Source organism: Melopsittacus undulatus, chromosome 6, assembly GCF_012275295.1.
Source record: "Melopsittacus undulatus isolate bMelUnd1 chromosome 6, bMelUnd1.mat.Z, whole genome shotgun sequence".
Lineage (NCBI taxonomy): Eukaryota > Metazoa > Chordata > Aves > Psittaciformes > Psittaculidae > Melopsittacus > Melopsittacus undulatus.
The window spans coordinates 19368919-19833051 of NC_047532.1; the positions used below are offsets into that span (position 1 = coordinate 19368919).

Here is a 464133-nt window from a genome sequence, read left to right on the forward strand (position 1 = left end):
CTCTGCTCCATCTTGTCATCCATGTACACAGTCCCAGCCCACCATGACAAGGGAAGAGCAGGATAATGCTGAGAGCAGAGCCTGGCTGAAGCAGTTGGATCCTTCCATAGGATCACTGTGGCATTTCCAGCTTTGGAGATGCTCAAGATTTGTCTTGCGGCAATCTGGTCTAACCTTCAGTTTCACGCTGTGGCTTCAGGACTAGGTTCTCCCTAACCTGAAGCATTTGGTGACTGTGGTTAGTTGCTCTAGCTTTTCCCACGTATCTCTACTCTTCCTCCTGTAAGGTCTTTTCTCCCCTGGCCTCTCACATCTTTGGGTTTATTTCCTGCCACTGAGAAATGAGTGCTGCCTAAGGCCTGGCTGGAACTCTGGGGAAATGATTTAGCTGCTGACAGGGATTCCTAGCTAAAAAATACTTGCAATAACAGGACTCTGGCCCTAGCAGGAAGGCTGCAGTTGGGAGCTCATCCAGGATGCTCTGGGTTTAACCCCTACAAGCATATCAAGAAAAACACTGGTTTACCAAAAATACCATTGTTTATTATGGGGATATATGTACGTGTTGGAGAATGGCAGCAGCCATCAAGTGCATGGTCAAAGGGTCTGGGCAAATGTGGCTGCTAAGCAAGGACACCAAGATAACAGAATTCAACAGATTGTGTTGAATTCACAGTGTGAAGATGAGCTGGGAAGGGGGAGCCAGGAAGGGGACCTTTGTGGTACCAGGAAGGGGATCTTTGTGGTACCAGGAAGGGGACCTTTGTGGTACCAGGAAGGGGACCTTCCTGGCTCTCCTCTGTGTGTTCCTCTGGCTCACCTGTGGTGTTCTAAAGCAATTACAAACGGAACTTCTGCTGTGACACCCCAGGGATGTGTGGAAAAGGTCGGCCTGGCTCCGCTCTGGCCAATCTCAGGAGCCCAAAGTAGGTGTTAGTTCAGTGCTGGGGCAAGTTCCTCCTTCTCTGATCTCTAAAGCTCCGGGTAGGAGCGGCCTTTTACCATGTTTGACAAGGCACAAGTCAAGTGCCCCTGCCCACCCTCCTACTGCATGGGGGCTGGGGTGAGGGAGTCCTCTTGGGTTCAAGGAACCAGCGGCTCCATGTCCCCACCTTGTCACTCAGTCTTAAGTGAGTTGAGATCCATTTCCAAGGCAGTGCCATTGTAAAGAAGGTGCTGGTGCCCCTATGCTGCTGAGGAGACATCTGTGGGGCCAGAGCTGCAGCTTTACATGGTGGGTAGGGACAAGCAGGGGCAGGGATTGATGTTGTGATGGCTCTAGGTAACCACTCACTCTCTCCTGACTTCAGCTTGCTGAATTGTCATAGAATAGCTGGAGGTGATTGATACCCCATGTGTAGTCTGGCTGCTCTTGTTATTCCACTAATACCCTGGAGTATGACAAGCTATGAATAGGTTGACACGATTCATCTGTCCCTACCTCATGTAGGATCTAAAATAAAGTGAACTAACTACTGTGGGTCTTCCTCATGATGTGTTTGGTCTTCTGTTGGTGGTTCTTCCTGTGTTGGGTTAAACAGCAGTGGAGACCAGAGTGAGGAGAAGCCCTGTGGTACCCTTTGCATTCAGAGCAGTGTCAGGGAGGTGGCTCAGGGTATTGACCGTCTCAACCCTTTGGAGCAGCTCTGCAACTTGTTTGGTAGGGTGACATGGCCACAGTGAGGAACCAAGGCAGAAGTCTGTATTTCACTCACACTGTGGTTCAGGGCACTTTGCGCCGAGCAAGTCCAGAGTGATGAGGCACAGTCATGCCAGTCCAACAGATAACGCTGTAGGGTGACAGATGTTGGGCCTCTCTGCACTGTGCCTTTGCAGGGCTGGAGTTAGACTCTGACCTGCTGGGGAGCAGGGACCTTTGAGCTCTGCCAGCCTCCTTGCTTCCTGATCCCTAAGCATAGCCCTTTGTGCCCAGCCTGGAGCTGTGCAGTTATCAGGGTGGAGCTGAGCTGTTCCCTGCCACCACCTCGCTCTGGTATGGGACAGTCAGACATGACGTGGGGTGACACACTGCCAGCTTTTGGGAGTGGTTGGGTGCTGCTGGAAGTCATATCCTTGTTCCTGCTGCCATGAAATATTGCTGGCTTGAATAAAGCAGCTCCTGGGCTGGGAAGCCCATCATCTCCCCAGTGGGTGATTTCAAACAGGAATATATTCCCCCAGCCAGCCAGGAGCCAGCTTTCCCCATAGCAGGATGTCAGCTCCCCTCTTTTCCCTGTCCACAATAGGGGTTGTAGTCCTGTGCCCTGACCTCACAGGGACCCCACTTGCAGGCAGTGACAGGGATGTTGGAGGCCACAGAGGAGCAGGATCCTAAACCACAGTGCAAGGAGATGCAGGAGACCCGGGTCAACTCCTGCTGTGGACACAGGGACCAGCGGGCTGGGCATAACACACAGAGGGGGTGATGACAGCGGCCTCACACCGAACACCCCCCCGGGGAGCGAGAGGGGTGAAGAAGGGCTGGGGCGTGCCCGCGGCGGGGCGGCCCCGGAGGGAGGCGGGCGCGGCAGCACTGCCTGGGGCGAACGGGCGCAGCCGGGGGCAAAGCGGCACGGGCCGGAGCGCGGAGCGCGATGCGTGCGGGCGGGGAAGCTCCGCACCAGGTGCTGGGCCGGCTGCGGTTCCTGCTGCAGTGCAGCGAGTGCTTCCGCCGCGCCCAGGCGCTGCCCGCCGCGCTCTGCTACGTGCCGCGGGAGGTGCAGTACAAGATCTGCAAGGACCCCGCCGCCAGCGCCGCCGCCGCCGCCCGCAGCCTGCTCAGCGTCTGGGACAGCCCGGGGCCGGCGCGGGGCGGCAAGCGGGCGGTGCGGGCCACCATCGAGGTGCGGAAGGGCGGCTGCCTCCGCGCCACCGGCGAGGAGTACTGCAACAGCGCCGGGCTCTGGGTCAAGCTCAGCAAGGTAACGGCGGGGTGCGGGACCAGCCCCGCGCCGTGCAGCCCGGAGCCCCCCGCGGCACGCGTTGGTTCCCCGCGCCGGTCACAAGCCGGGCTGCGCTTTCAGGAGCAGCTGGAGGAGCACACGGGCAGCCATGACCTGGCGGAGGGCTGGGTCCTGGCGCAGAGTTTCGGAGAGGGAGGAGATAAGTTGGTCCCGGTTGACTCCGCGGAGAGGATCCAGTGGCAGAAGCAAGCGTTCGGGAATGACTATAAGCCCGCGGTCAGGTACGGCCCCGCGCTCGGGTGCGTGTGGCTGGTACCTCTGGAAGATGTGCAGCACATCCAGCACAGCCTCCTTACTCCCTCCTGCGCAGGTGGGACACATCCCTGCCAACCAAAGGTGTCCCCTCATAGGCTAATCCTGTTTGCCCGTGGCAACACCTGCATAGGATAAAAGTGATGCTGGGGGATTCTGAGGCAATTGGGTTTGGGCTGAGCAGTGATGCAGTGTTAGCACAGTGATGGGAAAGCTCATACTTGATTTTCGTGATGAAAGGCCATGTGCAGGGCTGGATTCCCCACTCTTCTCCACTATCTAGGTGCTGGGACTCTCTTCATTGCTCCCACAGCTGTTCCTATAGCCCCTGACTGTCACCCCCACTCCCTCAGTGCTGCTGCCTCCATTCCAGCTTAAGGCTTGGGTATGCTGAGCACTGACCCATCTTTCTTTCACTTGTGTGATTCCTCACCGGTGCTGCTCCAGCTGGGAACAAGTGGTGGACCTGACCTACTCCATGCACCTGGGAGAGAAGCCCAGACTCATAGAGCAGGATGAGGCTGCAGTGCAGAAGTTTCGGTATGAGTGCATCTCCTAGAGCAGTTCTGATACCTGAGGGGTGTCTGGCTGTTGCTGGACATGCCTGTGGGCTCAGGACTGGCTTCAGGGTCAGGAGTGGAAAAGATGGGTGCCTTGCAATGCCTTTTATATTGATACTGTTCAATGTTGCTCAAGGAAACATGGCCTTTGCTCCATGGAGCATTGGAGCAACTGTATGGTGCTATTCCCACTGGGCTGGGGTGGCCATAAACACTCGGTGTGGTGGTGGTGAGATACAGCCATGTTATCTGCCTGTGCTGGGCACAGCTGCCCAGCGCCATCCTGTTGTGATGACCGTGAGATGCTGCAGCCAATGTGAGCTGGGGCACCTGCTGGTGTGCAGGTTTGGTTTGCATCCTGCTCTTCCCATGCCTTCTTGCAGGTCTGTGCCGCCGGGCTGGAGCTATGAGCATGACATGGAGCTGGGGCGCTTCCTGTATGATCACAGTGAGAAGGAACTGCAACGTGGGGGATGCACGATGGAGCACGTCAGCAACATCGAGGTCTCCTCGCAGGTGGTGCGTAGTGAGGCTCCTCCGTAGCCTGAAATCAGTGTCAGATACACAAGCATTGTCGCAGCTGTGGGGAGGATCAGCCCTGAGAGGGGCAGGGAATGGTGATGGGCTCTAGTGAAGCTGATGGGAGTTGGGCCTCTGGAGCAAAACACCATTGTGTCTCTAGGGTCTGTGGCCATGCTCAGCTTGCTCTGAGCAGGAGTCACCTTCTACCTGCAGCCTAACAAACTGAGGAGCTGTCCCCTGACACATCCAGGGGTGACCATGGCGTGCCCAAGGATGCTCAGCTCTTTGCTGTGCTCGCTGCACTCTTGCAGGGGGACTGTGGAGCCGCCATCCTGTTGGACAACCCGACACAGAGCTTCTGGGAGAGCAACGGGCCCCCGGGAGAGCACTGGGTGCGGCTCAGCATGAAGAGAGGCAGCCTTGTCAAGTGAGCTCTCGGGGTGTCCCCTCCCTCCCAGCGGCTGTCCCGGGGCAGGGCAGGGTGCCAGGCAAAGCACCATCTTCCTCCTGAGTGCGGCTTCCCCAGCCTCGGGGTTGAGGTGGAGGGAAGCTGCCACCAGAGGTACCCCAGGAGGACACAGCCTTGCCCCCAGCCCCATCTCCAGGGGCATCTCTGTGAAAGGGAGGACAGCGCTGACCCTTGCTCTTCTTGTCCCCAGGAAGCTGTGGCTGGTGCTGAATGGGAGTGAGAACTCATACATACCCAGGCGGGTGGCTGTGTATGGAGGGACACTGAACAGGCTGCAGCACATAAGAACTGTTCTGATCAATGAGTGAGTAAAGAGTTCAGCTTAGATCGAACTCCAGAGTTGTCTCTGCACCATGAGCAGATGCTAAGGAAAGGGGCTGGTGCTGAGCGACCTGCTGGTGATGGTGGCTTTTTGCGGGTTTGGGCTCCCTGGGTGCAAGGCTACATCTGTCCCCACAAGCATGGTGGCCCCTACCTACATGTGCCAGCCTCATCTCCTTTCCTGGTCCTCATCTGTGCAACTGGGTTGTGGTGTGCTTCCTCCTCCCTGGTGACAAGGAATCTTTCTGCCTCCTTCTCCTTATCTCTGAGGACATGGGCTGCTGCCATCCCCTTTCTGAGCATCCCTGCTGTGTTGTAGCTGAGAAGCCCTGGGGTGCTTCACCTCTTCCTCTTCACAGTGTTTTTTCCCCACAATCCCCTAGGTCTTTGACAAGACCTTGCCAAAGGCTTTGGAAACACAAGCAAATCACTTACCAGATTGCTTGTCTTCCCAAATCCCTGTTTCCTTCAAAACACATCACTCTTGTGTGACCAGCTCTTCCTGCAGGATGGTTATACCCTTGCAAGATGCGCCCATGACCCCCTGGGAACAGTGATGCCCTCTCAGAAATCTCACATTTCTGTTGTGCTTTGAATTTATGTTCTTGTCTGGCTCTTTGGGTGCTGCTTCCACCTTCTTCAGGATATCTCTGTGCCTCTGACAGCCTCTTCTCTCTGCTGAGCTCCCTTCTGCCACAGTGAGGTGAGGGGTCTTCTGCTCTGGGTAGCAATGCATCCTTGGCTGGGGAGCCAGAGTGGCCTGTGCCTTTCTGGCCACCTCCTGTGCACTGTGGCTCTGCCACCTCTTTTCGTGCTGTGTGCAGGAACAGCTACCAGTGTGTCTGCATCCTCCGCAACATGAAGTTCCACCTGCCAGTGCTGGAAATCCGCTTCCTGGAATGCCGGGGTGAGCCTGTGCTGCTGGGTTGGGGCTGCCAGCCCAGCCTGGCCCTAAACCTGCAGCCATCCCAGTACCTGCGGTTCTTCCTTCCACACTGGCTGCTTTTGGGGGTCTACTGGAGGAAAAGCTGGGGAATGAGCTTCATTTGGGATGCTGCAGGTGCTGGGGGCTCTTTGCCCCCAGCAGCTGCAGCATCTCTGCCATGCACTGTCCTTTCTTGGCAGACCAAGGGTACAATGTCCGCCTGAGAGGGATTAAGATTAAGTCCTTCTGGGAGTGGGACCTGGTTCTGAGCTCTGCCATGTTCCAGCCAGCCCGGCTGGTGCGTTACCCTCTCCTGGAAGGGGTGGACACCAGTGTGCTGTACCGGCGGGCAGTGCTCATTCAGAGGTACCATCCCCAGGAGAGTGAGCCTGCGCCCTGGCCTCTAGCAGGGCTCCACACATATGCCAAGCCCCTCACATCCTCACACTGCTTCTCTCTGGTCTCCAGGTTTGTCCAGATCCTGGACAGTGTCCTGTGTTACCTGATCCCCCGCTCCGAGGACAGCACTGGCACCTTCAATGCACTCAGGGTGAGTGTTTGCTGGGCTCCCCTGGGGTGGTACCAGTAGGAGCATTTTGTCATGAACTCAGCTGGTTTTGCTGGAGGCTGTGGCATATCCCTGTTGATCTGATGGGAACAGACCTGCCCAGGGCTCATGCTGAGAGCTGCCACATCAGGCATTGCCAGTGAGATGGAGAAGCAGAGCATCCCCTGTAACACCAGAAACTGGGCTTGTGGAAAAGGAAAGAGGGTGCACCATGACAGAATCAGGCTTCTAATTGTCCTGGGTTCAGCTGTAGCTGTAATTTTTCTTCTTAGTTGCAGGTGCAGCGCTGTGTTTTTGACTTTTGGCCTGGGAACAGGGCTGATAACACCGATGTTTTTAGTTGTTGCTCAGTAATGTTTACTCTGATCAAGAACTTTCTGAGTCTCACGCTCTGCCAGGGAAGAAGGGAATGGGAGGAAGCAGAGACAGGACACTTGACCCAAACTAGCCAAAGGGGTGTTCCATACCACAGCACGTCATGCCCAGTATAGAAACCGGGTATCGTTTGGCAGGTGGTGAGCAATTGTATTGTGCATCGCTTGTGTTTATTGTTTTCTTTTCCTTTTCCCCTTTTAGTTTTATATTCTCCCCCCTTGTTATTCCCCTTGTCATTATTATTAGTGGTGGCAGCAGCAGTGGTCTGTGTTATACCTTAGTTACTGGGCTGTTATCTCAACCCATGGGAGTTACAATCTTTTGATTCTCCTCCCCATCCCTCCAGGAGCAGGGGGGAAGGAAAGGTCAGAGTGAGCAAGCGGCTTCATGGTTCTGAGTTACAGGCTGGCCTTAAACCACAACAGTAACCATCTCAGCTTGTCCCTTGCTAGGACATGAAGCCATTCCTGCTGCTGTGCAAGCAGAGCACAGCCTTCATTGCCGACTGTCTGCAGTCCTCGGAGAGCAGCCCCCCTGCCATCCTGCCAAAGCTGCGCATCAACAGGCTGCTGGCCCGGGAGCACCGTGCCAAGCCCACGCTGGACCCTAGCTACAGGCACACTGTGTTCACCCAGGTATGGCAACACCATGCCCTCTGTGTGTACCTGCCAGCTCTGCATCACTTGTCCCCACTGCATCTCATCCCTTTTCCTCTCTGCTCCTCTCCAGCTGTATGAAGGCCTCAGATCTTTCAAGCACAATCAGCCCCTGGACTACAGGTCAGTCTTCAGCATCACAGTTTTGGGGTGTCACCTCTCCGGAGCAAGGTGCAGGGAATGCCATGCACTTCTTACTTTCTTGGAGGAGGGATGTACATGAGGCTGTTGCTTCCCCACAGATGGCCCACAAACTGCACACAGTGGTGGGAGTGCGATTTCATCACTGAGGGCATCGTCGACAATGGTGAGAGCTCTCCCCTCCTGCTCCATAGCTCTCCATAGCTTTCCCCAGGGCTTTCTCATGTTGGGGTGCAGTTCAGTGGGTTGCCCGCTCAAGTGGGGTGTCCCCATTGTCCCAGCTTCTCTATGGGAGGCAGCCATGGTCTGCAAACATGTAGTGGTCCCTGCATCTCTCATACCCCACCAGTATTGCATCCTTGGGACCAGCATCTGTCCGTGCTGTGTCAGGCACTAACCAGCCTCTGCCCCCACTGCAGGTGGTGGTTTTCGGGACACCCTGTCAGATATGTCGGAAGAGCTGTGCCCCAGCTCGGACAATATCCCTGTGCCCCTGCCCTTCTTCATCCGCACCTCCAACCAGGTTTGGTACCCCATTGTTTGCCTGTCCAGCCCTGGGCATGCAGACAGCAGAGCCGGGGGGCTTTTGGGTGTTAGCTCTATCTTAGTGCTTACAGGGCTATTGGCTTAGGGAGCTTTGCTTGTACCTGTGTGGTGGGCAGGAGAGGCAGGCAGAGGGGTGATGGAGAGGGAGGCTGCAGGAGGGACCATGCTGGGCTGGTCACATCTGTGTCCACAGGTCCTAAGCTTCTCTCCTGCAGGGTAACAGCAGCAGTGACACCAGGGACATGTACGTCCCCAACCCCTCCTGCAAGGACTTTCCCAAGTACAAGTGGATCGGTCAGTTGATAGGAGCAGCCCTGAGGAGCAGGGAGTTCCTGGTGAGCATATCAAGTCCCCGCTTGCCAGCAAGGGGCCTTTGTTGGTGCTGTGGTGTCACCCCTCAGGTGATGGAGGAGCACATGAGGATGCATGTCTTTGCTCCCTCTGGCAGATGCTGGCTCTGCCGGCGCTGGTGTGGAAGCAGTTGGCAGGGGAAGAGGTCGTCTGGAGCAAAGACTTTGCTGCTGTGGATGCGGAGCTGGTGAGTGGAGCTGGGGTCTGGCAATGGCAGTGCTGTGCACTCCTGTGGCTGCTCCAGCTCCACCGTGATGGCTGCTTTGGCTCCATCATGATGGCTTTCACCCTTTGGGGTTGCAGGTGAAGCTTCTGGAGATGATGGAGGGGATGGACAGGGAAGCCTTTGAGTTCATGTTTGGCAAAGAGCTGACCTACACGGTTGTGCAGAGTGACCAGCATGTGATGGAGCTGATCCCCAATGGCAGCAACACCGTGGTGCGCTATGAGGACCGCAGGGAGTTCATCCGCTTGGTGCAGAAGGCTCGACTGGAGGAGAGCAAGGAGCAGGTAACGCTGTCCCCCAGGGCCAGCGTGGCTCCAAGGGGACCCTGCTTCTGGTACCTGTGGGGTTGGTGGCTGTGAAAATGTGTCTCCAAAACCAGCTCCAGCTGGGTGGCTCCTCCATGCATCCCATGCTCAGGATGCCCTGGGTATCCCGTCTGGGGTCCTGCATTGGTCCCTGACGTTGGTGCCCTGGGTGGCTGCCCTGGGCTCAGACCCATTGCAGTGACATGGGGCTCTTCCTGTGTCCCCCCAAGATCGCAGCCATGCGTGCTGGGCTGCTGTCTGTGGTGCCACAGCCTGTGCTGGACCTGCTCACCTGGCAGCTGTTGGAGAAGAAGGTCTGCGGGGACCCCAAGATCACTGTGTCTGACCTGTGGAGGTTCTGTGAGTGCTGTCCTGTGCATTCATCCTGCCCCATGGCCGGGGGGAACCTGGGGGAGGATGAGCCAGAGGGACCCTGGGTAGGGATGCAAACCCCACCAGTCCCCACTCTGGTCCATCTGGTCCTCAGCTGCTATGGGCAGAGGCGAGTGGTCATCCTGCAAACCGGGACCCCTGTTTCTTCACCCTTCCTTCTGCAGGGTGCCAGCCCTGCTCGGGGGTGCTGACTGCTCACCAAGGGGGTCTCCTCCTCTCCTGCATCTGCTCTGGGCTCTCACAGCAGGGCAGGATGGATATGTCCCGTTCATTTGCTTTGCTGGCAGTGTCTAATGGAGCTGTTGCACATTCTTTGTCACAGTCACATTTGAGGACTTTGCGCCCGATGACACCAGTATCCAGAACTTCCGGGAGGCACTCAGCAACTTCACCAGTGGTGAGCAGCCCCAATGCTTTCCCCACTCTTCCTGTGCAGGAGAGTGGGCATGGGAATGGGGTACCCACTGCCCTGTGCCATGGGGATGCTCATCAGGTACTTCCCTGGGACTCAGCTGGGGTCATTCCACCTGGCCCCTCCTGGGATGCTGAGAGCATCCCTTGGCTTTGCCCCATGCTCCTGGGATGATTGTGCAATGGCAGTGACTGGGACACTTGAGTCTCTGTCCCTGAGCCCTGTTCTGACCCCCAGGGGATCTCAGCCACTTCCTAAAGTTCGTCAGTGGCCGGAGCCGCCTCCCAGTTCAGATCACTGTCTACCCAGACAGGTCAAAGTGAGTCCATCCTGCCTGGGCTGGGGTCCCTGTGGCATGCCAGGGTCTGACCCTCTCTCCTTTCTCCCAAGCCTCAACGCAGTGGATGTGATGCCACGGGCCTCCACGTGCTCCTGCACCTTCTTCTTGCCCAGCTATTCCTCGTGAGTCTTGCTGGGGACAGGGATGCTCCCCCTTCCCTGGGGCTGGCACTGGAATCCCGTTCCAGGCTCTCCATGTCCTGTTCTGGGGGATGTCTGGGTAACATGGGGAGAGAAGCATGAAGGTCCTGGTGCTTTGTCATGAACTTGACCCCATGTCTCAACCCACCAGGGCCAAGACCTGTGAGGAGATGCTGCGGTACGCTGTGTACAACTGTGTGTCCATCGACACCGACAGGGATGAATGAAGCCCCCAAGACATCCCATGCCATGGAACCCACATGCTCCAGGGACACTGGCATGAATAAAGCCGCAGGGCCGGATCCTGCTGTCCTGCCCCAGGATGTGTTTGTGTCATGCCTCTCGAGGGCTGGGACTGGGGTGCACATGCCCAGTGCTGCAATGGGGGGTCCAGCACAGCACTGTCTGCTGGGGGCTGTGCTAGCATGAGGTGAAGGTGGGGACTATGGAGAGAGCTGTCCCCTCCCCAGACATGGTGTGTGTGGGGAGTGTGGCTGCAACCTCTGCCCCCCCATGAACCCTGAAAACTGCCCCCCCAGTGTACCTTGCAACCTGCCCCCCCATGAACCCTGCAAACTGCCCCCCAGTGCACCCTGCAACCTGCCCCCCAGTGTACCCTGCAGACTGCCCCCCAGTGCACCCTGCAACCTGTCCCCCAGTGCACCCTGCAACCTGCCCCCCCATGAACCCTGCAAACTGCCCCCCAGTGCACCCTGCAACCTGTCCCCCCAGTGCACCCTGCAACCTGTCCCCCCAGTGCACCCTGCAACCTGCCCCCCAGTGCACCCTGCAACCTGTCCCCCCATGAACCCTGCGAGCTGCTCTCCCCTCTCCCTGCCTGCAGGCTTACCCCTGGCCGCCTGGGGGCGCTGTGCCGCCGAGCCCCTCCTGCTGCCGGGCCGTGATCCATGAGTCGGCGCTCCGCAGCGCAGGATCCGTCCCTCGGTGCCCCTCTCCCTGCCCTGGCCGGGAGGAGCCGATTGCGGCCGAGCCGAGGAGACGGATCGAGCCTATCGGCGCTCTATCGACGCACTCGGCTCTGCATGCGCATGTGCAGTGTGCGCCGGCGCCGCCATTGCTGTGCTGTCAGTGAGGTGCTGTGAGCCGGCGGCCGCCCGAGCTGAGGTAACACCGGGGCTGGGGGTCCTGGTGCCTCCGTAAGGGCCCCGGGGGACGCGGGGACCGAGGAGCCGGCGCACGGCTCCGGGGAGTGCTGCCGGGTAGAGCTGGGCCGGGTCGAGCCGAGCCGGTCGACCCTGTCCCGGCCCGGTTCTGCCAAGTTAAGCGGGGCCCTGCCCCTGTGCTCCCTCCGCAGCATGGAGTTCCAGGCCGTGGTGATGGCGGCGGGAGGCGGTTCCCGTATGACGGACCTGACCTCCAGCATCCCCAAGCCGCTGCTCCCCGTGGGCAACCGACCCCTGCTCTGGTACCCTCTGAACCTCCTGGAGCGGGCTGGCTTCGAAGGTGAGGCGGTGTCTTGGTGTGGGAGTAGAGGCTGTATTGCTTACTCTGCTCTCCTCAGGCTGCCCGTGGTCACCTCTGTGTCGTTTCCCCTTTCCCATGTGTTGTCGCAGGTCTCCTGTTGATGGGGGCAGGTGCTGTAGCAGGTTTCTGCACTGGGGCTGTGCTGTTGGCCCATGTCACATCCGTTCCTTCACGCTAGGTTGTGTGTGCCGGCGTCCCCTCCCCTCACCAAGGCTGTTGTTAACCGGGAGTCTCTCACTTGTTTCTTTCTCTGAATCATCAATAGAACTAGTGTGAGAAGTGTGTCAGCTCTCCTGGGATGTCTCTTGGTTTGTTGTTTCAGTCTGGCCTGACGTTCAGGATTACTTGCTCTGTCTGAGGCATTTAGTCCATGTTGCAGTGTGGAGCCAGGTGTTGGGTTCTGGACAGGACAGTAGAAGTAGCAGAGTTGTCATGCTCACCTGTGACTCTTGTTTTACGGGAGGGCTGAAATGGTATTTAATACATTCTCAAGTTCCTGACTGTTTTCTGAGGTTAGGTTTTTGTTTACCTTTTGAGTAGTGATCCCCTGTTTCTTACAAAACTTTTTTCTAACACCTTCCATGTTTCTGTGTTTTCACGTTTATATTTGTCTTTTGCCTTTCTTCTTCTCTGGATTTGCTTCTCCTGAGTGATTATTCTGTGCTCCACACTGAGACTGTTTCTTTCTTCACGACTGCTTCTTTTTTAATGTGAACATGTAAAGATCAGCTCATGATTATCCTTGTTAGCCTCTTACTATTTCAGTGTGCAGAACAGAAGAGCGAGCAAACTTACGACTGTATTTTGTTCCATTAAGAAATCCTTACTGAAACAAAATCCTTTTACTAAGAAATTCATTAAGAATTATTTTTTACCTGTTTTTCGAAACCTGCCTTTTGAATGTCTCCTTTCTTTGACTGTTCTTTTTTTTGCTAGGATCATACTTTTATCCAGTGATATGAATATATAGGCAAATAAAAGCTTCTCTGTAACCAATATTGTGCTCTGTGTGGCTCTTTATCAGAAATAAGCATTTCCGCTTGATGCTCTTGACCACTAGTAGGTGGTGTTACAGTCATTTCTCACAATGGCTGTTCAGCTTATCTATCACCTATGAAAATTTGGGGATTTATACATGAATATATGAATATATATGAATATATGAAGCTTCAGTAAGCAAATTGCCACCTTCCTGTTCCTCTCCTGCCTCTGCCCCCGACTGAGCTATGTGTTTCTGTATTAATAATCCACTGGCAACAATTCTCTCCCCAGATCATGATTTTCATTAAGTATGACACGGGGCTTTAATTCCTCATATTTGCTTATGTTAGTAAGTAGGTGTTCCAAAGGCTGATTCACTGCGTCCCTTTGTCCTAATTGCAAGTGCTGCATCTCTCCTAATATTTAGGAGACCTTTGTCCAGCTCACTGGATTTATGCTGAACTGTGGGACTTACAGCTTCCACCTGAGACCAGTTTTTTCTCCATCAGCTACTACTTTTCCTAATTCAAGGTGTGCTTTCAATCCCTTTCTCTAGCTTCTTCAGCCCTGTTTTGAATCTAAGTTGGCATCCAGTGTGGAGTGGGAGAGCAGCCCTCCCATATCTCTGGTACCAAACAACCACACAATTCCTGATGTTTACAGTTCCATCCTCTTTTCTATTAAAAGATTCAGGATGACTTCAGAATAAATTGGTACAGGTGTATTTTTAGTGTGTTTTTGTCTCGCCACAGGAGCTTCTTAGGCTAAGGGCTGGATTGTTTCCCCTAGTTCTCTGTTAAAATTCCATGTTACAGTGTGGATTTGGTTTTGGGGTGTGGGATATGTTAATTTGACAATTTGATTGTTGCTTTTCCTTGCAGTTTTTGAGGCCAGGGAAAGAGGTTTCTTACTGTTTTGTTTTCTGTATTTTCTTTGCAAAGCTTCTGTTCTCACATTCTTCACTTTGGAAGATACACTTTCATGCCACTGTTGGCATCATTGAAATATGCATTCACCTTTTTTCTTTTGTAGATGGAATGAGTTACTCACATACTACTCTACTTCTTGCCAAGATGGTGCAAAGAAATAGTTTAACCATTGTATTGCATTACTGTGGTCGGTGGTGGGGTCTGCAGAGGATTATACTGGATCAGGGTGGGCAAAAGACAAAGCTCTAAAGCATTGGAGACATTAATGCAAGGTCTCCTTGGGCTGTTTGAGGACATATGGTTTGAAGCTGCTCATTAATGACAGAAGATGTTTCTATTCTGTCTTGCTAACTCATGCCACTCACATGCATGTGTCCCTTTCAGTAACAGGCTCCACCCCCGCAAAGCAGGAGGGATTGTTTTCATATGCATTAGGACTTTAATTCTTTTCTTTAAAAGTTACTATTGCCAAGTTAGTATTGCCAAGAGCTTGGTTCATGTAGAACCCCATTATGCTCCTCATGCCTTCTGACAGTCCATCAGGCTTTCTGAATAAAAAGTATATTCTATTTGCAATGAATATTTTTTTTTCTGCTTGATCTCATTCCACTTTCCTCTGTCTTAGAGGTCATTGTGATTACGAGGAAGGAAATCCAAAAGATGCTAAACTTGGACACAAAAATGAAGCTGGATTTCGTGTGCATCAGTGACAACATGGACATGGGTACAGCAGATTCACTTAGACATATTCACCAGAAAATTAAGGTATTACTGGAAGACATTTGTGTCGTATTTTATTTAATTTTTTTTTCATTGTGGTTTAAGAGCTGTCCCATGGAATGATATTGATGGTAACTTTATTTCCTGGTCTTTAGAAGAGCTAAATTTTGTAAAGGTCACCTCATGAGGGAGTTCAAACAGACTGACTAGAATTGACAGCTAGGACAGCTGGAACAGATCCAGGCTGGGCACTGGCTGCTGCTTAGTGTTAGCTTTCTGGCAGGTTACTTAAAAGGTTGTATTTGTTTGTGCAGTTTTTGATATGATGTGTAATAGCTGTTGTCCACAGAGTGCTTGGGGAGGTAGTTCTGCACAAATGTTCATTGTCAGCTTAGTTTAAGCAAGACCCTCACATGTAAGGAAGTTTGATCAGTTCTCAACCCTGCCACAGGGTTGCCTGTGCTGTTAGCAGGTGACTTGCTCTGTGCTTCAGTTTCCTGCTTTTCTTATACTGGCTTGTCCATAAGCTCTTTGATAAACGTTGCACAAATGTGATAAAGAGCTGCTGTTCTAATAAAAATGCCACTTCACAGAATTTAGGTTTCTGGCTGCACAATCAAAACATTCCAATGTAAGGCAGAGGTGCTGCTCCGAGCTCTTGGCATGATCTGGGATGGAATTCCGGTTTTGTCCTTATCATACACTTATCTTTCTGATTTGTTCCCTGTCTGTTCAGACCATCTTAGCCAAATTGGCCATGTATATAAAAGTTGCAACATCACATCAATGAACTGTGTCTTTTGGTCTTCAGGCTCTTTTTGAAGGTAATATGCAGTGTAACAGGCTGTGTACTCCCAAGAGAAAGACTCCACTTTAGGCAAGATGAAATTTTACAGGCAAATACGGGTGTCTGGGTGAAACAACAAGAGAGATTCTGCAAGGGATTAATGCACAGACTAGAATAATTTAGAGGGTGAAGAGGAGACATAAAAAGGAAAAGCAAAATCAACAGAATTAGTTTAACTTTTAGAATGTTTCTGTTGTGGAGAATTGTGTTCTGTCATAACTCAGTCTGTCAGTATTTTTTAATTACTTTTACGCATGAAGGAAATACCTGTGTGCTGCAGATTGTGACCCCGACCTTACATTTGTATTGACTGATCAGAGAAAGCAGTCCCTCTTTTTGTTAATCCAGACAAGTTAGCTGAAGGGGGAGGCCTGGGAGAACAATAAAGTGTGGGGGGTAAGAAAATAGACTGTGTCTTCAGAGGCAGCAGTGTTGGATCTTCTGTTTATTTTTTAGCAAAAAGGCTTAGGAAAGATGTGAGGTAGTCCTGAAACCCACACAGCTTCTTCAGTCAACTGCTGTGTATGAATGGCAGCAACTGCTTCTGCCTTTTTTATTCCATGTCTTGCTTGTTTGGCTGTGGAGAACAAAGTGCTCTCTTATTTGAAAGAAGCCTGTGCTGAGTTCTTGAGCAGATTGCTGCACTGTGTATTTTGGAGTCATTCCTCTAGTAAATGCATACCACTGGTACACCTCTTACAGGGTATACCCTCTCCTGTGTGAGGTAGGTGAGAGCTACACAGTAGAGGTAGCTGAAAAGCTGCTGTTTGTTGGCTCTGCCTGCGGTGGAGCGGGAGAGGGATGTTGCTGAAGAATGAGTTTCCCTGGTGAAAACAACTGCTGCTTGTGGCCATAGTTTGCTGGCAGGCTTTTTGCAGCCCATGCCAGGAGTCTGATGAGAAGTTTAAACTGGTTGTTGAAATTTAGTTGTCGCAAATTGAGTTAATTGCCCACAAACAGAAGAGCAAGTATGCTCAATAAAAATGAGGTAACGTGGCACAGTATAGACAACTTGACTGTGTGCAATGCAAGTGACAGGGAGCGAAGCCAAGATTATAAATGCACACGAAGAAATACGTCTCAGGGTAGCTGAATTGCTGATCACAGATTGAGATGTGCATAAATGTTGGACCACTCTAAAGAAAACATAAAATCTCATGACTTGCTGCCTTGTCTAGCACTAAACTGAGGGAGTTCCACTGGTACAACATTGCTGTGTGCTGTCTCTGCAGTTGCAAGCCTTTGTGTTGCACCTTGGTTAATGAAGCTCAATACTTTAAAAATTAGATGGTGAGATTAGATTTACAAAATGGCATTCAGCAGTAGCAGGAGAGTACATATGTGCGAAGACTGTAAGGGCCAAGGGAAGATAATTTGAAGATAGCTTGCATTGCTGTTTTACCACTTTTTGATGCTAGCATTTTTGGGGGCAGGTAAGAGTGACTGTTTTGGTTCACAGCAACAAGCAGCTGACTACCAGTGTTACTCTCTCCTCATGAGGGCAAAGGAAGCCTGTTCAAATTTGTTTGCTGTTCACCCACTCTACACACAGAGGATTTTTTTGATGCCTTTACTCCAAGAGCTGGTATAGTAGATTTGTGCTCTTTGCTGGAACTCTTCCTGTTATTTTTGGCTGTCTCAGCCTACACCTGATTGACAAGGTAGCAGCTTCATTAGGGGTTTTATGTTCATTACAAGTCTGAATGTATCTTTTTCTTGGATCCTTCACAAATAAAGATATTATGCTGCACTTGTTTCCAAAAGGCACCTGCTTAAGAAGTAATAAACAACAGTGAACTTGATCCTGTGAGTTCTGCTTTCTGGATTCCTAGGCCTGGGTGTCAGTTTGTCCTGTTTATTACCAGTAGTTCTTTATTGAACTACTGAATTGAATTGACTTGTGTAGCAGGTTGTTTTATTTGTTTGTATTTAAACATTCAATGCTTGGGTCTGAGTAGCTAACACCATTAACAAGTCTTCACAACTCTACAACTGACGACTGAGGCATATCCAGGGGCAGTAATTTACCTTGGATCATTAGAGATTTGTAACTACTAGAAACTGGACATCTATCTCAAACCTCTCCTGTTTTTGTTCATGAGATCATAGTTCTGTACTGTGTTGTGTGCATGTTGCATACCCTGTTTCCCCACCTTGTAAAAGCCAGCAGGACAAGAGATTAAACACAAGCTGAAGATCTTTTAAATGGCAGCTGATGAAACAGAAACTTCAGAGTTGCAGTCCAGTTTCTGAATCATGAGTGTTGTGGGTTTTTCAGTGATTATGACTTTAAAAAGGTCTTAAATTTGGGAGTGCATGGGTCTAAACGTAAGTAAGTTAAAAATAATTTTGCAGCATATGAAATAGAAACCAGTAGAGATTTGTTTTGCCTGTCTTTTTTTTTTTTTTAATTGGGTAATATAACAGTTATCAATGTTTTTGCATTAAGTCATCCAGCTCTTAAAATAATGTCAAAAAGCAAGTATAGGATAATACGTTTCTTAAATGATTTGTTTTACACAGGGGTATGAAAACAATTTAAGGACTTTGTGACTACTGTTGATCATGTCTTTTAATTGCTCTCCTGTGGACAATCCCAACATTTCCCTAGTAGAATCACAGAATGGTTTGGGTTGGAAAGGACTGTAAGATCATCCAGTTCCAACCCCCCTGCCATGGGCAGGGACACACACTAAACCATGTCACCCAAGGCTCTGTCCAGCCTGGCCTTGAACACTGCCAGGGATGGAGCATTCACAACTTCCCTGGGCAACCCATTCCAGTGCCTCACCACCCTAACAGTAAAGAATTTCCTCCTTATATCCAATCTAATCTTCCCCTGTTTAAGTTTGAACCCATTACCCCTTGTCCTATCACCACAGTCCCTAATGAAGAGCCCCTCTCCAGCATCCCTGTAGGCCCCCTTCAGATACTGAAAGGCTGCTATGAGGTCTCCATGCAGCCTTCTCTTCTCTAGGCTGAACAGCCCCAACTTTCTCGGCCTGTCTTCAAACGGGAGGTGCTCCAGAATGCTGCTGTTTTCAGGATCTTGCTATAGTCTTGTGTGCTTTTATGGCAGTTCCAATGGCTAATGGCCGTTCTTTTTTCTTATATGCTAACATCACACTTGGCCTTATTCTCTTGGGTCTGTGTTCCTAGTTTTCTGGTCATCAAAAGACTGATAATGAATGGCTTTTCAATATATGTGAAAACCAAAGTGAAGCTGCAGAGCTTTTTGCATTTATATATAGGGTTGGAAAGGGTAGAACACAGACTGTGTAGACTCACAGTTGACAGTATGATAATGCTCTTTTGAAACTGTAGCTTTACCACCATAGGGCTGATACCTGTGATCTGTGCTGTTGAGAAAGGTCTCTTGTCATCTCATGATGTAGCCCAAACACAGAAACAGGCCAGGCTTCCATTTCTATAAGTTTGGATTGATAACCTTCCCTGGTCATGAAGAGTGAAGAGAGCTCCCCTATTCCAGGTGGCAAAAGCATGGCATGTAGAAGAATTTAATGTATTTTGGAAGATGACAGTCTGCTTCTGTAGCTGAGTAAATTAATTACAGAAACTTTATTTTATTTATTTATTTTAAATGCCTTCTGACTTCAATTTTCTTTCAATTATTCACATATGCAATTATACTGGAGTAATCCTGAAGTGACTTACGTAGTGAAAGCTTCAGTACTTTTTGAGTTCCTGCCTTACCTGCAGCATGGAAATAATACAGGTCCAGCAAGACCTACATGGTACAAAAAGAGACAGTACCAGGGATTTCTTCAGCTGTGTGCCTGTCAGCCTTTGAAAAGCTGGGCAGAGGAGGGGAAAAAAAACTTCTACTAAATCTCTTGAAGACACCAAAGAGCTGCGATAAACTGAGCAACTTTGAAGGACTATAACAAGCCATGAATCAAGCAGTTACATCCTTAAGTTCCAAATCTGTAAAGCAGTATTCTTGTGCAGTTTATTCAGTCCAGTGTCTTTATGTCAAACTGTTAAAATATTGCTACATGTTCATGTCTGTTTTCAAGAATCATTGCCAAGAATTACTTTGAAACCTCAGAAAATTGTTTTTATAGATTAAATGACAAAGTCTGCATTCTCTAAGTCTGTAACAGGTAAATACCACCTCATCCAATGCACATTAATGAAAGCAGACTGAGAGCTCTTTAGGAAAGAATCTATCTATCTCTTAATATCTCTTCCCTACTTCATCAATTACTTACTGGCCACTGTTTCATCCATTACAGGCATGGGAGGTACATAGCCTTTGTGTGCTTAGCTAAGGAACCTGTAGAAGTTGTAAGGGAGAAGAAATAATTTACTTTCTTAAGAGCCAGCTTCTCTAAAGGATAAACTTTCATTAGGGAAAAATGAGCAAACCACTTGGGTGTAAGGATGGCTTAATCTAGCCCCAGTCATGAACAACTGAATACCTCTTCCATAAATAAGAAAACACTAAACTTGGTCTGGATTTGTCTTTAATTTTCCTCACACCTGGTCTTCAAGATTAAGGGTTTTTTAAATGAGGTCAGTGCTTGGCATTGTTAGCAGAACAGTACATTCAGCATGCTGCTGTAAAGTAAGGATGGTGTTACAGGTGTGACAGAGCAGGTGCTAAGGTGTAATTTGATGACTTCCATGTTTGTGGTTTTATTTATTTCAATTAGAATCCAAAGCTTGCTGACGGCCCGGAGCAGTGGGAAAGGGGGTCTCTGTAAGGGGGTCATATGTAATTGCTTTCTCCTCAATAGCTATCACAGTCCCTGTTTCTGATTTTCACTCAAGTGGCACTGGCTGGAGCATTCAGCTGAGTTCAATCTGAATGATAGGAAAACTAGTTGAAAGTCTTGGCAGTTTCGGTGGTGATACCTGATACACTTTCAAGCAGGAGGAAAGATGTGAGTGCTGCATATTGTGGTGGGAGATGATGCAGTTCTGTTTTGTAGGCAGCTCCTCATTCAGTGGTGATTTCCACCCCCCCATAATTGTGACTGCCTTTTAAAAAGTCAACTTATTTTGATGTCTCTTGACATTTTATGTAATTAAATTCCCTGACTTCCTTAGGGAGGCTTTCCCTCTGTAGCTAGTGTTAGTGGACACACTTTTTTCAAGTCATAATGTAACATCTATTGGTGCTTTTCAGTGGGGTTATTCCCTCTAGTATGTTGCTTTGTTACGTCTTCAGTCCAGATTTATGTCTTCATTTATTTGACGACTTCTGCCATTCTTAAAGGCCTTCTTTTGCAGTTTAGCAGACTTCCTTTGGATGATTCACAGGACTAGTATACAAAATACGTGTGCCATAACCTGCTATGTTATAGCACAGTAATAGTGTCAAGACTTTGGCTGGTAACACAGAACTTGTGATTTAGAGGATTAGCAACACGAAATTGTAATAGGACTAGAAATTCAATATTAAATTGCAATGACTCAGGATGTACTAGTTGAAATAGGGTGATGGTGAGTAACCATTCTGATGGAGGAATGAAGGGTAAAGGTGTGAGGCTAAAACATATCAGGGAAATTATTTTTTATGGTTAAGATGAGAAATAAATACTGTTCTTTAAGGCAATGGGAAGATTTTTTTTTTTTTGCATCCACATGTGTGGAACTCAAGTGCATCAAATGTAGAACAAGCACTAAAAAAGAAGACGAGATGTTAAGAGTGGAATGCCACTAGGTTTAAATTTGCTATGAGAAAACATAAGCTGAAGATTACAGAAAGGTAATTTATACTGGAGAGATGCTGGTTTTTGTTGTGCCTTTTTTCTTTATCTTTTCTTTGTGGGGTGGTGGTTATTTTTAAATAAACTAAGTAAGGAGGTACCTGGAATGACAGGAGGGTAAACTCTAAGTCAAGAAAACCCTTTGAGAATTGCATTCTGTGACTTTCTGCTTGTACCATTCATCAGACTGCTGCAGACCTTTTTGTGGCTTGTAGATTATTGTTGATCTAAAAACAACAACAAGAAAAGGAAAAGGCAGGGGTGTCAGTGTGCTTTACAAATGAGTTCCACTGAAATTTAGGCATCTCTCATGTTTGACCATTTTGTTCCCTCTGCCAAATTCTAGCAGACCCCAGCAGCTGCTGTCTGGCACCACCTCCCAGGCTGGGGCCTCTCCAGGCAGCAGATTGGGAAACCTGGTTAAATCATGAATCTGTGTTTCAGGCAGAAGCAGGGGGTGGTGTGGGTGTGCCTGCATCAAGCATTTGTCTTCACCAAGCACTAAACTATATTATTTTCATCTTCTGTTAAGCATTTCTCCCCCTTGTGTCACTCATCTATACTCCAGACAGTGATTAAAATGTGGCATTCCAGTGGAGTAGCAGCAATGGAACAATTTCACATTTTCCTTCCTTGATGAGCCTTTAGTTGTGTTAATGGAAGCCCTGACTAATATGGTGTGAATTAATCAGCATGTCTTCTGCTGCTATCACTGGTGAGTGCTTGCATGTGAAATATGTCATCTCAGGTGGTCCACCTGGTTTTCTGAGTGTCAAAAAGGAATATTTGAAAGTAATACAGCTCTTAAAAAGCAAAGTAAAACAAACCTTAAAAAGCTACCCAAAAGAAGAAGAAAAACCAACTTTCTTTTGAACAAATAAACAAAGATTGAAACTCCAGATTCTCTTGGTATGTGCGTCTTTGGGAGCCATGTTGTGGAAAGTGTGATGTCACGGTGGTGGTCTGTATGCTGCTGAGGGTCACTGATCCGTGGAGTCTTGGATGGCATGGCTAAGCGCTTCGCTTCCTCTGTTGAAAAATCTCCTTTCCAAACACATGATGTAAGTAAGCTGTAACGGCTGGGAGGTGGAATCTGAATCTTTTTGGTACAGCTGAGCAGAGTTTGGAGAGCATGGAAAGAAAAACTTCAGACCCCATAATATACAGTTATGCATTTTTTTTGTGCTGTCCATGGAAATAACAAAATAATAACAATTTGTAAGAGACGAGATCTCTATGTAAGCAAGACTTAACTGAATATTCTGTTCATCTATTTTGAAATAGTAAAAAGAATTTCAGCAGTTTTTTCCAGCAGACCTGGCAGAAAATACTCTTTACTGGAGTGTCTAAAATGCAAATAAAAGTTACCCTCTTGCTGGGTTTTCTGATTCTGCCTTTCCAATGTTAGTGCTGCATAGGAAAAGCAGACGTGTCAGATGGCAATTCACAGGGTATGTAGCATGTTGTTTCCTTCTCTACCTCTGACTGAAAGTTCCACCACTGAGGCATTAGGCAGAATTGCATAGCCAGGTCCTGTTCCCAAAGCACAGCTGATTGTCTACTAGAAAGCAACTACACTGGCAGGTGCTCAGGCTGGTGATGTTGCTGGAGGGATGACATAGCGCTGCCTGACTGTGTGTGTTTGATGAATGTGTTCAGGACTTTGCTCTGATCTTTGTTTTTCCTGGCAGGGTAAGAGTTAGAGAATTCACCAGTTGTTGGGATTTTTTTTTTTTGTTTTAAAATTACTCAGCTTTAGAAGAATGTAGATAATTAAATTATTTTGCTGCCAGGGTTTACTATGGATCAGGTCTAAACTACCAGAAGTTTGAATGAGGCAATTAGCTCTAAAGGTTAGGATCAAGAATGGTTATATGGTTATTAGGGTATTTGCTGTTCTGCGTGTTGTCAGCTAAAGAGGTTGCCTTTCTTTATACATGCAGGCAAAACCATAGGTGTTTTACAAGGAGTCATTGACAGACCTGAGGTGCTGTCAGTTTTAATTGTTCTATCTCCCTCTGTATGTCCTTATCCTTTTTGTGCTCCTGGCAACTCGAGGCCTGTGCTCATCACATTAACCAATACCTCTTGTTTCCATGTCGTTTATTGTCAGCATTTCTCCTGTATTACAGTATATGTTTTCATTTAGACCCTGTGTGGTTTCTGATGAATTACACAAATTCGACCTATTCTAGTTGCAGACACAGTAAGCTCTTTGCATGTGTGTATAGCTGAAATAATTTGTTTTAAAGCATCCTGGTTTATGAGCTACTACTAGTTTTAATTTTTGGGGAGTAAATAGAAGTAACTATTTTTGTGAATCATCCTTCATTTTCCATATTTAAAGTATATACAGTCTTCTTGTGTAAATAACTTCCTGTGCTGTGTGCTGAGGGAAAATTACAGCTTTAGTAAGGGGAATCTCAAAAATAATTTTGCCCTTTCTGGTTTTTAACAGCATTTTCATGGACATGTGAAGGCAAAGAAGAGTCAAACATCATTTACTATCAGCTCATTTTAACAGGCATATGAAGGTCATGTTAATGGTTTTCAAAAGCTGCTCTGTGATGAATGTTTGAAGAAATGAAGTCTGTGTGAATTGAATTTGTGCATTTCCAAAGAGAGTAAGATTTTAACATTGGGAGCGGGTGAGTCAGTGTCCTCTAGCTGTCATTTTTCCTTGGTGCTGTTAGTGGAGAGGGCAAAGTCTTGTGCCAGATATGCGCCTCGAAGACGCAACTGTCACCCATGCTTGAGTGAAGACTTGAAGGGCGGCATGAAGGCATCACTAATGTCTCTGCTACCCTGGACTCTGCAGAGCAGAGCAAGTTGTGTAGGGCTTTGTTTGGTGTTCCTTTATGATGCCCTTGTTTTGAATGTTAAATTGCCATCTGGTCTGATGTTTTCCTAATTTTTTGCTTGTAATTTCCAATGTCCTTGGCCTTTCCCCATGACTCTCAAGGCCTCCCCTGGCTTCAGGTAGGGTGATACCTGCAAGGAGGCAGTTATGGGCTATTTGTACATTTTTTTGTCTGTACATTCCTTCCTTGCTGTCTGGAGTCTTTATACTTTGTTTCTAGCCTGCATGATTTCTGCTTGCATATTTTCCCCATGTTTGGATATTAACAGGCCTTATAGAAGGTCAGGGCTTTCCATGGCATCTGTGGGCTGTACAGCTGTCACAGTTACTCTGTTGTAGGTGACTGTAGTGACAGGACAAGCGGTAATGGATTTAAATGTAAAGAGGGGAAGTTCGGGTTAGATATAAGGAAGAAATTCTTTACTGTGAGGGTGGTGAGACACTGGCATGGCTTACCCAGAGAAGTGTTAAATGCTCCATCCCTGGCAGTGTTCAAGGCCAGGCTGGACAGAGCCTTGGGTGACATGGTTTAGTGTGAGGTGTCCCTGCCCATGGCAGGGGTCTGGAACTGGATGGTCTTAAGGTCCTTTCCAACCCAAACCATTCTATGATTCCTCAGTAAGTATCATCCCTTGAAAGAGAAAATAGAATTGTTCATATCAGACACAATTGCATGCATTAAACTAAGTACATAGTTTCAGTTGTTGGGGAGTGTAGGAGGGAGTAGGTGCCAAACATCAACCTGGAGAGTTACAGTGCTAGAGAGAGTTTTTCTGTGGTTTCTTTGCAGCCTGTTACAGTACTGTAACATTGATAATAGGGCCATGATAACAGGCTATCCCAGAGGCTGTCGCTTTGCTCAGCACTGGTTTTCTGGCACTGTTTAATGGGGCAAAAACCACAGTGAAGATCAGTGCACTTAGGATGCCTAGAATTTAATTTAGGATGTTTATCATGTTATATTAACTGGGAAACCCATGTAGGTTATCTAGTTTTTCATCTTCCTCAAAGCAAATTTGTGCCTTCTTCTGTAATATAAATTCTGTTAGCTCCCTTGGGAGGATGGTGAAAATTCTGGATGTAGACAAATAGTGCTGTTTAAAACAGTGGAGATCTTGAAGCTTTCATTATGTTTTTCTTGTAACAGCAGTTGCTGCAGACCAGCTATCACTGGAAAAAATTGAGAGATGCTGGAGGTGTAAATAGTGCATGGAGGATAGTCTCGGAGTCTATGCTTCAAAACAGTACTTTTATTTAATATAACATGATTGTGTTTTACAGGAAGAAAAAACATTTGAATAAAGCTGATCAGGTCTCACAGAAGTGGACACTCACTTCAGTGCAGGTTGTATGAAGTAGCAGTGCTATTGGGCTCTGTTTCACAGAACCTGTGATTTGCAGAGCAGAATAGCATTTGGGTTTTATATTGGAGCAGTGTTGAAACTGGGAGTTGTGTAATGACTTGGTTTGACCATTTTGTTTTAATTTAAGATCATGCTGATGCTAGCTGTGGGGTGGCAGAATGGGCACATGAGGACACATGCTGTATATGTTTTGGTTTTCATGTATAGTCTGGTCTGAAACTGCAATGAACCATTATGATCCTCTGGTCTCTAAGGGAATTTGCACATGGTAATCAGGGCTGTTACCCCAAAACTTATGGATGACTTAATATGTTTTTGAAAGATAACAAGGCTTTATTCATACATCCCAGTAGATTAAGTGTTTATTATATCCTTGGGTATTTTATTCCACATTATACCTCTTCTCCCTCTTAAACCACTTTGCTTTTTACTTCTATGCTGAATGCTGATTTCTAGCCACTGATTCCAGTTGTTTCTGCTTTTTGTTGTGTTGCTGAGAGATCTCCTGTTTAGGTAATTGTGGGCTGTGGGCGAAGGCTTTCTTTCCCTTCAATAAGCTGAGCTGGTTTTGCTCCATTAGGACTACTTTTTATTATGATTGTTTGTATGACTACAGCACCTGACTGCCTAAGGCTCTGCCTACATTAAGTGTTAAGCCTGGGCTTGAGCTCTGGGCTTTGGCAGCAAGCCTGCTGTGCTGCTGCTGTTGAGATTGGAGCCTGACTGCAGCGTTCTCCTTTCTGTTCATGTTGTCCAAGATCAGCTGAACAGCAGGTCTGGTAGTGCTGCTGTCCAGGTAGTCTGGGAAATCTGACTTCCAGGAATAGGAGTGATGAGGAGAGCACCATTTGTTTCTTGAGCTCTCCTGCCTGTGAAAAAGGGATCTGTTTGTGCAGGCTCACACTCTGTGAGCTGGTGAATTCAGAGCCTGGGTTATGGGGTGCTCCCTGAGCTTTAGCAGACATGGTTCTGGTGAATGATGATACATGCTTTCTGGGTACCTGTAGATGGGGGAAAAACAGTCTCCTCTCTATCATGCTTGGGATCTGGACGTAAACGCAAGATGATTCCTGACTTTAGACAAATGAGAGAGCCTAGGAGACAGGATAATATGGGTCAGTCTGTCAATCTGGTGCCACAGCATACTGATAGCCTGATAATTGTCAGTTTTCTGTAAGACTAGCAGATTTATTTTATATATATATACACATATATAAAACATCAGAGCCTAAATCGACTTGTATCCTTTAGAAGATACAAGCAGGTAATAGAGCTGGCATCCTTTACTGATGTAAGGCAGAAGCAGATTTGGTAAATCCATGGAAAATGGAAGGGATAGACTGTAAAAAGGAGGGTAAATGACTCATGCTTGATGTGACAGAAAATGAAACCAGTGAAGAAAGATGATGTGGTTGGAGGAGGAAGCTGGGAAAATGATTTTTGGAGTACTTTGTAAGTAGGACAAAATTGCTTTAATTGGAGCCAGAGGAAAAGGTGGATTGCAAAGCTTATGTTTCAGACCAGAAGTTTTACACTTCAGTGTCATAATACCAAGTCCCATAATATCAATGTCCTGCTTTAAAAACGTTCTTAATAAGCTTCTGAGCTTGTGTTCATCTCTGAACTTCTGCTTCTAGTTACTGATAACTGTAAATTACCCTTTTCCACCCCACGTGTCAGTTTGAGCAATAGGTAAGGAGACTTCCTCCTGGGAGGAGACAGGATGCCTTCCAGGCTTGAATATCTTTCCTGTTCCTAGCTTATATGTATGTAAATTAAAAAATATTGATTTTGGATGGTAGCTCTTAAGATACAGAGATAACCTAAAATGGTGTTTTCATTGTGTGATCCCATCTGATACAACACACAGAATGAGCCATATGATGGGACTGGGGTTAAGTCTCCTCCCCAGCTTCTGGCATCTTTCTTCCAGCTTTCTTTGAGAAGATAAACAGTGATGCTGACAGGTTACGTATGTGGAGGCATTCACATTGCCTTAAGATATCTTCACCTGATGAATCCAGGGCCATCCAAGAAATTAGAAGAGACTCCCTTGGCTCCCACATGAGACTTTTCTGTTTTCCTTTTAGAAAAAAAAGAAGCCTCTTTCACATTACACAGTCCTTAAAAAAAAAGTTTCTTCCATCTTTTAATGAGGCTGCTGCTGGATTTCAGATTGAGGGACATCCTGTGCTTTCACTGCCCTCTATCCTTAGAAGAGTTATGAAAGGTGCTGGTCTACAGCAAACTTGCTGCTGCACGGTGACTGCACAGTAGGTAAATGCTTCATGTCTGCTAACAAAGTACTAAATCATGATTTTCTTCTGAATCTTGCTATCAAGGACATTACAAAGGCAGAGTGGGAATTCCCAGCCAAAGGCAGCCATTTCAGTTGGTAGCTAACAAGACCCTACAGACATCAAAAATAAATGAGGTTCCCTGCTCCAGTTACAGCAACAGCCATAGAGCTTCAAAGAGGTCACAGGTGTGGAAATTAGAGGACTCTGAATGGAGACTAAGATAAAAAGGGATTCTCTAAAGCTTCGGTTGTAAGTTTCTGATCTGAAGAGTGGTGAGTAATGCAGTTGCTGGGAGGTATCTTTGGCTTTGCCTGGAGCATGCTCGCAAGCAATCAAAATGCTTGCCCACAGCCAAACTGTTCTTTCCCTTTCTACTCGTCTGAATAATAAAAGCATTACACACAAACCCCACTGTTAATGCAACATGTGGGTGAAGTTCCAGGCTATTGTGTATAAAACTCAGTCTTAATTCCAGCAGTAATTATAACTTGTTCCTCTCTCCCCTGTTGTATGGTGACACCGCAGGAAGTGATGCAGAGTTCTGTGTTTCTGCGTGTGTGTAGCATAGGCTGGTGTAGGAACAAAGTCTACCTAATACCTTGATTTTTTTTTTCCTTTTCTTTTCCTGTCAAAGTCTCAGCTGTAATACTGTGCAATTGGAAACTTAGCATTTAACTTTATCATTTTGTCTCTTCAGTTCTGCTAGGAGGTGGTTCTACTGCTCATGGATATTTTGCTGCTTTTCTGCTTATAATGCAATCTGACATTTGTTTCCCTCTTTCTCTTGGGGCTGATTTTGTTCAAATTAGAGATTTCCTTGCAACACATGTCTTCTCATTTTCTAGCCTGCAGTTTTTGGGGCCATCAGCAGTTTAGGATACAAAGTCCTGCCCTTCTCTGTACTTGATAGAAAAAGCATAGTGAACAGTACGAAAAATTCATTATTTGCTGCCAGCTATCTGTGGTAACCTTGATATCCCCTGTTTGAACAGAAGGGATCCAGCAATTATTGCTGAATATAAAAGAGTTTTTAACATTGCCTTTGTATGCAGGGTGTGAGAAAGTCCAAGGCTTTTTATTTATGCTGGTATATTGCAGCCTATAATTGCATCCATCTTTTGATCTGTGGTATGAATTAGTTCCATTGAAAACATGTTTTCTATTTTTAAATCAGTTGTCTTGAACTGAGTTCTTGAAACATTCTGCTTTTTGGTCTTGTTTTTGTGTAGATTTTCCATATTGTGCTGGATTTAATATAATTGTTGACATGTTGGGTTTGAGTGCTTTTTATTTACAGTTGGTTTTTTTTTCCTCCTCTATTTTGTATAAAACTCTTGATGTTTTATGTTAGTGTTGTATTTATCCAGATTGAGTATGTAACTTATCTGATAATATATTAACATGTCACAGTTTGGAAACGTTTGATGGTAAAATGCTGTTAGCCAGTGTTAAAAAGGGAGAGTGGAGATTTGGAGGCCTTAAGAGCTGTGTTTCAAAACCTAACTTTGATTGAACATAAGTGTTCAGTAGAGGCTCGACTGGCAACCCAAGGCTTCATCCATGGGCAGTAATGACAAAGAAACATCTCCTAGAAACTCAGATTGTAAGTGGGATGATCTCTGCAGGACCTTGTTTTTCTCCACTGATCAGCAGCCGAGTCTAAAGACTGAACCTGAGTGTGTGAAGATCTGAGGTTCAATGGGATTGCTCAGGCCCAGGTGACTCTTTCAAGGAGCATGATATTCTCTGTGTCTTTTCTGTGGTTCTTGTGATGCTCATAAAAAATGTGAGGTGTGTTGCCAGCAAGTGCCAGCTGCTGTCCCTATACCTATGTAGCACGGCAGCATTTTCTTGTGTTCCCCAACCCAAAATAATTTGCTGTTCTCTTTTATTATACTTGATGGTGTTTTCACCCTTTCTTATACAGCAGCCACTGTGGTAGAGCCCTATAGGGTCTGTGACAAGGGCTCCTCTGTGTCGTAAAAGTAATAAACAAAATATCCTATCACGTTTGGCAGAGCAAGAGAATGCCAGAAGTTCCAAGCATTTGTTTCATGCCCCATCCATTGGCTGGTCCTCCTTGAGTTAAGACCCTTGCCTTGTCCTTCCCATGGTTGTGATGGTAAATGAGAGTGCATCTGGGTGTGCATTTTTCTTCCTTTGCAGTGGTTCTGCTTGGGGTGTGTGCTTGCTGGGTTTTTTTAATCAGTTCATGTTGATTCTTATCGTCTGCTGTATAATAGTTTGGGGTTGATGTAATCATAGTTACATGTATTTCATTAAGAGATCTATGTGTGTGTACTTAGGTGTTTGCATAATTCATGAAGTCAAGTATGTTCACATACCCCTTGTTAGCACATGAGTGCATGTAGTAAGTATGTACTTCTCTTCTTTGTATCAGTGGCTCACTGGGAAAGGTGCACTGTATTTATCCGGCATGTATATATGTAAAAAACCCACAAGCTTTACCATTTATTTTCTTTCTTCTACACCCACCCTAAAAGCGTAAAGGAAAACACATACTTCTGCTAGGGTTCTAGAATAGTTTATTTTTTCATTCAGCCATTAGTTTATTCGTTCAGGAGTTGTACACTGGGAAAAAAGTGCATCCATTAGACAGTGAGGGCTTTATTTATGAGGGGGGTGGTGTTTCAAAGGGGAGGCTGTCGAGTCCCAAAAGAGCCTTTCATGGTGTATTCTCAGCGTGCTTCTGAGGCCACTGCTCTGCTCATCAGGAGGAAAGGCAGAAATGTGGGCTTTACAGAGCAACTGTGTGTTTCACTGGTCCCTGCGCTCACTGACGTTTATTTACATATTGGGAGAGTAAATGGGTAGAACAGATGGCAACCAGACATTTGGTGGTTCTGTTCCCGTATGCTCCTCAGGGGTCTTGCATTCAGTTTTTGCAAAAAGCTTGTCCTGTAGTGAGGAGAAAAAACCCAGGAGTCTGTCCACAACTATGAAACGCTTGTTGGGGTTTTGCTCTAGTGACAGATTAAGGCATTTAGTAAAATGTGAAATAATTACAAGGTTTGGTTTACAGCTCCAAGTACTTGTTCATTAAGATAAGTCCGTTGGTGTGTCTGTCTCTCTCTCTTTTTATTGTTATTTTACCACTGGAGTCAATGCGTTTAGATTTGAACCCAGCGATCTCTTCCTTCTACGAACTGAGTTTGAAAAGTACAGGTCGTTTTATATGGGTCATGGAGACCTTTTGGTCTTCCTGCAAATATTGTAACTCATTTGTGCTTTCATAGGAACAGAAGATCTGAAAATTTGTCCAGAATTTCCAGGATATTTAATAGGTGTTTCTTCACTGTTTACAGTTACAAAGCAGATTTACTTCCTTACCAAGCTGTATTTTTTCTTCCTTTCTTTGTACACATTGGAATGTTGGAGCCGGGCTGCTCCAGAGTCCTGGGCAGCTTGGTTCAGTGCTGTGGGTTGTTGTGTTGGGGGTTTTTTTCTAGTGTGTGTGCATGTTGTTTTACAGAAGGGATAATTAAAGCACTTCTCCTGGGCAAACACATAATATAAAATACACATACTGCAAATATGCTAGCAAGGGCGCTACAAGTCAGGTTTTGAATGTGTAAAATCCTCAGAGCTTGACCTTTTGCACAGCATGCCAAATCAGCAGCTCTAACAGTTTGTGACAGGATGAATTCCAGTGACTTATTGGTAAACACATGAAACTGCCCAGTATTTGAAGGAGAACCTGTCAGATAATGTAAATACCAGACATCAGCTCCTCACCTACAATGTGGGATCTCCTAGTATTAGATGAAGTCTGTAATGCAGACCTTTCCATAATAAACCTCTCTCATAAAAGGTCAATGCTGAGCTAATATCCTTTAAACCAAGATAGGTTTGGGAAATAAAAGTAGAATTACTGATCCTCCATGAGCTAACTCAGGTTTTACCAACTACATTTAGTGCCCTTCTTATCAAATAGTATCTGTTTAAAAGACAAAAGTAGGAAGCCATGTCACACTCTGCAGGAGCTTTACCGTAGTAAATGGTGGCACAGAAAGTGAGAATGGTAGATGTCAAGAGAGAAACACAATCTTCTTGAGACGTGCTTAGAAGGTTGATCATTAACAAAAAATAAAGTGGAAGCTTGCTACTTTTCTGTAGGCCATGCTGCACAAATATTATGTTAGGATTAGTTTAAATGAAGATAATTGCTCAACTAGTAGATTTTTGGCAGTATGTTCCACAACCCACGTGAAATACAGAAAATTGTTCCTAGGTAAGTGTTTTTAGTCAGAGTATATTGTAGTGTGCTTGGTTAATGAAGCTGCTGTGTCTCGCTCAATATGTGACAATGTTTCTGTGATATAGGCAGCAGTTCTCTTAAATACTTCATGAGGTACTTTGGAATCCTTTGAGATCAAAATTAAATACAAGCCTGTTATTAAATAGGACCTAACTTCCTCTTTATTTTTTTTATATGGGGTATTGCTGGTTTTAGGAAATGTATTTCTAGACTGAGGCCACCATGGCAGTGCAATTACATCCTAGATAGTCTTTGCTTTTTTTCCTCCCGATAAAATAACATAGTTTAAATATCTTTTCCAGTGGTTTGTAGCCAGATGCAAAGTCAGCTAAAAAAGATTCCTTCAGAAAGATTTCTTTTCTGCATCATTATGTAACTAAAAGTAGCTGCTGTAAATACTGTAGAATTTTGTGGCAGTCTTGAAAGCCGTGGCTTCTGTGTCCTGGCTCCTTCCTTTAGGAGCAGATGACAGCAGATTAGATGGTCACATATTCTTTATGGTCCAGAGCTGGATAAGCATTAACCAGCTAACTAATTCAGTAACAGCAGGACTCAAGTGAACTGGTAAAAACCAGTAACTATTTGTGGCAAAGTATGGCAGACCCTGTGTATTTTAAAGAAAAATCTAAAACCAGCCATGGGTATGTTTGTTGTTGTGTCCTCAAATGCTAATCCATATGTGGTCACTTGTATGTCTGAATAGTTTGTTTTGTTTTGTTTTTCTTCTTTGACAGACTGATGTCTTGGTGTTGAGCTGCGATCTGATCACAGATGTTGATTTATATAAAGTTGTGGATCTCTTTCGGACTCATGATGCTACTCTCTCCATGTTGATGAAGAAAACTCATGAACCCACAGAAGTGGCACCAGGACAGAAAGGGAAAAAAAAGCCAGGTATGTAGATAGGAATGCCTTTATTTATTTATTAATACGTTCTAGAGATACCATTTGCACATATGTTTAGTTATTAATCTCAGAGTGAAAGAAATAAAGGTACAGATACTCTATTTTTCCTCAGATTCCCTGGTAGGGGTGTGGCTTGGGTTTTTCCATTTTAGAATTAAGTATTAGACTCTTGTAATCTTACAGGCTGTGATCCAAAGCTCACAAGAGTTAAGGGAAAAGCTCCAGATGACTTCAGTGAGTTTTGGATCAAACCCTAGATTTTTGTTACATATGAGCATCAGAACCGTTAGGTTTTTGAAGAGCACTAAGTATCAGCCAGATTATGAGTGGGAATTTACCACTGACTGTAGGGACTGGTGTTAGGTGAGTAACAAATAGTTCTAGAAGTCTCCCATCTCATGGTATCTACTGAATTACTCTTCTGAGATCACATCCAGGAGCCTTTTGCTAGGCAAAACTCCCACTGATTCAAGGTCTTGGTTAGATGCTTATCTCGTCCCTTTTACCATAATATCTTAGTGCCTTGTAATCTTTAATGTATCTATTCTCACAACACTGCTGTAAGGCAAGGCAGGGCTATTATCCCTGTTTTACTTATGCTAAAAGTACTAAATACCATACAGTTGTTCCCATACCATACCTCTCATTTTCTTTTAATGATATCTGTTAAATTGCTGAGGCTTGATTATTGCCAGCTTAGTGGTCCTGGTCTATGATTAAAGCTCAGAGGCATTACAGTAATACAAATAAGAAAGTGAAGCTTCAAACTGTTCGAGAGAGGAGTGAAATGCAAGCCAACTGTTGAGCTATGTGTGTGTCTGAAAGTGGAGGAAGTGTGTTTTTAAAAGAAAGCTGCTTAGGCTCTGCATGAGAAGATTTTTCTGGAGCAAAGTGTAAGATTAGTAGGGCTGAAAGCTTTTAGGACGAACTCTCAAACAGCTCTAAACCTCCTTGGTTTTGAACAGACAATCTAAGTGCTAATGGCACATAAAATCTTGTCAAGAGCACTATTACAGACACAGAGTTGAGCATTCATGAGTTATGAACTAATGGGTCTGTGGTTAAATATCACAGAGCTGCCCAGTACATGAGCTTTGAGCACACAAGCGGGGGGCAAGGAGGTCTATGAGGTTAAACAATATCCCATGAAGACTCTTTGAAAATATAAACACATCAGGTTGCACATGCATTCTTAATTTTCTTGTTTTTCATGTCTGTGTGCTTGACTTCATAGTGTAACTCTTACTCCATGACTTGTTAAAATTTGTGTATGATTTCTCAGATCTGTAGAAGACCAAACTTGAAAGCATTACAATTCCATTCTCTTGAAGTGTTTTGACACCACCAGTGTTTTTTTTGTGAGGCTTGATGCTAAGTTTTCACACTCAGAACTACTCAAGCTATCATGGAAAGCACTAGTAAGTTGTTTTCTGTGAGCTGCCTCAGATGAGACATGAACCCTGCTAGATCTTTTCCAGTCATTTGCTAAAAGCACGGGAGTGCTGAGACAGGAATTTTAGGTGGTTCTCCAGGTTCTAGTGAGGGGGGTACATTTTAGAGAGCACCAGACCCTCTTGCCTTTTATTCCTACTTGACTGAATGCATTCTATTGCTGTCAACATAATCCTAGCTCATCTTTGTATCTTTTCCTGTGGTCTTTTCATGAACATTCCCAATTTTCAGGTTTTCTCAGACACTGCTTTCTCTCTCTTCTAGCCCATCTTGCAGAGTCCTTGTTTTTATGCTTTTTTTACCTTTTATCCTTTTGAGCTTATGAGTTTAATTTCCTTGTAAAAACAAGTTGCAAAGACACAACAGATCAAGCTCTTTACCCTGGAGCAGTCATCACAGCATGGTTGTGGAGCATCATGGCTTGTGTGCTTTGCTTGTACCACCTGATGGTACAGAAGACCTTAGATGAAGAACTGGAATAGCATAGCTTTTCAAGAAAAGGGCCACCTAAGCATTTAAGCTTAGGCTAAACATGTTGGGGTTTTTTTCTTTAACCTTAGAAGCAACTGAACTGTTTTTGCTGAAGTTTTCTAAGTGTTCCTCTTAAGGCAGGCACGTGGTGTTGGAAATCTCATCCCAAACAATTAAAATTTGATGAAGCTTATAAGCAGCTGAAGACAAGATATTAATATGAAATGTGTTAGGCAGCTTTTAATAGCATGTGGTACTATTAGATGTAAATCGTGGCACATACATGCTTCTATATACTTGCGCTGTTCTACTCAAGTGTTATTAGAAAATAGATCCCTAGTCTTGACAAGTCACTGGATATATTTGTCGCTTGCTTTATTGTTTCAGTCTTCCTACAAATTCACTCCTTTTTTAAGAAGGAGCAACAAGACATTTTGTTTACATCGTGGAATCTGATACAAAGTTGTTGCTTTGGGGATATTATTGAACATTCAAGAACTTTAATGTAAGCAATAGTTTTAAAATGAGCATGGATTGCAGTGTTAAGCACCTATAAACTCATACCAGTGCTTTCCTGAAATGTTTGACATACCTCAGGTGCAAATTACAGAGTGAAGTTCATTGTTTTTTATATTTAGGGGCTCATATATTGACAAAAATCATCTCATTGGCTTTTTTAATTGATCAATAAGAGGAATGGCAATAAAATAAGTAAAAAAAAAAGAAAAAGCAGACTGCTAGTGAATGGTAGTAACCCAAATAAACAGAGTGTCAGGAATTTGGACACCCAAAATGGAGCCATGTGCTTAAAGATGACCTGCAAGGGATTGAGTGGACGAGGGTGTCTGAACCTTTCTGATGTATAAAGAAAAGCAGAAAAGATGGGGATGGCGACTCTTTCCTGCTTGTTTTTCTTGTCTTGAAAGCAGCAGGCATGTCATCACTGGTATTCCCTGTGTTTGCCAGAAGACCTCTTGGTGGTCTTGCAGGCTGCATCGTGTGAATTCGCTCCCTTTAATTGAAAGGGTGGGAATAGTGAGTCTTTAACAAAGGTGTCTTTTTCCCAAGTGTCAATTCTAAAATGCTTTTAAATCAAACATAATTGTTTGATTAAAAAGCATTTTAGAAAATCTGACTGAAAATTATTTCTCATCACTGATTTGCTCTGCTTCCATTCTCTTGTGATGTCATGATTTCTTTAGGTCATTAGAACCCTTGAAATTGTTGGGGACGTAATTTCTAAGGTAACTAATACATTGCAATAGCTGTGTCAAATCCTTATTTATCTGTTTTGAGGAGGCGAAACACACCTTGCATTCCATTTTTATACTTTAAATGAATTTTTAGTTACCGTCAGTGGAGCTTTAACTTTTTTCTTATACTTTCCTTGCAGGGATTTTGTAAGCTAGTTATTTATTCATTCTTCCATTTACTTTTTTCCTCACTAAGTGATGCCAGTGTGATTTGTAACAGCACGCTTGTATCTCTGGGTAGTTGATTTTAGTAATAAGTTTTGTCTTTTCTAACTTACAAAAGGAATGCAGTTTATTGCCAGGGTACTGGGAAGAAACTGACTTGGCATCCAGTACAAAAAAATACAGCACACTCAGATGGTTTTGCTGTCTGCTTCTTACCTATCCACACAAGCAAGAGAAACCGGTTTGGTGGCAGTCATGTACCTGGTCCTGTTTTCATCAAGATTTCTTTTTCCCTTTTTCTTATTGCATAGAGTTTCCCTGTAACAGTGTAGGATATGTTACTGTATGAATAGTCAGGAGATGGGCAGCCGTGAACAGAACTTGGTTGTGTTTCTAGCCTATCAGGAGACCCCACTTAGGTGGCAGTGGTGATGGTTGATTGGCCCCTACTCTCAAACTTTGTTGCCCTTCTCAAGCATGAGAATCAGCACTTCTTTCAAAACTTATCTCTGTTTTTTTTACAGCAAGCGAGCTTTATCCTAGTTGTACTTGTCATAGTGTTACATGTTCAGGCCTATGTTTGTACTTGGCTATATGATTAATTTCTGAGAAGGGATGGGATTTCTGGAAAGGGTATGCTTGATCACTTGGATCAAAGACTGCCAATAGGAGAACTTTCGACAGCTGCATAGATTTGATTGTATTTTGATACTGTTTATTGCTATGGTAACTGAAGAAAAACAGGTAAAGGTAAAATAAAGAATGGGGTTCATCTTGGGGATTTAACTATTTATAGAGCATGCTGGTATTCCAGTGTTGTTAAAAGTTTAGAACTTGGGAGACTGAATATCTGCCAGTTTGGCCCAAAACAATAGTATTTAGTGGGAGAGAGGAGGTTTTTTGTTACAACTGTACCATGGCATCTTGTAGAGCCTGTGTTCCTGTGAAGATCAGTATATGGTTGCCACCAGAGTGATGGCTCACACTACAGAGTGCCATACAGCCACCGCTGTATTCAGATATTGTGGAAGACTGTTCAAACTCAAAAGCTTTACATTTCAGTAGACCAAAGTTACTGTTGACTCACAGTCCGACTGCAGGAGATGGGAATTGCCACAATAATCTTATGTGACTGGTTGTTAGGTATTCTCTTGGTTGGCAGTTTTATAAATAGATACTTAAACCTTGTTAACCCACCCAGAAACATCAGTAGTAGGAGTCTTAGAATCTGGACTTTTATGTGTGTTTGTGTATGTGATTTAGGGTTTCTATTGCTATCAGTATTTATCTGAAATACGGGATCAGTTGCAAAGTAGTTATGTCTTAACTGAAATCACAATCTTTTCCAGACCACCTAATTCTAATGTGGAATGATTTATGATGAGGAAGAAGCAGCTGGGTTTTTAAGAACTCTCTGCTTGCCTTGGGTTTGTTGTTGTGTAAATTCATGGAGCAGGGTTTTTTTATTAATTTCTTTAAAAGAGAAGGAAAGTGTAGCTCAAGATGGAGCATTGCATGTCAGGACCTGTAGTTGGCATCTTCATAAAAGGGATGCATAAAGCTTGCAGGGCCAGTGTTTTGGATATCATGATACATATCTGCTACCCTGGCTGGAAATAAGTTAATAAATATTGTGGATAACTTTTGCTAATTCATTGATTTGCTGGGTTAGTCTGAAACCTGGTATTTCATATTTTGGGGGTGGTTGGTGGTCCCATTTTTCTCTCCAGCCTGCATGAAGACAGAGCTATATAATGGTTGTGTTTGATTTTCTACTTCAGTGGAGCAGCGCGACTTCATTGGAGTGGATGACACAGGAAAAAGATTGCTCTTCATGGCTAATGAAGCTGACTTGGATGAAGAACTTGTCATTAAAAGATCCATCCTTCAGAAGTAAGCTTATGAGTCCTTGTAATAGAAACTGAACTTGGGATCGGGGTACATAACAATGGACTAGGTGTGATGATTAAAGACAAAGTAGGATGAGAAGGGAAGAGGAAAAAGCCTTTCCAATATTCATGGAGCAGTATTTTATTATTCATTATATCAGTATAACCAGTTGATGGGCTTGTGTCATGCCTCTATTGTGAAGAATTCCAGGGAAAGAAAACAAGTGGGTGAAAAGTTAATTCTCCTTGAAATGAAGCCAGTATTGCCATAGTTCAGGTACAGTTTAGATACAGAGATTCAGAAGCACTACCACAAATTGAAAGCTATTCTCATTGTCTGAGTTCCAATGAGAGTCTGTAACATGGATTTACAGAGTATCTCAGAGAGGCTTTCAGGTTTTCATGATACTCTTCTGCATATAAGGCACAAAACCTCAAATGTCTTTCCAGGAAGCTTCTTCCAGAATCTTCCAAAAAAGATTAATTAGGGAATCCATGTTATATCTACCATTAAACTGCACTGGGGACTTCGATGAATCCATTAAATACGTTAAAGTAGCTGAGCTTCCTGCACAGCATAATTCCTGTCCATTAGTAGCAGAAGGAAAGATGGCTTGTTGCTCTTTATGGTCCTCTGTACAGTGATTTTAGTTTTCTTAGACACTCATCTGACGTTTGGTGGAAGCTCTGCTGGCTCTTTGTAGCCAGCCCTTGTAGTCTGTCCCAGGCTGACAGTGAGACCTTCACCTCTGGGAGATTAGACACCTGTGGGGCAGCCATCTGAGACCTGAGAAATTCATCCATGTGGACCTTATAAGTCAAGGATACGGACATCTGGGGCCTGCTCTCAGATAAATCTCTTCTGTGAAAATGCCTCTGGTGTGTGCTGTAGGCCACAGCTAGGAGTAATCTTTCCTTGAACATCCCGCTACCAGATGTGAGGGAGGTGCTGTGTGCCCATGGAAAGGTGACTCCTCTTCTGCCAGAGTTTAAGGATTGCTCTAGAAGGAAGGTGGTCAGGAGTGAGCCCTGTTAACTGCATGTTTCCACTGGCTGTCTCCTAGGTTTTCATTGGATATGGCAGGAACCAAGCTGCAGACAAGCCTTGTGTACATACACAGCAGCTGATCTGTCTAGTGTAGGAAATTCAGCACCATTGCATTCTATGTTTTTGAGCAAACAAACACTAATCTATTTTGTGCTAGGGAGGAGTATTTCATGGACTGTTAGTGATGGGCTGTGGCTTTCTTCTGTCACTAGTGGGTGGCTGTGGCATAACGACTTAGAAATTGCTGAAACATGTGTGATCTTAGTTGACCTCTGATTTTACAGGTTCATCTAACCAGAGGATTCTCATTCCTGTTACTCTGTAGCTAAATTAATCAGGCTTTATCTTGCAGGCCAAACTTTGTCTTCAGGAACACCTGTTCAGTTATGTTGTCTTCAGCAGATATTCTTGAGCGTAACTGTTTGGGATTTGGTAAATGTGGTGTTGGGGATACACAGATGGGATAAAAATCTGTATGTCTCCCTGTTTTTCTTACATTTCCATATGCACAGCTATGAAAGCAAAAGTAAAGTGTTAGATACCCTCCAGGAAAAGCCCACGGATTATAGGATAGTCTAGAAGCACAAAGAGCTGCTAAGTGTTAAAAAGAAGGGGGGAAAAAATAAGAAAAAGATGCTTTGAAGCATCATGCAGAAGCACTGGGCCAGTATCCATGTGGGTGAGCCTCTGCCATCTGAAACTGCCTGCATTGGATTTGCACTCTCTGTTTCACTGCTGCCATGTTGGAGAAGCTCTGAGGGAAGCAAAACAGTACATGGAAGTTGTCAAATATTTTCAAATGCAGCAGTTCAGCATAGCAACAACTGTGGGAGCTCTAGGAAGACAAAGTGTTGGCAGCTGATAATGTTTTAACCACTGTGTTGTCTAGACCTGCTCAAGCCCTGGCTTTCTCATGTGAGAAACAAAAGCGACGCTTGAAACAAACTTTGAAGTCTTTTTTTCTTTATTTTAATACAAGATAGTAAAGCAAGGGGAGGTAAAAAAAAGAGCAAGCCCAGTCTCGTTTTCTTCATGGATCACTTGAAGTGACTGACTTTCAGCTACCATGTTGGTCCTTTCTTGATCTCTGGACTTTGTTTTCATGAAATAACAGACTTTGTGGCGGAATGGGAGAATTTCCAGTACACTCATTTGTTCCTCTCTAAAATACAATAGGCATCTTGAGGGTGTTGCTTTTGCTTGTTTTGCTTTTAATGGTCCCTTTGAAGGGCTATAGTGGTCTTGTTACATGAACTCCAGAACTCCTTTGGTGCTTGTTTTGCTCTTCAGATGCTTTTCTTTTTCTGTTTTCCTTGTTTTCGTTTTTTTTTTTCTCTCCCTTTTTAAAGATGGGGGTGAAAGGAGGGACAGGCAGGGAGTGGTGAAAGGAATAGGAAGGGGGAAGATGGACTTTTCTTTAAAGCCAGGAATCTTGTTGCTGGTAAAAATCTAGATCCCATACAGAAATGTTTCAAAGGACCTTTGGCTTCCCTCCGCACAGGAGGGAAGTTGTGTTGACAAAACAGCCAAAGCTGTAGAACGCTAATTTAAATCCTTGAAGAAAAACCTTTTTCCTGACCTTTGCCTTCTTCCTATCATTGGATTTCACGCTCTTCACTTTCCTGCCATAAAAGAGCAGCTGGTGGGGAGGGACAAGGGAAAACACACATTCTCCTGAGTACCTGTTGAGTATTAAATATTTATTTGTTCTTGACTCGGGCATTTTTGTAGTAACGAAAGTGTTACAGACTGAAACATTTCAATAGGATTTCCAAGTGCCTGGTGTAACCTGTTATTCTTTTTCTCAGTTTGGTTAGGAGCTCTTTTCCAGAGTTTTTGTTTTGATTTGGTTTGGGGGTTTGTGAGTCATGGATAGCCATTTTGGTTTGGAGAATGTCTCTCCGTGTTACACCACACACAGAAAGGAGCCTCATTTTGCTCCTCTCCTTGCCAAAGCAAATCTGGCAAAGCTTCCCATTCAGCTGTTAAAATTATCCTTCTTTTTTTTTGCTCCTGTGCTGTTAATCACTCTGACAAGTCCCACAGGTAGCGTCCTCCCTCCAGTAAACAAGTGCAAACCAGTATCAAGTACATCCATCCAAGCACGTTTCGGTGTGCATCACAATGGGCCAGGAGACAAATTTATTGGTGGTGCCTAGAGAGACTAATGCTGCTGGCGAAAGCATTTCCAAGGAAATGGTTCCCTGTTTGGGTAATGAGAGCTTATAAAAAGCCATGAACAGCCTGCGCATGTCATTCACTTTGGCAAATAGCTGCGAGATGAGATACCACAATGAAAGAAATACAGTTTGGGGAAGTTTCAGCGCCAGCTTAGGACCCTTTGAAGAGAAAAAAGTTGAGTTACGTGCTCATCCCTGGAGCCTGGTTTTGCCAGTGACATCTCTCTGACTTGGGCCTTGACAGGATGAAGGAGTGAGGAAATGATGAGAATTCCATAGCTGCCGTCTTTGCTTTTGGAGGGGGCAAAGGTATTTGTTTTCAAAGCAGGATTACAATGGACAGGGAGCTTTTTGCTCCACCTCTGATATTTATGGTCATGCAAAGTGAGACAGTAAAAGACACCTGTTGGAGCAGGTCTAAATTTGGAGCATTTCCTTTTAAGATCTTGTGGGCTGTGTAAGGGTGAGTTCAGCCTTCGTGGGTGTTCGGTCTGCACAGACGCAGGTGCAGGGCTTCTCCTAGAGAATATGTTAATAAATCACCGTGACAATTCCAGCTACTTATTACCTCATGTGCTTCAGACAGAAAGGAATACCTCATCTATAAATATATACAGGACTAACATTAGTAACCTTGAAGTAACAATACAGATCTGTTTTTAAGATATTTTAATAAAAAGGGGGGGGGTAAAGTGGGGGAGTTTTTTCTTCCTTCTCTCCTCGCATCATGAGAGTAAAAATGAATGGTGTAGTATAATTTTAAAAGTCAGTGTTGCCAAGTGGGTAGGTAATGGGAGTTCAGGAACAGCTTTGATACACTTGATTTCCTTTCTGTTGCCTTGGGATATTGCCCTTTTTTTTCTGCTGATAATTTGTTTTAAGTAACTGGATCATGTATAAACACACTGCAACTTCCTTAGCGTTTCTGTTCTCTGGAACTGCCCTCCTTGGGAAACTGGCATCTCTGAAATGCTCTGCCGCTCCTATGGTGGTTCTCTTTCTTTTAAAATCTACTTCCCCAAGAAGACTTGAGAATAACACAGGTATAGGCAGATAGTCCACTGTAAAAAGCGTCCTAAAGTAGATCATGCATGGGCAGATGTCCTCTTCCAGATCCAGCTGTACTGGTGAAGGGGGCCACCAACTCTAGCTTGCCCCCAGCTGCGTGTATGAGCAAGTACTTCATAAGCCATGTGTCTCAAAATGAGTTGCATTACTTTTAATAGATTAAACAACAGGACTTTGATAATTGATTTGGTTCTTTCTACCTTGCACATAAGGGAGTGGTCCCCTGCAAGCAGTGCCACTGGGAGGGAAGGAAGGGATGCAATAACCCAATTCAATAGGAAAATCCTGAGGAGCAACTCGGGGCAGATCGGGAGCAAAAACTATTTGCTGGGCTCAGCTGTCTACAGGATGAATACACATGTATTAGCTTGGGTGGCATTCCCCTGTTGGAAAAATCAGTGGGTTTCACTATTAGCAAACTTCTTTTACCAAGTTTCCTTTGCATTCAAGTTGATATTTTGAGGAATGCCATGTAAAGATGTTAGATGTAATCTCTCTTGCTATAAAATGTGACTTTGAGAGAGTGATGTGAAGATCTTCATGTCTTTCCTGTAAGTCCAGATCTGCTCTTTTCATAAATAAAAACGAATTGTTCCAACTGTTCATCCAGTCAGGTTCTTTTTGGCTCCTCTGCCACACAAACAGAAATTGTATGTGTTGATTTAGGTAATAATCCTCTTGCAGATGCACAACCAGAAAAGAATCTGGTTCCGCTTCCCAGAACTGAATTGGTTTCACAGTACTAGTAGGAATTTAGAAAGTTGTAAAAAGTTATTTTAGCCAGTAAAGCAAGCGGATCTGACTGAATCAAAACAGGGGAGCTAGGTCGATTGAGTAAGAGGGTGTGATTTTTACACACTAACTTCTCAGACTATAACCACACTTTAAAAATGTTGGTGTAGCTTTAATCATATTTCTTTACAAAAGAGGATTTTAGAAAAAAGACTTTGGCCTGTGAGTTGTTGTTTGAGCCATCAGCTGGGAGGAGATGTTCTGAAGATAGCCTTGGAGGCCTTGCCTGCCTGTTTAGAAGTTTCCCAGTTCACTGCAGGTAGCTGCTGTAACTAAAAGGCATTGATTTTTCTCAGGAAGTTTGCCCCCTTTATTATGCATTTAAACTTTGCTCAGCTTGCTCTACTGGGGATGAGTGTTGCCTCCAGCTTCAGAAATGGATGAAACCAGTTATCATTTCTAAAATGGATGTAGCCAAGTCATAGAACACCAGGTTGGAAGGGACCTCAAGGATTACATCTAAGGAAAACATTTTAATTTGGTGCTTTTATAGGTTATGCTTGTACAATAAACATGAACATCCTGTCAAAGCAGTTAGTGAGACACTGACTTTATCTTTTACAGCACATACTGCTATTACTGATTTTAATGCTGTTGCTTCCATTGGATTTTATTGTGTATTCCTGGGGCTGTGTTATTTTATTCATTCATTGTGGGCAGTTAAAAGAAATGTGTAGCATATCCAGGTCCTCCTTCTAAAAGAGAGGTCATGCCATGTCTTGACAGCTTGTACAGGTAAGAGGTCATGAATCTTAGAACCTGGAATATTAGCAGGAATTTCTAATGACTGTAGCTATAGAAAGACTTGTTGGCAACGGATTCAATTTTACAGCAAGATTCTTGCCAGAGTCATGATATGCGTAAGACTAAAAGCAAAGAGTGTGAGGCTCAGCATTTGGTTTCTAATCATCAGTAAACATATTATCATTACTCATCTGTCTGTCTGCTGTGGTCTCAGACCAGCACTTAGCCTGTGATTTGGTTTTACTTTTCAGAGGTTTCAAAGGAGGAGGGGATGACTGTATTGCTTGGCCACCCTCAAGTTCATGTGACTTGGTGAATGTAGTGCTCTGGATGAGTCATCAACTTGGACACCACTGAAGTCAAATCTCATTGTTACTTTAAGCCAGGCTTGGGTCTCGAAAAGATGACAAATGGTCAGTTCAGTTTAGAAAGATGTCTTAATACTTTAATGCAGTTGCCACTGTGTATTTTTTAGCAGTGCTGTGACTTAGCTTATTTCAGAATTGATGGGAAACATATCCATCACTGGTTGATATTTGTGACATATTTACCACAGTTGATCCAGATGTAACCTGTATGGTCTGAGCGTTCCTCTGAATGGCCTGGTTAGGGAAGAGACACAGAATGATCAATTATTTGCTTTCCATGTATGTTTTCAGCCCTGGCATGTACTCAGTATAGCTGCCTGCTGAAGTCTTCGAGTTTCAGGTTGTGTCCAGTGATCCCAGAATGACCAGTATGGGGCACAGACTCCTTATTGTGCGGTTGGGATGGTACAGAGAGGAAAAATGCCAAAGGTCAGAGGAGTTATCCCTGCTTGTGCAAGCACTGTCAGGCTCTCCCCTACCACATGTCCACCATGTGTTCCTCATCAGTGGGATGTGGAACTCCATGACGCAGAGCAGACTGGAATGCGGAGTTAGTTAACACCCGCCGTTGGGGAATTTATCAGCCAATGTGGAATATGGCAGGGGGAGGAAACAGTCTAGTTTAAAGCAAAGTAAGGGTGAAATGAGGCATGTGACGGTTCCTCTTCAGTTAAAAGGTCTGATTCTGCTTGGGGCTGAGGTCCTGGCTCCTGAGCCCAGCCCAAAGCTTGTGGTTCCCTTGCTGTTCTGTATTATTTAAGGGTTTTTAATCCCTTAAATTGTCATGCTTCGCAGATTTTTTGCAGTGAGATGGAGGGAAATACCCTTGGGATTTTTGCAAGAAACTATTCACCTAGCTTATTCTAAGAAACCCAGACTTTGAAGAGCCTTTCCTTCATCCAGTCATTGAGATCCCAAATCAGTAACTTGCAGAGATACATAAAAGTGATCGCATCTCCATTAAAATTACCTACACTTGGTATCAGTTGAACTGTAGTTGCATAATATTTTTAGTGATGATTTATTACACTGACTTCATGGCTACTGCGAGCTCAAACCTGGATGGTTTGCTGTGATGTTTAGCACTGCTGAGAATACTGTGAAAATCATAACAGAAAGAGTCAGAATCTATAATTAGCTGGTTGAATGTATATGTAGGCCTGTGATCCATGTATATGTAGGCCTGTGATCCTTACTGGGTCCTCATTCTACTTCACTCGCAGCAAATACATATCTTTCAGAATGTTTCCATTCAGTGAGAATACAATGCTGAATTCCCCCTTGAACAGCCATAGTGTGGTTCTCCCCAAACAGCATTGTGCTGGCAGTTTCTGGAATTACACAGGAAATGAAGAGCATAGCAAACTTTCCTTTCTCGTGCTAAGACATGCTTCCCGGGCGTTCTTCCAGTACATCGATTAAATAACAGAAATCTCTTCCTAAGGGCAGCATGTCCTCTATGTTTCTGCTTTGAGAAATCCTAATTTTCCCTGGCTTTAAATCCTTCCTTTCTTCATCGAATTTACTGCACCATTTCCCCACTAGAGAAGATTAGATAGGGATTATTTTTACAAGCACTAAAACTTCTTAGCCACGTCTTAGGTATTTTCCTATATACTCTCTCTTTCCGCAGTCACTGAATACAATATACTCTTTGAAGAATTAATAGGAAGTGGCTATTACACCTTGATATGTGAACTGGCAATGCAGAATGCTGTATCTTGCACTGTCACTCATTCTGAGTATAACTTACATGTACCTGCATACCTGCAGCAATAGCTGTTGGTGTTGGGTTGGTCATCTTGAAATCCTTTAACCTTTTAAAAGGGGGGGTATTCATCATTCAGGTTAGTGGAAGTGCAACGTCTTGAAAAATCTGGGTCAGTCAATAGAGAGACATTTAAAAAGGGAATAATTTAGGGTCTAGAGACAGAAAAAATTTGGCTGATAGACTTTAATTAAGTCTGAGGGTTGGAAGCAAACCAGTAAGAAAGCAAGGGAAATTTGAGTTAAAGCTCAGCTTCTAGTTTTTCTGCATATAAATCCTCTAGCAGCTGGTGATATTTGCAATAGCACAGGAGACTGTCTTTCAGTATTCCCTTTGATTTCTTTTCTTTTCCCTCCCTTTGCTTTATTATTCCCAGGGTGTAGCATTAAATACCATTTTAGAGGCCGTGTGTGTCCCTAACTTCCCTGTCCCATCCCTACGGTATGTGTTTGTACATTTATACATATATATTAAATATATAACTTTGTTCACTAATGCATTGGTACAGCATTTTTGAACTAGGTTGGGGGTTTTTTCCCCCAGATGATCTACATAATTTCTGAAAATACCTCTGAAATTCCCACTTCTGTGACTTTGAGCCGTAGCCAGGTAGAACAGTAATAACAGAATCATTGCCAGCGGTGCCATAAATTTCCACTAAAGTATCGGGCAAGAAGTCTGATTTCTGTTTGTACTGTTGTTAGAGATATTTATGCAGGGCAGGTCTTTCAGCAAGTGTGATTATTTTCAGAGAGGCCCTCTCTCCATTCTTGCATTCGAATGTGCTGGGGATGTGTGCAGGGAATGGCACCTGACAAACAGCAGCCAGACAGAAGGAATAAAATCCCCTGGGAATGAGACTTCTCTTTATGGCTGTTTTTCACTTCTAAGGCCACTTGAAAAATATTGTTCTTCAGGTAGATCTCCTTCGTAGATCCCTGGGTTAGCATTTGGGTGCCTGCCATTTTCCCAGACCAAGGAGCTACTGAAGGCTTAAGCTTTTCCAGTAGGAAAGTATGCGAGCACATACTTTGCAGTACCAGACACTATTGAAAGAATAATGGACCCTTCCCACATTCAACTCCATTCTTCTTGCACTCGCTCCCAGACCTCTGGAGCCACTGTGCTAGCAAATGATTACATTCTGTTTCTTTTCCGTAACTCTTCCTAAACAAAATGTTAATTGAGACATTGATTTATACAATTTGGATTCCTTTGCTAAGTCAGTGCAGTTAAAAGTAGCCTCTGGCTATTGAGGGAATAGACCAGTCAGACAAATAAGTGGCTGCTGGTATGTTTTTCTATACCTTACCCTTTCAGAAAATAGTACGTATTTCAGATTTAAGGACTATGTCTCTTGCATGTGTTTGTTTCAATGTACCACATGATCATGTAGCTCTAGAATGCAGGATTTACATTCTTATATGAAGTAAGCAATCTGAAAGAAACAAAAAAATAGGCTTTGGCTTGTTTTTTGCTATGCCTTTGATGTTTGTCAACTGAAAAGAAGGGGTTGTGATATTAGGGATGCTGTGTAGATTCTAGGCTTTTATATGTGACAAGAATAAACTTATACCTGGGGTAAAAGAGAGATTTCTCTTATTCTGGACAACTGTTGACTGACAGGGTTTGCAGAAAAGTTCTGACCTTACTTCTCAGTAATTTATTCTTGTTTTTGGAAAAAAAAAATAGAAATGTTGTAGAAAACCTTTAAAAGAAGCAACCTTTGTGTTTACAGAGGAAGAGTTCTCTTGTCCTACAGGTGACCTGCTGCTGGAAAGGGTAAAAACTAACACATGAATTGATGTGCCATTGCCTGTTTGCAGTAAGAATGCTTTGTAATTAATATACAAAGAGATCTCATTTCTCTACTTGGATGTGGGGCCTTGGGAAGTCCACTTAATGTTTGTGTCTCATGCTTTCTTCCCTTTTTAAAACAAACACAATATTACTTTCCTGTCTCATAGGGGTATAACTCATGAATGTTTACACTGGTAGTGTAAATGTAAAATGCTGCTCTGACTGCAGGGTATTAACTGTTGGATTTCCTACATTTAGAATCAGAATGGTACTTGTTAAAATGACCCACAGGAAACAAGCTGATGTAGTGCTGCATACAGCATCAGCTGCAGATCATATTTAAACCTAGATTTTCAGCTTCAGCACTTGCACTTCTGCATGTCGGACACCAGTAATATTAAATGCATTACTGTATAGTTTATTGTGTGTTACACTGTTATGTGCAGTTATTCTTATCACTCCACTGTCTCTCATTTCTTTTCTATGTACTGATTCTCCAGTTCTTGATAGAAAAGCACTGAACATCCAGTGAAAAATGTTTTCTTTTGCATTTACAAGCCAATACTCCTGAGTGTACATGATCACATTCGTAGATAGGTGATTGCTTGCATGCACATGAACCAGCTTTACAAATGCTGGCATGAGTCTGGCACAACTCGTAGCAGTGCACCTGAGCTAACACACAAGTGCTGCCAGGGCCAGGCCGGGCTGGCAGCAGTGTAGTTGGGCACACATCACAGCTCCTGAGCACGCCAGTCCTGTGGGGTTCAGGGCATGCTGGGGAAATACCAGAAGGACTCAACAGGAGCCAGTTCTGGTGCAGGAACTGTAGTTGTATGGGCTTTCTCAGGTCCATGATACTCTGGATAAAGGAGGAAAAGCAATGTTTATGTTTCTTTAATCCTTGCATTTGTCTGTTGCTCCCCAATTCCAGTTTGGTTGCCTGATGGCAGCTTTTAAATTCTATCCAAAATTGGAGTTTTGTAACCCATATGAGATTGTTATCAAAAAACAAGTGCTCTGCTGTTACCTAACCATTTTCTTCTGACTTGCTGAGATTTTCACCAGTTACCTTTCTTATTTCTGAGTACTGTTCATTAATGCAGTTATTTCACTGTTGAATGGCAGCATGTTTTTATGCACTGCTGTCACTTCCAGCTTCATTGCAGAAGGAGAGGTGATTCTCCATGCCAGAAGGAGAAATGTAGTGCTCTATGTTTTTTACTTCCAGAAATTCTTTCAGGGCTTCAGTTTGTATTTGATTTTTGGCTGGTTTGCAAGAATACATGATCCAATCGATCCAGTCATGTTTTTAATTGAAAACATACATAGTTTGTATATGTTAAAAAAGGATCATTTGCATGTTAGGAAGAGCGCCCGAAAGTATGTTTGAGAGTTCTTCCCGACACCTGGGCACAGAGAGAGTTTGGGGAATGATTTTGTGTGTATCCATTGTGTATTTGTTTCTTTTTCACCAATGTACGTCAGAGATGTAAATGCAAATAAAGCGTGCTATGCCGGCTAATTAAATCAATGCCTCTGTGGAAGAACTTAGTTTCTGGAATTGCTCTTGTAAATCTGAGATGTAAACAAAAACCTAGTTATTTTTATATCGTTTCCCTTTGCCTCATGTACGTGATTCTGGAAGTTGGAGAGTTATATGTTTATGCCTCTTTTTATAGCAGAATATTTGCGTGGCTGAATTTTTATTGAAGCATAATTCCTGGTTTCCTTAAAGCTGAGCAAGGCTACTGTACAGTGGGAGCACACATTAAGTTGAGTTGCTGTGAAAGGCTGTTCATTTTAAAGCTGTCAAAGCAGCAAATTGTCCTGAAGTGTTTCTTCATTAGGAGTTGCTTGCTGCTTTTGTAAAAATGGCTTCTTCAGCCATGGAAAGTAAATGGGGAGCTTTTCCTGAAAGAAGGATGTGCAAAGAGCAGCATTTAGGCCATGGGACCTTACTGTCCCTCCTCCTTCCCCTGCATAAGTTGGGATGATGCAGGTACCATTGCATTTTGTTCTGTTTCATTTCACCTGTGTGCTGAGATCAGCAGCCTCCAGAGGCTCCTTTTATCTGAGGTCAGCTTTAGTTTGTTCTTTCCTGGTTGTTTGGAGCTTCCTCACAGACTATGAGCTCATTGTGCTGGTTGCTTTAAAATGTAGAACACAAAGATACTGCCTGTCTTAAAAGTTTAGCGTCTAAATGGGCTGTACAGTTATGGATATGGCCTTTCATTCAGTGTGAAAATCCATGTCTTCAGAATAAACCTATTTGCTAGTGAATTCCCATATAGTAATAAAATCTACTGTTTGTGAGGAGTGTAGCTTCCATGGTGTGAATAATCAGACCCGCTTCTGTTGGAAGTGCGAAAACTCCCTTTTATTTTTAATAGCAAAGCATTTTGAAAGCAGAGCCCAGAAGCATGGGATCTGTAGAGGTAAACTGCTCTTTTAAGGCTTCCTGTTCATTTTGGATGCGCTTAATGCTGCTTACCTCTCTCTTGATTTTTCTTTAGTTTTTTAACTGCTCTCCGCAAACACAACCATTGTAGACTTGGCCCTGTTATAGTCTAGAGGGCTAGCACAGGTCTTCAGAGTTACGGATTGTTTCCAATACATTTTTTTCTTTATAAACTTAAGGGCAGGACTGTACACGCAGTCTCTGTTATTGTATTTGTTCTTTGTACTTGTGCACTTGTTGACTGTTTTACAAGCCAGTAACGTGGTAGCCACAGGCTAGGAAGCTTGCCCAGAAATCTGGCATATTTAATTAGTGCTAGTAAACAAGCAGAGTTTCAAATTTAATTTTTCCTTCTTTAATTCCTATAAACCTCAAGCCATTTAAAACTTAATTTTGACACTAGTTTCGTTTGTGCAGTTGGATAATACTGAAACAGTCCACAACCACAGAAGGAATAGTACCACTCTCTTCCAAGCAAGAAGGGAATAGTTGTTTTGTTTTAATACTACTTGAGGTTGCCGTAAAACTGTAAATGATAATCTTCAGGTCACCCACTACCCATTTTCTTTCTCTTTCTGCTAGGCTAAGTGTTTCAAGATGGGGAAATGGTCCTGTCATGGGTTTAGCCTTGTAAAGGAAAAGGACTGGGTCTGTTGCCATTCTGGTCTTTGTACAGAGAGCTGTTCTAAGAGCAAATTACGGAGGCATCTGAACTCTGTTATTTGCCATAGGCAATTTATTGCTTCTGGGCTGTGAGTTTTAACTCACTACCCCAGGAGGCACAAGCAACACAGGGTTCAGTTGCCATCTTCATTCTTGATTTTTTTAATACCAGCTCATGATCAGTGGTGGAACTGGTTCTGTACTACTGCTTTCATTATTAGGGTTTCTCAGTCAGTAGTAGCCATCACAGGGTAAGAAGGTTAATCTCCTGCTCCAAGTAGCCCTTTGGCTAGTTTGGGTCAGGTGTCCTATCTGCTTACTCCTGGCTTCCCATGCTCCTCCTCACTGGCAGAGCATGAGACTGAAAAGGCCTTGATCAGGGTAAGCAATGCTTCACACCAATGTTTTCAGTTGTTGCTATCAGCGTTGTTCTCAGGCTAAAATCGAAAACACAGCACTGCACCAGCTACTAGGAAGGAGAAAAATGACTGCTACAGCTGAATGCAGGACACTGTTTCACTGCACTGAATTTGTCAGGATTTTCTCCTGTCCTCTACAATATTCTAATTGCTGTATTATCACTGTCCAGCAGGAGTGAAGTTGCTCCAGTCCAACCTCAAGGTCCTAATAATGGGTGAAAGATGAGAAAGACTTTTAGAAATTAACTCTGTCCTCATTGCAGTGTATGATTTTGTTCAGTTGGGCTTAATCATAGAATCACAGAATATAGTTAAGGTTGGAAAGGACCTTAAGACCATCCAGTTCCAACCCCCCTGCCATGGGCAGGGACACCTCACACTAAACTGTGTCACCCAAGGCTCTGTCCAGTCTGGCCTTGAACACTGCCAGGGATGGAGCGTTCACTACCTCCCTGGGCAGCCTGTTCCAGTGCCTCACCACCCTCACAGTAAAGAATTTCCTCCTTACATCCAATCTAAACTTCCCCTGTTTAAGTTTGAACCCGTTACCCCTTGTCCTGTCACTGCAGTCCCTAATGAAGAATCCCTCCACAGCATTCCTATAGGCCCCTTTCAGATACTGGAAGGCTGCTATGAGGTCTCCATGCAGCCTTCTCTTCTCCAGGCTAAACAGCCCCAACTTTCTCAGCCTTAATGCTGTTGTGCTCCAAGTTTAGCATCCTCCTGAAAACATTTAGGTGTGAGCTCAGTTTCTTACAGTAATATGAAGCAGCAACTTCTGTTATAGCTATTAACAGATCTGGAAATTTTAAATCATGAGTAATCTGGTCTGACCAAAACCTAATCCAGTGTTGTTGTAGCCACTGTAATTACTTGTTTAAAAAATGCAAATTTGGACTTTGGGTGGATGTTCAGCTCTTCTTGTGGTAATGATAGATTTTTCCTACTTTATTTTTTTCCCTTTGTACTTAGGTTCATCATAAAATCATGGAATGGCTTGGGTTGGAAGGGACCTTAAAGATCCAGTTCCAACCCCCATGCCATGCATTCATCCTGTGGTATTTCTAATTGTGTTTTGTAAAATGCCAGTTAGCCATTAGAAGAATTGATGATAAAGTTCTTCTGGGTTGAAAAGACAAAAGGCGTCTGCAGTTAGCTTCAGTCTGACTTCAGTTCTTTGGTTTTAAATTCTGCTCTGCGAAAAGAATGCTACATTTTCTAACTTTAAGGCTTTGTTTTAATGTTCTTGTTTGATACTGTGAAAATATTTGCTGATGAATAGTATAGGTTCGTTTAAACTAGAAAAGAAAATAAGTATCTCTGTATTTCTTGTGTGATGTTCCTATTATTTGTGGTATTTGTCACTGCAGAATCAGGCTGTGCTCTGACACTGATAATGTTTCAAACTCTCACAGCTCTCTGTGAAATCTCATGGCTCAAGGTTGATGTTGCCTTAAATCCAGGCTAGCATGTGTCTGAGGATATATCTGGATCCATGAGCTGAGTCATGACTTCAGCATAGCCAAGTGGAGAAATCCCCTCTGTTTTTCTTTAGGAAAATAGAATTCATCAAGTCTGCCTGCTGCTACCTTAGCATAGTTTCCCCTAAAATGTATTTTTCTTCTATATACCCATTCAGAATTGCCAAGATGTGGAGTAGCCTGTATCCTGGCACTCACAGCCAGGTTCCCTCTGCAGTGGCAGCAGAGCCAAGTTCTTTGTCCATTTTAACTTCTGCCTGAGATAAATCTGCTTTCACTATCTGATTAAGTGTTTGACACTTGTAGTTGGTGGGACCTTGTCAGTGTGAAGCATGGTTTCTGTGTTGCCAGATGCCCGTGTCCAGGTTTTGGTGGAGTTGAGATGTAAATAGATATGACTGTAAAAGCTTATTGTGAGTGCAGCAGAAGCAGTAGATTCCTGGGGGAAATCAAAAGGAAATATGGGTCAGAGCATCAGCTGAGGAAGCTACGGGCCCTTGAGAAGCAGGAGCTAAGTATAACTCACTTGCAGTAGATGAAGGAAATGAGCATTGCCTGATTTACTGCAGCAGACATTCTACAGGGGCTGGATTTGGGTAGGTTTTGGTAATTTAAACTGTAACACTTGAATTTTTCCCATCTTTGGATTTAGAGCTCATGTATTTGTACTTTCTATACTGTAAGTGTTGCGGGGAGCTAAATGCTGCTTTGTCTAACACACAGCATGTATTGCTCTTTTCTCTCCCTCCTTTCTTTCTGACCCTTATGACCTGCTGTTGGACTCTTGTTAGGTTGTGCTCCAGTCCCATGAAATTTAACTGCTTTGAATGCAAGTATCTTCTAAAGAAAGACTCACAAACATATACCATCCATCATAAGAGCACTTTTGCTCTTCAGGTGAAGAACCTAACAAAGTGAGTGATCAGGTATGGCCTATGCACAGTAACAGGTTTAAAGAAGGATTTTTAACATAAACTGGTGGTACAGCAGGAAGTGATTTTCATAAGGTACCTGGAAGACCACAATGGGAAACCAAACGGTGTGTGTGACAGCCTCAGTTTGTCCTGCTCCTGGGCCCTGTAAAGTAAAAAAGAAACATTTATAATGCTTATTTTGACTTTGGGATTTTTTTTGCTTGTGCTTTTACTTGCAATTTAAGGCTGGGGGAGGGAGGATTTCTTTTTGCCTGCGTGCTTTAGCAGTCCAGAGGTACACCATTACCTTAAATTCCTAGATTTTGCAGATCACAGATGCTAAATAAAGCCCACCTCACCTGGGAGGTTCAGGAGGTCTTTGGAGCTTCATCCGACAATGCTGTGATCAGCCAGCCATGCTGCCAAGCACTGGTTTTGTTTGCTATGGAGTCTAGGCCAGTGACACAAAGAAACTGTGGCAGCCTTGCTGTGTTGAAGCTATATATTGCTAGTGACCTACAGCTCTGACCTAGTATTTAGTTTCGTTGTTTCCCATGCATTTACTGTAATCATTTGATTTAAGAAAATATATCATATATCTACTGCATAGCCCTTTGGGAACTGTCATAGGAGGAATCAGCAGGAGCTGCTGCTCTTCAGTAGCCTCTGTACAATCCTCCAGCTTCAGATGTTTGCTTAAAACTTGTTCCTCTTATGTGTTGTCATTCTTTCAGCCCCAGTTATTTTAGGGAACAATTATTTACTAAGGTGAATTTCCAGGAAGCAAAATGAGCTGAAAATTGGAAATGATTAGGGTTGACAGGTGCAGACTTTGAGTTCTTTCTCCTTCTTTAGCAAAGAAAGCATTTCCCAAAGCTTGATTAAATCTCTTAAATCACAGTTTAGCCCAGCATAAGAAAAATAAGCTCCAGTACCAGATCTGAACCAAGTGACTAAGCCATGTCCTGTTGTGTTGGAATTGAATTGGTTATAGTGCACAATAATCTACTTTATTGTCATCCCAGCCTTAACTGTAGCATAAGATGATTACATTGAATGTGTATAATAATAAGGCTTACACTTTGTATATACTGCTTTAAATATTTTGGCAGACCACAGAAAGAACCTTTACGTGCAAGGCTTGATTAATCCTTTTCCTCTGTGTATAGAACAAGTAGCTGCCAGAGCTCAAGGGTAAAACCTATTAATAATGTCTCTGGCAGTCCCCGCCCTCCTTCACAGTGCATTCTCTTCTATTCACACCACACTCTGGACTTATTATCATGTTGGTCTCTCTCTTTTGCTTCCTCAGTTTCTACATGGCAGTTGGGGTATTCTAGCAAGTTTGAATCTAGTATGAAAGTGTCCAGTATGAGATATTTGCATGAGCTCTGTTTTTCCAGTGGCAGGGAAAGAGGAAAGGAGCAGGGGTGTTGTAGGGAGCCTGGCCCCAGTGTTATTTCCTACAGCTGTTAACATTCAGCATGGCAGAGAGAACACCCTTAGAACCAAGTTTAGGGAAACGCTTTCCCTAGCAGCTGTGTCTGGCGTGCTCCCAGGGTGATGCACGTGCATCCAGCGATGTGGCCATCACCCCCCCCGGGAGCATTCCTCGGGCTTGGGGTGGGTGAGGAATAACTGTTGTCTCATTTTCATATGGGGAAGCTGAAGCCAGGCAAAGGACAACATTTTATATCAGATCTTAAGGTGGGTTTGCTGTGCAGCCATCAGCGCTCTTGCTGTTGCGCATCAGTGTCAAGAGAGATGTTAATGTTAAAGTACAGTGTTGGTGCCAAGATAACAGCTCTTTCTACGGGAGGTCACACTGGCTTATTGTAAACCATTACTGACCTTGAACTGATATTAATCCTGAGTTCTGACTGCTAACCTATACTTTTCATACTAGAGAAAATGATTTAATCTTTGGCTTTCAATAAAAGTTGGTCCCTTTACCAAGAAGTTTTCAGCATGTTTTCCTCAGAAGTAGGTTCAAAGCTTGTATTATAGTCTCACGAGTATATTAATATAATACAACAAAGACAAATGGCATGTGGTGAAGGTTTTGAATGAAAAATATTTATTATTCGGAAGGCTTTCAAGCAACTTAGGTCACTAGATCAGTAAAACATTTTCATGTGGAAAGTACTTCCCATTCCTGATGCGGCTTCTCTTTAGAAGCAGCAAGCATGAGGATGGATCGTGGATCAGTGGGTAGTAGTCACCAGAGCTGCCTCTGGGCAGAGCTTGCCAGCTCCTCAGGGGATTAAGGATGCACCTTGCCGCCCTGTCTCTGTAAATAAGGTTGTAACAGAACTGCAGGAAGGGAAACAGTGAGAGGGTGCTTTTGAACTGGGAAACAGAGGTCATGGTCATGTTGTAAGACCCCTTGCAGTAGCCTATGCTGTCTTGAAATCTTGGACTATTGCTTTTCTGTGCCCCCTTTCTCTCCATGCTAGCTCTCTCACATCACCAAGGTATCCCTCATGAACTACCCGAGGAGCAGCACCCTCTAATTAAACAGTGCTGCCCCTCCTCTGGAGCCCTGCAGCAGAGGGGTGCAGGGCAGAAAGGAGCAGGGGGTCCTGCAGTGAGGCCCCAGCCTGCGCTGATACAGCTGCAGCAGATCAGCCCGGAGGTGGCAGCATTTCACTGGTGGGCAAAGGAGCCCTGGGATACAGTGGGGACATTCATTTGGCTGAGTGCTTTGGGATCTTTTTGACCAAAAGCACTGTGTAGAGGGAGAGAAAAAGAAAAAAACCTTAAGGTCATAAGGTGTCTGGGATTTCTGAAGAGCCAACGTAACAGTGGTCTTTTATTATTAGTGAGCTTACAGCCAAGAGCTGTCCCGTAAATGAGCAATGCGATTTAGAGACTATTTTTTTTTCCTTTAAAAGTAGGAATGCTTGAGACATTAAAGGTGGTCTGGCAACTTTTGCTGTGAGACTTCTCTCCGTGTTGATCTGTACACTGGCTCTGCATCAACGTGAAAGCACCACCTCCATGCAGGCAGTCAGGGGTCAGCACTGGGTGTTTGAACTGGATGGCACACTTCTTCATGCAAGAATACCGTTCACAGTGTGAGGGATAGGAAGAATGCAGTAGACGGTTTGGCTACATGGACTATGTCAGCTACAAGCAATTAATTAGGAAAGAAATGAGCATGGACTGCATAGTTGACACTTAGCATGCTGTTAGTTACTTATTTTTGAGGGATGAAGGGGAAGATTCACTAATACCTGGTAATTCAGGTGGATGGAATTCAGGTATTGGTTCAGGAGCCAGGTTAATAACAGGTATGATTGGATTTTTATTGTGTTATTGCCCAGATTAGTGTTACAGTACAGACAGCCTCAGGTCCTTGAGCTTATTTAAAGACCTTCATATTTTCCGTCAACAGCTGTATGAAGTTAAAGGGAAAGAGGCCATGGGATTTCTTTTTCTCAGCTAGTTTATTTGTGAGGTGGTGAGGTTAATGTGGCAATATCCCATGCTTAGTAGAGAGGCTTTTTGGCTTTAAGCATTGTATGTGCTCCCTTCAGATTTATGATTTTGACCCCAGCCTGGCATTATCACACTGTCAGTGGGAGTGCAGGACTGGTTTGAACCTAAAGCTCTTGGTGGTAATCTCTCTTAATTAGTTTACAGTTGAAACAATTGTCCCTCTTTTTGCCTTTAAACAAGGGAAGTTTGCTCTATCAGTGGTTGATTTCCCTGAGGGAGGAAATCCTGAGAGGGGTTATCAGGCAGAGAAAAGCTCCGGGCTCCACTTTCAAAGCACTGCCATGTATGAAGCATGCATCAATCCTGTTAGTACTGCTTATTATTTCACAATGACATGTCAGGAATTACGGGCACAGACCTTTCTAAGGACTCTTGCAGACCTTTATGCACTCTCATCCCAAGTCAGCATTTTGTGGAATTATGTGCCAATAAAAGCTAATTTTACACATTAAATTGCATTCTTTGAAACTGCTCTTTTAATTGCTGATCTTTCCCTGACTTCTCCACAGATCTCTCTGAGCCTCCTCATTGTCGACTTTCTGCCAGGGAGCCCTCTATGCCTCGTCATTAGGGCTAAAATCTGCCATCACTTAACATAACACACAGGGCTTACAACTGGGAGCAGCCCCCTCCCTTGCATGGGAGCACGGACAATAATAGACACTATAGTGGCAGCGCCAATGGGAGTTTTACCATGTATTTTAATGACTTGTGCTTGATTACATTTGCTAGATTGAACTGAAGTTCATTTAGTAATTGGTATGATTCTTAGAGGGTTCACATTTGACATTCCTCGCTCATTAAAGAGCTCCGACAATGGCTGTTACAACTTTCATCTCAACGGTGACCCTCTCAGATACATATCCAGTCTTTCTTTTGATAAACCACCCATTCCTGCATTCATTAACACTTAACCATCTGCAGCCAGCCCCTCCTAGTACCTTCTCCCTTGCTTTGATGATATAATTAAAAGCCTCCTGTATTATCTCCCTCAGAGGGAAAAGTTTAGGTGCGTCAGCTCTCGGCACATGCATTGTTTGTTACTCGATTCTGTCTGTATCAGCTGTTCCTAGTGACAGACTCATTTTTCATATGCTGTAAAGATTAGCTGATGGAGTGGGAGATCAGAGGCTTGAGAAGGGAGTGTGGCTTTCGATATTAGTAACCAGATGCTCATTTGAAATGGTGATGGAGTTTGCTGTTATCTGTTAGATTATTTGGTTCCTTTGCTTGTACCTGGAGATAAACTGGTTTAAGCATGAAGTCAATGAAAATTAACAACGTCTTTAGTGGCTTGTTATGATAGAGTGCTCTTATCAGTGTGGTTTAGTGTGGCTATTCTCTCCGCCAGTCTGGTTTACAGAAATCACAGCTTTGTTTATGCATGTGCCCAAACTTGCCTGTTTGACCTTTGAAGCTGTGATTATAATATTAATCTATGGGACTATTCTGTTGCAAATCACTTAGGTGGTCTGTGCTTCAGAGGATTTTCATTGTGGGACCTCCCTCTTGTCCAGCATGATGTTCCGTTATTGTTAGTATATTCTACATTGAAAGCTAACTCGCGGTGGTGTTTCAGTACATCTTGTTGTCTGGCTGGGTTTTGTGGGGGGTTTTTTGTGTGTGATGGAGCTGCAGCGAGGATAGCACTGTGCTACTGTCTATCCACTTGCACCGATTCTGTATAACTGTTATAAAGTTGCTTAGCTACAGAAAAGCTTGGTGCAATACTTGCATGCAGATACAAACTTCAGCCTTCAAATCCTCAGTGTCCTGTGGTGTAGCTAAATAGCGTTATTCCAGTGCGCAGGTGGGGAGACTGGATGTGTGAAAGCCACACAGACACTGGCAGCAGAACCAGCATTTATTGAGGTGTTCTTGTTTTACCCTCTTCTGCTTGATACGTGCCCCTTGCAGCCTTCCCCTGCCTTGTGTTTAAAGGGGATTGTGGTAGATCTTGGGTAGGGAGAGAAGAACCTGGCATTCTGGCACTAAAGAAACTGTGTTCTGTTTGTCATCTTCAAGTTAAGAACTGGGTTTTTTCCTCCTGTTTTCCCCTCTCCTTTACATGTTGCATCCATTTATTATTTTTTTTACGTATTTCTTGCCTTGTTCCATTGTTTGATTCATTTTCCCAGCTTGCATCCTTGCTCCATTTCTTTCCATTTGTCCCTTTCACCCATTTGAATAAACTATTATATTCATTATATAAATACAAGGCAGCTCTTTTCCTCAGAGAAGGTATGAAAATTCTCCCCCTCATAAATACACAAAATGTGGAAACCATCCTCAGGAGGCAGAGCAGGAGGGAGTCTGCTGACTTCCAACTGCAAGACCTCATTAAAATTAGTGGATTCCCTAACCTCTTTGCATAAGGAACATTGCTATTTGGGCTGACTTCCACAGCAACATCTGGGCCACTGATAGCATCAGTACTGGAGCACTGCTAGGTGAGCTCATGTTTTGTTAATGAAGTAATCTACTGAAAGTGCATAGATCATTTTTTAGTACCACATACTTTCCTGCAAAGTGTCGTACTACTATTATAGAAGCTTTCCTTTGCAAGTGGGACTTCAGGAATTTGTTGTAGTTAATATGCTTAGCTTGAACTGAATGGTATGCTTGAAAAATGCTACCTCAATTATAAAATGTTAAGACTTAGATACTTTGGTAGTTCAGTGCATTAATTGAGAAATACACTGGAAAATGGAGGAAAATCAAAGGAGGAAAAAATGAAAATAGAGGCAATTTCAGGTGTGGTTTAAAATTTCTTAATACCTCTGGATTGTGAGTGCAGGTACAGCCCAGTGTAGTCCCTGCCTGTTGTGTTTTGTCTTTTTTAATATGCAAGCTAAATATTCTTACCTTCTAAGCCATCTACATATGGCTTTTCTGTCCTGAGAAGTAGTGGTGAGTGTTCAGACCACCAGAACACTCTCAAATGAGGCTACAGGTGTGTGGAAGGGAAAGTAATACTGGCATAAAATATCCATCTGCTTTAAAACAGCTTCCAAAAGGGGTTCTGCTATCGTAAGAGCAGAGAATCCGTAAAGAGCATAGGAGTAATTGATGAATCTTTATGATACACGGTTTGGTTCTTAAAGTATTGAAGCTATTGGAGACCTCTGAGTTTCTGAAATATTAACCTGCCACTGGTGTGAAAGCAAAGACTTCCCTGTTTGCTGTTGTTTGGTTAACGATGAGTGAGAGCTTTTCTGATCTTTTCCACCCCACTGGGCTGGATAGGCAGATGCTTTGTAGTTGAGCTGTGGCAGTCATTTGTAATGTGTACTGTAGGAAAGGTGAGCAGACCCCATCTCCTTCCCCTGTTCCCCTCCAGGAAGTGTTGGAAAAAATACAGTAGTGTTGTTGTGTTTGCTAGCAGAACAAGCACAGCCTTGCATATTAAGGCAGGCACTTAGCCAAAAGCTTTGAATTATTGTACCCTGACATTACCCACTGTAACTTTTAGCACTCTGGGCCCATTACTTTGGCTTCCTGCCCAGTAATGTGCAATTTCCACTTACATGAGAAGATGTAGCAGGAGTAATGACTCCTTGGAGGAGGTGTTTTCTTTCACAGAAGATCAGCCCAGGGCCAGCAGGTGTAAGTTTGTAGACACAGTCCAATAATGGCAGCCTGCGCTGTTCTCTTTATTCCAGCACTAGATGTAAAGGAGCAAATCTGCCTTTGCACACTTTTCACTATCCACTGACCTAAGTGCAAAGGCAAGCTCTTGTAAACAGCCATGCAAAGCTCCATGATTTTCCTTTTCTCTTTTCCAGGCACCCCAGAATGCACATCAGAACAGGGCTGATGGATGCCCATCTCTACTGTCTGAAGAAATACGTGGTAGACTTCCTTGTAGAAAACAGGTAAAAACCCTAACAATGCACCAGGTCGTAGCAGTTGTTTGCATTAACATATGGTTCATACCAGAGCTTTTAAGGGAAGATTTGTTTTGTTAAACTGGGTAGCATAAAATAGAAATGTGGAGGAAACCAGTTTTCAAAATGTTTTAACTGCACTAAAAGAATTACCAAGCATTATGTATGAGATTCTTATTTGGACCTTTTTTTAAAAGAAAGTATCTAATAACAGCGTGATTTTTTTTGCCTCTTTTCTTCATCTCTCCTTTTCCTAATGTGTTTGTGCTTTTTGGCTGCTCGTTTCACCAGGGCTCCCCCATTGTTAGGGCTGTGAATACATTTCTGACCTTTGATTTCCCCCACCACAGTCTGTTTTGGCCTTTGCAATCACCTTTTCTCTCCCCCTTCACATCCACCACCACTGCAGGTGGGCTATCTCTGTAGTATCCTATGTTTTTAGCTTGTGATGTTCCTCTGTCAAAACTCCGAGACCACCCACCAAGAGTAAGAAAAACATCCATTTATGGAAGTGGAGAAGGATTTTAGCTGTAATATTTCATGAAACAGATGAAAAAAAACCCTGTTTATCTTTAAAAAACAAACAAATGAACCACCCCCCTCACAGTAAGCAGTTTTGGAATGATGTCCTATTCCTAGACTTTTTGCAGTGCTCTCATACCCATTGCATATATTGACTGCTCACTGATTTCCCAAGAGTTTTTCTCTCCTTATAAGATGAAAGATAAAGATGCTAAGTGTTGTGTTCATAGTGCTTTTCCTTAGCAGATAAATTGACATGTGAAAAAGCACTGAGGAGGGGAGATTTGTGTTAGTTTCCACTATATACAAACACAGTGATACAGCTGGATAAATGATTAAAGGAGCTCTTCCAAACTGAAGTGCTGTGAGTGAGTTGAAATGTAGTGGAAAATCTGTGTTAACCCCCACTGCAATTTCTTAGCATGCACAAGAATAAAGCTTATCCGATACTTTGACTGGCACATAGGGACGTTGTACAAGTCATTTTAGTTCCCATTTGTGCATGGGAACATGTGTGAAAGGTGCGAAAGCTTCAGGAGCTGCAGATTCTTCAAATCTGGAATAAACCAGGTTTACCCAATCCAGTGTATTTTAGGAAGTCAGTGATAGTTGGGACTTCCTGTATTTCCTGTGGTAGCATGAGGCAGTGTTTACACCTTGTCTCATAACACAACCTGGACTCGTTTCTTGAAATCCTACCCGTTCAGTTTTGCTGGGATTAGACATTTCTGGAATATTGGATGTTTCACACATCCAGGGTTTTTTACCATGGTATTTCACACTGGTTTGAGTTTAGATCATTATGTCTGTGGGGCAAGGACAACCTTTGTCAAACATGTCTCAGTGTGTGACACAATGAGGCCTCTAAGCTTAGATAGTGATAACTTCAGATTTCGAGGCTTTATGCTATTTCCATTGAAACTGGTGATACCTTGGCTTTCCCAGTGGTGGGATTTCACCTTGTGCTAATCAAAGTCAGCAGAGTGAAGTCCTGCTCTGAACTCTCCCAGTTGTCCCCAGGTTTCCCTAGAACATGTCTACTGACCTTTCACAAGTATGACCAGTTGGTTTTCTTGTTTTCTACAGAGAGGTCATTCTCTGTCTTCACTGTTTCTTGAAGCTGTGCTTCTTTTTTGTGACACTTCCATGACCAATACATAATTACAGCAGCTAGACAGCATTTCTTAAGATCTGGTAGCAAAATCTGGCTTACTAATGGCAAGTATCTGCTTCATTCTCCTTATTATACACATGCTGCTTATTGAGGCAATTGAGAGAGAGTCAATTGCAAGTAATGTGCTTAAATGGCAAATCTGAGGAATGGGACTTTTGCCATGAGGAATAACTTGGGCTTTCAGGCTTCTGGCATCAGTGGGCATTTGCAGCTTGTTTTTCTTCCCTGAGGAAGGGCAGTGCATATCCAAAGATCTTTCCATGTTTGGCAGCAGTATGCCAGGACTTTTGAAAGACCCTGTGGAATATTTTTGCTTCAAAAGTACTGACATCTACATAATTGTTTGGGTTTAAGAATTCTTTTCAATACTTTGTTTTTTAGTCTAGAGAGAACCTACGGTAAGATTTTGCCTCTCTGCAATTCCGCACCAGGACTGGAGAAGCTCAGATGCCTTGTTTAAGTTGTGCGTGTTTAAAACTAACAGCAGGGACTGAAGCGAACAGTGAAGCTCTTGTGCAGTGCCAGGAAGTACTGACACAGTGTACTTCCTCAATATTACAATATTTACATTGTGTTAATATTTTAGCAGTGGGGTTTGATGGCAGGCAGAACACCTTCTTTCATTGTTTGTAGCTCAGTGAAGCATTTACATTTTTTTTCAGGTTTTATTTTGACATTCCAAAGCAGAAAAGATGTTGCCCAGCAGTAAAAAATTCAGATCAACAGCTGGCAACAGCTCACTCTTTTTGCAGAGGAAAATTATGATTATTTTTCACGTCAAAGAATTACATGAAAACTAATGTGATTGTGTTGCTTCTGATGGGATAAAAGACCAGTGTAGTCCCTGCTTAGCTGCAAAGATGTGGCAAGAACAAGCTCTTCCCAAGCAAAAGTAGTTTGTAGCTGCACCTGTAAGGGTAAATTACATTCCTCCACTTCAACATACGCATTGTAGGTAAAGTCCAAAGGAATTAGCAACTAATATGAAAACAGGGAAAAGAGAATGTGAAATTGCTAAAGCTTTGGTTTATCAAAGTGTATGAGTCTTGCTTTAGGATTTGGGACAGCTTTTGTTATATGACGCATCTGGAAAAAGGCTGAATTTGTTGTTCAGCTCCAGAATGAAGTCTTGATACCAAGGTTTTATCACCAGCTTGGCCACTGTCTTGCTTTGTGGTACTAGAAAGATCCCTTAATTTTTCTGTGCACTTGTTTCCTTTTCTGGGTGGGATTCTTTGGAGATTCATCAGTGTTTATTTGGCAGCAGTGAGATTCTAATATGGGAGATATTAGGAAAGGTCAAAATACTGTTCAGGAGTCTGTAACTGAGTTTGTAGCCCTTTAATACACCTTAATGAACTAATTTAAATACTGAATAGTAGATTCTCCTGTCTGAGGTTTTATTACACTGTAGCAAACCAAACAAATTCTTGAGTTTTAAAAAGCAGAGATTGCTGGTGCCTTTTGCATAAGTCAGAGAAAATGGTCTGTTTGAGACTCCCCTCAACTATGTATGTCTTACCCTGTCCAGTTGTACCAAGGTCAAACATTCAGGGTTCCACAGTGCCTTGAGGAACAACTGGAGAAATTCTTGCCCCGGACAGTTTGTTATTCCCTATAGCTGGCATTTATTCCATCCGTTCTCTCCTCACTCCCGCATTACTGGGCGGGTTGATTATCTGAGTGCTCTTAACCAGCTCCAGTGGCAGCCTCTGCCAGGGGTGCCAGTTTGAGCACTCAGAGCTCTGTGCTGGGATGGGCATCTTCATCCCTGCATCCACAGTGTTGGTGACTTCAGGGTCTGTTCCCACTAGCTTCACAAGAGGTCACAGACCATACTCTGCTACCAAACGATTTATCCCATCAGAACAGGGACCATGACCTCAATGTGAACAAGCAGCAGCTTGTCTGGGATGAATTTTCTGCTGATTATAACTGTGTCTGGGGGTTTTTGTGCAGAGACCTTTGGTTCTTCCGCAGGTTCCTTTCTGCATCAGTAAAGTTAGAGTTGCAGAGATTGGTCTTGGTTTGGCAAATGTAAGGGAGTTCTTTACTGTGAGGGTGATGAGGCACTGGAACAGGCTGCCCAAAGAAGTGGTAAACGCTCCATCCCTGGCAGTGTTCAAGGCCAGGTTGGACAGAGCCTTGGGTAACATGGTCTAGGGTGAGGGAGGTTGGAACTGGATGAGCTTAAGGTCCTTTCCAACCCAAACCATTCTGTGATTCTCAATTGTATCACATCTTTGCCCAGGAGGGGGATGAGATCTCCCTGTATTCAGGCAAGAGTGTTTCTTTCCCAAACACTTCCTTTTCCAGAATAAAGCTAACCTGAGCATCTTAGAGGTGCTGCACTTCGTGGCAGGGGGAAGACAGGCATGTGTTTCAGGAGCTGCTCTGCCAGCACAGATAGGAATAGTTGAAGGTGAGCACCTGCACCACGCGATGAACTGCACACTATTGCTGTTCTTAGAGTGATCCTTACTCGAGCTGAGCCAGCAGGCTAGACAGCAGCAGAGGCTGGAGCTGGCTGGGGGCACGGCTCCACCCCGCAGCTGGCGGGCCTCACACCCCTGGGGCCTGGGGTGGCAGCCAGCACAGTAGCCAGTCCCCTTTTTTGGCACTCTCCTGAGTGCTAGGTTGGAATCCTGCCTCGCTGCTGCATTCAGGGCAGATGGAAGAAGAGAGTCCTTATTCCCTTTCCCCTGTGAACTTCATCTGTAGGGGAGGGCAGGATCCAGGACTGTGCCTTGTGAGCCCAGCGTGCTGCACAGGCATGCACTGGTATTTCTTTACTGTATGCTGACAGTTGGCTTGCTAACAATCCCAGCAGAGTTGCTAGCAGAAGAAATGTCATCAAAGTGCAATTGCATGGTCGTTTGTGTTCTGTTTTTTCTAGAGTGTTTCTAAAGCTCTAGCCTGGTGAAATAAGATACCTGATTTAGGGGAGAGCAATGAGGGGAGATAGATATAAAGCAGTCCCTTTCCCCTGTAATGTTTTAACAAGGAAAATTCAGTCTTGCTTTTGAAACTTAAGTGTTGAAGATGTGTGTCTATATATCCTGTGTATATGCTTAAAAGTATGTGTAATATGCATTTATAATATAGGTATGCATGAATGGCATTGTGCCCACAGTCAGTTGTGCAGGCACAGGTGACAACATTTGATATATGTGTAAGGATTTCACCTTTCTCACAGCTCAAGCCTGTAGATATGAGGAGACTGCCTTTCACATCTCGTTGAGGTAGACCACAGTATCTGAAGCCAGATCAAGGCTGCCTAAAACAAAGCAGGATGTGGTCTTGCATATTAACTAACCTCCCAAAAATCACTTGTGTCAAATTTCATCAGTGCAGAGCCTGTCATGAACATGCTAATCAATCCTTAGTTACAAGTTGGACACACAAAAAGCCAAATTTAAAAATACTAACTTTGCAAGGTTAAGCACTTGGCACTAAGGAAATGCCACAGCTGAGGCTTCCTGTGCAATCTTTTGCTTCTATATGCACATATTATGGTACAGTCTCCAGTTACAAGTCTCTCAAGTTTGGTTGGTTGGGTTTTTTTCCTCTGTGACCATGGCTTCATCTGTTGCCTAAGATGCTCACTGAAGGAGACACTGTTCAATGTTGTATGTAACTTCTGAAGTTCAGGCGAAGGCCACCATCCTTACTTGCTCACTGTTTAAACCCTGTTCTGAAGATAAGGTAAATACTTTCCTTTTGGACTCTCAGTGCTCATCACTGATACTATAATGCTCTGCACACACTTCATTAACTATCCAGCACCCCTATTAGTGAAGCAGCAGTCTTTCCCCATTCTGAAAGTAGGAAACTAAGGTACACAGTAGCTGAAGTTTGAAGCATCTTTGCCTTAAGTCTGCCATTTTTCAGACCTTTATGTTATATAGAGGCTCCTAATGCTGAAAGAATCTTTACCATTGATGACAGCTGTCCAGGGTGACACTAATCACATCAAAAGCACACAATTAGTAGCAACTTGCAGAAAGCAGATTTATGTTCTGTATTCAGAATCTGTAAACTCCTCTGACAGAAAGGGATTAGAAAAAATAAAATCTGATTTTTGGGCATCATTCATTTGTCTTAAATGTTAGCAGTTCTTTTCTCCTCTCTCAGCCCTCTTCCTTGTATATTTAACACACATGTTCTAACAAATGAGACAGGCATTCTTTTGCCTCATAACACAACCTTGATGCATCCCCAAGGCATAGTCCATCTTTACATAGGGTGAAGAACAGATTGAGATTGAGGAGAGGGGAAATGTAAGTGTGTTCCTAAGGATTGTGGCACAATGTGTACATATGAGGTCTTCATTAAGGTTGTATAAACAACATAGTTTTAGGGTTTCTTAATTTGAGCGCCCAAACTGTTACTGTGGTGCTCTTTTAAGAGTATTTACGTTTATATATGTGCCACTTTTTGAATTAGTAAGGCTACTGTGACTCTTGCTGATAGAGTAGCCATTATCAACATAGATTTATCACCCTTCAGGTCAGTCACCAGAAGGAGATGGGACACTCTAAACTTGAAAGAATATCCAGCTCAGCCTCTGTAACCTTGGCCTGGAGCATACTCTGTTTTCTTTCAGAAAGAAAGAGAGAATGGAACATGCCTGGTGTAGAAGGACACAAAAAATGGAGCTGCAAAACAGGTCACTTCCAAGCATGTGCAAACAGTGGGTTTTCAGACTCAGTTTGATGTAGTATGGGCACTTTTTATGTTTACAAGTGTAACGCCCTGACGGAAAGACAACCTTGTGCCAAACTGCAAGCATGGAAGCGTGTGAGCTTTCCAGTGGAGCAGTTTGGAATATTTTTTTACATGGACAAAACAAAGGGGTTTTTCCATAATTTTCTTCTTGAAAATAGTTGAGATTTTTGATGAAGCTATCCAAAAAAAGCAGATTCAGCTTGAGGCAAACACCTGGCACGGTGATTTCAGCCAAAACAGTTAAACTTTGGCGAAGTTTACAAACAGATGAAGACAGAAGCTCACAATAGGAAATGCTGGGTGAATTATCTACAGGTACCCCAATTCTACCACCTCTGAAAGTTAGTCATCTTGGGTTTTATGGAGGCAGATGCCACTGTGTGTTTGTTCAGATGTTATGGCTTCTCCATTATTGACCAGAGTGACAACTGCATTTTCTAATGTGAGGAGGTCTTTGGACTTTGTTTCAAAAGATTATGTTCATCTGTCTAAAAGGGATAGCACACGTCTTCCTAATACATTAGAACATTTCACAGACTTCTGTGTGTCCTTCTCCCTTTTTCCCCCCTCTTTCTCCTAAAGTCATGGTAAAATTTTTATTGTGTTTAGTAATGTGTTTTGCAAACAACCATTTTGTCCCAAATATAGTATTTCTGAATTGCTGGGTGTAGAAAAAGCCACTATTTCCCTTGTACAGTCACCTGGGAAACAGGCAGCTCTGTTTGTGGCCAGGAGGGATGACGTGTGGTACTGGAAAGGCAAGAATGATAAACAGCAGCACTGTGGTCTCTTCAGAAGGCTTGAGTAAGCATTCACAGTGCCTTGTCCTGGGAATGCTGAGTGCTGACATCTTGCTTGCCACCAGGGAAACCCACTTTCCCATCAGAGCCCTCCTCTCGGGGTGCACCCTGTGAGAGCCTGGGCTGGAGCTGAGGAAACAAATCAGTTCTTCTGCAGTTCCTCCAGTGCTGGAAAGCTGCCTTCCAGAATTTGCCAGTAGAGAAACTCTTCTCTGAACTGAGCAAATTTGCAGTAAGCTTTATAGCCAAAGTCAGTATGATTTGTTTGCAAAGTTAAACACTGGGGTTTGTTGATTCTTTTTTTGAACTGCTGAAGTAAATAAGAGCAAATTGTGTGAGGTCATAGTGCTCTGCCTTTCCAAACGGCTTCAGCTGCATTCCCAGAGCAGGCTTCCTTCTCTGCCGGGTTCGGAAAGTCTCTGCTGGGCCAGCACTAGGAGGGAAGGGGAAGGTTTGCTGTCTCAGTGCTGTGTGCTGAGATCTGTGGCCATAAGAGCTGCAGTGGAGCCACTCTTCTCCTTGCCAGTAAATGGCAGGGGCAGTAGGAGATCTTTGAGAACTGGAGGTGCGAGTGACTGGCTCTGAAGCTCCTGCTTGGATGGCTATGTGCTATGCTGTACACAAAGGCCCCTGCAGGTTTATATTAAGGTGCTGCCCAGACTAAACCAGTGCATTTTTTCTTTTCCCCTCTAAATGCCTTTTTATCATTCAGGCTGTCACCTGTGTTTCCTGGCAAGGCCTGCTGGCTGGGGGAGGTCTGGCAGAGCTGAACACCCAGCTTTGGTGGTCTTTGTGTGGCTGCCTGAAAGATGGCTTAAAACAGAACCTGCTCTGTGAATACCTGCAAGTTAACATGTGTCAGCCGTGTGGCTGGAAGGTTTCTCCTTTGCTGAAAAGAGAGATTTTATAATGAATACTTTCCTTGTGATTAAAATGGGTAAATAAACAAATAGCTCCTGCAGGAAGTATACTGTGTGAAGACAGGGCAAATAGATTGTAGCTTTCCAAACAAGGAAAAGAAAAAGAAAAACAGCACACCAAACTCCTCCTTAGTGCATTTACTCCATTAGAATGTGAAATGGTAATTTATCTTTCCCATTTCCTTTCCTTGTCAAACATATCCAGCTGTTGGAGCTTTCTCTGTTCCCTACTAGAAATGCCAAGACTTAAAATTTGTTGATGTCCTCCTCCAGGGTATCATTACCATTATCATCTTTCCATGGTACCAATCAAGCTCCAAAACCTCCGAGGGGAGAAAAACTAATGACTCAAACTAGATTTAAACTAATTATGATTTTCAGCACATCGCTTCTGTTAACAAATACAGTTCTTTTTCTTGTTAGTGAACTACCTGGGAGCAGGCATGTCTTTAGATGTCCTGAATTGAAGCTGATTGACTTCATGAAGAATGGCACATCTTCCTGTGAGACCATGATGTGCTGCAGTGGCCGTGTGCCTGAGATACTCAAAGCCTATGCAGTATCTGTACATGTAAGCTGCTCCTAATGCCAATTTTCCTAGAGCAAATGTTCAAATTTAACTTTGTGATATACAGCATCAGATAAGGACCCTTTGAATTGCCTATGAGAAGTATGTAGAGAGGACGTATCAATTATAGGATCATAGAAGAATTTAGGTTGGAGAGGGACCTCTCGCAGCCTCTAGTCCAAACTCCTGCTTAAGTAAGTCTTAACTTTTGTGTTGCTCAAGGGATTTTTTTGTAGTTGACATTTTAAAATCCCCAAGGATGAAGACTGGGCCTTGTCCCAGGACTGTACTACTGACTGAAAAGTTGTTTTCTTTATGTCCCAACTGGAATTTCGCTTGTTGCAGCTTCTGTCTGTTGTCTCTTGCTCTTTGACTGTCTACAGCTTGGAAAAGTCTGTCTATCTTTTATATCCCTTCAGTTTTGGTGGTGGAAAACTGTTACCAGATCCCCCTGCAGCCTTCTCTTCTCCAGGCTGAGCAAGCCCAGCTCCCCAGCTTCTCCTGCGTCATGTGCTCCTGGCCCTCTTGGTGGCCTCAGCTGGGCTTGCTCTATCTGATAATAAACATTTACAATTGTTAGCTATTTTTCCACTGTTTCCCTATTCCTTGGGTAGCCTTCAGTCAAATGGACTTCTGTCTTCATACAAGATGTGGGTTTTGAAGGAGGAATGATGATACTTTTATCCATCCATGTGAGCTTATTTCTTTCTTTTTCCTTAAATCATTGCCATTTGGACAGTATCCCCCCAAGTATTCTTTCATGAGTGCAGTAAATTTTCTTCCACACAGCACTACTTGTATGTAAGATAATACTTGGGGTGAAATTATTATGTTACCTTACTGGACATCTCCCTGTGAGGATGCCATCCTTGTATGGGATCTCATGGTGTATGTGGAAAACATAATTCTTCTGTATTCTCTATGCAGATGATCTGACGGTGCAACCTTTCAAGAATTTTCAAGAGAATGTTTTCCTTTTTTCCCCTCTCCAGTTTGCTTCTACAATCTCTTTTCTCCCACATCACCCCAGCCACTGACTGAACCTTCTGGATGGCCGGGTCCCTTTTACTTTCAAGTTGAATTTTTGGAAAAGAAAGAAAACAGTGGTTGTTCCCCTACTATTCCACTTCTCATAGCTTTTGTATTCTAGGTGGTAGTCCAATGATAGAAGGGTTTGGCTGGAAGGGACCTTAAAGGAGCATCTTCCACTAAACAGGTTGCTTTAGTGTGAGGTGTCCCTGCCCATGGCAGGGGGGTTGGAACTGGATGATCTTAAGGTGCTTTCCAACCCAAACCATTCTGTGATTCTATGATTCTATTAAAGCCCCACCCAACCTGGTCTTGAGCACTTCCAGGGATAGGGCAGCCACAGCTTCTCCAGGCAACCTGTTCCAGTTTCATTGTTCCTTAGCCAGTCAAATGAAACATGAACAATCATAAGGATGTCTGTAGCACTGTTGCTGGCTTTATTATTGCATTGAATTATTGTGATGGGAGACTTTTAACTTCCTGCATATAGAAGGGAAAATAAATGCTATTAATGATGATAGGGCACACATGCCTGATTAGAGTAGGTAACAGCTACCTTCATTAAGTCAGAGAATCATCAATCAATAACAATACTGGAAGTTCCATTTTGAATGTGGTAAGTAGCTAGATTATGAGGGTAAGAGCTGATTTTAGAGCAGTCTTGAATAAAGGAGGAACAGCTACAAATTTCTTCACTTAAAACAAGGTGAAAAAATTAAAAAGGGATTTAACATTTTAAACAGCCACAGGGCAGTCTATGGGAAATGCTGAGTGCTGTCAAGTTAAGTTACCAGTTTTGAAGTAGTCAAAGGCCTACAGTGGGGAGGATTTCCCTAAATAAAAGATGCAGGCTTGAAGTGTAGCACACAGAGCATTTTACACTAAACTTTTCTGGGTGAATACCACCTGGAAAGAGCATTAGGAATAAAAGTAGGCTCGTGAAGAAGAAGAGATGGGATTCACTGGTCAGAAAGCTTCATCTGTAAGTTCTTCAGGAAGCAGTAAAGTGACAAAAAAAGTTTAGTCTTATTACAGGACAGAAGATCACATTGCAAATGCCACAGAAAGCAGGACAGGAGAGTTGTCCTACAGGGAGGGGTGGAGCAAGGATTAGTGAGGGTGTGGAAATGGGACTTGCACAGGTGGAAGCAAGACTGAACTACACACCAAAGCTTCCAGTATATCTTCCAGACTGCTGAAAGAATGGGCATGTTGTGAAGCCAAACCAAGAATGGGTCCATTTGATTGCGGAACACTACACATAGTATGTACATGGAGAAATGGAGCAAAGTGATGTGGACATCTGTGGTGCTTTCAATGTAGCCTCAGTGGAGCGGGGTGGAAGAGCTTACCCATGTGAAGCTACAGCCATGTCTGTGGGTTTTGACACTTACATGTTTTATACAGCCAAGTCTGAAGAGTTTAAGTCTATCAAGATATATACTGCTGCACCTTAAGTTTACGTAGTTCATGAGTTTTGTGGATACATGTCATCTTTATCAAAAGCATCATATGCATGTGTTAGTTTAGGCATATTATCAGAGTGCCTCTGTTCAGTGCACTTTTCAGAAAAAGAGCCTAATTTCAAAGGCATTTAGAAAGAAGTTGGTAACTCAGACACAGATGGCTGCAAAGGCGGAGGTGGGAGAGAATGGGGAAAGATGAGTTTTGGCAAGGAATCGCGCTTGGTGCAGGTGCGCTTGTTTTAGAAGAATGGGATGCTGTCTGGGAATGAATGAGATCCATTCCCCAGCAGCATGTGCAACCTGCCAAACACCCTGGGTGGCCTCCGACGGCCCCTGAGACTTTTGGTCAGAAAGAAGTTCTAAAAATGTCTAAACTTGCTGGCAATCCCATGCAAAAGCTGTGTTAGTTGGGAGCTGTGGGGTGTTCCTGGCCGTTTGGCGGGTGGGCAGAGGTAAGGTTACTTAGGTGACCCAAGCCGAGTGCACACACACTTTCAAAGGATTTGATGTGTAATTGAGGAGTTTTAATTTCTGTGGTCAGTTTTTCAGAAAGCTGCCTCGTTTCCCAAAGGGTTTTTTGGCAGAAGTGGAAGTTAGATCCCTGCTCCTTTAAGTGCATCCAGACTTGGTGGAACTTGAGAACGGCTTTTTATGTGGTTTACATCCATACCATCCCTTCCATACTTTGATCTGGATCCTCTCTGCATTATGGTGTCTATGACTGTCACTTGGCATGTCTTCTGCTTTCCCTCCATCATCCAGAATGCAGGGATTTTGGCAGCAATTCTGCAGTTTTGGGAAGTTATTCATAAACTTGAGCCTGTAAAGCAAAGCTCATACCAGCTTTTATACTGGCATGCTCTGCAATGGCTTTTGAAATAGTCATGCACACTCTTACGAATGTTGGGAGTACGTTGCTGTCAGACTTGAAGGGCTTGGTTAGAAAAGAGTATGGAAAGATAAATGAAGCACAAACACAGTCATGTGGAGTTACCTCTTAGAATAGTTCTCAAAGTTCCCTTGTCTTCTCCATGGACTTTTAGCTCCAAAAATAATAAGACACACTGACAATAAGTGATAAATAAGTAATTAGTGTGACATTTGGAGGGATGAGAAACAGGTTTACTCTTTTTGTGATAGAAATTTTGAAAGTGGAACAGGACCAATAGAATGTAGCAAGAAATAACATCTGTTTGATGTCATGATTGGTGTTTCTGGTTATTGAATTGGGTACAACTAAATGCCTGGTAATTTGCTGGCTTGCCTTGTTACTTTGGAGTTTTCCTGTATTATAATTGGTCTTAGGCATGCCAAACAAAGGCAGAAAGATTTTTGCAAGGCATAAAGGCAGAAACAGCCTTCTGCAGGACTGTGGCACACCCTATAAATTCATCATTTGATATTTTTTCCTTTTGAACCCAGTCCTCAGCTTTCTCCGCATTCTTAGCATGTCTTAGAAATTCCAGCGTTTTTAGCAGTGAATCAATGAGAAGAAGGGGAAAAGGACTGTAATTGCTTTTTCCATTGTGCTTGTTAAAACCGCGTTGTGGGAAATGGACCCAAACACTGTCTTTTAAGTGGTGTTGAGTCTGAGGCAGGTGGTATTAACTCAGGACTGCATTAACTCTTTTCAAATCTCTTTCCTGTTTCCTTGAGGAAACATGCCTGGTGTATATATGTGGCAAGGGCTGTTTGCCTGCCTCTTGCATTGACATTTTAATTTGTTCCATGATATAAATATCATTTCCCTAATCCCCCTTGCCCTGACCCTGTTTTGTCTTTTCTTCAAAGTGAGTTGACTTTTTTTTTCCCTTTAAGGAGGGGGGAGGAGATGGGAATGGTGGCTGGCTGCTCTCGTTTGCAGCATTAAATGCTTGGGGAAAAGAATCTCAGAGTAACTGTTGTTTCTTTCTTTGTATTCACATGGAAATTTTTAATCTCCATCAAAGGATCAGGAGAAAATAACATTGAGATTCAACAAGAGAGCTCCCAGCTTACATGGAATTTTTAAATGTTATTTGGCTTTATCCTTTAAGCGATGAGAACCATGAACTATGTACCTACAGGGTTCAGAATTAACTTTTCTCTTTCTTCCAGCACACCCTTCCCCCCCCCCCCCCTTTTTCTTACATCTTTATTGTTCTGCATAAACATGCAACTTCTTTTTGGCCAAAACTGTAAGTGCCTTAGGATTTGTTTAGTTGTATTTATGTATACATTTCTAACATTAATTATGTGCACCAGTCTGAAATACAGCCTCATGTTTTCCTTTTGATGTGATCTGAAGAATCTCTGTTGAAGGCCATGGAGCTGAGATCAGAACCCAACCCACTGTATACTTGCATAGTTGTACAAGAGCTAACATTAGCCTGTTAGGGGGAAAAAAAAAGGCAAAAGTAGGTTATAAAAGGGCAAATAATCATCTTGTTTGTAGTGGGGAAATCACAAACACTATCTGCACCTGTAGATGTAGCTGATTGTGCTAATGATGATAGCAAGGGAGACCCCCTGCAACTAGCCCATGGAGAGTAACAGCAGATTTCACAGGTGGGTGCTGACAGCAATGGTACATTTCATGCTTCATCACAGATTAATAAAACAAGGAGGATATTAAAATGCTAATACTCATTAATACCGTTTTATGGTGTTTAACATTAAACATGCAAAATGAAAGACAGCCGGTAAATGGAACTGACAGTTGCGTTCAGGGTGTCTGAAGCTGGTGAGAACTGGCTGCAGGGAATACAAGCTGTGGGTACTCACATTCCTGCTGTGCGTCAAGCCAAGCAGCACCTCCTGGTACCTAGACTTTTCAAGATTGCCTAAACTGAGACTTAAATAGACTCTTCTATTATAATAAAATATTTGATGAGATTTTTTCTTTACCAGTGTTGGTCAGAACCATGGTTTTCTGTATCAGATGAAAGACAGAGGCTCCAGCAATACTTACGTCTAAGAGCAGAATTCACCCCCTTGAACCATAATTGTGAAATACATAACTTTTTTAAATGTAAGTGGTCAACATTAATTTTTCTCCCCAAAATGCTTCTTGTGTTTCATCTGGCTCCATTGTTCTTCGTTTCTTGCTGAAGTTTCAATAAACTTCTCTTCATCCCAGAGGCAGTTGCATTTCAGCAACAAGTAAAAGTTGGCCCTCTGTGGGCCATAATGTATGTAATGTAATATAATATACATAGATACAGACTTAATTTTGCCGTATCACAGACTGTTCTAGTTTTATTTGTGGTTCAAACTCCCCCAAAACTTCTGTGTAGCTGTGTTTAAATATGAAACTTAAGGATCTGGGGTATTTTCACCTCATGTTCTTCACAATTAAAAATTTCTCATATAGCATGAACCTTATCTCTGCCTTGCAAAAATCCCAGGAACACTGGGGAGACATTGCAGTGCACAAGGACCAGGGATAAAGGGGTTCTAAAGGTAGGATACTTATGTCTCTCTGGTAAGGATAGTACGTGGTGAAATTACAGTTGTCTGACCAAGTATCCATTTGTGTACCGTAACATCTTAGATTTTAAATAAAATGAACCTTGAGTATCTAAGGTTTCCAATGCTGAGGTCTGAGGCTGCAGCCTGCAGAGCTGACTGCAAATGAGTGATGTGTGCTCTGAGCTCTTAGGTACGTTTAATGTAAACTTTTCCAGGGGGTTCTTTTGCTTTTAAAAATCTCACCTTCTCTTGCATTGCCAGCTGTTTCTTGCACATGCACCATGAATTTCAACTGCCCTGCTGTCTTCATTTCCCAACATCCCACTGTTGTGACCTGTATGGATGGCAGATTCCATCCCAGAGATGTTTCTTCTTTTTGCTTGCTTAAAATGTGATCAGGATCAACCCCTTTCAGAATTGCTGCGGTCTGTTGTTCTCACGGGACTGAAGCCACATAAAGTGCTTCAGGGATTAGTCCCCCCCATTTCTCTTTTTAAGCAGCAATGTAACAGCACTCTCACTCCTTCGTGATTTAGTTGAAAACCTACTGCTTTCTGTCAAGGTGTAAACAGGTACATATAACTTCAAACATCACATCTTAGGGAATGAAAGATCGTGACAAAGGCTCGTCACTTGGCCTAGAATTCATGAAAGCACGTTTGTTTTGGTAAATGCTTCTCAAAATAAGGGGTTTATCTTCTCCACTGTCTGGATTTTGCTGTGAGGTATCAGAGCATGGTTATTCTGAGCTGGCTTAGAACTGGATTTCTGCCAAAATTCTGTGTGTCCTCCCCTCCTTCCAGCCACCCCTCCACTTTCTTTCTCCTGGGTCTAGTAGATTTTTCCTTATGTTGGTCTCAGTGGGTATTTCATTCTTACTTCTTAGTGCTAAAGAAAATAACAAGCTTAGAATCCAGGGGGATGCCAAGTTTTAAAACCTGAAGAGAATAAAAAAAGGCTTTCTTCAGCATATACAGTCTTACACTTATTTCTCCTTAATGTAGGCACATGTAGTTGAGGATTTGATTGTAAGACTTTCTAACACACTAAACTAGAAACCTTTCTGGTTTGTTTTCTCCTGAATCTAGGTTACAGGCCAGTTGGTTCTTCCAAACTCCTGCTGACTTTTTTTCTCTCCTGATGAAGGGTCTTCAGTCCTATCCTTCCTTTGATTTAAATTCCTTCCCTAGTCCCAGCCAGATGTTTGGTTTCCCCTGCTGTTGACAGTCAGATTATATTCTCACGCTCTCACTTCGTATATCCACATTTGCAAGATCTGTCACCAGAAATTCCCAAATTTTTGTCACCAAGTGCCTAACCGCATTTTTTTTAATACTTTCCAAAGACAAATTCCTCTGATGTCGCATATAAATTGCTTGAACAGCAAGCAAAGGCAAACCTTCCTGGTTTTCCTTTTCCAGTAAGAAGGGTGTGTTTCTGAGCCACATCTTACGGATGACCTGGAGATTTACTCCACCTTTGCTGTAGGAATGTGGGTAGCACTTCAGAGAATTGCAGGAAAGCTTCAGGAGTTTGGCCAAGAAAGATTAAACCATCAAAAACCAGGCAAAACTTTGTCTTTTCCCCTTTCCACTGCTTTCATTTCCTACTGTGTTGTGTTGTCCGCTGCATCAGACTATTTAAGACTGCCAAATACTTGGATATTTTATAGGTAATATATCTTATAAATGCCATGGCCAGCCTCTGAGGGAAACACAGGATTGTCGGTTTTGGATGGAGTATAAAACCCAAGCAGGAAATCACTGCTGAATGGCACAGCTGCAGGCAAACAGTGTAAGCTAGTAAACTGCCCATCTGCAGAGCCACACGTGTGTTGGAGCGTGGGGCCAGGGCGGCCGTGGCAGAGCACGCCTGTAAGTGGTTAGCAGGGAGAAATTTGGTGATTAAAGAATGAAGTGTTTTGCTTCATTAGTTCCTGTAATAGAGCTATCTGAAGGTGATTATAATCTTATTTTCAAGAAGGAGGAGAGACTGAAGACTGGAGATTTTCCTTGTCTATAATGAAAAATAAAAGCAGGATTTCAGATCTGGGATGGGTTAGATCATCCCACGGAAGGAGGATGGATGGGACACCACCTACAGTTGAGGACTGAAGGAAGTGTTTGTCAAGAAAAAGGGAAACACTTTATTTGGTCGTAAAGCTGAACTGGCAATCACATCTGAATCTTCCCGTCAAAGTTAGAGACAGGGAGGACTGGTTTGGTCCTTAGATCTGCTTCACTATCATTGACCTGAACAGAGGTCTGGGTAGGTTATGAGTTGCTTGTTTCTTAAAGTTTGAACTGTTTCAGATCCCCTTTTGCTATAGATTTCCCCAACCAAAATCACTTTCAGGATACTCATTCTAGTACTTTCCTTGTTTGATTTAATCTACAGTTAGTTCCTAGTTTTGCTGTCTTCTGTTCTAAGCAATTCCTCTTTCTTTGTGGATTATCATTTGTGGAGTTCCCCTAGCCAAGCTCTCTGTGTTAGTTCTCCCAATCCTTCCTCTGAAGTTTAGCACTTCCTCTTATACATGCCAAGTTTGAGTTCATTTTCCGCGTGATTTTCCCAAGCACTACTTTAAATAATCCACAACTCAATAACTAAATGCAGATTGTTAAAATAATGAAACAACAACAATAAAGCTCTTTTAAGACCGCATCTCATGCACTCCTGCTGTAAAAACTATTGATTTGTGGCCTTTTCCAAATACTTTATTGAAAAGTAAAATTATCTTCTAAAAGTCAAAATTAAATTACCAGGGTTATAATCCCTTTGCACAGTAGACTTTCTACATTGATATTTGTCTACTGGGGAGACGTTTTTCTTGATTCATTGTTATGTATAAAGCAATGCAAGAGGAAAGATAATCTAGTGATCCAGGGTCCTTGTTTAAGGCATTTGTGGCTGCTTTGGTTTTTGCTCTGTAGGCACTTTATTCTCTTTTCCTGTCAATTTATGCTATTTTTTTAAGCCACATAAAGTGGATTTCAGTTGTTGTCATTATGATGTTGGTACTTTCTGCACACAAGCATGAATTGCAGGATGATGCCATATTAATTTATAGACATCTGTTAAAATAAAGGGGAATTAGTTCTGAAGATGAAGTTTTTTCCTTATTTTGGATTTTCCTTTGTATTTTAATGCGTTAAGGATGCATATGACTAGTGGACACTGTCTTAGTGCCAGACAGTGGTACTTGGAGTACCCGGAATTCTGATTTGTCACCCTGAAGAATGTGCAAAATGTCTGATAATGTTAAGCAAGCAGAATGAAGATATGCGAGTTTTAGTATTTATGGCCTTCATGTGTGCATCTCCTTCCCCAGATCAATCACATCTCTCCGGAGTGAGCTGATTCCACATCTGGTTAGGAAACAGTTCTCTTCTCCTACATCATTGCAGCAAGGACTAGACAACAGAGAAGAGGACCAGAAGAAAAAAGAACAAACATGCCTAGGTCAGTACAAGTATCAAAGATTGGATAGTTTTGAAGCCCATATGCTAATTACTAGGTAGAGTACTGAATGAGCCTGCAACACTAGTTCAAGGATTTGGGTTTTTTTCTGTTATACTTCATGATAGTAAAGATTCTTTTTTCAAACAATACTGTGCATTATATAAATATTTTTGTCCTGCCTTATTTTGGTGTCAAGTGAAACCAGATCCGCTGGGTGCTCTGTACGTTGTCCCTGGAATATAGGAAAAGTAAATGCACTTTTGAAAATGTAATTCTAGGAGGGAGTTCCTGAATTGTGTAGGACAACAGACTAAGCCTTAACTACCCTACACTGGAAACCGGACAGGATCTCAGATCTTGGAACTTATTTTTAGCATTTCCGCTGTCTCCTTGTGTGACCTTGGGCAAAACATTGCATCTGTCCTGATCCCTTGATTCGCACCTGCAGAATAAAAATAAGCTCTTACTCACTCTATGTGTGATAAAATCTGTTAATGATTGCTAAGTATCTAGCCATTCAGATGATGCGAGGCAAAGATTTCCCTTCCCCAACAGTATTTTAATAGTATTCCTCTTCAGAAAGCATTTCATTAAATCCTCTCTAACTTTATGCATGTGTGTGTTCTCCAGACATTTATAGTTTCATAAAGGAAGATAATAGCTTGCTGAAACCTGCTGCAGATAACTCTTGTTGGAATGATCACAGAGGAGATATGAATGAAACTCTCCATGAAGGAAAAGTGCGCTGCTACGTCCATATAATGAAAGAGGGACTGTGCTACCGAGTGAATACTCTTGGGTTGTATATTGAAGCTAACCGACAGGTGAGGAAAATACAGAACTGCCGTGTGGGAATACTGCAGTAATTTATGGGACATGTCAGCCTCCAGGAATGCCTCCCTGTGATACAGCTGAGGAATGTGTGGGAATTGAACCAACGCCATGTTATCTGCGTACATCACCCTACTGGTTTCTGGATAGGGCCATGAGGCCAGGAAACAGTTCTGTCACTAATTTACTCCATAGCTTTGATATGGCTAAGAAAACCCCCACTTCACACACTCCTCTGGTTTTTGGGGGTGGTAACACCTGCAGCCAAAGAGCCAAGATTTGTGGAAAATAAGGCTGGAAGTAGTTTTGACAGCTCATTTAATTGGTGTCCTCCATGTCCTAAAGGCAAGATCAGTTCTGAGTGGACTCTTCCTACCAGTTGTTTATGTCAGTGATTATGGCAAAGATTACTAATGATTTGCAGGAAGACATAAACTACCCATACATTCAAATTGCCTTCCATTCTGAATTGCCTCATGCTTTCCATTCTGAAAGAATTGTTTTATTAAGAGGTTTCACTACAGCAGCACTCCAGGTGAACACAGAGGTGAAATGTTGACCTGCTGCAGCTTTCACTTTGACACTACCGAAAGTTCATACAAGAAGAGATCACAGGGGAGGATTACAGAAACCCTGTGCTAGCCAATGAGCTGATTAATCATCACCAAAAGCTTTTAATATGTTGGGGGAGGGAGGAGGGTTTTGGGGGTTATTTACTACACTGGCTGATGCAGTATATAAGTTCTCATTTCACTGTGCTAGTGATGAACTTTGTTGCTTGAACTAGAGGACAGTTTCATCTAGTTTTGAAAATCAATAGGGAGTGCAGTAGGGAAGGACTCAAGATCTCTGGAAGTGGGGCTGGGAGAGCAATAAAGTTGTATTTGGGATCCTGGAAGTGGTCACTGCCTTGCCTGTGCTCTCAGATTGAGCTGATTCCTTTTTAATAGAATGAATGGATGAATTTATGCAAATTAAATTGCAGCATGGCAGAGTGAGTTTACACACTGGAGCTCTTTCTCCTCGGTGCCTGCAGAGAAGCACAGAAATAAAGTGATAGGGACATGAGGAAGAGGGGAGGAGGACTGCTGTCAGATAGGGAAAACCTTCCCCAAGAACATCAAGAGCGAGTGTGCCCAAAGGGTTAAGGGAGAACACCGCTTGCTGGGGGAAGTGTGCGTATACATTTGGCAGCAGCCACTTCAGTAAAAAGTTATTGAGTTAAGCCAGTCAGACTCCGTGTGGGGGTTTTTGTGTTGTTTTTTTCTTTTTTTTTTTTTTTTTTTTCTTTTTAACCTAAATATTCTACATTTTGGTCAGTGCAGGAAATGTGTTTGCTCCTGGGTGGTACATAGAATTAGTGTTTTGAAATCACATTGGGGCCTTCAATGCTGGAAAGGATTCTCTTCGAATTTTTTGCTTTTCCAGGATGGTAAAATTTCTAAGGAAACTGTGTGGAGGTAAAACATAAAATGGAGCTTAATGAGGGGTTGTGAGAAAGGAGTTCCTCATTTTCAGTGCCACTGCATTTTGTTTCTCTTGCAGATTCTGATAAAAGCTACACGTTTAATTTTATCTGCTTTTTTTAACCTGTTTTAACCATCTCTAAGGAAGAGTTTTTTGTGTCTTGTTTGCTCTTATCTTGGTCTTCACCGACCAGATTCTGATTCCCTTGCTGCAAAGCCAGGATCTATAACTTTGCTGTCCAAGAGGACAGACTCATGGAGGGAGCAGTAGCAGTCCAGCCCAGTAGCCGTGCAAAGGAATGGCATCCTAACCCATTGCCCTTCTGGTGAGGAAACACTTTGCTCACAGCATTTCACTTCCAGCTGGGTTTCTGGATGCCTGCAGCCTGTGTGTGGGCAGGTGGGTTCAGGAGGGAGTTATCTTCAATAGCAGGAAATAGTTTCTTTGTAAGATGAATTAAATCCAAACACATCTTAAACCTTCCCTTGACCCAGGCACTCCCTCTGACTCCTGCCCCCTATCTAACCTTCCTTTTCAGAGCAAAATGCTTGAGCTGGTAGCTTTCTTGGGTTACCCCTCAGGCTGCACAACTATTGACTGATTCTAATAAGGGCTTTGCTCTGACCAGTGAAATCCTTTATTTATTTCACCACACCATCTTTCCACTGAGGAGGGCAAGAGGTTTTCCTCATTTCTTTCCCTTCCCAAAGAGCAACACTGGGTAGTAGGAATCTTTCCAACCTATGCTGTAGGTATGCTTTGGTGTGTGTTCCTCTCTGGATCTATTTGTTGTGGCTGCCTAGCTGTGTGTCAGGTGAGGACAACATCCCTTCAACAAGCCAGCATCATCCAGGCAGGTTGGATTAGTTTGTGGTGTTCTGGTAAGCTGGTGGTTTTCTGTAGCACCTACACCTTGGACTGAGAGATCTAACCTGCTCTTGGTTTTTAAAGAACAAAGGAAACACAAGTCTAGTAGGAAGGACCATCTTCAAGATGCAAAGAGCTACAGATGGGGAAATGTCTGCTGGGGGCAACAGGCAGCTTCAGATGATAGTGCAGAGGTGTGAGCTCATCTGAGCTCATCTCATTCATCTGAATGTAACATCAACTGTGAAAATTCTTATCATAGGAAAACCAGTGCTACTTATTCATTCTTGCATACTGGAAGAGAAATGGGCTGGTCATATTATGAATATCCAAATAGTTTCCTGCAAATACCATCTCATTTGAGATGCTGAGATATTTTTTCTCCTCTGATCCCAGCTTCAGATCTGTGGGATCTCCTTCTTGAGGTTGACTACCTAGCCATCAGCTCTTGTGATCCCAGCTTTCTAAGGAAGTTGTTTTACACAATCGTACTGTATGGCAGCTTCTTCATAGCAGCTTTGGAAATTGCTGGCAAGTCTCAGCCAAATTAATCTCAGAGCAATAGAGATCTCCAAGATAAACTTTCCTAAGAGTTTTGTAAAAATAGGTGCCTAGGTAGAGAAAAGAGAGACTTAATGAGTACCACTTCCTCCCCTCAGGCAAACTCGGTTACACCATCACTGTGCTGAGACTCCAGTTGACATCCCAGATGGACAGTCAGTGCATGCATCCTGGCTCACCTTCTGTATCTGCTGTGTTTCTTTGGCTGCCATCTCTGGCCTACCAAGGTGCATCACCACTGCAAACAATGCTGTGCAGCAGTATATCTGTGTACTGCTGTGAGACTCCCACCTCCTCTGAAATCCTCACCCGTGCTGTCATCACCTCTTCTTTGGTGTGTGACCTTGGCCCCAGCCTGACGCCAGGAGATGCAGAGTGCCCCAGGCTACTCTTTCACCCAGAAAAGGAGGAATGATGGAGTGATATCCCATCTTTCTACAGCACTGGCTCCCCTTTCTTTTCAGGAGCCAGTTCAGAATTGCTCTCCATGGATTTGTTCTTGGCTACCTCATGGGCTGTGTCTGTCTCTATTACCATCGTGCTTTGTCTGCTTATCTAACACCTGCCTTCTCTCTTTCAAGAGCCTTTTCTTTTGCAACTTTCTACCATCTGGAATAACCACTTGATCAACTTCAGTTTCTGCTTAAACATCTGAAATACTATTTGTTGCCTATACCTCAGCATACTGTCTTACTGAGTGAGCTGAACATAGTCATCTTTCTGTGCCAGTTTAATGATGTATATCTAATACCACTTGCTTCCCTCTTGTGTGTTGCTGAGCAGTGTAAGACAATGTCGATCTGCATTTGAAGTGGCAGATGCTGGACATTGTGATATACAGGATGTCACTGTGTTCAGCTGGAGCCAGCCTGCTTGCTGCTGCTGATCCACTGCTTTCCACAAGTGGGAAGCTGAGTTGAGACATGCAGTGTGCACTGCACTGGAAGTGTACCTGTCTCCTATACAAAACGGCAAGATGATAAATCACGCTTATCTGGTTGCACATTTAAAATGCAGGAACCTATGTTTTCCTTTAAGTTAAAATGTTTATGGTAGATGCACTGGTGCGATGGAAACCAAAACCATCTTTGAGCTGTTTATGTAACATGAGGGTACAGAACTCTGTGTTAACTTGTGATGTGGGTTTTTCCATCCAGGTTCCCAAGCTATTGCTTAATCTGGGTCTGGAAGAGCCGCTGGTTCATGGGTCAGCACAGATCACTGACAGAGGCATGGTAAGTGTTGCCTTTTGTGGTCACTGCTCTTTTAATACAATCTGCATGCCCATTAAGAACTGATTCCCAAAATTCATTTCCACTGTTGGAAGTGAAGCTGAGTTTTGAAGTATGGGATTACAGTGTAGGTGACACAGCCCAGAGTCTTGGTCTTTAGAAACGTTTGGTAAAAAGTTTATCTTGCTCCCAAGTCAGTAGCTTCTTGTTTCCTAATGGCAGTTCACTGTAGTTGAGCAGTCTGCCTCCCAAAGGACACCAAACTCAGAAGAGGCCAGTATTTTAGCTCTGCTTCTTGCTGAAGAGTTTTGCTTGAATACCAGCTTCAGGCCTCCTTTTCACAGGTCTCACTGGGCAAACCTTAGTTAAACCAGCAAAGTACTATCAGGACTGTTCTTACTATGCTTATTTTATTGTACGAGGCCTTCAGAGCAAGACTAGCAATTGGAGTTTTACCACGCTAATAGCCCTTGGGAAGGCTGTCCAACTGTCTGAATATGAGATGGGCCTCAAGTTTCTAAGTCTTTCCTCTACCAAGAATCCCTATGGGTAGAGCAGGATACACTTTGATGATGAGTGTTTGAGACGTGCTGTTTGGAAGAGGTGTATGGAGAGTACATATCAGACATCTCTGGGGACTTTTCTAATTTCCATTCTTTTTTCCCTAGGTTGGATCAGACAGCATCATTGGGTCATCCACGCAAGTGGGGGAGAAGACATCCATTAAACACTCCATCATCGGCAGCATGTGTACCATAAAAGACAAAGTTAAGATAACAAACTGCGTCATCATGAATTCTGTTACAATTGAGGAAGGGTATGTCACTTCTTTCTATGTCAGTCCCCTGAATTTGCAGTTTCTTTTTTAGATGGGTTCTGAGTCAGTAGTTTTTGCCCTATAAGCAATCCTCAACCAGAACAGTTGATATCGGGGGGGGGGGTGTTTGTAAAGACTGAGTCAGAAGTAAGTCTCTATAAACAGTTTACAAATGCACAAGGCAAATTAATTAACATGCTGCAGTCATGCAACATAAATTTCTTCCTTTTAGAGGAGATCATATCATCTTCAGAACTTGCAAGTAAGCTAAGTGAATATATGAGTCCATATGAGCTCGTGTGTCATCCTTCAAAGCTTTTTTTAGTAGCTGTGTCTATGAGTGTACCTGAAATATTTGAGTCACAAAAGCATATTTTCAAGTGGTACACTTACCAATTAGAAATGTTCTTTGAACGTTACAGCTTCACCCAAAATGTCGTATTCTTTGGCCCTTTTTTGTCATCTTGCAGCTTTCCTTTACCATGGCGTATGCTGAGTAATAGGGTAAACTAATAAAGTTTTCAAAGAGAATATCTGCCAGCTAGCAGAGGTTTCCCATACATTAAAGACACTAAATAGGTAGCCTTGAGCTGTATATTTCCAAATGTGGGAAAAGTGGCCTATCTGTAATTGTTGATGTCTGCATGCCCCCATCTTTCCATACATCCTGGCTTCCTGTGGATGTCAGTGGAAAGGAAACTGCTGATTGAGTCTGTGCAGGCCTCTATAAATTCCCTGCTCCTTCATGGCTTGAGGTTTGCTTAGGGGCTCAGGAAGAAGGCCAAACTCTTAAAAAATGCCAAGTTGGCTCTGAAAGTTGCATATCTGAAAAACAAAAAACCCCAAAGGATGTGGGGTCTATGGAGGATACTACTGTTACATAACTAAATTACAGGTAAGTATGGTACCTAACTGCCAAGTGTTTGTCATTAATAGAAATCCGCAATAATTTCAAGCACATAATAAATCAGAATTCCGTTGAGTATAGAAAATAGCTGGTTTCCAGTTCAATCACAAATGGATCCAGTATGTCAGTATCACAGGCACTGCTGTCATTAGAAGTACCAGAACTTCTCTCTTTTGATCCTGAGACCCTCTGTCATTTTGATTAATGAATCGATGCCATAGTCATAATTATATGGTTTTGCGTATGAGGTGAGCAGCTCTACCATTAAATCACAGAGGCAGCTTAAGTGTATAAATAGAGCTGTTTTTACGGAGAGTCCCAAATCAGCTTGATTGTACGCACTGGTATATAGCATTATTCTCTTCTAAGCCCTAAATCGAGCTCAGAGTCATTATCTTTAGCATTCCACAGAATTCCACAAGCATCATAAAGGTGATATATTATTTTTTAAAGAGGGATAAACTAACTTTGGGGGTAACTTGTGACTTTCTGGAAAACTGTGTCATCCCTAGTCACTCTCAGTGAAAACAACATAGCCACCATTGAGTGAAAAACCTCACCAGGGGTGAGGTACCAGGGGTTTACCCCCTTCAGCTTCTCTATGGTTACTGCACACTGATGCACTGAAGTCAAATTAGTAATTACCTCTCTCCAGCCAGAATTAAGATCATAGAGCTTTATTTCAAAGCATACGGTAATTCATATTGTGTAGATCTGGACAGACACTGAGCTGATAAAGTATTCCTTATTATATCATGGTAAACCCTAAGATTAGAGGGGTATGAAGTCAGGCATACACAGGTAGTGAGATAAAGAAGTACTCTAGCTGCTGAGTTCTGTTGAAAGAAGTCTTGCTTGAAAGTTAGTGAAGAATTTCTGTGTATTTTGACCCTCTTTCATTACTTTGATTAAATCTGATAGGTTTTTGTTCAAATGCTGGTGATTCTTAGGCATGTTGATGGATCCATTTGCCACAGGTGGATAAATTATATGTGGTTTTGCTTTAAACTGCACACAATGGACAACAGCTCTTTACAAACATCTATTTTCCCAACTGTCTCTAAAATAACTCAGGCTTTATCTAATCACCAACTTCAGAAAATGTCTTGGGTTTTAAAGTCAGTGTATGTTGGCTGATACCGGTCAAAATGAGCATAATAAAGTGCCTTGACAGATCTAATTCACTTTTTGTTGTACAGCAAATGTCCGACAAGTGAGCCAATTTTAACACCATCTAAGGTATTGTATATTGGAAACTTCTGGAATTGCACTGTGTCATTTAAAGAATATACATTTAAAGCTGACACGAGCAGCTTCACCAAACTAATGAACTATTAATGCCCTAGGCAAATGTGAGTGGTAAGTGAAGGCTAGTCCCAGTAGTGTTCATTGCAGTAACACCAACTTGAAGTGGGCTTAGAAGACTGCAGTAGGGCACATATGGAAAAGACAAAGCTGTTTAGAGAAAAAAGAAAGATTGGGTGAATCATTTGTGAAAATCAGGAGAGTGGAAACAAACAAATGCACAAATTGCTCTGCAGTCTAAGTTTATTTATCAAGAGCTGCGATTATACCTGGCACTGCCTTGGTAATTCCCTTGTCACTTTTATCACCTCTAGCTTCTCTGGGCTGAATCTTGCCTCTCTTTTTGTGTGTTTGTTTGATTTACCCCATCTCAGCTGCAGAAGTGATCAGCAGCTTTGGGTCACTACGTCAATATAGAAAAACAAAGCAGAACAACAGAAAAACAGATTAAAAAGATTTATTTCATTCATTATGGTCTTCCTGTAAAGTGATTTGAGGATCCTGTGACATAGTTCCTGAGCCTTCAGGATCCACAAATTACATCTCCAAACCAGAAAAAAGTTTTGGATAGCCTCACCACATTAGATACCAGCTTCTGAAATGGAGTAGATTCTTTCTGCGCAGATGGCAACACCACAAGGTGCTTAGAACACTAGGTTCCTATTGTTAGGTTGTGGTTGGCTCATAATTGGAGAAACAGAGGTTATGACCTAGATGATGATGACCTTTCCCAACTGAATGGATCAAGGAACTGGGGTTAGCTTGGACAGTGCCATTGCATACTGTTTGCAAATTATGATTCATTCTCCAGCAATGGCTGGTGCATTTGATGCTCTGGGGGACCAGTAGAAGGTTTTTTGTGTTTTCCCTGGTGTGTAGGGTCTCTGTTACATTATACATGTCTCCTGTGAAGTGATTTGAGTAGATATGAATCCCCCTTAGAAGAGATTACAGAGGATTAAAGAAGTTAGTAACACAGGCGAAATAATTGCTAGTCCTTTCTTAATGTGTTTCCCGCTGTGCAGCTAATTCTTCCATCAATGAGACAATAAAATAGCGAAGATTACATATGTGCTGAATGATGGACATACTTGACCAAGCTGGGAGGGATGTAATTTATACAACAGCCCAAGTGCTGAGAGATGCTGACTGCCCAGGTGACAGCCTGCAGCAGGGAAAGGGTTCTTGTTTCTCCCTGGATGACTCCCCAGAGCTCAGTGACAAATGACTGCACTGAGTTACATAGCTGGAGAAAATCTACGAATAGAGCTGAAGTTATAGGTCACTTGAAAACTTTGTATATCTCAATGCTCCTGCAGTAGCTGTACATCTCCTCAGTCTCTAGAGTAGCTTGAGTCTGCCCCTTTTCTTTGTTCTGTTTGCATTAAGGGTGGTGCAGTACAACAGAGCCACTGGATTGTCACTGGTGCAGGAGTTCCCTCATTAAAGCTCACTTGCAATCTGTAACACTGGCAAACTGACTGAAGTAGGGAGATCATGCCATTTGCAAATGAAAAGTGGTATCTGGTAGATTTACTCCCCCAGTGAACAAGATTGGCAAACTGGTTACAACAGAGGAGGAGAAGGCTGAGGTACTCAACAACTTCTGCCTCAGTCTTCACTGGCAATCTCTTTCCCACACTTCTTGAGTGGATGGATGGCAAGACGGGGACTTGGGGATCAGTCACTCCTCACTGTGATAGAAGGTTAGGTTCGTGACCACCTACAGAACCTGAAAAGAAGTCTACAGGACCTTGTAAGATGCATCCTGGAGTCCTGAGGACAAGGGATAATGGTTTTAAACTAAACAAGGGTAGATTTAGACTAGATATAAGGAGGAAATTCTTTACAATGAGGGTGGTGAAACACTGGACCAGGTTTCCCAGAGCCATGATAGATGCCCCATCCCTGAAACCATTCAAGGTCAGGCTGGAAGGGGCTCTGAACAACCTGATGTAGTTGAAGATGTCTCTGTTCATTGCAGGGGGTTGGATTAGACTAGATGACCTTTAAAAGTCACTTCCAACCCGGACTATTCTGTGATTCTAACTCTACCCTGATCTCTTCATAGAACAGAAATAACTGTTCTTGGGTTTCGCAATGAATTATGCTGACCTGAGGATGATAGCTGTGATTCATTTGGTATACTCAGGCACATTTAGCTTCCTGGAAATGAAACCTAGATAATGGATGGATGAATTTAGTTGCAGGTTCTTAGTTTTGCTTTTGTTTTAGAAATTGGTGGTTGGTTTGGGTTTTGTTGTGGTTTGGGTTGGGTTGTTTTGGGTTTTTTTTCCAAATATCAGCTTTATTTTACCAGTTTTGTAGTTTTACTTTCCTAGCTTCTGGCAGCAGGAACATCTAATTGCTCAGCTCATACAGGACCTTGTGCTGAAGTGCTCTGAGCATTACAAGTAATATTAACAGGAAAAGCATGTTGAATCCTTTATTCCATCCCTGCAGATCGAGATTTTGAGATTTCTTGTTTGTTAGTAAAACTATCCCAGTGTATACACTTAGTGAAAGGAGTTTAGCCATTTTGTCATGTGATAGTATATCCTTTTTCCTTGGTTGTGGAAAATGAATGTTTCCCTGGGAAAGATTCAAGAGATGGAACTATAGTAGAGGAAGGATTTTTGGGCTACTTAGAGGTCATTGAAGAGGAAAGCATGAAAAGCTCAGATAAATATTGAGTCCACAGTAAGCTATGCTTTGAAATGGTCTTGTTGACATGCTGGTAGTCAGTACGGTAGGGGCTCTGTGGCAGATTTAGTCTCCAAAATGAAGTATTTTGCTGCTTTTGTTCCTTCATGGAAATACAGGAAAGCCTTTTGTTTCAAATGATATTTTAATGGAAATCATCAGTAGGCTGCCATGGTTATCAGAGGGGTGACAACAAAATGCAAACAGCCTAAGGTCTGCATCAAGGTTTCACTTCCATGGCTGGGAAGTACCAGATCTACACAGAGTGACCAAGAGAGCTCAACCTGTCTCACCTATAATTTTGTCAGAAAAACTGCTCATTGGGAATGATTGGTTTTGGATGATGGAAAAGGCAAATGAAATGTCTGGTCATCTGCTTGGCACAGGCCAGAGAATTTTAGTCAGCACCTGCTGATGATCTGCATTGGAAAGTTCAGGGTCAATTGACCACCTCGTGTTCGTTTTAGTCCCCCTGTTTCCATTTGTAATATATAGACATGCACCTCTGTTCCTGAGTTGTTTACACTCTGCAGTCAAAGATGCTCTGTGTGGCACAGGGGCTTGCCAGCACAGGTGTAGTTTGTGGGATGTAGAATCACAAGCTCTGACAGGCAGGTACTGCCTGCCTCTGGTATTTACATTGCTGACATTTAACAGTTCTCTGGCTGGAACTCCGCAAGGTTCCCCCTTGCAGGTACACCAGTGCCTTTATCCTGGTGTCCATCGTGTGAATATACTTTGATGTGATGTCTCAATAGATTATTCACTGTTGAACTCCCCGGGCTGTGTCCCAGACTGGGGATAGCAGTGAGAGAAGGAGAGGAGGTCCTTCTAGAAAGGAGTCTGCAGCAGACAATTGCCAGATTGCCCAATGCAGTGGGCAGGCTCATTTCAGGACCTAAGACCAGGACTGCAGATGTGAGAGAGGTTATCATGTGTGTGTGTGCAGGGGCAGGAACTATTCAATAATAACCTCATCTCCTTATTGTGTCTTTAAAGCTTACAGCATGTTGTTGGAACTCCATAAAAACATACTGCCCAGGAAGAACTGCTGAAATTCCCTTTATGACACACTGCTGTGGTTACCTTTTGGAAAGGGAAGGAATTAAAAAGCCAAGCAGATACTTTTCAGGTCAGGCTGCATGTGATGGCAGAGTGTGGCAACATCAGGGAACTTGGAATGCAAGGGAGGTGACACCAAGCACTGTGAGTTACAAACACTGTAGGGAGGTGATGTGGCTATTGAGGATAGAGGGAAAGTAAGTCCCACAAGGAGATGGGGTAAACTCTGGGGAGTTCTGGCTCCCTAGGCAGAAATAATAGGCTGGATTTAAAAATTGTGGAGGAAGGACTGGCACCAGAAATGTTACATCAGCCGAAACTAGCATCTTCTGTGATCAGTCATATGAAGACAAGTGAGCTATGTTTTGGATTTGTTAAAGGTGTTCTGGCTACCTGCATAAAGTATATATGCTGTAATGTTCCTCAGTGAGGGGACTGGCGAGAGACCACGTGTGGCTGGTTAAAGGCTACTGTGGGATACCACATGTCTCCAATTCATTGCTACTTTCTATGAGAAAATGTACAAAGGAAGAAAACAACAAGAAAGGCGAGCTGGATTGACTACTAACTGCAGATTGATTGTGAAGTTTATTGGTTGTTTCCTCAATAGTGCCAAATCAGCACCTGATGTAGGAACAGTCAGCAGTTTGAAGAAAGTTCTAATTAAAACCAGGGTGGAATTGAGCATTTATAGGGGTTCAGTGCATAAGTAGCCTTTTTGCCTTTGGATAATGGCAGTGCAAGGGAATAATCCTATTGCCAAGGCAACATTGTTGAAATTGTAAAATATATTTTATAGTACATTCCCGCATGAGAAGGAATGAGGTTAAGTTCTTTCCAATGCCATAGCTTGCAAAGCTTAAAATAAACATGTGCTTATACTGGGATTCATTTTGTATCTTGAACCATTTTTTAACATGGCTGTTGTCTTCTGGACACTTTTTCTTCCACCACCAATTGCCTCCTGACCTATCTAGCCCTAAAAAGAAGAATGAGGTTAGAATAGGTTTATCAGAAATCACATGGAAAGTGAGAATTTGATTCTGAAAAAGCACATGCTCAGCTTAAATATATGGATAAAGTGTATATATGGATAAAGTATATCATGGATGTGGTTAAACAAGAATGTATGAAGAAAGCTAAGCATAGTCCTTGCCTGTAAAAAGGGCTTTTACTTCTCTTGATGATGTAGCAGTTACATCCTGCCCTTTCTGTCACACCTCTCAATTTTATACTGTAAACATTTTTGGTCAGGAACCATAATTTTCATTGTCCTGTTTAATTCAGTGCACGTGCTGTGTAAGATACTGAAGAGAGACTGCCCCTGGCCGTCAGAGTTTGCTTTCAGGAAGATAAATGGAAGAAGAGAGGGCAGACTAGGAAACCAGTGAGCAGGAAGGGTTGAGCTACTTGCAGGGCTAGTTCTCAGTTACATTCAACTGAAGTAAAATTCTACTGTATCTAATGTACTTAGGATGTGTCTCATATAGTACCTGTTATCTTGTGAATGTCTGAACCATTATTACTAGCAGCTCCTTAAAAAAACCCAATGTTTTCTCCTGGCTAGCTTCCTGGTACATCAGTCTGTCTTAAATAAATCACCTGTTCTTTAATCTCAGATGCAGATGTTTCCCAGATAGCGCAGGGAGCTCTTTCCAATTTTCCAAACATCTTGTACATCAAATGTTGATCTTAAAGCACAGGTCTGCTCTGAAAAGTGGCATCGCTTATTCTGCTGATCTGCTTCTTCAGGTGGCCAGTGGTACATCAGACTTTGGGGCTATAAATAAATAAGCTTCTGCCTCCTGGTAGCCATATGGGTCTAATCAAAGAGTACAGAGATTTTTCGCAAGCAACTGATTGCTGTTGGGTTTTCATAGGAATTCGGGTCTGAGTGTCTCTGGTGCTCTTGAAAATCTTCCCCAACTGGGGTACGGAAAAGGAAGAAATTATTACATTGTGTCAGGTTTGTGCCTGTAAGTTCCTAAGGCGCTGTGGGGTTGAACAAGTTCCGCTTGGCTCTAAGAAGCCAGGCTCAGTTTGTAACTGACATTCAGAAAACCCATTTCCTTGTCAACCTAGTAACATATGGTACAGAAGCTGATTTAACCAATAGCGTCCTATGAAGGGCTATAGGTCTTAACCCAGAATTGCCCTTGGAAAATGCCAGAGAACGTGTCTTTCTGCTGTGTGTGCCAGTTACTCTTCTCAGCCTGACTGTGCCAGCTAGCAAGAACGTAAAGCAAACCCAGAGATGGGAGTAAGTATATCATTTTTCTGCTCTGTTACCTTCACATAGACAGCGATAGCTTTTCCCAGTCATCAGCTGAGTGTAATATTGTGCAGGACGTGGCCCTCCCACTCTGGAAGAGAGAATCCAGAGGGAGGTCAGTTCCCCTTTGTGTGGGGTTTCCTGGTGTCAAACTCCTTGCAGCATGCGTTTGCTGGAGTGTGCAAACCTGAGCTTGCAGCTACATAAAAGGCCGCCAATTTGTTTGTTCCAAGATCAGCTGGATTTAACTGAAGTTTCAGAGGTGAGGCACAACCTTCCAGGCGACCTCCCCCAGCAGCCCAAGTTTCACTTAATAAAACACATTAAGGTAGGTTTGAGGCAATCCTGTAAGGTCAGTTGAACTTTCACTGGAAAATACGAGTGCTGGCAAGTATATGCAATATGTAATGCAAAATGTTTAGGGTGTGGGGAAGAAGTGTAAAGGAGCCATACCACAGTGATGAGCTTGGCTAGAAAAGAGACATGAAACAAGTTCCTTAGTGAAAACACCCTCAGAGAGGGGTGAAGAATTTAGGGGGGTTGGTAGAATGATTTTGTTACCCCCAAGGGGAAAAACAGGAGATCAAAGCCCAAATTCACTTAAGAATGCTTGCTTTGAAATGTATCTATAAATTATAGCACGTACTGCTGGCACCTATTGTAGTCTTTGGTATTTACTTGAGTGTATATCGTGAGATTCACAGTGCCCTGAGTTCATGCGGAAAACCGTGTTGCTATAAAAATCTGTTGGTGTGTAAAGTGTGTTGGTGAAGGCAACATTTCAGGTTCTCAAGTTCCCTAGTAGTGTTTTGGGCTCTTCCCTCTTTTCCCATGGTCTTTGTGCCTCACTCCTGTGCTCATGTGTCCCAGTCACCGACTCGCTAGCTAACGGGATTCCTTGAGGGGTTGCCTGTAGGTTTTAGAGCTCTACCCTTCTCCTTGCCACCTCTCGGTGTTATTAAGGTGCCTGTTGTAGCTGTTATCTTCTTGGTCAGGGCAGAATGGGATGTTGCTCCCAGGGGAATCCACAGCTGTTACCCCTCAGTCAGCAAAGTAGCTGCCGAGGCATGTCACCCTTTGCTTTTAACTCCCGAATCAGTCTCTCCATTCTGTAGCTCATCTGGAGGAGCAAGAGACCCGGCTTCTTGGCATGACATAGCAGTACCAACAGGCTGTCCTAAGCTCTGTGCTCCAGGCTCTTTCTTCCTCGTGAGTATATAGTTTTAAGCGTTGCATTTTAGACACCTCATTTGCTTTGCTGCCCAACAAAGATTATGTTGGGGTTTTGGCACAATTGGATTAAACTAGCAGACCTGGATAACTTCCACTGGCATTTCAGGAGATTTGCTGTAAGGCAAACCTGTGACATTCATACCTTCCTAAGCTTGCACAACCAGGGCGAGAGCTGCAGTTGAGGTCTTGACCTCAGTTACTTAAGCCCCTTTCTCCCAGGAGCGTTCATCACTTTAATCACAGAGTCCTAAATAATCAGTGGGTAGCCTGTAATTAGGGGGTTGTGTCTTGGACTCCTGCAGCTTGCTCCTGGTGTGCTGAGCGCTGCGTATTTTGATTTCCCGTTCCCGCAAAGGATGTTTGATCTCAGATTTACACTTTAGAAAATTAAGAAGGGTACGGCACCTCAGTCCCCTGGCAATCTTCCTGCTTTCAGTGGTAGGTGCCTTGCTTCTCCTAAGTATCGCAGTGCTGTGGCAATTGACACACTTGATTTAAGAGTTTGATTTATAGACCGATACGCAGGCTGAAAGTCAGCAGTTCCAGGGCTGCATAAATCAGCCTGTCTCTGGGACTAATACTTCCTTATTTATAATGTCGATAGGAGATGGAATTCTTTCTCAGTTCTTTACATTTCTTTCAGATGTAATCGACCACCCTGTCCTTTGGTTTAAAGCTATGTGACTTTGCCACAAACAGAGGGAGGGAGAAGTAAGCCGAGTCAAGGAATTGCTGTGCTATAAAAGCTCCATATTGTATGCTCTTGGACTTTGCTTTCTCCCAGCTTCCTTCAAGCCCACACAAGAGATGGACTTGAGGTTTTTTGGCTTTCTTCCCCTCCCCCCTCCCTCCCTCCATAGGCTGACCTTTTAGAAAAATAAATAAAAGATAAAGAAGGACCTGGAATGTTGCAGAATGTGTGTACATTTTGCTCTCTGTTGTTTTCTGCTGGGATTAGTTGTTTACAATGGGGGAAGAGAGGGAGGGCAGAGGAAGGGAGGTCTGTGGCCTTAACTGAAATTAGTGGCATTTCAGAGTGATCTTGTTAGGTGGTCTGCAGTTTAAAGACCTAAATCCTTGTAATCCCCCCATGCCTCCTTGGCCACTACTCCTTTTGCTCTTGTTCTCTCACTTCCAAAGAAAAAAACCCACCCCAAAGTCAGCCCGTCTGTAAGACACACGCACGTACGTGTGCACGGACCCAGACGTACACACATATGCTTCCATTCGCACGTTGTACCTGTATTACAAATTAATGTCTTAGCTACATCTGTTCCCACTACAGGACTGGGCTTGTAAAATGCTCTCTGCAGAATGCAGACGCACACCGAATATATTTTTATTTATTTTCTCCAAAACACCCAGCTGCCAGACTTTCAGTTTGTGATTACACTTAAAACAAATTCAAATTGAAATTTCGGCCATAAATCAAATGCCCCCAAATTAGTTCCTCTTGTGGGTTTGAACATGCTCTTTGGATTTTAAGGTCAGGAGATATCCGTTTTCACCGTGCTGAAAAGTTTAAAAATATACTACATTTTCAGGGAGGGGGGGAGAAATATGGTTTGCATTATAAAGCACTACATCAAATGTGTGTGTATGCACACACACGACAGTTGGGATGGAGCTGGATGCTGTTGGAGCACCTTTGGGGACTAATAGCACCTAATTGTTAAGCAAGGCAGGAGCCACGGTGGCTGTTTAGCCAAGGAGAGCATAGCAGAGTGGCCCAAGATGTGATAGTAACCCTGTATGAGAATAAAAGTTTATTCCTTACTCTTCAACTTAAAAAATAGTAAAAATTAAATAAACACACAAAATACTTCTCTTGGCAGGCTTTTATAACATACTTCTTGAAAAAAAAAGGCATTTACAAGTGGTTTCAAAATGGCTGTGTTACATCTGTCAGCGGGTGAAGGGAACACCCACAAATTGTGTTTTTATCTCTTGAAGTTTTGTTCCACTTGAGCAATAAAAGCCGGATTCGCTGCTGGTTTGTGTGATTGGGGTAATCTGAGCATCCAGCATGGTTTTAAAACTCCTGCAGTTGGTTGGGTTTATAAGTTTTAAGAAACTCCCGGGGTGGTGGAGTTCTTGGGTTTTATTTTACCTTGGCACTAGGGAAGGGTTGGTTTGCAAACACCTGGCACAGACAAGTTCATCTTGGTTCCCTGGCCTGTCCCTCCCAGCAAATGGTTTGGCAGGAGCCTCCCTTATCTTTGATGTTAATGTCATCAGCAGTTTCTTGGTTACAATGCTAGTTGAAAAACTATCCCCAAGTAGGCTCTGAACGCACATCCAGTATTCTCCAGCCTGAACTCCGGACCAACAGCTTAAATCTCCTCTCTGCTGGGGAGTATCCTCCTGCATGAGGATAATGCTGAGAGGTGGAGTGCGCTCACAGCTGCTCTCATGCTCAGAAGCCATGATAGATGGTGGGAACCTAAAAGTTTTCAGGGGAAAGCTCTCATCCACCTGGCTCAGGAGAAGGTGTTTTGGAGTGGGCATTTTGGATGGGAGCCATTTCAGTGGGAAGTGAGCAACCTCTCCCATTGCCCTCACTAGTCCTGCTGAAAGCCAAGTCAGGATGGCAGCGGTGGGCAGTCCTTCCTCCTTAGAGGAAGACAGAGTTGCTCTCAGTGATTGCTCTTGCGCAAGACGATGGCCTGAGCTGCTGCACGGGCACGTGAAGCTATTGGAAAGGAAGCAGATCGTGACAGTGTGAGAGCAAAGGCAGGCAGGGGTCTGCTGTGTATCTTTGCCGCTTTTTATCTTATTAACATGTTAGTAAAAACCTTGCCAAGGCAACCTGAGCTGGTTACTAGTGGAATAATTGCTCATGTTGCCTCCTTATAGGTCAGAGGAGGTGGAGTTTAAGTGAGTTAAAAAAATAATTGTTCAGAGGGGACAGTGTGTTCAAGGGGGGTCGTAACTGCTAACCACTGCGACTGAGGTCCGGTTTTATTGCTTTTACTCCTGCAGAATTAATGCTGGTTTTGTGGGGCAGATGGTTTCTGCTCTGACTCACACAAGCAACAGAATCGTAATATGTTTAATGGCACATTCTGTACACTAGATAATAATGATGTGTGAGCAGGAAAATACTAGGAATTAATTTTAGGATCAGCAATCTGGAGTGAGGAGGGATGTTTCTCTCTTCTCCTAAGGACCATGGCTGGCTAGCTCTCCGTTCAGTACAGAATGGAGGCTCAGGGCTTCGACCGGATACCAAAACCTCTCTATGCTGTTAGTTCAGACTCCAGGGTAACGATTCTGGCCATGGGACAGCTTGATGGTGTGGTGCAGCTGTGTTTCACTAGTGCAATGAGTAGTGGTGATGCTTGTGACCAACGTGGGGAATGGTTTGCAGGTCATTGAACTGTGACACCCACCATGCAGAAATTCATGACTGAGGTCAACTGTTCAACTGAGGACAGCAAAAAGATTCACAATTGTTGTGATTAATATTAGCAAAAATACTGTGGAGAAGATATGAAATGCCGTGCTTCACAGCAGGGCTAATATGGGGGAGCAGATGACCTACATCTCCCTGGAGTTACAGATCTTGCTTATACCTTCTTCCCAATCAGCTGGTATGTTAGACTTAGTATTTTTAGACACTTCTTATCATGGTGCCTTCAAATTTTGTATCCTTCAATGACAGTTTGTCCTCTTGCTTATCTTTGCACATGTGAAAATAAGGAAACATAATTTGCATCGTAGCTTGTTTTTTCTCTGTAGCTTTGGAAGGAATTTATCAGTACTTGTGGTACTGAGTGAAGAGCATTTCAGGACACATCACTGACACTAGTAAAGATTCACAACTTCCATTTTACTGTATGGAGGGGCTCAAACTAAACTCACTGAGCAACTCTCAACAGGGGAGTTACAAAGCCAGTACTTGGACTCTGAATTTCTTTCCTATCTGGACAATTAGATGAGCAGATTTGAAAGCTGGTTATCACAGATTCAAACATATTTTGGAAGAAGGTGACTTTTGGTAAAGTTCCATCCTGTGTAGGATTTCAGATGTCAAAGACTACGTGAGTGTGAAGATATCTGAGGCAGGTAGAGCAGGTCCAGTGTGGGTTATATTGGTTCAGTGCAGAGTAATCACGTTTGGGTGCTTGAATGTAACATGAACAAAGCCAACCAGCTGAGGTATTGAACTGTCCCTTCTCCCAACCCATGCTTAGTGCCTGGCAAGCTGGAACATCGGAAACTTCTCAGAAAAATATGGAGGGAAAGACTGGGCTTCTCCTTGAACTGGGGAGCTGAGCAGAGAACCCACTGCTGTAGTTACCCAGACTGTCTGTGGAAAACACAAGACCTGATCCAGGTCCCAAGTCCCAAGCCAGTGTCTTGTCCATGAAATCCTCTAGCAGTGTTTATTCTGTTAAGGAAATGTAGAGGAAAGCTGTCCTAACAGGAGGGAAAACTGGAAACCTGTTTTTGCAAACCCATTCTGACAGCTGGCATTTCATTTTTTCCAGCAACTGGGTGTGAGGATCAGGAAAAGAATAGTGGAGTTCCTGAAAAAAGAGAGAATTGAACCTGCTTACAGGATCATGTAACAGGCTCATTAGATATCCCGGTGGATACCTTTGTTTTATACCTGTCATTTTTAATTACTTTCTTGCTTTACTTTGTGTTTGTCTTGTAGGTGCTGTCTTCAGGGCAGTGTCATTTGTCATAATGCCATAATAGAGAAGGGTGCAGACATCAAAGACTGTTTGATTGGAAGTGATCAGAGGCTGGAGACCAAAGGTAAGCAATAGAGCTGTATTTACAGTGCATTTGTCATCATTTTCAGAAGTTCTTCCTTGAGGCTTCACTCCTGCTTCTTCATGAAGTGCCACTAAACAGTGGCAGTTCTCGAGTGTAGTGTCCTGTCATACTGGGATTTGCTTTTCATGGAAAGTACAGCTTCTGGGCATAAGAATAGTTGAGAGACTTGCTCCTCTGAAGTTGGCAGAAAAGGTCTGTTGTTGTTGTTGTTATAAAGAAAGATTGGGTGCTAAGAGTCTTTTCCCAGAGACCACAATTAGATCAGCCTTGAGTTGTCCTCAGCAGAAGGAGCCGTTACTTGGACTAGTAATCTTCGTCAGTCAAATTACTGATCACACAGACATCCTTCTCTGTAGATGCTACCAGCCCACAATGCCAGCTTGCTCCTATTCACCTTGCTCCAAGCAAGAGCTCGAAATGGAATATACTAGGAGCTGCTGTGCTCACTACTAAATGCAAGGGCAGCTGTGTTCAGATCTGCTTTACTGCTATGAAATGCTGTTTTGGGACTTCAGAGAGATTACAACTACGTGGCCCTCATTTGGGCAAATTTAAGCCATCCGCTCGAAGTGTGTGTGGGGAGGGCTCGGTGGTAACCGCCTGAGTGGAACTGTTGATTTCCTGCCCTAAGAGATAATGGGCAGGAAATGGCTGTCTCAGTGACTGCATCCCAAGCAGAGGGCTTTTAATGAATATTTATTGTTGGGGTTTGGCAGATCCCCACTCTAGGGTGTGGACTGAGGACAAAAGTGAGTTCCTTTTCAGGCTTCATGTGAAGTTATTTACTCAGATCAGGATTTGTTTGCTTGCTTTGTCTTTATGGGTGGATTCCCAGTTGTAAGTGTTGTGGTACAGAGCATTTAATGTAGTATAGAGTAGCCTACTGTCAGTTATGCATGTGAGAAATTTTCCTTTAAATTGAAATTGAAAGTAAAAAAGACTCTTGAAAACAATATATTGATTTTGCAGTTGCACATCTCTGATGCTGTAGGAAACACCCAGTGAGTGTTCTGTGCACTGTGGTCTTGGTTCCTGTATGCCAGAGTCTTTGCCTACTCATGGCTTTGCCCATCACATCGGTCTAAATCAGTGGCCTTTGCAGTGGTCATTGCCCCCCTGTCACTGAAGATTTGCACTATTTATGATGCCTGGACATAGAATCTTAGAATCAAAGGCCTTTAAGATCAGTGAGGCCAACCATTAACCTCCTACTGCCACACCACCAAGTCCAGCACTAAACCATGTCCCTAAGCACGCCACATCTGCATGAATCACTAGGAGAGCTGAATCAGTTCATGTTTGGTTGTTAACCTGCAGCGTGAACTGTGAGGAGATGAAGTGTAGCTTTAGCTAGTATTTTAGGAAATAGGAATATGTATGATTTCTTTAGTAGATGATATCAGACAGAAATATTACCCTTTGACCTTCCTCATGTCAGTAGTCTCTTCCAGGGTGCAGATCCTAGTCTGGTTGATTTTAGAATGGAAATCATTCGTTCTTCTTGATTGCCTGAATATATTTCAGGGTCTGCAGATGTATTTACAGGGAGAGTAACAGAGCTATAACCTGTGGTTCATTTGCCTATTTTTGTAGTCTACTGCCTGCTCACCTCTCCAAAGCTTAAACCCACTTCTTAATGAGTCTGTGGGCGCTCTAGTTAAACTGTTCAGAAACCTATGATTGACGTTAGCAAAGACACACTCAGGTAGATCATGAATACACCATTATGCTGAGCAAGAAAAAGTAATAAAGGCTCAGTTCATTTCCCTGCCTCAGTTTCCTAACCATGCTGGAATTTCTTTGGGCTGGGGGTCAGGTTCTCCTCGGTGGTCTGGGATCTGTCTGCGGAGTTCATGACTTACTTCCTGAACTGTGGAGTCTTTCCAGCCCAGCATGTCTCTTCTGACCTTGGCTGGTCCTGTAGTAAACTGGGCCCTCTCTTTTTCGCTGTGAAAGCATGCCATGACTTCCTTTCCCCTGCCCAAGACTTCCTGTATCTTGTGCCAAGCTTTTGGTGTGGCCCTGTAAGTCTGTTTCCATATTCCTCCTTTCATCAAGACCTTGACTGTGTTGTTCTGTTTGGTAGCTTTTCCTTCTTCAAACTCGAGCTTCCATGGCCAGGTTAGGGAAAAAAACCTCTTTTTCTTGGGTTGGAGCCACCTTTTGTTGCAAGCTGATCACACTTGAGCAGACGTAAGCGGTAGCAGCTGGCTGCTGACCCTAGCCTGGGAGTTACATGCTAGAAACCTCCTCAGCAAAGCTGCATACACCTTCCCAGAAACATGAAAAAAATAGAAATACAGCAGTCCCTTATTCCAGAGCATCAGCCAGGATTCATCAAAGGTAGAAATATCCCTGAATCATCCTACACAGCCCCAGGCAAATCCCACAGTTGACTTTGCTGCAGAACTGGCTGTGTGCTCCCTGCTCTGCTGTATGAGTCCTGGCCACACTGCTCGGGGTACAGGAGCTCTTTGAGCCAGTGTTGCTCTGACCTCCTTTCGTAAAATGAACTCCAGTCCCATGCAAGGAGGATGGCAGGAGAACAGCTACCACAAATGATACGCAAACGTAACTCAAACCAGCTCTCGTCCTTTTCCTTCTGTGGAAGAATATGGGCATATTTAGGGTGGTCCAAATGGTACAGCTGGGAGTAATGGGATTGAATTAAACACAATTTAGGTTAGCTATCTGGAACGTTTTCCTAACGATGTGGTCTGGTAGGCTGTGGGATAATCTCCCTGGGGACATGGTGGGAGACCTCATCACTTAATAATGGGGCTTGGCAAAGCTCTGGACACCTAACTAGAGGGAACACTCCAACACTGGTTACTGGGGTAGATCAGACGCAGCTTAGTATTTTCAACCTGAAAAGAAAGTTAGAGACACAGGAGGGGGCAGGTAACGGTCAGCCGTGATGTCCCAGTCTCACATCAACTTAAGCCCCATCACAGCACTGGCCAGAGATGGTACTTTTAAGTGCCACCGTTAAAGTCAAGGTATGAAGTTTTATTAAACTTCTGGATTTGCAAGCCGTGCCTCCTGAGAGTCATACTATTCTCTTCCTACTGCTTTTATTACCATGCTTAGGAAGCATCCACTTTCCTTTCCCTTTGATACTTTAAGGAATTTGCCAGCAGAGAATTAACAGATGGGCTCTGTGAAGCTACCTCACGCAGGTAGCAGTTTGAAAAACAGTTTGATATCTAAGAAAAAGGAGGTAATTATTAAAGGAGTAGGAAATGGCAGGCAGCAGTTCTGGAAGAACTTAACTGCACAGAGCATTCAGTCAGTATTTTGAAGACAGTTATTAGAATCATGCTCCAGCCTTTTTGATGAACCTATTTTAAAAGAGGAGCTCAAAAGTAGGTCTAAAGGGAGGGAGTGCTGGTGATGGGCCAGTCGAGGAATCAGATGAGCCCTAGAGTCAGTAAGTACAGTTCCCAAAGGAGTCTCTAGGCCAGATTCAGCATGGAGTACATTATACATCTGGTATAGGTTATCCAGGAAGAGGCATACACAGTAAAGGGCCTAACCTTTCTTCAAAGCAACACCAGGAACAGAGATGGTAAAGACACACGCATAGGCTAGAACTAGCAAAATTGACATAAAACTCACAGTGTTATCTCTCACCCTCATCTCTGTTGTTCTTGGGGCAGGGATGTTTTATGTGCATTGGGAATTATGGAGCCAGTGTTATTTAAGGACAGCTTGAGTCATTGCACATCACAAAAGTGCATTACAGGAGTGTTGTTGCCACAAAGAGTATGCTCAGAAAGGGAAAAAATACCAGCATTTAGGATGCTGATGTAATCTTAGTTTGGTATCCTGGTGCATACTTAGTAGCAGCATTACCTCTGTGGTCAGGCTGTAGATGAGAACTTCAGTGTGCTTGTTCCTGTGCAGTTTTTATGCCACCATATATTTTTATTTTCCTTGATGCTTTGACACAGTCAACATCCAGAATTAGTGCTTGCTGATTGCGGGGCTTTCCATGTTCCTCATTTTCCTGTCTTGTTTCGGTTTGCGTTGGAAACCTTAATTACTGCACACTATACAAGAGACAAGATCTTTCCTTTCTAAAGCTTTTCTGCAACATTTGTCATCTTAATGCTTCACAACTGTTAACAGCTTCACGTTTTACCTCTTCAGTTTGAACATGGTTGGTTTTTTCTCTGTTTTACAGAGACCTGAGAGGCAGATTCCAATCATGTACCCATTCATTTGGACTGGCCAACTTTAGTGCTGAAGTTGCAATGTTACATATGGCATTTCCTAGCTATTACAGACTTTACATTCTAGCCTTCGCATTTTCTTTGTGAGTGCTGGGAGGGAAGGTTCAGTCCACTGAAAAAAGAAACAAGAAAAGTTTTGTTATGCAGGATTGGCGCTTGCACGGACCATTAGCAGTGTCAGAAACTTGAACTCCACTGTACTGCTTTCTGCTGCTTCAGCTGATGGGAACTGATAGTAATGGATCATCTTCATTAAAAGGAGCTGGATCTGCAGTGGGACAGAGAAACCCTTTGCAGTAGGTTTCACAGATGCCCATGGGCATCGGCAGCCCTCAGATCCACTCCTGCTACTGGGAGGAGAAGGCTGTAGTTACTGCAGACTTTACTGCTCCTGTTCCCAGCATTTGCATTGAGCCCCAACTACATCTCTTATGTCCTACATGATCCTGACTTCACAGGTCCCTGCTCTGTCATTGTCCCAGGACCAGAGTCATTCCATTCCTAGGCTTCTCTTTGGTTTTTCCTCTCGTCTTTCTCCCACAGAGAGTTCTGGTTTTCCCTCTTACTTGGTTATTCCCAGATATCCACCTGACTCCTCCTCTGGTCTGACCATAGCTGCTGTTTCCAGTCCCCTTGCCTAACAGTCCCATGCTCCATTTCCCATCTGTCACTCGCTCCCTGACTGTTTTTGAGTCAGACTGCATCCCACTGTGTACCGCTGTCGTGCCCAGGCAGGATTGTTCAGGGTGCAGGAGGGAAGCAGTTCTGTGCACTGCACTGGTCCATAGAGCAGGGATAAAAGTGTGGGGGAAGCCCTGCCTTCCTCCTGCACTTCCATGGTTGAGAGTGCTCACTGCAGACAGTCCCTGGAGCTTTCAGCTGCCCTCCTGAGAACACGTGCAAACTGAGATTTTTTTTTTTCTTTTTCCAGTGGCTTATCACATAGCCAAAACTCTGTGGTTTCTCACAAGAACAGAAAAAGGCACATATCCAGTAAGGACTGGCTCCCATTTCCAATCATTTTCCAAGTCCTGTTCCAAGCTTGGAGTCGTAGGACTTCTCAATGAAACAGAGTAAGATTTGTTTTATTTCAATGAGGGCCAAAGAGCACATTTTTCTCTAATGTCATCCTCTGAAGGCAGGTACAGTTTATGAAACCTCTACATATGAATAGGTGACTGCTTGTGACGATGCTTCACCCCAGCCAAGATTTAGCAGGATAGAGACAGGAAGTAACTGAGGGACTTGCTGGTGCTCTGCATTCAAGTAGGGGTGAGCATCTGCTCTTGCAAGATGCTGAGTACCTCCTGGTGAAGTCTTCAGGAACTGAAAACACTTAGCACTACACAAGGTCGGGATCAGAAAGCATGCTGCAGCACAGATGGGAGTTAAGAAAGCTCATGAAGAACAGACCCAGACTAAACAGTGCACACATGTATACTGTGCACTGGGATGCAAGATGAGCTGGAGATGATGTAGGAATGGTGTAAATTTATAGCAAAATTGATTTGCTCCCTAAAGCAGTTTAACTACCAAGTGTCAGTGACAAAGATACTGTTGGCAGTTAAAACAGGCATCTCTTAAGTATTTGTCATTTCTGTCTCAGTGACCATGCAGGGTCTACATTTCTAACTGATCCTATAAGCCTCTTTTCCAAGTTGTATAAAAATGGTTTATGAGTTCTGGCCTTAGCAGTGGCATTAAACTTCCTTATAATATCCATCCAGCAGCCCTTCATCTTCCCCTGTGCCACTGGGGACTGTCACACTTGTGCACACTGTCATTCCTGGCCAGGGAAGTTCAGGCTTCCTGAGTGAGCGGGTTAAACGAGCTGCCACATTCGCAGCATGTCCATTGTGGAGTCTACCCATAAGGCAGCAGTTCGTAACCTTGTGGAAATATTTTTACATGCTCCACGCAGAGAAAATAACCACTTGTGCTCTGCTAGAGCCCAGCCACATGAAAGAGCCAGGAAGAACACCCCAAAGGACGCTGAGAAAGGAACGGACCTCTGCTTGCATCTAGCACAGCAGGCAGCAGTATCCAGGCAAATACGGCATCTTTGCCATCTTGGCAGGAAGTGTGGACAGGCTTTCAGACTGGCATTTCTGAGATCCCTGCTTACATTTGCTGTGAGGTGGTGATAGTCCATGGGAGCACATTGGTCAGTACAATCCAGTCCCTTTCTTTAGCACTTGGCTAGGACTCTGTACCAGTACTCCAAGTGTGTCCCCCCTCCCTGAGAAGCTTGCTATCAGGCACATCCCAAGCTCATGGTCTCCCACATCCTTTACTAACCTTTCTCATAGATCCCTGACCAATCATTTTCCCATCCACCTTTAATTTCCCATACACCTTTCACTCCCCATCCATCTGCTCCAAGCCACAGTATATTCATCTCTCTTCAGGCACTGAATACAGTGTTGCCTCTTTTAACTGCCAAGACACATCTATTCCCCAGGCAGGTTTGGGGACAAAGGGGTTAATACTAGTTGAACTGTGAGAAAAGCCTTGGCTGAACCAGGTGAGCACTGGCACTGTGCACTGGATGATTCCTGGGATGAGGTCTCTTCTGCCCACCTGTTCCATGGGCTGGAGACCCAGCTATGGGCCAGAACTGATCTACGTGAAGCTTCCACCAGCTCCATTCCCAGTGTCCTTGGGGTGAGTTGCTCATCCCACCCCTGGGAGCAGCAGGGGCACCCAGCTCACTGGCAGCATCACTCCAGAAACCCTCAGGCACAGAGACATGGCACTTCGGACAAATCTGTGAGGCACTGACAGCCTTTAGGGCTACAGCATGGTCACCCCTGCTCTCCAGTGATCTTGTAAGTACAGCTAGCTGTGGAGTGAGCAGGCCTCGACTGGAAAGCCCCACTGCTCTGTAAACACAAACAAATCAGCCCCCATCACCTGCTTCCCTTCTTTATCTCTACATGTAATTTAAAACACCCTCCAGCCTCCCAAAGTCAAGCTTCAGCTGCTTCCCATCCCCTTAAGCCCCTTTAGTTCCTTTCCCCCCACTCCCAACCTGGCTGCTTTTCCAGGGCCAACCATCGCTGCAGAGACAAGTTGCTCTTCTCTCCCACTCTCTGATCCTTTCTGTCCTGGGTGAATGTGGTAGGAACCACCCACAGCGTGTTTTCGTGCATGCATTTCTGCAGCCTCCCCTCCCCCCTGCCTCGTTTTTTAAGTTAAACTATCTCTTGCTTTAAAGAGAGCAAATACACAGCAGTGGCTTTCATCACTGCTGTATAATAGAGCAGTAATTCTGTGCCAGGGACTGTTTTCTATTTTATTTTAAAGGGTTTATAAAACAGTGTATGTAATTGAGTGAGTAAACTGAACGTTTTCTGGAGCCCCTGAGGGCTGGAACTTCGTGGTGGTCCTGGGCCTAGGCCCTAAACCTTTTTTTTCCCCCTCTCTCTCCTTTTCCCCCCCCTCCCTTTCCCCTCCTCCTTTACAACCCAGCGTTGCCACCAGCAGCAGCAGCAGCAATCTGTCTGGGGCTAATTGAGCAAACAACAAGGAGATGCTTTCACATGGCTTTTAAAGGAATGCTCCGGCATCCCCTTTCTGCGAGCAGCTTGGCAGGAACCTGCCAGGAAGGCTGGGGAGCGGGGGTCCCCGGCTGCTAGTGGGGTTTGTGCTGGCCTGTGTGCAGTCATTTCCGCCCCTCTGTTTATTTGCATTACAATTTGGTTTTAGCCAAGCACCAAAAGCTGCACGCTGCTCCCCAGCTCGCCTTGTGCGTATGTTTTTAAGGGGCTAGTGTACAGTATGTGTAAACAAATGTCTTCCAAAGCAGGAACGCATCTCTAACGAGTGACAGGTTTTTGATTCAGACTCAGTAAAATCCCCGTGGACGCTGGGTTCAAGAGCCCAGGCTGGCTTCAGGCTGGGCTGCATCAGCAAGTTGAAGCAAAGTGCTAATCAGGAAGGTTGAATGTGTTGATCAGCTCTGGATTCGCTTAGCACCAGATGCTCCCAATCTGAGAAGATCTAGTTGAACATGATTTAAGGTTGCGGACTCCAACTCTAAGGCTTTCTGAAAGTCCTTTCTCTAATCCCACTTCTTTCTCTGTGGGCTGAATGCATCTGTAACCCTGCCAGTGTCAGATAAAAGGCAGCCTGGTAAGAAATCCCTAATGGGGAGCTAGGGAAGGAGAAGGGAGCTGAACAGCTAAGCATGTGAGGTACTTTTCCCTCCTCCCCCAGAGTTTCAGGCAGAGTTTCTGCATGAACTGAGCTTGCTGGTACCAGCCAGAGCCACTGGCAACTGGCAGCCACGGCTGATAATGAAACGCTATCTGCAGCTCGGCTCTCTGGCACACACAGTGGAGTCTGAATTCCCTTCCCTCCACAAGGAGGGCTTTGGGAAGGGAAGAGGGAAGCAGGGTGAATCCTTATCTGCCTATCGCATCCCCTCAGGGTTCGGAATCAGGCTTTGTTTCTAGCAAAACCATTCCTCTTTATCACTTAAACACTTTCTCGAAGATTTAAGGCAGGCACATTCATGTGTTTTCTTTTAGCCTGTGCTGGGAGAAATGAGTTTGGTGATTTCATGATAGTCTCTGAAGTAGCAGTGACATACCAGGCAGGCTGTGTGTGCCCACTCTGGGAAATCTGGCCAACATGGATCGAAACAAGCAAAGGGATGAAAATGAGGGAATGCATGCTTTGATTTCCTATGTGCCTTTAAACTCACTGCTGCCTCAGTTTCCCCATCTGTTAAATAGGAGTGATCTTATTTGCCTACTCCCAAGTAGTCTTTTGGACTCATCAGGTGTAAAGTGCAAGATACAAGTCAGCTGCAAGCATGTCGGTGCACAATACAAACAGATGGTACCACCTCTGCCACGAAGACGTGACAGGCCCCATTCCAGCTCTGAGTGTTTAGGACAGCGCAGGATGCTGTCTGAAATGAAGCAAGAAGTTCCTCATTAAAAAGTGTTGCTACAGATAACCTATATATAGACCCATAAATTGACATGGCTCTTTATAAGCCTAGATGAAGGCATGTTTAATCTGCAGAGGCATAACGTAATTACTCTCACTGGATGGTAGCCAGGGTCTTATTCACATCATAGAAATCAACATGATAGGTAGTCTGCTTGGAGGAGGTTCAGGAATGGAGTCACAGGAGTTGCTACAGGGCCTGTTTGAGATATATTGGGAAAGTTGTTGGGGGTGAGGAATGTTATAGCAAGAAGTGCTGCAGGTTGGATTTGAGGTACCTTGGCAAAGCTGTGTGGGGTCTAGGACGGGAGCAGAGAGGTGCTGAAGGCTGGACTTGGGGCTGTTGGCAGAGCTGTGCTACAGAGGTTGTGTGGTGCTACCTACATCACGCTTGCACCTGGCACTTGTACAGTCAGTCCCTCATTTTCCTGAGCACTGCATCCACCTCTGCTCATCCTGCCCAAAGTGCTGGAGATAGGGCTTCACGTTCCAACTTCAGGATGATAGCATGAAGCTCCAGCATTCATTGTCATTTGTCATTGAATACACTGAGCAAAAAACTGAATGACTCAAACTGATGCTGAAGATGAGAAGCAGCTCCTTGATCCCACTATTCTTGCCTTTAGGAAGGGTCTCTATAAGGAGGTCGTGCAGCTAACCCAGGTTGAGGAGACAGCAGGATCCATATGTTCATAAGATTGGAGTTGTATTGGGAAATTACCTTGCCACAGTCCAATATTCCTTGCAGTTTGTAGAGCAGTTTTTGATCAAACCCTTTCTGGAGCACTGGTTTGCACAGTGAAAAGGTAATGCCTTGAATTTTAAACCAAGAGAAGCATCGTGTTGGCCCAGCCATCTTGGGGATTGCCAGGAATTTCTTCATTTAGCCAAAGGTGGCATGTTTGTTGTTTTGCAGCAGTCTTACAAAATCCACTCCCCTGAGGGGAGGAGTTTTAGGTGGGTAAATAAAACACAACCAGTTCTTTCCATCATCCTTGGCTATCCATCCCCACTGCTGTGCAAAGATGTGGGGGACAGCACAGCCTCCATTAGTGTATCCCAGCACCTCAAGCCTTGAGCTTTATCCCAGGCTCCAGAGCCAATTGTTATTCCTAATGTGCAGAAGGGGAGATGCAGAGCCTGAGGGCATGGGTCAAACCACCTGAGCTCCACCTGAATAGGTGTCCAGCTCCCAGAGAGCAATTTAGATTTACCACCTCCCCCCATGGTGCCCTGAGGACACCCACTTGGAGCACACCAGCTTTGTGTCATGCTCTGAGGCCACAGGCTTGGGGGGGGGGGGGGGGTTAGGCACTGGGCTTTCAGTTACGTGTTTTTATTATTTTGGCTTCAAATCCCTTATTTGCAGTCCTTCCCTGACAAGCTGCTTTTGCATTTTAAAGGGAAGGCTCTTTCAGTAGTGCAGTAACAGTGCTGGGGCAGGGACTGGCACATGAATGTGTCCGCTGGGGCTGTGCAGAGCTCCTGGGAACAGGCAAAGGAGTGACCTTGTGGAACTGGCCCCTCCAACATATTTGTTCCACAAGGAGTCCGATGAGGGCTGTCCACTGTTCCCCTCAGAGGTGATAACAGTGCTCAGAGACCTTGCTTCACACAGATGCTTTTGCAGAGGCTCCATCCAGAGCCTAAGCCAGGAGGGAGAAGTCAGATTTAAATTACAAAATAAATGAAAGTTCTTTCCTTTCAGATGCCAGGTTGAGATCTCAGGGATTGCTGAGAGGATCTCACCCTGCTTCCGTGATGGCCCCAGGTGCTCAGCAGCCCCTTTCCTCCCCAGATTCTGCAGTCTGAGGGCACACAGTGCTCTTCAGGGCCCGGTACATCACTGATCCCTAGTTTTATGTCACATCTCCACATCGGATGTGGAGGGTTCTTCAGCTCAACTAAGGATTACACCTGTCAGCAGCAGCTGTGACTTCCGTAGGGGCTCTCTTGTTTAGTAGTGACACATACATGTGAAAACTCATTAGGGAAACCTCCTGATGTTTAGTCAGTTGTTTAGGCTCTTGCCATGTGTGTGGGATTGACGCTGGAGTCCACAGAAAGGCAGTGAATCCGTGTTTGAGCTCCCCAGAATCTGCTTTTCTCATTTGTTTTATAGTTGCAGATTTGCAAACTGCGAGGTCTGAAGCACTGTGGCAAACTCAATTCCTCTTCTTTTCCTCCCTCTCTCTCTCTTTTCAGCCAAACATGTTAATGAAGTCATTGTGGGCACCGAACAGCTGATGGAGATATAACCGGAGTAGGTTTTAAAGATGATTTTATGGAAGCCAGCAGCAGAACCAGATGTTCAAGCATCGTAAGATCATCCGAACACATCAGTACTGGCACGGTTTACCCTGTCATTGCTCCTTTCCTGTGCAGCTTTATATTTATGTCTTAATAAAGCAGTATTTGCAGAGCGGTGTGTCCGCCAGCCCTTCCCCCCTCATTGGGATGCACGCGGGTTTGTGCCGGGTAATATCGGTTCCTGTGCCCGCCGAACGCACTGTACTTTTCCAGCAGAAGGGACCACACAGACTGTGCCCACTCCAAAGAATGACTTAGCCGCCCTCCCTGCGATGTAAACCATGTCCCTGCAGCCCTGCACCACCATCCCTGAGCCTGGGAGAGACCGCTCGGGATGCGGCTGGTGCATCTCATCAACGCAGCAGGCGGGCAGCGGAACACAGCCGTAATGAGGTGGCTCTGCCAGCCTCCTCCTCCTTCTCTCTCTCGTGATGCTGCCCCATAGCACAGATGGGTTTAAGCTGCGCCTCTCCTCTGCTGTACTGCAGTTGAGGAGTTTGGCACCCATTTTCATCAGGGCTGATTTTGGGCTGTTGCTTTGAAATCCTGTCCAAGAGCAAGTATGTGAGAGGGATGGAGGAGCGTGGAGGGGAAGTGGGGCTAAACCCTGGGTGCTCTGCCTTATTTTGATGGTTCTTCCACTTGTCAGTCTGCCGTTCCTAATCCCAGGCAATAGATTCTCTCCCCACATCTAGATGATCTGTGGATGACTCTACCTACGTCTGTGCGATGAGTCGAGCGTGCTAATGTGAAACGCATAGCCTTGTGGTCAGGGGTTGTGCCAGGATTGTAAAGCACCTGGATGGGATTGAAACACAAGCTGTTCTTTAACGTTTATAAATTGGACACAAGTTCCTACCTAAAAGCTGTTTATTAGAATCTGGTAGGATTCAACGGGACATTTATCTGCCCCTGGCAGTTTGACATCCAGAGGTGCTTACAGCAGCTGGCTGGGATGGTATTTCATTAACTGAAGTGATAAATTTTAGATGTGTGCTTCGTGGGCACCAGCGTCCCCTGAGGAAAATTACCTTTTCCTAGCTAATTTGACAGGAGAGGGATTATAATCCAGACATTCCCTGAATTTCATAAACAAAATCCCTTCTCTAAGGGACTGGATTGGAATGGAAAGTGTGGGTAAGGATGAGCTTCGAGGCCTTTGACAAGCTGCAGGAAGAAGAAACGTGCTACAGTTCAGCTCCAGCTTCGTGCTAGAGGTTTTTTGCCTCACGTATGTGTGCAAACATGTTCCTAAGGTATGGAGCCTTTTTCATCCAAGGATCGCAGAGGCTTTACAAAGGTTAATTAAAGAGAGTTCTTGTCTCCGTGTGCGGCAAGGAGCGAGGCATCCATTTTGGGTGTGTAGAAACAGAAGCAGAGGGGAGCGTAATTACCTGGCTTTGCATTTAGCCAGAAAGCTGTGGCAATGCCCAGAGAGGTCCGCAGGGACTTCGACTTAAACACAAAGCCTTCTCCCTTTCTGTTTTTAGGATACGTTTTAGCTTCTGAAAAGTCCACATCCCCTTACTTAACAGCTACAGCTTTACCTCCTTGTGCCTTAATTATATGTTAAAGTCTCAGTCCTTTTGTTTAGCTAATTTAAGAAGAGGGTGGGGGGCTCTTTACTGTGTCGGTTAGAATTGAGCATTAATTTAGTGTTCTCTGACACTTGAAAACCTGGCTGGGATTTGAGGCGTTTTCTTTTCCTTTTTGCCTTTTACGACCTGCAGGTGTTTGGGGTGAGATAAAAGTAGATCCCAAAGTGAGATTTCACAGCACAAATTATCAAAGTGAAGATTCACTCTTGATGCATTCGACGTGTGTGGCAGTAATTATGAAAAATAGTTCGGGATAATAGGGCCTTCAGGAATCCCAAGGCGGGCACTGGGAGGTTAACCCTTCCTCATCTAACCTGGTCTCCACACCGCTGTCATCATCAGGTGAGCAGATGATGGGTTGAGTCAGGCAACTTCAGTGATAAATGTTACTGTCTTCAAGAGAACTGGGGAGGTGACTGAGGAAATGAAGTTCTGTTCCCAGTTATGGATGTGACTGTTGGTCCTGTGTCCTACAGACCTTCAGGAAGGTGTTGCTGGCTGCACTGCTCATCAGCTTTGGAGAATGGGTCACCTCTCAGATAGCAAGTAAGTCTCCTTGCTGTGCTGCTCTATCACGCCTATGCAGCAGACTGTCACAGCCCGTGCCCATCACAGTGCTGTTAACACCAAGGTTGTTCCTTATAGACAGTGTTTCTCTGAGATGAAACTTCCCAGCTCTGTAGGTGCTGGTGCTTTTGGACAGGCTTTTCCTGAGCGCTTCCTTGGCAGATGTACAACTGGGGTTGATGTGAGAAGGTTCTTGCAGTGGCATGCCACTTGCTGCATCTGTCCATGGTAAAGCAAATGCCCAGTGAGGTCCCCAGCCAGCAGCACCTGGGTGTCACTGGGCAGTGCCCTGGGCAGCAGGTTGGTGTGGGTGCTAAAGCCCAGCAGCAGTGGGTACACACACTGCACCCTACTCCTTCTTGTGGGTCTTGCACCACTATTAACACCATGATGGAGGCACCTGAAGCTTTGTCCCTTGCCTGGCTCCTGTGAGAAGTAACACCTGCAACAGCTCTGCAGCAATGTCCTTCCCAAGATGTGCATTGTCCTTCTTGTGGGTCAGGGAAATTCCATGCTGGGTATAGAATGGATTGAGAGGAGCCCTCAGGAGGCCTTGGGGGTATTTGTCAATGAGAAGCTCAACATGTGCACTTGCAGAAAGCCAGCCTTCTCCTGGGCTGCGTCACAAGGAGCATGAGCAGCAGGTCAAGGGATGGGATTCTCCCTATCTACTCCACACTCATGAGACCCCACCTGGAGTCCTGCATTCAGCTCTGGAGCCCCAAAACAAGAGGGATGTGAACTTGTTAGACTGGGTCCAGAGGAGGCCATAAAGATGCTCCAAGGGCTGGAGCACCTCTGCCATGGAGAATGGCTGAGAGCTGGGTTTGTTCAGCCTGGAGAAGAGAAGGCTTTGGGGAGACTTTAGAGCAGCTTCCAGAGTCACAGAGGGCACTACAAGAAACCTGGGGAGGGACTTGTACAGGGCTATGTAGTGACAGGACATGGGGAAATGGTTTTGAGCTGACAGAGGAGAGATTTAGATAGGTAATAGCAAAAAATGATTCACTCTGAGGGTGGTTACAGAAACAGGGTGCCCTGAGAAGCTGTGGCTTCCCCATCCCTGGCAGTGTTCAAGGCCAGGCTGGACAGGACTTGGAGCAACCTGGTCTAGTGGACTGGGTGTACCTGGCCATGGCAGGGGTTGGAACTGGATGAGCTGTAATGTCCCTTCCAACCCAAACCATTCTGTGATTCTGTATTTGCAACTAAACCCATTTGCAAGGCACCAGACTTGTGAAAAGCATTTGTTGGATGGTTACAGATGCCAGAGCCATGGACCTCCTCCCTCAGTCATTCATGTTTGCTTTTGTAGATGATAGGTGTGATCTTCCAGGAAGCAGCAGCAAATCTGATCCCTTCTGCAGTCACACCAAAGTGGATGGCTCCCATCTTTCCGGCAGCCTTGGAGCAGAGCCACATGAGGGGGATGCGAGCAGCCAGTCATTCCATGGGACAGTGGGCTGCCCACCTCAGTGGTGTTCAGATGGACACAAAAACTTTGCACCAGGCTTTGATCTCACTTTTGGGACACTTGTTTGGTTTGTGGGCAGGAAGGAGAGAGGAGCATCAGGCTGAGTACTTGTATGGCCTCAGGTCCACAGGTCTGGCTCCCCCATCACTTATCAAGTTGATACTGTGTGTGCAGCCCTAGGAGCAGGACTCTCCTGAACCTCTTGGAGCTGGGCATCATGAGGACTCACTAGTCTTTTACTGCTTCCAGTCTCCAAGGTTTATCCTGCAGAGCCATGTTGCTTCTTCTGGCTTCCTTGCTGGCTTCTGCACCCTGCTTTTCTTCCTCTGGCTGCCTGGAAAGAGTGGCCATCCCCATGCCCTGCCCATCCTTTGGACTTTGCTCATGGGACCTTCTTGTCCCAGGAGACCAGAACTTTCCTTACAAACCCTACAGGTCTAGGGAACAGCAGTGTTCTCGGGAGGTGTTTTGCTGCCTCCACGCTGTCCCAAATCTGCGGTGAGAGCCAGTGGCCGCTCTGGTCCCTGCCCTGGTGTCGTGCCATGGGATGGGTTAGATCAAGCCCCAGCTGAGGCTCACTGAGAGCACATTGTGCATGGTACCACTGGTCCTGGGACATCACAGTGGCCATCAGTGCCACCCTCCTGTCACCCTGCCCATTCCTGTGGCCTCTGGTCACCTCTTTTAAAGCACTGAAGACTGCAGCAGGCAACTGGAGCTGTGTCCCTTGGCGTTGCAGTCTGCCTGCCATGCCCCATCCCAGCCTCCCTGGTGCCATGGGGGCATGCAGGGCACAGAGCCCTTCTCACTGAGCAACCAATGTGGGGACATGGAGATTCCTTTGCAGGGTCCAGCACCCGGCAAACCCCCCCAGCACCTCTGCAGCCTCACTCACTCCCAGCCGGGCAGCTGATTCCTGGATCCTGTCGGATTTCACTCCATCTCCCGGGAGCCAAGGTCCACAGCCGTGCCTGTGCCTCCCAGACGGGCCGGCAGACGAGAACTTCCTTCCAGGCCCTATAGACAGACATTTTATATACGTTAAAATACGTATGTATATAAATATGGAAAGCAAGAGCTTGGGAGAGCTTGAGTCTAAATAAACTTGTATGTTTAAGGCTTTTAAAATGCTAATGCTGAATTTCAGGGGAGGGGGGAACACAAGGGGATTGTTGGACTGAGCACCAGGACAGCTGATGAGCTTGGATCGGTGCCTTTACAATTCAAGGAAAAATGGGATAGTTTTGGGAAGGAAAAAGGGATTTTCTTGTTTTTGTTTTTAGTAGAAAATAAAAGAAGCTGCCTTCTTATTTGCCTCCCTCCCCCAGCGCCGGAGCAGTGAGCGACTGGTGCTGTATGCATAAGCTATTCCTTTGTGCAACATCTAAATGGTTAATTGTGTTTGAGGAAGATGTACGGGCGAATGGAGGGACCACCCAGCAAGAGACAGACAAGAAAGAGCGATCTCTGAAATGTTTAACCAGAGAGAGAGCAAAGTTGTTTAAAAATATTTAATTTACAACATTCCACACTGCTGATTATAAATTGGCCATCCAAAAACACTGCTGCGTGCGGGGAGGGATCCGGGCAGCATGAAACAGATTCTTGTGATTGTTTTTCCTATCTTCCTCCCTCTTTTCCCTGGGGAGTTTAACCCCGCAGCGGGATGTGGGTCACCCAAAGGCAGTGATGGACCGACCAAAGTCCCTCGGGACCATGGTTTCTGGTGAACACCTGCACACAGGGCTGGGGTGCAGCAGCCTGACAGTGCTGGAGAGCTGGAAGGGATGGTGGGGAATGACCGACTGGTGATGCCAGCGGCAGTGATGGGTGCATTTGAGATGCCCTGCAGTCCCTTCCCTCTTTCACCCCAGCACTGAGATTCTCCCAGAGCATCCAGTCATGTTTCCAAGCAAGGAAGCTGGGAATCCTCCAGTGGTGGGTTGGGAGACTCAGGAAGCCAAACCTGGCCAGGCTGCATTGCCCGTGAGAGGTCCCTCACCATGTCTTTGGGTTGGTGACGCTCAGCCACATTGTCCAGCCATTCCCAGTGGCTCCGGGAAGGAGCTGGAACCTGGGTCCTCGCAGGGTCATTGAGCAACAGCAGCGTCTCCCCCCGCATGGGCCTTTCTGCAAAGAGGGTGTTTGGTGCCAGATGCTGGGAAGAAGGGATTTGGCCGTGCTCTGCTCACTGATCCACAGTTGGCTTCGATGAACCCAACCGCCCCAGCTCTGCTTCCTTCATGCAAGGGGCTGGAGCTGCTCTGCAAGGAGGGATGGTTCCCTCTGAGTGGTGGCCAGGCCATTCCTCCATCACTTTGGGATCTGCTTCCACAATGGTCTCCTTTCTAACCTTCATAGCCCCTGTTCCCAACATGGTGAGGAAGGTCTGGGAGAGCAGGCTCCTGGGCTCCTTACTGTGCTGCTCCAGACCAAGCAGGCAAAGGATGCACATAGTGAGGGTCAGTCCCTTCTTACCCAGCCAACACCAACCGTTATGGACGTTACCCAGGGGCTTGGAGAGCCACCATGCCCAGAGGGTACTGGGGAAGAGGGGAGATGCACAAACCCTTGGCTGGTGATCCCATGCTGCAGAGGGGATCTGAGAGAAGCCATGATCCAAAAGCAGTGCTGCTCTTGCCGCAGATCTTTCCTTGATCCTTGCAGATCCAGCCTCGGAGAGCGAAAGTCCAGGTCTTTCACACTCTTGCAGCCCCATAGCCCTGGCCATGCCGCCAGCCCCCTCGGAGCCCTGCGGAGCCCCAGCCAGCAGGAAGGACAAGGATCTGCCTGCTCCCACTATCCCCTCCAGCAAGAAGGGGCACAGGGAGGGCTGCAGGGCTGTTTGCCACACGTTTCCTACCCCCTAATCACTGCGGAAGCCTCACGGGCCACCTGGGCGCTGCCTCGCATGCAGCGGAGCCCTGTGTCAGCCCGAGGAGCCGGGCTGGGTTTGGCTGCTTGCCCCCGTGGCGAGCTCGGCTCTCGGTGGCTGAACCGCTCCGGGCCCTGCCAGCCCCAGCCGGTGCCGGCAGCGAGAGCGGAGACAAAAGAGCTTGTGTCCTGCTGCCAGCAGCCGGCCCCGCCGCGCGGCCGCCCGCCCAATTAAACCGTGCCCGCTTCCCATGCGGCCCCTGCACCACGCACCCCGGGGACCCCCGCTCTGCGCGGCCGCCTCCCTGCGTGCAGGTACCCGGCTCCACTGGTACCCGTGAGGGCATCTCCCATGGCCCGTGCTGGGAGGGTTCACCCCATCCCCGAGTTTCCAGGCTCACAGCACCCAGCAGGTAGTGGGGTGCTGAGCATCCCTCCCCATTCCGGCTCCCCACAAGGGCTGGGTCGGGATGAGACCTGTCAGCAACAGCCGCTGCAGCAGCGGGAGCATCCCCATGCCCCGTCCCGACCCGCAGGGCCGGTGTCACATCCACTTAGCCGGCTCCGAAAATCCCTCGCTCCGACACCTTGTTAAATACCCACCAGGGGTCACAGTTCCTGGGTTTCTTTTTCCTGCTTTTCCTTTACCCCGCTGAGACGTTTCGGTTGGCAGGAGCTCCCCCCCCCCCCCTCCCCCCCCCCCCCCCCCCCCGCTATTAGGTATCTTTCGGGGAACAAGAAACCTAGATCACTTACAAATTAATTTGGAGTTAAACCTACAGAAAATGAGAAACATGCTGCTTTGCAGGAGAGAGCGGTTGGCCAGCGATCAAGACAAATACATCCAAACCGCTCCATGCAGCGGTCGGGAATGGGGGGCTGCGCGCTCAAGGTAGTCGTCGGCTGCATCCGGGTGCGTTTTTAATGGGGCCACGGCCTTTCCTCCCAATTAAAACCGGAGCAAACGAACAAAAGGGACAACCTGCTCCCTGAAGCACGGAGGGGATGCAGGGAAGGAGGAGGTGTGAGGGGTAGTGATGCAGGATAGGGGTCAGTGTATCAGTGCACCCCAGTATCTTTGTTGATGGTATGGGAACTGGCTGCAGGCACCACTTTGCCCCATGGCATATGGATGCTTTTGCATCCATCGCCATATCCCCAGGGCCACAGCAGCTTGGAGCAAGGCTGTTTCCCAAGGGGACACAGTGCGATGTAGGGGACCCCAAGCCCCCTGACAGCCCAGGCGCTCCTGGAGGGTCTTGGATATGGGTCTGGCCACCACTGTGCATTGTGTCTGCGCAGGGAGGGGGCCATGTGGGGGATGCCGGAGCGGCGGAAGAGCAGTGATAAGATAAAAGGTCTGCTTTCCCATGCCGAGGAGCCGGGGGGTTGGATGCGGGGCGAGCGCCGAGGCCACCCAGGTTTCAAGCACTCGGCCTCGGCGCCTGACCCCGGCACATTCAGAGAGCACTTCCTAAATTTGTCTCCTGTGTTCCTGACTCACAAGCAATTTCCTCACCCATAAAACGGCGTCAGCATGAAAGGACTGGCCGGGACACCAATTACTTGTCACCGTTTTACCACCCCGCTGCTCACCGGTTCGTAGCCCCCGGCGGTGCTGGGACAGGGTCTGATCCCTCCCCGTGGAGCCCTTCTGCCCTGCTCATCCAGGGGGATGAGGCAGTCGGGGTCCCCTTTGCCATAGGGGTGGTACCATTCGGCACAGGGGTACCCAGTGCCTGGCACCTGGTGATGCACCCAGGATGAACCTGAAGGGATCTCCCAGCCCAACCTGCATCAGGGAGACATCGACCATCCCCAGGCCCTTCAGCCCCATGCTGGTGGTGTCCCCGTGCTGGCTCTGTCCCCATGGTATTCAAGATGCTCCTATTTGGCTGTAAGACTCCATCATCACCACCACGGTGCTGATTCACAGCCAGTGGCACAGACTCACGCTGGCACAAGGCATTGGCATCCAGGCGCCTCCATGCCCTGCCTTGTCCCCCTCCCTGTGCCTCCGTGCTACCTCATATGTCTTTCCCCAGTCCCCAGGGCTGGCACATCCACAACTGCTCCCATGCCCAGGGGATGCAGATGGGGACAGGCTGGTGCAGAGGGGCAGGGAGTTGCGGGAAGGGTCTGAGCACAGCCAGAACGCCTTGGAAGCTGTCACCGGCTCCGGGGAATGGGGATGCTCTGGGCAGCTGTGGCTGCAGCCCGACCTTCCCCAGCAGCAGCAGCAGCAGTTGCCCACCCTCCCCGCAGCAAATCGCTCCCGGCTTCGTGCCGGCAGCGGGCGAGGTTTGCCCAGGGCCTGGCGAGCGCCACGGCGGCTGCTAAACGGGTTTTATGGTGGGATTTAGGGACTTTTCTGCCGGGTAATTGATTTGCCCTGGCAGTAAAAGATCAAGGCAGGGGCTCAGACGGTGGCTCCCGGCATCTGCCCACCGGGCGGGCCAGGGAGCGGGCAGCTGAGGGCATAGCTGGGGCCAGCGGTCCCCAATGCCTCTATGTATGGTGTGGGGTGCCACGGCCCCGCAGTGATGGGGTGAGCCCTACGGTCCCGTCCAGGATCCCCCTTGCAGCCCCCTCCCTCCCCGCATCCTCGAATCCCCCTCCCCAACCCCACCACAAAACAGCCCCCAAAGGAGACAAAAGGGGCTGTTTGGGGACCTGCCACCTGCTAGTCCCCATCCTACAATACCGCAGTAAAGAGGCACCAAACAAAGGCCTTAAAATCCTAAAGGGGCCCATTCATTAGGGTGACAAAGGGGGAAAGAACTACATTATCATAATTAATCCCGGTGCTGGCGGTGGGTGGCAGGGCTCTCTGTCTTCCAAGGTGGTGTGGGGACGGCCGGTGTCACCACGTCCACATGCTATTGTGCGCTGTGGCCTTGCGGAGCTTAGGCGGGTTTTAAGCTCTGTAAACACTGCGGGACCCCCCCACTGCTACCGGCGATGTTGTCCTGCTCCCCGGCCCCTCCCCAGGCCTGTCTGTTTGCCTGCTGGCTGCAGACCCCCCCAAAATCCGAGGGATGGAATGGGATGGGTCCACCCGTGTTCCTCGGTGCACCTGCTAGTACTGCTGGGGCTGGGGAAGAGCCTGGACCCCTGGGTCCCACTGGTGATGCTGGGACAGGGGCTAGCTGGCCATGTCCCCTGTGCTGTGTTCCCAGGTGGGATGTGGCAGGGACCCTACTCCTTTCCCAGGGCTTTCCCTGCCCTTGGAGATGGGGATTTGTCCCTTTCCTGCTATCTCAGTCCTATCTGGGGGGACCAGGTGGACTCTGACTTGAAGACCAGCCTCTATCCTCTCTTTTCAGCCTCCTGCTGTTGGGGAGGTGCAGGGAAACTGAGGCACAGTGCAGCACAGGGTTGCATGTGGGGTTTTATGGGATATGTTAATACCCCCCCGTAATCCCTTCTGCTAGATGCTGCCCTTCTCTATCCCTAGAAACACAGCATCCCTTTGGGATACAGAATCTCTTGGGACACACCAGTGCTGGCTGGGAGAAACAGTGGGGCACGATGGATGCATGATACCACCCATACATCCGGGGGGCCCTCTTGGCACCCCCGTCTCTGCGGTCACCCCTGTGGGGTCCCAGCACTGGGCGCAGCACAGCCCGAGGGTCCCCGGGAGCCCGCTGCCGGCTCAGGGCCGCAGCCGGGCGGGCTCTGCCGGTGTTTGGGAGAGCACCATCTGGTTTCCAACTAACAAACGCCCGGCGCTGGCTCCCGGCAGAGGAGTTGCTGCTGCGGCGGCGGCTGTTTACAGCGTGCCGAGGCTCTGGCACGTCCCTGCCAAGTCCCCTCCGCTTTCCCCGCTGGCCGCAGGGCTCCGGGGCTGCATGGCGGCCCCGCACAGCCCAGCTCCACAGCCCGGAGGGTGCCGCTGCCTGCCGGGGCCCTTGTCCTGGGCTGCCCTTCCCCGAGGAGCGCCCGCTGCGGCCTGGATCCTGCCCGCGGGGATTTTCCCATCCTCTGCACTCGACGGGGTGGGACGCCCGCAGTGGGGACGGGGTGGACGCGCAGACAGCGCCATTCCCGCTCCGGGTGCTCAGCGGGTGCCGTGCCCTGGCTCCCGCCGCATCCCATCGGCTCGCCCTGGCATCTCCCCATGGCAGGGACAAGGGATGGCACCGTGTGGCCCCCGTGTGGGGCAAAGCCCCTGGCTCCCGCTTCGCACCCTCGGCTCTCGCAGCCACCGGGGCCACAGAGACACTGCGCCGGGTGGGGGCTGCTCGGAGCCATTTGCCTTTAATTTAATTTATTTGTTACAACCCCAAACAATGTAAAGCAGGCTTCTCCCAGGCTCCAGCTGCCTGCCTGCCCATTAAAATACCATCTAGAACAGCAAATCCCCCCTCCCGCCTTGATATAAAACAGCCGGTCAGCAAGAAGCAGCAAGTAAAGTATCCTTGCGTACAAGCTGAGACCCTGCTCCCAATCCCACTGCCCCAAGGCCCACAGGGCTCCATGTCCCTTCCTGGGATGCTCCAGGGGAAATAAGTGCCCTGCAGGGAGACCCAAAGCTCAGAGCAGACCCCCTGTCCGGGAGCCCATCTCCGTGGCGTCAGGGCGGGGGCCCTGTCCTGCCCACAGGCGTTTTCCAATTGGGATTTCAATCCCTGTTGGCGTGGCAGGATCTGTCCCTGTCGCTGGGGTGGTCACCCCCCCGCAGAGCACGCAGGGGTGCCAGGGATGGTCCTGGCACAGCCAGTCGTGTGTGGTCCTCACAGGAGCTTGCTGCTGGCATGGGTGAGCCAGGATGGGGTCAGGGAAGCTGGTCCTGCAGCACCGGGAGCCCAGATCCCAGGGGAACCCCTGGTGACCTGAGATGGAGCAAATCCAGCTCAGCCCTGGGCCCCAGCAGACATCAAGCATGTCTCCATTGACCATCCCACAACTTTTCCATGGATATTGATGCCATTTCCTATTGTAGGTGGAAGCAAATGGTGACAGATAGGAAGCACATGCAGAAGGTGAGTCAGGGGAACCGGTGGTGCTGGACGGGAGATGACAACTTAGTTTCCCAAGATGAAGCTCACAAAAGGCAGCAGCTGCCCAGTGGTGGAGCGGGTCCACGGAGGAAGAGGAACGGTGGAGCTGTTACTAGCAATCAGGCAGCAGAAGTGCTGAATAGCCATTTCCCTTCTGTATTTGGGGACAAGCCAGATGCTACAGGCCTATCGCCGGACGAGGGAGAAACCCTTTATGTGCCGCTGGGGCCCAGGAGAGCTTGGCAGCCATGGGTCAGGGGTGCAGAGGGGCTGCCTGAAGAACTCACCTCTTTTATTGGGTTCTCTGCCATTTGGGGCCAGGAAAGAGGTGCCAGGATGAACATCACCATCAGTGCTCCAGAGGACCGGGGTGGGCAGTGGGGATGGGCATGCCTGTGGGGTGGGTGCTGCTCCATGGTTTACTGACCCCCTTGTGTGTCCTCAGCAGCTCCTCAGGGCAATGTTCCTGGTGGGAACAGCATCAGGTCTGTCCCATAAAGACCTGAGAAGGGCATAAAATGAGCAAGGAAATAACCCTTATTACCCCACAAATCATTGGTGGCATTTACCCCTTGCCCTTTTGCAGGTAGCCTGCACCATGGATGGGATTGCTGTGCCCCCCTGCCTCTAGCCCCGAGTTGTTGTCTTGGCTCCCATAGCAGGTAGCGGATGGGCAGCATCCACCCAAAGGATGTGCTGTCTTCCTGCCTCCCATCATGTCCCTAGGGGAATATCTGGCTCTTGAGGAGGGCAACTGGCACTGGGGGTGTAGGAACACCCTGCTCTTGGAGGAAGGAGGGTGTGTAGTTCGGTTTTGGCAAAAGGAATACGTGGGGATACCTCTTCCTTTGGGAGAGGATACCTGCTCCTTGAAGGAAGGATGTTCATCCATTGGGATGGCTACAGGGGAGATGTGTAGCCTCTGGGAAGGGGCTGCCTATCCCTTGGGGTGGCTATAGAGGGCTGCCCAGCCCTTAGGGGATGAACACAGAGGGGTACCAAGTCTTTGGGGGTGCTGTCTATCGCTTGGGAAGTTGTTATGGGAAGACGCATGGCCCTAAAGGGGATACCTGGCCCCTGGGGTGGCTATGGGGCATCTGCCCAGCACTGGGGGGCATAGAGGGGGAATGCCTGGGGCATAGAGGGGGAATGCCTGAACCATGGAGGGTAGCTATGGGGGATACCCATGCTTGTGGAGGCACTATGAGCGCGCACCCTGCCCTTGGGCCACCCTTGGGCACCATGCCCACCCCATGGGGTATCTCCTTGCAGTGTAGCTGTGGCGGAAGGACATTCATCCCTCAGGGGTGTGTACCACATATGGGGCTCTCACCCTTGGGGTGCTGCCTCCGCTTGGGGTGCTTACAGGGGGTGCCTGTGGGGGGGACACCCTGCAGATGGGCATTGCTGGGGGGGTGCGGGGGGGGGGGGGCCCATTTCCCCCAGTGCCGCCTCTGCGCTCCCCCCCGCGGCGGGGCCGTGAGGGGCTGGTGCGGAGGGGGGGGGGCCGGTGGCGGTGGCGCGGGGCGGGGGGGGGGGGGGGGTGCCGCCGTGTGTGGCCGCCGGCGGCGGGCGCGCCGTTGCCTAGCAGCGGCGATGGGCGCTGCCGCGGCGGCGGCGGCCAATGGGAGCGGCGGCGGCGGCGCGGCCCCGGCGCCCCCCGCCCCCGCCTCCCCTTTAGAGGCGCGGCGGGCGGCGGGCGGCACAGAGCGCTCCGCACCGGCACCGGCACCTCTGGCCCCGCCGCGCGCATGGAGGCCGCCGCGCTCGGCCCCACATAACGGGGGTTGCCCAGCCCCGCCAGTGGCCCCGCCATGCCCGCAGAGCCCCCCCGCCCCGCGCCGCCGCTCCGCGCCGCCCGCCGCAAGCCGCTGACCGAGGTAAGGGGCGAGCACCGCTCGGTACGGCGGGGGGCTCCCATGCTGGGGGGGGGGGGGAGCCGCTGCGGGTACCCCCGTGTGCCCCTCGGCTCGGGGACCGCCGGCGTCGTGGGTGCCGGAGGGCTCCCGGCCCCGCTCCGCAGCACACGGAGCATCCCGGCCGGGCGCGGGTCCCCTCCGCGGGCAGGGGTTGCTGTTATCCCCCAGCCTGATCCTCGCCCTCTCTCCAGGGCAGGGCCGTGGGCCAAAGGGCCCCGCTGTGGCTGCGGGCCCGCTTTCAGGCGCTGCTCTTCGCCCTGGGCTGCCGGATCCAGCGGCACTGCGGGAAGGTGCTCTTCGTGGGGCTGCTGGTGTTCGGGGCGCTGGCCGTGGGGCTGCGGGTGGCCTCCATCGAGACCGACATCGAGCACCTCTGGGTGGAAGGTAAGCGCGGCCCCGTGGGCTCGCCCGCCCGTGGGAACGGTCCCGCTCCCGGTCGTGGCTTTGTCCCTCTGCGAGGCGCGGAGGTGCGGGGCCGGCCCGGAGGCAGGTGACAGCGCGGGAGAGGAGGAGGAGGAGGAGGGTGGTGATGATGCCGCCGGCCGTCCCGCGAGTGGGCCCGAGGAGGACGCGGCCGTGCGTGCCCGTGAGCACGGGTCTCGTCTGCGCGGCCGCTCGGTGCGTGGGGAAGGGACCCTCACGCGTGTGTCCCGGCGGGGTCCCCACTCCTGCGGACACGGCGTTTGGCGTCCCCACGCGTGGATACCCCGTTCCCCGCGGGAACAGCGTCCGGAGCCCCGCACCGGGGCAGAGCCTGCGCCGCGGGGCTGCCGGTCCCGGCTGAGCACCCCTGCCCAGCGGGGCCGGGGGGAGCGGGTAGGGTCAGGCAGGAGCAAATCCCCGTTTCCGAGTGGAAGCGGCTGATCCCCCCTCCTTTGTTATTAATAACTCCAGCGTGGATTTTCTCTCCTTCTCCCTGCAGCTCCGCTCCCCGGTGCTGCGATTTGCTCGCTCTGTTTTTCCTTCCCGCTTTGGGGGTCCCGTGAGGAAAGAGGGCGGGTGGGGAGGGGGCAGCACCCCGCATGGCCTCCCCCCTGCATCCCTGGCAGGCCCTGCGGGGGGGGTCTCGCAGGCTGGGGTCCCCGCGGGGTGCTGTGCAGGGGCAGATGTTGCTCAGCGGAGGGGTGTCAGCCATCTTTGTGCGGGAGCGCTGCCTCCTCCCCCACGCCCCGCTCCCTGTGTGGTCCTCAGCTACTCTTGGATTTGGTTCAACAATAGAAGCAACTTTGCTCTCCCACCCCCTTTTTTTTTTCCCTTAATTTAAAAAAACAGAGAGCGCAGCGCTGCCTCGCTGCTCCACACACGCACCCCTGCCCAGGAATGCCCGGCTCTCCCACCTGCTCCCCACTTCCCAAGGGTGCTCCTATGCATGTGTCCCCCCCTCCTCCCCAGGTCTTGTCTCCATCACCCCTTTCCTCGGCAACACGTAGCAGAGAAACCCAGTGATACCTCCCGGTCCGGCCGGCGCCTGAGCGGTGGCTGCTGGAGGAGGGATGCGTTCCCACCGGGGTTCCCTTGCTCCGGGTCGTGGCTCCGGCTCCATCGGGTTTTTATTGTGCTGTTGGGGTTGCAAGGAGTCAGTGTTCTGTGCAGGAGGCAGGGAAGCAGCTGTGGTTGTTCCTGTTTGGAGGGGGAATAGGACTTGTGGTGCATGGGGAGGGAAGCGGGATGGGGAAGGGGCCGAGCCTGGGGATGGCTGGGAATGCCCAGAAACCCGGCTTTTCTTGCACGTACTTTCTGGGCCCACCGTGCTTTCCTGCTAGCATGGGTACAGCCAGGAGTGACTGTGCCTGCTGTTGGGGGTATTTCCCCCATGCTGTAGTATGGCTGTGATGTAGGTGCTGGGGCTTCTCTGAGGAACTCAGAGTTCTCATGACTGGGGCACTTTCTTTGGTGTCAGCGGTGGATTTATTTTACCCTACATCAAAACACTACTGCCCTGGGGTGTCCTGCCCCTTCCTGGGTGATGGTGCACTGAGGTCTGCATGCAGCCCTTGCTCTGGATCTGTAGTGCCTGGGGTGCGGATGGTGTGTGATGCCGGGGTGCTGCTTGGAGCACACCTTCGGCCTTACCAGCAGAGCTCTTCCCCCAGGAGCATGCACTTGGGGCTGACCCCTCTGTGCCTTGCTCCTGGGTGGCATGGCCCCAGCTTGCTCAGGGAGGCTGTTGTCAGGCTTTGGCACTACCTGTGACCGCCAACGATGATGTGGCTTTAGTCCTGCAGGGTCCCTGATGAGCGTGCATGGGTCAGGATGTGGAAGGAAGGTTTGCCATGGCTCTTTCAGTTTTGTGTATCAGCTGTGGGGCTGCCTCCCTTCCCCATAACCATCCGTGGGTTCTTGCCTCTCTGTTGGTCTGTGCTTCTGCATTCTGTGGTAGATGAAAGCATTCCCTGCTGTCTTTGGGTGTACTGAGCTTTCCCTGGTCTCTGCACCCCGTCCTGCCGGTGTGGAAATGGGTGTTATCAGGGGACAGGGGGGCCTGAGCTGCCCCTCAGGAGCAGAGCACAGTTTCCCAGGCTGTGTGGTTGGATCCGGAGCACTTGAAGCCACCACTTTCTGCTGTCCCTGGGTGTGCAGCAAGGTGGCTTGTGTAAGTGTCCCTCTGCGGTGTTCCTGGTACTGCCGTGTTAGGTCAAGGGAGTGCCCAGTCAGCCTGGCCCTAAAGCTTTGGATCTCAGGGTGCCCGTTCCTGCCTTCTCTGGATACGTGTGAGGAGATGTTTGCAGGAGCATGGTCCATCCCAGCCTAAGGCAGTGCTGCCGGGTGTCCAAGGGGCAGGGCCTGTGTGCAGAGTCTTGGTCCTATCATCCTAGGCCAGTAGGTCTCAGCTCAGAGGCAGGGTGGTTGAGGATTCCAGGAAGCCTCTGATGACCCCCTGAAGCTGGCCTGTACCTGACCACTTGCCTTTGCCTAGCCAGGCTGAGGGATGTGGGTTGGTGATGCTCCAACCCAAACCACCTCACCCGGGTGAGGTCCAAACCCTGCAGGAGCAGAGCATGACCCTGTGCAAGGTTGTCCCTGCTTCAGGCTGAGCTCAGCCCTCCAGGATGGGGAGCTGGTGGGAAAGGAGCTGCTTCCCATGAGGGCACCATGTTGCTCTCCACCCTAGTACAGGAATAGGATGAGCATCCCTGCTTTGGCCCCATTGCTGGGGTCAGCACTGGGAGCATGCTGATGGCAGGTCCCCCCTGAGCCTGGGCTGTGACCCCAACCACCGTGGGAAAGTGCAGGCTCCCCCGTCCCAATCCAGGGGCTGTCCTCGGCCCCGGAGGGATGCTTGCAGTGTCCTGGGGTGATGCCTGACCCGCATCCCTGTTGGGGAGATGGAAGGAGGCCGTGTCACCCTATAAATTGGGCTTGCCTGTGGAAATGTTCAATTAGGCTCCTCCGAAGCAATTAGGCACTTGGAGGCTTTGAAACCCTGGCTAGTGGTGAGTGTTGAGTTACCTCTGGACACCTGGCAGCTGTTCCCGGCTCTCCCAGGGTGTCTGCAGGGCCAAGGGGCCAGGGTGGTGAGCTCCGGGCAGGCAGAGCCCTGGGTGGTGAATGGGTCTGCCTGATTTATAGTGCCCAGGGCTGGTTCAAAGGAAGGCCGGGTTAATTCCTAACCGGAACAGCCCAGCGCCCCGCGCAGCCGTCGCGCTCTCAAAGAGCTGATGAGTCTCCTCGGAGAAGACCTTGCTGCTTTGCTGGAGGGGTCAGGGACACCCTGAATGTTCTGGTGGGATGAAATGGGATGGGGGATATGGGGGTGAGGGGAACTTGCTGCCTTGTTCCCAACTTTGACCATGAAGCCGAGACACCTTCAACCCCTGTGGCAATAGTTTTGGCCTTCCTTGACCTTGGCAACAGGACTTGACACAGGGTGTCCTCTCCCCAGCACCCAGGGCAGGGTTGGGGTGCAGCCTGGGGCTCCCCCTATAGCAAGGGCAAACAGCAGAGGAGACCCTGGCTGGCTTTGTCTTTGCAGAGAGAGGGCCATTGAGGATGGGAAAGCCACAACAGAAAGATGGGGATTCAGTACCTTCCCCACCCTGCCTCTGCCCTGGGGAGAGCCTCTGTGGCTCCCCTTCCCAGCCATTGTCCCCAATGTGCCTTGTGGGCAGCAGTTGTGGGGGGAGCAGGGTGCTGTGGCCATTCCTGGGTGGGCACAGGGAGAGGTGGGTGGTCCTGGCTGCCAGCGGGTGGGTTTTGTGGGGTGAGATGTTGGTACAGGGGCTGAGAAAAGAGATGGCAAAGCCAGGCTGTGGGGCTGGTGCCTTTAGCATGGGGGCTCTGATGGCAGCTTGTGGCTGGGGCAGCAAGATTCCTGCTGGGATCTGGCCTGAGCCGGCCTCAAGCCTAAGAGGTAGCTCCCAGGATGCCATGTCCCCACTTGGTCCCCAAATGAGAGCCCTGTGGGTAGGAGGTCCCCACTCCTCTTGGGGCACAGTGACACCGGTATCGCCCCATAGGGATGGAAGGGGCAGCCCTGGGGACCCTCCTGCCCAGCCTGGTAGGGTTTTTCCTTTGGAGTTCCACAGCCCTCTCTGTTCACAGCATCTGGGCATCCTTGGGGTCTCTGTGCCCCCATCTTGGTGGGCTCAGGGGAGCGAGGGGCAGCGGGGGCATTGCTACCATACAGTAGTGAGGTCCCTGTTATCCCCAAACCCCCCTGCCTGGCTCTGCCCTCTGCTCCAAAGTGCCTTTTCCCTCACAGCCCAGCTGGCTCAAAAAGGACCTTTCTTTCCACGGGGAGGGCTCAGTCCCCAGCCTGCCCAAAGATGGGGCACAGGCAGTTCGCCTTTATTTATTTATCTTGGGGCAGCGAGCGCGAAACCTCTGGCTTTTCCTTTTCCCTTCCTTGACAGCTCGGTCAGCTTTTTCGGGCTGGAAAATCTTGCTAATTAACCCGAAGAGACTGGGAGCCTCTTTACAGATGGCTGTGGCTTATCTGCCCCCATCCATTTTGCTTTGCTTTTCAACGTATATACACGGGGTCTTTTTATTTCCTAGAAAGTGGGGTGTTGGGTTTTCTTCCCTCTGCTTGCGTGCTTTTTGTGGTTCTGTTTTCTCTAGAAACTCGCCCGTATTCCCCGACTTGGGGAGGGGACTCTTTTTTCGCGTTTTAAATGTGATTTGGTGGCTGGGAGGGGGCAGCGGCAGGGCCCGAGAAGAGGGGTTTATTATCTGCCTCTCCCTCGGGCCTGGAAAAGTGGTCTGAGTTCAAAAAATTCATTTCTTGCCTGAATGAAGCCAGCAATGTGGAAAAATTTCACCATTCAGAGGGGGATGAATGTATGTTTCAACCACACATTAAGTGACATTAGCAAGCAGTGGAGTGCCTAATGTGGCCATTTTTCACAGCAGCCAACAGAGGGGGTGATTAGCATAATTAGTACAGGCAGCCCTATACATATGGAAATGGCAAATGCCTAAATGCCAACACCAGTGGAAATTTATGTCAATGCTGACAGGAGTCTTAGCGGTGAATAGTTCCCAACTGAATCCCCTCTCTCTCTTCCCCCCCCCCCCCCTTATTTTTACCCCCCCTCTTTTTCGGGGGTCTCTCTGTCCCCTCCCGGCTCCCCCCCTCCCCGCGCTGGGAACCGCCGCCCCGCGATTTGGGGTAATAAAGACATTAATTTAGCTTCGCCCTTAAACAAAAGGGGTTTGGCCGGGGCCGGCGGCTGCGAAGCTGGCCCCAAACGGGCCCTTTCAGCCCCTTTGCCGCTGGCTTTTTGAAGGCATCCCCCCTCTTCTGCCGCCCCTCTTGACTTAGCCGGGAGCCCCTTCGGTGGGGCCGGGTTTGGCCGGAGTCGCCGGGGCAGCGGTGAGAGACCTCGTTCATCCCTCACGGCTGCTGGGGACACCCATCTGCCACCCACCTACCCCCCTTCCCCAGGGCCAGCCCCGCTCCGTGGGGTGAATGGGGCCGGGAGGACGTGTTTTGACAGGACGGGGCCGCGGGGCTTTTGGCGAGGCCGGCGGTAGCGGCCGGGACAGGTAAAAATGGCTCTTTCAGTGTGCCCTGGGCGAGACTTCCTCCGGAGCAGCATGGGTCCTTTCACTGCCTCCCTAATCCAGCTAATCCGCCCCAAAACACTTTGAAGGTGGCCTCTGGCTTGCGCGCAGCTCAGCACGGGGAAGCGGACGGCTGAGGGATGCTCGGGGCGGTGCCTCGGGAACCCTTCCCGCTGGGATGTGGGATGGCACAGGGGATGTGGGATGCTGCTGGCATCTCTCTGATGCCCTTGGGGGCTTTAATCGCGTAGGGGTGGGTGAATCTGCCAGTGGATGCGCACGCTCTGTGCTGCAGCACGGCTCAACAGGCTGGTGTTTTCCCCTGTGGGTGCTCTTTGTTGCAATGGGGAAAGTGTTGCAGAGAGGGGTCTCCATGGGGATGGCTTTTCCCATGGCGTCTTGGCATGTCCTTGTGCCTCTCTCAGCTATGGGCTTTAGCAGGGATTTGTAGCCCTGGCATTGGGATGTTGTGCTGTGGAAAGGGAGATGCTCCCCAGGGGACCCCCCAGCTCTTCCCTAACTGAGGGGGGCACATCTAGAGATGGGGTCAGCCTGGCCAGGGATAAAGCTGAAGCATCCCCCATGTACCAGCTGAATGTGGGATTTACCACATGCTGTAGCCCCTTGCACCAGGCAGGAGAACAGGACCTTTTGGAGGCCAAGCAAGGACATGTACCCAGGCGTGTTCCCTCCCTGCTACTCTGTCCTTGGGTCCAGGTCACCAAACAGTGGCAATGCTGAGGTCCCATGTGCAGAGTGGTGTCACTGCTGGTGTGTGCCTCCACCCACCCCTGGAGGACACAGAGTGGTCCATGTGGTCCTTGCAGCAGCATGTGTGTCTTTGGGGAACATCAGTGCCTTTCTGAGGCCCACAGCACCTCCCATGGCCCTCCTTCACCTCCAGCCCCTTTGCCCTTGCCAGGCTTGGTGTGGGGCTGGCAGCCTGCCCTGACCCACTGCCCTCCTGGTGCTGCCCAGGCACGCTGCTCCAGACCCATGGGTGCTTGGAGACAGGGCTCCTGTGGGGTTTGCTCACCTCCTACCCTTGGTGAGCATGGTGGGGTGCCCCCTTGCTGCCATTCCAGGTGGGTGGCTGCATCAGCCCTGTTCTTGGGGGCTTGCATATGTGCCGGGGGCACCATGACCTGGTTCTTCTGACTTGGAACCTTCTGAGCTGATATGTGGGGTGCTGTCAGCCTCTGAGGAAAGTGGGGTCAGTTTGGGTCAGACCCTTTCCTGGTAAGGGGGCAATGCAGGGGCTGGAGCTCTGTCTTGGCTGGGCTGCCCATAGCTGAAGGATGTAGGGGAGGATGGCACTGGTCAGTCTTGGCACCCACTGGTGCAACTGAGGGCACAAGCTGGTCCCCCTGTGAGAGGGTGACTCGGCTGCAGTGCAGAGGCCATGGCTGTGGGTCCTGTGCCAGGAGGGCTGAGGGAGCAGTGGCAGGAGGTGGCTCAGGCAGGGTGGCCAGGAAGGGGCAGGGAGGCTCCTGCTCTGCTCTGTAATTTTGTGGTGGATGCTGTAATTACGGGGATGGCTCCCCTGGTGTGGCCCAGGGGCAGGAGGCAGCCCCACACCAGCCCCACACCAGCCCCCATCCCTTCCCTGCCGCCCACTCTCCCCACTTGGACACAGTGGGAGCCCATTCTCCACCCCTGGTGTTTGGGGTGCGGGTGACATTGGGGCCCCATCTGCCCTGCAGCTGACACTGTTGCATGTGTAGACTCTGTGAACCCCCCAGCCAGTGGTACCCAAAGCAGTGCCCACCCCAGGGAGGATGCTCAGGCTGGCCCCAGACCCACTGTGGGCTTTTGAGGGGATGTTGATGTCACTTTGCCCAGTGTAGGGATCCAGTGGGATGACTCCAAACCCCACTGGGGAGCGGAGCGGGCTGCAATAAGCAGGGCTGGGGCGTCTGATTGGAACCAGAGGGCCCTTTGCATGAAAAAGCCAAACGCTCCCTTTGTTAATTGGGATTACAAAAAAGAAGAAGAAGAATTTACATACAGTTCCTCATTACGGTGCCCATTGTTGGTATCGGGGCGGCCCCCTCCCCGGGCCGGGGGGCTGCGTGCGGCATGGGGCGTCTCACCCCGCTCCGGGGCCGGCCGGCCGGCGGGTGCGCGCCCGTTTGAAGTGTCCTTGGCAGCCCTGTGTGCGCTGCCTTGTCTTTTCATGTTGCTCTTTGGTTAATTAGGGTGTTGGAATTTGAGGCTTCCTCACAGCCTTTGAAGCTTGCTGACGGCTCGCAGTGCCCTGTTCCAAATTAACACTAATTACAAGGGACGGCTTTTTATTTTCTCTCTTCTCTTTATTCCCCCCCCCCCCCCTTTAATTTTTCGGGGAGCTCCCCCTTACTCCGCGCTTACAGATGTGTGGCTCCTCCCGTGCTGGGTGGAGATGCCCGCTGGGCACAGCAGCATGCGTCCCTTGGGAATGGTGGTGATGCTGAGCACACCCCCCCACCCCGGTCCTCACGTCCCACCACCCACCCGGGTTCAGCATGGGTGGCACGGCTGAGATCAGAGCAGCTCGGTACACCTCCTGCCCGACCTCCCAGCCTGCTGGGAAGGGGATGGGTGTCCCATTCCCTGCCACCTCCCTGTGACACCCACCCTCCCTGTGTCCTCATCCCCTCGCCCCGGGCGCTGCTGTCCCCTCTGACACACACACAAAGGCCGTGTCCGTGTCCCCCCCTCCCTGGCCCTGGCACAACCTCTATCCCAACTGGCATCTGATGGACACCAGCTGCTCCCCAGCCCAGCCAGGAACAATAAAGACGCTTCCCCCTCCCCGTTCCCAAAAAGCAGGGGAAAAAAAAACCCCACCAAAAAACACCAACCCATATAATAAGTCATTAAAAGGGAAGATTCTGCTCTTTATTTGTGGTCTCGCTCTGGCCTCCTCAGCGCTGGCGGGGGGCCAGGCCCGCCGGGGCTCCCGCCTCTTGCTGAGGGAGCGTCCCAGTGTGGATGAATCCTGACCCCCCCCCAGCACCCAGGGCAGGGCAGGAGCCAGCCTCCCTCCCGCCTGCAGCACTGCCTTGGGATGCTGTCCAGCACCAGGCACCGTGGGGTATCCCTGGTGGGTGGCAATGGGGTGGGGGCTACATGAAAACATCCCCTTGCTCCAGGCAGGGGGCGGGGAGCAGGACGATGGGTATTGCGTTTGATGGGGGGAGTCTTGGGATTGGTCTCCCACCCTCCTCTGGGCTGTGTCCTGCCCCCTTTGCTGTGCCGGGGGGATGGGAGCCTCTTGTTTTATGGGGATGGCTGTCCCTGGGATGCTGCTCCGCATGCAAAAGGCCACGCAGGGTCTGATCTCAGCCCCAGCCATACTGCTCGGGAGGAGATTTCTCTTCCATGCTGAGGCGGCTGCAGATGAAGTCTGTGGCTTCTCCCGGAGACCTCTGCCATGCTCGGAGCGATCCTGCTCCATCAGGGACAGATCCCAGAAGGGACCTGCTGAGCTCCCCAGCACCGCATCCCTCCCCTGTCCCCAAACCCCTCCTGGGGCAGCCTGCACCTGCAGGGCTGGGGGTGCCTGCCTCTCCCTGCACCCATTCCCTGGCCAAAACACTGCTCACCTTGGGGTGCCAGAGAAGAGCTGGGCATGGATGGGATGGAGTGTTTCCAGTTCTGTTTGCTGCATTGGGGCTGGTTGCACTGGGCATCTGCAACACCCACCACAGCACATGGGTGGGAGCGGGCAGGATGCACACCATATGCTTCACCATCCATCCATTTGTCGGGCTTTTCCAGGAAAAGCCAAACCAATGAGCTGCTCTGGGGCTGGAAGTACCTGTTTTGGTGGGAAGCGGGGTGCATGGTCCACTGCAGGCTGGGGTGCTCCCTGCTTGGGTCCCCTGGGTGCAAGCACCCAGAGGATGCAGCAATTGGGTGACCCCATGGCAAGAAGTCCCCCTAGGTTAATGTGGCATCATCTGATGCTGTGGGGCCTCAATCCCGCCTGTCGCCTTCCATGGGCATCCTAATGGGCAGGACAGGTTGGTGGGATGGGAGCTCTGCTCCCCCTGGCACTGAATGAGCACGTCGTGGTCCCCTCCGCAGCGGGCAGCCGGGTGAGCCAGGAGCTACGCTACACCAAGGAGAAGCTTGGCGAGGAGTCCGTCTACACGTCCCAGATGTTGATCCAGACCCCAAAGAGGGATGGGGAGAACATCCTGACGCAGGAGGCCCTGCAGCTCCACCTCGAGGCGGCCCTTGCCGCCAGCAAAGTCCAAGTCTCGCTGTACGGAAAGTGAGTCCGGCTCCGGACATGGTGGGGACAGGGACCCTCACTGTGTCCTGCCTGCCCCCCTGCCCCTTGCTGTGTCCTGTGTGGGGTGATGCCCATCCTCAGTTCCACCTTCTGCCTTTCCAGATCGTGGGATTTGAACAAGATCTGCTACAAGTCGGGTGTCCCCATCATTGAGAATGGCATGATCGAGAGGGTGAGTGCTGGGCATGGCATGGTCCCCCATGGAGCCCCCCACACGGGTCAGTCCCTCTAGAAACAGGCTGTGGTGGGGATGGGATTTACCAGCCCCATGTGCCGCAAAGGCACTGCCACTGCCATGTGGGAGGATGCAGGTTAAGGCAGTGCAGCAGAGCTGGGAGGGTGGACCAGAAGGGTCCTGATCTATCCCTGCTGACCCCTTGCATCTCCTCCTCCTCCAGATGATAGAGAAGCTGTTTCCCTGCGTGATCCTGACACCGCTGGACTGTTTCTGGGAAGGCTCCAAGCTGCAGGGAGGATCAGCCTACCTCCCGTGAGTGCTGGGGACTGGGGCTGAGTCCAGGGGCTGGGGTGGCTTCCAGGGGACTGTGCTCGACCTCTCCATGCAGCTTGGCCCTGCTCCTCCAAGGTCCCTCAGTGCTGCTGCTTGTCCTGCTCATCCCCAGGATGGTCCTACCACCATGGCTTGTCCTGCTGGATCAGCACCATAGGGACAGGTCCTTGTCCTCATCAGCCTGGCAAGGCTGGAGCTGCAGCCCATAGGCAGGAGCTGCCTATCCATGCCATGCCGTCGCAGCGGCCAGGGATGGGGATGCGGGGACAGAGGCTGTATCACAAGCATGTCCCTGGGTGCTGCTCCCCTCCAGAGCACATTTTGGGTGCCACAGTGGTGAGAAGGCACCCACTCTCCTGTGCTGTGCCTAAGGGGACAGGGGACACAGCATGCCCAGGGTGGGTGGCGGGTGACTCCCGGCCAGCTCCCCTCACCGCGGTGGTGGGGCTGGGGACCCTGGGCTGGGCAGGGGGGAGCTCCCCCCCCCACATTCCTTCTGTTTACGCGTGTGTTTGTCCGGGAGAGCCGGGGCGGCTTGTGCATTGTCAGCAAACGCAGCCCCGCGCTTTCTCATGCTAATGCTGCTCTGAAAGCTGCCCCTTGCCAAACAGATGAAATAGTGGCCTTATTCAGGCTGCTGCCGGACGGGAGGAGGGGGAAGGGGCCGCAGCATCCCCAGCCAGGACTGGGGGACCAGCTTTGCTCCCCCAAGACCTCCGGTTCTCCCTGTCCTATCCTGGGGAGCAGCTGGGAGCGAGCGGCACTGGGGTGCTGTGCTGATCGGGATGCTGCAGGTATCACCCGCCGGGGTGCGCAGCATCCTGGGGCAGGGGTACATGGCAGGCAGGATGGCACCAGTGGCAGGCAGGGAGGCACCCGCAGCAGCGGTGGGACCCATCTCCCCTTACAGCCTTACAGGGTGAGTGGGTTCCCCGGGCGGGCACCCCGGCTGAGCACCGGCCGGCCCATGGGGACCCGTCCCCCTTTTTAACGCCGAGGGGTGAGCGGGGCGGGAGCTGGGAGAACAAAGAGCAGCAATCTATGGAAAGACAAAAGGATTTGCCCTGGCTCAGTGAAGCAAACGAAAGCAGATAAAAGGGGCTCTCTTTGGAAGCAGCAGCAGCTCCGGTTGGTATGTGGGAATCTCGAGCGGCCGGCTCCGGCCCAGCCAGCCTTCATGAATTATTAGGCTGCGTTTCTCCCCAGAGCCCACACTTGCTCGGGGCTTTTTCTTCCCCTCTTTGGAGTGCTGGGCTGGGTTACTGGCTTTTTTGTGTGTCCTTTCTGTCTTAAAAAAGAAGCTGAGTGAGGCTGGGAACTGGCCCCCGGTGCCCTGGGCTGGGATGGAGGGAGCAGAACATCCACAGGCAATGGAAAAGCCGTTTTTCCCGGGTATCCATGTTCCCGTGGGGTCCCGCTGGACCCCTGTGTCCTGTCCTGAGCGCCCAGAACCTCTGCTGAGCCCCAAACCATCCAGCGTGGGGAGATGCAGTGGGAAGTGCTGAGGGGACGCAAGGAGCCCTTCCCTGCCTGCTCCCCTCTATCAAGATGTTAGCCCCGGGCAGTAATCGGCCTGACTGCTCGCACAAAGCGGGGCCAGGCAGCGGGGCCGGCTCCCCCCGCTTTGTCCCAGCCTAACAGGATCAGGCATGCTACTTGACTCTGGGCACGGCCGCTTCGCCGCGCAGGGCACGGGGGATGCCGCAGGCGGCCCCAGGAGGGGGTAAGGGATGCGCTGGGGATTGATGCTGCCCCTCTGCATCCTTGCAGAGGCACCCCCAGGACCCATGGGATGGGGTGGCAGTGGTGGTGGTACCACATGTGGGTTTGAGCATCCCGCATCATTCCAGTCCTGCTCTCTCCCCAGGGGCCGCCCAGACATCCAGTGGAGCAACCTGGACCCTCTGCAGCTGATGGAGGAGCTGGGGCAGTTCACATCCCTGGAAGGCTTCAAAGAGCTGCTGGACAAGGCAGAGGTGGGGCAGGCTTACATGGAGCGCCCCTGCCTGGACCCCCGCGATCCCCAGTGCCCCCCAAGTGCCCCCAACAAGCAGAGCCAGCAGGTGGGTTACAGCCCGTGGGGACCTGGAGGGATGCAGGGGTTTGCTGCTCTCCCACCTGCCTCCCTGCATTCCTGACACCTCCCCTGCATCCGCAGAGCCCTGACATCCCGGCCGAGCTCTCAGGAGGCTGCCACGGCTTCTCCAGGAAGTTCATGCGCTGGCAGCAGGAACTGATTTTAGGTGGCACGACCAAAGACTCCCAGGGCAAGCTGCTACGGTGAGAGCCACTGTGGTGTGGGTGTCCCCAAGGCATGGTGTAGGGTCCCAGCTGCAGCATTCACCCCTGGGATGGTTTAGGGCAGGCTTCCCTCATTCTCATCTTCATCCTCAACCTCACCCTCATCCTCATGTGGTGCCCACTGGAACCTTCCCTGGCTACAAGAGGGGCTGTGGGGTTGTCTGGAAGAACATGTGATGCTGATGTGTGTATGGGGCTGGCGAGTGGGGCAGGGCTTTGGAGCAAGGTGGGGATGATGGGGGGCAGGATGCCTGGGTCCTCCCCTGGGTGTCTGCAGTGGGTCTGGGAGCCATGGGGTGGGGGATGGACCCATTCCTGCATCCCGGGGTGCTGCAGCCGGTCCCAGCGAGATGCGTGCCTGTCCCCCAGCGCCGAGGCCCTGCAGACCATGTTCCTCCTCATGAGCCCCCGGCAGCTCTTTGAGCACTTCAAGGATGACTACGAGATCCATGACATCAGCTGGAGCGAAGAGAAGGCAGGCGCCATCCTGGAGGCCTGGCAGAGGAAATTCGTGGAGGTAGGCACCAGGAATGGCCCCCACATGGGGCTGGGCAGGGGTGAGCCTGTGTGTGACATACCCCTGTGTCCGGGCTGTCGTGTGGCCATGGGTCCTGGCACAACCCTCTTGTGGTCCAGTGAGTCTCTAGGGACACTCCATGGTGATGCTGATACCCTGTGGGCTCTGGGGGATGTAATGGGGAGCTGGGGGGTCCTGACTCCTCTAACGGGGTGCACCTCTGGCAGCTGGCACAGGACTCCATCCCACCCAACGCCACGCAGAGCATCCATGCTTTCTCCACCACCACACTCAACGACATCATGAAGTCCTTCTCTGACGTCAGTGTCATCCGGGTGGCTGGGGGCTACCTCCTCATGGTGCGTATGCATGTCCCCTTCTCTGTCCCACACCATCCCTCCCTTGTTCCCCATCCCCACTAACCCACTGTGCTCTTCCAGCTGGCCTATGCCTGTGTCACCATGCTGCGGTGGGACTGCTCCAAGTCCCAAGGGGCTGTGGGTCTGGCTGGGGTCCTGCTTGTGGCTCTCTCCGTGGCCTCTGGCCTGGGGCTCTGCTCATTGCTGGGCATCTCCTTCAATGCAGCCACCACCCAGGTATGTGCTGGGGGAAGAGCCAAGGTACCATGGGGCTGGTGGGACCCTGGGGGCTGCAGGGTGGCCGGGTCCCCTTCCGGGTGGTGGCCATGTCCCCTATGAGTGACACCAGCTACTCTGGCAGGTCCTGCCCTTCCTGGCCCTTGGCATTGGTGTGGATGACATGTTCCTCTTGGCTCATGCCTTCACGGAGACCAGCCAGCACATCCCCTTCAAGGTGAGCACCGAGCCCTGCCTGGGGGCTCCCTGGCTCCATCCCATTTCTCTGCAGTCCCCATCACTCCCTCCCTCTGTCTGCACAGGAGCGAACGGGTGAGTGCCTGAAGCGCACAGGGACCAGCGTGGCTCTCACTTCAGTCAGCAACATGATCGCCTTCTTCATGGCAGCCCTGGTGCCCATCCCTGCCCTGCGTGCCTTCTCCCTGCAGGTAGGGCCAGGGACCCTCTGGAGGGTGCGGGCAGGAAGGGCTGGCCAGGCCCCGCTCTGACATGTCCCCTTGCACCACAGGCTGCAGTGGTTGTGGTGTTCAACTTCGCCATGGTGCTGTTTGTGTTCCCTGCCATCCTGAGCCTGGACCTGTACCGCAGGGAGAAACGTCGGCTTGACATCCTCTGCTGCTTCTACAGGTACCAGTGCTGGGCTGGCCACAATGGGGCAGACCCTGCGTTCACCCCTGTTCCTCTGCTTCAACATGTCCTTCTACAGTCATAGAATCACAAAATGGTTTGGGTTGGAAAGGACCTTATATCATCCAGTTCCAACCCCCCTGCAATGAGCAGGGACACCTCACACTAGACCTTGTTGCCCAGGGCTCTGTCCAGCCTGGCCTTGAACACTGCCAGGGATGGAGCATTCACCACTTCTGGACAGCCCATTCCAGTGCCTCACCACCCTCACAGTGAAGAACTTCCTCCTTATATCCAATCTAATCTTCCCCTGTTTAAGTTTGAACCCATTATCCCTTGTCCTATCACTACAGTCCCTAATGAAGAGCCACTCTACAGCATCCCTATAGCCCCCCTTCAGATACTGGAAGGCTGCTATGAGGTCTCCACGCAGCCTTCTCTTCTCCAGGCCGAACAGCCCCAACTTTCCCAGCCTGTCAAATTTACTCCAATCACCCCCAATTTACTCATCCTGTTCTTCCCTCTCTCCTTTCCTGTCTCCCCACAGCCCTTGCTCCTCACGGGTCATCCAGATCCAACCCCAGGAGCTCGCTGACGCCAATGACAACCACGCCTGCCACCCATCCCCTTACGGTCACCCTGGTGTGGCCACCAGCACCCAGATCACCACCACTGTGCAAGCCTTTACCCGCTGCGACCCTTCTGGCCACCACGTCGTCACCGTGCTGCCACCCACCTCGCAAGTGTGCACCTCACCCGCCGTCCTCCTGCCCCCCACCGACCCCATGGGCTCGCAGGTCTTCGCCCCATCCAGCTCCACACGGGACCTGCTGGCCCATATGGATGAGGCTAAGAGTGGAAGGGAATGTGTCCCGCTGCCCTTCTGCCGCTGGAGCCTCGCTGACTTCGCCCGGGAGAAGTATGCCCCGCTCCTACTGCGAACCCGGACCAAGGTAAAGTGGGGCTGGCCCCAAAGGTGCCACCCGGGGTGGGTTGGTGGCACAGGACCCTGCTTGACTCCCCCTTGCTGTCCCCACAGGCGGTGGTGGCGGTGCTATTCCTGGCACTGCTGGGGCTGAGCCTCTATGGCACCACCATGGTGCACGATGGGCTCTACCTGACAGACATCGTGCCGCGGGACACCAAGGCGCATGCCTTCATCTCGGCCCAGTTCAAGTACTTCTCCTTCTACAACATGTTCATCGTCACCAAGGGCGGCTTTCATTACCCTGGTGCCCAAGCTGCCCTGCTCAGCCTGCACCAGGCCTTCAGCACCGTCAAGTACGTGGTGCGGGAGGACAACAGCGACCTACCCAAGATGTGGCTCCATTACTTCCAGGACTGGCTGAGAGGTGAGGGACATCCCTGCTCTCCATGACCACCCCCCTGCCCAAGGACCCTCTCCCCAGCCTGTATGCTCCCTACTGATCTGGGAATGTCTTCCCTGGGCAGGCTGGTCCCATGGTGCTCCCAGGGTGACAAGCAATGCCTTGGGGTTTCTGCATGCCCATCCCACTGGCACCACACTCCCTGGGGTACACGGGATGCTGTACAGGGTGGTGTGCCCCAAGGGATGCTAACCCACCACACTGCATCCCCAGGGCTCCAGGCCACCTTTGACAGGGACTGGCAAGCTGGGCGCATCACCCACGACAGCTACCGCAATGGCTCTGAGGATGGGGCCCTGGCGTACAAGCTCCTAATCCAGACTGGCAACAAGAAAGAGCCCTTCAACTTCAATCAGGTGCGTAGGGACTGGGCTGGGGTGATTGGGCTGGGGACGATGCTGTGCCCACTGCTCAGCTCATTCCTACTCCTGCTCTCTCCCTGTAGCTGACCACGCGGCGGCTGGTGGATGAGAACGGCATCATCCCCCCTGATACCTTCTACATCTGCCTGACGGTGTGGGCCAGCAACGACCCCCTGGGCTTTGCTGCCTCCCAAGCCAACTTCTACCCACCACCCCCTGAGTGGATCCACGACAAGTACGACACCACGGGCGAGAACCTGCGAAGTGAGTGAGCTCGGTGGGCTCCCCATGGCCCTTTCCTGCCTCCTGGCATCCCCCTGCAGAGAGGACCCTACTCCCTGCACCTTTCTTGCCCTGCAAGGGTTCCCCTGCTGAAGAGAAACCCCCACATCCCTCATCCCATCAGCATCCTGCTGCAGAGAAACTCTGCTGCTTTCCTGTGCCCCATGGTTATCCCCCTCCATCCCACTGCATTCCCTGTACCCTTAGCATGCAGCAACAGATCCCTACTTCAGTCTATGAGCATCTCACTGCAAAGAAGCCCCACCACTCTGTCCCACAAACATTGCCCTGTAGAGAAACCCCTTGCTCCCCATGACCCACTAACTCAGATGCATCCTGCTGGCAGAGAAACACCCTTGTCCTTGCTCCCAGTCCACTCTGCACATGCTCCCCAGCCCTGTGGTACCCAGCCAGGCATCAGGCTGCATTCAGGCTGGGGTGGTTGGGTGCCCCGTGCTGCCTGCACTCCTGTGCTGCCTGCACTCCCGTGCTGCCTGCACTCCCGTGCTGCCCATACCCTCACACTGCCTGTGCTATCCTCCCCAGTCCCTGCAGCCCAGCCACTGGAGTTCGCACAGTTCCCCTTCTACCTGAGCGGGCTGCGTCGCACAGCCGACTTCGTGGAGGCGATTGAGAGTGTCCGTGCCATCTGCCGAGAGGCTGCCCAGCGCCACGGGGTGCTGAGCTACCCCAGCGGGTACCCCTTTCTCTTCTGGGAGCAGTACATCGGCCTGCGCCACTGGTTCCTGCTGGCCATCAGCATCCTGCTGGCCTGCACCTTCCTCGTCTGTGCCCTGCTGCTGCTCAACCCCTGGACTGCTGGCATCATCGTGAGTACGCACCCTGATGCATGGGGACGGGGGTGACTGGCCATGCTGCCCTCCTGATGGCAGGGACAGGGACATCCAGGCCTGCTGCTATCCTGCTGGGTGGCACTGGGGCCCTGCTTCATGGGGATGGGGTGTACAGGGACACCCTGGGTGAAAGGGACACCCATGTGGAGGGGTCAGGGATGTCACTGATGAAGAGAACATGTGGGGGTTACAGGGGTCTGGGGACATCAGTGCTGAAGAGGGTGAGGGGAACACCCATATGGACATGGCAGTGAGTGGGGGGCTTATATGAAGGGACCAGGGGCACCCCTTATGAAAGGAATGTGTGTAGTAGGCAGGAGTTTAGGGAAATCCATGCAGAGATGGCTGAGGGACACCCTGAATAAAGGGAAAGGGGCAATGGGATGAGGGTGTCCTATTGGGAGGGGTAGGATTGGGTATGCTGGGAGCAGAAGGGACAGCCAGTCAGAGCCAGCCCTCACTGACCCCACCACCCCCTCCCAGGTCTCCATCCTGGCCATGATGGCAGTGGAGCTGTTTGGCATCATGGGCCTTATGGGCATCAAGCTGAGTGCCATCCCTGTGGTCATCCTCATCGCCTCGGTGGGCATCGGTGTGGAGTTCACCGTCCATGTGGCACTGGTGAGCACAAGCAGACCCCTGCCCAGTTCTCACTCTCTGACACCCTCACCCCTTGGCCATGCGCTGGTGGGTGGCCACATCATGTGTGGCACATGGGAATGAGCCCTGTGTGACATCCCCATCCCATGCAGGGCTTCCTGACGGCTGTGGGGAGCAGGAACGTGCGCTCGGCTGCAGCGCTGGAGCACACCTTCGCCCCTGTGATGGATGGAGCTGTCTCCACACTCCTGGGTGTCCTCATGTTGGCTGGCTCCGAGTTTGACTTCATCATGAGGTGAGTGCCAGCGGGGATTAAACCAGCCCCTTACTTGCTGCCTGCCAAAAGCTTTGGCAGCGGAGGCTGGTGAGTGTGGCAGCCCCCTGGTTGGTGGTGGGGATGTGGGGCAGCTGGTGCGGATGTGTCTTGCTGGGGGTACCTACCCCATCTTACATGGAGGCTGGGGAGACATGGGGAGGTTACGGGGTGTGGTATAGGGAGCTGTGTTTGTGGTGGCGGGGGGTTCATGGTGGCTGTGCCCACTTATTCCCTCTGCCTGTGCCCCCCCCACAGGTACTTCTTTGCGGTGCTCACCATCCTGACGCTGCTGGGGCTGCTCAATGGGCTGGTGCTGCTGCCAGTGGTGCTCTCTGTCATCGGGCCACCCCCTGAGGTATGATACCCCATCCCACCTCTTCTTGTCCCTCCCCAACCCTGTACCCACCTCTTCATCCCCTACCACCCCTTACCCTGTCCCCTCTTCACCCTATACCCATCCTTGGCTTGTCTCACCCTCTCCTTGTAGCCACCTGAGCCCATCCCTCACCCTGTACCATCCTTGCTTTATCCCATCTTTTCCTTGCCCCACATTCAACTTGGCCCGTATCTGCTTAACCCCATTCCTGCCTCACCCCACACTCAACTCCCCCTATCCCTCCCTGACCCATTTGAACCCATCCTTGCTTCACCCTGTATCTCTATCACTCCACACAACCCTTACACCATATCCCTGCCACCCCACAGCCCTCCATCCCTGTACATTCCTTGTACCTCTGACTCCATCCTCTCTCCCCCCAGGCATCTCTGGTGGATAACAGCCCCCGCCTGCCCCCGTCAGAGCCGGTGCCCCCGTGCCTGGGCCCTGCGGGTCTCTATGTCCGCCGTGCCCCAGCCTGGCCTGCCACATTCCCTGACCCCTCAGACACGGAGCACTACACAGAGGCCATGGGGCCGGGGAGCCCGCGGGGGCCCTTCATTGTACCCCCAACCCCAGCACACATCCTGCTGGAGGCCGGCAAGGACCCCAGCTTCCCCCGCATCACTGTAAGTACCTCTGCCCACAGCGGCATTACCATCTCCCTGGGGATGGAGATGGAGGCTTGCGGATCCCCTGTAGTGCTGGTGGGGTTGCCAGAGGGATGCTCAGCATGGCTGGGGGTCCTCATGCTCCATGTCCCCCCATCCAGGTGCTGAAGCCGTATAAGGACAGCCCAGAAATCCAGGGAAAGAAGGAGGCTCCCGGCCCGCAGCCAGCACCCCCATTGTCCTTTGGGGACCCGTGCCCTGTTCCACCCGGAGAGCACCCACAGCCCTGCCCGCCGGGTGCCCAGCCAGTGCCCCCCGGAGCCCTGCCTGCCTACAGCACCCATCTGCAGGGCCCTGCCGGCACCTACGCCACCGTCACAGCCACCGCTTCAGTGACAGTGGCCCTGCACCCCACACTGCCCGGCTCATACCCCAGCTTCATCCCTGAGGGCTTCACCAGCAGTGAGCGGGACTGCCTGGAAGAGCCCAGCGTGCCCAGCACCAGCAGCACCACCGTGCCCGACACCTTCGAGATGCAGAGCATGGGATGCCATGGGGCGGGCGCCCGGCGCTAGGTGAGCTGGGGACATGGGCACCCTACCCTAGGCTCGTGCATGGGGATGCAGGATGGGATTGGAGGGACCCATCTGACCCCCATCATTCTCTCTCCCCACAGGTTGCTCCCCAGGCACAAGAGGGTGCAGAGCGGGGTCGCCCGCATCGTGCTGCTAATCACCGGAGTGGCCATGCCCCGGGTCTCGGAGGACTGTGCCCCCCAGTGAGGGGGGCCAGCAGGGCAGGCTGGCACTTCTATGCAAGCTGTGTGCAGGCCATGCTGTGCCCGCATGTCCCCAGCTCGGGGTTGTGCCGATGGTGCCGCATCCCCTCACCCAGGGTTTGGGGTTACCCTGCCCCGGGCTTGTTGCCCCCCCCCCCCCCCCAGAAATGGAAGCACTAACCCCCCCACTCTGTTTCTGGAGCTGCTGGCAGGGCAGGCTCCATGTCCTGCCAGCTCCCCCCCTGTGGGGTCACTGCCTGCTCCCTGTCACCTCCTCCTGGGACCCCTCACCCGGGCCACAAGCTGGGGTGCCCCAACAGGGCGCTTTGCTGCCCTGGGGTGCTGTGGGCAAGGCCTGGGGTGGGCACCCCCCCACCTTTATTTATTGCAAAGGGAAACTATCTATAGAGAGATATATATTTTTAAGCTTATTTTTAAAGTTTTATTTCTCAGCCTATGGCCTCGCCCGGCTGCCCAGCGCAGGCAGAAAGGGGGGACACCCTTTGCCAGTGCAGTGGGAGCCCGGAGCTGGGGAACACACCTGGTTCATGCTCCCCAGCTCCGTGGGGTGCTGGGTGGCCACAGGCAGCTCCCCTCCCTCTCCAATTCTCACTGCTCCGTGCCTCAGTTTCCCCACCAACGATCGCAGGAGGGATGGAGATCGGGGATGTGCCTGATGTGGTTGCTCCCACTGCACAGGCAGGGGTTTTGGGGGGTGTCCTTGAGGGTGATCCTTGCCGTGCCAAGCCCCTGAGCTGTCCCACAGTCACAGCCCCTTGTGTCACACACAGGGCAGTGCATGCTCCCATGGGTGCCCACACTGCCACCTGGCACATCCCACTGGAAAGCTCATTTCTCACCATGTCCCCATGCCATGGGGCTGTCCCTGAGGCCAGCCCCTGTCCCCATCCCCATCCCTATCCCGGGCACTGTCCATGCCGTTACCCAGCACTTTAACTCCAGCGGTGTTTGCCGTGCCCATGGCCCTGGTCCCCCCTCAGCCCCAGACACTGGGGTGGCCCTCGGGACCCTGTCCCCGTGCCAGGCGTGGGCACAGCGGGCAGCCCCCCCTTCCCCAACACGCCATCTAAGTTATTTATATCAAAGAGAGCAAAGGTTTATTTTTGTAGTTTGTACAGGCGGTAGTGGGGACCGAAGGTTTATTTTTAAAGAGTAAATATATATATTATATATAAATTACCTGCTGTGTCAGGCCCTTTATCCTGGGGGCATGGGTGGGGGAAGGGAGGATGCTTGAGACAGATCCAGCTGTGTGTGGCACATGGGGGGCTGGCAGTGTGGTGTGTGTGTCCAGAGCTATAAGGAGCTGGGGATGCTGGCAGGGCTTGGAGAGGGGGTCACTGGTGTTGGTGCTGGGTGGGTGCAGAGATGCCGGGATCTGCCCTCACTCTTAAGCCCCAGGTTCCCCATCTTGCTCAGTTCCTTCCACACCGGTGCATGGAGGGGATGTGGCCCTGCCGCGGTGCTCGCTGCCCGCTGCAGCACAGCCCCGCTGCCGCAGGGGGGCAGCACGGCCCCGGCGAAGGGTCCAGCGCAGAGCCCGGTTGGGGGCAGCAGTGGGGCTGGGGAAAGTGGGGCTCACCCTGTATCCCCATCCCGCAAGGGACCCCTTCCTGCAGCCCCCCCCAACTGCGTCACAGGGATGTATGGGGGTCCTCACACCCACCGCACAGCCCAGCTCCAGCCCCCCATTCCCTGCACCACTTCTTCGGGTGAACCAGGAATCCTGCCCTGACCCTGGAGCTGTGGCATGGGGCAAAGAGGTTTACAGATGCTCATAGCCACGGTGGCACCCCTGGCAGTGCCCAGGCCCGCACCCTACCCCAGGGCACCGGGGGGCGCTGCCGCTGCCCAAGCCCCTACTTGGCGTGTGGGTCCAGGTGACGGTGGTGGTCGCGGGGCCGTGTGCCACGCCGGGGCCGGCAGAGGTGGGAAGGCACCCCACTGCCCTTCTTCAGGGCATGGGACCGCCAGGCTGCCGCGATGCTCTCTGCCTATGGGGATGAACGGGGATGGTGGCATCAGCACGGCCACAGCGTGGTCCCCCTGCAAACCCAGCCCTGCAGCATCCTCCAGCTGCTGAGGTGAGCCAGGACACCGTGGGAGGAGGCAGAGACTCACCGGGATGAGCAGATCCCTCTGGTTTTGGCTCTCCAGCGTTGCCAGCTCACTGGGTGCCAGCAGGGGCAGGCGCAGCTCCTGCACAGGCAGGGCAGCCACCTCTGACACCGGGCGCTCCAGGACAGCCTGAGAGACAGTGGGATATAAGGGATGGGGTTGGTGACATCCTGGGCACCTCTGGGTGGCTCTGCCTGATGGGGGCCACCATCCATGACCACCGCACAGTGCCCATGCGCTGCACTCACCGAGCTGACGTGTGCCCACTCCCGCACAGCCTGCACCAGGTCCAGCTCGTCCACGGCCAGGCAGTCACTGCGCAGCACCCACGTCAGCACCGCATCAGAGAGCTCGTGGAAGCCCTGTGTCCGCAGCACTGCCTGCCAGCACAGCGCAGCGCTGGGGCGCTGGTGCAGGGACCCCACACACATCCCTCTCCCCGAGTCATCAGGCCCATCCTGGTGCATCCTTGCCTGGCAGCCCAGCATTTCCCCAACCAGACACCCATGTCCTGGCATCCCAGTACACCCCATCCACCCTTTTCCTGGCACCCAGCATCTCCCTAAACACCGTTTGCTCCCTTTCCTCTCCTGTCCAACTTCCAGATAATCCATTCTTAGGGTCCCTGCACTCGTGCCTTATAGAATCACAGAATGGTTTGGGTTGGAAAGGACCTTAAGATCATCCAGTTCCAACCCCTCTGCCACACCTCATACTAAACCATGTCACCCAAGGCTTCATCCAACCTGGCCTGGAACACTGCCAGGGATGGAACATTCACAACCTCCCTGGGCAACCCATTCCAGTGCCTCACCACCCTCACAGTAAAGAATTTCTTCCTTATATCCAATCTAAACCTCCCTTGTGTAAGTTTGAACCCATTACCCCTTGTCCTGTCCAGTCCCTAATGAATAGTCCCTCCCCAGCATCCCTGTAGGCCCCCTTCAGATACTGGAAGGCTGCTATGAGGTCTCCACGCAGCCTTCTCTTCTCCAGGCTGAACAGCCCCAACTTTCTCAGTCTGTCTTCATACAGGAGGTGCTCCAGTCCCCTGATCATGCTCGTGGCCTCCTCCGAACTTGTTCCATGCTGTGTTCCCCAGTGTTCCCCATGCCCCCCAGTGCTCCCCATGCCCTGGGGTACCCCATGTCATGCTCCCACATGGTGCAGCCGTACCGCAGTGCAGCCCTCGATGAAGGCCAGGCAGTGCTGCTGGAGGTCTGTCTGCCCGTAGGTCACTGCAGCCTGTGGGACAACACAGACACTTGCAATGGGGTCTGGGGCAGGAGGGAACCCCCAACAAAGCCCTGATGAGACATGAGCCCTCTTAGGGACCAGGGTTTGCTGACATCCATGTGTGGGGATGCCACAGTGCGGATGTGGAGGGAAAGGGCACCAAGATCCCTGCTTTCCTGGCCTGCCCCACAGCAAAGCTTGGTGGCCCCATCACCTGACAGCCCCACTGTCAGCAGGATGCACCTGACTTTCCACTGCTGCTCCGGGACATCACCCAGCCCTGGTGGGTAAGGAGCCCAGCATTGCTATCACGAGGTCACACTGCAAGGACATGGGGCCACACGTCCCCAGTTCTCCTTGCTTGGGCACAGGGTCATATGTCCCATATATGGCCCATGCCCTGGTATCAGCCCCAGCCTGCCCCACAGATTGCATCATCCTCCTGCAGTAGTAATTCGGGGCACCCCCATACACCCCCAGCCTTACACAGCAATGCTGGTCCCAGGGCTGGCACCAGGAGGACAAGTCCCAATTCCCCTGCACTGGCAGCCCCTGCATGCAGGGTACATGGGACCAGCACAGGCAGGGCGAGCATCGCCTCCCCCTCCACTGTGGCATGGGACTGGGACTGACACAAGCTGGGAAGGAAAGGAAGATGTTTTCTTCAGGTTTGTTTTGTTCTGGGATTTTGGGGTTTTCTGTTTGTTTCTTCCAGGGCAGTTTTAGCTCTCTTTATGCCAGGGTGGTCTGGCACAATATCTGGCAGGAACTTCTGTGCTCTGGGGCCAGAATCTCACCACAAGAGCATCACTCTGTCCTGTGGGTGATGGAACAAATCCCCTTACCCTGGGGAGCAGCTTTGGTCTCACCAAGCAGTATGGCAGGGCCATTGGGACCCCTCTAAAAGGCTATTTTTAGATGCCCTAAATCTCAGCAGGGTTTTTGGGGCTGGCCTCAAAACCATGAGAGCTCCCAGAAACCCAGTGCATCCCAGTTTCATACAGATGATGGCAAGGCCCTGGCACTGGGGAGCTCTGGCCAGCTCTTCAGGGCAGGCTGTGGTGGCCCTGGTGTCCCTTGCAGCCCTGGTATGATGTGCCAGGTTAGGAAATCCTGCCCTACCATCCAGCCAAGAGCAGGAAGGTCAGGCCAATTCCTGTCCCAAAATGGAACAGGTTGTTTTTAACCCTCTGTGACCCCACTGGTGTCACACTCACCTGCAGGGCCTCGCAGACCTGCTCCACGCTCAGCGTGTCCTTGATGAACTTGATGCAGAGCTGGAAGACAAATGGGGAGGGAATAGAAAGAGCAGAGACACAGCCCTGCCACCCCTCTCCTCGACTCTCAGCATCCCCATAGCTCCCAGAACATGGGACAGGAGACATGGGAGGATGGCACCTCCAGCCCCCCAGGCAGTGATGGGCTGTGGGATGAGGACTGACAGTAAAGCCTGTGGGCAGCCAGCCTGGGCACTGATTCAGCCATAGGCTGAACTTGATGCCACCAAACCCCAGCCAACCTCATAGCCCCAGATGGCCCACCTAACCCTGGCCACTGTCCCCATCCATGTCCTGCCATGGGGAACAGCCCTGGTGCTGGCTGGGTGACCTTAGCTTTGCCCAGCCCTGCTCTCTGCCTGTATTTCAGTTTCCCTTCACCTGACTGTTCTGGGTAAGATATTATAAAGAAACTAACGAATGCAAAGCTATATTTATAATAAGCACCCAAAATAGATAAAAAAGATGTGCAATCATTCGCACATTAAAAAAAGCAACCACCACATTCAAGATCCTGTCCTTTCTAAATAGCATCTGCTGTGTGCATCTTCAGGGAAAATCCCACTAAGCAGTACATGGCATTGCAACAGCTATCTGTCTGTCTTACCACCAACCTTAAGGGGTCAGAGCCCCTAGGAAACCAAAGGGGATGTGACATGCAGGGAGGAACCCTCAGCTGGAGCAGAAGGACCCTGAGTCATTGGCAACAGGGACATGAGGTCACCCTGCAGCTGCAGACACAGTCAGGGGTTTCCCTTGGTCAGCCCCTTTCCCTCCCCCCTCCTCTATGGCTCACTGCAGGATATCCCTCCGGGATTCTTGTGTCTGGGGCAGCGTATCCCCCTTTCCTGCAACCCCCTTTGTGTCCCTCCAGCACCCTTTGTGTCCTTCCAACCAGCTGTTTGACAGCCCAGTGCCACATCTGGGCTGCGCTTGTCCTCATGGGGTGACGGGGCAGGACTTGTCCCCCAGCCCCGCATGCAGCCGCCCACGGTGGCTCAGTTCCTCGGCATGGTGGGAAGAGGGGAAGTCCGGCTGTGAGATGGCGAGTCACGGGATCAGCCCAGCCGTAATCCAAGAACCATCCTGATGACGTGGCCCAGCTGCCTGCCCCAACGCCAAGGTGCTCCAGCTCCTTCCCCTCCTCATCTGCCTCCCATCACTCCTGTTTGCTCCCTGCTGCCTTCCCAAAACCTTCTCTCCTGAGCAGCACCCCCCTGGCAGCACCCCGGCTGAGAGCTCTCCAGGAATGGGGCTTTCCCTACAGCATCATCCAGCCACATGACCAAAGGGCACCCATGGGTGATAGCACTGGGGCTTTCTTGCAAGATATGAGACTCCATAAGCTTCCCAGGGATTCCCCAGCCCCTGCAGGACTCCTGGTTGGTGCAGCATCCCCTCAAAGGGGATCCCACTGAAGAGACCCTCTGGGATCAAGAAGCAGGGGCTGAGCCTGTATTGGACCATGGTGATCCATCCTCAGAACCACCTCCAGCCACCAGCCATGCAGTGACCATCTTGGGGTGTTCCTCAGCATGGGGGCACACGGGGATCACCACTCCCAGTGTAAGCAGTGCTGTACCTTGCATAGGTCCTGCAGACCATATTCCACTGATGAAGTCAGCACCTCCAGCGCCTGCAGGCAAGAGACCTTGTGAGCATCGGGTGCAGGAACAGGCATGGCAGCCCAGTGGACAAGAGCACGTGTCCTCCTGCCTCTGTGGGAGCTTCCAGGTGGGGTATGGGACAGGAAGGGCTGCCCCATAGGGGCATATGAATGTGCCCTGCTCTGGTGTCCCCATTCCCATCATCCAGGATGTGCACAGCATCCCAAGGCTGGGGCAGATACCTGTGAAACAAGATGCTCTGGGCACCCTTGTCCTCAGCTGAGTCTCACACACTCATTGCACTGTTAACCAGCCATAAAGTGTCATACAGAGCATCCTCTCCACCTTCAAAGCACCCCCCACCTCTGCATCCCCTCTTGTCCCTCTCATGCCCATGGTCCCTGCCATCCCCATCCCCACTCACGATGTGGCTGTTGAGGGTGACACTGTTGGTGTAGAGGAACTCGATGACGGCCAGGAAGACCTCTGGCTGCACATTGCCCAGGATGAAGGGTCCCTGGGGTGGGATGCTGCTGGGGGAGTCCTCGCTGCCCGCAGGCCCCTGGCTGAGCATCCCCTGGAATGCCTGGCAGCGGCACGCCAGAACACAGCGGTGTGCAAACACCTTCTGCTGCTCCTGGCCCACCACGAATGTCACGTCACTGCATGGAGAGGGGACCATGAGGGATGGGGTTTCCTGGGAGCTGGGTCACAGGATGCCCTGGAGCTGGAACGGGGCACATGGGCAGGGACTGGCTGGGTGGGCTTTTTCTAGCAGAGATACAAGAGGGTCCTTGCGTGTGGCTCCTTATGGCCATCTGAAAGGTGGGGTGAGCAAGACAGGTCCTCTGGAAAGCACAGCCAGCCATAGGTACTGAGCACAGAAAGAGATGAGCGCTGGCACAGAGCAAGGCAGAGAAAGGCCAGGACAGCTGGAGAAAAGGGCTTTCTCTTTTGGCACAGCAGAGCAGGAGAAAGCACGGCTGTCACTGGGCTCAGCCTCCCTGACTCATGGGAACTGACTCATGGGCTCACGGATGTGCAGCCTCTGGCATTGCTGCCAGTGGGGCTGGCACTGGCCTCTGGTGCACTCTGAGGCACAAGGTCCGCCCTGCTGCCCTTGTCCCACATAGCCTGCCAGCACCATGGGAGTGTTCCCCTTCCCAGGAAAGGGAGGCAAGGTGAGAGGAAAAGGGACTCTCTAGCCTATATGCACCATGCAGCCATGGCCCATCTATCCTCTCCTCTCTTCCTCCATCCCAGCAGGGGGACAGAAGACATGCCACCCAAACTGTAGCTGCCACTTGGCCATGCACAAACCCATGGCCTAAACCTCATGGTGTCCCACAAGGAGATGGATGTGCCCACCAGAGGGAAGGGCACATGGGTCATCCCACATGTCTATTGGGATGGGCATACTGGGCAGTATGAGCTGAGGCCTCCATGATTGCTGCTGTAAGGGGACTGAAATTAACTATTCCATGGCTGTGGTCCACAAAACAAGTAGGGGAAGCAGTTTGCAAGATGTGGGATGCAGGCTGCAGTTACGGGATACAAGGTCTGGGATGCAGGATGGAGGTTCAGGCTGCAGGATGGGTGGAGGATGAAGGTTGCAAAATGCAGAAAGAATGAAGGCTGTGGGATGCAGGCTACAGGAGGAAGGATGTAAGATAAAGGTGACACATGCAAAGTGCAGATTTCAGGTTGCAGGATGTAGAATGAAGGCTGCAGGGTGAAAAGTATGGGATGAAAGCAGTGGGCTGGGGATGACCAGGTGCTGGCAGCCGCTTCCCCACTGCCTGGTGCTGTGGCTGGGGAGTTTTCACTGGAATTTCTCTTCTGGGTGGCCAAATCTTTCAGCAAGGATGGGGATTTCCTCAGATAGCACTGACATTTGTGCCAGGCCTCAGCACAGGACCACAGGGCCAGCTCACTGTCAGGCAGGACATGCCATGTAGGTGCTGGGTAGCAGAGGCAGCAGCTCTTCATCTCCACTCACTGCTGCGGGATGAGGTCGCAGGGATGCCAAGCACTGCCACCTGCCTTCAGTGCTGCCGGAAGGCATCAAAGGAAAGCACTGAAGGAGCCAAGCACGGGTAGCTGCTGCCCCTGGGGAGCAGGGTGGCTGCAGCACCTTCACTAGGGCAAGGGCAGAAGCCTCAGCACGGGATTTTGCCTGGGACATTGCCTTGCCGTGCTGGCATCAGTCCCTGGGACAGAGAGGATCTGGGCACACTTGGGGTCCTTCCCTGCTCCGGAGAGGTGGTGACTGCCCCAGGGGGGAATGTACCCGGCAGCCCTGGGCTCCTGCAAAAGCCGTGCGGGCTCCCCATGCAGAAGGGAGGTCCTACTGCCCCCCACCCCCCAGCAAGGCTCAGATCCATGGGGAAGCAGCACGGAACAAGGGCCGGGGGCCTCGGCACGGCTGGGGGGGGTGGGGGTGTGATCCCCGCAAGCCCTCACCTGAACTGCGGGTTGTTGACCAGGGTGCGGAGGGCAGCAGTGAAGGCGGCCGCTTCGCCCTGCAGCACCCGCGCGGAGCAGGGTCCAGCCATGGGCTGCCTTGGGGAGGAGGGCGGAGGAAGGGAGGAAGGCGGGCGGCAGGCGGGAGGCAGGCGGGAGGATGGCCGGCCCCGGGAGCCCGCAGGGAGGAGGCCGCTATGCGCCATGGCCCATTGCTAGGGAAACCTGGCACGGAGCAGAAGGGCTGCTGGGGAGGCAGCGGCAGGGAGATAGGGGTGGTGAGCGGTGGAGCCCATTCTTTGCTGCCGGGCGGGATTGGATGGCTCTGTCCATGTGGCATCCCCCTGACGTGGCTCACGGCAGGGCACCAGCACCGGGGGGCTGTCCCCCCCACCCCCCAGCCGGTGGCTTTGCTGCAGAGAAGCCACTGGATGGGGCAGATGGGGGTGAAGGGAGGCAGGCAGATGGGATTTTGGGGAAAGGCAAAACACGTGCAGGTTCAATGAACAAAGATCACCGCCACCTTTATATGCACAGCCCCCATGGAAAGCTGCTGGGCATGGCTGAGTGCCCTCCACTGGGAAATCTGGCCCCTGAAGAGCACAGATAATCTTTCCTGCTGATGCTTCAGCCCTGCAGCTCTCCTATCTGCTTAGGACACGCGAGCACAGGCAGAAAAAAGCATAACCAGCCTCACTCAAGCACTGCACCAGGGGATGCCCAGTCCCCTGTCTCCCAAGCCTGGCTGGACCCAAGGGACAAGATAAGGGTGCCTACAGAGAGACCCGTCTTTGCTTATCAGTGGTAGTGGAATGCAGAAGGAAGCGCAGGGCCCACAGCAGCAGCTCGAGGGAGCAGGGTCCAGCTGCCAGCGCTTGGCAGCGCTAGTCAGCGGCAGGCTATAAATACCTCTGATGGGAGATAGAAACACAAAAGCCATCTCATCTTTCCTCAAACAGCTTGGCAGCCGGGCCAAACAAAGGCACATTGATGGGGTGGCCGCGGTGTACCAGCTGGGCTGGGCTCTGGCAGTCGCGAGAAACCCCCTCAGGGCTGGGAATCCCCAGCAAACCTGCCCTCGGGTCTGGGCTGTGCTCAATGGGTGACCATCTGCCCATAGCCTCCCTCGATACAGGGAGAAAAGGACATATACGATGCAAAGATCAAGCTGTTGGAGGTGCCAGCCCCAGATCAGCCCATAGCTGGGATGCAAAGCATCAATCACAGTGGCTGTTCTCCACCCCTCCGTGCTCTTCCTTTACCCATTTAACACAGAGAAGCATTTTTGGTGGCTGACTGGGAGCAGCCAGTGTTGGAATGCCTGGAGTGACTGCGGCTGTCCAGAGACCAGGAAACAAGGAGTTACAGGAACCATGCTCCAGAGCAGCCCTGGAGAGCTGCAGTATCACATAGCAACACACTGTAGGAGCACAACAGGTTTGGCCCTGGCAAGGTTGGTCCTGGGCAGCCAGGAGCACAACATTGGCTGGAAACAAGGCCCCTGGGTTTACCACTGCAGGGCAGGAGCAGGGCTAGTGGTAAGCGTGGGACAGGGAGGCTGGAGCAGAAGGAGCTGCTCCCCTGTGCCAGGGGAAAGCCTGGGGATGGGAGAGCTGAGGGCTGGGCGGACCTGGGATGCAATGGGTCAGTGGTGGCTGCTGGGGAGGGTGGTGCTGGAGAAGGGAAGGCAGCTGCCATGGTCCCCCCAGCCCCTTGCCACGGGATTGCAGGGGTCAGAGATAGCTAAGCAGAGATGGGATGAAGAACCTATGGGACAGCTTACCTGCCCCTGACACTTTCCAGGCCACCCAGATGGCTGAGCAGCCCTTCGCAGAGGTGTCCGTGCCAGCCCAGGGGATGGCTGCAGACAACACCGAAGCCCACCCGCTCCGAACCACCCGCCGTGGGTCCCAGCCCCACGCACGGGGCACGGAGGAAGGCAAACCGCCGCTTCTGCTCTCCCGCCGCAGCTCCATCCTCAGCACCCTGCCAGCAGCCCTGGCCAGCCGCCGCAGCTCGCTGGGGGCAGCCCCGGGGGGCAGGCGCCCCTCCATTGGCCCCTGGATGCTCCACAGACGCGTGAGCTTTTCCGGGTTGTCCCTGTTCCAGCCCATCCTCAAGACCCGCCTGGAGAACACGTACAGGATAGGACCAGATGAAGGCTGCAAGTTCAATGCAGGGCGGGTGCAGCGGGTGCTGGAGGGAGCCTTGACGGGTGCCCTTGAGACCATGGTCTACACGCCCCAGGGCAGTGCACTGCTGGTCCAGAACCTGGTTGAGATGCTGCAGAGCAGAGCAAAGGAGGTGGTGCCGCCCCGGTACAAGCTGGTCTGCCACGTGCTGCTGGGGCAGCAGGCACAGCAGAGCCTGCTGGTGGCCAGCCAGGCACTGTGGGACCCCGAGAGTGACAGCTTTGCCTCCGCCACCTTCTCCAATGCTTCCCTCTTTGCTGTGGCCACAGTGCATGGGGTCTACTTTGAGTAGGACCTGCCTCTCCCTCCACTCAGCACTGGAGTGCTGCTGAAATAAAGAGGTTTGCACCAGCTCTGGCTCATACCTGCAGTCTTTCATCATGCTGTGCGCAAGGATCAAGGGATGGGTGCACCTCAGTCCCCAGCCTGTGCTCACAGCCACACCATAGCTTTCACTAGCAGTTTCCAAGACCCAAGCTGCAGCAAAGGCAACCCAAAAGGCTGCATTACCCTGGGACCAGTGTCTGCCCAGGGAGCAGCTCAGGCTGCTTCCCACAGCACAAGCTGCTCCCAGGCAGATCGATTACACAGTGATGGGAAAGGAGGTGACAGATTACCTTCGAAACAAGTCCATGGAGCACATTAAATGCCTCCTTTTTCCTGGCTCCAGTCCCAGCTCATATCCCATCACATGAGCTGTCACAGGGCAGGGACCCGGGCAACCCACTAACCCCTGGGCCTCAGCTCCTGCTTCCTGCACCTCAGCAACAGCATGAGAGCAGGTGGGTTTGGTCCAAGTGCAGTGGCAGTTGGGAATGAGACTTTGGCAGCAGCAAGGAGACACCAAGGCAGTTCCAGAGCTCCACAGGCACCAGCAACTGCTAATTCTGCCCTTCCCACCATCCACAGGAGCAGTGCAGGTACCACACTGGCTCCTCCCCTCCATCCTGTGTCCCTGACCTTGTTCCCCAGCAGCAGCAAGAGGGGACCTGCCTGGCAGCTAGAAACAGCCTTAGAACACAAGGATGAAGATTAAGCCCTTTGGTGCCCAAGCTCCAAGAGAGTCAAACACAGTTTGCCCTTACACAAATAGATTTTTATTTAGGTGAGTCAAAGACAGGGGAGCTGCACATGGACAGTCCAACAGGAAAATAAATAATTCCATATAAATAAGATACATAAATAGTCCCACATGGCAGAGACTGCCTCGAAACAGGAAACTTCCCTGGGTCCCAGGCAAGCCCTTGAATTCCATCCCCCCCCCTTATCAAAACATTAGGTTGTACCAGACAATTCACAATTTAGGAGCAGACAGGGCACACGTTGGGCCCTCTTTCCTTAGTGTAGCAGTTGTGGAATGGCACACACCAGCCCACACAGCCCCTGGCAGGGCAGGCAGCAATAACCTTCACCCCTGTCCACCCCTGTGAAGGGGTTTTTCCTACCCCACAGCAGCCAAAAGCCTTGAGGCCAAGGCTGTGCCAGTCCTCTCTAGGCCATGAAGAGGATCAGTGGACTGGTGCATGAGCCGGGGCAGGCTGGAGCACCAGAATACAGACAAGCCACAGCCTACCCCGAAGCTGGCCGTGGGGCACTCACCCACCACCTCCCTCTCCCTGTGCCACCCCACCGAGACCAGCACAAGAAGAACAGGAGCTACCAGTGAGAACACAGCAATTGCCCAGAGCCAGGGAGCAGCAAGGATGTCCAGACCTGCTGCTGTAACCACATCCACGTGTCTTTAGTCCAGAGTCCAGCTGAGCACCGGGATACAGGGTGCCCAGGCGGGCAGCCAGCACCACAACATCCCTCCCATCCCATGGGAGGGCAGAGGGAGACCTCTATGTCCAGCGAGGGCTCCCCCAAGGTCCCACGCTAAGCTTCAGCACGTTCTTGGAGGAGCTTGAGGATGTATCTGAGGCGGTGGTGGAGCTCAGGAGAGCAGCCCAGCTCCTGGATGCTGCACAGCTTGTAGGTGTAGGAATTTCGCTCCCGGTTGATGTAGGTGACAAGGCAGGAGTGGTCAGGCTTGCTAATGATCACCTTGGTGTGGTCATTGTAGAAGTTCACCTAGGAGACAGGTTGGACTTGGTTTAACCCATGCTTCCCACAGCATGTCGGGAGCCAGGATGAAGCCACGCTTCCTGCCTCAACCCGTTCCTCCTCCCCAACCTGCCCAGGAGCATCCCTGCTCCATGCCCTATGGCAGGAATGCGCCAGCCCCAACATCAGGGCAGACACAAGTGGCTGACTGAAGCATCATGTCCCTCACAGGCTGCACAAGCTGTGACCAGCAGCTTTGGGCACTGGAACAGCACCTTGCACCCACAGCTGGACTGTGCATATGGGCTGTGGCAGACAAGATCTAACACATACCACAAGTCCCCACCTCCCCATAGGGGTCTGGGCATCTCCACTCTGCCCCACACATACCTGGAGGGTGCCATTGCTGAAGAGCATGAGCAAGGCTTGGTCAGTCTTCACCCACTGCAGGAGGAGCAGGGCCGGCTGCCCAAGGTCATCTATGCTGGGCAAGTCACCTCCCTTAGAGAGAAGTCTTCATTAAGCCACTGGTCCCATGCATGGGAGCACTGTCACCAGCATACACACAGCCAAACCCAGGCACCAGGAAGACAACTCACACCCACCTTCATGAGATGCTGCTCCATGTAGGATGCAAAGTAGCGCAAGACACTCATCTGCCCCTGCAGCTGCTCGGGGATAGCGGCCACAGAGAACACAAGGTGTTTGCTGCTGGTTGGGTTGTAATGCACAGTCCTGGGAAGGAGCAGACCATGATGAGCTTTGGGGCCACCCAGCACCAAACCCACCCTGGCACTGCCTCCCCTTGCCCCTTCCTACATCAGGGGCTTCCCCAGAGACACCATCCCCATCCCCACCACTTACCTGTGGTTGGGGGAAAGAGTCATGTGCGTGCCATTGTTGAAGAGGACCCCAATGCTACGGTTGGAGAGCTGGTAGCCAAAGCCATACTTATTGGAGTAATCCACCCACTTGCTCACCCAGACAAAGTGCTCGTGGCGGGCAAGGGAAGCCGGGTTTTTCCCCGCTGGTGGAAAAGAGAAGGGATGAGCAGAGCAGGAAGCCAACCCCTGCCCACCTCTAACAGCACCCAAGGAGCAGCCATGCCTTCATCCCATGGGGAAGGGGATGCACAGCTCCCTGCCCCATCCCAGAGTGGACCAACCGGTTTACCTGGGGGCATGGAGGAGAGGCAGGTCCGCAGGAGCCGGACAGCTGACTCGATGATGGCAGAGGTAGTGATGCAGTCTTCAAAGGCTGTGGGGAGAAGATGACAGGCTGAGTCAGCCAGCCCCGCTATCAGCCAGGGCAGCACAGGAAGCCTGGGGCAGGCTGGGGTGGCCTGGGCAGGTATTGCTCACCCTCACAGCTGCTGGCCATCGTCCCTCGGATGGAGGGGGATGCAGACTTGTGAGATGTCTCCTCCACCACTGTCTCCACGGGGCTAGAGCTGGCACTGCGGCATGATACAGGGGTGGCCTGTGGAGAGATTTGGCTTTAATCACTGTCCCACTTGCTCCCCCACCAAAGGAGGGTGTGCAGGGGCTCAGTGGTGTTCTCACCTCATTCCCTTCCACAGTTTTATAGCTCATCTGCCGGCAGATTGAGGTCTTCATCAGCCCAGTGACCAGCTTGGAGATGTCATCCTTGTCTTCCAAAGAGCCCTTCTTGGCTGAGGAGAAAGGAAGTGATGAGCACAGGGGATAGGGACATCATGACCATCCCTCCCATTTGCTCAGCTCTCCCTCATCTGCCCATGGTGATGGGCACAGCATCAGGCAGCTGCCTCCCATTTTCACTTCCCAGTTCTCATGCAACACAGGGCTTCCAGGAGGAACTGCCCCCATGGGTTTCAGCACCACATCCGCTCTCCAAGCACACACCCATGCCAGGCCACCGGTGCCAAAAAAGCAGGGGGGCAAGCACAGCTTATGCTGGCCTCAGGTAGGGGTTCCAGAGACCCATCAGGAGGTCTCCCCAGGAGGCAGAGCCCGCTTCTCCCTGGAAGGGTCACCTGGGCAAGCACATGGACTCACCTTTGGGTTTCTTCTTCCCAAAGAGGGTCTTGGTGACTTTAGCAAAGAGACTCTTTGCTGGGTTGGGGGGATTCAGCTCTGGAGCCATCACACAGCTGCTGGGAGGGAGTTTTTCAGGCGTGTAGCCCTGCAGGGAGGTCAAAGCAGAGGTTTGGTTTCCATAGCCCACGTGCTTCAGGCAAAGCAGCTGCCCTGGGCTGACCACAGTCACTCACAACCCTCCTGACAGCTAGCTTGCATTTCCTCCAAGCCTTGGCCCCAAGAATGGCATCAGTGCAGGAAACAACCCAGGCTACAGGGACAAGGCAGCAGGAGCACACCAGATCCCTCAGTTCCCCCCGCTGGCAGGACATCAGCTGCTTCCTTTGAAGGATTGAGACTTGGGCTCCAAGGACAGAACAACTCAGCCCGAAAAGCCTCATCCCACTTGGAGAAGGGTCAGGATCGAACCCCAACACACTCACCTTGAAGAACTCATGGTCCAAGATCTCCTCAAGGGTGAGGCGGTCCTGAGGGTTGCGTCTGAGGATGCCGGCAATGAGGTGCTTGGCAGGCAGGGAGAGGAAGACAGGGAGGGTGTACTCCACTTGTTTGATACACCTGTAGGTCTCCTTGAGATCAGAGGTCTCAAAGGGAGGGTTCCCACACAGCAGGGTGTACCTGGGAGGGGATACACGTGCCACTGTCACACCCCCACCAGGCTTGTGACTCAGCAGCACTTAAAGCGAGGAAGTCACTGGCATTTGGCCACCACACCTGGCTGGGAGCACAACTTCCAGCCTGGGCTGCCCTGCTCACATCCGGCCATGCTTCCTCCTAGCAACTGTTTAGAGCAACGGGCAAGGAGCACTGGGGAGGGAGGGGGGCTGGCAGGCAAAGGCCACCTTCTGCCACCATAGTTCCCAGCCCTGCATGGCTGATGGGGTGGAAAGTGGAGCAGGAAGCCTGCGGGCAGCAGCCAGGCAAGGGGCTGCATGCACTTAAGCGATCACTCCCCAAACAGAGCAGCAGCTGCCACCAGACACTGAGATTTTCCATTGTTTACCAGGTTCACAGGGCAGTGCTTTGAACCGGAGCTGAGCACAGCACAAGAGCACCTGCCCTTTGCTACCCTGTGTGCACAGCCCCTGACAGGCATCCCAGTATGGCTGGCAGCACCCCCTCCAGAGCACGCACGGCTGGGCAGGATCGAGCCACTCTCTACTCTCCCTCCCCCTGCCTTTTGTTGGGCAATCACTGCCAAGCCACAAGACAGAGCACAGGGGGACTTCCTCACTGGGGCTGCTCCACAGCCCAGCTCTCCCCTGCTGGGACCCTTCCCAGTCCAGCAGCACAGACTTACATGACACAGCCCAGAGACCATACATCTGACTCCGGCCCGTGGCCCTGCCTCAGCAGCACTTCTGGAGCCAGGTAGTTGGGGGTCCCACATATTGTCCTATGGGGCAAAGCACCAGGTCAGCACATCAGCTCACAGACACCCTTCTCTGCTCCAAGCCCTGGGATTTATTTTGCAGACCATCCTCCTCATTTCACTTTGCTTTGTGGCCCAAAGCTCCCTCCACCTACAAGAAACCCCATACAGACTCCCCCCTCTCCAGCTCCCAAGAGCAGCTGGTCCTGGGGAGCCGTTGGGAAGAGCTTGTCCTAGAGCCGGGGAGGAACAGAGCCTTTGTGTCCCGGCCCTGCGCAGCCGGCAGGGCAGCCGGGCAGGCACAATAGCCATAGTCAGCACATTGTTCTCCCAGACGGCTGCAAGCTCCCTCCTGGAGGAGCCACAAAGCCCCCAGCCCCCTCGCTTTGCCTGCAGCTGGGGCAGGAATCGCTCCCCCACAGCAGGAAGGGACCCTAAGGCTTACCCTCCCCAGGCCAGAGAGGATCACTCATCCCTCCACCCTCCCAGGAAGCCATAGGAGGAAGGGGAAAAAACCTCAGCGAGCTCCGAAATAGGAAAGCCTTAAACTTACTTTTTCTTCTGGTCAGAGGTACCCTGGCAAGCAGCTAGCCCAAAGTCCCCCACTTTCAGCTCCATATTCTCATTGATGAAGAAGTTACCTGCAATTCAAGGGTGATGTGTCACCACAAGTCCCTCTGGGACACCTCGCTCCCCACATGGCACCCTGCCCCAACCACAGCACTCACCAAGCTTGAGGTCTCTGTGCAGGATGCCCTTGAGGTGAAGGTATTTTAAGCCTGAGATGATCTGCTTGAGGTAATAGCGCACTTCAGGCTCCAGCAGTGTGTGGCGGGCCTTCCAGATGTGGGCCAGGGACTGCAGAGGGAGAGAATGCAGCATGGTGATGGCAGGCAGGGAGAACAGGCAGCCCTGCTGACTAGGCATGGGGCAGGCAGGGTCAAATCCAGTTCTTCCAGAAGTTGCACATCCACAAATAATCCTTCTTCCACAGCCATGACATCAGCAAACTCCACACAAAGTTGAGGTTGCTCAGCAGAACCACTGGATTTATGGGGGCCCCACCAGGAGCTATGGGCTGCCAGCATAAGCAAGCAGCCTGAGTAGGCCAGGCAGCCAACAGCATCCCTGATGCCATGCAAAACCACACAGCTTATGGCTGAGCTCAGAGGGTGTGACAGAGCAGGCAGCCCAGAAGAAGGGGAGCACTAGCAAAGCACCTCAGAGGAGGGCTGCTCCAACCAGCTATGGCTCTGTTTAGGAAATCCTTTGACAAGAAGGCCACATCAGTGCTCACCTTCCTACTGCAGTGCTCCAGGAATATGTAGATGCACTCTGAGTCCTCAAAGTAGTGGGAGAACTTGACAATGTGCTTGTGGTTCAAGTCCCGGTGAAGCTCGATCTCGTTGGTGATCTGAAAGGGAGCAGCAGTATCAGGTGAGCACAGGGCCCACTCTGCCCCACCAGCCCACCACTTCACCAGCCCCACAGCACCCACCTTCTCCCGCTGGTGGGGTTTAGCCACCCGGCTGTGAGGAATGACCTTCACGGCATAGGTTTTGTTGCTGGAGAGATCTGTCATTTCATAGCATCGTGCAAAGCCACCCTGCAAGGGAAGAGGTGGTTATGGATGGGTGAGAGACAGCTCTTCGCCCCTGCCTGCTCACAAGCTGCCTCCTCCTCCTCCATTCCCTTGCAGCACAGCCCGGCAAGCGTCACACGCTCCCTCCTGCTGTGTCGCCCACTAAGATCTGAACTGTGATGCTCTCAACCAGGGATTTTCTTCACCCAGTTCCTGTAAAACCTCCAGGGCCATTTTTCCCTCCCACCATGGCCGAGCTCCACATCCTTCCACATGACGGATCGATCTGGAAAGTCCTGCGCGGGGCAGGAAGCCCGGGGACCGGAGGCCACCGAAAGGCAGCCCCATGGAGACAGGTTTTTCCTGCCGTGATGTCACCTCCAATCTGCACACTCAGCCGCCCGGCCCGGGCTGGGAACCGGCACCCGCCTCCTACACACAGCGCCGGCAGCGGGAACAAAAGTTGCGTGCGGCGGAGCGGAGCGGGCCGGCACCCCTGGGAACCGGGACACCCGCGGCCCACGCAGGCCCCGCAGGGCGCCCCGAAACCGATGCGCCTCCGATAACCTGCGAGGCACGCAGCCAGCCCCGGTGATTCACCCGTTCCAGCGCTGCTGCGGGCCCACCGGCAGAGGCGGGGCCGGTGGAGGCGGTGGTGGCAGCCGAGGGGGCCGCGACCAGCACCGGGCGACCCTGAGGTGGGGGTCGAGCAACCGCGCAGCCTCCTTCCCGCACCGGCCCGCGGCTCCCAGCCCCGCACACCCTCCCCTTCCCCGCTCCCCGGTACCTTTCCCAGCAGGCGGCCCTTGCAGTAGGAGCGGCCGGAGATGGGGTCGGTGATGATGCGGGTGGTCTCGGCGGCGCGGGTCGGGGGTACCGGGGTGTGAGCAGGCGGTGGCGGGGGGCAGACGGCAGGGAACGGGGGGAAGAGGCCGGCGGGCTCCATGGCTGAGGCTGCTCCGCCACCGCCGGGACCCGCGCACGTGGCCCCAACCACCCCAGGCAGCTGCTGCTTCTACTGCCGCCGCGGGAATCCCGCCGGCTTTATCAATGGGCGCGATGACGTCACCCGCCGGAGCCCCGCCCCCCGGGCGGCCCCGCTCGGCTCTTAAAGCGGCCGCAGCACCGAGAATGAGGAGCGGGGACATATGAGGGGTGAAGGGGTTTTAGGTACCCATTGGAACCCTTTTGCCAGCCGTGAGCAGCGGGGGGAAACCCAGTCACGGCTCTGCTGTATCCGCTGTACAGAGTCCTCCCATACACCCCGAGCGCCCTCAGTGGATGTGTGCCTCTCCTAGATACAGAGACCCCCACAGACAGTCAGCCCATTCTTGACACAGGTATCCCTCCTCAGCTCCCTCCCCTCTCTCTCAGGACACGCAGAGTCCCCTCCCCAAACACGTCTGTAAATACAGACCCACAGGACACCTCTCCTCGCAGGGATGATCAGCCTGTGTCACACGAAACCCTGCAGACCCCACAGTTACACCCCACAGAAAGGCAAAAGCCAGGGCAGGATGCAAAGCCCATGTGTTCGCTGCGAACCGAGCCCCTCACCCCAACAAACCTGGATGCTGGCAGAACCTTTCACTCTGTGCCAGGGGCTGAGGAGAGGGGTCACAGTCCACCCCAGGTGGGGTGCTGGGGACACAGGGGACAGTGGAAGGTGCAGGTGAGCTCCCAGCCAGGCTGTCCCATGGTCAGGTGACCCTTGCCACACTTTGCCCTGGCTCTAGCCCAGCCCCAGCAGCCCTCAAAGAACCCTGAAGGGTCGGTTCCCCACAGCTGCCAGTCCAAGACTGGGAATCTGCAGGACTGTCCCAGTAGGGACTTCCATCCTGGCTCCTCGGTGCCGGGGCACCAAGTCCTGGTGGCTCTGGTCTTGCGGGATGGCCTGGCTGGGCTGGTCGAGATGACGATGGTGCCTGGGCAGTGCCATGGCGGTGCTGCTCTCTCATGGCCATAAGCAGGACAAGTCTGTGTCACCTGAAACAGGCCATGGCAGGATGTGGATCATCTTTCTCCATGGTGGCTGCAAACCCACAGCCCCCCATGAGCCTGGAGCAGCAGCATTGCAAAAGCCCTTCAAAAGCAGATCCCACTGCTCATACTGCCCAGAGGGTGACTGTGAGCACACCCCTTGCTCTGTGCCTCAGTTTCCCCCAGTGCAGCTCAAGGCTCTTGTCACTGATGCTCAAAGTGCTCCTGACTATGCAGAGAGTTTTGCATGAATACCCAAGGCCAAACAGCCCCGTTCTCCACAGCACATCCCACTATAGCAGAGAGGAATGAGCCCCCTATTTTGTGCTGCAGAAAAGCTAAGCAAACCTGCAAGACACAGCGGAAACAACCGAGATCTGTCTGCTTTTCTCCTCGGGTTTCCAGCTTTGGCAGGGGAAGCACCTGCAAACCCACCAGCCGGCAGCGAACTCGGCTCGGGGGGGCTGCTGCTGCTTGGGGAAAGCTGCCTGCTTCCCCCCGGGACCCAGGGCTCCCGGGGCGCAGGCAACGTCATGGGGCAGCGCTGGCTTTCCGATGGAGGAGCATCCTGGGCGGAGCTGAGTCAGGAGCGCAGTCTGGAGGCAGTCCCTGGACCCCTGCAGAGGCACAGCGGGGACCAGCGAGGGCTGAGAGCTGCCGGCTCCGCTCCTGCTCTGCCTGGCTCCAGCAGAGAGCTTAGGCTGGGTTTGGGGCATGGATGGACTCTGCAGCCTGAGTTCCACCCAGGTATCATCTCTCCAAGAAAGATGGAGCGTGGGAGCAGCCCCTATCCATCTGCAGCTTGGGTCTGTGGAAATACAGAGCATGGAGAATGGGGTTTCCCCATCACGGAGCTGGGGCAGTGGGATGGAGTGTGGTTTGACATCAACAACCTGCCCAGCCTGGTCAAGGGAAGGCTGCCCGCTGCGATTTAAATGGAATTGCAGGAAAAGAGACCCAGGGTCTTTGGGAAGCGTACAGTGAAACCAGAACAGGCACCTGATGCAAGTTGCACCAAGGGAAATCCCATCGAGATACCAGGATGGTGTCTTTCCTCCCTGTGAGGATGGTAAAATGTTACAGGAGCCCAGAGAGGCTGTGGTATCTCTCTCATCCACTATTCTCAGACCTGGCCTGGTCTCCTCAATGTCCCCCCACCCTCACGAGATTCAGGGATGCTCAGCAGTATCAGGAGCAGTGATGCTGAACCCAGCTGCCAAGCTGGCTCTGTTGCAGGGATGCTTCTCAGGACAGCTGCATGGCATTGCTGTGGGCTCTGCATACAGTGCCCAGGCAGCGCAATGGGGTGTGGGTCAGCTCCCTGGCATTGAGGTGACAGCTCTGATCCCCTCAGGAGTGGGATTTTCCCCTCACCTGGTGAGCTCCTGAAAAGCATGGGGCTGCAGCCACCAAAGAAGAGGAGGAGGAGGAGGGAAAGGGTGGCTGATCCCTCGGGTGACTGAGGAAGGAAGCACCAACTCCAACTCCAGCAGAGCCAACCTGCCCCAGGGGCTGGCTCAGGATGTGCAGAGGGGAAGCTGCAAATCTGGGTAAAGCTGCCTGGAAGGATTGATGAAAGGACCCAGATCCCTCAGGATTAAGGAAGCACTTGGATCTGGGGTGGTATGTAAAATGTCAGTGCTGGGAGGTACCCCCTGGGAGGCAGGATCCAGCCCAGGGAGGCTCAGGAAGCTCTCTGAAATCCTCTGCAACGGGGCCTTTGGCTCAGCTCCTGCCCCAGAGCACGGGGAGCAGGGGAGGCTTTGCCCCGAGCAGGCTGCCAGCAGGCTCCAGCCCGTGGGTGCCAGCCGGGGGCTGCGTGACCGTTTCCAAGGCACCACGGAGGCAATTCTTGTCGCCCCGGGCCAGTTGCTGCAGGCACCTCCCTTCCCTCATGGGCCTGAAACGGCGGTTTCCTGCGTCCCACCCCAGCAGCCTGCCGGGATTCAGCCAGCCCTGCTTCCCTCCCTGCTCCCTCCCATCCCATCCCTCCTCCCAGCAGAAATCCCTGCCACAGGATTCGTTGCTGCAGCATTTGCTGCACAGCACGAGGTGCTGGCACCCCAAACCTCACTCACAAGACAATGTCCACAGCAGGACAGGGCAGGTCCGGGTGCCAGAACCCTCCCCCCCCCCCCCCTCCCCCCCGTGTGGGATTTTGTGGGTCTGGGACAGACACAAGCAGGTTGATGGGTCTGAGCTCAGGCCAGGTCCCATTTCACCCATCTCCCGCAAATACTGAAACAAAGCACTGCTGGTGCCACACCATGTGCCTCAGTTTACCTAGTTCACACTTTGGTGAGCATACAGGCACTATCAGGGTGTGGAAAAACAGCTCCCCTCTCCAGCACTGCTTTTCCTGTGGGCTGAGCTCTCATGTCTGATTCTGCTCCTCCTTCCTGGCCTGGGACTCGTATGGGGTGGAAGGAAGCCATAAGGGGTCCAGTGATGGAAAGAGGAGCTGCCTCTTTGCCCCCATCATGCAAGCATGTCCACCCTGCATCCTCTCCCCAGTGAGGCTGGGAGTCACACTGTGCACAGAGATGGGTAGCAGCCAGGCAGAGCTTTCTCTCCATCCCAGGATGAGGGCAACTCAGCAGACCCCAGCCTGGCCCCTCTCCAGGATCCTGAGGGACTGATGCTGGAGTGGGGGGGGTCTGGAGAGACTTACAGCTGCGGGTGAGCCAGAGCAGGCTGGAGTCTAGGGAAAGCTGAGAAGTGACATTGCTTCAGAGGGATAGAGGGAAGGGAAAGAGACGGGGTGCTGTGTTTTATGCAGGGAGGCAGAGGAATTGGAGGCACCAGGTGTATTGGCTATAGGGACATACTGTAAGCGTAGTTTGGGAGGGTTTGCCCGTTGCGGCTGGAGGGTGCCTGGGGCACAGGGAGCCCACGGCCCGCGGGGGAGGGCAGCGGGCCCGGTCCGGGGCGGGCTGCGGCGGGGCCGCCCCGAGGCGAGGCGGAGCCGACGGCCGCGCCCGGCGGGGAGCGCTGCGGGACAGAGCGGCCCCGGAGGATGGGGCGTGCGGAGGCAGGTGAGGCCTTGGCCGGGGTCCCCGGGGGGGGGGGAGCGCAGCCCCGGGGGTCGCTCGCTGCCCCCTGGGAGCCGCGGGACGTCGGGTGTGAGGCAGCTCCGGGCTGGCGGGGAGCGGCGGCGGGGACCCGGGTGCCTTCCGTGGGATGGGGCGGGGGGAAGCGTGTTCAATCCGCTGTGGGCTGGAGCGAGGGGAGTGGGAGAGCCGGTCCCGCAGCGCGGTCACCCGTCCGTCTGCTCTGCTGTCCCCGTAGGTGCTGGGCTGGGGACCGTGTCGCTGTGGGGCAGCCTCCTGCTCGCTGCCGGCCTTGCCATTGACCCAGCACCACAAAGCTGCAACTGCACGGAGCCCATGGACTTCCAGGCGTTCCGGGAAGCTCCGCTCACCGAGAGCTGCTGCCTCAACTTCACCAGCTCCAACATCACCCACCTGGACTGGGGAGCACTGGTAGGGGTACGGGGGCTGCGGGAGCTCTACCTCTCGAACTGCAGCATCACAGATATCAGCAATGCACAAGGAGTGCCCCCTGCCTTGGAGATCTTGCACTTAAGTCACAACCTGCTGGAAAGACTCCCTGGAAGCTTTCTGGAAGATGCCCCTAATTTGAGAGTCCTTTATCTGGACAGCAACCAGCTCCAGGAGCTGCCCAGGTCCTTCCTGAAAGCATCCACCCAGGTCCAGGAGGTCTACCTGGGCTTCAATGCCCTGACCTTCCTTCCCACCAGCCTTCTGAAGCCATCTCTGCTCCATCTCCAGCTCTCCAATAACAGCTGGGACTGCAGCTGTGCTTTGCTCAGCACCCTGGAGGGCTGGCCCAGCCTGGCCATTGAGGTTATCTGCCATACACCGGAGCGCTACCACGGTGTGGACCTCCAGAGCATCCCCCGGGATGAGCTGTGCCGCTCCCTCAGCCTCACTGCCCTCTTCATCTGCCTGCCCCCTCTCCTCGTCCTCGCCATCATCACCTGGTGCTTCTGCAGGCGGAAGAAAAAGACCAACTACAGCTTTCAGAGCAGGTCCCAGAGCCACCTGGCCACAGCAGAGAGGGGCAATGCACCCGTGCCTGCAGAGCCCCACCACTATGTCCCCTATGATCTGCCTGCTGCCCCCTCTGAGACTGAGAAGAAGGTGCTGCTGGGGAGCCAAGTCATGCTCCAGCCTTCTGTGGACCCACTGGACAGCAGCAGGGACCTCTATGAGGAGGTGGAGATCCGGGTGGGATCCCCCAGCAGATCCCAGATGCCAAGCTATGAAGGGCAGCGGGTTACAGGGCTGGGCAGGCAGCAGGACACCCCATCCCCGAGGGCAGAGGAGCTGGGGGGCAGCGAGCCAGAGGTGGACACTGTCAGTGTGAGTGAGGTCCTGAAGGACTCTGCTGACCGGGAGAAGATCTACATGAGTCAGTCAACCAACTATTACAACCTGGTACCTGGCATCGAGCTGGAGGACTCGGACAATGTGGAGTATGAGAGCATCGACCTGCACTGATGATGGGACTTGAGCTGTGTCTGAGACACAGCAGGATGGAAGAGGACAGCCAGTGGTGACAACCAGCAGAGAAGAGCCATGAGCTGTCCTGCCATGGCCTAGAGTGGCTGCTCGCAAAGCTGCACTCCAAGTCCCCATCCCTTCCCCTGTACTACCATGTGCACCCCTCGCTTGCCATGTGCTACAGCTCAGCAAGGCAGTGTTTGGGGATGCACGGGCTGGCAAGTGCCCAAGGAAGGACATGGAGAGGAGGTGGGGGCTTGTTCTGGGGACAAGGTGCCAATACTGTGTGTGCCAGACCCACAGACTGACCCTCCATCCTCTCTTGCTGGAGCCAAATAGGATCTGGCATGGACTTACTGCTCCCCAGCCTGCAGAGAACAGGGTCTGGGGACATGAAATGGGGCTGGCTGTGCCTACATGGTCTGTGGGGAGTGTCATGCATGGCTGGGTGCCCTGGCATGGCAGAGAGAGCCTGGAGTTGTCCTGCCTGCTGCACACCCCACAACCTGCCTTGTCCCATGGGGGCTAGAAACAGCCGGTGCATGTGTGCTGCTGCGTGCATGTGTGTGCAGGGACTGTGCACAGTTAGCTGTGAGCGGGTGTACAGGGTGTACATTCACACAGGGAAGCACTGGAGGGGGCCCCTTGCAGCATCCCCTGCTCATTGTGCTCCCAAGCCCTGTAGGATCCAGCTCTCAGTAAGAAATAAATCATTTACTCCTGGCAGTGCGGCTCCATCCCTGTGTTTGTGTGGTTTGTGGTGGTGGGGAGCCATCCGCTGGGGGGAAGTGCAGGGATGGGGGGCTTTGCTCCCACACCTTCTACCCTCCCATACCCCGTGTGATGCTCCAGTATGGGTCTCATTCAGATGCCTCGGGGCCCCTTTGCCAACAGAGCTGGACCCTGGCTGAGGGCGAGCAGAGCCTCTGCCTTGCACCGTGATTTACAGCCAGCTGGGGAAGGTGTCAGCCTGCTGTAAACGCTGCAGCTCCTGACCAGAGCAGGGACCTGTGGGGCTCCTGGGAGCAAGGCAAAGGCTGGGGATGCTGTAAATCACCTCCCTGTGCAGGCACTCCCCAGCAAGTCTCACCCATGGGTGCCCCAGCCCTTCCCAGGGGATGGGGGCGATGCAGGTGCCCATGATCCCCGTCCCTCCTGCGCAGGGGTACATTTCCCAGGCTGGAAGCCCCAGCAGGCACCCAGCACCGCACTGGAACAAGGCGGGCGCTGTGCCCGGGCAGGAAGGGAGGGAGCCGGGCAGGGCAGGACGCGGCGCTCCGGCCGGCAAAGGAAGCGGCGCTTCCTGCAGCGCACAGCGCGGCCTCCTGCAGCCCGTGGTGGGACGAGCCACAGTGTGGGCTGGGGATGGGGATGCGATGGTTTCCCTGCGGGTCTCGCTGTCACTCGTGGATGGTTGCTGCTGGGTTATATCCCGCTGGAATTGTTCCCTTCCCACTCCTTCCCCAGGCCTGGGAAAGTGGCCCAGTGCCAGCCTTTAATATCCCTTCTACAATCCCCGTCATGAACTGCAGCCAGAGCATCCCAGTGTGACTTGCCTTGTGCCATTCCCAAGGGATTTGGAGGGTCCAGGAGGTTCCTCAGTGCCATGCAGGACAGGCAGGACACAACCAGCCCTCCCCAGGGGCTGCAGCCTGGTCCATGGCCACAGGCACTGCCTGTAGCTGACATCAAGGACTCAGGCAGTGATGGGCACATCTTTCGCCCATGCTCCAGACACATCCTGCAGCCCTCCCTGGGTGCTGGCTCTGCCTGCGCATCCCAGGGTCCCATTCCCAGGGCAATGTGCAACCTTTGGTCTTTTGCTCTCGCCATGGAGCCTAAATTTGACTGCCATGGCTGCAAAGGGGAATGACCCAAACCACTCCACTGAGTCCTGCCTAGCCCTGTCTCTGATGCCTCCAGCTCCCACTGCAATCTCCAGCCATGGCTGGTGTCAGGGAGGTGTGACCGTCCTGGAGTTCCCTGTTCCCTGCCTGTGACAACCCCAATCCATCATGGGGAGGGCTCAGCTGTGTGGGTCCATGCTGGGGTATTTAGGGAAGAGGCACCAGCACTGGGTGCAGGCAGGTGTGGGAAGGGCAGGGCTGCTGTATGGGGGATCCTGCTGATGGGCCATAGAGCTTGGGATGGGAGCAAATGCATGTGCCCAAGTCCTGCAGCCTGGACAGTGTTGGGGACCCCAGTTCTCCTCAGTTTAGCCAGCAGCCACTGAGGGAAGGTGCAAGGTGCGGGGCTGAGCAGCAGTGACCGTCTCCTACACACTGAAAATTGCCAGCTCCTGCTTTGGAGGTTTCTCCAAGATGCTCTTCTGCTGGAAGGGCAGCATCTACAAGCTGCTGTACAAGGAGTTCATCGTCTTCGTGGTGCTGTACACCATGCTCAGCATCGTCTACTGGTGAGCAGGACTGGGGTATTGGTTGTGTCTGCTCCATGCTGACCCACTGGGGTGTGCATAGATTCCCCAATTGGTCACGGACTGGGGTCCCTGCAGGGAGGGGAAAAGCCCAAGGGATGTCCCCAGGGAAGTCGGGGTTGAGCAGGGGCAGGCAAGCAGAATGAGAATCAGGCAATGGCTTTTCATAGAGGTCCGAGGCAGAGTCCCAGCCCCACCACTTGTGCCTGATCCCACTCCATGTCCCTGACCCCACTGCATGTCCTTGACCCCACTGCGTGTCCCTGACCCCTCTGCATGTCCCTGACCCCGCTGCATGTCCCTGACCCTGCTCCATGTCCCTGACCCACTGTAATTCTGTTGCAGACAGCTGCTGACCAAGGAGCAGAAGCGCCTCTATACCAGAGTGGCTCAATATTGCAATTGCTCCATGGACCTCATCCCCATGTCGTTTGTCCTAGGTATGGGTCCCTCCCCTGAACACAGGAGTTGGGCTCCCCTGCTCCCCTCCTGGTGCTGGTGGCTTAAGACACATCCTAACCCCACACCAAAACATCCCTTGGACACCATTGGTTGGGGGATGTTGGAGCCTGGCACCCGAGGGATGGCACTTGGCTTCCAGACCCACCAACCACAGCTCCCTGGGATGCAGTGGGAAGCTGTGCTTTCCTCTGGCATGCCCTGTACCCTCCTCCCCCAGCCCAGGAAAGGGGCACCTTATCTACAACACGTGGAATCATAGAATGGTTTGGGTTGGAAAGGACCTTAAGATCATCCAGTTCCAATACCCCTGACATGGGGAGGGATGCCTTGCACTAGCCCATGTTTCCCAAAGCTCTGTCCAACCTGGCCTTGAACACATGCCCTGAGCCACCTGCACCCAGGATAGGGAAGTGCCAGGCACATCCCCACCTCCATCCATGGGAAGGGCAGCCCAGTGGGAAGCATGATGTGCTCTTTATCTCCTGGCCACAGATAAATCTGTCACTCCTGAAAACGCAGCAGCTCTCCTGGCATGGGCTCATCCTCACCTTGTCCCATTGTCCGGCCACTCTGAGCCCTGCTTGCTGTCTGTCGGTGCAGGTTTTTATGTGACCCAGGTCGTGAACTGGTCCCAGTACACCAGCATCCCCCTGCCCGACTAGCTCATGTGCATCATCTCCAGCAATGTCCACGGTAAGGTCGAGAGGGGCCGGATCCTGCAGCAAACCCTCATCTGCTATGCCAACCTGTCAGCAGGGCTCATCCTGCTCTCCATCAGCACCAGGGTGCTCAAGTGCTTCCCCAACATGGACCACGTGGTGGAAGCAGGTGAGGACCTAAACCCTAGGGGTAATGGTTTGCAATGTGGGGTGAGGGTTGGGGTCCACAGACGTGTCCCTGTCACCAGGAGGATGTGCTGGGGATCCTTATAAGCATCCCACACACAGGGTGGCATCCTTGCATGGATACTCAATGCCAAAAAGCCCCATGACCCCTCCACCCAGAGCCTGTCTCCTGGTGCTTTAGTTTCACCTGGACAAGCCTATGTTCCCACTGGGGACAGTCCCCAGAAGGGCTCTCTCCCACTGACATTGGAGCCTCTTCTCTGCCACAGGTTTCATGACACAGGATGAGTGCAAGAAGCTTGAGAGCCTCCACTCCAACTTCAACAAGTACTGGATCCCCTGTGTGTGGTTCACCAATCTGGCTGCCCAGGCCAGGTGGTATGGACACATCTGTGATGACGTGGCCCTCCGCCTGCTCATGGATGTGAGTTGGCACCAGGGATGCAGGAAGGACCAGGTTCTGTGGAGGGCTCACACAAAGCCCTGATCACTCATCCTTGTCCTCAACGCCCAGGAGCTGAATCTCTACTGGGCCAAGTGCAGCATATTGTTCCATTACGACTGGATCAGCATCCCCTTGGTGTACACACAGGTGGGTACCCATGCACCCCGTGGGCACCAGGAACTCAGATCCCAGCTCCTTCCACCCCACAATAGCAGAGGAGCCCCACAGACTCCTCCCTCCACTCTGATGGGGAGCACTTTATTTCCCTGTTGAATTGGGTGGCACAGCCACTGGTTCACAGCCCTGAGGGATGTGCCAGAGCCCAGGTTTAGCCTTAAGCCCATGAGAGCATCAGTGACTGGCTGGCTCTCGTATCCTCACTTCTGTGTCAAGCATCCCTGCTGGCTGCCACCCTCACCATGGCTGACCCTTGCTCCCTGCAAGTGGTCCCTATTGCTGTCTATTCCTTCTTTCCCTTCTGCCTCATCAGGCAGCAGTTCCTGGAGCCACTAGAGCCAGGGCAGGAGGGGAACCCAGACATGTACATCCCCTTCTCCACCCTCCTCCAGTTCTTCTTCTATGCTGGCTGGCTGAAGGTGAGACATGGACAGGCTTTGCTTTATGGGTTGAGGTGGCCCTGAGCACCCCATGTCACTGCTGGCTACCCCCGGGGACACATTCTTTGTCCCAGCCATCACACTGGGGCACCATGGAGCTCCAGATCTGCATATTTCATGTGCCCCATGGGTGGACCAAGGAATGGAGAGCACCATGGGAAGGTGTCCCTGTCCTTGCTGCCCTGACCCCCTTGCTCCACAGGCTGCAGAGCAGATCATTAACCCCTTTGGAGAAGGTGATGATGACTTTGAGACCAACAAGCTGATAGGCAGGAACCTACAGGTGGGTCCTGCTCCAGCTTATGCTGTGTGTGGCTGCTGAAATCAGGGCAAAGGGAGCTCCCTGTCCACAGGGACAGCTTCTGGCCACACACATCCTTGTCCAAAGTAGATGCCCATGCAGGAAAGCAGGACTGCACCTTGCCCTTCCATCCCTGTTCCTCAGTGTATCTACTCCCCATGGCTCAATCAGCACCCCCAGGGAACACTCAGCAGCCTGGCACTGCTGCTCAGCCCCTCACTTCTGAAAACAGCATTCAGAAAAGGAAAACCCCAAATGCAGCCGAGAAATGGGCATGGAGCCTCTCTTACCCCTTGCAGAGCCCAGCCCTACACCTACCAGGTTGGCACCAGGAGCAGCTTCTGCATCCCTCATATCCTTGCAAAGCTACCCCTGTCCCATGCCTTTGCCGTGCCCAGGTGTCCCTGCTCTTGGTGGATGACATGTACCAGAACCTGCCCCCGGTCATGAAGGACAAATACTGGAATGAATCCACAGCTCAGCCCCCCTACACCAGAGCTACAGCTGCTGAGACCTTGAAGCCTTCCTTCCTGGGCTCCACCTTCGACATGTGGTGAGTGAATGCGGATGGAGAAGGGTGAGTGCTTCAGTGTGGCAACAGCACAAGCAGGTTGTTCCCCCTGGGCCCTATTATAGCGATCAAACAGCAAATCTCCCCTGGCAACACATTGCCCAGGCCCTGACGATGGATTGGATGAGGGATGCACCACTGGGGCAGGGATGTGGCCTCCTAGGCCTGTTCCCATGGCAGGGGATGGGGACAACCCACACCCCAAGTGAGGGATAGGATGAGGGCAATTAGTCTTGCAGGAAACCAACACCATGATGGACATGTCCCCTTAATAAAGTTATTGCCAGCCTCAGCTTTGAGTTTCTTCCTTGTTGATACAAGTCACCCCCAGCAGTGGGACAGCAGGGACACCGGATTTATCCACAAAGTGGGTGAACTGGATTTTATCCATTTTAGTTTTGTATTTAATGTGCTTATATGTATGCACATTCTTCTGGGGCAAAAAGGGGACAGCCCCAAGGACTGACAGCACTGGTGGTTGTGGGGTATTTGACCCAGTGATACCATCAGAAAAAACCCAGATTGATGCTTTCAGCCCCTGTAGGATTCCTGCACTCAGAAACGTGTTTCTCCTTAGAACAGCAGCAGAGCTGTTAAAGAATTCCCTTTCCTGCAGGCCTCCCTTTCCAAAAGTCACTTTCCCTTTAAAGCTCCCATTTTCCCGCAGCAAACCAGCCTCAATGCTCTTTCGCTACCCTCAAGGCTACTGCTGGATTAGTTAAAGGGTAACCACGAGGTTATTTTCTGCATCAAACCATGTCCTGTGAAAATACCCCCAAGTTAATACTGCGTGGAGCTGAGCGAGCCACTCAGCAGCAGCACTCAGGATAATGAGTGACCTCACTTGCGTTACGCTGCTGGTTGCTTATTGTACAACTCAGCCCTCACAGGTATTTGCAGAAGTGGGCAAGGTCCTTAGATCAGGCTTTGTCACCTTATAAACCCAGCCAGACTAAAGCTGTGCTTAACCCCAGCCCATCTCATCCTGGCTCAGTGCATAGCAGGTTTTCCCCCTCCCAGGCAGGTAAATCCCTGTGCACATCCATGGGACTGTGCCAACGCCAGAACAGAAAGCATTCATCCTGTGGTCAAGATACACAGCCTGTACCACCGTGGGAGCCAGCTGCCATCATCCCATTCCCGAGTCACACCTACAGCACGGCTGGAGCAGGCAATAGGTGCTGCTTTAATTCCCACAGGTTCCTGCCCTTGGCAGCTGTGTTTTTCAGAGCAATAACTTCCTAAGCAGCGTGCACTGATGAATTAGTCATCCTCCTGCTCATCAGGAGACAGATTTACAGCTCCTGCACCGACATGGAGTTGGCACTTGCTCTGTAAGCATCAGTTTCTCCATCTGTACAAAGTCCTGCAGAAACACCCTGAATCCTGTTTGTGTTCTATAGAGGGAAGAAACACCTTCAGAGGAAGCAGCCGTGACACATCCCCCCCTTAAGCACCCTTTATCGCCTCTGCCCCACCTCTCGAAAGCAGGCGTTGCTGGAGAGCAGGGAAAGTTTACCCCGCATCACTATGGAGAAGGAATGTGGTTGTGCAAACTCCCCACCCAGCCCAGGTCCCGCTGCCAGCACTCCAAAGGCACTGCTGGGTATGGCCCTGCTGTCAGTGCCCACAGCAGCACAGATCCAAGCCACATGTGCCCACCATGGCATAACCATGCTGCTGTGGCCACCCAGGAAGCAGGTACTGTTTGCTGGTGTGTGTCTCCATCTTCAGCCCAGACCCACCCTCGGCCTCCTGCCAGCAAGGCAGGATGAACCCATGCTGCTAGGGAGATCTCAGCCCTCCAGCACCTCCTGCTGCCACACACAGCAGCTGGGGCAGAAAACCATAGGTAAAACAAAAAGTACCAAGCACAAGCTTTTTGTGGGGCAGACAGTCTGCATTTTAAGGCACTAGAGACATGGGTCTCACCATGGGGCAGAGTGCTGGGTCTTGCACTTGGGCCACAACAACCCCATACAATGCTCCAGGTTTGGGAAAAGAGCGGCTGAGAAGCTGCCTAGTAGGAAAGGACTTGGAGTGCTACCTCATAGCTGTTGAACATGAGCCAGCTTGTGCCCCAGCAGCCAAAAAGTCCAACAGCATCCTGGCCTGTATCAGCAACAGTGACCAGCAGGGTCAAGGCAGCAACCATTTCCCTTTACATTAGTGAGGCTGCACCTCAAGTCCTGTATTCAGTTCTGGGCTTCTCACTGCAGACGACATCCGAGGTGCTGGAGCAGATCCAGAGAAAGGCTACAAAGCTGGTGAAGGGTCTGGAGCACAAGTCCAAGAAGGAACAGCTGAGGGAACTGGGGGTGTTTGGTCTGGAAAAGGCTCAGGGGGAACCTTATTGCTCTCTACAGCTACTCAAAAGGATGGAGAGGAGGTGGCTGGTCTCTTCTCCCAAGTAACAAGCAATAGGACAAGAGGTATACAGCCTTAAGCTGCACCAGGGAAGATTTAGATTGGACATTAGGAACAATTTCTTCACCAAAAGAGCAACCAGGCATTGGAACAGGCTGCCCAGCAAAGTGGTGGAATCACCATCCCTGTAAGTGTTCAAAACCCTTGTGGACAAGGCCCTCAGTGACATGGTTTAGTGGTGGACTTGACAGTCCTAAGGTAATCACTGGACTTGATCTTAAAGGTCTTTTCCAACCTAGTTGATTCTATGATTTCAGAGCTGAAAATGGTGAAGCTGGGGCTGCAGGCAGCCTGCCTTACACAAGAACATTCCACAGATTCAAGGCTTTGGTAATATAAAAGCAGTGTAAACATGCAACATGCACACTCAGCAGGCATAAGATGTGCAAGCCTGGACTTTCTCTGCAGCCCCAGGATCAGCCTTTTAGATGGGCTTCCAACTTCACCGATACCTGCACAAAATCATTTCGCAATTAGGTGCAGGATTCCATGGTGCCAGCTTTCGTTAGAGATGTCAATTCCAAGGAATGAAACTGGAGGCACCAAAACATCCAGAAAGCTTTTGTTCATCATTGCTTTCCAATCCCAGCACAAATGACAGGGCAGAAAGCTGGAGACTGTACCCAGCTTTCGAAAGGGACAGACCATGGTGAGAGCCTGGCCCTTCTGCTAGAAGGAGTTTCTCTTGCACTGCAATGAGACCAAGGAGGTCAGGGAAAGGCCAGTTGGTCACTGAGCAGTGCAGCAAGTGTGGTTAAAAGACCCTTCGCTCCTGAGGCAGCAGGGCCCATTCCCTCACTGACCCCACTCCAAAACCCCAAGCATGGCATGTGCTGACCTATGCAACAGGAAAAAGAGGTGGTACATGTACCCAGCCAGGCCCTGGCAGTGCCCCATGGACATGTACACCTTCCTCCTGCTAATGGAAATCCTCTACTCTGCGGAGTCTGACAACGCTTCCACACCCACTTGGGTCCATGAAGTCACTGTCCTAGAACCCAGGGAAATGTTTCACTTGAGAGCACGCAGGGTCAGAGCTCGCCTGAAGACACACACTCAATAATTAAAGGGGAGATCCTTCTTCCTTTCCATTTTACAGGCAGGAGGAGCTATACAAGCCCCCTCCACCCTGCCCTAACAAATGAGCACACAACCCTTCAATGTAGGGGAGACTCTTGGTTTTATTCGTTCTCTTGGCAGAACAGTTTTTATTCATTTGCCTTTTCTGGCCTTGATCTTCCTCAAGTAGAACTCCAATTCCTTGCCCTCCAACACATAGCCATCAGCTCGGCCACACTGTCCAGGTCTGGAGGCAATGCAAGCTGCAAGGAGAACTCATCAGTTAAGTTTAACACTTTACCACCCCAGCAGGTACACCAGCTGCAGGAAGCACTGCACGCAGTCTCTGTGCAAAAGCAGGGACCAGAAAGTTATCAGTAATGGATACATCAGCTCCTGTGCTGGCTTCAGTACCCCCCCTAAAGTACCAACTGTGCTCCTGAACCTGCTCTGCTGGGCAGAGTTCCTAATGAAGTCCTCTTCAGATCTCCAAACTGTCATCGTTCAAGTTCAGTAGCAGAACTGGACAAAGGTCTCATCACCAGAAGACTTCAGAACACAGAATTATTTCTGTCTGAACTCAAACTTGGTCAAAGCTGTTCTGTGACTGCAGGACATTTTACTGACAGTGCAGCCCATGGGTCTTTCTACTTGTTTTGCAAGTCTAAAGCCCCATTATTTTTCTCAGAGGCCAACTAGGAGCCTGGATGGGAAAGTTGCCAGTCAAGCTCCAGAAACAGATTTTCCATTCTTGACGAAATCCATGTGTTTCCAGAGAAGGAAAAAGAAAAGTTAAGACCCAAAAGATACTCCTGAAGATAAAGGGAACACCCTGCTGCCTTAACCCCGCAGTCAGCTTTATCAACAAGTAGAACTTTAAATGATCCAAAGGGGAGGAATAAGACCTGCTCTGGTTCCCTGTTTCCCTTATCCCCACCCACATTAAGCTGCCAGGGACTCACCAAGCAGTTTTCCTTGCTGGAATTGCTCCTCAAGAATACTTGCAATCTTGGCATTCTTCTTTCGCTCGTCGTATTTTTTCTGGATCTTCTTTGAGCGCTTCTTGTTCAAGATTTCCTCCTCTTCAGGAGTCTAAAAATAAGACCATAGGACAAGATTAAATGTATGGCCAAGTTCAGCTATGCAGGTGGTCCCCACAAATACGAAGGAGACCCTTGTATTCTCAGCCTGTACTGTTCTACAGGTCATACCTGGCAGAGGCACAGATAGCTCACCCTCCCAGAACCAGGTGCTGTGTTTCACTTTTGAGGCTAAGAAATGCGATGTTGCTCACTAGAGTCACTGATGACAACAAGGCACAGCACCCTAGAGAAGGGTGCTCTTAAGACTAAATGGAATTGCAAAGGTTTTCTTGATGAATTAATCCTCTTCCAAAAAAAAAAGCAAATGCATTTTCCCTCTCCAGACATAATGGGAGCACTTGGGTGTGGTGTAAGTCCGGGCGGACAGGTTATGAGCTATCCCAGTGCTGCCAAGCTACTCAGTGCTCAGGTAAAAAATCCTCTGCTCTAAATGCAAGGAGACAGCCGCAAGCTGAGTGCTACACATGGAGGTTTGAGCAAATTCTGTAAGTTTGGGAGTTGGATCTGCAACAAATTACAATGAGTCTGGAGAGTTTAAAGCCACCTAAAACAGTGCTTAAGTTCAGTCAGCAATCCACAAGCTTCTCATCAAAGCCATCATTTCCCAGCACAAGGACCTGACCTGCCAAGTCTTCCTCAGCATCATAGAGTGTCATCGCTCTCCCTTCAGCAGCAGAACTGGACAAGGGTATCATCATTAGAAGACCCAAGAGATTGACAGGCAGGTCCTTGTGCACAAACGGGTGCAATGCCTAAGAGAGCTCCGTGGTACTGGACACTCCATGAACTGGGAATGGGTGGGAACATAGCCAAGATAACCAATGCTGTCACTGACGGGTACCCAATCCTCATCTGCCAGGCACTGCCTGCTCACCACAGCTAACTGCCTCTTCCCAGGCAGACTCCAGTCTGCAAGGAGTCCAAATGACAATCCAGACATACCAGTTTGGCACCCTTCTTGCGTCCAAGGGGCAAGGCATAGTGGGCTTCATACCACTGCCGGTATGGGGTGCTGTCAACCAGCACAATGCAGTTCTTCACCAGGGTCTTTGTTCGCACCAGTTCATTGTTGGAAGCATTGTAGACAACATCGATGATTCTGGTTTTGCGAGTGCAGCCTTTCAAAAGAAGATTATGAATTCAAACCTACAGGGATCAGATAACTGAGAATACAGTCCACAGCATCTCACACTCACCACCCCACCAAACATCCCCCAAGTTCCCTGGCACTTAATTAAATTTGACAAAGTAAAATGCATCTATTTTTCATCAAACTCCCTGTTGTTGCTAGGACAACACCTGGAAACCCATTCATCCCAGGATGAAACAATAGCATCTGTAGCCTTGCTGGAGCTCATCTCAAATAAAACTAAGCAATGCTAAAAACTAAATTTCTGGACTGGAAAATGCCTCAGCAGAGGCCAACTAACACCACACACAGTTCAACCCTGTTTGTCCTTACTAGAATTACTGAATTAAGCTGTGTTGAATGGAATTGCTCTGCAACACATACTAGAAACTGTTTCTATAGGATGAGGGTTTGGGAAAACTGAGAGAGAAAAATGGTGTTTTCACCTTTAAAGGTCCACTTGAAGCAGTCATTCTTAGCTACTAGATTTGAATGTTTTGAAGCTGCATGCCTGGGAGATACAGCTCTGCACATGCGCAAAGGTCAGGCACAAGGTGGGTTTTTTTCCTGTTCACTCACGTACTCATCCTTGTTCTGCAAGGAACACTCAGATCTCTTTGCTTCTGCTGTACTGCCTATGAGCAACAGCACTTTTCACTGTTCAGACAATGCTCCATGCTGATCAAGGAAAAACCATGTCCTTTCACCCTTACACCACGCTGGCCACCAAAACACCATCTTTCTTACTGCTGGTTTGACCATCATATTGAGTAATGCTGAACAGGCCAGGCTCAAGTTGTATAGTTTCAGTGTGCAATTAAAAGAAAATCCCCCTTGCTTCACACTTACCTTACAACAGACCCCCCCCACCTTGCTTCACTGCTTCCCACTTCTGCTTAGCAAAGCAAGAATATGAATTAAACTGCATGTGCTGATGTAACATGGTTCCAGGGGAAAGCCTTCTCAGAAAAAATCCTCAACACCTTACTCTCTTGTACATGATCACCTAACTTCTAGAAACTGCTCATCAATAAACAAAAAGAAAGTTGCATTTATGAAGAACTACTTTCTCCTAAGGCCATGTAAGGTCAAAGTCATCATCACTATGCATATTGTTTCAGACCCAGCACTGCAAGCTCCATGATCTTCAAACCCAGCATAAAAATCCATGCTTACACTATTGTCCCTCTATTCTGCAGCAGTACCAGAAACCAGCACAGCTGTAGAAGCCTTTTCAACACATCAGGTTCATGACATACTTACATTCCGATCCCCAGGAGAAGTTGCCAACATCCAACCGTAGGGCACGGTACTTCTTATTTCCACCACGAACTCTCACTGTATGAATCCGACGTGGACCAATCTACAGTGGGAAACAAACACCAGGGTGGTGTTGGTGCTGGAACGCTGCACAGCTCATGCAGGAGCCCAGTCAACTCCTAACCTCAAAGGCAATGTGGTCAGTGTAACTATGACAAACCCCAGCACTGGCAGATACAGTAAATGACCAAAACGGTCTGTTGCATCTACCTAAGGTGAAAGTTTCATCACTCCAATTGCCTCTTAAGTTCAAAAATGTACTGCTGCTTTTCACTGGCATAGGGGAAAATACCACCTTTTAAAGGAGTGACAGACATTTAACCAGTCACAAAACACAGTGTATATTTAAGCCTCTAACAGCACACAGGCAACAACCTGAATCTGAAAGCACAACTACTGATGACCCTCCCCTAACCACCAACCTTCGTGTTGGCAGGAGGTCGCCCCAACTCATACTTTCTCTTCTTGTGGTAGGGCTTCCTCTTGCCCCCAGTCTTGCGGCGCTTATGCCAGTTGTCCCTGGAGATACCTGAATGGAGAGCAGCATGGTCAGAAGATGATGGCAAGGAGCCCACCTGGCCATGGCAAAGCAGGGTTCTGAGTCCTCAGCTCTCCAAGGTTGGTATCCGCACAGTGCACTCGGCCTTATGCAGCAGTTAGAGAAGCTTCATCATTGATACTCAGATCCTCCCTCCCAGCAGAGCTGTACAAAGCAGACTGGCTCCACCATGTCTGATGAGTGTCTCCTTTGGAAAGCAGACTCCAAACCAAAAGCATCCCATCCCAAGCTGCCAGGCACACTATAGTAAACACCCCATGTTATCCACTATGTCTGGCATATCCTCTATGGGAAGCAAGCCCCATCCCACCCGTACACTGAGCCCGAACAAGAGATGCCCCATCTCAACCCTGTTTCTACAGGAACTATCTCTCCAGAGAACCCCACCTCCCGGGTCCCCTACAGATCCTTGCCAACTTGCAAAGCCCTCCCCAAGGTCACCCCACACCGCTCCTCTGTTCCCCTAGGAAGCCACCCCACCTCATCCGCAGGATTCACTGCGGAAGACACAGGGAAGACCTCAGCGCTTAGGCCCTGCGGGACTCCAAAGCGAAAGCATCAGCCCGCCCCCCCTCCGCCCCAGTCGCCATGTTGGGCCTAGGCACCCTTCTGCCGCTAGCTGCTCGGTGCCGTCACGGCCGCCCCCGATGGCGGGCGCTGCAGGGTGGCGGCACCCCCCGCTGTCACCCGGTAGGGGCCAGGGGCGGGCAGCGGCGGCGCGGCGAGCAGATGGCGGCGGATGGCGGCCAGGCCGCGGCGGCGGCCCCGACTCACCCATGGTGCGGCACCGGCGCAAAGAGGAGGGGCGGAGCCTCCGGGGGCGGTTTGGCGGGGCGAGCTCTCGCGAGGCAGTTGCGTCACGGCGCCGCCAGAGGGGGGTGAGCGCCGTTGCCTAGCGACGCGGCAGCGGTGATGGAGGGGGGTCGGTGAGGCCGTGTCAGCCTGTGTCAGCGCTGCGGCACCGGCTGCAATGCGGGATCCAGCCTCGGGACCGGGAGGGACAGAGCGGAGCATGGTCGGGGGTCGAATGCCGCAGGTCCGCCCGCCGTGCTCCGGGTGAGGGTCACCTCACGAACGGCTCCGGCCGGGCAGGAGGAGCAGCACCAGAGTCCCTCCGCTGCGGCTGCGCCCGGCAGAGCAGGCGATGGTGCCTCATCATCATGTCGGGCATGGAGTCACAGACTGGTTTGGGTTGGAAGGGCCCTCAAAGCTCATCCAGTTCCAATCTCTGCCATGGGCAGCAGCACCTTCCACTAGAGCAGGTTGCTCCAAGCCCCATCCAGCCTGGCTTTGAACACTGCCAGGGATGAGCCAGTCACAGCTTCTCTGGGCACCCTGTGCCAGCACCTCAGCACACAGGGAAGAGCTTCTTCCTAGGAGCTCGTCCCAATCGCCCGTTTGTCAGCTCGAAGTCATTCCCCCTTGTCCTGTCACTACATGTCCCTCTAAAAAGTCCCTCTCGAGATTGCTTTTAGCCCTCTTTAGTACTGGGAGGCTGCTCGAAGGTCACCCTGGAGCCTTCCCCAGGCTGAACAAGCCCAGGTCCCTCAGCCTCTCTCCATAGCAGAGGTGCTCTAGTCCTCCTCTGGACTCACTCAAACAGGTCCACATCCTTCCTGTATTAATTCCCCATAGCTGCACCCAGTACTCCAGGTGGGGCCTCGTGATAGCGCAGGAGAGGGGAAAAATCCCTTCCCTCTGCCTGCTGGTCACACTCCTTTTGATGCAGTCCAGCACACGGTTTCTGGGCTGTGAGCTCACACACGCTCATGTTGAGCTTCTCCTCCTCCGGAGGACCGCCCTAAATCCGTTCTCCGCCCCATTCATTACTATTCAGCCTGATTTGCAAACCCAGGGTGCACTGCGGAGCAGCGCCGCAGGCACGGTCGTTCTTTCCGCCCCGCGGGGCCGCCGAGGTCCGGGTGCGGGACCGAGCCATGTATGCCAACGGAGAAGACAGGGACTGGCCATAGCAGCGGGAATAGGGCAGGCGTTGTGGGATCGCTGTGTGCTGCACAGCGACAGCCGCAGGAGGCTGCGTGTGCGCGGGGGTGGGAGGGCATACTCTGGTTTCTCTTCAGATCGTATAAATCTTTCGCCTTTTACTAAAGATTTCCGTGGAGAGGAACAAGCACGAGTGTTGAGAAATTTTTTGAGGCTCCATTTCGGTGGAGCTGACCCTATTCTGGTTAAAGACAGAACGTATTACATAGTAACTGTAATCAGGACCAGGAATTGCTACAGTTTCCCAGCCGGTGTCGCAGCGGTGTGAACTGTGGGAAAGCTCATGGGACGGGCGCTGGTCGAGGAGCAGCTGGCGGTTTTGATGTACATCGCTTGTCGTGCTTGGGTTTCTTTTCTCTGTATTGTTTTCCTTGCAATTGGTTACATCAGTCTTAGCTTCTTTCAAGTATTACGCTTACACCTCAACCAATGGTTTTCGCACTTTTACCCTTCCTGTTCTTCCCCCATCCATGCGTGGTGGGTGGGACCAAGCAGGTGGGCGACCGGTTGTGCGGTGAGTGCTCTGTACCGGCCGGGGTAACACCGCACGGGGAGACGCAGGCTCTGATCCGGGTGGGGATCGGCGGAGGGATCGGGATAGGGGGAGCTGACCTCGACCCCGTCTGCCCGCCCGCTTAGCCGCCTCATTGAGCAACCTGGTCTAGTGGATGGTGCCCCTGCTCATGGCAAGGGGCTGGAACTGGATGAGCTTTAGGGTCCCTTGCAACCCAGCTCAGTCTGTGAGCCTATGACTCATTATCATGCACCTCATCAGCACTCCGTTCATTTGCATACCCAGAGCTCACCGCGGCAGCGCGGCGCTGCCCGGCCCCGCCGGTGTCCGCTGCTGCGGCCGGTTCGAGCTGTTTGGGTCTGCAGGGCTCCGGTGGCCGTGGCGGGACCGCGGCGAGAGCCACAGCTCCGGGAACGGGCAGGTATCGCCCTGACCTATGTGTCGCGGGGCAAGCAGGCGGTGTGGCGGGGGATAAGAGTGGGGCATACTCTGGTTTCTCTTCAGATCGTATAAATCTTTCGCCTTTTACTAAAGATTTCCGTGGAGAGGAACAAGTACGAGTGTCGAGAAATTTTTTGAGGCTCCATTTCGGTGGAGCTGACCCTATTCTGGTTAAAAAAAAAGGATTAAAGCTTTTCTACTGATAATCGCAGAGTGACACCCAGTGCGCCCCAATGCTACCCTCCAGCTCCCGGATCCTCCCGCAGCAGTTCCGCAGTGCAGGATGTGCCGCTGGCCCCCCACTTCCCGTAAAGCTCTATAGCGGTTGGTGCCTCCTCCAGCCCTACCCGGCACCGGGACCCGGGGCCGATCGCACACCCCCAGCAGGGCAGTAGAGGCGGTGCGCCCCCCGGGGCACGCCGGGAGCTGTAGGCAGCGCAGAGCACGCTGGGAAATGCAGTCCCTCCACCAGCATCTCCCGGTAGGCCCCGCGGCACGGCGGCGCGCGGGGTTTAAATCGGCGGCGGTTGCCCTGCCCTGGGTTCCACTGCGGGGCCGGGGAGCGCAGCCGCCGCCGCCAAGGAGCTGCTCGCTCTCGCCGTGCCCGCACCATGGACTCTCGCCTCTGCAGCCGGGTCTGTCCCGGACTCGTCATCAACATCCAGCGGAGCAATGGTGAGGGGTGGGCAGGGCAGCGGGGTCTGCGCGGCGGTGCCGGCGGGACGGGGCGGCTGGGCCGGGACTCACTGTCCGCTTCTTCCAGGCCAGATCCACGAGGCGAAGGTGAAGACCGTGAGAACGGATGGGACCTCTGTATCCGTGGAGTGGACCGAAGGTGGCACCGTCAAGGGCAAAGAGGTGAGTGCGGCCTTGCCCCGGCTGGTCCCGATGCACTCTCAGCAGGGGAAGCGAGTCTGGCGGAGCCTGGCTCGGCTGGGCCTGCGGGTGAGCAGGGGTTGTTGGGCCTCGGTGATGGACTACTGAGTACCCCCAAAGTCCCTGTTTCCCTGCAGGCTGCCTGTGGCCTTTCTGCTTTTAGCAGTGATCCTCAGGCTTTCCTCAAGGCTTAACGTGTAATGTTAAGAGGGCTGAGTTTGGTTTCCTGAGTCTCTTCATGGGTGTCCATAAACGTTGTGTGAGGTGGGATGGGGGTGAGGGGAATGTCAGGCATTTGAGGCTGATGTAGCTGTAATCCTGACACTTAGCACGATCTTGTTTGGTAATGGAGCAAACATGCTTGTTCTGCTGGTCTGTCTGGAAACATATAGCCTGGCATTTAGTTGTTATTGGCTGGTTATTTGAAGCTGGTTCTTACACTATTTATATGCCTGCTGCATTCAAATATGCAAACCACGCAGATTTGGATATAATTGCTGGGTAGATTGCATATATGTGTTATGATAGAAAATCTTCATGAAGATGCTTCAAAATACAGCATTTTTTTATATGCTTGCATAAGGGTATACGCACTTATAAATCATACTGTACACGTATGTATTTCTGAACTAATCTGAGCTAATTCATTTTCCAATTAGTTACTTACAGATTCCGTATAAATAAAACTTTATAGATCATTCATATTAGGATGTGGTATCTCCACATTTTACAAAGTTCACCTGCTTGTTTTTGCTCTTATGGACTTTAAGTAAATTTGGAAGTTAAGTGAGAACTCAAGGACTTCCTGAAGCGGTGCTTGTGTTGCTTTGCTCTGTTAATTCTAGCACGAGCTGCTGGGACACTGGAGTTTTTGTGCACTGGTGATTTCAGCCCCTGCAGCTTGGTTAGCTTTGAAAAATTGAATGTTGAGAGCTGTTGTCCCTTGTGCAAGAGCATGCCCTTGGCTACCTGCCTGCTGTTGCTCCCCCTTTTTGCACTAGACCAGGGTTGTTGCCACCAGAGGGTCAGGCAGGCAGCAGTAGCTGGCCCTAGGTGAAATTACTCACAATAGCAAGTGAAAATGCAGGTGAATTGATTTGTGGATTAAATGCTGAATCCTTAATTTCCCAAAGTCTTTGAAGTTTATTTCAGTAAGCACAATCCCAGTAAACGCTTAATGCTCTCTTAGTGCTGAAGACACAGTGTGGCTGAGATTTACTAAGATTAGCAGTAAGAGATTAAAGTAGCTGATGCTAAATATGCTTTGCCTGTGTCTTCAGAAGCGCTCTAGTGTACCTGCAGAAGTGCAGGGTGTTAGGCAGATGAGGGTAAATGGCTTAGGGGTCACATTTCTTCCAGCATATTTGGATGGAGGAGACTACTCAGAATATGAACTGCTGTCTTCCCCTTCTGGTCAATTTTAATTTAGCATTTGGCAGTGGTGGGTCAGGTTTGTTTGCATGTATTGAAAGTAAAGGTTAAAAAGAAAATAAACATGCTGTAAGTGGTAGCAGCAATATCCTGCTCTCTAAAATTCTGCTTTTGCTCTTGTAGATTGATATGAAAGATGTGATAACAATAAATCCTGAGTTATTAGAACTACCTGCTGCTGATCTCAAAGAGAACTTTCCTTTCCAAGAGAATTTAAGTGTACAGGTAAGTGCTTTAAAGGGATTTGGTCTCTCCTAAGGTGCTAATCTGTCAATAGCGTAGGTTTTGTTATAAATAATATCCAGTCTTGAAGTTTGAGATCTCTAGCTTGTCTTTTTAATCTCATTGCTAGACTTTGGTCAGAAATTCTTGTATTGATGTTGTCTTGAAGTGCTGTGCTAGGGGTTTGCAGCTTACTTCGATAACTTACAGCATTCATTGTTTCTTCAGAAACAGAAGCGTAGATCAACCCTTTCAAAAATCCCTGCTCCACGGGAAGGTGAGGAAATATTCTTTTCTGTCCTATACCCCTATAAAACAGTTGTGTGTTTTCATTGTAGCCCTAATAATCTTCTTCAATAGCTTTGTAAGGCTGCTCGTTCAGACAATGCTAACAAAGCGCGTAATGTTCCATACTGACATTTTGGACTCCAGAGTGCAGAAACTTTGCTAACAGATTGCTGTCCTGTTCCTGTGAGCTGGGGCTTGTTGACTTGTTGCCCTTTTCTGCTGTATTGCTGTAGTTATTCCTTGATGCTGCTTTTAAATGTCACTAGGCAGTTCATGTGGCAGTGAGTGTAAGAGTTTTGTATGGAGCTTTTGCAAATGCCATGAATAACAAAAGGTAAGTGGCACTTATTTTGACACTTTCAATCTTAATGAGAGTGGAAAGGGCAAGAAAGAAATAGCAATGACAAATGGATGTATCCTCTTCAGTCCCCCTAGATAATAACTAGAGCTTTATCCTTGGAGACGTTTTGGACCAGGCAGTCAAAGCGCCAGCTGGTGTACTGTAGCTCAGTGATTGTATGTCAGTGCAATGTTTTTGAGCAAAGGCAGAAGATAGAGATGTCAGTGTCAGATCACTAAGGCTTTTCTTGAGGTGTCAAGATTTGAACTCTAATGTTTTCTACCTTCTTTGAGCTTATTTGTTGATTCTTTTAGCTGTCTGAATTGCAGGTGGTAGTGTTACAGGTCTATTTGTAGTAAACTTGTGTGATGCTGAGGTTGAATGGTTGCTAATTTGGTAATTCTCTTTAAGGGCATAGTTAGCTGCAACTTGTGCTTTTCCATGAAACTGAGCTGTAAACAAAACAGCTGGGCTTGTCTGGCCATGTTTGTGTGTGATGCAAGACAGGGAAGCCAGTACCAGAAGACAGCAGTACAAATCCCCTTCTATCAGAGAGGCAGGAGCAGTCTGAGAAGCTTAATATATCAAAAGTTGTCCTGTGCTAGAACATCCTGATCTTCCTCAAATCCAGAGAGTTTTGTGAAATCCATAAACTGTGAACTGGCAAGCAGAATGATGTGATGGTCATGACTGTCTCTAGACAGGTCAGTTAATGGAGTTGAGCAGCCAGCTGGAAAAAGATGTGTGTTAATTGAGCCACTGATAGATGGAAAATTGTCCTCACAGAGGTCATGGCTTTCCTGAAGTATGGAATCTATTTTCAAATCTGAAATATCTGTTCCCTTTCCTGCAGGCTCACTCTTGTCCCTGCAGACCTGCTCAGAGTACAAGAGAGAAGCCATGATTTCAGTATTCTTCAAATAGTGTTATCTGTTGCTATAACTAGCTAAAACCCACGAGTGTCAATGAGGGTCCATCTGGTTGCAAGCTGCACTGTGCCAATTAGAAAGCTAACAGCAGCTACAGGTTTTGGTTCTTTGTCCAAACAAACTAAACAAGATCCAGGAAGTGTCTGTCTCCATCTCATTCGGGGAAGTGAGAGAAGCAGTGCTTTGAGGATGAATTAAAAAACAGATAGTGCGTTAGTCCTCTGAATCAATAAGAGTTTTGGAGGATATTGCATATCACCTCATATAAGAATCACTTGAATCAAGCCCATTTGACTGCAGCAATCCTCCAGTCAATATGCCTGCCCAGGAGTGCTAGTGTTACAGAAAATGTGCTGCTGAATTTGTGATGAGATCAGGTCTGGGCATGTGTGACAAACAAATGGAATAAAATGCCACTTCTGAGTGTAATGAAACTGACGCTTTTTGTTCCTGAAGTTGCAGCAGCGACACCTAATGTCTCAACACCTGAGCAGAGGACTCCAGGTAAAGAGTTAATATAGGAGCACTGAATGTTGTGGATATGGTTCCTGGGAATTTGATCCAGAATTGAAATTAAACCTTGGTCTGAAATAGATCTGGTATCCTTTGAATTCATAGTGATTAATTCTGGATCAATTCTTACGACTGCTAGAGGTGAAGGTAGCTCTAGTTTGCATATCACACTTCTGTTTATTCATATCAGGTTTGCTGTCTTTACAAATCTTTTGAGATGTATGCTCCAAGCCCTCCCCTAGGAAGCTTTGTGGTGATGGACTTGCTCTGAAAGAAATAACCTTGGCATGTAACAATGGAGCCTCCCTACAAAAGGACCTTGTCCAAAGATTTGCTGTTGTGATTATACAGACTTTTAGCTGTGTTTATCAAGCTTCCCCCTCCACCACGCACCCTGTCTGAGTGTGCGTGCTGGGATGATGAGCATGATGCTGCCCATGACCACTGCCAGGTTGCAGTACTACTGTTACCATCAAACAGCTAATTCACACAGCCCTGCAAGTATGACGCTTCAGAAGACTTCACAAACTTGTAGCTTTCTCCTTCCTAGGTCTTATGGTTCTGGAGCTCTCATGCTCATAAATCTTTAGTGGTATCTGAAAGAAATTCAAGGAACTGCAAATCTGGAATGAACTGCTTGCTTTCCTGTAGTGGTGTATTTCACAATCACTTTTCACCCCTCTGCATTTTCACTGATGAACTTTGCTAATACATCAGAGATCTGGAAAATATCCTTTTAGCCACACCTTGTTCGCTTCTGTTCTGCACTTTGTGAGCATTTGAATACTTGCAAATGTCTGAGTGTCTGAGGCATGATACTGACCTTGAATTTGTGTTTCCAAAGCTGCGCGTGGGCGGTCCAGGATGTCTGTTATTGCAGAGTCACAGTGCATCCTCCAGGAAAATGAGATGGGGGTAGATCCCTGCACTTCTACACAAGCCAGAAACGATTCATCTGTTCCTGGTGAGTGGAGAAAGAGCCCAGTGAATTCTTACCATGAGGCAACATGGGTTGTATGCATTTAAGTAGGTAAACTGCAAATCCCAAGAGAATGAGCAACTTCTACTCCTTTATATAAAGAAGAGAGACCTAAAGGTCTCTCAGAATGTAAATATTCAGGGCTCTGCCTTGAGGAGCTTTATTAAGCACATAGCTACAGTTGTGGATGTGGGATCTGCTTAACGGACTGAAGTTGCATTCATGGCACCAGAATGGGAAAGGAAGTGCCTTAATACTGCTGACAACATGTTCTGTAACTATACTGGTTGTAGTTTTACTTACATTGGTTGATTAAAGCAAGAACTTGAGCCTACTTAAATTACCAAGTTGTAGTTATTTATCTTTACCAGACCTATGCAATGAATAGCTGCGGGCATGCCTTGTTGTATTAAGTTCTGCTTACAAGGCACTGGAATAAGAGACTTGGTGTTAAGTTCTTGTCTAGTTAGTGTGGCCTTGATTTGTAGCTTTGAATAAAAGTTGGTGGTCAGTAAATGATAAAAAAAACAAACAAAATCATTTGCACACTTGTCACTGGTTTTTAGCCAGTTCTCTCTCCTGATCCAGAGCCAGAGTTGAGGAATACTTATGATCTACAAGGCTTTACTTGATTATAAAACTGTTCCTGATCTTAGGGATCTAATTACTGGGTTTGGTCTGGCTTCTTTCTGCAGCTGGCAGAACCAGGGCTACCAAGCTGAACTGTGTTCCAGAAGCCTCAGTGACAAATCTCAATGGAAATACAGATGATCACCTGCTTCCTGGCAGAATCTCTTCAGTGAGCCCAGGTATCGTGGAGCTGTGGGTAAGAACTGCCTCACCAGTCAGTGATGCATCGCTGCGTGATTGCTGCTCTGTATTCTCCAAGGCTAAAGCTTGAAAAAGGTGGCTTTGGCAATAAGACTATGTTCAGTATTTTTTGTTACAGATGTGTAATTCTATTACAGTGGTACCACCTTAGAAATGCTGCCTTTACTTTAGAGTGGCAGTGGGACTTCCTGAGCAGTTTGTGGTGGGTAGATCTGGTTGGGAAGAGGAAATGCTGCAAGGTGAATGACATCCTTCTGAAGATGATTGTTTCCTGTACAAGCTAGTCTGGCAGCAACCTGGACAAATTGAAATACTTGTGTTGTGCTTAAAACCTAGCGTGGAAATTTAATCCAAAGAAATGCTTTTGTCTAGTTCGGAGAAGATCCAACATTGTGAAAGAGATGGAGAAAATGAAAAACAAGAGGGAAGAGAAGAGAGCTCAAATCAGTGAAATCAGGACCAAGCGTGCACAGGTGGAGTACTCTACAATACACCTGTAATGGGGCATTGCTTAAAGACAATATATCACAATGTTTGAAACTAAACCATGTTTTGAACAGGCTTTGTTCATATGAAGCTGTACATAAGGATGGATTGATTATAGTTTTGGAAAGTTCTTAATATTGAGAATTACTTCTAATACACCTGATGGTTTATCATGCTCTGGGGCTTTTTTGCTGTTGCATGTTAATTACCTCCAAATCCATGTTTTTTTTCCATGCAGGAATTTGACAGCAGCTGTCCAAACTGGGAGTTTGCAAAGATGATCAAGGAATTCAGAGCAACTTTAGACTGTCAGCCACTATGTATAACCGATCCAGTAAGTAAATACTGAAGCTGCAGCTTGTGAACAGACTATTTTGCACTGAAGATGATAGTACATGAGCAATTCAGTGCATCACTGTACCTTGGAAATCCTCTGAGCATATTGTGATCTTGAGGTACCTGGTGGTATATGTGAGGTTGTTTACCTTCCCTTTTCAGGGCTAAGCTGTCTTTCACTGCTTTGCATGTGTTACAAGTAGAGAGCTTGCACTTTAACAATTATCATTATTTGCATGGTAACATCAGTACTTCTCAGAGCTTGTAAACAGCAGAGCCTATTACATACCTTAGCTTGTTGTAGGTATAACTTAGAATGGATTATTGCCCTGGAAGTGTTATTGTATGTAAGTCATACATATTAAGTAATTTTAAACTAGGTCAAAAAGTGGAGGAGCAAAAGTAGAGGTCAAGAATTGAAACAAAACAAACCCATAAACTAGGCTCAATTTATCTTCAGCAATTACAAAGGTAGCATTGTTTAGCAAGGCTTTTGCTAAACAAGGACTACTTGTTCTCAGGTTTTAGCTGGTGAAAAATGGTAGTGCTTCAGTTCAAATGGAAAACTAGGTGTTGATTAGCTTAGAACACTGCATGGTTTGTGTGCCTGCATCCTATAGGGCTGACAACCAGCTGCTGGTGTAAGCATCACAGCACGATAGAAGAAGAGTTTGTCATCTGCTTTCTGCCTCACCCAGTGGAATATGTGCTTTCCCAAACCCACCTGATGTGTAACTGCTGGACAAATTGCTAAACTTACTGCATCAGTAAAATATTCCAGGTCAAAAAACAGCCCTGGGGTAAATAAAGATAATAATAATTTGACTATAGTTGTAGTATTGATATGGCAGCTTTTACTGGAAAGCTGGCTAAAAGCTGAACTTTCTACTAATTCTGATACAGGATATTTGGGGCACCTCCTATAGCATGGCAGCATTTCCACCTGATATGCTGGAGCATGCTGTGTAAAGCTGTTTGTAGTGCTGCTTTTGCACTGAGCAGACTTCTAAGACTTGCATCCCTCTATGAGTCAGTTTTATCAGTATTGGAGGCAACTCTGAACAGCATATAGAAAAGTAGATGTCAGGGAGCATTATATCTTTCTGTCTGTGATACAAAGTAGGTATGGGTCTAATTGGAAAATAATTACTTGTTTTCTTTTAGATAGAGGAGCATAGGATTTGTGTCTGTGTGAGGAAGCGCCCTCTCAATAAGCAAGGTGAGTGTACTGACAAAGCAGCTGTGCCTTGGAGCAGTTTGACATTGCTTACTCTTGTAAAAACTGAGGGTCTTTTCTGTCCATAGAGCTGCAAAAAAAGGAGTGTGATGTCATTACTGTTCCAAGCAAGTGTGTCCTGCTGGTGCATGAGCCAAAGCAGAAAGTGGACCTAACAAAGTACCTTGACACCCAGGCATTTAGATTTGACTTTTCATTTGATGAATCCTCTTCTAATGAAATGGTATACAGGTAATGCTTTCTTCTCATTGGGAATAACTGCAAAGCTTAAAGCATGGAGCTGTGGGTAGATGGCATCTGAGCTTAAAGAAACTGCAACCTGAAATAAGTATTAAAATCATTTTTGGAGGAAACCAAAGAACTGAAAAGTCTAAAGCTTATTTTTATCATGGTCGTGCTGATTTCCAAGGGATTTGCTTTTATTTGCTCTTTTTTTCCTTTTTAGGAAAACTGATGAAGCAGGGTGTGAAATGTTTAACTGTCTTTTACCTTCTTAATATCTAGGTTCACTGCTAGACCTCTTGTGGAAACCATCTTTGAGGGTGGGAAGGCAACATGCTTTGCTTATGGCCAGACAGGCAGTGGCAAGACACACGTAAGTTCTTCTCCGAGGTCTCAAATTGTCTAGCTTTTTCTGAAGCATTGTAAAGCTCCTTGATGATGATAATGAGTAGGATTGTGTAATGCATTTGGACCTTGGGTTTTTTTTTTGCCTTAAAGCTAATACTTTGTCAGCTCTTAATCTTCTTTTTTGGTAGCTTTACGTATTACTGGGGTTCCTTTGAGGTTGTGAGGAAAATCATACTAAAATCCTCCCATAGCTGGCTTTTTAGAGACTTAAGGTGTCTTAACATGTTAGTCATGGCTATCCCTTGCTCTTGCTGCTGAACTCCAGATTGCAAAGTGGAGCTGTTAGCCTACCTCTGAGACGAAGGCTATTTTCTGTACTGTGTTGTGAGTTTGGAGGCATTCCAAAGACTAGCAATTGTAAAAGAATAAGCTTCTTGTTGCACATAACACTTCAGTGATCTGGTTATTGTTGTGAAGTAAGAAAATTAGTGTGTTCACTTTCTAACCACTCCTTCCAGTCTGCCAGTTGCTGCTTCAAGAGACCTGAAGATTGTGTTTACTGTCTCAAAGATGGTCTGCTCTGATTTAAACAACTGAGTTGTCTTTTTAACCTCCTTCTGGAAACTGTAGAGAAGGAAAGTGGGGAAACTCCTTCCTCACAGCGTGATAGTGGAGTCCAAAATGCTGTCTTGTTCTGCAAGAGGCTTTACCCTAGACCCAATTTGGACTAAACTAGGCTAGCCTGTCAGTTTGAGTAATCAGTTGCTGTCATTCCAGTGTTAGAGCTGAGTTTTAGGCTACGATCTCCTATGATTAGTGATATGCAATGAGCTATAGATATCTTCCAGTAATCCAGAAGGAAATTTGGAAGCTTATGGAAGTTTGGATATAGGCTGCCTCCATTGCACTGGAATGGCCAAGCAAACATGCTAATCTGAGAATCATTACAGGAGTATAAATGTGAGGCACTAAATTTGCAGGCAGTGAAGTCCCTTTCCCTAGGGTGCAGAAGTAGCGCAAGGACAATAGCTGTAGCATGAAACTGGAGTGCTGCCTGTTAAACTCTGGTAAACTGACTGTGTCATGGGATTGCCCATCCCTGGCAGTGTTCAAGGCCAGGCTGGATGGGGCTTTGAGCAACCTGGTCTAATGTGAGGTGTCCCTGCCCTTTGCAGAGGGGTTGGAGCTTGATGATCTCTAAGGTCCCTTCCAACTCAAACCACTCTATGACCCTATGACACAGTCATGTTTTAAAAGTTGAGGTAGTTCCATACAAAAATGGTAGAGCAAAATGCCAGGATAGCACCAAATGAAAATGCTGGGATTAAAGTACTTTGGTCAAGGGAGTTAAAGGCATTGTCTGCTCTAGAAGTTTGATGCATTTTTGATCCCGCATGTGAGCTTTTGCAAGTAGCAATGAAAACATTACTCAACCTGTGCCCCAAGACATGAGGCTTTATTTCCTCTGACCAGAGGCAATTGGGTTGCATTGTCAAGGCCGTGCATGTCTCCTTGGAGAAACAACTGCTTTCTCTTGCACTGCAGACCCTGGCAGGCATTCAGCTGTTGCTTTGCATAGTCCAGAGCTGCTTTGTGAACTGATAAGGAAGCAACAAATTTTACCCTGAATTGTTATGTTCTAATCATCTCATTGACATCAGAACACACACACATATACATATATAAAACAAGCCTGACTTGTTTGTACCACATGTTACCTCTGGCCTTTCCTCTTTACAGACGATGGGTGGAGACTTCTCTGGGAGAACACAGAACGCCTCAAAGGGCATATATGCTTTTGCGTGTAAGTTGATTCTTTAGATATGAAAATCAAATTAGTGCTTTTTTTTCTTAGATAAGATCTGGCTGTGTATGGTTCTTGAAAATGTTTCCAGTAGAAGGTACATAAAGCATTTGTGTTGTCAGTAATAAATAGTGGTATCTGTGGCAGGAGGGTATGATTTAGTTTCTTCAGTTTCACAAAATATCTTCCATTCAGCCTTGAAGCTTCTAGATCCACACCTAACTCACCAGAAGATACTTGCTTTTGAGGCAAAGAGTTGACAGTTTTCTATTCTGGCATTTGCTGGCCTGAACCATTTGATTTTGATTCTTCTGCTGCACTTTTGTTTGAAACACAGGATGGTGTTTGGCAATACCCAACTTGAATGCAACAGGATCCTACCCATTTCTAATATAAAGCTTCTTATAGAGAAAGCATATAAATGGTCTGCTTCTTCCTGTAAGCATTGGATGCAAAAAACCTACCACATACAAAATCATTCCAGAAAACAGATGCTTTAGAAGTCCCTCCTTGACCTGGAAAGCACCATGAACCCTAACCTCCTCTACCTCCCCTTTAGAAAGGCATATTATGAAACTAGCCTGTGTGTAGCAAGACAGCTGAAACAAGAGCAGCTGTTTACTAGTCCATGAAAATCAGTTACATCTGGTCCTGTAATGAAGTCTTTGCTTTTTAGTTCAGTTGTGAAAAGCTGCACTGGATCCAGGCCAAAGGGTCAACTCATCTGGTGTAGTGTCTCCAAAGAGCAGCAATGCAGGTGTTCAGGGATGCATGAAACCCAAATACAAGACTTTTTCAAGCCTGTCCAAAACAATAGCAGATCCCAGTGTTGCCCTACAGCAGTGAGGATTGCTGTCTACAGGAGACATTAGCAACAGAAACTTCTGTATCCCCCTGTGTTTTCAGTGGATGCTGCTGATGCTGTTCTCCAGATGTTGGCACTGCACTAATTGTTTCACTAGCATTTGTTGGTAAATGTCATTCAGCTGCATGACACTGCTTTATGGCTGTGCAATATTTGAATGAGATCAAGTAGTAACTAGAGTGTCTTTTAAACTAGTTAACTGAACTTCTGCCTTTCTTCACTAGCACAAGATGTCTTCCTCCTCCTAAACCAGCCCAGGTACAGGAGTCAGGAACTGGAAGTCTATGTGACTTTCTTTGAAATATACAATGGGAAGGTAAGACTCCTGTTTTGTTTTTTTTTTTTTAATCTTGACCTGACTTCTTTGGCTGAATGTCTCATAAATAGCCAAGTGAAACTCACTAGTTTTGATAGTTCTATATAATCTATTGTTTATGGTGCATTTGGAACTGGAAGGCTCTGTTAAAGGTGCTGGTTTTCTATAGCTTTATATAAAGATGGCACAACACTTTTGTTCAGATTTGCCTCAATCTTGTTACCCTGTAGGTGTTTGACCTCTTGAATAAGAAGACAAAGCTTCGAGTCCTGGAGGATGGCAAGCAGCAGGTCCAAGTGGTTGGTCTCCAAGAGAGACAAGTCAGCTGTGCTGAGGATGTCATCAAAATGATTGAGATGGGCACTGCCTGCAGGTTTGGTGCCTTAAAACCAATAAACATAGTCATATCCTGTCCCATCTCCATGTCTAAAAAAACGTCTGTAGCTAGTGCTTAGAGACTTAAATAGAAGCTTGTTGTTCCCAGTAACAAGCAAGCACTGAGCAGCACTTCTGCAAGAATCCAGGAAGGTGGCTAGCAGGGCTAGGTTTAACCCTCCTGCCATAGGGAAGGTCAGAGTTCCTGGTTCCTATGTCCTCATGCAACTCCAAGAAGAGCAAAACTGTTCACATGAGATGGCTGCCCTGGTGCCATAGCTAAGCTGAGCTTTCTAGAAGTATCAGCTAGTTTATAGGAATACAAGTAGCTCCCTGTGGGCTGGTAAGATCAAGGAAGAGCAGCTGGCATCAACGTACAGTTGAAAAATGCTTTGGCTTAGCTACAGGCCAGATGAGCTATTCCAATGGCAACAAAAGTGCTGCATGTTGTTTAGGGATCTTGTCTAAAGAATCTGAGAGCAGGTGCCAAAGGACAGCTGCAGGCTTGGTTCATCATCCTGGCAGGAAGGCTGTGGTCAGGGAAGCTCTACCCTTGTACTGGTGCCTATAATTGGGAGCTAGAATCATAGAATCATAGAATGGTTTGGGTTGGAAAGGACTTAAGATCATGTAGTTCCAACCCCCTTGCCATAATCTGTATCTCAGGTCTCAGTTAAGTGCCAACTGCTGTGGAAACATTACTAGGCAAATGACAACCCCTTTGGCTTCTGTATTACACTGCATGTGCAGATACACACATCCTGAAAGCTCACTCAGCACTCTGCTGTGCATGCTTTTTTGGCTGACTGTTCAATCCAGAAGGGTTTAACATTACAGACTCCTCCTCACTTTAGGATAGTCTCCCTCCCTTTCCCCCAGCGGCAGGGACACAGGTGGGACAGTGCGTCTGCCAACCTTCTTAGGGATTAAATGACAATGAAGGTCTTAGGGAGATTTATGGGAACTTCTAAGCCTCCGGTCTGTATCCTGTAGTGATGGGGCATGTGCAGCTGCACAGCAGAGGTTAAGTGCCAAGCCAGCTTGGCTGGAGAAGGGGATTTACCGTGACTGTAATGTGCTATCACAACTAATGCTGTTTAGTGGGGAGCTTGGCTGAGCTTACTGTGTAATGGCAAATGCATTAGGAAAATGACATGTGGCCTGCTCTGAGGCAGAGAGCTGCAGTGCTGAAGGCATGTCTTCCAGCTCCAAATGTAAGGCATTAACAGCCAGGAGGGCTGGCTGAGTTGAGCCAGGCAGCTTAAATAGCCTTACATTTCTACAACTGGGATGCAGGTTCATATTTCTCACAGCAGTCCTTCTGTGTTCTTCTATCAGAAGTAATCCCATAATTCATCCAAACCTCAAGTGCCAATGTGTGGGATAAAGCCTAGGAAGTTAAATAACTTGATTGAATGGTTGCAGGTCTTGGCTATCACTGTTGGGACCTGTTGCATCTTCTGGGACACAGTTCTAATGCTTGTTTGCATCTTTGCTGTAGGACATCTGGGCAGACGTTTGCAAATGCCAGCTCTTCCCGGTCACACGCCTGCTTCCAAATCCTGCTACGCCGAAGAGGGAAACTCCTTGGCAAATTTTCCTTAGTGGATCTGGCAGGGAATGAGAGGGGTGCAGACACATCTAGTGCTGATCGGCAGACACGAATGGAAGGTGCAGAGATCAATAAGAGCTTGCTGGCTTTGAAGGTAAGCGATAGCTCAGGGAGCAAGTAGTGCTAATGACTTCTGTTCAACTCTGGGGTTGTCTGTTCTGCTCCTTTCCAGTGCAAGGGGAAAGAACAGCCCCCAAAAATCCTAGTTTAGTATGTCAAGAAACATGAAAATGGTTATATAATTCCATTTAGAGTGCTTCCAGGAAAGCAGTGCAGCCTTGTCAGGCCGGACACTGTTACAGCCATTTTAAGCTTCATTCAAGCCAGCTTGTTTACATATGATGGATAGACCAGCTGTCAAAGTCAAAGACCTGGAGTATATTTAAAGACTATGAAGCATTTAGAGCAATAAAGATGACCATTCTCCAGCTGGCTGGATTTACTAGCAACTTGTGGCTGATAGTTTGTAGAGCTGGTTGAGAAGAGAAGCAGATATTGTGTTCACAAGACTTGTCTTTTATTAGGAATGTATCCGAGCTTTAGGGCAGAACAAATCTCACACCCCTTTCCGGGAGAGCAAGCTGACCCAGGTGCTGAGAGACTCTTTCATAGGAACAAACTCAAGGACCTGTATGGTGAGTATGTGCATGGTACACATACTGCTTATGGGTTCTGCAGATTTACTGAATGGATAACTGTGTGCTCCTCTAGAATGAGGGGACTTCAAAGGCAGAAAGCTTCACTTCTCTGGCAAAAAAAGTCTTACAGTTTCCTCCTCTACTCACCTGTGGTGACTTAGATAAAGTGGTGAGCTTCGCCTAGCCCTGGTAGCAGGGCTGCAGAAGTTACAGTGAATGTACAGTAGAGCCTGGCGTGCTCTCAGAGGGCTCTGCTTCTTGTGGGGGTGCAGCACTGTGGGTGTACACAAAGCCAGTGGAAAGCTGGATGCAGGGCCACAGACATGTCCCACAGAACTATAAAAATGAACTTGAGAGAATGGCTCAACTCTGCCCTAATGTGTCCCAGATGCCTGGTGAGATCTGTAGGATCATTAACATGAGTGGAAGTCAGATGTGAGAGTCGCTGAGGTCTTCTGTTCTGTTTGCAGATAGCAATGATTTCTCCAGGCATGAGTTCATGTGAATACACCTTGAACACATTGAGATATGCTGACAGGTAATGGCCCTTATGATTTGGGGATTTTATTCTTGTCACAGAAGGTGCTTTAGTTGTTTTTAATCTGATCTTTGGAAACTCAAGTTCTCTTGTTTGTAATGGTGATTTGGAGCTTTGTTGTTACGAGCAAATTATCTTGGAGCTTTCTTATGAAACTGACCTGGGCATTCTCTCTGTGAGACATAATAGAGATTGTATAAGATCATGACTAATGTTTACTTTCCTCAGAGGAGGAGTCTGTTGTACTGGACTTGACTGCCCTGATTTTTGTAGGGACTGCCCTGTCCTGGTTACCTCCATGCCCTTTACTTTCTAGATTACTTTAGGTCCCATCTCTAAGTGTGTGCTAAGAATGCGTCCCTTAAAGCACCCTACAGGTGGCACAAACCCCTTTGTTCTTGATGGGCTTTAGTATGAGCTAATAAGGTATGGTACCTTGGAGACTGGGTGAAATCTGAAAGACCTGAGAACTCAAATGCCTCTAAGCAGATGGTGGGAGCGTGTTTGTAGTGCTCTGCAGCTGACCTTGGCTACCTGCAGGGTAAGGTAGATCGGCAGGGACCAACCCCCAGGTTTCCCTGGTTGTCTTGCTGGTAGCTGGAACACCTGTGTCAGAGCACTGGGTGCCTCCTGGTTTCTGCTTTACATGCCTCTACACTGCTCCAGTGAGGTGACAAGCAAAGATAAGACTTGACTGTTGTGCAAGTATCATTTTGTTAATATGACATCTCAGGCTTGTTAGCTTGCCTTCATTTAGTTCATAAAATGTTACTGCTTCCTTCCTGGAAAGCATTCCACTCTTTAAAAGGGTGTATGGTAATGCTTGTCATATGCACTCAGGAACACTGTAAATCTTGACAGATTTCCAGATCTGGTTCTGGAGTGAAGTTGCATATTTCCCTTTCTGTGGACAGTTATTCCTGCTCACCTGAAAGTACAGGACAAAGTGCAACATGTGACTTGGCATGCTTCAGTAACATTCTAGCCTTGAGTTGGGCCCACTGGGTTCTTTGCCAGTGTACACGGCAAGTTCAAGCTCTAAGAAAGGGGGTATTAGGCTGAAACTGACTGGAAATATGAATTTGACACTAGTAATGGGAATGAAATGCCCAGCTGCTGTACCAAGTTATCAGCCATGACTTTCATCCTTCTATATCTATTCTGGCAGAGTGGGTATCTGGGCAAAAATCAACCTTAACCTTTTTCTTCTATACTAACTTCTCTTAGTTGGTCATGCTAAACCAAGCTGACATGTGGAGAACAGCTTATGTGGAAGGCTTTGCTGCAATTAGCATTGTGTATTTGGATGTTTCTCTCCAGGAGAGGTCCTGGAGACAAACATTTCAGCTTTCCTTCCCTCAGCCCTCTGAGATTTCTGCCCATGTAAGTTGTTCTAGGTTGGGGTAATGCGGAACTGAAGTGCAGCTGAATGTTTCTTGCTGAACACTGACTGTTTGCAGTAGCTGCTTTGTGATGTTGTAGACCAGAAACTGCTGGAAGAACAGTTTGAGAGACAAATCTTTTTGTTGCAGGGTGAAAGAGCTAAGCCCTCATAATGGAGGCAGTGAAACACAGAATCAGATGGAGACTGAGAGCGAGGAAATGGAAGGCTTGAGTCCTCAATACAATGTATGTGTGTGCAGTGGGGTGGACAGGTCTTTAAGCTGGGAACAACTTGCTGTTCTTACTTGGACTGTTCCTTTCAGCTCTGCAAGGATGAGGAGGAAGAGCTCTCTCCCCACATGTTCAGCTTTCGTGAGGCTATGACTCAAATTAGTGAACGGGAGGAGAAGGTTGTAGAGCAGCTTAAAGAACTGAAACAGGTATGTGGAAGAGGCAAGCCTGGCCTAGGCTGCCTTCTGCATGTTGATTGCAGCTTGCTTGTCTGAGCCAAGTGCTGCTGGGGAGGCTGTGGGCTGTAATGCAAGATGCTGTACTTGTTATTTTCCCTTGCTTTTCCTGTGTTTTCTTGCCCAACCAGTTAAACTGGGGCATTTCAGTGCTTGTGACCATCCAGTCCCCCTTCCCTTCCAGCTAGCAACTAGTGAGCACTGACTGGTACTGCTCTGTAGAAGCTTAGCTTTGTTGACTGATGTGCCAGGTTTGAGGAAACAAATTGAATTTCCAGAAAGTCAATTTCTTATTGTTATCCTTGTAAATAACAGGGACTGGCAACTGAACTTGACTACCTCTTGAGAATCACAGAGCAGCCAGACTATGATCTTGAGACCTTTGTGAGCACAGCTAAGTACTTTGTGGAGAAGAGCTCAAGAAACTTCCTGAGTGTTGGAGGTATGTTAATGCCTGTCTCTGACTAGCACTGTCACTGCACCAGCACATCTGTAGGGGTTTGAGCACCCAGCCCTTCTGCTTATCTTATGATTCTGATCACTTTCCTTGGTGATCACAGACATCTGAAATATCCTATTGTCTGCACTTTCCAAAGTAAAATTTTGGCTAGAAACTTCCACTTGCTTTTTACTGCCATGTAACACTGCCTTCCCTTGAGCAGAACACAATAGCCACAAAAAGCAGATGAGCTGAAGTCTGTTTGCCTAGGTTGGTTATATAGTTTAACCTTTTGCCTTAGCCAAAACCCAAACTGTGAGAACTAGGTCTTGGTAGCATATTCTAGGGATGTGTAGGGGTGTAGCCTCTCTTTCCATTCCTGTTTTCATGAATATCAGGCCTTGATAACCATCTACTTGCATCAATCTGCCAGGAATATACTGAGATGCCACATCTGCCAGCACCTCAGTTTGGCATGTATTTGCCTTAATAAATGTGCCACACAATCCCTCCACTGTTCAGTACTGATCTAGTTTGGGGACTTCCCAGTTCAGCACAGGAGGATGTCAACTGCCTGTTTCCTTAGCTCACCTTCATTGGAGCAGGGCTGGAAGGGAGGCAGCAAGGCAGATGCATGGGCTTGGCTGACACATGGTAACAGGGGCAAGTACTTAAACTGCCCGGCTGGGACAGGGGAAACTATGCTGGTAATGGCTACCTTTCTGCCACTGTTGCAGTAACTTGTACTTTGCCACTCCAGCCATCACAGCTGGTATAGTCTGTGCCTCAAAAATAGGCCTATGAGGGTCATAGTTTTTTAAACGAGGCTAAAAATTGTGGCATCAAAGTGAACTGTCAATCTGAAATAGTGACTTTTTTTGCAAGCAGCCCCGACTGTCCTCCCATCTCAAATGCAGCCCCATAGCTGTATCTCTCCATTCACCACCTAGCGTGGTGACAGGATAGCAGGAATAAATGCCTTGCTGCCCTCTCTGCCTTATAGACTGAGGAAATCTGGCCCTCTCGGATGGTTGGGTTAGTGGCATCTAGTTTGAACTGCAAACTGCAGGCTTGCAACTCCTGATGAGGAGAAATGAACAGATAGCTTTGTGGGACCAGGCAGGATTTGATGCTGGCTGAGCAGTTATTTCCCAGTCCACTTCGCTCTGTGGCCCTGGCAGAGCCCTGCTGAGGAGGACAGCCAGCCCAGGGACCTCTGCTTCCAGGTCCATCACCTTGTCACTCCTATCTTCCTTTACAGAAACTCTGGATGCCCTGGAGGCTGCCATGCAACTGGAGGAGCAAGCCAGCAAGCAGATGAGGCGGAAGAGGCCTTAGTAAATACAGCAAAACATGGTTCACAAGCAGTTCTCTGTATGTCTTACATGTTTGTTTGGTTTGTGTCATTCCTATTTTCAATGCTGTAGAGCGTTTGCAGGTCATGTGTGCCTGAAGGTAGAGAACATGGAAGCCTCTCCTCACTGGTATCAGGCTGGTATCAGGGTGCTAAGTAGAGTGCTAGAAACACCCCTGCAAGGCCTGGGGAGGGTGGCTGAGAGTCTGCTAGATGCCTCTCTTCTGGCCCTTTGCAAGTGACAATGGTCTCTTCCAACAGAACTAGATACATGTGTATAGTTTTCTAGTGTACATAACCTTTCCAGATGTGCTTGAAACATTGCAAAGCTGTTGCAAGTCTGGCTTTTCTAGAAAGAAAATTGACTTGTATGTAATTATACAACACTGGTATTTTAATAAGCTTGATAAATAAATGTTCCTGGATTTAATTATCTTCTATCTTATAAAATATATTTCTTGCTTATTCTGGTGCAGTCTAACAGTCCCTGAAGACTCACAGGTGGTGCAGAGAGGCTGGTTTCTTGGGTGAAGTTCTATTTTAAGTCTTTACACTTGTAATATTTAAAAATCACTCAAAATAAAATTTGTCTTGTAATTTTGAGATCTTGCTGGCTAGAACTTGCTGAGCAAGGGAGAAGCTAGTTTAGGAGGGTACCTATCCTGCACTTGAGTAAAGCTCAGCATGTAGTAAACGGCTCAGTGCTTATGACATCAGGTAAGTAGGAAAGGTCCTGTGAGACTCTATTGTGCCACTGGAGTTTACATAGGATTTGAAAGATAGCCTCAGGATCTTACTTCACATAATTTCCCATGCTGCAAACATGTTAGCTCCTTCTACCATTCTCTCTTTCCCTACAACCCCCACCCTCATCTGCTTCCTAAGCTACCTTCTCCCCCTGACTTAAAGGATGTAAGTTAAGTGACTATGCCCTCAGCAGCTCTGCATACACCTGTGGACTGTATCCTTGCCATGACTTAAAGGGTTATCTATCACAATGGAGGCCAGTACTTCTGCCTGGGGTGGATCCATTTTTGTGTACCAGGTCTCAGGTCTGTCCTGGAAAAGGCAGCAGAAGAGTTAGGATGTTAATGGGATGTGGGCAAGCAGCAGTGACAAGCAGTTAGAGAAGGGATACTTCAACCCAGAAAGGACCAGCCCCAGCTGGGGCACTTTTGTGATCAAATGTTTAGGGTTGAGCCCTCTCAGCTGTCAAAACTGACTTGTACTTGGGTGCTGCCTGCATCCTATTAAGATGGCATAGCCAGAGTACCAGGGCTTTAGTTAGTTGTGACTAAAGCAAGGCCATCTTGTTTCAGTTCAGGTGTTACCAGTTGCTTGGATTATCCAGCTTTTCCCAGTGCTGTTTTGGAATGAGTAAGGATGGGCCTGGGTGCAAGGAGCAAATGTTGCCCCTGGTTTGTTCCACCTTCCCTCCCTGGTCCCACATTGGTTACTAATTTCTATAGCCAGTCAGGAGCAACCTGACTTGGGGGAGTTTGTCACTTCACAGAAGATCTGAGCTCCCTCCTTGCTCTGTCTTGAAGAGCAATTACCTTCTGAACACTGAGGTTGAAAGTGAATGCTTTCCAGAGGGGGTCTTAGTTCTGGGCTCTCATGTAAGACTGTATTTCTTATGAAAAGTCCCATCTACTAACAGGCTTTTTCCCTGTGAAATCTAGACCCTACATCCCTGCAAAACAGACCAAGGTCTTGGGGCCACTAATCAACCCCATAAGGAAGACATGTTTACCATGAAGTGCTGGAACAGTGTGTCCCCTAGTGCATTCTTCATGCACTCCTCCATGAAGAGAAATGTGTGGACAAAATACAGAGTTGATATGCAGAGGGAAGGGATGTGAGTGTGGGTATAGAGAGTAGAGCTGTAGCAATGATGTGGCTTCAGCTAACCTGTGTCCTATGCCAGTGAGTCCCTGACCACCTCCTTCACTGCTGGTGCTACTACAAGTGGCACTTCATGAACACAGCAAGAGAAACATGTGGGTCCCTGCTCAAGCTTCACCTTGTTCCCCAGTGCCAGTTCTCACCTTCACTGACAGAAGGATGTTTGAAATTATTATACTGTGTTCAAGTGCGGTCGTTGCTAGGAAGTTCATCCTGCTGTGCTGCTTGTGCCAGGAAGCTCAGCAGCCTTATTTCAGCCATTGCTTATTCAGCCTTTCCCAGCTACTGCCCACACAGTCCTTCCCTGCCACTGTTACACAGGCAGAGCTGTGCTGAGGCAGGCCAGCAGTAGCAGGGAAAAAAGCCTTTTTCCAGGCAAATTGTCTTGGTCAGCCCCTTAGCTCTGGGTGCTTGTGACCCACAGCAAGCCTGGGACTAGAACAAGAGGTGTAAGGATCCAGTATCCTGTGTGCAGTGAGTGGCAGGAGTGGAAATACAGCTCTTTGCTGAAGGAAGTGTCACTCCTGCCTTTGTGAACAAGCCTTCCTCCTGTGCTTAGGCAAAACCCCTCACTAACCAATGAGAAATACGAAAACAGTGTAGGGAGCCTTCCTCTTCAGGTGCTCTGGGAGCAGACCCCATGCTATGATGTCCCACCATGCTCACCTCTAGGGAGATGCTGGCATACCTCTCGTTGCCCACATAATCCAGGTTCCCCACAGCAACCATCAGGCCATGTACCACCTTCATCCAGATCAGCTCCTCAGCCACTTCCGCTGACTCCTTGGCTAAGACACTGCAACGAGATAGACACTCATGTTGTGTGTGGAAACAAGCATGTAACAAATTGAGGCTGGGCCTCTTGGTGTGACCTCAATGGCAAGTGGTGTGTTCTTGCCCTACCCCAGTGACACCAACAGTCAGGAGAGTCAAAATGAACAAGAAATGTTTGGCTGTGTGTGGCACAGTGATCATTTAACACATGGGCTCGCAGACATATCATTGTTTAATGATTGGCAGGAGCTTCCAGGTGTGTATTAAAGCCCAGCAAGTTTCTTGTGTAACTGTAACAAACTAGGACTCAAATACCACCACTATTACATCCATGAGCACATACATCCCTGGAAGACAGTACGCATGTGTCATGGGTTCAGCAGTAGCTCATGCTCTGCCATGACAGCATGTCTTCCTTCCCACCAAGTTTTCTGTCATCTGCTTTACAGGAAAAGTGTTCCGATAGCACTATCTTGTGGACACTGCAGGAAAAACATACTGAATTTACCGATTTTCATTAGTCTGTAGTCAGTCATAGGCACTATATTCTTCCACTGGGTGACTGATGTGCTTTTCTACCCAAACGGAGCCTCTTCTCTAAGGTATATATAGTGCTGCTGTAGTTTTTACTCCCGAGTTTCCTACTCAACGATTTTTGCAGCAGCTGCCTGCTGCGTATACACCAGCTTGGGTTCTTTCAGGCCAGGTGCTGCTGGGTCTGCATGAGGGACATTAGGAAGGTGAGAATGATGCTTTTGCAACACTTCTAAGATGCTTGAAGGGAGGGGAGGTGGAGCTACACTGCTAACATGAAAGGAGCGTGTAGTTTTTCAGGAAACACACCTTAGGGACACCCTACGGCTACATATCATACATATGCAAGGCTCTGCATACCCTGCAAGGCTCTGTGTGCATGATGCCCACAGCTCCAAGAGCCTCCCGCCTATAAGTCAGGGTGATTGATGGCTGAGCCCTGCAGGAGGAGCTGAGGGACCCAGGGGAAGCGCCGTGCTGGGCGCCCTGGCAGCCTGCATCGCTGCACAAGGTGAGCTCTTTCCTGCAGGATGGTGTCAGGAACACCACGAGGCCTTCCAGCAGCACTGGGCGGACCTGACGGGCCATGAGGACCTTGAGCGGCTGGATGGTTGGAGGAGAGGGCAAGGGAGCAAACACCCACCCGCAGGTAGGTTCGTTACTAAACCATAGATACTGAAGTACTCGTTCTGTCTTTAACCAGAATAGGGTCAGCTCCACCGAAGCGGAGCCTCAAAAAATTCCTCGACACTCGTGCTTGTTCCTCTCCACGGAAATCTTTAGTAAAAGGCGAAAGATTTATGCGGTCTGAAGAGAAACCAGAGTATGTCCCTGCTCTCTGTCCCGCCACCACCGCCCGCCTGCCCCGCCACCCACAGCTCACGGCGACACCCGATCGCCTGCTCCCGGCCCCGCAACCCACCCCCGCCGCGGCCACCGGAGCCCTGCAGACCCAAACAGCTCGGACCGGCCGCAGCAGCGGACACCGGCGGGGCCGGGCAGCGCCGCGCTGCCGCGGTGAGCTCTGGGTATGCAAATGAACGGAGTGCTGATGAGGCGCGGGTCAGCCCCGCAGCCGGTCCCTGTCGCACACTAAGACCCTGCTCCTCTCCCCACCCGAACCCCGACGGGCCGGATGCTCCCCCAGCCCTATGGTACCAGCACACATCCGTAGCTGGACGCTCCAAGCCAGCACCCAAGCACTCTCTCGCTGTTGATCTATCTTTAACCAGAATAGGGTCAGCTCCACCGAAATGGAGCCTCAAAAAATTTCTCGACACTCGTACTTGTTCCTCTCCACGGAAATCTTTAGTAAAAGGCGAAAGATTTATACGATCTGAAGAGAAACCAGAGTATACAGTGCTCTTCTCTCTGCAACCTGCCCATCGCCGGCTGCTGCCCCGTAGGACACGGCGACCCTCCCCTCCGAGCTATGTCTCCCACCCAACCAATACTGTTTTCTGCGGCTACCGACATCCCCAGTTCGGCTCAAGCCCGCCGGCCACGCCGGTTCAGGGGGCGGCAGCAGCACCGGGGCGGCACGGCGCTTTCCCGCACTGCACCCTGGGTATGCTAATGAGCCCATGCTAATGAGGAAACTGCTCCCTGCATCGCGGCAGCGCTGGGCGGGGCCTTGAAGGGCCCGGGTGGGCCGGACCGGGCGGGGCGATGAAGGGGGACAGGCGGGACCTTGAGCGGAAGCGGGGAGGGACGCGGCGGTGCCCGGGTTGGGTCCCGTGGTGCCCGTGGGCAGCGCCGCGCAGAGGAGGACGAGCGGTACCGAGAGGGGCGGTGGAGCGGAGCCGGGCGGCGGGGAGGGGGCAGGTCCCCAGGTAACCGCTTCTGGCGGAGCGCCACCCGCCGGCAGGCAGCGGCCGCTCTGCATCGCCGGGTCCGAGGGAAGGGACCGTTCGCTTGGCTTGGGGGCAGACGTAGGGTGCCCTGTGCAGGGTAGGGCGGCGGAGATGCCCCAGCAGCGGGTTGAGTGCTGTGGGAAGCCGGGCCGGGCCCAAACTTACTGGATTCCCGGAGCCAGGCTTGCCCTCGCTAACCCAGCCCAAAGTGGTTCGTTTATCTACTCTACCGGTCACTGCACTATTGTAACTCCCACGTCTTTCCCGAAGAGTAGAACGAGTTCTGTCTTTAACCAAAATAGGGTCAGCTCCACCGAAGCGAAGCCTCAAAAAATTTCTCGACACTCGTACTTGTTCCTCTCCACGGAAATCTTTAGTAAAAGGCGAAAGATTTATGCGGTCTGAAGAGAAACCAGAGTATGACCTCACACCACCGTGCACACGCAGCCTCCCCCGGGTGTCACTCCGTAGCACACGGCGACCGAGCCACTCGCGCCCGGTCCCCGCCGCTATGGTTCGTCACTCTGCCTACGGCGTACACGGGCAATGCCCCACACCCGGACAGCGGGACCCCGCGGGAACGACCAAATTTAACGGGGCTGCGGCGCCGATCCGCAGTGCACCCTGGGTATGCAAATGATAGCAATGCTAAGGAGCCGCATGCTAATGAGGCACCCGAGTCGCAGAGGGTGTCCGCAGCCCCGTGCGGGATGATGTGCCCATGTGGTCTCGCAGCTACACGGGCCGAGGCGTCCCATCCCCTGCCCAAGCTGCCCTTACACACATCCCCACCTTCCCTGGCCTGCAGACAGCCACAGCCTCCCCCAGGCACCCTCAACCCCTGCCCAGGGCAGCTAGACGGGTCCTACCTTCGTGCTGGACCTGCAGGTGCGTGGAGTGCAGCACACCCAGCAGCGGCTCCACCACTGCTGTGGGTGCCTCTCCTACCACGTCCTGCGGGGGAAAGGGGAGAGTGACAGGGACAATCTTCACACCGTACTCCAGGCTGTCCTCTTCCAGCCTTGATGCCAAGGAGGCCATCAGCTCCTGCCAGAGCAGAAAAGACAGGTAGGGAGGCTAACGCTGCCCTTAGCCATGACCTACCTGCATGACACATAGTGTCTGCAGAGCCAGCTGCTGGGTTTGGGGGGAGGCACATGGCAGCACATCAATGAGGCCTTTGTAGACTTGGTTCTGGTACTTGGGATTGCTGCAGCCCAAAGAGTCCAGCAGAATATGCATGTCTTCTTGAGCATCTGCTGAGTTGGAAGTGGCCAAGAACTTGGCAAGGGATCGCACTCCTGTGCAAAGAGAGAAACCAACTCATGTGCCTGCATGAGCCTGGATCACCCACCTCAGCTGTTCCACTGTCACCCCAGAGGGAACCCAACACCACATCCCACTCAAAATGTGGCTTGAAGAAGAGAAGCCAAGAAAAAGTTCTTTGGAAAAACAGTTGGCAAAATTCCAGCTGGTGTATGTGGCCAAGGCGCTTCCACAGGCATTTACACAGAGTCTGGCACTGCTAAGGATCACTCTGATGATCCTGCGGCTTTGTCTTTCTGTGATGGCAGGTATCACTTCATGGCCTCTGACAATGGAATCTGAGCTACAGAATGGAGATCAGGGTTTGGCTTCTGCTGTCCCGGAAAAAAAAAAACCCAACAAATCAAACCAGGAAGAAACCTGTTGCAAGGTTCTTTCAAAATCATAGGATCAGCTCGGTTGGAAAAGACCTTTAAGATCATCAAGCCCAACCTCCACCCTAGGACTGCCAAGTCCACCTCTAAACCATGTCAATAAGGGCCTCATCTGCATGGTTTGTGAACAATTCCAGGGATGGTGACCCCACCACTGCCCTGGGCAGCCTGTTCCAATGCCTGATGACCCTTTGAGCCGACCTCCCCTAGTGCAGCTTGAGACTGTTACCTCTTGTCCTATCACTTGTTACTTGGGAGAAGAGATCAGCCACCTCCTCTCTCCATCCTCCTTTCAGGTAGCTGTAGAGAGAGATAAGGGCCCCCCTGAACCTTCTCTTATCTAAATCAAACAACCCCTGTTCTCTCAGCCGTTCCTTGTCAGACATGCTCCAGACCTTTAACCAGCTTCGTTGCCCTTCTCTGGTCCTGCTCCAGCAGCTCAATATCTCTCGTGCAGTGAAGGACCCAGAGCTGAACACAGAGTTTGAGGTGCACCCTCACCAGTGCTGATGCTCACTCACCAGGGGGATGATCACTTCCCTAGTCCTGCTTACCACACTATTGCTGACCTAGGCCAGGATGCCGTTGACCTTCTTGGCTGCCTGGGCACAAGCTGGCTCATGTTCAGCCAGCCAATGTACAAACTGCAAAACCCTCCCATCCCAAGAGAAAAGTTTGCAGAAGGTGAATGCTGCAGGTAAGAAAGGAAACTGTTTTGTGGGTTTTAACAGAAGCAGTTGCAACCAGGAGAACAGCAATATCACATCAAAAGAAATAAGTGTAAAGAAAGCAAGCTCAGTACAAACAGGGAGGGGATGAAATGCAACTGCTCAACAACAGCCAAAACTCTAAACAACTTCTAGCAGAACACTGGGGCATCTGCCATCAGCACGGGGAGGGAAGGGAATGGCTCATCACCTCCAGCAGCCCCAGAGCTAGAGGTCATGGGATAACATCCTTGTCTGAACTAGGAACAAGCACGTATGGACACACTGCCTACCGTAGCTTTCACAGATGAGCTCCATATACTTCCTGCCAGCATCTGCGCTGAGCTGCAGCAGCTTTACAGACTCCCTCTTGTCCTCGGCTTTGTGGTAGTTCAGCCCTAGTATTTCCAGGAGAATCAAGACACCCCCGATGTCCAGGAATTAAATAAGGTATCTGTGTCTGCAAGGACAGGGGGAACAAAGCCAAAAGCATCACCTACTTCCTTTGTCACCACATCATGCTCCCAGGAGCCATCACCTCCTGCTTTGGAGTGCAGGTGCCCGGGCCGTGAACAGCAGGAGGCTTGGCCTGGAACGTAGAGGCAGATGCCTGACAAAAGGATGCTTTGCTGCTAGCAGGTCACCAGCTCCTGTTTTACCCTGTGCTCATTTCAGAACCACAGGCAGAGAAGGCCCCATCTCTGCACTCAGACTCTCACCACACTCATTCCACATTGTGTTGATGACCTGATGGCTCTGGAGATGTGTGTAAGCAGTGGATTTGGTTTGGAGAGCATTCGAAATTCCTACCAGAAGCCTCACTGAGGCTTGCCTTGCCTGAAATTCTTACACACCTGTCACAAAACATGTCCAATGACTTGTTGCTTTATCTGCTCACCCTTGTGTGCCTTCCCCATGCATCTCTCATACAGTGACATTCCATACTCACCTGCCTGCAGGAGATAGAAAGATGCCAATGGACAGGCCTGAGCAGCTTGCTGAGGCACGTGCAGCTGTTTGAAATGGTTAAGGAGAGATCTGCAGACCACTGTTGTGTCTCACAGGCCTTCTTTGGTGGTGTGGAGGTCTGAATTGCCTACTCTCTCATGTGAGAGTGCACAGACCTTCCCCTCATCCCAATATGAGAAAACCCACTAATTCTAGGTCCCTGAGAGACAGGTTACATGGCTCTCCCTTTAGTTCCATTTTTAGATAGACAGGGATGTTTAACCCTGCAGAACACAGCTGGATATGGATGTCTCCATACAGAAGCTTACTCTTTAAACAATATTTTGGTGGAGAACTTTCTTCTTCTTTCCATCCCACTGCCACCTCCAAGGAAGCACATATGTCATCCTGAGCCATGCTGCTAGGTGAGCCAGAAACAAGCTGGCTCCCTGGGAGAACTCCAGCTCCAGTACTGGTTCTGTCCTGCAGTCATTGCTTTTAATGAAGTTGTCCAGTATGTGGCTTTGGGCAACTTTGTGGGCACTATCCGATTCCTGCAAGAAAACCATGAGCCTCCTGGAGGCTTCCTGCTCTTTGACATAAGTCATGATCTCTTCTGCCTAGAGAAAAGTCAGAAAGAAGTTTAAAAAGGGCTTAGAAGGTAGAAGAAGTCTGTACTAAGGAGTTTCTACCAAAATCAGATTTAAAATCTCTGGCAAATAATATAGAATCATTTAGGTTTAAAGCACTTACTAACCATTAATTTAATCTCATTATCCTTTATACTAATTTCATAGATAGAAAACCTGAGGCAAAAGGAGAGTTCTGGTGTGTCTGAAGCTGCACAATGAATTTGCAACAGACTTGATATTATTTTCCAGGGCAGGTGGCTTCACCACAGGAGTTCTCCTCTCTGCTCTGTTAATAAAGTCATTTTGATGTTACCCATTACCCCAGCCTTGGTTTCTCACTAGCCTCATGATATGAAAACTGCATCCCATATCTGACCTGCCACAGAATAACTAGGGTGAAATGAGATCACAAATAGGTATGGATTTATGGGGAGTGACAGGGTCAAGGGGGCTGTAAATGCCTGTGAGCACAGCAGCGCAGCGTGCCCTCATTTGTGTGATGCAGTGACAGTCATTTGGACTGGGTCCACATCTACTCCAGGAAGATGTGCTTGCTCTTGTCAGTGGGAGAGCACTTTGGGACCCTTTGGCATGACACATATTTGCTCTGTGTTTTACTTAGCTAATTGCTACGGCATGTTTTTTTAAACAATCTAAGAAAACCTAACATTAGAAGAACTATAGACAAGAAGACAGAAAGTCCAGAAGCATCCCTTGCCTGCACTTACTTCTGTCCCTTCATACAAGTGTTAAATAAAGCAATCCATAATTTGCCCAAATTCTTTGGCACACTTTTTGCTCAGTATGGTATATCCCCTAGCCCAGCTTGACAATTGTGAAGGTACACATTGTAGAGAATGAAACATTAAAGGATTAAGTTCTCCATTCAGGTAGATTAGATTCCACTCATGTGTATGTGTTTGGCCTCAAGAGACTGACCAACCTCAAGGAGCATTGCAGTTAAACACCAGTGTCTATGTACACAAACAGGTGCAGAAAGAGGGATGAGGTCACAGACATCTACATTAACACAGGTATGTTGTCCTCCATCAAGGCGTAGCAATATGCTCGAGGATGAGAAAGGAATTCATGCCCTATCTAATACCGTTCTTGAACTTTCTACATAGGAAAAGCAGCATTTTAGGTTCTATGTAAAGTGCGGTTTAGGAGGAAAAAAGTTAAGATGACACAAAATCCTCAAGTTTCAGAATAAGAAGTTTCTTTCAATGCAATATAAGTTGCCAAGATTACCAGTTTCCTATCCACAAAGTTCTTAATCTTTTTTTCCCTAGAATCTGGAGCAAAATTCCAGATTGGTTCCAGAATATCCCCAAGCTGCTCAAGAGTAATTTTCTATTCCTATTACCTTGAGCAGACTGAAAGCAATGACCAAGAGGTGAACATGAATCTCAGTACCTGAAAACAAACAAACAAAGTCTTCAAAAAGCTGTCTAAGAAACAATGTTTGAGAACCAAGATGAGATGAAATCTCATTTGGGAATTAACGGTCTGTGTTCTGTAAGGAGCCTGTGTCCTTGGCAGGGCATTTTCAGGATCTCCTTTGCAGGGAAGCAGGTTTAAAATAAATCCATTTTCCCAAAATAGTTGTGATTGAAAATGTTATTAGCCATAACAAATGTTAGTGCTGACAGGAGAATGGCCTGTTAGGGGCCTCTGGTGAAACAGTCAAGTGAAAGTCATATTTCACATTACTGCGAGCATTTTCCTGTGATTTACAGAATATTTGTGAAACATTACTTGCAAGGCATATGATTGATATTGAGAGAGCAGCTAGTGTGTAGGGGGAACCTGTATTTCACAGCCACTGTTTGCATGAAATTTACAGTCCCATAAAGTGCTCCTCTGTCCTCAACAGAGATCTAGTTAAAAGAACTTTACAGTCTGAAACATCCCAAAATTGATTCTAAATTAATGTTTCCATATTTATGTTGAAGATGCTGGTGGTGTAATGCTATCCTGTTTTTATTATAAAGCTGCAGTAAGCCCTCCACTATTCAGAAATGCCAGCACCAGCCTCTAGACGTGAGGATTTTAGGGATATATAGGGCTTGCCTATGAATCAATGGCAAAAAAAAAAAAGAAGTTGGAAACAATAACATGAGACTTCTGAGGACACAGTGGTATCAGTCCCTGGTTGCTATAATAACAGCATCTGCTGTCAGAGTAGTCTTTAAGCCGACATTACAAAGTACCCTGAAAATGTACATGAATACTTTTATGATGACTATTTTACATATGGGAACATACAGATGGATGCATATGGGAAGTTAAATGACTTGCCTGAGTCGTTTGTCACTGCTGCCATCAGCATGTAACTGGCTTCAAACTCTGCTCTCAATAGTGGTGGGCTGCCACCCCAGTCCACTGGACCTAATAACCAAAACAAGGATGGGTCAGGGTAGAGCTTTATTGCTGCCAAGACAAGGTAAGTGATTTAGCAACTGACTCTAGCAATTCATCAGTTCTTTACATCCTGAGTGCTGCTAAATCATCAGATTGAGATCAAAAGACAGTGGTGTTGCATCAGCCTCAGTCCAAGTGTGAGGTGCCAGGGACTGACAACCTTGAACTCATGGAAGGACAGAGTGACAGTGATTTGGCACTACCTTTGTATCTTGCAACACTAAGATTGTGCCCAGCCTCAAGCAAAACTTGGAGCTTGTATTTCCCTAGCAGGTTTCACCCCCTCCTGCCACACCTCAAGCCCCCCACAACCCTCCTTGTAGACAATGCACCTTCCTCAGTACACCCCAGTGCCTTCCTCCCAACCTCTATCCACGACAGTCCCACTGGCCCCTCTCTTCACTACACATCCTGCCTCCTAGCACCACCCCAAACCTAATCCCTGTGCTCCCTTCACCCCCAGCCAGGCCCTGCACTGACCCCTACATAGATCCCAGCCCCTACCTGCCCTAATCCACTGCAGCCTCAATATTCCCCACTCCAGGCCTGACCCAGCCCAACTACACCCCAAAACCACCTCAGGCCCTACAGCCCCTCACACACTCCCTGTCCCCAGGAGCTCCCCCAGACCCAAAAGCCCAGCTCAGGACCAGCAACCTCCTCAAGTCCCCACTCGCAACCTATCCCCCAGCCTCCCTGACCGTGTCCCGACCTCCAAGCCCTATAGTCCCCCTCATCCCGATCCTTCCAGGCCCTACACCCCCTAACAGCAGCTCCCTCCTCAGCCCCTCACTCCCCCTCACCTTCCCTGAGGGGGCGGATAACCGACACCTCAGTCGAGCCAATCACGACCCGCTTTGATCCCTCCTGCCCAATGAGAGAGAGAGTTTACACCACGTGGGCGGGGCTCCCACTCCGGGTGCTAAGGGCGCGTTGCTAAGGAAATGGCAGGCGGGGAGGGGACGGGACGGAGAGTGAGGCGGGGTGGGCGCTTCGCCTTCCCATTGGCTGAGGGGCGGGGCTGGAGGCGGGGCTTCCTGTGCGGGGCAACGGAAGAGCCGTTGGGGTGTGAGGTGGGAGTCTGTGGACGCGGGCGCCAGCGGGATGGAGGGCGCGGTGGTGGAGCTGGCCCCGGAGGACGACTGCGGTGCGGGGGACAGCGGGCCCGGGGGGGGCTCCGAGGGGCAAGGGGAGGTGGGGGGGGCAAAGGGACCTCAGTGACAGGAGGGCCGGGGGGACCCTTGAGGGTGGAGAGGCGGGGGTCGGGCCTGGAGGGCTCCTGAGGGTGGACGAGGGGACCGGGCCTCTGGGGTTCCTGAGGGTGGACGTTCGGATCGGGCCTGGGGGAGGTGTGGGAGCCGTGGGAACACTTATGTAGCAGGTGTCTGGTCGTTTGTGGAGGGCAGTGCAGGACACTTTCCCTCTGGAAGTGGTCTCTGATGCCTCCCCAGCTCCTAGGAGGTGTGAGGAGGGGTCTCTGCCCCCCATAGTGGTCTGCACACTGCTGGTTATTCATCAGTGGAGAGCTTTGGGAAGCTGCAGGGATTGAAACTGCTGCAAGTCCATGTAGTGAAACTGGGATGAGGCAGTGTGTGTAACCGACTGAGAAATTAAGCTAATACCCAGTTCACTATTACTTTTAGACTTTATTAAGCAAGTTGACCTAAGTTTTGATTCTGGTAGACGGGAGGACAGTCATTTGAAACATTGTGATTTGTTTCAGAAGGCAGTACTGAGAGAGGACATGCAGATAGTCAACCTGTGGTGATCCTTCTGGGTTGGGCAGGCTGCCAGGACAGATACCTGGCCAAATACAGCGCAATCTACAGCCAGAAAGTGAGTACCTGATTCCTATTTTTATGACAGTCATGCAGCTCTCTGACAAACTGCCTCGTTTTGTGCGTGTTGGTAAAATCACTCTAAAGCCTCTCGCAGTCTGAAGAGTTATGGGGAGAGAGTGGCAAGTTCTGTTGTCGTTGGAAAGTGCTTGTCTCTTGGAGCCCAGGCAGTGTTACCTAACAGTGGCTGATGTCACCTCTGTGTGCAGCTGGGACAAAATAACTGCCTCAGAGAAACTTGTGTGAATCACTGGAGTATTTTGAGGCTTTTGAAGTTATTCAGGCATGATATGAACTATGTTAGCTTTCCAAACAGGTAAACATGTGGGGAAAGATTATGGGTTTATGGCTTCCTAATCGGTCACAGCACAGACTTGGTTAGGCCAGGCTGAGGATTGACAGAGCCCATCAGCGTCTGTCATTTGTTTGGCTTTTCCTTCCTGTGAAGGTGATTCATCTAAATATTGTAATGCAAATTCATTTCACCCTGCCTGTGAAACAGTCATCCTATAATAATCATACCTGCTTATTGGGAGCTCCTTGTGTTTGAGCTAGAGAGGTCTGTCTAATTGCTGGTTCCTTAAGTTATAATATTTTCTGATACTGTATTTTACTGGAGTGACCCCAGATTGTGCATCCAGTATGTATCCAGATCTGTTTCAGCTATAGGTAGTAAAGTTTGTACATTAACAAGATTATTGTTAATGTGTAATCTAGTGCAAGAGTTATTAATTGCCTTGTTCTAGGGAAGAATTAATTGTGAAGTGAATGTTGTGACCAAGAAATGCTGCTGAGCAGATGAGGAGCATGTTACATTGCAGCATAACTTTTTAAAAAGTATTAAAAAATACTTTTCTGTCAGAAAGATGACACAAATGGGAAAGGAGAGAAAGGGGTTTCTTATCTCCCTAGCAAGGAAGTGGCTGCAGCCATGGTAGGACTGTATAGAAGACTTTGATCTAAGAACTTGATATCTCCTTCATTGTTCACTGCTTATGGAACTCTGGGCTGGAGGGCTGACTTGGTGGCTTTGGCTTGTGTGTTATGTCAGCGTGTTATGTCAGTGAGTTAAGGTGGTAAAAAAGACCTAAAGCATTTATAAATGTAATGTCATCTGCCTTATTTAGAAACTCCTCCAAGATCCTGTTTCCCAATCTACACCTAAATATAAGGCCTTAACTGTAAAGGCAGTTGGTCAGGCATTCTGAATCTCTGAACCACTGCTCTTCATTTGTGCAGCTGGAGCACTTCAGAATGTCTTATGAAAATCATGTCAGTGTTTATTGTGGGTGAGTCTTGGAGACAGCTGCAAACAAGTACTGCCCAAATACAGGAAGAAGTTCCTTCTCCTTCTTGCATTTGTTTCAATACCACGAGCTAGATGTGTACCAGAGCAGGCTCCTCTTACCCAAATGGCTGATACTTATGGTTTGTGAATCAGAGAGATGGCTTTCTCTTCTTGGGTGAAGGCTAATACTTGTAAAAGCTTGGGTGGCAATGTCCACAGTGGCTGTACCCGTTAGCACAAGATCTGAAAGGATTTAAAACATTACCAAATCCAGGCCTCTGGTACCACATAAACCTTTTTGTAATACTGTGTGCTGTTATGATTATAATCTATTCATATTGGTGCATTGCCACAGATACTGAAGACTTTCTTCTGGCTCTGTAGTTTCTGTTGGAAACCTGTCCCAAATTTCCATGTTCTTTGTGTTGATGCTTGCCTACTCCATGGAATTTGCAGCACAGCCTAAATGTGTGGGGGGTCTCTTTCTGTTCTTAGGGGTGCACTGTCATCCGCTACACGGCTCCATGGAGGATGGTATTCTTCTCTGAGACCTGTGGCATCAGGTCCCTCCAGACCCCAGCCAAGCGACTTCTGGAGCTACTTTTTGAATACAGCATTGATAACAGACCGGTTCTTTTCCATGTTTTCAGCAATGGTGGTGTCATGCTGTACCGCTACATCATGGAAATGCTCCACTCTCACAAGCAATTTAAAGACCTCAGAGTAGCAGGCACCATTTTCGATAGTGCCCCTGGCAGAAGAAACCTGAGAGGAGCCCTTCGTGCCTTTGCAACAATCCTGGTGTCCAGGAATGTGCTGCTCAAGTATTTCCTCTTATTTACTTTTGCTACCCTAGCTGCTGTGCTGCGAATCTTGCTGTACCCATTGACCCGCTTCATCCACAAGAGCCATTATGATGTCCTGCTGAAAGCACCCTCACGGTGGCCTGAGCTTTACCTCTATTCCCAAGCCGATGCCATCATCAAGGCCAGCGAAGTGAAGTCCATGGCTGATGCCCGTCAGCGCCTTGGTGTCTCTGTGAAGGCTGTGGACTTCGCATTTTCAGCTCATGTTAACCACATGCGGGCATATCCCACCTATTACAGCAGCCTCTGTACGACTTTCCTGTCTGACTGTCTTGAGGGCTCACCTCAAATAGAGCTGTAATGACCACCAGTGTTTGCCTCTGCTCAGTTTTTATGGGAAACTTCACCCCCTTTGCCTTTATGTGTTTGAAGGGAGGGAAGTTGACACTTACTAGCTGTTTGGGTTGTTTTTTTCTCTCTACCACATACAAGTTTGAAAGCCTCTGTGTTACAGCAGAAGGTAGATAAGGATTAATTTGAAGTACTGAAGGTGAAATCCTAGGATGGTTGATGTTGATGTGCTTTGATGATGACACCAGGGTGTCGCAGGCCAGAATTTCACACAGGTGGTTATTTGTTTCTTCCTGTTCTCCTGTTGTTCTCTGCTTTCCATGTTGTGTCCTTGTTCATTCATGTTTAATATGCATGTTCTGTTGCCTTGTGCTGCTTTTTACATGTCTTTTGCTGGGTTTTTTCTTCTGAGCCATTTATTTTATCTCACAGTGAGCAAACAAAAGCAGCTGTGCAGGATTTGCCTCTTCTCTTGGTACATCCCATCTCTTGCTATACTGCTTGCTGGAGATCAGGCCCAGAAACCAAGTGTAAGGCCTGGAGAAGGTGTGTGTAGGGCAGTGTGGTCATACTATCATCTGGTTCCACTAAACAGCTGAGATAGCGCATTCAAAGCTTTGATCCTTGTTGAGAGCCCAAATGTTTGTGATGACTTTTGTGTTTTCCAACTAAAACATTTAAATTAACCTTTTTGAATATGTCTTGTGTTTGTTTGTCTTCCTTCCAGTCTTTTGTGTGTTCTTCTGAATAGTTTTGCTTCCTAGAAGAGCTGCTTATTTATTATTGTGGGTCTTTGAGCAGCCTATAATGTGCATTGGGAAATGCAGGGAAACTGGCAGAGCTGCAACCCCAAAGACCACAGAAACAAAGGTGGAACTGCAGAGAAAAATGAAACTGTCTCTTGGAGCGATGATTTATGCTGGCTGTGTCTTGAGTCACTTCCAGCCCGCAAGTGACCATGACATTCAGTGTTCTTCCCCATAATGTTCTCTTCAGATGACCAGGTTTTGCTGTCTGTGCAGCATGTACTAGTTATACAAGAAATTAATTCCACTTAGTGAAAAAGTTGCTCATTGCACTGCTCTTCAGCCATGTTTGGTTTTGGGGTTTCTTGTTTCTTTGTGGGAGAAACAGGGATAAAGACAGAGAGTCTGCTAATATGTTTACTTCATGTTACAGCATTGCCAGTTAATTAACCTTGTGGTGGACAGGATTAGCCAACTTTAAATTCCCAGTCCAAGATTGCCAGGAACAGGTTGTGGAGGGCTGTGATACAGGCTTGTTTGAGCAAGGGGCTGCCCTTGTAAAGTAGGAACGTAAAAAGCACGAGGGTTTTCATGGCTGTTTGCTGCCTGTGGGCTGCTGTGCTTGTCTTGCCCACCCTTGGGGTGCTGGCATCTACAGTCATAAAGCACTTGCTGTTCTGAATTGAAATGCAGAGAGGGAGCTCTCTGTGGAAGTACACCAGGGTGGGTTGTGGTCAGCAGCCAGCACAACTGTTTTTGGCAGGCTGGTGTGGCAGCATTTGTTTAAAGCATAGAGTAACCCCATGTTGGGCATGGCTGTAAAGGATGTACTGGGGTGTGTAAGTGATGATTAAGTGAAAAGGTGTTGATAGCTTGTTTTATCTTCAGCTTGTTTTAAAGCAAGAACTGGCTCTGGGCACAGGAGTCCTTGTTGCTCAAGGCTGTCTTCTGTAGGTGTGATCCCAGTTTCAGCTGCCCCTGTGAAGATGAGCTGTGATTACCCTGGGTAAGATACAGATAGCTTCCAGCCTGCTGCTTCTCCAAACCCCCTAGAATTTGGGCCTGTAAAACCCAGGCATGGTCCCCTATACCCAGAAAGCTCATCAGAGATCTCCCAGCTTTTTAAAGCAAGTCGTTGGTTTGTGCTGGCTGTGCTGTAACTCCTGAGTTGTGCTCTGCCTGCCTTCCAGGGATCTGGGCTGTGTCTGCTAAGCATCTAGCCTGTCTGTGGCACTGGGAATACTCTTAGGGAGCAGAGGTGATAAAAGGTTATTTAAGTAGCACTTGCCCTCATGCTGGTTTCTATGGGTTCAGTATTTACAGAACAGTTAAACACTCCATAATATACACCTCTGGATTAATGCAGTTGTGCTGGGCTGGGAATCTGCTGTTCCTGTTTATTGCTGTGGGTATTTGGAACTTCTCCTGTTTAAGGATTTGGGCTGTTGCAGAGCATGGCTGTCAGGAGCTGGAGCTTAACTCTCTGTCCCTTTGCAACAAGATGGTGAGGTTCCCTCTGGGAAGAGCTTCACCAGTGTCAGCTCCACATTCCATCCCCACCTTCACCTCCCCACCATGGGATTGCTGCTTCCCTAATTCAGTACAGCTTTGCTCCAGCTCCCCACTTCCCATGGCAGCAGGCAGGGAGCAGGTGCTGTAGCTCTGCAGTTGGAGGTGCCCTGCACAGGCAGGAACTTGCTCGTGGGCATTTCCACTGCTCAAAACTGACTTGGAGTTCAGGGTTAGTCAGTGCACACACCTCTCTAAGAGCAGGGCCTTCTCCACCAAGCCAGTGATTTACAGAGGCACCATGAGCATCAATCTTCTGGGTGGGTTTCGTTTTCTGTGTTCCAGCCAGTTTTAATTATGCTTAGGAGCAGTGTGTTAAATGTACTGTCTGATACACATCACCTTCTTCTTGCCTGTACAGTATGTATGCTCACCCTCCCCTTTCTGCCCTCTTTATTTCTGTTGCTTGTTATTTAAAACAGGAGGTTAATAACTTGGAGCCCGAAGGCACACAGCCAAGAACTGATCCAAGCACTAGTGGATTTAAAAAATCCAGCTTCAAATATTTAATCCTTGCTAAACTGCCACAGTTTGGTGCAGCCTGGGTTCCTAAAGAGCTTCAGCCCGAACGCTGAAAGCCAAAGGCTGGGATATCCTCGTAAATCCAAGTAAGTATCTGAGAGGTGCTATAGGTATTTATTTCAGGTGTGGTCTTTGGGAGGAAAAATACAGCATCCCTGGGCTTGCCTTGTGGAATGGGACCAGGATATGGCACAAATGATCTCTGCTGGAGGGTGCCTGTGAAGCCAGGGTGGCCCATGGCACTGGGAGAGGCTGCGGTGGGGACAGGTGCAGAGCAGGGGCATGATCCAGCTCAGCCAGAGATCATGTTTTGGAGCAGGAGGGAGCATCCTGCAGCACAGCTAATTCAAAGCAGCCCCTTGAGCAAAGACTAACCTGTGCCTAATAAAGGTGTTGCTTTAAACCAAGTCTGCTGTGTGTGTTGCCTTGTGTGTGTTGGGGCAGCAAACTGCGACCAGGCTGAGCTCCCATCTTTGTCCATGTTGGGATGTCGCAGATATATGGGCAAAGCTCTGCCACTGATGGAGAAGTGTGAATGACCTGAATGGACCCGAGCAACCCAGCTCCATCTGCTGCTTGCCTGAAAGAGAAGCGGGGAGGCATGAGCCTGGTTTCCATCCCCTTGGAGGTGATGGGGGCCAGAGCTGGTAGAGGGTGGCCACAGCAGCCCTCAGGCTGGGGCGTTTGGTCCGGGCAGAGCAGCGTTCCACGAGGTGGCAGCAGCCGCTTTCCTCCCTGCGTGGGGAGATTCCCACCTGAGGAGATCCCAACCTGTCTGTGTGTGTGCCTGGGAGCATCTCCTGCAAGAAGGGCCCCTTGTGAGGCAAGGAAAAAGATCAGCAAGAGCAAACTCTGATGGCAAGGAGTGGAAAGGGTGAGCTAATAGAGAACAGCAACAGGCCCTGGAGCTGCAGGCCCTGGGAAGTCATACTAGATCCTGTTTCTTAGCTTCAACTCAAACTGGAATCCTGGTGTCAGGAATAGCATCACTGCTCTTCCCACGTCAGGAGGTCAGGCTGCACATTCCCTCTCCATCGCACAGAGAGGGCTAGCTATTCTTTAAAGCAAATTCATGCAATATTGTCCTTACAGACCAAGGTCCAACTTCTGGAAACCCCACAAATCGGGACTGTGGAGCTCCCTTGGGTCTCCTGTAGCCCTCAAGCCCTGGGGAGGGAGCTGAGCTTAGCGCTGCCCTCTAGAAAGGCTGGTAGGACCCCACAGCACACAGGGCTGGGGCTTGGGGGACATTTAGGAAACAGAATAGCACAAATGGGGGCCACAGGCACTATCTGACCCCCCCAATGCAGCCCCTATGCACAGCTCCTGCACCCAGCAACTCACTCTGCCTGCACAGCCCTTGAACTTGAGCACACAAGCCCTCATCTCTACATCCTCACATGGCTGGAAGCCCACCCCAGCACCACCGGCCAGAGATGGGTGGCCGGGCAGGGCTGGGGTGGGCAGCAGTGGGCACAGCATCCTTGGTCACCCTCCCAAACCCATGGGGGCTGGAACAGGGAGAGCTTGGGCAGCCCCTGCCCTCCCTGGGTGATGAATGAGCTGACAATAGGGTATTGATAAGGAATTAACCTTGAGCCCTTCTTGCTTCAATGTCAATAGAGCAGGAGCCAAGTACACACATGTGATTGGAAATCTGTGTTTGGCCTCTGCTGCCTCTGTGCCCATCGATGTGCAGAGAGACAAGGGGGGGGATGTAAACCTCCCTGCTGCCACCTCCCCAGCTGGAACCCCCACCACAGGGTCCCCCTCGGCTCCCCAGGCCTGCAGCTGCTGCTGGGTTATCCATGGACACTATGGGGCTGCAGAAGCCTCTGTGTCCCCCCACCCAGCATATGGGGGGGCTGGATATCACCACCCCCCACCCCAGTTCCCCCAAAGGGCCTGGGCCCATCTTGCTCTGGCCTCCACTCGGAGCAGTTTGTTTAATTAAGTGTTTTGCCTAATGGGATTGCCTCATTTCCATAACAAACTGGCGGGCTGTCATTAGGTGGGCTCCCTCATTCATTACCGTTAATTAGATATGGATCCCCCAGAAGGCGGCACCGGTGATGAACGAGCCCCCTGACACCCGCTATTACACATTAGCATTTTCTCAATACCTCCGATACATCACAGGCCTCCGCTTCCTAAAGATATCCTAAATAAAATATTAGCAGCCTGCTGCGGGGTGGCTGGAGGGGAGGAGGGGGGGTTCCTGCCCCTCACCCTGCCCTCAGGCCTCCCATGGGCTGAGGTGCTCTGCTTGCTCCCCGCCAGCCAAAGCAGCAGCCAAATCCACCCCTTTCCCCATCCTTCCCACTGCAGATGGGAAGAGGTCCCTGATGTCCTGCTCCAGGAGACTCCCAGCACCCCATCCCTGTGGGTTCAAAACACCCCATCGACCCATCTGCTGAATGTTTGTAAACCAAAATCATCGGCGCCAGCCCCGTCCCTGCAGCCTCCCAGTGCCTGTTGTTGGGGGTAACCCTATACTGCAGCAGTGGCCCCTAATGCAGGATGTATAGATCTGTTGGGGCTGGGCGCCTCTGGCCCCCAACTAATGCAGCTGATGAGACTTCATTACTGGGGTGTCCCCTGAGGTGTGCCCTTCACCCTGCCCTCCTGGCACTATGAGGGGGGGACACCATCCATGGTGGGGTCTGGAGGGGGTTCTGCCGCTGCATCTGTCCCTGCATCCCAAACAGGACTGGGGCTCTCCTTTGGGATATTGCCAACATCCAGGGCTTGTGTCTCCTCGGCTGCCTCTCGCCTGCAAAGGGAAACAGAAAGGCAGAAAGCGCCCAAGATTTATACTTGTTTAATTAATGTCAAATGTAGTTTACAAACGGGAGTGACAAGTACCTTTTTGTATAATATACACTGACACACAATCATCGACACACTGGAATATCGCTTTGTGCAACTGGGATTCTTTGGGCAAAGATAGGTAACTCCAATAGGTCTTCTTCTCTTTTTTAAATCATTTCAACTCATTCCAGAAGAGGGGAAGTGGTGGATGCCTGTGACCAACCTCTCTCCCCAGCCTTCCCCCTGCAGCCTCCCCTTGAAAACAGGAGATGGCTTTACAATGAAACCAAAGAAAGCAACAAAAATATAACCCCCAAAACCAAGAACCGATGACGAGTTACATGTGGCTTTACACATACGTACACAGAGCACACGGCTGGTCCATAACACCCGCCAGAAAGGCTGGCTCCCTCCCAGGGCCTATTCCCAGTGAAGGTTAGGATGGGGTATCCTGCCTCTCAAACCCACTGCACCCTCTCCAAATCCAGCACTCACAGCCCAGCCATAACCCCCCAAGCTTCCCTCCCACCTTTACAAACCCAGACCCAAGTTCTCTGCCCCTGCCCTTCCCCATCCCCAGTGCTGCTGGCTGGAGGGTTACCCACCGCTGCAGCCCCTTCTCCTCCCCTTGGGGAGGCAGGACCCTATGGGGGTGCCCTGGCTTCCTCTGGTCCCCAGGCACTCCACAGGGATGTGCCCCCGAGGAGGGGAGGCTGCAGCTCTGGTTTCAGAGGCCGCTGTGCTGCTGTGAGTGTGGACACCCGGGAGATGCATCTCAATTGGGAACTGCTGCCTTTTGCTGAGACGTTTATAAATACAGATCCTTCAATTTGGTTTGGGTGCAGTGGGATCCTTCTGGAATCACCTGGGAGATGCCAAGGGCAGCAGTTGCTCTCTGCAAAACAGCAACCAAGCTCAGGGCAGAGAAGTGGCAATGGGACTATCACTCCAGGCATCCTACCCCCCCCATCCCTTCCCTCTCTGGAAACACCCGATCAGCCCAGCAGTGCCCAGCTCCAAACCCCTCACCCACTGCTGGCTCCAGACTGTCTTAAAATGCCTCAGCCACGCTGTGCTGCCAGATGGGATCTGCTTGGAATGACTCAGTGGGAGTGCAGGAGATGAGCTTCGCCATCTCCCTCTCTTTTGGCTTTGGGGAGCTGGAACCCCATGGCTGCCCAGGGAGCTGGGGCTGGGAGCAGGCAGCACACAGGGCATGCGTTCACCTTGGGAAACGGATCAGAATCTGTTTCCTGGGTCCTGGAAATAAAAGAAAACCCAACAAAACAACAGGCCAGATGGCAGCTTTGGTTAAGGCTGAGGATAGGGGACACAGGGACAAGCATGAGGGACCGTGTGGAAGAACCTGGGGCTGCAGGGAACCTCTGGCCCCAGCTGGAAGCATCGCAGCTGGGAAGCCCTGGGGATGAGGTCGGGCTGGCTCTCACCTTAGTGGCAAAATCCCCTTTGCAAACACAGGCTGCAGGAGGAGAGACCTGTGAGAAGCCAGGGGCTGGCTCTGCAGTGCTCCCTGCCAGGGCACCGAGGGGACCGGCTGAGCCTCTCCCAGCCAAGCCACCAACAGAGCCATCACCCAGACCCCTCCATCCCTCCCTGTGCCCACTGCTTCCCAGCATCCTGCCTTGGCACTGGGAGCAGCAAAGCAAAGCCAGGCAAGGTCAGGGGAAGGGGCTACGGCCTTGGAGGAGGCACAAGGGGCTCCAGCTCCACACCATTTGCTCCTTCTCCAGCTGGGAAAGGCAAAGGGGGCTGAGCCAGATCCCCCCCCGCCCTGCCCAGTCCCCTGGCGAGGAGTTAAAAGCCGTGTCTTTCCGGGGATAACGATTCTATTATAAATAGCCCCATTAGCTACAACTAATGACAAAAATCCACCTCCTCTACTCCCCATAAGTTCTGTAAGTTATGGGCAATGCTACAGCCATTACTAAAAGCTGTTAACTTCATATCTGAATGAGGAAATATACACCACAGAACATTAAACCATTTATATTATATATATGTATATATATACTTTGTTTAAACTAATGACTTTAATGCCAAAACTTTGCTGAACCAAGAAAAATATGGGTTTAATGTTCTCTGCTCATTTTTTTTCTTCTTCTTTAAAAAAAATACAACCCAAAAAAAAAAACCAGAAAGGGAAACTTATTAGTATGTAATGTTTGAGTCTATCCCATTTATACACAACATTGTAAACATATATAATCTATATTACATGTGCTTCATTTCTGCCTGGGTGTGGGTTTTTTTTTTGTCCTTTAAACTTTTTATCACTAGAACACCACAAAAAACCAAAACGGAACCAAACCAAAACCCAAACCGAACCAAAGAAAAACAAAACCAGAACGAAACTGAACAAAGAACACAAGTTACAGGTTATTTAACATCTTCCTGGCAAGGGTCCCTTGTCCCCAGGTCTCCTGGGGGCGGAGTGGTCAACAACACAGTCCAAAGGAGGGCTCACGAGCCATCCGCGATGCAAAGCCAGCTCCAGGGGACGAGTGATGGGGAATACTGGTACTTAAAAAAGGGGGTTCACAACAAAGGGTTTGGTTTTGCCCGCTGCGGGTGCTGAAGGTCTCAACACACGGGCCCACTGCTCCTGCATCCTCGAGTCCGTGCCTGGAGTCTCTGCTTTGTTTGTAATCTTTCACCTTCTTCGAATTTTAAAACGTCTTTTTTTTGTTGCTGTCGTTCCTCTCCCCCTTGGTGTGATGGATGAGCTGAGCCGAGTGGCTGGGGCCTGCCCTCCCGCTGGGTCCTTCATAAGTAGATGCGCCGAAGGTCTCCGGGAGACGTGATGGTGTTGCACTGGGGACAGAGCTTCTTGGCACCCTGCAACCGGCAGATGAGATGGATGGTGTGAGAGAGGGGAGGAGGACAAACTGCATGACTCTGCCCTTGGCCTGGGACCTCAGGGGGAGCAGCACAGGAGCAGTGAGGCCATTCCACTTCCCCTCCAAGAGGACCATGTCCTCCCAACAGCAGGTACAAGCTGTGAGAAGAAGCCCCAATGCCTTTCTTCCCTACCTTGCAAGCCCCTCATCCCACTGAAGTCCCCAGCACAAGAGCCCTGGGAGAGGAGTCTTTGCAGATGGATCACCCTGAGCTCTGTGTCCTGCTGTGCTGTCACTGTTGGCTTCTGGGAGAGCTGCTCCTTTCTGCTTCCCTTGCTTACCTACAGCCCTCACTGAGCAAGCAGAAACCCAACCCAGATGGAAGAAGTGCATGGTGGGGATAGACCATCCCTTTCAGGGCAGCACACCAGGGGACTGCCTCAAACCCAGAGCTGCTGGCATGAAGGGAACCCCATCCTGTCCTCTCTCAGCTCACAGAGATGCTGTGGAGATGAGTGCTCTGCCAAGGTGAGCCACAACCACCAAGCTGTGATGTGAGCTGGCTGAGGAAATGGGTGGCCGACATGAACACAACATGAAATAAACCAAGGTCTGATGTGCCATCTGTCACCAACCCTGACAGCAAAAGAGTGTTAATAAGCCTCAGAATCGGGGTTAACCTAAGCCGGTCATCATTAGATTGGCAGATGTGACAGACAGTTGATGAGAAAAATGACAGAAAGATGGCTCTGCTGCAGGGCAGCCTCCCATCTACAGCACCAGCACAGAGAACTGGGATGTCCTGGCTTTCAGCACTGACCAGCATCAACACAACCTCTCTCTGCACACAACGGAGTGCAGGCTCTGTCTGAGCACCCCAAGTTTTGCTCCCTGCTATCAGACAAACCCTCCCAGCAGCTAGCACCCAGTGCTCGGTGTGACAAGCGAGCTGATGGATGCAGCGTGCTGTGAGAGAGCTTGCAGGCTCTCACTGACAGAACTGAAGCCATTCAGCTCAGTGCTGCTGCTGCTCTTCCTTAGGGTTTGTTTCAGTATCCATGGCAGTGAGTGGGCAGCTTGCAGGACACGGATGGAGTGGCAGGGAAGGACCATGCTGCTTTCGCACTGCTGCCTGCACTTGTGTACACTCTAACACCGCTGCTGACTAAGAGGCAAGCATCTATAGGAAAGGTCCTCTCTGCTCTGTGACAACACCTGCAGAGACGGGACAGGGGCTTTCTCCCCTGGAAGCTTCTTGGATTCAGGAGAATCGGGAAGGGAGAATCCCAGGAACAGAGAATTTAAACAGGTGCAAGTAATTCACAAGGATGCAGCTCCAAAGAGGTGCAAGTCATGTTTGCTCTGCACTACTGAGTACTACCAAAAAGCCCCTGCAGACCAGCCAGCCTTGAACCCTGCTCCCATTATTCCTGGTAGACATGGACTTTGCATGCTTGCTGCTCCTCAAGCTTTGGACTTCTGGCACTCAGGCTCTCATTTGAAACCCTTTGCTGCTTGAGGCTGAGCTGCTGCCCTGACACACGTTGGAACCATGGACACTTGCACCCAAGATCTAAAATAGCCATGCATAAAGTCCTGTTGAACTGGAGTTGAACTAAACATGTAACAGGCACCCAAGACACCCTTGACATCACCCTCAGGTGAATGACAGAGCACTGGCGGCCTGGATGATGCACCTCGCTGTGGTGCTGACGCCTATGGGCACATCCTTCCAGCTGTCTGGGACCTATCCCAGACTCTTAACTACTGTGTCTATTTAGATTTTCAGCATTCTGGGCAGGAAGCATCTCACTGTGCCTGCGCAATGCACTGGGCAACCCCATGCACCCGTCTTCACTGAGTGCTGGATTCTGGGAAGAGCAAGCACAAACCACAGTGGGAAAGAAAGGCTTAAAAGCCTGATGAAACTCAAGACTGACTGCACTGGACTTTAACAGAGCCTGTTTATGTAACAATCCCCTTTGCTCCTACTTAAGTCCAGAGCTTTGGATTGGAGATCCAAAGCTGCATTAGATAAGGACAAGCTCTATGACCCTCAACATCCCAGGAAAAACTTCCTGCAGCAGTTACAACAGAGAAACCTACACATCTGCCCCTTCTGCCACATTTAAAACTACTATGGGTCAGGCTACATAGCAACAGTGCCCAGGAGGGGCTCACTGATCTGGATTCAAATGTCACAAAACAGCCTGCTTCAACTGACTCCCTGCTCAGGCCTGCATTGCCATGGAGTCCTCAGAGGTGCCTGTTGCATCTGGTTGGCCTCTTCACATCATCTTTGTAACTGGAGGGTCCCAGGGGAAGTGGCAGGGAGGTGCTGAGGAATTAATTCACACCGTGTTGTCAAAGGGGCAGCAGTTGGCAGCTGCCTGTGTGAGCCCTGACAAGAAGTGTGCATGGGGACTTAAAAGGCATTCCAGATGTGACTGCTGCACACATCTGTGTTCATGTTCTCCTTCCCTAGACAGGCATAGCTTAATGGCAAGAGGCAGCAAAGCATCCAACCAAGGAGCTGGAGCCTCTCCTCTGGAAATGCACCAGGGAGAGAGGTACCTTCTGCAAGAGCAGTCTCCTGACTCATCAAATGCCTCAAAGGATGCTTGCTGCCCTCCTGTCCTCAGTGCTCCTGTGCAATGCTGAACAGCATTTCAGCAGTTATTCCCTTTTAGCTTTGCTGAAGCTGGAGATGTTTGTCTATTGGTGGGTGGGGAGTTAATTTCTTCTAAAACCAAACCTCAGTGCTGCCATCTCACTGCACCTCGTGCTCCGTTCTGGGATTTGGAGGTGGACTAAGCCAGCCACAGGTACATGTATGTGGGCTGTTGCAAGGGCAACCTCGCTAACACAGATGAGAGACCTCCTTGTGGGAAATTCTGGAAGGACAGATTCCTGGAAAGCCACTCTGCTCAGGTCTATCCGAAGGCTGTGCAGGTGCTTGCTACAAGCACAAGTCCTCCACACTCAGCCCACAGGATGGCAGAACAAGCCTGATGAAACTACTGCTGCTTTGCTCTCTTCCGTGGCAAAGCAGGATCAGGTGTGCAATTCCTTCACACCACAGGGAAGGAAAGATGGGTGGATCTGCCCTGTCAGACCCTGGGATCTCTGTCCTGGAGATTTGCTTTCTACGTCACATGCTGACAGCTATAGGGAGACCCACTCTCCCACCTAAGGCTGAGGGCTGCACATGTGCAGCCAGGGCCATGTTTTCAACCCTGCCAGAAAGCAGAACCCAGCCACGTGTAGCCTGACCCATTTTCTGCAGAAGCTTCGTGATCACAGACTGATTTAGGGCAGTGGTGGATGTTGCTTCACCTGTACGGTGGAAGAGCAGCTCTTCTTGAGCTCTGAAGCCCGGGTATATTGGAGGGAACAATGGTATCCTAGAGCTCTTCAGCAGCCTGGCCCAAATGCTGTGCAGGCTGACTGCACGTGGCATGCTGGGCTTGGGTCTCCGGGTCTCCCTAGTACTTATGCTTGGTATTAAACAGTTCTAGCAAAAATTATGACTTTGGACCCTTGGGGAAGCTTTTCTCTTTTTCCCCCCTTTTAAATAAAACTGTCATCCCCTGCACACATAAGCACGTGTGTTAAATTGAGAACTAAGTCCTGATTTCTTTTAGTCTTTTTTACATTGAAATTGCTTAGAACCTTGTTCCTTACATCTGACATTTCGGTGTAGGTGTGCAACATTTATTGGCACGAGCGTTTAAGCTCTCCTGTCTTGTAGAGAGGCACATAAGCTTGTACACACACACATGCTGGCACAGGCACAATGAAAAAGCTTTTGCTCCCCCACTGCTCACCTGCCAGCTGGGGTTACTAAACTTTTCCCTTGAAATAAAAATGCTGTGGAATAATAAGTCCCACCTGTCGGCCATTTCTTTCTTTCTTCTTTTTTTTCCAGGTCCTTCTGCTCCTTTCATCATGGCTTCATGGAAAAGCCTTGATGTGTTATAGCTGCGTGTGCTAGAGTAAAGGCCACCTCAGCTTTTCCATTATAAACCCCAGTTTTGAGGGGTTTATAAAACTCCACTGCACAAAGTTTGCTCCAGGGCTGCTACAAAGCAAAGCAAAGGGGCTGGAAACCAGGATGGAGTTTATTTTTTCTCCTCCTTTCTTAATTAAAATTTGGCAAGTGATTGATCCACAATACAGGCTAATCACTTGGGGTCCTAGTTTGAAAAATACATTAACGAGAGCTGAGATGTTGAGAAGTCGTTAGGGCTCAGATGGTGCCAGGAAGGATTGGAGGATTTTGTCTTAAAGTTGCCTCTTAAAAACAAAGAAATGGTGTGACGTCTGCTATAAACTGGCTAAAACAAGAAAACTCAAAAGGAAGGATTTAGGCACTTCCTGCTGTCCTGTGGGTCCTAAAAATGGGCCATTTCCAAGCTGAATATGCTACCAGGCACAGAGAATAAAGAGACACACACAGAGCAACTTTGCCTACACAGTGCTACCATCAAACCTAGGCTTAAAGCTTGCCTAGCTTAGGGCTAAGAAAAGCTCTAAAATGTGACAGGACCTCTAAAAGGTGACAGGAGAGACCCAAACAAAGAGCCAGCTTCTGCTAGGAGAAGAACTGAACTCCAAGATCCAATTCCCAACAGAGGAAATAGCCCCTTTCCCTCCCTTGTCTCCCCTGAAGTGGCAGCTGCTTCTCTGCAAATGCTAATTCCCAGAGAAGCAGCCATTCACTGTCATTGCGGGGTTTCCACCGGTCATCAGGGTTAAAGAAACCTAAAGAAACCAGGAGAGCAATCTTAATCACAAAGGACCCCCCCCAAAGGGTGCCAATCACCCCCATGGGTTGTTGTGAGGCCAAAGCTGAAGTGTGTTAATAAATAACTGGATAACCTCATAGCAGACAGAAACATCGTGAAGGATCAAGCACAGCATCATCAATGCAGCTGCTGACCCAAAGGTCCCTGTGCTGCTGGAAGCACTAAGGAATCCCCCAGAAAGATTGCTCTGTATCTGCACTGTTCTTATAAACCTACTCCAGCCTGCATGGGACATACATTATTATGGCCTAGAAAAAGTGACATGGCTAAGAACACAGTAATCTACCAAAGATATAAATGTGTCAACTGCAGAGCATACACATCTATCGATGGATCCCCTGGAAGCACATTCTCTGTGAAGAAGGCTTTTTAGAAGTGGTATTTTCCTGCTCTTGCAGTTGTCATTTTTAAATAAGCCCAAGACAGGCAAGCATAAGCCTGGGGTCAGCAAATACACACAGGAAATGCTGGATCCAGTACAGGTGATGGGGGAAACTCAGCAAATGGCATCTGCCCAAATAAACCTGCTCTCTTTCAGCCCCCGCCTGCTTGCACCCACCAACAGCTCCATCACTGACTTAGCTTTTAATGCTATTTACTTCATAAGGAAGGACACCAGGGTTTGGGAGATCACAGAACTATAGTTTAGAAGGACATCAAGAACTCACTGACCCATTCCCCAGCAAGACCATCTTGACCTGAATTACTGCTGATGGACATGTACCAAACCTGTTCTCACACACCTCCAAGGATGGAGGCTTTAAACCTCTCCAGCAAAGCACTGCAGCAGATTGCCAATGTCTACTGTCAGAACACTCTTCCCAGGAGAAGGAAAATAGGAATCTCAGTCACCAGTAGATGAAGGTCCCTCTCAAGTTAATGGGGAAGGATGGAGAAGAGGCAGACAAACCTCTACCAGAGGGAGATTCATCCTCCCATCACCCAGTGACTCAGGGCTGCAGTCCAACAACCCACAAAAGATAGATACCTGCTGCTAGGAGGGCTGACATGCGGGGAAATGAATCCCACCTCCTGCTGCCCAGGCTGAGCTTCCCTCCTGCAGCACCATTCCCTCTCCAGAAGAACCTGCATACGTTTTCAGGACTTTCCAAAAGGGATCAGAGGGAAGTCACTCCAGGCTTATATCCCAGTTTCTGTACTACCTGAAGATGTCAACTAGATCTCTGCAAGCAGGAAGGATGAATGAAAAACATTCTGAGTGCCCCAGACAACCAGCAAGCAGGGAGCAAGCTCACTGGTGAGATTTGACACAGCAGTACAAAACCAGCAGACAAACCCAGACAATAGGATTTTCTGGGAAGCTAGGCACATTACATGGCATCAAGCACCACTTTCTTGTACTCCTCTCCTTGCCTCCGTTCTCTGTTTTGCCTACAACTACAGAGCTGCCCACAGTGTATACAGTGTACAGCACATCTTTAACCTGTGGCCCCTGGACCAAAGCCCTCAGGGAGAACAGTGCTGCTCACATAGCAAGTGGAAGGAGATAAAACCACTAAACATTAAATTCCAAATCATGTCCTGATTCTGGGTGAAGGGATGGTTCCTCCCTTTTCTCCACAGCCCTGAAGAGGACTGCTTAGCTAAGCAGCTTCTACTGGCACTGAGGTGCTGGCTAACTCAGTGAGCACCATGACCTCAGTTCTCTTAAGCCATCTCCAGGGTCCCTTTCTGCAGCCCTAGCCTTTCCTTCATGTTAATCCAACACACCAACAGGAGACAGAGATGGAGTCTCCTCTGGTGAATGTTTCATCCCCCACAACTTGAAGCCAGTTTGATGCACTCAGCTTGTAATACAATGGTGCCAAAGCTAGAGAGCCCAGCAAACATTTGTAGAGTCAGTGGTTAAATACATCTATCCCTCTCCCTTAGCAACAGAACAGTTATAATTTGGAACTGGACATCAAGAGCCCAAAGTCCAAAAGCCCAATCTTCAGAAAGCCCAAGTGCTCTGAAGATTCAATCCTCATCAGTGCCTTAGACACCACTGAAGTTAGGGGATATCAGAGATGCTCAGATCCTTGTAGCATTGTATCCTAGAAAATGTTTAAGCCTTTTAAAACCCACTTCACCTCCTCTGGTCTATAGACAGAGGTGCACATCAAATTTCACCCCATCTTCAATACCCTGCAGAGGTTTAGAAGTGCTCCCAGGCACTCAGAGCCTCCAGTTCCAGGGCCTTGTTCAATACACAGTCCTCCCTCTCTCTCTCTCAGATACACTCACGCTCTAATTGAACATTAGATCTTGGCTGGGCACATAAACCACAGGCGCACAGGAGAAAGGGGACTTTTCACCAGCAGGGATGGCAGATCTCCAGAATGTTCAAAAGGGGCCGGAAGCCTGACACAACCCACCCGCCCCAGCTCCTATTAACTCCAACAAATTGTTTATTGCACAACACAAGGAAAATGTTGCCCCTTTTCCCCAGCCAAGTCTTTCCATGTGTGCTGCACGCGCAGGCTCCCTCCTCCTGCCCCCGCTGGGGAGCCAGCTTTATACCCAGGGAAAGGTAACAGCGGCGATTATTACACACACTATCCCACAGCTCCTCGCTTGTTAAAAAAAACAAGAGCCTCTTTTGTGCCCGAAATAAAAGGAGATACCTTAATTAGAACAATGCAGGTTGGTGAGCATTAAACACCGAGCCCAGCTGCTGTATGCCATTAAATTCATAAAAACAAGGAGGGGGGAAGGAGGGCAGTCTTAACGAGATTACACACATTGACTTTGATCAAGACACAAAAGCACCAAGGCGTTCCAGGGTTTTTATTGCTGTCTTCGGGCTACATTTTAATGGTTACATTAGAAACATGCGAACACAGGCTGGGAGACTTTTTCTTGAGACAGGAGAGGGAGTGCAAGCATGCCTTGTGAAAAGGCCTGCTTTAATAAATTGGGGGCTGCAGGGAGAGGCTGGGGAACACATGAGTAGCCACTTATTAATTGCTTCCCCTATGCAAGTGCCAAGTCCTAATATGATGTCTTGCTGGACTATTCCCATCCCGCCTGCCTGGTCGGCAGAAGAGCCGTGTGCAGAGAGAGAGCACACAGCCAGCTCCATCCCCACCTTCCGCAGGGAATTCTAGAGGAGATGGCTCCCCCCCTGCAAGGGTAAATGCTAATCACTGAGTACCTGGAATGGGATTTCCCCATCCCCATGAGCAGCTGCAACCACAGTACATGAAACAAAGGGGCCTGACTGAAGTTGAACTAAGTTGCTGCTGAGCCTAAGAACAACCTGAAATTGGTGCCACAGACTTAGAAGATGACTTGAGGCTGGTGGGAAGAGGAGAGACAAAGACTTCGGAGTAAAGAAAATGAGACAGAAATCAGTGTTTTATCCTCTACTACAGCACCACTAAAGGACAAGATTACTCTTCAGTTAGCAAAGGTGGCAGAGCACATTCATCCAAACACCTCCCAGCTATGTACCCACATATGTGTCTTTTATAACATGCTGCTAAAATGTTTACAAAAGCTTGTATAATCTAAATAGTGACGGGGTGTAGCTGAAGAGCTATAAAATACAGCCCAAGGGATAGCCAAGTTATTGAGTTGCTATTAGTACTCAAGCCCACAGGCACTTCACCATCCTGGTAACTTTTCTTGGACGAGACTTTTAAAAGGCAGGATTTAAAGGAGTATGATCAGCTTAATCGTAATTCCAAGCACACAACGTGTTCTATAAAGTAGATTTTGTAATGCCTTAAAGGAACAGTTTTTAGGAGTGGTGTTCCCTTGCATTTTTTTGCAACCCAACACTGTATCATCTTGCTAACAGGAGACGTAGGAAGCGTGACTACTTTCCACTGCCCAACCTAGGCAAAATGAAAGCTTGAAAATCAGCTGCACAGGGGACATTAAGGGCTGATTATAAAGGCCACAGTTCCAACACTTCATTTAATAATGCCTTAAAATTTAACCTGATCTCCTTTAATACATGTGTAAATTACTGCTGCACTGGGTCACCTATTCAATGCTCAAGGCAGTCCCCAATCTTTGAAACAGAATGGCATACACCTGAAAACTGCACAATGCTATTTCAAATAATCTGAAAAATACAGATTCATATTCATAAAAGCTCCCTTTCATATCCTCTGTCCTGAGGACGATTCCCTTTGCTTCAGGGGTAATATCAGGTTTCTCAGAAGCTACCCGTTCCATGAAATCTCAGTGGATTTGGCTTCTATTCTCACAGCTTTACCTTTCTGCATGGCTGTCCCAGAGGAAACTACTGTATGACAAGGTTGTCCCCATCACAGAGCTCTTACATGAGCAATGGCTGTCCTCACAGCAGCAGAGGAGCAAGCAAGGCGCAGGGCTACACTTTGGGTTGTGATGACTCCAATGAAGCTCATTCAAGTCAAAGCTAGAATGGGGTTTTCAACTGCAAGGCTTGGGAAGTCTGCATGCACAGCACTCAGATAGCTTAAAATAAAGCAAAAAGCACCTTTCCCTGTGGTGATTTAAAATAAAGTATCCCAGAAGAGAGAAAAAAGCCTGTAAGACAACAAGAAAGCCAAAAGCCTCACCAGAGTCCGCAGCCAGCACTCTTCACAGTGCACATGCCAGCACTGAATGGAAGTCAGGGGCATTGTGTAGGAGTCCTGAAGAGAAGAAGCAAAGAGATTATTGCCACAGCAGGGATATACTGATCCTTTGCTCCCAACCACATCACAATGCCCTTCTTTGTGGATAACATTGCCTTGTATTTTGTATTAAAAAAAGTAAGCTTGTGCAATATGTAAGTTTGTATTTTTGTAATGTTTGTCTAGTAGAGGCAGAAAGTCTACTGCAGTCCCTTTTCCTGACTTCCCAGAACTCCTGTTGGAAGCCCACAATCCACTCAAGTGGTGATGTGGCTCAGCACAGTTATTGCAGGAGCATCTGAAGTTGCTGTGGCCACCCGACATCACTCTCATCAGGTCACAGAGCATAGGATAACCAGTGACAGGGTAAGATTAATCGTTACCATAACTCTTAATTTGGCAGGAACACTTTAACCACATCCCAAGAGTGCTGCTGCAATGTTGTCAGTAGGCAGGCTTTCTTGAGTATTTTCTATCATTGTGAATAAACCTCTGGAAACCAGCAGCAAGCTGCTGAACCTGAGACACGAACTGTGCTCGCACACCTACAAGTCGTGAGCTGGGGGAGAGAGCACCACGCATCAAGCTGAAGTTGCTGAGGGAGCCCTCCACAAAGCAGAACTTTCTCCTCTATCAGCAGGATAAAAACCTAATAGGAGATGCAAAGCTTTACAGGCTCACACCATCAGAGGGAGCTGCTGCTCTTCCTTAAGAAGGCCACAGCATCACCACAGAGCAAGCAGGACATGGACAACTTTTAAGTGCTCAGGCAACAATCCTGTTTCCAAATCACATTATGAGTCTCAGATCACAGATTCTGCTCTCTCCTATGGATGTAAATCTGTACATGCAGGAAGGAGAAGCTGTTATCTGGGAGTTTTGTATAGGAAGCCTGTTAGTTGTCTCAAGCTGTGGCTTTTCTAACCCTCATACAGATGGCCAGCTACAAATACCAGCAGAACAGTGTAATGCATATAGAAATTTCAATTGTTAAAATAACCCAGCACCTTCATATAAAGGCTGATTGGTGTAGAGGAACAAAGGTGAGTTCCCACATGCTACCAAAAAATGGAGAGAAGCCTCTCCTCTCCTTAGCAAAGATACCAAGGCATTTCTGATTCATTACCACAAGTGGAGTGCTACTCACCATGCAAATGAGACATTTATAGCGGTCCCCACGGGAAAGCTGCCTTTCTAACTCACGGACACGAGCCTTTAACGCTTCAAATGTTGTCACTGCTGAGTCTTCTGTAATTCTGCAAAAGATGATGGAGAGTGAGCACCACTGAGCACACAAGGCTGGTAAGAGTTTGGGGAGAAATGGATCCCATAACAGGTACCGCACAGGAAATGGCAACATTCCAACTAATACATCCAGCTTGGGGTGCAGAAGAATTCCTGGAAAGCCCAGTGTGAATTCTTTGAGGTGTCCTACTAAATACTTCCAAACGCATCATGACAGAACACAACGGTGCTGGGGTTGCCAGCTTCACACAGAGCAAGATTCCGCAAAACACAGACATTTAAAGAACAGATTTGTTTGTTTTTTGTTTTCTGCCTCTTATCTCCCTTAAGAGATTCCTCTAGGACCAAATGCTCTGGACAAAGTTCTGTACATTGCTCTAAAGCTGGTGAGATAACTTTCAGTAGACAATAGGAGCTGCTCTTCCCTGTAGAGAATAAATGTCTTTGCTGGCCATCAACCTTGTAAAACACAAAATCAGCTCATTACACAAGATAACACAATGCTTTTATATTACAGGAACTCCTAGCTTTTTAGGCTCCAATACTGAAAAAAAGAAGAAAACAAAGCAATGGACACTGTGCCAAAGGGGTGGCTATAAAAGCAGCTTTACAATTTCTGCTTTCCCATTTCCTAGGGTCATTTCTGATGGGCAGCATTATCTCTTCTGTCACACAGGCGCTGTGCTGAGGGCAGACAAGTGTATTTTCATGGTTCTGCAAGGCTGGTGAAAAAAGCAACTTGCCAACCTAAAAGCAAGGGCAGACAGCAACGCTTAGCAAATGAGATGCAGGGAGCAATGCAGACAAGGATGTGTCACTCCAGCATGCTGCAAAATCCCCATTTCTACAGTGCAGACAGGGAGGGACCCTCCAGCATTCCCCAGAAAAGGTTTAGAGCATTGTATTGACATTAGAGCTTTCACTCTTACGAAAAATCAAACCAACAATCTTGTACGTCAGTGAACTTCAGGCCTGTCCAAGCAGACCCAGCTCAGAAGAACCTGTGAAGCACCCTCACCACCAGGAGCTGCATCAATCACAGCATAACCCACAGTGGCACCTACATGTTCTGCCTTTTTAGAGGATGATTCATCAACAGGTGGCTAAAGCATAGGCCTAGTGGAACCACTGCAACCAATAAAGCGAGCTGCAGTCTCAGTACTCCTACTGCATGCACACACTCACTCCTTTGCTCATTAGTCACTTATTGCCAGCACGCAGGGAAGAACCTGAGGTATCTCCCTTGAGGTGACTGCTAGCTTCTCCCAAGGCTCTGGAAACAGAGCTAGTTAAAAACCTTGAGTGATTGTCTAATTATGACACTTCAGAAGAAACCGCAGCTGCAGGAGTGAGTCTGGTTAAGTACCAGTGTTACAGAGCTCCAAGTTCACTCCTGCCTTTGCACGCATCAGTCACTCTCTGCACGAGTTAACTGTGGGAAGATCTTCATCAGGAGATTCATTGCAAATGACAATTGCTGTGAAATGGTAATGACTTTAAAACTGCAAAAAAGGCAAAGAAACACACATGTCCCATGACAGACCAGTGGGTGAGGATTGCCTGGGGACAGGGACACTGTGGATTCAAGTCTGCGTATCCATAAATACTCTTTGGAGTGAAATGAAAGAGCTTCAGTAGCAGACAGTGCTCCCTGCTGTGAACCACCCACTTGCTCCTACTCAATGGTATAAATTATTACCACATCCCAGCTTGGGTTCTCACCCTCAAGGAAGAGTTGTTAGTGTTTTCAAAGAAACTCTAAAAGGTGTTAGTTTTGTCCCAGGAAGAAACAGAACTATTTATTTATAGCTCGAAGACCATTCTTGAATGAGAAAATCGCTTCCCTTCCAGTCTGGCCTGTCAACAAGCTGATGCTGGATGAAGGCTGCAGCTGAATTTGACTTTCTAGAATCCACTTCTTCCAGCACGAGTAAGGGCACTGGAGGTGTAAAAGCAGTGAGTGTGGCTTCTGCCAAAAGCAGGTGGCAAGCAGAGCCTCAACCTTTGCTAAATTCTCCTATCTGTGGAGCTATCTGTCCTCTGAAGGGCAGGCAGCTCAGCAAGGGAAAGGTTGATTCCTTGAACAGATCCAAGCAAAGGCATATTCATCTCCAGGCTCACCCCAATAACAGTCAAAGCTTGAAAAGGAAGAATTTGTCACTGCAACAACAAGAGGAGATAGAAAATGGCTTGTTTATAGAAGCCTAAATGGCTGACCCCCATCGGCCAGTTTCGGAAAGTCTCCCAGATAATCGTACCTGTCCAGTAATAAACGAATGAATCAGAAAAGGAGGCTGAATAGAGGTATAAGCAATAATGCTCAGAGGCTGCCTGATACAATGGCCAATCAATAGGAGGGCTGTAGATCAGGGTGCTAGTTAGCTGGAAAATTACCGCACCGCTGCGTGCGTCACGCTGTAGGGATCCTGGACAATCAATGTGGGAGGTATTGATTTAGTTATTATCACTTCATACGCTCCAGACATTGTTAAATATACATTTATTAACAAGGCTGGGGTGCATTGGTAAGAGAGGGAGCTTTAGCCACTGCAATATCTCCCAGGGCTGATCAAAGCTCAGCTGTGACAGACTTTAAACTCCATGCTCTGCCTGCCAAGTGTGCTCTCAGGACAAATCCTGATGCACAGCGTAGGGCTGAAGATGCAGCTCCTATCTCAGACAAAGAGAGGTTTTGGCCATAAGTGAGTATTTTGCACTTGAGGATCCAGGAAAGCCTCTTGGAGCAGCAGCAACCAGGGACAAGGCGGCCAAGGGTCAACCCAAAGTGAATGATAATTGCATGGTTGCTTCCAAAAAGCCGGAGGAAATGAGGTCAAGGGAAATAGGGAGAACATTAGTAAATAAAGGAAACTGGAACTACCTCCAGGGATAGAATAAAGACAAGAGTCACTTCCCATGTGTCTGGCTCCCGTGGCAGCCAGCACACTTGGGACACATGCCATTCCATTTAGCAACATTTTACCGTCAACCTGCTGCTTGTATCCTAAAGATAAGCATCGCCAAGGAGCAACTCTTCCTGCAGCAGCAATGTTGGGAACTCCCTCAGGCTTCCCTCTTCCGTGTGCACTTCATGTGCGCTTGCCCGGACACAGCTGGAAGTAGCTTGGGCAGTATTTTTACAGGGCAATGCCAGGGTGGAGCAAGGGTCAGAAAGCCAAGCTCCATGGCCAGGGTAAGGCTGTGTACAACTTACCTTGCCAAGGGAGGCAGAGGGAATTGCAGGGAAGAAGGAACTGGCTTCCACAGCCCTGCTCTCTCTGCTTTGCCTTGACCTCATGCTGGATATAGGACTCTATGAACAATTTTGTGCCTCAGCACTCTGATTTGACGTGTTTGGATAACGTCATTTATCAGCCTCCAGAGACCTGCTGAGCACAACTGCTGCCAAGAGCAATGCCTGGACCCCCAGCCCTTGCTCTTCTGGGGTTCCAGAACATGCGAGCGGCCTCACTGATGCCTGAACTGTCCTCCCTGGCTGAGGACCTATCAATAGGACACATTCATGCTCTATGCGCTGTAGACTTAAATCATCACAAATGGGAGCGTGAGCAAGAACATTTATACAAGAGCAAGAACATAAAGGGCTGGTTTCTTGCAGAGGAAGCTTGGTCCTGCACTTTTCTCTGGGCTTTGTGGTTAACTCTTCAATAACTTAGCAGTCACAGTTGAGGAAGCTGGGTACCAAGAGGCAAGTCTGTGTGACTGGGCACACAGCATGTGTTAGTTTTCAGCCTTTGTGCTAAATGCATGTTTTTCTACTGCTCACAGCATCTCCCCCTGAGCACTGAAAATAAGAACAAACCTTCCCCCCCAGAGCAAATCCTTGCTTTGCTCAGGTAAAAGACCAGGAGAAGGGCATAAGAATATAATGGGTAAGGAAAAAGCACCTATCTGTAGCTTTGAGCTGTTCGTCAGCGATCACCTCCTGGGAAGTTCCCGTGGGAATCAGCTGCCCCCCTCTTTGCAAAAGGAAAAATAGACTTTAACCCAAACACTGGTTATTTGTTAAACATTAGCATGCATGTGATCTTTGTTTCTCCAAATTAAATCGAGCAATTGCTACCCGCTGTCCCAGTGGGCAATCACAAGCAATTCCGTTAATTAAATTATCTCTGATTCTGCAGCTCTGGAATCTCTCAATTGACTAAGTCTGTGCTTTATCATCAACAAAATACTGGAAAGAAAAGGAAACAAAAAATGCTGATGTCAAAGTGATTGGCTTCAGTTAACCCTTCCCGGCTGGGTATCAAGGGCTACTCAAGAAACTGTTGCACTGGAACGAGCCCAAGAGCAAGAGCCTTGTACCAAAGATACCAGTAGCAGCTGCTCACTTGTGTTTCCTTTATGCAGAAAAAACAAACCACCACACCATTAAGGCATCCAGCATCCTGCCTATCTGAGAGCCACAGAAAGATGCAACCTGTTCGCTGCTGAAGAAGCAGAAAAACACCTCAAAGATCTGTAAGCCCCTGCGAATGCCCCATCCTCCCTTTACCCAGATCTCTCTCGATGTACCCTGCTGTTGACAAGTCTCCATAAAACATTCCCCTCTGGTTTATTTCAACTGGATATAAATTTCCCTTTCTTCATAAATGGCCACACTGTACACAGCATTCCATAAATTTTTACAATTCCACTGTTTGTATGTACCTTGTAAAAAACGCTTAGCACTGATTAAATGCACCACCAATAAAATTTCATGGGCTACTTTTGACACTTGATATTCTGACCTTCTTCCCTCTTCCACATGCATTTATTTGTGTTTTCGTATGCCTGTAAACAGAGTGGAAAATGTACAGTACCTCTGATACACCCGAGAGTGATGTCTTCACTTTTAAACAAAGCCTTCAATTTCCCTTGTCTGAGGTGAAGAACCTGATCCCAGCAGAACATACATGCCTCGTCCCTGCACCAGGGCCAGAGGTCAGGTCGCTAGCAGCTTACATATCATAAATATTAGAAACAGACTGGTCGATGCTTTGAAGACAGAGTCAAACTAAAGATTCCAGGAGCAGAGAAATTGCTCCTGGCCCTATCCAACCATGGCCACAGACAACAATTACCATAACCACTACTATGCTGCAGAAGAGAAAGCCTACTGCAGTCCTTGCATTGTGGCACAAATCTTCTAAACCTGATAAAATGATCCAAAAAATGATCCCAGCATCAGTGCTCCATCATTTAATTGCAAGCCTTCTCTCATAACCAATTTACTTTCAGGTGAGAGGGCAACTTTTTCAGAGAAGAGACCATGTTTTATTAGCCTGTAACATGCTGTGCATAGCTCCTTTGACACTGGTTGCACTGCAGAAGAGCAGAGCATGATGCTGCTGCATTGGCTTTCACTTGTACATTGCCTTCAACACAATTCCCTTGCTATCTGAGTTCTACACACTTAGTGAAAACAACCCTAAGTGTTCTGGGATAAAAACTGCTTCTGTTTTCTACCTGGTGAAAGAATCTGTCCCCTTTTTCAATTCAGCAAGCACCACCTGCAGCGAGTGCTATAGCTGACAATACGGGGAGTTTATTTTGGCAGATATGGGTGAGCACCACTAAAATCAGTGGGAGATAAAGACACAAATGCCTTCTGCACTTACTGGAATGCAAGAACATAGCATAATGCTGAAAAAACAGTTTGCTATGAACCAGCAAAACAAATGGATAAGGAAGTTTCTGAAAAGAAAAGTTACAGGTGGCTTTGAAAGGAAGCAGACACAGCTCAAGCATTTCCAGTATGTTAAGTCTCTGAGAAGAAGTCTAGTATCAGGGACTGGTGCAGATTGACTGTGAATCATCCCAGAACATGTGGGCTACCGTACTGGCATGATGCACTGAGTTTATTTCACTAAATGAGCTGGCTGCAGCAGAAGGGGCCAGACCCCCAGCAGCAGAAAACTGCCCAGCAAAGCTGTTTGCAATAGAGGCATGTCAAATCACACCAAGTGAAGTTTAGACCCTCAGTCTGTGTCAGTGATAAAAACAAATCTTCTGGCAAGACATCAGTGTTTTAGGAGCCGGCTTCCCCTCTCTTTAGCTAAAAATCTCATTTATTTGGTTTATTTGGTTTTAGACTAACCTTCTTTAAAAAGGCTGACTTATAATCCTGTAAAACATTGTCACATGTATTGAGGAAGTTGGCAAGGATGATAATTTATTGTCCTCTAGGAAAAAAAAAGAAAGCCCTCTTTCCTTGATTAATGTATGTTTTTGTATTGTAAGATATTAAAGAATGTTGCTTCACCTGTAATTATAGAGAATAGTTTATTTTGGCAAAGTGCCCTGGCTTCTGGTTGCCAAGTTATGAATAATGCAATGTTCCCCATTCTAATTTCCGTGTTCTAAGTTGTGAATTTGGAGTGGGGTGCATGCAAGGGCACACACACACGATGCTCTCTCAGTCATGAGCGCCTCTATTTTATACTTGCTTGCACAACTTGTTAATACTGGCATTTGCTTGCCAAATTCAGAGTTGCTTCTGAATAATTTCATCTTGATGAAAACCAAAATGTTGTCTTTTTTTTCCCTACAGAGGAATTATTTCTCTTACATTGCATGCACTGTCACAATAACACTGAGGGGAGCTTACCGCTGCACGAAGGCATTTTAAGGGCATTTAGTAGAGACTTGGGTAAAGATTCCCCGAAGAATTTAATGACAGAAGAATTCATTATGCTTTCATATCTCCTCTGCCTCTACAACACAAAACCCAACAATGTCTTTACAGAAGTGGGAAGTGAATTCAGGCACTGGCTCTTTCTCTCTCTCTTCTTCTTGGCCCGTGTTTCGCTGGGACACATGTGCCCAGCCCCAATCAAAACAGAGACAGATGGCACGGCTGATCATTCAGAATAGAAGGAGCCTCGGAGTCAGCATGTTTAGATCCATCTGTAGGGCTGCGCAGCATCCGCTGGCCACTGGGACTGATTTAAAAAGGCGGCTAGTGAAAGCCTGAGCTTGTGCCAAAATTCTAAATGTGCCATTTGAGCAATTATGGTTTGACATGAAAGCTGGGAGAAAGAATGCATGGGTCATTCTGATTTCGATTTAGAGACCATGTCCCCTGTTCCAAAGAGAAAACAAACGCAATCCCATTGCTTTACTGGAGCAGCTCTGGCGATAAAGGAAATAGCTATGCTACAGAAAAGTATTTTGCTGCAGCGAGGTTTTGTTGAGGCTGAGTTAGAAAATGATTCTCTGAACAAAAGTTCCTAAATAGAAATTACTACATATATGTTAATATCTCAGCTCATTTTTCAGATGCGTCCTTCATCCTGGTGACCCTAACTGTATTCCTAACAGACTTGTGAAGGTGAACCATGGTCTCTATTGTAATAGAAGTCAAGACCACAAAAGGCAGTGGAAATGGAAAATGCAGGTCCTCACCCTGCTCAGACACGTGTTACAGGTTTCAGCCTACTGAAACTTTCCTTCACCCACAAGTAAACATGTCTGGATTACAATCACACTCCACGTATAGCTAGGCAGGTATATTTTTCTACTGGAAGACTTATGGCAGCTGTAACCTGTCATCTTACCGTGGCCTGGGACTAGTGGTAGTTTTGGTTGGACGATCAGGGCACAAAATAGTAAAATACCCCTGAAGGGAAAGAGGAATAGAAAATTCCTATGGCTGAAAGGTGTTCAGAAGGTTGGACATGCAGCTGAGTCTTGCAGCCAGCCTCTGTTCACAATGAAATGCCTTCTACTTCCATGGCCTGCATCCAAACAGCCGAAATAAACAGGAAATATCTATGCTACTACAGCAGCACTTGGATTCATCTGAAGCCTTTTAAGGGCTTTACCGTGGAGGTGATATGCTTTCCAGAACTTCCATTCATGACCGCTGATTGGAGGTACCCAAGGGCAGCGCGATAACACATCCTCCAGACAGCTTCCTACAACTGCTGCTGCCGCCCTAGAACTTTTACACTGCTGCTGCTTCCTTTACAGGGAAAGAAAGGATCAGAATTAGTATCATTTAAGGTAATCATGCCTTCAAAAAGAAACATGAGGCTATTAAAGGAGGCCATGGCATATTAGTATCACATAACCAATTGTGGTCCCAGAGCTGAAAGAGGAAACCAGCAATGCAGAGGAAGGACAGGTCATGAGCCGGCTACCAGAGGGAAAAGCTGGAATGCTTATGCAACTGAGTGGGAAACAGCAGATTTTTGTGGACAGAAACTGTCAAAAAGGAAGAAAGAAGTAGTAAATAGCATCAAGTGCTTGCAGTGGGCAGCGAGTAAGGTTAAGATAAGCATCAACGGCAAAGTGAGGGCAAAAAATCAACACGGATATTAAACTACGTTAATTACGTTATTTGCTACTACACTGCTTCTGTAAAGGCAGTGCTGAGCTCTGTGTTACAGAAGTAGAGATGAAAGCACAATGAATTCTTCTGTCATTAACTTCTTTGGGAAATCTTTACCAAGCTCCAACTAAATGTGGCTTAAAACTCCTTCCTGCAGCAGTAAGCTCCCATCTGTGGCATTACAACTGTGCATATAAGAGAAATAATTACAGACTCTGTAGTTGTTCCAGATACAGTTTAGTGAGATGTAATACAAACAGGGTTGGTTTCTAACTGAGGTACTGTTTCATATATATGCTTGCTAACTATAGTCTAAGAAACGCATAAACCACCAAGAGCCATAATTACAATCGTCCTGTTGTCTTAGAGCAGCTGGCACAGCACAAACACTTACTAAGTCCGACCACAATAGCCAGTAAGTGCCAAAGAAAGCAGTAGCCCTATTAACGCCAGCACGCAGCCAGCCTGTGCAGCCGCGGCTGCCCTTCAACAGATGCATGAGAGAGACAGCACACTGGCAATGGATGGGGCACAACATGATCCCTTTTCTACTCTTCAAAGGAACATTTCCATACAAACAGGGGATGCAGCCTATGTAAAAATAATTGTTACTTTTCTCTTGAGAGCATCTGGGCACCATAAAAACACGGGTAAGGGATGTGAATAAACAGTCACATCCTCAAAGTATTTTCAGAAGGAACACAGCAAGATCTACAGTGCTCCATCAGAGACGTTGTTAAACACAACAGGCTAATTTCAGGGACAAGCCCTCTCTCTGACAAGCTGCTCACACATCTAAGGGCAGAATTCGTCTGCTAGAAGGCAGCCTGTTTGTGTTTTATAAGCTAAAGTTTCTCTTACCTATGGAATAACTCCAGTATTTCACAGGGAATCATCATCCATCTAACTGAAGTACCCTCTAACAGACCATCAGCCTCATATCCCCTTTGAAATAGCACAGCTGAGCACTTGCTGGGCCACGATTTATTTTTTACCTTCTAAGACATCTTGCTAACTCTATAGCTCAATAGTGACAGTCGAATTTCACACTGCGATAGCCCCCCATCGATTTTTCATTCCCAGGAAGCAACTCCACAAATTAAAGTTAACAGCATTTCTGAAACTAAGGTAAAAAAGAAAAGGAAAAAAGAAAAGGGGCAGGGAAAGAGATACAAATGGAAAGATGCCTAAACTGTGCCCTCAACACTGGAATAAAATTTCTTCCTAGGGTTTTCACCGGTTATGCAACAGGATGCTGATGTCCCCAAAGCCAAGCAACCACCCTGTGTTTGCAGAGGATTCAGCTCCAAAACACCACAGGTTCAACAGACATGGGAGTATATATGAGAATTTAAAAACCTATGGAAAACTGCCCCAAGGCATGAGAATTAGACCGACCCTTTGAACACAGCTGCACTCAACAGGGATACCACCTTCCCCCATCCCTGAGTTCATACAGTCGGCCTGCCTCGCTGAGCTTCGTCATCTGCTATCCTGTGATGAACCACGACACTGATACAATTTCAGCTGGTGCACTGGTAATAATGGTTGAGACCATCACTGGCACAAGCAAATTCTACTGCACAGTTAAAAGAGGGAGCGGAAAAAGAAACACAGCCCAACACTCTGCTCTCCAACACCGCAATCTAGGGGATCAAGGAACACCACAGTTGCACTTCATAAAGAAATGGAGCATCTGCCTATGCACCCTTTCAACACTGAACACCAGTATACATTACAAGCATGTATTACACACTAGTGAATTCCTGAATGGAAGGAGTAAAACCCTGTAAAGACAACAATCTGGACACAAGCAGCCCAGCCCAGCAGTTCTTTCTCAGCCTGGCTCTGACAGCCCCATGTTTCAGTTCAGCTTCCTGGATCCTGTCTCAAATTTACATGGGCTGATCTAGGACTGGACACACCAGGAGGATGCTCTCTTTCAGCAGAGCACAAAGGGTCAGGTCATTTATGACTCAAGCTAATTTTTAAATTCTATCTTTGCTATATGACATTCTTGCCTCCCACCAAAGCCTATTAATGGTGTGACACTATAGCGAAGGGCTAAGAAGCACTTATCCTCTGGTGTCAATTCACAACAGCTTCTGTTTCCATCCGATGCACCAGCTTAAGCGTGGCTCCTTCCCTTTCAGGCCTCTACTAATCCTCTGGCTTCACACTTACTCTGCTCCCATCTTGACCTGTCTGCCCAGGAGGAGGGTCCCCAGGACAGACACTGCTGCCCCCCTGACTGCTCTCACACTCCTGACTCTGCACAAGGACCCCAAACCAAACTATGTTTCATTTTAACTGATGCTCCTTCCTGTGCTGCCACACCAGAGCCCTTCTGGAGCTGATGCCTTTAGAACAGCTGGACTGGAAAGAGGTAAGGTGGGAGGGAAGGGGAGGAAAAAGGAGGCAATAAAAATAAAACAAATGCAATTGCTTTTTGTCTCTAAACCCCTCTTTTTAACCCAACGAGCTTCTCATCCAATGAAGCATGATGAGCATGAAGTGTTATATAAAGAGGATAATTATAAAGGGATTTAATGCTTGGCAGGCTCGTATTGAAGGTTTATAGCAGAGGTAGCATACTCACTTAACCAGCCTTGTGTCCAGGTTTGCTATTATGCAGGTGGCGCGGCTGGGGCCAAGCGGAATCAGAAACAAGATTTGTTTTAAGGAAAAAAACCCCCAGAAGAGCACAGCCCCCTTCCCACCGAGGATGGCAGCTCCAGTCCCACCTCCTTCCCCTTCTGTCCCATCCCTGATTAATGATGTTGTCTGCCTGATTTATGACCCACCCCAACAGATTAGAGTTTCCCTCTTCAACCTCCCCCCGCCTTTCACCCCTCCCAGAAGGCACAGCCACACTCCGCTGGAAATATTAGAGAATTATTAAATAAACATTCATACGTCATGTCTCTTCCCATACTGAGCTCATCGTAGTCAACGCTCAGCGGCCGGGTCCTGTTTGCTTTGGGGCTGACACCAAACAGCTGGAGTGATTCATGGAGAGGCTGGCTACAATGCTCTGTGCCATATATCATGCTTGCAGCGCTCCCTGCCCCGGCGGAGATAAACTGATCAACCACAACGGGCTGGAATGAATTTATGACAACACAAAATTGAGGAAAACAAATGGGAGGTGACCCAGTGGGCCACTAACCCAGACTCTCTCGCTGGCCTGCAATCTAGTCTGGTGGCAGAAAGCAAAATTGAACATTGGCACTCTGAATTAAGATGCTGGCTTTTAACCCCGGGGAACCTCAGTTTCAAAATGGCACCAGACCCTTGCAAGCAGCATTGTGGGAGGGAGAGGGAAGAAAGACTTTTTGTGGGGAAGGTGCTTTCTGCAGCTCTCTGTGCGTGACAGTGCTTTGGATGAGAGTAGGATGTTGGTGGAGGAGCCAAGGAGGATGCCTGGGCAACCAGGGGCTGGCTGCTCTCTCTGAGCAAAGCTGCATCTTGAGTTTAGAGACTCAAGATGGACAGAGTCAAGTCTTCAGCAGATGGGCTGCAGCCAGTGCAATGTTTTCCTCATGAGCCCTCAGGGTGCCTCTCCCAGACACCTCACACTGAAAGTTCAGTAGATTAGAAAAGTTCAGCAGGGCTGAGACACCCCGCAGTGTTGGGACCAGGATAACTTCCTGCACTACCTATGGCTGCCACCTGAAGTTCAATGCAACACAGATGAGCCCGACAGTGAAAACATCTGTCCAAGCTACCAAGGACCCAGCATATGCTGGGATCAGCATCATGTCTCATTACCTGTGGCTGCCATCTGACATTTAACACAGATGAGGTCAACCTGCCCAAGCTACTAATGACCTGGCATGGCACAAGGCGCGAGGCAACAAAGGCAGACTTACCCCAAACCCCATCTTATTCAACATGCAAGAGCCTTGCACCAAACCCTAAGTTTAGGCTAAATTAACTTGCCTAAGCAGAGCTTCAGCAGTGTGTCAAAAGGAGGACTACCTGCTGTACTGTGTTAATGGATTAAAAACCAAACAAAACCACACTGCTCTCCTTGCTAGGCTTATTTTTGGAAGAGGGTTGGAAGAGGGGAGGGGGAAGGAAAGTCATTCTTATTAGAGAAGGATCAATAGCGGATCACTGCTAACTCTATTAGACACTGCTCTGAAGAGAGAGCACGGCTGACACATGGGGTAAGCCATGTGCTTCTGGACAATTTAAAAAATGCTAATCAGATGCTACACAGGGTTTAACATGCCAATCAATACCGCTCCAATTTAAAGGCACAAATTAAAGTTACAAACAACGGAGTAAAGTGATGCTGCCAAAAACTTCCTGTAAGCACCGCCCCAAACAAGAAAAATGAAACCAATTTAGCTCCAGATTAAGAAACAGGAACTGGAGATGAATCAATTTAGCCTATTGGGCTGGGTTGCCATATATCATGGCTCAGCAGTGGAGTGGGAAGCAGCCAGACAGTGTGAAACCCTTCCCCCTCCTTTTCTGTAGGCTCCTAGCTCTGATCCCTGTTATCAATTAATTTAACAGAATCCCTCTACACAGACAAGCACACAGAGCATTCAGACTCCTTAAATGGCAGGACAGAAACTATTTATCACACATTTCAAAGGAAAGGAGAGGGAGAAAAATAAAAGGAATTCTCCACCTGAAACACCATCTTGTTTTCTGAACCATGGTGAAATAAAAAGCCTTAAATAACAACCTCTACCTGCTGCTTCCAAAAAACCCAACGTTACTGGAAACACTCAGCAAGGCACTTTAGGTTTTTCCTGTAATTTCTATTAGGTTTTGCTGACATTTCGGACCTTTTGTGAAACTGAAGCTTTAGTGGGGCAAGGTTATTGCAGAGCAAGGTGTGTGTGCATACATGTGCATGCACACACACAATGTGCTCCCTGTACTTCACAGCAGTGTTAGCACAAGTGTTGTTTGGAAAGGATTCCGGGATCCTTCAAAAGGTGCAAGCTAAAGCCTCTTTGATCAGATTATTAAAGCTATGTCAATTTTATCACTTGAGCTCAAGTGTTCTGGAAAATGTCAAATCCTTTCAGCTCCTGCAGTTTAAAGATTTTCAATAGGAGCGGATCTGGGAGGCTGGAGGGCTGCTGGGCTGACAGGCAAGAGGCCCAAAGGGAAGCCAAGCAGTGGGTGAGACAGAAACTGACAGATTAGGGCAGAAGGGATGAGTCCTCACCACCAAGACAGCATGCAATGGTTGCTCACTCTAAGGACAAAGCAGCTTCTGCACTGACCTGCAAGCCCAAACTCAGTGGTCCTTGGACAGAGTCTGCTCACTGAGAAGGAGACAGCCCATGTTTGGGACATGCTAATAAAAAGCCTTCTAAAAAGGAAAGTGCCGAGACAGCAAAGCAGTGTTAAAGTTTCCTCTTGCAGTGGCGAGTTTCCCCAGTTAACCCCAAACTGTGAACATATGCTTTGCCAGGCTGGCTGAACTGTCAAGAGACCCCAGAATGTGCCAGGGACACAAGCTGGGACCAGAAGAAGAACAAACTACATTCAAAAAACAACTTTACAGAAAGTCAGCTTAACGCTACCACCAGATTTTTTTCCTCAATCACAAATTATCAATGGATCTCAGCCTCAAAATACAAATGCCATCTGTTTAAAACCCACAACTACCTCATCGCTTCCATCTCATTCGAGCTGTTTTGTCTCCCACTTGATCCTGGGGGAACATTTTATGTCAGGCAATAATCAACTTAAACCACATCAATTAATGCAGTCCATGGCAGCAGTGAAGAGCCTGTAGTTTTAGGCTTGGATTGTCAAATCTGCCTGAGCAAGAAGTCACCATAGCAATGTGTGAAAGGAAGCTGAGGACACAGGTTGTTACTCAAAGGCACAGTGCAGATAAAAGCATTTGTTTCTATCCTGGACTAGGCTATAGGATATCCAGGGAGCAGAAAGGGAGAGGAAAGAAGACGGCCAGAAGCCCCTGCACTGTTGTATATTCAAACACTTCTGAATCAACTGGAAAGGCTGTAGATGAAAACCTCAGGAATTGAGGCCTTATTTCCATTAGCAACCATACAAAGATGAAATCTGGATCCTAAATGAAAAGAAATTCTCTCAGTGATGCTTCTGTCAAGTTACAGAGCTGCTGGGATTCCCTTTTGCTGGAGAGAAGGAGCATGGAAGATGCAGGCACCACAGAGAAAACAGAATAGAGACCATGTGAAGGACTGTTCTCAAAACCCAAGATGCAAAGATAAAGTAGCTTCTCCTGTAAAAGCAGGATTCCATGATACATTTATAGCAGAAATCTATAACAGAATCATAGAATCATAGAATAGTTAGGATTGGAAAGGACCTCAAGATCATCTAGTTCCAACCCCTCTGCCATGGGCAGGGACACCTCACACTAAACCATGCCACCCAAGGCTTCATCCAACCTGGTCTTGAACACTGCCAGGGATGGAGCATTCACAGCCTCCCTGGGCAACCCATTCCAGTACCTCACCACCCTAACAGTAAAGAATTTCTTCCTTATATCCAGTCTAAACCTCTGGTGTTTAAGTTTCAACCCATTACCCCTTGTCCTATCACTACAGTCCCTAATGAATAGTCCCTCCCCAGCATCCCTATAGGCCCCCTTCAGATACTGGAAGACTGCTATGAGGTCTCCATGCAGCCTTCTCTTCTCCAGGCTCAACAGCCCCAACTTTCTCAGCCTGTCTTCATATGGGAGGTGTTCCAGTCCCCTGATCATCCAAGACAATTGCTTTGTCCAGGTTAAAGCAGGTTTGAATCTTCTCCTCCTGTTCAAAGTCCCAGCTCTAGTCTAGGCTGTTATGCATCACTCAACATATTTGAAAACACACCATAACTAGGTGGAAAACATGGATATATCTATTTACATAATTTTAAAGCAGGCAATTTGCAGTGAAGAAGCCATTTGGAAGTTGTGCTCAGTTCCTTGTGTGGGTACCTGTCACAGGCCCTCTGCGGACACAGCAAGTCAGGACACCAACAGCTCCAAGTCCAGGCTTCACATTGGAGCACAACTTCTTTTCTTAGCACTAAAAGCTTCAAACATGCCTACGCTCAGAGTAGCATTGCTTCTGGGAACACCAAGTGAGATGCTATGGTTCTTTAAAACAAGGAAAATGAAAGCTATCCACTTAACACTCACTTTTCAATGTCACTGTTCTTACAGGTCTTCTGCATGGTCTCCTGTTTACTGCTTTCACCATTACTCGTTGAGGGCATTTCTGCTAGGGAAGAACAGACAAATTAGTAAGAGGGCATTTGATCCTTGCAATGAAATACTCTGTGTGAGTTACAGCTTCAGAAGCAGAGGAACCCTATGAGTTATTTTCATGCTGATTCTTGGAAAGAGAGAGAAGAGACTGATGCTACGTGTCCCTGGCTGGCAGGGAATCCCTCTCTCTGGACAGCACACTTCTATGATTCAGGGCTGAAAATACAATCCCTACGGTCTCCCCACTTCATACTTTCTGACCCTCACAGATGTAGCACTTGTTCAAGCCAGGATTTAATTCAGAATGGTTTGATGTGGCTGCCACACCAAAGCATACTTCTTGAAAGTTAGGTCTGGAGCAAAACCACTGAGCCCAGACTCTGCTCTCAGCTTCTCCCTTTTTCTGAGACCCCACAGACACAGAGAACAATATATGCCAGGTAACCAGTATGACAGAAAAGTCTGCTCACAGCTCTCCTAGTACTAGCAATCCCATGACTCCTCCCAGCACTGGAGGAAGTGTGAGATACCAGCTGGAGATGAGCCAGGTGAACTGTCCTAGGGCCAGCTCCTGGGCTGTAGGTTCACTACCGTGATTTTGGGTAAAAGGTATGAAGAAAACAGCTTATAGTAAATGTCATTAGAGCTGTTTCTTCATCACCTTTGTGGCTGTAGTTACTGAAACTGAACACACCTAAAGGCAAGTGTTCCTACATCACAGAAAATAAATGAGTTTGCCTATCCCACAGAAGAAAATTCCTGCAATAGATATCCTATGTTCTTCCATTTCATCATCATGCCTTTGGCAAACTGGTTCTACCAACCCCCCTCCCACTGGCAAGCACTTATGTCTTGTAGGTACTTTAAAGGCTGGGAATCAAATGCCCAAAGCATTACAGTAAAAGAACAGTGAGCAAAATCATTGGGACAAGTCTCTTCAGGTCGCCGAGCTTCAGTTCCCTTCCTAAGGGAGCTGGAGTAACACTGCCCAGCTCTGGAAATGGATTTGGCATCTACAGCTGGAAAGTGCCAGGTTTTATTATTCTCATATTTCCACTAGGTTGCTGCTTACACTTCCAGTGCTGCAGGCATTAAATAAAAAACCACAGCGGTCCAATGGGTTTAACACCCTTGTGCCCTTAATGCTATGAGCTCTCAAATAATGCATGCAAAGGTACAAGTCACATTCACTTGTTTGCTCTGGAGTCTCAGCTACAGGTCATCAAGTAGGACAGGTCTTAGAGTTCCCACTCCAAAGGTGCAGGCTTCAGAGCTGCAGGCTTTTCTTGCCATACAGAGGCCAGCAAGGACAAGACCTACCCATCAGATCATGATACAAGTCCCCAGCACACCCTTTTAAAGAAGCAAAGATGGTAAAAAAGTTGTTGAAAAAGATCTAAACAACAGGTGCCTGTGTAGTTTAACTGCCCAGCAGCTGAACTCCACCCTCACACAGCTGAGCTCTGATGGCCCTCTCTGCGATACAGCAGTTTGTCTTTTAGTGACACGACAGCAAGTCAATCCAACACCTATCTCTTATCACTGTATCAGTTAAGGTTGCATTTTTGGGAACTCCCTCAGCTGTCATTGACTCCAGCTGATTGTGCTGTAAAGTTTCACAAAGATAGTGTGATTGTACGTGCATACATATCTGCTGCTGCTCTGCTAGAGCATGTGTAACTACTGTTTGCCCTAATTACTGGCAATCAGAAGATATGGAGTATCTAGGTGCCCTCTTGTAGCACACACATTAATAATTCACAAGTTCAACACTCACCGTCACTGGCCCATTTAGAAAACTCCGGTGTTATTCGGGTACTGGGTGTGCCACCACTGAAAGGGAGAAGGGCAGAATGTTAAAGGTTGAATATGGAAAGTTCTGCTGCTCAGGAAAAGCTACCCCTTCCACCCAGCAGCTCTCTCTCAATACTTCTATCCATCAGTCTAGGCTTCAAAATGTGAGTGGTTGGCCTGCTGCAGGAGGTGGTTTTGTGCTAATCCACATTCTGTGACCTCTGCTGAATCACATGGGGGTAGTGATGCTAACTGAAGGCTTGGGATTCAGACAGCACTCGTGACCTAAGGCTCATTTTTGAATATGCAGTTTCAAAGATGAAAACCTTGCTCTGAAAACCTTACTTGTGAACAGAAATCCTCAGTGCTGCAATAGCTTCTCCCTTTAAGAATAACTTTACACCTTCATAAACCCCATCTTTGCCATCTTCCTATCTGAAGAACAGCAGCACTGAAGTACAGACAACTCAAACCCGTCTATTCACTTGCAAGCCAGCAAGAGACTGTGAGAGAAAGGAATCTTCTGAGCAGGCTGCTAACCTGTGGCTGTATAACATTTTGGCTCTATGTGCTTTATGTGCTAGGACAGTTGCACTCAAAAGGTAACACAGGCTCATGCTCCATAGCATCAGCTACTCTACTGCTCTACTGCATTTCTACAGAAACTTCACAGAATTTTAAAGTCCTTTTACAAGCAACATCATGTTTTAGAGATGGGCAGACAAGCCCATCCAGGAGACATGCAAGGACCTTGCCCAAACAGTGAAGCAATGTATTAGGTGCAAGCCACATGAAGGAACTTGGTCTCTTGACCTCAGTTGTCTCACCAAGTACTAAGTGTCCACAGCCACTCACAAGGGATACCCAGATATCCTCCTGCTACAATGCCACTGTCCTGGCTGTGAAAGAGTTCCAGCATCTTTGAGGCCCTGTCTATGGACCAGCATGGTTAGCAAAGTATGGAACAGACCAATGGTTTGGATCCAGTGTGGCAAATGCCACTTTTCTATGGAGTGGAACCTAATTTTGAACTAGTGTTTGTGACAGGCTAAGCAGTAAGAAAACTTCATTTCACTGCTCTATCAATCATTTCAACCTTGACCTCACAAGATCACCCTGTGAAAGAGGCAGAGGGGTAATTTAAGCCCTGTTTTATGCAGGGCAGAGGGCTTAGAAAGCAATCCTAGCTCTGTGTTAAGACTCATTTTATTTGCCTGAAAGCCTCCCCAGGCACCCAGAATACTGGCTGCCTACATTCTCCACATGTGTATGTGGGCAGGGCACACATCCTGCCCCAAGCCCAGAATCAAATGCAAAAGGATTAGTTTGCATGCCTCACAACACAATGTGATGCAATGAAATCACACCCTGGGTGTCAGACTCCAAATGTGCTCAACATGATTCAGCCGGCATCACATTATACTACTAAGAGGCCACATTTCATCGTGAAGCAAGATGATGCATAAAGTCTTAGTACAACACAGTTTCTCCATCACCAGAATTCACCTTCTTTCCAGCACTGCTCAGGGAGGAGATGGCACTGGCTGGGAAGCAGGGTCATTAAGGGAGGGAGAGTGTACACAGAAGCTTTATGGGCAGAAATGGAGACCCAGCCATCACACTACGCTTCATCTAAGTCTCTCTTGTTGTGATCCTTGCACTCAAGTGGTTGAATAAATTGTGATTCCCCCAAAAGTAATGAAAGCAAATTAGAAAGGTACAGTACTTACTTTAAAACAGCACCTCGGAGCGCCTCCCTCTCTTTGGCTTCACCTGGCTCTTCCCCAGTGCAAGGGATAACGTCTGCCTCTGTGTACCTGAACACAGGGGATTAAGGAGCATACAGCCTTGCTGCAGACAGTGGAGAGGCTTTTGAGATGGTTGGGACACTATTTGGGATATAGAACAAATTCATTCCAACCGGAAACACATCAAAAGAAGAGGGGCTGGTACCCATGGAAGGGCTTGCTTTTAAATTCCGGATTAAAGTCTGGTTTAGGTGGAAAGAAACAGAAAAGTCTTTTGACAGCAACATGATACCACAGGATCTCCTAGAAGGGGAAAACCAGTTCCTCAACCTCTGCAAGCCTAACTTGCACAATTCCACTATTTCTGTTTGAGGTACAGAGAACTTTTACCAGCTAAGGGTTGGGGCTTCAGTCTTAAAGGCTGGTTCAGATTTCAATACAGTCTAATTCTATAGCTATACACTCCTCCTCATCACAGCTAAGTCAATGTCTACCTAATACCCTTGAATGAATTCCTCCTTGATGGAGGAGAATTGTGCCTGAAAAGCCTGGCTCCCAGAGAGAGAAGTTCCCCGTAACTGCCCTTAATGATAATCCATGTCTAATGAAAGGAGTGGCAGTGCTTGAAATGTTTACTTGCACAGAACTCCTGAAAACAATGGACTGTCTTGTGGAAAACAAACTCAATTCCTACCCATGAAGCAGGAAAAACTATCCACATGGAAGAAACCTGGATTTGCTGACCTATCTTCCTGGTTTGCTTATAAACTAGGAAGATAGATCACTAACTTTGATCTCCTATAATATCTCCTACAGACCTCACCAACCAGGTCTGAAGTAGTGCTGCATCAACAGAAAGGTCTCAAAGGGGATAACTGAGAATTCCTCCTCATTCAAATAACATGGTAACTGGAGAAGGCTGTGTCATTTCCAGTAGGGCTGGACACAGACTATCCACCAATACCCAGAGCTGTGCTGTAGGAAAGCTAGCTGCAGATACATCTCTAAATTCCCTCTCAGGAAGAGCCTTTCAAAAATGATACTGTGCTTTCCCGTATTCAAGTGTGTCATCTCCATCCACATCCAGGTCAGCGTCGCTGTCTGGATTCTCCTTGCCACTGCACATGATAAACCCAGAACCTGGAAGAAAATAAACCACATAGATGAGCATTTGAATTAGAGATGAAGTGTGCAAGATCTCCTCAGCACAGTGCAACAGCACCAGTCTGCAGGCTGTCCTTACTCTTAACAGCCTCACAAAAGGTATCACCTCCAAAGGCTACAAAAGAACAATCTTCAGGAGACTGCAGAGAAAGCACTCACAGAAATGCTCTAACTTCATGTACTTTATGCTCTAAAATGCCCCTCAACACTGACATTTTTGCTCTCCACATGAGTTACTTTAAAGTTGATGGCACTGGAAGGCTCTCTCAAAGGCAGAAAAAAATAGAAGCAAAATAGGGAAGACTGGTTTTTCAGAGAAGTGGTTAACACAAAACCTGCATAACGAACAGGTAAGAGAAGGCCCCAGGGACAGCTTGAATTAGTTCTTAATTCAGCTGCAAAGGGCAAGCAGAGACTAAAATACAATCAGAAATGCCATTTTAGTTTTTAAATGCATTTAGTCACGGCTCAGATTTTTACAATACAAAACATTTAAGGGCAGGAAACCTGTTTCTAGGAGAGGGGAAGAAATAGAAAAAAAACCAGAAAGAGACTCCACAGTCACCAACAGCTCCTCATAAGTACTTCTGTGAGCAAATTCCAGGGCAAGTCAAAAAGAGTCCTGCACTTCCAACACAGGTGGATCAGGCACAAGACCAGTCCCAACTAAAGCTTTAACAGTTCCATCCAAGACTGAACTGTTTAACATTTGCCAGACTGTGTTACTGCTGATAGTAACCAGGCTTTCTTTTCTTGAACTGGTGTGCAAACACAAAGATGAACCTTTGCATGGTATTTGCTGCCTTAGGTTTATTAATAGAAGGGAAACTAATTTACTCTTTTACTCTTTAGATCTCTCTTTATGAGATCTAACACTGGATATGCTCTCTCCTATGAGACTGGAAATTAAACATCTCCTGAAATCTACAGTGGTGTAAGGTCCTCATTTGTGTTTGATTCTGCAGCAGATCTAAGCTGTTTGGGGATAGAAGCTAAGCAGGCAGAAATCTGCTCACTCTGGCTGACTCCAGTACCTTCCTTCACTTAGCACCCCACTGTCCAGACAGCAGACATGGACATCTGGCTCACAGAGGGTCTCTGGTGGAGCCTGAAGGACCTGGCACATCCAGACGGCTGGTAACCTGCCTAAGTCTGTGACTAGACCAGAAGCACATCCCACCTGCAAACAGGTGGATGTAGTCCTGGCTTTGCACAGATTCCCCAAAGGGATTACATTTGTGCACTTCAAATGTGGTTCTGAATGGAGACAACAGGCTAAACGAAATCTAGAAGCAATGAACACAAGATGCATGTCCAAAGAATGAGGACATTCCAAAGCATTAGGGTAGCCCTTTCAGTGCTACAGATACCCAAGTCTGTTCATCCCACTGGGCTCTCAGCAGCAGACTTACATAAGCTTGTGCTGCCAGCTGCAAACTTGCACTTTGCTAGCCCAGAAGAGTTAGCTATATTTCTAACAGCCTACATCTGTGCAGAGAGCAGGGCAAGGCGAAGGTCTCATTTCCAAGGTCACCATGCAGACACAGTTCTTTACTGTCACTCTCTAGGAATGGATGCTCTCACTGATTCATTAAGCCACCAATAAAATTTGTTTATATGGTTTTGATATTTCTCTTCCCTGAATATAAAGAAGGTCCTTAACGAGTGATAACCGTAGCATGGCAATGATTTTAAGACTAACCTTTCCCTAGAAGCATAAACTACCTTTTACTTCAAAGTAATTGCCAGCCTTAATCTTTAGCAGAGGTAACACAATGAGCATTGACAATGCAGCATGCATCATCTGCGTCAGATACTGCAGGAGCCACACTTGTAGGTCAGCTCTGGGGGGCAGCTGTCATCCAGCAGACCCCTTATAAAGCACTTCACGTACTGGCTGCATGCTGCCAGCCAACACATGTCATGAGCTGCAATGGCTTATCTAGTAAATCTCAACTCCTTCAGTTCATCACAATGTTTGGGAGAAGATTTAGAGGACCAAGAGAGACCTGTCAAAGAAGCTAGGACAGTCTTTCAAAGCTGCCTTAGAAGTCATAGTGGGTGATGGGGTGGTAATTTACAGGCATGGCATTTAACCTTCAGTAACACCATCCCTTGCACCTGGCATTACTTTAGCCCATCACTTCTCAAAGGCCATAAACTTTGGACACACAGGTCTTCATTTTTCTTGTAGCTGTAGGAAACACAAATCATGCAAAGCTGGAGCTGTGACTTGGCCAGTCCCAGAGGTGATCTGAACCTTAGCCAGACAATGAATACTTGGAACAAGTGCCTTGAGGAGGGTGAAGGTGTCCAAAAGAGTAAGTAGGACCGCTACCCATGTCTCTCCCTCTGCAAGGATGCCAAGCATACATCAAACATGCACCTTTCCATCAATTTTGTTTCCAAGTGACTCAAGCCAACTAGTGGTTTATGGTTAGAGCTTAAGAAGAGAAGATCTGCTTACTGTGATACAGTTTACAAATATTAAAGTACCTTGAATTCAGAATCCTGGTGTCCTTGCTCTCAAAACCTTTGTACTTAAGAAAATCCCTTTTAAGTCTGAAAGGAAAATATTCCAGAGCTTTTGCTGAATTGAAGTCTCTAATAGGAACCACTGCATTGCCACAGAACCCTCTCCTCCCTACACAGGGAGTGCACAGTAATGGGTTTGGGCAGTGATGTGCTACAATGACAGATACAACAGGGGTGACCTGAAAGAGCATTTCAGTCAGAAAGGAGGGCATAGCAGAGAAGTTCATAGGTTAAGATGAGGGACAGAAGGGTACGTTTTCTTTCCTGATCAAATGAGGACACCCAGGCCATCAGCTAAAGGAAGCCACAATAAGATGATCCAACTCAGATTTTTGCTAAATATGGATTTCTTTTTCACATGCCCAAGTGCAGTCCATTGCAACATAGTAAAAAAAACTGATTCAAAAAGTGTATGCTGACCAACGTAATCTCTGAACCCAGAAAAGACTTCCAATATAAGTGGGGCTATTAGTTTCAGGACTTCAGAGGCTGCTTTACAAAAAAAGAGGGGAAAAAACTCTCCACAAAATATGTTTCTGATGTGAATCAAAAGGTCTATGAATCCCAGTACTGCCCCTGCACACAAGAGAACAGCAAAGAGAACACAAAGCTCAGTCCAGCATCACCTGCAGAGCGAATGGCCTGCCACTGGCATCCTAATGCCCTTTCATCTGCAGCAGGGGTGAGGGATGGATTTTGAGGCCAGTTCCAGTGGGCTGGGGTTTAGTGCCACAATTTCGACCTGACCCTTCTTGTCTAACTTCTTGGGGTTGCTTCCATGCACAAAGCCAGTGAAAACACCCAGGCAGCTGTTCAAATATTTGACGTCTGAACTGCTTGACATTATTCATTCATCTCAGGCTCATTCAAACCAGATTTCTGGAAAAGTGCTGTTATAAATGGATTAAGAGGACCACTAAATGCAAGGAAGGCCTGATAGGATCACACCTGCTTCTCACCAACTCAGCCTAAGTGTAAAGAGGGCTCACAACTTCCAGCTCTTGCCGGTAGTGTATGCTGCCATGTAGGAGCAAGGAAAATGTGACATGGAGTGCAGAGGGTGTCAAGCAGAATAAAACTGCCTTCGCAATAGCATTGTTTTGGACCTACCCGAGGAGAATGGGAGCTTCCACAAGACCCCCTACCATTACATTTGAGTGATTTGCAATTCAATAGCATGTACTGGGAACAGAGAAGTGTTTCTCCAGCAAGGCTTGGCTTCTGAAAGGTCACGCAGTAATTCAGAGCCATCAGCAATGCTGCCTAGAGTGGACCTCTGAAGCCACTGCTACTATCCAGAGGTCAATGCTTGGGACCAGAACTTTATCCCAACGAGTTGATAAACTGAAATCCAACAACTGAATGTTGTATGCTTGACCTAGGAATTTACAAGAGACTGTTACTCACAGAAGCAGCTGCAACTCTTACAAGGAGAGATGTCACCTAAGGCCTGAGGAATGTAATTCCATAAATGAATTTGAGACACTGTTTTCAGATGAAAAAAGAATACACCAAAATGCAAGCTCTCCTGTATCTTTCCCTTTCCTTGTTGAAGAAATTTTTGCTCTTGCTGGGCATTTGTTAGGAGGCAACCACTTGTCATACACTGCCAGCCCCCTCCTGACGCTAAAGCAGCACAATCCTCTGACAGTCTTAATCCCAGCTGCCTCCTTAAGGTCCAGACAAACAGGAGTGAGCAGGCAGGTCAGACGCTGTGGCCATTAAGCAGAGAAAAAACAAAGTTACAGCTCTGTCTCCAATCCCCATTGCTCTTGTAGCCAGGTGCTCTGACAAGCAATTCCAGCACTGGTATTGAGTGGCACCTCTATAAACCCTGTGACAGTTTGGGAGACAAACTCACCCATCAATCAGAATGTACCTATCAAGATCACTTACCTAGAGTTCCCAGCCACCCTCCAGCACTGTGTACACAGCTTTGCTTGGGCTGGCCTTGGAGCAGTCTGCCTGAGCACCAATTCAAGGTAGTTTCTGAAAAATTTAGGTACTCTACACAAGCAACAGTGATTCTGAAATACTGACTCAAGAGGTCTGAAGAGCAGGAAAAATTCAAATGCCTTTTCACCACTGCCAGCCTGCAGGCACTACAGCAATCGGCTGAGCTTGAAGGAGACTGGAAAACACTTCCCACTTTCTATTAATAATGGCTGGGGATAAATCTCATCAGGAATTATTTTATTCCCCCTATCCCTAAGTTGTCACAGCACTTTTCTTTCTCCTAAGCCATCCCCTATGCCTAAGCATCCTCTTTGACCTCTGCACTGTTTCTCAAACCTCTCTTCCTTTGTGCAGTCCCCCAGATGTTCGGCCAATTCAACACCTCTCAAGAGAATGGTGGCTCAAGCTAAGATCGAGAGTCATTAACGTTATATATAAGCAGATTCACAGAACAGATAAAAGGGCCTCACATTCAAGTCCCTCCTTTCCTCCATCACATTCAGTGGCAGATGGTCAAAGTGACAACATACGCTGCTTCAGGTGTTGGCAGCATTGCCGGCTTCTGCATAGACATGAGCTCACATGGAGACTAGCAGCCTCAGGACTTGAAAAGTGAGACAACCACACCAGTGCAGACTCAAAGGGCTGTAGACACATTTCACCAGCACAGGTAGGAAAGCACAGACCCTCTGTGCCCCACCTTTGATCCTCAACTCCAGTCTGGGCAGATAACTCAGTTCTGGGAGCAAACTCTCCTGTATGCATGTAATTATTACTCCAAACAAGAACAAGGAACAAAACAAAGATGCTAGTGTTATTATTTGCACCATTGTTATGAAGCAGTTACTAGCTGCTGCTCGTGCAGAGGAACAAATTCATCTGTATAATTAATGTTTCTCCTGTTTGGCTCCCAAGGAATTGGGGGATGTCAAATCTATATTGGAAATAATTCTAGAAATTCAGGATTTTGTGTAAATTCTGTAATCCAAATCCATCTCAGGGGCACGCAGCTGCACAGGGGCCTGTTTTGGCTGGGAAGAGGCACTTGTTCTGCTCGCAGGTAATTTACACATGTTTGGGAAAGAAGAAAAAAGCCTCCCATAAATCTCCAGCAGTGCAGCCTTTGCTAATTACACTCCTTGCAGTGACTCCCTCCTGCACAACCTCCCTTTCCAGCACGTTCATTCTATTTTCTTAACGAAATGTCACTCGTTGGCTTCTTGGAGAGTAAAAACAACGAAGGCAATAAAAGTAGTTTATGCAGACACACGGCCAGGCCTCACACACTTCCCAAGAACGGCTCTAAACCGGGTTTATTTCATCAGCTGCTGAAGTATTCCCAACTAGTGCTAAGAAGACAAGGTGGCACGGATGTTGTTTCATTTTAAAAGGCTTTTGGGAAGAGAGAGAAAGCCATTAGGGATTCTTGAAAACAAGAGGAAAGCAGATATGATGCCACGCTGAACAGGAGTCTTTCTGAAGATCTACAACACAACCTCAGCCATTATTTTTTGGACAGTGAAATTGTTCCCCCCATTTGCTTTTTTTTCCTAGCACATAACAAGGATAGAATAGTTCTTCTGGTGACTTTCCTAGCCTGTTGCAAGAAAAATGACATTCAGAGGCCATTAAAAGCTGCTTATAGGGCAAGAGGTTTATTTCTCTCAAGCCAGATCCATTTCAAGCAAAACAGTGATTTACCTGGAAAACTGAGACCCAGCTGTGCCATTACAGTGTACACCTGGAAGAGCAGATGCACCCATCTGATGCATCTATTAGCTCCCACAGAGGCACAAAGAGGCTGCCACAGACCTGACTGCTTACCAGTGTCTTAGATGCTTACAGTGATCTTTGCTAACAGATCAGAGGAACAGCTGCCTTTAAGGAAAGGGGCCATATAATTTTATGACCATTAACATCATTTTGCATGCTGAACAAAGGGCAGGCAAGTTCTGCTGTACAGGGTAAAAGCCAGCTGCTGCAGGGCTCAGGGAAGAGGCTTCCCTACCCCTCACAGCACCATGGAGTATTCCAGAGATTTCTTTAATGCCTCTCCATAATCCATCAGGTACAGACTGTGGCTACGGAGGGGAAAATGCACTCAGACCAAAGGTCTGATGTGGTGTGGCTGTTCGTGCATGGCTGCCTCCTAGAGCCTCACACTGGTGTGATGCACCAAGGTGAGAACAGTCTCACTTCTATCTCAAAGGCTGCTCTTCAAAACCCAGTGCTAGAGTACAAAAGCAGTAGCAATAGCCATGGTCTTTGCAGCTACAGCTCCTTTTCCACAGTCAGGGAAAGGTGGATCTGAAAGCTTTTGTTCCCCTGGGGAGAGGGTGGAAACAAACAAAAAAGGAAGAGGGAGAATTAAAGTAATCTTGAATCGCTAAGCAGATTCACATCACTGGATCAATAAGCACCACTGACAGGGATCACAGGAATGTCGCAACTTTGCCAATAATAAAGCAGCACAGCAGAGCTTGGAGGATGACTTTTCTAAGGCAGCAGAGCATGAAGCAGCAGAGCTGGAGAACAGCTGAAAGTGACACCCTGGCTTACAGTGGGCTACTGCCTGCGGTGGGGCTCGATGCAGTTTGCTTTAAATAATGATGAGCACAGAGATTGTGTTTGTGGGGGAAAGGCAGCCAATGACTGGAAAAACCAAAGGCTAGATTTCACAGGCCAAACCCATGTGTTTTTCCCTCCAAACTAATTCTTTTGTAGGTTGGAAAGAAGAAAGAAAAATCAGTGCTAATTTAATCAATTGATCAGCCTATTGATTGCAAAACTGGAGCTGCTAGTTAGCCATGTGCTGTAATGCCCTCAACTCTGAAACCACAAAACACACCATTGATTTCTTCACTTCCAGCTCCAAAATGAGAAATAAAGCCGGGATTTCAGTGGAAAAGCAACTTCTTCATCCTGAGAGAAGATGCAAGCAAAGAAGAAGAGATGCCAGGAAAGAGGGACAGTGCATCTTGCAAGGTTCAAACTGAAATTAGTTACAGATGCAGTCACGGTGTCTTGTGTAAACTCTATCGATTGGGTGGCTGACAGTCTTGGGAGCCTCCATACTAGGACAATCAATCCGGCTGCAGTGTCACCTGCCACTTTGCTGAACAGTTGACAATGCAATTATCCAGTGTGGAGGCAGGGAGTTGGCGTGTGTCAAACGCAGTTAGCCACTTTCCGGGCACTACTCGATAATGCGTTTCACCGCCGAGTGCAGGAGACGACATGCGGAGACAGGAGCTGTTTAGAGCCATTGAGACCCATGCTCCCTTTTTCCTTTGGAAAAATCTCAGTGCCCCTGACTTAACAACTGTATTCTATAATGCTGTTAAAATCATGTCAATCAACTCCTGTGTGCTTAAGGCTCAAGTTTGACCTGAGTGTCCAAGAAGTAGGTTGCAGCTGTAGCAAAACTGCAGACATGTGGGGGGAAACAGATATGACTTCTTAAAGCCTGCGATTCTCAAAACCAGAGCAGACAGGCCACTAGAAAAATGGAGTGCAGAGAGCAGGTAAGCAAATGCAGCAGATGGGAATGGAAGATGTTATGCTGAATGTCTAAGACCCAGGAAAACTGAAGTTTAAAGGGATGCTGTCAGCTTGGTATCCAGTTTCAGGTGCTCTACCTGCTCCCTTACTCCCCCTGCCAATTGTCAAGGTGTTACAACTCCACTTCCTGTTTTCTTTCTTTATTTTACCTCCTTCCCCTGTTCCTGGGTGACACACATCCCTTTTCCTAACCCAAGTATGATACGCAGTATTGCCAAATGGACAGAATTCCCCTTCTTCCAGCAGAAAATCTTTCCCTGGTTAGAGTGGCTGTCAGAATTACGTAAATCAAACACAGCAAGGTTTAGTTGATTGTGCTCCCTTCAGCTAATGCATTCTGGCAGTGTGAGCATAGAAAATTAGGTTCTTACATTTTTGCATGTGTTCAAGATAAGGAAAATGTTCTACCAGCAATCAGGACTTTTAAAGGCAATAAACAACATTCTTTTTTTGCTTGCAGTTACAGTGATATTTGCTTTGCCAAGTCCCATTGATTACTTTGTGTTCCAAAATGAAGAAAATGCTGTTCCTTGAGGCAGTATATGAACTTTAAACACACAGGATATCAAGCACCATCTACATGGTGGGTCCTGCTGGCTTTTGTACATGAGGTATAAAGTCATTCTGAATCTCTTTCTTTTTAAATCACATACTATTCTCATCTGGTTTTCCTGCTCACTGAAGTCAACTTCTGAAATTAATATTCAGTACAGTACCCAAGAGATGTTTATCAGCCACAGAATCTCTCACATTCTGCATACAGGCACAAAACACAGAAAACATCCAAGTATAGCCCATCTGATTACAGCATCTAACACTACGTAAACAGATCTGTTAGCATTTTAGGTCAAGTATTACCTTATGGACAAGTACTTGCTCTCAAAGGAGAGAGGTGCAACCATCAAGGAGTGGTTTGGGCTACTCCATCAGACCAGTACAAAGCACCATCCTTCAGCCACAGAGAGCTTACCCAGGATTACCACCATTATACACAAGGGCTGAGGTAAGGCATACAAGTGCTCTGGGACTCAGCAGCACGCTAAAGAGGGGTATAAGGCACAGAATTAAGCACTTGAGAAACATGAAATTTATACACCTCGCCCACTTGGAAGCTTAGAGCAGGTAGAAGTGGCCAGCAGAAGGTAGCAACCCAAATATGGAAAAGCTATGAAGCCAAGAAGGATGCCCCAATGTATAGACGTGTTCACCTTAGAGACTAAGCTACAAGGGATGCCGACACTGGAAACGTGACAGAGAAAGGCGCTGAACTGAGCTCTTGCTAAGTGGAAGGAAGAGTAGAATTTCATTATGGCAAAGATTTCCTATACTCTTGCATCCAAGCTGAAGTTTGCTTTAGCCTGCCAGGGTAAAATGAATGAATTCTGACTCATCTATACAGAAATAGGGATGATTCTATTTACTAGACCGTTCTTCCAAAAGGCCCGAATATGCCAGGGACATCTTCTATTTCCCACACAGTCTCTTAGGAGAAGTCACACTGTTCAGCTCAAATTCTTTTGCTGAATTTGAGTAGATCAATTTACAGCCTCTTAGTATGACCTTAAATGCAGCCTGAACCTCCTGGCATGGAAAAATTGAAAGTCTCCTTACCTCCTGATGCTTTCTTACACACCTCATTATATATTACCTGAAAAAGAGGGCACAGCTGGTGATTCTAGAGCAAAACTTTAAAGCTGTGTTGCCAGCTTTGCTAGTGTCTTTATAGCATTAGATAAGATGCCTCTACACTTCAGTTTCCACATATGTGTCAAACACAGATGTTTGTAGAGTTTTGTTGTAGTCTGATGTTCACAGAACTGCACTGAGAAGTGCAACTGAATTTTCCTCCTCTACTTGGAGCTTTCTGCCAGGCAGTTACCAGGCGCAAGCAAAGTCACTGTGTTCACAAACACCTGCTGCTGGGGCATCTACTGAGATTTTGAGGACAGGACCTCACACCTGAAAGCATGCTTCTAATGCTGCGTGTATTTAGAAGGAGAACAAACTGTAAGAGCATACAGCTATTGCCCCAATACTCTTCCTTGGACAACTAATCCATGCTGGACAAAAGCTGTCCTCCAGCATTTGCTACTCAAACTGAAGAACATCCTGATTCTGCAGAGACAGAAAGTCAACAGTGGGAATGCAGCCATCCACTGGAAACTTTTAGATATTTAATATAGTCCCACTTTCCAGGCAGCTGCCCTAATGGTACATGCCATGAGAGCCAATGCAGACGGGCACTCAAGTATAACTGCAGTTTGTTACAGCTTATAAGGCTTTACTATGTCCTTCTACACATTTACTAAGTCTTGCTGCTCTTTTCCCTTCATAAGACATTAATGAACAGATACAAGCCCTTTGCCAGCTTGGGAGGAAGACAGCATGGAGAAATAAAGAGAAACTTCAGAGTTAAGTAATCCCTGTGTGTTTCTCCTTCTTCAAGAGTATCACAATCTATCAGACAGATCCTTGTCATGTTGATCTTTCTTAGAAAGCATCCTTCCCTGAAAATACCCTGCTTACCATTTTAACATTTTCAAAGACTTTCTCTCTTCTGTGTTACTTTTGATGCAACTGATCTGCTGAAAAAAAGAGAGACCCACAACAGCAGTGGTGACTAGCTTGCTAGTGCACCCAGAGGAAGGCTTTTTGGTGGTGGAGCTGGAGGGGAGAAGAGGGGGACAGAGAGAACTTAGCTGCAATTCTTCAGTTCTTTCATATCTAAAGAGGACAGCAATCTCTGTTCTATCAGATCGCGCGGTTCGTGCTTTAAATGGTACTTGCTGCCAGCTTGCTTTCCCTGTCTCTCTCCCTTTGAAGCAGACTGGACAGCTTCCTCAAGCTGGCGTTATCACTCCCTCTAACCACTCTTGGCAGGCAATCTAATTCCCCCTGAAAAGGTCACCGCCATTTTAACTGCCTTTCAATCACATTAAGCACGCTGCTGCTCGTGCTCAGAGCACTGCGCCTGCAGCTCTCCTGACTGAGGTGCGATCGATAAACTGACATCCCGTCCCCCCACCCCATCCGCTTCTCGCCTCCTTCCCCTCTCCTGGACAAGCCTAGAATGGAGGGCAAGAAACCAAGTGACCAAATCCTCTCCTCAAATCCAAAGCAACAGAAGGGAGCCGCTAACCTGGCATTTACTAATCTTTGTCCCATCTGCTAAGAAACAGAAGGGTGCAAGCATCCCCCCCGCCTTCCCTAGACCTACAGAGGCAGCGACTTCACAGGACTGTTTGCTTAGGCACCGGTCCAGACACCTTTGAAGCTGTGTTACAAAGAACAAGCCTCCCTCAAGCTTCCCTCAATGCAATCATTACCGTTATCTCTCCCCCTACCCCTGTCTTTTTTTTCTGCAGTTACGAGTTATGTGTTCCACCCATCGATCCCTGTGTAAGACACTGTTTTAAGTCCTCTTGCCTTTTGACTGTGCTAAGCCGTTTAAGAGATGACAGCGGCTTCTATCAGTGCGAAGCTGATGTGATTCTTTTCAGATAAAGCACTTTTTTTTCACTCCCCCCTCCCTTTCCCTTCTTTCAAGGAAGAGACATACACACAAAAAGAGACACTGAATCTTTCAAAGGGGAAAAAAAAACCCTTTTGAACTTCCCTCAGGAATTCTTTAAAGGGATAACCTTACAGCGTAAACACTGAGGGTAACGTGCATCCATTCTGGAGAGGAACAGAAGAATTGCTACAAACATGTTGAGCATTAGAAGAAAACATCAGAGAGGGAGCCACTTGATGCTTTCACTTGTGAAGCCTTGCTGGCTTCCTAAATACAGAAACTCATTAGATAAAGATGGCATGAAATAATCCTCTGCAGCAAAGAGCTTCAGAGAGGGATGATTCAGAGGCATGGGGATAGGTGGTTACTGAATGTTCAGGTATTTAAAGAGAAATTTTAGTCTTGTGACACTGGACTGAGACAGGGAAATATTTTATTATGATAAATGTATAGCTTTTCACTTTGAAACACAAGGTTGAGTCAAACAGCACCTGGTATTTCATGCTGGTAGCTTTCTGCACCTACCCTAAACAGAAGCAAGAACTCTCCCACTACAAACCCCTACTTCAAGCAGAACCTCTGCTGAAACAAAGTGGTTTCAAATCCTAGATAACTGCCAATAATCTTCATTTACACCCTGCATTCTTCCAGTTTTGGGTCAGCAGATTAAGTGATAGGAAATTATCTTTTAAGAAGCCAGGAGGGCAGCTAGATGTACCAAGTATTTCCTGACTGAATGCCTCCATCAAACCCAACAGCTTAAGAGACAACATACTGATCCCTGCACTTCTCAGTTATGCCATGTTCCTGCTTGCTGCCATCTCCTGTTCCTTTCCACCTGCTGCCTCAAGTGTGCCAAGCCATGTGCTTTGGCTCTGCTTCCCTAGACCTGACTGAGGATTTGCAGCTGGAACACAAACAAGGACAACAGAATTTCCACCTTGTAAGCCAGCCTCATAGGTGATAGGAGCAAGATTTCCCTGCAAGAGCTTTGGAAGCAAGAAAGAGTCATCCTAGGAACCACGTAAGTGTTTCAGCCTGTGATTGCTCCTAAAGATTAGACCACCTTCCAAAAAATCTGAGCAGGGCTCTTCATTTCCCTGACCTTCCTGTTTTCAAGAAGAAAAAACCCCAGCCTTATCCCACATGAGAGCCCGGCAGGATCTTTCATATAATTAGCAAAGAGTTTGCCTCACTTTGAGAGTGATATGAACTTTGTACATCAATGAAAAACGACAAAAAGAAGCAGCCAGGACCTGTGTTAAGTTTGAGTCACTTCTGCAATGCTGCCCATCGGTCTGACCGATTCATGCTGGCCACCGCATCCTGCTCCCCCTTCGCCCAGCTGCGACATCTCTTCAAAGCAACACACCATTAAAACCAAAATTAATGAGACACACGGCCATCTATTTTCCCCTCCGGTTTTATGTATTTCTCCATGTCATCTCTTTAGACACCGGTGACATCCCTGTAGCCTGGCAAAGGCTGTCTGGCATTATAAAAGGCCTTCGATTTCCACATCGCTGCTACTTCACAGCAAAGGGAACAGAGCCAAATACAAAGCCCCGGGTGACAGGGGTTAACGAGGGCCTTGCCAACTCCAGACAAAGCAGTTTTAAGCATCGGAAAGAATCTCCAAAACGTTGTGCTGTGCTTCAGGGCTTTAAATTAAGAATTCTGTCCCTAAAACAAGGCAAGAGCCAACACTGGCAGAAAAAGGGACAGTCACCTTTAAGGTTACCTGAAAGTGCACAAAGCAGGCCTGACTGATGGAGACCTCTGAATGCCAGCAGCCAGACAATACGAAAACCACAAAAGGGAGCATAAAAATGTGTGACTTGCTTAAAAAGAAACAAGAAGCAATCAGCCAACTATGGGAGATTCCAGCTTTGCTTTGGCAAATATTACAGAAACTTCTTACTGAGTAGGTAGGTACCTATTAATTGGTCATCACAAAATACCAGGTAGAAAGCTGGTGGCACAAAGTTCCCCTGTTTAGGGAAGGACACCTCTCTAGAGGTCCTTTGCTGTTGAATTTGTCCTAGCTGTTGAATCCAGCTGCCAGCAGAGGTCTGCTCCAGAGGAGGAAGGGCAGAGAGAACCATATGGACCTGCCAGCCCCTCAGGTGGAGTCATCTCTGCTACCAAAAGCTGCCCAAGGAGGATGTTCCTCACTACAAATGCTACCAGGAGGTTCCCGTGCTTGCAAGCTGATCTACAGACACCTGTCATCCAGCACCACAAAGGGAAAGCGTCTAATCCAAAAGCTTTCTAATCGGGGTAATTACAGAGGGTTTTAGAACCACGTCTAGTTGTGCTCTTCTCCTCTGCTAGTCTTCTGATACTCCACACTTCCTGATGGAAGCAGGGCTATTTCTAACTATGAAATACAGAAATACCTGTCCATGCATGCACAGTCATCTAGCTTAGGTTACAGCCCAAACTGATGCTAGAACTTGTCTAACTTCTGGTGGAAGAAAGCAGCTGATCTATACAACACAAACTAACCTTTTTGGGAATTCCTTAAAATAAGGAAGAAAATGCAACAAGGAGCAAGTACTTTGCATTTACACAGCCTAATCACATCAATTCCACATTTTATCCACCTGAAATTTCATCTGAAAAGAGCGTCTCCATATGGTGGAAGCAATATGAAAGCTTCAGATCACACTTCACTGCATTAACTGAAAACCAACTGGGAACATTAACCAGGTGGAGGCAGCACAATATCCACACCAAAGGAGGTGGAATATCGTGCTTTCAAACTCAGGTGTTTGTTGAGGGTGAAGGAAGAAACTATGAATGAGCAAAGGGGCAGAAATTAACTGAGTAGCTTTATCTAATCAGGACTAGCAGTGACAATAGGGGCAAGCAGATGTCCCATGCTTCACTATGGATTATAGTGACTGTACTACCTAAACATAGTCTAAGACCTTGCATGGTCTCATCAGGTCATGTACAGATGTAACTTTCCATGTGGGTACAAAAAACAGTTAAGGTAAGTAAAGCTACAGACACAGCAAGTGACAGAGTGAGCTTCACTGGGAAGCCTTTAAAACCCAAAGAAGCTGCTCCTGCACCTCTGCGCTCCTGATCATCTGCTCTGTTACAACCCAGCTACAATTTAATTTCAGAGGAAGGTAAGAGCAGATCAGGAGTGCCAGGCTGTCACTGAGCACACAGCTGGCTTTTAAGTCCAACTCCTTATGTAGTAGCCTTTCCCCTTGAGATATTTTAAATTAAAATCCAAGCTGATATAAGAAGAGATCACATCCCATCCTCTTTATTGAACTGAGGGAGCTAGCGTTCCTCCTCTCATTAGGCATGCACTACGTGGATTGCTTGCAAGAGACTCTCCTTAGTGCCAGAGGTTCATGCCAATGAACAGTTTAGTAAATCCTCCTCTTCGAGGCCAAAGGGCTGAGTGTAAGAAAGGGGCCAGCTTTCTAGCTAAAATTACATTCACCAATAAAGCTCACGAGAGGTCAAATTTTGCCATAACTCACTCGCTCCACAGTAACTGATTTCCCCGTCACTGGGGAAGGAGCAAAAGAAGGAGGAAAAATAAAATGTGTTTGTCTGGGAGCCCTAAGGGCTTGCAGCGCTGCAGGTGCAGAGCAGGTTCCTGGATTCTCATTTATCAACCTTAAAAGGGATGGAGTGATAAATGCACAACTGGCCCTTTAATATTTTATGCAGGTGCTAAAGCGACTTAGCTGTCACCTTCAATACATCACCAGAGGCCGATACACCAGCTTTCGTCACTCCAGGCTGGGAATTTTTACAATTTCATTTCTATTTCCCTCTCTTCATATATTTCCACCTATTTCTTACTATGTGTAACATGTAAGAAGCTATTTTCCCCAAATGATCTCCCCATTCTATCCATTCCTACTCATTCCCTCTTCAGACACATTTCTCAAGCAAGAAATAACACCCCCCTTTTGTTCAACATTTGCACAAATTTTGACTCTCATCATTCAAGAGAGGCAGAAAGCTGAAACCACTTTACATTCTGGCAAAGGCTGAAGGTCCCACCCTTTGTGAAAGGCAAATCTCCAGGTCCCTCCCTTTAAAGGCAGGCAATGATCAATTTCCACAGCAGAATAATTTACACAGGCCCGCAAACAGTAGCGCACCTCGAAATCCTCCTTCCAGGAGAGTAGTAGCCCGTATCCTCTTCTGCCCACACCATTCATACTCTTCGAAGCGGTTGCCGTTCTCGTTTTCAATGTCCACAGAGTCATCCTCAGTCATGCAAGAACCTTCTCTCTGCATGGGGTAAAGCAGAGGCACATCGTTGAGATGCAGGAAATAAATCTTTGGGGTTAACAACTCATGGTGGAATGGAGAAGAAAAGCTGGACTGTCCCCAGGTACAGAGCAGACAGCAGCATCTACTCCCACCCCCATTCCCAGTGATCTAAATCTAGAAGTAAATGGGTGCAGGAAGAACTTGACAACCTTAAGATTAAAACAAGTTGAGAGGTTCATCATATTAACACATGGAAATTTAAGCTCTGGTTCCTGCACCAATGCTGGTGTGCATTTCAACATGCATTCCCCTGCCTTTCATGCACAACAACCCTGCCATGTTAAAGTACAGGTTCCTTTGATCCCCAGCAGGAATGTTCTCCTATAGCATAATTTCTGGGGCACATTGATCAAAAGACCCCTCTCTTTACACCATGCACCTCTTGAGGCAACAAGCACAAATATGTTTTTATTTCTATTGTGGGCTTTTCCTGAGAAACAAGCACAGAAAGCCCTATGACAACTCTCCCTCCCCTAGGGCTCTTTCTTCCCTTTCAATCTTTGGGATGAACAGCAAGAGAATGGCTCTGTTCAAATGCACTTCCTGGAGTTAAGGTGGTCATGCAACATTTACAAATGCCAGTCTGTTACAAAAGAACCCAATAAAAAAAGTAATTCTAATATTGTTACAGGCAGAGATCAGAAAGAAATCTTCCTGCTGTGCTACACAGGAAGCATGAAGTCCTACAAAAGGCTTCATAAACTTCAATAGCTCTACCTTCACAGTCTACAGCTCAGACTTCAGTAACAACGAAAGGGTGCATGAAGTAAGAAAGTTACTAATGCAACACAGGAGAAAAATCCAGAAAAATCCATCTTCCAAGACAAAGAGAAGTGACTACACAGGTCTTAGTGAGACAGTTAGCATCGCCTGCAAGCTCAGCAGTGTTAGTTTTTGCCCCGTGTTAGGTCAACTGCAGACAAAGCTGAGAGTAGGGAGAAGGGAATGGCAGCTGGCGATCCTGCTGCGCCTCTACCTTTGCAAGGCATTGTTCCACATGCCTACTCATCTCCTCCTCGGATCCTGACAGAGGTCGGCTGCAGAGGGGACATACCTGCCCTTCGTCTTGCTTCCTCCGTTTCATTTTTCCAATCCGAGCTGCATGGAGAAACCAGGAAAAGAAAACAAACAAAAAACAGGAAAGGAAGACATGTCACGTTTGTAGTTCCACTCTGCTATTTGCTCAGCTCCAAATGATAAACCCTTGGCAGAAATGGTAAGATTTCACACCAGAAAACCCCTATTCTGACCTCTGTAAACAGTACAGTGTTACTTAGCACTTTCCAGATTAAATCTGTAACCCATGGCTGAGAACAGCCCAAGTTCAGAAAGGCAGCTACTCATGATTTAATAACTAGGAGAGGAAACACCTGCTGCACATCCCCAGGTAAGTTAGTCAAATGGTTAAATTCTTTCTCTTGGAAGCCTGAAATTGTTTTCAAAGTTGAGTGATCAAGCCACTGAATCCTGTTCTGGATTTTGCCTTCTGAGCCCCATCCACTGACACATCGATTCCCTATACAAGAACTTGCTTAGACCGTAGAAGGATGATGTAGCACCTGAAAAGCCTTGGAGAAGGTATTTAACAGTCACTTCCAGGAAAACTGGGGGCTACACTGCCTTCTTGAGGGCATGCTCTGAGAAACTAACATGTCAGGAATCACAATGATTAGAAAAAACAGCCAAGGTAGCCTGTTGCTTAATCCAATCTCTGGTTAATTTGAGCCATCGTTTAATGTGATCAAAACATCTGGAACCAAACCATTTGCATTAAAAAACTTCTGTCCTTTATTATGATGGCTTTAGGCAGGTATTACCGAATAACTCAATCACTAGCTGGAGGAAAGTCGCTGTTTAATTAATAAGGAAGGTCAAAATTCTGAATGAGAGACAAGGAAAAGCCCAAGGATAGCCCATGTGATAATGAGAGATGACACCACCAAAAAGCTGTGTTAGCCAGAAATCATTACTGACATTGTGAGCACTGCAGCATGCTCTGAAAGCCTTCATGTCTGAATACTGTAGGATCAACAGCTCCCTGCAGCCAACAAGTCAGAGAAAGCTGCTGGAATGCCAGGAAGGGAAGGAACAGGGTATGTGAAAGTTTCTGTCAGTCACTGTATTCTAAAGTACATCAGTTTAGTGCATGCACATCACCAAGTGAATTATAAAGTTTCAGCTGAATACACTAACACAGACCTGAAAAGCCTCTTTTAAGGCTTTCTTTTTGCCTTCTCTGGACTCAGGACTCTATGGGTTAGGATATTCTTTCCCACAATCCAGAATGAGGAGTATTCATCATCCCCTACACTCTCTGATGCTCCAGGATTAAGAAAGCTTCAAATTATTCCCTGGCCATTACTTTCCTTCATTGAATAAGACAGATTTGTGGGAAAATTCCCTGAAAAATGAAACTCCACTCCTGGCACCATGAAAAGGGTTCTGCAAAAGGGACATTCCTGAAATGCAACTCGAGATCAAAACAATAGTGTTTTTGATACTTGGCACTTTGAACAAGAGACTCCCAAGTGAATGCATGCCACTTCCTGAAGCTCCACAACCCTCCCTTTTATTGGGTTCACCACACTGCCAGCTCCACAGCCCACCTGCCTCTCTCTGCACATCAGGTCCCTCAGCATTCCTACTGGGGTACTTTAAGTTTCCCTTCTAATTTTTCTGCTTCAATCTGTTATCTATGCTGTCAGCTCCTCCTTCAGAAGGTAAACCATGCGACTTCCAGCCAATACAGAAGCAAACACTGTGAAGTGTTATTGCTAATTTCATTGTGTCCAGATGAATCATGTTCTGCTCTAAATAAAAGAATGACCCCTCAACATTTCTTGTGTGTTTTCTCTCCCCTTCCTGCACCCCTTCAACATCATTTAGCCCTGTTCAGAAGTAGTCAGAGTCAAGCCATGCTCTTTCTGGTTTGTACTTCAGCGCAGAAGGTTTCTCCAGTTCTGGATTAGTGAATACCTGTATCTTCCAGTACGGCTCTTCTGTGTATGTTCAAGATGCTCTTTCCTTGGCTCGCTAACTCTATAGAGCCAGCACAAAATAGAAGGCTGCAATCAGGTATGACTTGAGTATTCCCCAGCACACATCTATCTGACCAGAGAAAAACACAGGGGCAAAGCCTCCTCTGATCACAGACACACCTTTCTCTTACTTCATCTTGTTTTTAAACAGGGAAATGCAGGGAGGTAGCAGCTTAATTATTCTGGTAGGAGTCCCCAGGGCCAATGAATTTAGCTCAGTCAGTCTGCCTGGAAAGTTTATTAGTATTTTTAACTTTTTTACTGCTATCCTCTAGTCCATGCACTCTAACAGTGACAAAAGGAAGGTAACTTATTTTAGGTCTTGCACTGATAAATTCTTAGGACCATTCTGCCAGAACAAGCACCTGATCTGCTTTCAAAATGTTATTGCAGAGCTGGGAACAGAACCTCACTCCACTCCAGCTCCATGCAAGACTCAGCAGACAGCCCCCATTCTTGGCTCATTTAGCTCCACCAAGAAGCAGCCCTCTAAGCTCTAGTGCCACAAGTTAAAAAGGCCACTGGAAGAAAGAGGTGTTGAAAACAAATCCCCTGCCATTTTCATTCTGTGGTCAGCAGCAGCAGCATTGTGTCCATGGAGGCCCAGGGTACCCCAGGTGACAGCAGAAACCAGGAGGGAATGCTGCAGCCCGGAAAGCACATCTGAAGCAGCCCTGTCCCTGCCCGACACAACATGCAACCAGGCTATCACTTCCAATCAGTGCAGAAGGGACAGAGCGGCCCCAAAGGCAGGGGGTGATTGTGGTGCTGTCCCGAAGGGGAGCAGCTCAAAAGAACACGCAAGTGAGACCACAGGATTGTTAATTAGTGTTGATAGATGCGATCATTTCTAATTAGCTCACTAATCCCTCTCCCTCTCGCTCCTGTCGCAGGAGCATGGGAGAAGGGGGATAAAAAAAGAGCCATTCCCTCTTGTAATTCAGGAAGATAAAAATGCAGCCAGTGGAGGGGCTGAATGCAAGAAGGGGATGGAGCTCAGGGAAGGAGGTCTTCGCACAAGGTTGACCCTCAGCCCCTCATTCTTATCTGTAACTGAACAAAGACTCCATAGTTATTATTCCAACCTTCTGCCAGGAGGTGAGGAGTTCACTAATTTTTATTAGCATTAATAATTATTATTAGGCCATCAGAGGGCTTCCAACACGTCTGAGGCCTCACTTTTAACAGACGTACATTACCCTACACACTGCTCCTGCTGCACTTGCATGTTCTCCCTCAGGTTATACTAAACCATCAGGCACCCAGGGAGTTTAAGTCATTACAACACATGAATGAGAAAGCAGCACATGGAGGTGAGCAAGAATTAGTGAGCCCCTCTGCAGTGGCTGAGGCCTCAGTTACAGTCTCTGACTTAACTTAGGAGCTGTGTTGGCTAAGGGTGCTGCTCTTCCCTTTCCTAACATAGGGTCTTTGGGACAGCACAAGATGAGAAGCTGCTTTGACACAAGAGAAAGAGCCAAATTGCACTTGACAGAGCCTCTCCTGCTGAGGGCACACTGGTCCCTGCCTTCCCATGGGTGCAGACAGGAGCCAACCTTATGAGCTTCCGGAAGAGACCAAGGATCTTTTGTCACAACAGGCTCCTCACATCAAGGCTAAACCTAAAGATCATGTTATTCTCTAGCCTGGCAAAACTTCCCGAGAGAAAAGCTAATGGATGTTAGCTCTCACTAGTACTCCCCTCTCCTAGTAAAAATTCACCTTCAGGACAGGGCATTAATTACCTCAGAAGTGCTCTTACACAGCATCTAGCAGTGGATGCTACACAAACCTCTACCGCAGCATCAAAGGAGATGATTAAGTTACTAGCAATATCTCTTATGATTCCCTCCACCAGTTTGAGTGGTCCCCCGAGCCCCATGCAGACATCATTAGCAGCTCCTGCAATGGCAGGCCAATCAAATTAAGTGGAAACATTTTTTGTCTCCTTTCCAGTGAAAACCATCTAGCTTTCTTCCACCCCACACCCATCAGCTACAACAGCACATGAAATGCTGGTGGTGGTTCAACAGCAAAGTGCACTGTGGCCACCTCAATGGATGTCTGCTCAAAGGTAGGTTATGGTCACCACCAAAACAGGGATCAGCTTCTCGGGCAGGTGCAAAGGGAGCTTTGTAAAGACCTATTTTACAACTGCACTCAAAATGCCAACTTTGAAAATACCCCTGAATTTGCATTAAAGGTATTCAAGCACAAAGGTATTCAACACTCTACAAATCTGCTAGAGGAGTCGTGAGGAGTGTTTATAGCTATCACTAAAAACTTGTGTGGATGACCAACTTCTCCAGGAGCATCTGACCAAAGGGAATAAAGGCAACAATGCAGACACAAAAAAAATCTGAAGAACTAGCTAAAGCAAAAAAAACCAGATGGTCAAGAATGAATGAGTTTCAGACCTCACGAACAATTTGCTGCTCATCTACCCTAGAGAGAATGTTAAGGGCCAAATTCACAGAAGGGTCTCAGGGGGACTTTCACATTTACATGGCCAAACTTCCACACAGATGATTTTCAGCAACCTTCTGACACTCTTCTCCAAGACTGGTGCATACTTAACCTGCTGAATCCATGTTCTGAAACAGTAACCCATAACATTGTGCCTCTAATTTGGAATGACTGCCCAACCTGCTCTGCACTGCTGAACTCCATAAGCATCAATTTAGAGGGTGGCTTATAAAGTTTCCAGTTTGGCAACACTGGAAATAAGGCAAGTGAAAGAAATGTCTTCTTTCTCACATGGGTTCATAAGGAATCAACACCTCATACTCCAGGGTTCACAAGGACTCAACCTCTGCAGAGTGAGTTTAGCACAGGTGAGAGGTGTGGGTTTAACTCACTGAGGCTGACAAGGAAGTTCAGATACAAATGCTCAACCTAGAGTCTAACAGACAGAACATTAATCTCTTCCTCCAGAGCTTGCAAATGCATTCACCTTACTTACAGTTCAATTTAAGTCAAAGGTTTGACTTACGGAACTAAAATTCTGGACTGTCAGGTACCTGTGAACCATGTAACCATCAGGACCTAATCATGTCACAGCCAGGCCAACAGCAGCCCACAGAAGGCATCTCCCTTTCTACCTTCTCTTTCCTTAGCTCCTGTTGCACTTTCATAAGTGGTAACAACAGGACAGAAGATATCAAGGGGATCTGACAGGGGTCAAGCAAAAGCCGTAGGCAGCTGAGATTTGAGTCAAGGATGTGCGAGCACAGCAAATATCATATATACCCTTTTTTAGAGGGTTTTTTTTTTTCCAGTAGTGATTCTGGAACTCAGCTGGAAAGAATTTTGACAGAGATACCAAGACAAATATGTTACAACAACATTCAAAAGTACACTTAAAACTTAATAAACCCAAATGAAGTAGATTTTTCTTCGACAGATAAGGCTGTATTTTCTATACTCTAAATTTCTTCAGTGCCTCAATAAGAATATGAAACAAAAAGCCAGGTATCTTTGGACAAGTCCTTGTGTCAATAAAAACTAACAGGGATAAGGAAACCATTCTCACAAAGCAAGTTACAAAGCTACAGGATTGATTAGAAGCTCATTAAACCACAACACAGCGTCAAATAAGCATTTTTTCTTTTCCCAGAGCATTCAAGTGTTCTCTATCTGGAGCAACACTGCTTAAATAACTGTTCAACAATCATGTGGCAAAGTTTACAAGTACCACAAAGTTATTTTAGTGCAAAAAAAAACATGGAGGAGAGAACAAGAAAGCAGGCCAAGTTCTGTAGTCACAAATAGAAAGTCACAGGCATAGAAAGGAGCGGTACAACCATCCAGCTGGATGTTAGTCTAAGGGCATAGGATATCATTACAGGTATGTTTTGAGGACAGCAGTAACAGAATCATAAAAAGCTAAAGTCAGGAGGAACTAGTTCTGCTCTAGTTTGACCTTCTTTGTGACCCAAAGCCAAAGCACTTCAGCTGGTATCCCTGCATCCAGCTCTGTAACGTCTGAGCCTAGTACTGTCAGGGTGTACAACAGAAAGGACAGGAATACCAGCATTATAAAGGTATTATATAAATCAAACAAATGCCCTCATTAGTTGTGCTCACTGTACCCCAAAAGGTATATATAAAAAGAGTAAAAGGTTCAGCAAAAGCAATGCAAGCGCTGTTCAAAACCAGCATCCCTTTAGTGGATGAGCTCAGATCCACAAAAACATCCAAGAACAGGGTCCAAGAGGAGTGACTGTGCTGCAGCCCTATTTTGGGCTATAGTGGAAAGTATAAAGTACTACTGAGCCAGTTCAGCAGAGCATGCTGTCATCAAGAGCTTTCATTCATTCTGAAGGACTGCACAACACCAAGAACCCTCACAAGCCTAGCTTAGATGTTGGGGTTTTTTTGGGGGGGTATTTCTTTAATTTAAAATAAGGTAACTTCACATTGTTGGCCTGAGAAAAAGATGGAAGGTGGGAGTTAACCCCATCTATGCAAAAATGATAAAGAAACAGTTTGACATGACTGACTCCAGAGACCTCTGTCACACAAAACAAGTCACTGCAGAGCAATACCTCAGCATACTGCAGCCATCTGAAGTCTCTGTGTCCAGAACAGGACCTGCCAATGCTGGCAGCTCACTGCACTCATCTGGGAGCACAGATGTGAGCACACCTACCAGCAGTTACCTGTAACTGAGGTAAAGCAACTCATCTCTTTGTTGTACAACTGAACAGGCTTCCAAGAGCTCACAGGTTCCTGGGCTTCTGGGCTTATATTTAAGAATCTGAACTCAGTTATATATAAGTTATCAAAGAGCCTGGGTCATAATAACCCTCCTATTTGCTTCAGGCTATGCTAAACACATAGCACTTCCAATTCAAGCACACTATTGTGCTATCAGTACACTCTAAAGCCTTTTGCTATTCTGTTAAAGTATCTCTATCTTCTCCTGAGTAAACCGCAGCAGCACAATGTCACCAGTGTTAGTTTAAACTAGGACAGCAGCAAGCTGTGATAACAATTAATAAACCTCCTATTAGCCTGAATAACCACATTTTGACTAAAGGGTACTTATCAGACCAGCTCCAAGCAATACAAAATCAGATGCCAGAATACTGTTACTACTTAAAGTGTAAGTTCTAAGTTATCTGAACTTTAGGAAAAGGCTTTCAATTTCTTCAGCTCAAACTACAACAAAACAATATACTTTCTGCTTTTGTTTTCTGATTTACTAGCACAAAGATGGGACTTTCTCTAAAATAAAGTGACCTCTGATTTATTCTTCAAATACTAAGACAGTTTTTGCTAGGAACACTTTGTAATTTGTTGCCAGGAACTCCCAGAAATACAAGAGCAAAAGTAACACACACACACCAGTGGGTTTGAGAGGGAAAAAAAAGCCACAACCAAAACATGACGTCAGATGCACGTATGCTCAGACTGCTGGTTTAAAAGTTTACTGCAAGATTCTGCCATATGAGCTACGAAAACATGGACAGCTGGCCTGGAAAAGACGGGATGCGGGGCCCACTTATAGCCTCACCAGTGGGATCCGGGGGCTGCCCCCCAAGAAGCCAGGATGAACGCGGAGGGTTCCCCCCAACCCACCCTGTGCACCCCACCAGCAGCTAGGCGAGGCCCCGGCGGGGCAGGCCTCAGCTCCCGGCCTCCGGAGGGGGTGGTTCGCACCACTCGGCCCAGCCCTGTGAATCTCTCCGGGCAGGGGGCAGCCCGGCGGGCCGGGGGGAACGCGGGGCCACACTCACCGTTCAGCCGGGTCTGCCGGTTCGCTCGCACCCGCAGGAAGGTCTGCAGAGAGGACACAAGAGCGGAGAAGTGTCAGGGCCCGCGGGCGCCCAACGTAAACAACTCACCCTCCCCGCCAGTAAACAACGCCGACCCGGCCCCCCCCGCGCATCACCGGGACAACGCAACAGCCCCGGGCCTGCACTGCCCCCTCCTTGGCCCCCAGCACGCACCTCTTCCCGGCCCCCGCCGCCGGGCCCCCTCCTGCCGCTCTGCATAGCCGCGGGCGGGCGGCGGGCAGCGGGCCCCGGGGCAGAGCCCCCCGCACGGCCCGGGATGCGGGCGGATACGGCGCGGCCCGGCAGGCGCCGCCGATCAGCCCCCAGCGGCCGCCGCCATGTTAGCCCCGGTCATGTGACCCACCGCCGAGCGGGTGAAAGTTCATCAGGAAAGCGGTGGGGGAGAAGCGCGAAAGGAGGGAGTTCCCATGGCAACCGACAGGCGGCAGCAGGGCCCTGCGAGCCCCAGCCAATCAGAGAGCAGGGGCTGCTGGAAGGCAGAAGCGCCTGGCCAATCAGAAATCAGGAATAACTGGGACCCAAGAGTACTAGGCCAATCAGGAATCAGGAACCACTGGAACCCAAGGGCATGTGACCAATCAGGGCAATGGGGCAACTGGAACACTGGGGCAGAGTGCTAATTATTGCCCAGGGGCAACTGGAAGTTGTTTGTCTCCGTAGGGATTGACCACCAGCACTGGCCAATCAGGGCCTTGGGCCTGAATGTAACCCAAAGGTGCTGGCCAATCAGCCACCAGGACCAACCTCTCCCCAAGTTTCCTTGCCCAATTAGGGACTGGGGGCCCAAGGCACCCGGCCAATCCGTGCCCAAGGCGTACCTAGACCGGAAGGTAGGGGGCCAATGAGGGTGCAGAGCTCCATCCATGGTCTCTGCCCTACCATGGAGCCCCAAGAGCTGCCTCCAGTGCCCGGCCATTGAGCCTGTCCCTGAGCACCAGCACCAGCAGTGGCTGCTCCTGGGGTTCCTGCCCATGTCTGTGGTGGGGGATGCCCCAGTGTTAGGGTTAGGACAGAGCTAGGGGATACAAACTGTATGCTGAAGGTGTCCTTGTCCATGGCAGGGGGTTGGAACCGGATGATCTTTTTGTCCTTTTCCAGCCCGAACCATTCTGCGTCTCTAAGATGAGGGGCAGTTGGCAAGTTCAGTGCTGGCAGGTAAGCTTTGCGCAGTGCTGACCTGCATCGTGCACCCCAGCTGGGGCTGTGAGCTGTACTTTCATCCATGTGCTTCCTTACAAAATCAAAGCTGCTGCTGGTTGGTTTTACCCTGTTAATTAATAAAGCTGCCTTTCAGGAGGCGTGCTCACTGCCGAGCACAGGGGGCGGAAGGTGAGCCTTCCCGGGACAAGGATTTTAGGCTTTCTGTTACACTTACTCCCCACGTTATCCAGTCACAAGCACTCTGTGGGCTCATCTGACCCATGCAAGATGGTCTCCTTCTGAGCCTGAAATGCTATCTTTGCAGTACAATAAATGACTTACAAACCGCTGTTTATTTTTCCATTGGGGATTCAGGGCTGTACCTAAATCTAACTAAAATGGCTTTATTTTTACTGGAAGCACAGGAAAAGCCCCAGCTGACAGAGCATACTGGGTCAAAGAGGAGCATGGTCCTGCACTACATCAGCTGCTACCACCTTTGTCTGATCAGTGTGCCTGTACCAAACCCCATCAAGCAGGCTTGGCACAGGGAGCCAAGAGGATCCCTCCTCCCCACATCCCAGAGCCATGCTGCCACCTCCTCTGCAGCTCCGTCTCAGCATGGGGAGCAATGCAAGCAGCCCGAGTGCTGTGCAAGGCCGTGTTCCTGTAGCACTCCTGTTCATAAATCTCTTTCTTCCCTAAATATCCCCATGGAAAATAAACACGATGATGAAGAAAACCGAGCCACAGGAATTCTGAAAACCTATACGCCAATAACTCGCATTCTAGCATGTTGCTAATACACAGTATATTCACAATTAGATCACAGATAACACAGGAGACATTCATAGTTCCAGCACACCTCTGCACATGGAAAGCTACATTTTGCAGCTCTTAAAGTCACCACCGTGCGAGTCTTCTGCTCTGTTTCCTGAGCATTTCCCTTGGTAAGCCAGGAAGACTGAAATCCCATTCATATTGTGGCGTTATTAAGGATACACTGAGGCTTTACACCAGCCTGACACCCACTCTGAGGTCCCTTTACACTGCCAGAGCAGCATAAAGCAGCCAGCACAAGCGTAAATGAAAATCAGGCCCCAGAGGTTTTTCCTCCCTGCAGTGCAGACTTACAGCTCCCATTACACATTTGCATTAAGGGCTGCAACCCTCCATAAAATACACTCACCAACTTAAAACACATTAGAGACCAGCTAGACTCAGCACATAGAGAGGGCTTCTGCTGAGAAGAGCTGTCCTCCAGTATGACATAATAAAAACATATAGGAATGGAGGACTGCAAGGACCGGTGGAAGGGAGGAGTGTCCAACAAAGGGGTCATGGCAAAAGTCTCTTCCACTTCCTTTCAGAAAGAACATGGTTTATTTATCAGCCTTAATAAACAGCAAGATTACCTGAATCATGCATTTCTCTATCTTCTGCAGGGTTTTGCTTCTCTTACTCTGTACCAAGTCTCATCTTTCATAGGAGGGTAAAGTGACACCAAGTTATAACTGAAGGCTGCATGGGAATATGTAGCAAACGCTGAAAGTTCTGGTCTGTATTTGATAATATAACCAATATAGAGAATAATGGGTGACAAATGTACAAATCTGCTACTCTCTCTCTATTGGTTACATCTTGATTGTATACTGGGGGTCTTAACCGAGCAGCCCCAGTTGAAGCATGTCTTCCTGAAGATAGCAGCACTGCTCATCAACCTCTCCCTCTTCAGATCTAAACACAGACCTGGCACATGCAATTTGCCTGATACAGGAAGACCTGACCATTTGCCTGACCCTGGGCACGGAGTCTCTCTGCAGAGCATGGCAGGATGCAGGGTGATGGGTGTATGCCGTGCTGGTACAGCCACAGCACACCCATCCTGTCCATGTGACACATAGAGGCATGCTTGGGTCTGTGCTGAAGACCACCATTAATTTATCTGCTGCCTTTCAGAACTCACTTGAAGTCATTGGCCGAGCACAGGCTTGCAGCCACGTGGTCTGGATGTGTGTTGAGTTGGAGTCAAGTGTGCCAGCCTGCCCCAAAACACAAGACACAGCAGGACAAGCTGTACTCGTGCTGCTGCCTTTCTCTTCTTTTGTTGCTCCATTTCCCTCAGCTTTTACTCACTGCAGCACAAGTCAAGACCTGCTGCTCCTCTGGGCAGTGTTTTATAAAGTATGCTGGCATGGCTGTGGATGGTCCAAAACCCTTTCTGCTTTGGGCAGGGGTCAAGAATCGGTGTGCTGGGCAGGAGCACACCAGTGAAATGGAGAAGTTTGGCCTGCTGAAGGCTGACATAATTTGCTTTTTTACAGAAAAGTCACTTCTTTGGACTTTTCCTGGTGGCAGGGGTAAGTATTGGCAAACCTGCTATGGCAACAACCAAACTAATGAGTATACTGCAACACAAACCTCTGAATGGATTTAAAGCAGTTTTGCATTGCTGTGATTTAAAGTCAGAACTGGGGGCACTCTGCAGACAAAAGCACTCTTTTGTAGCTGTGTGCGGGACCAAGTGCTCACGTCCCCACACTGCAGGCAGGCGAGCTGGGGCAGTGGTGCACATCCATGAGCCAGGCTCTCACACACAGGGAGCTGTGAGCACTGGGGTGAGCTGGCTCCCTGCCTGAGGCTGAGACCAGCGACAGCATCCGCCTGCTTACCTGGTATCTGTCGGAGTGATGGATGTCATCTGAGGAGTGGGGTGATGCTGTCGGAGAATCTCCTTCTCGCTTGATTGAGGCCGACAACAAAATTGACTGCAAGAGAAAGGAGAAATTTATGCTGTGAGTGTTGCCGAGCTCTCTGCCCATTGCTAAGCTGTTCTCAAAGCCATGGAGAGCATCTGCTGGGCTGTGGGGCTGTGCTGGGATGGACTAATGGGCTGGGTCTGCTCTTCCCAATGGACCCTGCCTCCCAGGAGGACTGGTATGCAGGGTCTAGCAAAGTGCAGATGCATCAGGCAACAAAGGGATGGTCATTTTGTCCTCAGGTGTGGTGACTGGGGGTAGCAGAATCAGTCCCTGCTGGAAATTCTGTGTGAGGATTGCACCAGAAATCCACAAGGTAAAGGTGAAGACAGGCTGATACGGAGCAGGGCTTATGGGCTCTCATCCACCCCTCTAAGTGCCACTAAATCTCTCAATAGCTTTGTAAACTGCACTAAAGCTCTCAGCACCTTTTCAGCACAACTGCCTCTTCCTTCTGTAATGATGCTATTTATTTTAATAAGTAGCAGAGAAAAAAAGAGCCTTTTAGAAGGTTAAAAAGATCAGTGATATTTGAGACCTAAGAAATCACTGATAAACTTCAAGTCAATAGTAGGTAAGTCTAAATTCTACACACAGTGAACTCTAGTGGGAAAATTACTGCAAGAGTTTGACAGCATCTAAAAAAACGTACCCTGAGTTGCAAGTGAACTTTATTATTAGGAGAGTTTGAGGGAAAAATGCCATTCAAAATTCTAATTTAAAACATAAATTGGTTAAACTGGGCTAAATACAGTCCAATACATTGTAAATCAAAATGCGCACTGGAAACGCTGCTCTCCAGATGTTTGTTTCTGAGAATCAGCTGGCAAGATATGACAATAAATGACTGCTTGGAGATGTGTATGTTTGCAAAAGGAAGTGTAGATATCATCTGAATTGGACAGGTCAAGTGTGGTGACAACATTATTAAAAAGCATAATACCTTGGAGAAAGGGAAGTATTCCAGAAACATTTGCCTCTGGGCTGAAATGAAACGTGAAAAAATGTGCATTTTTTGGAAAGATATGAGCAAGTGGGAAAATGACTCAGCATACCAATCCGTTCAGTCAGCAGGATGAGATCCCCTGGGCTTGGACAGGTCTCCCAGTGAGAAAAGCTCAGTCAGTGTGGGCATGGAGGGAGGGCAGGCTCGGGATGGAGGCAAGGAAAGAGGATTTGTGATGCTGGGTTCAATCCCATGGGCCTGAGCTTCTAGTCTTGTCACTAGGGCAAGACCCACATCCCTGTGGGTCTCTGCCATAATGCATGGCTCCATGGCCGGTTCCATGAGAAGTCGTGAATGCTCTATTCCTGGCAGTGTTCAAGGCCAGGTTGGGCAGAGCCTTGGGTGCCATGGTTTAGTGTGAGGTGTCCCTGCCCATGGCAGGAGGTTGAAACTTGATGATCTTAAGGCCCTTTCCAACCCAAACCATTCTGTGATTCAGTTCTCTGATTCTATGGTGGAACAAAGATGTGATATCCTGAAAGGACAGGGGAATTGTCAGTGGGAGCCTATGGGCACCCAGAATAGATCAGCCTCCACCTCGCAGGGGAGATACAGGCAGAACAGGGAGCTCTCCAGCCTCATGTGTTGGCTGAACCCAACTAGTGATGGGTTTTGGTGAGTGGCTCATTTACGCCTGCAAAAGCCCTCAGATAACCACGTGAAGCCACCAGGAGAATTTCTGCAGAGTGTAGACCCCAAGATCCTGCTGTCACTTAGTTTCTTTATCCTCTAAGCAGAGAACAAGGACCATTTTTGAAGAAGCAGGGTTGCACATGTCCTATAAGATGGAGAGATGGGAGCTCAAAGCCTTTGGGTGTGACTCAGAGCAACAGCCCAGATTACAGCAGTGTTAATGCCCTTCCCCACTAATAATCCAATGGAGCTGGAGGGTTAAATCTGTTTTGTCTTGCAACATCTTCTAGAGAAGGGGAAAAAGTACCCATCTCAACATTCCTTGGCGACAGACAGACAAACCCTCCCCCACTCCAGCTCCCCCTCTGCTTCTGGTAGCTCTAATCCAATATTATTATGTGAAAAATGGTGGGGCTAGCTATGGAGACAGTAAATTAAACGTTATGTATTAGTTTTTAGCATGTGGTCCCGGGAAGAACGCCGGCCCCATTTATTCCACAAACCTCCTGAGCACCATGGCGATGACCTCTGGAAAAACACAGGGCTAAACTAATCCCAAAGATGTCAATCTCGAGGCCTCTTCTACATACACTTGCAGTTTAGATTAATAAACTGTCTATTTTTAAATTGTGTGCAAGCACTTCAATTCTAAATACCTCGCCGGCACGTTAAACACGGCGTTAGAGATGCCAAGTCACACTTCCCCTTCACTCTTAGGAAACTTGACTTCATTTGTTTTTCTCATTTCCATGCGCTGTGCCACGCTTTGCCGTTCAGGCAGCTGTGGGAGCAGGCAGGGATGCGGGCTCTGGGGCTAAGGGATTAGGAAAGGCACTCACCATTAGGATGACTTTCATTTCTGCAGTAGGCCATACTCTCTAAAAGAGGCCATCTGAGTTTTGGCCTCTTTTTGTCCCAGATTGTCATGTTGGGGCTGTTTTCCAATGGGTAAGTGGCAAGGATGCTTGGCCACAGTGAGGGGATTAAACTGGGATTTGCTGCCTCGTAGTTTTGCTGCCTCGTGGGCCCACACTGAGGTCCTGGCAAGCAGGGAAGAGGCAGAGATATAATCCCCATTCCTCCCTGAAGCAGCATCTGGGAAGACAGCTATGGAAGAAAAAGGCAGCTTTACATGCTCACACTGCAGGGCAAGCCCAGATTCTGGCATCTCATCCCAGAAACACAGTGCTGGGTGCTCTGGTGTACAGACAAGCGTGCCATATGGCTGTGTGGAGATGCTCCCTTTGGCATGGTGGGAACAAGCCTTGACACTGAGAATTCCCTTTCCCCCCTGTGGAAAGGACACCAGCTGGCTCATCCCTAACTAGTTGCCCGTTCAGCCCAGCTCCCTTTCAGGGTGCGCATGAAATGGGTGAGAGCCCATTCGGGTCCCCCTTACCCTGGTATACCACAGCTCCCAGCACCAAAGACAGAGCAAGGGCCTTGTGCAAGTGGCTGTGCAGCCTCATATTTCTCCCTCCCCTTTAAATCATCTCTCCACTGGGTAAAGGCACTCTCTGCGGAGGTTATAAACCCTGAGAGGATCAGGCTGAGCATTACACCTGGGGCAAGCTAAATAAAAAAAGGTCACCGGCGCTTTTTAAACATGGACAAAAAAGCAGTAAAATGTGTTTGGAAAAAAAAATCTGGCATTAAATCATGACTTTTTGCCTGGCTTGCCTCATTAAAAGTGGCCTTTTGGAAGGTAAAATTATCATTGTAAGTGATAAGATCTTTAAGAAAATAATTCACGGCTTCTTCACCCTTTAATATGATAGCTGCCACCGGCTAATTTTTTTCTTAATGGCAACGAGACTATCAATCTTGTCCAAGCCCTGCACTCCCTCCTTCCTCCTGCCCCTCCTGCCATGCTGGGCAGCCATGGCCCTGCTCAGTGTTCCTTCCTGCCCCTTGGAGCCCAGCTATGCTGTGCCAAGGAGAAGAGGCACATCTGGATGCATGGCTTTACCCATTTGGGTCTATGGATCCTAGCAAGAAGCAGAGGCCATGTAAACCTTGCTCATGCTGCAAGCTATCAAACCTTGATAGCTCCCAACACCCTCCATGGACCATGCAGTTCTGGACAGCATCTGCAAATGTTTCAGCAGTCTCATTCAAATAAGGAATGACATGCCATGAGTCAAATGTGCTGCTGTGATCCTGGTCCATCGCTCTCCAGACCCGCTCCTCGGTGCTTGGGCAGCGGATCTGCAGGCAGCTCCAAGGTGATGCTGGCAAGGGCATGGGTGCCAACATACCACCAGAGCCCAGACCATAGGCATGTGAGATGTGTCCCCGGGGCAGCACAAGGGGAGGGTGCAGGTGTCAGGGTGCATCCAAGGAAATGGATGGAAATTGCTGGCACTCGTTGACCCCAGTGCCAAGCACTGCCTCTCGCAGGCAGCCGGGTGAGGTGTCAGTGCTGGGAGAGCCCAGCCTGTGCCTCTGACATTCTGCTGCCTCTCAAGGCCAGCCATCTGGGAGTATTAAAGTGCTGGACTCCTGCTTTCTGATAGCCCTGGAAAAACACAGGGAGTCTATTTTTCTTAAACAATCCATCACAGCTGCTGTCAGCAGAACAAATACCCTAACCCTGCTTTTTATGTATCTATATCGGCTTTTTTATTATTATTTTTTTCTATTTTGGCACAAAGTGTTCCCTGCTTGATGCATTCAGCTTTAACTCTGCTGTCTAAATAGGTACTTATCACTTAACATGGAGGTGATGGCTTGACATGTTTTCTGTCTCCTGCCCTCCCCTCCACGGTAGGGAAGCCATCAAAGTGTTGCTAATAGCTGTTATCACTTGGGAACTGTAACCCGAAAGCAATGAGTGATACCAGGCCTTGCTGTGATTTTCCCCCTTAACTCTGCTAGCTGTTTTTTGTGTTATTCCTGGAGGATCCCTGACACAAAGATGCTACTATTAGAGCTGAGTTTCCTAGAAGCTTTCGAAGGGTCCATATTTGCTCCTGGTAAAGTTAGAGGTAAAATTATCTAGTGGCTTTTAGCTGGCAGAGGTAAAGGTGGAATGGAACTGATGATGAAAGGCTTAAGTGTGAGAAGGGTGTGAGTAGTGAACAGAAATAATGGTAACAGCAGCTTCTGGCCATGGCTAAAAGATTCCGGTGTTCTTGAAGCAGAATAAGCTTACAGAAATGTGAGATACTGATTTATTTCTGTGCATGTTACAGTTACATCTGGGATTGTAATTGAGCTCTGGGTCCTCTTGGGCAAGATACCAGCTACATGGTATGAAAAAGGGCCCCTTTCACCAGAAGTGCCCATTGGCACACCAGGGATAGAGGGGAAAGAGGTCTGCGGGGATCTGCCACCCTGTGCAGCTCTCCTCTGTCACCACATCCCTCTCTGCTCCTGATGCCAAACACAGTGGTTTCCCCCAGCCCAATGGGAGGGCACAGCTGTTTGGCCCAAGGGGAGCAAGGAGCTTTTGTTTGCTCATGGGGTAATTTGTTTTATGGAATAAAACCTGGCAGATGATGTTTTTTGGAGTGGCTCTGGTATTCATCACCCCATACTGGCAGGGACTGTGACCAGCCAACACTCATTTGATGTAATTTCACCTCTTTCACATATCTATGGGCTGTTCTTGTGTCCCCAGCTTGGCCATAGCTTTGCCACAAAGTGGTCTCAAATATAGCTCTTTAATCTTTCCTTGTAAATCACAGTTACAGAGGGAGGGGGAACAGATACGGTGAGTGACTTCTGCAACCCCCTCCCAGTGAGCCAGTGACACAAGAGAAGGAGTTAAAACCCCAGGGCTCTGGCACCTGTCCCCTGTTCCTACCACCAGATGTGATACGGACAAGTTAAACGATTGTGCTAGAAATTCCATCTCCAGCGAGGCAGCTGGGAAGGGCTTAATACAGACATTCTGTCAAGGTTTAAGGCTCCAAATCTTGCTTGCTACAAAGCTCTTTTTCCTTGGAGGGCTTTAGTGGTCAAATTTCCCTCTAGATGCTGTAATTCTCTCTCAAACTGCCCAGTGAAGCTGTAAAATCACAGGGGTGGGTGAGGGAATCAAAGGGCTTCTGGCACTGTGGCTTGGTTCCCAGCAATGCCGGAGGTCTCGGAGCAGTGTGCTGGCTGCCTGCCTGCAGGCACCATCCGAGGAGCTGGGTGCGCACCTAAACAAACTGGCTGCAAGCATCTGCTAGGTGCAGAAGATGGATTTTGTTGCTGGCTGCTCACATCAGTGTTTGCAGCAAGAGCCAGTGCACAGGCTGGACTGTTAGTGGGAAAGTGAATTTGCAGTCATGTATTAGGGAGCAGCAATGGAAAACCAATGCTGAGCCCACCAGGATTGCTGGGGTGTGTCATGGAGCCCCAGCCTCTTCCGCTTCTGTGGTCAGTACCAGCACTTTCACAGGGGATGTAAGTTCTCCTGTTAGATGATGGGTAACAGGCTGCAGCTAATACCCTGAGATTTAGGGGTTAAGACTTCTCTGTGCAGAGATGTTACCCACCTAGGTGATAGTCCACGGAGGGAGAGCCAAGGGCCAGGCAGAGTGTGGCAAAGAAGTGCCTTTAGGAGGACATGGGGATGTTGACTCTCTAAGTTACTGCTGGCTGCTCAATGAACAGCAACATTTGGACTAAATGCTGCTCATACACCTCACCAACATGGGTTTAACTCAACATGTGTTCCTCTCCTGTACCACCCCCTGCAAGAGGCAGCCAAGGCAAGAGGGGGAAGGATAGCGGGGAGAGCATGAAGCCTGGGAACAAGGCCCAGGGAAACTGCACACTGCTGACAGCTATGTTCAGATCCCTGGACAGCCATGAGCCTGGATGGAGCCGGCGATGTTGTCCATACAGCTCTGAAAGTCATCCCTGCTGCCTGGTGTGCCTGAGACACAGCCTCTGTCCATGCTGGGCAGTGCTGCAGTTAAGGTGTCACAGTGGGGACTCAGTGGGCTACCTGGCACTCAGCAATAAGATCCAGCATCACAAGCCTTGGGGGTGCATCCAAGCATACAAACAGGGACAGAAACTGCTGTTGGGAGAAGACAGTGGTGTTCCCCTTGCTATCTTCAGGCTATGGGACTTCTTGCAGGCACCTTGCAGCTATCTCAGGCCTTTTCCCCCACCAAAGGCTGGCAGAGCCCAGCTTTCCTAAGTGGCAATCAGGGTTAGATAGGAGTCTCATCCTCAGACTCATAGTGCAGGTTTGTCATCTGTTTGTCCAAGTGGCTTGTCCATACCACCATCGATTGGACTTGGTCTCTAACAGAAAGCAAATGAGAATCCAGAACACTGCAGAGCTATGTGGTGCTCAGTGTTCCCTCCAAGCTGCCTTCACAGAGAGCGAGCCCAGGCACCAAGCAGATGTGTTGGCTGGAGCCCCCCAGCTCTCAGCCCTTACTTGGCTTTCACTGCCTTCGCCAGCTCTGATAATAGAAGAACCTGATACAATAATCCCGCATTCATCACATCCCATGTTGAGTGATTGGATTTTCTTTGACATATTGCCATGAAAATTGACCCAGTGCAGTGAGTGACAGCTCTTCAGGGGCAGGAAAGCTGCACGCGAGGAGCATGCGTTTACATCTGGGCTTTTATTGCCAGGAGAGATGTTCCAAACTGTGGGGATGGGATAGCGGCAAAGCCAGGAGACAGAGCATGGGGGGTTAAATTCCTTGCCCCCAGATGCACCCCGGGAAGAGCCTCAGGCCAGCACAGAAGCAGCAATGGTAATGATACTACATGCAAAGGTCTTAAATGGGTCCTAAAGTGGTCTTAAAGACACTGGTGATCACAGAAGTAACACAGCCAGCCTGCACCCCAGTCCAGTTCCCATGCCCCTGAGTGGAACCAGCCTGCCTGCTCTGCCAGGGAATGCTCTTGAGGACTGGGGAGGTGCAGCCCATTTCTCCCACTGCTGGAGGTGCTGGCACTTTTGTGAGCACCAGGAGAAGACTGGCCAGGAGATGCTGCAGCAGTCCCTGTGGTTCTTGCAACACCTTCCACCGGTGGCCAGGGTGGGAAGTGGGACATGGAACAGGTCCCAGCTCTTCCCAGGTGGTTCTTACCAGACTTCCAGTGATGCCCACCCTGGGATCTGCCCCCATCCCTCTGCCTGGGACCCCTGTTTAATGGTGGCCCAGAGGCCCAGCTTTGTCCCCAGCAGCGCTTTCTCAGAGGGACTTCACATCCCAATGGGCTATTCCCACCCCATACTGCAAACACTCAGTGGGCAGAAAGAGAAAGAAGCTTCATCTCCCCATCATCCTCCTCATCAATCCCACCTGGTTACAAAGGGGTCTTTAATACCAAGCTCAGGTGAAGGTGACAGCGCTGTGCCATCCCATGCCACACAGGACTTGTCTCCCAGCAAAAGCCACCTAGAAATAATGAATCCTCCTGGGCCAAGAGGCTTTCAAGCTCTCTGAGAAGGGAATGAAAGATTTCTTGATTTCACCCTCTCCCTCCCTGCTCTCCTGGCTTCTTGAAGTTAATGTTCTTAGCCCCAGACGTGACGGGCAAAGGAAAAAGATCCATGTGGTGACAGGGGACGATTGATCTCTTTTACATAGAACGACGCTCCAGTCCCAGTTTAATCCCCTTGCTCAAGGCAAATGGGATTCTTTGTCAATGGAAACTTCAAAAGCCCGTTCCTGCTGTGAGATGGACCTTCTTCTTTATCTGGTCTCTGTCAGTCACTCGCTGTGTTTCCCTCCAAACAGCTATCTGTCTTCCTAGCCATCCTTCTCCCTCACAGGTGAAGTGTTTGGGACTGTTGGGTTATCTACACTCAGACCTGATGAGGAGGGAAAGGGAAACTTGCAGAGTCTAGCTGCTTTCATTTTGTGAGTGCCCTTTCCAGCTTGTTTGAAACATCCCAAAGCAGCCTCAGACTGCTTGGACTGTGTCAGCAGAAGGGTAGGAGAGCCTGGACCACTTGGCTTTGCCCTCCTTGAGGAGTACAGTGTGGTTTCCAGAGGTTGTGCAATGCCCAGCTGCCCTGCAGTGCTCCCTGCCACCCACTTTCCTGCCCAAGCTCCGGTCCTTCTCATATAAAGTCCAGCTAATGGTAATACTAATTAGTGAATGATGCCCTCTGCAGTGATGCCACGATGCTCTGTGCATTTTGCAGTTTTGCATGCTGAGCTAAGTGGATGGGAAGTGAGTCCTGGGGAGGGGAGTGCAGCCAAGATAGGGTCTTTTAGTGATTTGAGCTCCTCCTCAGGTGTGCTTTGCTCCCCTGAAACAGTCCCACTCCCCTCTTCCAAAGCTGGCATATGGCTCTGGCTCCAGGAGCTCCTGCACATGATTTCCCAGGCTGAGCTCAACCTGCATGTGATCAGCTCTCATTAGCTGTCATTAGACACAATCTGGAGTCCCTGAGCCCACTGGGTCCTTCAGCTTTGCTGTCCCCTGGCTGCATGGGGAATGAGAAAGCTATGTATGGGTACTTGGCTATTCCAGCCCAGTGGGTGAATGGGACAGCAGCTTCTCCCAGCACTGGCCCCCCTAGTGTGGCTACCTTCCTGGGACACACTGAATAGCAATACAGGGAGCAGGCTGGGAAGGTGATGGGGTGTAAAAAGCATCCCTCTGGGGGAAGAAAGTGTGCTGAGTTGTTCTCACTTACCTTGGGGGTGCCCGCTGCCATGGCATCCTTCAGGATGGAACTCTTGCTGCCAAGAGAGAAGAGAATGGGATCAGAATCATTGAAATGCTGTGGTGGGCAATGAGGGAACCCTATGAGGGATCTCACAATGTCTCTCCTTCCCCAGAACAAGGAAAGCCTCCTCACCCTGACCAGAGGGGCACAGGAAGAAGAGCAGCTCTGACTGTTTCTCCAGCTGGGATAAAGTGGTCCTACAAGTGGAACCTCCAAAACCCAGACACACAATGCAGAGTCACATCCTGACTTTCCTCCTCCTTGGAGTATTGCACAGCTCCTCTCTCAGCCCTGGGGAAAATGGCATCAAGCCTGCAGGGGCACAGGGAAGGAAGCCAAGGAGAGGGGAGCGGAGGATCAGGCACCACAAAAAGAGAGGGAAGGAAAGAGAAGGAGATGGAATCGGCATAGGAGTAAGGAGAGAAGATCCTCCCAGCTCCATCCGCAGCGTGCTGCCGGAGGATGGAGTGATTTGTTAATTCAGCTTGTTCCCCATTTAGCAGGGAAGGAGGTCCCCGCCATGCTGCTCCTCCTCGCCTGCCCTCGCCAGCGGGAGATGCTATAGATTTAATAACACCTTCCCCCCCTCCAGACAGGTTAAACTTGAAACAATTACATATCAAAGCCGACATGGCAGGGAGGCCTGCACTGTAATTTTTTGGTTATTAAAGTAATCTCTCTCATGTAAATTCTCCTGCTAACATGCTGCAAACAGCATTAGGAAATAAATTATTTCCCCATGATTCGATTTGTCAATGCAAAGCACCTGCAGCAGGCAAAAGGCTCTTGAAATATGTTGCCAAGCTCGGTGCTTGGGCTTGTAAGTGCATGCCGGTGGGGTGGCTGGCTCCCAGCTCCCCATAGCCCTGGGGAGATGATGGATGGGTGGGTGTGTGGAGGGGGGAGGCTGGGGAAGGAAGCGGGGGCAATGGAATTGTGTTTAATAACAAAATTTGTATGCAAGCCTGCATCCCAGGCTAAGGATGAGTGATCGGCAGCCAGAAAGTATTAAAAAGCCTCGCTAAACAGATGCTGACAATAGAACAAGACATATCAAATCAGATCTACTTCAGAAACATTAATATACACACGCACACACGCTCGCCCGCGCGCGTGCGCCCGGCTCCGCACACCCCGTGCTCTTTTCTTCTCAATCACAGCAATATGGGAGACATCAATAAATTTTTATGAGACTTTTAGAAGATCAACACAGTACTAGATGTGACAAAAAAGCAATGTGCCTGTCATGTTCGCTTTGTCGGGGACACTTTAGCCCCAGATGCCGAGCTGCAGTGCCAGCAGGGAGAAATTGAATTTGGCTGGCTTTAATCTGCCTTGATTTGGCAGATGGCTGGGTGTTATGAAATGAGCAGGGATGGAGGAAGGTGTTTTCTCCCAGGGCTACGGCCCCCCTCCTATCCCAGTGCCACCGCCCTTGCCCCCCATCTCAAAATGGGGGGAAACACGCAGTTATCCATTGCCATCAGGTCACCCCAAATGCTGCAGCTCTGCTCCTGGAGCAAGCGTATGCAGTTCCTGCGGACCAGGGATTACAGGCTGGGCTATCACCTCCCTCATAGCCCTGCTTCCCTGAGGGAATGTGCTGCTGGATACTTACTGGAGGGTGCAGGATGTCCCCCAGTTTTGCTCCCCTGCTCTCAGGAGGTAGCACAGAGCAAAGTCAGTCCCTGCTGTCCCCTGAGATGTAGCCCTGGCACCAGCTCCAACCCGCACCCAAATGCGTGTGATGGGAAAGATTTCTATCCCCTCCCCATGTCCAGCACTACCTTGAATCCCTCAATCACCCGAAGTGTGAAACAACTTTATTTTCCTTTTATAACCCAAACACCAGGTTAAAAAAACCAACTCATTTCCTCCCTTTTCTTGTTAAAGGTGTTTAAAATTATTCCTTTTTGAGGGAAAGAGGAAGAATCTCATTAATTCCTCCCAGAAATGGTGTTTGTGCCAGGAAACTGCAGTTTCCAGGATGAGAGTTTCTTTGGTCAGCTGAAGGCCAAGCTTCTGCTGTTGGGACAGATAAGGAAGAGGATTGATTTAGATAACTTGACAAAGTTTATATTTGAAGGATTATGAAGAACCACCCCCTCCTTGCAATTTAGCCCCACTCTTATTTATAGAGATTGGTCGGGAATAGGCACAAGCCCTGGTCATCCAAGTCCCAAGACCCTGGAGTATAAGGTTGCCTTACTCCATCCCACTAAACAACCCCCTGGATTACAGTGGCTGCAGCCCCCCACACCTCTTAAGGATGCTGGCAGTGGGCTGAGACTCAAAAGGCCGTCAGCAAAGAGAGACCTTCCCCTCCATAAACACCGCAGACAAATTAAAAATGGTAAAAGGGAAATCAAGACCTTTAAAGTTCAAACACTTTTTGGTGCCTTTTAAAGTTTTTTCGCTCTAGGCCCTTGCAGACAGCACAATCTTTGGAGACCTTGGGATTCTCTTTAATCACCCAGCCAGGCTTCAGTGGTCTGAAATGATTACACATTTACATAGTAATAACCCCAACACTCCCCACATTATTTCATGGCTAGCATATTTCCACTCGGCGAGTGATCCATGTGTTTTAAATTATAACCTGTACATAGGAAATTAGTTACTAAGTACGATATTCACGGGCTCGCCTGACACTTCTAATTAAGGTGATTTACACAGAATTATCCTACGAAATAAAAAAATGGTGTTTTGCTAGCTAATAAAATATAATTACTACCCGCTTTTCTAAGTTACAGTTAGTTTTAATCTATTTGGGGAATTGTTTATCTAGTTCATTACAGCAAAACAACTTCTTTCCCTTTTAGGCAACCCCCTCAAAGTACCAAAGATGACAAGAAATGCCCTGGAAAGACCCAGCAATTTGGGCAGCCTCCTTCTCTCTCTCCTGACAACTTTGTATTTCCAAGTGATAAGAGGCTGCTTCCTCACTGGTTCCCTTTCTTGGGGCTGAAACACAAGTTCTGGTCATGCATTTGGGCATCCCCATGTGTTTGGGTACCCTACACCTCTGCGAGGACAAAACAAGGTCCCTGCTCTGGTGCTGCTGGAGGGCTCTGTCTATCCTTGCAGCTGCATCACCCTTAATGGGAGCTGCATGGCCAGGTCCCCACGTGCCATAGGGTGCCAACCAGGGACCCATCACTCCTCTATATTAGGGCACATCAGCTTTAAGAGGATCATTTACTCTTAGCAAGACCCTCCACAATGAAAGCAAGACTCAGAGTACACCACAGACACGCAGATGTCTTTTAACCTGAGGCAGAGATTTGGTTAGGAGCATGCCCAGCTGCAACTGGAAACCCTTGTACATCTCCCTGAGTGAGCCCCAAGGGGCTGTTCAGACCTAATCTATGTGTCATGATGACCCAAAGGGCAAAGGGTGGCTCGGAACACCAAATATGTGTCCTTCTTACCCACAGTCTTAGTGTTTCTCTACCCCTGCCAGGGTTGCTGTTGTACACAATGGCCTTCTAAAGTCTTTGTTTTGTTATGCCTTTTGGGGTATACTTGCCATAGGAAAAGAAAAGAAGCAACATGGAAGGAGTGGTCCCTTATCATCCCTTATTGTGTAGGAATCTCAACTTTCCTCCAAAGGAAAGTTTTCTGGGTGCCCAAATGAGGAGACAAGAGAAGCCCTGTTCCCCCCTATAAGCTGCCAGGCAGAGGAGCATGACCCAAGGTCTGCTCTTGCTGCCAGAACCCACCATGCACAGGCAGGCCTCTCACTCACCCCCAGCCCAGGCAGAAGGCTGGTGTCAGGCAGCTGCCTCAGGAAAGCAGGGACAGGAACATTCCTCTTTTGTGTTCATTGTAACACACACAGAGTATCTGCTCCAGGGCATCGCTGTAGCATCCCAGAGCAAGGGTTGGAAAGTTGTGTTGTGGTTGTGACTACAGCTTGAGTGAGAAGACCAAGAGAGATGTGCTCAGAGGGGAAATGTGAGTACAGAACAGTGATGGGGCTTGCCTGGAATCTCAGTGCAACAGTAAGGCCAGAAACAGGTCTGATGCTGCACTTCACCCACTACAGCTGCTTAGGCTCCCCCCACGCATGTTAAAACAAGATTTCTGCAAAGCCCCCACTCCAGGCAAGGCAGAGCTTATGATGAGCATCCATCAAGGAAGGGCTCAGCTCAGTACTTGGCATAGCAGCAACCCCCTGGCAGCACTCCCTGCATGTAATTAATAACTGCAAGAGAAGTTCCTTGAGCTTGGGCAGCTACAGATGTTTGTGCTCATCCCTTAATGACATTGCAGCCAGAAAAGGTGTAAAGAGGTGGTAAGAGGGCCGCTACCATGCAGCTGGTGTCTTCCAGCTCTGCAGTTCTTCTACACAACAACACCCAGCAGCCCTCTGGATTTGATGGGTACCAGCCAGAGCACATGCAGCGGCTCCCACATGAGATTCTACAAAGCCAAAAGGACAAGCTGCTGCCAACTGATGTATTTCTTAAAGCAAATAATAACCCAGTGGAAACAATTTGTTTTTAGCTGCAGGACTCGTGGCTTGAACACGCAGCCTTGGGATGGGAGCCCCAGCAGCAAAGTGAGCCTCCAGCAGAGCCATGTGGATGGCAGCACCAGTTGTAAATAAGCAGTGGCTGGATAAGGAGGGAATTGTATTTTTGTGAACACCAGATTAAATAAGCAGAGGTGTCACCTGAAGCCTAACTAAGGAAATAGGAGTTTGATTTTCTTATTTAACTACAAGAAGCCAAATCCTCACCCAGCTGCAGGTGACAGTGCCCAGCATGGCTGGTTATGATCTGTGCTGCCAGGGTAAGTGTGCTGGGGTTTTTAACCTGCTGTGGTTCCTTTAGCATCACATGCATCCTGTGATGGGGAAAGGGGATGAGCAATGGTAAAGATAGCCAAAGGTGCTGGATTCAGGAGTAGAAACACTCTGCACCTACAATGCAGTGCTTCCCAAATGCTCCTCCAGTCAGCATTTGTGAGACCAACATGGTCAGCTGTGACAAACCTGACCCTGCAGGACAGCCACCCACCTCTCTCAAAGACATGAAGCTGCAGCAGAAATGAAGCCAGATCATAAAACACTGTGGCATGACCTGACTCTGCTAAAATCCCCTATTTGCTCTGTCCCATTCATGCCCCTGGCTCTTTCTCCCCTGCTGGGATTTCTTTATCAACCCCTGGTACTCCATACCCCTGCCAGGAGACCCCACTCAGAGCAGGCGATAGGTTTCTGGGTGAGGATGCGGTGGTCCTGGGATGAAGCAGGAGGCTGGGGTGGGAAGGTTGTTTCATTTCTCTCCTACTATTTGAAAAGAAGGTGGCTGGAAAAATAAAAAGGAAAGTCAGAGGGAAAGGTCATGCATTAGATTGATCTGGGGGGCTCTTTGCTACCGCGGCTGTAATGGCTGTTTAATTATTCCCAGCTCACGTGGCAGTTCAGGAGAGGCTCTGCAGAAGGCATACATCGCTTCAGGGCAAATAACTGACCGAAGATTTATTTCTCACCCTTGGGTTTCCATGTATCCCTTCACGGGGCTCCTGCTGTCCAGGGATTCCACAGCAAAGGAAGGCTTTGCTCTCTGAGGTGCCAAACCCCAGCCTACAAACCCATGCCCCAGAGTCAGGGAACGGGCTGTGGGTATCGCAAGTCTGAAAGCACTTGTAGGAACATTCATAGCACTTTCAGGGCACTGCAGGAATGAGGGGATACATAACCCACAAATTTTCTCACCCACTGTGCTACCCTGAAAGCCCTGATCTGTGAGAAGTGCTTCACCCACGGATTGTGGGCAGCAGCCTCTGCCTTCCCTGGCATCTGCCATGGGAGGAAAGGAATGGGGCATCTCTAAGCAGGACAGGCAGCTGTATGGCTTGTGCTCTCTCCACTGGAGAAGCCATGGATGAAGGGTCCAGGCTGCTATCATTGCTACCCTCTGAGTGCACAGGATGAAGCTGGAGGGTCTCTTTTCCCTTTCTGTCCATGATTAATCTGCCACAGTGAGGGGCAGGGACACAAATCAGAGGGGGGATGAAAGAGGATAAATCCATGGTATCAGCAGCACCACATTTGCTAGACAATAAACAGACTCTGCTCCTCATAAATCTTCTTCCATTCTCCCATCATTCCCTGCCACTGACACAGGCAGACATGGAGCTGGGCTGATCCTGGCCTTTCTGGTGTCCTGGCTGGTGGGGAGAGCTATGGCTCCACCAGGCTGGTATCCTTTACTGCCTGCACACACTGGGGTGCAGTGGGTGCTGCAGGACAGCACAGTGAAGCCCCAGCCAAGCTCATGGGCTTCAGACAGTGCATGGAACACCTGAGCTGACTGCCATGAGGTGAACCATACACAAGTATCTGAACTCTTGTGTGGTTTGCAGCTCTCTGCACACCAGGTGAAGAACCCCGATTTTGGGACAACACCGGCATGTGAAGTGGGTGGGAGAAGCACTAGAGACACCAAGCACCCTTTAGTTTACTTGTTATTTCCATTCCCCACCTCAGTCCTAGATGTGGCTTGTTCTCTTTCCCTGCCCTGCCACAACACCTCACTCCTCGTTTTATCAGCAGCAAGCTCAACCACTTTTCTGCACCCCACATGGGGACATCACCCTGTTCCTACACCCTGCTCCGGTATCATGGAGATGCTGACACTTGAGGCAGGTTTCTCTGGTGGCAGAGTGTGTTTCATTTAAATCTGACACACTGCTGGAGAAAGCTTTAGATGATGCTACTTCTCACACAGCTAGAGATGTGTCCATGTCTGAATCTGGACACCATGACACCAGAGCTAAAGTCCTACACTGAACACCTCTGCCATGTGGCATGGGATGTTTTGTTGCTGCTGTGGGCTGGACACTCTCCCTGGGGTGCTTGGGGCAGAGCACGTTGCAAATAACACTTCTGTGTCCCCAGAGCAAAGCAGCAGCTCCCAAGCTCCAGCCTGCTCCAGCAGACTGATTTTATTGGGGAACATTGGCTGTGGGACAAGCTCTGGATGCTGCATGTGCTGTAAGAAGCAGCTGTTTGGGTACCAGATGCTCGGTGCCACAGTTGAGTCTGTTCCAGGAGCAGCCAGGTACTGTGTGAAGGCTCATGTGTACTGCAACTCACACATGGGGAGAGCATCAGGGAGACATCACAGGTAATGAATCACTTGGTTGAACACCTTGAGGGGTGTCAGAGCCCTCCAGGAAAGCCCCAGGCTGTCTGGACACCTTCCGCGTGGCCTGAAGAGAGGATGCTGCAGGGGAAGTACCCAGTCCTACCTTGCAAAGTGCTGTCAGGCACTTAATAGTACCTGTCCGCACCATCTCCCTGGCCTGGATTTATGCCTTGAAGGGTCACCTCTGGTGAGACTCTAATAACATGACTTTATTAGCTTTCTTGTTCCTTCTTTAAGATACAGTGGCAAGGGGGAAGGAGGGCAGCGGCACCTCAGGAAGGAGCGGGGGGCGCGCGGATAGGAAGCCACTGCCCTCACGATTCCCCTTCTCGGTGACAAGGGGGAGAGGGAGAAAAATGATGCTCCCTCGGAATTTATCATGCACCCAATTACAATGTTAATTGGCAAGTCCCAGAAATCAATTAATTCGCAAATTTTTTTCAATTAAAAATTAAGATAAATCATAAAACGTTATTAAGCAAAGGCCAAACTCCGTGAACTTTTTTTTTTAAGGCATCTAGGTTTTTTTTTTATATAATTTAAATAATAAAAAAAGAAAGAGCTGTGTTGCCAAAGCCTGATGCCCTTGAGTGCCTTTGCTGAAGCGCAGGGGGCTGTCATCAGCAGGACTGGGCTGAAGACAGATAAAAAAATATCGACCAGTCGGACACACTGCTTCTGCTTTATTGATCAGGCGGGAATTTAACTTGCTGTGCATATCCACCGTGTCAGCAAGGGCCACGGGCGAAATTAAAAGTACTTGGCTTGGAGATGTCGCCTTGATACCGGGGGGGGTGGGGAGAGATGGAGGGAGGGGGAAGAAAAGGGGGAGAAATGGAAGAAAGGAAAAGAAGAAAGTGGAGAGAGAAGAGGGGAAAAAGAAAGAATGAAAAGGATGAAGTTGAGGAGCAGGAGGTTGCAGTGCTTGCTTTTCACTGGTGGTAATCTCACTTGTTGGGCAGGGCTCCTTGCCCTCTCTGGAGCGCTTGCAGGTGGCTACCACACACAGGGAAGAGAATGAGCATGTATTTCAGTGGAGCTTTGGGAAAAAAGCCTTCTCGCTCTAAACTCTCTCTAATCTCACTCATTCGGATGCTGGGGCTCCTGCAGTGCTCACTGCAGAAGTCTGCACAAGTACCTGGCCATCAAGTTAAAGTCCCCAGGCATAAATCAAGGAGACCTGAGGCGAGAGCCATGACCCTGGTGTGACACATGACAACAGAGCTAATTCGGGTTTTACACACTCTATTTATCCTGCTGGACCTGGCAGTGTGGCTGCTCGCCCTTCCCAGAACAACCGCTCCCCCAGCCCCGGGAAGGTCTCCTCCAAGACCCACTGAGATGAAGCAGATCCCACTGAGATGAAGAAAGCCCTTGCCTGGGGCAGTGTGAGGAGCAGATGTATTTAAACACAGGGCACCCTGAGGAGGAGAGCATTATGAGACACATAACTTGCTCTAGGTCCTTATTCTGATGAGGAGGAAGGCAGAGATCCCCTGTCATTTGGGCACAGAGGGAACACAGCTATTGTGTGCTTCTCTCCTTGTCCATCAGCAGGGATGTCTGGTGCAGACTCTGGGTGGTTACCACAGGATGACTTTAACCAGAAAGTCCATGAAACACTGGGAAAGCAACCTGTGAAAGGATGTGAAATCCAGCATGCATCTCCAGATGTCTGGAGACATCTCTCAAGGACAGGGACCCTGCCTGGAGCGACCAGGCCATGTCCCAGGGTCCTATAGCCTTCATGTTTTAGTTATACTGACAGCTTTCTCTCTGTTACTTATCACACCAGGTCAAGAGCTGCTTCTGTTCCCTGAGGAGAGCTATCATTGTTTCTATCTACATAAAGAAGCCTTGAGCTGAAGCCGCCCCAAGCAGAGTGAGGATGCTCAGTGCAGTGCCAGTGACTGAGGCAGCACTTTCTGTTTCAACCCTGGCTGCTGAGAGGAAAAGAGCACACATGCAAATGAGGGAAAAGAATCTTAAAGAGGGATGCTGAAGGCAGATTTAAGCCTGGGCAGAGGTGCACTGAGAGCTGCTACAGGACTTAGGGCACCACAGTCTCATGGTTGGCTCTGACGTGAACCAAAGCTGGCTGCAAGAGTCAAGCTAAATCTCCTATCTGGGCATTTCACCTGCTTTGAAACAAGACTTCCCACTGCATCTTGCCATCCTTTCCCTGGTACTATTTGGTTCCCTCTTCATGACAGCATCTTTGAGGTCACCAAAAAACTGCCTGTAGCACTTTCCATTTGCACCAAGGTGAGAGATCCTGGTACCCCCTGTCTTCTGGGAAATGTTTCCCAATCCGAAAATCAGAAAACACACCAGAAAGGTCATTAGGACGAATTAGTAGCTCCTGAGATGCTGGGTGCGTGGGGATGTGTCCCCATGCTCTCAGCACAGTGGCAAAGAGCAATGAGAGCTATTAGCCCATGCTGGGAACAGCCAAATGATGGGTATGGGCTTTAAAACACAAATATGTTCAGGTTAGTTATTCAATGTGGAGGAAGGAAAGGAAGAAAAGTGAAGAAAGAGGGAAAGCCATGGGGCACTGTGGGAACAGCATCACCCCCCACTGCCAACCAAGCATGTCCATCCCTGGACACAATGGGGATGCACAGACATGTCCAGCTCCAGGGTGCACAGGCACAGGTAGCATTACATTGCACAAGGATACTGCTGGCTACATCTGCTGAGCTAAGAAACCCCTTTAAATAAGACAAACAGCTGAGATAGTCTTGTCTATGCTTGCACCATCTTTCACCTGCAAAAGCAGGAACAGAGTTGGCATGGCCCAACTCACTGCTACACCCTCTGCACCTCATTCTTTTGGGGAGGTGGAATCACAGCTCTGAAGCATAGGTTTGCTCAGAAGCAAAGCAATGCAGGGAAGAAACTGTCAGCTGTCACACAGGGAGGTAAAAATGCCCCCTGCAAAATGCATATTTTAAAAAGAACTCTGCAGACTGAAGAACAGAGCATCGTGTTATTAAAACCACGGCATCCAAAGGCACATTCCCAACCTTTGAGTGCTTGACTCAGCAACTGTAATATTTGTAATGTGATTTCCTGAGGCTTTTTAAATGGCCAGTATATGCCTCTTCCCCAAACCCTAGAAAGCACCGTGGACCCAATCAGGGGCCATCAGCTGAAGCGGGCTCCACAGCTCCCATTGTGCCTCCCTTACACCTCATCTGTCATCAAATTCATCTCCCCTCCACCCCAAACTCCAACCATAGCCCCTTCTCCACCCAGCCTCCCCATCATAAGCAGGTTGGTCACTGCCTGTGAGCAGAGGGCAGTGTTTAGGGGTCCACCACCTCTGCTCATGGTATTTACCTGCATTGACATATGCAGTAATACACTCATATGTACACAAGGAGGTGTGTGTGTGTGTGCCTGTGCCGAGGGACACCCGTGGGTGCTGCTCTCAATCGCTGTGTCTGCCTGTACTCCTTGGGTAGCCCTGGGCTGGGGAAATGCATCTGCAGCCAAAGCACTGGCCAAAGCTCAGAGCTGGGGCCACTGACAGCTCCAGACACTCTCACATTTCAGTGTGCTTTATTGCAAGCCTTTAATCGGGTGAGGTGTAAAACAAGGGAATATAAATCGAGTGAGGATAGGAGACCTGCATCTAGCACACAGATAAACTTCATGCACACAAGCCAGGAATATTCATGTGTGCTGCAGCAACCAGCCTGGCTGGGGCACAGGGCATCGCTGTACACAAAGGTTTGCTGTTATTATACCTTATTTTCACCTTGGTGGCACATCACTGCTCAGCTGGGGACCGGCACCTTCTGCTCTCTGAGCTGTACACGCAGAGCAAGGAGAGCATCCCTCCTGCACAGCGCCATGGGGCCGCTTTGTGCTTTTGCTCTGTGAAGGTGAGTTCCCCTTTGGAGGAGGTATGCTAACAGTCTTGGCTGGCAAGAGTTAAACCCCATAAACCCAAGGCTTGTAGTTTTGTTTTCTTTCAATTTATACCCTTCACTTAAAGAGGGGGAGAAAAAAAGAAAGGAGGGGGAGAAAAAAGAAAGCCAGGTGACATATTCTAAGAGGGAGCACCGAAAACGTGTTAAGCACTTCAAAATCTCATATATTCAATCGGCCTCTGGCAAGACATCTGCCTAATGTTAGCGCTTAAATATCCTTTTCCATTTTACATGCATTCAAGTCTCATTTGAGCGAAATGAAACGGTATTATTAAAGGGAGATTTTGCACAAATGGCCTGAATTTGACATGTCAAGTTCAATGAGGCTGTTACATATGTAACACCGAGAAGGGCTCGGAGGCTGCCGGCTCTTGAAACAGCGCCAGTGGCTCAGAAATGAAATTTGCATTCAGAGAGCCTTGCCTGGCTGAGCGGAGCTGTGCACGGGGCTCGGTTGGACCCACACAGGGTGGAGGAGCTGTGGGGCGAGCACCAGCAGGTCTCTCCTCCTGCTTTGGGACACTGGACATGCCAAGAAGGCAGCAGAGATAGAAACTCGGTCCCTCATTCCCACTCAAGTCTGGTTTTTCAAGGGAAATCGACTAGAGTTGGATCCCTCTGAGTGATGTCCATCACTGGTCCAGCAGCTAGCGTCCATCCCCAGGGTATGCACAGCACCTCGGCATGGCTCAGCATGGCTCCTCCTGCCTCACTGTGTGATGCTTCGGCTGGGTTGACCTTGAGATGTCCCTGCCTCGAGGCCAGGATGCTCACACCAGCTCTGCTCTTGGGGAAGAAATGCTGTCCCTGTCCCTGTGAGACAGCAAACACCAATCCCACCAGCTGAGCAAGGAGTCACTGGAGTGAGTGGATTACAACCTGAGGCTCTTGGTGAGCTGTGACCATGGGAAGCATCATCCAGGTGGCTCCTACAGCTCCCTTGTATCCCAGCCCCAAAAAGATCCTGTGATGACCTGGAGGAATCGCTTTTCCTCCTTGCCTTCCTCTGTGCTCCTCTGGGCCATGCAGAGCTCCCTACTCTGGCGATGCCCAAAAGCCCCTGGCGAGTGCTCAATATCCAACAGAGTCAATGGTGTGGGGCAGCTCCTTCCCCAGCCTCTCCCCTCTTGATCTGGCCCTTTGGCAGCATCTCATCTGGCTCACCCACCACACAGCCCCCTGGCCACGCTGAGTTGGGTGAAATCCCAGCACTTAGGGAGCCCCGGTGCCGTGGCAGGAGCTGCTGTATCACCCACCAAGTCCCTGGTGCTGCAGGCTCAGTGGGCAGGAGGGGATCTGCCTTCCTAACCCCGAGCGCTGGAAATTTATGCTTTTGTTGCAAGTCATTAGGGTTTATTAAAACTTAACAGCACGAGCCATGATTGGCTGCATCCTCTTTAAATTAAGAAAAATAAAAGGCCCTTGGAAAGCAGCCCCCCGGTTCGCTTCTCCCCATCACACTGATAAGTAACAGCTGCTCAGCCATTTCCCTAACAAGTCAGTATTGGCAGGGAGCGGCCTGGGCTGCCGGTGCCCGTCATGTTTATAGGCCTACATTTTATTTTTATGTTTATTGGGTTATTTGAGATCATTATTAGTTTCTCTCTCCTCTCGTTGATGTGTTCTTGCTCCCGGCTCCTCCAGCCAGGAAGGGTGGGGGAATGGGAGATGGGGCCACCCGCTGGGTCGCGCTGCCCCACTAGAGCTAGGCAGCACATAGGACCTCGACCTGCTCACATCCCACTGCCCGCTATTGCTGCCCACCCTGCCTGCTGCTGCCTGCTGGTGCCCACCAGGACTGGGAGAGACCATCCCTGTGCAGAGCGGCTGTGTTACAGATTAGCCTCCATTGCCTGACTCCATCGACCAGATTGAACGTTATCTATCACGTTATGGAGGGAGTCGTTATTTAATAATTAATAAAGACCTCTGATTCTTCTTCGCTGCCTGCGTGGCCGAGCAGTGCGGGCCGGGGAAGCGAGGGCAAGCTGCGGAGAGCTGTCTCCTCTCTAACTGCTGCTGTTATTTAAAGGAATAATGCCATTCTTTTTCATTTGTCAGCTGGCCCACAATGGCCCTTGTCATGCTTTATGATTTAGGGTTTCCTTTCCTCTCCCATTAAACGCCACCTTCCCATCACCGCCTCGCGCCAGCCAGCCTCCGCTCCTGGCTTGCGGTTTCAGTTTCACTCTGATATTGGCCCAACTTCTTTGATGGGCTCCTCTGAGCACTAATTGCTTCTGTTCATTTAAACCTGTTCACTAATTTGCAGTGGCCCTTTATTAAGTTGGATGCAGCCCAAATTACACCATAAATTACGCTCACAGGAGGACTGGGTGTCGCGGGGGATAAATGCACTGCCTGTTCCCCATGGCTCCCCCACCTTCTCCATCTTCCCGTTCAATGTCTGCAACGGGGATGCAGGCCTCAGCCTGAGGCTGTGGGTGCTGGATTTGGGAGATCTCAGCCAGGACCCACTTGGGGAGGTCTCTCTTTCTAAAGCTCCCTCCTTCTCCTTTCATCTGCAATAGCTATTGCTGAACTGAAAGGAAGACCCAAGCCAGGCAGGGATGGATTCTGCATCCTCCACACTATGCACAGCCACTTGCACCCCCCTTGCCCTGGCACGCACATACACACTGACACACACACTCTCCCTCCTCTCCTACCACCTGGTGACGTAACTTTGCTTCTAGTCGGCAGTTTGATTCCTTTCCTCACCTTTTAATGACCGGGGAATTCATTAATAATTGAAATAAACACGTTCTTTTCCAAGGCTGCTGAGTTTTATGGAGGCAGGGCCAGGGATCTGCCAACCCTTGGCTGTGGCCGTTTCCTAAATAACTGCTAGCACTTAGAATGCAATTATTATTTTAAACAGGGGACTTACTTTGCTGTGCTGGGGAAAGCTGAAGGGAGCTGCAGGCAGCTAAGGGGCAGTGCTCACCATTGCTGCAGGCCTGCTCCATCACAGGATGTGAGCAATGTGATGTCTGCAGGGGAATGGGTGTCTGTGCCTTCCAGGGGGCATTTTTACCTGGATTTACCATTGCAGCGAACTCCAGGGAAATGTTTCTGCCCCACTGGCTAGCATTAGATCTCCCATATCTGATAACTGTGGGTACCACCATCTCCTCTGCCATCCTCGGGTGCTCCAGCTGGCTAAGCAGGGATGCTGGTGGATCCAAGGGATCTGCTTACCTGATGTTCAGCTGGGTGAGCTTCTCCAGCTCCTGCTCCATGTGCTCCTGCAACTCCCCAGGGCGAAGGAGGACCTGGCAGATGGGGCATATCGGAGCCTGGCTGTCAAACAAGGTCGCTTTCTTTTTGCCTGCGGGAAGGAAAAGATGGAAGAAAGCTTTAGCTCTGATCGGCTGCCGTCAGCATGCCTGCACTCTGCCCTGCTCTCTATCCTAGCTGAGGTCTGAAACCAGGGAATTTTCTCCTGGTATAGCCCTGTTTCTCTCCGTGTCCCACGCTCCCTCAGTCAGGGACTAGCTCTGTTCATGCAAGTGGCATGAGAGCATCCTATCTCCAGCATGGACTCTCAAGTCTTACATGGAGAGCAGCAAGAGCCACATATTGGGAGTGATGCTATGCAGCCCTGGCTGTCCCTGCTTGCGGTGCAAGGCGGTGTGACACAGCACTGCCCACTGATCCTGTGAACTAACAACAGCAAGTCAAGAAGAGCCATCTTCATCCTTCTCAGCACTCCTGAAGTCAGGTGGATCAAGGTGACCCCCATGAAGGGCAGAGTGATTCTCCATTGACACACATGATTGGGAGGCAGAGGAGACCCTGCAGTGCCAGGCTGTGAATGGCAGGGAGCAGGTCTGGATGCTCAGCATGGCTGTCCCTGTAGTCATTGGGACCTGTCTCACCCTGTTCCTGGGCTGGTGCCCCTTGCCCTTTCCTCACCACCAGCAGCTCTGGACCCTTCATCTGCTTGAGCCCCAGGACCCTGGGGTTGCACCATTCCTAGATGAGATGTCTGTAGTCTCCAACCCCAAGCCCCTGGGGCCACCCTGGAAGCAGGATGCAGCCTCACACCCTCCTCTCCGAAAATCCTTTCCGCTGTTCCCCTCCCCAACCACATCTCCTTGGTTCAATCCCTTCTCCGAAGCCAATTTCCTCCAGCTCAGAAACTTTATTGCCCCCTCTGTAAGGCATATACAGCCTCTATTTAACATGAAATAAAACTCTAAAGCAAACAATGAAGTTTCAATAAAAGAGAGGAGCCCGCAGGTCTCCAGGCCCCCCTCTCCCAGCTGTATTAGCAGCTCTGCTCATGAGAGGGCGTGCGGAGCCTGGCTCAGATGGCTCTGGCAGGGAGAAACAGGCTTTATAGCCGCCTGTTGTCATCCAACGCGAACCCTCCGGCTGGATTATTTATTTATGTATTAGACATGGATCAAATTGGTTAAATCCGAGTGAGAGGCAGTAATGCACAATAAAGCAGCCAGCACTGGATACGATGGGGTTGCGTGCACCAATGGCCTTCCAATCAGGAGCCAAAAGGTGCCATTTTATGGCTCCTAACAATGGCAGAGCCCAGTTAAATGAATCCCCATTAAAGGAATAGACCTTCTCAAAGTATAAAACATTGGTGTGAGTGGCTTTACTGGGTCCTGCTGCTTACTGTATAACCGCCTAGCGCAGGCATTTAAAGAGAGGAAGGGTCTGAAATAACTTTGAGGGTCACCTTGGCTTATCCTTGCCTTCCAGCAGGACACAGTGCATGCCTGGCAGGAGTGGAGCTGTTGAAGGGGTGTTACCTGCCCTTTTCTTCAGCCTACTTATAGAAGGAGTTGGAAACTGAGGCATGAGGGACAAGTAGGGGCAGGCCAGTGCTATGGGACATTCTGTGCCTCCCCAGTCTCCATCCACTGGGAACTCTTCCATTTGCAGAGGAAAATGCAGGTGGTCTCTCCACTGGATTTGAGCTGCTTCTGATGGCTCCTGGGCAGACCCCAGGCACCTCAACTCCTCATCCCTACCACCTTTCTGCTAGGGAGGACACAGCATGAATCCCATCCACCTGGGAGCACCTTCCTTTCTCCTCCTTCCTTTGTGTTTAAATAATGCCCAGAACCCAACCCAAACAGCCAGCTCCTGCTGACCCTTGCGGGAAAGGTCGGCATTTCAGTAATTCCACCTTTCTCTTGGAGCTTTTCCACTTTTGTATAGTGGGGGCCCAAAATAGCCCCAGAGCATCCCCGACCACCTGCTATTTATAACCCCAACTTCACAGCAAAACAATGGAACTGTCTGAGTCTCCCTCCCAAAATAAACAGGCAGCCTTTGAGCGGACAGGAAATCCTGCTGGATCCCCACTGTGGGGTGTGCAGATGGATGGATAAACAGGCTGCCCTCCGCCCTACCGCACCGCATCCCTGCTCCCAGCCCAGGCCACCACCATGGGGCCTGTGAGCCCCTCGCCTGCCACCCACAGCTTGGGATGGTGGGGCAGGGATGCTCTCAGCAGCACCAGAGGGTGAACTGGAGGTTGAGCTTCCCCAGGTCTCTGCTCTCTAGGGAGGGCATGACAGTGTCCTGGACCTCATTTCTGGGATGGTCAGCTTTAGACCAGCAGGCACAGATGGGATACCTCTTGGGGACTAGGTCAATTCCAAAGGCTGGCGCCTTTTTCAACCTCCTGCACGCCCTGCTTGTTCTTCAGGGCTTTTCCATGGGCTGCATGCTCCTAAGCAGAAGTGACTCTAGATTTCAGTGGGTAGAGATCTCAGGTCATGGGAAGGAACTTTGCTGCCTTCCATGGCCACTCCCAACCTCAGCCTGGGCCAGCAGAAGAAATGAGCAGCAATGGCCTTACCCACCAACTACATCAATGATATGGTGACCGATTTCTGCCAAGGAAGGACATGACAGCTGTCACCCCACATCTCTGTGGCAGTCAGGAATGATCCCCTGATCCAGTGAGTGCAGGAGGCTGGTGCTTGCATTGGAGTAAGGGCTTCCAGAGGGGCAGGAGAACAGGGATCTGGACATGCAGCCAAGTCCCTGATGTACAGATTGCAAAGCAGGAGGCAGAAGGAGCCTGGCTCCTAGCCCAAGGGACTGACAACCGTGCTTTTGCAGGAGCAAAGCTAAGTGCAAGTGACAGTCAGAAGGGAGGGATCATATCCAGAGCCAGAGGGACACCTACGCAACTCTCCTGAGGTCCATGAAACCTGCTGCATCCTGCAGTGCCACAGAGGCTGCCAGTGGGATGCGTCTCCCCAAATCAGCAGCATCCACATCCACAGAGTGCCCCTAAGCCTGGCACATCCCACACTGTGATGTCTCATACTGGGCAGTGGTACCCAGCTCTGCAGTGTGGAGTGCTAGGAGAGGGAGAGGATGCACATTGCAAACCCCTGGCTTTTGTTTGTGAATGCAAAGGTGAAGTGAGACGCATACATCCCTCTTCTCCAAAGCAGGGACATCCTGGTACCACTAAAAAGCAAAGGATGCTGCACTCTGTGTGGCTGGATGGTGCTGGGGTGAGGATGCTTATCCTGTTCGGGGGAGCAGGCAGCTTTGATTTGCCCAGGGTCCATATCCCTGAGCGGGCTGGACCGGAGCCTGCTCCAGCAGTGAGCACTGCTGCCCTGTGCCAAGTGCACTCCTGGGAGACCCTGAATGGCTCTTTTCAGGCTTTTGTTTTTTGACAGCTGTGTTTTTGTTTTCTTTGCCCCTCTCTCTCCCCTTGCTCTCTGGTTACTCGGTAGGCTCCGCTCCAGTGTTTACCCTCCTCGGCTCTGCCTGCTTCCCCCGCTGCCGACCCCCTGCTCGCCAGTGCCAGAGAGATGAAAAGGCAGAGCCTTGGTGCTCCTGCTGTTTGCACCATCTCCTGGGCTCTGTGGAAATGTTTAACTCCAAGTGTTGAAACCCAATACTTCCTGCTCTGAAAGCAGAGGGCTCGATGCGCAGACGCACCCCTGCATGGGGGAATTTGTCCACGGGCTCCTTTGGAGGTTGTCTGCAAACAGGGGAGGACTGAACTGAACCCGCCTGACGCAGCTGGGGATCCAGGGCCAGATCCTGACCTCAATTACACTGACATGGATCCAAAATAATTCTCCTTAGTCCTCTGAGTCAGGCTGGATTCACTGCAAAGTGATGGATAATGGGACCTGGGATCCAGGCTGGAAACTGGGTTCAGGTACCAGGAATGCAAGCATGGCACTCAGTAGGTGTGAAGTCATGAAGACATCCCCACCTCTGTGCCCTGGAATGGAGGGCTGTCAGCACCATGAGGCATTTGCAGGCCAGGGCTGGGTCATTTGTAACGGAAAACTTACCTTTCACAAGCCATCCTGCTGTTTTGGAGAGTATTTAAGTGAGGAAAAAAGGGACCCAGCCCATGAACAGCCATAACAGCATGTGATATATACAGGTCCTCATCACTACACAGCACAGAACAAATGATGCTCCCAAGTCACTCTGAATGAACGAAGTTTACAGGTGTGAGGCACAGAGCTCAGCAAGTTGCCAAATGAGTGAAATAAATTGTTTATTTCAGTTGCTCAGCTCTGCTGATGGCTTCTTGCCCAGCCAGGTGCCTCCCCAGGGACTGCCACCCCAGTGACACGGGCAGTGACAGTAGGTAGAGAGCATAGATGGGACCACGTTCCACTGCTGAGGATGCGTTTGCTCTTTTCTAAGAGCAGCCCTTTGGTGGGCAGACCTCAGCACATCTGCTCAGGCTTCAGGTCATCTTCTCCTCACACTGTCCTTCCTCACGGCCATCTGAAACTTGCCCCCAGGAGGACCAGCTCTTCTCTCCCAACTCTTGATTTCTCCTATCTCAAACTGTTTTCCACTTGTCTGAGTACCAAACTTCCCCTCCTCCAAGATGCCTCCCTCCATCTCACCCTCCTATTTCCTCTCTCTCCCTCTTAAACACTCCATCATTTAAACCCAATCAAAGCCAGTTGATCTGAAACTCTTCTGAATAGAAATGACCCCATGCTGGGGCCCCGCACACCGCTTTGGGGGCCGTGCTGAAACCAGGTGGGTGGTAATGGAAGTGCTGACACAGGCTCCTTGACAGCATCGCCACTGCCAGCGCCTGTAATAATCCCTCCCGGCTCCTCTGCAACTCGGTTTCCGTGGCGATTATTTTCCATTCGATGATGGGCTTGCTGTTATTTGTGTACTGATAGCAGATATCTCGTGTGACAAGCCTCTTTTCCTTCCAGCTCAAAAAACAATAATTCAAAGAAAGCCCCATATTAGCTTGGAAATAGCCAAACGCTCACTATTCTCCCGGTGAGCCCGCGCTGCATCTGACGGGGCTCACAGAGCACTGACAGTAAGTGGCAGCCACAGCCGGGGGAGGATGACAACAGTGGGGCAAGGAAGGTGGAGATGGTTCATGTGTCAGTGCAGAGCACCCCGGAATAACAGCAGAGGCACAAAGTGTTTGGTGATGAAGTGCAAGCAGGAATAATGTTGCTCATTCCTCTCCCATCTCTCTGTTCTTTACTGGTGTGCTCCCAGTGCTGCTGCTAGGTGCTGCCGTGGATCCTGATGGTTTTGACTGTGGCCAGAAGGCACATGGCCCACCAAAACCTGCAGAAGGGAAGTGGCTTGAGGTCAGGACATGTCCTGCTCTGTCCAGTAGCTGCTTTCTCTCCTGTGGGCTCCTGACTGGCTGTGTGATGCAGACCTTGGCTGTGTGTGATGAAGACCTTGGCTGTGTGGGATGCAGACCTTTGCTGTATGAGATGCAGACTTCAGTGTGCTGTCCAGGATCTGGTGCTCTGGATGTGGCCTCTCCTGAGCTTGCTCTGCACCGGGCCATGTAGAGCCAGGCACTGGAGATGGGCAATGAGGTGATTCCAGGTTTGCATGCTGTGGCTGGGTTCACTATCCTGTGTGACCTGCTTTAGGAGGCCCTGCCTAAATGATCTCGAGAGGTGCCTTCCAGCCCTCACAAGTATGTGATTCTGTGGCCTGGCCACAGCTGCAGCCACAGCACAACCTAACTCTGCAAACACCCTACAGTGCAGCGAGTGCATCCAGATCACCAAGGGATCCCCCTGCGCTGAGCAGACTTGTCCTTCCCTGAAGCATGTGCCTTTTGGGGGTCTGTGCTGGCAGGAAGGGAGCAATCTGGAAAAGTGGCTTTTCAAGTAAGAGAAGGCGTTTGAAGAATCACTTCTTTCATTCCTCCATCACAACACAGAGCTGCCACAGGGCATCAGTAGAAGCTGGACTTAGATTGTTCAAGGATGAGTGACAGCAGGCTTTATCCAGCTGGGGTATATAAACCACACAGAGGGACAGACAGACTGGGGGACCTCTACAACCTCATGAGCAAACTGAAGCACAGCAAAGGGCTGAGCTCAACCTCCTGCATCCCTTTAAGGGTCTGGTCCCCAACACCATTCCCTGCTAAGGTGCCCAGGCTACCAAGCAGCTTAGAAAATGCACCTGCTTCTCCTGAGGCTAAAAACTACAGAGGGATCTGAGGCCTGAAAAGCTTGCAGAAATACTGATTTCCTTCCAGAGTAAAGAGCTGCTCTTGTGGCTGCCTCTCCAGGCCACCTGGATACTGGCGAGGACTGGTATGAACTGGTGCTGGTGGCACACAGCTAACACCAGTTGGGATGATCCCAAGGGTTGCTCAGTGAAGATGTGTGTTCAAAGAGCACCCTGTGCTCTGCAGAGGCTGTTGCATGTCCCTTCTGGTCCAGCATCATGGTGGGTGGCAGCCCAGCAGCAAGAAGAGGTAAGAAGCCCCTCTGAGCATCCAACCCCACCACTCATGATCCTGGCCCCAGCTCTCCATCTGTGGAGATCACGGCCACTCGGCACAGGGCAGAGGAAGATGGATTGAGCTGGGCAATAATTTAAGAAACTGAGTGAGTCTGTACATCCAATCACTTTACAAATCAGGGGAAAAGGAGAGAGGAGGAAAGGCAGAAGTGGGGGGAGAGAAGTGAAAAGGCCGCGCAGGGAAATGCATCACAATTACTGTCTCGGCTCTAATGAGGAGCCTGTCATGAGGCTGTCATCCTGCGGAAAGCCACCTACTCAGAAAGATTCAATAAAAAAGTAGCAGAGAGATAAAAAAGAGATATATTTCAGCCCTTGCTAATATTCTTTTCATTTGTCCCAGCACAAAATAAGATACTGCACTTAACCGGCTCGGTTAAAATGAAAAGGGGGGGGGGGGTGGGAAGGGAGCAGCATTGATCAATACCACTAAAAGCCGGGAGACACGGTGATGGAGTGCAATTTTTTTGTCTGTGCTGAAGCATAGCAGAGGCCCGGGCGGGGTAATTTATGATTTGCACGCATGCCGGCTAACTAGAGGCTGACAAGACAATGAATCCTCGATGAGAGGGCCATGGGCCGCCGGGAGAGCTGGAAAGGGAGAGTGTGACAGGGACCTGGAAGAGAGAGGGAAGAGGAGGGCTGGGAGGGGCTGTGGTCCCATCTCCCTATGGTGCTGCTCCTGGGCACAACACGGCTTTAGAGCAGAGCAGAAACGCCTCCCTAGGCTTCACAAGAGGGAAAGAGAGAAACACTGAGAGCATGCCAAGGGGCTGCACTGCCTCTGTCACTGTCCTCCTTCCTCATGGCTCCTGGCTGGGCATGCTGCCCATGCTGGCTTACCCTGAGGAAGCACACTGGTGTCTGGCCATGACCCACACTGGGCTAGAGATGGACCAAACTGGGACAGTAGGAACAGACAGATGATCCCATCTCCACCACATCTCTCACATGGGTGCTGGTATGAGTCTGGGCAAGCTCAGGACCACAGAGTTGGACCACCATCCCCTGCTCTGGCAGTGAAACTGGAGCCTCCTCCAACCCATGGCCTTGTCTCCAAAACACACAAGTCCCAGGGTGCAGCTGGGTCTCCATAGCATTAGTGGGGTCCCTGGATTCAGTGAACATGGCATGGCAGGAACGCTCCTGAGGGAATCCTATAACCCTGTTGCTCCAGCCTGGGGGATCTCCTGGAGCATGATGAACCTCTTTCCCCTTGCATCCTTGAGCTGCCCTCCATCCCGTGGGCCTTGTCACACCATGCAGCCAAGATATGGCTTGACCAAATGCCTCCTCATCCCTCCTCTTCACATGGCTGGGGCTGTGCATCCAAGGCTGGCAGGTGGTGACATTCACTGCCAGACCTGGCCTCTGTCCCTGTTTGCTGTCTCTTATTGAACCAGTCACCCATGCTGGTGGTTCCTGATAGCCCAGTGGGAAAGGGCAGAGAGGAGGAACTGTGTGGCTGTATTGCCAAAGTGTGCCTTGATTATCCATGCTCTGCATTAGCTCCTCAGATGGAAAGACCTGGAGCAAAGTGCCTTCTTTAGCTGCCAAAAAGTAATGGCAATGGGAACTAGAGAAGGTGGGAGTTTCACAGGAACATCCCCATGTCTGGCTGGGAGCCCGTAAGAGAGCTGGGTTCTGAGATGTCCTTGACATTTCTGAGGCCTGTGCCTTGCCCATCCATACCAGATGAACATGGCACATATCAGATGGGGTAGTATATCCATTCACACCAAAAACTGGGATGCAGTCTTGAATGGGAGTGACAGTTCTGCACAGCAGTAGCACTGAAGGGGCTTTACCCTCCTGGCCTCATTCCACATCCCAGCTTCCTGCAAAACCTGCAGGATGATCCTGCACCCAGGCTGCACCAGACTGCCCCATCCTCCTGCTACTCTGGGACCTCGGTGAAGGATCTGCCTACATCCAGAGAGACAGGATCAGCCTGAAAACCAGACTCTGCCTTCACCACTGACAGCGAAACAAGAGCCTGGGGAGCACCCTGGTGCCAGTGCTCTGGGGGCTTGCTCTGGGTCCCCCCGCAGCCCAGTGATGTGCCCAAGAGGGGCGCCAGATCCATCCTGGCCCTGCAGCAGATGCTCACAAGCAGCCACGCTGCTTCCATGCCCTTGACTTGGAGGGCAGCCTGTTAAGTTGGTGATATACTGATACGCTTATAATTCGAATGGGTGATGGGGTAGAGCCTTTCCCTACCTTCCCCCCTCTTATTCCCCCTACTTTCCAGCTCCTCTCCTCTCCTCCCTCGGGGGTGTGTGGGGCACATATCGAAAACACAGATATTGAACTGTCAAAACTATTTCCTACAAGAAAATAGATTCATCAGCTTGCAGCACACAGGGTCATTGCCACATTTTCCCCTCGCGCCAGCACCTGCACATGCCGGCGCATACCCAATGCCTCTTCGCAGCACCGGCACTTTAGCTTGTAGCTCAGGGCCCTTAAGTGACTTTGAGAAATGGATAATCGATTATAATTCCACGGGCCTCTCTGCAGATTTATCCGGAGAATGTATAAAAGCCAGGGATTGGGAGAAGCGGGTCCTTCTGGCCAGCACGTCGATTGCCTGTGCTCTTCGTGCCTAGCTCGGAAAATCGCATCCCAAGCACGACTCTGTTTAATCCATCAGTACACAATCAATGCACTCTGTAATCAACTCTTGATCACTTAATTTTACACATGTTGGCTGAATCCCTTTGTTTAATCACTAGATCAGGCCGCCTTGTTGCACTGCCCCCTCCCTGCTTAACCCTCCCCGACCCTTATCCCCCCCCTGCCAGCATCACCAAATGCAGCCAGGAGCCTTCATTTCACCTTGAGGAAGAGCTCCTGTGAATGTAGAGAGCCATGAGATGGCAAAGGAAGAGCAGAAAGGAAAACAGAGGCACTGGAAAAATAACACCAGAGAGAAAGAAAATATCGTTTCTTCTGTGTCTTGCTAGAACTTTTCTGGCCATTTCCACCCCACAACAGAAACCTCCATTGGGATTTGAAAGGAGATTGGATGCTGGGATAGGCACATTGAAGACCTGCAACATCTCAGGGAGAATGGGGTGTTACTGATGGATGCAGCAGCACGTGATGGGCACTAATCACATGGCTCCCTGGCTGCATCTATCCCCTCCAGCATCCTACCCACCCCGTTATTATTTTGACTGTTTTAGCAGCCGAGGCTATTACGAGCATCAGTTCTTGATCTTTCCCTCCCAGAGGCATCCTTGGAAACGTTGCTCCCATCTCGCCAGGGTTCATCTTCCTTTTTATGGCAAGAGCACGACCCTCGGGTTGTGAATGCATGTAAACGCAGCTATTTGGCATTTTTAGCGTGATTTGTGTTGCTAGCCTGATGCCACCTCACCCTTCACATGTACTCCACCAGCATGCCAGGGTCAGGGTCCGGGGGATGCTCGTAGGTGGAGATGTCTGACTGCCCGACATTGAAATGTGCTAGGATTTTGCACGAGCGTGCCTCATCCTGCTGTCAAATAACACTTTCCAAGAAGACTTTGTCGCATTTTAATGGTGTGATGAGAACCTGAAGGCTCAGAGGTAGGAGGACCAAGTACTTGCAGTGCAAACGTGGACCATTTTGACCGGCAATTAGGACACGCAGCACATCCCTCCTACCTCAGCAGCTCATTCATAACCTGGTTTATCTTCCTTTTTGAAGAGGCCTTGATGCTGCCTCTCATCTGGCACGTGGAGTAACTGCTGTTTGTGCTTGCAAGGATAAACGATGGGATATGCTTGAATAAGAGGGATCTGGAAGTGCAATTGCCAGGGGAGCGTGCAAATGTTAGCTTTGCACAGGAAACTCGCACAAAACTGCGTGTTGACACCAAGGGGCCAGTTGTAGGACAAAGCAAGCGCGGATGTTTAAAGAGAATTCCAGTTGCTATCCTATAGCAAATAGTCTTCAAAGAGCCCCTGGAGCTCTCAGCTTCTCAGCATGGAAAGAGGAGCTTGTACAAGATGAAACGCAAAAGCAATAGTTTACCATAGAAAAGATATCCAAGGCAAAGAGTGAGATGTAAGTTTTAGATCTCACATTAGCCAGCTGGGGTTTTATTGGTCCCCAAGTAAAAGCTGTAAGTGAAATACAAACCTAACCTGCATATTGTCAAACTACATGTAGAAGGAAGAAACAACTTAATTGCACTCAAGAGCACCAAGGGGTGAACTGACGCATGGTGCATCACAGAGCAGTCCACAGAGCTGTTAGTAAAGTGAAAATCCAAGAGCTGGACAAGTGGAGCCTTTTACCTCGGGATGTGCTGACAGGCACAGATTACTCTGGCTTTGCTAACATAGCTCATTCCTGCCCCAGAAACTCTTGGTAAGGGGCTCATAAGAACAGAGAACACAGAAAGCTCCATCCTCTGCTCACACTGACAGTGGTGACAGGGAGGAAGAATGGGCGGAAGGTGGGATGCTGAGACCCCGTCTCCTTGTTTGCAGGCTCCTGCCTGGCTTTAGGGAGCTAAGGTGGTGCCGCACATCAGGGAGACATAGCCCAGGTGGCAGGGACAGTGGCTCCAACCAGTGTTAGCCAGCAGGGAATGGGTGAATGATCAGAGCACCTTACCCTCCTGTCCTGACTGCTGAGGGCTCCCAGGGGCTCCTGTGCTGGCCTCTGCAGTGCTCCTGGAGAGCTCTAGAGCAAGGACAGGTCTTCCCTCCATGTCAGGCTCTCATCTCTCCTATGCAGAACTTAGCTGCTCTTTTCATTCAGTTTTTCTTTCCATTGCATTAATTCTTTAAACCTTAATACAAGCTGACACATTGACAACATCCAAACCAGCCCACATGGCTCAGTTTAAGGAACCATCCTTCCCAGCAGATCCATGCTTGGGATCTGGTCTGGGCTTCACCTGCCCATCCCTCCTCATCTTCATTCCTGGCACAGCATACGGTGTTTGGGCTGAGATCCTGCTATGCAGCAGTAGGGCACTATGAGTCCTTATAGGCATCTTCAGGGTACCATGCAGTATCTCTCCTGCTATCACTGCTGGGAGAGGGTTGCACCCTCGCATCCCATGGAGCAGACCCTTCCCAGGGCCAGACAAGCCCCACATGGATTTATTTGCTGCCTCCAGACCACTCTCACAGGCACATCACGGGCAGTCAGGGATGATTCCCTGTCCTGCCAAGCTAAGTGCCCAGGCAGAGACAGGACTTGGAAGAAGAAGACCATGTCAAAGCTGGGGATAGGTTTACAAATCCTGGCCCAGCAGCAGCAAATCCTCTAGGAAGAGCAGGAAAGATGAGGCTGCAAGCCACCACAGAGGAGACCAAGCAGAGGGCCAGAGGAGAGCCTCCCCCGCTGCCACCCACATGCCAACAGAGACGATGACAGTGTCACGTCCCTTCTGCCTTTTCAGGTGGAGGGAGGGAAATAAGGAAAAAAACCCCAAACAACTGCCAAGGACTAATTAATATTTAATTTACTGCAAAATGTACTTATTATTCCCAAGTAATTGGCCAACTGCACAGCTGTGACCACTAATGAATAGAGGGGGGACAAGATGCAGGGACAGGAGGTGGACGGGGGAGCACAGGGGTGGTGGTGTCTTTGATCAGACCCTGCTGCCTGCCTTTAATGTGCATAATAAGAAAACTTTAACAGCTTTGATTATTTTTGTTTTTAAGATCTAAAACAGGCCGTGATGCCACTAATGGATTGCGTTTAGCTTATTGCAATGTAATCACCCTATTATCGCTGCAGCTTTAACGAGGGGGGAGAAAAGGACTTGGGAAGATGGCATTTGCAAATAGGTTGTTGAATAACACTGCTGCTAAACACAGAGAAAACAGGCAAGTCCTGCTTATTGTGATTCCTTGCATAGATTGCCAATACCTGAGGCACTCAGCATCCCTGTCTCTATTGCTCCTTTTTTGCTCCATGATTGAACTATTGGCTCATTTAACTCTAAGGATGGGAAATATTTTTTTACTTGCTAATAGAAGCATGGCTCGGCTGTGGCCCAGCGTAGATTTTTAGATCAGTTTTTCTTGATGGCTCATTCTGTGGAGAGAGTTAATTTCACCCCAGTGCAGAGTGCTTAAGTGGGATTTAAGTGGCGCACAAGTCTTTCGCTGACCCCTTTGCACAAGGTGAAATCTGCCTTTGAGAGCCTCCCCTCCCCAAAGAGGGAATCTCAGCACAAGGTGAGGACACGTCCCAGTGCTTCAGCCTCTTACTCTGCTGTGAGGATCTGGCTTTTCACACACAGTCTTGACCTGCATGGGCACAGCTTTTCAGGACAGGGATGCTCTCATCCCCATCCCTGGGGTGCCTTGGTTGATGCACAAGGAAATGTGACTTTGCTAGGCAGAGGGGATGCAGAGGAGCATGGGGAAGGGATTGAAAGTCCTTGTTTCTCCCTCTTTCTGGGTCCCGACCTGCCCAGACCCTCACTGCTCCCTTCCATGCTGTAGCCATCCCTTTTTCCCCAGCAGGCCAAGAAGACCAGGGCTGCCTTCTCCTTACCCCAAGTCTCACCTCACCTCCACCCCAACTAAAAGCTTGGCAATGGGTCCAAAGGCTCTTTCGGCTTCATGACAGCATCAAGACCTTGGGCCAAGTTCCCATCCCGGTTCCATGAGTGTAAATCCAAAGCGACTTCATGGACTTCAACAGCGTGAAAGCCAGATCAGCACTTGGCACCTCCATGCCTGTCGGCATCCAAGTCTGTGGAGCAGCAGGCCAGGAGACGTGCTGTCACAGCCGCCCGCTGCTCCTGCCCCATGGCTGGCTCTTCCCTCCGGCTAGAGCAAACAGCTCATCAGACACTGTCCCAGGGAGGCTGAGCTGTGGCAGGCGGCCATGGCACACAGCAGAGCAGGGAATGGCCCTGGCAGGGGAGAGGCGTGAATCAGGAGAGCAAAGAGGAGATGGAGCACACGCACCCTAAGAAGCCTTCAGGCAGCTGAAGGGAGTTCAAGGATAGGGGCTGGCAGAGCTGCACCTGCAGTGGAGTGGGGAGTGCTGCACTCCACCTGCCAAGGGCCCCATGCGACTCTGTGCAGGGATCTTGTGCTGAGATGCTGGCCTGACACCTCTCCACCCCTCTGCAAGGGACTGATGCTGGTGACTTTCCTGCCTGGTGGGATAGAGGCAGAGCAGGCTGGTGCATGCAGCTTTAGGGGGGTGGACCTGCTCTGCACACTCTAATGTGCAGATGCACAGGGAAAAGTCAGGGTTGAGCTCAGGAAATGTGTCCCCCTGGGTCATGCAGCCCTTCTGGTGGAAACACATGGGCATCTTGGTGCTCACACATGCGTAAAGAAGGGTTGAGCCAGGGCAGAAGGAAACACACAGCTGGCAGCAAATGCCTGCACAATGGTTTTCCCATGTAGAATAAAAATACCTGTATCCCCTGTAAGGGGAGCAGCTGTGCCCAACATGGTGCTGGCAGAGCAGTGATGAACTGGCACCATCACCCCCAGCCTGGACAGCACAGGTAGGAGCTGCTGATGATACAGCTGCAGCCAAGATCAAATTAGAGAGGCTCTTGCTTCACCTTCCTTTTTGCTTGATTTATAAATGGTCCTGTTTGAAACTGCTTCAGTCTGCAGTTTGGCTTGGAAGTTCTCTTTGAAATGGGAATAAAACATCACATTGGTTATTACGTTTAATAAATGGTTGGGCATTTTTTACAGAAACAGCACAATAGTAAACTCCAGTCTGTTTGTAGGGCCATGGATGTGCAGGGAGCTGTGCAACACTCCTTGGGGAGCTGCAAACCAGAGGATGGGCTGGAGGGACTACCAGCTCATTCCTATCACCCATGGACAATCACCACAAGCAGAATCAGCTGAGAGCATCTCCTCTCTGCAATGCAGCCCCAGCCAACATCCAAAATGGCCATGTTCAGCTTGAAAACAAACTCAGCTCCAGTTTTTAACTACACGTTGTGCATTATCCCCACAGTAAAACTGTAATGGCAGCAAAAAACTGTACGCTAACCCAATAAATGGTAACAGGCCCCCTTGGAGGCATTAGAGAGCATGTTAGCACATAGCTGGCCATCTCAGCACCAAGGAAGCCACACAGCCTAAGGACACCAGAGGTGAGGAACAGTCTGGGTGCAATGGGGTTTGCAGGGAAGCCTCCTCTCCCTGCCTAAATGGTGCCAGTCACACCAGGGTGAGATTCAAGTCGAGACACCAGAACCAAGAGTGTTGGTGCTGCACCAACCCCATCCCTATTCCATGAGCAATGTGCTGTCAAGGATGCTGAGCCATGGACAGAGTAACCCCTCTCTTCCAAGCTCTCCATCCCCATCTCTGCCTGATGCCCAGAAGCTTTCTGTGCCTCTCCCTTCAGCTGCCGCACTCTTTCCCTCTCCTCTCTGCCCTCATGTGCTGGCTGAACCAAGAAGCACACACTGCTAGAAGATCCTCCCCAAATTCATGTTTCTGCCTTGTTCCCAACTGGAAGATCTTGCAAAAGAAAAACTGCTGCCAGACATTACAGGGGTAAAGCAATTTTGGTTGGGCTCTTGGCAAGCTGAGCTGGCATTGGCCTTGTGCTGCTTGATTTTCCTTGCTGGATGCTGCCACTCCATCATCGGGAAGGAGATGGCTGTCAGCCCACAGGGTTTTGTTTTGGATTTTATTAAACCTGATCAGAGAGGAGCTGGTTTTTTGGTCCTACCTCTAGGCAGCCCTCAGCATCTGCCAAAATAGTAATTAACATGCATTTGATTAGTGCCTTGTGAGTGGGGAGGCTGGTGCTTCATCACCATGAGTGGCCATTGGGAAGAGGGTCAGCACTATCCCTATTTCCCCAGAAAACTGCTGTAAAGAGGGGAATGTGGTCTTGTAACCATGATATAGCACAGAGACCTGGAATCAGAGACTGCCTCTTTGATCTCACTCATTTTCCCATGCTTTAAGCTCTCATTTCTAGAAAGAAGATCAAAATCCCTTGTCTGTCCCATATTTTAGCTTCTTTCTCTGTTCAGCCTTCAAGTTCAATGGGATAGGGACAGTGCTCTGGTGCTATAGGGCCCCATCTAAGCACAGCCTCACGAAAAACATGAATAACATTATAAATAATACAACAAAATAATAAAAGAATATAAATAATAAAAATAATATAAATAATAAAAAAGTCAGTCCCTGGCTCCCAGTCCTCTCCTTGCCTGACCCAGCTTTTGTCCTCTTGCTTTCTTCTCCCAGCAGTGCCAGAGGATTTCAGGTCAACCCTGCCCAAATATCCCCAATGCTAGAGCTGCAGCTTGGACACAAACACAAAAATCCAGCACAGACAAAAAAATATGAACAACACATCCCAGGGAATTTAAAAACCTGTCCAGATAGGCACTATTGATGGAGAAATATAAAAGGCTGCTATTGAGGTGGCGGCTTCCTGAGCCCTAAACCTGAGCTGCAAAGTGGATTGTTGGGTTCGATTTGTCAAACTGGGAGGCTGGCAAGTTTGGGCAGCTTCACAGACTGTGTTTTATGGAACCTTTCAGGAACCCTCAATAAAAAATGTATTAGATCAGTAATTTGGGTCCCAAATGACCAATTTGAAACGATTGCTTTCTTATGATTTTTCTGAAAGTGCCTGTTTCGTGAGAAATTGCTCGAAAAATCAGGCAGAGTTTTTAGAGACAATTGTAACAGCACACTCGAGGGCTGGGCACGATGGGTTAGGGGAACATTTGTTTAATTGAGAAAGGGGAAAAAATCCTTTGCAACGCCTCCTCTGCCTTTCCATGGCTTCTGCATTACCATAATAACATCTAACTCTTGAATACTTCTCCAAAAAGGAAAGTGCCTTATTTGCCCCTGTATTCAATAGGGAAGAAGGGAGGTGTGGAAGGGAGCATAACTTGCTGAGGTTGTGCATCCTAAGCGCAGCTGGGATGGGAGCCTCATGCTGGGTGTCCCAGCACGTCCCAGTTCAGACTGCTTTCCAGCACACTGGTTTTCCTCCCCTCTGCTCAGCTTGGAGCTGCTGGTGTGGGATATCTGCCATCGCAGCTTAGTGTGCCAGAAGGGCAAGAGCCAGGCTCTCAGTGGAGATTTATACTTCACCACATGGAGATGTATAGAATACATACTTCACGCAGAAGTGTGAGCTATGTTTTATTAACTTTATTACTAAAACTGTTAATGAAAACTGCCATTTAAGTATGAGATGCACCAGAAATTAAGTGTACAATGACCTCCTGAGGTCCTTTTCAAACTAAATTATTCTACACCTCCACTACCCTGTGATCACATTCTTCTTTGCCTTCTGGTCTCTATGCCTTACAGACCAGGCTTGTAGCATATACCCAAGCTTTCTGCCCTGACCGCAGGGCTTGAAGCATACCTTTGGTATTTATTTAAAGGGAAACTGAGATTCTTATATCACCATTCAATTGCTGGGGCTGAAACTTTAAGAAGCAAAAAAAAAAAATCCTGAGAGTCTTATGATAAACTTGTGAAAATTGGCAGTCCTGAGAATGAATCACCTCGGGATACTGCTACCTGGAAGATATTAAGGAATTACAGTGTACAGCCTAATTAGGATTATTAGTCAGGGCTGGACTGGTTAGGAAAGATGCAGAATTTGGAGGAGAAATTGGAGAAGGACTAACGTACCCACCATCCTCTTTATCCTGTCTGGTAAATCCTGCCTTCATATTCCCTACCCTCCTCCTTCTGTTCCTGCCATGCCCCCAACTATACCACCTATTTCCCTCAGTTTCCCATTCCTGTTTTGGAAGGAGACCTCACCTCTTTTCATAGAATATACAGAAAAAAGAAAGGATCTCTGGGCCCTTGGTGGCCGGCACCCGCAGCCACTGTGCTTGTCCCTTCAGCCTTATCCTCTGACCTTCATCCTAGGAACTCCTTGGGACAACAGCATCCCTCATGCATAACTGGGGTATGGCACCACATTAGAGCGATCAGCTTCAACTGGGACATCTGGGCATGACTCCAGCCCAAAGTAAATTAACTCAGGTCCCAGTAGTAACAAATAGCTTTTGCTAATGCATAAAAACTGACCCTCAGGCAGCAGAACTGGGACCATTTCAGGGCACCTCCAGGGATAAAATGATGGAAAAACCCACCCAGTATGTGTGTTGTTCAACTTGATCACTAATGAAAATGCAACAGAACCCCAGCTCACTGCAATGTCTTTACTCTCATTCTCCTTAATTGCTGCTATTGAAGCAATATTTTTAAACTGGCCATTTTTTTAAGACAGGAAAATCCCAAGTCAGTAGGTTTTGCATAAACGGCAATTTGCAAAACTGCAAAGGTGACATTTTTGACATGAACATTTAACAAAAAATTAATATTTTTTCCCTTTAATAAATGGGTATTTGTGAGAGAGAATCCATTATAACAAGGGAGCTAACGCAAGGTTCTTGAAGCCATTTCCATCAATTGCTATAAGATTTATATGTAAATATGTTAATGGTACTATTAATAATTTAATGGGGGCATGGCAAGCTGTGTTTACATAATAAATATGATTAAGTGTTTCCCTCGAATGAAGTTGCTGAACTGTCACAGTACCCCAGGTTATTATCAGCATGGCTTTAAAATGTTAATCAGACAGTCAGAAGGAAATAGTCCCCATCCCTGCTGGACCATCCCAGTGCTTTTAAACACAGCCCCGTCACTGTGTCAGATCGTCCCCAGTGCCCTCACATGATTGCTGCAGCATTACTGGCAGAGGTATAGAGATGCATGGCTTCTGTTTTACCTGATTTTGTTTTCTTACAAGGGTGGACTAACACCATCCACTTGAATGGAATCACTATAGGTTCACTTGAGTGTAATTGAGAAGAAAATCTGGTCTGAGACAATTAAGTCGCTGAATATGCTCATTGCTCCTTAAATCCACTGCACATGGAGCAGGGAGAATTACACAGTCTTTGGGTGGTGGGAATGAAGCAATTTCTGGGATGATGGGGCAGGCTGCAAACTCCAGCAAAATCCTACTTACTTGCTGGATTTTATCCATCTGGAGTTGCTGGATCCTCCCTTGTTTGAGCATCACTGAGTCCCAGCCTAAGACCCAACACAGTCAATCTGGCTTGTTTGTTAAGCTGGGCTTGGCCACTAAACCCAGCTTGCCTGCTTCCAGCAAAAGCCTTTAGTCTGAGCAAGCAATGGGATGGAAAGGGTTAATTTAACTGCAGTGCAAGGCCAATCACACTGAGGTGTCAAACTATAATTTTATATTAGGGCCTGTAATAGTTACTAGAGTTTTACTACAATAACTACATGTCCAAGCAGAGTTTAATGAGAAAATCTATAGTTTTGCTATGATATTTTCTCTTAGTTTGCATAATTCCCTGAATGCAACCCAGTAAAGCTTTTGACCCAAGATAATAAAAAGGTGATAAAAATGGGCTGTAAAACCCTGCATATACATATATATATATTTTAAACAGCCACTACAAAATTACGAGTGATTTCCACAAGATAAGGAGAAACAAAACCTTTCTGCAGATGCAGCTAAATCAGGGGAGAACAAAACTAAATTAAACTGGTAAATTTAAACCACAACCAATCCCAGAATTATGGGCCACAGAGCTGATCTCAGCCGGAGTACTTTAGGGACCGCATCTATTCTGAGGAGGGCAAAGAGCTGGGTGCATTGGGCTGATTCTGCATATCACAGGGAGGGGATGGGAATTTTCCTGCGGAGGAGAGCAGTCTTTGGCTGGAATGCTAATTCTTAGAGTTTAATGAATACTGTCTGAATTAGGAATAGGAATGGTCTGAAGAATTGTGCTGATAGCTGGAGAGACAGGCACATGACAAGATGTGGCACAGTAGGCTTTTCTCCCAAGGCCCAGCAAACATGAGGGCAATGAACGGACAGTCTGGATACCCCAATCATGCCCACACCACTCAAGGTTTCATTTAAGGCAGATTACATCTGTCTCCTGCATTTCTAACTTACAAAGCACCATGGAACACAAATGTCCCTGCCCTAGTATCCCTTCCTCCCAGATAGAAACTTTGGGCACAACTAAAGGTAACCCTGTACAGGGAGGTAGTGGAAGAGCTGAAAGACCAGCTTTTAAACCCATCTTTTGGCTTGTCAAGAAACATGTATGTTGAAATTGCTGCTTGTTCAGAGCACAAATGACAGGAGCATCTGCAGGAGGGTCCCAGCCAAGGGCCATGCATGGTCCAGCAGGAACTAGCCCAATCAACAGCACCACTTGCTAACCAGGGATCAAACTCGGCAGCATGGCTCAGGTGGGTGCTCACAGCAGGAACGGTGACAAGTTTAGAAACAGCTCATGGGATGTAACCTTCCTGGGGAAATGTGTTTGTCTGTGCAGTAAGAGCTGCATCAGTTCATCCCGTGTGGTAAGAGCAGCATCTGCACATCTCGCACAGCCCTCACACTGAGCTATTCCCATCAGGTAGGTTATTCCCTACAAATACCAGGTGCAGATTTACTTGTTGACAGCAGCGAGTTCTCCTGAGCCCACATCTTCCCCTCCAAGCACCATAACCTCCCCGAAAACTAGTGGCAAATCCTGTCGAGGCCTCCATATGGTTTATTTCCACAAAGACTTTACCAAGGAATGTACAGGTATAGGACATGGGTCTCCAGGGTCCTGGCCCCCTATTTTGACCTTGGTTAACCCTCTGCTCATGCTCCCCTTGTCCATGTGGTGTGATCACCAAGCCAGAGCCTGGCCAAGTGAAGGTTGGTGAAAGAGGGAGGAGGCTCCTTAGCTGAAAGGCACGTGGGAAGGACACATTAAATCATCACACACTCTCTCTGCATTTCCTCCTCCTGGCTGGTTACGAGGAGGTTTGGATTGTAAATACAGCAGTAACTTTCTCCATAAAAGTCAGCCTCTTCTCTCTGCTGGAGCCATCAAGGGATGGCACAACCCAGTGCTTGGGATCTAATAATAACAGCATCTTTCATTGCTACGGCAGCTCCCGCCCCAAACTACTGAAGGGCTTCACAAGCATGCTCTGCACATTTGGATCTCATGCTGAAATGCACCTACTTCCAGGGAAAGGTAGCAAAAGTTATTTACAAGAGGAGTTCAAGGCAGGCACGGCAGAGCGATTTGCAATGTTACCTATTCAGGACATGGTGGCAAACATGAAATACACCTTGGAAATTTTTAAGTGCAAAAGCAGTTTTGCTTTGGATTCTGCACCACCCTGAAGATGGGACATTTCATACATCCATACCCTGAAGCACTTGCCTCATGCATGGAGTGCAGCCAGCATCTCCCCATCCCACTTCACTTCCCTATCCAGAGAGTCTCAGCCTGGGAGATGATGCCTGGGGCAGGCTGCTGCCTCCAGGAGAGCACTGGTAGGGAAGCACAAGGTGGGTTGGACGCGCCAAGCACTGACTGCCCTGACCGGTGGCCCCTGAGGTTCATCTCCATTGGGTCCATGTCTCTGGCAAGCTCCTGGCTCTCTGTCACCCTGCCAGCTCCGGGCTGTCCCTCTCCCATTCCCCCATCAATCACCCACAACGGGGATGATGTGTTAATGTTTTTCCTATAGACAGACACATTATGTTTCCACACTGCCTCTGCACACGCCGTGTTTACGCCCCTTCTCCCTCCGGGGAGTAAATCAAGCAAATTGATGCGAGCCATGATTAATTGTGTATCTCGGACCAATCTTTTACCGAGTCCCTCACACGGGCAGGTTGTTCCCCCCTTCTCCCTCCCCGATGAACAGGGGAGAGGAGACGGCGCTCCGCTCGCTCCCTCTCGCGCAGTTTGACGGATAGAGCCTGCCCGGGACGCGGCGAGATAAATTTGAAAGGCCTGTGCCGGGCTGTCAGCGTTAAAGATGATGAATGTGGGAGGTGAGGCAGGAGGGACCCGCCGAGCTCGGCGTAATGGATAGGGCTCCTCGGGAATGGATGCTCGCCCGGTGATTCTGCGTTAATCTCCGGGCTCCACCGAGGTGCCGCCGACTGATAACAAGGAAATAGGAATGACAACAATTTTTAGCCGAGAGATTCTTCACAAAAATGCCAGCCTGCTGGAGGTCTGACAGGCCCTGATTGAATGGGAGCGGGGAGGGGGGAGCCTGCGAGCACCTCTTGACTAACATGCAAAAGATGGATCATTTCATTCCCCTGCCTGACCATCTACATTTATTATCATTTCCCTTAATTCTGCCTCGCTTAGGTACCTGTCAGCACCGTTTCCCTGCCGAGCACCAGCTGATGGGATCTGAGTGGGGCTGGACCCCCTGTCCCTCCTCCAGCATGGGAAGCAGGAGCATTCCTGCTGCGACAGGCAGCATCATAGGTATGGCTGCCCTGCCCTTGGCTTGCCTGGATGGACAAGCAGATCACTAGGACAGGCTTTGGTCCCCAGGATGGGCTCACAGCATGGCTGCTACTGCTGCTGACACCACTGCACTAGTACCTGTGTTCCCCAGCTTTCCCTGCCTGGGGAGAGGAGAAATGATGGGATCCCCGCTTTCTCCTCCTCTGACAGCAGAGCTTTCTCTGTGTCCTCCAGCCAAGGCTTTTCAAGTCACATCATAGTGTTCACAAGGAGTGCATTGTTGAGGCTTAGCCTTCACTCACCCACCCTGGGCACCACAGGTTGCTCCTGGATGGAACAGCCCCAGCTCCCTGCCCCAATGCTGTGTTTAAGCTGAAAGCCAAGCTCCACAAAACACCTCTCTGCAACCCACTTTGCTCAAGCAGTAGGAAACCAGAGATGAAAGAAGTGGTCACAGCACAACAAGGTGGGATGTGGGTGCTGCTGCCTTATAGCCTTAGAGTGGCTGTGCTGCTGTCAGGGGACATCCCACCTCACTTCTGTGATGGAGGGGACCCTCCATGGGACAATACACAGTTCTCTGACGTCTACCTCCCATGTGCACTTCCTTGGCACTTCCAAGGTCCTCCATAGCCACATCAGAGTGATCAGGCAATGAAATCACTCCATTCACCAGCAAACACCTGAGTGCACCAGGCTGGGCAACCGCAACACCAATTTCTTCCTTGGGGTTAGGTGGAGCACAGACACCAGACTGCCCTCAAAATCTCATATCTTCTCAAGTGCTCCCTGGCTGACCTGCACCCTCTTCCCCTCCCTGCAGCCTCTTCTTCCCCTCCTCATGCCTTCTCTCTCTGTAGACAGCGCTGGTTCCTTAATGACCCTGATCATACAACTATTTTCTGGCCACACATAAATGCTTTCATTCCCCCCCCTCCTCACCCCTGACTGCCATCACCGTATTAAAAAGCAACCCGCTGCTGGGAATACATTAGTGACTTGCAGCAGATCCTTCTTTGCAAGGATAATTACAAAAAATAGAGGGACAATAACTATTAATATTTTATTGCAGTATTTAATGAGCTAAAGCAAATCATCTTGCACTCCACTGGAACGACATGCTTTGTCATTCTTACGTTCCCTCCATCATTTTCCCCAGCTTCCCATCTGAGGAGCCCTCCCTGCTTTCAAGTCCTGCTCACTCACTGCAATTTATATTTCCTCTAAGCTGCTTTTCTCCAACTTGAAAAACGACCTTGCTACTTTCTGTGGCTGGTGTGCTCTCCCTGACAGTGGTCCAGCCTCCAGACCCATCCACTTGTACCAAACAAGTCCAGTGGAAAGAGCAACTCCCTTTATCTTAGCAGAGAAAAGCTGCCCTTTCATCCTAGGTGTTTATTGTCTCCATCTCACATGCAAGGAAACGGCTTCCAGAGGTTAAAGAAGGAGTTTTAAGAGCACTTTGGGACTCGGACAGACTTGTCCTCTCTTTTGAAAGCCCTGCATGGTGCAGGTCACCCACAGCTCAAGAGGGAGTTGGTGGCTGAGTAGGGGACAGAGACTCACCCCAGTCATCAGCCCTGTGCCCTGGCCATGCCTGAGGGCAGCAGCACTGCTGTGTGTGCTCAAAGCCGGGGCTGGCTGGGTCTCCTCACGATGGCAGATGGGGCCACTGCCATCAGTGGGCAGCACCAATTCCCTGTACAATCAGCTGAGCTCACTCATGAGACTGCAGAGCTACAGAGATAGCGTTGAAGCCCTGACCCCAGAGCATGGGGCAGGATCACTCCCACCCGGCAAACCTGCTGGATGCTAATCCCTGCCCTGCTGCCAGCCATTCGGGGATGCTGGGGAGGTATCTTGGAAGGCTCAGTGAGGCTGATCACTCAGCATAGTTCCAGTTTGGGCTATCCTCCCTGGGAGGAGAGGAATTTGGGTTTGCTCTGCAGGGCACTCAGGATGCCAGGAATCTGCACGTCTGCACACCAGAGACCTCACAGCATCCCCCTTTGCCTGGCACAGACTCATGGCATGCACCCACCGGGGCTCCCCTGGGGAAAGTACTGAGATGGCAATGTCTGCTTTTGTATTTCCTTAAATTCCTTGATTCCTGCTTTTTTATCCTTTCTGACCACAGAAAAAGTGCCATGCAAATAGTTCTATAGGCTCCTATAGATTAGTTCTATATAATATAATAGCTCTATATTGTGTAGAGAGTATATAGTTCTGTAGTTCCTATATAGAGTTTTTTTCTCTGTCTGAACCTATGTAATAGTTCTATAGGCTTTATATGTGAGTTCCAGTGGTCTGAATCCAAGGAAATCCTTCCTAGTGCTCAAACTTCCCTCTCTCTCTGCTGCAAGCATCATTTTTGAAACCCACACCACTCCTCTGAGCTGCACTGGCCTCCCAGGCAATGACCATTTGTGTTTCTGCCACTTCCTGGTCACTCCCCTCTGTGGAAGATGCAAGCTTGCAGGGGTAGAGCCCAAAAATACAGAGCACAGCATCTATTCCAGGATGACAATAACCCTGGAAAGAGTATTAGCATAAAGCTCTGTCATCTTCTCAGTGTCATTGCAGCCTGCTGTGCTGGCTGTGCACCGAGCAGCAGGTTTAACCCGCTGCAACAAGGGGATGCTCAAGGGAAAGGTTCTATTCAGGCAGAGGAGCACAAAGCCAAGCCAGTACATTCATGTATTTGTGTACCCCAACAGATAACGTAACGCCTTGTCGCACACAAGCCAAAGTCAATCAGGCTTCAAGAATGCAAGCAGCCCTTAGAAAGTGTCCAACCCAAAGAGATCTGAAACAAGATGATTTCATTTTAAAAAGACTCAGGAAAGTAAAATAGAGGTTGGAGCTGTTATTGGCACAACGGCTTTTACCCATGAGAGGGTAAGGGAATATCTTTCCCTGAAAAATGCTAAAAATATCTTATAGCTACATACATATGTGTGCATGTAAGTACGTGTGTAACATTCACTCAAACCACTCACAGCGTGCTCAGAACAAGGATGAAAAGGGAGATGGAGCTGCGCAGCATCTTTGTCCAAGAGGAGCAAAATGTGGGCAGCCACAGCATCGATGGTAAAGCCAAGGGGGGTGTTTTTGACTGTTTCACTGGCTAAAATCCAGGGCCAGGTGCTCAACGGGGATGACTTTGATGCTGATTTACATCAAACAGCCAAGGATTTCAAGCTGATGGGGTACTATTAACGTGTGCTCTGTCTGGTCATTGCAGTCGATAGGCAACCAAATAGCAGGAGGGTTCAAACTCTATGCCCCCATCCTCTCTTGCAGATGGCTGGGCTATGGGACAGGGGATGCAGGGAGCAGCTTCCTCATCCTCCAGAAATAAATAACCACTCGCTGGTGAAGCTGAGATTTAATGTGCTGACAGCCTGCATTTTTTACCTTTAGTCAATACAAGAAAGGCCCCAAGACTATGATTCCCAACATCTGGATTCCATCAATATGTGATCTGTCATGATGTATTGGCATCCCCCCCCCCTCTCCAGATTGAGCAATGCGGCTGGTTTTATTAATACGTCAAATACATTATCCGTGTAATACACTTGTCTGCCTCTGCCCTCCCGCTGCTCCCACACAGCAGATTTGAATGTATGATGAATCAGTTTGCATTACACGTCTGTACGTCATAATTTGTCAGGATTAATAGAAGTGTGTGCGTGAGGGGGGCAGCGGCAGGGAGCGCGTCATGTGTGTTTAGTGCAGAGATGTCTGTATCACTTATTTATCTCCGCTCAGGCCGCTGGGTTCCCGGAAAACAGCGAGCGCAGCATGTCTGGGAATAGCTGAGCAACCCGGAGCACAGCCCTGCCCACTGGCTGTTCCATCTGCAGAGCCATGGGAAAAGGGGTGGCAGGGGTGTTTTGGGTGCATCTGACACACTGGTCCCAAGCACAGGGCTGAGTCCCTCTATGCCATGTCAGGCACCACCAGCAGGGACACAAGGAGGGTGACACAGGGCTTCCTCCCAGCTCTGCCAGAGCCTTTCTATAGGACCCTGAAGCACAGCTCCTTGCCTCAGTTTCCTCATGCGTGACATCTGCCTCTGCCCTCACTGCTGATTCCCTGCATTAGTTGCAGAAAGTCATTTGTTTTCACTTTGCAAATGACTTTTGGTCTCAATTGCTTATAGGAAAGAGGCACTGGGAGGTGATGAGCACATCCAGAGCCATAGCCAGTTGGTGCAAGCTACGCTCTCCCTAAGACACAGTGAGACAGGCCCAAGAAACAGGTTGGGGTTCAGCAGGAGGCCTTCTCCCCTTTGCATACAGTGTCTTTGTTTGTAGCTCTGCAGCTGGACTTTGGTTTCCCCCTGTAAAACACCGATTTCAGCTGTAAACTTTATTTACAGTACATTACACTGGATTTAGTGGGACCCATAAAGACCACAGAACAGAACTACCCGTGCTATTGATTCCCAGTGACGACCCAGTAAGACCAGCAAAAGCAGCCTGCAGTTGGCATGAAGGTTTCTCTGCCACATCACCCACCTGAAACAGAGAACCATTTCCTACGTCCCTTGGGGCTGCCCACCCCAAGGTCTGACACCCTGCCACAGCATCATATCTCTCAGCTAGCTCCTAATGAGCTCGTACATCCCCCAGGACAGCCCAGCACCTTGCAATGCTCCTGTCTCATGTCCTGGAAGCAAGACAGCCCCGTTAGTGCATGCTACTCTCCATCTCATTAGCACTGCTGCTCACCAGGCCTAATTACCCAAGCTGTAGTTTGTCTCCCTTGCTCAGCCTGGCATGGCCAAGAGGATGCATGAGGTCCCCTTGCTGTCCTTGTGCCAGATCCTCAAGCCAGTGCTGATGGTGACATTGCTGGGATCACAGCATCCAGCTCTGGACGGCTCCTGGTGAGCTACAAAGCTGCCCACCTCGGTGAACTGAAATCAGGGGTTTGGGGATGCAGACCTGCCTCAGCATCTAGGAGCTGAAGCTGGGTCAGATGGGAGAGGGTGGAAAGTGGATCTCAGTGTGCCAACATTTCCCACTGACCTACACTCTTCTCCAGCCCATTTTAGTTCCATGACATGAATTAATGTCTGTAAGTGACCACCTTAAAAACATACGCTGCCTAAATATGCCAGATATCAGCATTACAGAGAATTATAAGCTGTCCTGAGTGAAGAACAGGGGTACTTTACAGTATTGTCTTTGCTTGCAGTGAAGCTCAGCAGAAATGTACATTTAAAATACTCATGACAGTGCTGATGGCAGCATCTCAGTGTGGTGAGACCCCCTGCACATAATTCATGAGCCTCTTCAGAGCATGTACCCCACACCAGAGCACTCCAAATACTGCCTCCACATCAAGGGAGTTCAGTAACCACTATGTATGAGGCTCCTTGTCCCCTCTGCCCCTAACCATGGCCAGGCAAAGAACTCCGTCTCCCCAATAAATAGCAATGCTATTCCATACCTTGCAAGGGGCTCTGCAGGTGGGGGTCTTGGCTGGCTCCACCACCCCACGGAAAGGGTTTTGCTTGGACAAGAAACAATCTTCTCAACCAAAGCAAACAGGGACTTTTTCATCAGAAATCACTAAAATAAAACCCTTATGGTTTCCCTCTTTTGCTTTTCCAGAAGGGCCAGAGGAAGTTCTGGCTGAGCAACCTCTTCTACCTCCCAAACACAGACCCTGCTGCAAGCCCCCAAAACCCAGCCCCTGTGACAGCTCCTCGGAGGGCATCTCAACATACTCTTCTGCATGGCAACACAACCATGTCCCCAGACGTCCCCAGGGCTTCCCAGTGGCCCCTTTCCTGCGACCACCACACAGCCCATCCACACCAAGTGGATGATGCCACCCTTACTCTGCTCTGCTTCAGGGGACACCTTGGATCCATCCCTTCCCTATGGCCACCGCATGGCCGAGCCCTGTCCCCCTCCTCCCCGACCCACTGGAGGACGTGACGTCAGGGTCCCTTAATGGGCAGCAGTCACCTCGCTTTAATAACAGCTCCCAGAAACAATTGTACATTTACAACCCAGCGAGCAAGCTTGGCACGCTGAGCCCGCTCCCCTTCCAAGCCTTAATTTGATTTTGACATATTGGCTTGAGATTAAAGGGCTCTCATAAAACCCAGAAAAAATACAAACAACAAAACCACCAAAAAACCCTCCCCAAACGCACACACACACACACGCATCCAGCCCCCCCACCGCCCCCTTTTCAAGGCTCAAGCAAAAGTGCTAACATTGTAATATTTTAAGTAGAGAAAATCCAAGTGTGCTTTACCCCCTGCTGGCTCTTATGCTGGGCTTATAAAAATTAAGTGGAAACCTACACAGCTGTAGGCTATAAATCCTTTGTCGCTAACACAGCCAGGCCTGGTACCTGCCTCCAAAAGAAGGAGAAGGAAAGGAGATGCAAACTCCAAGAAGAGAACAGCAGAAAGGGATGCAATGGAGCTGGTTGGGCTGGGCAGGCTCAGGGTGGCTACTGGGGCCCTGGGAACACCCGTGTGGATAGGGGCTGTGGGTAGGAGGAGTGGGGAAGGGGGGAATTGTGGGAGAATGGAGGAGAGCATGGCAAAGCTGTAAGAGCCCTCTCGGCTGAAGATCAATTAGCATCAATTACTGACTTCATTTAATTGTCGTAGAAGATGAATTTGTCATTTTTAGTCTGGAATTAATGGGAGACCTTCAACTTTCCCTTGGCAGCCCCAGCAGGTCACCGAGTACTTTTTCTTCTCCTTTTACACAGGGGAAAAACATTCCAGTGGGGAGGAGAGGTGAGAGCTGCTGATGCTGTCTGGGTACTCATCCCTATCCATCCCCATCCATCCCATCCATTGCTGTCCCACCACAGTGGCATCCAGCCCCAGCATCTCACCATCACAAGCAGTACAGCCAATGCTAGTGCCCTGGCCATCCCTCATGCCATGCCCAGCCGCATTCCCACCACCACCTCTCCTGTTTTCTCTCTCCTTTTTTTTTGGCACTTTCCACCTTTTTCTCCCCTTTCCCGTTTTCCACCAGAAATTAATTTTGCAGCCAAGGGCTGTGAAGTGTTTACATTTTCCCCTGCAAACAGGCGACAGTAAACAATGAACGCTCGCAGATGAAATTGAATTTATAACTGCATTATGGGGCCAGATAACGCCCTAAAATAATACAACGATAAGGAAATTCGATTTGATTGCTGCCACGAATCAGCTTGGGCCCATCTGCAGCCGGGGCCTCCCGTAATAATTTTAAATTGGGTTTGTAAACCTTATTTGTCCTTAAATATTTCTGTCATTTTTCATTGCCGGAGACAGATCCTTGGGTGTGAGGTGGCGGAGCAGTGCCGGTGTGCAGGAGGAGGGTACCCCGTGTGCCGAGCAGGGCTGGCGGTGACAGCCGCTCGTCCTATCCATCACCGTGTTGACAGCCAGGGAGGAATCTCGGGCTGAAATTGAGTTTGGCTCACAGGGGACAAGTGAACAAATTAATAGACCATTAGCCAAGCAGTGACCTGAGAAATGAGGGTGCTCAGGCTCCCCCCAGGTTTGGTTGGGAGGAAAAGGAGTGGCAATGGAAATCCTGTGGTTGTCTTCAAGCAAACAGTCCCAATGGCAGAGGATGGGATGGGATGAGATGGGTGATGCAGGTGGGTGGACATTATGGCAGTGTGGCAGCTAAAAACAGCTGCATTGAGTGCAAACAGCATTGGCAGGAGGCATGTGGGTTCTGGAAGGTGGGAGACAGCAAGAGAGGCTGCGAGGTTGATCCATGGTAATATAGAGAGATAGACAGGTAGCAGTAAATGGAAATGTAAAAAGAGGGGGAATATAAACCTCAGTTATCTTTTGCTTCTGAGAAATATCCTGCAGAAAACCATCGTACAGAAGTGCTGCATGAAATCCTGCTGCAGCGTGTACAGGATGGCTCCCAGGTCCCCACGGTGCAGGATATGCACCTATCCCGGTGGGTGACAGGCTCACGGTTATTGCCAAGCAGGACACTGAGCTCTGCGTGGATCCCTGATTGTCTGAGCCCTCTTCCCATGGCGAAGGATGCTGAACTAGGAAAGGGCTGGACAGCCCCTGAGTCCCAGGCACCAGCCAGGGCTGTGGGACCTTGCAGAGGGTCGATCCCAGGGAGAACACAGTCCTTCTGCTTCCAAACACAGCCAGGTGCCTTGTGCAGCATCTCTCCTCTGCAACCTCCCTTAAGCTTGCCTGTATCATCACCATTCATTATCCAAATGACTATATTTATTAAGTCCCCTGCCAAGACATTACAGAGTGGTCTGTAACAGAGATTAAAAGCAGGATAAAGCACCAATGTGATTTTTTTTTTCAAGCAAACAAACAGATAAACAGCCTCAGCACTGGCTACCAGAAACACGCAAGCCACAGGAAGGATGCTGAATTCATCACTGCCACAACACAAACTTACTTGTGCCTGCAAACACCCCATTCTCAGAGGTGAGGACCAGCCCCACACATCCTGCTTCTGCTTGTCCAGCTGCTCCCTGCACTGAAAACCTAGTTAGTGGAGGAATACCTTCAACTACGCTGCCCTGCATCACCCCACCTCAGCAGGGATGCTGAGCCCCATGGGAACATCCTATGACTTGTAAGGCAGGGACAGCACAGGGATACCCCTCTGCTGGTACTAACAGCCTACTGCAAAAGCATGCATAAGCCAGGATAGGTTGGTGACTGTTTCTAAGCATGCCCACCCACTGATCCCCATTACACCAAGGCACTACAGCCCAAGGCAGCAGGCAGGTGGACCACCACATTCCTGGTGGCATTTCCAGTGGCTGGGGCAGCAGTGGGATGCAGCAAGGAGCCATGGCTCCTTCCTCCTGCCTACTCAGGTCTGCAGAGCACAGAACGCTGCAGCACAAGCCTGCTTGGTTCTTCTTTTCAAAGGTATTAATCTAGGTCTGTGGAACAAGGTGCTTTACAAGGAGGCTCCAGGTTTCCTTTGTCTCTGCTGGAGATAATCAGGAGCAGATAGGATATATATTCTGTAAAAACATACACTCACTTCCACTCACCAGTTACCTTTTTTCCTGAGAGCTGTAAGGGTTTCAATTACCGGATTCTGGGATTTAGTGCCCAGGGCTTTTTGGTGTGCGTGAGATTTATTAGAAGGTTTAGTACCAGCGGAGGATTCACGCATTTACTCCCAGGAGCCTGGCTTCCGTTCACAGACCCTAAATCATGAGCTGAGATGGGCTATTGTCACTTACGACATTAGCATGGTTAACGTACGCAGGGATGATTAATAGCAATATACATGCAGCCTCCTCCCCAAACGCTGCATCTCTCCCACCTCTGCCTGGGCCAGGACTGCAAGGGATGCAGCCAGCACACTTGCTATAGTGGGAGAACCATACTGTACCCCCTCCCTGGGAGCCCAGGTGCTCAGCATCACTTCAGCACCAACAGTAGTACTGCTTTACACTGTATTTTATTACTACTATAATTTTTAAGGCAGAGGGCTATGGGAACCCCCTGTAGATGCCAGCTGGGAGAAGTGGAATGTGATCAAGGGGAAAAAGGGGAAGGATGCAGGTTGGCAAAAAACAGTTATTCTAAGGGTAAAGCCAAACTCTCTCAGCTGGACCCACCCATCCCTTGCTGGCTCCTTCTTCCCAAAGGACAAATCAGGTACTATCTGCTACTGAAGGACAGAGAGGAGCATGGTGCCTTTATTAAGCAGGGAGCAGCAGAATGAGACAGCCCTTCTGATCCAAGAAGATCTGTCCTGAAAAATCCCATGGGATTATCCTACTTGTCTGCCCTGCTCACCTCACACGTGCAGGAGCAGATCCACGTGCTACAGTCCCCCCTATTGCCCCCAGAAACTGGTGACAAGGTTAAAATTCATCACACAAGTGGTCTCCCAGCACCTCAGGGATGCAGCAGCCTCTGCATCTTGCAGTGACGGGTACCCAAAGCTTGAGGCAAGCCCTCAGCCCTGCTGCACAACAGGGGAGACACAACCATGCTCCTAACGAGCAAGATCCTGATGGCTTTTGTCCTTTTTCCAATACTGTGTTACTTACATTCCTTCTTTTTTAATTAAAGCAGCCCCAGCTGATTTTACAAGCTTACTGCTGCTTCTCTCCCAGTCTCTGTGTCTCTCATATGCTTGAGTGCTAGTATTAATTATTAGAGCCAATTTACTGTTTATACTCTGATGTTTTAACTAATTACCACTAATGGCAGACACCAGTGGGCAATCAACTTCATTTAGTTCCCAGTGCAAACCACTCATTACCATCTGAGAGGGGGAAGGAGTGTGCGCAGGAGGGATAAATAAAGCCTGAGCTACATGGTGGGTGCCTGGGACTGGTGGTGAGCTGCGGTGCTGGGGGATGCTCCTGCTTCAACCCCTTTGGCAGGGCTCTGGGGGAGGATTTAAAGCTCCAGCACGTGTGAATGGGCAGTAGGGTAAAGCTGCTGTGCACAGCCGCTCTGCGGGGGCTATTATGGTTGCTGGTCCTTCATGCCATGTGCTAAGCCCTGCCTTGTCACCAGGGAAAGGCTCTAAGTCAGAGACAGCTACAGTTACAGGAGAGCAATGTGCCTCCTTCCTTGCATTGTAAATGGCTCCTTTTCTCTGCTGGATTTCATCCTGGGATTCATCCCTGGGGAAGTGCAGTCGCTGCTCATGTTCTGGGCTTGGTGTGATGCCAGATGGAGCCAGGTTTCCTGAGTCCCAGGCACCTCTGGTGTTAATCCTGCTGTGAGAGGTACAGTGGGTGATGTGAAGTCAAGATGAGCTGGGGCTGAAAGGCCCTTGAGCTGAAAGGCCTCCTCCTGTCTGGGACTGGGCTTTAAGCCTGGGCTAATGAAGCCTGGTTGTGGAGCTAATTTAGCTGTTTCTGTGTGAAGTGATGTTGCTGACAATAATCCTTCCTTAACATGAGTGTATCCCACAGCATAGCCTGTGTCTGTGCCTACTTGTTCCCTCCACTGAAATGCATGGTTATTCCCCTACACCTCAGAACCAGCACAGGAGCCCATGATGCCAAAACCGCACAACCTTCAGGTGGTACAGCTGCTCTGGCTGTGCTTTCTTCTCTGTTTTCAACCAAAGACTTGGTGCTGAGATTGGCCTGCAAGGAGGGATGATGGTGAGATGATGCCACCAGAGCTGCGCTGGACCTTCAGGTCCAGGAGATACCTTTGATGGGCACAGCACAAGGGTGTGAATTCCCAGTCATACCAGGATGTGACTGAGAAACACCTCTAGACAAAGTGATGTCCAGATCCATTTGCCTCCTACATCAAGGCCTGTTAACCCTGTTCTAGGACAAACCTTCAGCCAACTGCACTTGTGATTCCAGGGATCTGGACTCTTCCAGCCCTCAAGTGTGAACCTTTCCAGTGGACAGATAGAGGTCTAATGACCTGTCAGCTCATTACCAGTAGTGGGAGTCCTGCCCTAACAAAAGGGACTGCAGTGTTTTCAGAGTTTGCATTCCAGTGTGATTTTAGCTCAGTGATGCCATAACAGCTCAGCTGGGAATCCCAGACCAGGGGCATAAGCCCAGCCCCAGGGATGGGGATGGGCACCACCTCTCCAAAGGGATCTCCAGTCCTTCTCCCTTTTTTCATTTCTTCCATTCTTTCATTCCCTGATTTGTTCTCTTGAAATCCAGCTCTTGAAAGGCAGATGGGGGAGGCGGGATGGAGACCTGCTCTGCAGTGGTGGGGATATGGTCGCTTGTCTTGTAGAGGGGGGGTTATAACTATGCACATATCTGAAATGTAATTGCTGTCAGCTCTCTCCATTCTTGCAGCACGAGGCCTTTAATCTCTCCCACCAGACCCATCGGCCCTGATATTGCAGCTCCAGAAAGGCTGGTTTTATGTACTTTAACCCTGCGACCTTTACAAATCCCATCATTCCAATCAATATGTCTCATTAGCGTTAGGTAAATGTATGGGATGGATGGGGAGCTGTGCTGGGAGGAGCCCGTGAGGGTGGGAGTGCTCCTTTCTGCCTGCACCTGGGGGACAACACAGTCCCTCCATGCCCTGTGAGGGGAATACTCCCCTCTCCAAGCATCCTTCCCCCCAGACACACACCTTGGTCCAGCCAGAGAAGGGGGCCAGCTAACGCAGAGCATGAAACAAAGTCCCTGCAAAGCCAAATGTGGAGTCAAGAGCCCAAGCCATTAACTGGACCAAGCTGTTGGAGTCGTTTTTTCCTCTCTCCTTGGGAAGCAGACATATGTTTTACAGCCTTTCCCTATGTCGACTAAGTGAAAACATGCGGGACCTATGGCAGGTGATGAGAAAACAATGTGGGGTGTGCAGAGGGCTGCCCATCAGGCAGGGGAGCTGCCAAAGAAGCAGTTACTGCGGATGCCAGGGCAAAGCCAAGGAGTGGGATGAAGAAAGAAAATCCCTGGCACTTCCTGTGGAAGTGAAGGGCTTAACCCATGAAGAAGTGTGAGGTGAGGACCTCACCAGCACAGGAATGCTGGCTGTGTCAGGTGGGACCAACCTATGGGCAATGGTGACCCAATGATGCTTCAAAAAAAGGATGGGGCCAATCCTGCCCTTGGGAAGGCTGGAGGCACGATAATGTTGGAATCTGGTTTTCTCAGGGAGTCAGCTCCTTTCCCCCTGGATCAGTGCCTCAGCCAACAGGGCTGTAAATACTATTACTGCCCATAAAACTACCCAGCTCTCCTCCCAATCCTGCTCAAACGCTTGACTCAAGTGACCCAGCGGCAGCAGCAGGTCCCATAGGATGGGCATCTCGGGGACTGCTGTTGCCTGCCCCACCACATGTGCCTCCTTGCTCTCCATGCTGCCACCAAGATGTGGGGTGGCTTCCCAGGGGACCTCAGCGCTGCCAGCTCACCCATGCCCTGTGCCTCACAGCTCTGCATCACATCAGATCTGTGTCCCAGAGCTCGAAATGAGCTATCCCATGCCTAAAGCAAACTGATCCCTGCCAAATCCAGCTCCTCAAAAGGCAAGAAGATGAGTTCAAGGTCTGCACCCATGGGGTGCAGGAGGAGGTGCGGGTGCCTTCCTCACCCTCCCCAGGCAGGGCAAGCTTTCCAAATGGCATCTGGAGCTGGGCTTGGTTTCTGAACTCTGCTATCCCCATCTGCAGAGCCGGAACGTTACTGCAGCAGCACTCAGCCCCTCCGGCTTCGGGCTCACACCAGTGCTAAAAGCAGCCCAATATACAGAGAGTACAAAACATATTCATATGCATACAACTGTTTCTGCAAGAGCCTGCAAAAGCAAGGGCTTAAAAACCGTGGGTGAGCTCTGCTTTTTCACATTAGAGAGGCTTAACGAAGGTGTTTCCATGAGGTTTAAACTTAGAACTGGCCCAGATGCACCTCTCACTGCAGCATGGGAGAGCCAAATCTGTGCTGGAGGGGACACACAGGGCTGGGTAAGCAACATTCCCATGTACACAGGCTGGTTTGGAGACTCGGTTCATGTGCTCCCCCCTTCCCAGCACTGGTGCCCGCTCTCCCCCTCTCCCCACTGCTCTGTTTGTCAAGGCTCTTTGGCAAGACCTCGGCCGTGTTGACAAGCACTAAACTCTGTGGCAGCATGAAAACCATTTAAGCACTAAGCCCCCCTCGGCTTTAGCGAGATGACTGCGCAGCACAGGGTCTTAGCTCAGCCCCTGGCAGGAGGCAGAGGGAAGGAGAAATGAATAAATCCTCCAGCGGGGCCAATTCCACTCAATCTGACACTGCTCCTCCTGGAATTAAGCAGGCAAGTCCCAGGGTGCCTCTCTGGAGCTGCTCAGCATCACACCAGCACCTCTGCCCGCTGGCTTCCTACCCACCAAGCTGGGAGCAGCCATGGAACCTGGGCCTGGCTCATGATAGAATAACAGAGCCTGTAGCTTCAGAGCCATCCTGTCCAGCAGAACAACGGTGGAGCCTGATACAGCCCCCTGCTTGCAAGCCCCCAGCTCTGCAGTGCGGAGGGTACCTCACCTTGGCTATAAGCCCCTAGCAGCAGGGTACCCGTGTGCAGGGGCCTCAGGGCATCTTTCAAGCACTGGGGGATTGTTTTGCCATCAACAGTGTGTACCCAGCAGCAAAACCGCCCAGGCAGCTATGGACCATGCCTTTTGGAGCAGCGCTGCCCTCAGCACCACAGTCCCTGCCTGGCCATGGCTATGGCTGCTGGGCAGCAGGACATCCCGCACAGCCACAGCAAAGGGGAATGGGGTGAGAGAGTGGAAAACTAACACATCCCCAGCTGCACGGTTTATAGGAGGAACAGTGGCCTTGCTGCAGGACCCTGTTTAACCTTTTCGGGCTTGTCCACCAAAGCAAAAGCTGAGCAGGAGGAGATGCTGCAGACAGGCAGAGACTGCTGGGTCCAGAGATGATGGGGACTGCAGCAGCCTTAGATGTCATCTGTGTCGCTGCATGACCTTGGAATCCCAGTCAACAGTTGTGAATAAAGCACAGGAGAGAAGCATGAGGGGTTAAAGGCAAAGCTTGCTGCAGGGCTGAGGGCACTCCATGCTGCCACTGTTTAGTCTAATACCACCCAGAGCACATAAGCTTAGTGCTCCTTTTTCCTTACCCACTGGAAAAGCTGCTTTTGCACAGTAATGGCAACAGAGAACTCCCAATGGCCTGGAAACCTATTCCAGACTCCTGTCAGTTCCACTGTCTCCTGGGTGCCTGTCTTGTTCCTTGCTCCTGAGCCTAGCCCAAGGGGAGGTGGGAAGAGGCTGTAAGTAGCTGCAGAGGTGTGAACAGGAGCTTCCCATTCTTTACTCCTGGGCTCTGAGCTGCTCTTCTGTGTGTCCCTTATCCCCATGCATGCTCTGGATCTGCTGGACTCATTCCTTCACTACATTTTACCCATGTCACCAGGAGCATCTTTTCTTTGTAAGGAACTGAGCAAGGTGATGGGGCAGCCTCAAGGCTGGGAAAGGAAGGAGAGCTGGTTTTATCATCACTGGTGAGAGCAATCAGGTGCTCAAAACACTAGGACCTCATCCCAGAGCCACCACTGCCTCCCTGCTGCGCCCTGTCTCCTCCTCACCTCCAGTCATGCAGAAATCTGGCCCTTGCTCAGCCCAGCATTTCAGTCCCAGCCATTACAATGACAAGGATGATAAGAGATTCTTATCACAGTGCTCAGAATCGATTTGAAGCTGAGCCCCTTCCCCACACTCCTGTTCCTCACAGCTGCTGGTTGATGCTGCAGTGGGACTTGGCAGCAGAGCTTGTTGGAGAGCAAAGAAGTCAGCTGGGGTTCAGATCCCTCCGGAGATAGGTCCCTCCAGCCTAACAGCTTCAGGCACATCCTCCCTGCTGGAGAGTATGGGACAGGAGCCAGGGTTCCTGGGCTTCTTCCTGCCATTCATCTGCTGGGAGATCTGCTCCACATCCCCAGGCTGCAGGAGGGCAATGCAGCGCTGCATCCCTGGAGGGCACTGTGAGCCCCTATGCACGGGGACCTGGGCAAAGGGCTATGGCCTCTCAGCTGATGCAGGAGCTTGTTCTTGACTTTATGCTCTAGGGGAAGAAAGGGGAAAGTCCTGCTGCCCCCACAAGAGACAAGGGAGCAGCCTGCAGTCCTGGATCCCAAGCATGCAGCTCCCTGAACCCTTGTTTTACTCCAGCCCTCCAAAAGAACAGCTCAGCATGGCCTGCCTCCACTCTGATCGACTCCTGATCCTGCCCACCCACCATGCTTGATGGGGACAGATCCTTCCCTTCTACATGTGGCTGATGGGGACAGATCCTGTCCTCCCACATGTGCCTGATATGGACAGTGCTCAGGAAACTGACATTTCCTGCCAGCAGAAGAAGGGGCTCTCAGGCTAGAGTGGGTGTCTGTGAGCCCCAGTCACAATACAACAGCCAGCATCCCCCCCGCATCACTATAATCTGCTGTTCCCTCTCCTGCTGGGAAGCATGTCCCCTCATGAGGAAGTAGAGTCTGCACACAAGTTCCACTGAGGTTAAGGCTGATTCAGACCCAGTCTCTCAATCTCTTCTCGTAGCCACCATTTACAAAAACACAGTTCCTCCCACCAGCCTTAAAACATGGCCATCTCCCTGTTGGAGCAGCCCTCAGAGACCCACACCAGCTCAGGCTTCCATCTTTCAATTCCTCCTTCTCAGCTCTGGGATGGCCAGTGGGATAGATACTGTATGCCTGGGAAGGAAGGCAGGGGTCCTGGGAGAACAACTGCCTGCACTGAGGCTGCTGTGGGCAGCTGGCAATGAAGCTCCACAATTCTTGGGGTGCCTTGATTCAAATGCATGCAGTCACTGGTGGGGAAACTGAGGCAAGGGGAGATGCACAGCAGGCACCAGGAGAACCAAGATGTCCTGCTCTGGAGCTTCCTGAGGAGCCTCAGCCCCTTTAGAAACCTTTGAAGCCCCAGCAGCTCCAGCCATGCAGATGTGCCAAGTCCTCCCTTTCCTCCCAGAACTGCCTCTGGGAAGAGCAGAAGCACAAGGCAGTGGCAGGGGAAGCGTCTGAACAATCAGGGCTTGTGCAGAGATGAAGAAAGGCCATTCTTGTCAATGGGTGCAGTTGGGGTGAGCCTGGGGGCATGGTACCCCAGCTGTGCCAGCTCTCCAGACCAACAGAGAGGGGGCTGTTGTGGGCCCAGCCCCGGCACGGGGTGTCACCGCCTGCCTTGGGTAGCGGGGATGCTCTCTCTTTGTGCCTGCTGGTTTCTTCTCTGCTGACCCGCTTTGCTCCCTCTGCCAGCGCCATCCATCAGCTCTGGCAGCCCCGTCAATTCCAGGGCTCTGCGATGCCGTTCCCCAGGGGAATAAGCACTTTTTCTTTTAAGGGAAAGGAGAAGTATTTTCCCTCCCAGCAAGCTGCTGGGCTCCTTTCTTCCCTTCCTCAGAGATGTTTAATGCTGCAGCCAGCCCAGGGGCAGGCGCACAGCATGTACATGGGCTTTTCTTTCATCACAGCCTCAGCCTCCCCTCCATATGCCAGCGGCCATAAGGGCTGCGGTACCTGCAGTGTCCCCGGGCAGATGTGCTCCGGCATCCTGCCTGCCCCCGAGCCCTTGCTATTACAGATACCAGGCAGGCGGTGGCAGCCTGACCCGCAGCCCGCAGGTCCTGCAGGCAGGTCAAGTGGGTGAACAGCCCTGCCGAGGGGGCAGGAGCTGGGGGAACCAGGCTGGCAATGAACAGACTCACCCTGCTCTTTGCGTGTGCCTTATGGAGCTGGCTGCAGTGTTACTGCATATGTCCCATATCCCACTTGCTGTTGGGATGAGGATGGGGAAGGATGTGTTCACACCTCCTTCCCTAAAGGCCCTTCTCCAAGAATTAAAAGCTCCCTCAATGCCCCATAAGGGTTTTCTCCATAAGGCTGTAATACTGGAGACTACCTATAGCTGAGCAGTAGGAAAATGCAGGATCCTTCGAGCATGTGTCATCCTTTCCTCCCTTCCTCCCTGGGCCAGGGTCAGCCCCACAGTGCTGGATGTCACCTCTGCTCTTCCCAGCCCCAACTCTCTGTCCTGAGGTTCAGATGCAGGGCATCTGCTCTGCCCTGACAATCCCACCTTGGCAGCAGAAACATCTGCCTCACCTCTTCAATCAGTATTCAGCTCTTAATAGTACTGACAATAGTCAAGAAAACAGGGACATTAAACATTAAGTATATCTATTTGGATTAGAAAAATTTTATTACTTGAGTTAATTATAGCTGCAGCTGTAAAAAGGTGCAGAGCAAAGAGGTGTTGCTGCTTTGGGAGTGAGCAGGGCTGACCATTCCTGACCATCCCAAGCAGTCAGCTGGACAAGGATGAAGGGATGTACCCATCATGAGCACGGCCACCTGTCCAACACACATCTGGACCCTGTCCTTTGGGAAGGAGCTGCCTTGGGAAGGGGCTGTGTGGGGACCATGCTGTTTGTGGGTGCAGAGGTGATGGCAGGGTCTCAGGGCACACGGCAGGTACTCACTTGGTTGTTGTGCTGGTGGGACCTGGCCTGCCCCAGCCTGTGGGCTTCTAATTTACTGCTTTCCTTTTACCGTAAAACTGAAAGGGGAAGGTGCACCCTTTAATCACTGCCTCCAGGGCCCCGCCTGAAACCACACAGAGACCAAGGGAAGGCTATGAGTTAATGCTCCTTCCGACACCTTTTTATGATTCATGGGCCTGACCTTGAGCCATAAACCGCTCAACCTCCCCGCCACACTGCCAGTATTTACAGCCTGCAGGGCCACTGCACTCAGCCACCGATGCGGACCCACAGCCAGGGCCATGCACAACAGCACAGGTACACAGTCGGGATGCAACAGGTCTGCAGATGGGATGGCTACACAGCTGGGGATGCAGCCGTGGATGGATCCTAATGCTGCACAGAGATGGAGATGCACACGGTGCACCAATGAATACGTGTTTATGCTCACCCATACATGCGCACAGAGATGTGCACAGGTAAATGTGCACAGGTAAGATGCCCTCCCTGGGGAGCACCTGCAGATGTGCATAGACGCACAACATGACCCAGCAGTGTGCACTTGCCAAAAGCTGACTGTGTGCTGGGCTGCATCAAAAGGAATGTGACCAGCAGGTCAAGGGAAGGGATTCTTAACACCTACTCCTCTCTTACGAGACCCCACCTGTGTCCTGCTCTGAGGCCTCCAACACAAGGGGGACCTGCTTGAGCAAGTCCAGAGGAGGCCATGAAGATTATCAGGGGGCTGGAGCACCTCTGCTCTGGAGAAAGGCTGAGAGCTGTTCAGCCTGGAGAACAGAAGGATCAGGGGTGACCTTATAACAGTCTTCTAGTACCTAAAAAGGGCTACACAAAATCTGGAGAGGGACTTTTTACAAAGGCATGTAGTGATAGGACAAGGGGAGATGGTTTTAAATGGAAAGAGGGCAGCTTTATATTAGATATTAGGAGGAAATTCTTCACTATGAGGGTGGTGAGGCAGTGGCACAGGTTGCCCAAAGAAGTTGTGGCTGCCCCATCCCTGGAAGTGTTCAAGACCAGGTTGGAACGGGGCTTGGAAGGGTCCATCTTGCTGCATCCCACCAACCAAGCAATTTTGCTCCGTAGGTGAGACCCAGGAAAGACTACACTGGTCCAAACTGATCTACTGGTTAAAGCAAAGGGTGCCCCTCTGGGTAGGCTCAGAGAAGCTAGAGCCTTACTTGATGCCTCAGTTTCCCCACCACCACAGCAGGAAGAATAATCCTGACCCATCATGTTTGCATGGAGCTGGGAGGCTGAGCTTGTTCATGTTTGCAAAGTGGGCTTGGCTCCTGTGATAGAGCAAGCCAGAAATGCGAAGGTCATTATTATTAGTGGGATTAAAGCAGTTTAACCCAGAGTGAGGGGGTACAGGTGAATGTGGCAGCTGCTCAGCAAGAAATCACACACACACAACCTCAAAATAGTGATGAACACTACAATTATGGCTCATTTTAGAAACACTGGATGGAACTAGAGGGTTACCAGAGTGTCCTCTAACACTTCTACCCCAAAAATACCCTCCCTGAATGCTGATGGGACTGAAGTAGGCTGTTTCTGGAGACACTGTACAAGGTGTCAGTGCCCATCAGCACAGATCCATATCTCCTGGCATCACTTTCCAGCACAGAGGTCTTCATACACAGCCGACAAGTCCCCACCATGACCCATTGGGGCACCACAGAATCAGGCAACTTACACGGAACAAAAATCTCCTTCTTTTAAGTTTACAGGTTTCTTTCCTCCTTCCAAAACAAAAGAGGGAAAAAACATCCTTATCTCGGCAAGCAGGGTTCAGGAAAAAGCTACTGGTCTTTTGGACTCGGTGAGTCCCCATTGCTAGCCTCGCTTGTCACGGAGAATTTATCAGCCAAACACAGTGCTGGTATAATGCACCATACAACTAGTGCATAAACAAACTTCAGCATGATAAATGCCCTGCTTTGAAGCCATAAAGTTATTAGCTAGTGGCTGTTAGCTACTGCTTAGCATGGGACACACTCCTTCCATTAACCCCTGGCTGTCCCGTCCACACTCAAGCACAAGAAGATCTCCAGAGAGCACCTCTGTGCAGTGGGAATGCACGAAGGGATCTAGTGGGCAGGTAAGCCTCTGCGGGCACTTATCTGTGCATGTTATAGCTGTCACTGGGGAGGGAAATGCTTGCTCGGAATGGGGCTCTGAAGGCTGACACCCCCTCACTGCCCTATTTGAGACCTTCTGTGGTTCCTCTGCCCCTACAAGGCAAATGCAGAAGGGAGAAGAACCATGGTGGTTACGTACATACCCATCTCAGACCTTCTTGGGCTGTACCTGTTTGAGACATGGGCTGGAGGAAGGCAGTCGCCCCTCCAGTGCCCATCTTCCCCTTAGACAAAGTGCTGCTGAAGCCTCTAAAGCAAAATCCTGTCTTTTTCTGGAAGCAGTCAGGCAGTGATCTCTGGTGAGGTGTTGAGAGTTCCCTCTGCTGCCTGCCTCACACGGCTGCCTGCAGCTCCGGATATGGTTTAGTGTGAGGTGTCCCTGCCCATGGCAGGGGGTTGGAACTGGGTGATCTTAAGGTCTTTTCCAACCCCAACTATTCTATGATTCTATGTAGCCTCACCAGAGGCTGGGCTGTGTCACCCATTGAGGTCCTCTGGTCCCCCAGGTCATCTCTTGTCCCCATCCCACACTCAGGTACTGTACCAAGGCAGGGAGCTGGGTGTGCTGGGGGTTGCAGCAGGTCTCCAGCACTCAGACCGAAGCACAGATGGGGTTATACAGCAGTGTGGTGACTTCCTGGCCACACAGCCCAGAGCCCCAGTGAGAGATGCTGGTGGCCCTGGACTAATTCCCATCCTTCTCCCAGTAAAACCTCCCCTGCAAGGAGGCAGGAGATATCTCAGCCGGACCAGCTGGGGGGCAGCAGGACCAGAGGCTGCTTCAGTGCCTGTTCCTCATTAGAAGCCCAGTGTTGAAGAAACTCATAATTAAAGCCCTGAGTATTAATTAATCCCAATGACCCTCCTCTCATTCTCCTTCCCCTGCTTCCACAGCTCAGGAGGTCAGTCAGCATTATTAGCACGTGCAAGTAGAAGATGGCAAGCTCACTGAGTGGGTTGGCAGACCCTGGGCAATGTCTCGTGTTCAGAGCAGCCAGAGGTGCCCTATCACATCCCACCAGCATGGTGTCCCTTCCTGGCCTCTTCTCTCATGGCTGGGCTTGGATGGGGACACACCTCACTCACTTAGACACAGTCAGCGCCTTGGGGACAGCTCTTAAATGAGCTGAAACCCAGAATGAGCAGAGATGCTTTTATGCTAACTCTGCCTGTGCAATCCCTTGCACAGTGGCTAAAGGCAGGCCTTTTGTGCAGCATGGCCCCTCCACCCCAGGGCTGTCCATGCAGATTCCATGCAGTATCCGTGCTGCTCAGGGCACGGATGTAACTCCTGGCAAGGCCATAACCACTCCAAAACACTGCCCAGGCACAACACGCAGACTGATGTGCTGCAGAGAGCTGCTACAGAGCAAGAAAACAAGATATGAAATAAATCCAAACTTTCCTGACTCCCTGGCAACAACCAACTGCTTCCCTCATCTGATTTTTCCCCCCTTTTCTGCTGCAGCAATAAAAAGGGGAAAATCAACATCCAAATGATCTTGTTTATGGCGACTAAATAAGCTGCATGTGCTTAATCCGTTAGAGTTTAATGAATTTACGACTTGCTTTGGAATTTGACAAGGGCTGTAAAAGAGTAATTAACATTTATCAGTGTGTTTTTTACACACACCCCACCCTCCTCCCGGCTCCCTTCCCTCCTCCTGCCTCCTGTCGCGGAGCAGCACTTGGTATCGGGGGGAATATAAAAGTGATCAATTAATTCTTAATAATCTCAGGGAGAGATTGTAGAGGCACAGTATGAACTCAAGGAGTGTCAATAAAGGTGCCGAAGGTTGGGCCCCCCCCTTCCTGGTGCTGCTGCAGAGGAATGTGGGCAGCCAGGGAGGGGACGAGGTGGACCAACCCTGCTCCCCTTTCCTTCTCCATCACATTCCAGCAGCCTCCAGAGTAGCTTTCTAATGCAAGCCTAATTGCTGTGCCAACCGCTAGCTCTGTCCTGATAGACCTGAACCTGTTGAGAGCAACCCCAAATCCTCCCCTAGCAGGGCAGCTGAGCATCTGCTTAGGTGGAGAGAGCAGTGCTGGCATCTGCACTGGCCCCACTGTCACCCCGCTGTCACTCGGCACAGGCAGCTGATGCTGTTTCAGCTCTATTAGGCATGAGGGGACATCAGTGCTGACCCCGAGACAAGCAAAGGGGGTTCATACTCTCATACCTGACTTGTTTCTGGCCCCCTGAGATGCTTGGCTGCCATGGAGCAGGTATGCAAGCAGGGATGCAAGTGTGGGAGCTGCAAGGGGACAAGTCCAGGCTCCCCCGCCAGCAGTCTCAGGGAAGGCTGAATGTGACCTAAGGATCCCAAGGGTTTTCTGTGCTGGGAACCCAGTGTGCTCTGCCCTGGGCTACCTTGCTCAGCAGCCCTGTGAGCCACAAAGCCAGAGGAGCCACAGCCATCACCATCCTAGTAGGCAGGACATGTCCCCTGTGATTGCAGCATCCTGCCTGTGTGTGACTGGGATGCAGGGAAGCCTGCATGCCTGGGCATCCATAGGGAAGGAAAGGGGTCAGTGCTCCTGGGGGACAGCAGGCTCCATGGAGGAGACAGAGAAGTATCTGGGCTTGGCTGTGGGGCAGAGGGTCCTGGAGTCCCACAAACAAAAGCTCAGGATGATAAATCCTCAGGGGTTTGAGACTGACCGGGGATCTGCTCTGGACAGAAACAAATTCTCCCTGTCGAGCATAATGGCCCAGAAATAAGCAATGAGGCAGGGATGGAGAGGGCTGGACCCTGGGGGTCTGGAAGATCTCCTCCCAGCCCCATGCTGAGCACCGCTGGGGGTGGGAGGCTGGCTGGGACCCCTGTGCCAGGCACACACCACCAGTTGGATGGGGCAAGACTTGGGATTTCTTGCCAGGAAGGAGTGCAGGACAGGCAGGGAAGCAGGATGAGTGCAGGACAGGCAGGGAAGAGAAGGAGGAAGTAATGGTATGACCTTGCTTTAATTTTACCTAAATTATGGTTCAAAGCCAGCTGGCTGGCATGGGCTGGGGGGCCAGGCAGGGAGCAGAGCCTGGTGGGCAGTGGGGCAGAGCCCCCATGCAGGGCCAGTTGGTGAGGGGAGAAGGCTGTGGTGAAGGTGCTTGGTGTGGCCAAACTGCCAGAGAGCATCAGCAACCTCTGAGCAAGGGTCTCCAAACTTGGGCAAGCTTATGGTGCTGGGGCTGCACACGCACATCTCCGAGAGAGAAAAGGGGGCACAGGGAGGGGTTTCTGCTATCAGCACACCAATGTCTGCTCTGCTCACTAGGCAGCAGGTCTGGGTCTCCACTGCATGAGTGGCACAGCCAACATCCATAGCCAAGGCTCTGAAAATCACTCAGGGACCACTCACTGGTGCCTCATTCTCAGAGCCTGGTGCTCATATAGCCCTCTACATAGCCATTCAGGCTCCATCACAGACCTCCTGCATGACCCCAGGATCCCTCCTCTGCTGCGGAGGAGAGGATGCTGTGGGGCAGCAAGGGGGCAGAAAGGGGGCTGTGCTCCCTCCTGCCTGCACTGGCTCAGCTGCTCCTGTGTCAGCCTGTCTAAACAGCACCTCCTCCTGCAGAGACCTCACTGTGGGGGTCGGCAGCTCAGCATCTCTGGGATTTGTCATGGTAGTACTGGAGTTATCAAACAGCAGCTTGGACCAGGCACCCCAAAGGGTTGGACCAACCAGACCCAACATCATCATCCATCTGCCGGGAAAGCAACCTCTGGGGCTGAGGACATGGAGTGGACTCAGGTGGCACTGGGCTGGTCCTCCCTGGCTACCAACACCCTGCCTCACACCAACCACATGGCTTCATCCCCATGCAAGGCTGGAACTCATTAGTGAAGGAGCAAGGCTGTGATGGGGCAATGCTTGGCCAAGGTTTGCTGCTTTGCAATGGCACTAATGGATCAGAGACAGCCCAGCCATGCTCCGCTCGGGTGCTGCTGGCGGTCCTAACAAAGAACATTTATCCAGCTGCATTCCCAGTTTCTCCTTTCCATTTCCCTTTTCTGTTGCCCAGGTGTGACAATTTTAGTACCCGTAAATAATAAGGTACCCATAAATAATAACGGAACGTGCAGTCCTGTGTTGGCTTTCCTTTGTCTGCAGGAGACCTTCAGTCACACTTCAGATGGCAGAAGGGTTAGAAAGAGTTAACAGGAGACTCCCAGGTCCCCTAAGCGTCTTGCCCCAGGTCTTAAGCCCATAAGCAGTAGTACTAAAGATGATTTTAAGCCATGATTATAAGAAATCTATTGATCTTTTGGACTGTATCATGACAGATTAACCATTTTAATAAAATACCTATTAATCATGCATTAACCCTTCTCAGCTATCTGTACATTGAATACCAAATTGACAAGGGCATTGGGATTTCTAGGAGGGTATTTGGAAGGGGAGGGAGGGGAGGTTTCTTTAGGTAACGACAACAACAACAACAAGAAAATAATGCAAACTTACAGAGGGGGAGAGTTAAAATCATACGATGAGTGGCAGTTGCAGACGCCTGGGGCCCTCTTTGGTTGTCGCTTCTATCTGGCAATCAATTGACAAGAAATTGAGATTATGAAACATTGCACCTGTGATCAAAGGAGGAGGGTGTCCTTCCCCCATCTGAGGCCAAATCTCCACTCCCCATGGGAACCAGTGTCAGTGAATGTCAGTGATTTGGCCTTTGGTAGATACTGGACAATATTGGCACATGTCCCCCAGCCCCACTGGTCTTTATGGCAAACTCTGAGCAAGGATGCAGCATCCTGAAAGTGGATCCTAATGGAGCATCTAAATGCCTGTGAATCTTTCCTGAGGACACTTGTCTCAAAGAGTGAGTCATTGGGAGAAAAAAGAAGGGGAAAAGAGGAAAGCAAACTGCCCCCCAGCTCAGGCCAGCGGTGAAGGGGCACAGGCTGCTCACACCCTCTCCCTTCCCACCCTTGAAACCCACAGCACTGGTGTGGGTTGGTCTGGCTGATGGACTGGGACCAGCAGTGCCCTGGGGCCCCCCTGTAAGCATTGGGGAAGGGGCAGGCACTGCTTCCTCCTGCCCCAGCCGTTGCAGCCTCAGAAACCACCAAGTCCCCGGTGCGTTAGGAACTGCCTGGACCCGGAGCTTCCTGCAGGTGCCCCGGGCCCATGAATCACACCTTGTCACAGGGCTTGGGGTGCCCAACGGCTGGTGACCGCTGCGGTGCCCGGGGAGCCCTGCCCCAGGATGCACCCTTATCCCCACCACCCCATCCCGGCCAGGAGAGGGTTAACAGGCATTAATCACACTGTTTGAGAGACATTTCAAAGCCTCTTCCAAATATTATAAAAAATGTCTTTAATCATCTAATAGCGCGAACTCCACTCATGATGGATGGAGAGAAGTCGCCTCTCTCCTCCTGATCCTAACAGATGAGGCTGAAGAGCTGCTGCTCCGGGGAGGAGGGGGAAAGTTGGGGAGGGGGCTGGGGGAAGAGAAGGACATTTCTCAACCTCCCACCAGAGCAGTTATAAATATGAGGTCATACAGCAAGAGATGATAACGCATTAAGGGCTCTTGAGATATTAGTCTGTCAGCCTCGTTAGACACAGCCTATTTGGGGCTGACTGCATAATTAGAGGCTGGGGTACCCATAACTCATTGGTGTTTATATGGTAGGAAGGGGCTATGCTCACCATCACCCTCAGCACTCTGAGAAGTCATCTTCAACAGACATTAGACCCTGCTCCCTGCTACAAAAACAACCTTCCTCTCCCCAGGAACAACTGCTTCTGCTCCCCACATCCCTCCCTTCCTGCAGCTCAGAGCTCTCTGCATGCTTGGTGCACATACCCTCGTCTCTTCCCTCCCATGAAGGTAGACAACAGGGTTATGTCTTGGCCAAGGCACCTCAAGGTAGTTTGTAACCAAGCAGAGAAGTCCTGGCTTGCAGTCCCCTGCCCATAGGATGACCTGTTAGGAATAACCCATGTGCTGCCCTGCAAGGGACTACATTTCCTGAGCACCTGAGGCAGCCTCCAAGCAAGTCTGGCCCTCCTGCATCCTGCCTTTCCAGGGAATAGCTGGAAACACCCTGGGGACCCCTCACTTGGTTTGGAAGCTGTCCAAGGAGGAGTTGGGCTTTCCATGTCTCCTCTGCTTTCTCTTCCCAGTTCTGCCTAGGTGGTGGTGAGCACTGACACGAAAGGGCACTTCCCACCCAACCCAGTCAAGGCACTGCACAAGTGAAACAGGGAAGGGGAGTGTTTCCCTTCTGAAAGTGCACACTGAGGGCATCACAAGACCCAGCTCCTGCTCGAAAGGAAAGGGAACAGAGAGGGAGCAATGAGCAGGGGGAGGTAGGTGAAAGTCAAAGCAAGCCACATGCACCCGGCAGAGTCAGCTCTGTAGACTGAGCCCTCTCTGTGACTCCTTTTGCTCTATGGTAGGTGGGAAAATGAAGGCACTGGGAAGGGCAGGGACATCAACATGGGAAACAAGAGCCCTCACTGCAGGGACTGCCCTGACACTGCCAAAGTCCCCACCATGGCCACCCAGGGCCTCATCCTTGGTCCCTGCTTGCCCTCTGCAGCCAGGGAGGGGGGCAAGGGGTCCGTGGAGGTAGGGGCAACCCCTTGGCTTCCCAGGCTGAGGTAGGATAATGAATCCTGATGGGGGAAGTGACCTTTTCCAAATGCCACATGTCATTGGATTTTATATCACACCAGGACAATGTGCCATGGGTATTAAAATCGTTTTTCCAATAGAAGTGTGTGTGTGCATGTGTGTGTGTGTGAGAGAGATGTGAGAAAAATAAAATGAAGACATGAAAATTAGGCTGCCTCTAAACATGGCCTTTAGAAAAGATTTGGGCCCTCACAGAGCAGGGCTGAGAGAGAAGATCTGTGCTTTTTGCTCCCGAGATCACAGATGATTCTGTCATGGGAATAGGACTTGTCCAAACCTCATGTCAGGACTAGATGAGAAAGGCTTAAAGTCTTAATCCCCATTTGTTTAATCCCCATCCTGCAAAGACTTTCACCTCTACAGTGTTCCCTCTGCCATGAAGAGACACTTTTAGGGCTGATCCACACACAGAGGCATGCACAGAGGCATAGGGAGCACAGCTCACCTTGCACATGTGCTCCTGGACACCCACAGGTTAGTCCTGGCTATGCACATGGAGAAAGCAAAGTCTATATGACAGTCAACACCACGTTAGCTTGGCCTCACCTGGGCTTCAAATCAGCCCATATCCCTGTGGACCAGCCAGGAGATGCTCATGGAGCATCCATTGAGTTATCTATACACACACAGAGGTATGGACACCCCCCATATACACCAAGATACATTCCCATGTGAAAACACAATGTAAAAGGGGAGGTGCTGGAAGCCAAATTCACTTGAACTCCAGCCTGTTCCCTCAATGTGCAGGGCAATTGTCCGGCTGAAATAACAACGCTGGGACAGAAAAAAACAGGGACAAGCTGTGTTTGTTTATTCAGCTTCTTTCTCCCCATCTCCTCTCGACAATGCCCTGACACCGTGTCCCACCGCGCCAGGGCTGAAACCCCAACGAGCTAAATTTATCCCAGCTGGAGCCCTGTTTACAAGCCTTGTCCTGTTTACAGCATGGTCCATCCTGCCCAGGACCAGGCAGTGGCCATCCCCGGAGCAGGCAGTCTGTGCCTCACCTTCTGTGGCCTCTGCTATGCCCAGGCTGTCTATGGGGTCCCTGGAAAGATGCCCAACATCCCACACTACCCATGTGTTCACACACAGGGCAGCATATGGGCTCCTGCCCATCGAGGAGACAACAGGGAGATACAGGCTTGCACAGGCTGCTGCTTGTCCAGTAGTGGCCAAGGTGGCCACAGCCTCTGTCAGTGCTGGTTGGTGGCACACCATCATCCAGAGAAATATTTGGTGCAAGCTCTGCAATGATGGTACAGTACATTCCATGAGAGACCAGCCAGGGACAAGCATGCTCCAACGTGAAAGCATTAATGGAGCTGCAGGTCTCATGCAACCACGCATGGGTGCTTTGCTCCTCATACCTCATGCCAAAGTGGAGGGCTACAGGTTTCAGCTGTCATGCACCCATCCCTGTCTCTCTGATGGGCTCACATGGACTGGGAGGACAGAACTGACAAGATCTCAGCCCCCTTGTCCTGGTGACAGAACTGGGTGCCACACCAGGGGTCTGAACGATAGAGTCTTGTGAATAGACATTAAAGCCCTGGGTGTGAGGTGGAGAGATGCTCACTGCCAGCACCCTCCTGCACTGATTCCCATCTCTGGTGGAATGCCCTGGCCATGGTCTACCAAGGGGTGATGTGTGCCTCCTGTGGCCCCAGGCTGCCTCACCCACAGGACCTGCCTTCAGCAGGGCTCAGTTGTCAACATCCAGGCTCTTATTTGCTGTTTAATGAGTCCCTGCTAATGAATAGAAATGCATAAAAGCTTTTCATTAACCCTTTGGCTTGCTGTCAGCATTGGCCACTGGCTTGCAGAGGCTGGGGATCACAAGAGTGGTTTCAGGGTGACTGCAAACCCTCACCTATGAGCCTGCGTGCTACCTTGTGCCCTGTCACCCTTTTCCTGCCCATGCCTGGTCTCAGTGGCTGCAGAGGGGACACGAGAGTCCTGTGGATGTGAAACAAAGCGACTGGTCCTGGGTTTCCTCAGTCTCCCTCATCAGGGGCAGTGAACAGAGATTCACCTTCATCCCCATGGCAGGGCCATTGCTCAGCAGTGATGGATCCCTCTTTGCACCTGCTCACAGCTGCATATACTTAGGCTTAATGAGCAAGCAACCTCCTGGCATGCTGACGATGCAGCCCTGTTCCACAGTGTCTTGGTGCAAGCTGCTGTCTGCTGTTGCCTCAGGAAGCTTCCCACTTGAAACCAAGGGTTCTGGATTGCATCTGTGGTAAGGGACACCTTATGTGCACATGAAGGGGAAAGGAGGGTCTTGCAGAGAGACCCTGACCTGGATTCAGTGGCCAGACTGGATGAGGGGTTCAAATCTCAGTGTGTGACACTACCTCTGTGCAACGAAGGGTCCAAGAGCAGCTGAGGATGGAGCAAGCAGAATAGAGAGCTAGGAAGGCTTTCCTGCTGTTCAAGGGTTTTTGAGACAAGTATATTGGCCTAGAGCAATGCCCATGGTGGCACCACTGTGGTGCACCATAGCAGTGTCCATCTTCCAAATGCCTCCTCATCCCTCACTGCTCACACCTACCTTGCTGCTTGCCTCTCACCTAATTCTGGGTTGGTTTGTACCATGGGTGAGGGGAAGTCTTTCTGCACTGTGTGCCCCAGATCACACTACTTTGTGAAGCAGAAGCTCCAGGGAGAGCAGAGGATGGCTTGTATACCTCAGTTAAGCTCCTTGTCTACAGTCCTGGGGATGGCCTGTGCATGACTGTGAATGGGGTTTGAGTGTGAAGGCTCAAAGTAGTGCTCCTAAAAGCTCCCATGCTGGGCATTTCTTATCCCCAAAATAATAGCTTGCTCAAGCTCACCAGACCCCTTTCACCCTAAAATACAAACAGAGCGTTTGAGGACTATTTCATCCATCCAAAAATCATCTCCACCCTTCATTCATGTTCATTCCAAGTCCAGGCAGGACATTAAGGGAAGGGCTAATGGAGCAGCTCATCTGCACACAAACACGTATGTGTGTGCTCCTCACACGTGCGGCTCCTCATCTCCGGAAGAAGATCTTCTCGTCAGGAAGTCACGGCCCTGATTACTTTGTCTTCCACATTTAAGAACATCCCTAACTGCTCCTTGGATAGCTCAATTAGTAAAGTGAATATATTATATAAAGTCTAAAAGATTAAACTATCATAGGCAGCCCATAATTTCATGAAGAAGTCAGGGGAGCATATCCCTCTTATTAACTCTATAACAAATGTGATGAAAATGTTCAAATAGAATGTTAATGCAATGTTACGTGTAATTTTCCCAGGCGATTTTCTGCTGAAATATTTCTTTATTAATAGTAATTGAGGGTATAAATTATGAATGAGGCGATTTTCTCCTTTCACTGGGAAAGACGTACTAATGGCAATAATTCTTTATAATAATTTTTTGGGGGGAGAATGGGGAGGGAGCTGGGGTGAGGGGTTTAAAGAAAAAAAAAATCTTTAAAGGGATTGCAAAATATATAGACTAGCAGTGCATGTTTTATGGCAGGGCACTGTTTTTTACATCCGTGTGCCAGGCATCAGTCCTGTGCAGGTCTGTACTGCGTGTGCACTGCGAGGTTCAGGCCTTTGGTGAAGGAGATTTCCTTGCAGCTTCCCTATTCTGTGCTTGTGTAAAGCCTTGCATCAGGAAAGGGGAGTCTGAGAGCACTGATGCTGTGGGGCTGCAAATTTGGGACTCCCCATTTCACTAAGGGAAAGAGGAGCAGTATCCACACTGAGCTACCAGTTTTTTTGCTCAGTGAGTATTCAAGGATGGGCAGGTTAGTGGTACGGGCTCTTGCCAATTAAATGCAGACTCTGACACCATTCCATGCCCCCACCACAACCAAAAGCACTTCTTTGTGCTTGTGTTGGGTTTTTCTGGTTTTTGTTTTACCAGCAATGCTGCACCCCTATCCAGGGAAACACATGGCAGAGAGTGAGACTTGGTCCTACAGCCCCTGAAACTTACACAAAGCGAAGGGGACTGGGTCTGGGGCCTACACTGGATCCCAAATGCCACCTCTGTGGGACATAGCACAGAGGCATGGACACAGCCAGCCTGGGGCCACGCACTTACACACCACGGACAGGCAGCACCGAGCAGCACAGCTGCTCATGGGGAAACAAAAAGTCCTTTTTGTGATGCCGGAATGAAAGAGGCATTTTACAAGGATTTCAGTGCTTGCTCTCCTTTAGGTTTGTATGTTTTCTTCAACAGACCAAATGACTTCAAAATTTTTCCACTCAATTAAAAATAATGCTGGTGTTAAGTGTAATTTTCAGCCCCTTCTTCCTGCACACATCTCCCTTCTCATAGAAAGATAAAGGGGAAAGAAAAGATGGTATCCCTTAAATTTTCATTGCACTTCAGTCAGCTGAAAAAAAATCCTCTGAATGGTTTCAAACTTTTACACCAAAGAATCCACTTTCCTCTTACTTTATTTAAATCTTTTCCCAGGGAGGAAACTTTTTGAACAAGCTCTGGTCTACAACAAGCATAAGGAGAAAGACCTCCTGACCACAGGTCTTTGCCCTACGAACTAAAGGGCATCCTGTTAGCTGCTTAAACAAGCTAAAAAGCAACTCTGGTAATGGCTTGCACTGAGGGTGGGCAGCACATGCTGGTACCCAGCCAGGGGTAGAGGTCCTGAGCATCCATGTGCGAAGGATGCAGATGAGACCTACGTGGGTGCAGATGCTCTGGGGAGTGAGTGACTTTGATTTTCCCTGGGGGCAGCTCTTCTATCCCCTATTTCCACTGGAGGATCCCCTCTGCTTAGGCTCTCCCCAAGCATTCCACTGGCAGAAGAGGCAGAGCTGGTCCTTCCAGCAGCTGAACTGTACTACTCCATCTCTTTCCTTCTCTGGAGGCACTCTCTCAGGCCCTGCCCACGGCTTACCCCGCACCGGCAGGCTGTGCAAGAGGCTGCAGAAAACCTGACAAAATCAGTGTGATCCGTCACCGACCCTCCTCAAAATTAGGTTAATAATTTATGATGTTAAATGGGACAGTTAATAGCTGGGCCAGATGATTCCTCAGCTAATCTAGAGCACGGGCTGAGCTGCAACGAGTCCTCTGAGAGTTCATTACACTCCCCAGCCCTCGGCGCTAGTGCTTTTGGCTCCACCGATACCTACAGGAGGCTGTGGCTGGTGCCGCTGGCAACGCGCCTAAGACTTACCCCTCATCAATTAAGAGAAATAAGGAAATCGACAGGAAAATTAATTTCCAAAGAGACAATGCCTCTGACACCTGCACTGCCCTCGGAAAGCAGGGGGGTTATCTGGGAAGCCGCGTGCCTGGGCAGGAGGTTGTGTCTGCTGAGCCAGGTCAGGCTGCTTTCCTCAGGGCTGGGAGGGGTGTAAGCGGCTGAACAGAAGATGCTTTTGCTCCTGGGTCAGCCATAAGCAGGCTCCTTATGAGGAGGTGCCCAGCCACAACTGGGAGGAGATGTGCCTGCTGCCTAAAGCCCCCCAGCATCCCTCCCCCCAGCATGGGCAGTGGCAGCAAGGATTTACAGCTTGACTGTGCACATTCCCAAAGATACCTCACAAGCGAAGGGTCAGGATGAAAAGGTCTTTTTCATCAAAGAGACAGAGCAGGGTCAGCTACCTCAGGGATGAGGCACTGCCAGAGTGCTCCCTGGAGCCAGCCCTCATCCCAGAGCACAGCCACTTGCCTGTCTATCCCTCTAACGTCCCCAGTTCTTGTCCCACCTCTCACTGGCACATCAGATCAAGCCTGGTGCAGGACTCACCTCCCCTCACCAAGACTGCAGCACCCCTCAGTGCCCTGAGCCCTCCCATTTCCCCAGCCCTTTCTGTTTCCTCCTGGGTCCAAGCAGCATCCCAGGGAGCAGAACTGGCTGACCCCAATTACACATGGAGATAGCTTCTTTGCTCTGGCATCTCACTTGAGGGGTGCTACAAAGCAATGCCAGCCTTAGGCAAACCACTGTCACTCTTCTCTCCAGAAGAGCTAGTGATGGGCACCCTAAAGTATGCCCCTGCTATTTTACAAATGGAGAAACTAAGGCACACCAACGCTGTGTGATCACCCCAGTATCAGCAGCAATATCAGGTGAAGGAATTTCTCTACCAGCCTAAGGTTCATAACCCCCTAAGGGGTGTCCATGCTCTGCCCTTAGTGGGAGCTTGAGACAGACCCTATGGGCTAAATGTGACTGGCTGGGCTTACAAGCACAGACTGCTGCAGCCAGATGTGCACTGATGACTCGTGCAGATGTTGGCCCTGCAGCACGTCTGGGCAGTAATTCCCCTTCTCCCTTCCACATTCCTGCTCTGCCAAATTCAAACCATGCACAGTGAGGGGGGATTACCTGCAATTACAGTTTTCACACATTGGGGCTGGTTTCACATGGCTGGAGAAGGGAGGGAGAGTGGCAAGAGGTAAGGGCATCCATATGGTGGGCTTCTGCAGCCATTCCTCCTGCTTGTGTTAGAGGCACCTGGTGCTCTCTCACCTTTCCAGCCCCCTCCCCTCCTCTGAAGCCCCTTTCCAGATGGGAAAGCCAGGAGGGACCCATGAAGGCAGAGGGAGCCCCAGCTTGGGGCTGGTGGCAGGACCAGTCTTCCCTCCAGCTCATGCCCAAGTACATAAGGGAGAAATGACAATTAGGGGGACAAAAAATGAGGCTGCTGGCCCCTGGGGGGGACACACATGCAGTAACTTGAAGCTGAGGCGGAAATAGCTCCAGTTGACCCACTTAGAAAATCATCATTACTGTAGAATTTATGGCTGACATGAGCTTGTCTGATAGATACGACTATTTAAATGCAGCCAAAGCCTCCATTTATAACAACGTGAGGGAAGGGGGGTGAAGGGAGATGAATCAGGTTTGAAGATCAAAGGGGAAAACCTAGGGAAAGAAAGGGGAGCATATCTACTCTGGCAGTAGGGATGAAGGGATGGTGGGTTCAGTTAGGGGAAGTGCTGGTGTGGTGGGACTGTGCCCCTTGGCAGGAGAGCAGCCCTGTGCCATGTGTCTGCTGTCCTGGACCCCTGAGACCACAGCATCCTCTGTGGCCCTGCTAGCTGCTCCTGCCTTGGGGGCTGATAAAGTGCTTCAAAGTGTCACCTGGCACACAGGTGAGCCCTTCTGTATTCAGCACCTTCCAGGCAGCAGTGGGCATGGCACTATTACCCACTCAGGATGTGCTGCAGTATTTGCCAGGAGTGTGCTTTTAATTAGATGTGAAGGAGAGGGCAATTGCTGAGGCTGGGAAGAAAAAGGAATCAGTGGCAGGTTTAGAGAACAGCAAACAAACACCTGCAATAATTGAAGTTCCTTTTTTCCTTTACTTGAAGGACAGAGAACAACTCCTGGGAATGATGTGCCACTGCTGAACCCATCTCCTTAGCCAACCCCCTTGCCTGCACATCTCTCAGGCCTTTATGAAGAGGATAGTGCAGTCACTCAATGTCTTGTTGCAGGAGCACCTCATCCTAACAGCAAGGCCAGGAAGAAGACCCACTTTCCCATTCCTTGGGCCAGGCTGTCTCTCACTGGCCAGCCTTCATCTCTGATCAAACAGAAATGCTGCAAGTGTTCTGAAGGCTGGGCCCCGAGTACATTCAGCCTGGCTGGAGACACACTGCATGTCCCAGCATATCCTTGTGCCACAGTTCCCTATGGATGCATGAGGGAATACTTCACTCAGTGGCAAGCATGCTGGAAACAAGCATGGAGATACGGATGGGCTCTCCAGCAAGGCACTCCCTTGGCGGGAGGGCTGATGGATGCAGAGCAGCAGGCTGCAGGGCAGCACTTGATGCCATCCAAAGCAGGGAGCAGTGCCCGGAGGGCACCCTGCCCAGGGGCAGCATGGAGCCAGTCACCAGTGCCCTTGTCCCAGGCTCTCCTCCCCAATCTGGCTGCTCCCTGTCCTTTGGGGATGGTGGCGGCTCCTCACCTGATTGAATTTCCAGGCCATCACTCGCTTTCCCTGCAGCTGCGAGGCACGATCGCCCTCCCGGCAACCCCATGCTCACCCCGCGGAAGGAGGGGCTAATTCAGTTAGCCCAGTGGCATTAGCTGCCGTGAAGAATAACCCGCCAACAAGGGCCTGCGAGCCTGACACAATATTAAAGACCCCACTGCCCTCACTTGGGGCAGATTAAGCTGGGCTCATTGCTTTAATGCTGCACTCCTCGGCCGGGCTCCCTCCAAGGCTCTGCACCTTAACTGTATTACCCCAGCACCGATGTGCTTGACCTGCCAATATTGCTCCCACTGATAATTCACCTCCCAAGAAACTTTGCCTTTTTGACCTCCTGCCAGAGCAGGCTCTAACCCCATGGAGCAGGGCTACCCCTGCATCCCACCACTCCTGGGGGTTGCCAGCCACTGTCCTCTGCTCCTCGCTCACCTTCTTGCAGCATCTCATCCTTCCAGGGGCCTTCTTCAGCCAAGCTCAGACAACTCGCCTCTGCAAACAGGCTACTTGGCTGATCCCAGCATCCCAATCATTATCAACGACTGGACTGATATGCACAGTGAACACGTGGGATGTGATGGGAGCATGTGTGTGTGCAGAGGATGGAGAATGTTATTTAAAGCACTAAGGATGTACAGGAAATCCCAGCTCTCTAACCTCATCTGGGGTACCAAGGCACTCTTGGTAGCAGCATGAAGTGATGCACAGAAGGAGCATTGCGTCCGTCCTGCTCCCAGGGATATAGATGTCTCATCTGACCCAGGAAAGCAATAAACACCCAAATACCAGCTCAGGCAGAGCCTGGGCTCCAAGGGAAACTCAACAGAGCAGCGTGGGAGCAAGAAGCAGGATCATCCCTCACTGCTGCCAGACACAGGCAGTGCCAACACCATCTTATCCTGGCAGCAGCCACTACCTCCTCCCAAGCTGTCAGCAGCTGTCCTGGTCTCTACCCCTGCTTCATCCCATGGCCTGTGAGCCATACAAGGAGCAGTCCTTGAGCTGCTGTCTGCTAGGGCTGCTGACTCATAGGAAACACCACGGCCAGCATCTTTCCCACTCGGTCAAAACCAGAAGGCTGGTGTATCCTGTAAAACTCCAGAATGAAACTTTCAAACACAGAAAAGTCACTTTTTCTGAGCAAAAAGTAACAGGCTGAGTTAGCCAACCTATTCACTTCTGCCCTCCTCACCAGGAAATCAAAGTAATCTATACCGATCTTTTCCTCTTACTTTTATTGTTGACCAGACTGAAAGGAGTTTGAGCACCCCTGCTGCCTGCCCTGCCAGGTTGCTGGATGCTGACAGCTCTGCCTCATCTTCTTGAAAAGGAGCAGATTTGTGACAGTGAATTGTAATTCCAGCTCTAGACCTAGAACAAGTCACTGGCTTGTCACATCTGCTCCATTGTCTTTGCATGGGTGATATTTATACTTGTACTACATAGCTAGTTCTTGGGTAGAGCATACGATAGTGGAAAACTAGTTATATATGTTCACACAACTAATGCATATTAGTTATAATGTGTATTAGTTATGTAAAAGTAGCTCGTCCCATAAAGCTTGTGCTGCCTATGAAGAGGCTGCCATTGTTCTTCTAGGGACCAGGCACTGCTCACAACAAACAAGCCTCATTTTGGACACGTTTTGCTTCCTTATTTTCTTATTTCACTGTTCAAAGGTGTGTTTCCTGTTTTTGAAGAAGCAAAACTAGAAAAAGGAACGAACCTAAACTTCCACCCAAAACTCAGACCACAAGTCTTGGTGTTTGTCTTAATAATAAAAACTTGGTGAAGCTGTGTTTGATGCGGGTGCAGGAAGCAGAGCCCACACAAAAGGGGTGTCACAGAGCAGTTGTGAAGCAGTGTGGTTTGGCAGCTGTCAGGACAGAAGGGCTCTATTTTGGGCTTTGCCATCAATTCAAAGGGTTCTGTGACCCTGGGGAAGGCACAGCACCTCTCCTTGTCACTGAGCCCCTCTGCCCCCCTCTGGGTGCATGGGAGCACTGGCCAGCGTGGGAATTTGCTGCTGCCTCTTACCTGGGGCAGAAGGAGCTCCCACCTTCACACCATGACCCATCACTCAGCAAAATCCTGTGCAGTTTTCCATACTGAATTTGCTGCCTGGATCAGTGCTCCAGACACTGTGCTTATCTCAGCTGGTCTGACCAGAGCACGGGCTGAATCTGGGATCTGTTCTAGCCTGAAGCAACTTCCAAGCTGGGCAAAACCAGAGGCAGAAAGATTTCAAATATCACTGCCCACATGTAGCCTACAGACAGGAGCAGAGGTGGGACATGTAACTATGCAGGAAATACAAAGACTTATTCCTTCTTCTGTACTCCTGGAAAGGATTGCTTCGCTTGCTCATACATATACTGCCCACCAGGGTCTCAGTCCTGTTCCCGCTTATGCCGGCTGTGATGTGGCTGAGGGCAGAGGAGATCTGCATCGCTGGAAGCAGGAGCAGACCCTGCCCTTGGATGTGCAGCCAAGCAAGGGCTGGAAACAAGGAAGGGTGGATGGCTTTTACAAGCCTTTCTTAGAAAAGGTAGACAGTGTCAGGGTAGAGTCAGGCCCCAAATTTAGGCTTGGGCAAAGCAGCAGGAGCCATTCCCCATTTTGCAGTTAGCACACTTGGGAAGTGAACCCAAAATGGTTGATGTGAATACTTTTTCCTAACAGAATTTATTTGTCTAAGTGCAGCGCCTTAGAACTGAGGCTGCTGCTCAGTGGGACCTGAGCTAACCTCATACCACTGTGCCCATCCCCAACTCCAGCACCATCTCTGTGTGTGCCCATGGCATCCTCTCTGCTCTTTCACCCGCTGGTCCAGAAAGCGACTGGCCAAGCCAGTAACATCAGCACAAAGGGGAACCACCCGTCCCGTTGTGGGCACAGGAAGCACCTACAGCACAATCAGGCAGGTGACATGGGACACCGGGCCTTCTGCTTCTCACCCTTCTGATGTGACCCCTCCCATTAGGGGAAGATTTAAGGTGCTCTTATATCTCCCTGCTGTAAATGGCCTCATAAAAGTGACAGAAAGACGTTCATATGGATGCTTGTTAAAATTTTATTACTAATCACCACCAAAGTTAGCTGCTATATTTAACCCAGGCTGGGGGAAAGAGGGGAGGGGCAGTGCCTGGGCAGGATAGAGAAATCAAGATTGGAAAGTGAAGACAGGGTGACGAGTGGCCCTGACACAGCCCATGGATACAGGCAGGCGCCTGCTGCAGCAGTTGTAAATAAAACCACCAGAGCCTTCTCCTTCCACTTGTCAGCAGCAGCCACAACCCTTTTACAAGCCTAACCCAAGAGCAGGGCTAGCTTGTGGTGGAGCATGAGGCTGCAGATCAAAGAGACCTCGGCTGAACTCCTACCTCCATCACAGCCTCCTGAGGCAGCCCTGGGCTCTTCCTTGTGTTAAAGCTCCTCCTGTGCAAAGCGGATGAGAATGGGGATTTAACAAGACAGCCAGTTCTCCAGGCTGGGAATTCTCTCACCATGTGTGAGCACCTGGCGGTCCTGGGATGAGGGAGGCCCCTCCACTGAGGCTGCAAGGACAAACAGTTAAGCTTCCTTTCCTGCTTAAGTCAGATCTTGTCTTTGCAGGGAGAGGAGAGAAAAGAAAGCCCAAGGATGCCAACTGTGTTGACAAAGTGGAAAGTTCAGCAGTTGCAAAGGTGTCACAGGGCACTTTCAGACTTGTCCTTTCTGAAGCATCACCGGGAAGGGACCAGTGAGGAGTTCTGCTCTCTGCAGGGTTATAGATGAGGAACAGGGTAGGGTGGTGAAAAACACAGATCTTGTGCATGGTGTAGGCTCAGCTAGCTATCCCTGCTAGACCCACAGGTTGTAGTCACCTCCCCAGAACAGAAGGTCAAGAAAAGGATGGTCCAGATGGCCATGAGGGATAGACCAGAATACCAAGAAGATGGTCATCTGTCCTGTTGTGTTAGTGGCATACACATTGTTATGCCCCACTATGTGTGGCTGCTGGCTGGGGGCAACTGGAGTAGGGACCACCCTCCTGTGTCAGCATGATGCACCAAACAAAAGGGGACCTGCTCTGACCAGATGTTGACAAAGTATCCTTCTGCAAGGGGATAGTGAAAAAGCCACCATGAATTTTCTGCTGTCTGTCCAGTGCTGGGGACAGTAGGAAAATATTTGATAGAAGCAGCAAAGAAGAGAACAGAGGGAGAAAAGTCTCATAGTGAAAATAAACAGCTTTGAGTGTCAACTAAATTTAGTAATGGCATCCAAGGGGCACGAAAGACAAACTACTGCTTGAAAGACCTCAGCTGCCACTACACCTGCCAGATGGTACTGCAGAGGAGAACAGGATAGGGAGACATGCTCTTCTTTGAGGATGCTCTCAGGAACCTCCCTGGTACTCTCCATCAACATCTCCTGCCAGCTTTATGGCACCCCGATGTGTTTTTGGCAGGTCCCAACATCCCCACCTGCCCTCATACTCACAGCATCCTCCAGACCAGTGCCCCTTTGGTTTCCCATCACATCACTACTTCCTAGGTATCTTGTTCCTGGCACTCTATGGGAGCTGCTGTCTGTCAGTCCTCACATCCATCTTCAGGGCCTCTATAAATCTCTGAGAGGCCTCTTTGCTCCCTATATATCTATCTAATTAATGTTAGTATAAGTAAAGCATAGCCTTTTCCCCTTAATAAGCAGAGTGCTGACTTTATTACAGGTCTTTTTTTTTTCTCTCTCTTCTTGCTTCAGTGCTTTAAATCATGCTCAGGAAAGCGCTTACGAAGGGAAAGGCTGAGCATCACATCTCACAGAGCCTTTGCCCCAGCATGGCTGGGGAGGGCCGTGGGGACCAGGGGAGCAGAGGGCAGCAGGAGGAAATTGGACAGGATGTGTTCGGAGTGATGCCAAGAGCGCTGCGCTGCCAGGTTAGCCGGGGTCAGGGGAGAAGTCAAAGGCCATCGATGTGTTGTCTGGCTGAAGGCAGAGTCCAAGCAAAACAAGGTGTTAAATGTCTGCTAATTAGAAGTGTCAAAACAGGACTGGAAAGGCAGACATGGCTGGGGAGGGCCTGGAAACATGATAAGCAGGGCTTGGTGGAGAGAGATCTGGAATCCTGCAGCTCCAGACCACACTGCAGGTGAGAGCGGGAAAGCCCCTGCAGTGCATTTGAGCTTCCCTGGCATGTCTTTGTCCAGAGATCCCAAATGTGAAATGTAAAGGGAAGGGGCTCAGAGGACAAGATCTGTCCTGTGTTCCTACAAATCCTTAGGATTGTAAGAAGCAGAGAAGAAAACTTTATAAATGTGCTATTTCTCCCTTTGATGTTAGCTCTCTGCCACGCAGTTTTGCTCTCTGTTCCACAGAAAGTATTTTTCTCCCTTCCTGCATCTCCCACACTGCCATCAGGCTGCTTTGAACTGGGTGCACCCAGGTCTGCCTGCCTGTGAGCACCTGGAGATGCTGCATGTAACAATGCAGAAGAAAAGGACATACAGCTCATCGTCTCCTGAGGCTGCACAACAGATTACTGGTGGAGAAGCAATGGAGGAAGCCCTGGTCTGCAGGCTGCGCTTGCCTCAGCACTGCGTGACTCTCCAGCCCTTTGCCATTTCTTTTCCTTTGTGCATCATATAGTTGCAGTGTCCAGCACACTCATAGAGCTTGCCACAAGCACCCCACTGCACAGAGCAGTGGAGACATAGTTGGAGGGGACACTGCATACACCACATACGTACTCCCTGTGCCCAGTCACATCTCATGCACATGAGAGCATGTGCCATCAGATCCCCCTCAGCCAAAGAAACACACCTGGCCTCCAGAAAGCTGGGCATTGGGAAGTGGTGCCTTACTTCTTCCTACTGCTACAGCAAGCCACAGTTTGGTCACCCCCCAGCGCAGTGCCAGAGTCAGAGGGCTGCCCTGAAAGGGTTAATGCTCCCCTTGCCTTGGGTGCTGGGGTGAAAGGGTTACCCATGTTGTGCTCAGATTCTTTGGCTGTAATGTGATTTCTTGGCTCTCACGTATATATTTATGCAGTTTTGTCTACACTCCTGTGACTCCCCCCACGCGGTGGCTATTGATCAGGTTAATGGAAGGGATCCGATTGCACATGCTCTGACGTGCTCCCACTTGGCCCTGCCAACTCTGGTCTAGCCAATCAATGCTGTGGTGCCCCCGAAAATTTCCCATAATCTGATTTGAAGATGTGTTATCACTTAATAAAATCCACACTTGCCCTTCCTCTTCCCCCTCCACTGAAATGCATTTGCACTCTGGCTCCCAGGACAGCTTCTGCCATGCCCCTGCATCCTGCCTGCCTCTGGGAGAAGGACCATGGGGCAGACAGGGACTAAAAATGCCCTAAGTGGATAAGGAAGGGATGGAGAAGATGTCTATGCTTTTCTGGCAATCAACAGTGCCCAGCAGTGCCAGGGGACATGCATGGTGACATGGGCCAGTGTGTGAGGAATACCTGCTCCCTGCTCTTGTTCAGAATGCGGTGGCAGTGAAAAATGGAGCTGAAAAATGTTTCTCTTGAAAATACAGTGAAAAATGCCATCAGTTTTCTGCAGCCTCCAACACACATGCCCATGGTCTTTGGAAAACAATTCACAGCAGCATATAAAAACACCAAGGGTATTTGTTGTGTGAATGGGTATCTGTTTTCTCATCAGCTCATGCAGCAGTGACAAGAGGGAAGTCCTAGGTAGCTGAGGCAAAATGCCAGCAGGATTTAAATGAGATACTCCCTGTCACTGTGTCTTCTCCAGGGAGGTTTGCTCCTCCAAGAAGAGCAAAGTCAGAGGTTCCCATACTCCAACCAGACTAATTCTTTGTCTCTTCCTAGCCCAACAGAAGATTTTGGTGCTCCACAGACCTCCGCTACCTCAGCTGCACACCTCTGTTTCATGGGAGGGGACACAAAGCTATAGAGGGCTCAAGGCTCCAGAGCTGTCAGGCTGCCCAGATGGGAATAAGTCCATCTCTTCCCATCCCTCTCAAATACAGGGAGGATGATGGTGCAGGATGCGCACCCCAGAGGTGGCAACTTCTAAAGCCCCATCCCTAAAAGGTGGGGGTCTCATCCCACAGCAGGGCAAGAATCTGTGCACACAGGGAGCCACAGCTGCCTGGGGACCCAAGGAGAGGCATGTGCCAGCATCAAGCTCAGCCTGAGCCCTGCAGATCAATGGCATGTGGGGCTGCTCCCTGGGGCCCGAAACTCAACGCTGAGGTTCAATAATTCAGGGGGAGAGCTATCAATGGCTTCTCAGCTCTTCAGAGAGGAAAGCAAATTGAAAGGCTTGTCAGGAGTCAAAACAGAGCAGGGCAAAGCTGGGCTGAATGTCATAGAGATTAAACAGGCAGAAAACCATGGGAACGGGGATGTGGCAGGATACATGGAATGGCCACTGCTTTTTATGGTTAAGTCTGGTAAATATAAGAGGAGCAGGACTGTGACAGAACAGGGCACTTTCATAGCAACGTGGGTGTAAACAACAGCTCTCTGACAGAGGATTTCAGCAGCTCTGGCTGCTTAGGCTAAGAAGGTGTCTGGTGGCATGAGGCTTCCACAAGCTTAGGCACTGGGTCCCAGAGCACCTATGTGGTGTGACTCTCCTGCTACTATGCTATTGCTATCAGGGGCCAGGGTAGAGGGGACCTCATGCCAGAGCTGTGTGTCCTATACGGTGTGGGGAGAAGGATAGGACCAGTCCCTCAGTGGAAGAGTACAAAATAACTCTTCCAGTCCCAGGCGGGACACTGCACCAACAGTGGATGATAAATAACTGTGATATTTCAATAGACACAGGTATGATAATGAATAGCTATCCTTCTTTTGCAAAGATCACTTGTAGAATTAAATATTTATAAATGATATTTAGACTCCCAGTCCTGTAAAATGCCTTTTTTACACAGATAATATATGTTGACTTGTTGGGGAACCAAACCAGTTTGATATGATTAAATACAGAGCCGAGTGACATGATTCATACCCTTTCTTCACTGCTTGCCAGCCTGTAGCACATGCAAGACTCTCTCAATACATTTCTACAGGCGTTCACTTCAAATAAAATAAGTAAATCCATAACCATCCCAGCTGCAAAATACACTGAAATCCTCCCAACACCCCAAGCACCTCTCTCAACTTTGTAGTGTCTGGCTGGTAAGACATAGTATTTTGCACCACATCAGGCTGCTTGTTTTATGGACAGAGTTTAATCTGTGCTTTACGTGAGACTTACATCCAGCTCTGGTACCTGATCCTGCAGGTGCTCATGTGGGGAATGAGGGGCTGAACTGGCAAAGATGAAGGTGAGCAGGGATACAGATCTAACCCCTCTCTCTTTCTCCCTTCTCACAGCACTTTGGTACCATGGTCAAACACGTTGTGCTTGAACGATCATTGGGTTTAAGAGGGATGTGACCAGGGATGTGTCACCAGAGCCTGTGCTGGTTTCACATCTTGAAAGTACTCTCCATGGCACCAGGGGCTAAAAAACAAATGCAGAAAGAGGCAAAAGAAAGAGGAAGAGATTGCCAAGCTGGTGAGCTCTGCCCAGGGACACCTGTCCCACAAAGCTCACCCAGACCTCAGCTTGATCACAGCATGGAGCCTTCATTCTGCAGTCTCACTTGTATGAGCAAGAGAAAACCGTATTATTTTACAGAAAGGAGGTGAGATAGCCAGCTCAAGGTTTCAGAGGATAATGGAGGAGCTGGAAGGGGCTCTGGAAGGCTGACTGCAGCACTGGAGTAGGGCTTCTGCACCCGAATGGGGCAATGCTGGCTCAGGAGAGGTGAGACAGAGATCAGGGAAAACGGGAGAGCATCCCAAGCCAGCTCATAAAAAAGACAAAGCTAAACTCTGCCCCACAATGTCTAGAGAGGCCAATGGGGCTGTCAAATCAACCTTGAGGCTGCCTGCAAGCCATCATGAGTTCAAGCACATGGAGGAGTCCAAGCAGTTGTCACCACCACCGCATCCTACAATGGACCCAGCTTCATCTCACAACTAGCCAGGCATTTGCATTCTCTTTATTCCCTCCTGGGAGGCTGTTCAGAGAGTCTCTGCTTGCAGAGCCAGGAAACTCCTTCTTAGATATATAACCTTAGATATAACCAGCACCCATTTACACCACACAGCTCTTGCACCAGCCTTTGCCCCTGCCTTAACAGCAGTAGGGCTGATGCCAGGATCCTGGGAGCTGTCACCACACCAAGAAGCAGGGCTGGTTTCTAGCCCGCAGAGCACACAGTCGGACTTGTTAAACAGCACAGGCAGCACTATTGGAAGGAGAAGTTTCCATTAATTTGCAGGTGCTGGGGGGATGGGGGAGAAGGAGAGTCCAGGTGCTTTCTGGACGCTGCCCCCAGCAATCTCCCCCTGGTCCATTCCCATTGTTTCACAGCCGTCCCATGCGGCCCTGCCAAAGGGGATAACAGGCTCAGGAACAGGCTGAATGACAGCAGACACCTTATAAAATGCCTCGCAGAGCGGGCCTGGCGCCTTGCTGCAAGCAGTGCACATGCCCGCAGCCCAGCCGGGCTTCGCAGGTAGCAAAGGGGGAGGCTCACATCAAAGGCTCTGGTTTTGCAAGGCTCAGGACGCGGGAGGGCGTGAATTATAGACTTTGATGTCTGAGCAGCGGCAGAGGAATCGGCGTGAAGATCGTTTATAAATTGCTATTTATGGTCTCCACTAAGTGCCAGGCAGGCCCTTAAAGCAAGGGATCAGGTTTAACTGAGGGCCACTGCAGAGTGAGGCTGCTGGAGGCCAGGCCAGGGCTCGGGATGGGCTTCACGTGGGCAGGATGGTTTTTAGATGCTCTCCATTCCAGACAGACAAGTTCAACGTGAGATATTCCCAGTGAATTTCCTCAAGGCATTGGTCAGGAACCAGTCTTAGGGAGCCACAGCATGGGAATTTGGCAGTGTTTGTGGGGCAGGAGAGCAGTGGATTTCAGAGAGGCAGCCTTATGCCACAGAACAGTGGGTTTTGGAGCTCACATAGGGCTGACCCTGGTCCCCGCTAAGAGGAAAAGAGGCAAATGGGGTATCTCAGCATCTTGCCTCTGCTCCTAGGGAGTCTTCTGGCTTTGCCTTGCTGCCAACTCTATTGCCTGATACAGTCTGTGATAAAAAGCCTGAGTAGAGCCGATTTTCTTCCATTGTCTGAGTCCATGCCACCAGGCTCCAGCTCCCATTTTCCTCTTGGAATAAGGTTGGGGTCACTCTGCAGCAGTGGAAGGGGTAGCACTCAGCCATTCTGCCACTTGGGCAAAAGGTCACCTCTGTCCATGGTTAGCAGTCGGGTCCTACCACACACTGACAAGAGTATGCGTCTCTTTCTGAGGGAAGGACAAATGCATGCTGCTGCTTACAGCACAGCTGCGTGTGCTGAGGCTAAGACATACCTCAAAGTTGGAGGTTAAAACCTCTGAATCCTGCAAATGTAAACCACTCAGATTCAAATCCACTGATCTGGAATTTTCCTGCCCTCCCCCAACTGAGACCTGACTCAAGAAACACCTGCTTGTGGGTTCTTTGACCTGAGAACACCAGCCTGGTGGGGTTTCTAAGCATGTGGTTTGACTCCAGCCCCTTTGACCAGAGGTCAATGGGCCATGGAAGCCCAGAGGAACTGCAGCATGGAGCATGCCTTGCCCGGGCTTGGCACACTGCTGGTGAACCCCACAATATGCAGTACCCCACAGTGTTTCCAAAGGCATCAGTGAGCTCATCAAGGTGTCTGTCTTTCTTGTCTCTCTCTTCATCCCAGCTGGAAATACACATTGCCTCACAAAATGAAGGAGGGTTATGTGAATACAAGGAAACACACCTAGGAATGCCATGTGCCACTCCTACACCTGAGCATCCCTTACCTAACATGCACTGTCCTCTGTACTCTGAGACTATTTCTTTGCCTCCAGCAGTGTTTGCAGTTTCCCTCACTATAGTATCAGCTACAAATTCCTCCACGTGGCCTTCATGTTTTCTTCAGCATCACCAACACAGACACTGCCTTAGGCCAGGCATAACACCAGCCGCTGCCTTTTTCCCTGAAGAGATGCCATCCAAACTGTAATCTGTGAGCTGATCTGATTTACAGTCCGTGAGGCAGTTCTGAAGCCACCAGCTGCATAGCTCCAGGATGCACAAGGATCCTGGCCCACACACTCATTGCTGCTCAAGCAGCACAAAAGGCTGTTCCTAACAGAACTGCATCTTGACCATATCTTCAACTCACGTCCAGCAGCTGCACTAAACTTTTCAAATGGAGTTGCTATGCTTTGGAAGTTGAGACAGACAATGCTGGGTTTTCCAATGAATTACAAACCCCAAATCCAATTCTGGCCTCCCAAATCAGTAGACGTGTTCACACTAATAAATCAGGAGCAGACACACAGACTTTCCCGTTGTCCTTTCCTTGCCTTACAGCCCCCAGCAGTAGTGGCACTCAGCAGGCCTGGTTCTGCCCTTGCACATGCACATGTAAACGGTAGGTAAGCACATATTTCTCCTTGCTCCAGCCACCCTCCAGGACTCAAGCAGGACAGGGAACCCTCCATCCCAGCCCAAACTGATCCCTTCTCAGACACAGTCGGTTTTATGTCCAGAGATATTTATATACTTTGCACAACCATTGTTTGCAGAATCTCTCTTGGTGGCTTCCACACTTCGCGGCAGCCCCTGTTTGAAGTCGGACCAGATGGGAGCCTGGACCAAGGATAAATAAACCAATCAAATCTGAGAAAACAAGCCCCCATCCCTCCTGCCTCCTCCTTGGACCAGTGTGAAGATCCAGCCTGGGAGAGGGGGGCAGGCTGCTCTCTGATGCTGGGACTGCTCCCTCCGTCCACCCTTGAAGTCCCTTCCTCCGGGCAGAGTTTGGTATGTGCTGTTTGCAGGGGGCTTGTTTTTCTAACATGGTGAACACATGCTCTCTCCCGAGAATCATTTATTTTACATCAGAGATCCTGGGGCTCCTGACCCAGCGTTTTGCAAGATGGTTTTGTACTTTCCCCCATGAGGAAGGAAGACGCATTCCTCCAGCTACCACTGCAAGAACGGCAGGTCCCGGATGTGTCCTTCACAGATCAGGCTCTCCCTCATTTCCCTCTCAAGACAGAGGTTAAAAATGGCACACGGAGGTCAGAGAATACTCCAAGGGGCTCCATAAAGTTCTCCCAGGAAGAAAACCCTGTTTCTTTTGCTGGTAACACTCTTCTGCTTGCGGACCACCAGCAGATCAGGTGAGCAAGGAAAGATGGACACTGGTTACACAGTGACTGAAGAGGCATCTTACTAAACTATTCACTATTTTGACTATACCTCAACATTGCAATCCTCAAAGGAAGGCACAAAAAAGCCCTGTGGACATCTGCCTGTCATCAAGGTCTCCTCAGAGCCACTGAAAACCAGCATTGTAGTTATAACAGCCGGAAGTCAGACCCACCTCCAGTCCCACCAGCAGACAGGGCTGCTGCTGTGACATGCAGTGACTTGCTCTGCCCTTAGCATTGGCCCATCAGCCTTGCATGTGGCTGGAGCTGCTGCCTTGCAGGACCAAATGCACCTTCCAGCCCCAGGGCACAGAACAGCCGGTCCTCCTCTTCCCTTTGGCCTCCTGTAGTCCAGCATCCACCTTCCTCCCGTGGCAGGGGAAAGGATGGCGATGGAGAGCAATGCATCTTTGCGAAACCTGAGCCGTTAACACGCAGCTCCTCTGATGTGGGCAGCTTGTGCTTTACAGCATTAGAGGAGCAACATTTCATGGAAAATTCAATAAATACCCCTGTACAGCCAGACATCTGTAAACAAAGGCTTCCAAATTCAATCAGGCTGTGGGCTCAGAGCAGCATTTATAGGCTACAGCATGGAATATTATATAGGAAAGCTAGAAGTAGGGGGAGGGGGCAGATTCCTGGAAAATGAAAGATCTTACAGCTCTCCGTTACCCCAGTAGAGAATAACAATGTCTGTGCCATGCCACTGTGCCCTTTCTTGAGTGGCTGGGGCAGCCTTGCCATTCCCAGTCTTCCAGCCCCTACATCAATCTGTACTGAGATCTCTCCTAGCACAGTAAAATACACAGCAAGGCAAGCAGGGCAATGCTGATGTGTCCGACAACTGACAGCACATCCCCAGCACCAGCCATACCTGGAGGGTGACTTTTGGGAGGCAGGTCTGAGGATGGGTCTGAAACACCAAGCCCAAACTCAGGAGAAAATGCTTCCAGAGTCTGGAGGTATTTACAGCCAATGCTCACTTCATAGTGGAGTTTGGGAGTGGAGAATGATGTTTTGCTTGTCCTTTGGGGCTTTCCTGGGTCATGCCACCCCTCAATGGGTGACAGAGCCTCATCTACCTTGTCTCTTGTCCTGTTCTACTTGTATCAAACCAGCTAAACTGGGCAAAGTGAAATGGGAATGTCCAGCAAATGATCTGCTGGTCCCCACGGCCACTTACTGTACTGAGCATCAGCAGTGCCATGGCCCATAGCTTTCTGCACCAGATGGCTGCTGACACTGGTACAGAAGATTTGCTCCCAGAGCTGAGATGTACAGGACTTGTGACACACAGCTGAGCACTGCTGGGCAGGTTTGTCTACACTCATGCACTACACACACAAGCTAGTACAGCACCCCTGTAGAAATCCCTCTTCCCTCTTTAGCCAAGGTTTTGTCCATACAACCATCCAACCCCCTGCAGAGAGGTACAGATTCTCTCCCTGCAGCATGGTAACTGTAAAGGTCTCATGAAAGCTGTGTTGGACAGCACAGAACAAGGGTGCCTGCTAATCTCTGCCACGCTGATGAGGTTTTTGCAAGCCTAAAGCTAAAGAATTGCTCTGGCAGGAGATCAGAGCACTGTCCTCCCCACAGGGACCTGACTGCCCATCCATCATCTGAAGGCAAACACCTGCAGTTTTGGCCCAGGCTACATGTATCTATCATTTCAAACAAACCCCAGATACTTCATTAGCCTCCAATGGCTACAACACCTTGCAGGCTCTGGACTCAGCATCTCCAGCTGTGCTGAGGTTCCATGGCTGCTCCAAGCTGCACCTGCACTGTCAGGGGTCTCAATTTCTCCTTTGCAGATCCTTGTAAAGGACAAGCCACAAGCTCAGAGAAAGCTTCTCAGGTCCTGCTCTGCTCCTGCAGCCTTTTGGCCCCACCACGGGTGGTTGCAAGGGCAGGATGACTGCAATTACCTGTGGAAGAGGGTTATCAAGGAACAGATTTGTGTGGCTGGGGCTGCATCTGGATGGCCACCTTGAACCTTCTGCCAGCACCCACAGAGGTTATAAGCCCATATTTAGGGCCAGGCCAGATTGGGCATTTGTCTCCTCCTTCCCCTCGAGTGCACTTTTCCTTACAGCTCAATCAGGCTTTACGAACACATCGCCATACACAGAGGCCACTATATACAATAAATACAGCCTAGCTCTGAGGGCAACAGCGGTAAACTATTGCCCAGGGGACAGGAAGGTTAGTGGGACTGTGATCTAAAACCTGAGGCTGGCAGCTCTGTGCTCCCCTGGGAGAGATTTCCACAGCTACTGAGAGGAAAACAATCACCGCTTTGGTTATTACACTTCATTTATTGGTTTGCTCAAAGATCACAGCCAGGTAGGCCCTAAATTCAGGGATGTTAGGAGCAGGGGTCTTTGGTCATGCTTTCTGTGGTGGGTTCCATGGGCCTGCCTTGCACCCCAGGGTGCTGCCCCAGATCGTGCCCTTCCCTACCCCAGGACAGATCCATCCTGGCTCCTCTGTATCATCTCCACCACGACCAAGTGAAGCACAGGAGGGGAGGTGACCCTTAGGAACATGCTATGCATTAGGAGAGATGTGCATGCAAGACCTCTCACTGATGTCTACACAGTCTGATGTCAATACAAGAGGAAGCAGCACATGTGCTCCAAGGGGACCATCCAGCAGATACACTGTTGGGAGTGTATCCACTTCCCAGGAAGCATCTTTCCTGTTATTTGAGAAAATATGAGAAATTGTAGGCTGGAATGGATTCATCCACACCTGCACCTTGGAGGACAGAGAGCAGGATGCGAAACTCTCAGCTCCTCAACCAAGCATGGGTGCTCAGGGAACTGCTGTAGGACACACATTGTCAAGCTCACCCACCTGGGTCAGAGAAGAGCACTGGGATTCAGGAAACGTGGGGTGCTTCCCGCACCACTCCTGAGCCAGCTGCCCAGGAAATGTTCCTACAAACTCCTATTAATTAGTTGACACTTAGGCTGTGCAAACAGGCTGCCTTCTCCCTGTGCCCCCCCAGGAGGCAGTGCTGGAGCAAGCCAGCGTGGGGGCCAAGTCTTGGGCACATTCTTCCAGTTAATATTTCGACCTGCAGTTGCCAAGGGATCGGGACTGGCGTTTCCCCCTTCCTCCCCCTTCCACCTCCCAAAGCGCCAATGGTGAACGGATAGCCAGGTTATTGCCTCCCCCTCCCTTTGCACGCAGATGTATGGGAGCCAGAGGAGGAGATTGATGGGGTTTATAGAGTCTCCCTCCTGACCACCCACCATGCCTTCAGCTCCCTTGGGCCTGTCCACACAGCAGTCATGGCGATGGCTCCACTGGTGTCCAAAATACAGGGAAAACCAGGCTGGCTACATCTGCTGGATACCCTGGCTCCTTTAAAAGACCTTTCTTTGGTCCCAGGCACATCAGCTGAGATGGGAGAGAGGAACCAGCTCTTCACCAGCCGTATCCATGTGGTGATGGGAACTTAGTGCAACCTGAATCTCAGTGAGATCAGGTCCCTTAACTGCTTCAGGCTTTCAGAAGCCACACAGAGCAGACGCCAGCTTTACCAAAGCCTTCAGCAGGTCAACGTGCTGCAAAGAGTATAGAAAGGGCTGCAGAGCAATTCGGGATGGCACAGTACTTGCACATGGAGGCCCTCTGAAGGGCTGCAGCAGTTCCTTCTGGCTGTACCAAGGTCCTGGCAGATCCCAGGAAGCATGAGAATGGGAATAAAGCTATGGATGCAGGCCAGGCTCAAGATGCCCATATTCTAGGAAAGGGAGCAGGCAGCAAAGTGCAAGAGGAACCCATGAACCCCAGCATGGGCCGTGCAGCGGGGCAGCCATTCAGAGTGGAGGGAGGCAGGGTCTGGTGGAAAGGGTTGGGGAGCAACCTCAACCAAAACCCAGCTCCCAGCCTGGGCAGGTGCTCAGTGTGATCAGCATCACTGCCACCAGCAGCACACTCAGCCAGGGGCACCGTGTGAGCAGAGGCTTGCACGAAGGAGCATCTTGAGGCCGGCTGCCATTACACCCCCCCAATTTCTAAATGAAACCAACCAACCCCTGCAACCCCTGAAAAGGAGAAACAAATCAAGCAAAGTAGGCCTGTTGGTAACATTTGGGCTATTTCCTGTATGTTTAACACATTTTCTATTAAGCCCACGACAAATGGCGAGGGCTCCAGGCATAGCCATAAAGGCTCCCTCCCGCAGCAAGCCGAAGGGGCTGCAGGCAGGGAGGGGAAGGTGAGCCGGCTCAACGGGCAGATGGGAGGTGAGCGCGTAATTCACAGCAGATCCACGGTTTGATTAATTTCCCTGCTTTTCCTGCTGGAGAATTCCGGGTTTTATTGGCCGTTAAAAGGCACCGTGCTGCCTGATTTTGGAGCGGAGCCGCGCTGGGGGGGGTACACACATACACAACATGGGGGCTGGCTGCGGGGACCTGCTGGCAAGGGAATCAGGTGCACAGGGTTACAGTGAGTGTTTCGGTGTTGGGGATTCCCTCATGGAAGATAATCCCTCCACGACATGTTTCCTAGGGAGTAGGGCTTGTCCTGGAGACCCAGTTTAGTGGGGAGGGAGGTGGCCAGCCTCCACAAAGCCCCTCCACAAACCGATGGGACCCTCGCCTGGCTGATTTCTCCCTCCCCTCCTTCATCCGCTCTTCCCCCATCCCTCCCCCTCACATTGAGCCGCTGGGATCGGCCCTTGCAGGGGAAAAAAAACCCTCCCAATTTGTCATGTCATGTCCAGCTGTTAACCTCCCGTTGCCGAGCCATAGGGAAGACTTGCTTTCTTCTATTTATTTATTTGCCACTTGGACAATGGAAGGCCCCAGGCCTGCTGAGCTCTTCATAATAACGCCACCAACGCTCCCCCCTCCTGCGTGCCTCCCCCAGCCAGCAGCACCAGCTGAGGAGCTGCAGGTGTCAGCGGGCATTAACCAGTGCGGGGCTCCCGCCCGGCCATGGGGAGGCACAGACAGGGCTGGGAGGTCCCCAGGACCGGGCGCACGTGGGAAACCCTGCACAAAGAGGGAGCAGAGGGGAAGGCCAAGGGATAACCATTGCTCTGGAAAGCGTATAGGGCTGCTTCACTGGGGAGAATGGGGCTTCCAGCCACCCCACTGGGAGAGAGATTTGGGGAGCCCAGTAACTGTGGCCCTGGGGACAATTGGCAACTGAGTGGAGGGGATGGAATCATAGAATCCTAGAATAGTTAGGGTTGGAAAAGACCTTAAGATCATCCAGTTCCAATCCCCCTGCCATGAGCAGGGACACCTCACACTAAACCATTTCACCCAAGCTTGGTGGCTGGTGCCTGCCAGCCTCTAATACTCAGACTCGGTGGCTTTGCCCCATGCCAGGATTAAACCCATCTCAACATGGCTGAAGGCTGAGTTGGAGCCAGGAAAATTGCTCCAGAGGCCAGGCTTTGTCCTGGAGGGGAAAGGAACCATTGCTTGCTTCACCTTCCCATCCAAAGCACTGCAAGTTGCTCCTGCAGCAAGGCCTGGAGCTGAGTACCCTGCTCCGGAAGCTGTAGGGCTGTTTCCCCCCTGGGGAAGCAGAACTGAGGACACAGAACCCCCTGCCAAAGGAAAACTGGGAAGCCCGTCTCCTCCTGCATAAGGAGTACCTGGGAAGCCAGGGAGAAGCTCCACATCTCCCATTCTCTCTGCCGTTTCCTTAGGGACACAAGCCTACGTGCCCAGGGCACCGCATGTTGCCCGTCCTCGCCGGCGGCACGCTGCCGGGGCTGCAGATACATCAGCGGCTGGGTTTGGTGTGCATTTGCTGTTCTGACAATAAAATGCCTCTCGGGTTACGGGGAAGGTAGCGGCGCCGAGCAGACGAGGAGGGAGCACACGCGGGCCCGTAACTCCTTCCTGTCTGCCCGGCTGTCTGTCAGGCCTTCCTCCCGCTGTCAATGTCACTTTATGTGCTGCTGGGGTGGTGAGAGGATCCCTGTTAAAAGCGCAAGTAGTAGGCATTAAAATGCATTTCAGTTAGTCCGGGATAATAAAGGCGCGCGAGGGGAAGGGGGGGAGGTGAAAAGAAGGAAGTTTTAACTCGCTAATAAAAATCAAATGCAGGCAGTTTGCAGGAGCGAGCGGCTCGGCGCTTTGCCTTGCTCTTGTTAAGGGCCCGCTGCCATAAATAACTTCCCTGAGCGAAAGCAGAGGAGAGCAGGAGAGCGAGGACGCAGCAACACAAAATTTTTCATTTTTCTCCATAAATCATTTCAGCGTGTGATAATATTTGTTTTTTCTAATGAGTCTCCTGTGATCCATTCCGGGAGCCAACATCAGGGCCTGTCAGGGCGTGATGTGTGGGGCACTTCAGTGCTTTACAAAAACTGCCGCCTCTACACAATTCCTCCCCCCCCCCGCCCCGGTCCCTCACTTATGCTCAGGATGAATGTGGCCAATTTCTTCTTGCCCTGGGATTTCGGGATCTCTCTCCTTTTGCACAAAGTTCTCCAGCATTAAGCCCCACGTAGATGCCTTCCAGAAAAGCAAACCCTGGTTTTCCCTTTCTCTTTGTCCCCCAGAACAACAAACATCCTGGACGGTCGGCTCTCGGGGTGAGAATAAGCTGGATGCAAATGGGAACAAACGAAAGCGGACGCTGGCAGCAAACCCTGCAAGAGGCAGCTCCCTGGAGATGGTCTAACACCTGATGCCTGCCACACTTGTCCTGACCCATGGGTCCCCCAGCACAGAGCCTGTGCTGATTCAGGTCTCTCTGCCCCACCTCAGACTTAGCAGCAGACTCTCATGCACCTTCATGAAGTCCCAAACAACCCCAGAAGTACTATAGTGACCACAGGAGGTTGCATATCAGAAAGCGTATGCTTCCCCCAACATCTTCTTTTGGTCAAAGCCCAAGAGCTTCACAGCCAGGGTTTTCTAATGGAAAGCCTCTGGGCAAAAACTTGCTTCCATCCAAGACAGAGCTCAATGCACTTGTGGAGGTGACTGCATACCACGAGGGCCCAAGAAGTGGGGATGAGGTTTCACTGGGATTCCTTCCATTCCTTCATCCTTACCAGCTCCTCAGTACTCATTGCTTCAACCCAAAGAGCAACCCCAACTAAGTGAGACGCCAGATCTCAGACCTGGAGAGAACAGGCTGGGTCCAGGATGGAAATGGGAATGTTATGCATTTAAAGCCAGGTTACCAGATTGGCATCAGCCCTGGTTACAATAACCATGACTAATAGCTCCTCAGAGTGCTGAGCACCCAAGCTGATGGGTTCAGCAGCTACAGGCAGGAGGAGAGCCTCATAGCACCATGTTCAATGTCCCAGCAAAGCACCAACGGATCATGAAGACAGATTTCAGTCTGTGTCTTGGTGCACACCTGAGTCATGCTGGCAGGAGAGACTGAGTCTATTAAAGTCTAATTTAAATGGATCTGTCCATCATCACATATGTGGATGCAATACAGAGACCACATCAGTGGGCAATAAATGGAAAAAGAGAAAATGGGACATAAAGAATGGTATACAGAAAACAAAAGAGGGAAGGAACCCAGAAACAAACTTCAGCTGAGATCTCTCTCTTAATAGCTTGGAAATCATCAAATACCATGAAGATGCTTTGTTCTGAGCATCACACACCTAGAGCAGTTAACACACCATAATCCTGTGCTGCAACAAAGCAGGATCCATGCAGGGCTGGAAACGGAGGCCAACTCTTGCTCCTCTGCAGCACAGCCCAGGTGACAAAGAGTTCATTCTGGCTCACTCTGGCTCACTCTGATCCTTCTCCTTGCTCCTGCAGTCATCACCATGACTGCCAGAGCCTAGGCTGCTCTTAGCATCACCATCATCATCAGGGTTATTATTATTATTAACATCATTGTTATGGTGTTTCCAGAGGAGGCTCTTAACTCTGCTCGTCGGGATAAAGGCAAGCTGGTGGCATCTTCAGGGAGTCATAATGGTACAGGGCCCAGCTCAGTGTGTGTTTACTCTCTGCCAATGTATGTGAGAGAGAAAAAGAGAGAGAGGTAGCGAGATAAACACTGTCATGGGCCGCTTCCATCATCTACTCACAAGAGCATAATAAAGCCCTTGTAATATACTAGAACTTGTGTGGTCCCGGGGTCTAATTTGCATACTAATTACTCAGTGCAAATGGGAACGAGAGGTAGGGGGAGGGTGCGCGGGTGAGGGGGACTGGACTATTTGCTCTGCCGTTTCATATCATGCTAACAAGCTAATCCAGCGTGCAGTTAGCTCCTGATATATAACTGCTCATTAGTATTATAATAAAGTACATGAAACAACCATAAAACGTTATATACTGCACAAGTGTTGTTTTCTTGCCAATTATCTGCGGGCGGATTTATCACCGCAGTTGTTGCAAATTCCCCTTGGTGAGGTTTGGGTCGAATAAAGAAAGGTGTTGGTGTGAGGGAGGAATGGGGGGGCTGCTTTCAAGGGGGAGAACATGTGTTTTCTTAAGTAGCACTTACCGATGCGCCATTTCATATGAGAGAGAGGGTGAATGCTGCATCCTTAGGAGGCTGAGAGGGGAAGGGAGCCCAGGGCTCCACACTCAGATCAAACAAACTTCTGTCCATTAACAAAATGGGACCAAAGCCCTAAGGATGGGCTTTAACCTAGCAGAAACCAAGCAAGGACAGGGCAGCATCTTTTTCCTGCTGCCTTCTTCTAAGCTAGAAGGACAACAACTAGTCATGCAAGATAGAAAAGTAGCTCTGTTTGTTGTGGAAAGGGCTTGTCTGGCACATTTGCCTGCAATGAGGCAAATCCCTTAGAGGAGCCAAAGGCAACCCAGGACCCTTCCCCAAATCCTTCTGCATCTTCTCTTTCCCACCACTGCTCCAGGAACCTGCATGAACCGACAACCTGCAGTGCCCAGGGTCTGTGCACTGCTTCCTGCTCTGTGACTGATGTTTCTGCCCTTACAGCCCTTAGTACTGCCCCAGAACTTCCTGCAGGGCACAGAGGTGTTGAGCAGCTCTGTATGGCACTGAAAATCATGAAAACCAGGTGGTTTGCTGCTTTAACTGGCTGGTCAAAGGACACCATCCCTGCTCTCCAACAGGCACAGGGGCAGCTACAAAACTCTTTGACAGACATAAGTAGAATGCAGTGATTTGTAGCCCCTGGTCTGTGGCCCCTGAGGGTCCATGGAGTACTTCTCAGCTACCCAGGAATTCTGAACAAGAAAAGCAAACTGAGGATCAAATAGTGCTCTTCTTGTGGGCTCTACACGTCTGCTGGAAACCCCCAAGGCACCACAAAATGAGAAGAGGCTGAAAGGTGCTGTGAGGATGTGGACGGCAGAGCACCCGCAGTGGAAGGGGCTGGATGTGGCTACCAGACTGCCAGAAAAACCTGCTAAACCCATCAGCAGAGATGGGGCACCATGTGCCATTCCCTGCTTCAGCAAGGGAGGGATGTGTGACATATCAGTGCTGCAGTCTTCCCAGGACACGTGCAGGAGCATGTGCTCAAGGTCTTTCACTGACATTCTCTTACAAAAGCATTGACAAGTTCCTTCCTGGCCCAAACAAGACAGGCTCCCTTCACTTGAGGGCTGCATGTCCTTCTGCCTTTGCAGGGGCTGGCAGAGTTTGCTGAATATGATGGGAACTTCACCTATGCCTGTGCATAACCCATCTCCATGATGATCTCTCTCCAGAGATGCTCTGTGCTCAGAAAAGCAGGACAACTCCCTGAACCTACTGCTTTGCATCTTCCCAGCACACCTGCATCACAGCCAGGGCAACATGCATATGCAACAGGTACTTTTAAAGCTTCTGCCAACCTCAGCATCCCACTGTGCTCTCCCAGCGAAATACCTCTGCAAGAGGAACCCTGCAGCTACCTCTTCTGCTGATGCAGCCTTGCAAACACAGACTGCTGCGAATGTGCTCACAATACCCCACGTGTTGGCACACTTGCACCCAGATGTGCACTGTCTGGTGTACACAAGGTTATGTTTCCAAACACTTCAGCAAGGCAATAAGAAGACACACTTTCTCTTTCATGGAGACCCAGCAAGCATAAATCCCACCCATTTTCCCTCTTGCAAACAGGGGTTACAAATGCAGCCCCCCCACGGGTATTTCACACACAGCCATTCTCCCTCTCTTTCACACACACACACAAGCCCCCTTGCTGTGAAGCATTTGCTTATTTATGGCTTGTTTTTGTCAAGCGGAGGCAGGACTGACAGCTCTCAGTGGTGGGGCTCTGTCTGTCTAACTCTGTAATAAGACGCATGATATCCATTCTGCTGCCAGCGGGGAGTGAATCACGCCAACCCCATCACCCCGCTTTGCCTTGACTAACTCCACAGCTTGTTAGCATCACAATATTGGGAGCAAAATGTGACCCAGCGCTGCCATGCCCCCTCCTCCCTCGGTCTGAAAAGAGAGGGGAAACACACACGCTCACATCTCCACACCGAGGGAAGGCACAAATCCCCCACAGGGCTTTAAAAGGACTTAAAACCATTTTAATAAACTGATCAGAGACGAAACGCCTCCCCCTGGGAGAGGGTCGTTGAGCACATGCCAACACTGGCTCTGTCCTGCTCTGCTTGCCCTGGAGCTGCGCTGGGGCACCAGGGAAAGGGATTCCCTGGCCATGCTGCCCAGTGGCTGGCCTGCAGCATCTACCTCTGCTGCCTAACAGGATATGATAGGAGCATCCCAGCAGAGCAGGGTGAAAGAGGGCTGCTGGGACCCACTTCCAGACTCCAGCATCCCAAGCTGGGCCAGGAGAAGTCACTGCACAGGAACACGGGAGGATCCCACTCTCCTTTCCCAAACCCCTCCAGTGACCGGGACGGGAACTCCTACTTACAGCTTGTTCCCAGGAGATAAATAGACCTCAGTAAAAAGATTGCTACATCCTTTCAATAAAGATTTTTTCCTCTTTCCCAGACAGCTTGTGAAATGTTTTAAAAGCTTCTCACATTTCCCGTGAAACCCACAGAGAAGAATTTTGCTTGTTATCAGCCCTGGAAGCCCCTGATAGACGGATGATATTTTTCCCCCTCCTTTCTCTCTCTCTTGCACTCTCTTTTTTTACAAGCTGAAAAGAGAGTCACAGTATGTTTTATAACCGGCTCTCTGCATTTCAAAAGCTCAACGAGAGCTCTCTGCTAACCCCGATAAGCCCAGGGCTCTTAGTGTCTTAAATACCTTTGACAAGCTATACATTACAACGCTAATAATTTGCCAAATTTGCGCCCATAATATGATATCTGTAAAACGTCAAGGGTGGTAATGCGATTAGCGGCCTCAAATGAAATATCGAACATTCAGCGTTTAGGCCCTGAATAGGGGAGAAAGGAAAGGAAATCAATTTCAAAAGCAGGAGGGAAAGAAGCGATAAGCGTGTAATAAAAAGGGAGAGGGGAGCATGGACAGGCTGGGAGAAAGAGCATCTTGTTTTCATTCTTCCCTTTTTAAAGCATTCAAACCTTGCAAGGAAAAAAAAGAAAAGAGTTAAGAAAAAGGCAGACATCTCTGAATTAACTTGGTTGCAACTCTGCAAAATAACATTTGGCCACGCTAACAACTGCAGGGTTTGGTTGATGGTGAAGGTGGGGGAAGGACTCACTGTTTGCTCTCTGATCCCCCCCATCCAACTCCCCGCCCCGAACAGTTCGGGTCCATAAAACACAGGATGTGAAATTACAAGTAGTCTGAGGGTGGGCTGCCCCCTCCCCTCTCCCCCCACTCAAGGTGGGGGAATCATAATGTACTAATTATCTGAAACCACTCCGAGTAGAAAAGAAACTGTCACATACCAGGCTGTAGACTAAATAACAAACATCCCACACCTGCGGCTTTATGAGCGCTCGCTGCAAGGCGGGCAGGAGGAGGGAATTCCCTGCTCCCCACCGGCACAGCGGACAGGCTCCTGCCAGGATGGGGTACCGGATGCTGCGACCTGGAGCTGAGCAGGAACCGGGCCCCGCAAGCAGCCTGAATCCATACGTGAATCTCATTGCTGTTGCTGTCATGGGCTTTGCATTTGGTTTGGTGTGAAAAAGAATCTTCCACCAGGGTCTGGGTGGGAAGCAAGAGAACACCAAGAGAATCCACCAGAGGAAGGCAACCCACACCAGGGACAGGAGGGGAGGAAGAGGGGGACAGTCAACAGTATCAGGTCTGTCTTCCAGAAACAGATCTGGAGACTATCAAGACAGCAAGGGTGAGAGCAGTCTGCAGCAGACCCTCAAACCAGCACAACCAAGGAGAAAGCTCATGGGGGTACCGGAGGAGCCACCAGGCAATGTCTCTGTCCTTCCATCCCTCTTCACTGCAGTTGGAGCCTGCAGAACATTGTTTTCTGCAGACAAAATAACTTGTTGGTACTCAGCTGTGGTCCTCTACTATCTGACTTTGAGAGACTGAAGCAACGTGGCAGGTCAGCCCACTGCCAGCCCCACATACCTGACAGGGTCAGGAGCAGTCTCAGAGGCTGCAGGAGAGCCAGGATACATGCTTTGCATGATACCAGCTTCATTTTCCCTAGCCCCTCTTGGGCTTCAACTGCTGTGCCAAGGCTGACAACAGGAGGGAGAGCAGAGTCCTGGCCACTACGTGTATGTTCACCAGAAACTAGACTGAGACCCACCAAAACCCTTCTGTGGAGGATTAATGATGGTACTTGGACAGTCAAAAAGCCACAAGAGCACCCTGGCTACTGGACAGCATCAAATCAGCAGATGGCAACTTTTAGTCAAGGCAACTTTGCCTTAGATTTGCCTTGCAGCCATGGGCTTCAAACTAAGGTCTACTGATGGCAAGGGCTGGAGGGGAATTAACCAAACTGCCAACTGCAGGTTACTTGATCTGCTGGAGTACTGAGCTCCACTCACTGTTGCAGGAAAGGTGCTGGGTTAAACAGATTGCTAGTTTGCTTCCCAGCAAGACAAGACCCTCAACAGCTCACCTTTCTGAGCAGCGCTAAAAGCCAAGGAGGCATGCCTGGCCAGATGCTGGGCTGACAGGACAGCCTGGATCTCTGCAAGCTGTGTGAAGGGTGCAAGGTCCAAAACAGGGACCTTTCTGAATGGCAAGCTGTGGCAGTCTGGCAGGGACAAGGGGGACAAATGCATTCACTGCCTTTCAGCTGCACAATAAGAAGGGTTGTGGGTGTGTGGCCATGCCTGGGCATGCTTGCTTCCACGTGAATTCCAGCCAGCAATCCTGATGCTGGCATCCTGGGGCTTGGCCACCTCTTCTATAGGCAATGCAATATAGCATCCTAGCTGAAAATTCAGCTCCCAGGCAGTGAAATAGCCAGGATTGTTGCTCCAGGGTCAGGGTGCTCCCCTTCTCCTTCCCATCACAAGCAGCAGGTCCAAGCTCAGACTTGCACTCCTGGGTCTGCACTCACAGCCCAGCTTAACCAGCATCTCTGAACCCACCTCATGGAGGGAGAATTCACCCTGGCCCAGTACTGATGACGGGGACAGCAGAGCCAGAACAAACACCTGGATGGCCATCAGAAGCACACCTTTAACCTGTAAATCCCCCAGACCCTTCCCAAAGGCTCTGGGGTCTCCAGGTGTCCCTGCCTGGGGCAGTTGGGGAGCAGAAGGCGCTGGTCCCCTGTGGGAATGAGAACACACACCGGTGTGGGGGCAGAGCACGCGCCCCTTGGCCAAGCATGGAATGGCCATTACAGGGCCACTTCTTGCGGCATCACGAGTCATTAAAGCCAAGAGCGCTTGGGGAATCATCAGCACCAGCCAAATGACTTCCCCAGATGTGGCTCATTCTCAGGATGTGGGAGCCCCCACGGACACCCACCTCCGATCCCAGTTCCTCCAGACAAAACATTCCCAGCATTGGAGTCTCCACCCAGGACCCCGCTCGCAGGAGCTTTCTAGGCCATTTAGCAGGAGGCACTGTTTGGTTTTGAACAGATGTTGCCTTCCCCCTGCCCCCAAGGTCTGCAGCAGCTCTTCTGCCTTTGAGCTGGGAAGGCAAACGAGTTTTGCACACTTGTTTAAGGTCAGTCAGGTGCATGTGCACAAACACACACATTCACACACACACAAATGAGCTTGACAGTGGGGTGGGCAGAGAGGCACCCCAGAGTAAAGCAAAGCAAGCGCAGGGAAGAGTTATGGCTATGCTCAGCAGTTAGTGTTAAAAGGACTTCCCTTCCCCACAGCCAGCGGCACAGGCGCTGGGACTTTGCAATCCCAACACTAAACTGGAGTTAAACTTATTCTCTGTGCCCCTGGGAGATGTGGGGGGCTGAGAGGGCTGCAGAAGCTAAGCTAAAGGAAGGCTCTCTCCAGGCAGACTGCAGCAGCAGGTGATCCGTGTGGGTTTGGTGGACAAGCACAGAGCTTCTGTGTTGTGACTCTCAACTGCCTAGGTTGAAGAACAGACAGCTGCTTGTAGCTTTGATGTGCTTATTTATTCCTAAAACATCACACCAGAGCGGGCCACCCGGGGTCTGCAAATTCACCATGTGCCCAGTGAGCCCAGGTTACCCTCCCAGACCATGGCACGCCACTTCCAACCCAGCTACACAGGGAATGTGTATGCTGAGATTAGTCATTGCTCTGCTCAATCTGGTCCAAATGACTATTGATCCCTTAACACAGAGGTGTAACAACAGCCCTCAGGCATTTTCACTGAGAGATCCTGCTTTAAGCTCCTTGTCTCTTTCAAACTGTACTACTGCAAATCTACTAGTTTCATTTTGGTCAGAATGGAGGCAAGACATCTATACAAGTCTCCTTTGGCTGTTCCCATGGGATAACTGTACATGCTGTGCATCCAGGCTGCCCCCTTGGGGTCAGTCCTTGGAGAATATTGCCCAGCTTCTACTGGGTGATGGCCATGGTGAGCCTTGGACTTATTTACTAGACACACTTGAAGGTCCTAGTGTCTGGAGAGTGAAAGAATCAGGACCTCGCAACCAGCAAACCAGCACATGGGCAATCATCCCAGTTCAACACCTTTCTGTCCATGAGGCCAGAAGCCCTTTATGCTAAATCCAGCTTGAAGACCCAGTGCACTCTAGAAACATCTAAGTATCTTCTAAAGTAGCTTTGTGATCCAGATTGCAGTGATGCAATTTGTCACTGAGCTGTTAGCAACATGCATGTGATAAACATGCTTACACCATTATATGCACACACTTTTTGAGGGCTTTTGCAGGGTCTTGAACAAGTTTAAGTCCCCATCCCAAGCAGTGTGTATAAAATTGCACAGACACTCGCAAATGCTCATGATGCTGTACTTCCAAGCTTCTGTTTGCAGGCTTTCATTAGCACACACTTCTATTCCAAGGGAAAACAGGCTGACTGATACTTATTGAGCAAGGCAAGCAGCAGCAGCAGGCAAGATCTAGGTGATCCTGGACATCAAGCTGGACCTCAGCATGCACTGTGATAGGCAACACAAAGCATGCAGTGTGGTCCAGGCCTGCAAAAGAATCTGAGATTTTACTCTAGTTGATGCTAATGTGGCTATGTTGAAAAAAAGACATTGTCCCCTGAGACTGCAGTGTTTGAGAGAGGCAGAGATGATCTGGACCTCAGCAGAAAGAGATCCTGGCAGCTGACTAAGGCTGGAGGAGCTGTGACTACATTCAAGGAAGGGAATTCATAGGATCCAATGTTAGGTAAGATATTGTGGACCTCTGCTCTCTGAATACCAGAGCAAATGTTAAATACAGTCTGCTGTGGGCTAAGGGGATGGCAGTGCAGCCTGAAGACAGGGCTGCCCCTTCCTTGGCTTGATGGACAAGCATCCCTTTCACACACGGGTTCTTACAGCCCCTACAAGGGGAGATGGAGAAGGGTAGAAGGGATCTCACTGAGACAGATGTGGCAACAGGCAGAAACAGATACCCCTGCCCACAGCCCCTCTCTGCTGCGCTGGCTTCTGTTCTCCTCCATGCTCCTCACTTCCATGTGCCACCAGCCTTGGCACAGCTGAACCTCAGTGGGGAACCCACATCCCACCTCTCCTGAAGGAGACTTCAGCAGTGTTGGCTTTCAGCATCTGACCTGGAGCTTTAAAACCCTGGTCTCTCTTGTTCAGGGACCCGCATTCTGACTTTGATTAAGTGATGGACATGAAAACACACACAGACACAAACACACTGCGAGGCAACGTCCCCAGGGGAATGGGAAAAAAAGAGAGATAAAAACCAAACAGCCGTTTTCACCCCCCAAACCGTATAATTTTGTGTAAATTTTTACTTTAAACATCTCTTTTTTTCCTGAGCTGTGATATAGGCCCTGTCAAAACCAGGGCCAATTACTGCCATTAGGTTCCCATTATGTCACTGCTTCTCCCCCCATTATGAAGGTCTTCGGCACACAGAGCTATAATCTTCACTCACTCTCGCTCCATCACTCCCAGAAAGAACAAAATTGTTTAAAAAAAATAAAGCCTTTATTTTGCCCCTGTCAACTCTGAAAAGGAAGGAAGGGAAAAAGAGAGAGAAAGAAACTGGTAAAGTTTTTAACTGTGAGGTTGCCAAAAGGACCTCGAGAAAGTGTTCAACACAGCCGAGGCGTATGAAACCAGGGTTGGCAGGACTCCACAGGATCACCCACATGAGTTGCTCTCCTTATCCCTCACTGGAGAGATATTTGCTTCCCTTCCCCTCTGCCAAAGCAGACCTGTGGTAAGCCCCTGGGAACAGAAAAACACAGAATGATTCCTGGGAGCAGCACACATGCCGAAATACACATTCTACATCACACTCCTTGTGCTGGGGGCTACAGTGATCTGCTGCTAAAGCAACCACCCTGTCTGTTTTCACATACCAACCAGTCTTTTCACCCAAAGTGCTGGCACTGAGACTGGAAGTGATCCGAGAGCATCCTTGGACACACCTGGACCTGATGTCTGCTGCTGTGACGACAAAGACTTCAGGATCATGCCCAGGAAGGACAACTAGCTGCAGAAGGCTGAGAAGACCATACTCTAAGTCCTCAGGAACAAGACCAACCAAGACCCACCAATGAATACATGTGGGAGTGGAGCTCAGCAAAGGTGTCAGAAAGCTCATGAAGGATGATGAGGGATAGGAGCTTGAGGAAGCTACTCACTTGTCGAAGCAAGAGCAACCTTAGTCCAGGGGCTCAGGAGAATATATCATCCTGAGCACATTCTCACTTAGCCATGGCTGGCCAAGACCTATTGCACCTATCACCAGATGTCCAAGCATCCTGTGTCTTCCTTGACACTGTTCACTGCTGTTTCTTGATCCCACTATCCTGTGTTTTGTGCAAGGTTCATGTGAAAGCCAAGGGATGGATCTACTCCAGCTTGCTATGAGAGCTGGATATGGTCAGAACAGCTTCAATAAAATGAAAAACTAGAGACATTGAAATGCAATACCTGATCCATCTCCCTTGGTGCCAGTTAATTCAGTCCTAGGGCTCCATTTTGGTCAAGACTGTAGATGGAAGCAGCATGGGAACCTGATGCAGTATCAAATAACAGCAGAAACTCAGACCAAAGCATCAGGGAGAGTCACTGCTCGGCAACTGCATGGAGCTCACGGCCCCAAAAGGGGAGGAAGAAACACATGTCCTTTCCACTCAGCTGCACTTCTTCCCTGGGCCTTTGCTCACATGCAGTTCCCCGGACACTGACTACAAATCTTCCAAACCTTTCTCTGTTCCTGCTTGTATCCCTGCCACCCACTGAAAAGTGCTAAAACCAGCAGCTCTCCTCCCAAACTAGAATCCTTCCTCTCCCATCGCGGCTCCTGCACCCCTCTCTGGGGACCCCCTGCAGATGACAGCATCTGGCAACTCAGGAGCAGCAGAGAAGGGGCACAATTTGCCCCTAAACAAAGAAACATCATCTCTGCTAAAGTGTTTTCCATCCTCCGTGAGACCTCACAGAGCCATCCTCCCTTTGAATGCAAAGGTCTCGCCCATTCCTCTGCAGAGAGAGGGAGGGAAAGAAAGGGAAAAGCAAAAGAAAAAGTGGGGGGGGGGGGGGGGGTGGGGTGGGGAGGGACACAGTGACAGACACTTTGGCTTTCCCCAGCGAAAGGCTGAGCCAGTGCAATGAAAGCCCTCAACAGCGGCCCACTGAGCTGTCACTTATGCGAGCCTGTGCAAGACACAGAAGAGGGCCAGCGCCCGCCAATCGCCCCGCTTTCCACCAAGCCCCCTTTTGTTTTTGTTTAAATCAAATCAAGAGCTGCTTTAAGATGTGCAGCAAAGCAATTTGCTGAGTATTCTTCCCCCCTGTCATGCCAGCAGCAGCCCCTGGTAACTGGGAGGCTGCCCGCATGGAGGGGGAGACCCACAGGCTGCTCTGATGGGGGCAATACAGCCAACACAGGACAAGCGGGCACCGGGATGCTATTGCAAGTGGTAACTCTCCTTGCTTGTCTGCCAGCCTGAGAAGGGAAAAGCTCCAGCTGCAGTGTAGGGTTTGGAGGGACCCATGTGCCCCAGTGGCCTCCCTTCCTGGCTGCAAAAATCAGTGCATTGGGGACACTGGCTCAGGGAGTCATTTTTTCTGCAGATGTGTGAAACAGGTCAGAAATAGAGATGCAAAGGCTGCAGTGAAGCTGTGGCTCTGCTGTCCCCACATCCCCCTTCTCCCAGCTTCCACAGGGTGGGACAGAGCAGCTTGGGTTCGGGGATTTGCTCCCATGGGAAGCAAAGTTCTTCACTTCCTGGTCTCCAACTGCCCCAGCTCCATGCCCAGTATGAGCACTGGGAAGGGAAACAGGAATGAGGCCATCCTTGTGGGTCTTCTTCTGGGGAAAAGTTGCTGCTGCTGTGCTGAAAGTGTGGGAGAAGAGAGCTTACTGATGGGAAAGGCTGGGGAAGAGGAGAGTGTGGAGCTGGGAGGGCTCAGAGAGGTTGCTGAAGTGCTTGTGGGGGGAGGCAAAGGATGAGCTGGAGGAGCAAGAGTCTGGGTGCCTCTGCCCATGTGTGTGCACAGCGCATAGGTTGCAAGGATTCAAGTTCCCAGGCCCAGAGGAGACACAAGTGAGGGGATGTGGGAATGACAGGGCTGGATGTCCTCAACACCAGCAGCAGAACTTCCCTAGAAACAGGGAGCAGCCTGGATTTCCAGCTCATGGACCAAACTCAGCCGTGACGCTGGTCACCTGGTGATACCTCTGGTGAGTCTCTTTGCTTCCTCATGCTTCATTTCTTCTTCAAAATAAAGTACTAACAAGGTTCATCTCCCTTGTGAAGTACTGGGAGTCTTACAGCTGTAAAAGGAGCTTATAAGAGCAAAATAGTACAAGGATTATTGCAACTGCTAAGCCAGAGGACTGGAGGGCAAAACACTGGTAATGTTTCTCAAAGAGGCTGAAAGATGGCCGTGAGGATTACAGATGAGCAAAGCCCTGCTTCAGTGTCAGGCAAATCACTAGAAACAGCTACAGAATTACAGGCTGTGTTCAGATGGCCACGATTTAACACATCCCATGCAGGGAGCCTCCTGCAAAGACAAATACTCTCTTCCCTGTGGGAATTGTCTGAGTGCGTCAGCTCACTGATTGGTCCTGGCAAGTTTTTGGGGCTTTCTGAATGCTTTTGACAGAGGAGCTCCCAAGTGAGCACCTAGGACAGCTGAAGTCATCAAAGGGAAAAAGGCAGGGTTCTCCCCCAAAAGCCACAGTAACCACAACCCAGGAGACACAGTGAGGGTGCTGAGTCCCACACCAGCCTCCGCACCTCTGGTGCAAACAGGAGCATGCACATGAGCCACAATCACCATCTGAGATCAGAAGGAACCTTTTTCCTAAAGAGAATGAGAATACCTTTTCTGTGGAGGACAAATAAAAATGGTCACAGAAGACGTACACAAAACAGGGAGTGGAACAGGAGTAGTTTTAATAAAGTAATACCTCCTATGCCTTTCCATGGGTAAAGGATGAAGGAAATTAAATAAAGACGTGAAGATGAATGGCAAAAAAACCTTTCAACTGATAAAAAGGCAATAGATACAGACAATGCAGAGTTAACCCCTGGGACTCCTTGCCACAAGATAGCGCTGAGGCTACAATCAGAGAGAGAAAAAGCCCCACTTAAACAGGATAATGAAAACATCCCAGGTCATATCAACGAGAGCAAACAGAACCTGCCATTGTCAGTTTTTAAAGGAGCACACACTCTTTCAGCTGAGTAAGAAAAGTTCCCTTGAGACCTATTTATTCCAAAATCACATGCCTTTCTGAACCATCCCCTAACTCAGCCAGCATCTCTTGCTTCAAACAGGACACTGGGCTTCACGGACACGGTCCTGCGCCCAGGTGTGTGCTTTTACACATGCCCTGCCCACCCTGCGCCTGCATCCAATACCTTCCCCATCCCAATGGCTTCCAAGGGGTTAAACTAAAACTTCTCCCCAAGAAGAAGAAGAAAAAAAGAGCCAGAGAGAGAAAGTTAATTGAAAATGCTGTTTAATTTTTCAGCTCCACTGGATTACACTGTGGCACAGATGGTTCATCAAGACAGTCTCTGTCTGTATCACTGTCCGTCCCAGCCTCTCCCCCCAGCGTGCAGAAGGGAGGGGGAGGAAAGAAACACAGCAGGCAGTGGCTCACACAAAAAAAAAAGAAGGAAAAAAAAAGGCAACTTAACACAAAAGAGCATTCTGTGCAGCTCTTTTCAAGGCGCTGGGACAATGCTCCCAACTTGATCCTTTCATAAAGAAAACGTTTCGGGGTCAGAAAACAGGACACATTAAGCCCAGAGAAGCACATTGGCCATTTTACCGCTGACTTTCGTGGCTAGCTAGAGGGCTGCACCGGAGCTGGGTTATTTTAGTTGTTTTTAAAAGCGGCAGCACTGTAGGAACAATCGCATTTGGGGTTTGGGGTGGCCTCGGCTCCCACCCGCCACACCACCCCATGCTCCAGCGCAGCTCACCCATCCCTCTCTGCTGGGAAAAGTCTAACGGAGATGAAAGGCAGCCTCTTTAACTGGATTACCCTAACAAGCAACCAAACCAAAGAGACTAAGAAACAGCTAATTAAAGCTGTTCAGATACAGAGAGCAAATCCTTCCTCCTGCTCTTCCTTCTCTTGCTCAGCCCAATTCATTCGTATTTCCCCTTATGCCTTATTAATTACTCGGTCGCTGCTGTGGGGGACAAGGGGAGGGGGAAGGGAGGCAGGTGGGGAGTGTGAGAAAGGGGACCAAACCTATCTATGGGTCAGATTTTCAGCATTGATTTGGCTTTTGCCACGGCTACAACCCATTGATTCTTAAGCTTAAATTGATGATTAGCACTTTCTGATTGAAACAACTCCTAGATCCTTGCAAAGAAAAAAAACCAAACTTCTTTTGTGTAATAATTTGCTCTACTAAACAAGCTGTTTTCCAGAGACCCGGGGAAGGTAAAATCTCTCATTTTTAATTCCTGGGAAGCATCGCGTATCTAACTAAGACAGGAAGAGAGGGCAAAGCAAAAAGTTGCATTTTTACACATCGTAGCTCCTCAGCCAGGTAGTTGTTGCACTTGGAGTAGCAGCCAAATCTGAACTCCTGAGCAGAATCCAAACCAAAGCTTTTTCAAAGATGACATCTGTCTGGGGAAAATTTCCTGTTGCATTTTCTATGCCAGGTAGGTAAGGAGTGGGAAGACGACACCGCAAAGATCTGTTCTGCAATGAACGAGATTCTGAACATCTCAGAAGGCTCCTGGCTGGGTATCCAGGAGCAGGCTGTGGGCTCCTTCACAATCAAAACCCCTTCCTCTGTTTCCTCCTTGTAAACAAAATATTGCCTTGCCCCCGAAACTGCTAGCAAGGCATGGAGACAGGGCTGTTCACCTGCACTGCAGCAGGCCAGCTCCCCATCACCATATCCCGTCATGTCAGCACATACTGCTCAACCAGGAAACATCTGACTTTCCAGCCAGAGGAGGTTGGAGACCCAGGCACTCCAGAGGAGTCCACAGGGCCATGTCAATAGTTTTCTACAATCAGAGAAACTCGTTAGATGAGAAATCACAACCTTTGTTTCCACCCACCTCTGGACAGAAGAGAGGCATATATACTGGTGTATAGTACTTTCTGAATAGTTATTAAATGGAAACTTCTAATCAGGCAGATTGGGGACAACGGTGCCATTGCCCAGCCCAGATAACTGAGGTCCAAGAAAACTAAGCAGCTTTATCAAGGTCAGAGGAGCAGCACAGAGCAGTGACACATGGGAACCAGGCTGGCACTCGGCTGTACCCCCTTTGCCAAAAATAAATCTCAGAAGAAAACAATTCAGATGGTTTCACACCAGGAGGAGTGTATGGGTGGGAAAAGAGCCGGGTCAACTACCAGTGCCCTGAGATGACTGATGCACCCACCACAGCTGCCCTGCTCCAGGATGCTCCCATTGTCTTCAGTGCAACTACAGCTGCCTTTCATGATTAAGAGGAGGGAAAGGGAAGCTCCACCTTAGAGGGATCACAAATCCATGTTTAATTACTCCTAACAAGCTAATTATCGTGTACGGCAAGATGACACAAATACTCCCCAGGCCCCGGCACCTTGGGAGCTGTGTTTTAAAAGCACACCTGCCTCCTGCTGCCTCCTCCTTGGCACCTGCGGTGCACGGGCAAGAGCCGTGCTGCTGCCTGGCACCCATGAGCATCCTTAGCTGCTGTGTCTGTAGGTATCATTAACACCGTCTTTATCCTTGGATTGGGACATGTGCTTGGGATTCCAGGCTGAAGGACATGTCTGGCTTCGCCTAAGAAGGTACTTTCCACTGTTATATATCTTTTTACTTTGCTTTTGAAGAGGACCTGCCTGCTTCCCACCTCCCATCTCACCTGCCATAAACAGGGTGCCGAGAGGTGGAAGAGCCAGAGCGGCCAAGAGGGAGAGGAGGCTGGAGGGGGAGGGGGAGCAGGGATGACTGGAGGGAGGTCGAGAGAGGAACGAAGAAAGAGGAAAGAAAAGAAAAACCCAGCAGTGCACCATGTTGCATTGTTCACGCTCAGACCTTCAATTTGCTCTCTGCATTCTCCTGCAGCGGGGAGAATGTTACGCTGGCTTAAGAGACAAATCGGACACAAAATAAAGACCAAGCACTCAGCAGTAAAGCAATTATCGCAACATTTTATGCCGGGCCTGTTCCTTTTGAAGGCAGCCTGGTGCTGCCCGCATGTACCTTAACCCGTTCCTAATAACCATAAAGTCACCATTATTTACGGTACAAGACATTAAATAAATAATGAAAAAGCTGCCGGCGACGGAGCGAGGCAAGTGGGGGTTGCAGGGAATCTCCCGAGACCAGAGCTGGCACTGGCTTAACCTGCACTGCAGAAGCCAGAGCAAAATAACCTCGCTGGACCTGGGGAAGGGAGGATGCTTTTATATTTTGGGGTGGCACCTCAGGCCCTGGCATTGGTCAGAGAGTAAAAATTAGATCGTGGGGATTTTGTCAAAGAAGAGAAAAGCTGAATGGAGTTGCATGGGGCTCATGGGCAAGCCACAAACCAAAAAGATTCCTATAAGAAGAAGAATGGGTGGCAGGGCCAGATTCTGACCTCTGCCGTGCTGGTGTAAATCCTGGAGTAACGCTGCTGGAATCAGGAGATGTGACAGGCTTGCAGAATATAACTGAGGCCAGAAGTGAGTCCCCTACAAGGAGGCATCCACTCCCATCTCTTTTAAATTGAGAGGTAAATAGATAAAAGTAAATTATGAATGTAAATATGGGTCACGGCAGGAATTTCCACAGCCATGGTTCAGGTTAATGTACAAACAAAGAGAATATATCCTCCTTGACCTCCACCTTTAAGCACCACATCACAGACCAGGCAGGAGCCAACATATGCCCTCAAAGGTCTTCTGGATGGTTTTATGTATGAACATTCTTAACCTCTCTATTTTCAAGTTCTAGCTTCTTTCCCCCAAACCTGTTGCTCTTTTGGATCCCTCCTTCTCTTGGCAATCTCCCTTTTCGGAGCAATGGTCAGTCACGCTCTGGGTGCGAGTGGGTTTGCCCATGCCACCCTGACCACCCTCAGCAGCCTGGGCTGGTACAGGCACCTCCTTCACACTCAGCCTCACACCACCCACGTGTCAGTATCCCGGTGGACTTGCCCTGCAGTAGTACAGCAGCTCCTTCCCTTCATCCTGTGGTTTTACAAGTGGTGGTGGACACATGGATGGAAAGCAGGACACCACACACTATCTATGAACCTCAGGTCATTTCCGAAGTTTCTCATGATGAGGAATACAAAGCACCTGGAGCTGCTGGCAAGGCCACTGTTTTCTTTGCAGGCATGTCCTTGGGTTATGGTGGAGTTCCTGAAAGGGATGGTCTTTCTTATGTCCCTACACTGATTTCTATACCAGACCCTTACAGCTCAGTGTGCACATGGTGAACATGGATACCTCAATACCAGACACCAGCTGAAGGTGTTAGGCTCGCATCAAGGGCTGCAAGCAGGAAAAAATATATCATGGTCAAGCATCACAGGGACTCTGAGAAGCACTTTATATCTATCTCTCAAGTTAATCAATATGAACTTCGGTACTGTTTTAAAGACGAAGAAAGCCTCACACCAGGTAGAAAGAGCATATGACAAGACTGCTCTAAGAAGTATTATTTATGTTGTGCATAGTAAGAACTGTTCAATGGCAAAGCTAAAGTCTTCTTAAGAGTATGCAAACACAACATGGGAAGACAGAAGCACCTCACCCACATCTCACCCCACACAGACTATACCTTCGCACATCCACTGGCATGCTGCTGGTGAGCTCCCCTTGGCTCTTCTCCCCTGGGCTTTCATTTGGCTGCCCATATTTGTTAATAGATTCAACTTTAAAAGAAAAATTCAGGCTGAAATGAGACTCATTTCAAACCACTTTTTTGTGTGGAAATTCCTCCCAAATTATATTGAAAAAAAGGCTTGGGAAAAGGTGTTCCTGTGGGGCAGGACTGAAGTTCTGGATCTTCTGACTTTTGAAGAATGGAGAGGGGTTCTTTGTATTTGAAGAAGAGGAGCCATCTCCATTTATAAGACCTAAGACCTGCTCCTGACACCTTCTCATCCCTTTGCTCATCTGCTTCGGAAGAATGCACAAGGAGAAGGACTTAATTCATTGCCAAGGGCACACTGGTCTGACAGCGCACACACCTCTGGGATGTAAAACACTTCTGATGAAAACCCAAAGGTTGTTGGTTTTATTTTCTTTAAACTAGGAATGATCTACTCTTTCTATGACCTCAGAATCAGAACCTATGGCCTACAATTCAGAATTTGCCTCAAAAATGGAAAATAATAATGTGAAACTATATTTTTTCTCTTCCCATGAGCTCTTCCGCATTTTTTACTCCAAGTCTGTCCCACAAAGAACTGCAGCAACCAGAAGAAGAGGGCAGTGTTTGATTTTTAATATCAAAAAGGTGCATCTGAATGGCCCATGTTTGGAGAGCTGAGATTGCTCTTGGAAGTGTGGGTTTGTGTTTCTCTTAAGTCTACTCAAAACAAAGGAAAATAAGCTCTCCTGCAGCTGAATGGGGGAGTCAAATGTGTCCACACACAAAAGAGGAAGGGCCATCTGCACCATCTGATACAATCATGGAAGCTGGTACAGGACCTCCCTACCACCAGGCAGATGGGGGACAAGAACCCCACAGTATCACAATATGCAAGGACACATTACTGCAGATGATGACAAGCTGCAATGAGTGATGCTTCTTTCCCGAAGAGCTCTCCCTGGCCAAGGCTGGCCATGCAGAGAGGGTAATCCCCTCTTGCCTCTGCAGCGGGAAGTGGGTGAGCGGGGTACAGAGGGAGATGAACCAGCTCATGGAGGTCGCAGTGTGCTGCCCTCACCCCGTCACGGTGCTGCAAGACTGAAAATTGCATGGCACTCATCCGAGGGTGCCGCAGCGTCCGGCCAAGCAAGCCTGTGCAACGGCGGCAGCAGTGGCACTGCACAGGAAGAGCAGACACAACCCCTGCATCTCGGGGGGGTACCGGGCACCCCATGCCCCCTTTTCATCCCGAAGTTATAAAGCGGAGCCCAGGGCAGGCAGGCGCGGGGGCAGAGGCAGCTGCTCCCTGTAAGATCTGCTCCATTACACCTCTCAGAAAAGGGGAGAAGGGGTGGGAAGGAGGGAGGAGGCGGATTTCCAGGCATGGGTGGGTCCATTCTTCACCAGCTTACGCAAGTCAAAGCTGCCACCGAGGTGGGGGGGACAGACTAGGCGGGGGGTGGCCGATGCTTCATGGGGACAAGCCATTCAGGCAGGCCTGTGTTTCACACCCAGCCCTTCAGATGGATATGCCCATCTCGCAGCTACTCAGAAAGCAGCCGCAGCACTGTCCCATCGTCCCCGCGCACACCGTCTCCATGTGCCTGCCAAATAAACCGGCCCTGGGATGACACTTTTCTTTCTGGATGCCTAGCCCCAAAGCCAAACTGATGTCATTAAAGTGACTGCCTCCCTCGCCTCCCCCCCGCCTCCCCAGCGCCCATCCACCAGACTCAGCTGAAATGTAAACCTCCCCTCCTCTCCCCGCAACAAAAGCCAAAGGCTTTCAAAGCCAAACCTGATTGAAATTCAAAAACTTTTTCAGCCCCGCTCCCTCCTCCCCACCTTGAAAAGAGAGTGTATAAAACAGGGAGACAAAAGCGTCCCCCAGCCCACCCTCCGCATTGTCTGGCCGGGGCAGGTTCGGGCCAGCGACAAGGGGCACCCAGCCCCGCGGGGGCCCTGCTCCCCGCTCCCGGCCGCTGCTCGCCCTCGGCCGGGGGGGGGGTCCCCCTGAGCGCCAAAACACACCCGCACGCACCGAAACCCAAACCCTCGCTGCCTTTGTGCGGCGCACAAAGAGGAGCCCGGCGGTGATGGAGCCCGCCGGCGTGATTTACTCACCTGCCTCTCCAGCCACCCGTGGATTTCTATGGGGTGGGGGGGAGGGGAGAGCTGGCCTTTGGTTTTATGCACACACACACCAGCTTTTGTTGCTGTCCCCTCTTCTCTTGAGCCAGTATCTTCTGGGTGATCCTTAACCTCTCAAGCAGCTGATGTCCCACCCCTCCGTGCTGGTGCTGGGTGTCCCATTCAGTGCGGATGGTCCAGACACTGAGTCCTGAAGCTCCCTTCCCTTTGAGGGAGACGTTTCAGGGTCCTCATTTTGAGGTGAGCTCCTTTCTATGCATCTTCAGCTAAACAGTTGCTCTGTTTCCTTCTCAAATGCTCTCCCTAGTTCTGTATTCCCCTCACAGAGCAGAGATGTCTTCTCCATAAGACCCACTCATGCCTGATTGTGTAGGAATCCAACTCCGCTAGCTCATCCACCCATTGCAGCCAAAGCAGTGTCTCTCAGAGGCTTTAGAAAGGCAGCAACACTCCTACTGCCCTGTTGGGCTTCAAAACCTCATGGTGCTGACCCACCTGGGCAGTCCCCATCAGCTCTCCCCGTGTGGCCAGTGGGACAATGGAGATGATAGATTTTAATGCTCAAACTTCTCCACAGGGGTGCTCTGGGGTGTCAGCAGGGTACCTGCACCCAGAAGAAGAGCAAAACAGCACTAAGCCATGGTTTTCAGACACCAGACACCAGCTTTTTCTGCTAAACCTCCCACAGTGGTGCTTGTACCAATGCCATTTCCCAGGAGCAGAAAGAGGGTTTGGCATTTCTACCAAGTCTCTCCAGAGATTTCTCAGAGGCAGCAGAGCATCCAGTGATGAGACTTGTCCCTTTCCTTCGTAGAATAAAGAAAAGAGACCAAGTAGCTGTGGGTACAAAGATTCCTTGATTTCTTCCCAGTTCAAGAGCAGGTTCTTGCAGGGCACATCTTGGGGGGGGGACTAAGGGGGGTGGAGACAGCACAGCTAACACACAGTGCACAGTGACAGCAGCCCATCGATTCCATCTATGCTCCTATATGCCCCCCAGGACCTCCGCACCTCTGCTGCTTCTCCATTACAACACCTTGAGCCTTTCCATTTTTCCTTCAATACTGCTCCTGCTGCCTGCCTTCTCCCCCTAGACTCTAAGGTCTTTGGAAGCAGCTCTCCTCCCTGCCTTGTGCTCTACTGCAAAGGAGCCCTAATCCATAGCAGTAAGTCATATGGGTGCCACCACCATGACCTGGCTGCATGGACGCTCAAGATGTCATCCCTAAGTGACACTAAGCAGTCTTGTTCTCAAAGGTGACATGCTCCCTCAACATGTGGCCTTAAAATGGAAGTTTCATCCCTCAGCAGAGAAATGTCCTTGTTCAGATGCTTCTGTGTATAATCCATTTTAAAAAATCTTGAGAACAGCTGATACTCTATGATTGTGTGGGTCTATCATATGATGCATAAACAGGGATGAGGGAATGCAGACATCGGGTTCTCCTTTACCACTGCTCACAGCACCAGCCTGGACAGGAGATGCTCTTCTCTGGACCTTGCTTTCCCCATCAGTAAAAGGGAAGCAGTGATTCCAGCTCACTCCTTCAGGCTGCTCTGCGCTCTTACAAGAGAAAAGCAATCAGTGTACGAAGTGCCAACAGCTCTGACTCCAGAGCTGGCTGACAGATGCAGCTTCTGACTCAGCTCCCTGCGTATTCAGCTCCTTGGCTATCCAAGACAGACTACTAAATTATGCAAAACCTTTGAGTGAGCCTGGCTTAATTAAGTTTTTATTTTAGTAAATTACCAGTGTGGGAGTGGTTGAATCTGCAAACCATTACTCCTGCTTGGTTCGGATTTTATTTGGAAATAAGACACTTCATTACATCCCTGTAAACAAGACCTACTCAGAAAGGAGGACCGGTGCAGAGGATCAATATGGAAGTGGGAAGAGGAGATGAGAGGACAAGCAAGCCAGTCTGGAAAGTGTGATTAACACAGGGATTTGGGAAAAACTGTCCAAGTGTGGCCTATGCTACACTCAATTTCTCCCCAGCCTTCCAACATCAGCCTTCAAAATGTACTAGTCTCTTCCTGAAACTTGCACACCATTGCCATCCGTGGCAATGCTGTAGATTCCTGCATGTGGACACATTTGCCCAGGACGTTTTATCTTGAGAGACCTTCTCATCCTTACATCCTATATCTTTGGAGCAAGAAGATTTAAACAGGACAGGCTCTTCACAAGTGCACCGCACTGATCTACCCAGACCTAAAGTGGGTTTGTAAAGCCCAGCAGGTCCATGACACCATTACTGCCATTATTGCTATGAGCTGCTACTGCCCTGAACCCAGAAATCACTTTTTCTACTAAAGTACTACCACTAGAGGCAAGACTTGGCAGTCTTATGCCTCATCTGACTGGCATGGGAGAAGCCATGAGCAACAATGGGACATCAACACAGGATGCTCCCTGGGATCTGCTCTTCTTTGCCCAGGACACCTATTCTGTCATCTTGAGTCCCTAACTGGTTTACTAGCACGATGGGAGCCCATGGTATTACAATGCCTTTTGCTGTGCCTGTCACTCCTGAGCCCACTAACACCCAACACCAGCCACATGGAAACACAAGACCTGGGTACAGCAGGGAGGCCCAGGTGAGCAACGACTTACCCTTCCAAAAACCATAGAATCATAGAATCTTTTAGGTTGGAAAATATCATTAATATCATCAAGTCCAATTGTAAACCCAGCACTGCCAAGTCCACCATGTTCCCAAGTGTCACATCTACATGTTTTCAATATCTCCAGAATGGTGACTCCACTTCCCTGGGCAGCCTGTGACAATGTTTGACAGCCCCTTTTGTGAAGAAATTATTCCTAATATGCAATCTAAACCTCTCCCTGGTACAGATCTGGTGTTTTGAATGCAAAGCAGATACACATTTTTACAAACAGGACCTCTTCTCAAGGGAACAAACCTAAAAGGTGACTAATTTGCTGGTACTTCAGAAAGTTATTTCTAAGATACTGCGTGTAATTTTTAAATCAAATGCAGCTCAATATCTTGTTAGTCAAATGTTACAGTGATTATAACTTAAATATCCATCCAGAGAGAAATTATGGTGCTTTTATAAAGCTCCCTCAATGGCTTCAGTTAAAAATAAACTAGCCAATTTATCAATCAGCCTTATTCATTCACCTCAGCTATTGTGGGACGAAAAGAGCAACGTACGCAAGAGAGAAGCAAATGGCCTGAGAAGAGGCAGCTGAACGTATTGATCAGAGTTCAACAACAAAAAATTGTTAGGAAAACAGGACACACGTCATTTGGTTTAATGCAGCCCATACAAACAGCTCCAAAAGGCCACAGCTGCCTGCCTGGAGCTTTGCTCGAGTTGGTTGGTGCCTCTCCCCCAAATGACAGCCCTCCAAGAGCAGCCAGGACCTCTTACTGCTCCTACTACTTTAAAACTGCTCTATCTTCCCTGGAATGATAATAAATAAGTAAAACAAAAGTCAACCTTGTATCCTCAGGGTGACAAAATAATAAATAAATGAGCAGGAATGCTTGCAACCCACAAAGTCTGACAGCTTAAAGTGTGCGCAAAGGAAAAAACACTGGTGAAAGAGTGAAAGCCATCCTTTGAACTGCCGCACCCAAGCACTCTCCGAGGCGAAGGATTTATGCATCTGCTCCAGCATGCCAGTTCAGAGAGATCCCTTCTATACATCTCACCCTGATGGGGCTCTCAGAAGTCGTTTGTGGCCTTCTCCCCTACTTTTGGCTTTTATTGTTTAAACTTCTACTGTTTTCCTGCCGATGAAAAAGGGGAGAGAATCACTTTTCATTTCTTGGGTAATTCAAAAAGAAAGAAAAATATTTTTTCTCTCCTGAAAGGAATATTTTTGTATTATTTTTTATTTTTTTTAAACTATGATTATTTTCTAAATAACCTGTTTGGGAATGCCCCGGCCCCCATGGCTGGAGATGGAGCTTCCCATCTCCCTCAGCCTGTTGCATTCAGGCAAGGTGAAGAGGCACAACTCGTGTTAGGCCGATGGGAACAAATCTCCGCTTTTGTTCCCTGCAAAAGGCTTTGCTAATTGCCGTTGGCCCGACTCTGCCTTATCTGCGATTGCTCCCAGAAGGGGAGGGCATAGGCAGGTTCAAAGAAAGGAAGAAAGAAGAAAAGAAAGAAGAGAAAGCAAGAGAAAACACTGCTTTTCTTCTCTCCAGCAGCCAGTGCAAGGCAGAAAAACAGGAGGAAAGAAAGGAGAGGGAGCATGAAAGAGAACAAAAAATAAATAAATGACCTGAGGCTGCTTGGAAGACCCTCTTTCTCTCCTATCAGCTTTTACAGGGGGCAATACATTTTATTCATTGCCAGGTCTGACTTATCGCAGCCTTGTTTTTAATGAGGTATAATAAGGGGAACATTTTGTAACAACACGGTTCCTCTATTTTATCCGACAAACAGCTGTGTCATGGCCGTCGCTGGGAGAATGAATCATATCTCCCTGCCTGCATATGCTAACTCCCATGTAATTACCCTCGCATCTTAAATAAAGCAGGCCCTAAACCTGTCGCTCAGATTACAAGCAAACGGTGCAGACCTCGTAACTGGGGCCTCTATCATTACAATTAATTTATCACAGGAGCGGCTGAGATTAGAGACTAGAATTAAAGCACAGAGAAGGGAGGGTGCCACAGGACTGGCAGAGAGAGAAGGAGAAGAGCTTTACTGCAGAGCAAGGCAGGTTAATTCCTTAACTGGAGCAATCCTGGATATTACTTCTTTTTCCTTTAAGTTATTCGCTCAGTTATTTTGCGAGGGCAGGACATTTTTCTCCCTAAAGTGTCAGGAAGTAGAAAGCAAAGGGAACTTTGCCCTGCATTAAGCCCACTCAGTAAACACAAATGCACAAAGGCCCCAGACTGGATGCATCTACCCATGTCCAGATATGTGCATGCCTGTGATTTTATAGAACACTCATGCTGTGCTTGTATATGGATATGCCAACGTATATGTACATTACATGCAGAGAGAGGAGGTACATTGAAGAGCATCTCTTCCTCACTGCTACACAGAATTGTTTGAAAAATTAAATTTTGCCTTTTGAAAACTTCTTTGCCTTAAATACAATTTGTCCCGTAGAACAGCCTATTCCTGATCAAAGATGCCCACAACACCAGTGCAACACAGATTTGCTGTGGTATGAGCATACCCACCACTGCTGGGCTACCCCTGCTTCTTGCACCCACTCTCACTGATAGGGGCTTACACATCCATGCTGGGCTCTCAGCACTGCTCCTTCTTGCTTGGAAGAAGACAGAGGCAACCAAAGCTGCTGAAGCTGTCTATTCACCTGTAGACCTTGGCTACAGAGAGCTTTGGTCTGGAGGGCCAAACCACTTTGTCTGGAGGGCACCTGTTTTACCCAGACCATTATATGAGTACTCCTGGGTACCACTGCTCTCCTGTGAACTCCCTTACACTTGCATAGCTCGTTTCTCCCCTACAGGATTCTCCTTTCAATCACTGAACCATGGCCTCACTGAGGATGCTGTGGAGCCCAGCACAGCTACCCAAACAGATGATTTGCAGAGCTGCAGGGCACCTCCAATCAAGAACTCCCCATCCCCACAGCCATCCCTGCAGCCCATCAGCACATGCACAGCACCACAGTGCATGGCAGCCTGCAGTGTCCTGCCTTTATTCCAGCACTGTTTTCACCCTGCAATGCTCGTTCTACCTGCAGAAAGGCATCTTCAAGCAGAAGAGGACCATTTCACGGCAAGACATCAATTCTGCAGATGGATATACAGAGGAAAAGACTCTACAGACAGCAAAGGCCTCCTGGTATCAGAGGGAGTAAGGTGATTTTCAGTCAGCTGCATCCAAAATAGATCTAACTGTAAGATCGGGATCTAATTCAGTAAAACAATCAAGAGACATACTTTGATTAAAGTCAGATGTATTTTTTATAAAAATAGTATCTCTTTTGTTTGGTTGGTTTTGTTTTTTAAGAACTTCTGTGATTGTTGCACTGGGAAGAATCATGAAAATCTATTTTACTTTCTCCTATCAGGAATGTGGGCATTTATATTGGCCTGTATATAGAAAACAGCTTTCTTCCCCTCATGTTTGCTTCCAGTTGTTCTGCAGTGCTTTATCTTTCAGAGCTTTAAGCAAAAGCTGAATACTGGAAGGCCGGAGCTCTGAAATGAACAGATGAAAGGGAAGGAGGAAGATTGGTTTGTAAAGGATTGGTGTACGTATTTGCACAAATTACTGTTTGTTTGGGGCTTGGGGGGGGGGGTGTTTGTTTTGAGGAGTCGTAAACATTGTTTTTTACCAAAAACTGAATCTGAGACCAAATGACATAGGCACATTATAGAAAAAGCTAAACCACCTAAATCAAAGAGTGCTGGGCTGTCAGCAGCGCACTCCAGCCAGCAGGAAGGTTATAGTTTTATGGGCACCAGAGCTGTCACTTGTGGGCAGAAGAAGTGACCTGTGATCCTTCCAGCCCAGTGTGGTGTCTTCAGCAAAGGCAAGACCAGATGCTTCTGTGAAAGATCAAACGAAAGAAGACAAAAGGAAGACACCACTGTAAACAGTTACAGGGCAGATTCAATTCAAGGGAAGTTTCCTCCCCAAAAACCGGCCACTGGCATATGCTCTGTTCTCATGGCAGAAGGCATTTAGCAACATCTTACAGGATTAAGCCCTAAAACTTCACTCTCCAGTATCAATGGGACTGGAAAACTGGAATCTTTTTTAATTATTGCTATTTAAAACACAGCTTTTTGCTTCTTTTTTTTTTTACCTGCTACTGCTTCTTTTTATGATGTGTTTGCTAACCAGGTCCTGAAAATAACAGCGTTTTCAGATTGAAACCCTCTGCTTCTTACCAAGTGAGCCAGCGTGGCCACTTCAACACATATACTGAATATCTAGATACTATTTCAAAACATCTCCTGCCAATCCTGCCAGTATTTCCTTGTTCCCTGAAACTCCACTGTGATATGGAGCCTGATGGCCCTGGCAAATAGGTGGATGGCACTGTGCGTTCCCATTCCCGCTGTGCTGGTTTGGCTGTCCCAGAGCAGGGCCAGGGGGATGCAGGCAGTGGACATGCAGCTCTTTATTCTCTGCTCACAATTGGCAGCTTCCTCCACCCACCCAAACAAACCCTGCAATGTTTTTTAAAATGCAGTCAGCAGCTGGAAACTAAGGCAACTTCTGTCTCCTATTGAAAGTCTCCCAGCAAAGCCGCAGCCTTTCCCTGGACCACCCTGGGTCATGTAAATTCAGCAGATTATCCATCCCTAACTCTCCTCATCTATCACTCGCCTCTGTTATCGATCTGCTCCTCTGAGTAAGTGGGGCCCGGGCTGTCCGTTGCTGAGTCCTGCAAATCTGGCCAGACGCACGTGTGACTGCCTGGGAGAGCGAGGAGGACAGGTTCAATAATGCCGGGTTACTGCCACTGCACAGCCTGAGCCGAGCTGATCTATGGGCTCGGCAAAGGGAGGATTCAAAAGCAGAACAAGACTTGGCCATAATGCCACAGGACTCAATCTAATCCCATGACACTCAGCTTTAAAGGCAATATTGCCAGCTGCCAGCTGCCCGCCAAAGCTGGGAAGTCACTTCCACCACCCAGTGGAACAGATTAAATGCCTTCTTTCCATCTATAAGATACCAACAGCACCTCAGCTAGCCGTCTGCTCCTCCATTTTGCAGATGAAGGCTGGGAAGTGCCTATCTCCCCATGCTCTATTCCAGCTTTTTGCCAGAATAGCATAAAATCCCAAGACTTAGACATAAAACTCCCTCATTTTAAACCCAGATGACTTAAGGCTGAGCTAAATTCCTCTCTCAGTTTCAGCCAAGCAAGCTCTGCAATGGCAGTCCAGCTGCAAAGTTCAGCAGACCAGAGACCTTGGGTCAAAGCCCTAAATATTCCACACATGCCACCTGCACCACCAATCTCAATTTTCATTAAGTTCGTGTTCTTTGATTTATAAATAAAACTGAAAGATGAACCAAGTATCATCACACCACCAGTGCGTTCCTCCCCCTGTAAAGATCTTGCTATAGCCACATGGCAAGGTCTGATGTAGCCGAGTCACCCCAGTGGGGTGCTAATTCTGGGAGCTGGAGATAACCATTGAGATGGGAATACTGTTAACAATTTAACCGCTGATCTTTCAGCAAATATATGTATCTCAGATGCTTATTCATAATCTCAAACTGCTCTCCATGTGTCCCAAAGAGGTGACAAAAACCTTATGCGCCTATGCAGCTGCCAAAACCTCGCACTTCCCCCCGCTGCTACAATGCAACTGAGTATTGTTAATATAAAAATCTTTGGCCTATTGATCACTCAAAATATGAGGGTGACAAAAATGCATTGAATTTAACATAAAAATAAACAACTCATGGCTGCTGTATTGACTGTATTATTCATATTATGTTTTAATTCGTTTGCCTTTTGCACAGCAGCTGCAGATTTTCGCCATCTGTGTCAGACCACTTCTGAAGCCCAGGCAATTGGGTCTCTGCACCAACACTGCCAGTGCAAAGACATTATAGATAGAGAACACCACCTGCACTGTGCAAAAACTTGTGGTGGTGCTACCTTTTGGACAATGACCGGTGTTAGGGGACATGACAAGGCACAACTTGGTTTCAAAGTCTAAAACAAGGAAGCTAACCCATTCTTTGTAAGGGTATTTGACAGCTTCACAAGCCTCAGGATGACTAACCCAACCCTAACCCTACACTGATGGCTAGGCTAGGCATTTGCAACATGCTCTAGAATCATAGAATCAGCTAGGTGGAAAAGAGCTTTAAGATCATTGAGTCCAACCATTATGAGAGATACTTGTATTGCAGCCTGGATTTCCCCCAGCTCCATACCCTGACTATGCAGCACACATCAGATCATCTTTCTCCCTGCTGGTCCAACAGGCTAGAAGCTCTGCATGCATTAGTGGTCCCAAAACTCATCCGTGGATGGGGTGAACACAGAAAACTGTACTATCCCCAGTCCTTCTCAAGGCACTGAACAGCAGAGCCCTGGGGAAGAAATGCTGGACTTTAAATGGAAAGATGGGGTTGGGACCCCACCCCATGTCACACCAAGCACCACTAAAACCAAAGCAAACCAGGCAGCCCCATAAGTCGTAAGAATTAAAGGCATGATTCCCCCTTTCTAACGATGCTTTTACAGAAACCATTCCACTGTAAAACTTTATGATTTGAATCTTTATAGCCGCCAGCAGAGCACATGTTCACTGCCTTAAATTATAACTTAATCTCAACAGAATTTGTGCTTTCTAGCGCTCTGTGGATAGAGTGAAAGATGAGAGGCAGAACTTCGTGCCTGCTGCCCACCTGCTTCCTTGGACCATGACCTCCAGAGGTATTGTGTGCTGGGGGGCAGCCTCAAACCAGCTCCCATCTGGAGATACTCTACAGCACAGGTATCTAAGCAGCACCTTACAGCACAGGGGTTGAGATGCCCACAGGGCATTGTTATGGTGCTGTTTATCACTGTGATTGCTAAAACACTAAAATGGAGGAATGTGGATATCAATAAACACAGCAAAGGGACCAGTGGAGATATGGCAGCAGCATCCCAGCTATGCTTTTTGGGGATAATGCATATTTCTTGGCAGGATCAAAGACACCCACTGCTATTGGAAAGTGCCTGGGGTAGCAAGGAAACCTTCACTGATTCAAAGAGTAGAAAAGGACCAAATCTGCAACTGCTATTGTCACAGTTTCATTGTACAGAAGTCCCCTAAAGCACAGCACCTTCCAGTGGATGAATGTACATGGTCTGTCTACTAACACATCTGCTCCCAGCTTTGCTCTCTGCAGCAGACATAGTGCTGGCAGGGACATTCTTAGGCTACCCTTAAGCAGAACATCTTCCTCTTGTCTCTGATCTGCCTTCCGCACACACACCCCTAGCTCAAAACAATCACATTGGTTATTGCTGGCTTTTCTAAAACCTTGCTGCATATAACCCATAAATTGCACTGGTAAAATATAAAGCAGCGTGGAAATGTGAACTTCAAGCATATCATGCAATACTGAAAGAAGCTTTTACCTTGTGTGCATGTTTGCACATAGCAAGATGGTAGTAATGGAAAATGCTGGAAGGAAACCACCAGCCATCTGTAGGGAAGAGTACTCCGGTTTGGTGGGGGAATTGGGAATGTTTTTCTCAATTCCTTCTCATCTCCAGCAACAAGGCAGAAAAGACCAGTCAATCAATACGAAAGTAAAATCTGTAACCCAGGTAACCTTTAAACACTAAACAATGAGTATATACTAAACTAAAACAAACTACACAAAATCCCAGCTAGGCATCAAAATCACCCTGGGTCAGCCAGACTAAGAAAACAGAGATAAAAGGCTTCAGCATCCGCCGTACCAAGTCCTGGCATCCTCTCAGCTGAAACCTGGGATCCTATGAACAAGTAGTCCTCCTCAGGCAGCCATACACCCCAGCTTAGATTTTGTGAGTCCTTTGGATGGGTGACCCCCTTAGATGGCTGGGTTCATCATAATCCCGCAGCTCCTATACTTGAAAGGTATAAGGACCATCTCTCTAACTGCACTCCCGGCTTCCAATCCTGGCACAATTGGTTCACAACTTTCCCCTTTGCATCTTCTTTCTTTTACTTCGGGGGGTGGGGGGGAGGAGAGGATGCACTGCTTTCGCCCTTTACTTGACCATGTGCTCATAAACTTACACGGAGCCATTTTTGCTGCCAGCTTCTGACCCTGTGCTTTAATCTGCTGTGCCTCTGATTTATTAAAGCATCTCCCCACCCAACAGCATACCTCCACATTGAGCTCCCACAGAAACTGGAGTACGTTTCTAGGAGAGCACCCAATGCTCCACACTTTGTGTCGGCACAACAGTGGGAACCAGGTACCTGGAGAATCACAAAATCATGCAGAAGTAGGAAGGGTGAGCAAGGGGTGATCGGCTTCTTTCTGTCCAGAAGCAGAAACAGCTAAATTTAACACATTCCTGAAAGAATTCTGCTTAATTTGCTCCTGAAACCTGTCAGTGTTTCCCACTTCCTTGAGAACCTATTGCCTTGCTCTGTCACCCTCATGCTAGAAAATAAAGAAGGCTTCAGTTTAAGCTCTGAACTTCTCGCCTTATCTGCAGCTGGCATATCTTCCTGCTTCTCAACCTGCAATTCCCCCCTGACTCACCATCCTCAAATGAGGGTGGATGTCTTCTTCATCCTCCTAAGGAGAGACCGATCTGACCACCATCACCATCATAGGTAGGCTATAGTTGCAATGGGCATCAACAAGAAGAACTAAGAAAGCCCCCCATTTTCTGCAGGACTATGAAGAATTTATGAATAAACCTGGTGAGTTTTTCATTTCTTTTTTCCCTTACTCTAATCTCCTTTATTCCTAGGGGATGGGGGATGCAGAGCTCCTGTGGGCAGGAAAGGAGACAGCTCTTTGAGAGCTGAAGTTTCTCAGTCCAGACTGGACTTGAAGTACCTGGCAGACCTCACCTTTCACAGAGCCACACGTGACTAAGAGCTTCCCTTTGATGCTTTCTCCTCTGGTCCTTTTAGGCTGCAGTCCAGTAACTTTCCTTCTTTAAAGGAAGGCCAAGGCGATTTTGTTTCCTGACTTTTGAAGAGCTTTTCCTCTTCTTTCTTTGATCTGTGTAGTGAATTTGATCTCTCTGAAGAGCAGGATGAGTGTGTCTCCTTGCAGCCTGGTTCCGGAGAGTCAGGATTTGATTCATTGATTCGTTTGTTTTTATTTGGCTTCTGTGTTTGGCAGGCTGAACACAGGGCTGCAAGCAAGGCTCTGTCTTCAGGTTCAGGAGAAGGAAGGTGTTTCCCTGACCCTGGCAGAGTCTATTCTTCCCAGACCTTGGCCTGGATGTCAGGGCATCTGTGGAAGTACTTCCACCATCTTTTCAGGGATGCAGGGAAAGAAGTTCACCTCTCCCTCCTGCTCCATCATGGGACTGGACATCTAAACAGTGTGCGCTGATAAAGTATCTGAGTCCTCCAGGGAATGCCCTGCAGGCAGTGCTTTAATTTCCATTTTGTTTCATGGCAGGCTCTGGGAGAGGTGCCTGCTGACCATTCATGCTCCCCACTGGCCTGGCAGCCAGAGGAGGGCTGGAGTAGAAGAGGGGCCCTATACTCTCTGGGGATGGAGAAGAGGCTGTAACAGATCAGGCACTCTACAAAATCACCCTATTGGATGAGCTGGAGCTCTTTAGGGTCTTTATCTCAATGACAGCCCTTATGGGACTTCAACATGAGTCTGACTGATTCTTCCAAACAGCCACACATGGGGAACCCCACAGCAAACCTCTCCCATACCTGCTGGCACCTTTCCATCCCTCGAGGATGAGAGAGAGATCCTGATGTGCTCAGACTAGTTCTTAGCTGGGGATGACCTGTCCTAGAACCATAGAATAGTTAGGAATAGGAATCGTCCTGGTTAGGAATCAAAAAGGTTGGGAACAAGAAGCATTTAGAAGAGGTGCTCTGAGGTGAGGTGGCCAAGGCAGACAGAACCAGTCCAACTGATCAGAGTCCTCCTTCAAGGGGCTCAGCCCACTGACAGAGCATCCTCAGCCCCATGCCAAGTCATGGTTCCTGTCTATGTCCCTGAGGGCTCAAGCCAGCATGGGACAATTCCTGCTCCTGGGCTGCTGCTGGAGAAGCACATCAGAAGTCCTGCTTGCAGCTTAGCCATGGCTTGAACCCATCATTGGGAATCATTTCATGGCTGCACTGAAACTAAGAACAAAATGAATGTTTGTGTGGGTGTTACTGAAGTTTTCAAGCATCCTGGCCAACCAGTGTTGGAGCTGGGATAAGGACAGGAGCCACTCACTTCCAGCAATGCTGTATGTTCAATAAATAACTAGGGTATTTACTCAAATGAATGACTCTGAGCCTGTTCCAAGGAGTTAATTTAGTGCTGACTGACTGGATGAAAATGAAAAGGTCTCATTTTACATTAAGAATGATCACCTGACAGTTTTACTGAATATGTTATGGCAGGATTTATATGGCTATATAATTTTAGGGTATATTTGGAAGATTATTATCCTGAATTAAATAAACACGATCTCAAGAAAATCAACATGGAGTCAGGAACTCGAACAGGAAAAAAGGCAAGAAACTGGCTCAGAAGTGAACCTCAGTGGTTGTATCTTGTTCTTTCCACCAGCCGCTGCTTTGTAAACAACAGGATTGCAGATTTCATAGTAAATGGCAAAAATCCCCAAGTCACCCTCAATTCTGCTAACTTGCACATCACTAATGAACGTGGCACAAATGTCTTACCCCACATATCTGATCTTTTCACGGGGAGGGAAGTGGGGAGGGAAGCAGAGAGGGAACCCAGAAGGTTGTGTGAGCTGGAGGGAGGAAGGATGGAAGGAGGCAGGAAGAAGAGGTTTGTGTGTCAGAAGTGCCCTCTCAAAAGTGTTGTTTAAAGGGTCTTCTGCAAGGATAAGGGAAAAAAAGTGAGGAATCAAAAGCGAATACATTGTTGACTTTAGTAAAGGCATTGCTTTCATGCATCCCATTTGCCAGGGATGTTCCCATTCTCCAAATAGAAATGGGGCACAAAGGAGACTTTTGGGCACTTTTGTCTCTTGTGCTCAGGGGCAGGCTGCAGGCTGCAGGCTTCTGGTTCACACAAGAGCAGCCATGAACTGAAGCTAAAATATGCCCCATTGCACATAACCCAAGGGATGAGGAAAAGGCTGCTCAATGCAGCATGCTCCTATTGCATTCCCAGCAGGTCAGGGATACACTGGCACCTGCAGCCAGCATTGGTGCTAAGCCCTTTGGCCATACCCAAAGTGTTTGTATGCTGTTGGGGCACCAGAGATGACCGAACAGAGGCTGTGCCCATCCTCCTTCCAGCCTCCATGGGCTGCAGTGGCTTGCATGGAGGGGCCTTAGTGCAAATAAGTATCTAGGACACAACCAGCTGCCTCTTCCAGCCTCCGCATGTCCCAGATCCCCTTCCTTCTCATCCTGTGTCTCTAAGTGTAATTGTATACAAGGAAACCCCTCTCCAGGCTTGTTCTGTTTTACAGACTGCCTGATGGGATTATCTTTCCTGTCATTTTGAAGCTTGTATAAGCCTGCATCTTATGCCACTCAAGCTAAATCACATTCAAGACACTTTGTCTGTCTAAATTGTGTTGAGGACCAAGTCCTTTATTCACAGATCATGTTAGTTATTTAGTAAAAAAGCAAATTAAAAAAAAAAGAATTCTAAATTAAATATAAGAAGTAGGTAATAAGGACTTTGCAGTCAAGTAGTAATATCCTGTGGAGCAGATAAGTGCCAAATAGAAATGATCTTAAACACGCTGAAAACTGCACTCCCTGGTCTCAGACCACACAAAGAAACCACACAAAGAAAAGGCAACTTATTTGGTCAGGCATGGTCTTCCTGGGAGGTAACAGTCACTCAGATATTACAGCGATGATAGGCAGCCTAGACATACCCAAGACAGGTAGATCGATTATTCCTGCAGCAGTAACCTTGGGGCAATATTTGTCTGTCATAACCCTAAAGCAGATCAACCAACATTTAGGGACTAATCTGATGCCCAGTCCAGTCAGTGCAAATTTTTCCATTTATTTACTTCCACAGCTGCTGGATCAGACCTTTTGGGACTGCAAAATATCACACGGGCTCCTCTTGCCACTGGAAGAGCTATAAAAGAGTCAGGAACAGCCACGTGGAATTTGGTCATGGGTTTATTAAGTAATGGAAACATCACCCAGAGCTGGAGGGTGTCAGTGCCCAGAGCAGGGGTCAGTGGCACACACAAGCCCCTTCATGCAAAACGGTGAGAACATGCTTGCTATGAGAACACACCTAGGAGCACATCAGGAATGGGGGCACATCTCCACCTCTATGTAGGGAAACTGGAGGAACAGGATCGCCAGGAGCATCACCCCTCTCTGAGCAGGGACATCTTTCAAAGAGTATCTAGGTGAGGCCAAGGTCTGCAGGTGTTCCCTCCAGTATGGATCCAAGTGCCGGAGCTGACTTTCTAGGGTTTATTCTGTATTTTAAGTGCATGTTAAAGAACCAAAAAGCTCATCCTGGAGGGGACCGTGTGCTCTAAAGTGCTGCAGCAGGCTCTGAGTGAAGATGGATACCTCAAGAGGTCCTCCTCACCAGTAAATAATTCATAAAAATCAAACAAGCCGGGGTCTGTTTGAATTAGAACAAAATATTTCTTTAGAAAAGTGAAGTGATTAAGCACAGGAGGAGCTGGAGATGACAGCTGGTGTCTGCAGCTCCGATGAGTCACCTTCACTCGCCAAGGCCCCTCTCTCCGGGAAGTGCTTTTAACCCTTTGAGATTCCCAGGAATGATTTGTCACCAGGGTTATTAGCATTTCTCCCTTGATATCGACAGCTTGTCTTTCCTCCTTCTAACCAGTGAGTGATTTCTTCACACGCTCGCCAAATATAGCCAAATCACCATGGTAAACGTATCGACAGAATCATATTAACAGCTGCTGAGCATTTACAGGGCTGTAAGTTATACAAAAAAAAGAGGGAAGGAAAACACACATGGAAATAAACCAACTCTGATCAGCAGTGACAAGCATTTATTTAGGAGTCACTCGATGGAAATATTTTTTATGCTTTAATTGCTACTTATAGGCTCCTATAGCAGGGTGGCTTTGGACAAAAAGATCTCTTTAAACCTGAGCATTAAGCCAGCGTTGAGCACACCCTACCTGATGTATCCATGGGAAGCAGGAGAAGGAGGATTTATTTTTAAAGCGCTGCCCTTGTTTAAATCAAGCCTGAGGTCTGCAAGCAAAAGTTACATTGCTGCTGACTTACCAAGCAAGGACATTTTAAGTTTAAAGTCTAGGTAAGAGGTGAAAACACATCCATCCTGCCTGGGACAGAGCACAGCTGTGAGCTGATCGTCACCCACCTGCCCTGGAGAAAAGAGCTGATGCCCACTTAGGGCTGCTTGAAGTCTGACTAGCCCTGGAGGGAGAAGAGAGCCTTTCTTCTCCTGCTTGCCTTTCTCAGCATGTTCATGACATGCCCATCATCCCCTACCTGCCTCCTCCTCTGGGGGTAGTCTTATTAAGGACACACAAGACCAATGTGTAGGACCCTTAACACTTCATTTCAGCTACCAAAGGTCCAAAATTGCTTCTGAAAGCAGTCTTAGCCTGTAACAACAATCCCCAATCCTAGGCCTCTCATCCCTGCTCCCATATCCTACAGACATCCCCATCATCTCCAAGACTCCAGCACCCAACCCCAGTGTCCTGAGACACATTTTGCATGCTGTGAGTTTTAAGTCTTTCCCATTTTCCCTACAGGCTGCTGCCCCAGGTTTTCTCTGCACTGGTAATATCTTTAGGTATGAAGGCAGTGTCTCATGGGGCAGCAGAGCAGTTTGTTTCTCATCCCCATGTCATGAACACTGAGACAGTCACTGGTGACAACATGGAACACCACGAATTCGTTTAACATAAATCAGCCTGGGTTTGTACACCTGCAGCATCTTGGGCTAATGCTGTCCTCTGACTGATGAATCGGAGGAGGTGAAGAGAAAGGGAAGATCATGTGAGGTACAAATCAGAAGTGCCAGGTTTTTTAACCCTTTCATATTCACAGGAATTTTTCAGGATCCAAAGCGTTTCACTCCAAACTGGTGGGAATTAGTGATGAGAAATCAGCACTCCCTAAAGCTGTCTCTAGATCCCTACAAAGGACACAGGACACAGGATCTGCTTTGCTCTTGGTGAGCCATCCACCTTCCCTGGAGCTCAAAAACTAAAGCTAACTTTCTGTCCAAGGTCACACACATAAAGAGGGCTGCTTGTGCTGAGCAAAGAGCAGAGACCTGCAGGACACTCACTGTCAAGAAACTTGGGTGTAGAATGAAAAGGCTGCTGCAGCCAGGCCCGCAAACCACACATTTCTGCTGGACTTGGGACCACAGGGGAGAGAGGAAGAGGAGATGGAGGAGTGTTTCTGCCGTATGGGGACATTCATAGCTGGTCAACAACCACAACCGATGGGACAAGCATCAAACCAAGGCAATTTTCAGATGCACAGTTCAGGCATCTAGACCTCTCACTGCAGGAATTGACACCTAATAGCTGCTGCTTCTGGGTTTGCAAGGGCTGCCACTCCAGTATATGGGAAGCAGCCCTGAAGGACAGCACATTAAGCCCCCTCCTTGCTTCCTAGAGTGAAGAGGCTTCTTTACAGCTAACCATTAGAGTAATGGGTTGTTTTTTCTAACCACACTTGGACAGGCCCTCATGGAGTTGAATTTCATGAGAGTTGTACCCAACCGCACAGCTTCCTCCTGTTAAACACAGGAATGGGATGGGGTGAGCTGTGGGCATTCTTAATATACAGAGACATTTGCTGCGACCACAAAGCCAAGTGTGCCTACTCATGCTGCTCTCACTTTCCCGCAGTAACCCCCATTAGAAGTGCAGGGGAGATAATCGTTGCAATTAGCTGCCACCCAGAATCTCCTTGGGCCAACTTGGAAAAGGGAAGGATGGAGACTCAAGTATGATTTCCTAGATAGCAAAGCAAGGACAGCGAGAAGGGGGAAGGAAGGAATGGTCGTAGTCTGAGACACAGAGAGAAGAAGTCCTCAGGAAAAGTGCTGATTCCAATCCCATCTACTTTCCTCTGGCATTTCTCAAACCAGATTAGGGGCTTGAATTAAAGCAGCTTCTGCTTCCACTGCTCACACTTGTCCTTGCCACAGACCACGCTACAAACTGAAGGCAAATAAAAACCTAGCGCAAAGCCTTCCTTTAAAAATTAGATTTAAAAGGTGCTTTAGTTCTTCTTTTTCCCCCCTCCAACCACCTTCCCCATTCAGCTCCTTACTCTCACTCATGCCCTTCCCTTCCCCAAACTCTTTCCTGCAACAACAGCAAAACAACAGAAAGAAAAGCACCTACAGGAAAATACGCTCTGCCCTTCTCCATCTGTCCTTAATTTCCCTCCTGGCTTTGCCTCTCTGCAGCCCTCTTTTAAAGCAGCCCAACCATGGGACAGTGGAGCTGCAGAAGGATCGCCCCAACCCTGCACACCAGGGTCAAGGTATTTGAAAGGCTCCATTCAGCTCTCTGTGAACTCCACTATAAGAACTCTCCAGAGAGACTCGGACAGCATCGCTCTGCTTTCTCCTGCGGAAACTCTGGCCTTTCTGCTTTCTGCACCTAAGCTTCCCTCACATCCTTTCAAGCTGTCAGGTAGGTGCACAGGGCTGGGGAAGGGCAGGGTAGGTCAACAGGGGCACAGATGGGAAAAAAACTAATTAAGCAACAGCCAGCCCTTGTCTAGAGAGCAGGAATATGTCCAAGGAGCAGTGGCTGGGAGGCACCACTGCCAGTGACACTGCTGCCAGTGACACCACTGCATGGCATCTGTCCTGCGTTCCCATGGGTGCTTGTGTGGGGATCTGAAGAACAGACAACACCATAGATCTCAGCAAGCAGTGCGCCAGAGGGATAAGGACCTCTGCCCTCCTCCTTCACCCATCCCCTTGACACCTTTATACAGAATCCCAGAATCCCAAGGGTTGGAAGGGACCTTGAAAGATCATCCAGTCCAACCCCCCTGCAAGAGCAGGGTAACCTAGAGTACATCACACAGGAACTTGTCCAGGTGGGCCTTGAATATCTTTCTTTTCTAATATGGTGGCTTAAGCAATGGTTTAGATGCTGGTGTTTTAGGCTGCAACTGCACCTTCAATTTGTTTCTGCTCCTGGAGGCTTTTAGGAATAGCTGCTGGACTGCATCACACCAGGGAAAGGTCATCTTTATATGCCTCCTTCCCCCCTGGAGGGGAAAAGGATCTGGCTTTTGTGTATCACCCACAAGAACAGAATTATCCTGTGCTGAAGGTCTTTGACAAGCAGAAACTTCCCCCAGTCTGATGCTCTCCAGCTTCCCCTCAACATGCAGACTCAGGGGAAGATAACACTAGGTGCTATCCTTCAGGAGTTACCAGCAAAATATAAACCACCAGCCTGCCTGATGAGACTTCTGCAGGAAGTATGGGTATGGGTTTGGCCTGCAGCCATGCAGTTCTCAAGGGAAAATAACAGTCTCAGTACAAACCATCAACACAAACTCAAATACAAACCATCCTCTTCCTCTCAGGCTAAAGAGGAGGGAACAGGCCATACAGAACTGAGCAAAAGCACCCAAGGTGTAATAAACTCCTTAAGGCAGGGGCCGCAAGAGAGAGAGGAGCTCACTCCATCCTCTGGACTGTTAAGCCTCTTAGATGGCGAAGGAAAACAGAGAGAAAGACAGATTCCAGCAAGCAGAATAGGAAGCCACAAAGAAGAGGTTGGGATGTGACCGGGAAAAATTGCTCTGTCTTGCAGATTGGATTTTAGCTCTGCACTCCCCTTTCTGCTTCTTGGGGTAGTTCTTTTTTCACCCCAGACTAGCACAGTGCCAGTGCCAGGGAGGCTGCCCAGCAAAGACAGTGCCATTTGCCTAGGCAAAGGCAGCCACCACAGGGACCTGGGATGCCTGAGGATATGATGGAGGAATAAAGCAGCACCACCAATCTTGATACCTTCAGCTTGACCCTTGCACCATGAAGTTGTTCCTTTGGGCTCAGATAGGTGCTTTCTGGACCAGGAAAGAACAGCACCATTCATTCAGTCCTGTTCTTAAATGACATTTCAGGCACTGCTGGCTCTCTAAGACCTCTGCCCCAGTGCCTCGGCAAGTTTCTCTTTCACTCTGTTAAATCAGTGGGTGGCCTGGAGGTGCAGAACTACAGTCACTGAAGAGCCACATCCCCTCTGCCTTGCTCTGGTGGGTACACAAGGCTACAAGCTCCCTGTCAGCTCATTCATGCCTCTCACTAATGCATTGCAGTGTTGCCCTGGGACCTGGCTGTGGGCTCCTGCAGCCACCAGGAGCAGGACCTGCAGGACTCACACCAGGTTGGAGCTGGATCTGCCTGTGCACTGGGAAGAACCTTCACATCATCCGTCTGTGTTGCATCCAACATCTCCAGCTTCCAGAAAAGGAAATACCTTGGTTCATCAAACCCCAAAACATCATGGCTGTGTACTCAGGCAGCTGGACCCACCCCAAGGAGGATGAGGGAGCATGGACCCTTTAAAAGCAGAGACCCAAAGGGAGCAACTGAGCCACCCCCAACCATCACTTGAATATCTCCTTAGTGAAGCAGCCTGCTGACAGCACCCTCAGCAGCTGGCAAGACTGTTCCTCACTAAGGAGCCCTTCCTCTTCCCAGCAGAGCAGGGATCAGTTGCCTGGCACCCCAACAGCCATGACTTATCTGCAAGGTGTGATGGCACTACTGGGAGGAGGAAAAAAAGAAGAAATGCTATTATTGCCAGAAGCAACTCTATAAACTTCTACAAGAAGCAGTCTCTGGCCCCTGCAGAGCTGGGAGTGCAGAAGCTACCCACAGGACTTCCCCAAACCTCCATACATCAGCGAAGGGAAATGTGGTACCCAGGAGCACAAACCAAGGGTGAGGGAGGCAGAAGTTTGCTAAGATACGCACACTAAATGCTGTTCAGGCAGGCTGTGCCAATAGTCTCATTCTTCATGTAAGAGAGCTCCCTCTAGGTTAAACATTCGGGTATTTCAGAAGGCATTGCTCATTTTGGAGCCCGTGCTCTGCCCTGATGCCTTTATCTCCGGAGAAGGGTCTGTCAGCCAGAAAGCCTGCAGGTACCCCAGAAAACACGGGTTTGATTTCCACTTTTAACCCGGCCTTCCTGCTGAAGACATCGACCACACGTGGCTCTGTGCTATGTGCACGCACTTGTGGGATGCTGTGCCCTCACACATGCACACAACCAAAGGTCCTCAGTACATCACCCATCAGAGCTACTCCAGTATGTCCATCTGCAGCTACACACACGGGAAGGAGCTGACCTGCGATTCCTCCAGCCCCAAACCCAATCTTTACCGTGCTTTGAAACACTTACGAATTATTCCACAAAGAAATGAGCAGGGGAGTTCGGCAGAGGCTTTCAAATTTACAGAACTAGAAAAATCAGAAGGAAAAGACTTAATGCTGGAAAATGCAGGACCATTCCCTGCAGTGGATCCCAGGGGCTTGGTGCAAACCTGTTTTAAACCTTGAAGTATTTAATACAACTTCCTGGTTTATTTTTATTTCACCTAGACTGGTATTTACTAATAAATATGCAGCTTGCTGTATGCAGAACAGCAGGTAGCTCCCATTTACAGCTGTATATAACTGACTGCAATATTCAACACCCTCACTCTGCTATGCAGTATAATACTCACAATAAAACACATACCGTATTTGCAACTGAGTCCATGCTGCTATTCCGGTACGTGACCCACATTAAGAAACAAATTCAGAACACAGGAAAGAATTTACCATTTACACACAAAAAAAGATGCATTGGGATTTTCAATAAGTTCTAGCATAATACACTATCATTTTTATATCTTGTCTGCTCCCTTTTTCTGTCTTTTCTCCCTTTAACTATAAAGCTATAGGTTGTGGATGGAATCTTTTAAGGATAAGATACTGTACCAATGTGTATTTATAAAACTCTACCATAGAAGTGTAAGAATTGACAGAATGACTCAGTCCAAGGGTCATACAGGCCAATATCCTGTCTCCGACATTTTTTTCCCATTAATATGGATTAGGCATACAATACAGTTTACTACAACCTCTTTTTATAACCATGCTAGTGATAATAATACTGCTTTGTGCACAAATGCTTATAGAGTGCAGTGGACAGGGAAACAGCATCAACCCCACAGGGAGGGAAACTGAGGCAGGGGAGATGGATATTTCATTTTTATTTACATATATATTTTATTATGTATCTATATCTTGACAGATATGATGCACAACAAGGAGCCACCAAGAGCCCCAGGTAGCACCACCAACCCCTCCAGCCCTTGCATCCAGCCACACAGCCCTGCCAGGGCCACAAGCCCAAAGGATGCTGCCCTGGGAAGAGTTAATGGTGGAGGTCTCAAGCCTGAGCACTGCAGGTGTCTGCTCTAATTCTTTGCTGCTCTTCTCCCAAACAGCCTCAGGATTTCCACCCTCCCTCCTTCTCCTTTACAAATGAGTGTTTAACATAAGAAGAGGCAAGAGGAGCAGGGAGATCTACAGCCTGAGCAGGCGGGAAAAGGCAGCTGGCTGGAGCCCAGCGAGAGAGCAGGGACCATGGGACGAGCCTTTTCACATCTGGTTAAGTACTGCTAAACCCTCCGACGAGCTGCCTGATTATTACAACACTTCTGCCGAAAAATTAACGTGCTTGGCCGGCTGCACTGGGGCAGAAGGGGTAGGAAAGCAGCTGTCAGGATGCAGGCAGTGATGGGATGCGGCACAAGAGCGCAGGAGAAGGGCCGGGAAGCTCTGCGGATAAAACAGCCTTCTCCCTCCTTATCTTACGGCATGGCCCCCGGCAGAGGACGGTGCCAACAGAGTTGTTACTCCATCAAGGGCAGCCCTTACAAAGAGCTCAACAGAGATGTCCTGTCTATCAAAATCAACAGAACAACCTGCCAGCATCCCAAAAGAAATATCATTTTCCTGAGGACCCAGAGTCAGGAACAGGACCTGGGGCACGGGGATGCCTGGTTTCTGCTCACCTCTGCTTGCTGAGCCCTCATTTCAGTAACTTCCACAAAACCCAGGTGTGGCACTGTATTTCTGTAGGTCTGTATAAGTGCTATGAGTACAGTACCACTAATGGAGCATCTTTCACATGCACACCTCCCTGCAAAACCCACTTAAAAAGGGCTGCAGAAAGGGTATGAACAGATCATGGGTACTGCTCCTCCAGCACAGCCATCTCCATGTCAGGTTATCACAAGCCTGCGGTGGGTAAGCCTCTTTCTGCTACAGCTGTGGTGGGATTAATCTCTCTCCTTAGACAAAAAGGTGGGCTTATTTCCTGAGAGGTGTCCAAGTACACCCAGAGAGCTCAGCAAAAGCAGCAGCCTGCTGGGTGCCTTTTACCCACAGACATTGGATGAAATTAATGACACAAAAGTAAGTATAAAGGCTAAGACAAATAGAACTGGCAACAACTTGAACCTTTGGCCTGTCCTTTGAAAGTCTCTGGCAAGTCTCAAATCTTCTTGATCTGCTCACTAAAGGGATGACTGTCCCACAATTATTTTCCAAGCATTTGTTGGCAAGTTGCAGGAGGAAAAAGGCATCTCACTGAAGCTGTGAGGACAAAAGCTCAGCTCCAGCCAGGGCCCTGGACTCCACTTCAAATTATAATATTTTAAGTACCTGAAAATAAATATTTTGTCAGCTGCTGAGAATTAAGAAGTAGCTTCGACCTTTCAGAGAGGGGAACCCTGCGGAGAGCGGTGAGCCTCAGAGAGTTAGTTGCAAAACAAGCTTTGCCCAAGCCATTCAACCTGTCTAGCATGCACACAGCCTCCCCTCCTGTGCTCCTGGCTCCTCACAAGCTGCCCAGAGCCTTCCGGGGTGCAACAGGCTCTCAGGCACCCAGTAGCTCCTTCCCGGCTGGGGAGCATGCTAATGAAAGACAGTGGAATAGCACTTTACTATAAACTGGATGCTACGAGTGTAATGAGCATCCCTGAGATGGCAACAGCAGCATGTCAGGGCTTCCTGCTAAGAGTTGCCAGTCCATTTTCACATCGCTCACTGGTGCTGTTGTTTCGTGCTGTACCATGCCAATAAACTCTACCCACCAGGATTAAAAGAACCTCCCTTCTGTTTTACCACATCTGACTATGACCAAACGCCTTGGTAGATGCACCAATCACCTCCCATACCTCTGAGCTGCAATGAACACTCTTCATGCTCCAGCGATGGCAAAAGGAACCCACACAAAGCTCTGGTTTTCCAGCAGAGCTCCAAGAGTTAAATCCCTCTCCCTTCCCCCCAGTGTTTCTGCCTTTGGCCTTTAGATCAGCCCTGGTTGCCAATGAGGACTCATCGAAACAGCACCAGGCTGGGCCTGTCAGGAAGGAAACCAGCGCGTCCAGAGTTTTGTTGTTCTAAAGGCTTTTTTTTTTAATTTTATTTTACTGCTCAGGAAGGAAGCCAGAGCCTGTGCTTGGACTCCAGGAATGTCGATTACTCATCCTTCCCTGCATTATTCCTTTTATCTCTCACTTTTATCTACCTTACTCCAAATTTTTCACCCCCGGCTCTTTCTCTCCTGGTCCTAGCCACTGCTCTCCACTGCTCATCCAAGTTTCATCCAAAAAAGCATATCTGGCAATCATTTCTTCAGAAGCAAATCCCAGTGATGATGTTCATGAAACAAGCCTCCATCTCTTTCCCCATTGCAGCCTTTTCAATCCCAGTGCAACCATCTGGGTACCAAGTTTATAACCACTGCCTTAGGACTGAGCACCTCTGAAACATGAACACAGCCATCTTCAGCATGCAGCTGTGCTTCAAGAATATTGTAACCCCTGCTTTAAAGACAGGCAATGAGAAATGACTCTGCTTCTCCAAGGTCAATAGAGTCCACAGAACAAGCACAACCTACGCTTAGGGCTTTGCCCAGGCAGCCCTTCCCTCTTCCTGCTCTGCCTGGCTGTGAGGAGAAGGCACGCTCCGCTCTGCCAATAAATGTGCCCTTCATCTTCAATACCCCCACACAGGTCGAGCTAGAAATGTGCAACAGAAGTGAAATAATCGGTATGTGACAAGTCAATGACACATTTCCTTAGCAACAACAAAACATGGGTCCTGGATCACCCAAGCACCAGCAAGCCACCTGAGTACATAGCAGAGGGACTATCAGCAAGTGGTGTCTAACTGCCTTCTCCTCCCAGGCTCTGCAAAATCCATCACACCACCCGGGGATTTCCTTTCCTTCTTTGCCCAGGTGCAGCTAACAACCCAGACACCACTGGCAACATCTGGGAGAACACAGACCCAGATGTTTCTCGTTGACATCATAACCTTCCCCAGCTTTCACTAGGCTGTGTCTGCTCCTCAGGGTGGGCGCCCAGAGGGAGATGCACATACTCAAGGAGAGTCTCAGGTCCTTACAGTGCTCCTGAAGAGATGTCCACAAGTGGAATGTTATTTATCTTAGTTTAACGCCCTTTGTTCCTTAAGATATGCCATAAACCTGGGTCCTGATCCTGACCACACCATACACAGCTTTCCCAGGCTACAACACCCACAACATCTCAGTTGCACGCAAGCAAGGCCAATTAAAGTTCTCTCTGCCCAGCTCTGTCTTGCTCTAACACAATCCTCCCCTGTTTCCACAGTTAACGTGTTGCTCTCATTTTAAGAGGGGAAAATAATGAGATGGTGGGAACATTATTTCTGGCTAATGGAGACAGAGATTTTTTCCAGTATATGCCAGCCCTGATCCAAATATCATCATACTTATTTCAGTCCTGGACCAAACATGGGACTGGACACAACACATTGGCCAAATAAAGACAGAAATAACTTGTAGTGCTTTTCTACTTCACACAGTTTCAAAGACCTCTTGCTGACATTAAATGTCTGGTCTGCAGACGCCCTGCTTCCCCACTACTGAATCTCCAGGCACCTTCAACACAGCTTCCCCTGAAGCTGTTAGTCCCAAATCTTGAGCAAAGGCAGGCTGCTGATCACTGTGCATCTTCTGTAGCTAGAACAGCTCTTTCAGGGCAAGACTTCTGTCCATGAACCCAAACATGCACAAGGGAAGGAGCAGCACAGACAGTGGCAACCAGTCCCCAGGAGCAGAGACTGCAGGAGCAACTCCAACAGTCCTGTACAGGGCTGTGCACTGAGCAAAGTGCAAAACTGAAGGCAAGGAAGCAGGGTTGTAAGAGTGTAGCTGCTCGTTCTCCCCTTGTGTCTAAGGGGCACCTCGTGATGTATGAATCCACTCAGGCTGGCACCTTTTTGATTGTGACCATTAAGTTCTTCTGCTTTTGCTCCATGTAGGGTTACCCAGGTCACTGATTGCTCCTTCATCTCCCTGTGAAAGAAAAGGCCAGTGGTCAAACTGCCTCTTTGTGGAGGCTGAAGACAAGTCCTCAGGAGGGAAAAGCCATCACCCTGACTAAGGACTTTGCTGGAGGTTTACCTCCAACCTATAGTACTGGTAATGGGAAATGAGACTGGTTTGCAAGGAGGAGAATAAACAAGAGAAGGAAACAAGCTTCTGTAGCCCTCTTGACAGTGCTGCAGTGTTTGGCCTGGATCCCTGTGATCTACACTGATACACAGCATCCAATATATCACTTTCCACCCATTCACAGCCACCAGGACTTCACAGGATCCTCTGCGTCGCAAATAGAAACAAAGAGACAGGGTTCCCTCTATCCTGCATGGGCCAAAGGTTGGCCTGGGTGCGGAGTGGCTCTGCAGCTCTGCAGTGGCATGGCCAGGCCACCGTGATAAGGCTTTCACTCACCCAGGATGCCATTCGTCCTGCAAGCCCTCCTCCCTGCTCACTCACAGACACCCTGGCATCGTCTTCTGCACCATATGGGGCTCAGGCAGGGGTGTCCAGTAGGGAATTTTGTGGAGTATTGCCCCAAACAGAACTGGGGCAGAAAAGTCCAAAAGGAATATTCAGCATTAGAAGCAAAGTTGAAGGAGAAGGGAAAGCTGTCGTCTGGTAGCAGGTTTTTTCCCAGGCTGGTGCAAATACCAAACCATGTTATCTGCAATGAGGGATTATTACCCTATTCCTCCTTACAGTGAGGGATGTTACAGGACGGACAACTTCGTATACTAAATGACTTTGCAAGTTATTTCCTAAAGTGAAGAGAAACAATACCAAAATCAGATCAAAAGGTTGAGTTCTTTTCAATTAGAAAGATCTTACTTTGAATCAAAGTACCAAAAATTGCAATAGGGAGAAATGGTTCCATCAGGGCAGTCCCTAGAGTTTTACTTTCTGTTCTGTTTTCAGATCCTATTGCATTTGGTGAAGCTGTTATGGGGAGCTCCTACCCCTGCAGCACACTGCTCACCCGCTGACTGGCACTCCAGTGCTTTCTGGTTTAGTTTTCATCCAAGAACCACAAAGCACTCCACCTTCCTGCCAAAGAAGGAGCCCACACTTGGGAATCCAGCTGTGCCAGCGAGCCCAGCATCTGCAGCTGGATATGTCCTGCAGCCCTCACCCTGCTTGGATCTGCAGCATCACAGGTTTGCAAAGCGCAGGCAAAGCTGCAGGATTGTACCAGCAGAAAGCTCATGCGTGAAAGGCTCTTGGGTCTTCCCAAATTGAAAACTTGTTGTTATTGTGTCAAGAGCCAGTTACTAAGATTTGGTGCTGCTGGGGGAAAGCGATGACTCAGTTTCCAACTCTTTCTTTTAGGGGTATCCGGAGACACTTTCCCCACTGTATTCACAGAACAGCCTGGTATTCACACAAGAAGGTGCAAAGCACATTCTCGCTCTGCAATTCAGAAAGCAGGTCTCAGCCTCAAGTTATCAAAAAAGGAAGGTTTTAAAACAATACCCATTAAAAACAATGTCCCAAGTGAGGAAAAATACGATGGAAGTGTCCACACCTGAACTCAACGAGCAGTTTCACTGCCACCAGAACTCCCTCTCATGTTACCTGCATTTAGGACAGTAAACTCTTTGCCTCACTCCTACCCAACATTGCTTTTCTCCCTCTTCTGTTGTTCAGGGTACTGCTGAAATTCAAGACACCAGTAAATGGTTGAAGGAGAAGAGAAAGTGATGGCTAACGAGCACCCAGCTTATCACAGGCACCATCCGTGTTTCAAAATGATGAGACAAAGAGGACTGACACACGTAGTACCAAACCCCACAGTACTTCTTCAGCCTTCACTGACTAGGTCCCAGAGGAAAACTGCCAACCTGGCCAACCCCTAGGAGCAGCAGGAAATACTTCAGCATTAAAACATAGAGAAAACTGCATCCAAGGTGATGAAATTGCCCTGAACGCCTGTAACCTGCAAGTTTATATACACAAGGATTGCTCAGGCCAGCAGAGCCAAAGAGGCAAACAGTGAGGTTACATAAAAGGGGAGGACACATGCAGATTACAGAGGTACATTTACAGATACTACACGTGCCCTTTTCCAGAGGATGCTGAATAGGAATCCAATCCCACATTAAATTTCCCAAATAGAAATCCATTATTGCCGAAGAATTTCAATTGCTTTGCGTAGCTGAAAAATGTCCTCAGAAGTCCCCAAATCTGCTACTCCATCCTGAAGAACAGATGAAAAATTCATAGGCTATCAAGCAAACTGACGTGATCAAAGACCACCAGTGACATGAACTGCGGGATAAAAATTGTCACAATTTGCCTTCAATGGCTGCTTTGCTTGGAATATGGTATTAAAAGAAAACAACTTTGCCCCCACTATGAATTTGCATTAGAAATCCATAATAAAAATAAAGCTTAATATTATACAAATGGGTGCAGTTCTCTATAGTGCTCCTGATGCAGATTAAGGTTAGACAGATTTTGGATGACAGTTATTTACCACAGTCTAACACCATGTATGCACAAATGGAATTTATTTTACAGCTGCGGATATTAGCCAGAAAACAGAGATGAGAGGAAATCTTACACTCTCACGTAAAATATAATTATGCCTGTTTTCTGCTCCTTGGAAGGCAAACAAAGAGGGGAAAAATTAATCTGCTGCTAGCATTTAATGGGACTTGTCTAAATGACACCAAACAAATAACAACCAGCAACAATTCACAAACACCTTCACTTTCATTTTTTTCCATAGGGAAATTCCAGAAACTCCGAGACCTTCTTGCTTTGAACACTTTCACTCCTACAGAGCAGGATTAGGCCCATGTCTCAGTATGTCTCTTTCCTTTGAGACCTTCAGATTATCAAAGAAAGAGGAAAATAAATCACAGGATCTCACTAATGCTTATTCTCTCCCTTCTGTAACGTGTGTCCATTTCCCCCTGCTTATCCCAACTCCTTACACAATTGCCACTGATCAACCAGGAAACTGTTGCTAACTCTTGAATTTTGCAAGCTAGCAAGTAAAATAATAAAACAATGTTTTAACTGTCAGAGATCCTGGCTCACAAAGTGCACTTTGGTCATTTCCTTTAATAACTGTAGTTTAGCAGTAATGATTTATAATAGTTCATAATATTCTACTAACTGTACTATATTAATAATACTAATACTTTGCCCTTGCCTAGTGTCTTCTGTCAGAAGATATCTAAGCGGCACACGCCGCCGTGAGGGAGGTATTGCTATTCCCCAGTTAGGGATCGGGAAACTGTGACTCCAAGCCATGCCCAAGGTCAGGATTCCCGATCCTCAACCCAGCACAGCAGCCACCGAGTCTGCCTTCACTTCTTCTGCTGCAATTTTGTGACAGCAGTGGAGTGTGATCGATGGGGCTGAAGATTTAATGTGATTAATTCCTTCTCGAAAAGCCAGGTTTGCCTGGTGGTTTGGGGGCCGTGGTTTTGATGGGAAATACCGAGTGAGGTGGGGAGTTTGTGCTGCAATTGTATAATAAATACCCTGGTGCCAGCATTCAGACACCCCGGGCAAATGAGGAGCGATACGTATGTACTGCACTCATGGCCATCTCTCCAGCAGGAGATGGATAAATATGGCATTTTGGTGTTTCTCAGAGCTCCAAGGATGGTGGTTACGAGCCTTGACATCAACTCCCAGGGAGACCAAAAAGGAAGAGAATGGGCACAAGGCATCGCTGACATGGCTGAGACGACACGAAAGCTGGCCGGATGGCAGCGGCTGCGCAGGGAAACATTTTGGAGGAGAAAACAACCCCATTCCTCCCCCTCAAATGATCAATTAAAAGCCATCCTTCTGCCGAGAGAGAGCCGGGTGAGGAGAGCAAATGAGGGCTGCGAGCAGAACAGCCGCCCGGCCCGGCTCTGCATGACAATTGATGGGAAGGGGAGGCCAGAGGGGCTGGCAGTGGGGGGAGGAAGCCCCGTCCCTCCTCTCACCATGGTGATTAGGTATTCCGAGTGTGCCAGATAGCCCCAAATAACAGAAAGAGAAATATAAACTGGAGACCGGCAGATCCAAGGCAGGCCAGATGGCCCCGCAGCCGGCAGGGGCTGCTCCCATCCAGCCCTTGCCCACTTTAACTGTTCAAACATTTCTTTATCCCGACAAGACAATTAAGCCGAACCGCATGGAAAGGAGTCTCGGCAACAGTTTGCAGGGGGAGCGGGAAGGTTGTTGCCAGAAAAGCAGGAAAAGGAGGTGACTGCTGCCTGCTCCAGGACCTCCCTCCAGGCAGCTCACCTAGCTCCATGAGGATGGCATGGTTTCAGTGGTGCAACAGGGATGGATGCATGGCCTTCATCTCTATTATTGTCCATCTGCCTGCCCACCCCTTTTGAAAATCCACTGTTGCTCCTTCTCTCCTCCTACATCACGCAGGGCACTGCACGATGGAAAGCAAACATTCCACTTGATTTATTTAATTATTTCACAAACAGTGTTAAGCTTGCAATTTCCCATGGTCACAGCTGATTATTACTAGTAACAAAGCATCACTTTGCTTTACACCCCGATTTTACCAGGCTTGGAAGTGATGTATCCCAGTGGGAAGAGGCATAGAGCGATGGATGTGTGCACATATGGATTTGTGCATGTGTGCATTCCCCCTCCAACCCATTGTTCTGACACAAAATATAAGGAAAAAAACCTTTTCCCCTCCCAGCACACAGACCTACAGACAGACACAGCTCTCTACACAAGTTCCAGCCCATAAACACAAAACCCAACAAACACACTTATCTGAGTGGTGCATGACTGTACAGACAGTTCTCAGCCTGATTTCCAAAGTGCTATGCTACTCAGGCTTTCAAGCTGTGGTCATCATAGCCCTGATGTTCATCACCTGAAGTGTGATTTACATTCAATCAATAATGAAGCAGTTATTTCAAAAGGAAAACTAACTCTGTCCTAGAGGTGTTTTTTAAAGCCCTACAGTGGAACAAAGAGCTCTCTTGCAGAGAGAAAACCCATTGCAGCACAAACTGCCTGTGTCCAGATAACCAAGGTTAAATATGATTATCAAAACTAATAACCAAAGTAATGTTAATAGAGCCAGTTATGCACCAGTCCTAAGGGATGAGCAGGGATCCCAGCCTGCTCCCCAACTCAGTTGCTCATCCCCAGGACACACCAGGAGCAGGGCAAGAGCCACCAAGGGTAGCAGGGGAACTGAGGCTAGAAGAGTCAGGCTCTGCCCAGAGCATGGAAACTGAACCAGCAACCAGGATGTAGAGAGTCACCTTCACATGTCAGGCTGTGCTCCCCAAGAAGTCACAGACAACACATGATGAAGACCAAGCAGCACACAGCAATGGGAAACCATCTTCTGTTGGCACAGGGGGTTTGGGGGCATGGGCAGCCTTGCAGGAAGAGCAAAGGTGTCCACTGGACAAGATTCAGCTCTTCACCAAGAGATACCAGCTTTGGCATGGACCTCTGCCTGTCACTTTGTGGGAAAATGATGCTGTGGTGACTGGGTACAGTATTTTATTAGACAGGGACAGATTTTATTAGAAGCAAAGAATAAACCCAGGGATCTTTAATATTTTCTCTGATTTTAAAACAGGGGTATAGGTCTCTTTTGCAGAAAGGAACATGCCATTTATTTCCACTCCTAGGAATATCAATATTGCATGCTTATTAAAGGAAACCCATAAAATATGTCTCCCGATGTCTCTAACACATGCTTTACAAGAAGCCCTGAAGTCTAACAAATGGCATTATTTATCTCTGTAAACACCTGAAGGAATGGGCCCATCCAGTACATGGCATGTCTGCTGCTTCTTCCTGGAAAGGCTCCACTTTTCTACATGGTCCCTGTACACTCCACCGCGCTGGATGTCCTGACTGTCTGCACTTTAGAGCAAGGGACAACTCACCCCAATGCAGACATCTCAGCCCAATTTGCTGAGTGACAAGAAACATCACCCCACCCATCTGAACCCCAGAAATGCTACTCTCCCTTCATGGGAAAACAGGCTGAGACTTTGCTCCCACGATGCAGAGTACTAAATACAGCACCTTCCAAACCTCCCCTGAAACGAAAATGCCTGACTTTGGATTCTTCTTTTCCTTCAAAGTATCTCAAGTGTAATTATATTTTTCAGGAAAATTAAAACTCAGTGCATTGAATTCCTTTTTTTTTTTTAAGAAAAAGGCACATCTAGAAAATAACCCTTTAAGCTATGGGGTAAAACAAATGTTTTAATGAGCTATTCACAACAGGTTCTTGCGCAGTGGTACAGAATACGCAGAGCAATCACAGTAATTCACCTTCCGTGTCACACAAACCCTTTCAAGAATGTGAAAAATACAGCTGAACGATGGAGCCCTACAAATCTGAGCCAGACATGCAAAGGTGTTGCTGATCTAAGACAATTTCACCATTTTTGCTCTCAGTTGTAGAAAAACCTTATTACATTTTTGCCTGGAAGCTACAGCCACCTACCTGCAACAAATTCTGCATCAGGAGCCCAAGTAAATGCATTTTACAAAGGGTTATATATAAAAATTATACCAGGGATCCACCAAACTTCTCAGAGGAACAACAACCCTTCTCCCCCCGAAGTGTGCATTTACATGGATCAACTCCAAAACACACGAGCAAACGTCAATGCAAAACAGGATCACGATTACATCTGCAAACTGTGATCTCTCAGATTCCTCATTCGGAAGTTTTCCTTTTCTGATGGTCAACATCAAAGATCATTAGGATCCCTCTAAAACGCCCTGCTGCTCACTTTCCCGGCCTCCAGCAAACACACCCATACGTGCGTATGCACACACCAAATAAACTCGCCTTGTTAATGGAGCGAAGTTTCCATGGTGCAGTGTCTGTATGTGATGGGAATATGATACAGAGCCAACAGACATATTCAGTGTACACTGTCCTGGTAGTTACAGAAGAATTTTAATGTGGATGAAATATCGGGGACGTTGCATTTGCCCAGCTCCTACCGTGCAGCAAAGCATCTCAAAGAAATTTAACCATACGGGTAAGAAAACAATAAAACAAATCACCTCCCACTTCTGCCCAAGTTTCCCCACGCTGCCTGCAAAGTTTTATTCTGCTTCCTTTCCCCATCAAGTGCCCTGCCATAGGGCTGGTGGTGGCATAGGGAACCAGTGTCACCGTGCTGCCTCTTGCATGCTCCTGTGCAGAGCCCTGTCTGCTCCCAAGAAGAGGACCCATGTTCAGCACATACTGTTGGCAAAGGAAAGGCACAGCGGTGAATGTGGATGTGGATGCGTCTGTCCATCCCCAGCTGCGCTCCATGTGGTCTAATTCATTTATCAGATTTACTTCTTTAAATGGGGTATCTGACAGGATTTTGCTAGCAAGATCCATAGCAGCTGATGCGCTCTAAATTAATTTAGCTAGTGGACCCACTCCTCCACTGCTATCTCCCAGAGTATTCTTTCGAGCAAGCTTCATTTCCACAGCCAGGTTATATTGATAAGGGAAAGAGCATCGACAAAGATGTCTCTAAGCCTTGCTGTCTCACCTGCCTCCCCTCAGGATAATTATATTGCCAGTTTATACACACACCCATCCATACATGCTCCCACCTACAACCTAGTCCCCTGCGGACCCAAAAGAAGGGAGAGGAGATGCTGAACAATGAAAGAAGCTTATGGCACAAAAAGTAGCACAGTCAGGGGTGGATCAAAAGGAGAGGGGGGAAAGGATAAGAGGTCGCATTCATCGTGCAAGGAATACACAGCTTCTGCCTTCAGTGGGAATCATCTTACCCTCACAAACGCTGACATAAAAGACACACAGCATATTTCAAAACCAAAGAGCGATGGATTTACAAGGCAGGTTGATTTTATGATGACTTTTATTGAAAAGGTACGCTGGGTTTAGGCAGATGCCTTTTAGCGCCGGTAAGTTAGCACAGTGCCTAATTCAAGGAGACAGCCTGAGGAAGCAGCGCCGACAGGGGAGAGAGAGCCACAATGTCTCTATTACTCTCCTCGGCATCATAAAGGGGAGAAGAAAAATCACATCTGAAAGGGAAAGGAAGGAACGGTGCAGCAGGATTTTGCTGGGGAAAAATAGTAATAATAATAACAATAATAATGAAATTGTTTTCTAGGTAGAAAACTCAACAGAACAAAGGAGCCCATGTGAGAAGCAAACCACTTGCTTCTTGGTCTACATGTCTGGGTTTACAGGAAAACTCTAATCATAAGTTAGTGCTCTTCTTCGCGCTCCACGGCCCCCAGACCACTCCCCACCATGGGTCACCTCCCAGCACAGCAAATCTGGAAGCCTGTCCTTCCTGAAGGACAGCTCTGCCCCCCTGCATAGGCAACACCACAGGGGACAAGGTGATGGGGAGTTACAGTCGTGAACATGCAGACTGGTTTCCTTCAGTTCAACCACCATGCGAAAAGGCACATCACCTTTCAACAGGCACCAAAGGGGGAAACACTCTGAGAAAGTACATGGTGCAACAGCTTATTGAATTGTAAGGATGACTGCAGGTTTATGTCTCGAAGAGGGAGCTTGGTGGTCAGAAATATTCTTACAATAACCAGAGGAAAAGGTACTTTTATCCTAACCTGAGGCACAAATCCTGAAGGTGATGCATTTGCTGTAAAGAACGGTGTGCATGAAGAAAAGGTCAGAAAGAAATACCTGAGGAAGCAGGGGGTACACATTTGCTGCAAGCTCTGGGAAAGTTTCTGGCTACATACTCCAGCTGCATCCCTTTTTACACACATGTATGTACCATCACCTATAGCCTCACACTTGTGGCTTGGACAGCTTTCTGCATGGTCAACATTGCCTCTCCAGCTGTGTGCTGGAAGACGAGTTTCCTTCAAGAGCACCTCACCTTGAATCTATCAATGTCCATTTAGAAGAGACAAGGCAACACTGTGTGGCTGAGGTTGGCAGGCAGGAAAGGATTGTTTTCCTCTGCCTTCAGCAAGAACCACAGCACTGCGGGGCAATCACCTGTTGAGTATCTCAACGAGGTACAACTAAAGAAGAACCAACAAGTCAATGGAGGTACTTACATCTGTCACTTCGGTCTTCGGGACTGGATGAGGTCTCCCTGTCAGAAATGAGGCCAGAAACAGCAAAGATCTTCTTCCCCGTATCATCAACTTTGAGGGAGCCGGGGGAGCTGGAGGGGAGCTGCGTGCCAAACTCATACTCCTTCCCATCAGTGTCGGAGAAGCGCAGATGGGGTGAGTCAGTGTCATGGCAGTTCTTCAGGCGCTTGGCCGGTGTAAAAGCTGACTGATAGCTCTCCCGGTCCTCAGTAGATGCAAAGGGGCGGAAAGCCCCAACGCCGCTGTGGTTCAACATACTGATCGGGGTGCAGTCCAGGTTGGGGGGTGCGAACTGGGGGTGGAGGTGAAGCAAGGATGGAGGAAAGTCACGGTTTGCAAACGCTCCCGGCACCCCACCTTGCCGGTGATACATGGAGGCAAAAGTATATGAGCCATTGGTAAAGGGAATGTGCACGTCCTTATCTGCTGACACGGGGACCCCAAAAGGCCTCGGCTGCTGGCAGGGAATGGAAGCATCACGGCTGGCTTCAGCAGTGGAGGCGAGAACCATCAGCGCCGGGGAGGCCAGTGGGTTGGGGAGATAGGGTGAGTTCTCCATCTTGAACGCTGCCCGGTGTAAGTCCATCGGAGTCTCTTTCGTCAGCAGGATCACAAGCAGAACAATCTTCCCTGGAAGGAAAGCAAAGCGATGCCTGGGAATGGAGCGGGGAAAACTACTGGAGCATCATCGCCTTCCGAACACTGCAAGGAAACAGAAAAGAAAAGAAAACACAATTGGTTAGGCTTCTGCACTCCTCTCTCTGGGATACTCCAGCAGCAGGGTGGCCACATGTGTTACAACCCACTGGTCGGAGACGCACCACTGTTCTCATTCAAGAAAATCAATAGACAACTTCACACACTACTGGAATCAGCTCTGGCCCTCCAGGTTAAAGGGTATCATCCAGTGCAGATGAATGAAAGGCACAACCAAACATAATAACATGCAGATTTAATAACCCACTAATAAACAAGGTTCAGTCTAAAATTAAGATAGTAACTCCAAATTATAATTGCAATTTTATATGGCAAAGGAGGCATGTACATATAATAAACTTCAGAAAGCCCACACATACACACACTACTATTTGCTTCAGGGGGTGTGTGTGTAACCACCATAAAAATATCTATTGCACATAGTTACCCACATGAGCCACCATAAGTGGTTATGCTGTACACGATGCCTAAGACACACGCAACAGATGTATTTTCTCTCATTCTCACAGTATATATGGGCAGGTAGGTACTTGCACACACAGTCCATTATATCATTGTATATATATATATATATACACACACATACTGTTGAAACGTAGGAATGTGACTGTGTATGAGTGCATGTGTGCCATACACAAACACCCACGTGCATATGTGGTCCCTGGTAGCCAGAGAAGAGATATCCCCAGTAAAATGCCTGGCATCTCTGACAGTATTTAAAATCGTAATGGGTGCTTCTGCCATCTGATCTCTGCAAGCGTCTCCCTTTTGGGTAGGGGACAAGAGAGAATGGATCAGTAATTTTAGTTCCTAATGCACTCACTCTTAAGTAGATTTGTAAACTGCCCTGGATGCACCATTAACATTTGGAGGAAAATGTTAACAGAATTTGTGCCTTGCATCTCGCTGAGCCTCCCAGCCAGCCACCACCCCCTCCCAGGGTGAGAGAAGGGAAAATGCTCCTTTCTGTGTCTTCCCCAGTTCGCTCCGGCTTTTTGTGTTGTTATTTTCTCCCCCAATCAATCTCATGTCTTTTCTTTTAAGCTTCCGCCGCCTGCCATTCAGGCCCCACAGCCCAGCTTAAAATACAAGGACTATAACTTTGAAACAATATACTAGCCGCTGGAGCTCAAAGGGCCAGAAAAATCATATAATAATAAAAAGCTGTTACAAATTGTGCCTCTTAAATCCAGAGGGTCAAACATCTCAAATAAAACTTAGTGAAAGAGTGTCTCCCTAATGGAGTGCCTTTTGTACTCCATGAATGAGGGAGCCTAGGTTAACAAAGTGTATGAAATCCAGTCTGTGGCTTTAATGCAGTTCAGTGATAACATTTCCTCTCTCCCATCCTATACCCAGCCACTCCACCAACTGTTATTAATTGTGAAGATGAGTGGACATCATCTCTCTGCTTCCTCATTTGGCACCCATCCCTACAGACATCATTGCTAAATTACCAGATTATGTACCTCGCATTAACGGATTTGCTCTCTTCCAAATTTTAAATAACTTTCCTGTCGAGTTCTTGCCACGGGGAATGAGGGGGGAGAGGGAGAGAGAGGGATGCCAAGGGCATCCTGGTCGGTGCTGCAGTCCTGGGCACACTCGCTCAGCTGCTTCACGCCAGGCTGATCAAAAACTGGAGGTCAGGAAACTGCAGCCACTGGCAAACCTGGGTGGCTTGGGGCTTACACAGACGTGTAAATACATACATACACACACGATTATATGTCTAAAGAGATGCATGCAGATAAGCCACCAGTCTCAGAAATAAACAATCATTAGCATGGAAGTCCAACTGAGCAATCATGGGAAAACATGGATTTCCTGCAGGAAGAAAAAAACCCAGCAACCACCTCTGCCTCCTTTTCTATTTTTACTTGTGCTATCACCCCATTACGTTAAATGTATTTCATAAATTAGTAATCTGGCCGCAACACTTGACACTCCTGTAGGATCCTGTGAATCACTACGGCCGCTTATTCGTTTGCAAACTTCATTACACCGGGAATAAATCAACACATTACAATATCTCAGCCAGCCAAATTTGATTTTTTTGCAGCTCCCACTTCCTTTTTCGTTCTCTCTCGCTCCCAGCACCTCCCCAACCCCCAGCAACAGGGACAGATTAGACTGCAGCAGGCCAGTCATTATGAAAATCTATCGTTAATACACTCCCAATGTCAAAATGTCATAGATTTAAATACAGAACCCCAAAATAAGAAAACTAACTGACCTCCTTAATTAAAAAAATATGGATTGCGGGGTAATCAGCTGGAGGGAACACTGGGGGGCCGGGAAGGCAGTGGGCACAGGTGGAAGGAGGAACTGCGACTTTTCTGCCTCTATGCTGATTTTTTTTAATTTAGCACCTCGCGCAAATCCAGATTAAAATAACTCCAGCTATTGATCCGGGCAGTGGAATTGACATTAATTTTAGTTCACTTCTCACTTTGCAAAGGGATCAATAGGAAGTAATAACAGCTGACATCCCCGCTGAAAGGAGGAGAAAAGACGGGCTGGAGACAGAAATCGAAAAGCAACCAAATAAATCAGCAGCTACTTTTCCACAGCATCAGACAAACTCCAAACAGATTGCAAAAAGTCTTTGTTGAATTAACTAAACAAGGAGTAGAGGGAAGGGGGGTGGAGATCAATCGGGGAAGGTGCATAAACTGTCTACCAAGTACGAAGGTTAGACGGACAGGCTGAAAACAAACTCCGATTTTTTTATTGCGATTGTTTTTTTCAAGGCTCCCTATTTGTATAGTTATTGGGTTTCAGAGCTACCCTGTTTAAGGTGTACACAAATTACCTGTGTAATCGTGTGTGTTGCTAAGAACAAGGCTAAACACGCCACAACCAAGACAAATTGAATCAACAGCCTTTAGCTCTGAACCATGGGGGGGGGGGAATCTCTCACCAAAGAACAAGTTGTAATCAGTTATCACTGGCTCGGTTGTGGCTCCTCTGCTTACGACGGTCGCAGCACTGGGCTGAATTAGTTAAGAGGAAAGTCTGACAAAAGTAGGAGAAGCCATGAGGGAGCTGGATTTAGGAGGCACCACAAGCACCCAGTAAGTGGAGAAAACAGCAGTGACCACGGGTTAGAAGCGTAAAAACTCACTAATCAGCCCGCAAAGAAACACGCACCCAGGCAAAACACATGCACACCCCAGACGCCGCCACCAGATCTGCAAAGCTCTTACTAAAACGCTACTCGGAGTTCCTATTACTAAATCACCTCCCTGCTATCGATTAAAATAAATAAAAAGCACCACTCTGGTTTCTACAACAGGTTGCATTTTTGCGGTCTTTCAACCATTTCCAAATGCCAGAGATTAAAATAATGGCGCAAATTAACATTTTTTTTCCCCCTCCAGAAATAAAGTTTTTCTGGGGTAAAAAAAAAAAAAAAACAAAAAAAAAAACAAACAAGCTATAGAAAAAAAATAGGAAATCCGGGAAAATTGGTGATGCATGTAAATTAGGAAAGATCCAGGAAAAAAAACCCACAATATCCATTTACATTAAAAACTTCTTTTCCCCATAAATGTCAAGTAGGAATTTAGAAATATGCTCTGCGCAGAAAAGCCAAAGATTATAAAACAAAATAATGCCAGCTGTTTGGGGATTTAAGTGCTCAAATGGATTATATATTTGAACCAAACTGGATTTCCTTATAATAAATAAAACAAATGCACGCTCGAAAGCCAACAAAGGAGAGTTCTCATCACAGGATTAAGATACAAAGGAAAAACAGTTAATTTTTGTTATTATTTTCCCTTCCCCCCCCCCACACCCCAACGTGTGCAATACGCCAAGTGCAGCCACACACCCGGGCAGCTGCTGTTAAAAGCGATGTAAGGGGAAATGAAGAAAACAAAACACTGTATAAGAGAGCGGGGAGCAGAGGAGCCGGCGGCGGGGACGGCCGGAGCTCCGGCCCCGGCCAGGGCAGCCCGGCCTCTGTCCCCTAGTCCTGCTCTGCGTTCCCGATGCTGTTTTGCTATAAACTTCCTAAAATGTATATATACATAAATGTATAATTTTAAGAATTATAAAGGGGATGAAAAAAGCCCCCGGCGCAGAGAGAGAGGCGGTGTCGGGCTGCAGGGGGGGAAGCGCGGGGGGTTGGGAAGAGGGTGAAAAAAAAGGGAAAGAAGAAAAAATAATGCCCTACCGGATAGGGGTCTATAAAACACGCCGGTACAGGGGCTCTATCGGCCGCCGCGCCCCGGCCGCGCTGCCAACTTGGCGAAATCCGAACGAAAATAGCGGGCGGTGTCGACCCGAGGGAAGCCCCGCTCCGGCGGGCACCGGCACCGGGCTCCGGAACCGGGCAGCGGCCCCTTCGGCAGCGGCCGCCTCGGCCAACAGGACTGGCACCTTCGCCTCCTGCTGTTGATCCGTTTCCCCCCTCCCGGGCCGGGTCTGGTCGGGGGGTGTTAAATAAACCCCGATAAAACACAAGCAGAAGGGGTGCGCCCCGGTTGGAGCCCACCGCAGCAGCCAAGCCCCGCCGCTCCGGTGCGCCCGCCGGTAAATTAAACAGGTGTCTGCGGGGGCCAGGGCGGCGGGCACGGCTCGGTACGGCCGGGTCCGGGCTCGGCTCAGCCCGGGAAAGCCCCGCTTCCAGCCGGGGCTGCTCCGCTCCTGCCGCCTCGGGAATGTTCGCTCCCGGGAAGGAAGGCGGCAGGGGGAGTCCCGGGTCCCGGGTCCGGTCCGGTCCGTTCCACACAGCTCAGGAAGCGCTTTACCCCTTACCCTCCCCCCGCCCCCCCCCCCACGTTTTCCTCCTCCTTAAACCCCCAAGTCACAAAGATCATCAAACGCAAAGATGACCAGAGTTGTTTGGATTTATTGCAACAATCACTTACCATACACATTTCCTGTGTGGAAGGATAAGCATTCAATACAACTCTTTAAGTAGACAGTTCCTAATGATTTCATTGTGGTCAACCAGATGGTTTTTATGTATTTAGATCTGAAGGTGAAGAATTATTTTCCATGCTTCCAACCTATTTACAGACTTCCCTGGTCTAGATCTGGGGTTGTTGGTTAAAAGAAAGAAAATCCTGCGATTTCTCGATCGCATCGCTGGATGATCCAGAAAGTTTTCTAAAGGACCTAAAGCGAAAACAAGGATAATTTCTTTCATCTCTTCTGGCTTCCCAAGCTACGCCATTCACATGTGGAGTAATTTTAGCTCATTCGTTGAATAACGCTGACAATTTAAACCTCCTCTCTACCTTTTGTTTTATCTGCAATAATAAAACCAGAACGACACCGCGTGCGAGCGAGATCCAGGAGGCCGGTTCCTACCTGAAAGCAGTCGGGGGCAAGGGCGGCAATCTTTTGGGGATGAAGGACCCGAGGAGGGGCGAGGATGTTGGCCAAACTTCAGCCTCGGCCAAAATTAAGCTAAAGCGGCGGCTTTACCAATGTGAGTTTCGAAATAAAAACTCATTCGGTCTTCGAGCGGGAATCGCGCAGTTTTGGTACGGCTTTAAAACTAAAGTTCACACGGGGGACTGCGCGCTTGCAAAAATGAAAGCTTCGGAGTAAATGAAATTACCGGTTGTTCGGGGGTTCCTGAGCAAACAGAAACCCTGGAAGGGGTTTTCTTTTTTCAGATACTCTGATTGAAAAAAAATATTTTGGGTATTTGCAAGGGGAAAAAAATAGGGAAAATAAAAAAGGAAAAACCAAGCAAGGCGCCGAGCCCGGCGGTGGGTTTGTGCATCCGCTTATTTCCTTCGGAAAAATAGAAAAGTTTTTGTTTTGCAGCCGCTGGGAAATGGAATTGTCGCTGCCCAGAGCGACCGTGGAGAGAGCGAGGTCCTGGGCGCCGCGGGGGGAAGCGAGGAAATAACTCCGCGGCTTGCCCCGCCGGGAAAATAAGCGCGGGGGGGGGGAGGGGGGGGTATGGAAACGGAGTTAAAGAAATAATGTCTGTTTCGGAGCGAGGGCTGTGCGCCGGGCCCTGGGTCCGGCCGGGCCCCCCGGCACCTGATCCCTGATGGCGACCGGTCCCACCCGGAAAGCCACCGTGAGGCTGGGGGGAGAGATCGGGGCAGTTCGGGGCTCGCCGAGGGTGCTGGGGGGGGCCCTTTATGTGCCTTTCCCCTCGGTATTACCATGCCGATCCCCACCCACCCGGCCCTCCCCGCGGCTGGCGCGGATCCCTGCCGCCGCTGCCTCGCTGCCCGGCTTCCCCGGGGCTGGGCAGGGGGAAAGGGCGCAGGGGGCTGGGGTGGAGGTAGGAGGGGAGGAAGGGAAAGGAGGGGGGAGAAACTTGCCCTGCAAAGTTTGCGTGTGGCCGGTTGGCCCCGGTGGCCGGTACTCACGGTGCGGCTGCCGGCGGGCGCTGCGCGGAGCTGGCGGCGTGCGGGGAGCTGGGGAGTCCCGGGCGTGCTGGCCCCGCTGCGCGCCCGCGGCTCGCATGTAGCAGAGCGGGAGGCGCCGGGGGTGCGAGGGAAGGAGCAGTGCTGCCTCTCAGTGCCGGCTCTCATCAGTGAATGAGCCTCCACTCTCCGAGGGACTCCTGGCTGCACACACACACGCACACACATACACACGCACACACACACTCGCACACGGAGCCAGGCTGAGCAGTGCATACATTAGGGCACTCGGGCAGTATGGGAAATGCAGTCCAGGACCGCGGACCGGGCGCACACCCGCCGTCCGGCCACCAGGCACAACCCTGGAATTGTCCAAACGGGGGTTCGGGGGGCTGCTGCCCTCCCAGGGAGGCCGCTTCCCCCCCAGCCCCACCACACCACCCTTAGTTCCTGCCACTGGTCCCATTTTCCACCGCGCAGCTCCCTCCTGAACTGCAGCGGGATGCTGCAGGATCCCCCGGGTGGCAGAACCCCTCCCGGGGCACCCCTGCACCCCTCCGGTCTCGGGCCAGCCAGTACCTGTGGGATGTTCACGCAGCCTTCCCCAGACACCCTGCTGCGTTTCCTGGCACTTGGGGGTACCCAGGATGGGCAGACCTAAGACCATCTCCAAATTCACCTCTGACCGTGGCAGCTAAGCCGAAGAGCAAATTAGGGAATTCACCCTCTCAGCGTTCGCCCAGCTGCAGCACGCACAGCACGCACATTGCTATTTTAATGTTTCCTGGATGCATGTCACAGCCCTGCACAAACCCACCCGCACACACATACCACCTCGGCCACAGCCAACTGCCCTGCCAGCCATGGGACTGTCCTGAGCCTGTTGTAGGAAATGGAAGAGCCAGTTGTAGATGAGGCCTCAGATGAAACACTTGTCTCATTGTTTCTTGTAAAATACACCAGGGACTGATCTGAGAGACTGATTTATTCCACCCAGGAGGGAACTGTTTTGTTTTGGTTTGTTTCTTTAACTGCTAAATAATTTCAGGTTGTTCTGTAAGATAGAGGATAGGCAGCATTTCTTGGCTTTTATCTAACTCTGCACTGGCATTCTCAAAATAGGACCATGCAGTACAATGCACACTGACAGAAGTCCTCTCCATCAGCATCATCAACCACTTAGGCTACATCCTATATGTGTGAGTGAGAGTAAGAGGGATTATGTGCTTATGTCATCCAACAACTTTTGTGTAAGCAGTGACTCATCACTAAAGAATATGGGCTGGTTTTGCCTGTTAATCCATGGGATCACTGAATACGCCAACCCCTATAAAAGTGTCCACAGGCACAGTAACAAACATGGCCACAGGCCTTATCTGGGTGCACTGTGAAGACCACAGTGGTTTGCTTCTCTGGTGGGTTAAAGCTCATACTTTCTACAATACTTCAGAGGTGGGTTTTAGGCAGTCAGGGTGCCTGCGTGTCTCATGAATAGTAAAATCTTTGGAAATAGTAGTAAAAAAAAAATCCCAAATCAGGCTGCTTTCTTTATTTTCACACTTAAATTTCAAAATAAAATGACATGGCATTTCAAGCTCCTCAGCTCAGGAAAGCACCTGGGTGAAGGAGCTTCCTGTACTTTCTTTACATAGCTACCAGCAGCCCTGTTCCCTGCCCTGACCTGCAGCTCAGCCCTGCAGAGGCTGATGACAGCAAACCACTTCTTGCTCCGTCACAGCTTCCCTGCACATCATATGTGGGAGTGAGAGGGGCAGCAGGGCAGGCAGCAAGCATTGCCTTCTGCCACTGGTCAGTCGTGATGTGATGGTAAATGTGGGCTGAGGAGCCTGGGCTCCTTTTCTGCTTCATGTAAAAGCTGGCATTTCAATATTCCAGGTAAAAGTCTCTCACAACTGTGAGCAAACTTTACTGGGCATATATTCTGCTCATGAGTAACATCTTCCAGTTACCCCTCGATTAACCAAAGTTAAGATTCTGGGGGGACTGGTCATTCCTAGCACATCTTTGGAAACAGCTGCCCCTGTGTGTGGGGAACGCAAAAGTCATGATGAGTTGTGTGGGGACACCAAATTAATGGGTACCACACACGTTTCCAGGGCCTGCAGCATGCTCTGTGCCAACAGTACCAACCAGTTGAGGACTTCCAATAATAACATTCCATAGGGCAGTATAAATGATCCATAGGGTAGTAGAGATGAGCCCTATTTTAAATAACATCAGTGTTCTGACACACTTCAGGAAGCCACATTAAAACCCAATCACAGCCCAGCTTGTGCCTCAGCTTTAACCAGAATCCTGGTTAAAAAAGTGCTCTTATTATAAAGCTGTATTTTCAGTACTTACAACATCATGAAAAATGATCCCTCAGATTCAAACTTCTTTTATTTTTTGTTCTTAGCCAAAAAGCAATTTTTTTTAATATTTTCTTTTTTTTTTTCCAGTTCCTTAGTATGGGAAAAGGGATCTGAATCCGGTGTCCGATTTATGCGAGCTGAGAATCAAGCTCCATGTTTTGAGGCTTGAAAAAGGATTGATGCAGCTTTATTTAACTTTATGTTATGACACCGTCGCACAAGAACTTAATACAGTTTGGATTCAGGGAACAAGTCTGGCATTTAGCTATCTTCTGTGAGCAATGCCTTCAGAGGGAAATGAGAAGATACACTCAAGTTATTTATACTGGTAATTACCATTAATCTGTATTACTAATGAGGGTTTTGATCCTGGAAATGGATCCATAAACATGGACTCCTGCACCACTATGGAGCTGCGATATGCACAGAGGCCCATAGGAAAAATTTCCACTGAAATATACTCTACACTGATAATTTGGACCCTAAAATAACTTTGGACATCTGATTTAACTTTGTGTGCATTGCTCATCTGTAAGAGTAATAGGGGAAACCTTGATTTCTTTAATATTAAAACAACATTTGAGGTTGTTATAGGCTATCACAAGGTATAGCTATAGCTGTAGCTTCTCACTATTCTAAATACTGAAGTCTAAATTAAATTAACATATACAATCTTCAACCTACAGAGTTGATTAGATGCACTTAACTTTATGCATACGGATTCCAATAGGATTACCAATAACGCATGAAGTCAAGTGTACATGTAAATTCCACCAGGAGCACTGACTCGACTGGAAGACTGCTGGATTCTTACAATGCCATGGCACAGTTCTTAAATCAAGAAACCCCCTCACTCATCACTATGTCCTCTCACTGCTATTTTATATAATAAGGTTGAGAAATATGATAAATGTTAGCAGAAAACATGGGGGAAAACTGCACTGCACATATACCAGCTCACCCTGGGACCCCATGACAGTGCGTTGCATTTGTTGGGAGCTGCCTTGTTGTGATGCTGTGGGTCCCCAAAAGTGACACCCTGAGAAATTACTGCATGTATGGGACCCCATCCTGAAGTCATTGGCACTGCCACCTCCGCTAGACCCACCCATTCCTTGCATCCTTTCATCCGCAGTTATGGATGGAGGAGGGGGAACGTCAACTTGATCAATTAATTAATTATTAAAAATAAACTTTTAATGGCAATTAGGCTCCCAGGCGGCTGTCGCTTCCCCCCGAGGTGTGGCTGGCTGCCTGGCTGCCTGGCGTGTGTAATCTCCATGCCCTCTGCTGGCTACAGCCAGCGTGTCTCAGCGGCGTGCCACCACCACCCGGTCCTCACTGCTGGGAGAAGGACCACTCGTCCAGGATGCTGGTAAGTGTTGCCAGTGGCAGTAGTCCCTGCTGCCCACATGTTTTTGTCCCCTGGTTTTATCAGAGCCGTGGCCCTGGTTTAAATGTCAATAAGCTGGTGGCTACACTCCAGGAGGACAGGAGCTTGAAGCCTCTCTATGACTCACTCTGATGCTGTCAGCAAGGACATCTGAGCTGAAGATTGACCTATGAGTTTGAAAGCATTATTCTGGTCTTAGCAGCTGATCTAGGCTTTATTCTAGTGATTGGTGTAAGGGTTTTCCCATAGCTCAGGAGAGCTCATATGGAAACTCTACGCCTCCTGAGCCATATGTGACTGCTCTCTGCCAGTCCCCTCTCTCTTGCAGAGGAAGAATTTGGCAGAAGCAGGGTTGAAATCATACTATCTGCCAGAAGTCTGAAATCTAGATCTGGTGTGCTCTCAGTGACTAGTCTTCCCAGAATGAGAAAAAAGTCCTTTAAATGACTTGTTGACTCATAGCACTACTAGTGAGAAAATTTTCTTCAGCTTAGAAACATTTTCTATGGCCAACAGATAAGTGTGTCTCTTTTCCAACATCATCATCATCACCATCATCACCTAGGTCTCTTCCAAAGTCTGCTGAATAGCACCGGAGAGCAAGGAGAACCTCCTGGTTCTGCTTCTCAGGACATGCTGCAAGAGACCGCTATGGTTTTAAATCTTGCTCATCACCGAATCTCTGCAGCAGAGCGGGGACCATGCCCAGGAGTTTGCAAACGAGTACAAGGTGTTCTTCATAAACCATTGTCCTGTGGTACTATTTCCTATATGATTTTCCCTTTACAAAATTCCTTCTCTATAAAGGAGGTTGCAGACTGGATGGCAAGTAGCTCTATCAACTGTTTCAGGAACACTGCTCACAACTGAACATCAACCATATTATCATTTCCAAAGCCGAGGATTGACCCAGATGTCTAGGATAAGATGTCTGGAGCAGTATATGAGGCACTTCCGGGAGAGTGCTCCTGATAAAAGTTCTCCCCAAGCCTCCAGCAGCCCAAGCTGTGTGATTTAAGCACATGCAGTACATGACATCCTTTCCTATCAATAATTTCTAACACTTGCTGTTACAGCCCTGGACACTTGTTTTCTGTACAAGCATCCAGTCTTTCTTCAGGGCTTTTCTGAATCCCTCTCTGAGCAATATCCTGTTGCTAGGAGTTCCACAGGCTAATGGTGTGGAAAAATATTTCCCTGCGAGAAGAGCTACACCTGTCCAACCCCCGTTCTGTTCACCATCCATCACATTGACAGCATAGGTAACATTCCCGGGATCATGTCAAAGCATGAAATAGCTATAAAGGCAACACATATGTGTTTGTCATTTTTGTCATTAATGGGATCAAGTAAAACTAAGGCAAAGCTATTGAACTGTGCCTTGGAAGTCAGGGGAAGCTGGAGCCATGTCCGAGAGCAGCTCTGAGCAGTGTGTCCTGCTTTGGCCCATGGAAAGAACACAGGGTGAGCAACGCTTTGCTCTTCTTATCTATTTCTTTGTGTTAGCTGTGACTGTGCCTCAGGGAACATGTTGGTTTGCTTTCAGAGCCCAAACAGGCTGCACAGTCTGATGCTGGCACAGCATCACCTCAATAGCCTGATTTGAGACATGGGGCTCCCCACTTCAGCAAGGAACCCCAATTCAGTTTGACTCCCATCTTCCCTTTTAGCCAGGCAAGCAAACCTGAGCAGGACAGATATAGTGAGGTTTTAAGGCAGCTCTCTGGTATGATTAGTTAGAGCCTAACATGAGATAAAATCAATTTGGAACTTGTGTGAGTTAGGGATGCTCTCATCAGTCTGAGTTTGCAGCAGCCAAGTGCAGCATAATTGTTATTAATATCTACTATAGATATATAAGCCGAAATGGGGTTTTACAGTAAAAAGAAAGACAAGTTGTTCTTTCCCAAGAACATACAGGTTGCGGTTCTTATTCAGAGCCATGTTGAGCACCCTGAACATCTGTAGAAATAGGAACTGGCTGTTCCTAAGAGAAAATACACTGATGCCTCACACACATGTGCATTTCCTCATGATATAACAGAAGACAGTGGGTTGTTTTTTTGGAGTTGCTGAGTATTATGATGTTTGTGGTCCAGCCCAGAAACTGCATTAGATATTACCCAGCTAACACGCCATAGGTGACTTAAGGCAAACCTATGCTTTGTGCCTGCCTTCTTTCAAAGGAAAATGCTACATGCCAATGCAGTTAGTCCTGCATAAGGCTGGACCTCAGCGTCGGCAGTAGTGCTCACTACTGTGACTGCTGTGATAATTCCCATGCTGCAGTACAAATGGGATTGCACCATAAACCCACACACCTTAGCCGTGCTGATGGCCAAGCCTACATAATAGCCCAATGCTTTGGTGCTAATGATCCAGTGTTTATGGTGGCCCACAGCACTGTTGTCATGCCAACCAGATGGTATTCCTCCCTAGAAAAAATAATAATAACCAAATAAATAAATACTTTCTTTCCCTAGACTGATCTGTCTGTTTAATAGGAGTTGGAGGTTAAATCTGAAGGGGGAGAATCCAGGCTGAAATAATAAACCAGACTCTGTTTGGCTGATGAGAGCAGAAAGTGTTTCATCCTCTCCATCCCCTCTGCCCTTTGCAGAAGACTCTACACCAGGGCAGGGGAGTGGGAATTTCTGCCTAATGGGTCCTTCCCTGGGGATGTGGATCAGGCCAAGGACTTCTACACTGAACTCCTCTATTGTGGTCCCACAGCAGCATGGCCGCAGCAGAGTCATGGCACAAGGAAAGCCTGTCCCTGATGCAGCCTGCCCAGCCTCCTGCTCTGTCCCAGCACATCTGGTACCCCAGCAGAGATTTTGCTCTATCAGTGGGATAGTCGCAGGAGGGAGGGTGCTCCTGCAGAACCAACCAAGCCTTATTTCTCCTTGGGATCCTCCATTCCCTTTCTGAGAGGGTGATGTGCTCCAAAGCTCCCCCAGGTCTACCTTAGCTCAGTCACCAAATGTGGCTTCAGAGGCCATTTTCACAATCTCTCCCTACAACTTCGGAAAATTTTTGGTTTCACACTGGGATAGATCCCTGCTGCTGATTTTGTGCCTGGTTCTCACTATTCCCCTCCTGGGAAATTACCCATTTTCCTCCAACAAACACATCTTCTTTCTACTAGTCTTTTTTACGAGTCACTCCTCACCTGTATTTCCCATTCCTTTTTCTTGCCCCTCTTTTGTCCTTTAATCCAGCTCACATTACTCTAGCAGTAAATTATTTAAAGCAGGCAAATACATGCAACAAACTAGCTTTCTGTCAGACATAAGCCTATTCAGAAACTGATACACTCACAATTTCTTTATCTTGGCTCAGCTCTATCTTTACTTAGCTTTTCCTGGCATCCAGTCCCAATGCTTCATATCTCCCAACCTTTCAGATGGCTGCCTCTGTTGGAGGAACATCCCATTGTATCTGCAGTTTTCCTGCACACCTCAACCTTCCCACAGGATCAATAAGGCAGAGTTTACTGGAATTCACAAAATGATTCAAATAATAACAATAGCTTGAATTTTAACAACAAATAGAAACAATAAAACTTGGAAGGGGCATGAAGCCTTACACTACAGCTTGGACCAGTATCTGGTCTGAAGAGGAAACTGGACCAGGGAGTGATTTGTCCTGCCAGTGTAGTTTCCTCTTGCAATGTTTCTTGCACACCAGCTGTGCCTCCTGGCAGTGTCCCTACCAGCAGGCACAAGACATGGATTAGGTGAGCTCTAGGTCTGGTCCATCTCCAAACTCCTGTGTTTAGAGTAAAAAATGAAGGGAATGAGGGATATCAGGATTTAAAATCCAATGACAACACCCCAGAATAAGCATTTCAGAACTGAAGAACCCTTACCTGCATAAGCCATCTCCCCCACTTTCCTTTGTTAGCACTAAGACAGAGATTTGGCAGACGCATCGATACCCATGTGCTTGCAATGCTTCATGTGTAGTTCATGAGGCACTGTGGCAGTCTGCATTAATTTCTCTCTGTTCTACTTGGAGTATGTGAAAGGTGACTTCTTCCAGTCCTGTGTTCTCAAGCTGGTTGTCAGGAAACTCCTTTCCACTCATCTTTCCATTGGTCCACGAAGCCACCTAAGCATGGCATTGTTCTTCCTTCCTTAAGGCTGTGCTACTGAGAAACAGCCACAGGGTTTGATCAAGAGATGTTAAATGGACTTGACAATTTCTGAGCTCTTGTAGGAAATCTTGAGCTTCAGTAGCATCTATGTGTTTCTCCCACTGATGTCCTTGAAGCTGAGACAGCTTTGACTGTCCTGGAGATGTTCTCTTAAGCCTTCAGCATGTGTGGGTAGTTGTCACTGTTGAGTAATGTCACCTCATTAGACAGAAACACATGTCCATTGAGATAAGGATGAGCTGTCCCCCTTAAGAAGCAATAGGCTTGAAATCAGATCTCAGTTGGTTTTTCTGTAACACGCTCAATTGGTGTGACCCCCCTCTCCATGGAAATCCTGTAGGGATATATTTCAGTGGACTAATTATAAATTCCCTCTGTCTTGCATTAGCTGGATACAGCATGCCTGGTGGCATGAACCTTCCCTCTTTCATTCCTGTTGTGCACCTCTCTTGCTGCAGGCAAAAGTAATTTTCCCAGCCTGGAAATGTGATTTAATTTGACCTTGTTCACACAGGTTCTGCATCTTTTACATTCCCACCCCCAATGATAAAACAGGATCAGAGGAAATTGCTATGATTCACAGTGATGCTCTGCCTCAGCCTCCAATTCTTCTTCTTCCTTCCTCTCCCCCATCCCATGCTTTGCGTACCTACCACAGCTGTTCTCCTTACAGAGTACTTTTGACTGTAGGTGGAGGATGTAAGAGGGATGTGAAGATGTGAAACCGTACTCCTGTGTCACATCTTCGCTGCCAGGAGAGGCAAGCTGCTTGTCTTTCCTCATGAGATGCTTCAGGAGTGAAAGGAAAAGAAATTGAGAGTGAGAGTGAAGAGGGAATATTAACAGAAACAAGGGGATGGCTATAGAACTTTGTTTCTCAACAGTTCTTGTATACAGATCTTTACTTGACAGAATCGCACGTGGCCCCTGCCTGCTTGGATCCACTCCTTGAACCCTTTTCTGCCTGCCCAAAGGCTGCTGTGGGATGCTCCTTTGTACCTTCCCACTGCCCAGGGCTGCTGACCGCTGGCCTTCCCACTTGCTTTTCTTCCAGCGCTACTGAGATGGTGAGAATGAATTGTCTAACTTAAATACCTCAGCCTTGGGCTCCCCAATGGTCCTGTTTAGAGCAGCATCTGTGGAGATCCTTGCACTTCCCTTGCATAAGGGCAGAAGACCTTTTTAGTGGGATTCCCTCTCCTTTGCCTTGTATTTGATCCTCAACAGTGAAACTTCTCTAGTGAAGATTGTCACTTTAGCTGTGCCAGAGGAGTATTTATAATACAGTTACTACCTTTCAGAATCCCAAAGCATACAAGATGCTTGGAGAGGCACACTCTGGCTGTGCATCACCTGTCTCCACCAGTAAATTTGAGCCTGGGAACAGCAAGCCATTTTACACCAGCTCACAAAAGCCGTAAGCCATGACATGAAACACTGGCTATCTGTAGCAATAAGCTGCAGAGCGCTATGGAAGCGTGCTTACAATATTTTCCCAGTAATGGGGATGGCATCAATTGTCAGTGAAGCAGACAGTCTGGCTGCATGTGTCATTCAGACTTGTTAATGCTCTGCTTCCCATCTCCTGGCTTTTCCTATTGTGTTAAACTCTTACAAGATCCTTGGGAAATCTACTGGGTCTATTGCCAAATTATGTGGATGTCCCCATGCAGATTTTTGCCTCATTTTAGGTGTGTGTGACTGTTATTGTTTACAAGTTTCTGAAGAGGAACAGAAATGTTTGAGAACCCTTCATAAGGTATCAGAGCTAATATTTGAAATTGCAATAGCTTTATCTATAGGAGGCCATACTTTTTCTGTCTCCGCTTCAACGATCTGACCTAAACAGGTCAGATGCAATCCCAGGTTGTATTGGGGTAGCTTGTCCAGACAGGAAGGACCAGAAGTGGTTTCTAAAGGACTGGTAGCTGCAAATGTTGAGCTTTTACACTGAGAAGAGAGTGGGAAGGGGCAGGATGGAGAAGAAGATACCCTATCTCTCACCAGTACTCTGAGAAGGTGAAAAACAGAGGCCAGAGCTGGCAACCACAGTGGATAAAGGACAAAACATTTGAATTAATGTTTTATCCTCATTTTGAACAGCCTTATAAAGAGTAGGAGTCTTTTGGCTCGGGGAAGCTGGGCGAGGTCCTCTAGAGAGTAGATGTTAAGGCCAGAAGGTTCAATTCTGAGTATGGGGTGGGCTGTCTGCACGTTGATGAGCTGAGTCACTGATTCCAGAGGATGTAGGGCTTTGCTTGCTTTCCCTCAGCTCAAACCTTTCTTTGTCAACCAAAGCAAGATGTCTTGTTCCCTGGAGCCCCAAGCGATGGCTGGTGCCTCTAACATGGAGACAAAGATCCACTTGGAGCGGCTTGGTCTGAAAACCACCAACCTGGCTTTAAGCAGTGGCAGTAGGAGCTCATGCCCAGAGAATTGGATGTTTGCAGAGCACAGTGCAAGACTCAGTGAGATCCAAGCTCTGCTCACTGCTGAGTAACGTGTTTGTGAGTAAGAGACTCATATAAACCATCCACGGTTTCTATTCATTTCCCACCACCCCCCAGGCAGATTGTGTGAGGCTGAGCAAGTCGCTTGCTCTTTCTGGCTGTATCTAAACTCATCTTCATTATTGCACATTTTGGCTCGCTTTCATCCTCTTCCATCGTGAGGAGTTTGCCTCCATCCCTCATCTTCAAGCAGGAATGAGCATGCTGATGCTCCCTTCCATCCTCTCACTGTCTATTTAAACTGTAATGTTTTAGGAGCAGGGATGCTAACCCTCGTCTGGATTAGCATTGCTCTAATGTAAATAATATTAGTTACATTATAGATGTTTCCGTAATTAGTGTTCCTATTTCTATAGGCATTTAAACACCTCGTCTCCTCATTTGACAGTCATGTTATTTGATTTGTGTTCTCCTGATGCGGAGATCAGAACAGAAACCCTTTTATCTCTCCTGATGAACGGGTTTAGACTATGATTGGATTTGATTTTTTTAGGACCATGTGTAGGGAGGAGCCCACAGATACTATTTGTGTAAGGTGGGATACTGCCACAGAATTTGAATGGGTGTTAAATAACGTGGCAAGAAGCGGGGTTTTAATCAGTGGGTTTTTTCAAGGAGCATGAAGTAAGGACAAACCCATTCAAAAGCAGGGGAAAAAGAAGAGCTGGCTTAGGTGGTGAAGCTTTTTGAGAAGAAAACTTGGCCTGCTTCTCCCCATCTGCCTTTTGAACAGGACACATCAGGATTTGCCAGTACTGTGAGGGAAGCCCACTCATGAAAGGTTTACCAGAGATGATTTTATCAGAGAGGCTTGCCTTGGCAGATGGCTGTATGTTTTAAATTTAAACAGAGAGGCATAAATAGTAGAAAAGAAAAGAGGGTAATAAGAAAAATATTAAACTGCCCAGTGCAAATCCTTGGGGAACTTCTATTGCAATAACTGACCTCCCATATAGCACCATTTATTTCATACACTGGCAGCTTTATAGGTGCTTGTACAGCTACAGACAAACAGCAATTTGCCAGAGCAGTTTGTTTTGATAACTGTTGTTTTCAATAAATCTATATTAAAATCAAAGGGAAAATTAAATAGACCGAAGTCAGTGGCACTAGAGATAAGGTAGCACATTACTACACTGGCCTCTTCAGCTGGAGGAGCTGTCTCTACCTCCAACATGGGTCACACTTGTGATGAATTTACATGGTCTTCGCTGTGCTTTTTGATGGCACCCAAGCAACAATGTTTAAGGGGAAAAGGAATTTTGATATTTCAAAGCCCAGCTACCTCAGGGCTGTAAGAGAGGAGCAGGTCTGGGTGAGGATGCACCGCTCACTCACAGCCTTTTTGGGTTTCAAAGGACACTTGCAAACACACAAAACAGGGTTTCCAGCCTTTGGACTCCTCTGCACTGCCTGCCAGCATTAGGTTTCCCATCCCTACACAGCAATCCACACAGCTGGTACCTGTGGATTTAATGCAGCTGGAGATGCAGAAGCTGTGACTGGTCCCCAGACAAGGGGGGTGTCTGTATCTCAGTCTTGTCTGGTCATGGCACATCCTTCTCCTCCCTACCCCTGGCAGACTTGGTGCCTCCAGTGGCAGAAGGGGAAGTCCTAGTGGAAGAGAGGGGGGGAGGGAAGAGAGAATAGAAACTCCAGGCAGAGAGCTGAGAAGGAAGGAATGAAGAAAGAAAGGAAGGAAGGAAGGAGCAAGCTGGGGGAAATGATGGGAGGAAGAGAGAGGCTGGAAAAGGAAAGAGGGTCTCCAAACACTGGAGAGGAAACACAAAGAGGCAGAAAATAGAATAAACAGAAGAGGAGATGATGAGGAAATTAAAGCAGTGTGGATGGAAGGCAAGTGAGAGCAAGGGGCTGACTCTTAGGGACTTGCCAGGGACTAAGCCTTTACACACCTTCCCCAGTGAATTTAGCTGTCCTTTGGAGGTGGATGTTTCTGGAGAGAGAGGTGAGACCTTAAGTCTGCTGAAAGGAGCTGCTTTGGTTAGGAATTTAGGAAATGCTCTGAAAATCTGGGCACTTGGAGCAGCAGTGGCTAGGGCTAGCCAGGTAATCAATTTCTACAGGCAGTTTAGAGGATTTTGGGATCCAGGAAGTTTTGCATAGCACTGAGCATCATGGTTGAATCCAAATAACTAATGAACATCGATTTCACAGTAGAGCAGGTTATTTTTGTTTTTTCCAGCAGACCAGTTTCCTACTAGAAAACACTGATTGGAGTAACTGGGAGCATTTCCTACGGTGTATCAACATTATCCAAGATTTTCCTGAGAAATTATCCACAATGTTCATATGTCTTTTCCCTCATCTCCTTCTGACAGTATTGTTTTATTTCTGTGTTATACATTTATACCCCTTTCAGTCCAAGCGCTTGGCCAAAACCATGGGGTCTCCTGAGCTGAGGGGGAGCCAGATGCTCTCTGGCAAAGAGAGCAAAGTTTCCCTTCCCTTTGCAAAGCTCCACTTCCCTGCCCACAGCACGAATCAAACCACCAGTGATGATGGGCTTGTGTGCCAGGCCATTGTCCTGACAGCCATGAGCCCAAGAGCTAGTTCAGGCTTTTAAAGTAATCATGTTCCTTCCCAGCTGTTCCCATCTCTTGCATCCATCTTCTAAAAGAACATTTGAAAAATAGTCATCAAAATCCATTGTCCCCCAGCTTGGGGCAGGGATCCTTGTTGCTCCTGATATTCAGTTTCATGAAGAAACTGAGCTGGTTTAATAGGGATCTTAAAAAAGGGTGGAGATTATGCCTGTCGATGTAATGTATGGTATAAGGAAATGTAACAGCGTGGTGTAATGGATGGTTTGGGCTTCTAGAATTATGTAATAAGAAAACAAAAGAAAAGTCAAAGCAGTAAAGTGGAAAGAAATGCACTATTTTTATTTGGGGATATGTCATTAAATGAAGAATGAAAAAAAAATCAGAGACCTCAACTTCTTGTCTCGACTTAGGTCAAAAATCATATTTTTTGAAACCTCAGAATTTCCCAAGGGACCCAAATTCCTTTATTATTATTTTTGGCCAGCTGTCTTCCATATGACTGCCCGTGAAAAGTATTTTATCTCAAGTTAAAATCCCACACATAAAAATGTCTCTCTACCTTCCAGCAGGTGTGTTTGTCCTATGGGAAGATTTGCTTTATCAGCAAGTTGTTCCTCCAGGAGAAACGCTTAATTTGAGATGTTTTTTCCATTTACACTTAGAGTTCAAGACACTTGAGCAGCAGCTCAGTATTGGGTGGCCTGTGCAGGCGTCACAGCCCTTCCTTTATAAACTGCAACCCTATTAGCTAAAATACTGGCAAAGAGATTTTGGTGAAGGGCTGTTTTTTTTAATGTCCCATTAAAAATGTTTCAGATAGTTAAAAATGTCCCGTTTCATGGCAGTTGATGCCCTCACTTTGAAATGCAGCTTTCCCATGACGACATAGCTGTAAAACACATTGAACTTCTTATTTTTTCAATTCTTGTTTTTACTAGTTAGCAATGGAGTTTTGCTATAGCCATTAAAATATAAAGAATAAACTGCACCCAACTGCACCATATTTTTTTACCAGGGTTAAGCCTGAATTTTTTTGTGGATGGCATTGGAATATGGAGATTAAGTATATGATGCGAGCACAAGGGTTTTACAACATACAATAATGTAAAAAAGGTTGTATTTCTTCAGCAAATTGACATCCCTGCTTGTCCTTCTTTCTTTGTACTTCTTGGGTATGATTTTTAGGAGCAAGAGTTGGAAAAGGCATGGTAGATGATTCAGTACAGCTCCCTTGAACTGGAATAGGGTTGGCACCAACGGGAGGTTTTATGGTGCTCTAAGTGGCTGCTTTCATGGTTCCCACTGCTCCTCCTGGGAGGTGATCCCACAGTTTAATGCATCGTAGCCTCAGGAAATTTCTCCTGATGTTCAGCCTTCATTTTCCTTTGGTCAAATATCACGTGGAAATGCTCTGCTGAGGAGTCTTTTATTTTGTGCTCTGGTGCTGATGCCTTCCTGATGCATGTAAGTAGCTTCCCTGCTCATACCATACACAAAGTGAGTGTAAGGG

At 48.9% G+C, this 464133-nt stretch overlaps 13 protein-coding genes, 1 long non-coding RNA gene and 10 other non-coding genes across 32 annotated transcripts; 10 read left to right on the top strand and 14 right to left on the bottom strand.

Moving 5' to 3' along the window:
* The first annotated feature begins 2553 nt into the window (after nt 1–2553).
* On the top strand, nt 2554–10785 carry LOC101878808 (E3 ubiquitin-protein ligase HECTD3-like). 2 transcript variants are annotated; one of them, XM_034064392.1, is made up of 21 exons: nt 2554–2921; nt 3024–3184; nt 3663–3755; nt 4159–4294; nt 4609–4724; nt 4957–5070; nt 5912–5994; nt 6213–6378; nt 6481–6562; nt 7408–7590; nt 7685–7734; nt 7854–7918; nt 8172–8275; nt 8514–8633; nt 8747–8836; nt 8953–9159; nt 9411–9540; nt 9896–10066; nt 10223–10304; nt 10376–10447; nt 10617–10785. In XM_034064392.1, exons 1-21 carry the CDS (start codon nt 2595–2597, stop codon nt 10690–10692), a joined length of 2628 nt encoding a protein of 875 aa, XP_033920283.1. In that variant the 5' UTR covers nt 2554–2594; the 3' UTR covers nt 10693–10785. The 2 variants fall into 2 exon arrangements, with proteins under 2 accessions (XP_033920283.1, XP_033920284.1); XM_034064393.1 differs by having other exon boundaries at nt 2555–2921; nt 9896–9970.
* Nucleotides 10786–11442: 657 nt separating this feature from the next.
* Nucleotides 11443–110975, top strand: EIF2B3 (eukaryotic translation initiation factor 2B subunit gamma). The gene is made up of 12 exons (XM_005151082.4): nt 11443–11590; nt 11781–11929; nt 14486–14625; nt 32700–32859; nt 37994–38105; nt 61094–61183; nt 79184–79314; nt 79945–80138; nt 84198–84275; nt 84941–85089; nt 99235–99338; nt 110759–110975. Exons 2-12 carry the CDS (start codon nt 11782–11784, stop codon nt 110809–110811), a joined length of 1359 nt encoding a protein of 452 aa, XP_005151139.2. The 5' UTR covers nt 11443–11590; nt 11781; the 3' UTR covers nt 110812–110975.
* A 10648-nt stretch (nt 110976–121623) lies between these two features.
* Nucleotides 121624–125903, bottom strand: LOC117436316 (uncharacterized). Its single transcript, XR_004549749.1, has 2 exons — nt 125751–125903; nt 121624–122884 (listed from the first exon to the last, which is right to left on the bottom strand). It is a non-coding gene; the product is annotated as an uncharacterized lncRNA (long non-coding RNA).
* Nucleotides 124116–145908, top strand: PTCH2 (patched 2). Of its 2 annotated transcripts, none has more exons than XM_034064343.1 (24): nt 124116–124262; nt 124493–124685; nt 134379–134568; nt 134692–134761; nt 134988–135079; nt 136968–137163; nt 137259–137380; nt 137738–137918; nt 138146–138277; nt 138359–138514; nt 138639–138731; nt 138817–138942; nt 139023–139141; nt 139689–140094; nt 140181–140493; nt 140743–140885; nt 140975–141155; nt 141720–142003; nt 142511–142648; nt 142780–142922; nt 143199–143298; nt 143703–143948; nt 144092–144505; nt 144607–145908. In XM_034064343.1, the coding sequence occupies exons 1-23, from the start codon at nt 124197–124199 to the stop codon at nt 144503–144505; spliced, it is 4104 nt and encodes a 1367-aa protein (XP_033920234.1). In that variant the 5' UTR covers nt 124116–124196; the 3' UTR covers nt 144607–145908. The 2 variants fall into 2 exon arrangements, with proteins under 2 accessions (XP_033920234.1, XP_033920235.1); XM_034064344.1 differs by having other exon boundaries at nt 137771–137918.
* BTBD19 (BTB domain containing 19) lies at nt 145825–153535 on the bottom strand. Its single transcript, XM_005151257.3, has 8 exons — nt 153431–153535; nt 151392–151629; nt 150943–150996; nt 149301–149360; nt 148024–148092; nt 147096–147227; nt 146851–146976; nt 145825–146723 (listed from the first exon to the last, which is right to left on the bottom strand). Exons 1-8 carry the CDS (start codon nt 153520–153522, stop codon nt 146589–146591), a joined length of 906 nt encoding a protein of 301 aa, XP_005151314.2. The 5' UTR covers nt 153523–153535; the 3' UTR covers nt 145825–146588.
* Nucleotides 153536–155242: 1707 nt separating this feature from the next.
* On the top strand, nt 155243–155914 carry DYNLT4 (dynein light chain Tctex-type 4). The gene has a single exon (XM_034064273.1). It carries the CDS (start codon nt 155243–155245, stop codon nt 155912–155914), a length of 672 nt encoding a protein of 223 aa, XP_033920164.1.
* Nucleotides 155915–156696: 782 nt separating this feature from the next.
* On the bottom strand, nt 156697–163702 carry PLK3 (polo like kinase 3). The gene is made up of 15 exons (XM_005151081.3): nt 163485–163702; nt 162614–162721; nt 162413–162529; nt 161844–161973; nt 161669–161756; nt 161044–161139; nt 160166–160361; nt 159702–159828; nt 159228–159337; nt 159027–159144; nt 158839–158922; nt 158530–158692; nt 158271–158400; nt 158056–158166; nt 156697–157692 (listed from the first exon to the last, which is right to left on the bottom strand). The coding sequence occupies exons 1-15, from the start codon at nt 163641–163643 to the stop codon at nt 157498–157500; spliced, it is 1932 nt and encodes a 643-aa protein (XP_005151138.2). The 5' UTR covers nt 163644–163702; the 3' UTR covers nt 156697–157497.
* Nucleotides 163703–167668: 3966 nt separating this feature from the next.
* Nucleotides 167669–169847, top strand: LOC117436292 (uncharacterized). Its single transcript, XM_034064088.1, has 2 exons — nt 167669–167712; nt 167966–169847. The coding sequence occupies exons 1-2, from the start codon at nt 167694–167696 to the stop codon at nt 169198–169200; spliced, it is 1254 nt and encodes a 417-aa protein (XP_033919979.1). The 5' UTR covers nt 167669–167693; the 3' UTR covers nt 169201–169847.
* A 1371-nt stretch (nt 169848–171218) lies between these two features.
* BEST4 (bestrophin 4) lies at nt 171219–174864 on the top strand. The gene is given in 9 exon segments (XM_034063538.1): nt 171219–171291; nt 171466–171619; nt 171983–172077; nt 172700–172927; nt 173214–173368; nt 173459–173540; nt 173834–173985; nt 174209–174289; nt 174706–174864. Coding segments are annotated over 9 exon segments (1179 nt in total).
* Nucleotides 174865–177920: 3056 nt separating this feature from the next.
* Nucleotides 177921–178050, bottom strand: LOC115946871 (small nucleolar RNA SNORA35). Its single transcript, XR_004080883.2, has one exon. It is a non-coding gene; the product is annotated as a small nucleolar RNA SNORA35 (small nucleolar RNA).
* A 416-nt stretch (nt 178051–178466) lies between these two features.
* Nucleotides 178467–183341, bottom strand: RPS8 (ribosomal protein S8). The gene is made up of 6 exons (XM_005151080.3): nt 183250–183341; nt 182339–182445; nt 181860–181959; nt 180410–180585; nt 179327–179456; nt 178467–178627 (listed from the first exon to the last, which is right to left on the bottom strand). Exons 1-6 carry the CDS (start codon nt 183251–183253, stop codon nt 178518–178520), a joined length of 627 nt encoding a protein of 208 aa, XP_005151137.1. The 5' UTR covers nt 183254–183341; the 3' UTR covers nt 178467–178517.
* LOC115946867 (small nucleolar RNA SNORD38) lies at nt 178841–178912 on the bottom strand. Its single transcript, XR_004080879.1, has one exon. It is a non-coding gene; the product is annotated as a small nucleolar RNA SNORD38 (small nucleolar RNA).
* LOC115946866 (small nucleolar RNA SNORD38) lies at nt 180099–180171 on the bottom strand. Its single transcript, XR_004080878.1, has one exon. It is a non-coding gene; the product is annotated as a small nucleolar RNA SNORD38 (small nucleolar RNA).
* On the bottom strand, nt 182051–182154 carry LOC115946868 (small nucleolar RNA SNORD46). The gene has a single exon (XR_004080880.1). It is a non-coding gene; the product is annotated as a small nucleolar RNA SNORD46 (small nucleolar RNA).
* LOC115946865 (small nucleolar RNA SNORD55/SNORD39) lies at nt 182515–182599 on the bottom strand. The gene has a single exon (XR_004080877.1). It is a non-coding gene; the product is annotated as a small nucleolar RNA SNORD55/SNORD39 (small nucleolar RNA).
* Nucleotides 183342–184536: 1195 nt separating the features above from the next.
* On the top strand, nt 184537–184651 carry LOC115946876 (U5 spliceosomal RNA). The gene has a single exon (XR_004080888.2). It is a non-coding gene; the product is annotated as a U5 spliceosomal RNA (small nuclear RNA).
* Nucleotides 184652–185477: 826 nt separating this feature from the next.
* Nucleotides 185478–185592, top strand: LOC115946874 (U5 spliceosomal RNA). Its single transcript, XR_004080886.1, has one exon. It is a non-coding gene; the product is annotated as a U5 spliceosomal RNA (small nuclear RNA).
* A 341-nt stretch (nt 185593–185933) lies between these two features.
* Nucleotides 185934–204696, top strand: KIF2C (kinesin family member 2C). 2 transcript variants are annotated; one of them, XM_031050807.2, is made up of 22 exons: nt 185934–186109; nt 186198–186292; nt 187865–187966; nt 188192–188240; nt 189977–190024; nt 190878–190997; nt 191708–191821; nt 192216–192316; nt 192568–192663; nt 193830–193884; nt 193971–194133; nt 194407–194497; nt 196213–196276; nt 197366–197457; nt 197688–197830; nt 199334–199538; nt 199969–200079; nt 200553–200620; nt 202153–202249; nt 202327–202443; nt 202786–202912; nt 204171–204696. In XM_031050807.2, exons 1-22 carry the CDS (start codon nt 186046–186048, stop codon nt 204245–204247), a joined length of 2199 nt encoding a protein of 732 aa, XP_030906667.2. In that variant the 5' UTR covers nt 185934–186045; the 3' UTR covers nt 204248–204696. The 2 variants fall into 2 exon arrangements, with proteins under 2 accessions (XP_030906667.2, XP_030906668.2); XM_031050808.2 differs by lacking the exon at nt 189977–190024 and having other exon boundaries at nt 204171–204338.
* Nucleotides 204697–205196: 500 nt separating this feature from the next.
* ARMH1 (armadillo like helical domain containing 1) lies at nt 205197–213298 on the bottom strand. Its single transcript, XM_031050679.2, is given in 11 exon segments — nt 205197–205322; nt 206017–206095; nt 206836–206964; nt 207588–207660; nt 209804–209953; nt 210199–210283; nt 210434–210630; nt 212030–212196; nt 212686–212717; nt 212719–212749; nt 213063–213298. Coding segments are annotated over 11 exon segments (1299 nt in total). The 5' UTR covers nt 213293–213298.
* LOC117436364 (U5 spliceosomal RNA) lies at nt 208189–208303 on the bottom strand. The gene has a single exon (XR_004549792.1). It is a non-coding gene; the product is annotated as a U5 spliceosomal RNA (small nuclear RNA).
* On the bottom strand, nt 208718–208832 carry LOC115946875 (U5 spliceosomal RNA). Its single transcript, XR_004080887.1, has one exon. It is a non-coding gene; the product is annotated as a U5 spliceosomal RNA (small nuclear RNA).
* Nucleotides 209636–209750, bottom strand: LOC117436363 (U5 spliceosomal RNA). The gene has a single exon (XR_004549791.1). It is a non-coding gene; the product is annotated as a U5 spliceosomal RNA (small nuclear RNA).
* A 3462-nt stretch (nt 213299–216760) lies between the features above and the next one.
* On the top strand, nt 216761–220723 carry TMEM53 (transmembrane protein 53). Of its 3 annotated transcripts, none has more exons than XM_034064092.1 (3): nt 216761–216887; nt 217464–217576; nt 219362–220723. In XM_034064092.1, exons 1-3 carry the CDS (start codon nt 216845–216847, stop codon nt 220031–220033), a joined length of 828 nt encoding a protein of 275 aa, XP_033919983.1. In that variant the 5' UTR covers nt 216761–216844; the 3' UTR covers nt 220034–220723. The 3 variants fall into 3 exon arrangements, with proteins under 3 accessions (XP_033919983.1, XP_012985021.1, XP_033919984.1); XM_013129567.3 differs by having other exon boundaries at nt 216790–216813; XM_034064093.1 differs by having other exon boundaries at nt 216794–216887; nt 217467–217576.
* A 4942-nt stretch (nt 220724–225665) lies between these two features.
* On the bottom strand, nt 225666–443144 carry RNF220 (ring finger protein 220). 4 transcript variants are annotated; one of them, XM_034064078.1, is made up of 15 exons: nt 442520–443144; nt 358113–358187; nt 311666–311795; nt 297331–297376; nt 287990–288085; nt 284118–284160; nt 276315–276436; nt 275164–275296; nt 259338–259434; nt 258277–258363; nt 256530–256585; nt 254684–254762; nt 239098–239206; nt 237894–237968; nt 225666–228527 (listed from the first exon to the last, which is right to left on the bottom strand). In XM_034064078.1, exons 1-15 carry the CDS (start codon nt 443142–443144, stop codon nt 228456–228458), a joined length of 1845 nt encoding a protein of 614 aa, XP_033919969.1. In that variant the 3' UTR covers nt 225666–228455. The 4 variants fall into 4 exon arrangements, with proteins under 4 accessions (XP_033919969.1, XP_033919971.1, XP_033919970.1 ...); XM_034064080.1 differs by lacking the exon at nt 358113–358187 and having other exon boundaries at nt 276393–276436; XM_034064079.1 differs by lacking the exon at nt 358113–358187.
* Between the last annotated feature and the right edge of the window lie 20989 nt (nt 443145–464133).

Excerpts from the sequence above, each read along its gene's own strand:
- EIF2B3 (XM_005151082.4), top strand. The coding sequence starts at position 11,782 with ATGGAGTTCCAGGCCGTGGTGATGGCGGCGGGAGGCGGTTCCCGTATG. Across the intron at positions 14,626-32,699 it reads ATATTCACCAGAAAATTAAG|ACTGATGTCTTGGTGTTGAG; the intron begins GTATTACTGGAA and ends CTTCTTTGACAG. Across the intron at positions 84,276-84,940 it reads AGATCACTGACAGAGGCATG|GTTGGATCAGACAGCATCAT; the intron begins GTAAGTGTTGCC and ends TTTTTTCCCTAG.
- RNF220 (XM_034064078.1), bottom strand. The coding sequence starts at position 443,144 with ATGGACTTACACCGGGCAGCGTTCAAGATGGAGAACTCACCCTATCTC. Across the intron at positions 275,297-276,314 it reads TGGAACAATGCCTTGCAAAG|AGAGAAGGTTCTTGCATGAC; the intron begins GTAGAGGCGCAG and ends TACCCCATGCAG. Across the intron at positions 239,207-254,683 it reads AAGAACAGTGACATTGAAAA|AATTACAGAAGACTCAGCAG; the intron begins GTGAGTGTTAAG and ends CATCTTTTGCAG.
- PLK3 (XM_005151081.3), bottom strand. The coding sequence starts at position 163,643 with ATGGAGCCCGCCGGCCTCTTCCCCCCGTTCCCTGCCGTCTGCCCCCCG. Across the intron at positions 161,140-161,668 it reads ACCTCTGACCAGAAGAAAAA|GACAATATGTGGGACCCCCA; the intron begins GTAAGTTTAAGG and ends TTTGCCCCATAG. Across the intron at positions 157,693-158,055 it reads TCAGCAATGGCACCCTCCAG|GTGAACTTCTACAATGACCA; the intron begins GTATGTGTGGGG and ends CCTGTCTCCTAG.
- BTBD19 (XM_005151257.3), bottom strand. The coding sequence starts at position 153,522 with ATGGCTGGACCCTGCTCCGCGCGGGTGCTGCAGGGCGAAGCGGCCGCC. Across the intron at positions 150,997-151,391 it reads TCACCCTCAACAGCCACATC|GCGCTGGAGGTGCTGACTTC; the intron begins GTGAGTGGGGAT and ends TCTTGCCTGCAG. Across the intron at positions 147,228-148,023 it reads TCATCGAGGGCTGCACTGCG|GCAGTGCTGCGGACACAGGG; the intron begins GTACGGCTGCAC and ends CTGTGCTGGCAG.
- TMEM53 (XM_034064092.1), top strand. The coding sequence starts at position 216,845 with ATGGAGGGCGCGGTGGTGGAGCTGGCCCCGGAGGACGACTGCG. Across the intron at positions 216,888-217,463 it reads GGCCCCGGAGGACGACTGCG|AAGGCAGTACTGAGAGAGGA; the intron begins GTGCGGGGGACA and ends GATTTGTTTCAG. Across the intron at positions 217,577-219,361 it reads GCGCAATCTACAGCCAGAAA|GGGTGCACTGTCATCCGCTA; the intron begins GTGAGTACCTGA and ends TTCTGTTCTTAG.
- RPS8 (XM_005151080.3), bottom strand. Across the intron at positions 181,960-182,338 it reads GACCTCCTGCCAACACGAAG|ATTGGTCCACGTCGGATTCA; the intron begins GTTGGTGGTTAG and ends TTCCCACTGTAG. Across the intron at positions 180,586-181,859 it reads CTTCTCCTGGGGATCGGAAT|GCTGCACTCGCAAAACCAGA; the intron begins GTAAGTATGTCA and ends TTCTTTTGAAAG.
- DYNLT4 (XM_034064273.1), top strand. The coding sequence starts at position 155,243 with ATGGCTGAGCAGCCCTTCGCAGAGGTGTCCGTGCCAGCCCAGGGGATG.
- PTCH2 (XM_034064343.1), top strand. The coding sequence starts at position 124,197 with ATGCCCGCAGAGCCCCCCCGCCCCGCGCCGCCGCTCCGCGCCGCCCGC. Across the intron at positions 135,080-136,967 it reads GGAGGATCAGCCTACCTCCC|GGGCCGCCCAGACATCCAGT; the intron begins GTGAGTGCTGGG and ends CTCTCTCCCCAG. Across the intron at positions 138,943-139,022 it reads TGCGTGCCTTCTCCCTGCAG|GCTGCAGTGGTTGTGGTGTT; the intron begins GTAGGGCCAGGG and ends CTTGCACCACAG.
- LOC101878808 (XM_034064392.1), top strand. The coding sequence starts at position 2,595 with ATGCGTGCGGGCGGGGAAGCTCCGCACCAGGTGCTGGGCCGGCTGCGG. Across the intron at positions 3,756-4,158 it reads GCTGCAGTGCAGAAGTTTCG|GTCTGTGCCGCCGGGCTGGA; the intron begins GTATGAGTGCAT and ends GCCTTCTTGCAG. Across the intron at positions 6,563-7,407 it reads GCACCTTCAATGCACTCAGG|GACATGAAGCCATTCCTGCT; the intron begins GTGAGTGTTTGC and ends GTCCCTTGCTAG.
- KIF2C (XM_031050807.2), top strand. The coding sequence starts at position 186,046 with ATGGACTCTCGCCTCTGCAGCCGGGTCTGTCCCGGACTCGTCATCAAC. Across the intron at positions 192,664-193,829 it reads CACTATGTATAACCGATCCA|ATAGAGGAGCATAGGATTTG; the intron begins GTAAGTAAATAC and ends GTTTTCTTTTAG. Across the intron at positions 194,134-194,406 it reads TCTAATGAAATGGTATACAG|GTTCACTGCTAGACCTCTTG; the intron begins GTAATGCTTTCT and ends CTTAATATCTAG.